Raw genomic sequence first — 576,716 nt, 5'->3', positions numbered from 1 at the left:
ATATTGATAACTTCTCTAATATTAAACCAAACCTGCTTTCCTGAAACAAATCACAGTTCATCATGATAACACATCATATATTTTTATATTACTTTATTTGACTTGCTAATGTTTATTTAAGGGTTTTGCTTACATGTCACGAGAGATACTGGCCTGTAATTTTTCTTCCTTACATTGTCCTTGTCATGTTTTAGTATCAGATTTATTCTAACCTCATAAAATACATAGGAAAGTAGTCCCTCTCTTTATATGCCAAGGAAGGTTTTGTTTTGTTTTACTTTGATTAATATTATGTATTTTTTATATGTTTAGAAGAACTCACAAGTAATGGCTGGCATTTTATTTTTTGTGAAGATTTTAAGTTATAGGTTCAATTTCTTCCATAGATATAGAACTGTTCAGAGACTATTTTTTATTATGTCACTTTTGGTAAATTATCTTTCTTAAGGAATTATTCCTGTCATTTATCCTGTCTTCCTTCTGTGTCAGTCTCAGTCCAGGCTTCTAGAATCTCCACCCCAACTCAACTGCCAATGGAGAGTAAGTTAATTATTGACATAAATTCTTTTGAAGCTGTTAGGTAAGCTTACTAACTATTATTGATTGATATATTTGAAAATATTCCATATCTTTCTCATAACTAATCAACCATAATCAACAATCAAGAAAATTTTGTTCGTATTCTGTCTTTTAAATACTTTTATTCTAAAAGATTTCTGTTTCTATAGATTTTGCTAGTGAAATCTCAGTAGCTGAAGTGAGAGAGCTTTTGAAAGGACTGCAGGCTCTTTTTTGCATGTTACTCCATCCACTGCAGTTTGTCACCAATTGGTCATCTAAACATCCCCTCAATAAGTCACCAATGTGACATAATGTGGACATGCCTTACAATAAAAATGAATTTTTTCATGTCTTCATAATGTCAAAATATCCTAATATAATGTGAAAAATCCAAGTGACCATCTGAATATTGTTAGCTTGCACTAAAATACATGATTTTTTTTTGCTATTTCATCCTTTTTTTTTAAGAATTCTGGAGACACTTCAGTACATGGGTACTACGGTATTAGCAAATATACCTGAAGTTGGAGAAATATGGAATTTGTTACAATATAGTTGATGCTTATATAAAATACTATTTTAATATTTTAAAACATTGGGAATTCATGAATCTATGAAATGACAGTACTAGACTAAACATTTGGGAATTTTGACTTTCACTTCTTTATTATATCTTAGCTTTTACCTATTACCAACACTTACAATTGTACCAAAATTTTACTTGTTTGAAACTAACCTTAGCATACTATATCATCTTCTTGTCTAATTAACTAAAGAGATTTATTTTTTACCAAGTATAAAGAAATAAGGTCTTCAATTTATACCGTTCTATAAAGTCAAAGAAAAATCAGGCAAATAAAAATTGCCTGATTTTGTTCATTGGTTGGTTGGTGTTTTCACTCTCTTGCTTTGTTTTGGGTACTCTTGGAAGGGTGTAGCAAGTTACTGAGGGATTAGTGAGGGATCAAATGGAGGGCATGCACGCTCAGACAAGGACAGTATTCTACAGGTAGAGCTGAATATTCTGAGGTGTGCGATAAGCATCATCAGTGTTTCACACACCAGATATACTGTATTTGCTCTGAAGCCCAACAGACGGCTTTCCCTTTTTTGCGTTTTGATGCTTTCCCCCCTCTCTCTGCCTGTGTAAGTTCTTGTTGATTCTCAGCTGACATGCCAAATACTCTTTCCTCTTACTGCCAAACGTCCCTTTGATGGTCTCTCTCTAGACCTTAGTCCCTCATTATCCAAAACTTTAAACTAATGCCTAAATGGTTTACACCATTTATTTTCTTATGCCAGTGTGAACCTGAGTTTGTGCCTAAAACCCAAGGAAATAAATCTGTAACCGTTTAATACAGAGGTGCAAATGTACGACCAGCTTTCTCTGTAAGTATCTACTTGGTGGTCTGATGGAAGAGAACTTTGCTTAAATATACTATAATATTGAGATTCCATCACTTAGGTATTCACCACTTTGGGTCCTCAGTGTTAAAATCCATGTATTTTTCACTGGGTAGGCTCCTACCTTACACTGCCCTAGAGTGAGGAATCAGTTGAAAACTAGTCTTAGCATTAGTGGGCAAAAAGAACTCCTGTGTTCCAAGGAGTTAGAAAAGATATCAGTATAATGGAAGGAGGAGCCCAGCATGAAGATTAAATGTTTGGGATGCAAGAAGATGTCTTCCTATAGATTCTTCACACATTTACCTGTGGTTGATTTTGTCAAAATATGTTTATTTTGCAAGTGGGATCAAGTGAAAAACAGATACTTTGATAAAAGTTACAGAATATATTTTTAATTCTTTCATATGGGTTATTTAAATGCAGAGAAGAGTTATTTCTCCTTTTCTGCTATATTTGGAAGGGTTTTCAGTTAAACAAATATCTCTTCTTTGTGTATAAAAGATTTTTTTTCTAAACACAGGAGATGTGTACAGACTGCTTAAACTATGGGAAAGAAAAAGATAAGACACATAGCTTATCTTCTGGCAAACTCTTTGCATTTTCCATTAAGCCCTTTTTACAGCAGTTTCAGAACCTTTGTGAATCTAGTATTAGTATCATGAAACTTTAGAGCTGATAAAGACAATCTAATTTACACTCCTCATTTCCCAGGTGATGAACAAAGATCTCCTAAATCCCATTTCAGAGGTGATTCCACAACATCAAAATGCCGTTGTCTCCTTACATATTTATTTTCATTTATAATTGTTTCAGGAATGGAACTGATATCTGTAAGAGAATAATTTTCAGATTAGTTAGCATATTGGAGTAATTTTTGAGTAAGTGCTTTAGACAAAGCACATTGTTTTAGTATATATTTTGTTCAAAGACTGAGTAGCTATTTTGCTTATTTTCATGTCATGTGAAGATGCTGAAATGACATTATCAGTGTTAAAGGCATATAAATTAATATGAAATCTAGTCAAAATTCTCCCTTGGCTAAGTGGACTTATCATAAATAACACACATATCATATCATTTGAAATTTCCATTTTAAAAAAGCATAAATCCAAGCCTTCAAGTGAGAAATATTAACAAATAGTCTATCTTTAATTAGAGTTCAAATAACTTGCACTGTAAAGCATGAAACTTAACTAAAAATCCTTATTTTCAATTTACTCAGTGTTTTTAATCTTACGCAGTGCTTTAAGTATTGAGTGTCCTGCAGCGCTGGTATCCTTCTATTCATTAAATGCATGACTTTGAACAAAGAACTGACTCCTTGAAATGTATGTTGTTGCATTTCACTAAGTGAATTTCTAAGTAGATCAAGAAAATGAACTTAAATTCTTCTGACTTAACGCAGAATAATTTAGTGCTACACAATAGAGAACTAAAAAACCAGCTTAGTCACTTGGAATTTTAGAAGTTATATTAAGTAAGAATTACTGGGAGGAAATATTATCATAAAGTACATAGACATAGATATTTAAAATTATTAGATTTATAGGGAATTCCCTGGCGGTCCAGTGGTTAGGACCTCACACTTCCACTGCAGGGGGCCCAGGTTTGATCTCTGGCCGGGAAACGGAAATCCTGGAAGCTGCATGGTGCAGCCAAAAAATAAAAATAAAATAAAATTATTAGATTTATAAAATTACTAGATCTATAAAATTTAACTAATTATAAGAATGTTTACTTCATTAGTTAGAGAGACCCTATCTTGAGCAATTTTCCCTCCGCCTTTCAACTTCAGAAAGTGGAATACTATAGGAAAAATAAAGTAAATGAAATAAAATAACTTTTTAAAAAATACCTGACCACTGTTCTTTCAGGTTAGCTGTATTTTGGTCATTACTTCCTATGCTCCTCTAAGATTGTGGGACTGCATTTTTAAGAATCACTATTTTGAATCGCTTGACTCTTATCTACTTTTTCTTCAAATCTATTCCAGTTGCCTCTTTTTCTAAAGCTTTGTCAACCTGAAAAATGAATCCTTGAAAGTTTTCCCCTCTTCTGAATAACATAATATTCTGATACATGGAATGTATTTTTTATTATCTGCTATTATTTTGAATCATATAAAATTGCCATTTGAATAGTCAAACCATTAAAATGTTGGCAGTTTCATATAATTCAAATTAATATATGCCAAGCAGTTCATGCATGCTTTCAAATGTGTGATTCATTTCATTCCTTCACATACTCATTGTACACTACATATTATTTTATTATATGTAATTACATATCAATTTCCCATCTAGCTTATAAACTCCAAGGAAAAGAACAGTCACATTTTTTGTTCTTAATTAAGAGCACAAAAATTTCCGTTGAATGAACAAGTGAAAGTAGCAGTAGAATAGAAGCAAATACTGTTATTGCATTAACAAATCCACTTTTAACATTTCTTAGCTTGCATTTTTTATATAAGAAGCTAGAGCTTCTTATATAACTTTTTCTTGGTTTAAAAAAAAAGAGAAGCAATATAAAATTTCTTCGATATGTGATATGTATCTTTTAATCCAGAAGCATAGATATTCATTCATTCATTCATGCATTCATTCAACAATATGTTGTCTGCACCTACTATGTTTTGGACATCGTACTATAGGCATGAGAGACAAAAATAATTTCAAATATTTATTGAGTTCTTGTATGCCAGGCACCATTCTAATGTTTTACATATTTTAAGCTCACATGGAACCTATGAAATACTATTTACAGTTATCAAATGGTGAAAATGAGACACAGGGAAGTACCTTGTTCAAGGGTATACAGCTCATAAATCATAGAGATGGGCATCAAACCGTGCAGTCCAGTTCCAAAGTCTGTCCCCTTAACCACTGTCTAGTACTGCTTCTCACGACAAAATCTGAACACAACACCCACTACACTCTGAGTTAAAAAATCATTTGTATTATTTTCCTCACTGTATCCTGAGCACCTAGACCAATGCCTGGTACATCTTATGTACAGGGTAGCTGTTGTTGAATAAATGAATAAATGTTCAAGAAGAATTCCTTTAGAGAACTGATATGCTGAGATAAAATCTGTTATAGACATATGAAAAGAAGTATTGTAGAAGGTCTTAGGATGCAGGACCTAACCTTGTCTGATAGAATTAGGACAGATTTTATGAGTAACACGTGAGCAGTATTGAAAAGATATTAGCCATAAGACTATCCTTGGTGTAGAAAACAGCATTTGCAAAAGTTTTGAGTCTTGAATTGAGTTAGGTTCTACTGCTGGGTGTTAGTAGAAGAGAGCAGAGAATGGAAAACTGGAAAGTTGCTCTGGGATGGAACTGAAGGGTGATGTATCTCAATCTTGGGAGATTGCATTTATCCTAAGGGCAATGGGAAGGCAACCGGCTTGTTTTCTTTCTTCGTGTCTCTCTTTCTGTTTGAAAACCTTTTAAAAGTGATTCAATCCAGGGACTTCTCTGGTGGCGCAGTGGTTAATAATCCACCTGCCAATGCAGGGGACAGGGGTTCGAGCCCTGATCCGGGAAGATCCCACATGCTGCGGAGCAACTAAGCCCGTGCGCCACAACGAGTGAGCCTGCACTCTAGAGCCTGTGAGCCACAACTACTGAGCCCGCGTGCCACAACTACTGAAGCCCGCGTGCCTAGAGCCCGTGCTCTGCAACAAGAGAAGCCACCGCAATGAGAACCCTGCGCACCTCAACAAAGAGTAGCCCCCGGTCTCCGCAAACGCAGCAACGAAGACCCAAAGCAGCCAAAAATAAATAAATAAATAAATTTAAAAGTGATTCAATCCATTAGCAGTGTTGCTGTTGTTATAATTGCTCTCAACTATATCTCAGCTACATTTAGTGAAATATCAGTCATTAAAATGGTAAGTTTCAGGGCTTCCCTGGTGGCGCAGTGGTTGAGAATCTGCCTGCCAATGCAGGGGACATGGGTTCGAGCCCTGGTCTGGGAAGATCCCACGTGCCGCGGAGCAACTAGGCCCGTGAGCCACAATTACTGAGCCTGCGCGTCTGGAGCCTGTGCTCCGCGACAAGAGAGGCCGCGATGGTGAGAGGCCCGCGCACCGCGATGAAGAGTGGCCCCCACTTGCCACGACTAGAGAAAGCCCTCGCACAGAAACAAAGACCCAACACAGCAATAAATAAATAAATAAATAAATAAAATTTTTAAAAAAGTAAGTTTCAGATTTTAAAACAAAGTAGCAATGTATTAAACCAACCCTCCACAAGGTCAAGGAGAATGACCAGTAATTTAACTGTCTGTTAGAACAAAAATAAACACTTTCAGAGGAAGATAACAGAAATCACAGTTTTTACATCTTTCTCCCACAATGTCTAACATGTAATAAAAAGTACTAGACTTCAAAGAAGTAGTGAAATGAGATTCATTGTCAAGAAATTTTTTTTAAGTATTCAACAGAAAAAACTCTAAGGTGGCTGAGGTATTGGAAAGAGCAGACAAGGCCTTTACATATATTCAATGGGCTTAACAGAAGATTGGAGACAGAAGAAAATGTCAGTGAAATTGAACATAGATCAACTGAAATTCGCCAATCTGAAGGTAGATGAAAAAATTGTAAAAAAAATAAAGAGTATCACTGAACTGTGATAACTGTTACATGGTCTGATACATGCAAATGGAGTTCTATAAATATAAGAGAGGGACAATAGGGCAGAAAATATTTGGAGAAATTTTTCACAAATTTGGGGACTAACAAGAGGCTCAGCTAACTCTGCACAAGGATAAGTACAAAGAAAATACACTGAGGGACAGTATAATCAAACTACAAATGAATATCAAAAGCAAAGAAAGTGTCTTAAGTAGCAAAAGGTGGGAGGGGGGGTCGAGATATATTACACTCAGAGGAATAGCTATATGAATTAAATGAACTGATTTCTCATTCGGAAAAAAAACCAAAGAAAATGAAACAGCATCTTTAATTGCTAAAAGAAACCAGAATTCTATGTGCTAAAAGAAATCAGAATTTGATGTTCAGCAAAAATATTCTTTTAACAATAAGAATAAAGAAGAAATTTTTCAGATAAGACAAAACTGAGTTAATTTGTTTCAGAGATCTGCACTACTGGAAATGCTGAAGACTTTAAACTATAAAATGTGACTGGGTAGACTGTTCTTGCTTCTTTATGTATTCTTCCTATTGCATGTCACAGTACCTTACACAAGGTAGGTGCTCAATAAATAATTTTTTTCAGAATCCATGTTTGTAATTAATTAACAAATAAAAAGCAGTTTTGGACCAGTTATCTGAACTATCAATAATATCATTCTCCAACTTTTGCAATTTTTGTTTTCCTAGTCCAGTTCTGTTTTTCCTGGCATTTGAAGGTTTTGATTTACCTATACTCTCCAAAACACTTTACTAAAATTAGGTCAATATTTAAAGAGAAAATGAGATTTGTGATACCCAAACAAATTCTGAACAACCAACAATTTTCCTTGAAAGATTCATGGTTTCATTTTATTCATTTATTACGCCTGAAGCGTCCAAGTAATTTCCTTGTGTTTAGAGACTTACACTTTATCATAGTATAACGTTTTTAAATATCTCTACCTTTGTTTTCTAGATAAAATATGATTTAAAAAGTATTAGTGTGCATTTTTCTGGGATATGCATTAAACTATGGTCTGCAAGAAATAATTATGGGAAATATTCTGCTGTGTGTGTGTGTGTGTGTGTGTGTGTGTTTGGCCTGCACAAAATTTATTATAGCCCTAAACCTTCTATTCTGTAGTTTAATTATCTTAATTTCCAAAACTAGAATACAAACTCTACATGAACAGAATAAAATTTGGAATCCTTTGCTACAGTGTTTTCTCCCTAGTAGCTGCTCAGCTATTGGTGAATGAAAGAAAGAATGAATGAATATTATAGGTGATAGAATCTCTAGTTAGGTGTACAATCTTCTAAATTCTAGTTATTCCAAAGCTGATATTAAAGGAGTTGGATAGTTTGCCACACAATTCAATTATTGATGTATTGTTGACCTCATAGCCAACGTCATAGATTTATCTATATTTCCTCTCTGTATTCTTACTCTATTCTCCCTTCTGCTCCTGAAACTCCATTTAGCAAGGTCTCAGTACTTTCCATCTTACTTAACACAATGGCTTTCTTTCTATCTTCATTATATTCCAACTCTTAGAACCAACACCCAACCTGTTAACTGAAACTTTTTTCTCAAGGTTTCTGTAACACCATACTTGCCTCATTTTCCTCTTGGTTCATCAGCTTCTAGATATGTAATCCTGTTATATACAGTTTTGGTTATTTATTGAAATGGTTGTATTTTTTCTATAATACATTGATAATATAATATCACTATATTTCCTAATACTAATATATCCTTGAATTCCTACGAATAACTCTATGTGGTTGTAGAGGGTTATTAGTTTGTTGTAATTTTTGTATTGAGGTATAGTTGACTTAAAATGCCGTGTTAGTTTCTGGTATACAGCAAAGTGATTCATATTCTTTTTCCATTATGGTTTATTACAGGATATTGAATATAGTTCCCTGTGCTATACAGTAGGACCTTGTTGTTTATCCATTCTACATATAATAGTTTACATCTGCTAACCCCAAACTCCCAATCCAACCCTCCCCCACTCCCCATCCACCTTGGCAACTACAAGTCTGTTCTCTGTGTCTATGAGTCTGCTTCTGTTTCTGTTGCGATTTTTAATCAATCCCAAAGGTTTTTTTTTTTTTTTATTCTACGTAGTCATAAGCAGGTTTGCCTAAAGTGAGTGAGGGAGAGAGAACTTTACCATGTTTTGAGCTCAGAAATGTGTTCACTTCGAAAATGACAGAAAAAACTTTCCATTTTTCTAACCTGTGGTAGTTTGTATAGAATCAGTCACATCTACAATTAAGCCATTAAGGAAAGAATTCTTTAATAAATTTAATAATGTATTTTTTATTTCTCCATGGTTATTATTCAATTTTTTTTTTTTTTTTTTACTTTTGGGGTTAATATTGGTAATTTTTCAGAAAATTACCTATTTCAGTAATATTTTCAAATTTATTAGTGGGTCTATGAAAGGTAGTCTCTTAAACTTCATATCTCTCATTTTATCTCCTGTTTTATGTCTAAAATTATTTTTTTTCTTTTATCACATTTGTCATAGAGTTTATGCTCTATTTTATCACACACCCTCCTCATGCCTACTTTCCACAAACATGCAAAAACAAAAATAAGTACAACAAATCAACTATTTTGGATTTATTTATGAATTGTTTCTCTCCTAATTTTTAAAAAAATTATCACTTTTCTACTTTGTTCCCATTTATTTCCTTTCTCATATTTCTGTAAACTATTTTCATCCCTTCTGTATTCTTTATTTGAATAATTTATTAACGTCTTGGGTTTTTTTTTAACATGATGCCCTCTTTAAAGCATGTTACTTTACCTCTGAGTATACATTTGGCTGTATCCCCCAAGGTCTCATTTTTCTTTTCTTTTTATCTAAGAAATTTATTAATGCAGATTTTATTTTCTATTTGAACAAATAATTGCTTTGGAAATTTTTTAATTAAAGTTTTTAAATTCTTACTCTTTGTAGGGCTCTCTCCTGAGAGAGATTATTTCCTATCAATGTCTGATACTTGCCAATCAGAACTCCCCACTCTTCCCTGACACCCTGCACCCAGCAGTTTCCCCTGCAGACTTCACAGGTCTCATATGCTTTCCTTATGTGTACGTGTAGTTTCCAGAATTTCCATGCTTCCTAGTTTTGCAGAAAATATAGTTTGTGAATTCCCTCTTTCCTCCCTCCATTCTCCTTGATGCTGTGTATGGTTTCTAGGAAAGCAATGGGAAGATAAGTAAGCCACTGCTACTTTTTTTTGGAGACTGAATTTGTAAAATATTAATAGTGACTTAATAAATCTGCTACAGCAGAAAGGACCTTTTCTCTCTGCTACAATTTCTGCTCATTGAATATATGTACTTTTTATAGCATTTCATTACTGCTAAAGTTAATGTTAAACTCTTTCATCGACTAATCTAACCTTAATTAATGTTCCGGCATCCTGTATCTATTCAAAGAATGTGTGATTAACATTTTAAAAGCTAAATTGAGTTTATACCTAGGGAATTATACCAACAGTGGTAACTGGATTACAAGGTATTTTGTAGGATAATGATAAAAATAAAATGAATCCAAGGAAAAACAGTAAGCTGCCTATTTGAATGTCTTCAATACTTAGAAAACTAAGTAAATCGTTAGAATAATCGGTTTTTTATCATGGACTCATTAATTATTTATATGACTTAGTGAACTATTTATGACCTCTTTATAGAGTTTGATTTAATTTGTATGTATGATATGATCAAATCAATTTGTGTCTTAGACTCTTAGCTTTTAAATATAAAATGAAAGGCCATCCAGATTTTTTAAATAGAGGAAGGATATTAATATTTATTAATGTAAGTTTTAAAATATCTTTCATTTAAAAAGTATTATCAAGATCCTAATTTTCATGCTTTTGGTAATAGGCTCTAAATAATGATCTATACACAAGATCCGCTCTTGCCCAAGCTACATGTAAGCCTTCTATATATAAGCTTATTATTCATCACAATATCATAGTCTCTCCTCCGGCTAACAAAATTGTCTCTAAAAATTCTAGTGGTAGATTTATATTAATAAGGACTAACCTGTCTCATAATATTAAACTGCATGCATATTTCAAACTATCATATATCATTACCTTTCAAAGTTGCTACCTTCTACTTGGTTAATTTCCAACACTACATTTTGGTTACAATTGAACACAACATCATGTGTGTTTTTTCACACTCTTATTTTACAACTTTAATTCAAATCTTCTATGATTACTTGATTAATAGTTTGCAGGTGCTCTGTGGACTCTGCTTCTAAGAGTAAACTGGATACCTCTGTCAAAAGTATTATAACAGCACTGTGGTTATTGTATTAATTATTTCTATGATTACCTACCTTAATACATTTTTATGTAGTTCATCCCAGCTGCACAAACCCATTTTCTTATTAATAACATAATTGTGATATCTACAAAGTTTGATCCTTCTCTTCTTTCAGGTCGTAACTCAAATGTTATCTTCTTGGCAACGTCTTCCCTAGCCATCCTATTTAAAAATATACCTCCAATTTCCCTACTCTCTATCCTGAATTATTTTGCTCCATAGCATTTATCATCCTCTGATAATTTATATTTTACTTATTTATTTGTTTGTTTATGGTCTGCCTCTCCTCTTTAGAATTTAAGCTTTATATATCAGGAATAATATGTGCCCTGTTCATGCTCCAGTCACTGCTGCCAGAATAGTTCCTGGAATGTAGTACGTTCTCAATAAATATTTGTTGAATAAACAAAAAAACAAAACCCAGAATAATATGGACATTATAGGAAAAGATACATAGAAAGTGTCAGGGGTGTTAAAGAAAGTAATGTTTGACATAATCTTGAGGTAGAAAATAAGAATGAAGTCTGTACTCTGGATTCATGTTTACAATAAAGATGTTAAATTAGTAGTGAAATGATGATCTGAGCATGGGCTGTGAAGGGGTGGGAGTATAGTAGAAGCTAGAAAACTGAGTCAGATATGCTCGTGCTACGTTGCGTCTTCATTTCCCTTCAGATGCTGAGTCTCATTCAGTCATCCTCATTGTGACTTGCCTCTCACTGTAAAGAATACTTTGCTTGAAAAATATAAGACAGCTCCGTCTCTATTGATTTTTTCCTGTCTTCTGGCATGGATGGTACTCTGGGAAATAAAAACCCCCCATATAGTTGGTTCCTCTACTATTTAAGGCGCTCCTTGGTGTCTAATGAAGCAAAGTGTTCTATAACTGAGTAAGTAAGGGCATCAGTACCAAAGCAGCTGGAATCATAGCTCATTTTGCCACTAGTGCCTGATGCAGGATGAAGAAAGCAGCAATATGCCAGGTGGAGATAAGTCACTTAGCTGGCTGATTACATCAAATTGCTCTCAATATAATCAGCTGGGACACATTTACCAAACTGGCATTTTAAATCATTATAAGGAAGTTGAATTAATTACCTGGTTATATGTTTTAATATTATGTGTTCAGTATATGCTCATAGCAAGCACTTAATAAAAATGTTAACCATTATATACAGAAGGAAAAAATAGAACAAATAAAATCATAGCTGATTTCTTGGTAATGTTAGACTTATCTTTACATTATGACTCTGGAATATTGTCCTAATCATAAACTCTGTTAGTTATCAATCAATGTTTTTGATTACCCGAAAATCTGTACTGAGGCATTGGCTGAGAAAATTAGGAAAAACAGACTGGAACCTATAACACTTAACACCCAAATCTCCTTGTGTCATTTTCCATTTAAAGTCAATCAAAATTGGATTACAACTCATTTTTAAATTTCCCTAGTTCTTCGTTGCTATATGTCTGCCAGCCCCTGAATCACAGTTCAGCTGTGCTGTGTCCTGCATACATTCCTCTTAAGAGGCTTTATTGGTTGGTTACAATTGGGTTTTACACAGTCCCTTGATCCCACAGAGCTCATCGTCCTGCCATTTTCACATTTCATTACATGGCATGGAGAAAACGAAACGTGGGAAAGACTGGGGCATAGTATACAGCATTTTCCTAACCTTTGAAACTGATGACAAATGGCAATAAAAATGCATTTTAAATCCTAGTATAGTGACGTTGAAATTAATGTAAATGGTGAGTTCTGTGGGTCCTCTGTCTTCCTCTTCCATTAAAAAAACTACTGAATACTACTGCCTTGATACCATAACAAAAAATTTTTATGCTTTTTTAAAGCTGTTTTTGGAACTAAATTATTTTTTTCTTAAGGACTTTAAAACTCTGACAACGTCAAAATTACGATAAAGAGTTTATGAAGGCTTTTATTTATCACTTCAAAATAATTGTCAGAGAGCCTCTAAAATTTTACTCCTGGCACAGGAAAAAAAAAAAAAAACCTACCAAACTTTTAACACTGGCTACGTTATGAAGCCATATTTTAAAAATTTGATTTATTAAAATCAGAAATATTATTTTTTAATTTAAAATATTTAGCAACATAAATGTGATCAAAAAATAATAACTCTCACTTCAAATAAGCCCTTAGTTTTTATTGAGGGCATTTATGACAGTCCATAAATTCATTTGCCATAAATAAGAAAATGCACTTATTCCACTGTATTTATTTCCCCAGTGTTTTTGTAGGGGACAGTTGACTTCTTTATCCTACTGCCCATTATCCTACCATGCATCACCCTACTGCCCATCTTATTTGGGAAGAATTCCCCTGATTCAAGTGATAAGAGAATTCTGTCTTCTACTACAGAAACTGAAGGATCCAGATATCACCTCTCCCTGACACCCTAAAGAGCCAGCTCATGATACTGAATCAGTGAAATTCTTCAGCTTTGACTTTGAATCTGCAAAGATGCAGGTACATTTGAAGACATAAGCATAGCAGTACTGTGAGGCTTGCAAAGGTGCCAAGAGTATGCCAAGGTATCCTTAGCATGAACTAGACTGTATTCACTGATTTCTAACTGAGACTGATTCTCCGGCTTTTGAACTGAAGTTTTTTAACTAATCATTATTCATCCAGGAAAATAATTTCTGCTTAAGTTCTCCAGAGATGGTGTTGTTGCTTACAATAAACACTCTGCTGAAGAAATTGGTATTTGTGAATAGACTGTAGACAGCAGATGCTTAGAGAAAGGAGAATTCTTGGGTTCGATGTTGCCTAAACAGTGCTGAAGGGGAATGCAAATCTCCTGTTCTTATCGACAGGTGAAAATCTGGCAATGAAGGTATGCAAGGCATGAAGGATTCAAGACTATAGGGTGGGGTAGTTACTTATAATGATACTGAAAAGCTTGAAGAGAGAAAAAGAGGATAAAACCTGTGCTGTCCTTATGGTAGCCACTAGCCCCATACGGCTAAATAAACCCTGGATACTTGAAAACTTAGTGCTTAAGAACAAAAGAATGTAAAATATCTCATTTTTAATTTGCATACTGCTTATATGTTGAAATAATAATATTTAAAGCATATTGGGTTAAATAAATTATAAAAATTAATTTCATGTGTTTATTTTTACCTTTTAAATTGTGGCTTACTAGAAAATTTTAAATTACATAAGACTCACATTTCTTTTTTTTTTTTTTAATTTTAAAAAATTTTTATTGGAGTGTAGTTGATTTACAATGTTATGTTAGTTTCAAGTGTATGGCAGAGTGAGTCAGTTATACATATACATATTCCACTCTTTTAGATTCTTTTCCCATATAGGCCATTCCAGAGTATTGAGTAGAAGTCCCCTGTGCTATACAGCAGGTCCTTATTAGTCATCTCTTTTACATATAGTAGTGTGTATATGTCAATCCCAATTTTCAATTTATCCCTCCCCCTCTTACCCCCTGGTAACCATAAGTTTATTTTCTACATCTGTAACTCTCTTTCTGTTTTGTAGATAAGTTCATTTGTACCCTTTTTTTAGATTCCGCATATAAGCGATATCATATGATATTTGTCTTTCTCTGTCTGACTTCACTCAGTATGACAATCTCTAGGTCCATCCATGTTGCTGCAAATGGCATTATTTCATTTTTTAATGGCTGAGTAATATTCCACTGTATATATGCACGACGTCTTCTTTATCTATTCCTCTGTTGATGGACATTTAGGTCACTTCCGTGTCCTGACTATTGTAAATAGTGCTGCAGTGAATGTTGGGGTGCAAAACATATTTGTGACTCACAATTTATGGCATTGGTTCCAAAAGAGTGAGGACATAATAGGTGTGGTTATATGGGTGAGATTCTTAGGGCTTAAAAATATACCCTCATTATCCAATCCCACTAACCAGATAAAGAAACCCCTTTCCATTTGCTTAAAACACTGTAACTCCCTTGCATGAGAGTGTTCTGCGGACAATTAGGTCAATTTTCTTCATATCCAGTGGTCCATCCTTCATGGTCTCCAGGCTTCCAACCGGAGCCATATACCAGCATGTTTCCTACAGACTCAGAGAGCTTCAGAACTTTGATATTTATGTGTGTAAATATGTGGGAATATTAGTTAAAATAGACGGTGCTCCACAAAAGAGGTAGCAATAATGGATATATATACACTACCAAGTGTAAAATAGATAGCTAGTGGGAAGCAGCCGCATAGCACAGGGAGATCAGCTCTGTGCTTTGTGACCACCTAGTGGGGTGGGATAGGGAGGGTGGGAGGGAGGGAGACACAAGAGGGAAGAGATATGGAGACATATGTATATGTATAGCTGATTCACTTTGTTATAAAGCAGAAACTAACACACCATTGTAAAGCAATTATACTCCAATAAAGATGTTAAAAAAATAAATAAAAAAGGAGCAATATAATTTGATAATTTGAAATTGGGCTGAAGGTATTACTATGAGCACACCTCCCAAAGAGTCCTGATTCATTCAGTGTGTTACTCAATCAGCTGACATGGGTCTAATTATTTGCTTCCCTAAAATGACTTGTGACTAGTTACCCACCTAACTTGCCCAGACCTTTCAGGGAGTTGTACACTGAGCCAAGTTAATTCCCAGTATCTCAGACTGCCATTGCAATCTGCTGGAAAGAATGAGAGTTTATTGCAGTTAGTAGGTTGGTGGAGTTCTGGCCAAAGTCTGTCTCTTGGTTGACCCAACTGAAGCCAAATTCATAGTGGTTTTATTTCACAATTCCTAACATTATTCTGTAAATTTCATTTCTGCGGAAGTTAACTGGAGTTTATTTCTGTTGCTGAAAACAGAGGGCACTCACTGGCTAATGTAGATTTATGGAACTTACCAATGTCTTCCATTGATTGGAAAGGGTACTGATGTTGATACGAATACACCTATTTTAAATTTCAGCTTTGAAACTAAATAACTGTGTGACTTTGAGCACCTACCTTCTTCACTTGTAAAATTAGAATATTTGGCCATCATTTGGCTTGCTTCCAACCCTAAAATTCTTGATTCTTTACACCATAACTGAATCTACATGTAGTAAGGTGTCTCCAAACTACATTTATTTTTAACCCAGTGGTTTGACAGCTCCCACCACAAATACTCATGTGTCAATAGAATTAGAATTATTAAGAAAGCCTGCTCTAAATCTGAGGTTTTTAATTTTCCTGCTCAGTGATATATTCACCAAAGTTCTAAAACATAAACCTACATTCACTAGTTTATCCCCCGAAAAAATGTTTCTCCCTATTTATTTTTAACCCTACAGTTACAGCCTTTGATTGTTAATTTACAACAGTTACAACTAAATCAATTTCTTTAGTCTACAGTAGAACATAATCTCCAGGCCAAAGAGGAAGACAAATACAAAAAGAATAATTTTACGAATATATCACAACAACTGTGGTAAGTGCCACAAAATTTAATAGGGTGAGGACTTCCCTGGTAGCACAGTGGTTAAGACTCCGCCTGCTAATGCAGGGGACACGGGTTCGAGCCCTGGTCCAGGAAGATCCCACATGCCGCGGAGCAACTAAGCCTGTGCGCCACAACTACTGAGCCTGCGCTCTAGAGCCCACGAGCCACAACTACTGAGCCCATGTGCCACAACTACTGAAGCCCGCACACCTAGAGCCTGTGCTCCACGACAAGAGAAGCCACCGCAAGGAGAAGCCCGGGCACTGCAAAAGAGTAGCCCTTGCTCACTGCAACTAGAGAAAGCCCACGAAGCGAAGACCCAACACAGCCAAAAATTAATTAATTAATTAATTAAAATAAATTAATAGGGTGTTCTGAGATCACATAATGAGGCACCTGGCAGATAACTGCCTCTGAAAGAAGCAATGTATTTTTCAGAGGTGTGCTAAAGGTGAAATCTGGATTGCTCTAAGGCTGGCAGCTGATGGGTACAGGCCTTCTCCAGCTGATGTGTTAAATGCAGATCAAATTGAAGCACAGGGTAATCTGTGGTGTACCAGTTTGCTGACATCAAAATGCTTTATTAATCCTCGTTTCCTCTTGGAGTTATAGAACCTGAAATCTCAAAGGGCTTAGATCCAGGTTTCCTCGCCTCACCAGCCCAAAATAGGTGTTCATATCACTTGAGAAGGATAGTAATGAAAAGGCAAATAAATGCCTTCTGCTTGCTTCAAACATCAAGATATCTGCAGAACTCTGCCTTACATGTATGCAGCCTCTCCCGGTTAGTTCTACTTTCTTTTAAACTAAGAGAATAAAATTTCTCACTTGCAGGAAATAAATCCAGAATTCTCCTTAAGAAGCAGAGTCCCATAAGAATCCACTATCGACAAAGCAGAAAGTAGCTGTTCTTTTAGGCCTAGTGTCCTCATTTTCTTTGCCACTTTAGTTTAATTTAGGTCCTGGGCATGTGTTTATTTTCACAGAGGTATTTATAGAGAGAAGAAGAAAAGAAAGAAAAGTTTAAATTTGAATTTCTCCAATGCCTTCAAGATACTGGGGCTTTCTCTAAGGGACATGAATGTATGTATTTCCTTCATAGTGACAGCTTCCTGAACATGATAGCCTGGTTAAGTGCCACTCTCTGGAGAGAGTAGGCTGGGTTATTATTGATACTTCATCTACATGGAAAAATCACTCACTCATCTAGGCCTCAACTTTCCAGTCTGTAAAATGTGAACAATAATAAGACTGAATAAAATACATTTCTGAAGTGTTTGGCACAGTGCCTGGCCAATATCTGCTCAATAAACATTAGTTATTAATATAGCCATCATTATTGTTTTTAACAAATAACCAATACCAGAATAGTGGTGGGAGTTGGGGGAGGGGGCACAGAAAGACAGGGAAAGGAGCACAGTCATGTTACATAGACAACCTCTGAAAATATTTTAATTTATATAAAACCTATGGTCACCTATATTACACATTTTAGCTACTTCTATTGACTATGATTCTTTGGATTGACTTTTATATATTGCCTTACACGGCAGCACATTACAATGTTTAAAAGTAAGGTCTCTGGAGTCACAATACCTGGATACAAATGCGGTCTCTACCATTTTCAAGCTCTGCAATGTCAGGCAAATTACCTGTCTGAGCCTCAGTTATTATATCCTTAAAATAGGGGTAAACATAGTGTCTACCTCCTAGGATTGTTGTGAGAATTGAATGAGATAATATATGTAAAGTTTTCAGAACACAGCCCGACACAAAGTAAACATTCAAGAAATATTAATGCAATATAATTATGTTATATCAAATATCATAATTGTTATATATCAAATATGATATATCAAATATCATAGATTTTTGATATTCTTCCCTAAGAATCAATAGTGTTTTCTCATTTCTTATCCTGGAAAGCCTATTGAAGGTTTTGCTCAGTGTGGTAAGAGTTGATCTATCAAATTTTCATTGAAAAGTTGAGGCTAAAACAAGCAGTGTTGCCAAATCTCAAATTTTTAAGATTGATTTAAGCAATTGCATGGTATCAATCATAGTTCGGTCATAAAAATAAAGAAACCACTCTGCTATTTTAAGCAGGGAGAAATTTAATACAGTGAACTAGTGACTTTAAAATATATAGGAAGGCCTGGAGAAGCAGCGACTGTGGAAAGCATTCATTATTACTCACTATTACTCAGTTTTATCACCAGCCATGAGGGGATTAGAAAGTTTCAGGATCACAGGAAACTTCCACTCATGATCTCAGGTCACCACTACACCAGATGAACAACTTCCAAGGGGATCCAAAGGAACTGCAAAGCATCACAGTTGTTCAAGCCCATGAGGTCTCCTTACTGGATGAAGAACAATGGTTTCTGCTTCTCTTGGCATTTTGAACTTTGTGGCCTCTGCTTGGTAGACTCTAAACCAGAAACCGGCTGGCAAGAGATTCTGGGAAATGCATTTCCTAGACTTCCAGTTGCTGTGATATGAGGACAGCAAGGAAAAGAAATAAGGGTGCAGGCGGTTGGTCCCTCCAAAATAATACACAGCACAGTCATTCCTTTGTCCATTCAGCATTCATATAGAACCTTCTACCTATATTCACATTTAAAAATAGCATTCTTAAATCTAACATGTTATAATTATTTCTTATTCAAATAAATATATGCTCACTCTCTCCCTATAAAGGTATGATCCCAAATTCCATCAGTTAATTTATCCAAATCAGGGTGATATCCTTCTAGTTTGGTCACGATATTTTGGGGTAAACAATAAATTATAAAGTTAACAACCACAAAAATACTTTATATAAAAATAGGAGAAATGGAAAAAATGACATAGGTTAATATACATAAATATATGCATAGAAAATTAAGCAAAAAAGTATGCCTTGGCACTGTAGTGATTTCTGCACCTGGATGTGAATCAATAGTTGATACTAACTACTTCCTTTTTCTGGTAAGTGTTCTAAGTCCTTTTTGTCCTCACCTGCTTCTGGTTCTTTACCTGGTGGAGTGCCAGGTAAAGAGGAGTTTCCCTTCTATTTCACAGGCCACCCCACTGTGTAGTAGTGACCTTATTTTTCCTTAACAGGACCATTCATCCCAAACTGTTCAGTAAGCCCCTTCGTTGCCTGTTGGTTCATTGACAATTGCAACTTCTGGTTTTATGGAAATTTTATTTTGTCCCATGGTAGAAGTACTCCTCCCTTATGCATCAGAGAACCCAAAGTTGTTAGGACAGGAATTGAGACAGTAGTAATGAGATGAACCACTCCCACTTATTCCCTTAGTGCCAAACCTACATGTTCTCGTTGTCCTTTTAGGTGATTCGGTAGCTGATAAGATCAGTAAATCCCAGAGGTATTAGTTTATTGCCACACATGGCACAGTAAATGAGTTTCTTGGTCATAAACAATGTTTGAGATTCTATGACAGTAAGGCATTCAGTGGGCCCAAGGGTTGATGCTTCTGGGAAAAGATTATGGAACTGAGAAGGGATAGCCATATACACAGTGTCTGTTCCACAGAGCTCAGATTGCTACCCTTAATAAGATGTAAAAATTCAATATATCAATTTGCCACCAGGTGACTGCCTGGTCCTAGTGAATGGTGCCATACTGGGGACTCTGCTTTCTTAAGTCTTGACAGACTGGATATTCAGCAATAGTGTTCACTGGCCAGATTAGCCTTGGAGAAAGTACGCCCATATGGCTTAACTTTTGTACAACTTCCATCGGAATGGCCTTGGACACTTTGTTCTTGAATTCATTGAGCAAGCACTGGAGTGGCTGTTGAAGGAGACCGATTAACATCTATAGGACAAGTCATCTTACCTACGTGATTATTAAGAGTCTCTGCAGTGTATGCCCTTTTGGTGAGGCGGTGTATATATGGGATACAATTATCTTCACACTCAGTAATTACCTAAAAGGTTCTCCTCTGTTGATCTCCCATTTACTCCTCCCCTCACGTCCCTGTTACTTATGCTCCAGTTCTGTTCCTTCCGTGTTCATCACTATTCAGTATATCTGTTGAGACCATCTATTAATTGGTATATACAGACTTATGATGGTTTGACCTATAATTTTTCAACTTCACGATGGTGCAAAAGCGATACACATTCAGTAAAAACTGTATTTCAGATTCTGAATTTTGATCTTTTGGGCTAGTAATATGCAGTATGATACTCTCTTGTGATTCTGGGCCGTGGCAGCTAGCCTCAGCTGCTGGTCAGCCATGCGAGGGTAAACAACTGACACTATTACAACCGTTCTGTATCTATACAACCATTTTGGTTTTCACATTCACTACAGTATTCAAGAAATTACATGAGATATTCAACACTTTATTATAAAATTGGTTTTGTGTTAGATGATTTTTGCCCAGCTGTAGGCTAGTATAAGTGTTCTTAGCACGTTTAAAGTAGGCTAGGCTAAGCTATGATGTTTGGTAGGTTAAGTGTGTTAAAAGCATTTTCAACTTACAGTGCTTTCAACTTACAATGGGTTTATCAGGCTGTAACCCCATTGTAAGTTGAGGAAGATCTGTATCCATATATCTTGTCATTTCCATCACCAGCGAAGTGAAACACTAAATGTACTGCTCAAGCTTATACCTGCTAGGAAGATCTCCCACTGTCTTCCAGGACCCTAATTGAGTGGAGTTGTTATGTTATATTTTGTAGTTCTGACTGGTTGCAAATCTGTTTTCTTCCTTTTTTTTTTTTTAAGATTTTTTTTTTTTTGATGTGGACCATTTTTAAAGTCTTTATTGAATTTGTTACAGTATTGCTTCTGTTTTATGTTTTGGTTTTTTGGCCCCGAGGAATGTGGGATCTTAGCTCCCCGACCAGGGATCGAACCTGCACCCCCTGCATTGGAGGGCAAAGTCTTAACCACTGGACTGCTAGGGATGTCCCACAAATCTGTTTTCTTATGTAAACCACCCTTGGAAGTTTCCTTTCTCATACAGTTGTTTATAGAAACTCCCCATGAGGTCGCAATGCATATTGAGAGAGAGGTGGCAATGCGTGCTGCCTGCAGAATTTAGAGGGGCCTTTTTCTCAATGGTGGGGGGTGGGGTGCAAGATGTAGCAATTTATCTTTTACTCTGGAGGGAATATGTCACCATGACATAGGCCACTGGCACTTTAGAAACTTCACCGAGATAGCAGGCCCCAGAATAATCCTGGAGATTACTTCCTAATTTCTGGCACATCGTGCGTCATGACAAGGCGTCTGAGATATTTCTTGACTCTTGCCAACCAGATCTAAAAAGGATGTCTTCAGTGTAGTAAACCCCAAACCCTATGGGTTGAAGAGATGGTTAAGATTCCTATAGAGAATTCCTGTGGTGAGGCATAAAATTAAAATAACTCTGCTAGGTACAATTAAAAAAAAAAAAAAAAAACTGCTACCAGTAATATTTTTTATGGGTATAACTTCAGAGACAGACTGCAGGTTTTGAATTTATGTGAATTACTATTTTAGGAAGATTCAAAATTGGGTGAAAAATTATTTTCATATCTAATAAGCAGATTTATAAAATAAAGCCAATGAATAAAAGTGATATCTAAGAATAGGATAGGAGTATTACGTAAAAAGAATAAATAATCATGTAAAATGGCAAGAGGTAACAAATAGAATCATAGGATAGAAGTTAGAAATAAAAATGAATTTTAGAGAGATAACAAATATGAGGCAAAAGTACGGATAAGGCAGAGAAAAAAAAGCAATGATTATAAAGAATGCTAGTATAATCTACTTATGAGTTATTCTATCATAATTATTTTTGTTTTTAAATTCGTAACTATGAAAGGGAAAATATCCCCAGTGGTAAAAGCATATATGACTGGTATAGAAGAAAAAAAACATTTTGCTACAGTGCTGATACCAGAAAAATCATAGATTTTATTTGAAATTTAAATGTGCCCACTGTTCATCTTTATGTAGACATTTAAAACTCAAATATGCTGATTCATTATTTTCATTTTCTTAGTTGCCATTGTTCTGAAAAAAATTTAAGTATTTCTCTTGAATAATTCAACGTCATTCTCTCCTAGTAAAGTTAGTCACCTTCATGCTACTGTTATAAATTAGAAAAATGTTGCTGGTTTTAAAAATAGCTTTCTTTGCTTCAGCTGAAACATAGTAAATACAAAAACATATATTTTCCCCCAAGTTTCTTCCAATTTAGTGTTATTTAATAATTCTTTTAGTATTTAACATTCACATTTTATTACCTTTATTTTATGGCGATGTACATATAACAGACTTTTAAAAATCAGAATATATGTCTAGATTCTTTAATTTCACTAAGTCTAAAAGTGTCAGCATTTCACATTCTTAATACTGCAATGCTGGAAGGGATTGAGAGAGAAGCATCATTAAAAGTTTGTATTAGGCATGCATGTAGTAGGATTGATACCATGTTGACTATAGTATGAAACGTAAGTGCTCATTTTCATCTGGTAACATATAATCTAATTTATAAACCACTCCAAATCCCTCCTCACTTTATATACCTGTGAATAAAAAACTTTTAAATCTCACTTCATTATTTTATAATTTGTTTTGTATTTTATAACTTATAATTCTAAGTATTTGTCAGCATAAGAGTTTAAATGACTAGCATTCTGTTCTTTGTTTTACTTTCAGATTTCAGCTCTGCCATTTTTTAAATTACAGTTTTATTGAGATATAATTCACATACCATAAAATTCAGCTATTTAAAGTGTACAGTTCAGTAGTTTTTGGTATATTCACCACTATCTAATTTTAGAACATTTGGTCACTCCCAAAAGCAACCCCATAGCAATCATGACTTGTTCCTCCTTAACCTCAGTCCCTAGAAATCACTATCTACTTTTTGTCTCTATGGATTTTCCTATTCAGTACATTTCATATAAATGGAATCATATATGTGGCCTTTTAATCTAGTTTCACTCACTAACAATGATATTTTCAAGATTCATCTATGCTGTAGCATGTATCAGTACTTTATTCTTTTAGGGAGGAATAGGACTGTAGGACTATACCACACTTTGTTTATCCATTTATCAGTTGATTGACATTTAGGTTGTTTCTACAGTTTGGCTACTATGAATAATGCTGCAATAAGTATTAATAAGCAAGTTTTTGTGTGGACTTGTGTTTTCAGTTGTTTTGGGTATGTATATACCTAGGTAGGAGTGGAAATCCTGCATCTTATTGTAACTCTATGTTTAACATTTTGAGAAAATGTGAAACTGTTTTCCAAAGTGGTTGTAGCATTTTACAGTCCCATCAGCAATGTACGAGGGCTCCTGTTCCTCCACACCCTAAGCATACTTGGTATTATTTGTCTGTTTTGTTTTAGCCCTCCTAGTGTGTGTGAAGTGGTACTTCATTGTAGTTTTAATTTGCATTTCCCTAATGAATGAATGGTGTTGTGCCTCTTCACATGTATCTTTTTTCTCTTTGGTTTATCTTCATTGGAGATAGGTCTATTAAAATCTTTTGCCCATTTAAAAATTAGATCATTTGTCTTTTTGTCGTTGAGTTGTAAGAGTCTTTTGTATATTCTGGATACAAGTCTCTTATCAGATATATGATTTGCAAATTTTCTTCCCTTTTGCAAATATTTTCTTTCACTCTTTGGGTGGTCTTTTTACTTTACTGATGCTGTCTTTTGAAGCCAGAAGTTTTGTTTTGATGGAGATGAACTTATCCATTTTTTTCTTTTGTTGCTTGTGCTATTGGTGTCATATTTAAGAAACCATTGCCTAATCCAAAATCACAAAGATTTACTCTTATGTTTTCTTCTAAGAATTTATATTTTTAGCTATTACATTTAGGTCTCTGATCCCTTTTGAGTTAATTTTCATATATGGTGTGAGGTAGGGGTTCAGTTTTATTCTTTTTTTTTAATAAATTTATTTACTTATATATATATATATATTTTTTTTTTTTGGCTGCGTTGGGTCTTCATTGCTGCGCATGGGCTTTCTCTAGTTATGGCGAGCAGGGACTACTCTTCATTGTGGTGTGCAAGCTTCTCATTGCAGTGGCTTCTCTTGTTGAGGGGCACAGGCTCTAGGTGCACAGGCTTCAGTAGTTGTGGCTCACGGGCTCTAGAGCACAGGCTCAGTAGCACCAGGGAAGTCCCAGTTTTATTCTTTTGCATATGGATATCCAGTTTTCACAGTGTTTTTTATCAAAAGACTATCCTAATTGTTAATGCCTACAACTAGCATTTCTATTTGCTTGTTATTCATCTATGAAATATATATATTTAACATAACAGTATAAATAAATATACTGAAAGTACACTTATCAATATAAATAAATTTCATTCTTCTTTGAAAAAAATTTTTTTAAAATGACCCAGACTAAAAACTTTATGAATGTTTTTACCTATCTTAGCATGTACCTACTTGGCTTGGTATGTTATTTTCTCTTATCTATGTTTGTTGGCAACTTAGCACCATTCCTGAATCATTCTCTTCTCTGTCTGTTTCCCTTACCAACAAGATTATGGCCTAGATTTACCAAGAAAGGCCCTCATGTGAGAAACAAAATGCATTGCTCCTGGTCAATGGTGGGATGTATTTGAGCTTCATTGGATGTTTTTGCAGTAGCCTCTGAGAATTTCTCTGCAAATTATCTGCCTTGGAGCTTCAGGCAACTATAAACATACATGTGGATCCCTACATTTCCTGAAACTGCCTGAGTCTCAGAAAGCTAACAGCGAATCTGAAAGTTATGGTAGCTTTTCGTTACCTTTACTCTTCCAGCATACACAGTGGTTTTCCAAGCTTCCAATTCTTTGTATTAAACCTCTTCCTTCTTGGACTATTTAGAGTAATTTTTGTGTTTCTTTTTGAAGTATATCTGATATATTTATGTTGGAGGATATGCCACACACATATTTTTAAGTACTATGGAATCAAAATTATACCCACACATTTAAGAGTTTTTTTTAAAAAAAAAACCTTAACTATTTATTTATTTTATTTACTTTGGCCGTGTTGGGTCTTCGTTGCTGCGCACGGGCTTTCCCTAGTTGCAGCGAGCGGGGGCTACTCTTTGTTGCAGAGCGCGGAGGCTACTCTTCATTGCTGTGCATGGGCTTCTCACTGCGGTGCCTTCTCTTGTTGAGGACCATGGGCTCTAGGTGCGCAGGCTTCAGTAGTTGTGGCATGCGGGCTCAGTAGTTGTGGCTCAACAGCTCTAGAGTGCAGGCTCAGTAGTTGTGGCGCACAGGCTTAGTTGCTCCATGGCATGTGGGATCTTCCCAGACCAGGGATCGAACCCGTGTCCCCTGCATTGGCAGGTGGATTCTTAACCACCGCACCACCAGGGAAGTCCCCTAAAACCTTAACGATTATAAAAGCTTTCTCATGCTGTCATCTTCCTTTCCTTGATACTGCTGAAGCTTCGTCTGGGATATCTACAAAAGAGGGAAAGTTTTCCGCTCATACTGCTTGCTGAAGTCACTGACTTAGTGCCTGTGGCATAATGGGCTCTGCTTTCTATCCCCTGAAAAACCATAGCCCACTGAATTTTCTTCCTATTTTCACCAGATGTCTCCTCATGGACAATATGTAGAACCTTCTCTGATTTCTTATGGGAGGACTGAGTCTTTGTGGGAGTGCATGGAGAGTGTCTTAGTTTCTATTTTTCACCTTGGAAAAAGAGTTCCCAGAGTGTTATTTTCTCTTCATTTTGTTTTCAGACAATTGTCCAATTCTTTCTTTTATAATACATTCTGGTAATACAACTACAACTGAGGTACGTAGATAATGGAGATTGATGGAGATGTTGATATCTATAAACACACGAGTAAAGGCTACATTTTCTGAGAACCAACTATGTTCTAGGTACTGTATGATGCATTTTACATAATAATATTTTCAGTGGATACTGTGTTCAAGGCACTATGCTAAGGAGTTTATAATCATTATTTTATTAATTCTATGAGGTAGGTACTATTATCATTTCCATTTTACTGATGAAAAAACAGATTTTAAAAAGGTTAAATAATATCCCCACAATCATAGAGTTATTATGTAGCAAAACTAGGTTTCAAACCCAGGTCTGTGTGGCCTTGAAGCCCATATATTTTAGATTAGTCAATTCTGTGACTTATATGTGTGCATATATTAAAGAAGTTTATACCTTCCTTCTTTATTATTCCAATCCATCCTCCATTACCATGGGGTGCTTGTTTTTTTCTTAAGCAACTAATACAGTCACCTCTTGTTCACGAATTTTCAGTGGTTCCCTACAACCAACACTCTTTAGTATGGCTCAAAAGCCATTTGGTGATTTGACCCCTTGAACCTACTGAGTCTTACTTCCCTTTCCTCCTCCAAACTGTATCTTATTCTAACATGTTTTCCCTCTGTGTGAAACACTTACATGACTGGCAAACTCCTAATCATTCTTCAAGTCTTGTCTCCAAACATCATCTTCTCTGTGCAGGTTCTACTGATTTGCTTTCTTCAGGGAGACTTGGACAGAACTTCACCTCTACTCTCATTGCTTCTTGCACATTTGTGTGAGCAAAGTATGCCTCTGTAATAGGTTTGTTGTGAAGATTAAATAAGATTATCCACGTAAAAGACTCAACAGAATGCCTAGCACGCAGCAAATGCTCATCAAAATGTTAGTTATTATATTTGTGTTTTTTATTACTAAGCATTAGCCAAAAATATAAAATTAGAACATTGCAGTTTTATTTAGTTTTTCTTATAGCTTTCCATTATTTATTGTTCTACCTTTTATACTGTAAATTCTTTTACATAGTGTTTGTGCTTCTGACCAGAGAAAATCCTGGGAATATTCTAGGCAGGGCTTGTTGGCTAATAGTTACCTACTGCTAAGGGTGTCTAGTTGGTTATCAAACCAAATTTGAAAAAGTTCTTAGACCCCTATTTGAAAATAATTTGTCACGATGATGTACCTGTTGGTTTGTATTTAAATAGTGTGATGGGCTGGGAAGATTTGAAGTGAACCAGCCGAGCATCTATGGTCATGGCAGAGAAGAAGCATAGTTTCAATTGCTCAGCTCTTTGAAAGGAGGTGGTGCTAGGCCTACTTTCAGGGACAGCTTGATGGAGCCACACAAGCTCCTTGCCTGCTCTGTTGGCTGCCACCATGACATGCTGATAAAGATACCATCACTTGACTGAAAGGAAGAAGAGGATACAACAGGGACTCACAGACTGATAGGATATACCTACCCCTTCGGATAGGGGAGCTCATGCAGTGTGCCCTCAGTGAGAGCCAACAAAAAAGTAGTCTCATGTTCTTAAACTGAAAGTAAGTAGGTATATGTGACTGTGTCGTGTCTTTGTCATCCTAAAGCATAAAAGAACTTGACACAGACATGGAGTCAGGTTTACAAGCTGAGTAACATCCTTAGGCATTACGAATGCACTATCTTTTTAATCTTTATAACCACAATTCTTAACAATATTTTTGTCCCACGTCAGACATTGGAGGAAAGATACAAGGAGAGATGAGGAAAAAAGGGGGGGAAGGGAGAAATAGAGAGAGAAGGGAAGAAGGAAAGAAGGGAGGAAGAAAGGAAGGAAAGGAGGGAAGGAGGAAAGAAAAAAAAGAAAGGAAAGTTAAGGAAAGGAAGCAAAAGGAAGGAATGGTTGGAGGTGACATTTCTCCCTTTTACTGACTACACCATACCCTGCTTCATTTTCCTGTTGCCTATACCTCTGGATTGTTTTCTGCTAAAAAGTGTTTTTTCTCCTTATCTTTTAACATTATGCTACCCTGCAACAGCCAGTTTCTATCGTAACCCTTCTTTTATACTCAGAGCTGTTATGGCAGACATAACTAGAGCTTTCCTGGATAGACAAGAAGAAAATATATCCTCGTAAAGTCAGGAATGCCTATGTGACTTGCTTAGGTCCATTAAATGTGAGCAGCAGTGAGTGCCTCTTTGTCTTCTTTTGGATAGAAGCATTTCCGAGTGGAGAGCAAATGTTCATGCTCTCCTTCCCTGCCAAGGCAAATGTGGAAGCATCATGTTGAAAGAGTGACTTTACTTGTAAACCAGCAGATCCTTGTGTCACCATGATACACACAGCTTTCTGGCTAAACCAAGTTCATGTATATAACACAAATAAACAGTAAACGTTATTTTAAGCAACTAAGATTTTGGCATTGTTTACTACTGCAACATAACCTTTTATATTTTGACTAATACAAATATACCTATTCATTATACACATGGATCTGAAACAGACATCAGTCCTCTCAGTCCAATAAAAGGTACCATTATATCAGTTTGACCACAGATAAAGGGAACTTCCTAGACATATATTTCTTTTTCATAAAGTTGATCAGTTGGGCTATACAAGTCATTAGGTACACTGAGTTTCAGCCTGACCTCACAGTATTATTGGTCTGTCTCTCAGTATCTTGGCAGAAATTCTTTATCAACTACTATACTTGCGAGTGAAAAAGATGGTTGCATGCCCCCATTAAAGCAATAATACAGAAAAATCTCTGGCTTACAATGGATGGCTACCACAAGTAGGATAGCCACTCTATTTTAACTTTTATCCTGATACAAGACAGATTCTTATGACTAAAAGAATTCTTTCCTAGTCCAGCACCCTTCTTACAAATACGTTTTTTGGTTCATTGTATTTCTAATTATACACAGTTCTAGCCTAGCTCCTAAGATCTGACATAGTCGAGCGTTCCTTTGGTTTCTGTTTTATAGTACTGAAAGTTAGCTGTAGTTACTCACAGATTTTAAGAAATGTAGGAGTCTGGGTCATTCTGGTTTCCTTTTTCTTGCTGCAGGAAAATCAGAGATGTGATAGGAACGGAACTGTTTCATTATTTCCCAGGGATGTGTCTATAGTTCTAAACTAAACACATCAGCCTGACAACAATAATTACTTTCCTGGAGAGGAAACCCTCAAAAACCTTAGCGTTCTTCATTTATTTATTCATTGAACAAATATTTACTTTATGATGATAGTAGTTCAGGTAGTTTTCCAAGTACTGGGGGCCCTGCCCTCATGGGGATACCAAATAATATACAAAAAGCCAAATGAACTGGAAAATGTCGGATAGTGATAAGGGCTACCAATAAAATTAAACAGTTATTGGACTAGGCAGTGCCTGGGGTGGGTCACTTTAGATTGGGTGGTCAGCAAAGATTCCTTACTTAATTAGTGTGATTTAACACTTATTACTGGGCTCTTCCAAGTGAGTACACACTTGGAAGCAAAAAAAAAAACAAAAATAGTAGAAGACAGAAAACTGCCCTCCAAGATATTAGTGAATTGGGGAAGAACTATGACCAAATTGACTCCAGAGAACCTGTTCAGCTCCTTCTGTTTTACTACTCACACCATCCACCCTTCCAACAGTCAGGCCTGATCCAAATCCGGTCACATCAGTTTCTATCAGAATAAGATTGGGGTTTTTGAATGTGGTGAATCACACTGCAATCTGACTCTGCCTTTGGCTCTGAGCGATGCCCCAGGCATGGAGACATGTAAAGCCAATTCATTTCAGATCTGAAAATACCATCAATATTATATTCACTAAACATCCTCATTTTTATCACAGTGCTTTTACTGACAGATATGAAAAGGCAAATTATTCTAATCAGAACCAAATTTTTAAGAGTCAGTGAAAAAAAGTTCAAGTGCCTTGGAGGACCAAAGATATTTTGTTCTGTGTTGACAGCAAATGAAACAGTCATTTAGAAAAACTAACAGTGTGTGGATTAAGTGGTCAACAAGACTTAATGCACAGTGGATTTGAATCTTTCATTGGCATCTAGGAGGGCAATTATTAAGTCTCAGAGCGCATGGAAAATTAAAAAGTCTCCCTCTGAACTTTTCACGCATGCTAATGCAGAGGATGACTCTCCAAAAGCTAGACAATCATTTAGCTGACACCTACAGACTGATGGAAAAAAGGACAAGGTAGCCACGATTTATTTAGTGCTTTTGGTGGCTACTCATCCCTGGTGCCCTTACATTTCCAGCTGGAATATTTCACCAGGGCATCAACCTCTGCCCTTATATACACTCTTCAGTTATGTTCAGGTCATTCTGCAGCATTTACTGGGACATAGACATGGAGGCTCCATGGCTGTAGTTATAGTTTATCAGTTCAGGAGAGTAGTGTGTATATTCCCATAAGACAAGTAAACACAAACTCATAAAAGGTTAAAAGTGCATATTTACAGAATCCCTTTCTACAGGCAAATTTAAGAGATGGAGGATTCTGTGCTGTAACCATATTCGAATTATACATGCACAACCTCTTTGATAAAATAAAAAGAATAGAAAAGAAAGGACAAAGAAAGAAAGTAAACAAAGGATTCTATCATCTTGCCTCTTGATATTTTTTAAAGCTTTTTATATGGTAAGATCGGCAAAGAAAAGATAATGTCAATACTGGGAGGAGATGAAAGGAAGAACCAAATGCTGGAACACAGGTTGAGAGCCTCTGTGGCATACCCCCTTAGGCTAGGACATAAATTAATCCATTCCCCAAGGGTTGCCTCACGAGAGCAGACTGTCTATTAAGGCAAGGCTGAGAGACTGTCTTATTTATTGTCTGGGTTTTTGTTGTTTCTTTTTGTAACTAAAGCATAATGGACTTTTTTTCTCCTATATTTTCATTTGCACCAAGGTTATAAAAGTGATCTGAATTGTATATTAGCCATTTTACATCCTCATGAAATCTCTCAATATGATGCTTTTGAAAGTGAATGATTATGTGAGGTATCTTTAGAATAACAAAGTTGTACTGGGAAATGTGAATTGCATTTTTGACATTTATCCATAAATTAATTGCTCAAGTATTCATGCATAACGGGAAATTGCTGAATTTTTTTCATATGTTAATTATTGACCAAGATCTTATTAATATTTAGATATACATCATTCCGGCATTATTTTCTTATGTGGAGTATATCTCCAGAAATAAAATATGAGCCTCTAGGGTAATTGAAAAGCCACTACATTTTACAATTATCAGATAAAGTCTAAGGTGATAAATATTGCTTTTAAAACACCTGGGAAACTATAATTTCTAAAAATAAATTGTAAACTAAGCATGATTTTATTTTGCAGGGCTTTGAAGCTATAAATCAATTTATGCTTGCCTCTCTATTCATTTAACCTATGGTTCCCTCGCTTTCCTATTTCCAAGGAACTCATTCAGGTATCCCAGGAAGTGATAATAACCCCTCTGTATCTCATAGTGGCTACTATGAAGATAAATGGAATAATATATGTGAGCATGCTTTGGGATACTTGAATGAGTATATATACTGATTTGAAAGAATACATAAATTAAAAAGTGGCTAATATTGATTTTTATTGAGGAACTATAGAATGAACATTTAATAAGATTTTTATACTCTAATTCAGATAAAATTTCATAAATATATTCAACATATTTCAATAAAAGAATCAGTGATTTAACACATCCTCTGATTCAGGTGATTCAGAATAAATGCTATTGATTTCCTCTTGACTTTGTTATTTCTGATCACTCTAGTAAGTCCTCATGTGCCAGCACTCACTAGCACATTTTCTGGTCTGTTGAGCCTAGATTCAGAAACACACCCATATCCTCCTACCCTGTGTTACAACTATAAACAGTTAAGTCAGAGGCTATCTAGAGTTAACAAATTATATTCTTCACATTAAATTTTAAAAGCCATTCTGTTATCTTCAATCTTAATTGTGCTATTTTTAATCCACCATTTTACTCATAAATAGAGAAGAGTAATGATGTAAGTTATCAGAAAAAACAGATAATCCATTGATCTTTCCAGCAGAATAAACAGTTGTGTGCAATGGGGACTGTTGTGAGGATTGTAAAAATGTGGCTGTAACTGGGTTGAATTTATTCTTTCTATGGCTTTAGTATATTATTGGAGGGGAGTCCCAGCTAGGCTCCCCACCCCCCCTCCCAGTGAAATTGTGGCTATTCATGGTTTCAAGGTCATCAACAGTCAGAAAATGAATGCAGATTAATATAGGGAATTGAATTTAATTCTCATTACTCTGGAGAAATAGCACTGGGAATGGATGCTATGCCTGCTTGTCTAATAGATCCTTCTTCTGTGTCCCCAAGGCACCTTGCCTACAGAAATATTTTCACTTGGACAAATAAATAAGCCAGACTGTGGCACATATCCTTTAAAAGACCAAAAGCATGGATTGTGCACTTTAACCCCCAGCAGCTAGAGTAGTGGCTGGGATGGAGTGAATGTAGTATAAAATATATGAAGAATGAATAAAAAAATATTCATTAACCATTTTAGATCTCAATTTGGAAAAATGTTACTCTTTTATTCTGACATCAGATAAAATTAGAAAAAGAGGCTTGGAAAGGAACTTGGGAGAAAGTGATGGAATTCAAATAGTCCTTTGAAACATAGATTGCTTTCTTGGGGAAGGGGAAATACCTTATTAGGCTATTCAGTTACACAGAGTTATTCAGAGTTGCACTCTGCCTCCTGTTTTTTATTCTTGAGGGAAACTGGTGCAATTATTTGGACCTTTTTAAGCAGAGCTCTACTTGTTCTTTCCTTTGCCCAAAATGTCTTTCTCTCTTTCTGTTTTGTTTTGAATATGTTTACAGCAAGATGCCCTGCGATGGCAAAGTATTTGCCTTTGTAAAGATTGTGTATTCTTCTTTGGGAAGTTACTTATGAAATAAAAAGAGCTGAGTCTGGGTCACATAAGATGATGAACTCTGACCTTTAACCAGGAATTAAATGATGGGCCATTTGTAGGGATCTATATATTGCAAACACTGGTCAGGCCCCAGGAAATGCTCCTCCACATCGCTTGCCCTATGTCTTCAAAACAAAGGCAACTGCTGTTAGTAGGTGTGGAGGTTTATGTGTTGTACTGCTGCTGAAGTTTGAGACAGACTATACTTCCAAGGATAGGGATGATTTGAGTGGTGAAGAGTGAGAAAAGATAGAAGGCAACTAACTTGTTGAATTCATTCTCTTAGGTATGCAATAGAATCTTGCCTAACAAAGTACCACTTCCCAGTCGTACTGAATGTCCATTTTCTTGCTTCCTGCTCCAATTCATAGTTTCAGAGGTACTTCCATATTGTGCAATAGTTGTGACAGTCACTAATGGAGGCTGAAAAACATTTTACAGTATAAAACAATTCATATTTCTCTTTTTTTTAATTTTTATTTTATTTATTTATTATTTTTGGCTGTGTTGGGTCTGCGTTTCTGTGCGAGGGCTTTCTCTAGTTGCGGCGAGTGGGGTCCACTCTTCATCGCGGTGCGCGGGCCTCTCACTGTCGCTGTCTCTCCTGTTGCCGAGCACAGGTTCCAGACGCGCAGGCTCAGTAGTTGTGGCTCACAGGTCCAGTTGCTCCGCGGCATGTGGGATCTTCCCAGACCAGGGCTCGAACCGGCGTCCACTGCATTGGCAGGCAGATTCTCAACCACTGTGCCACCAGGGAAGCCCCATATTTCTCTTAAATTTGAGTATAGGTCAGTCTATACCTACACTGTCAATATGGTAGCCACTGGCCAAAGTGGCCATTGAACACTTGAAACGAGGCTGTTCCAAAATGCTATAGGTGTAAACACTGGACTTCAAAGAGTTGACAAAATAATGTATTATATCTTAATAATCTTTTATATTGATTATTTGTTGAAATAACTTTGTTTTTGGGTATGTTAGTTAAAACATTATTAAAATTAATTTCATCTTTTATTTTTACTTTTTAAATTGTGACAAGTAGAAAATTTGTAATGACGTATGTGCTCACATTATATTTCTGTTGGACAGTGCTGGTCTAGACCTAATATGTGTGAAGTGTAATACCAAACCCTCACAGAGGCACCTAGTAGGACACTAAACTCTAGAAAGCAGAATAGTAGTATTTGCTACAACTACTAGTGTAAAAATGTTTAGTAAGATTTAATAGAAATTTCAAAAAGTGGTTAAAATTTTCTATTTTATTTAGTTAAAAGACTAAAAATAAAATACATTATTGAAATTAGTAATTTCAAGGGCAAGTTCATGAAATAGCCCTAAATGTGTTGCTAAAGAAGAAATATGTACATTCAACAATTATGGCCAAACACCCAGAATAATTATTCATGCTATGGGGAATTCCCTGGTGGTCCAGTGGTTAAGACTCTGCGCTATCACTGCCGAGGGCCTGGTTTCAATTCCTGGTTGGGGAACTAAAATCCAACAAGCTGCATAGTGTGGCCAAAAAAAAAAAAAATTTATCTGTGCTATGTATTCTACTTTGAACTGCAAAAAAAAAGCCTTCAGCTATATCAATATAGTGGAAAATTTTTAAAAGATATTTGGTGGAATAAATACCAAATCCCACCTTATCACCATTCTCAAACGCACTATGGAAATGTCTACTACATGCTTTTAAAACAAGATACACTAGAGGAGTTAAGGAAAACAACAAGGTTCTCAAATAAAACCTGAATGATGAAACCACACCCTAAACACAAGGAATGCTGAGTAAAGGGAAGCTTGAAGGTCTTGCTCTGTTTGGGGAAAGATTTGTGGAATTTCTGTATTTCACATGTTATCCAAATATTATACCAAACCATTATCTTGTTAAATAAAGTTAATTAGTCCATGCATTGCCCCAGAAAGCCCAAATTCTTAAGAATTTGTCTTAAGCACAGAAGTTTTCTGTATTCTTTGACCAATTCCATAATAGGTCTGAGAATCTCATGGGATGTGTATGAGTATGGAATTGTATCTTTGAAATACTATAAAATTTTTATACTGTTGTGATGGGAATTTGAGGTTTCAGTGTTTATTAATATTTTTAGAATCTGTCTAATTTTATATAGTTGATGCTCAAAATTGTGTGTAAATGCTGCACAAAATTAATTGCAGAAAATGTTCATCATGTATTAAAAATCTCCATTGGGCTTGGTATAAATAATTGGATAAAGTATCAAAAATATTAAAACAATCTTTAAATAGCCAACAATAAAATAGCGAACTATGGTCTTTGACAGAAAATGAAATCAATTTTGAATTTGTGCTATCTGCTGTTGTTTGATATGAACTTTTACTCGACATTGATAATGTTAACAAATACTTAGAAAGGTAAACAAAACTAATTTGGATACTTTAATTTTTGACAGTTTAAAATACACTATTTCAAAATTTAGAGAAAATGATTTTTCTAATTTAAAAAACTTTGTGTAAAATATGCAACAAAATTGAATTTCTAATAAAATGAAGAAATTAAGAAAACTAAAATATTTGCCTAACTGTCATAAAGGAGAAGATTCGTATACAAATAATACTGAAACTAATTTCTATAGATACTGTTTTCTGGCTATTATAAATTCAAGGTATGGTCTTGATAGAATAGAGCTGAGCAAACAGAGCAAGGCATATATCACTACCTTAAATTTTCTTTATAATATCCTAGCAATGAAACAAGTCAAAGAAACATGTATGGTTATGGATGTTGCAGTATGAAATGGGAAAAATCTTGATATAAGTAATATAAAATTATATTAATATAATTAAGTATTTTTGAAATAGTTTGTGAAATGTTAGTTTTTCAAGTCTTACCCCCATTACAAATGTTTGAACATGAAACTTTATAGACTAATTCCAAGTACTGCATTATAACTTTATAAACAATTCCAGACAAATTTTTCCAAATTGAAGTTTTTAAAGCAAATAAACATATTTAAGCACTGTAATGTTCAGCAAAGGTCTAATATGGCATTATTGTCAATAGAATACAAATTACGTGAAAACCTTGATTATAACAATGTAATGAGTAATTTTGCTGAGGGCTAAAAAATTAAATTATATGAAATAAATATATAATTTATAATTTGCTTTGCTTTATTACTCATCCAAATACTTTCCTCTTTCAACAGACTAACCAAGTCTGTGTCATAATATTTGAATTTGTTCATTTCGGGAATTTTGCTGACCTTCGGTAATAAACATTACCAAAGCCAAATAGATATTTTTCAATGTGTTTATTATGAAGTGATATTTGTCAAAGTAGAAGGGAAGAATATATTTCATTTAATAGCCTGTAGTCATAATTTATAAGTTTCAAATATTTAGTCTTATTGTATATGGACCTACATTTGTAATGTTTTCCAAGTTCAGACTTGCTCTGAAGGAAGTAGACATTTCTGTTTTTACTAATCTTGTGAAGAAGCCAATCAGAGTATCAAAGTATAATTTTCTAAAAGTTAAAAATATAACTCACAGAAACATAAAGTAAGCTCAAGTCAAAAATATTAGTGAGGGATTAAGCCAAATGTTAAGCTGGTTCAATGGAGTATAAGAAAGAACAAAGTATGTACTACAGAGAGAAAAAAAAAATGCTGAAATGACATTGCTAAATTAAATACAAAACTGTTTAATAGACTCCAGGACCATAAAATGTAACCTTTTGGGTTATCTTTTCTATCAGACGGAAATCATTTTTATCTCAAATGGACAAAAATCATTTACAGTTTAACAATCTTCTAAAGGTTAACATTTAACTACATAGAGTGTGGAACTTTGTCAGTAGTAAACAGTTAATCAGACAAAACTGAATCCTCTTAGAGAATTAGATAAGTCTTGAGCAGACCTGTTAAATGGTACTAAAGTATGTCATGGAAAGGACATGCAGTCATCCTTTTGCATCCCAAGTTTTGGATACTTTTTCTTAGTAAGGGAAACGAAACAAAAGCTGGGAAATTCAGTCTTGAGAGGGACTTCTTCTCTAACTGGAGCTTGGGAAGTGGCCCAGGGCACTGATGAATAGAGACAGACTCAAAAACATGCTATGTGGTAAGAGGAAGTTGGCCCTGGCCATTTAGAGGCAGGTCTGAAACCAGGCCAGGAGGTGCCCTGTGACTGCGACTCTTCAGGGATGGGCCTGGACTGGCACACTCCAAAAGCAACCTTATTTTGTTGTAATTGTAATTTATTCTGTATTTTCAAATCCTTTTTTTATCTTCAGCCTTCAGTAAAATCCAGCCAAGTGGTAGCTTCATATTTAGCTGTGTTGTGGGAACTTAAAGAGAGGGTCTCTTTGTTGTTTGGGTGAGGTATTCATATTAGGCATAGAGAAAATGGGGAAGGCCAGTGTTTTTCCTCATGCTGAAGCCAGAACAGTGGTAGTAGCAGTGGCGCAAGGGAATGTGACCAGAAAGAGAAATTACTCACCATTGAAATTGTTGGTTATACAAAAAGGAGGAGCTATGTTGATCAAATGTGGCCAATACCAGTGGCAAGAGAAGATCAAGCCATATGAAATACCTGGGCAGGTATGTGTCAGAAATACTTGGAAGGGGGTCTTGGAAAAAATTAGCTTTTTCCTTTGGACAAATGAAACAGGTTCCAGAGCATCTGTGCTTGTTGAATTGTAGTACAGTGATTACAGGTATCAACTCTAGAGTTATATTGTCTGGGTTCAAATCCTAATTCCACCTCTTAATAGCTATATCAAGTTGATATTATCTAGCTTCTTTATGTCTCAGTTTCCTCATCAGTGAAATAGGTATAAAGCATACCAACCACACAGGATTGTTATGAGAACTAAATTAATATCTTTCTATCTGAAAATAGTTAAAATGGTACCCATCATATTGTATGTATTTTGGTAATTTTTCTCCTGGAATAAGCTCTATTCTTGCCTTCCTTCATTCACTTTTGAACTGTAGAAGTAGTAGCCTGCAAACTGATATATTTCCCTTTTTAGTTGTGTACAGAATTTTGGAAAGCAAGAGGAAGAGAGATGCCATCTTTCCTTGCCTTTGGAGATGCCTTCAGCAGAAGTAGTAGCAATAGTGTCACACAGGCTCTTCAGTGGGAGTGTGGCTCCCAGGTTCCCACTCAGTTGCAGTAACAGCAGGGACATAGCCTCCATCAGAGTAGTGGCAAGGCTGGGCTTCAGAGCTGGAATGGTGTCAGCTCTGGATCAGTGGATAAAGCACTGTACTCTTTGGTTCACCCAGCTTTTCCAACAATTTTGTAACTAATTCTGTGCATTAAATCCCTTTACACTTGAAATATTTAGAGTGGTTTCTGTATTTCTGACTGATGGACACAGCTATTATTGTGTCCATTATTATATTATATAATATATATTATATTATTTCCATTATTAATATCAATTATAATATTAATATTATTATTAATATCCTCTGGAATATTATCTATGAACCAAAAAGTCTAACAATATAACCTTCTTACCCACCTTTTCCAATCTACTACTCTAGTCCTTTTTTCCACAGACTTCATCCTTGAACCAGAGCATATATAGTGAATGATCAATAGTTATATGAACTGGTGTATCATTTAAATACATCACTGTAGGTTTATATCTATCACTGATCAATGGCCTAGTGGGTAGAGAGATTTATTTCATTTGACACCAGTCTAAGAAAGATCATATTATTTTGGAGAATGAACTTTGAACAATAAGAAAAAATTAGTAAAATCAGTAACAGGGGAGTTCTTATGTCCCATATAAGGTATACTGTGTGATTAACCTTTAATACTTAATCTTTCTCCAGCTCTCTACTGATTACCATGACTTATAACAGTTTTAAGGAGGAAATATATACCACACAAGTAACCTTTTTCACAGCTGGACTGCCTTGGTAACGGAAACTTTGATCAATGGATTTAGCATCCAAAATCATAAACTCATAGAAGGATTTGTAAATATGAGGGCTTAAAACTTGGGACTAATTCAAAAAAATGGTCTGGAAAAGACAGAATTGATATAGAGGGAAAGCACCTGGCTCAGCAATGAACTTAAAATGTTCTGAGAGATCAATCTGGCTCATATTTTTCCTTGGTTCTAATTCTTCCCTTTCTTTAAGGGTTTAATTCTGTATTGAAATTGTCATACTCCTCTTTCCTCATTGTCTTCCTCTGTTAGTCTCTGGAGAAGACTGCTGTCGAATTTGTCATCTCTTTACTCTGGTTTTTGCTGGCAAACAAGAGACTCCTCATTACACAGTTACACAATATAGCTGGTCATGAACCATGTTAGCTGGAAAATGTCTTTACTTTGAATGACAGCTTCCTTGGCTAGGTTGATCTGTTTCTTAATAACCTAGAGTTTATAACTATACAACATTTGACTAAAAGTAAATAAGATTGATATCCAGGTACAACGTGTAAACCAGCATCATTGTTGCAGTTATACCACTTGAGACATCTGATAAGTCTATCCATGAGACTTTCTGGAAGCTGGAAAAATAACATACAAGGAACTGCTGGAATATAATTTGAAGAATCATTGACTAGAAGACAGTATGGCAAAATAAAAATAACACTGTCTTTGTTACCAGACCACTTGAGCTCAGTCCCTGACTCTTTCACTCTAAGGATGAATTCATATCTTATTTACCTGCCTCTCCCTCTCCCTCTCCTTCTCTTTCTCATACACACACGCCACACAAGCCACACCTACAGCTTATATCAGAAGTCAGGCAGGCCAAATTCAGCCTGTCACCTGTTTTTGTAAATAAAGTTTTATTGGAAAATAGCCACACCCATTTGTTTACATATTGTCTATGGCTGCTTTTTCACATCAAAGGCAGTTTAGTAGTTGTGAGAGATGATACAGTTGCAAAGCCTAAAATATTTACTATCTACCCCTTTACAGAAAATATTTGCTGATCTCTGGCTTAGATAATAGAAGCTCAAGAAATTTTAGTCCCATTTCTTTAGCTAGAAAAAATATGACAGAACATCTAGTGCCCAGATCTTGGTTTCTAATAAAAGGAACCAGGGCTCCTTGGAGAAATGTCTGATTCCAGGGCTGAGGCAGGCAATATACAGCATAAGCCTGGAGCATCTTGTAGTGCCAGAAAGTAAAGAAATGCAAAAAATAAAAAAAACTAAACAAACAAAAATGGGAGTATATCAACAGGACACAGGAGACAAATTCCAGAAGACAAGTTCTTCCAGGGCCCAAAGCTGGAACAATTAGAGTAAATAAGTAAACAAATAAATAGATTTTATTAGATTATAGCTCAAAGTCTAAAACCAATCTCCATGAATCCATACTGGTGTAAATAACTGATTGGAAAAATAAATAATGGGGGAGGGAGAACAGAAAAATCTCCAGTACAGAAGACTTCCAAATACTTTATGCAGATACTCTATTCTCGAGAAAGTGAAACATAACTGTCCACTCCTTAAACTGGACTGTGCGTGGTGACTTCCTTCAAAGAGTATAGTACAGAAAAGGGGAAAAAGAGTAACTCTACAGAGGAGAAACTTGACTAACACTCGTTCAGCCAGATGATCAAGGTCAACATCAACAATGATAAGTCAGGTTGATGATATGTACTCTTGATATGATATAATGAGAATGATACTTTGCCTCTCTGGTCTTTCTCCACAAAATACATATCCCGGGTCTAATAATGAGAAAAATATCAGACAAATCCCCATTGAGGGACATTTTACAAAATATCTGACCAATATGCCTCAAAACTGTCAAGGTCATCAAAAACAAGGAAAACCTGAGAAACTGTCACAGCCCAGAGTAGGCTAAGGAGACATAACTACTAAATGCATTGTGGTTTCCTGGATGGAATTCTGGAACAGAAAAAGGACATTAGGTTAAAAACTAAGGAAATCTTAAACTATAGACTTCAGTTAATGATAATGTTTTGATTTTATTGCCACATTAATTGTAACAAATATATCATACTAACATAAGCTATTAACAATAGCTTATATTGGAAACTAGGTTTGGGGTATATATGAGCTCTGTGTTCTATTTTGTAATTCTTCTGTAAATCTAAAACTATTATAAAACAAAATATTAAAATATTTGGTAGAACACTTGAGAAGTTATTATATTTGGATGACCATAAATTACATATTTAGATGCAGAAATTATTTCACCATATAGATCCAACAAAGCAGAATAAAATGAAGAAGGAGTTCTAAATATGTTTATTCTTTCATGGTAATATACCATACTAAAATGTTTTACTTGAAAATTTTTTCAGCTTTTGCCTATGTAACTAATGGGCTTCAATCCTAAAAATTCTAGAGAAATAAGAAACTATATTTCAAGTGGAAAAGACAAAAATCGCAGGAAATATCAGTCATGCTCTGAAATATTATAAAGTCATTGAGAGGTTCTATATAATAGCAGTACAAAAAAGAGAGAAGGACACAGTTAAAGGGTAAAATCTACTGGGGACACATTTAATTCAAGTATTGTATTTTGGAAACTACCCAAAAGCAGTAAGAGAGTTAGCATAACGTCTGGGAAATCAGAGTGAGCAATACAATAGAATGGCAGTTCATTTTTATATTTGGAGGAAAAAAATCTGTATAATAAGAAAGAAAACAAGGTTTTCCTACATATAAAGGAAAAAAATAGTCTACACCATAAACATATTTCCCAAATAAATAACTATCTCCCAGGTAGAAAATGTGTAGCTTATAATGTGCAACTTGAAATGCAAGAGCAATTCTGTGTCAAGAATACATCTAAAATTGACGCACAGTTCATTGCAGAGATTGCTGACGTTTTAATGCTTTAAAAAGTCAAGCAAAGAAATCCAAAGCTGTCATCTGAAGCATTTTAAATCTGTGACAAAATGCTTAGTAATAAAATGATGGTTCTAAGCCAAATTAAGCCACACTGGCAATCTTACTGAAAGAGAAACTGATATTTCACAAGGGCTGTGTCACATCATGTTGGAATAAGGTATCACTGATACCTTGGGTCTCTGATGCTAGAAGTGAAGTGATTTAATCCTCAGGAAATATCTTTTTCAATCCATTTGAAGATAAGGAAGCAATCTAATCATTTGGAAGACCTATGATAGTCCCTTCAAAAGACATATTATTAGGAATGTAGTTAACCACAGATCAGTGATTTCAAGGGCTTCCCCCAATATAATAGAAAAAAAAAATGTAGAACCATCCTGCCTTTGCCTAGAAAATAACTTTTTTAAATGGATAGTCCTCAAGCAACTCAAGCAATTTAACTTTATCTATTCATGATGCTAGATCAGAGAATATGTGTTAAATAGAAAAATATTTATTAGTTTTTTGGTACTCTATGCTAATACTTAAATATAGAAAATCTACACAATGTGCTATTACGAACTTAATTGTCAAAATAATTTTCAAAGTATGATTTTATTGATTAACTCCAAATTGAGTATGTAAATTCTACACATGCTTACTTTGGCCTGATGTCCATAGTTTGAACATTGTTTTAAAAAGCAACTAATATTTCTTTCAGTGAATAGTAAAACACTAAAGGTGAAACAGACAGACTGATTCCTGTGATTGTTTGATAGTTATGTTGTTTAACTTCTTGGCTAAAGGAATTAATTTTGCTTATTCCATTATAGCCTTAGCACAGATCATTATTAACATTCATTTATTTAACAAATATTTACTGATCACAAAATTTGCATCAGGCATTGTGGTAAAATTCAGGGAATACAACTGTAAACAACATCAGAAAAGTCTCTATCCTCATAGAGCTTATAGTCTAAAAAAGAAGACAGATATTAATTAAATAATCATATAAACAAATATGAAATTGCTCTTGTAATAATTACTAGGAAGGACAAGTGCATGGTGCTGTGTGATTTAGTCAGACTTGGAGAAAGCTTCTCTGAGAGTCACACTTGGGCTCAGATATAGTGAGTAAAAGTTCACTAGACCAAGAGAAGAAGGAAAATTTCCCAGGTAGAGGGTAGAATGTATGCTACTAACTTATGGTGGAAGATAGTTTGGACCATGAGTAAGCTTTGAAGATCATGGTAAGAATGTTTGCCTTTATTTTAAGAGAGTAGGGAAAGCATTCAAGAGTTTTAACCCAAAGTGACATAACTATTTTTGCATTTTAAAAATGTCATGCAGTCTATTATGTGGAAAAATGGTGAGATGACGCTGGCCTGGATGCAGGTAGATTAGTCAAAGGGTTATTATAGCACTCAGGAGTCAGTTTTTGAGAAGATGAGCCATGATGTTTTTACTGGAAATGCTAAAAAGTGGATAGATTTGAGAGCCATTTAGGAAATAATATACGCTGGATTTGGTAATGGGTTGAATATGGGGGTGAGACATAAAAGAGATTTCTGGCTAGTGTAGCCTAATGAGTATTGGAGCAACTCATTAAGACAGACTATAAAAGAAGATTATTAAAATGTAGGGAAATACAATGTGTAATTGATGATTCCATTTTGGGATGTTGACTTTAAGATACCACTGAGACATACCAGAAGGGATGACCCAAGTAGCATTTCCAGAGTGACAGAGTCAAGATCTCCAGAAATCTGCTCCCCATAAAAACAATGAGAACACTAGCAATAATTCTCAAAATCAATTTCTTTAAAAACTCTGGAAGTTAACTAAAGGCTTGCAACAATTACAGAAGTCTTTATGCAATAAAAATGGCTGAATCTCAGTAAGAAGAGTAAGTATTGTAGCATTTTAACTTGCCTTACTCCCATCACCCCCTTCCCAGCTCCATAGTAGAACTGAAAACCCACAGGCTCACAACTAAACAGCTGTAACAACCAGCAGTCTAGCAGCCACTGGAGGGACAGAGTGGTTTTGGATTTTCCTAAAGTCTCATCCCCAGAGACATGGTATTATCTGACCTTTCTAGCAGCTCCTAGCTAAAGTTTCATTCTTAGACCTTGCCTTTATTTGACCTAACTCAGAACTCTCTATGTGTGAGTCTTATCTCCAGGGTATTTGTAGAAAATAGTTAGTGGTAATTGTTTGATATTGCAGCTGCCTGAGGCAGTGATACTACTTGTAGCTAACAAGAGATTGACCAGAAATCTCAAAAAGGAAATGGGGAATGAGAAGTTTATTGGGGGATTTGAAAAGGACTGACATATTCCTGAAAATCTAGGAGGTGATGCTCACATGCAGAGCTGTGCATATACCCAGGAATGACCTGAGAATGCCCACCTTTGGCTGATGTTGATGCTCTACCTAGGTAGGAAGTAAAGACTAAGCCAGAGTTTCAACTGTGCTGGAGCACTGAAGGCGTACCCTAACACACAAACAAAGGGTCTCAGCAAGACTGAGAGACTTACTGGTTCAGGCCCTTAACGCAAATCTCTGTCTAATCATTAGCTGATCACTAAGTTAACTAAGAAGAGACTTCATTGGCTGGATACAAGAAAGAACACAGACTGAAGTAGTCCAAGAAAGTCACTCAACAAACAACTTTGCTGGTGGGGTTGTAAAGTGTTGCAGCCACTTTGGAAAACTGTTTGATAGTTCCTAAAATTGTTAAACATAGATTTACCATAAGATCCAGAAATTCTACTCCCAGGTATATGCCCAAGAGAAATGAAAACCTATGTCCACACAAAAATTCATACATGAATGTTCATGGCAGCATTACTTATAATAGCAAAAAAGTGGGAAAAAACAAATATCCATCAACTGAAGAATGAATTTAAAATATGGTGTATCAATCAATGTGATACACCATATTAACAAATTGAAGGATAAAAACCACATGATAATCTCAATAGATGCAGAAAAAGCTTTTGACAGAATTCAACACCCATTTATGATAAAAACTCTCCAGAAAGTAGGCATAGAGGGAACTTACCTCAACATAATAAAGGCCATATATGACAAACCCACAGCCAACATCATTCTCAATGGTGAAAAACTAAAACCATTTCCACTAAGATCAGAACAAGACAACATTGCCCACTCTCACCACTATTATTCAACATAGTTTTGGAAGTTTTAGCGACAGCAGTCAGAGAAGAAAAAGAAATAAAAGGAATCCAAATCAGAAAAGAAGAAGTAAAACTGTCACTGTTTGCAGATGACATGGTACTATACATAGAGAATCCTAAAGATGCTACCAGAAAACTACTAGAGCTAATCAATGAATTTGGTAGGGTAGCAGGATACAAAATTAATGCATGGAAATCTCTTGCATTCCTGTACACTAATGATGAAAAATCTGAAAGAGAAATTAAGGAAACACTCCCATTTACCATGGCAACAAAAAGAATAAAATACCTAGGAATAAACCTACCTAAGGAGACAAAAGACCTGTATGCAGAAAACTATAAGACACTGATGAAAGAAATTAAAGATGATATAAACAGATGGAGAGATGTACCATGTTCTTGGATTGGAAGAATCAACATTGTGAAAATGACTATACTACCCAAAGCAATCTACAGATTCAATGCAATCCCTATCAAACTACCAGTGGCATTTTTCACAGAACTAGAACAAAAAATTTCACAATTGGTATGGAAACACAAAAGACCCTGAATAGCCAAAGCAATCTTGAGAAAGAAAAATGGAGCTGGAGGAATCAGCCTCCCTGACTTCAGACTATACTACAAAGCTACAGTAATCAAGACAGTATGGTACTGGCACAAAAACAGAATTATAGATCAATGGAACAGGATAGAAAGCCCAAAGATAACCCCACACACATATGGTCACCTTATCTTTGATAAAGGAGGCAAGAACACAATGGAGAAAAGACTGCCTCTTCAATAAATGGTTCTGGGAAAACTGGACAGCTACATGTAAAAGAATGAAATTAGAACACTCCCTAACACCATACACAAAAATAAACTCAAAATGGATTAAAGACCTAAATGTAAGGCCAGACACCATCAAACTCTTAGAGGAAAACATAGGCAGAACACTCTATGACATAAATCACAGCAAGATCCTTTTTGACCCACCTCCTAGAGAAATGGAAATAAAAACAAAAATAAACAAATGGGACCTAATGAAACTTCAAAGCTTTTGCACAGCAAAGGAAACCATAAACAAGAAGAAAAGACAACCCTCAGAATGGGAGAAAATATTTGCAAATGAAGCAACTGACAAAGGATTAATCTCCAAAATATACAAGCAGCTCAGTATCAAAAAAACAAACAACCCAATCCAAAAATGGGCAGAAGACCTAAACAGACATTTCTCCAAAGAAGATATACAGATAGCCAACAAACACATGAAAGGATGCTCAACATCACTAATCATTAGAGAAATGCAAATCAAAACTACAATGAGGTATCACCTCACACTGGTCAAAATGGCCATCATCAAAAAATCTACAAACAATAAATGCTGGAGAGGGTGTGGAGAAAAGGGAACCCTCCTACACTGTTGGTGGGAATGTAAATTGGTACAGCTACTATGGAGAACACTATGGAGGTTCCTTAAAAAATTAAAAATAGAACTACCATGTGACACAGCAATCCCGCTACTGGGCATATATCCTGAGAAAACCATAATTCAGAAAGAGTAATGTACCACAATGTTCATTGCAGCACTGTTTACAATAGGCGGGACGTGGAAGCAACCTAAGTGTCCATCAACAGATGAATGGATAAAGAAGATGTGGCACATATATACAATGGAATATTACTCAGCCATAAAAAGAAGCGAAATTGAGTTATTTGTAGTGAGGTGGATGGACCTAGAGCCTGTCATACAGAGTGAAGTAAGTCAGAAAGAGAAAAATACTGTATGCTAACATGTATATATGGAATCTAAAAAAAAAAAATGGTTCTGATGAACCTAGGGGTGGGACAGGAATAAAAAAACAGACATAGAAAATGGACTTGAGGACACGAGGAGGGGGAAGGTTAAGCTGGGACAAAGTAAGAGAGTAACATTGACATGTATACACTACCAAATATAAAATAGATAGCTAGTGGGAAGCAGCTGCATAGCACAGGGAGATCAGCTCGGTGCTTTGCAACCACCTAGAGGGGTGGGATAAGGAGGGTGGGAGGGAGACGCAAGAGGGTAGGGATATGGGGATATGGGGATACGTATGCATATAGCTGATTCACTTTGTTATACAGCAGGAACTAACACAACACTGTAAAGCTATTATACGCCAGTAAAGATGTTAAAAAAAAATTTATGCAGGAGTGAATTGGTACGTCTTAGAGCAGTGGAGTTATGTTATAGGAACACAACTTTTGAGTGGGATTTGGAACCTAACCCTCATAAATTGCATTTAATGCCTAAGGGCCTGAGACTGATTCCTGTTCAGTGGGGCCTCAGTAGTTACTGACAGTCTGGAAAGATAGATGTAAGCAGTCAAGGTCATCTCCATACCTTTTCCAAGAATAGTATGCATGTCCAACTGCTCACGTGCAAGATTTAGATTAAAATCCAGTAAACGTTGCCTACTGTGTGCCAGTGACACTTTATCTTGTTAACCTCCTCCTAAGACACAATTTATTTATATTCATTAAGTTTACAGAGGCTGATTTATTAAAACAGAATGGAGTAAATCCTTCAGGCAAACAGAAACATTTTATAATTCTCATCCATCATTTGTTCTCTATTAGGAATTTTATAGTTGTTATAAAGTCAGGAAGAATAGCAAACACACTTACTGCATGCCAGACACTGTTTCAAACAGTTTACATAGATTATGTCATTTGACCTTCACAACAACCTATTCTATAGGTACCATTTATAATACAATTTTACAGGTGTGCAAACAGAGCAAGAGACATTGTCATTTAGCCAGGGTCACACAGGTTCTAATCATTGGATCTAGGATTCAGAATCAGCAGGCTGATTTCAAAGCAGGGACTCTTAACCTTGAAGCCATACTCTCACTGAGCACTGAGTGACTCACTCCTGAGGGTTTCAACTTTGTTTTGACTTAAGTTTAACACAGTACTCCTAAAATTTTAATGCATTTAAGAATTACTGTATAAGGGTATAGACCCCAAATCAAGTTTTTTTTTGTTTTATTTATTTATTTATTTATTTATTATTTATGGCTGTGTTGGGTCTTCGTTTCTGTGCGAGGGCTTTCTCTAGTTGCGGCAAGTGGGGGCCACTCTTCATCGCGGTGCGTGGACCTCTCATTATCGCGGCCTCTCTTGTTGCGGAGCACAGGCTCCAGACGCGCAGGCCCAGTAATTGTGGCTCACGGGCCTAGTTGCTCCGCGGCATGTGGGATCTTCCCAGACCAGGGCTCGAACCCGTGTCCCCTGCATTGGCAGGCAGATTCTCAACCACTACGCCACCAGGGAAGCCCCAAATCAAGTTTTATAGATGATAGAAGGGGTTTTTCAAGGGCAATCTTTTGCCTTACTAGCTGACTTTAGGATTAACCTTAGGAAGAAGCAATCTCACTGTAATTTGCAAAATCACAGCCAACCTGTGAAGTAAATGCAATGTAAGTAGAAGTCAGTCCTCCCTAACAGGGTGCTGGGATATGCCAATTACAGATAACTTATCTATTCATTAGGGCTCAGAAGTTTTTAGGTAACACTAGTCTACTTGCTGTATTGCAGGTGGTATAGAAAATTTAAGATATAAAATAAATACTTAGAAATATATTTTTATTAGCAGTGTTGCCTTTTCAGACAAGTTTTAATCACTCTTCATTTATTTGTTCATTCATTTGTCCCTTTCCTCTTTCCCTTCCTTCTTTCCATCTACTCATCATTCATTCACTACTATATTTTAGGTGTGTAGACAAAATAAAGCAAAATGAAACAAAACTCAAACATGGTCTTGTCCATGTTTAGCTTATGCCCTTTAAAAGAATAAGGAGCTTTCACATTTTTCAGTATTGGTTTAACTCTTAGAAACATGCCCAGTGTTGATCAATGGAACTGGATCTTTTGCCTAAAACCATAGAAAAATTTTAAATGCGTTGAATTATGTCTTCATGTTAATATATTAGAACTCTAATAGATAACATTCTGGTACAAGATAAGGATTATAAGAATCTCATTTGACTTTGGTAAATGCATTTGTTTGTAATCACAATACTTTCTTTTACTGCTAGATAATAGAAATAATGTGTTTAGCCCTAAAAATGTCTGCCTGTTATCAAGCTGGGAGAATCAACTGCAATTGTCTATATTCTATTTTTATATGTCTACTTTTAAAATTTTCTTAATAAAAATTCCTGGATTTTAACTTCTAAACTATTCCAATGATACAAATAGAATTAGGCAAATTTGATGCCCAAATGCTACTGTGTCCAAATGAAAACTTCTAAGTCATGAGTAACACCAGAATATTAATAAATGAAACCTGTAGGAAGTAGAGATTCCAGGCCAGTAAGATGAGGAAGTTCAACCTACATCTCATTCTGGAGGAAACACAGTTACGACCCCTCATTGCAATAAAGTAATGCCCATCTGAAAAGGTCTCATCTGATGGAGGTGTTGCCAAGTTATATTTAACTCGTTTAAATTTTATAACGAACTTGTATTTTGTATAACCAGGAAAATGAGTGTATGACTTATAGTTTCTATACAGTTAAAAGAAAAATAAAAATCACCAATAAGCCTGTGAAACAAATATACAGTATAAGCCTTTCTACCATAGAATGGACTCAGGTTTTTAAAAATTAAAAGACAATTTTCAGTGATTTTTTAAAATCAAAATAGGCCTTTTCTGTCAAAAAAACTTGTGGGGTAAGCAAGGTAATGATAACTATATATATATATTGACCAAAGCTTACAAATTTTGTTTGAGTGTTTGTTTCACTTAATGAAAAGTTGTTTTCCAGAGCTCTCTTTGAAAAGTGAAGACACAAAAGAAAAGTAAGTTTTGTTTATTCCTCTTTAAAAAGGATTTTTGCATTTAATAAAATGACAACTTACAGTCCACAAAATGTTTTATATTTCTTTCTGCCACTTTCAGTTCCCTCAGGATTTATGTAAACGCTTTCCAAATTTAGCAATGGAATGTCTCAAAAAATAAAAATTTGGAAAGGCGATATTAATATTGGTAAAAGGGGTGAACATAAAAGCAAACAAAGCAGTGGAAACTTTGAAGAGTGAGAAGAAGAATAAAATAATACTTAAGAAGACAAGAAGCAAAATACAGGCATTCTTTAATTTACACAAACATTAACTTTCTAAATTAACAAAGTAGTGAAAGAACACTGATAATAAAGTCTCAGATTTAAAGAGAATTTCTACCTGGAGTTGGTGATAACTAGGCAGTAGTATCCTTGACACATTATTATACTATAACCCAGATCTAAATCACATTGTGAAGATGAGGGCTCAGAGAATATGAAAGCCAAATTATTGAAGCAGCATATTTGAAGTCAGAGGTTCTCTACTTACATAGAAGAAACTACTAGTCATTGAGTAGGTGGATCCCAAAGGAAACTACTAAAAAAGAAAAATGACCTGTCGGATGATAATTAAAATGATCTGCAGGCTTAGCACGGACGGTGTACTGCAATCCTTAGCGTGCCGGGGAGACATATAGTAAAATACCTCTTTCCTCACAAATCTATTTTTCAATCAGATTACTTGGTCATATTTTCCGAGGAACTATATTTCCAACTCTATATTGAAAATGAATAGATGAATGGCATTTTCTTTATTTTTTAAATGCCTTGAAAGTCAACTTCACGGACCGTATCTCTTCAATAACCTAAGGAGTCAAGGGAGGAAAACATTCAGACATGGGATATAAATAATAAGTGAAGAAAATACAAGTATAGAGATGAAGGAAAATTGAAGAGCAGAAGTATAAATGCTGCAATTTTACCTACACTTTTTCTCCTGAATGATGTTGAATGCAACAATTAACCTGGCTCTAACCTCCACCCACACCTCCCATTGACTCAGTGGGAACTCTTCACAGAGCTGCAATTATGAGCTGCACATAACACAGAATTGTTAACTTGCTCATTTACCATCTCTCCTATTTCCTAAATTTATTATCTCATCTCCTACTATGAAGGTTCCACTGATATCAAATGCGGATACTTTATGTCTCAAGAGCTATAATATTTATATATATATCTCATGTGAAAATGAAAGATTAAAAATCTCATATCTATGGTTAAAATATGTCTTTCACACATATGAATCTCTGTTTTATATGACCACTAGTCTGAATAAAAATGCCAATCACTATGTACTAACACATTATGATGCTGAAAATCTAGGGTGGGAATTTTGTCCGCATCAAGACTTGGGGTAAGGAGAGGAAGATACCTCCCGCCTGATAATACGATTTCTACAGGCTCAGTAACATGTTCCATTTTTTTCTTCAGGCTTTGTCTCTAATTTTAAAACTGATGTTAATATTAATCAGAATTGACAAAAATGACCCAGTATAGGCACCACCATTTGAATCTTTATAGCCACTCTCTGTCCTCATTTAGTTCATTTTCCTCAAAACATTTCAACTGAATGAATGTATTATTATCATTATTTCAAAGCTTACCTTGGAATGAAGAACTTTTCTAAATAATTCCCTAAAACGTCTCCTAATGAATATCTTATTTTCTATGTAATAGCAGTATTTTCATTATATCCTCTCCATAACAAAATCTCTCATTTTTTTTTCCTGTTATTTCATTGTTCTTTTTATACTACCTGGAGATAAGATAAGCTACTACAGTTAGTAGGAGCTCACAAAAGAGCAAAGAGTTTGGGGGGATATATATACAGTGCCGTTTTAGGGAAGATGTGAGGTGTTAAGAAATCTTGAGTCCTCAGAATTTCAAACTTTGGCCACTTCTTACTTTTCCTTTGTATACTAGAGATACTTCTTTAGCCAGAGTCAAAAGCCTTCAAAAAAGTAATGTTTCATATCTTCCGTGATGAACAATGAAGAAAATGGCATTGAGTGCTATCCAACCAATCAACCAAGCTATAGTTTGGTGTGAAGGCCTGTCTGTGTGACCTCAGAATGGGTCTTTTCTCTTCATATGTGACTAGAACATCACCAGTTGATATGGATAATTTTGACTTTCTGCTACTCTATTTAGAATTTGTAATCATTTTTCTATAATAAATTTTAATATACTATTTCAAGAAGAACGTCCTCACCTTCCAGCTCAAAAACTTTAATGGCCTTCTGAATAAATTCTAAACTTTTCTGAGTGACTTCCAAAGCCCCCTGTGGTACCTGCCATTCCCCTTCCCTACCAGCTTCTTTCTAATCTTAATATTTTGCTACTTCCTTCACATCTTCCATGTTTCAATAATAACATGCATGCCATTGCTTCCTGAGGCATACATTTACACATTCTGTTCAGTTCAACTGAAATGTCTATTCAGTTCTACCTCCACCTAAAAAATCCTTCTGTTTTTAAAGATGCAGCATAAATGACATGTCTTTCATGATGCCTACCATGTTCCATGTAATCCTTTGTTCATATATTTTAATGTTGTGGCATTTACCAAGCCCTACCTTATTCTGGAGATAATTATGACAGCTATATGTTACTGTAGGGCAGGGGTCACATTTTATCTATCCTTTTCTTCTAAATCTCCACAGAATATAGTAGAGCAAATACCTTGTACAAATTAAGCAATCAATAAATATAGTGAACTAATTTTTCATTGTAAAATGCATTTAAAGTGAAGTTTATCTTCTAGGAAAAATTATTATTTTACTTATTCTTTTATTCACTAGTGTTTATTGAGCACTGGTTTTATGCCAAGCAATGAATATACAGTGGCAAACCAAACATTGTCTCTCTGCTCATGAAATTTACAATCTAGTGTTATAGTGAAGTATAAAAAGCATTGAACTGATTGTCACTTGGCTTTCAGTCTGAGCCCTGTTCCTCACTAGCTAGGAAAAGTTGGGCAGATGATTTAATCTCTCTGGATCTCATTTTCCACTATTGGTCAGATTTGATGTTCTTTAACATCCTTAATGGCTCAAAAATATCATTATATTTTATTTTGACTCTGGAGGAATACATTTGGGTGGATGCAACTTGTTCAATAGTATATATGTCAATATCAATGCTGTCTTTTTTTTAGAATTAAGTTGCTTTCTCTCTGTTCGGACCAAATACAGTAAGAGTATGTGTGGGTATTTACTAAGTAATATCAAATAGTCATGAAAAATAGTAATCAGCTTCAAACAAATATTTCAGTAGGCCTAATATAATTTACTAAATGTTAGTAATAAATATAGGACTGGTATGTATTGCTTTAGACAAATGATGACCATATTGAAAATTCTTGGCCAGGAAGTTCCCCAGAGTAATGAGAGATCCTTCCATTTATGTTCACTCAATCAGGCAGTAATGATGGAAAAGATAACTTTCCCAAATCAGTTCTGTGCTTAAGAAGGAACTAGGATACTAAAGAATGGCTAGTATTTAAACGTGCTCAAGTCTCCCCTTAAACATACCATTAATGTTCCATGTTTGGAGAAGTCATTTCTGAATCCCTAAACATTGATTTAGGTTATAGATTCTCACTGTACCATGTACTTCCCTTAATAGTATTTGTAACTATTTTAATTGAGAAGTAATTCCACAGATACCAATAGTTCCAGTAGAGTATCAGTGGTCGTGATTACTGCTTTATCTTCAGGGCTTTATCTTCAGTGCACAGGGCTTGGTGCATAGCAGCCACTTGACGTGAAACTATATAATGAATGAATGAATGTATTTTCTTTCTCTCTCTCTCTATCTCTCTCTAACACACACACACACACACACACACACACACACACACACACACACACACATACTTCTGAAGCAAATAGCTTTCATAACTACCGGTAATAAAATTTGCTCTTAAGCTTTAAAAAAATCACCACTAAGTTGATTTTTTTAAATATTTGAGGAGCGGTACAGGAAGGAGTAGTAGAGGGGAAAAAAGAGAAGAGCTCATGATGGTGATCACTGCCCCCTAAAAATTGCTGAATACACACAGCCACACATTCTCCTCCTAGGAGGCCCTCACCTGTCATCTCCAGGGATCAGGAAAAGCAAGCACCTTAGATGCTGCCACTGCCTATTAACTGTACTGAAAAACATTATCCCTTGCATTAAAACTATATATCCATCTTTTTTAATATCTCTGTATTACCGAATTGTGATAATGTATGTCAACAATTCATGTGCAGAGTTCAAAACTGACTTCAGTATGGAAATTCAAAAATGAATATTTGTGTGTCCATGCATGCACACACACACACACACACTCACACACACTTAAAGTAGACACCAAACAGAAATTTTTAAAAAACACTAGTAGTCTTTTGGGATAGAGACAATTTTCGTGACCTTTTGTAAATACAAATTTGACACAGAGTGTAGTTGCAATAAAGATAAGACCAGTAGAGAGCACTACATGCATTAACATTTAAATATTCTTTTGAATGCTAACTAGTAACAACATTGAATGAAAGAATAGTATTTCTCACTTTAAATTACTTAGAGTTTTCTCTAATTAGTGAATCAATGTGTTACTTTATTTGAAAAAACAAGGTACTTAAACATCTTCTTGTGTTTTCATTGTGTTCCTATCTCATTTGGTGGAAATAAAACCTTCAATAAAACAAATATCCAAAAGTGGATTGTTTTAGGCTCTTAATTTTTAACTTGCTTTAGACACTGTTAGCTTCTCAGTTGAAAATTGTGGTGATCATCATTGATTTATTGGATTGCTGGATGGTGCTTCATACCACATATTTTGAAGACAAAAACGGTCATCAGTCTATGGCAAATAGTTTTTTTCAATCACTTTGGCATTTTAGGTTCAATTAAATATGACAGTTCTATAGAAAAGAGGTATCAATTCTCATGGGATAGAATGCCTACAGTGAAGCAGGAATAAAATGGCTGCAGGTATGATAATCTGAGAGCATTATCATTGAAAAGGGCCACATTAGTCCTGGGTTATACGGAAGTACAGTTATAACCGAGTGGAATTTATGCTCATAAAGATGATATAAACAAGAAAGATTTTCCTTCTTAATGCTGTTTGAGATAGCAAAAACCTAGAAACAACCTGAAAGTTCATCTATAAGAGAAGATTTCAGTGGAATTTTTTGAAGTAGTTAAGAGAGATTTTACATATATAATGTATTGATATGAAAATATCACTAGATAAAATAATCAAGGTGTAAAATATGGTATATAAGGCTATTTGAGTTTTTAAAAAGATATGTGAACACACATGTATGTGTATAGACACATATATATGTGTATGTACATATGATTTCTGAAAGAAGACACGAAAATCCCTGTTAACGTTGGTTACTTGTGGTAAGATTTTGTAATACCTATCAAGAATTGTTTTCCATGTGCATGTTCTTACACTTAACATTTCAAAACAAAATTCCTCGTTAAAAAGAAAATATATTAACTACATAAAAGACTTAATAGTTTACTTGCTTGTCCCAGGTTTAAAATGGCAGAGATTTGCTTTCTTTCTTCATTTATTTGCAATTGCTTTGATTTGGGGTCTAGACAAAAATATTTGTTTGGCTTGATTTGCCACTACTGATCTATGCAAAATTCGAGGTGACAGGAACCTGATGATATTTAGAGTTAAAACATTTTTCATTTGCCTTATTTTTTTTTAAATTTTTATTCTAGTTAAATCCTCAAGAAGCCAAAATAAAGTCATAATTGTATTTATTATGCAGGTAAATGCTTTGAGCAAGAAGTAAAATTAAGAAATCACTGAAAGAGGAAGTTTCTCAGAGACACTGTATTTCAGGACGGTGTCTTGCATAGCTGCGGACTTGGGGAATGGCACAATAAGATTATAAGCAACAGAGAGATCCACCTACACGAGCAAGGGGATAAGAATTCATTGAGGACCGGAAAAGCAGGAAAGGCAGAGAAGCAGAGAATGAGGCACTTAGTTTAAGAAAAACATCATTTGACCCCACTGAGAAGTTTTAGGAAAAAGATATTACACTTTATGCTTCAGGTTGAGCCTAAGAAAGATCACATTTAAATGCAAACCGATTAAAATTGTAGTGATTTTTGCTTTAATTTAGAGAACTGGAGGCTGAAAATAAGAGTTTATAACTCTCTCCTGAATGTGGTGTCCATGCTAATGTTGCATTTTGCTCTCAAACTTGCTAATTACTGGCAGTACGGCCCTCAGCACACCTACAGTAAATTCTGTTACTGCCTCATTTACTGTATTGTGTCACAATCTGCGAAGAATTTGAAGATGGCCTTTTCATCTGTTTCTTCCTAATATTCCTAATTAATTCCATTGTACCAGAATTTGAGAGAAGTAAGTTGGGCAGGATTAAGAAAAAAAATGAAAGTCAGGAACTGAGGTGCTTTTCAAGAGAAAGCCATTTAAACCATATTTTAAATAAAGCTAAAGTTTGAAACAAACAAATAAGCCTTGAACATCCTTAGTGTCCTTTTTAAGGATCAAGGCAATAGAGTTCTCTCATCACCATGGTAAGATTCTCTAGTAACATAGGCACCCAATTATGATAATCTTGTCCCTCCTTTTCTTTAGTTCTCATGAAATCCCATATAAGATCTGGTCCACTTGGTTAGCAATCTTTTGATTCAAAATTGCAAAGAGTAGCTTTCTCCTCAAAGGTGTGACATTTTATTATCCGCGTACAGGAAAGAAAATATCTCCAAGTCTCCTCTAAAAGTGAATGTAGGGACTTCCCTGGTGGTGCAGTGGTTAAGAATCTGCCTGGCAATGCAGCGGACACGGGTTTGAGCCCTGGTCCGGGAAGATCCCACATGCCATGGAGCAACTAAGCCCGCGTGCCACAACTACTGAGTCTGTGTGCTACAACTACGGAAGCCCGCGCACCCAGAGCCCGTGCTCTGCAACAAGAGAAGCCACTGCAATGAGAAGCCCTCGCACCACAACAAAGAGTAGCCCCCGCTCGCTGCAACTAGAGAAAGCCCACACGCAGCAACGAAGACCCAACACAGCCAAAAATAAATAAAATTAAAAATTAAAAAATTTATTTAAAAAATAAATAAATAAAAAACAAAAATAAAAAAAAACACATTCCTTTAAAAATAAAATAAAATAAAAAATAAAAGTGAATGTAAACTGCCTCCAGGAAGCATTCAAAGAATCCAGACTTTTTTTTTTATTGTGTATGCCTTTAACATACACAAATTTATGCTATCACTTATTCTTGTTGATACATCATTGTGTAATTCATACTATGCCTTTCCATTGATGCTTCTCTCTCCTTTCCATATATTTTGTAATTCCTCAGAAATAACATGAATGTCTCCTATTTCTTCTAACTCCATCCCAGGCCCAGCATCCTTGTCAGTACTCCATCAAATACAGGGTAGATATGTTATTTTTAAAAATTTTTGTATCAAACACAATGTGACTTATTTTCTGATCATTCTAATGTTGCCTGCTTCCTGCTGCATGTTTCATCACAACTTTCTATTTTATTTTCCTTGTGGACTTCATGGTATGATGGCAAATGTTTAACAACTAGCTTTCCTGAGGAAAAAACAAAGCTTCCATATTTAGTATTTGCCAATATCCATGGTGTAAACACTCCCACCATGGCCAGTCTAAAGATACCAATGTGATGTCACTAAAAGTGACGTTGGGGCAAGATGCACATAACTGGGTCTCACATAACAGTGTGAACAGGCTTCAGCATGTCACTGTGGTTCTTACTAGTACCTAAGATTATCTGATTTATTGTTTATTTGTGTTTTATCTGTTTCCCTTCATAAAAACTAAGCTCCATAAGGAAAGTCACTCCCTCCATGTTTACCGCTGAACATAGAGCAGTGTCTGGCATATACAGTAGCAGGTGCGTCATAAAGATTTGTTGGATAAAAGCATAATTGTAGACTCAAAATTGAGTATATTAAAAAATTTTAAGATGCGATGGTAATAAAAATATTTTTAAAAAACCATTAAAGTTTGTGGGTTCTAAAAGTTCAGAAATATCTCCTGAGTAGATGAGAGAAAGAGATGAGTCCAGTATCACTTTTAAAAATCATTTTATCTTGCCTCTCTTGCATCTATTAGGTTTTCCCAATGGTGTAACTATGAGGTGGGGATGCATAAAGAAAAAAGGAAAATTGTAAGCTTTGAATTTAAATTTCATTATAAAAGATCAATCATAACTTCTGTGAAAATAGAAAAATGTTCATTTCAAAATGAAACAAAAACATCATTTTATATTCTATGAATTAAATAGGCATAAATGAAATATACAATTACCAGAAAGACTTTTTGCACTTATTACATGTGCTATTGCCTATGGCAGAATCAGAGCAAACATTAATTATTGTATTTATTATTTGCATGATAACTGGTAATGTAAAATAATGCAAATAAGACCCTACAAGTGAGGATTATTCAGATTTCAGAATTCTTTCAGAGTTTTAAAAAATTTCTTTTGAGGACTTCCCTGGTGGCGCGGTGGTTAAGAATCTGCCTGCCAATGTAGGGGACACGGGTTCGAGCCCTGGTCTGGGAAGATCCCACATGCCGCGGAGCAACTAAGCCCATGCGCCACAATGACTGAGCCCGTGCTCTAGAGCCCACAAGCCCGCGTGCTGCAACTACTGAAGCCTGTGCGCCTAGAGCCTCTGCTCCGCAACAAGAGAAGCCACCACGTTGAGAAGCCCGCGCACTGCAACAAAGAGTAACCCCTTCTCAGTGCAACCAGAGAAAACCCATGCACAGCAACGAAGACCCAACACAGCCAAAAATAAATAAATTAAAATAAATAAATTTAAAAAATTTTTTTGAAAGAAATGAAAAATAATTAAAATCGACATATTATATTTTTATTTCATCTTCAATTTTCTAACATCCAACACTGAATTAGTAACTCTTTATTTCATTCTGATGTTAGTAGTTTTTAATGTAGATGCTACAACACAATTTTTTTTTCTTAGCCTGGATAGTCTGTACGTTTCATTGTATGATGGGCACAAAGCTATCCATGAGAGGTTCATTACATTTCTGTTAATTACATTATCTTTCACAACCTGACTCTCAATGGCCCTGTTTAGGCTTGTTTTTCTTGTGCTCCAAATTGAACTGCCTATTTTGCCCAAATGCACCATGTCTGCTCTCCCATCCCTGGCTTTTCTCTCCCACTTCTCAGAATGCCCTTTTCCCTTATCTCTGTCTTTTGTAATCCTGACATTATTCTAGACTCAATTCAGTCCTCAAATTATTCATTCTCTGCACAGCACATAGTCACTAATTGATCTCTTTCTTGTTTGTTTCTTAGTTTGTTTATTGTCTTTCTCTCCCGTATAGAATATAAGCCAAGTGAGAACAGGGCCTTTTCTTGTTCACTGCAATATCCCAGTGCCTAGAACAGCGTCTGGGATATAGTAAGTACAGTATTTATTGACTGAACAGACAGATAAGTAGTTATTAAAACAAGTTTAAGATTCAGATATTTTACCGTGAACATACTTGCCACTCAGTTTAAAAAAGCTCGAAGGAGAGAATAATATAGTAAGATTCTCTATGATTATTCAAAAAAACACAAACCTTTATATTCCAAAGTATAGGTTGGCACTTCATCTTAATCTAGTGCTATTTTGACAAAGCTGTGAGAATTAAAGAAGATAACGTGATATCGTGACTCAGTCAAAAATAATTTCTAACACCCAAGGCTGAAAGAATTCCAGTTCGTAGGTGCTATTTTCCTCATACGAAACTGTGCTTATTATACTCCATTTATAATCTAACTAAACACATTTTCTTGGTATGCTAATGCTTTATTCAAACCTTCTCTTGATTTTGTCATTTAATTCACAAAGATTCAATTAAATGAAAGAGACCTTAACGTAACTTTGAATGAATTTTTTAACAAGAAGAGACTTTATATTCAGAATAGGTAGTCATTTTAATATTAACCTGTATTTATATAAAATGGAACCAGTGTCATAGTTCTTTCCTCCTTTGACCTAAATTTCCTCCATGCATTTCTCTCTTTGAGTATATCTCAAGGATAACAAAAAAGAGAAAGGATACACACACACACACACACACACACACACACACTCATATATGGAACTCTGAAATAAAAGGCTGAAATCACTAAATCTTGAATAATGCAAGATGAAGTGTGTTTCTCAGTGGAAAGCACGGAGGCTCTTGAATACAGGTGCTACTATTTTGTTTTTAAAGACATTTACCTTTTTAAAAAATTTTATTTTATTTATTTTTTGGCTGCATTGGGTCTTCGTTGCTGCGCGCAGGCTTTCTCTAGTTGCAGTGAGCAGGGGCTACTCTTCGTTGCGGTGCGTGGGCTTCTCATTGTGGTGGCTTCTCTTGTTGCAGAGCACGGGCTCTAGGTGTGCAGGCTTCAGTAGTTGTGGCACGTGGGCTCAGTAGTTGTGGCTCGCGGGCTCTAGAGTGCAGGCTCAGTAGTTGTAGTGCATGGGCTTAGTTGCTCCACAGCATGTGCTATTGCCTATGGCAGAATCAGAGCAAACATTAATCTTCCCGGACCAGGGCTCGAACCCGTGTCCCCTGCATTGGCAGGCAGATTCTTAACCACTGCGCCACCAGGGAAGCCCCAGGTGCTACTATTTTTAAGCAAGTTGCTTAACCTCTCTGAGTCTCAGTTTACTTATCTATAAAATGGGATAATAATATCTAATCCTCTGGGCTGAAAAGATAAAGAGAAACCAACCTAGCTCCAAGCCTGGCATATAAAGAGTTCAATAAGTATTTCTGAATTAATGAATTTCATTGAAAATAAAGGTGCCACAGAGGTAAATTACTATATATCATTTAATGAAAAATTGCACTGATTGTGTAACCAAATAGCTAAAAGTATAATCACAGGTGTTTTTAACAATTCCCTGAATAATACACAATCAGCAAAGCAATACACATGTGAATGGATCAAGTATATTGACCTTTATGAAACACTGTGGTTGGTACAGGAGTGGTCCAGGCAGTTACTCAAGAGACTTAAGCATGGTCATATCTACCAAAGCAATACAGTAGATTAAGGATATTTTCTTATGTTTCTGCATGTCTCAATTAGAAATTCACAAGTGTTATTAGAGACAGTAGTTATTCATCCTTCACAAAAAACAAAATCTAACAGATAATGAATTGTTTATTATTCATTTTTTACACCTGTGCAGACATAAGCTAAAGGCATTGAACTTGCCACTATTAGAAATAATAACTAACGAATATATGGTGATTTGTGCTTTCTCGTCCTGTCTTTTTCAATCCATACAAAAACCCTACAGAGTCAACACACGGGGAGAATGGTAGAGTAAATTTTCAATTAGGGAGCTCAAAGCATAAGTCCAGAAACATTCTATTAAATGTTTGGTGCTGAGGCTACATCCGGAAACAAAAAGACAAAAAGCCTACCTTCACGGACTTCACAATCTGGGATTTGTATTGAAATTATGGCTTTTAGATTTATGAATCAAGCCACTAAAGTACATATTCACAATACAGGATGTTGTTAAGAACTACATTAGTGGCCAAGGGATTTGTATGTTCTTTTGGTCCTCAGTGATTGACTGAGGTTTGATATTTTGTGCAAAGCCTTGGAACATACTCTGTTGTTATCGTCCACAGTTCAACTTCTGTCTATTGTTTGATTTAGGGGAGATGAATAATGATAGTCCACCAGAACTGTTGCTTCTTCCTGTCTCCCACAGCACTTCCCTTCTGCGGTGCTTAGAGCACTTACTGCTCTCATTCTTGCTCAGAGCTTGCTCATATTCTCACAGCCAGCTCATTATTTGTCTCCCAACTTGTACTGAGCACTGTCTAGAAAAATGGCCACGTCTCATTAATCTTTGCATGGCTAGCGCCTAGCAGAGTGTTGCCGTACAGTTCAGGTGGGATGTATGTTTGTCGTATGAATATATTTGTATATACTTCACTGTTTTCAAAGCACATACATGTGCATGATCTCATCAGACCCTCACAAAACTCAGTGAGATTGCAGGGAAGGATTAGTTCCCTCATTTTACAGAACCTCAGTGAGATTGAAGATTACATCTGTCCCCTTGTTTGACAGATGAAGAAACTGGGGATCAGTGAGAGATTTGATTCCTGAAACGCACATAACTAAGACTTGAATTTCCAGATCAGTGTTCTGTCTAAACACTTTCTGAAAAGCACATAACTAAGACTTGAATTTCAAGATCAGTGTTCTGTCTACACACTAAATGAAAATTTAGGCATGCTGAACTATGATTTTCCTTATGTCTTTAAGGTCTGTTAGGTGTTTGGCCAATCATTTATGACTTTCTCAAATCACTGGTGAAATCTTGTTTGTTAGTTTTTTTTCAAATGTAAACCATGAGATGGGAAAGGTTTTCAGAAACCATCCATATTGTAATCAGAAGGCAATGACGTAGATTATATGCAAATATTTTGCTGTAAAACTGTGTCTGTCTTCAGGAGTATATTGCTAGCCAAAACAATTCTGCTCTGTCATAGGGAAGGTGATGGAGGCAGCTTTGTCATTTCCAATCCTGAACCCATAGTCATCACCCTTCTGCTTACACAAGATTTCTATATGCCTCTTAATTTCTTGATCAAAAAAATGAGAGTCCCTTCAGTGGCAAGATAGTGAAAGCAGTCTGTTGGGGTGAAGGGGGTCACAGCTAATAGTTGAAGGTTCTAGTAACTGAATCTTGATCAACTGACTCTAAAGTCACCCTTTTAAAAACATCACCTCCCATTAGATTACAGGCTATTGGAAGGCAGGGACTGTATTGAATCCCCAAGTCAGGCCATGGCTTAGTTCAATTCCTGTCACATATGTTAATTAATCAGCAAGTGGCAACGCTGAGGATCAGCCTGGAAGAGTGCTAGGGACATGTTTCTCAAACTTAGTGATAGAAACTTCTCTTTGTGTTTTTAATTGTTTTCTCATTGTGATTTTTAATTTAAAACCATTATTAAGAAGTTTGCTTGTGAGATAAGTTATTTTCTAGGCAATATACCCAGGTCTTTAACGGGGGCCTAGTGATGGAACTCTGGCTTTAACTCAGTTATCTTGTGTACTGTTATGAGTCAACATTCCAAAATAAACTTTAACAGAAATTAACAGCAACTACAATTAAACTCCAACATTTCTGAACTAGAAGCATTTTCTTTCTAGGGGATGGGATTAAGGGGTTGACAAATTCTCTTAATCGGAAAAAAATCATCTCTCTGCCTCCCTCCCCTCCATCCCCTCCCTTTCATTCTTCTCCCTTCCCCCAGACGCACGTACACTCTGACCATTTTGTTTGAGTGGAAAGTTGAAAGAAAGCAACACACTAGCTACACGCATCCAGCGCTCCTTGGGGTGGAAGAGCAAAGTTCTAGGGCAGAGCCTTCCTTGCCAGAGCCGGCGATGCTTTCGCTCTCCGGTACCTGCTCAGCTTCACGCCGCATCTGAAGGTCCGCCCCTCGCGGAACAGTTGCGTCTCCATCTGGCTGCCAACCCACCCAAGCCTCCTCTCCTCCACAACCACCACCTTCCCTCCTTGCCCCCTCCTTTCCGTCTTCCCTCTTCACCCCGCCCCCAATCTCCTCCTCTTTTTCTCACTACAAGCGGTTGCTGATGCTGAAGCTGAGCGTCACTTCGGCTCCCACGGCAGACATGGCGACATTGACAGTGGTCCAGCCGCTCACTCTGGACAGAGGTAAGGGAGCAGCTCACCCGCCAGGCCATTGCGTCCCCTCTGCCTCCCCCTCTGCCCCCGCCAACTCCCACCGGGACCGCCAGACGCGCTCGGGCAGGGGGAGCAGGGCAGCGAGGACAAGCGAAGAAGGCTTTCGCGCTGAGAGCAGGATACTTTCTTCCCCTTTTCTCTGCCCGCCACGTCCCCGCTGCCCCCTTCACGCCTCACTCGCCCGGCACAAGGGTGCCTTCGCCGGGCTCCGGCGCCCCCGCCGCCACTCCCAGCCCCTCGCCGGATCGCCTCCGGGCCGCCGGCTTTGTTGGAGCGGAGGCGCGGGGATCGCTCGGCGCCCGCCCGGGTGTCGGGGTTGGTGAGGGGCAGGGAGGAAGCTTGCCGTGCCGGGCGAGGGCGCCTGCAGCCGGAGACCGGGGAAGCCTGGCGAGTGAGCCGCTTGCCAGCCTACGCTGCCGGGGGCCTGGGAGGAAGGAAGTTTGTCCCCGCGCCGGGGGGCGAGGGTCCGTCAGGCTGCGGGTGCCCGGGCAGCCGCCCGGGGGCGGACAAGGCGTACCCCGTGTGACCTGTGCCGGGGCGCACGGCGGCTGGGCTGCGGCGGCGGGGAGCTGCCCTCGGCCGAAAGGGCAACGCGGAGCGCGGGCAGCCTTGCCGGGGCCGGGGCGCAGCGTCGCGGCAGCCGTGCCCTGCTCTCCCGGGCTTCGCGCTCTGAAGGCGCCAGGGGTCGCGTCTGCCCTCGTCGCCGGCGGCTCTCCGGCAGTGGCAACTCACAGTTTCTCCTGCCCCAGCCAGCCTCGTCCTCTCCCAGCCCTGTGCCACCGCGGTGCCCCGACTGCGGAAGGCGCTGGGACGCAGCGCAGGCTGGGTTGAAATTCAACTTCTGACCTCCGACCCTGTGCGTCCTGCTCTCTGACTTGACTGGGGAAGCAATGTTTGCTTCCTTCCCAGGCCCTCCCCAAGCCTAAGGATGGAAACCTCCCCTGCGATCTCGGCCTCTCCGGTGCATCCGTGCGGGGTTATACCTGTCCTTTGCGTGTTCGAGTTTCCTTTCTGGCTTCCGACGTCCAGTTATGAATGCGCCGAGTCTCACGACTCTGCAGCGGAGGACACCTGCTCGTCCTGGTCCGCAGCGGCAGGATTTAGGACCGTGGGCGGCCATTTGGAAATGGTGTGCTCAGATGAAAATGATTTAGTCCGATGTGCCTCTAAAAATATTCTTTCTAGCGGATTAAACTGGACTGTGGGGCAAGGCAAAAGAGCATCCTGCTGCGAGTACAGTGAAAAAGCCAGGGCAAACTTAGTGAGGTTTTTTAATTTGGAGAGATTGTGGGTGACTTTAACGTAATCTGTTGGCGCCAGAGCGGATGTTATGTGGTGCCCATAGCAACCTTACTTGGGGTAGGAGTTGAAAGATAAAAAAATAATTGATTTTATGTTGGAAAATGTTGGTTTGCAAGCTAGTAAATTAATAACAGTAGTTTAAAAGGTAAGAAATCCATTGCATAATCCATGATTTCTCCCCAGGATCATCATCTGCACTAAGCAGGATAAATCCATTGCCTCTAAAAACCAAACAGATGGCAAGCTATTAGAAATTATGGATTTCCCAAGTATTTCTGTTTTAATGTAATGAGATCTTATATTGTCCCATTCCTAAATCATAGTCTTTAAACATCCCAAGTTAAACGACTACGTTAGGAGAGAAAACGAACAAGCAAACAAACTCCAAGAAAAGTACATACCTGAGGAATTTTATATACTACTACTACTAAAAACATTTCACTTTGGGGGGTCTTACTTTAAACGCCTGGATCAGTTGTGGAGAGGAAGTGCAATCAGACTAAGTTCTATTCTTTGTTCTTGTTCACAGCCAGACTGTACCTGTCCTTCCCAGTTGTGATTAGGTTCATGGAATAAGTAGCTCAAGAGGCAGGGTGGGTGAGACAGTGAATGTATCTGAATATATTCACCAGCAGCTCACTGCGCGGTCTGTAATTTACAGATGGTGGGTTACTGGCATCATTACTGTACATGAAGTCAGTACATATTAATAATTTCCCCTATACTTTATTAAAATATAATTAACTGATTAATTACATCATAAATTGATGAAATAAACTGATAAAAATTTTCCTACAAAAAATAAAAATCTCTTCAAAGAGACAGCCCAATAATACTTATCTGGCTCCTAGCTGTAACTCTGATACTCACTTTGGAGTAGTTGGTTAGCCTCTTTGGGCACCAGTTTTCCTCTATGGCACATAAGGAGTTTGGATTAAATGATTCTGACACTGTGCAGCTTTAACAGTCTAGAATTCAATGAATTAAAATTAGGACTCAGTTTCTGGTCACCTACTGGAAGATTTTGCAGATCACTTCCTCTCCCACCTCTTCCAGGTGTCCTTTGATGTGCTCTGAGGTCACCCGCTACTTTGGCCTCATCAAAGCATTTCTCAAACTCTGTTGCATTTTTCTCCTCATTGAACGGAACTCCTTGAGGGAAGAGACCATTTCTAAATTCATCTTTGTATTCTCAGTGCCTGCTATAGTACCTGATCACGGTAGAAGAACAAAAATTAATGTAAATTAGTGTAAGTGAACTAAGGATTTTAACAACTTAAGCGCCCTTAAACTATAAGGGTTTCATAGTGAACAGGGGTACGCTCATAGATTCACAACATTTTTTTTTAAATTTTTATTTATTTATTAATTTTTATTTTTGGCTGTGTTAGATCTTCGTTTCTGTGCGAGGGCTTTCTCTAGTTGTGGCAAGCGGGGGCCACTCTTCATCGTGGTGCGCGGGCCTCTCACTGTCGTGGCCTCTCTTGTTGCAAAGTACAGGCTCCAGACGCGCAGGCTCAGTAGTTGTGGCTCACGGGCCTAGTTGCTCCACGGCATGTGGGATCTTCCCAGACCAGGGCTCGAACCCGTGTCCCCTGCATTGGCAGGCAGATTCTCAACCACTGCGCCACCAGGGAAGCCCTGATTCACAACATTTTGACCCTGGAAAGAATGGCAGGGAGAACATAGGCCAGTGGTTCTTCAACTTTCTTTTCCCCCATGCACTTGACAGATTTCTATCAGCAACCATAGCTCACTTATCTGTGATTATTAACCAAGGGGGATTGTGGCAGGTGAGCACAGGAGAAAAGGAAAGAAGACACTGCATAAAGCCTCCTAAGGGCATCTCATCAAGCAAACCCAAATACGTAATCCATATGTATTCTGCTGGTTCTTTTCTAGCATCTTCATTTTTCAAATGAAAAACATGAAAGAAGCAATGATAAGAGATGTTTTCAAGGTTACTCTACTGGTTAGTGGGAGATTTTATGCTAAAATCTCATTTTTCTTGTTTGATGCCCTTTGGCATTATCAACAGATTCATCTGGAATCTTCAGGGCAGAGGTTTTAAGCAAACAAATCAAAGCTATGGCTTGAAATTAAGATTGATCCCTCCCAGAATTCAAAAGATATTATGTGAAAGTAAGAAGCTCAGAAGTCTGCGCTAGTCTCCTGGGTCTTGTCTGGGAAGCAAGCCTTTGCCAGAACCAGGCTGGGCCCTGAAAGGATAAACAGGGTGGCTTCAGGTTTTCACTGCTCTGCGTATATCCTAAACTCTTTTCCATCTGCCATTAAGACCTCAGGTTAACTCTGTGGGGGCTTATGGGTGGCTGTGGTCACAGCAGGTTCTTGTTCACGCTGGTCCCAGTCCTCAGGATTGCTTATTGAGTGCCTACAGCAAGTCAGACCCTTCTGTGGGATTGCTATACACTGGTGAGCTAAACAGACTACCACATAGTCTTCATGGTAATTAGAGCTTAAGGAGGGAAAGAAATTACACACACACACACATACACACACACACACACACTCATTCAAACCATTCATTCATTCAATATATATTCATTTATCACCTGCTATATACGAGATGCTACAGGAATGCCAGAGACAAAGTTTCTGCTTTTATGGTCCTTAAGAGTCTAGTGGGGAAAACATAATAAGTTAGGAATTCATTCATTCATTCAACAAATTATTGAGTGTCAGCCTTATGGCAAGCACTGTTTTAAGCAATATGGTGGTCCTAATGAACAAAGTAGATAAAGCCTAATGGAGTTTGCATACTAATGAGAGAACCACACACTGAACACATAGGTATACAACTATAAGTGCTAGTGAGAAAAAGTAAGACTGAATCAAAGAGAGTGATGGGCTACTGTTTGAAACTTGATAGTCAAGGAAGACCCTTTCCTCTGAGTTGGTGACATTGGAGAAGAGACCCGATGAAAGTGAGGAAGCAAACTTTGCAGATATCTGGAAGAATGTGCTCTGGAGAAGGACCTCACATGTGCATCCTGGGAGCATCAAGAAAGTCAGTGTGAAAATGTGAGCACAGGGAAGAGTGGCAAAAAATGGGATTTGTGAATTGGTGGCCAGGGGCCAGATGATATAAGTTATAATTAGGATTTTAGATTAGTTGAAAATATGAAGTGCTCTGAAAACAATAAACATGACAGGAGGATAGAGAATAATGGGGAAGGACCTATTTAGATGGTGTTGGTCAAAGAAGGCTCACTGAGAAAGTAAAATTTAATCTGAGCTCTGGTGTATTAATAAGATCCTTAGGAAAAGCATTATGGATAGAGGGAAGAATACACGAAAAAGCAGTTGCACATGTAAAGCTTGGCTACCATCCCATTAATACCTCCATAACCAAGCAAATGATTGAAAAGAAAAATTACCAAGAAATAACAACACTCTAAGTATGCATCTGGGGTAGATATTTGGTTATAAGTATACAAAGAAAATCTCAACTTTTTGCTTCTTACTGCTAGACTAAAACACTATATATTATAATTAGATTTTCAAAGATACCTTTTTTTAAAAATTAATTTATTTTGGCTGCGTTGGGTCTTCATTGCTGCGTGTGGGCTTTTCTCTAGTTGTGGCGAGCGGGGGCTACTCTTCTTTGCAGTGTGCGGGCTTCTCATTGCGGTGGCTTCTCTTATGGAGGAGCAAGGGCTCTAGGCACGTGGGCTTCAGTAGTTGTGGCTCGTGGGTTTCAGTAGTTGTGGCTCGTGGGCTCTGGAGTGTAGGCTCAGTAGTTGTGGCGCACGGGCTTAGTTGCTCCATGGCATGTGGGATCTTCCCGGACCGGGGCTCGAACCCTTGTCCCCTGCATTGGCAGGCGGATTCTCAACCACTGCGCCACCAGGGAAGCCCCGAAGATATCTTGAACATTGTAATTTACACGTCACTATGCATAGATCTACATGTTGAACCCACGTGGTCATAATATGAGATATATTCATTTTCAGTGTAATATTTTATATTAGACTGTGATGTAGAAAGTAGTAACTGTAATTTACCCTTGTGGCAAAGAGAAGATGCTGATAAGGAGATTAGTGTGGAATCATCTCTTCCAGAATTTAAAATATTCAGTGCAATTCTTCCCTACACCTTTGCCCAGATTTTAATCTCTACAACCAGGAATGACCTTCAGCTAAAATCAAGGGAACAAAGCAGGGTGCAATCCATGATACTTAATACTATTATAACGAAGAACATAGGAATACTTCACTATATTAAAAACTGCATGGATTTAGGCACTTTCCTTCAGTCCAGTAGCTCCAACTCTCCTTCACTTTCCATCTCAAGGTCAGAAAAGATAATACAATGGAATTCTCCAAAATGTTACTTCTGCTTATCTTTTTGCCCTGATTTTAAGCAGAATGGCTTTTTAAAAAATCATGACTTATAAGGAAGTCTTTACATGACTTATAAAGAAGACTCACAAAATCAATTCTTGGAGAAAAATGGATAATTAAAATAATTTCTACGAGTAATTGAAATTGTGTAATTTTAGGGGCTTCCCTGGTGGCACAGTGGTTGACAATCTGCCTGCCAATGCAGGGGACACGGGTTCAAGCCCTGGTCCGGGAAGATCCCACATGCCACGGAGCAACTAAGCCCGTGCGCCACAACTATTGAGCCTACACTCTAGAGCCCATGAGCCACATCTACTGAAACCCACGAGCCACAACTACTGAAGCCCACGTGCCTAGAGCCCTTGCTCCTCCATAAGAGAAGCCACCGCAATGAGAAGCCGGCACACTGCAAAGAAGAGTAGCCCCCGCTCACTGCAACTAGAGAAAGCCCACGCGCAGCAATGAAGACCCAACACAGCCAAAAATAAAAATAAATTTATTTAAAAAAAAAGGAAATTGTGTAATTTTAAATATTTGAGACTTTGCTTATAACATGATCAATAGTTTACAATCTGCATTTAGGCACCTATATAAAATAAAATGCTGGTGTCACAGCCACTGAACTTTTCTGTGAGTTAAATTCAACTTGGATACATTGCAAAAATGTAAATGTAGATCTTGATTTCTTGGATTCTAAAATAAGTTGTAATCTAAAATATTGATTAAACAAATTTTGATGTGTTTTCCCTTTAAAAAAATTAAAACTTTTGTCCTTTGAAAATTCTAATAGAAAACCAAGAGCTTTTATTTTGTGGATTTGAACCTTATGAAAAAAAACATGAGTGCAAAAGTTGAATGCAAATGGAAATCCCATGAGTGCCACACTTTTCATAGAATTTGTGATACATTAAAAATTTTCTCTCTTCCCTTTTCCCTTTTCAAGGCAAGCGGAGCTTATTACTTTATGTATTTCCCAATTCAAGCCTTGGGCAGCCTATAGCTTTTCTAATCAACAGTATTCACCAGTTTTTATGAAATCTGTATTTGCCTGAAAATTGCTTTTGTTCATAGTCCAAAGGGGCTTTCCTCTTCTCTCTCCCTTCATTATTTATTTATTTATTTTTTAGCATGAGAAGAGATTAAGGAAGAAGGAAAGTAAAAATTAAGCTAGTCTTTATGTTGTTTTAAAGTTGTATGCCCTGATGGTTGTGATGGGGAGGAAAGAGAGAGGGGCTGACTATATTTTATGGCTCTTGTTCTAAAGCCTTTTTACATAGCAGCCAGATATGTTTTAGTCTACAAACATTATTTGCTTTCTTCCTCATTTTTTCCGTAAGCGTCACTAAACATTTTAAAACATATTTTTATTTAATTTTTTTTGCAAATCAATATTTGAGTTTCTTTTTGCACTACAGTTACAAAATATTTTCCAGGAGTCAGAATCGTGTCATATTCACCTTTTCTTTTTGTTTGATAATGAAAAGTTACAAAAAGAAGGAACCAAATTTCTAAAAAGTCTTATTGAAAAAGGTATTTTCCGTGTAATGAGAGTTTTATACACAGTTTTAAAATTGAAATTGAAAAGTTAATGATCGAACTTCCAGGAAAAGACACAGAAATCTGGTGAATACCTTCTAGTTTGGTTTGTCAGCCATCCAAGCTCTGAGATGTATTTGGTGTGCTCTGGTCACTTATGAAAATAATGCTTTTGCTTTTGTGGTGCTTTTTCAGGATCACAGCTAGGGCTTAGCTATTTAATAGGGAAAAGAGAACATTTAGAGAGGAGTATCAAATGGGAAGATATGTATATTGGGTTTTAAGGGTGCTATTATAGGTGCAAAGCCAATACCTCTTGGAGAGAGTTCTTTATTTAGTTCTGACATCTGTCTATTGAGATATAGTCTTCATCAGGTCAGAGACTCTGCTGGATTTGTTTACACAGAGCTCAACACACTCTTTTTTTTTTTTTTTTTTTTTTTTATAGCTACTTTATTTATTTATTTTATTTATTTATTTATTTATTTTTGGCTGTGTTGGGTCTTCGGTTCGTGCGAGGGCTTTCTCCAGTTACGGCAAGTGGGGGCCACTCTTCATCGCGGTGCAGGGACCGCTCTTCATCGCGTTGCGCGGGCCTTTCACCATCGCGGCCCCTCCCGCCGCGGGGCACAGGCTCCAGACGCGCAGGCTCAGCAGCCGTGGCCCACGGGCCCAGCCGCTCCGCGGCATGTGGGATCTTCCCAGACCAGGGCTCGAACCCGCGTCCCCCGCATTAGCAGGCAGACTCTCAACCACTGCGCCACCAGGGAAGCCCTCAACACACTCTTAATATTGATTGATTGATCAGCTGAATAAATGAATGAATGAAATTGACTTAGTTGGACTAGCTATCATGGAGTCATTCCTAATGCTAAAAAAAAAAAGCCTTCCAACCTATAATAATGTAAAAGCGGTGGCTACCTTACTTTGTCACTTTGCTTTGTGTGTGTGTAGCAGACCTAAAAGTGGAATGCTCTCCAGGGCCAAGAAAGGATGTGAGGTGCTGTTGTTGATACTTGTAGCCCTACTTCCATTGCTTGTATCCACCTGCCATCTTAACTTGTTAATTGAACCAGGCAAGTTAATGCCAGAGTACAACTGAAAAGGGTAAAAAAAAAAAAAGACAAAAAAGGAGGAGGGCTTAGCAGAATCTGCCCCTCCAACAACACACACACATAAGCTATACTGCCTTACTTTTTTTTTTCCTTTTAACCACAAATGGATGAATAATAGAGCTATGTCCTGATAAACAAGTTAGAATCCATTTAATTTGAAATCACTCTGGGTTGGCAAATGTAAACACAACCTTAAAGTCATGTAGATTACATCAATGCTTTACTTCTGGTCTACGTGATAAAGAGGTTTTTTTTTCTCTGTGACTGACTTTTACTAAGTGATGTGCTAGCTGAATTTGAAGACTTGTCTATTAAAAGTAAAAGTAAATATACCCAAAGACTACTTGAAAAAAGTTGGGTTGAATTGAAACTTACATTGAAATTACACTCAGATAGTATCTGACTTGGACAGAAAACAAGGGCTTCTAGTTTGAACTGGTGGTAATTTCCTCTAGAAACACAGTAGCTATTCCAAGTCCAACTGATTATGCTATTTTTGTTTACTTGCCTACTGTGGTGATAGTTAATGATATTTCAGTATGAGCTCTGTTTTTTTTTTTTTTTTTCTATCAAAGAATCATCTTTCACCAAAAAAGGAAAAAGGATAGAATAATGGGAATCATAGAATGGCAATAAGATTTAAACCCCCGAGTTAGATGGGGAAAAAAATTCCGTCAAATCATAGCTGGGTCTATTTAATGGTATTGAATTTGGGAATATGGCTGAGAGAATGCTGAAAGTGATTTATGAGGAAAGTTGTCAAAGAGCACTAATTGCTGATGAACAAACATCCTGGCTTCCAAAAAGGTATTAAAGATGTTTGGGGAAACTACAGACCAATCTACTTGTTGTTGCCTCCTGGCAGAAAAATCTAAGGCATATTAATAGAAGAATGTGATATTGGCACTTAAAAAAGAAAGTGGTCAGAAACTAACACACCATTGTAAAGCAATTATACTTCAATAAAGATGTTTAAAAAAAAAAAGAAAGTGGTGATCCCACAGAGCCTACATGGGATCACCAAGAATAGTTTTTTTTCAAATTTCAGGTGTGTGCCATAGCAATACTATATACTCATGACAGCACAACTTTCATAGAAGCACTGTGGAAGGTGTGAGGTATGTGAAGTGGATGATTGCACTGTTGGATTTCTAGTGGTTGAAACACTATTCCAAGGCAATTTGGTTCTCTGTCCTATTCAACATTGTTACCAATATTTTGGATGAGTGCCATAGAAGATTTTTTATAAGTGACATAGAGCTAAGAAGAATAGCAACTAATTTGGCCAACCAAATCAGTATTCTAAAATTATAACTAGCTTGAAGTTTGGGATTAGCAGACACAAACTACTGTATATAGAATAAACAACAAGGACCTACTGTATAGCACAAGGAGCTATATTCAATATATTGTAATAAACTATAATAGAAAAGAATATGGAAAAGAATATGATATAACTGAATCACTTTGCTGTACACCAGAAACTAACACAACATTGTAAATTAACTATACTTCAATTAAAAAAAATGTATATATAACAAATCTATAAAGAAAGTTTAAAGATCATATCTATCATTCACTGGTACCAAATCAATTTCCCGTACTGAATAGAGAAAAACCCGTGAAACAATAGCAACAATTCGAAATCAAAAATATATATAATGTTTAAGTTTAATAGCCAGGTAAGCTCACAGATTTAGATATTTTTAAAAGTGTAACAAGAATGTAATGTTGTTTTTCAATAAAAGTTGTTTGCCAAAGTCTTTTAAAAAAATAAATAAATGAAATTATAACTAGCTTGGACAGGTTACAATAAAAGAGATAAAATTTAGTGAAAATGAATGTATTCTTCATTCATTCATTCACCAGGGAAAGGGAGCCAGCGCTGTCTATTCATTGCCCTCGGTTCTACTGCCCAGTGAATACTGCCCCACTGGACTCCACTCAACCACCTCTAAAACCTCAGGCAGGCCCTGTACCTCAGTCAAGCCATCATGATTCAGTCCTGGGTCGAGACAAGGATGGTTTAGTATGGCACTTAAAACATGCACCCCAGAGCCAGCCTGTCTGAGTTTGAATCCTAGCTTTTCTATTTACTAACTCTGTAACTTCCAGTGTTACTAGACTGTTTTGAATCTCAGTTTTCTTGTCTGTGAAATGGGAAATGATAAAAATAGCAGTGACTTCATAAGGTCAACGAACCTTAAACGAGTTAATACGTGCAAAATACTTAGAACAGGCCTGACACATGGGCACCACTCAACAGTGATAATTATTTCTTCCCTGAGTCCTCAAAGTCAAGGAAGACATCCTTTGATATCCGCCAGATATTGGTTCCAGGACCCCCTGCTGATAACAAAATCAGAGGAAGCTCAAGTCCCTTACATAAAAAGGTGTGGTACAGTTGGCCATTGGTTCTGCATCCGCAGATTCTGCAATTAGTTGAATCTGTGGATGCGGAACCCCCGGATATGGAGAGTCAACTGTACTCCCACCCTACTGCCAGGAGGCAATGACAGATAATGTTTGTTGCCTTCAAGCTATACTAAGAGGCAGAGACCGTGTTTATTTTGGTATGCTGTAGAAGCAGGAAGCATTTGGAGATGCCTGGGGGTCAAAGCAAAAATTACCTGTATAAATACCTAATTTGCCAGCTCACTCTTTCCCTAAATCCCTTCTTTCTTGATGCTTCTATAACATTTATTTTCATAATTGTACTAGAGCACTTACCACACAATATAGAATTTTTTCTTTTACACTGCCGTCACCGTAACAACTTAAGTTATTTATATTCATCTTTGTGTACCCATTGCCTATCACAGTGCCTGAAAGACAAGTGCTCAAATGTGTGCTGAATAAATTCGTGTTTTTTTCTTCAAATACTGCATAGCTTCAGGGGGTAAAACTAGGTGAGTTAGCAAAGGATACAAGATGACAGATTCTTTTTATTCGAGAAAAAATTCCCCACATTTATTCTGCTCAAAATTAGAATGGGTGCCTTCCGGGAATTTGTGAACATTCCATTACCAGATTACTGGAAAAGTATAGGCAAAACTTGAATGACAAATTGGAAAAGTTGTTACAGATGGACTTTATGATTGGGTAATTGTTAAGGACAGGGACTAGAGTTTATGTAGATGTTCAGGGTTTTTATTTTATTTTATTTATATGCAGATATAAAAAGTGTACTAAACAGTTGACTGGGGAAAATATAACCAAGAGTGACTTTTTTTTTTTTTTAAGATGGTTCCAACAGTATCTCTCATCCTACATTCTCTCTTTTTTTTTTTTTTTAATTTATTTATTTATTTATTTATTTTTGGCTGTGTTGGGTCTTCGTTTCTGTGTGAGGGCTTTCTCTAGTTGCGGCGAGTGGGGGCCACTCTACATCGCGGTGCGGGGGCCTCTCACTATCGCGGCCTCTCTTGTTGCGGAGCACAGGCTCCAGACGCACAAGCTCAGTAATTGTGGCTCACGGGCCTAATTGCTCCGCGGCATGTGGGATCTTCCCAGACCAGGGCTCGAACCCGTGTCCCCTGCATTGGCAGGCAGATTCTCAACCACTGCACCACCAGGGAAGCCCAAGAATGACTTTTTGACTCTTGTTTAGTGCTGTTTAATTGTGAAGCATCACATGATGCTGAGAGAGGCATAAACATGCCAGTCAGGGGTGTGAGCGCTGGATCCAGACGTCTGGGTTCAAATCCTATCTATGCCTGCCTCTTCCTTAGCTCTGTAACCTTGGCCTGTTAATATCTTCTCTCTGTCCTTTACTTTTCATCTATAAAATTGAAAATAATAATAGTTTCTATCTCTTAAGATTACTGTAAAAATTAACTAAGAAAACATATGCAAGTGCTTAGAACACTGCCAAGACCATAGTAAGTGCTCAACACTGACTGATTTTTCCCCACCCCTTCTCCTCAGGGCATGTGTTTTTCCCAGTGCAGTAAATGAAAAGTGCACAAGCTTTGGATTTAGACAGATATGGATTTGAATTGCAGTTCTGCCACTTACTATCTATGGAAGCTTAGAATACTGCTTACTCTCTCCACATTCTATTTCTTTCATTCTTAATATAGGAATAATGACACCCACTTTATGTGGTGATACATTCCTTTGGTTCTTCCTTAGCCTCGCAAGGAAAAGAGAATGAGAATCTACCATGTGCCAGGTACCGAGTCAAAGGCTAGGGGTAGAGCGTGCAGTCCAGGGAAGACAGACATGAAACAGATAATTTATGATAACATAGTTTGAGTATTATAGTAACAGCTCACACGTATTGAGCATTTAGTACATGCCAGGCACTGTGCTTAGAGTTTTTCATATTTCATTTCAATTAGTCCTGAAAACAAACCTCTGAGGCACATGCTATTAGTATTTTGAAGATGTGGGAATTGAGGCAGAAAGAAGCTAAATAAAGGGATTGGAACTCAGTCTGGTTTATATTGAGACCTTGAGTTTAATCACTATGCTACACTGTGGAGAGCAAGTGCATAGGTCTGTAACAGGGTCTGTAACAAGACTTGAGGGACTTGGACTTGTAAGGGATGGCAGACACGGAGGTGCTTGCAAAGGCTTCAAAGAGCAGACAGACAGGTAGGAGGCATCCCCAGGACAGTATGTTGTTCAGACAAAAAGGAAAGAATTTTATTCAATGCTTATAAAAGGGGTATATCCTAATGCTGGTAAAGACTAATTTAAGTGATGTATTTTAAAAGTCTAGCACAATTATTTGAAAATAGCAGGTGTTTAATAAATGGTTGTGCTTATTATTAATCATGTTTATTACTTTCTTGGTACAAAAGATCCAAATACCCAAATAAGGAATTATAAGAAAGTCTAGCAAGATTCTGTTCCTTCTTTCCATGCTGTGCCAGTGAACCAAGAGATTATGACTGTGACATTTAGATTATCTTTCAGTGATCTGTCATGCGCAGATAAAGCTTCTTCATATACTTGGAATTTTGACAGGCTCACAGAGGGAGTTGAAGAAGTGATAATAGGGCCCCAAGTCCCTTTCTGTACAGTCTTTGCTGTTAAGTGAGACAAGTGCAGCACAACCTGAGTTTCAGGCATGAAGAGAAAATTGTGACTTCTTTTTTTGCTTCAAGATTGGCTCTAAATGGCCTGAAGGGCATAAACACACTCTGCTTACCCATGATCTTTAAAATATATGCCTTGAGGTTTTAACATGTGTTTCAGTGGCCCAAGCCATGCTGTATTTGCCTAGCATTAAATGTGGGAGAGATGATCCATCTATCTAAGTAAACTGATCTCGGAGAGGCAGCAGTGAGTGGTGGCATGAAGCAAGATCCTAATTCCCTGCCCAGGAATTGAACCCGGGTAGCCTGGATGAAAACCAGGAATCCTAGCCACCAGACCCCCCCTGGCTCTTGCCCCTAGTGAAAAATACATTTCTCACGGAGGCAAAAACTGTAAAAACACATACGAAGTTTATTATTGGAGACATAGCACAACAACAAGTGGGAGAGCACACAGAGAAACGGTTTGTTTAGTTAAGATAGAAGCAAGGCAGAGACGCACACCCGGAGAGAAAGGTGTGGGTGTCCTCCCTAATGAGAAGGAGTGCAGTAAAGAGGTGGGTAAGTCATTTATCTAGGTCAGTTCTTTGTTTACCTTTGGCCAATTATCTGGTTTCTTTTTCCACACCTGCCCTCGGACTTTCCCCAACATGTGTGCACGACTTTTTTCCAAGATGGATCACAGCCCAGAGGCCTATGGGATGGCCTTAGCATCACAAATTATGTGGTGGTGCCCCCTCTTTTATGACCCCCAAGGAGCCTTTCTGTGCATGTGCAATGTTTCCCTTGCCCTAAGGATAGGAAATGTATGACCTCCTGCTCTTTTAACAGCATTTAGTCCCTCTCTGTCCCTGCCATAAAAGTGTCCAATGTCCAGTTATCTACCCTATTCCTGTTGCTGTTTCTTATATCGAAGTGCAGATCTCGAAATACAGAGAGGAGTCCGGTCATAAATATGTAGTCCAGAGCCCGTTTATCTCTTGCCTCAGGAAGTGTAAACAGGGGGCTGGTAATGAAAGTCCGGCCTGGAGCCCATCTTCTTCTCACCCCAGGAAGTGTGAACAGGCCAGTTGTAAATGTCTAGCCTGGAGCCCATCTATCTCCTGCCTCAAAACCTTACAGATAACTGAAAATTAATTAATGGTTAATTTTTAACCATTTTTAACCTGAAAAATATAGGATTCATTTCCTTTCCTTCTCTGGTATAGTATATGTTCTCTAGAAAATGGAGCTTTTGCAAAAGAATAGTGGAAGATAAAACAAGTAAGGCAGGACAACAATGCATATTACTAAAGGAATGATGAGATATTTATGTGGATGGCTCAAAGGTAAATTCTGCATCACTCCAGCTTCTCAGACCTGTTTTAGTTAGTTGAGTTTGACAGATACACACCTCTGGGTAAATAAGGTATTCTGGATCATGTAGACACTCATTTCTTCTGATGACACACATTTTCCAAGTATTGACAGTTTGGCTTCCAAATGATAACTTTGAATAGCAAAGTATTAAGATTGTGTATGCTATGGACTGAATGTTTTTGTCTCTCCCTTCCCCATTCATATGTTGAAGTCCTAACCCCCAATGTGATTTGGAGGTGGAGGCTTTAGGCAGTAATTAGGGTTAGATGAGGTCATGAGGGTGGGGGTCATGATGAGATTAGTGTCCTTATAAGAAGAGGCTAGAGCTCTCTCTTCACCATGTGAGTATACATCCAGAAGGCAGATGGCTGCAATCTGGGAAGGGACTTTCACCAGAAACTGAATCTGCTGGCACCTTGATCTTGAACTTTCCAGTCTCCAGAACTGTGAGAAAAAAAAGTCTGTTTTTGAAGCCACTTAGGTTATGGTACTTTGTTATAGCAATTTAAGCTAAGACAGTATAGCAATCATCACATGATCTTAGCCTCAGCAATCCTCTATCCTAAGTAGTTGAACAAATTAGCTATAGGCAAGATAAGTTGTACACAGATACACATTAAGGTATACCTAATTTCCTGCTTAGCTTCATTTTTTTCCCTGTGTAAGTTTTGAAATCTTTGTCTTACATGTACGAACAAGTTTTCAGAGCCTCTTCTCTTGGATTGTTCTCCATTATTTTCAAATACATTGAATTATTTAAATACATTTAATTATTTTTTTCTTAGCAGTTTCTCCTGGATATTTTTTGAGATGAAATTTTCTATTTGTAAATTATGCATTTTCCAAATGTAAAGGAGCTGTATCTAATCAATTGCCTTACATTCAAACAATACTTTACTGATCTAATATTGATGTAGGCCTTTGCTTATTTTGCTATAAGTCTTTCTTTTAATGTTTGTATTGTGGGGGGGTGTTGGCTAGGGTCAACAGTGTGTATCTTTAACTTATCACAGCCTCCCTTAAAATAATATACTTCCAACTGCTGCCTCTTGTCTTTTGTGCTACTGTTATATCTATGCTATAAATGCATAATTCATTGCTACTAATTGTGCTTTAAACCAGGGCTCACAAGTTATAACCCCCAAACCAAATCCAGCCTGAGAGCTAAGAATGTTTTTTTCATTATTTTAAATGGTTGGAAAACTCAAAAAGAGAAATATTTTGTGACAATGAAATATTTTAATACAATGAAAATTGTATTAAATTCAAATTTCCATGTTTATAAGTAAAGTTTCATTGGAACATAGCCATGCTCATTAATTTACATGTTGTCTATGGCTGCTTTCAGGCTACTTTCAGGCTACAGTGGCAGAAGTGAGTAATTTCAGAGACAGAGACCATTTGGTCTGTAAAGCTTCAGCTATTTACTCTCAGACTCTTTACAGAAAATGCCTGCCAACCTCTGCTTTTAGAGCATTAAAGAAATAGAAAAGAGAGAATGGCTTTTATATATGCATTCAGTTGAACCATTTGAGTTGCTTGACCCTCAGCTTGCAGTCTTCCTTGTACACCCGTGTCCCAGCTGATTCTTGCTTTTTGCTCTTACATTCCCTCAGGGGTAGACTACTGTCGCTCCTTTCTTGGTACTTACTAGCCTGGTGGTGGGGACAAAGGAGCTTCTCTGTTGTCTTGGCCCAGCCTTGGTCTCAGGAAGACCCTGTGCCTGAGTCTCAAGGATGGGGCTTTCTCAATGATCCTGCCTCTTCCTGGTCTACCAGACTAAACTCTGCCTTCATCCTTGGAGGGTCTTGGTGGGAGAGCTCCCTGCCCCTTCCTCAGTGGTAGGGGGCCTCTAATAGTATTGGTATTGGATCCTGGAATTAACACTGTTTCCTGCTTCCCTCTCCCTCCACCTTGGCATACAGGGTTTTTTCTTTTATCTGTCTCCCTGTTGTAACAAGTTTTTACCTTTACTCTTAACTCTGATCCATTCTTTCTCACGAGCTCCCAGTAAAAGCTTGTAAAAATTGCCTGTATTGCCACTCCCAGAGGTTTTATATTGTCATGCTAGCTCACATTTGGACTTTCATCAATCAGTTAAACACTTCAGCTGAATTCTTCTTACCCATTTGTATGGCACCCAGTGTCTCTTCTGCCCATGCTCTGCCACAGATGAGTGAGCCTGTGCTGGGTGTGAGCCTGGCTCACCTCCCCTCTCTGCTTGGATAGGTTTCTATACTCTTCAAGTTTCCTATACTATTACAGTTTTGCAAAGTTAACCTATCCTATGTGAGCTAAAATTCACAGTAACCTAATTGAGTAAGAAATTGTGTTCCCAGTTGGGAAGACAGACTTTGAAAGCATTTTTGCAGCCTGGTTAATTTTTGGTATTTATTTGCACATCTGAGCAACTGTTTGGTTAGGCAGACTGTCTTTATGTTGTTGCTCATATTTCAAATTAAAATCCAATTTGGAGACTAATTTGAGTGAATCTGTAATATGGCAGACTGAGCTAACACAGAACCTCTCCCATTACAAACATCAAGAGGTGCCACATAAAATCTAACAATTAAACTCTCTACAGCTTAGATTGCAAGTGAGACAGCATAATCTCCAGGTGCCAGGAATGAAAGGGGAAGTGAAGGCTGGAATGGCAGTGGTATCGCGCTGACATCTTGGTACAAGCGGACGGAGGGAGATGAAGGAGATGCCAAGTGGTCCCAGACTGAGAAATAAGCCCCATGGCTGGGGGCAAAGCAGGAACTGAGGGTGACGTGTTAGATCTTCATTATACCCATACCCTAAACTGCATTGCTTAGCTTGGAGTCTGAATATATACCACTGAGCTGGTTCAGGAAACTTTCTCACAAGAAACTTACATAAAAAGTCCTAGCCTAGGACAGACTAGAGGAAGTAAAATGAAAGCACTCTTAAGAAGCATCCAGCTACATCACTGGTTTCTCATAGAACAAACAATCCCTGCCAAAGGTGAGCTCACAAATAAACATTAGAAATGAATGAGAAGGAGATAGAACATTCGAGTGAGTGTTGTCAGTGCTGACAACAAACCAGGGGGTTAGTGAGCCCTGTGTTTTGGGCAGAAGGAACAGAAATTCAGAGAGAAGAAGGAAGATATGTCTGAAAAACTAAACTCGATATAGAAGAAATCAGAAAGCGACTATAAGCATATTTATAATGATTTTAAAATGCACTTTAAAAATAGAAACTATAAGGAAAGAACATGACACTGAAAAAATAAGTAAATTTGAAGAAGATTCCTGAAAAATATGAGAAAAGAATGCTAAGATTTTTTTTAATAAAATGACATTACATTATATTAAAGTTTTGAAAAACTTGAAAACTTCTATTTATAAGACTTCTTTTGTTTTGTATTCACATACAGGAAAATAATTAGCACCATTTTCACTTTATCTGATACTAAGGGCTTATATTAGAAATGACTGTGGAACCTGAAAGGAAGCTCTTCTTGGTTAAGTATCAAGACAGCCAGGAACTGGGGGTAAGGCTTATGTTTGGTTTTGATTTTCTGAGATATTAATCTGATCATGTCATTCTTTGCATTAAACTCTTTAGTGGCTTCCCATTTTCCAATATTTTAAATATATCTTAATATGTTCTTAATTTTATTAACTGACCATATGCCAAAAATTATTTATGTATAGCCTTTCCCCTTTACTACTTATGTCCCAAATACCTAGAACACAGCCTGGCACATTGCAGGTGTTTAATAAATATTTGTTGAATAAACAAAGTCAGGATCTTGGCAATGTTGTTCTCTTTGTGGGGAGAACTCTTCCCTTCCTCTTCCTCCCGTTTCTTGGCAAATTCCTACTTGTCTTTTTAGCATTTGGGTTTCAGATTCCTCAAAAAATCTTTTCTTGTTCCCTGAGCCTAGTTTAGTTCCCTCTGTTTTATGCTTCCATAGCACCTTATAATGCCCTTTTGTAAATTCACCCAATTATTCACTCAATTCTTGAGTGCCTACTATGTCCCATCTCCTGTTCTAGGTCCTATGTAGTGAACACAGACATAATTTCAACTCTTGTGAAGCTTATATTGTAGTGGGGTGGAGGTGGAGGAGGACAAGACAAACAAATAAGTACATAGTACTTTCTATAATTTTAAGTAATCTGCAGAAACATGAAGCAGGTTTGCGGGGGGGTGGTGAGAGAGCCAAGGAAAGTAGGGGTGGATCCAGGGAAGTCCTCATGTATTAGATACAGTAAGTCCCGTACATACAAACGAGTTCTGTTCCAAGAGTGTGTTCATAAGCCCAGTTTGTTCGTAAGTCCAACAAAGTTAACCAGGTACCCAACTAACACAATCGGCTATATAGTACTGTTCTGTAATAGGTTTATAATACCTATCACCACTGCTTTTACGCTTGTTTCCGGACATCCTGGGCTTGAAATAAAGATGCTGTACTACTGTACTCTATACAGTACTGTACAATAAAGTACACAAAAGCACAACCACTTGCGGAGGATGCACGCACGTGACAATGTAAGCCAGACACGTGAAGTAACTTACGTGATTGGACATGCGAATGCACGTTCGCATCTTTGAAAGTTTGCAACTTGAAGGTTTGTATGTAGGGGACTTACTGTATAAGTAAATAACGAGTTTTCCCTGAGGATAACTGGGGAAAAGTAGCACAGAGGAAACAGCAAGGGTAAAGGCCTTGAGGCAATAATGTTCTGAAAGTATTTTAGGAACAGCAATGAGCCCTGTGCCTGGGGCACAGTCAACAAGGGAAAGGGTAGAAAGAGATAAAGACAAAGAGGCTTTGGGGTTTTTTTTTTTTTTTTTCTGGACAAGTGATGTCATTTTAGCTGTTACAGTTATCTCTGGGATGGGCAGGGCCAAGGGGGAAGGCGCAGGGTGTGGGTTCTGGGTGGACAGTCCTAGGAAAGCCGAGTCCTAAAGGTGCAGCCCCTGGAGCAGCCGCGAGGTGGCGCCTGGCCGCTCCAGGAAGTGCAACTCTAGGCTGGGGGCTGGGAGTCTTGGTGATTCCCTGGGACGCCAGGCCTCGCCCTCCAGGGGGCTGGTGGGCCCCGGAACACCCTAGAGGGGTTTCGCTTCCGTCCGGGGTTCCGAAGATGGTGCCCATCTGTTTGAGGGGCAGTTCAGTTGTCCCAGCCTGGGGACTGCCACCGCAGCGCACCCACCGCGGCAGGCCTGCGCCCAGCTCCTTTCTGAGCTGCTGGGGCGGTCGGGACAGGGGGGCCCCAGGCAGCTGCTCACCACGCAGCTGTAGGTAACCCGCCGCCGGACATGGAGACTGCGGCCGCTGAGGGCCGCCTGGCCGCCCCCGGGAAGACGGCGGCCTGGACGCGTTGCGGGAGCCCAGCCGAGCACTGGAGGTAGGCCAGCGCGCCCTCGGACTGGAGGAGGCTGACGCTTGCTATTTTGAGGACTTTGGCTTTTAGTCTAAGATACTAAAGCCACAGATGGTGGGGTTTTTAGTTTGAACGGGCTAGATGAGTTGGGAAGTAAATGAAAGAATCCAGATCAGAGATGATGGTGGTAGGGATCCGGGTAGTAACAGGAAAGGTAGTGACGAGTGGTCAAATTATGGACACGCCTGGAAGACTTAGCCAGCAGGATTTGATGCAGGTTTGAGTATAAGGTGTAGGAGAAACAAAGCAGTTGATGAAGAATCAGGTGTTTGGTCTGAGAACCTGAAAAGAGGAAGTTTCACCTGAGATTGGAAAGACTCCAGAAGAGCGTAGGGGGAGGGGTTTACGTCCAGGAGAAATACCGATTTTGGACGTGTTGAGATATCTGTTAGACGCTAGAATGAAGAGTGTGAGTTGCCAGCTGTATAAAAAACTCTGGAGCTCAAGGGAAGAGTCCAGGATGGAGATATAAATACAGGAATTATCAACGTATAGATGGTATTTAAAGCCATCTGGAGGATGAAAAATGGGACGTTTGATGACTCAGCTCTGCGTAATTACAACACTTAAAGGTTGAGAAGATGAGGAAGCACCAGCCAGGGAGGAAAAGCAAAAGACAGTGGTGATCAGAGGCCAAGTAAATGAAGTCTTTTAAGAAGCTGGGAAGGCTTATCTGTGTGAAATGGTAACAGGTGAGGTAAGACCTTGTCTGGGAATTGACCATTGCGATTAGCAGTGTGAAGGTCATTGATGGTCCTGACACATTTTTGAAATAGTAGGTAAAAGCTTCATTGGTGTAGGCTCAGGAGAGGATGAGATATTTTAGGGACAGTAAGAACAACTTTTTGTAGAACTTTTGCTTTCAGAGAAATAGCATAGTAGCTGGAGGGAGATATAATTCTCAGCATGCCTGGAACTCCCGGTAAGAACTACACACTGTGGTAACAAGTGTGTCCATCTTGTTGACTGCTTTTTGCCTGGTACCAATGCTTGACCCAAAGCAGATGTGCAACTAAGTATTTCTTGAACAGTAAGTACCATTTCAGTTAAAATTATAACCTAAAATTTTTTAAGGTTTAGAAGTATCAATAGATGTTACTTTTTTTAAATTGGATAAGAATATGTGTTTTGACACTGGTTAAGAAATGAAGTGATCACAGATAATATGATCATTCCACATCTACTTACCAATTTCCCATCTGGCTCAATTATACTAAACACCACATACCACCTTTATTTCAGGAAAACCATGCAATAATGACAATTTAATTTGCTAAAAATATTCAGTGCAGGTAACTTTATCTACAGCAAAATTTTTCAAATCATGGAGAGAAGAAAGTAAATATATTTTTCTTTAGCAAAGTAGACTTTGGTTTAAGTTTGGAAAGCATCAGGAAGCCATTAAGTCGTTAAAGAGCTGTTCATAGTACCAGAGTTTTGTGTGAAAGGTTGATTCATTGCTAAATGATGGTACACATTTATTTAATGAAACACGTTTATTTGGTTTGAGGATGAGCGGCTGTAGTACAGTAGATCCTAGGCTTGACGTCTGGGGAACTACAGAGATGAAGTCATGAAAGAGCAGATTAAACATGTAGGTTGCAGATAGATAGAGGTGCTTAGCTTTGTTTGATGGGTAATCAAGAGTGTTTGAAAATTTTGAGCAGGGAACTGAAATCATCTGAGCTGTATATTTATTAGCTATGAAAATTGGCTGCAGGATTGAATCTATAGGGAAGAAGAATGTTTTACAAACATGACTCTGGGAGATTTTATTGGATGCTCCTTGAAAAACTTTCCATGGTAAAATGAATTAGGAGATATTGGGTTTCCCAAACATCAGGTTAAACAAACTTAATAAGATGTTTCTTTACTGTAGCCTTTCAGATACTTTGTGAATCTCTAAGTCGTATGGAATATGCAGATCATGGAACTCTTTGTTCGAGGAATCCTATTATTCTTTGGAACAGTTTGACCATTTTGGACCACTGTTGTATTATCGTTGTAATCTGGAAGAGTTATAGGAATGCAAAGGAAGGATGAGATAATGATGGGCATGCCTTATTGACTAATAGATGATGAAAATGGGGAGAGGAAAAAGTCAAAGGGGAGACTTGTGGGTTCACAAACTTGATGAGTTTAGCTTAGCACTTGATGAACTTTAAGATGTTGGAGGACAGCCAAGTATAAATCAGGGTTTTAACCTGGAAAGCATTCAAGGCTGGAAACAAGTTTCAGGAGTGCAGATACCATGTATATAGTGCAGGAGGCTAATCTTGAAATGATTAGAGCATGAATTAGGGATATTGAAGAAGTGATAGCTACAGACTTTCTTTTTCCAGAAAAAAAAATGTGGGATAAAGCAAAAGTCTTGTTTTAGAAAAGATGCGGCAACAAGTGCTTGAAAGTAAGTACTTGAAAGTAAGCATCATTTTCAGTATTCAGACTGAGACATAAAAAGAAAACCAGTGTAAAATCTGTTTTTATGCTCAGAGTGTTAATTCCCCATGTCAGTAAAGTGTGATGCCTCCTTCAGAAATCCTGACATCCTCAGCATAGTTGGGCAATCGGTGTATTGTGAGAAGCCAGGAATTCCTCACTGTTTCAGCTTTGTCATCCGCCCTGTGATGATTCATTGTGTCCACATAAGGAGTACAATCCTAGGTTTCCAACTCCTCTCCTTGACGTTCTCAGAGGTCTGCCTTCTGGGCCTCCTTGTGAACCACTGCTCTCAAAGAAGCAGTTGTTGCTTAGAACTGTGCTTGTCAGCACTTGCAGGTGTATCATGGAAAGTCTAGGAATTTATAGAACAGCTAAAAGGCTGAAAAAGTATCACCATCAGAAATAAAACCTTTTAAAAAAAATCAGAAAACTGAGATAAAATAAAATACAACACAATATGTCCTTTGTTGTGTTAATATCCTTTGCATAATTAAGTCTACCTGCATTTATGTTTAGAAGGAAATGCATGTAGCAAAACATGTAGTTGCATTTTCAAGGTCAGAATGGGGAGTTTGGAAGAAAAATATGGAGCAGACGGTAAGCTCATAGGAAAATTAAGTCAGCCAGCTCTCCCCAGATGGTCACCTTTTATACTGTTTTTTGTAGTTTGCGAGTTAGGCACCTGTGTTTTCTTCAACTCACTCCCTGCCTTGTGAATTCTTGCATTTGACATTTTAATTGGAAATAAAAACAATAAATTCTTATTTTTTTCCACCAAAACCCCCATATTTTTTATTCTTATTTTTTCTTGGAATGAAATAACACTTATTCATATTTTGGAATTCCTACAATGCTTATTGGAATTTTACAGTTTATCACCTGGTATGGTAATGGTTCAATTGACATAAAGGATTTCTTTTTGCACTTCTCAGGAGACTGGCTTGAATAACTCTTAAGAACTGTTCAATTAAAAAAAAATTTTATATATATATATATATATATATGTTTTCTATAGAATGTATTTTTAAAGGAAGTCTATGATTCATGATAAAAATAGCCATATTGATTTCATATCTAATTTAGTTTAAAATGTTCCTTGACTTTGACAGTCACATGTTAAGTACATCATCTACCCCCGTACATAAGAAGAACATAATGCCTTTAAATACACAATGATTTTCAGGTAAACAATGTGTTTTTCTCAGTCACTGCTTTGAGACGTCTATGGCATTTGAACTGGCATTCTATTATTGAAATGTCAGATAAAAATAGTAAAGCTACCTCTATCCGCACTTAATAAACCAACATAACAATTTCCTCTTTTCTTTTGCATCATTTATATGCATGAATAAGTGTTGACACTGAGATGCATGTAGAAGAAAAAGGATCCCTAATAGAGACATGTTAATCTTTTTCCTTACCTGTTAGAGATATCCTTGATAAATGTAACAAAAATAAATGTGTTTAAAGCATTATTAGAATGTGATGGCGTTCTTGCACTTGAGTTAAGGTATTCAGTGTACGTATAATTAAAGGTAAGATAAAACTACTCAGCAAATTATGGCAGGAGTGGCTTATGTTAAGGCCACTTGAAAAATAATGCCTTTCAACTTAAACTTGTTTGTGTATGAGTAGCTTGTTCTGCATTAAAAAATGTGAATTCATACCCAGATTTAAGTATTGGGATATTATCTTATTCAAAAGATAAAACAAAGCTAAACTTATTTTATTTAATCTTCTCTCAAATGGAGCAAAACCCAGCTATTTACTATAAATTCAAGACCTTGTTGAACAAGTCATTTCAAGTTTATTGCATTTGCCTGTTTGTTTTGAGTCAGATCCTAATGACTCACGAACTAGAAAAGGTACAAGTATAATTTTAAGGACATCTAGTGGTCTATGGGATTAAATCTTTTTCATCTGACAAGAAAATATTGTTATTTTTAATCTAATATGAAGTTGCAGCATCTGTTTTTATCCAAATAAATGTTTTATCTGTGAATTTTAAACTTAACTCCTCATACTTAGAGTCTACAACCGAACCTCCAAACCTCATCTCCTAGAACTTCCTTAAAATTACACTTAAAAAATGTTTCTGATACATTTTCATGCATACAGCAATTGAATTACGGTTACAGAGTCAATGAACAGTCTTTTGTGTAGTGTGTGTTGAATAGCATCGAGCAAGTCAACACTACTCCAAAATATTTCCTCCGTCTCTGGGCAGGTATTTTCTTTTGGCTCATTTATTTATTCAGTAAATATTTAATGAGTACCTGCCATGTTACAGGCCTTCAGCTGGGCATGGACATCAAAGGAGAACAAAAAACAATCCTGGTTCTTGTTCTCATGAAGCTTACAATCTACAGGAGAGAGGTAGTAGTCAAATAGTCATGAGATAAGTGTAAAATTACAATAATGATAAGTACTAGGAAACAAAGATGGACGGTACTGTGAAAGAACCATGGCACAGAGTGGGCATCTTAGAAAGAATGATTAGTGATAGTCTTGATAACATAAATTAAAATTTTTACATATTTTTTAAACAAAGAAAACATATCTAAAGCATAGGACTGGAATTTATATTTACCCTATAAACCTCCCCAAGAAGTGAATTTATTTTGTAATTAGGGGAAAAAGGCATTCAAGTTTGTTTTTTGTCATCTTTAAATTTATTCAATAGATCGTATAACTGTACTTATGACTAAATAACACTTCATTAGTTACTATTAGTTTGCTATGCAAATGCAATAAGTTACTAAACAATTATTTTTCCTCTTCCTCTATTCCCAAGATTTGTTTTATAAAAGAAACATCAATTGAAAGTCTGACAAAGCAGCCCCAGGGAATCGGATGTAATGAGGAGAAACTCATTATTTCACAATTTTTATTTGGAATTTTAAATCATCTTTTATACAGCTTGATAGTAGTCATGTTCTCAACAACTATTCACCATAGCAATTTCTGCAAACACCAAGCTTCACTTTATCCTCTAATCATCTTTTAAAGACACAGATAGCACTGCACTAACCTCACCATACAATTCTCAAAGTAACTAAGAAACTGAGTCATAGTATGATATAGTAGTGATAAGGTAACAGAGGAAACATTATTAAGTAGCTTGATAGCAGAATAATTTATCAAAGTGTCAGTTTAGATAAAAACATTCATCCATTCTCTAGTATAGGAGATATTTGAGGACATGAAAAGTTAAATTTGTAAGGTTTCTTTATAATGAGCTCTTTGAAAACACTGAACTCGATTGGGTGTCTCTCCAGCAATTTCCTGATAAAATTTTCCCTTCCAATTTCTTGAGCAATATGAAAAAGGGGATTGGGATGTCCTAGTAATAATTACCGGGAAAAAAAATTCCAATTTGACAATATACACAGGTGGAATCACTACCAGTGTAAAAGCTTGGCTATGTTTTATGTACTAAGCCAGGGAAATACTAAAACTCATAGAGCCTAAGGATCCATATCTTTTTGTGTCTAGTATTTTAAAATGCCAGACAATAATTATTTAACTAACTTTTATTGAGAAAACATTAGACAGATAAGGAGTTATGGAAGGGAAGGTAAAATATATAGACTTCAATTGAAAGTTAAATTTAAAGCTCTGTGAAAAGTGTTTTGTTCTTTCATCAAGTGCATCTAAAATCAGTTGAGGCTGTAGATGAAGTGTAAATAAAGCATAGTCTGGATGGAGAGGCTGGGTCGCTGGTGATGCAGTGTTGAGGTATCGTCTTGCTAATCTGTACGTGGTAGTTGTATTCCTACAACTATACTCCCAGTACTTAACTGGCTAATGAAGAAATGCTCATTGTATTCATTGTCTAAGAAATTTTAGAAACAGTTTGTCTGCATACAAAATGTAGTTTGGACAATGTACTTTGAAATACCTCCCAGAGAGTTTAAAATAAGGCTTTCCTGAAAATTTTCATGAGTGCTAAAATAAACTCTGATCCACTTTCCAAGTCATACCCATGGTTCATACTCCACCCACTTGTAGAAGGTTAAATTTGATTATTATAAAAAGATGGAGTCTAGTTCCTTAAATCCTAATTTTCTCAGAATTCACATTTTGTAAGAAATCTAAATCTTGTCAAATTGGTCTTGATATAGTATCACTGTTAACTAGTGAAGACAAATACTTGTATATAATGTTAATATAATATATAGGTATATATAAGTATATAATACATAATACTGGTATAATATAACAATAACATTTAATTCCGTACAATCAATTTTATTCAACAACCAGTTTTTAAATGCCTACAATTGTCATGATTCTGGATTGGATATAATGGAGCATACAAAAATTAATAGGACACAGGTGTTTTAGTATTTAATGTAAAAGAGGGCAGTATTTTGTTCAGCTTCTTTCAGACATGCAGAAACAGATTACATTTTGGCCAGGTCTAATTTCTCATAGATTCTCCAAACACAATCAAGTCAGGTGTTCATTTGCGTGGTTTCCAAGAAGGCTGGAAACAAGAAAAAATGAGGTGAGCTAATTTCACTGTCATTAGGACTAAGGTTATAGTTAGCTGTCATTATGTAAAGACATGGATGCAAGATTAAAAAGAAACGTGAGGTGAAAATATAGAAGAAAGGGAAAGACATCAAATATAGCAGAGATAAAAGAAAGCTCAAACAAAAAAGGAAGTTGAAACTTCTGATTTCCTGAGGTCTCAGATGATGGTAAGCAAATCAAGCTCCAATTTTAGCTGCTTGGGAAAATTGAATGAATTTTTTTAGAAAAGGAAGAAGAAGGAAAGAAAAAGAAGAAAACGTTGAATATAGTTCCTATAAAAACCGGGAACACGTTACTCATTCAGACCACATAACAGGGATTTGTTTAACAAAGCTGCATCTTAAGCTTTGTATACTTAAAGATTGTTTATTGGGTAAGTAATCACTTTCAAATGAAACAGGTACCTGCCACTTCAGAGAATCTCTTAGCAACTACAGCTTTTCATTTTGTAGCGTAAAGTGTTCTTCTGGTTGCAGTAGGTTTGGCAAACAATTTGAGATTCATGATTTAAAAATTCTAGTATTGTCAGACTTTTGTGATACACTTCAGTGTCATCCTAAATCCTAGGAAGAGAATTCATTCAGCTTTTGATAATAAACATAAATTGGGATTATTTTTAGCAGCATACTAAGTAAAGCTTTTAATTTGAGCACATTTAAATTGAGCTAGTCCTAAGGTTTACCAATTAGTCTGCATTTAAGGAACATGGCAAGTTGTGGGTGGATCTAAACAGAGATAAGTGTCAGATGAGAAGGACACAATGGTTGTCATGTCTCATTATAACTTGTAAATTGACAGAATTTCCTTTCATATCAGAGCAACGCAAGTGCAAAACATTATTGGCCATTTATTTTAATTTGTTGGTACACATGCTCTGTTGTGCAGCATTAGACTTTTAAACTGAGCATTCTTTGGTCCAATTTTTAGATACATCATGAAGCTAGTAATGTCAGTATTTCATGTACACTATTTAAAATGTAGACTTAATAATGACTTCTACAATACTGTACATGAAATACTAACTTACGGCTAGATTCAGTTGTCCATAGCCATTTTACTTAAACTCTGTTCGTCAAGTATGTCTTTAAAAAGACGACCTCTAGTCACCTTTTCAAAGGAAATTTGAGTAGCATAGTTTCATTCCTATAATTTAACATTTCCTCTTCAAATATTTCCACTAATAGAACAGGAAGTGAGGACCCACAGAAAGAAAGGGTTAAAAGAAAAGATGGTATAGATGTCATATATAGTTCATGTGCCAGGTACTCTATATGAAAATCTCATCGTAATTACATTCTCCTTCAGACCTCACAATAACTGTATATAATCAGTATTACCACATTTTATACTTCTGAGGTCTCTGACTTTTAGGTTTATATCCATATTCTCCAACTGCTTGGTGCAGTGCTAAAACATTTTATATAATCCCTAATTGACGCTGAATGGAGGGATCTTCTATGGATAGGAAGAGACTAACAGGAGAAAGTGCCACACTCTTATTATGTGCTTTTAAAATAAGTTTGTCTTCAGGGTGGTGATACTTTTCTTCTCCCTTGTTATTCTGGTTACTTGTTAAATTTGTTGACACCATCTGCTTATGGGTAAAGAGGCAGACACAATTATTGATGAAACAGGCTAAGGCATGTGACTGTATTCACTAATAAATCCTTTTCTGCTGGAGAGACGTTCTTTTGAGACCTCACCATACAGCTGTGCACCTCCTCGGGGTACTGGTTCTTCTTCTCCCCACCTGTGCTGTCCACGTCTTGCCATCCCCGCTGCCACCATTTAATTGAAGCTTTCACCATTTCTTGCCAAGGCCACTGTACTAGCCTTCTTCCTAACCGGTTTCCTGTGTATATCCTTGACCCACTGTAACTAACATTTCAAACAGTAGTCGTAATGATATTTATAAAATGTGAACCAAATCATATCATTCTTCTGCCAAAAACTCTTCAATGGCTTTCTTTAGTAATTACACCAAAATGTAACCTTCTTATAAAATCTGCATAAAATCTAACCCCTGTTTACTTCTCAAACTTTGTTTCCTATACAGTGGTGTGTTGTAATTGGTACTTTCTGCCTTGTGAGAGCTGAGTGTTGAATAGTCAAGAATTTTTCAAGCCAGTGGTATCATGTTGGTAGCTTGAAACTGGTCATGGTAGCAGTATTTACACTGCAGAAATCAGAAAACGCTACAAATAAGGGCTTTTTCTGTTTCGTCCATGTGTTTTGGAGAGCTGGTTGTTAATCACTTACCAGTACACCATGGTGGCTATTGCTCTCTGCCTTACACACTGTGCTCCACTGACACTGGTTTTGTTTGTTCTTCTAATATGTAGGCTTGCTCCCCTCAGTTTAGGGTCTTTGCCCTTGCTATTCTCTTCGGATATTCCTCCTTCGGATTTTCATATGGCTGGCTTGTTATCAATATTCAAGTCTCAGTCCAATGTCACCTCCTCAGAGAGGCTTTCCATGGCTATCTTATTCAAAGGACCACCATATGTGACTCCAGTTTCTCAATAACATCAACCTTATCCCTGCTAGAATAGTGCCTTTGAAGTAATTTCCTCTGGTATTAGTTAGTTTGTATTTGGTTGCAAGTCACAGGGAACCAAACAGGAAATCATATATTTGTCTCATAGACAAGAATCATGGGGTTGCACAGTTCAAGGCCAGTACACAGCTCAGTGATGACACGAAGGGCTAGGCCCCTTCCTTCTTCCTACTCTGCCTGCCTTAGCATGTGACAGCCATGTTCATGATCACAAAATGGCTGATTCACCTTTAGGCACATTTAAGGCTGGCAAGAGAATGGGGAAAGAGTAAGGGTTCGAAGACCAAAAAGCTGAAGCATACGCCAGCATTTTGTTCATCTAAAAAGCCTTCCTGGAAGCCATACCCAGTGACTTTACACTTACAGCAACTTGGCCAAATGACAGAAGAGTCTGGAAGGAGAAGTATGATCGCTTTCCAGCTTTTGTAGTAGAAGAAGGCAAGGGATATGAGGGTTTTAGATGACTTTGGGGTAGATAATTCATATTGTTTGCCATAGTACTCAATACATTTTTATGGAATTAGTGGACAGTATGCCTTAAATGACCCAGCTCTATCTTCATCCAAGTTCCAGATGCAGATGAGTCATGGGTTAAATTCTGCAGTCTAAATGTTAGCCAAGTTAATAAAAAGTCATCATTAAGGAAAGAGAAGATGATAATTGGACTCTTCCAGATGACTGGAAGTTCATCCCACTTAAGTTCCAATATTTTATTGTTTTTGGTTATAATGTTCAACTATTTTAAAGGAAGTCTTTCCAGAATATGTTATCTTACTATCATCAGGCAGTTGATGATGATTTGATCATTTTTAATGATTAAAATATGTTATCAATATGAGCACATTGATTATACTGTAATGTATTGAAGGGTTACCTTCCAGAACTTTGGGCAGTGTTATATCTGTTTGCCTCAGTTTGCGATGATGCTATATTTAAAAAATAAGTTTGCCATACCTTTATTGTTTTATTTCTAATCCCTTTTCCATGACAGGATAGAGAAATAAATAAGAGCATGGGCCCTGGAGTCAAACACATCTGGTCTTAAATCCTGGCCCTACTAGCTGTGTAACCTTGAGCCAGATAATTCATCTTTCTGAGCCTTAGTTGGATTTTTGTTTTGTTTTATTTTGTTTTTAACTATACAATAGGAACAGTAGTAATCCTTTTATATATTTTTGAGGATTTTATAAGATGAGCTAAGTAAGGCAAGTAAACAATGAATAAATGATGGCCTTTAACTCACTTTATTCTGGGTCACATATTAAACTATCAGTAACCTTAAAGTGCATTTGTGAACCACTTTCTGCATTAGCACCATCTGAGATGACTACTAAAAGAGCAAATTTCAAAGCTTCACCCTCAGCCTCTTTTTTTTATCTTAATTTTTAATAAATGGTCCAGGGTTATTTTGTTGTTGTTGTTGACTAAAATTTGAGAACCACTGTTTTCAGCCCTCAAGCAAGGATTTGTTGATCAGATTAGCTTAATCTCTGTTAACAATGTTGGAGAAGTGGTGCTGGGAATGATTTTAACAATATAGATTCCTGAGACACATCTCAAATGTAGTCCAGATTCTAGAGCCATATTGCCAGGATTCAACTCCTAACTCTACAATTTACTAGCTCTTTCCTCAGATAAGTAATTTTAACTCTATGGGTCTCAGTTTCCTTTTCTGTAAAATGGAGATAATAGTACCTACCTCATAGTGCTAAGAGAAGGAAAATGTTTAAAATTCGTGCATACTAAACACTGTACGTGACAGCAATTAGCAATTGCTGTACGTGACAGCAATAAGTATAACATTGTTACTAGATTTCCTGGGGTGTACCTTGAGAGGCCATATCAGTGATTCTCAGCATGGTCATGCATTATATCACTAGGGAACTCTGAAGATACTAATGCCCAGGCCATATCCCGGAACAATGAAATCAGAAATATATGTAGGTAGGATCTAGGTATCTGTTTTTTGTTTTGTTTTGTTTTGTTTTTCAGTTAACCCAGGTGATTCCAGTGGGTAGCCAAGGCTGAGAAACACTCTTCCCTATCATTTAAATGCTCTCCAGGGAATTCCCTGGCAGTCCAGTGGTTAGGGATAGATGGTGGTGGTATGAGCTTGAGAGTTGGCAGACCTGAGGACAAGTCCATTTCAGAAAAAATTTGTGAGATCTTCTTGCCTTCATTGTGTTTGTCAAGCAGCCTCCCCAGTCGTTATCTAATATTCTAATCTGAGCTATCCTGATAAACCCAGACTTCTGTATTAGTAACCAAATTTTGTAGAATAGTTTCATAAAACAAGTGTGAGGTTCTTAGTAAGAACCCTAAGGGAACTCATAAATAAACTATACACACTTTATTGCAATCATTTTAAGAACAAGTATTTTACTTACTCAAAGGCTTCCTTTGCTTCCTTCCAGACCTTGGCTTGCAGGTACTTTTACAGAGCTAAAGGGAATCAGAATTTCATTTTAAGCTCCAGTCTAACATCCAATTTATCACTCACCACATCTTTGCAGCACCAGCCAGGCCTGGGCTGGAGGGACCTGATCTCACTCACTCTTAGTTTTTAGACTTCTTTTGGCGTTTACCAACTGCCACATACCCCATGACCTCATACTGCTAGATTCCCTTGGGTAGGTGCCAGCAAGATGGTTCATACTCTAGTGCCACCGCTCTCCAGTTCTCTCCCTCTGATCAGATAGGCAGAGGGCAGGCAGATCACCATGTCCGCTGCCTGTGTCACCAGGAAAGGGATTCTAGTCTTCCTCTGCAGGCAACCCCCAATGACTACAATTGGTTCTATTTGGAACACTCCTCGCTTGGTTAATGGAAGAGAAGCAAAAGACCTAGTATTCTGTCCAAAGTTAATGACTTAACAATTCTTCATGAATTTTCTTTCATCTCACAATTAGCTCTTTTTTTTTTTTAAATCAATTTATTTATTTTTGGCTGTGTCGGGTCTTCATTGCTGCGTGTGCGCTTTCTCTAGTTGCAGCGAGCAGGGGCTACTCTTCGTTGCAGTGTGCGGGCTTCTCACTGCACTGGCTTCTCTTGTTGCGGAGCACGGGCTCTAGGAATGCGGGCTTCAGTAGTTGTGGCTCGCAGGCTCTAGAGTGTAGGCTCAGTAGTGGCGTACGGGGTTAGTTGCTCTGTGGCATGTGGGATCTTCCCGTACCAGGGCTCGAACCTGTGTTCCCTGCGTTGGCAGGCAGATTCTTAACCACTGCGCCACCAGGGAAATCCCACAATTACCTCTTAATAAGGACTGGAAAAGGCCTATGGTATTACATTACGTAACAAGGCCTGCCCAGCTTTGAATAAGTCTTAATGTGGTGGATAGTGTCTAATTTCTTTGATAGCTTTTTTTTGAACTTTATTTCTCAACTTTGGATGGTCATAGGAATCATCTGGAAGCTTAAGAACAAAGAAACAAACAAAACCTCATGACTGGATCTCACACTTAGAGATTTTGAATAATTGGTCTGGGGAAGCAGGCTGGTTTTAAAACTCCACAGGTGATCCAGGTGAGCGGCCTTTGCTAGGAGCACTGTTTCAGGATGGGGCTGGTACTTAACACTAATTACTTTCATTCATGGACTTTTATCAGTAATTCTGAGACTTCCAGAAGAATCCCATTCAGTATCCTGTTCTACAGGGTATCAAAGAATAATAGAAAATGCAAGAGTTTCTGGAACGCTGGGGCTGAAAGAAACCTGAACCATCATTTTGTTCACTATCTCTTGAAATGGGGTCTGTGAAACAACTTTAGAATCACTTGAATCATTTGTTTAAAAGGCAGTTTCCTGGGCCTTATCCTCATACCTCCTGAATCAACCTCCCTCAAGTGGGGGTGAGGGGTCAGGAACCTACATTTTTTTTTTTTTTTTTAATTAATAGACTTTTACTTTTTTTTTTTTTTAAGTATTTATTTATTTATTTATTTATGGCTGTGTTGGGTCTTCGTTTCTGTGCGAGGGCTTTCTCTAGTTGTGGCAAGCCGGGGCCACTCTTCATCGCGGTGCGTGGGCCTCTCACTATCGCAGCCTCTCTTGTTGCGGAGCACAGGCTCCAGACGCGCAGGCTCAGCAATTGTGGCTCACGGGCCCAGCTGCTCCGCGGCACGTGGGATCTTCCCAGACTAGGGCTCGAACCCGTGTCCCCTGAATTGGCAGGCAGACTCTCAACCACTGCGCCACCAGGGAAGCCCAGGAACCTACATTTTAGTACATTTCCCCAGGTAATTCTTAGGCACACTCATGTTTCAGAACCATTGATTTATAGCAGAGGTTCTTAACCCTGCATGCACGTTTGAATTAAACAGGGCTATAAAACTACCCATGCCAACTAGACCAGTGGTTCTCAACCATGGCTGCACTTCAGCATCACCTTGAGGGCTTTCAAAAGCCTAATGCCCAGGCCTCCCCCTATGCCAATCTCATTGGAATCTCTGGGGTGAGACCCAGGTATCCAAGGGTTTTAAAGCTCCCCAGGTGGTTCCAGTCTGCAGCCAAGGTTGAGAACCACTGTTCCATATATTCTGGTTTAATTCATTTGGAGTGAATCTCAGGCATTAATAACTTATTGTGGTAATCATTTTGCTGTATACATATATCAAATCATTATGTTGTACACTTAAACTAATACAGTGTTATATGTCGATTATATCTCAATAAAATGGGGGAATAAATAAATAATTTTTAAATGTATTCCAGGTAATTTTAAAGTGCAGTCCAGGGTGAGAACTCCTGAATAGTCACTTTCAGCTTTTCTGAACTTCTTCTAGTTCAGTCACGTGGTACCCTTTAGCCTATGGTTTCAGGCTTGTGTCCATCCCCCACCCCCCCACCAGACCCAAGCCAGTCTTGATCACGGCTGATAGTGATCTGGAGGTTTAGTCTCAGGAGAAGTTAGTTATATGTCCACCTAGACATAGACCTCTAACCCCTGCCTTTCTAGCTAGTCTCATTAATTAATCCATCATTCATTCAACAAATATAAACACCTAGTATTTGTCAAGTACTCCTCATTGAACTATGGATATAATAACAAATAAGATACTGTTCCTGACCTCAAGAAGCTAATATATTTGCAAGGGTGAAGGATGGAGACATATATGCAAAAAGAGCTATAGCAGAGAGTACTAATTATTACAATGGATTAGTGAACAAAGGACTGTAGGATCATGGATATGATAGCAACTAAATCTGCCTTGGAGAGTCAGGGAAGACATGCCTAAGGAGATGCTATTGAAACCAAGTCTTCTCTACATGACCTAACACACCCTCCGTGATATGATTTCTCTCTACTGCATCTCTTGCTACTCTTGGCCTGCTTTCAGCTTCAGCCATACTGAACTCTCAGTTCTGTGAATGCCCCACACTCTCTTGGTAAGACTTCAATCTGCATTTATTTGCCTGGAACTTTTTTTCTCCTTTTCCTCACCTGTACCTCCTACTCAGGGCTCTGCTGAGCTGTTACTTTCACAAAGAGCTCCTCCCTGACCTCCTGGATGACAATAAATGTCTTGGTTAGACATCCATGTACTAGCCTGTAGAGCTGCTTTTATAGCTCATGCCCCCTTTGTTGGATATCTGTGATCCGTCAGACCTATAAATGCCATGAAAGCAAGAGCAACCATCTGTCTCTATTACCACAGTGTCTCCCATGCCTGGCACTATTGGATGAATAAATTGCTTGCATTCCAGGAACAGGGGATGATATGTACAAAGTCACAGAGACATGGTGTTCTGTGGCATGTCCTAGAATAGTGAAAATTTTGGATGGTCAACGTATAGGATGGGCAGGAGGAGGTTTCTAGAGATGAGTCATAAGAGGTTGGTTGTTAAGGGCTTTGTATGTACCCCTGAGTGGTCCGAACTTCACCCTTTAGGCAGTAGGAAGCCAGAGAAGGTTTTATGCAGGGGAGTATAATAATGAGATTTATCACTCTGGGAGCAGAGTGGAGGGTGGGCTGTAAAAGAAAAGCCACTTAAAGAGCAGTTAGGAGATGTTCCAGTACCTCAGGAGAGAAGTAATGAAGCAAAGGGTTTCCATTCAAAAGGCGTTTTGAGATAGAACCTACAGCACTTGCTGACTAATTGCACGTGGGGGTGAATGTGAAAGATGATGCCATGGTCTAGCTTGGAAGACAGGCTGGATGGAGATGCTATTAATGGAAATATGGAATATAAGAAGAGAAGAGCTAATTTCAGGAAAAAAATATGATGAGCACAGTTTTAAACATGTTGAGAGTTCCAAGTGCCTGTTGGCATCTAGGTAGAGTCTTTCATGCAGTTAGAAATGCATACAATTCTTAGCTTGGTATCTTACTGATTGTGGATGTGGCTGGTGTGGTACAGTTGACTATGTTGACTTTCAGTGTATGTATCAAAGGACAGACTTCTGAAACTGGCAGTGTCTTACTGATTGCAGGATTTATGCCTCCTTGGGCTACGATTGGCAATCAGTTGGCAGTACGTCAAAGGAGAATCTCCATTAAAGTTACTTTTTGGTTATTTTCTTTGGTTAGATACATAAACCTATACCAACCCCACCCTAATTCAGAGGTGGTAGAGATTTTATTATAGGTAGCTATACTGTTATGTTTTTTTTCTCATTTAGCTGTGAATTCAGAAGTGTGTCTTGTTAAGCCTAGTGCCAAGTCTAATAGGAACACAAATTGAGGGATGGATGGATGGATGGATGAATTTATAATCTGATGGCAGGGATACGGGATACTTTCTGGAGTTAATCAGTTAGGAATTGAAAATCTCTATTCTATACATAAATGCCTAAGTGACTTTTCAGTGAGTTATTGACTATAGCAAGAGAGGTAGAAGAGATCACCATAAGTATTTTTAAAATAACCTTCATCATATCATTTTCTTTTGGCAATACAAAACCATCCTGGGAATTTTAGAGCTATGGCTATAAGAGACTATGTTTCTTGATATATTAACTTGTGTGTGTGTGTGTGTGTGTGAAGTTTTATTTGGGGCAAAATGAGGACTATAGCCCGGGAGACAGCATTTCAGATAGTTCTGAGAAACTGCTCCAAAGAGGTATGAGGGAAGGTCAATATATATGTGATTTTTGTGGAGGGGGAATACATGCAATCAAGCACTTTTTGGAGAAGGTTTCTGCTAGTCCCGTGAAAATTACTGCTAGTCACGAGGAGCAGACACCACCATGAAGGATTTTAGTGCTTCTCTAGATATGAGGAGATGCAAGAACTGGGCTCATAAGATGTTCTGAAAATATCTAACTATCTAAAGACCTGTTCTGCCAGTTTTTCCCGAAGCACAGAGGGCCTCATTATCGATCTCCGCCCTGAACTCCTTTCAGGGGGTGTTGAAAGTCAGCAGCTGCAGCAGCTCATAATTTGATACTTGTGGAGGTAGATGGCAAGTGCCAATTTGTAGGTGGCAGGGCCCCCTCATTGTCATAAATTCGACCATGGTTTGGGAGGTATTTCATGACCATTTTGTCCCACAGTGCTAGGAATGCTCATTCCCAGGTCTGGCGAAGATTTTGTTGATAGGCCACTCTATGTGCTATTATTGGACTAGACCTTATTAACAGTAGCCAAAAGTCTCTGGACCGTCTGTTTTACTAGTCTGTTGCAGTCCAGGAAAAAATCCCCTCTTGTTGCATCTCGTGATATCTGGAGTTACACTGTTACAATCATTGATCTCATATAGAACTATATATTTTTGTCAGAGCCTCATTGACACATTTGGTAATGCAAGAAACAACAATCTGGTAAAACAGGCAAAGTGCAAATAACATAGCTAGCAGTATTATTAAAGTCATAAGTAAGAATTAATTTTATTCTTCCATTAGGTGCGGCCCAGTATACCCCCAGGTCATCTGACTTAGTCTGTTCTCTACCAGTCCTTATCTTTCAGGGAAATTATATATTGGCACTGTCCATAAGGCCCAATTTCCTAGCATTATTAGGCTGGTTATCCTTAGTATAATTTAACTGTTCCCAAGATAAAGGGGGGACTTAAAACTTAAATGACCATAGCCTGGTGTCAACCACATAAATTACACCAGTCTCTGGGGCTGCAGTGGTGAATAAACCCAATTAAGTTCTTACCCTCAAGGAGTTTATTGACAAGTGGAGAAGATGCACATTAATCAAATCATCATACTAATAAATGTAAAAATGCAGGTGTGATAAATGTGGAATGCTAAAAGAAAAACTGAAAAAAGCATTTCAGAGGTAAAATTGACAGGATTCATTTGGTTATTGGAGTATCAGAATATACAAAAGACATGCTTCCTGCTCTTCTTTCCTGAAAGAATATTCAAACTAATTTGTGTGACAGAAATAACTTATGAGAAATGCCATTAAGGAAGATGTATTAAGTGACAAATTGTGTGGAACAGATTTAAATGACCTTTTATCAAAAGATGAGATCAGTAAGCTATGAATTGTAAATTCTCATTTTGCAATTAATTCCACTTACTTTTCATTGTCACTGTTTTCATTGTCACTGAAATGATGGTACTTTGGTGATGAGATTCAGTTTACTCCATGTCTCTCCATTTTGATTTTTTTTTTTTTTCATTCAGATGTTGCCAGAGCAATTGAATTACTGGAAAAACTGCAGGAATCTGGAGAAGTACCAGTGCACAAGCTACAATCCCTCAAAAAAGTGCTCCAGAGTGAGTTTTGTACTGCTATTCGAGAGGTATGAGACTAAGATTTTAATAACTATATTCTGCCATATGTCTTCTGGATAGAAAACACGTCTTTTCCACACAAACAGTTGAAACAGTTAAGATTGTAACTGCATCTTAGCTTTCTAACTGCTTGGACCGATGATAAAAATAATTTAGTCTGCTAAATTCCAAAATTAGATTCAGTTAGGATTTATGCATTCATATAAAACCAAATGTTGATCTTATGGTACCAATGAAGTGACTGCCTCAGCAGGGGACTCTGGCTTGTAGTCTAAACTATTTAGTAGTGACATGAAGTCGTCTGGAAATTCAGGTAGAAATAGTCATAATTAATGGGGACTGAGCTTTTCTTAAAAGAACACTCAGCTAAATCTTCCTCAGGTAAATCTGAAAGAGCAACCTCCTACTGACTAAAGTTATAGTTATCCAGACATTACTGTCTAGTGCAATAAGGGGAAATTGAACAGGCTGATATGCCCTTCAGCAAATCTTTATAATGCTTTCCTGGTTAACAGTTTCAAGAAGCCTGAGGTGAAACAAGTGTGTTTAAAATGACTATTTGAATTTTTTATTGACTGGTGGTGGAATTGACTAATCAATTAATGAATTTCACTGGTTACAAGATGTTCACTTAAGATATATACACTACATTGTTTTATTCAGTAAGCCTATCACCCCTTCCCTATCAGGTACTAAATAATAATTCATTAATTAGCACTTAAAGTCCATATATCCAACATATTTGTCCTGCTTGAAGTCCCCAGTAGTGAATTTCGTACTGTCATCCTCTCCAAAGCCAGCTGAACCCAGTGACTGCCTGGAGAGTTTGTTGTAGCAGAGGGCATACACCTCTCAAGGAATGCTTGTATCAACCTCCCTTCCTCTTTGCAGCTCTACTTGTGGGTAATGCATATTCTATGCCTCAACAGTGCTAGTTTATGAGCTCTCACTAAGTGAAAAAACCTCAAGTGCCTAAGGCAGAGACACACAAGACCTCTCTCACTACATATTTAAACCATAGCCTACCCAATGTGGTTAATATTTGGATTTTGCTGGGATTTGACTTAGACTGTGCTTGTGCTAAATCTTTATTAAGTGAAGTTGTTAACTACTTAATTTTTGTTTATAATGAGCACAGCTTAAGGAAATAACCATAATTCTATCTCTAAGCTTTAATCGATGAATTTGACTGAAGACTGAAAGAAACTTCCTCAAAGTGTATGAATTTTCGGCCATCAGCTGCTCAGTGGGAAAGGTATAAGATATGTAGAAACTCCACAGGCCTCCTGTAGTCACTCTGTAGACTAAGGCTAAGTCCCCTATGTACTCTCTTCATTCACAGAGTGCTACTCCCCTGAGATTTGGTGGCTGACTTTTCATCTTAGATATCCTATCACCTTTCTATTTCCACAGAACTAACTAAAGAATAGGAACCATCAGATATCTCTCTCTGCTCACTGGGAATTTGGCTTGTGATCAGTGCAAAGTCTCTACTTTTATGGAACTTACATTCCAGTGAGAAAATGATGATAAATAAATATATAATACAATATCAGAAAGTGACAAGACTATGGAGAGAAATAAAGCAGGATTAAGGGAGTACGGGTAGGGCTCTATTAAATTAGGGTGGTCAGAAAATAACCTAATTGAAGTAACGGAACAAGTCACACAGGTATCAGGGGGGTATAGTGTTCCAGGCAGAGGAAATCACAAGTGAAAAAACACAGAGGCAAGAATTATCTCAATCCATGGAAGGAACAGTGAAATAAGGAAGGTAGGCTTCCTAGAGGCAGCTGGAGAGCAGATCACACAAGGCCTCGCAGGCCATGGTAAGAACACCGGACTCTATCCTAAGCATGATAGGAAGCCCTTGGAGAGTTTTGACCTCACCTGATTAGCTTTTTACAAATATTCCTCTGACTACTGAGAGAATACAAGTGTCTGTGCAAGAGTAGAAATAAGAGAGACCAGTAATAAGGTGAGGAGTAGGTCAAGTAAGAGATGAGATGATGGCAGCCTGGACCAAGGTGACAGCAGCGCACGTAGTGGGGAGTTGTGAAATTCGATATGTATGTTTTTGAGAATAAAGACAATAAGCATTTACATATTGGATATATGGATGAGAGAGAGGCGTCTCAATGGATTCTTAGGTTTGGACTTGAACAATTGGATCAGTGGTGATATAATGAGGTGGGAATCTCTGGGGGTGGACCAGGTTTGGAGAAGACTATACAAGAGCTCTGTTCTGGGCATAGTAAATTGATGGTCCTTTTCAGACATCCATGTAAAGATGTCTGGCAGGTATCTAAGTCTGAAGCTTAGGGGAGAAGCTGATGCTGGAGATGTAAATGCGATATAGATATCTGTTCACATAAACACACAGGCCTTCTTCTTTAAAGACCTTGGTAAGGAAAAAGAGGATGGGATTAAAAAAAAATAAATGAAAAGAAATATGGAGACATTGTATAGGCATTATAAATATATCTTACGAACTCTGTGGTAAAGTGTGCTATGTTTATCATTAGTGGTCCATGCAAATCTATAACTGATCTATAAGCGGTCCAAAAATTTCAGAGGGGAAAAAGAGATGATATAATTTATCTACCTTACATTTTATAAATTTGGGCTAAGAAGATTAATTTTATGTTCACAGCACCGTCCTTAGTAATAATTTTGTTCTTAAAGGCAATACATGTTATATAGAAATTGATTTGGTCCCTTCATCTCGGCTAACATTTCATACCAGTTGCATAGTATTGTTTATATTTGTTACGTCTGGGATTTTTATTATTCTTATGGGGTTGTTTTACACTAACTGTGGGAAGTAGTGATAAAAGTGTGAAGCCTATATGTATACAAAAATTCTGAATCATTGAATAATATTGCAAATCCATCTAGTGAAAATTTCTTGAATAAAAATATAAAATATGAATACATTTTGCCAGACAGGTGAATCCACAAGCCAATAAAGTACAACTAGGAAGTACAATGATATAAGATGATGAATACCTGAAAATAACATCTAATTTCACTCCTGGTTTCTTGGGTACTGCCTGTTATGCTGGCATGAAACCTTTGAAGTTTTGGTTTCTTATTCAAATAATGCTCAGAATTTCTGTGGTTAAATTATTTGGCTTTTCAGAAATATTTGCCAGTTAACACTTTCCAGTGAGAAAGTTATAAATGTTGTCAGGACAGTTGGAGAAAAGAACAAGAACTACAGAGGCACCCTTCTTAGTTGCACTTACCAGAGCAAAAACAGGTACAGGTCACACCACTGCCAACAAGACTGTAAAGCCCAAATAATGCTTTAAAAGAAAGCAGGACAAGCTATTGCCAGTTTTGTTTTTGCCATACACATGTGTGACAGTAGTTATTGTTTCGTGTTGAGGCAATCCCATATTTTGCTTTACATTTGGATGAAACCACCAAATCAGCTTCTGGCATATGTGCAGCACTTATGTGGGAAGAATAGTTTCATGAAATTTTATTTGGTTTTTTAATGAATGTGGATGATTAAAAGAGATTAAGTGTTTTCTCTACTTAACTATTTTTCTGTACTCTGTAACAAAGACTGAAAAAGTTTTGTTGAGATCAGTACTGAAATGAGACCACCTATGTATACAACTAAGAAAGGCATTGATCTGTTAATAAATGAGTTGCACTTGAATGATAATCCACACCCAGCTTTATTCACAGAATACAGATAGTAGTTGGCAGTACTTACCTTGCTTGTGTTTTTTTGCTCAGTGATCTTAACAGGACCTGATTAATAATTCAATTGTACCTATTCGGTGCAAGTTATTTCGGAGTACATGGCAGAGAAATGGGGTGACAGGTGATGCTGCTTTTCCAAAGTGAGAGGTACCGGCTGACAAAAGAAAGTTCACACAAAGTTTTGAATGAGAGATGAAATTTAAAAATCTATGCTACTGATTCCCAGTAAAAATCATCTCTGCCGCTTTAAGTGGCTTCTTCAAGTTTCAGTTCATTACTGTATTAATTAGCTTGAATGACCCAAACTTATAAATTAAAATATAAGGAAAAATAAGGGTTGAAATAAAAGGATTATAAAATGTTGAGTTTTGGATAAGATAATTTCCCAAGAGAATTAAATTGCCGTTCAGATAGCTCAATTGCCAAAAGATGGACTTTTCCCCAACACTTTATATTCTTGTGCTTCAGAGTAAGAAATCAATAGTATATGAATGGTCATATTTTAAGAGAAAATCCAGTTTCTGCAACAGAATACCAAAAAATTACTTCTGAAACTAAAATGATAAAAAAAACACACGAACAAACAGAATCAGCCATCTATTTACTAACATTAGCTTCCAAGTTTTAAAGCCTTCAGGCTTCCTGCTTTCCAGAGTGATATGCTCACTGATCTGGTGTATGCTGTGCGGCTGAGAGCAGACCGTGGTGAGGACTTACTCCTACATTTATGCCTGTCGCTTGCATATTTGAACCAAATATACAGAACTGAATGACATAGTTACCCAAAACTGCCTTCCTTGGCCGATCACCAGATGGTATGTGCTAGTATTTTCTATATACAATAGAACTATAGAATAAGAAAATAAAACCAACTCTACACAGAAGCTATCATTCTGTGATAGTGGATTATTGAAAAATATTCCAATTCTCCTCTCCTTCTTAGGACACATTACAGTTGGACTTCTCCATCCTCCCTTCAGCTACATGTGGCTATGACAACTGCTTTTTTTTTTTTTTTTAATAAATTTATTTATTTATTTATTTTTGGCTGTGTTGGGTCTTTGTTTATGTGCAAGGGCTTTCTTTAGTTGCGGCGAGCGGGGGCCACTCTTCATCCCCGTGCGTGGGCCTCTCACTATCGCGGCCTCTCTTGTTGCGGAGCACAGGCTCCAGACGCGCAGGCTCAGTAATTGTGGCTCACGGGCCCAGTTGCTCCATGGCGTGTGCGATCTTCTCAGACCAGGGCTCGAACCTGTGTCCCCTGCATTGGCAGGCAGATTCTCAACCACTGCACCACCAGGGAAGCCCATGACGACTGCTTTGACTAAGGAAATGTGAGTGGAAGGGTGCTTGCCACTTCCTCATGGAAACCTTTGAGTCATTGCAGTATTTGCTATGTTCCCTTTCCTTTTCATATGACTAGTGATGTTTTATATGATAAATGATCAATCAGCCTGGATTACAGAGTGGGAAAATGAGAAATGCAGGCTTTAGCTAACTCTTAATGAACATGTAGGATCAGCAAGAAGTAAACCTTTGTTACTTGAAGCCCCCAAGATGTTGGGGTTATGGTACCACAGCAAAACTCAAGCTATCCTGACTGATACTAAAATAGTCATCAAACTCCAATATGTTTTCTATTAAATCATGCCTCTCCATTTTCATAGTTTAAAAAAAAAAAGTAAAAAATAAAATAGTCATCAAGCCAAATTTACCTTGGAAAAAGGTTATAAGCAGTATCAACCCTTTTACTGCTATAAAACAAAATTAATTTTTAAAAACTATGTTGTATTTTTAGTAAGCTGTGATAAATCTTTTTAAAACTATGTGAAATTATTATCTGATATAGTGTACCAATGCCCATTAGATGGCTCATACATTTTTAAATGTTGAGACACTTTGGTCATAGATTACGTTTGCTTCTAGCTTATCTCCCATTTGCTCCTACTCTTTTTTTTCTTCCTTAGGATGGAGCTCATTAACCCTCCAGCACTACCTCCCACCCTATCTAAGTCTCACACCAGTTCTTTATGAAGGGTTTTCTTTGTTTTATAGACTTGAAGGTATAATCAACATAGAAGAAATAGTTGGAATGTATCAGTCTGCTATTTAAGTGCCCTTAGTTTCCGATGAGATTTTTTTTTTTTGGAGGGATGTATAGATTGAGAATTATCACCACCATGCCTTCCACCAGTAATATGTGGAAAATGTCACTGCTAGACATTTTGTCAGATCAGACGGAGCAGCAAAGTCATTAGAGCTGTGTTGTAGTCAAGTTTACCAATGTTCGAATCCCAACTTAGCTACTTATTTTTGACCTCTCTAAAATTTTGTCAGTTTTTAATAGTGGGAGTAATACCATCAGCCTTGAGGTGATTCTGATAATTAGAGATCATACATGTAAAACCTCCTAGTACAGTCTGGTAGCCAATAATTACACAATCAGTGGATGCTATTATTATTAAAGAGTAGAGTCCCAAATTATTACTGGGTACAGTGTTTTGGTAAGTCAGGAAATAGTTAACAGATGGGAATAGAAATGGTAGTTTCTGTAGACTAGATCTAAGAAAACCCATAAGACTAATAGACATATTCATTGCCCCACTGTCATGCATTAAAATAAATTGAGCCATTGCATCCTAATTCCACAATCTCATGGGCCGTAACTTTATGACTCAAGTGCTCGTTCTTGATGCTGTTTTGTACAGCATCTTAATCTACTGTGTGCATGAAAATGCAGATGGCAAATGTAATGAGCTTTATGAGAAAGCTAATGATTGGTTGTATAATAGCATATAGATTTCTAATTACTTTAAGAAGACATATCCTTGGGTCAGTAGCGACAAGATGAGATGAAACAAGGATACACAGATGGAGAAAGAAGAGTTGGAGGAAGGGAGAGTGAGAGGAAAAAAGGAAGAGAAAGGAAGAGGAAGGAAAGAAGGAAGGAAGGGAGAAGGGAAGAAAGAAGGAAGGCTGGTTGATGCTAATCATGGCATAATGTACTGTAATATAATGGAAAGATAGGAAGAACATTACATGGAATCAGAAAGAGCATTGACAATGGATTCAGATAACCTGGATTCAAATTTTTGCTTGGCCATTTAATTATGTGATCTTGTGCAAGTTACTTAATCTCTATGATCTTGGTTTTGTTTAACTTTTTTTTTTTTAAACATAAAATAACTTCCTGGGACTGTTGGGAATACTAGATCAAATGAGATAAAAAGTATAAAATACCTTGACTAATATAGTGCCTAGCTAAAAGAGTAACTAGTTAAGAAATGGTACTTATTTTGGTGAAATAATTAGTGGTTTTAGTGACAACACAAAATTTTAATATGTTTTAATAGAAATATTAGTTACAAATATAGAAAATAATAGTTCTTTAGTTATTAATCAAACAAATGTAGAATTTTTTTATACACGATTGCTTTTTTAAAAAAATTTTATTTATTTTTGGCTGTGTTTGGTCTTTGTTGCTGTGTGTGGACTTTTCTCTAGTTGCAGCGAGTGGGGGCTACTCTTCGTTGTGGTGTGTGGGCTTCTCACTGCGGTGGCTTCTCTTGTTGTGGAGCACGGGCTCTAGGCGTGTAGACTTCAGTAGTTGTGGCTCACGGGCTCTAGAGCGCAGGCTCAGTAGTTGTGGTGCATGGGCTTAGTTGCCCCGCGGCATGTGGGATCTTCCCGGACCAGGGATTGAACATGCGTCCCCTGCATTGGCAGGCGGATTCTTAACCACTGTGCCACCTGGGAAGTCCCTAGAATTTTTTTTTAATAGACAACATTTTAAGAAAAATGTTGACAATCTGGAGTGGTTTTAGAATAAACCAATATCGTAAGGAATCTGGAAACCTTGTCATATGATGAGAAGTTAATGACAACAGAGGTTATTTGGTCATATTTCAGATTACTTTAGAACAAGAGTTTTTAACTTAAGGTCATGTATAGGCTTCATGTTGTAGGTGTGGTAAGAGCAAATATATATAAGATTTATTTTTATTTCCTTCTCTTTATGTGCAAAAATTTTTATGGCAAAATATGTTTTTTAATGTTTTACTTTAAATATGGATAGAGTGGCATGGACTCATTATGTAAAATTATCATCCTTGTCATATAGTAGCATTTAGAATAGCATTACATTTGTCAGAATTAACAAAAACGTATCTGAAATTATGTTCATGCATATCTTTCTGTTCATACTGAACTTAAGTTGGCAGATGACAAAGAAAAGAAAGCTTGGTGGCTCTTACATTTCCTTTGATTTTATTTGCATTGCTAAATGTGATGGGGCACAAAAACCAGACTGTTTCTAGTGTGGTAAGTTTCCTGCCAACAAGAGCCTGAAGTCAAGAAAGCTTATTTCTGAGCATCCTGAAAATACATCACAGAATATAGAATTTTTGTTTTCTACAGAAAAACCTCAATTTTTAAAAAGTGAAAATTTACTAAAACTTATATTTGTGCCAGTGTGTCTTGACACATTTCCAAGCAAAAGAAAGCATTAAATAATTGGGGAAAGCTTGATCAAATCATGCACTCTAGAAATGTTTGAACTGGTGGGTTGCTGAGAAAAACAACAAAAAATTAAAAGAGTGCCTCTGTTCACTTGCTATAACCTACTTCTGAACTTTGGCATTTTGCTAATATTTTGAAGCCAGTTATGGTAAAAATAATAGCTGTGCCATTTCCACTTGGCATGCAATTGGGTGAAAACTATGATTGTTTCAGTAAAGTTCTGATTTTTATCTATCTTGTGAATGATGATATCCTGTTGTTTGTGTGTGTGTGTGTGTGTGTGTGTGAGAGAGAGAGAGAGAGAGAGAGAGAGTTACCCCATGGATATTTTAAAGGCCAAGTTGTTCTAACAGTGAAAAGTTTCTTTGTTAAGCAAAACTCCTAATGGAAGAAAAATCTTGATACTGTGTGTACCTGAGGAGTACATATGGAGTTTCTGGGTCTAGCATCCAGCTTGATTAGTGTGTTGAAGAAGACGGACATTCTACTTTTCATAGAGACTTATTACTTTCAACATCAGGGTGCATTAATGTCAAAGACTCTGACAATAATCCCAAAAGATGCCTTGCCTGCTCTGTGGAAAGTGGTCCAGTAATTTGACAGATACAGCCTGGAACCTATATTTTCAAGTTTTTATTTAGGAATGGAGCAAAATGTGTTCTTTTTACTGACAGAAGTTTCTTGGCTTTCCAGAAGATGTGTTAATGCTCTTGGTTGAACTTGGGTCAGAAATTTCAATATGTTTATTTTTTAAGTGAAAGATTGCTATATCTTAGAAAAAATTGACAAGAGAGGTTCATTCGAGGCTAGATTTTATTGTAGAGATGTTAGGCCATAAGAAGGAGGCTAGTCCCTAGATTCCAGATTTGCTGATTGTGTACAGTTGTTGTTGGAAACAGCTGCCATTTTGGAGGGAGAGATTTTAGAGCTGAAAATTTGTGACATTTCCAGTGCTGAAAGAAGGATATCTGTGAGGGAAAGGGAGCTGAAACGGAGAAAGCCTTGTCAGTTTATCCACGGGAAGATCTACAACAACTGGAAAGCCTGCAAAACTCTTTTAAAGGTTACTTCTGCTTAGATGATTTAAATGTAAAAAGGATTTAAACGTCATTCCTTGCTGACAGAGGCTGCATAGTTGACACCAACCTTTCCAAAAATAACATCATTTGACTTGAGGATAAAGGATTTGGTAGAACCTGAATTCAACTTGAAGTGTATTAGAGAAAGCTCAGGTGTCAATAGAAGGCTACTCTGCTCTGATAAAGTGTTTAACTGACTTTGCTATTGAAAGTGATGTGAGCTGCCGCTTTGAGCACTTGCTGCTATGAAACCAGACTCTCATTGATTGGATACTAAAAATGACATAAATATTTCCATGTAAACGATAACTCCAAATATTAGCTTTTTCTAAACCAAATAAAACAGCCTTCTTATTGAAACATACTTTAAGCAGGCACAAAGTTTTCTTTTTTATATGATTTGTTTAATTTGGAATTATATTTTCCAGGGAACAGCCATTAATTTTTACGGAAAAAGAGTCACATTATCCTTTGTGAAATGACTCAATGTCAAAGGCAAAAAAAAAAAAAGACATAAACATTTACACATGTATTTTCTTGGGATAACACCATAACTTCATTAGATTCTCAAAAGGGTCTATGATATCTCCTCCCACCCCCATCCCTCAAAAACTGAAGAAAACTCTCTAATAAAGGATGATGGTATCAGTTGAGAAACTACATGACTAGTTCATCTCTAATTCTAAGGTCCTTCCAATTCTATGAATCTATACATAGTTACACAGCAAGTAATTAATGTTTTTCTTTTTAAATATTTATTTATTTATTTATTTATTTATGGCTGCGTTGGGTCTTCGTTGCTACGCATGGGCTTTCTCTAACTGCGGAGGGCGGGGGCTACTCGTTGTTGTGTGGTGGCTTCTCTTGTTGCAGAGCACGGGCTCTAGGTGCGCAGGCTTCAGTAGTTGTGGCGCACGGGCTTAGTTACTCCACGGCATGTGTGATCTTCCCAGACCAGGGATCAAACCTGTGTCCCCTGCATTGGCAGGCGGATTCTTAACCACTGCACCACCAGGGAAGTCCCTAATGTTTTTCTTTACGTAGATTACATGGAATTATGTAAAGCTGAGTATATATGCATGGTAGGAATATATGACTATGTGAGACTGTATGAATGGGGTGGGAAAGACAGACACTATAAATATTTCTAAACGGATAAAAATAATAAAAGAATAAGTGTACTCATTTTATTGAGCTTTTTGGAGAAACTAATCTATAATTTTATCACAGGAAATTGCAAAAACAAAATGACTGCATCACTCACTGGAAACAGAATTTGTAAACTATAGTTAGAGTTCTATTCCTGCAGCTTTTTCAGAGAGAAGACACATTTTTAGCAATGTAAGGCATGTTTATAACATCAACATATCACTTTCTGGTAGCACGAACAGGGTCTGTGTGGCAGGAACCATCTTAGAGTATAATTGCACTAATGGGTCATTGATCTTAACAATATCTAAACAGACCCTTACAAATAGTCTGTAATGACTCTGAAGGCTGTTAGCATCGCTGTTGGGTAAATACTCAGCTCTAGCCTTTCTATTTGCTACTACAAATGATAAACAGTACATATTTCCAGAAGCTTGTAATTACATGTACTTACACAGCAGTTCAAAATAATAGAGTCCTCAGAGAAGCTGTGATTTATATGAGTCAGATAAAGTGAACATTCTGTCTTCTGTTGAGATCATAGGACTGCAAATCAGAACTTCTATTTTTGGCACCACGGATGATAACTTTTTTCTCTCAGTGAACAAGTCATTTAGCCTTTTCTTGCTTCAGTATTGCCAACACATGTGTAGACAAGTCCATTTGTACAAGCCATCTAAAATGGATGTTAAGTTACAAATCGGCAATTTTAACCAGCTTGCTGTTATCCCTGAGTGTGATTTGTACATAGAAAAGGGAATGAAATTAGTATCACTTGTAATTCAAATATATGCAAGGCACTTAACTTCCTCCCTCCCTTCTTTGTTTCCCTTCTTCATTCTTTTCTTCCTTTTTTTCTTTCATAGAAGACTTAGGGTTAAAAACTGACCACCACATCTTGTATGCATCATTTCCTTGATTTTTATATAGTCTGAGTGCCTGTGTTTAATCCTCAAACACATTTATTTTAATTTTATGTGTTTAAAATGTTACAATAAGGTATCATGCTAACGAAATCTTTGGGGATTTTTTTTTTTCACTTAATATCAGTGCTAAGATTCAAACTGTGTGTGTGTGTGTTGCTGTGATTCACTTGTTTTGACTGTTGTGTGATATTCCATTGTGTAAATGTTTATTAATTCACTCTCCCATTGGAGAGCATTGAGCTGTTTCCAGCTTTTCACTATGATCATTGGTGCGGCTATTAACATACATGCATTTATTTATTTATTAGATGACTAAGACTTCTCTTGGATATATATGTAGATGTGGAATTTCTGGTTCATAAGGTGTAAAACTGTTCAACTTTAAGAGGTAATGCCAATTTTTAAGCTTGGTTGCTCTAATTTATACCCCAGAAAGCAATATAGAAGGTGCATACTCACATTAGCTCCAACTCTTGGCATATGAGACATTTAAACTTTTACCAGATGAATAACTAAAATGGATCTCATTGCAGTCATCATTTGTATTTAACTGATCACTAAATTGTTGACTATCCCTTCTTGTGATTATTGGATATATGTTTCTTTTTCTGTGAAACATCTGTTCATGTATTTTTCTACTAGTTTGTGCTTTTATATATGTATGTATACATATATATATTTAATATATTCTTGTTATCAATTCTTTACTGGTGGTGTATATAGTGAATGTATTCTGCTACTTTGTAACTTGTCTTTAAGATGTCTTAAAATTGTTAAATTTTAAATATTCACATTGATCATTTTTTAAATAATCAATGCTATTTTGGTATCTCACCTCAGAAATATTTCCCTACACCAGTGTCTAAAAGATATTCACCTATAATTTCTACTAAAAGTAAAAATTTTATTTTTAAAATTTATGTCCTTAAACTATCTAAAGTTGATTTTTGTATAGTGTGAGGTAGGGATCCATTTTTTTTTCTTTTTTTATCTATAAGGGTAAATATTTCCAGCTCTATTTATTAAATAATCCATAATTTCCTCCTTGATCTATTACATTAATATACACCAAAAACTATACACAGGGATCTGTTTCTGGGTTTTCTGATTAATTGATCAATTTATCTATCCCTTCATTATTTCCCTACTTTTCTCATTTGGGAGATCCAAGGCAATGAATATGGGGGTGGGTGGGAGCGGCAGGGAGCGAGCCATAGTTCTAATTCTTGCAGGTGGTGATCCTAGCTTTTGTTTCATTGGGAGGTTTGTCAGTGCTTGCTAATGTGTAAAAGTAAATTAATAAGAGCAAGCCATTCATGGATCAGTGGACAAGGATGCGTATGTGCCATAAATGAAAGATTATGGTAACTCCAATTCTGTTCTTTGCACCTGAGGTCCAAGGAGGGAAGGAAAAAAAAAGAGAACATAGCCTAATGTTCTCAGAGCATAGTTTCACGTTCACAATTTGTGGGTCTCTTTCTATTTCTTTCATCAAGGTTAATAAAGGGTTTAAAGTAAAGTCATCTATCTTACGAGAATGAAGGCAGAGAATGTTTCAGTCATCACAGTAAAATTAGCACCTAGTATAGTGTCTATTATAATGAGCATTTAATAAATATCTGTTGGGTGCATGAAGAAATTCATTAAGATGGCTCATTTTCATTAGTAGACAAGCATATATTTGATTTTTATAAGTCTTGAATTTCAAATAGGACTCTGAGTTCATACAAATCCCAGACAAAACATGATGACACCTCTAGTTCAGAATAAGATCTTACTCACATTAAAATGGCTTTCAACTTTGAAAGGCGACCTGTAATTAGAACCAAAATTTTATTTACATTTAAAAGTTGTTTCCAACCTTGAAAACTGACTTGTAATTAGATTCAAATTTCAAGGCTCTTTATGTATTTGCATAAATATATATGTTGGTATAAATGTGCAAATATGTAACAGGTGGGTTCTCATGTAGTAACCGTATTTGACATAAAATTAAATAATATGTATAGGGTATAAAAGGAATCTTAGGAAGCACTTAGTCCTGTGCTTCTTACCTTTGGGGAGTTATAAACTTCTTTGTGATTCTGGTGATTGTGAATCTGGTAAAATTATGGACCATTTTTCCAAGAATACGTACATGTGCAAATATTTTTTAAAAATTCAGGAGCTGGTAAATCCTCTGAAACTGATCCATTTGGCATCTTGATTTATTATAACCTCTTAATTTTATAGATGAGAAAATAAGATCCAGAAAGTTTACATGGTCTTTCAAGCTAGTTAGTGCCTGAATTAGTACAGAATCAAAGTCTCCTGAATCCGAGTCTAGTTCTGGTTCCACTTGTTAAGGACAGTGGCAAAAGTAGAACATTATGCAATGTAGAAACAATGAAACATTTGTTTCACTACTTATTGGTAATGAGCTAAAATGATTGGAAAATTGTATCATGATTCCATTTCCATAATTCCTATTCATATCAGTGTTCCATGTATACCAACAACGTTATTTAAAATTTTTGCTTCTGGTTCTTTCTTTGCCTCATTTAACACAAGACAATGTATTGTGTTTTTGTAATATATTGTATCATATATTTGTTATACAAATTTCCAGAAGGCAATGTAAAAATCTAGTTACTAATCAGTGTATACTTGGCATTATATCACCAAAACAGTTATGACATTTCTAGAAAATGTCAGTCCCTTCTGGAATAACTTAGGGCTTTTTTTTTTTTTTGGAAGTATAGTTAGATGATTTACAATATTATATTAGTTTCAGATGCACAACATAGTGATTTGATATTTTTATAGATTATACTCCAAACAAAGTTATAAAATGTTGGCTAGATTCCCAGTGCTGTAGTTTACAGCCTTGTAACTTACTTATTTTATGCCTATCAGTTTGTACCTCTTAATCCCCTTTACCTATATTGCACCTCACCCAATCCCTCTACCCTTTGACAACCACTAATTTGTTTCCTAGATCTGTGAGTCTGTTTCTGTTTTAATTTAGTATTTTTAAGACCAAGCTTTAGCACATGTGTTTCAGGATCCATCACAAATATGCTTATCTATTCAAATGTGCCCATAGTCCTTTTCCTAATAAGTTAGCTCTACAGACAGGAAAACCATTTCAACCAATAGCCACAGCTTTAGGGAGAAGGCCTGCTCTCCTAGATAAAGAGAAAAGAAAACTGTTACAGGTAATCTTGTCTTCCAAAACTACCTTGTATTCTCATGTCTACTTGTTGGCCATATTATAAGAGACCCCAAATATTTATTAAGCCTGATACTTGGAAACTTTTGAACTGCATTTTCTCCATGCTGCTGTTTCCTGTAGGTCAGCAGAAATACATCCCAGACTTGGCCTACTGGCTAAAGTGCAGCCAAAAATTACTTTGCTCTCCATTCCCACATTGCTAGCAGCTGGAGGTGCAATCATAGCGTCCAGTCCTACGAGTTAATAGGCAAGAGACAGCAGTCATTTTTATTTCTTTAATTTATTATTTATTTATTTATGTTTATTGACATATAGTTGATTTACAATGTGTTAGTTTCAGGTGTATAGCAAAACAATTCACATATATATCTATTTTTACACATAAAATAGTTATACACATATATATACCTATTTTTTCACATTCTTTTCCTTTATAGTTTATTACAAAATATTGAGTACAGTTCCTGGTGGTGTACAGTACGTCTTGTTGATTATCTATTTTACATATAGTAGTGTGTATATGTTAATCCCGAACTCCTAATTTATCCCTCCCCCCGCCCCTTTCCCCTTGGGTAGCCATAGTTTGTTTTCTACGTCTCTGGGTCTATTTTTGACAGCAGTCATTTTTAAAGGCATCTTTGCACATTTCTCAGGGGCTATGCAAAGACATACGCAAGTATAAAAATCAAATAAAGAACTAACCAAGCAACAACAAAAACAACACAATAAACCATTTACCTCAGAGTCACCGAGGGAGGGATTAGGGCCCAGCAGACACACATATTCTTCCTCTTCTCAGTCTTGCTTCTGGAAAGATGGGGTCAGTTGCCAAGGACAATAGTAACAGGGAAATCATGGAGGTCTGGGTAGCCCACAAAAGTGTCACCTTGATGACAGTGGACAGATGTGTACCTTCTGCGTTAAATGTAGTAATGTTCCTCTTTCTTTAAGGTCAGGAAAGGAAAGGGAAATTAATCTCTGTGCAACACCCAATAGAATACATTGTTTTTCTTTCACTGATTTCCTTGATATCATTTTCTTCACACACCTTGATCACTTTTTTTAGGTCCTGTCCACTTGGAAATATCAACAGACATGCAGTCATACAAAGATGACAGTGCTGTAACACATCTTTCTAAAAAATACTCAGGGCTAACTATTCTGAGAACTATAAACCCATATGTAGTCAATGTGGGAAAGGTTGCTGGCTGTGTAGAGAAATTAAAGAATACTACTTCCTGAAGTTCCTGATTGAAAGAATATTCTGTTAAATTTACTCTGTTACCACCTGCTTAACTGCCAGATATTTTTGACTCTTTATTTCAGAAAGTGAATTATAACTGGATTCTAATAAAATTCATTTGAAAATCATTCAGTTTCCTCACAGATGGGACAGCAATTACTTTTGTTGTCTAGGATAGAGATTAACCAACTGCCACTGCACATTGAGAGAATTGGGATTGCCAGACATTAGCTAAGTAAATTAGATGTTTCTAAACAAGCTATAAAATGTGTCCTTCCTCCAGATATGACAAAGACTTGTGTCATTTATATTTCAATTAAAAATATATCCAAATAATTAGGTTGGAAGAAATTAAAGGACTTAGAAAATTATGAAGGCCCCATAATAGTTCAACACAACTTCTCAATAATAAATACTTTAAATGTTTGAAGATAGTCCCACGGGAGGGTGATAATTTATTAATTACTCAGGTGAAGAGTTTATAATTATGAGTGTGATTCAAATCACACTGTTGATGTTTCATGCAAAATACCTTGTCAAGCATAGGCAATTATTCAAACAATAGTTAAGGGGAAGAAATTCATTGAGAATGTTCATTTGCTTTAATTGTGTCACATGATTACAGCTGAGGGAGGAATTATCAAGATCTCCATGACATAAGGACTAAAAGTAATAGAATTCCTGAATCATACTTGATGTTCAAACTTTCATCTTAGAAAGAATAAACTTGGGTAATAAAGAATCCATTTAAAATATGATTTAGTCATCATGGTATAAAAATAAAAACAAATGAAATTGACTGTTATTGTAATTACAGCTTTATAATATTTGCATTGCCAAATGCAAGGACAGACTGAAGTGTCCAAATATTTGAACATATGACTACACATATGAATTTGCCCAATTTGAATTTCTATATAATTAAAATTGGACTCTGTTAAGCTATAGCTTTAAAAAAACATCCCAGAACATTTTGTTTGTTTGTTTGTTTAAATTTTATTTATTTATTTTTTTTTTGGCTGTGTTGGGTCTTTGTTGCTGCACACGGTCTTTCTCTAGTTGAGGAGAGAGGGGGCTACTCTTCATTGCGGTGCATGGGCTTCTCATTGCGGTGGCTTCTCTTGTTGCGGAGCACGGGCTCTAGGCGCGCAGGCTTCAGTAATTGTGGCACATGGGCTCAGTAGTTGTGGCTCGCAGGCTCTAGAGCGCAGGCTCAGTAGTTGTGGCGCACGGCCTTAGTTGCTCCGCGGCATTGTGGGATCTTCCCAGACCAGGGCCCGAACCTGTGTCCCTTGCATTGGCAGGCGGATTCTTAACCACTGTGCCACCAGGGAAGTCCCCCAGAACATTTATTCTGTCTTTAGTTAGCTAGTTATAATGATCTAATAGTGAGAAAAATAAATATTGACTAATGTGATTATATTTCATAAAATATTTGCATTCTGTAGAAGACAAAATGTTTTCCTCTCATTGAATTTCCAGTGATATAAAGATTTACATTTGTTCATTTATTATAAGATTCCAGAAAGTTTTTGACCATCAAATACTTATATTTAACTTTGAGAGATGTTTTACAGTGGATGCTTAATTAAATATGAGTTTACAAGCAAAAGATTCATAAGTTAATCATCTATCTGGCTATTTTATTTATTTAATGCCAAATGTTCAGATGTTTACAAATATTGATTTCCTTTGAAGAAAGCAATATTTAAAATTGTTAGAAAAACATATGCTTATTGAACTATATTTCAGTGTGTGTTTGGTATCAATGTACATATTAGCAACTAAAAGTAAAAGGAGAGTTTTCCTCAATAAAATGGCTAATTTGAATACATAAAACTATTTAAATGGATTTAGAAGCAGTTGCATTGTAATTAAGCTTGTTGACTCACTTTACTAATAGAGAAATAACCTTTTAGAGATAGTGTTTCAGACAATGCAATTCAATATACATAATTTTATATTAATGTAGCAAGTTATTTAGGAAATAAATAAGTAAATTATATGTTGTGTTAGCTCTGAGGGACATTTTCTGTTCCCACTCTTCTCCATCACCTCTCCTTTCACTTGGCCTCTAAAAACCGAGTATCCACTGATATATTCTCTTTACCTTCTCTCCTCCCATTGCCTTTGCCTTTGCCTTTTAGTGTCCGGAAGAGAGAAAGAAGCTGAATGAGATGGATGCATTCCCCCCCCCCTTGCCCCACCCCACACATTCTGTTTTCACCCTAAGATTCTTTAATTCTGTGTGTGATATTGGTTCTTCCTCTTCTTCTTTTTTTTTTTTTAATGTAGCATTTACTAGGTTTATGACCTTGGGGCTTAGATCATTTTTATATGAATGTATTTTCCGTTTATAGCAGAATATTCCATTGACCTTTCCCAAGGTATACAAAGAATTCCTTAGAATCGTTGTTTGCTGCTAAAAATGATCCAAACATATCACATTTACAGTTTTCAAGTACAACAGTAAATTAGGCTCAAAATGAGTGAATCTGAATGTACCTATGATAGTACAGCAAAAATATTTTACCTTATGCCATGAAATGCTAATTTTCAATTTCCAGCTAGTACCTGCGGAGCTCTTGGTGAAGTTCCTGAGTCATCCATACATAGTCTGGCCATAGTCTTGGCTCATTTGAAACTTGGAGAGTTATCTCCTGCTCTCTGTGTCTAGTAACAAAAGACTTTGTCTTCCTTTGTGGCCTCCCAGTAAGCCATAGATGATGGTGCCAAACACCGTAGGTGTTTGTGATGATAGTTATAATTTAGTGCACCTTTGGAACATTTCTTCAGTCCTCTATGCTTGCTGTGCTCCCCACTTCTGCTTATTTTGTAGCAGCTGTTTGTCCTTCACCCTCTGCCCAGGACTTGCCCGGTTTTTGTATGTAGCATCAGTTATTATGGGGACGAGCAGGATTCAACTTTTTTATTGAAAAGGAGAGTATACTTACATTAGTTAGTCTTCTGAACTTCTCAAAGGTACCATGTAAGATTGTGCCCTGAACCTTTTAGGAACATCATTTATTTTTGTGATTGTCCTGAATTTGAATATTTATTATTACAATTTCCTGGCAGATGGCTGTGTCTTGAGGAAGGGCCAGCTTTTTCTAATAGGCACAGAAGGACCAATTGTGCAAAGTATAGGACTGAATTTCTCATAACATATTCTTTGTCATTTTGTGCATTTGTCACAGAGGGGCAATACTATGTACATTGACATTCTAAGAGAAACCCCAAATCTATTAGGATTTAGCAGAAGTTCTTGGAGCCTTGCAACCAGCAAGCTTCCTCTCGCTCATGTAAACATCCTCACGTCTTTTAACTTTCCTCATGCAGCATGGTTTCCCTTCCTTTCAATCATCTGGTTACCTTCCTCTCCATGAAGAACTCCAAAGTTTATGAGAAATGCTTACTGGAGGTGTTTGATTCTGTAATTTTATATTTTGTATGATTGGTTTATATGCAACACAGTTATGTAATTCATGTCCACTTACTCTCAGTACACCATGGGCCAGGTTCAAGAGTATTCCAATGTGACCTTCTCTTAGACTGAAAAGAAGAAAATATGTATATAAAAAAATTACGTAAGGGGTAATTATGCTCTTAGTAGCTACACAGTCATTTAAATTTGTAACAACACATGTACTATTATATGGCCACCTATCAATACTTCTTAGAATCTTCCAAAAAATGTTACTCAGTGAAATGATTCCCAACAGTTCTAAAGTTACGGATATGGCTATTCTAAGGACACCTGAGAGGTGAATTTTAAAAAAATCAGAAGGTGCCAACAGACACGGTTTTCAGCCTAAACTTCTGGGACTCTTTACCAAGCTTATTGCATGGTGCTCTGATGGAGTGCGGTGCCCTCTGCCTGAAGATGACTCCACACACAGCCAACTAAACAATCTGACCACACAATTTGAATTGAGTAGAAGGGACAGACATATCCAGGTGTCCACAGAACTCCCCCAACTGAGGAATCCTCTAATTCAGATTGAATGCTCTCTTTATTTATGTGTGACCAGAAAGCACATGCATCTTAAATAACAAAGTGAGTTCACATGACACCTTCACTTGGGCTTTGTAGACTTCTGCTCATTTGTCTCATGAACTAAAGGGCTTCTTTTTGTTGTTGTGAAAGATTAAAGTACCTTGGTTTAAATTGCTGAATGCCAGCGTCCTTTCTCCACCTAAGCCAAAACTTAGGCCACCTTAACTTCACCTTGTACTTCACCTTGCAGCTTCTTGCTGGCTGTTGTGTCATTGTTTAGATTGGGTATCACACCCTTATCAGTCTTCCTAAATTGTCAAGTGCAGAGCAGTTGAGATGCAGTGGGTTGGTTTTTGACACTGGAGACTGTTGTCTGCTCTAGGATTTCCTCTAGGGTGAGCCTGTCCTGCTACTTGATAGCGATTATGGGTGATAGGAGCCCCTTGTGAAACCAGCCCAGAGGCAGGTACTGCCCTCCAGTGATCTTATCCAATAAGTTGTATATGCCCACTTAGTTAATTAAAGCTGAGCGATATGTCACCTGAGCAATGTGGCAGGTAGCATTTTCTGATGTATCTTGTTAGAGGACAGTTAAATGAGATACTATCTGCTTCTTGGTTTCTGAATTAATTAGTTCCTGGGAACTTTGACACAAATAATACCAAAAGACAAATAATACACAACTGTGAAGAAAGATATAACTCTTTTCAGTTTCTTTCCTCTCTTATCAGCAGGGCTGGTGTCTCTTTATCCTTGAGTAGACAAACACTGACGTGTTTGAAGAACTTTGTGAATGATTACCTTGCTCCTAGGCAGATGGCCTCCCATAATTACTATTACACTCTCGTGGGAGGCAACTTCAGCATTATCGGAGGGAAGAAAAGCTACCAAGGTGCAGTCAAGTTGCTAACCATCCATTATTTCACTACAGGAGGCTTAAAATAGCCGTTTCCAGCTTTCCCTTGCTCTGCTATCAGTGTAGTAACGCTTCAGAGATAAGTATTTTCGTGTGGACTGTAAGTCTGAAGTATACATCTGGTTTGAGCCATTTTGAATTACATCTTTTGTTATTTCCATCTGAGTGCTCCCTAACTGAAACAATAGAATTTAAATTTAAAAACATTGAAACTAAGAACATTATTTGTATGAGTAGCTATACTGGATTAAAAAACAGAAATAATAGTAAGAAAAATATAATAAAAAGTCAGAAAAATGCTTTAATAGTTTTGAAAAGGAACTCTAAGTCAGTTACTTAGCAATCTAACTGAACCATATTCAAATGTAATCAAGTACCTACTACTCTTTTTTTTTTTTTGAAATAGATCTTTATTGGAGTATAATTGCTTCACAATACTGTGTTAGTTTCTGTTGTACAACAAAGTGAATCAGCCATATGCATACACATGTTCCCATATCCCCTCCCTCTAGAGCTTCCCTCCCATCCTCCCTATCCCACCCTTCTAGGTCATCGCAAAGCACGGAGCTGATCTCCCTGTGCTATGCTGCTGCTTCCCACTAGCTATTTTACATTCAGTAGTGTATATATGTCGATGCTACTCTCACTTCGCCCCAGGTTCCCCCTCCCACCCCGTGTCCTCAAGTGCATTTTCTATGTCTACATCTTTATTCCTGCCCTGCAACTAGGTTCATCAGTACCTTTTTTTTTTTTAGATTCCATATATATGTGTTAGCGTATGGTATTTGTTTTTCTCCTTCTGACTTACTTCACTCTGTATGACAGACTCTAGGTCCATCCACCTCACTACAAATAACTCAATTTCGTTTCCTTTTATGGCTGAGTAGTATTCCATTGTATATATGTGCCACATCTTCTTTATCCATTCATCTGTCGATAGACACTTAGGTTGCTTCCATGTCCTGGCTATTGTAAATAGTGCTGCAGTGAACATTGTGGTACGTGACTCTTTTTGAATTATGGTTTTCTCTGGGTATATGCCCAGTAGTGGGATTACTGGCTCATATGGTAGTTCTATTTTAGTTTTTTAAGGGACCTCCATACTGTTTTCCATAGTGGTTGTATCAATTTACATTCCCACCAACAGTGCAGGAGGATTCCCTTTTCACCACACCCTTTCCAGCATTTATTGTTTCTAGATTTTTTTGATGATGGCCATTCTGACTGGTGTGAGGTGATTCCTCATTGTAGTTTTAATTTGCATTTCTCTAATAATTAGTGATGTTAAGCATCCTTTCATGTGCCTCTTGGCCATCTGTATGTCTTCTTTGGTGAAATGTCTATTTAGGTCTTCTGCCCATTTTTTAACTGGTTTGTTTGTTTTTTTAATATTGAGCTCCATGAGCTGTTTGTATGTTTTGGAGATTAATCCTTTGTCTGTGGTTTCATTTACAAATATTTCTCCCATCCTGAGGGTTGTCTTTTCGTCTTGTTTATGGTTTCCTTTGCTGCGCAAAAGCTTTGAACTTTAATTATGTCCCATTTGTTTATTTTTGTTTTTATTTCTGTAACTCTAGGAGGTGGGTCAAAAAAGATCTTGTTGTGGTTTATGTCAAAGAGTGTTTTTCCTGTTATCCTCTAAGAGTTTTATGGTGCCTGGCCTTACATTTAAGTCTTTAATCCATTTGGAGTTTATTTTTGTTTATGGTGTTAGGGAGTGTTCGAATTTCATTCTTTTACGTGTAGCTGTCCAGTTTTTCCAGCACCACTTATTGAAGAGGCTGTCTTTTCTCCACTGTATGTTCTTGCCTCCTTTGTCGTAAATTAGGTGCCCATATGTGCGTGGGTTTATCTCTGGGCATTCTATCCTGTAACATTGATCTCTATTTCTGTTTTTGTGCCAGTACCATACTTCTTGATTACTATTGCTTTGTGGTATAGTTTGAAGTCAGGGAGCCTGATTCCTCCAACTCCTTTTTTTCTTTCTCAAGATTGCTTTGGCTATTCGGGGTCTTTTGTGTTTCCATACGAATTGTAAAATTTTTTGTTCTAATTCTGTGAAGAATGCCATTGGTAGTTTTATAGGGATTGCATTGAATCTGTAGATTGCTTTGGGGAGTATAGTCATTTTTACAGTATTGATTCTTTCAATCCAAGAACATGGTATATTTCTCCGTCTGTTTATGTAATCTTTGATTTCTTTCATTAGTGTTTTATAGTTTTCTGAATACAAGTCTTTAGCCTCCTTAGGCAGGTTTATTCCTAGGTATTTTATTCTTTTTGTTGCAGTGGTAGATGGGAGTGTTTCCTTAATTTCTCTTTCTGATTTTCGTTGTTGGTGTATAGGAATGCCAGAGATTTCTGTGCATTAATTTTGTATCCTGCAACTTTATCAAATTCACTGATTAGTTCTAGTAGTTTTCTGGTTGCATCTTTAGGATTTTCTATGTATAGTATCATGTCATCTGCAAAGCGTGACAGTTTTACTTCTTCTTTTCCAATTTGTATTCCTTTTATTTCTTTTGCTTCTCTGATTGCCGTGGCTAGGACTTCCAAAACTATGTTGAATAAGAGTGGCGAGAGTGGACATCCTTGTTTTGTTCCTGGTCTTAGTGGAAATGCTTTCAGTTTTTCACCATTGAGTATGATGCTTGCTGTGGGTTTGTCATGTATGGCCTTTATTATATTGAGGTAGTTTCCCTCTATGACCATTTTCTGGAGAGTTTTTATCATAAATTGGTGTTGAATTTTCTCAAAAGCTTTTTCTGCATCTATTGACATGATTGTATTGTTTTTATTCCTTAATTTGTTAATGTGGTGTATCACATTGATTGATTTGCACATATTGAAGAATCCTTGCATCCCTGTGATAAATCCCACTTGATCATGGTGTATGATGCCTTTAATGTGCTGTTGGATTCTGTTTGCTAATATTTTATTCAGGATGTTTGCATCTGTGTTCATCAGTGCTATTGGTCTATAATTTTCTTTTTCTTTGTGATATCTTTTTCTGGTTTTGGTATCAGGGTGATGGTGGCTTCGTAAAATGAATTTGGGAGAGTTTCTCCCTCTGCAATTTTTTGGAAGAGTTTGAGAAGGATGGGTGTTAGCTCTTCTCTAAATGTTTGATAGAATTTGCCTGTGAAGCCTTCTGGTCCTGGACTTTTGTTTGTTGGAAGATTTTTAATTATGGTTTCAATTTCATTGCTTGTGATAGGTCTGTTTATATTTTCTAATTCTTCCTGGTTCAGTCTTGGAAAATTGTACCTTTCCAAGGATTTGTCCATTTCTTCATGGTTGTCCATTTTATTGGCATAGAGTTGTTTTGAGTAGTCTCTTATAATCCTTTGTATTTCTGAGTGTCAGTTGTGATTTCTCCTTTTTCATTTCTAATTTTATTGATTTGCATCCACTCCCTTTTTTTCTTGATGAGTCTGGCTAAGGGTTTATCAATTTCATTTATCTTCTCAAAGAACCAGCTTTTAGTTTTATTGATCTTTGCTATTGTTTTCTTCATTTCTATTTCATTTATTTCTGCTCTAATCTTTATGATTTCTTTCCTTCTACTGACTTTGGGTTTTCTTTGTTCTTCTTTCTCTAGCTGTTTTAAGTGTAGGGTTAGATTGTTTATTTGAGATTTTTCTTGTTTCTTGAGGTGAGATTGAATTGCTATAAACTTCCCTCTTAGAACTGCTTTTGCTGTGTCCCACAGGTTTTGGATCATCATGTTTTCACTGTCATTTGTTTCTATGTATTTTTAAAATTTCTTCTTTGATTTCTTCAGTGACCTCTTGGTTATTTAGTAGCGCACTGTTTAGCCTCCATGTATTTGTGACTTTTACAGTTTCTTTTCCTGTAATTGATTTCCAGTCTCATAGTGTTGTGGTCAGAAAAGATGCTTGCTATGATTTCAATTTTCTTAAATTTTCTGAGGCTTGATTTATGACCCAAGATGTGATCTATCCTGGAGAATGTTCCATGTGCACTTGAGAAGAAAGTGTATTCTGCCACTTTTGGGTGGAATGTTCTATAAATATCAATTAAATTTATCTGGTCTCTTGTGTCATTTAAAGGTGTGTTTCCTTATTTATTTTCTGTTTGGATGATCTGTCCATTGGTGTTAAGTGGGGTGTTAAAGTCCCCTGCTATTATTGTGTTACTGTTGCTTTCTCCTTTCATGGTTGTTAGCATTTGCCTTTGTATTGAGGTACTCCTATGTTGGATGCATATATATTTATAATTGTTATATCTTCTTCTTGGATTAATCCCTTGATCATTATGTAGTGTCCCTTCTTATCTCTTGTAACAGTCTCTATTTTTTAAAGTCTATTTTATCTGATACAAGTATTGCTACTCCAGCTTTCTTTTCATTTCCATTTGCATGGAATATCTTTTTCCATCCCTTCACTTTCAGTCTCTATGTGTCCCTAGTTCTGAAGTGGGTCTCTTGTAAACAGCATACAGATGGGTCTTGTTTTTTTATCCATTCAGCCAGTCTGTGTCTTTTGGTTGGGGCATTTAATCCACTTACATTCAAGGTTATTATTGATATGTATGTTCCTATTACCATTTTCTTAATTGTTTTGGGTTTGTTTTTGTGGGTCTTTTTCTTCTCTTGGGTTTCCCACCTAGAGAAGTTGCTTTAGCATTTGTTGTAAAGCTGGTTTGGTGGTGCTGAATTCTCTTAGCTATTACTTGTCTGAAAAGCTTTTGATTTCTCCATAGAATCTGAATGAGATTCTTGCTGGCTAGAGTAATCTTGGTTGTAGGTTTTTCCTCTTTCATCACTTTAAGTATATCCTGCCACTCCCTTCTGGCCTGCAGAGTTTCTGCTGAAAAATCAGCTGATAGCCTTATTCCTTTGTATGTTTTATTTTGTTTTTTGTTTTTTGTTTTTTGTTTTGTTTTTTGTTTTTCCCTTGCTGCTTTTAATATTTTTCTTTGAATTTAATTTTTGTTAGTTTGATTAATATGTGTCTTGGTGTGTTTTTCCTAGGGTTTATCCTGTATGGGACTCTCTGTGCTTCCTGGACTTGATTGACTATTTCCCTTCCCATGTTGGGGAAGTTTTCCACTATAATCTCTTCAAATATTTTCTCAGACCCTTTCTTTTTCTCTTCTTCTGGGACCCCTATAATTCGAATGTTGGTGCATTTAGTGTTGTCCCCGAGGTCTCTGAGATTGTCTTCAATTCTTTTCATTCTTTTTTATTTATTCTGCTCCTCTGCAGGTATTTCCACCACTTTGTCTTCCAGCTCACTTATTCGTTCTTCTGCCTCAGTTATTCTGTTGTTGATTCCTTCTAGTGTATTTTTCATTTCAGTTATTGTGTTGTTCATCTCTGTTTGTTTGTTCTTTAGTTCTTCTAGATCTTTGTTAAACATTTCTTATATTTTCTCAGTCTGTGCCTCCATTCTATTTCTGAGATTCTGGATCATCTTTACTATCTTACTCTGAATTCTTTTTCAGGTAGATTGCCTATTTCCTGTTCATTTATTTGGTCTTGCAGGTTTTTACCTTGCTCCTTCATCTGTGACATATTTTTTTGCTGTCTCATTTTTAAGTTTTTTTTATGAGTGGGATTGTGTTCCTGTCTTACTGGTTGTTTGGCCTGAGGCTTCTGACACTGGAGTTTCTAGACTGTTGGGTAGAGCTGGGTCTTGGTGCTGAGATGAGGACCTCCATGAGACCTCTCTCCAATGAATATTCCCTGGGGTCTGAGGTTCTCTGTTAATCCAGTGGTTTGGACTTGGAGCTCCCACCACAGGAGCTTCACCCGACCCCTGGCTCGTGAACCAAGATCCCCCAAGCAGTGTGAAAAAAAAAAAAAACAATAACAAGGTAAAAAAAAAAATTAGACTAGGAAACTAGCAGATATGTTAGAAAGAATATAAAAATAAAAATATAGATGAACCAGCAACTGGGAGGTACATCAATACTACAATAGTAAAACAGAGGAGGAGGGAAAAGAAAAAAAAGAAAAGAAAGAAAGAGAAAAGAAAAAAATGGGGGGGGAAGGCCTTGGCTATGGAGGGCAGGGCCTAAGCAAGGGCGAGGTTTGGGTGGTGGGTGGGGCCTATGCTTAGGACCCACAGGGCTGGAAAAGGCCCTGGGGGCTGTGGGGGGTGGGGCTTAGGCTCCAGGAACAGAAGGGGCCCAGTCGTGCCCCCCCATCCCTGGTCTCAGAGGGCAGAGGACCTCACCTGGGAGCCCAGCTGGCTCCCCATGCCCCAGTGGGCGGGGCAAATGCCAGCTGCTCCTCTCCTGCTCCTCCCTGAGGGCACCTCCCATCTGCCTCTCCTGTTCTCCCCTCGCCCTCCTTCTTTTGCCCCCAGGACCAATGCAGCGGGGGGGGAGGTGGGGGAGGAGGGGGCCTTGGAGGGCAGGGGATCAGCCTGGGAGCCCAGCAGGCTCCCTGTGCCCGAGTGGGCAGGGCAAATGCCCTCTGCTCCTCTCCAGCTCCTCCCGGAGGGCCCCTCCCGCCTGCCTCTCCTGATCTCCCCGGCCTTAGGGGCGCCAATCCTGTCTGGCCTCCACTTCTCCTCCCCCCTCAGTCCCCCCACCTCCTACCGGTTCACTTGGGGGTTCCTCTCGTCTCCTTGGGCATCAGGGTCCCCCACCAGCGGCCAGCAGGTGCCCTAGTTGTGGGGAGATGCTAAGTCAGCATCTTCCCACACTGCTAGCTTGACTCCGCCCCCCCACTACTCTTGATAGGGTAGTCTGATTATTTCCTTTTTTAAAGCTTTATATCTATTTAATAACCTGAAATTTAATTTATGTGAAATAATTAAAAGTGAGAGAATCCTTTCATCTTTATTACATTTAGTCTTTGAAGAATATGTCTACATAATAGAAACAAATATGGGCTTTTATTATATATAATTTCAAGAAAGGAAGATTTATTTTTCTTGTCAGCTGTTACAAATCCCCTCAACCACACACACACACACACACACACACACACACACACTTTTATTTAACACTGGTGAATTAGATTAAGGCCGTCTGCTTTCTTACCTTCTTCCCTGGTCCATGATTATCATAATATTGAATTGAGGAAACCATCTAAGAAATGGTCCACAGTGGTTTATGCTCCACTTGGGGAGGCACAGGCAACAGTCCTAACAGCTCAAGGTAAATCATGGCAACAATTCTATGACAACCACTTTACAGAAGAAACATTTTCCACTCTCTGGAAGGCTGCACTTCCTCTTATTTTGAGGAGGGTAACTTCTTGTCATCTGCCTTTTCAGGGTGGAGATCACATAGCAGTAACTTTTCAGTTCATCTCCTTATCTAAGAGCCAGAGGACAGCGGCCTGTTTCTCTTTTCATAGTTTCATAAAACACTGTGCAGTGGACTCTGAATCTTGCTGAGAATTTCAGTGTCACCTTACTGTGTAAGAGTAGATATTTTGGGTACGCTACATGCTGACCACGTATGTGATCACACTACATCATGATCTAATATGACAGCTGCCAAAGAAAACTTCCGGTTTCTTCAAAGATGTTGTTAATATCACACGGCAGTCATTGATCCTATCCCTCTTTTCCACTGCTCAGTCGTTGGACTGGGTTTTTTTTTTCCCCCCCCCAAGGCAAAAAAAAATGTATATACGTATGTATACAAAAAAAATTATATACACATATATATATAAGTATAGAATTTTTTTTATATTGGAGTATAGCCGGTTAACAATGTTGTGATAGTTTCAGGTGCACAGCAAAGTGACTCAGCCATACATATCATGTATCCATTCTCCCTGGACTGGGGTTTCGATTTCTTACTTTGTCTTAAAGTAAGATAATAAGAACTGTATAGATATTATATAATAAGTAGGCACCCCTAGTCTCATTAGATAGCAGGATAGGCCACTCAGTTTAAAAAAACAAGCCCGGTAAAATTTCAGATAAATGGGCTTTTCATTTCATTGGTCATGTCAATGTAGAATTTCTTTAATTTTATAATACAAAGTGATAATTTGCTTAACAGATGAGAAAAGTGACTATGTGACCTTATTCTTTCAATAAAAACTTTAAAAAATATGCATTTACATAGGCAGTAAGAAAATAAAGAGGACACTATAGACTTGCAGGCATGGAATCAGAAGTTGTTTTCCTTTAATGCTGAGTTATGCTGACAGTTATCTCTGATAAAAATGAATGGGCCGTGTGACAGGAATAATCAGTGGCTGAGAAAGAGATTCTTTGCATCAGTCTGAATTGATAGCATTTACCTGATTGAGGGTAGGTAGTAATGAAGCAGTTCAACCTAATTAAAACTTTCTGAGCATTTTTCCCCCTTTCAAAAGTTAGATTTTTATAGGATTTAATTTGCAGGATATGGAAATACAAAGGCAGATTTTTGTCATGCCTAAGGACAGGTTAATAATGCATTCAGATTCAAATCATCTTCCACATTGATAAAACTGACCTACTTTTTCTTTCAGAGAGAAAATGTCTTATGAAATATTTTCACATAAAAAATGTTGCATTTTGGTGTCTTTCTTCTTACATTCTACAATTAAACCTGGCATATCACTCCCAAAAGTTAAATGAAGTTCAGTTCATTTTCAGGTCTGGGGTTTTTAATGAGTTAGCATCTCTGCTGCCTGAGACAAGTGGCATTCCCTGCTTTGCATGCCAGAGAATTTTTCTGACAGTAGTGATAATGATGCAGATGTTTTTCTTTGTGGGAATCTTCCAACAATATCCCTAATGAAAACACATGCCTACTTCCTGGCAAATAAAAAAAAATCATTTTTCAAAACAAAAAAATTCAAATGCCTTCATCCTAAAATGGCAAATGTAAACAGTCCATTATTTTCTTCACATCATTTTTGCTGTGTTCTGTTGTAGCAATAAAGTGATTTTCTTAAACTTTTCTTTCTGGTCTTGATATGGAACCAACTTTTACAAAATCTCATATAGATTCCAAGTAGAGTGGGGATATTTAGAGCCATAAGGTTATAATTAGATCACAGGGGTCAAGCTTTGGGAATTGACTATTGAAATTGATTTGCCATGCCATCTTGAACCTCATGTCTAGGTAAGCTCATTTGGTTTCAACAAAGAAATAAATACAGTTGCTCTCAGTACTATGCCCTTAAACTTATGAGTGTAACTTTGTCTGTAGATATGGAAATAATGAAAGATCTGTGTAAATAATCTTAAATCATTTTTTTAAAAAATTGAGGTAAAATTGACATGTAATTTGACAAATCTTTTTTATTTTTAAAAATGTGAAATTTTGCAAAAATGCAGATGAGGTTTTTCTAAAATAAAATCTAGATATATTTTGGGGTTTAAGTGAATGTTTGCTGCTGCCCTATCCTCAAAGGAATATTTTAATGTGTTTTCCCCCAAAAAAGAGCCTTTCATCAGTTAGCTTTTGAAAAAGAATTTCCAGTTCAATGCACAAGAGATGTCCTTACCCTATTCTTTTTTAAAAATTATATTAAGAAGACTGAACATGAGGTATATCCTCTTAACAGATTTTTAAGTGTGCAATACAGTATTGTTGACCCTAGGCACAATGTTGTACAGCAGAACTCTAGAATTTATTCATCTTGCTTAATTGAAATTTTATACCCATTGTTTAGTAATTCCCCGTTTTCCCATCCCCCCCCCCGCCACTTGGCAACCACCTTTCCACTCATTGATTCTATTAATTTGATTTAGATACCTCCTGTAAGTGAAATCATAGAGTATTTGTCTTTCTGTGACTGGCTTATTTCACTTAGCATAAACAAAAGACAAAAGTGTTGGTTAAGGAGGTGGAGAAATTGGAATCCTTACACACTGTTGGTGGGTTGGTGGGAATGCAAAATGGTGCACCTGCTATGGAAAACAGTATGGAGGGTCCTCAAAAAATTAGAAATAGAACTACCATATGATCCAGCAGCCCCTCTTCTGGGTATTTATCCAAAAGAATTGAAATCAGGATCTTGAAGCGATATTAGCACTTACCCTATTCTTCGGCATTATGCGTGCCTGCAGTCATGACAGCTTTATTCCTGAGCCTCACCACAAGCCTGACCCGCACCACCAGATGGGGTTCAGGATGGATGAGGACCAGAGATGTCTGTTGTACCCATTGCTTGGTCATTAAAAAAAAATAGTGTTCTAAATTTACTTTTCTGTGTTAGGAGGACTATGTCAAAATGCCACATCAGATGGGCCACATCAAAATATTCTCATTTTCAACACTTATTTACCACCAAGGGAGTTATTATGAGCCTCCTTTCTCCCTTCTTGGGTGACTGAGCAATCATAGTCATTAGGACATATAAGTAAACAACTCCTCAGAATAGAATGGGAAGGGACCTGAGCAATCTGGTTAATTCAGGCCAAATGAATCTGCCATGAGTAGCAGCTTGGTTAAGTTTGTGTGCACCTATGGGTAGGTGCTGTCCAGTGTTCCTAAGGGCCAGAAGACTGTGATGTACCTTTCGGAGAGAATGCTCTTGCTAGATTAACTTTGTTTAGGCATGAGTTATAGTGCTGTTGGCCTTGAGTTCAATGTTAATTATCAACAATATATATTGAATAAGGTGTCTTTAAACAAAAAGTCACATAAAACAAGCTAATAAATTCATCAATTGATGGAAATGTAACCAGAGGCTCATAGGATCCCAATTCTGAATTTTCCATAGGAGCAGTGGTTCAGTATTTGCTAATTCAATGTTTGCAGAGACTTTATAGACCATAACTATTGCAACTAACAAGAGTCAGTGGTGGTGTTCATTTTCAATATAGTCAATTCAAGAAGAGAGATCAGGCCTAGGAATGCAGTTGTATAATATAAAGGATCATAATTCATAGTTTTCCAGGATACCTAAACATGTGAAACATGATGAAACTATTTTTATAGGTTTCACAGAGATTACCAAAATGTGCCTCACTGTAGGGTTAGTGTACGCTGAAGGATTTGGTCATAACTGAGACAGTTAAAACTTCTGCCATCTGATAACTTATTTGAGAAAGGACCAAATCTTCTGCTTCTCTATTTTGAAGACTACTTGAAGGCCGCACAGCTACTATCTAAAAAAGTCTTTAAGTGGTGAGTTAGCACATGTTTTAAAAACACTTTCTAAATAGTAGGAGGAACTATGGAACCTTTGGAAAATTTAAGTGATGATGCAATCATTTGGTATTAAAACCCAGACCAGAAGTCAGGATTCTTTTTTACTCATTTTCAGCATGTACCTACAACCTCTTCCACTCTGAAGCTTCATTTATTAAACAATCTTTCTTGGTACTGACTTAATTTCAGAAATAATCTGTTAGTAATTTTCACTATTTAATTGTTATAGAAAAATTTATCTATAGCAAGCATTGCTTCCTGTAGTAAGTATAAAAGATCTTTATTTCTGTGTACCACATAAATTGGCAGAAAACCAGATAGGGAATTACTAGAATTATAATTTGTTAATATCTTCTCTTCTTATTAAACTGTCCATAACTCAGTTTTAACTTCATTTAACTTTCAAGTAATCAAAATAGAAAGAAAAAAAGCAAAGCAAAACAAAAATAATTAGTAGATTATGAAATAAGTCACACAATCTGATTCTATTTTTTTTTTTTTGCATTAGGAGTGAAATTCTGTGGTTTAAAAATCATATGTCTATCTCCAATAGGATTTTTTCTAATTCACATTTTCTTATGAAAATCAGGAGGACCCACTACTTAATATGTCTGTGCCACTAGGATTCTGATGAGTAATGCTTATAGATACAATTCATTTTTGTGTTTTGATGATCTGGCTCTGATCTAATTGGTAAAATACTGAGTTAAATTATATAGTGTATGCTTTCATGCTTAGGAGTTAAAATCAGGACAAGTCTAATATGAATTTGGCAGTGAATATCCCAAAGTTGATCAGGAAATAATTATAAATAGTCTGTTTCTCTTTTCTATCGATCCCATCCCTTTCTTTCATTTTTTATCAGACTTCTAGTTACCAGTAAATGGGCCTGTATTTTCTTGAGTCTATCTGAACAGAAGCACGAAGAGGTAGGAATAACCAAGTATGAAGTATATAAGCTATAGTAAAAAGGCTAATTGATAAACTCTGTCTTTTGGACAGATGATAAGATCTATACATGGAGCGCCTTTCATTTTTCAATCATTTTTTCATAAATACATTTGGCACATTTATAAGATTAAATATGTTGGCACCGTTAAAATAATGTAGAAGACTATTTAATACATGGCGAAAATATTCCCAGTATTTTAAGTGAAAAATCAGATTATAAAAGGTATGTAATGGCTGACTTGATATTGATTTCTTAAAATCAGTAAATAAGGCAGACTAGAAATAAATCCCCCAAAATGTTAACAGTGGTTATATCCTGGTATGGAATTATAAATGATTCTAACTTCTTGCTTGTACAGTTGTACAAATTTTCTATAGTATATATCGATTACTTTTACTGTCAAATCACTTTTTAAAAATTTATTTCTTTGTATTCCCTCTCTCCTGAATATATTTTATTTGAAAAGACCTATATATGAGTTATTTAAATTCAAGGTTAAATATAAGACTAAGGCTCAGCTTATAAATTACATAAATAGATGTTGGAACCCCTCAAGACCCTCACATCTTCTCACTCTGAATTTCTCCCAAAGGATAACATATACACAAAGGACTTCATTTGCCAACTAAATAAATAGATAACTCACAAATTATATCTTACAGCCCATATACTTCCTCTAATATTCGGTCCTACACATCTAGCTGTCTACTGAACATCCCTTGGAGATCACACAATGACTCAAACTCATTATCCTGCATCCCTGCCCATGCCACCAAACTAGACCCCTTTCATCTTTTCTCACCCAGAGGCTTCCAACACCAAATTCTGTTCAGTTTTCTCCTTAATCATATTCACCATTCTACTCTGAATTATATCCAGCATCTCTTGCTTGCCAAACTATAATAGTTTCCTTTTCAACCATGATCCATTTATGATGTCCTAAATATTGCACAGAACATAATTTAACTAAAAATTTATTCATCATTTATCTGAAACTCCAATCTAACTGTGCGTCCTGTATTTTTACTGTTACTTCTGGCAACTTTATTACTAGCTGTAATAATTTTATTTCAATCAACTGAATAATCAGGTTGATTTTTACTGAGTTAAAATTTTTCTTTACTATTCATTTGATTAACTGATATGACTCATATGACACTGACAATATACTCCTAATTATCCAAAATTATTAGTTCATTTTCCTGATAAATACCTATTTTAAGAAGTAGAAATTGATTTTACAACTCTTGCAAACTTTTAAGTACGCTGGTAAATTTCAACCCTGCTGAGCCAATATCCTAGAACTTTGGAATCCTTCATGAGATTTCACGTTGTCTTAATCCAATCAGAAAAAAGAGACAGATTTTAAGCCCCAAACCTTGTTTGAATTTTACCCAAAGTAAGCAAATAGAGATGATCCAGCCCCTTTGAATGGTGCTATACTAATTGGAAATGACATCTTTCCAAAATTTTGCTCAGGCGTTTCCTGTCACAGGGGACTCTTGCTGTGTAACAACGACAGGACAGGAACAGCTGCCTTAAGGGAATTCTTTTTTAGACAACCATAAGGAAAGAGGTTTCTCCCTGGTGGCTTGTCCACCTGCTATGTGGACCTTGTGGAAATCATCCGTTATTTGTGGTCTTATTTTTTCCTTGCAGTTATTAAATAATTTGTACAAAGTATTTGTACTACCTTATGAAAGTTATGTGTGTTAAGAACCCACTAGGAAATATAAACCTATTATAAAAATAAGTAGAGAAATTAATGGTTAATGGAATAGTTTTTAAAATTATAGTCATTCTTCAGTTTTATAGTTTCACAACTAATGCTTCTGGTTTTATATAAGAGAATAATTATAATTAGTTGTAAAACTATAAAACTGTACAGAGTATTTTCTGTTCCCTTTGGAAAATGTAAGTATATGGCAGAATCATTTTAATTCACTTACAACAAATGATATAACTAACTTTTGGAAATTCTTAAATTGATGGAGATTCTGAAGACTGTGATATGTAACATATCAATAGTCCTGATGCCTCCCTACTGAGTTCCTACAGAACTAAAATAGAAGAAAAAAAAAAAAAAAAAGAAAGGCTGTGCCATCCATTTACTGTCAGGCATGAAGGGGCATTTAATCCTCTTTGGGAAGTGATGCCAGGTTATCCTCCTTGAGGGTCCTCTCATCCCTGCCACATCATTTGGGAAGCACAGTGCTGGAGAACTTTCTTAATGTGCCCTTCTCATTAGAATTAACCTATAACAGCATTTTAGAAAAAGTTCCTGTCCCTTTATAACTTGGCTAGGAAGATGAGTAGATATTGAAAGCCATCAATTTGTCCAAAATGTTCCTTATCTTCATCTATATCTAAGCATTGGTGATCACTTGCAATTTGAGACTATATTTTCCTTCAGTCTAGTAATACCTTTTTCATAAATTCACTTTAACACACGAGTTAGGTCACAAATTATGGACCATTTCAATTCAGCTTTTCTACTGCTGTAGTCTACTTAATGTCCTTTAAAGCAGATCACAAATGGCATGTATCACATTGCAGCAGACAGTCTGAGTTATGGAGTCTCACGTGTGGACTGGGAGAGGTAGACTTGAGATTTCAGTGCTTTTAAGATGGTATCATAGCCAGTGGTCCAGGAGCACTCAAATCCTCTCCTGCATTCTGTCCTTCTTCTCAAGGAGTTACCAACCAAGGAAGCAACGTGAAAGGCCCATAACCAAATAGGAAACAAACGACCACTTTGTTATTAGCATGGAAGGTACCCAAATCCTCTCTAGTACGGCTCTTTCTGGTAAAATGTAGATTGGAGAATGAAGTTTGGGCCCTTACATCTAAATGAGTCCCCCTTTTTCTCCAGTCTGAATCTGAGATGTCAGGTTTGGCTTAAAAAGGTATTATAGAATAGAAAACGAGAGCTGCAGCTACATCTCCTCCAAGCAGGCAACTCCTACCTGAATTCTTGTGACATGGGTGCAGAAAGAGTAGAAGATGGGTCTCGTGGCTCCTAACCCTTTTAGAGACACTGTCAGTAACCCTGGTAAAACCATGGCTTAACACGGTTCCTGGCTGCTGACCAATCATGTGAGCAGATAGGTCTTCCTTCTCTGGGGATATTGAGGCAATAAGTAAGCAGGTGTACAGAGGCTCAAACTTGAAAGAGAGGGGTCAGAAATGTTTAGTTACCCCAAATGTCACATATTTTTCAATCTTCAAATTCAGTGATTTTTGTTTTTGATTGTAGGTAATGCCACCATTTCTGGCAAGAATGTCAGTCGACATATTGATTTTACCAGTAATACTGTCAAACGTCTGTTTTAATGACTGAACTCTTTTTATTTTTTTATTTTTATTTTTTTATAAATTTATTTATTTTTGGCTGTGTTGGGTCTTTGTTGCTGTGCATGGGCTTTCTCTAGTTGCAGTGAGCAGGGGCTACTCTTTGTTGTGGTGCGTGGGCTTCTCATTGCAGTGGCTTCTCTTGTTGTGGAGCAGGGGCTCTAGGTGCGTGGGCTTCAGTAGTTGTGGCATGTGGGCTCAGTAGTTGTGGCTCGCGGGCTCTAGGTGTGTGGGCTTCAGTAGTTGTGGCACAGGGGCTTAGTTGCTCCACAGCATGTGGGATCTTCCCAGACCAGGGCTCGAACCCGTGTCCCCTGCATTGGCAGGCGGATTCTTAACCACTGCACTACCAGGGAAGTCTCTGAACTCTCTTTTTAAACCATTTCAACCTAATAGAGATGTATTATCCTTTGCTTCTCTATACCTGTCAATGTTTTTCTTGGCCAATGGGTGGCGTGTTTTCATCAGAGTTAATGGTCAAAGAGAGATGTAGGAAAAGACATTACTGGAGATATTTTATTCTTGGATTTTCACAGGATTGATTTGACTCTTGATGGTCTTACTGTAGTAGACATGAATTGTAACCAGTGTGTACCATTTTCTTTTCTTTTCAAAAAATGGTTGGTTCTAGACATTAAATTTTATACCCTAAATTTTGTGGTTTATAGGAATTCTAACACTGTGATTTTAAATGGAACATTTCCACAGTTAGAAAAGCGTATGGGAACAATATGGATACATGGATTGCTATAGATTTAAATGTATAACATTTAATTATAGCTGCCATTTTTCCAAAATGGAAGAAAAAATTCAAGGCAAAAATTAGATATTTTTTGAATATCTCTTCCTTAATAGATGAGCCAGTTTTCAATTGGTCTGGAACTATTTCTACAAAGCTTCCTAAAATAAGTAGACCATGTGTTTGGTGACGAAATCTCTATTTCTATTTTATTCTAGTCACATCGAGTACAGTATGCACATTCACATCAGGGCACTCGATTTCTGCATGCATGGACTCCACTAAATGCAATTAAATTTAGAGCCACAAATTTATTTTAGATACCTCCCTTGACCTAAAATTTGCTTTCAGAAAAACTGCCGAGTTTTTATTATAAATACAATGTGGCGTAATATTGTGAATGTTGTCCAACTACCCAGGTGGCCTCTAATTATATAAGGACATGAGGGGGCTCAGTCTTCACTTTTAGTGTTATGAAAATATTTAAGTATTTTAAAATCAGAGTCCACATCAAATAACTTTATTCAACTCTTATCTCAGTTTCCAAATCTGAAAAATCAAGAAATCCATTAAAAAAATTATAGATAGCTATAGATATAAATATCAGTCTTAATACTTAACATTGCTTTTTTTCTTATTAAAAAAGTACGTTCTTGCTTGCTTTTTAATAAAAACCTACATATAAGAAGCTTTAATGAATATTATAATGTGGTAGGATTTGGACCATGTAATTTTCTCATTTAGACTTTCTCATTCATTTTCTCTAATCTGATCATATGTCTTTCTACTATTTTCCCTCTTGAGGTAACTTGGTTTAATGCCATTTTCATTTTTCACAATGTTGCTGAAAAATTTATTTTTTCCAATCACTGATATAGAGAAGTTTATTTAATCTAGATTATAATTCTATTGACATTTTAGTAGCTAGCCCATCTATAATAAGACACTTTGAAAGAGATATTACCATCCATTAAAGTATATGTTGCTTTCCACACTGATAAACTTTGAGGAATGGGGGCTAATGTTATCTTTTTATTATATTAAATACTTTCTTAAATATCTGTAGGTTTTTGTGTTTTAAAGTCTTTATTTTAGGTTTCCAAAATAACAATTAAGTTTCTGAATATTTTCATCTCTTAAGAAATATTTTCTGTTTTTTAAAAGTCAGGTTTATTGAAGCATAATTGCCATCGAGTAATATTTCCCCTTTTCAGTGTACAGTTTCAGAGTTTTAGTAATCCCATACAATCATGTTAACCATAACCTTTATCAAGATATTAGAACAGTTCCAACACCCCGCAGATTTTGTCATACCTGGTAGTCAATTCATCCCACCCCCAGCTTCTGACAACCTTTGATCTGTTTTCTGTCCTTATTATTTTGCCTTTTCCTGAGTATCATATAAATGAAATCTATAGAGTCTGGCTTCTTTCACTTAGCAACATAGATTTGAAATTCATCCACATTGTTGCATGTATGAGTAGTTTGTTCCTTTTTATTGCCTAGCAGTATTCCATTGTATGGACGTGCTTCCATTTGATATTCATCCACAGTTGAAGCCTATTGAGTTTTTTCTAGTTTGTGGTGATTATGAATAAAGTGTGCTTGTACCTAATTTTTGTATGAATATACATTTTTTATTTATCTTGGATAAATAGCTAAATGTAGATAAGTGAATCTTACAAGCTTAGGTTTAAATCTGTGGAAAACTATTAATTTGTTTTCTCAAGTGGATGTGCCATTTTCTATTCCCACAAGAGTTCCAGTTGTTCAACGTTTTTGCACATACTAGGTATTGTTGGGATTTTTTAAAATCTAGACATTCTAATAAGTGTGTACATGTGTCTAATTATAATTTTAATTTGAATTTCCCAGCAACTAATGATGTTGATTATCTTTTCATATTTGCCACCCATACACCTTTCTTGATGACATGCCTGTTCAGATACTTTACCCAATTTTTAATTGGGTTGTTGTCTTGTTATTGACTTTTGAAAACTCTTTCTATATTCTGGATAGGAGGCCATCATCAGCTATGTGTTTTGCAAACATTTCCTCTTAGTCAGCTTGTCTTTTCATATTCCTAACAGTGTTTTTCCAAGAGTTAGTTTCTGCATCTTTTTTTTACTGTGACTTTAGTCTATCCTCTCTTGGTTTCTAAACCCTCATATTAACAAATTTGCTTTGATTTCTAATGAAAAAATTATAACTTTTGGAATTGGAAGAGGCTAGAAGAAAACAGGCTCTAAATATAGCATAGTTCTGTAAAACATTTACTTGAGTAATATAGCAATGAGGAATTCTCTTGGCTGAAAGTAGCAGAAAATCCAACTTCAGTGGCTGAAACAAATAGACTGTTTTTCTTCATTACAGTTAGTTGAGAGTAGGCAGCTGCTCACAGGGATTCAGGAGCTCCATGGGATCAGAGCTGATGTCTATGTGTTTCCTTGGCCTTTCTCTTGCAGTTACAGGTTGCTACTACAGCTGATAATATCCACAATCAGGAAGAGAAATAGAGGTGGGGAAACGGACAGTGTTTATACCAAAACAGCAACACTTTCACAGAAGCCTCTCATCTACTTCCAGTTGAATTCTCGCTGGACAGAACTGGGTCATGTGGCCAGGCAGTGCTGGGAGGAGGGAGTGGAAAATGGGGGTGGGGTAAGGTGAGCCTAAGTAGTGTTTGCCTCACGCAGCAACTTTAATTAACATCAAAATACAAGAGTCAACACAGCTATCTGCAAGAGCGGAAGACAGAACAATCAGAATCTAGTTTTGAACTCAATTTTTTCCACACTTCTCACCAAGCAGCTAAATTCTAAAGGCATCGTTCCAACCAAATCTTAGACACGCATATAATAGTAATAATAGAAATATAGCAGCTATCATAATAAAAGTATAAGAATAACAGGTTATGGTTCATGAAGCCACATACTTTGTCTTCTTTGGCTGACTCTTGAAGATAGCATTTTACATAGTAGAAAACTAAGATGCACAGATAGCAGGTCCCTTAAAGTCACATAGAAAAGGAGCAAAGGGCAGGAAACTGATGATATAGATTTGTCATCCCTTTCCTACACCTCTGTACCAATCGGGGTTTTCAAGATCAAGAAGAATGATTCAGTGTAAAGTTTATATTGCGATATTGTCTACATAGTCTATGATAAATGAGAGCTCAGAAGCAAGAATCCTCTTGCACTTGAATTTTAGCTGTTTGTTTTAACTCTAACTGGGAATTCTGTTGTAAATTTGGTCCAGAAGAGAAGCTTTTATGACATTTGTACTTGATATTCTCCCAGTGACAAACTTTCCATCCAGAAAAGGTCGGCTATCTGCTTTTTAATATAAAGAAAAGTAAAATTTAAACTATTCACTTAAAATATTTTAAAACACTCCTTCTATAATGAACATTAATACTAATTCAAAGTTTTAGAAACAGCCAATATTTTTTTTTCATATTTTGGCCCAGGTGCCTAACCTACTGACTAGAATAGCTTGTAAGTAAATATTAGTTGAATGAATGAATAAATGAATCTTTTTGAACCAACTCACCACAATTCCACTGCCTTTATTGAATTGATCTGTATTTGTAAATTGTCAGTAGCTTAGAATAGGTTCTAAAAATACAAAATGCTATTGAATTTGTGGGATTTATTCAAGGTTAGGAAATTATTGACTAAGATGTAAACTAAAACTCTATACAAGAGTTTTTATAAATTATTTGACTTTCACTAGGAATTAAACCCATATTATCCAATAGAATGTGCTTAGAAATGCTGTAGTTAAAGGTTGCCAGACATTTGGGGACCCAAAAGATTCAGAGGACCATAAGCCCCATGCACTGTCCCTTGAAGAAGCTCATACAACCATTTTCTGTTTTCCCCTTCAGAAACTTTCTCAGGGTATCTGGGAAATACTTTAGCTTTCCATAACACCTTTCTTCAAAACTTTATACTCTTACAATTGTCCTTGAAAAGTAAGATAGGCAGGGATAGGTTTTGCCCCTTAGGAAGTAAAAAGCTAAGAAACGTTCCTAAGATGACATAGCTAATGGAAATAGAATTAATATCTCCAAGTTTTGACTTGACTCTATAACTAGACCATGACCTTTTTAGATCACTTTTGAAAACCAACTATCAGAATCTATTGTATTTTATAGGAAAAAAGACTGACAATAATACTGGATTTATTTCACTTAATCTTAGTATGTTATAACCGGAAAAGAGGATTAAAATGCTCTTTCACTTTCATTTGCAGTGGCGCATTTGTTGGTTTCAGAACCGTATTGTTGATTGGCAGCCACCACTTGTATAGTGGTAGACACCGTATAAAACCCAGAAACTTTAATGCAAAATATAAGTACTTGTGACATCTGCACATCTGTTTCAACGCATGCTGCCAAAATAGTAGTGGTCCGATGTTGTCTCAATATAAGAAAACCTGCTGTGGTTAAAAGAGGAAACATTTGGGAGGCAACCAGATATCAATTTCTGTGCCAAATTGGCCACTAACTAGCTGTGCATTTGTGGTTTTGTTACCATCTCCATGGCTGTTTTCTTGTGTGTAGAATGCCTGAATCACAAGTTGTGAGAATTAAATGAACTCATAAATATAAAATGCTTAGCACTACTCTTGGCCTACAGTAAGTCCTTGTTAAATGTGCACCAGAATCATGATATTTGACTCCAAAAATTATTTACTGAACATTTACGAGACCCTTCACTCAGTGCTATACAAGTGTTGTTTTACAGCTCACTAATTATTACACATCAAAAGAAAATATATAGCTTGATTCATTAGTTCAGGGTTTCACAATCTCAGCATCACTGACATTTTGGCAGATAATTCATTATTGTGGGGAGCTGCCTTGAGCATTGTAGGATGTTTAGCAGCATCCTGGCTACTGGGCATGTCGACTACTAGATGCCAGCAGCACCATCCCTCTCCCCATTTGTGACAACCCAGAATGTCTCCAGACATTGCCCAGTGTCTCCTGGAGGCGGAGGCAAAATTCCCCTAGTTGAGAACTACAGTCTTTGATCAGTTCTTTCTAAAAGTGTTCATAGACTCCTAGTCCTAGAGGATTCTTCCTCAAAGATCCCAGGGTCAAATACATTGGGAAACATTAAATAAATAGTAATGATAATAACTAATTTTTTATGCACTTACTACATCCTACAAACTGTTCTTATCTTATTGAATCTTCACAACAGACCTAGAAGTTAATTGATGCTTTAAGCACATTTTTCAAATGCAAAAATTGAGCCCCAGAGAAACCAAGTAACTGACAAAAATCATACAATTAATAAGTGGCCCAGGGTTTGTTTCCAGGCCATCTCCAGAGCCTGTGCAATTATCTATATATAGTACTACTTCTTGCATAGCACATTTTTAAATTCACAGTTCAAATTGGGGTGTTAAGGATAATTATTCTTAATTTGTATTTGCTTTATCTCAGGCTCTTACAAAATTAGTTTTTCTTTTGTGCTTCAGTTTTCCTCCTTATTTTTATTTTTTATTGAAGTATAATTGACATATATTAGTTTCAGATGTACAACATAGCGATTTAATATTTGTATACCTTGTGAAATAATCACTACAGTAAGTCTAGTTTAAACCCATAACCATGAATAGTTACAATTTTTTTTTCCTTGTGATGAGAACTTTTATGATTTACTCTCTTAGTAACTTTCAAATATGCAATACAGTATTATTAACTGTAGTCACCATGCTGTCCACCGTATTCCCATGACTTATTTTGTAACTGAAGTTTGTACCTTTTTGCCCACTCCCAACTCCCCTCTCTGGCAACCACCAATCCGTTTTCTGTATCTATGAGCTTGGTTTTATTTGTTTGTTTGTTTTGGTTTTTTTAGATTCCACATATAAGTGAGATCATGTGGTATTTATCTTTCTCTGTCTGACTTATTTCACTTAGCATAATGCCTTCAAGATCCATCTACATTGTTATGAGCAACAAGATTTTACTCTTTTTTTTTGGCTGACTAGTATACCATTGCATGTATATACCATATCTTCTTTATCTGTTTATCCACTGATGTTCACTTAGGTTGTTTCCATACCTTGGCTCCCCTAAATAATGCTGCAGTGAACATGGGTGTGCATATATCTTTTCAAATTAGTGTTTTCATTTTCTTTGGATAAATACCCAGAAGTGAAATTACTGGATCATATGGTAGTTCTATTTTTAATTTTTTGAGGAACCTCCATAATGCTTTCCATAGTGGTGCACTAATTTACAATGGCACCAACAGTACATGAGGGTTTCCTTTTCTCCACATTCTCTCCAACACTTATTTCTTGTCTTTTTGGTAATAGCCATTCTGACAGGTATGAGGTGATATCTCATTGTGGTTTTGATTTGCATCCCCTGATGATTAGTGATGTTGAGCATATTTTCATGTGCCTCTTGGCCATCTGTATGTCTTCTCTGGAAAAATATTCAGATCCTCTGCCCATTTTTATATTGTATTGTTTCATTTTTGTTTTTGCTGTTGGGTGAGTTTTTCATATATTTTGGATATTAACCTCTTATCAGATATGTGATTTGCAAATATTTTCTCCCATTCAGTAGGTCGCTTTTTCATTTTGTTGATGATTTCCCTTGCTGTGTAGAAGCTTTTTAATTTGATGTAGACCCATTTGTTTATTTTTGCTTTTGTTGTCTTTGCTTTTAGAGTCAGATCCAAAAAATAATCTTTAAGATTGGTATCAAGGATCTACCACCTATGTTTTCTTCTAGGAGTTTTACGGTTTCAGGTCTAACATTCAAGTGTTTAATCCATTTTGAATTAATTTTTGTGTATGGTCCAAGATAATAGTTTAATTCTTTTGCATGTGGCTGTCTAGTTTTCTCAACACCATTTATTGGAGAGACTGTCCTTTCCCTATTGTGTATTCTTGCTTCCTTTGTCATAAGTTAATTGACCATACATGTATGGGTTTATTTTTGGGCTCTCCATTCTGTCCCATTGATCTATGTGTCTGTTTTTATACCAATATCATACGGTTTTGATTACTACAGCTTTGTAATATAGTTGGAAAACAAGGAGTGTGATGCCTCCAGCTTTGTTCTCCTTTTTCAAGATTGCTTTGTCTATTCAAGGTCTTTTGTGGTTCCATATAAATTTTAGGATTGTGTTCTATTTCTGTGAAATATGCCATTGGAATTTTGTTAAGAATTGCATTGAATCTGTAGATTGTTCTAGGTGACATGGTCATTTTAACAATATTAATTCTTCCAGTCCATGAGTACGTAATATCTTTTCATTTATTTGTGTCTTCTTCATTTCTTTCATCGATGTCTTATTAGTTTTCAGTGTACAGGCCTTTTACCTCCTTGGTTAAAAAAACGTAGTTTTTGGTTTAATCAATTGATGACAACCATTCCTCCTCCCCCAATTATTTGCTACATGATTGTCGTCATAAACATCCTTGAATGCAAACAAACATGTCACTCCCCCAGAAAAGATGACCGCAATGACTCCAGACAAACTCAGTTGGCCAGGAGCCAAGGAGGGAGAAATTTACTCTGCTTGAGGAAGGCAGAGAATGTTTAACAGAGAAGACAATATTTGAATTAAGCCTCTAATGATTGTGTTAAACTTAGATAAATAAGAGTCTTCCTGATGGAAGGGCATTCCACACAGAACATACAGCATGTGCAAAAGCCTGGGCAACTAAGAGGGTGTGATATGTTTGGGTAATGGTCAGGGAGGAGAAAAGGAATTAGGAAAACAAGACTAAAGAGGACGCTGTGCTCTGCATTATTTTCACTAGCTTGACTTTTGTAAGCATTTGACTTTGCAACCTTTACTGTAAGGGCAGCAGACAGCCAAGAGCACAGCAGCAGTATGGTCAGGTAGGTACTTGATGTTGATAACTAAAGTCTATAGTGTTTTGGTGGTAGAGAGACCCAATTAAGACATTAATGCCGTGCTTCGAGCAACAGATAATAAATAAGTTAGGATGGAGCAAATGGGTCAAATTTGAGAGAGTTTATTAACAAGAGAAACAGGCAAGCAGGCTGGAGAAAATCCTCCTCTTAAATGGGCTGTAAGAGCAAGTAAGTGGCATTTATTTGTGGAAGGGCCATTTCTGTGAAACAGAACGATGCACTTTCAAGGAAATAACATGGAAACACGCTTAGCAGTTATTTTGATAACCTAAAGAATTTGCATTAACAGGTCCCAGTTCCACAAAATGCTCTTCTGGAAACTTGTTCTCTTCCTGTTCAGATTTCCCACAGAAACTGAATACCCCAGTTATTTAGTGGAAACATAAGGATAAAAGGTGGATCCTGAGTAGTGCTCCTACCTCTCTCCTCCAGACCACTTTGTCTTTCTCCTCCTAAATATGCTACCTGGGAAAGATGAATCAGCATTAGTGGAGATTCAACCAAATATATTTGAGAAATGAGCCAATAAAAAATGTTGGGAAATCAGTCCCAGACATTCAATGAATGGTTGTTGAATGGATGAATTAATCAAATTTTGAATTCACCTTAATAATTTTTGACTTAAGCATATAAAATAAGATTTATAGAAAGGAAAAAATCTTCAATTAAAATTTTCCTATTTCATCTTTTACTGATGTAGCTAATGGGTCACTCCTGAAAAATACTCCAGCATAATACTAAATGGACTTTTACCCCTGTGCCTTATGCAGTAGATATTTACAAATTTATTATTTAAATCTTCAAAATGAGCATATAATCAAGCATATTTAATCGTCTTATTTTTTCAAAATATCTTCTTCAAACTATCATTTAAAAGTCATCCTCTATACTTCAGTTTATTTAAAATTGAGCAATTTATTTTACGACTGATTTCCTAACCCCCATCCCTGGTAGTTTAAAGGAAAAACAGTTTTTCTATTATGTTTCAATAATTTGTATAGTTGTGTCTAGAATCATAATTAGTAATAATATCTGCTGTCTAAGGAGTACCTGCTGTGGATGGTGTTTTGAAAGTATTTTTTCAAATAAAAATAACCATACTGGCCGGGACAGCCCCCATCTTCTTTAGGTGCACCAGGCAAGCCGGCAGTGCTGGGGAGGGGAGATATTGCGGTCGCTGTTAGTGACCCTGTGGCGCGTCTCTGTGGGACCGGGAACGTAAAGATAGCCAGAATGGCAGAAAATGGTGATAATGAAAAAATGGCTGCTCTGGAGGCCAAAATCTGTCATCAAATCGAGTATTATTTTGGTGACTTCAATTTGCCACGTGACAAATTTTTAAAGGAACAGATCAAACTGGATGAAGGCTGGGTACCTTTGGAGATAATGATAAAATTTAATAGGTTAAACCGTCTAACAACAGACTTTAATGTAATAGTAGAAGCATTGAACAAATCAAAGGCAGAACTCATGGAAATAAGTGAAGATAAAACTAAAATTAGAAGATCTCCAAGCAAACCCCTCCCTGAAGTGACTGATGAGTATAAAAATGATGTAAAAAACACCTGTTTATATTAAAGGCTTCCCAATTGATGCAACCCTTGATGACATAAAAGAATGGTTGGAAGATAAAGGTCAGGTACTAAATATTCAGATGAGAAGAACATTGCACAAAGTATGTAAGGGATCAATATTTGCTGTATTTGATACCATTGACTCTGCTAAGAAGTCTGTTGAGACCCCTGGCCAGAAGTACAAAGACACAGACCTGCTAATACTTTTCAAGGAAGATTACTTTGCAAAAAAAAATGAAGAAAGAAAGCAAAATAAAATAGAAGCTGAATTACGAGCTAAACACGAGCAAGAAGAAAAAAGTTAGCAGAAAATGCTGAAATGAAATCTCTAGAAGAAAAGATTGGCTGCTTGCTGAAATTCTCGGGGGACTTAGATGATCAGACGTGTAGAGAAGATTTGCATGTCCTTTTCTCAAATCATGGTGAAATAAAATGGATAGACTTTGTCAGAGGAGCCAAAGAGGGAATAATTCTGTTTAAAGAAAAAGCTAAGGAAGCACTGGATAAAGCAAAAGATGCAAATAATGGTAACCTACAATTAAGGAACAAAGAGGTCACCTGGGAAGTTCTAGAAGGAGATGTGGAAAAAGAAGCATTGAAAAAAATAATAGAAGATCAACAAGAATCCCTAAGCAAATAGAAGTCAAAAGGTCACAGATTTAAAGGAAAAGGAAAGGGAAATAAAGCTGCCCAGATTGGGTCTGCTAAAGGAAAAGTACAGTTTCAGGGCAAGAAAACTAAATTTGATAGTGATGATGAACATGATGAAAATGGTGCATCTAGACCAGTAAAAACAGCAAGAGAAGAAACAGACAAAGAAGAACCTTCATCAAAACAGCAGAAAACAGAAAATGGTGCCAAAGACCGGTAATTTAGTAAACATTTTTTGTTCATTTTAATTAGATTTTAAGCTGCTTTTGTCTTTGGAGGCTTTTAAAAAGAAAACCGAATTAGGTCCACTTCAATGTCCACCTGTAAGAAAGGAAAATTTTTTTGTCATTTAACTTGTCTTTTTCTGTTGTTGTTGTTGTTATCCAAATGAGTATGTTTTTATGTATAATTCTGTTTGTGTTCTTTCAGATTATTCAAATATCAAGAGAAACATTCTTCCACTAAATTGCCTTTGTAATATGAGACTGTATTAGTACAAAGTAATACAATGTATACTGCATAAAAAAAAAAATACTAAATAAATATTCTTTACCCATTATTCAGATGGGCAAAAAGAGCGTCAAAGTGGTAAAGTAGTTCAGCCAAGACCTCATAGTTCCCCAATTGTATTGTAAGGCTCAAACGTAGGTCTGTTAGTCAGCAAAACCTGTATGCTTTCTATGACATCATTCTGGGTCCAGATTTTACCCCCCATTCTTTCTATTTCATCTAAATGTTAACATGAACCCATAGTTGATATGTTGTTCTGTGTTACTAATTCCAAGAATCTCTTACTTTACTTGTCTTTGCTCCTGAATCTCTATAGTTATGAATTATGAATCTGTATCAGTAACACATTCCAACTTGCATACCTTCCAACATGCAAGGAAAAGATATTGTAATCCCAGCTCTGTGGAATATTTAAGTAATTTTTTTTTTTTAAACTTTGGGTTTATTTACTTATTTATTTATTTATTTATTTATGGCTGTGTTGAGTCTTCGTTTCTGTGTGAGGGCTTTCTCTAGTTGCGGCAAGTGGGGGCCACTCTTCATCACGGCGCGCGGGCCTCTCTTGTTGCGGAACACAGGCTCCAGATGCGCAGGCTCAGTAATTGTGGCTCACGGGCCTCGTTGCTCCGTGGCATGTGGGATCTTCCCAGACCAGGGCTCGAACCCATGTCCCCTGCATTGGCAGGCAGATTCTCAACCACTGCGCCACCAGGGAAGCCCAGCTCTGTGGAATATTAACTTAGAAAACTATGTTTAAAATGTTACCTAGATTCAGGAAATAACTATATACATTATTTTTATTACATATTTGAGAGACAGAACTATAAATAATGGTAAAAAATTTTACCAACAGCGGTTTTTATAAAACCAAATATAAAAGTTTTGTCACTTGATAAACATGGATAACCAAATTAAAAAGTGAATAAAAGTGATTGCCCTCTCTTCTCTGCCCTAACCACCGCCTGCCCCCCCCCCCAAAAAAAAATAGGAGGGATTTTTGGTCCAAATCATCAGGATAATTGATTCAAACCTATTTTATTTTGTGATAGGGAACTTCTGTCTTACAATGAAAATTTATTGTCCTACCTGCAATGAAAGAATTGATATTCTTAATGTTCTTACACATTCTTTTTTTATGTGAACATTTTAGGTGTATCAATATATGCATGAAACGATAACTGTTAATGGCTGTCCCGAATTCCGTGCCAGGGCCACAGCAAAGGTAAGACTTGAGTAACATTAAAAATATACTTAACCCCAGTGATCTAGTAATTGATTGTGCGCGTGTGTGTTTCAGGTATTCTCGTGTGTACACTGTAAGAGAATTTAGACATCAGTGGCAGCCCAGAGTCTAGAACCAGTACTACTTCCCAGGTAAAAATCCTAATGGAAAATTGAACGTTTCTGCTGCTTCTGTAGCTTAAGAAAGGAGAATGATTTCATTAAACTCACTGAATGTTCATTTGGCACAAGCAAATCTGCTGGTTCATTGTATGAAATACTTCTTGGTTTTCTGACACATTCCTCTGATCCAAAAGAACCTGTTCCCTATTCAACGCATGAAGATTTGTACAAGTCTAAAAGTTTTACTCAAGCTAGACATGACAAGAACTCACCTGATACCCACTGATGCAGGATTCTTCCATGTACTCAGCAGAGTAGCTGAATGAATATGATGTTGACCTAAAGGGAAGGTCTGTTACCTGTTTTGGTAGTGACCACATTTGCCCTTGAAAAACTCAAATCCAGAGATTGCGGAGACCTTCCGAATGAAAATGTTACAGCAGTAGGATCATGAAATTATCTGGAAAACAGACCATAGGAAATAATAGTTTTAAACTAAAATCACTAATGCAATTCTTACTTTACAAGTACAGAAATGTTATAATAAATACACATTTGCTTTTTAAAAGCTTTTCTCTTTCTAATATGTGTAAGAAATAAGAACTGCTGAAAATAATCAGAATTTTCCATTTAATTCTTTTGTGTTACATCACCTCTTGTTTGGTTTCTCTCCTGATTTTTCAGTTTTCATTCCGTAGCTGAACACTATAGATTTGTGATTTTTTTGTTTTTTGATTTTTTTAACCCAGGCAAAAAGAGGGTACTATTATCATTACATCATGCTTTGCTTGTACTGAAGTGGAACACACACGGAAAAATGATCCCTACATGGTTTAATTAAGGGGAAAGTGAATTATGTAGCGTTTCACCATTCTCATTTCTTATTCATGTAGAACAGCAGGGTAGCAGCATAATGTTGCAATAGCACAGTATCTTCTGGTTGTTTCTGGGCTGTCTGCATTGCATCCATGTCAGCCATTAAAATCTATGCATGACAGCAAGGTTTGCATGAGCAAATGCATGTAGCTAAAAACAAGCCATGATTTCCACATCATTCACTGTCTTTCACTAAATGCAGACAGTAGCATAATGCTAAATTGATGTGATAATGCTGTGTGTGGAAAAGAATGTACAGTCGTTGGGAATCAATATTTTCACAGTGTTGAGTAAATCACTTTATAGTAGGTATCTAACCAACTGTGGTTAAGGCAGTTTACCAGAGGTGGAAAATAAGAAGCAGGCAGAAGAATCTTTTCTTGATAGAAACTATTTAAATCTTCTCCATGGAGGGGAGGGGGGTGAAAACTAATGGTAAGTTGTTTCCTTCAACTTATTTTTAAAATTAATATATATGAATTTTAAAATAAAGTTATATCCATATTAAATGATATTTTGTACATCTAGGTATAAAACCATGGACTGCTCATTTTGCCTACGTTACTACAGTAGTTGAAATATTAATGTAAAATATAGGGGAGAAAAACCTGTGCCAGATAAGAAGACCTCTCATAATAACATGGAATATTGATATGAAGTAATTATAATCTGTTTGAATCTATTATTTTCTTTTAGCTTTTTTTTCTTTTAGGCATTTTCAATTAAAAAGAAAAAGAAACTAAATTTTCTAAGCCAGTGGTTTGGCAATAGCAAAATTCTAGATGTATTCACCAGTATATATACATATAAGTGCTCCTCAGTGTATTGAATACATGTATGTGCAAACACCAAGTTAGACTGTGTGTCATACAAAGAAGTGTAAGCCACAATCTCGGCCCTTCAGGTGCCCAAGGTCAACATATATACAGTATATACAATAATTATAGTTTATGTACCATATGTAGGTATTATATGTACCAAAGCTATTTGGAGTCCAAGAATAGGAAGATTTGCATCTAACCAAGGTTAGTGGGAAAGATTTTTATGAGGAAGGGAAATTTTTATCATAATGGGTAAGGTCTAGAAAGGTGGAAATATCAATAGTTGGGCTGAGCTTTACCAAAGAAAGGAATTATAAAGGACATCTAAATGAAGAAAGCCCCCTCCCTTTCGTGTTCTTTCTTTCACAGGAGAATGCTATAAAATAGGAGGAGTTGCCTGATCTACACACTGCAAGTCATATGATTAGCCTTATTTCCCTCGTTTTTATCACCAAATGACCATCTTTTCTTTCAGGCAACAGTTGCAGCTTTTGCAGCTAGTGAAGGCCACTCCCACCCTCGGGTAGTCGAGCTGCCAAAAACAGATGAAGGCCTTGGTTTTAATGTGATGGGAGGAAAGGAGCAAAATTCCCCCATTTATATCTCTCGCATCATTCCTGGAGGGGTGGCCGAAAGACACGGAGGCCTCAAGCGAGGAGACCAGCTACTATCAGTGAATGGAGTGGTATGTTCATAACATAATCAGAGGTTTTTCTCTCTAAGCACATTCTTGTTTTTCCCCTGCTGTTCCTAAAGTCAATGTTGAAATCCTAGAACAAATCTTAATTTTGTGTCCAAACAGCTTCCTCAGCATTGATGGATATTAAGCCTACAAAAGCAGTAATTTTATAGTTTTGATGTATCATTTTGTCTTATTCAGGGATGATAAGTAGGACCGAGTGGGAAAATCATCCCAAGATATTATCCCAACTAGTAGAATTTCCCCCATATAATACTATAATTGAATTAATATTTAAAAGAACATAATTTCAAGTCACTTTTATTCAAAGTTATTATAAGCAAATATACACATTTAAAAAATAAAGCTAAAACTTCTCACTCTATATATTTTTCATTTTCATTTTCATTAAAGAGGAAGAATAATTTTAATATGTGTAATAATAGCACACATGGAAAAGGCTAATGCACAGATAATTCTGTAAGCCAGGTATACAGCTATAGTATAACAAAAATATATCAGCCTCTTTCCTGGAAAAGTTTGATTATATTATCTATTCATCATATTTATTTTAGTTTTCACATAAAGTTAAAACTAAGAACATACATTTTTTTCATAACCTCATATTCTTTGGATGCCATCACCTCCACATGTAATAACGAGTTGTTAATGAAATGGCTTCATGTGAAATGAATAATTTTTCCCCATAACTTCTACTTAAATCAAAAATAATTAACCTAAAAGCATAAATTTCAGAAGTATAGATAGGAACATATCAAAGTTTACTTTTCTCTTCACCTAGGATCTGTCTTCTAAGAACTTAAGATTTTAAAGAATAAATTAGATTTGGGTTATTTGTGGCCACATTGATTTCTGCTAAGGACATAATATCCAAAATAAATGAATTTGGAATGTGATATTTTGTTGGTAACTATGGAGTAAATTCTTCTATTTATATTTTGCATTTTTTTTTAGCCTGATTAGTAGTTTTATAGGACCCAAAATCATTCATTCAACTCCACTGATCTCTGATGTACATCAAAATCATCAGTCCATGAATATTTTATTTCCCTTAAGCACTCCAATTCTAAAATTACCATTTCATTTACTTTTTTCTATGCAACAATGCTTTGAGATGAGCTTTTTATTGACCTTTAGATAACTATGACTTTTTCAAAGCATGTTTCAACTGACAATTTCATAGTCAAGCTTTCTAGGAGAGGGCTCTAGAGCTAGGTCATGCAATTATGTCACAGAGTAATCTGTGCCTCAGTGTATGAAATTACAGTTTCTCTGAATATATTGGGTAGATCAAAAGAGAGTATAGATTTTAAAACATGAGAAGTACAAAAAAAGAACCCAAACTATATTAATAGTAAGTGTATATATATAAAGCAACAGTAAATATATATTAAATCAATTTAATATGAGTTGACTTTAAGCTATCTGTCAAAAGGGCTAAAGAGCCTTTGTTTAACCCATACATTTGCAGGGAACCCAGCTGCTGCCATTTCATAACCACTCATCCATTCCTTGCAATGACCATGTGACTTTATCTGGGCGTCTGCGGGAGGAATTGGAGCAATGGAATCAGACGCAACAGGCTCTACCACTCAATATCCATATTTTTATGGATTAATATCCCCTAAACCTGCATTTCCTAATCTGAGTAAGGGAGTAGTGACTAATTTGAAGGGCTCTGATGAAAATTAAAATGAGGCAAAATGTCTGTTGAGAGCTATCCTGTGATAATTTGGTTATACACACCTTTGATAGGTAAGTGTGGTTACTGCAGAATGTTGAAAAGGGTTAGCAGTCCCCCTATGATATTGCTATTGCCAGTTATAAGTTTTAAAGCAAATTCTGCTACACATATAGGCATATTTTAGCAAACATTTACTAGCAAATAGGCATTAATAGACTCATACCACCTCTTCCGTAAGTTTGATGACATCCTAGTTCTCTGCCCATTCAGATGTTCCAGTCATTACCTTGAAGAAAAGGTTTACTTGAGGCAGATGAAACAACGTTCCAGAGCCAGGATTTTGTTATCTTTATATTCAGCATCAAACAACCAGAAATTCTACTAGACTGACAGTTGGAAATAAGAAGCTTTAGTGTTCAACTTAGGCCACTGATCCTTTGGTACAGGCTGTGGGCCTCCTTAAGAGTTTTGTAACCTGGTCATTGCAAAGGTGGGGGACGTCTCCAAAATCTTTAGTATTCCACTTATATTTAAAACCTTTAATTTTGTCGATTAAGTTCCATTTATAATGCTAGTTAATAAGTCACTAATTGTTCCAGTGAGAATCCATTTCTGACATATGTTGCTAATAAAACAAAGCATCAAGATGGGTATAACAAATGCTTTTGTAGTGACCAACCTCTAGAATGTTGCCTTGGTAACACCCTATATGTTTGCTGACCACCTAGACTGCTTTAAACTTCTAAGTTGGAGTTTAAAACATTGTACATCTATATAATCAAACTATACATTATAAACTACCTATTTTAAAGTACTTAAAAGTAAGTTATATACATTTTAGCAGTACTAATATTTATCAGATATTCATCAAAAGGTAGTTTTCCTTCTGTAAATGAGAAATTTCATGACCCAGTGGGTTTCCAATAGTCACACAAAGTAGTTAATCCAAGGCAACAACCCTGGGCTCCTAACACTGTATCCACAAGTCTTTTCAGGATAAATAATTCCAGGCAGATAGCAGTATTTAATGAAAAAAAAAAATTCTGTAATGGAAGGGCCAAAAAGAGAAAATGTTAGCAAATGATCAAATTTACACTTTAAAATAAAGTACCATTTGGGGAAATTAATATGGAAGATTTTCAGAACATGCTATTCTAAACTGAGAACAAATTTTGGAAGGAAGTGATTTGAAGGGCTGAAGCAAACCTTACTACTTCAGTACAAGTACTCTGGGGAAAATTTCCTAGTGTCCTACTTGAAAAGTAAAGAAATTGTTGCATGGACCTTTAAACATCTGAAAAGACAGATGAAAAGATGTCTTAATTATGCATGTTTGTTTTTATGCCCTACCTGCTTTTAGAAAGGATATATCATGATATCTGATAAAAAGTAAAATATGTTAATACAGAATTATTAACATGGCATGTTAGGTAATGAAGTGGGATAGAAAGGAAGAAAATCAATAAATAGAAATAAAGAAAAGATACAGCAGTAGAGCAAGTACTTTTTTTTCTCTTAGCCTCTTAGAAATCAATACAGAAGGAAACTCATACCAGCTCAGCTATCATTGGCAGGGATTTTTTTCTATCCCTGAGTTCCAGGAGAAATTTCCCATGGGATTTTTACAAATGAGATATTGAATCACCTAATACAATTTTATAGAAAATGCAGAGGCTTTTTGCGCATGGCTACTTCTTAGGTCAATCCTCAGTAAAAACTTAGAGCTGAATGCTCAATTAAAATTCAAGGGTAACAGGAGGTCACAATGTTACAGTTAGAATTTATAGCTTTCTAATGATCTCCTTTTCACGCTTTTATACCGAAGTGTTTCATCAGCAATTTTGAGAAGGACCTAAAGGGCTGTATATAAAGGTTACAGCCAACATGCAGCCAGCAGGGACAGTAAATACATTTAGTGATAGAGTCTGGATACAAAAAATATCAATAGAATGGTACAATAGGCCTAATTTAATAAGAATCTACATGAAGTCCTGCTCATTTGCCCAGAAAACTAGCTACCTATGTGCAGAATCAGGAAGGAATGGCTAAATAACAAAACCTGAAAAAAAAAAAAAAAAAGCCTGGGGGATTTCAATTGATTTCAAGAGAAAAATGAAGCAAGTTGAGGGGAAAAAAAGAAAAACACAAAAATATGTTAATATAATCATAGGGGCCATTAATACAAATATCATGTACAGACAGAGGAGGAGACTGGTCCAGCTCTGAATAAGCTGTTCAGCTCACACCCCACTGTGCTTTGATCCTGGTTCCATCCTTGGAAAGAACAATAAGCTCATCCGGAGTCAAGCAGTCTTGTATGGGAAGAAGGACTTGCCTTGTTTAGGGTAGAGAAGAGACTCAGGGGAACGATGGCTGCCTTCACTTGTCCTCCATTGTGTGAGGCAGCAGATGGCAGAACCAAGACCAGTGGATAAAAGCCACAGGGAAGGCAGATTACAGCTTATTATAAGAAAGGACCTTTAAACGCATAGGGAAAGACTGAATCATAAGTCAGTATGTGCCCATCATTTGAAGTTTTAATCAGAGATTAGAAGACTAACCAGCAAGAGTATTTCAAAATATGTGTACAGTGTAGAGGGCTGGAACAGTTGGTCCCAAGGTCCCTTCTAACTGTGTGACTGTGTTTTCAGATGGGATTTTGCTGAGACTCCTAAATACCCCTACACACACACACACACACACACACACACACACACACACACACACACACACACACACACACACACACCCCTCCTTATACAGGTAAGTAGGCTCTACCTACTCTCTGTGTACCCTACTAATGAGACATTTTTTTCTTGAACAGAGCATTAGACATATACTACAATATAATGCTTTTTATTTATCTAGCACTTTACAGTTTATGAACAGTATTTACCTAAAATTCTCCCATTTGTTCCTCAAAAGTCTCATGAAATGGGTAGGGTCAGAGTTTGTTCTCTCTCTCTCTCTCTCACACACACACACACACACACACACACACACACACACACATGCAGAAATGGATACACACACATGTGCACACACAGGCCCACACCAAATACACACACAAGAAGTGAATTTCAGCCTTCATTGTGATCATAACCGATGCTTACCAAATGTAATAACTGGCTACTTAAAAAGTAAATCCCAATGAAATCTGAATAAGCTCCATGGATTGAGCCTATGTCAATGCCCTGGTTTTAATATTATACAGTTGTTTTAAAAGATGCTAATATTTAGGGAAGCTGGGTAAAGGGTGCACAGGACCTCCCTGCACATTTCTTTTCAACTTCCTGTGACTCAATAATTATTTCCTAATAATTTTTTAAAAGGGAGAAAGTCCCCAAGAATCAACCTGAAATATGATATCCTGGTGCTGATGGGAGAGAGGACAGATGGAGACAGGAAGGCACAGGGCAGAAAGATAAAATAAAAGCATAAGAACTTTAAAAATATGTCATAGTCAAAAGAGACCTTCATTAGCTCCTGAAATCCAGGCATTGTTTTTAGAGCATCATTGGTAGGGAAATTGCAGTTAAATTTGCCCAGCTCTGTAGTTAATCCTAAATAAAGCTGTTGATACAGTGTATGAACAGTGCTAATTGATTTTTAAGCATAACAGATGAATGAGTAAAACTTGAGGGATGGAACAGAATAAATTGTTTTCCTGGAATCTGGCTTTTCTCCCATTTTATAAATACCTATGCCAAGTTAAGGGTGAGTCCTCACAGCCCAAATTATTTATGCAGAAAGGCTGTCAGGTGTGGAAAGAGGATGAAACATAAATTAGAACTGTCTAGATCTGAGCTCTCTGAACCTACAGCATCCCAGATGGGAAATCTGTATTAAATCTTACTTATCTATTATCTGAACAAAGAGAAAATATACATAAGAAGATATTTTTAATTACTATGAAATACACTATAAGATTTCTATGAAAATTTAAGCTCTACATTAAAAACACCTGCCCCATTGGCAGCAGTAATTTCTGTTCATTGCCTTCAGTCTTAGAACAGCACCTATCTACATAGTCAAAGCTCCATATATATTTGTTTAACTCCAGGCACCATTGTAAGCACCTTACATATTGAATTTATTATTTCCTCGTAATGATCTTTTGTGGTAGGTGCTTTTATTGTCACTCTTATTTTACAAATGAGGAAACTGAGGAAGAGCAAGATCAAATGACTTGTCCAAGGTCGTACAGCTACTGAATGACAGAGATGGAGAGTCTAACCTGGGCAGTCTGGCCTTATTCATCCTAATTTAAGGGTAAATAAATATCTTAGCCCTTAAAAGATGAGTATTTTCCGGTATGGTGTAGAAAAGATCAGGTTTTTTGTGTTTTTTTTTAACTTTTATGGGTTTGCATAAGCATTTTTGGTTGGGAGAGGGTCTGTTGTTTTTCTGTTTCTCATAAAGAGCTTTGACCTTTAAAAAGTTAAGAACCATTCCTGAAAAACAGTAGCATTTTGGAAAAGGAGGCATTTACTTGAATTCGAATGGCTCAGAATCCTGAGGGGGTGCAGAGAGTTTGGTATGAAAGCGTTTGATGGTTCCATCCCTGCCTAGCCCGTCACTCCACCTTGTGTCAGGCGCAGAAAGCACAGGGCCAGAGTGTGGCCTGAACAGCCGGCGACAGCCCTGATCCACACTCACCCTTGGGGGTCCACGCGGCTGATAGAGGGAAGCCGTGCAGGCATAAAGAGGGGGAAGGCAAAGCAGAGCCTCAGCCTTTGGGTCCCTGTAGAGGCCTGGCGTGAGCGTCCCTAAGTTCTAGGCTAGGCGGCCTCAAATAAAGCTATTCTCAAATTCTCTTTGCCAAGGAATTGTTACCAGATTCTTTACCTTGCTGGGCAGCTGAGTGCGAGACTGTTTGGGTTATAATTAAATAGGAGTGCAAGCTGGAATTTCAGTTAAGTGCTGAAAATTTTTGTTCTCTGAATAATTTCATGTGACACTCCACTCACAGTTGTGAAGGCTCCAAGACAAGTACGATTATGTTGCCTTAACCCAGTCACTTTAGGAGTGGCACAAACAAGGCAGCATAATCCGGTATATTTTGCAACATTGAACAGGTAGTGTTCTCGTCCCCTTCATTCTGAATTGGCTCATGATAGATCTTTTCACTTAAAAAGCAGAATAGAAGAATATTGTGCTATCCCAACTGAGCAGGTAACAATAGCTCACAGGCCAGAACTGCTACATTCCCGCCCTGCGATTTCAGCCTACAGGAATGGGCACCAGGTACATTAGCTCTCAGACGTTAATAGACCAGCTTGAGCTTTGAGCATACCCTGAGGTTGTGCTGATGAAATTGACCGAAAAGGTATCAATGCCAGAATACACTCACATTTAGCAAGTATTAAAGTACAAGTCTCTATATGCTGGAAAGCATTCCCACCCATGGGGTCAGACTGACCTAAATCTCTATTTAGATTGCTAGTAATGGGTATTTGACTATTCAGTTCTCTTCTGGTACAGTCTTTTTCGTAGTTATTTTTACCATTTGTTGTTGGTGTTTTTCTCATTTTGTGCTATTTTAGCAATATTTTTCATTCATTCAACAATTATTTGTAAAGCACTTATTATGTGACAGCTGCTAAGCAGAGACCTGGGTATAAATGTGAACAAAAGAGAAAGGGTTATAACCTTCGTGGAACTTTCTGTCTGGTAAAGAGTAGAAAAATAGTGATGATGATGATAATAAACATACAGGCATACCTTGTTCATTGTGCTTTGCAGATAATTGAGTTTTTTACAAATTGAAGGTTTGTGGCAACCTTGCATTGTAAGATGATGGTTAGCATTTTTTAGCAATATTTTTAAATTAAGGTATACACATTTTTTTTTAGACATAATTCTGTTGTACATTTCATAGATTACAGAGTAGTGTAAACATAATTTTATATGCACTAAGAAACCAAAAAGTACGTGTGACTTTTTTTTTTTTAATTTTATTTATTTATTTATTTATTTTTGGCTGTGTTGGGTCTTCGTTTCTGTGCGAGGGCTTTCTCTAGTTGCGGCAAGCGGGGGCCACTCTTCATTGCGGTGTACTGGCCTCTCACTGTCGCGGCCTCTCTTGTAGCGGAGCACAGGCTCCAGACGCGCAGGCTCAGTAGTTGTGGCTCACGGGCTTAGTTGCTCCGTGGCATGCAGGATCTTCCCGGACCAGGGCTCGAACCCGTGTCCCCTGCATTGGCAGGCAGACTCTCAACCACTGCGCCGCCAGGGAAGCCCCCGTGTGACTCACTTTATTGTGATAGCTGCTTCATTGTGGTGGTCTGGAACCAAACCCTCAGTATCTCCAAGGTACGCCTGTATACATATCCATGTAGATGTAACTGGTGGTATAGCCATCACTTATCCCAGCATAAAGGAAATTCCCCCAGAGATTCAGTTCAGTCACACTGGTCAGAGTAATGAGATTTTTACTCCATGTGTGTATTAGTTTCTGTGGCTGCTGTAACAAATTACCGCGAACCTGACACCTTAAACAATAGAAGTTTATCCTCCCACATTTCTGGAGGCCAGAGGTCAGAAATCAGTTTGAATGACCCCAAACCAGGGTATTAGCAGGGCTGGACTCCCTCCAGAGGCTCTAGGGGAGAATTTGCTTCTTGCTTCTTTTTTTTTTTTTTTTTTTTCTTTCTTTTTCACTTTTGCTACCTTTATTCAACATTGTATCAATATGCTTCTTGCTTCTTGCAGCTTCTGTGTTGAATCTCCCTCTACTTCTTTCTTACAAGGACACTTCTGATTGCATTTAGGGCATTTAGATAAGTCAAGGTAATCTCATCTCAAGATTCTTAAGTTGCTCATATCAGCAAGGACCCTTTTTCCATACAAGGCAACATTTACAGGTTCCAGTGAATAAGACCTGATGTCTTTGAAAACCATTATTCTAAATTCAGAGGGCTTACAAGTTTCCAGGGCTATGGAAAGGGATCACTTGTCCACAGACCATGAGCACACTGGTTTTCCACTCTCGGAACAGTATATGCTGAATATTTTCCACCTACTCCTGGTTCTGACAATGCAACTTTCTATTTCCCCTCCCACTTTGAATACTTTTCTCCTTTTACTTCTGCCTGTATAATCAGTGAAGCTTTTCATCCTTCTCTTCCTCCTGCCCCCCGCCCCCCGGCCCCAATCTCTATCTAGTCTTTGGATAATGGGGGAAAAAAAATGCAACCCTCTCTTTCTGCCTTACTGTAAAAGTCTTTCAGCTATTTCTGAGTTTCTTTATTTGCTCTGTAGATGTAAGCTGAAGGAAGCAAAGGGGGAGGAGAAGTACACAAAAAACTCAAATTTATATCAATACTTCAGAATATAGCACTGCCTCATAATGAAGTACTATAACAAGTGTTAAAGGGGAAAAAGGAGAAGAAAACAAGGTGCCATATAAAAGAATAAGAGGAGCTCCTTTTAATAGTGTTAGGGATAGCCTCTTTGAGGGGTGACATTTAAGCTGAGACTAAGGGCAAGGATGAGTCAGTCATCATCAGAAGAAAGAGCTTGTGTGAAGGTATCCAGGCAAGAAAGTCCATGACTTGTAGTGTAGGACTGTTACCTACCAGGGTTCTTGGCCTTCCTTAATCAATAGAAATTGATAAGAAACCAGACAAGAAATTCAGGCAAGGCTTTACTGGGGAGCAAAAATAAGTAACAGACTCCCTTGCTCGCTCCCCAAGGAGGGGCGAGCTCATTCCTATATGGGGTGAGAGTAGGGGTGTGTCCAGGGGTCTGGCCGGAGGGATGGCTTAGGTGCTTTGCCCACCCCTTTGGTGGTGCTGAGTACAGGGGGCATGCGCAGTACCCTGCCTTTTGCTCCCAACATCTTGTTTTTGCTCCTGGCTCTTCACAAGTAGCAGTGGGATTTGGTCCTTTTTTATCTTGTTGTCCATAATTTGCCCCAACTGTGTATGCACGCAGTTATTTTTGGTCCCTTATAGTTTCTTTGTATTTTGTTGCTGGAGGAGACGTTTGTCCAGGTGCAAGCCCTGCAGCAAAGGGTCCCAGTCTCAGGTCCCAGCCTGTCTCAGGATTGGCTGAAAAAAGAGCAGAGAGACTGGGTCATGGAGAGTTGGACAAGATGAGCTGAAGAGTGGTGGGAGCCAGATAGGGCAGATTCCTATAGGTGCTACCAAAAAGGTTATATTTTATTTTAAGTGCAATAGGAATCTCGATGTTGTCCATCAATTCTGAAATCTGGTGTTATGCTAAGAATTTCTGATACCTACTATGGCTAGTCACTAAAAACTGAAGTGTCTTACACTTTTTCTGTTTTAGTGTAGTATTATTATATTTTCTTTCTAAACCCTTCAACCACTTGAATAAGATCTGGCATCTGATAACTTTAGAAGTAGTTTTCTGTCTTTTTATCGCTACTTTTAATGGAAATTAGAAAACTTTTACTTTATTGTCAATTGATATTTTCAACATTTCAAATAAGTCATTACATTTCAAGTTCTTATAGTTTCTGAGGAGTTTAAGGATAGTCTAACCATAATATGACCATTTACAATTTGGGGGCTCTATTTCATCATCTGTAAAACAGAGATAATAATATCTTTCTCACATGGCTGATCTGAAGATTAAAATAAGAGAAAGTGTGTGAAAGTATCTGCCACTATGGCAGATATCTTTTAAAAACCCAATAGCTGGGACTTCCCTGGTGGCGCAGTAGTTAAGAATCCGCCTGCCAGTGCAGGGAACACGGTTCGAGCCCTGATCCGGGAAAATCCCACATGCCGCGGAGCAACTAAGCCCGTGTGCCACAACTATTGAGCCTGTGCTCTAGAGCCCACAGGCCACAACTACTGAGCCCATCTGCCACAACTACTGAAGCCCACGTGCCTAGAGCCCGTGCTCCGCAGCAAGAGAAGCCACTGCAATGAGAAGGCTGTGCACCGCAACCAAGAGTAGCCCCTGCTCGCCACAATTAGAGAAAGCCCGTGCACAGCAACAAAAACCCAACACAGCCAAAAATTAAAAATAAATAAAATAATTAACCCCAATAGCTGCTAACTATTAATTATTATTAACTGTTAATATAAATTTCTTTAAAGCAGGTAATAGTCTCCTTCCTATCTTACAATTTTCTTGCATGTAGATATAAACTTTCAGCTCAGACTAAGTCATTTCCTCTGCTCTGTTTATTTTCAAGAGACAATAAACGTCTCTCATTAAATATTCTAATTTAAGAGGCAGTTAGCTCCCACTCATGTGCTGTTGATTATTGGCAAGTCATTGGATTTTTGGGTGTCCTTACATCTGTAAAACTGATGTAGCGACAGCGTCCTATCTACCTTTCCTAATGAAGGTAAAAGAGAGAATTGATAAATATAGCACTGGCAAAAATATGACTTTATCTTTCCACAAAAATACAGCATTATTGCTGTATATTATTATTAAACAGCCTTTTCATCAAACCCCCAGATGGATGTCTTCATAGTTCTTGTGGCAGCAAAGTCTTAATTTACAAAAGCAGAAAATGTAAACAGAGTAAGGATCCTTCTATTAGACTGAGAAATAAGCTCTATTGGCTGAGAAATAAGCGGTTCACCTTGAAGGAATACAGTGCTTGCCTTCAAGTTCTGTGCTAGGTCACGTTCTGGCATCATTTATGCTTTATGAAACTCATCAAACCCAATTACCAGTTATTGTTTTAACCATTATTGGAGAAACCAATTTCTGTTGCCTAAAAGCTATGCTTTATGATTCGATTTAAGCCCAACCTGCTTGAGAAGGACCATTCTTCTAACTTACTAAATGTTGGCCTGGAGACTACTGGTACCAGCCTAAAGCAAAGTCGGAATGTTGTTAATATAACCACAGCTCCATAGGTGTACCCAATGAAATGCAAACCAAGTTAAGTCTCAGAGTTTGTACAGTTTTATAGAATGGATTTTGATCTTGTTCCTGATTATACACTCAAAGAAAGAAGACACTGATACAGATGGGAATCAAATAACACTTCATGAGCTACATGTGATTACTGGGAGGTTCATGTAACATGCCCAAACTTTAACTCAAATGTTAGTTGCTGAGCCTCAGCTATGGGAAATTCAGTGAGAGAGTCTTAGAAGTTGTGGTGCCAGAACCACAGTTTCTAAATTCAGCCATGGGGTGTGGACAGTTTTAATGAAGTTGCAAAGTGTCTCATATTGAACCATAAGCCTTCCCTCCTTGGTTTGCTCTGTCTTCTCTCATAGATACAGAATCATTCGTTGGTAACTTTTTTGCTGCTGACTTTACTCTGAAATGTAGATTACATTGTAGCCCTTCGGTGGCACCTAAACACTTCTCAGAAGTCATGTTTTTATTCATAGGTGTGCCTGTTATCACCAACAACTATGCAAATATGGCGTAGCTTAAGACTTAGAAATGTAACTTTGAATATGAAGCAAGGCACTGAGACTTTACATCCTGGAGTTAAAGTCTGAATATGTTGCAATTATGTTTTTGACTGAGCCTGAATTTAAATCTCTGCAAGGCTGGTGTGCACAAGATTTGATCTCCTAAAATCAGCCTGAGCCTAGCTTATCACCCAGCACCTGCGTCTCAACTCAGCTTTTTCGTTCTGAACTCATCACCACATATGCAGTAGTCAGTATATACTCAGAAATATAGTAAAATGTGACATTAGAAAACCTGAGGATTCTAGACAGTCACTGAGCTTCTACTTCTGAAAGCCACGGGAGCATGATGCTGTAATAGATTTGGTTTTGTAAAAGTAGATTTGGCTCCCCTTAGAGTAGGAGTGATAAATTTGACTACAGTGGGGACCAAGAGGAGATTATATAAATGAATGGAGATGACAAAGTGGGAACTGGGGCAATCTAGAGAGGAAATGTCCCAACACAGTTCCAGCCAGTTATTGCCATTGGATAATGTGGACAGTGTTGGCGGACAGTTCAGAATTTTTAAAAACAAAAAACACCTTCTGGCTTTGTAGAGGAGATGATATATAAGTAGAATTTTAAAAGGATAAATAGTAGTTATCTATAGAAATGTCGGTTGATGGAGGGTTACTCCAGGCAGAGGAGACAACATAATGCACAAACGTAAGAAACAGCATGATGTCTGTAGCGAAAGAGTAAGGCAGGGCTTCCCTGGTGGCGCAGTGGTTAAGAATCCGCCTGCTAATGCAAGGGACACGGGTTCGAGCCCTGGTCTGGGAAGATCCCACATGCCGCGGAGCACCTAAACCCGTGTGCTTCAACCACTGGGCCTGTGCTCTAGAGCCCATGAGCCACAACTGCTGAGCCCACGTGCCACAACTGCTGAAGCCCGCACACCTAGAGCCCATGCTCCACAACAACAGAAGCCACCGCAGTGAGAAGCCCAAGCACTGCAACGAAGAGTAGCCCCCGCTCGCCATGACTAGAGAAAGCCTGCGCACAGCAACGAAGACCCAATGCAGCCAAAAATAAATAAATAAATAAATTAATTTAAAAAAATAAAAGGGTATTAAGAGAATATTGTGAAAAACATATGGCAATACAAGTGAAATGGATGAATTCTGTGAAAGATACGTACTGAAAAAAAAAAAAAAACAGGCAAAGTGTGGGATTGGGTTTTGAGGGATGGGCAGGGGCCATGTCGTAGTGTGCCCCATAAACCATGATAAGTAGTCTGGACTTATCATTTGAAGGTGGTAGGAAATGGCCAACATAACATGGGTTTTTTTTGCATGTAGATAAGTTGGTCTGGCAACTGCCAGCATGTGGGAGTGGGAGTATGTGAAGCAGTGGAGAAAAAACTGGACGTGGGGAGATCAACTAGGAAACTCCTAGGAGTTTTGGAGAGACATGATGAAGGTCTTGAAAGAAAAGAATTAGGATGAAGAGAAAGGAAGAGATTTCAAAACTATTTTGGAGGTAATGGTACTATAAGCAAGACCTGGTGGTTGACTAGATGTGAGAGGTAAAGGAGAGGGAATTACCAAGGAAGTCCTAAGTTTCTGGCATGGTTCCTGCCTCTTGTTGATACAGGAGAAAAGATGTTTCAGGCTGAGCTCTCAGGAGGACTCGGTGACCTCAGGTCAGAGGCGGGAGCCCACGGGCATCATGGACGAATGTAAAGAAAACTGCATTTCGGGGCCTTAGAGTACAGTTCCACTTGGTGATGGTCCAAAACGTGTTCCAGTGACTTGGCAATTAAAAAAAAAAAAAAAAAAAGGTGTTTCAGGCAAGAAAGTGAGGTGCCCATTACTCAGCAAATTGTGGTGTCTGCAGGCCATCCATGTGAAAGTATACAAAATAGAACGATTTCATCTGGTTGTGGAGAGGGCATAGGTTTTAGGCCGCAGGTAATTTTAAATGAATTAACTGAGTTCTAGCAAACTGGCAGCATTTTAAAGTAGAAAACTTTATTTTTTTAAAAAATTCTGCTTCGTAAACTTTTCACTAAATTAATTTGTCTTAGTCAGAGTTTCTCAACCTTAGAACAGTTGATATTTTAAACTGGATAAGTCTTTGTTGGAGAGGCTGTTCTGTCTATTGTAGGATGTTTGGCCGCATTCCTGGCCAGTCACACTCCCGCCTCCAGTGGTGACCAACAAAAGTGTCTCCAGACATTGCCAGCTCTCCCCTGAAGGGTGAAATCATGCCTGGTTGAGAACCATTTTCTTAAACTAAACTGGTCCAATTTCAAGGAGACTGATACAAACCAAATATTAGGTGCACCATTAAAATCTAAATTGCATACATTATACACTGTATGGTGTATGTGAATAGAATGGACTTCCTACCAAATCATAGCATGCACGGAATTTCACAAATGAGGCCAATTCTTGAAAAGAGACTTTATCTAAGGCTTGTCTCTGAATTGAGGATCTGTGAGGAGGAGCCCTGCAGTTGACCCTAATTACCTTCTATAACAAAGGCAAGGAGATTGACCGCTCACCATTATTGAACCTGTCTTTACAGGCAAACAGTATTTTAAGAATACCACTTTAAAGGCTTCAATCAGACTGCCAAAAAAGAATTATTAACCACGTGCCATGTGCTTGGCACTGGGAAAGAGACAGTTTAAACAAATCATAGCTCATACCCTAAAGGAGCTCACTTCTATCTAATTCTCCTAGAAACATCAAGTTAAGTTTTTCATAAATAGAGAGGACCACATTACTTATAATTGGCCTGAGCTGTAGGTTTGGGTGATTTGAGAAATTCTGTGTCAATATGTCATAAACAGAAATATGCTAAGGCCTCACCACTTTTCTCTTCTGCCTAAGTCTAGAAGGCACAGTATCTATTTGACTACTCAATAAAGTCTAAAAATGAAGTCTTCAGGGTACCAGAGCCCTCTGAGTTTTACAATAGATCTGAAATAAGGCTGGCCACAAGGCTAGGAGTGGGACAGCTGCTAATCCTGAAATTCTTTTTATTTTTATGCCCATGATCTGTTTAATTTTTTTTAAAGTGTTTATTAAATGATCATTATTATGTTGCTCTTCATTCTTATACAATGTTAGAAGCAATTTTAAATATTACTGACCAGGATGTAGTAATTTCTCGCTAATTACCACAGGGACCCATTGCACACATCATTTCACATGGGTCCTGTTTTGTTGGATGCAGTTGGCAGGAGGGATAATGCAAAGCTGTCTGATGCTAGTTATCAGATCACACATCATTTTATGGTGTCAACATCTGTAGGTATTAAAATATTTTTTCCTCCAGTTGCATTGAATATAATTTTGCACATATTTTGAGTGTTCCACAAAGTACCCCAATCACTTAAACCTGCTTGGCCTCTAATAAATTTATTTAATTTTTAAGGAAATCATCGAGAGTTTAATTATGTGTAATTTTTTAGTAAGCATGTTTGATTATTCTGTGAAGAAAACAAGTCAAATATAGTCATTAAAATTCCCCCTGACGCACTTTCAATTATTTTTAGGAACATGGGTAACCTAAGTTGAACTTTCAGCTTTACCACTCTTGGTTGTGTTACTCTTCCTAGATCAAACCATGATCACCTGCTTAGCTATTCCACCAAACCCTAAGTTTGAGAGCTACTAAATAGGGCAGTATATTGACAAAATATACGTAAATGCCCTGTATCTGAAGCACATATGTGGCCAAACGAGGTTGTACAACATTGCCTGGACATAGTCTTAACATACATTCATTCATTCAAAAAGTATTTATTATCAACTGTAATAAAGATTAAGGAGGATAGGGGGTGTCAGGGTAGAGAGAGGAGGGTGCGGTGCTGGGCAGAGTGGCCTCAGTGAGAAGGTGATATTTGAGAAGAGGAATCAAGGAGATGAGGCGGGGGGAGCCGTATGAGTATCTAGGGAGGAACATTCCAGGCAGAGGAAAGAATCAATGCAAAGTCCCTAAGATGGGAGAGCACTGGCATGTTGGAGAAGAAACGAAGGTAGAGATGAATTGGGCAGTAGTAGCTCACAGTTTTAATTTTTAAAGTTTTTGCTAATTAAAAAAATGCAACTTTTCAAAAATGTATCTTCTACTCAATGTATATGCCACTATATTAATGGTAGTTTGAAAATCCCCAAACACTAGGTGTAGAAATAAAGCAGACAGCCCTTTAAGTGTAGTAACAAAATTGACTTTTCTGTAGTAACAGAAAAGACTTCCTTTGAGTGCTTACAGGCCAGGCATTTCCTAAGCACTCTAAATGCACTGGGCAAATTAAGTCTCACAAACTAATTCAGTGTAATTTATGGAGTTTACGAAGCAATCTGTTAACTTCCCTGAACCTTAGTTTCCTCATTGCTAAGAGATGATAATAATAGTGGCTACCTTGTTTTTATGTTTTTGTGTTTAAGTGGCATAACATAGTTCCTGACACATAGTAGATACTATATAAATTATTTAAATTAATTAATTAATTAATTATAAATTATTTACTATATAAATTAATTGTGTTGATTGTTACTAGTTCATAATTAAGGGGGCAGCCATTGGTTTAAATAAGAAATCATTATGTTTTCTCTGAGAAGTGACAACATAGTTAAGTTACAAGTTTGTTGATGAACATTAATCAATCCATAAAACTTAGATATTTATTCATTCATTCATTTGGCAAAATATTATTGGGCCTGGTATTGTCTTAGTCACCAGTGAAATAAAAAATAAAAACCCCTGGTTTCACACTTACAGGTATGGGGAGGAAATAGGCAGGGAAGAAGACTATCTTTGCAACATAGGTTATTTTGTAAATAAGGATAAGTATGGGGTTCCATGGGAGATCATAACAGGGGCATCTAACCCAGGCATGGGAGGGCCAGAGATGGTTCCTTCTGTGAAGAAAACTCATAGGCAAGTAGGTGCTGGGTAGGTGGATGGAGGCAGCAAGGAGCACAAAAGGGCCGCCTCAGAGTAAACCATGCTAGAGTCCAGACACGAGAGAAAATGGCCAGGCCAGTTCTTCCATTTGGACCCTTAAGAGTTGGCAAATGAGGCTAAAAATGTAAGCAGGGCCCAGATTGTAATGAGGCACACCGGACTGCAAAGCTAGGGCTGCATCTGAGCAATATGGGGATTTAGACGGATTTTAAGCAAGAGAGTGACACGATCAAATATGCATTTCAGAAAGATTGCTGTGATTGCAGTGTGAAGAGTGGTCTAGAAGGGGCTGGAATTTGAGGCAGGGTAACCAGGGGTAGATATAACTTAATGTTTTACTGAGAGAAGAAACAGATCTCATTATGAACCTGTTATGTAGGGAACAGCTATGTTTCTTTGTTACAATGCATTGTTATTTGGGGAAATGGGAGGAGAGGATCAATAATAATCGTACTAAGGGAGAAATATAAAACCAACTCATTTCATTTTCAAAAGAATTTCTAGGTCGACTGATTCGTAACTCTCTCTGGGATCTCACATCTGTCAGCCTCGAAATTACTGCAGTTTTTCATCTTAGGAGCCATTAGTGAAAAACAAAAATTCGAACATGCAGTGTTTCATAATTCTTCTTCACCATTTCTTAGTCAAACATCATCCTCGATTTATATCATTCACACTTAAACATGAATGATCTAGCAGGTCATGTAACTGAAGCTAGCATGGACAAATAAACAACCAAGAGTTAATGGAGGAAAGGAAAACTCAGGTTTCAGCAAATTACCGATGCCAGGAGAAAAAGCGTTTGGTCATGATTGAGTGGAATTTTGGTGGCCTTCCCTTATAATTGGGGTTTTGAAGCTCCCATAAACCACACTTCTACGTCCATAATTTCTGAGGTAATATAGCTAAAACCCCTTCATTTCACCTAAATGGCCCAGGCAATTGCAGTTATAATTTAGTTTTTGCTCAAATTACTTCAAAGCTGTGCCTCAAAGCACTTTGAAAACAAAATTATCCTTTTTCCCACGTTCTTCAGTTTATTCTAGAATGACTCACCTTCCTCATGTTGATTCTGGGCTACAGTAGTTATACAAGAAATATGTGAATGCATCCTTATAAAATTTCCAAAGAATTCAATGTTAAAAAACTGGTCAGATTTTTTTTAAAAGCCCCTTTAATCATTTTCCTCTCCATCACTCCATTCCAGTTCCTTCCTCTCCACCCCTGAGGAAACTCTATGATGGTGGGTATTTATCCAAGTGTTTTCCTTTGCATGCAAGTACACACACACACATATATTCAATTATTTGTTTATTTATTTTTAGATATAAAGTGTATGAGACAATATAGAGCCGTGATTAGGTGGCCAGGCTTGGAGACAGATTTGTTACCCGTTAATGGTGCGCCCATGGAAACTTACTGTTCTTCAGTTTCCTCATATATAAAATTGGGATGATAATGTTACATACCTCACCAGGTATGTAGGAAGAGTCACTATTTTGATAAATTTAAAGCACTTAGAACAGTACCTGATAGTAAACACTCAATGAATGTTAGTCATTATTTTAAGTTTTTAAAATACACTAATATTTTCATATATACTTATTTTTCTATGACTTGCTTTCTCAGAACTATGTCTTGGATATCTTGTCTTCTCAGTACATACTTATGTTTTTTAATCTGCTGTATAGTATTCCATGGTATGTGGGTACCAGAGTTAATTCAACCATTCCCCTGTTTATGGACATTTAGCTTGTTACCCAATTGGTTTTTTTTGTTTTGTTTCATTTTGTTATTGTGAACACTGCTTCAACGAAAATCTTTATGTATATGAATGACTATTTTTCTAGGGTGAATACTGATAGGTGGCAAACGAGGTTAGGAGCACATGGGCACACTTTATTTTAATAGATGCTGCCAAATTGACCTCCAGCTTCTATTGCCAATTGTATGAGAATAAAAATTTCCACCAAATCCTCGGCAATAGTTATCAATTTTTAAAAATAAGTGAATAATTTTTATTCCATTCTGGATTTAATCTGCATCTCTCTAACTAATATTAAAGTTGAACACCTTTTACCTGAGAACTTTATGAGAGGGAACTAGTCATACAAAATCCTGGCAGGAATGAACCAGGCATGTATAATACAAAAAAGAACTCCAGTGTAATTTGGGGTTTGAATGAGGGGGAGAGTCTTAGAAGGTGGAGTTGGGGAGGCCAGCTGGGAGTGGAGAGTAAAGGTCCTTACAGGCCATTGTAAGGTGTTTACACTGAATTTTGAGCAAGAAAATAACATACTAGAGAATAAGTGCTATTTGGAATGGACTTTGAATGATGAGTGGAGGTTTCCTAAGACAGGAGAAGGAGGAAGAACCATCTAGTCTGAGGAAGTAAAACTGAGAGATTACGGAAACATGAAAATATGTGGTAAAATCAAAAGCATGGTGCTTATATGTTGAAGCTGAATATAAGGAAATAGAGTTGGACCTCCCTGTGTGATGGAAGTGCTTTGCATGCCACAGGATATTTTTATTTTCATTTTTAGAAAATGGGGAAATATTCATGGGGTAAGGGGACCCTCATTTATTGGGTGCATTCTGTGGGCCAGGTGTAGCACTTGGCACTTTACGTGGGTAGTTCATTAAATTTTAAATGACATCTTTAAAGGAAATGTTATTCACATTGTTTTGCATGTTGGGAACTGAGGCTCAGGAAATGAAATAACTTTCCCTACAGTATACAGCTGGTAATCTTTGGGCCTATCCTTCAAAGCCAGCACTCACCAGATTGGGTGGGTACTATGCACTGTGCTGGGTCCTGGGAAGAAACAATCAAGGTAGCTCAGTCCCTGCCTTCAAGGACAGGGTCTACCAGAAATGTGTTCTTTCTGCCCTTCACTAGATTGTCAGCAAGAGCACAGGAAGACCAAGTGACTCAGGCTAGAATCCAGAGAAGAATTTAGACAAGAGAGAAACTAGAGGATATTTTAAAATGGTAAGAAATAAGAGGGAGGAGAGGATGAGATGAGATGGTGAATGGGGAATAAATATCAACCAGCATCCGTGGTTAATTGGATGTGGGTTGAGGGAAGAGTTAACAACATCCCCTGGATGCCTTGTTTGGGTGGCTGCGTGGCTAGTGATAGCAGGAGCCAGAGGGGAGCGGTGAAAAGAATCTTTGGGGATTAGAGCCAGTTAGAACATTTAAAATAAGTACAGTTTTATTTTGTTGAATTACCTGAAAAACCTTAGTATAAGTCACTGGTGACAAATCCAAAGAATTTTCTGTGGTGTGCTTTTAATTGGAAAAGACATTTATATGTAGAGCCAGTGAGATATTGGACAGTAAAACCTGAAATATCCCTTAAATTTTCACTCCTTCTCCTACAAGAAGGCATCTGTAATTTTGAGTCTCTGTAATTAAATTAAGCATTATAGCTATTATTACTGTTTATTATTCATGGTACAAAGCAACATAAAAGTCCCTGCTGCTTTACACTGTGCAGGAAACACATTTGACAGCTCTGTACTCAGACAACTTCTGCCTAGATTTGTTGTGTTTCTCCTTTATGCTTTATATAATTAGTAGGGCTTCTAGGATTCTAAGACAGGTTAAATAATAAAGGGTACCCTTTGAAGGGTTTGGTTGAATAATTTCAGAGACCTGTTATTGTCTCCATTGATACCCCTTAGAAAACAATGGTCTCTGTGAGATCACTAGAGTAAGATACTGAAGGAAAAAAGAAAACTATTCTGGTTGACAGAATCCTGATGTCATTGCAGCATAATACAAGCTGACATCTAGGGAGAGGAGATGGGATGATGTATGCCACGCTTAGTGAAAGGAGATTTCCCAAAAACTTCCTATAGGCTAAGCCTTTTTCTAGGTTGCAAAGTCTTTCAAAGAACCTTCCAGTGTTGGTCCTGTCTGCATCACATCATAACCCACCTGCCATAAAAATCAGTGGAGACTATTTGAAGGATGGGCTTTGGTATTTGTCCTCGGGGATCCAACCAGTGTCCAGGTATGCAGGCCTGGTCCATCAATTTAAAAGCCTCACCTGAATCTGGATACTCCTTCTAAACTAGCTTTGCCATTTAAGCCAGGCTCCATCATCCTTGGGATTCTACAGTACCAAAAGGAGATAATGCTCCATGGTACTAGGTCTGTCTTTAGGGTGTTGGCAGGGTTTCAGAGTGAGCAAAAATGACTCCCCTGCCCTCGAACCTATTCTTCCAAACCTTTCTCTTAACTCAGATCCCTCCTTCCCTTCCGTTTCCTCTCCTCATGCTGCCCTTTGGTGTTCAACAGACCCATCCCTCTTTGATAAAATTGCTCCCCCCTATGTCCACTGAAAATTCAAATTCTACAAGGGCTACTGCAAAAACAAACATTTACTGAAGATATATCATGTACCAAGCACTACTATGCATTCTTCAATCTTTACATTTTCCTGCGTCTTAATCAGTGACCAACTGTCTAGGTTTGCCCAGGCCTGAGGTATTTTCTGGGACTTTCAGTACTAAAACCAGGACAGTGTCCATCTGAGACCTGAGACACAAAGAGGTGAGGTCATTTTCTAAAGGTCACACTCTTCGACAGTGATTTGTTATGACTCAAACCGGGATCCTCCTAATCCAAATCCCTGGCCTTTCTGCCCTGTCACACCGGCTGAACTAAGGGTTGGTTTGACGATTTGATTAGGAATCACACTAGATTTTAGTGACTGAGATGTATCTGCATGTTTAAATGGAGCTGTAATAGCAGCAGGTATGAGCATGAGGGAGGTAATTCTTGGTGGGTAGGTTATCACCACCTCCACAACCCCCCTCTCGTGCCAAACCAGACCTGGAAGCAAATATTGGGAGTCGGCAGTTTTGATATTCCTGCTTCTGAACATTTGCAAGAGGCTCTGCTCCTGGGGGGGTTTAGTGTCACAGAGTGTCATGGCTTGGGAGAGTGTGGGTGGGCAGAGCATGTATTTTGGAAGCACAAATCGGTGTGAATCATGATTGGAAGTGTTCCCTGTAACTTGACTTCCCGGGTGAAACCTACCACTCAAAAATTAACAGACCGATTTAAAGATCTCATTTTCTAGGAATATTTTTCCGCACAGCTTTGTTCTGGTTCCAGATGTCTAGTGTCCACATTTGTACTCTTGAAGATGGCTGTATGTATGTGTATGTGTATATGTGTGTGCATGTATGTACATGTGTATATATGTTTATTGAGTGTATATGTATACATATACATGTATGTGTGTGCATGTGTGTGTTGTATTTATCCCAACAACCATCAGGAATTTTTTTTCCTCCTGTTGTTGCCAGAACATTGAGGGTTAAGCAGAGTTACTATAAAGCATTACAACTGACGTGTAGTATCTGTATTTGTTTCCAGTTTTAGTCTCCGGATCTGAAAGGTGGGCTCAGATCAACCAAATGTTAGATCTGTGATTTCTGGCGCTGATTTTTTTCTTCAAGCTTTTGCTCGCTTTAAGTTTTCTGCCCCTGGGCCGACTGCTAGTGCTCTGCATTCTCTACTTCCATGGTTCAAAAAATTTTATATGTATAACTACTCTCACAGGATAAAAATGTGTGTAATTATATACACTTTTTTTCCCCATTAACCTCTTTGCTCTCTTGTAATGTTTGGTTATTTGATGATTTTCCCCTCTCAAGTTTGCTCACATTATGCATGCTCCTATCAAGAGAATCTCCTGCACACTGTTCCTTTCCCTAACAAAGTGTGACACTGTGGAGGGACTGAGAGAGCAGTTTTTCATGAATAAATGATGATCATTTGTAATTAGCATATCAACCATGTATATGGAAATGATGCTTCTAAATTACTTGACTGTGATTAGAAGCAGTTGATTTACCTAAGTAGTTTTAAACCTTCTTCCAACAAACTCCATACATAATTAATTTAGTAAATAAATTTTCTTTGGCTTCCTAGATAATATAAAAGAAACTCCTACCTATTCCAAAGGCAAATGATATTTTGTTGTTGCTGTTATTGTCCTTAAGCACCTGAAGCCCTACAGTAACATGATCACCCAGGAAACAGTTCAACAAACAGCTAACATTTTTTGGACCCTTTTAAAGTGTCAGGTGCTCTTCCAAGTGCCTTGTGTATATTATCAATAAATGTAATGCCCATAATGATTCTATAAAGTAGATACTCTATGATACCCTTTTTACAGATGAGAAAATTGAGGCATGGGGATGCTAAGCAGCTTGTCTGAGCTCACAAAGCTGCTAAGTTAAGAAGCTCAAATTCAGACTTGGGCACTACTGGCTCCTTAGCAGCCGCATAGCACAGGGAGATCAGCTCGGTGCTTTGTGACCACCTAGAGGGGTGGGATAGGGAGGGTGGGAGGGAGACACAAGAGGGAGGAGATATGGGGATATATGTATATGTATAGCTGATTCACTTTGTTATAAAGCAGAAACTAACACACCATTGTAAAGCAATTATACTCCAGTAAAGATGTTAAAAAAATACATATATATAAATGTGTGTGTGTGTGTGTATGGCTTATTCATTGACTATTGAGCACACAATAGATGCTGGGTACAGAGATAAATGAGACTCATCTTGCCCTCGGACAGTCTAGTGACAGCAGAATGGTTGAAAACTGATAAATTACAGTGCACTGAAATAGATATTAGCATTTAGGCAGGAACAAAGTACTATGGGAGAGAATTAGCATATTTTTTCCAGAGGATAAATGTAATACTTTTTATACTTGCCACTTTTCTTCAGGAAAAGAGAATACATTTAGAACAGGATATTAACATATTTGAGAAAAGGAAAGGATCAAAGAGTCATAAAGGATTTTTTCTGAATACATCCTATAACATGTGGAGATAGTTCATTCTTTTTTTTTTTTTTTAACATCTTTATTGGAGTATAATTGCTTTACAGTGGCGTGTGAGTTTCTGCTTTATAACAAAGTGAATCAGCTATACATATACATATGTCCCCATATCTCCTCCCTCTTGCGTCTCCCTCCCACCCTCCCTATCCCATCCCTCTAGGTGGACACAAAGCACCGAGCTGATCTCCCTGTGCTATGCGGCTTCTTCCCACTAGCTATCTGTTTTACATTTGGTAGTGTATATATGTCCATGCCACTCTATCACATCATCCCAGCTTACCCTTCCCCCTCCCCCTCCCCATGTCCTCAACTCCATTCTCTATGTCTGCGTCTTTATTCCTGCCTGTCCTGCCCCTAGGTTCTTCATAACCGTTTTTTTTTTTTTTTTTAGATTCCATATATACGTGTTAGCATACGGTATTTGTTTTTCTCTTTCTGACTTACTTCACTCTGTATGACAGACTCTAGGTCCATCCACCTCACTACAAATAACTCAGTTTTGTTTGATAGTCCATTCTGAATTAAACACCCAGTCAATATGGTTTTTTTTAATGACCAAAAATGCTGACTACAGAGCTACACCAAGGCAAAATTGTAAGATTTCCCTCACTTATCCAGCCCTCTTTCCTGGAGTAACATAGTAAAGACACTGTTAAGATGGCATTTACTATTTGAGGTGGTTATAGTCTAGGGCGCTATGTCTAAACACTAATCTGCACATCAGTGACTGGCTGGCTGAATCAGAGTTTTATAATGTCACATGTTCCTAGCTCATATTGCTGTGGACCTTGATATGGCAACTCTGGGATACAGCCTAGGTCTCTATATTTTAAAAGTGTTTAATTTGATTTCTGTGTACATCCAGGTTCAAGAACAACTGGTCTGAAAATACCCATGAATAGGAGAACCACTGATATGATATTTACTTTCTCTCTATTATCTTATTTAAGGCTATGGATTAGTAGGTAAGAGCCTAGTCTCTGGAAACAAATCTCAGTTAAGTTCCATCTGTTCCACTGACTAGCTGGGGACTTGGGACAAATTTCTTAAGCTCTCCATTACCTCTCCATTACAAAGCAGCTAACAGTGCCTTGCACTCAGTGAGTGCTCAATGAATGTTGGAGTATACACACACCCCACACACACCCCCCACACACACCCCCACATTTATTATGTATAGACACACACACTCTTAAAATAATATCAAAACACCTTCATGGACTAAAAGCAAAACTATCGTAAGAACAAAATGATCAGTCACAGTTACCTTTGTGGGAAAGGAGTAGGTCTGTCTTTAGCTATGTTGGGCCTTTTCAAAGTTGAGAATAATAACCCACTAATACTGAGCATATAGTCTTATTCTGCTTCTTCACTGGCCAACTCATACACTTTAGAGCTAGGAGTTGACACATCTTATCCTTGTCATTAGTTTCTATCCTTTCACATCATGTAAAAACCGACCCACCATTATCTGAATTAGTTAATCTAAAAAAGCAGAATGAGGTTGTTGAAAGAGCAGTCATCAAGAATAATGAGTTCTAATCCAGCACTGCAACTAACAAATTTATAAAATGGACCAAGTCACAGCCACTCTTGGTCTTTATTTCCTTATGTATTAAGGTGCAAGGAGATAAACGACGTTGCTTCTAAGGGCCTTTGCAGGTATGATGTTCTGAGTTTGTGAGCTACTTAATTGTACTAACATATCATAACTCAGTATCCTTGATATCATTTTATTTCCTGATAACATTATTTGGTCCTTAATCCAAAAGAATGACTGATGCATTTAGGAGCCTATGCATGAACCTGGCTATAGATATTCCTACAGTAACTGAGAGGTACAGCCAACTCTCGGTTATCCAACAAAGTGTGTTTTTTTTTTTTTTTTAGAAATTCACCTTATTTTTATTTATTTATTTATTTATTTATGGCTGTGTTGGGTCTTCGTTTCTGTGCGAGGGCTTTCTCTAGTTGCGGCAAACGGGGGCCACTCTTCATCGCGGTGCGCGGGCCTCTCACTATCGCGGCCTCTCTTGTTGCGGAGCACAGGCTCCAGACGCGCAGGCTCAGTAATTGTGGCTCACGGGCCTAGTTGCTCCGCGGCATGTGGGATCTTCCCAGACCAGGGCTCGAACCCGTGTCCCCTGCATTGGCAGGCAGACTCTCAACCACTGTGCCACCAGGGAAGCCCCCAACAACAAAGTGTTTAAGCAACTTATCAGCAAGCTGGGTCAGGATTATGTCCATGTAGTCCACACAGAGAAAGAACCACATGAACATGAAGACCTGGGCATGGGCCATTGGGCAACTGATTGTGCACAGATATTGAGATCCCTTTCCAGGGCAGGCATCTCTTCCATCTGAGGTCTAGCCAAGGTCAAAATTTAACAACTGGTTTTTCTATAACAGGGGAGAGAGCACATATTGTGAGCAAATTCATGTATGCAGTGTAATCCAAAGTTCTCTCTTATTAGAGGGAATTCTTAATCAACCAAGATATCGAGTGTACCAAGAAATAGCGGCCATTTTGATAACTCACATTGTGTGGGGGGGGAAAAAAAAACTACTGAAAAATCAGAATGCAACAATGTTTAAAAGTTGGTTCATTTATCAGCCACTGACTTGCCAAATTTGCATCAAAGTAACTAACTTTAAAATTTCCCGGGGCTTACTACTCCTGCATGAGATTACTAATGAAACAAGTATGCATCTGGTTATTTACTGAGATCATTTTTCCCAGCTTCCTGAATGAAAATATATTCCTTTATATATTAACATTTTAGAAGATCCAGTTCTTATGGTTTTTCTTCAGTTTAGTATTTTATTAGTTTGTATTTATGCATTTGGAAATGGTAACATTAATAAAACCACTTGAACTCTGCTTTTCATTTTGATTTCTATGTGTGTTTTTTAAAAATTTAGCAGGGGAAAGAAATATTTTCAGGATGGTAATGTCCATTCTTCCTGTGCATTTTAATTTACTTTGGTAAAGGCTCATGGCCAGACTAGGCACTACTATGGAGTAGGTAATATTTCTCTTTAGGGGCTTTTCTTTTTTCAGACCACTTCTCTTTGGTCTAAATTTCCTGGATACCTAGTATACCCCCATGCCTTCCTCACCACCCCTCACCTCCTTAATGACATCCAACTTTTACCAGATGTCTGTTGGAAAGCCTTGTTAAATTAATCCATGCTAATGACTTCCTCAAATTGCAATAGGTACAATAAACTCTTAAAGCAAGAGGATGAAATCTAAAACTACAGAATTTCTTTTAGAAAGTATAGAAAGCTCTTATGGGAAGTATAAAATTCAGGGTTTTTTAATAGAGGAGGGAATTTCACTTTGTAATTGGAAGTTTTCCTTGGTCTCCTCAAATCACATAAGGGCCACGTTTTCATCCTATGTGAAAAGCTGGTGTTACAGGTTTTCAGTGACTGCTCAGACTGAGCTAATTGTTATAAAGGACAATTCCTGAATCAGGAGGATGTGTGTGTGTGTGTGTGTGTGTGTGTATACACATACATATATCTGTAATAGAAAGCTTAACTGTTTACAAATAAACTATTATATTTCAAAACATGTTTTAAATATTTAGCTTGAAATGAAGCATAGTTTCATTAAGAGTGAGAGAGACTAAGTCAAAAGTAGGAATAAATGATAAACTTTCAGGGCTAAGGGAATACCTGCTGACAGGTGTTTGTTCCTCAGCGTGTATACCTTCCTTAACTGATCAGATAGCTTTTTTTATGCATGGAACAGGAACTCCATGGAAAGGTTGTCTGCTTTTTTGTTCTTACTTTAAAAGGGAAAGAAAGGAGAGAAAACTGCCTTATTCTTATTAAAAAGTTATACTGAAGGACTAAAAGCACTCCAGAGATCAATTATAGCTTAAGAAGACAAACATGTGCCCCCCAAAGTATTTATAAAGTAGGCAAAGCCAGTGGAAAAAGAGAGCCACCCAGAATAATCCTCAAGATTTTTCTGAAAACAATTTCAAAAACAAAGTTATTGAGTGTTTCAAATGGTAGTCTTATAAACATGCTTATATTTCTTCACATCTCTGAGTTACCTCTTAGTTTCTACTATACTGCTTAATCATATAATTTGTATTATTTTTAACACAGCATTTTTAGTAGTAGAAATGAAGAAGTGTGACGCTCTGCCCAGATCCCATGTGGGTTCTGTGCCCTGGTGGGAAAGACAGAGTGAAAAGGTAGAGTCAGACCAGGAGACCTGTTAACTCTGCCGAGCCCGAAAGAATATGAGTCACCGTCTAAACCAAAGATAGAACATTGAGGCAAAATTCTGGATTCAAAGACCGTGGAGTCTGCTTTTTATCAGTTGCTAACTTACTGGGGAGAGCAGCGCTGGGGGTGAGAGAGGTAACCCTGCCAGTTCTGCAGGTCTGAGTACGGCACATCAGCCGTGTTTCTCAGCCATTCTCTATGGCGAGAGCCTGATGGTCCCATATATTAGTTCCACAGCCCTCCTGTGGCAACTCTAAATAGTAGGCAGAGTGCCTAAACTGGGATAATGGGCCTCCAAAGGTCCGGCCTAGAATTTCCAAGCCTATTAAATGAAAGCAAATAGAACAAAAGCCAAAAAGAAGTCTGGAGACTAATCATCTGGCCTAGAAAACGGGTGAACCATTGTTATTAAAACATATAAACATGTAAGTTTTAATATTAGAAAAGAAACTAGAGAGAAGGGTATGAACAAGCAAATCACCCAGTTTTCCTTTTAAAGGAGAATTCCATACATTAATTGTTAATACATTAACAATTCACCTTGGGGCAAATTACAAAGAAATTACAAGCACACTGAAAACAGAGTTTATGTTGTACATAATTGTCAAAGTTTTCCCCTGTCCATGTTCTTCCAGAGAACTTAGTAGAACATGACTGGTAAAATAAATGCTTAATAAACATCTGTTGAGTGTCCAAGTCAATGACTGAGTGAATAATTAAAGGAATAAATTAATCAGTGAATAAGCCTATTTTCCTAGGCTTCAGCCACAGATAAAAATTCACTCCGCTCAACAGCTATTTATAACCCCTTGCTCTCTATTTAACCCAGACTTGGCAGAGGAGTGGTTATATAAGTTGCCTCCAGGGCTCTCCACAGTCATTTCTTAAACACCTAGCATCTGCCTGGTTTTCAGACAAATGACTGAAGGCCACCAATGGCTATCTCATTGCTAAGTTCAAAGCCTTTTTTTTCTGCAGTCCACATCCACCTCGCTGAAGCAAATGACAGAATGGAACACAATTCTTAAGTCTCCAAATCTGTATAATAGTCGTAATTAGGAATCTCAAGATATAATTTGTGTGCTTGAAATGCAAATTATTTTTTGTAACTCAAGATAATATTCATTTTAGCCCCCCTTCTCCTTGGCTTGTGAAAATGTAATCTCAACCAATTTTGGGTGGCCTTCTCTGCCACTTCAGTGCCACTCTTCAGTATTCTGGCAGTGTTTAAGCTTATCTCGGTCCCTATCTGTCACATCACACACGTTTCTCCCCCGAGCTTTACCCAGGAAGCAAGTAAAAAAGGCCTTTGCGCTTGGATCCTATAAAATAGGAGTTATGTCATCTACCCTGGGGGTCAGCTGAAAGGGAAGGACTGCCTCCTTTTCTCAGGGTTCTATTATGTCTGATTACAACTTTTCTTCTCTTTTACTACTCCCTAATCCCAACCTGGAGAAACCTTAAAAGGGTTGGGAGGAGCCTCTTTGAGTTTACTTATAGTAAACATAGTTTCCCCAACTACTGTCTGTGCCATGACATTCAAAGAGTATTTCTGAAACTCAAAAGCCAAGAATTGATTTATTTTTTGCTTTCTGTCACATCACATCTATCTTATAGGTATGTGTGCATATCTGATTATATCCTTAGTAAATTTTCCTGAAAGTAAAAATCTTCATTTATAAAGGGTTTATCCAATGCATAACAATAGTGCCCTCCAGAAAAACTGTACCAGTTTGTGTTATATTATTAACAGTATATGAGTACCTTTTCCCTACATCCTTGTCAATACACCATATTTAAAAATACATCTTTACCATTTTTTAATTAAAAATGAAATATTTTTTCATCTATATTTCTTTAATTATTAGGGATCTTGGACATTTTTTCATAGGTTTATTGGGCATTTTAAAAATTATTATTTGTCCATGAATTCTCTTGCCTATTTTGCTTAGATCTTTACTGACTTGTAAGAGCTCTTCATTTGAAGAATATTAACAAATTGACTGTCGTGTATTGAAAATATTTTTTATAGTTTGTTATTTGACCTTTCATGGTGTGTGAAACATAGAAACTGACCATTTTTAAATCTGATTGTTGTGGGGGGTTTTCTTGGTATTTTTACTTAAGAATTCCTTTTGCATTGCAAGATGATGAACACTGACCTGTGCTTTATTTTAGTTGTTTCAGCATCATTATTTAACAGTCCTTTTCCCCTTTGGTCCAAATTTCACATTTATCATACAATCAAGATTTATATATGATGGATCTACTCCTAGACTCTGTTTCGTTCTACTGTTCCTTACTACACGAATAAGACACTGCTTTAAGCATTGTAGATTCTTAATAAATGTTAATATCAGATAGGCAAAGTCCCCATTCGTTACTCTTTTTAAATTTTTTCCGAAGTGTCCAGACTAGTGCATTTACTCTTCCAGGTGAAATTTAGAAATTCCATTCTAAATGTTAGTGTTATCGTTCAGTTCTTCACTGTTTCTCACCCTCCTAACTTGAACCTCCATTCAATCCATCCTGTACCCTAGTGCAGCCTAACCTGCCCACGGTTCAGCTACAAATGTAATAAATAATAACAATGGCAATACATCTCATTTGCCATATCTTCTTGAAATTTCAGACTAGGATTGTACTATGATATTAATTTCACATTTGGCTCTCAAGAAAAGAACATGGAAACTCTCCCCTTTAAGAAATGTCACTGTCTTTTCAGAGTGTGGAAGGAGAACACCATGAGAAAGCTGTGGAACTACTCAAGGCTGCTAAGGACAGCGTCAAGTTGGTGGTCCGATACACCCCGAAAGTTTTGGAAGAAATGGAGGCTCGCTTTGAAAAGCTACGGACAGCCCGGCGTCGGCAGCAGCAACAACTGCTAATTCAACAACAGCAACAGCAGCGGCAGCAACAAACACAGCAAAACCACATGTCATAGGTAAGAGGTGCCTTCTTCTATACAAGGAAAGTCCCTTACATGTTTTTTTTTTGTTTTTTTAAATATAGTTTCTTAGACAGCTGGAACATAATTACTAGATTTAATAATCCAAACAAAATCAAACAAATAAAAAAAAATGACCTCAGAAAATATAAACAAGACAGTTGCTTACTTTATGTGTCATTCAGCCATATTCCCTGCCAATGTAAGATATTTTTGAAAAATGATATTCTTTAGGAGGGCCAGGTATACACTATATGATGCCTTTATACAAATTACAAAAATGCAGCCTCTGTGCAAACCCAGATCCTCAGGCACATGGCTATATGACAAGAGTGTGGGCTAGAGCCCAGCCCCCCTCACCTCCTTGGCCAGTTGCCTTTGCACAGTGTACAGACTAAACCGTATAGTACTGATGCGGGGAAGATCCCCTTTAGAATACTGAAACAGTTTACTAGAAAACTGCTCCACTGAAAAGAATGAAGTAGGGACCTGCCAGCGTTTATGCTCTGAGAGATTCTGAAATTCTCTCTGGGTGCTCACTTAAAATGTGTCTAAGGTACACCTGCCTTTTTCTGAATTCCACTTTGTGACAAAGAATGCTAAATCAGGTTTTGCTACATGTTTTTAAGAAAATTCAAAAAAAAAAAAAAAGGAGAAAATTCAAGAAAAAATGTTAAGAGTGAGAATCACCATCTCTGAAGTGCCTGTTATGTGCTAGGCTCTTCTCACATGTTATTCCTAATCCTCAAAAAACCCTTCACAGTAAGTATCACTAAAACACCATTTTTTAGATGAATGATATGAAGCTGCAATAGCTTCAATGGATTCCCCACAACCACACTTACAAGTAGCATAGAATTATTTTCCCTTCTTATTTTGCCAAGTATTTCATCTGCCAACATCAGAAATTCTGGAGTTATATAAATTTTCCTTGCTATCCTTTGGAAGAGACAGTTCATATTGTTATATACCTCTACACTATGATGTCTGCAAATGTGTATTTGAAATGAGGTTCAAACGTTCTTGGAAAGATGACAATGGGTAATGGTGGTTTTAACTCATTCAATATCAGATTACTATTTGCACACACTGGATTTGAGAAGAGATTTTCAACTTTTTTGTGCCACTCATGAAAAGAAGCTGCATGGGGAAGTAAAAAGAGTATGGGATTTATTCTCAGAGAGTTCTGGGGATTCAACTATCTTTCTTTTATAGCCTGCTAGTTTTGTTATATATATATCACAGTTTGGTGTCTTTATCTAAAATTACATTCCATTCTAAAAACTACATTTATTTAACAATAAATATTTATTTGTTACCGTGATGGGCAAGGCACTGTTCAATGGGCTGTAGAAACAGCATGAGCAGAGCAAAATCCTTGCTGTCATGGTGTTTACATTCTGGTTGGAGGAGATAGTTAATTAACAAGTAGATAAAAAATATAGAGTTAAATAGTGTACTTTGATAGAGACTGGCTAGGTGATGACCTTCTGTGAGGTGATCAGGGAAGACCCCTCAAAGGAGGTAACATTTAAGCTGAGGTTGAATGACAATGCGAAGCCAGGAAATGAGCATAAGAAGAGGAGGAAATAGCCAGTACAGTAGCTCTGAGGCAGATGTGAGCCTATTTGACGTTTGAGGAATAGAAAGAAAGCTGAGGTAGTTAGGCAATAAAGAGTGAAAAGGACAGTTAGATAGATGGGGGCCAGGTTATAGAGAGCTTTTTAAACTGCTTAGGGAAGTTAGATGTTATTGCAGTGGAAACCACTGAAGGTTTTTAAGCAAAAGAGTGACATGATTTATGTGTTAAAAAAATCACTCTGGCTGCTATGGGGAGAATAGGTTATTGCAGGGTAAGAGTAAAAACAGAGACCAATTAGGAGACTATTATATAGGAGTCCAGGCAAGAGATATGGTGGTTTGGACTGGGATGACGGAATGATTTGGATGCATACAGACAAGTCATTTTGTCCGTATCCTTCTTCTCTCTAATCCGTTTCAAACATAAAGGTACTTCACATTTGTACTTTCAGAATCCTTGCAAAGGTCTTTTTGCTAATAATAACAATCCAGTATTCTTCAGTCAAACATTGACACTCTTTTCCTGAACTCATTCTTTCTTCCATTCTCAATAATACAGACTTGTACCAATTCTCCTAAATTGTTTTACCACACTGGCCCATAGTAAAATTGTTTTAAAGTGTTTTAAAAGAAGTGTGTTGCCATTCTGACTTCTGAGGTCTTACTAAAAGCTTCCAGTATTTACGCTCATTCAGTCATCTTTGGAAGGATACAACTTGGCCATAAATACTGCTGGGCCATATAGTCAATTCCATTTCTCTGTTCCATCAGTCTTCATTAAATCACTTGAGAATTTCCTACTGTCTCATTATCGAAGAGTAACATTTTTAATAAAAGGCATTTAAAACCATGTTTATTTCTTGCACAGGATATGGTAAAGCTCTGTTTAAGTGAACATGAAATTTATATCTATGCCTGCCAAGACAGCACTTGTAGTACACAGGATCATGGACCCTTGAGATGAAACTGTAGTGACCATTTCAAGTACAAGCAAGGTACAACTCAGTCATGTCATCCATGGATTTTATGGTGGATTCAGTCAAAGAGACCTACATTAGCTCTTGTTCAACTTTTAATTAATTAGATTTTTTAAGGATTAAATGGGATTTGTTACACTTGCTAACTCATACTGTGGTTGCTTTTGAGAAGAGATCTGAAACTATTTACTTTGAACAGATCTCTGATTTTTTTTTTTTTTAAGTTTGACAAGTCAAGCAAAGACCATGTAAAGCAAAAATACTTGTCAGATATTGTCTTACTATTTATCACATGAAATGTAACTTCTGTTCTATAAATTAGAAATAATATTTTGTCTGAGATGGTAGAAGTTATTAAGTAACTAGCAATGGTCAGTGGTGCATACAGATGGAAAATAGGTTGAATGCAAGTAGTGTGTGGAAAACGTGTCTTATGCCTACTTTTAATTTTAAACTTCTCCTGAAGTGAATCTCAGTTGTCTTTTTCCCTAACTTCCATCTTTGTTAATCAGGAAGAATATACTACATTTCTTAAATGTAGTAAATATGATCACTACATAATTACATTACAGAAACCTAAGCAGATAATTTGAATATAGGTTTTTTTTTTTAATACTGTACCCACTTTTTTTGAGAAAGTGTCACATTTATTCAGCTTTAAGCATTTTTTGTCTTTTTCTTTTTTTACTGAAGTGTAGTTGGCTTTGATTATTAAGTTTTAGGCATACAGCATACTGATTTGACATTTATATACATTATAAATTGATCATCACAATAAGTTTAGTTACTACCTGTCACCATACAATGTTATTACAGTATTATTGACTATATCCCCTATGCTATACATTGTCCCATGATTTATTTATTTTATAACTGGAAGCTTGTACCTCTTAATCCCCTTCACCTATTTTGTCCCCCACCCCATAAGCATCTCATTTATTTTATTTTGTTTTATTTATTTTTATTTTTGGCTGCATTGGGTCTTCGTTGCTGCCTGTGGGCTTTCTCTAGTTGCGGCGAGCAGGGGCTACTCTTCATTGCAGTGCGCGGGCTTCTCATTGCGGTGGCTTCTCTTGTTGCAGAGCATGGGCTCTAGGCACGCGGGCTTCAGTAGTTGTGGCACGCGAGCTCAGTAGTTGTGGCTCGCGGGCTCTAGAGCGCAGGCTCAGTAGTTGTGGTGCACGGGCTTAGTTGCTCCGCGGCATGTGGGATCCTCCCGGACCAGGCCTCGAACCCGTGTCCCCTGCATTGGCAGGCGGATTCTCAACCACTGCGCCACCAGGGAAGCCCAGCATCTCATTTTTAAAAGTGTGACTTATATAAATCCATATTTCACTCAGATTCCCAAAGAATAAAAGTAAGAAGGAGGAGGAATACTTTTTGAGATGTCACTATTCTGAGGAAGTCAAGACCAAAAGCTTGTTTAATTTCTCTGACCTTCTATTGGCGGATCCGGGGTGAAGAATTCATTTACACTCAAATACAGGCTGCATCTTAGCGGATTTACAAAGCAGCCGGCCTTTGCCAGTAGCCTCACTGACTTTCTTTTTCCTCTTGCTCTTCAGGCCCCCCCTTCCCTTATTTTATCCGCTATTTATTGTTCTATACCTTCCATTTCCACTGCCACAGCCACGGGCCTCATGGTCTGATCCAGGCAACCACTGCCAGAACCGCCAGCCCACTTACTGAGAGGTCCCAAAGGACGACTCTCATAACACTGAATTCAAGGAACCCAGAGTTATCAAGCAGAAAACTGCACCAGAAATAATAATCATAATGCTGGATAAAATTTATTAAGAAATTAGGGTATGCCAAGAACTCTTCTAAATGCTTCATGTATATAGAATTACTTAATCTTTACAATAACCCTATGAGTATTAGGTACTATTTTAATCTCTTTTTAAAGAAGGAAACTGAGTCATGTAGGATTTTTTAAAGTCTACTTATTTCACAGCTAAGAAATTATGGGGACATGATTCAAACCCAGGGATATGGGCTTCAAAGCCTCTTTCTTTTAACAGCTGCGCTGCTCTACCTCTTTCTTCAATGGCACCTGCCCTTTCACATCCCATCCCGCCTCACAGACACATTCACATGAGCTTTCCAGGAATTCAGTCTCACACTGCTTAGAGTTGGTGCTAACCCTCACCACTTACCTCTAAAACAGTGCCCTGTGCTTCAAAGTACTTCGTCATTACAGCTCTGTTAGTTTCCTGTTACTGCCCTAAAAATTACAAAACACATTTAATGGCTTAAAAGAATACAAATTAATTTTCTTGTAATAATGTAGGACAGAAGCCCAAGACAGTCTCACTGGCCTTTCAGAGGCTCTAGGGGAAGATTCATTTCCTTGCCTTTTCCACCTTCTAGGGGATGCCTGCATTCCTTGCCTCCTGGTTCCATTCCGCATCCTCCAAACCACCGGTGACGGTCGAGTCCTCACATTGCATCACTCTGACCTCTGCTTCTGTCATCCCATCCCCTTCCCTGAGTCTTTCTTCTCTCACCGTCTTCCACTTCTAATTACATTGGACCCACCTGGACAATTCAGGATACTCTCCCTATTTTAACATCAGCTGTTTAGCAAGCTTACTTCCATCTACAACTTTAATTTCCCTTACCATGGAATCTAACATATTCACAGGTTCTGGGGATTAGAACGTGGACATATTTCAGGGGCCATTATTCTGCCTACCACAGTGGCTCACTGAAAAATTAGCAAAGCAATTTGATCAACAAAATTTAAACGAATGTGGAAATGAGGCTTTTATTTTTTAAAAAAAATGAATCATTAATCTGTTCAACTGTAAATCACAGGAATGAGGGAAATAATGAGAACATTTGGTGCAGGTGGTTCTTCCCAGTGGGCATCTCAGTGATGCACAGTTTGGATGCCCAGTGCTCTCTCAGCTGCTGGCATATCCCTCAGGCCTCCTCCCCCTCTGGGTAGATGCAGAGACCCAAGACTCTTACTAAAATTCATCTGCTCTAAGTCCCATTCCCTTAGGACATGTAACTCTATGATAAGTTAATGGATTAAAAACTCAATCACTTGGTAGCTCTGTCACCTGGTAGCTAAGGGACTTGAAGGAAGTTATTCAATGTGAGACTCATGAAAATGGTCTGTTATGGAGATTAAATAAGAAAAAATATGTAACACTCTTAACAAAATATGTGGCAATTGGTGAGCACTCAATAGTAATACAGTGGCGGTAGTACAGTAGTTAGAATGTTAATGGCAGATGATATTTTTATGCAATATCTTGTTAGGTGACTCCTGAAGAAGTACAGTGGCCTCATGCTTGACTTTCATTTCCATGCTGTTAGGCCCAAGGTGCTTTTAGGCATTTCTCTAGAAGGCTTGGTGGCTGGAGAGTGCTGATGCAGAGTAGGCAGATCGCAAACCTACCCCCCACAGACACTTTCACATCAACCAGAACAATTCGTTAAAAAATTTTTTGGGGCGGAAGACCTAAATAGACATTTCTCCAAAGAAGATATACAGATTGCCAACAAACACATGAAAGAATGCTCAACATCATTAATCATTAGAGAAATGCAAATCAAAACTACAATGAGATATCATCTCACACCGGTCAGAATGGCCATCATCAAAAAATCTACAAACAATAAATGCTGGAGAGGGTGTGGAGAAAAGGGAACCCTCTGGCACTGTTGGTGGGAATGTAAATTGATACAGCCACTATGGAGAACAGTATGGAGGTTCCTTAAAAAACTAAAAATAGAACTACCATACGACCCAGCAATCCCACTACTGGGCATATACCCTGAGAAAACCATAATTCAAAAAGAGTCACGTACCAAAATGTTCATTGCAGCTCTATTACAATAGCCAGGACATGGAAGCAACCTAAGTGTCCATCATCGGATGAATGGATAAAGAAGATGTGGCACATATATACAATGGAATATTACTCAACCATAAAAAGAAACGAAATTGAGTTATTTGTAGTGAGGTGGATGGAGTTAGAGTCTGTCATACAGAGTGAAGTAAGTCAGAAAGAGAAAAATACAGTATGCTAACACATATATACGGAATCTAAGGAAAAAAAAAAAAAAAGGTCATGAAGAACCTAGTGGTAAGACGGGAATAAAGACACAGACCTACTAGAGAATGGACTTGAGGATATGGAGAGAGGGAAGAGTAAGCTGTGACAAAGTGAGAGAGTGGCATGGACATATATACACTATCAAACGTAAAATAGCTAGTGGGAAGCAGCCACATAGCACAGGGAGATCAGCTCGGTGCTTTGTGACCACCTAGAGGGGTGGGAGAGAGAGGGTGGGAGGGAGGGAGATGCAAGAGGGAAGAGATATGGGAACATATGTATATGTATAACTGATTCACTTTGTTAAAAAGCAGAAACTAACACACCATTGTAAAGCAATTATACTCCAATAAAGATGTTAAAAAAATTTTTTTTTGTATATGGTGCTCTGCATTCATTGAAATAAAAATATCTGCAGCTTTAAAAACAAAGATTGAAAACCACTGTTCTTTCTGAAAGAAATGACTCCATAATGGTAGAAAAGTGACAGGTCTGGGGGAATGTTTGGGGAGGCTGCTCTCCCAAATGTGACCACATGGGGCATCTGCCTACTCTGTTCTACTCTGTGTCAGGCTGGCTGACCTCGTGGGAGAAGAGACAGGCCTACCATCTGCTTTACAGAAGGGATATTGGTGCTTGCAGCCTATCAGAGAGAGGCTTTGCTTGCATGTATCTCAGCAGGAGCAACACTAATCACCCTAAGAGTCATAATATAGGTTATCTCTTCTTTGCCTCCGTGAAGGAAAATAGAGTCATCTGGAATTGGAAGGAAGAAATGTTTTACATTTGAAATGTTTCCAAACTGATTTTTTAAAATTTAATCTTAGGGAATAACTGTGTCTCTTCCATCCTCATTTGATAATTACTTCCTTTGCAGACATCAGTTTTTTCACATGTGGAAGGCTGTGCATGAATGATAGCACCCAAAATAATCCTTGCTGTTCTCACATAGCACATGCTTCTTTGATATTTTTAGCATATTGTAGTTGAATACTAACCACTGATTTCTCTTCACTCTTTCCCCCCCCTTTCAGGTCCTTGAAGCTACTTGATCAAACACCCAATAGTCACAAGTTTGAAACCGTGCTTCAGAATCCCAGCACATAGTAAAGGAAAAGACAACACTGATAATTATACCTGTCAAGAAACTGTGAACACGTGGTGTATAAATTCTTTACCAAGGCAACTCGACACCTTCTTTCTCTGGGGCTGAACCCCCGCTGCTCACGTGCTTTTTACACACACAGACCTTCCATTCACTGCAGTGGGAATTCTCAGTGTGTAAAGGGAGAGGTTTTCCAGTCTGCAGACTGAAACAGAATAAGAAGAATAAAGTCCATGACTTTCAGATAAATCACCAGGGCCAGGGTTAAGTGAATCTTGGGTCTATAGCTTTTCCAGAGATTAACAAATCCCTCATTAGGCTATAGTTCAAACTGCATCAGTTCAAGGTTGTCGCCACTTAAAAGAAACCTACACATTGCCCCTCACCCGGACCTGTTCCACGTTTGTATTGCTGAGTTGTCTGAATTAGAATTCCAGTTAATTGCAAATTCAACCTCTGTTCCCCTCTTGAAAATGGCAAGTTATTATACTATATTTATACTCAATTCAGGTTCTAGAAGCATTTGGCTTTTTATTTTCTGTTTCCATGAATTTTATTATGCATTAATAGAGTGGTCAATTTCAGCTCAACTTTTAGTTAGTTAAAAGCAAGGATAGAGAACTCTAGTACTGTTTTTTTTTGTTTTAATTTAAGTCTTGCTTGTATCTATTCTTATTAAGTCTAACAGAATATAATGTCTTTTATTCCACAAAATATATATTATCAGAGTGTATTTGTTACAAACTTAGGTCTTTTCTTACCAAGTGTTATGAATCTGGTAAGAGAATAGTAGCAAAGGACCCAGCTTCATGAACTGATCCTTGTATGATATTTATATATAACCCTGCTCTCAATATTTTTTGTTACTTTTATATTTTTGATTGATAATCTGGAGAAATCTAAACTCTTTTTACCTACACTGATGTGCTGTCATAGAAGTCTGTTTGATATTTTAAAGCTTAGGGCTTTACAAAACTAAATTATGGATGTGCATATATATATATACAGATATATGTCATACCAAATCTAGATTTTTCCCAAGTATAAACTAGATATGTTTGGCAATATAAGATCACAAGTATTATTCCTCTTAAAATTAGGCATATGGAAACCAGAGATATTAATATTGTGAATGAAAAGATATTGCTGCTTCTAGGGTAAAAATATACCTACTTCATTACACATATTCATGTAGGTAAATAGACAGTGAGATATCATCTTTCAGAAAGTATCATTTACTGTAAAACGATCTGTTAGAATCATCTATACTGATCATAACTTTTAACTTATGGTGAATCTAGGCACATAAGTCTGATCTTACTTTATGGAATTAGCAGGAAGCAATAATTATTTGGGCACTTAAATACCTTAGCCACACAAATGTACCTGAAGAAAGAATAAATGTCCAGTTGAAACATTCTAGGGAGATCATTAAAACTTGAGGCAAATATTTGAATAGTCCCTTTTCTCAAATGAAGAAACTGATTCCCCAAGACACAATAAATTTCACATTTCAGAGAGTCCCTCAAATTAGAAATTTATGAAGCTCAGTTTAGGAACTGTGTTCTTGAAAATAAAACCAGTTGGAACTACCCCACGTGTTTCATGTTGCCCTGTCGGGTGGTATTGTTGTCAATACCAAGTTCTGCCTACTCTTCATAGTCCATCACTCAACAGAGGACAAACAGTAAGGAAACCAGGAGGTGCACCTATTTCAGCAACGTCCTGCCGTGGTAACAGATTCCCATTCCTGAACACGTGTATCATTTTTTACTAGAGAGAACTGGGGTGGGGGTGGGGCAAGGGTGAGGACCCTGAATGTTATGTAAAATAGGGTTACAAAAGAGGTAAGCATGACTAAGGGAATGAATGAAGAATACGGGAGTAGTATTCAGTTTGAGAGAGGTAGTTCCCATTTTTATAAGAAAAATTTAATAGAACATATATTTTAGTTATCATTTAACAGAAAAATATTCAAGCTATTCAGGCTATGCCACAGACTCTCATAAAGGGAAATCATTGCATCCTTGTGATGAGGAAATGGTCATTTCAGCACATCTCAGTACACTGTATAAATTTGGAGCTTAAGGTATGTTTTCGTTTAGCCGTAAGTGGTTGGTTAGTATTAAATTATCATATGTTTTCATGTCAATATAAATATTGTCATGGTGTTACAGAAGCAACTGTCAAATGGGCAGACAGCTGACATTTGTGTTTTCTGGAAACCTTTGTATTTTATGCTTCATTTGCATAATGTTTTGTGCTAATAAATGTATGCCAAGTCGTTTGTCCAAGTGAAGGGGCAATCCATCACACCTAAGGCATCTAAGGACAGATTACATGTCACACTAGTCCTGTTTACAAATGACCAGTCAGATGGCCAGTTTTCTTCAGTAAAATCTAGTTGTTGAAATGTTAAGCCTTCCCCTAAAGTTTTCGTCAAAAGTAGCCATCCCTAAGACTTAGAGAGGCTGCTTGTGGTTGTCTAAAGGTTCACTGAAGCCAGAGGGAAAAGGAAGAAAATGACCACAACTTGTATTAATGCCTTTTATTATTACTGATCATATTAGAGCCACTGACAAGTCCAAAATCATATTAAAATGAAGACATATCATGTTGCTCCTACATGAAGCTTTACTATAAACAAATGAGATATTAAAAGTTGGGGAAAAATCTGTTGTGACTATTCATCAGTGATCCTGGTGAATTTTAATTCTTTCCCTTGACCTAACTGGTGGCCAGAGTTTTCTAAACTCTTTCCTGCTGTGATTTTGAAGGAAAAATACACAGAGCATAGTTCAGTAAAAGAATCCTTAAACCTTTTCATTGAGGCATTTACATTTTGATTCTGTTGCCATTTGAAATAGAACATCCACAGGGAGATAATAAGCTTAAATTACAATTGACTTTGGAAAGAATAACAGATTTTGTGCTTCCTCAATCATATAATCAATAGGGAATTCTCTAGTTATGTGAACTACCACTATCTTTTAAGACAATGCTAAGATCTAAATACAAAATCTATCATTCAGGAGCTTTTTAAGAATTCAAGGCTGTCTCTGAAGAACTTGGCTGGAGATGGATTATACCAATTTACAAATGCAGTTTTCAACCATGACAAATCAAACTGATCTGATCTCAGTTCATTTTACTCAGCTGTGCCCATAGGACTCTGAGACGTTGGAATACTTTGTCTACATTATTTTTAACATCTATAGATATTTGTGGATGTGTGAATAATGCTTGAATTTCTCATCTTTTGGCTAGTTTGTGCTTATCACACAGACACAGCCTGTTAGTAAGACCAGCTTTAACAGCATCATGAAGTAGAAATCAATGCTCTAAGGATTCAGGGAGGCCAACGTAAGGCAAAATCTCCTGAAACATGGGGTAGTCCTACCCATCTCATCCCTCTCTAGATCAAATCCCTGAGAAAGGGCTATAACCGCCTTGTGGACTGCTGTATCCCTAGCATCAGGGATAATGCCAGCACAGTAGAGGCGCTCAATTAACATTTGTTGAATGAATGGACAACTAAATGAATGAAATTAGACAAATAAATGAATTTTGCCTTCTGATAATTTGAAAAATTTCACCAATTTATATTATCCTGATTGGCAGTATAATTTCTGAATTACATAATTAGAACCAGAATTGACTCTTTATAAATACTTTTTAGATATATGAATTTGGAATCAATTACTTCAAAGGCTTCAAGGGTTTGAGAACACTTAGATAGGAATGTTTGGGGATTCAGAGTTTTTACAATGAATAAAACTCAACTTTTCTAGTTATTTATGAAAGCTCCCTGAGTTATATGACAAGGATGATCCAAACATGGAACTCCATTTATAAATTTTGTAAAATATTTTCATTTTTAAAAAAGAAAAAAATTCATATCACCAAGCATATTATTAATATGTCCTTCAGTATATATTAACCACTTTTTTCTCTAAGGTTTGCATTGTAATTGGAGACACCATCTCTAAATCTTTTCCTGCTTTCAAAAGATCACTTCTCCTTTCTTATTTGATTCTTAGAACGTACCTGAGCTAAAGATTAATCACATAGCAGCTAAGTCTTTTCCATGTGTTTATTCATCTAACAAATATTTATTGTATACCTAGTATATGCTAGGTTTTGGAAATACAATGGCAAACAAGACAGATGCAGCACCCCCATGGAGTTTGCTGTGAGGAGCTCCTCAACACTTGCTCTAGCAATAACTAGGGTTACTGTCTAATGCATCCTCCTTCACAGCTAATAGAAGAAATGAAATCCCTTACCCCATGGAAAACATGAAAGACTCTCTGCACATATTTATGTGAACTTGCTTTTCTAAACACGCCACTCAAAAATGCTGCTCAGTGTGCCCAAACACCATAGTTATACCCCAGTGAGGTAGGTAATAATTTATTCATAACTAACACTTATTTAGCTCTTACTAAGTTCTACTGTGCTCAGTACATTCATACACTGTATCATTGAATCCCTTCAACAACTCTTATTTAGTAGGTTCCATTTTATAGACAAGAAAACTGAAGCACAGATATGTGACCTGTCCAAGGTCACACAGTTAGCAGATGGAACTGGGATTTGAACCCACACAGTATAACACAAAAGCTCATGTGTCTAAGCATTATCTGCGGCTTGGGGGACATCATTACATTAAAATAAATGTCAGTAAAATAAATGGGTCACTGTATATAAAAGTTCTTTGAAACTGTAAAGTAGTATATAAAAAGATATTAGTAAAGTATTATGATCAACAAACCACATCAGTGGCAGAAACAGAGTGAGAACTCAATCTTAAGTTGCAGCTTACCCTCATTAAGAACATTTCAAGCCAGGGAAATGGATAAAAGTACAGATCCAGAAAATTTCTGACATGTGATAAATATCGCAATGACTTTTCAGAATTACTTGTTGTTAGCCACTGTGTCTATTTGGTGCTACAAAAACAAAACAAAACAAAACTGAAAGAACAAAATCCCTTGCTATAAGGGCTTGTAATAAATACACAATGTGGAGCTGAATCAAGGATATTCCACATGTATGGGGAAAGATTGGGCCATAGTACTATTTTCTCACCATTACATGTGATCTTGTCTTTCTAATTGTTTTCATTATTTTTCTGAAAGAGCTGCAAAATTGTGCAGTGGTTCAACCTGACCAAAGTGGTAATATGCTGCTGGGAAGTAAAAGTATTAGATACCAGACTGGAATTATTGTCTTCATTCTCAAATTTAAGTTCTTTTAAAGCATGAATGTAGAGGGACTTTTAGATGCTGAAGGCACCTGAATATTTGGATGTTAGGTTCCTTGTGTTTCTCCATTCCAGATCATACAGTGAGGTCATGCTATTGAGGGGTTAGGTTCTAAAACCAATATGAAAGGCAAAAATTGAGAAAGAGGAATCATACTCATTATTTAAATTTATTCTCTCTCTGGCCCCTCCCAGTTAAATGGGCATATGATGCAACTTAAATGCTGGTTCATATTTGTGGAAGCAAGGAGTCTTCTTAAGAAAACTTTATTACCTCATCATTCTTTCCTACTACCAGCTAATTAGCTCCTTCAAATAATATTTTGGAAAGTTTAGCTTTACACGTAATACAACAGTAAACTCATAAGCCTTTTGTCCAAAACCATACTTAACTTCTCCTTCCCTTTTGATACTTTTATTTTTACTAATGATATTACCGTTCTCTGTACAAATTTACTGATCTTTCTCATTTGCCATTCACATCAATTCTTAGATTCTACTTTGACAAAGTCTCTTGCAACTATCTTATCCATTTTCAATATTCCTACCTATGAATAGAAATTTAGTACTTTTTACTAGGACTTTTGTGAGCTTTTAACTGTTTTCCCAATTACCGTGTCTACCCATATAAATTTCCCTATATATTGATGCTTGATAATTCCCCCTGCAGCTATTCCTTTGCTCAAAATCCTCCAAGGGGTCCCCATCAAAAAAAATTATGATTTCTAGTGAAGACTTTGAACCAAAACACTAACATGATGTTGGAGAAGAACACTATAGTGCCACCCCTCCATCTACAAGGGCAAAACATAGAACATGAAATGTGATGGTACCGAAATCTGGTACATGGGACGGTGAAATAGAAGTCACGGGGTTCCATGACACTGAAAAATATCACAAGTTTTTCTCCTAGATGAAATGAAATGCAGTGAGAGACTAGCAGTGTTCTGTGGTGAAGATACAGGACTGTATCAGATTATGATGCACCAATTCCAAAATATTTGTTTGGGGTGGTGTGTGTGTGTGAATGTGCGGGGTTATGCTAACATCCTAGCATTAGACACAAGTATGGTTTGCGATGTGGATTTCCCTACTAGATAGCACTGCTTTTTTAGCCGTGCTCTATCTTGCCATCCAAGTTGACAACTACCTATTCCTGGAAACTCCTAAACTTTTCTTCCCCTGAGCTTCTGATTATTTCTGAAATGCCTCTCTCCTTCTTCTGAAAAAAAAATCCTCAACTTTTAAGGCCCATTTCAGATGGTCCTTCTTCCAAGAAGCTTTTTCTAATTTTTCCAGGCCTGATATTATCCATCATCAAATCCCACTGTGGTATCTGTACCCCTCCTTAGCTCTTTTCTTAGCTTGTCTTGTAGTATACCCGTTTGTGTCTTTATCATCTTGATTTCCCCTGCAATTAGTAATTACATGGCGTGGGTGCTTAATATTTCATAAAAGGAATTACCTTTCACTTGTCAACCTCACAGAATGGCTTCCGGATTATTTTGGGGGTCTCAGTTCTCAGTAGCTCACCAGCAAAGTTCATCTGAATTGAGAACTCAACACCAGATACTTTTAAAGAGAATAAACCCTTAATTATTGAGTATTTTGATTAAAAAAAAAAAAAAGTAACGATAAAAGTGGTAATCCTTATCACTTATTTCCTAGGTTTTTCTGATCTGATTTTTATTCTCAGGATGAATGTGGAGGTCGATGTAAACGTTTTAGATGACCATCACCACCACCACCCCCTCTACACACACACACAATGATTTACTGCTGGTTTATCCCCACATATTTGGTTACTTATTCCGGGGGAGAAATGATGAAGGATAAAATTGGGTTTCAAGTCAACAGCCAAACAAACACAATGGGCACCATAATACTACTTTCAACTGGACTGCAGTCCTGTATTAATGGTCCTCCCTATGGCTACTCTCCAACAGAACACAGAACTACCTACTCTTCATTAGTCCTCCCCCTCCACCCCCAAACCACTGCATTCGGAATGGGGGATTGGGAGAGTAATTACTATTGTCTCAACTGCTTAACTTACCCAGAAAAATAAAAGTTAATTGAAATCAAAACATTTCACTAGCCTTAGCCACACATTGTGTTATTTTGTGTTGCCAACACAATGTTTTATGAGTATGACATTTATGTAATGAACATGTTCAATGTTTAATTTAAACATGATATTAATTTAATCCCTCCCCCCAACCTAAGGAAAACAAACCACAATATCCTAAAGGAAAATTCCCATACATAGACAAAGATGCACTTTTTTTCCATTCTTTAAGTTAGAATGATTACAAACAGAACTTCAAGAAATATCCCACATGAATACAACATAGTTTCAAAGAGTTTAATTGCTACCTGTCTAATAAATCTTGCTTCCTATGGGCTTCTGTTCATTAAACGCATTGTTGTATCTAAAAGGGCTATAAGAGTGAGAGGCTGACTGGCTGCCATAGAAGGAGACCCATAAATGGTGTATACCTGAATTTTTTGTAACACAACTTTCTAGTATCTGGTCCTCAGCTTTGCAGATCCAGGCTCATTTGTTTTTTCTAGGAAACCCAGGGACAGTCTCAGCTAACACCTGTTTTCTCAGAATAATTACAGCACCCCCTTTAACTCTCAGAAGTGCCCCAATTTAGACAAAACAAGATGTTGTCAACCTACCTAGAAATGATAAAGCCCTAGGATGATGGTTCTTATCGACCTTCTTCAATTCACAGGATGACTGGGAGGATTCCATTTTGTTGCAAGTAACAAAAACAAGATTGAATAGAGCTTGAGTGAAAAAGAGAATTCACTACCGCCAAAGCAGGCCAGATCTGCGATCTCAGTGTTGATAGAATTCTCACCTCCTCTCTCTTTCTCAGCTCTACTTGTCTCTCCTCTTTTTGTCTGTGGCCCTTTTTCTCCCTGCTAGTCAGTTTCTCTCCCTTGTCTGTTTCTCCCTTAGTCCTTGCAGTACCAGGCATATATCCTTATAGCTCTGAATCTAAAAAGAAAACTAGAGTCTATATCATACAGGCAGTCTCTGAATGGCCCTGCTTGGCTCTGGTGCTCACCACCTGAGGCAAATCACTATGGGAAAAGGTGGTATGATTGGCTAGCCCCGGTCACAACCTCATGCCTACTGAGTATCATTTGTTAGCTGCAGGGAATCCAAAAAAGAGTAACACACTAATAGTTCTACTCAAGGCAAGCCAGGAAAAGAGACACAGATATCAAAAAGGGGGTTCAATTACAGGTGAGATAATACAGAGAAACTAGAAAAATCTTCTTAGAAGAGATACCAGTTGAAATGGGTGGTAAAATCTGAGTGGGATTTGATAGGTATGGAAGGAGTCTGGAATAGCTTTGAGATAGACATTGACTAGAGGAGGAGCATTACCCCAAATCTTGGCTTAAAACAAGAATCATATATTAGTTCTTAATTCTGAAGCTCATCAATTTAGGCTGGGCTCAGACAGGAAGTCCTTGTGGGTTTGGCCGGCTGGGCTTCCCCAAGTATCCATAATCAGTTGCCCTGAATCAGCTCAGCAGCTCAGCTTCTTGGTTGGCTGACTCCCGACTGAGGTGCCTCAGCAATCCTCCGCATGGTGTCCTATCCTCCAGCAGGATAGTTTGGGCTTGTTCCTATGGCAAAGGGAAAGAATTCAAGAGAGAGCAAAAGTCCACAAAGCCTTTTGAGAGTTAAACTCAGACCAACACAATGTCACCTCCACCACATTCTTTTGACCAAAGCAAGTCACAAGGCCAGCCCAGATTCAAGGACTGGGGGCAAAGTCTCTATGTTTTGAAAGGAGAAGTTCATTGCAAAGGGCATGCATATACAGAGGGACAGAAAACAGCCATTTTTGCGATCAGTCCACAAGAGTACTTTTACTGAAATAAGATGATTGGTAAAGAATCCTCAGTAGGCAAAGTTATAGTTAACAGTTAACATTTATTAAGTGCTTACCATGTTCCAAGCACTGTTCTAAGAGCTTCACATATACTAACACATTTTAATTCCTGCAACATCTTTTATTTCAGAGAAATAGACTACCTGCATATGGAAGTCTAGATGTGGCTTACTATTAGAAAAGGAAACAACTGAGTCCAAAGTCAGGATTTCCCTGAACTCTGGGTTGCTGTCCTTCCTCAGAAGTCAGACTAGTCTGCATAGTTGCTGCTTAGGTTCCCAGCTGCCCATGTAGAAAGCGACAGCTAATAGGATGATGTGTTAGTCGGGGTTCTCCAGAGAAACAGAACCAAAAGGATAGACAGATAGATGTATAGAAGAGGAGATTTATTATGGGAATTGGCTCCTGTGACTATGGAGGCTGAGAAGTCCCATGATCCGCCACCTGACAACTGGAACCAGGAGCGCCTATATCAGAGGGCAGGAGAAGATGGATGTCCCAACTCAAGCAAAGAGTAAATTCACCCTTCCTCTGCCTTTTTGTTCCATTCCGGCCCTTAATGGATTGGATGACTACCCACCTGCACGGGTGAGAGTGACGTTTTCTCAGTCTACTGATTCAAATGCTAATCCCTTCCAGAAACACCCTCATAGACACACACAAAAACATTTTACCAGGTCGCTGGGCATCTCTTAGCCGAGTGAAGTTGACACATAAGATTAACCATCACAGGTGGTTTCAACCTTTTCCTCTCAAACAGAATGTAATCCACTGAGGCAGATATGACAGGATGTTGAGAGAATTTGTTTTTCTATTGTTCAGAATGATGGCTAAGGCCTGAAGCTGAAATCAGAATTTATCATACATTCCCCTAATCTAAAGAAAGCCTTGGACTTTCTAAGAGGTAGTTGAATTAGCCCCACTAACTTCAACCCCTCTCGTACCACCAAACACCGCAGCAACAGAGAGAGAGAGAGAGAGAGAGAGAGAGAAAGAGAGAGAGGGAGAATGCAGTTTTTGGAGAGAAAGCTTTCAACCTCCACCTCCACTCCCAACCAGTCTAAGCCATGTGAGAGAGGGGAGCTTCAAGACAATCTCCCATAAAGAGTAGAGGTGACTTTAAGAAAAAAAGTCACTAGGGGCTTCCCTGGTGGCACAGTGGTTAAGAATCTGCCTGCCAACACAGGGGACACGGGTTTGAGCCCTGGTCCAGGAAGATCCCACATGCCACAGAGCAACTAAGCCTGTGCGCCGCAACTACTGAGCCTGCGCTCTAGAGCCTGCGAGCCACAACTACTGAGCCCACGTGCCACAATTACTGAAGCCTGCACGCCTAGAGCCTGTGCTCTGCAACAAGAGAATCCATCACAATGAGAAGCACTCGCACCGCAACAAAGAGTAGCTCCCACTCACTGCAACTAGAGAAAGCCCGCCCACAGCAATGAAGACCCAACACAGCCAAAAAATAATTAATTAAATAAATAAAAAAGAAAAAAGTCACTAGAAGCTCACTCCCCAGATGAATGGCTACTGAGCTGCAGAAACCTATTGTTCCCCGATGTTGCCATTGCTTCTACAGCTGAGTGCCGTGAGACGGTTCTTAGGAGAGCTTTGAGATGTGGGGTGTGGGGACATACATGAACAAAGAGATGGAATTTAGGGGAACCCCCTTCAGGGTTTGTGCCAGCAGGGCTTGAAGGGAATGTGGTGCCTGGGAAGAAGATGGGGACAAATCTCCACTTCATTCCAATTCCCTGTGGCCTTCAGGATTCACAGATAAGGGCCTCAGCAGTGGCACTGTATCCATGTGATGGGGTGTAGAACTTAGAGGAAGGGCTTGGATGGGCTTGGATGTTACATCAATGTCAAGTTACTACACAAGCTGCTAAATGCTTATTCTCACTTACTTTGCCTCTTACCAGTAGCAAACCTCATGGACCAAAAAGAGTCTGTCAACCACACTTTGAACAGCACAGCTTATGTACACTCTGGAGAAGAACTGTGTATCAAACATAAAGATTGCAGTTTTAAATAGAATTGGGTTTAATTTCAATAAAATAAGCTACCAGAAAGTTGTGGAATCTGTCCATGATATTGCAAGGGGGAAATTCAACTAAACGTTGCTGGAAAAAAAAAGGTTAGAAACAAACAAAAAATCCTATCACAATTCTGTTACATGCTAATTTTAAACTTATTTTACCCTTTTGTGAGTCCTTCCCTTTGAATCAAAGTCCAATTCTAGCAAATGACTTGCTTCAAAGTTTAACCGATCAGGTAACAGTGTGACCGAATAAAGGGCTCACTGTCAGAAGATCACAGAAGCCAGCACTATGGCACCGGTTTTTGAGAGAGCGACCGGCAAGGAGAAGGGAGGCGGGGCTCAAATCCGTCTTCCGGATCTGGGATGAGGTCAAGCTTTTTATGCGTTGGGGAGGAGGGCTGGTATGCGGAAGCACGGGCGGGGCAGGTTTCCACTGCAGGGCTTTGGAACTTGGCCATTTATGGCAAGATGCGGTAAAGAGGCTTCAGCGCCACACCTTCCAGAACTATGGGCCCTTCACTTCTGAAAGTGTTCTTGCCTTCAGGTTCCGGTCATGTCCTGGCTCTTTGGCTCCTGAAATTTTGGTTCCGCGTAGTGTTTGAGGTCAAAATTTTTTTCCTCCGAGCGTGCTCCAGCTGCATGACTTGCAGTTTTGTTCTGTTGTCTCTGAAAAACAACTCAGTATCTTGTTAGAAACAGGACCGGGCCGGTTTGGGGCTGGTTCTGCTGTTACAATAGCCGATTACGATGTGATTTCTTTCGCGTTATGATTTCTACTCATCGTGTGTGAAACTCATAGGATTTAGGCTAAGTAATTCAAAATGGAATGACAATGGCCAGTGTGAACTGCCATTATTAGTTTCAAAACGTCCAATATAGGACTGCGAGTGTCTTAGAGCGTTGCTTTAGATAAGAAATTTGTTTGGTAACGTCCATGAAAAGACTTCACTGAAACAGGAGATCTCATAGAGGCAAGACCCCGTGGGGCATAATTGTTACACCCTACTAGCAGCCTCCTTAAGAGACCATGGGCGACTTGACCAGACTTTAAGCTGTTGCGAGCTGTTCCAGAGGGATGCTGCCGGAGGCTCTTCTGTCAGAACAGAAGGCAACTTCGGGATGAGCGCGAGTCCAGCTGCTGGACTGGAGACCACCTCTCATGCTGAGACGCTGCTTCCTGGATCCCTCTTCAGAGTGGTTCGTTACCTCCTTTTCTCTTTCTTCTTTGCATGACTAACCTTGTGCAAGGTTGTGTGATTGTGTGCCGTAAACTGAGTGGATTTGTAAATTGAATATTCACTGCACTTTGTATATTTCCAATCTCATGATTCTTACCTAGCCTTACCACTGGGTCCTGTGACACAGCCCTGGTTGATATTATTTATAATAAAAAATACAGTCAGCCCTCCATATCTTCCAGGTCTGCATCCAAGGATTTGGCCAACTTAAGATAGAAAATATTGGGAAAAAATATTCCAGAAAGTTCCAGAAAGCAACACTTAAGTTTGCCACATGCCTGCAACTATTTACATAGCATTTACATTTTATTTTCAACTATTTCCATAGCATCTACATTGTAGTAGGTATTAAAAGTAATCTATTGATGATCTGAAGTATACAGAAGGATGTGCTGCATAGTTTATGTGCAAATACTATACTGTTTTATATAAGAGACTCCAGCATCCTTGGGTTTTGGTATCCCTGAGGGTCCTGGAACCAATCCCCGTTGAATACAGAGGGGAGACTGTATTTGATCTTTGACCCCCTTTGTGGCACAAAGCTCCTAAAACCTTTGGTATTTCCTGTGATGAGTACAATAAAGGTGTCTTACGTTACGTTAATGAAATGACTTTTGGAAAGCCTCTGGGTCTTTTTTTTTTAACCATTTTTTAAAAATTGAAGTACAGTTTTTTACAATGTCAGGTGTACAGCAAAATTGTATATATAGTAGTATGTATCTGTTAATCCCAAATTCCCAATTTTCCCTCCCTCTCCTTTCAGCTTTGGTAACCGTAAGTTTGTTTTCTATGCCTGTGAGTCTATTTCTGTTTTGTAAGTAAGTTCATTTGTATCATTTTTTTTAGATTCCACACATAAGTGATATCATATGATATTTGTCTTTGACTTACTTCACTTAGTGTCATAATCCCTAGGTTCATCCATGTTGCTGCAAATGGCATTATTTGGTTCTTTTTTATGGCTGAATAATATTCTGTTGTATATATATATCACATCTGCTTTATCCATTCCTCTGTTGATGGAAATTTAGGTTGCTTCCATGTCTCAGCTATTGTAAATAGTGTTGCTGTGAACATTGGGGTGCATGTATCTTTTTGAATTAAAGTTTTCATCTTTTCTGGATATATGCCCAGGAGTGGGATTGCTGGATCATATGGCAACTCTAGTTTTTTAAGGAACCTCCATACTGTTCTCCATAGTGGCTGCACCAATTTACATTCCCACCAACAGTGTAGGAGGGTTCCCTTTTCTCCACATCCTCTCCAGCATTTGTTATTTGTAGACTTTTTGATGATGGCCATTCTGACTGGTATGAGGTGGTACCTCATTGTAGTTTTGATTTGCATTTCTCTAATAATTAGTGATGGAAGCCCCCAGGTCTTTATTCTTAGAGGAAATTAAATCACAATTGAGTGTGTGTGTGGGAGAGAGAGAGAGACCTTGCTTTATAAGAATTGAGAAGGGACCCATGATTGGTAACAGATACAGTGAAGGTGTGTATAGGGGTAAATTCTGCTTTTGAGGGACCTGAAGCTTATACTGAAGAGAGGTGGAAAATGAAGCTTTTAAAGAAAAATTGCAAATAAAAATTAGGTGAAACTGCATATTTATTTAGAGTGAGAAAGAAATCACAAGAAATTATAAATTTTCACAACTTGACAAATTCCACTAAATCCAGATGTTACATAATTTCTAACTTTCCCTTTCTCATTCTTTTGTTCTTTTTCTTCTGTTTTTTTTTCTTTTTGCTGTCTATGAATTCTCTCTTTTTTGTAAAATTATTTATTTATTTTTCACTGCATTGGGTCTTCGTTGCTGCACGTGGGCTTTCTCTAGTTGCAGGGTGAGCGGAGGCTACTCTTGGTTGCAGTGCTCAGGCTTCTCATTGCAGTGGTTTCTCTTGTTGCGGAGCACGGGCTCTAGGCATGCGGGCTTCAGTAGTTGTGGCACACAGGTTAAGTAGTTGTGGTACACAGGCTTAGTTGCTCCGCGGCATGTGGGATCTTCCCGGCATGTGGGATCTTCCTGGACCAGGGCTCAAACCCGTGTCCCCTGCATTGGCAGGTGGATTCTTAACCACTGTGCCACCAGGGAAGTCCCTATGAATTGTCTCTTGATACAACATTGACTTAATAATATTTTCCATGGAAAAAATAGAAAGATCATTCAGCAGTCTCCTCTAAACTGGTTGATTAAACTTTGTTGTTGTTTTTTTTGTTGTTTTTTGTTTTTGGTAGAGTTTCTTACAACTTCATGACTTGATATTTGGAACATAAAATTAATTTTTTAGCACTATGGTTAAATTTGGAAAACCTTCTGTCATATATAAGTCATAAAGTCTCAGGACAGTTTTTGCTCATGATTTATCTTAATATTAATTCTATTTGAATTGACAGTACTCTTGTAAAAAATTAATAATGAGAAACCTCCATTAAATAGAGTCTGGAGACCAGAGCAGGGAGCTCTCATGCCCTATGAGGATAGCAGAGCCCACCTAGAAGAAGAAAGACTCCTCTCCTTCCCTGGCAGGGACTCGGCCAGTGAAAAGCCATGGCCTCTGTTTTCCACAGCCCTCCCAACTTCGCTTTCCCCTCTATAAAGGTGTTCTCCTTCTCTTGTTACTCAGGGACTTCAAGTGGCTCACCATGGTTGCAGACCCTGAGTTGCAATTCTCTGCTGATCCCGAATAAACTCATTGTTGCTGGAGACATATCTGGCAGTCTATTTATTTTAGGTCAATACTCTCTAAACACTTTGTTACTGATGTCCTCACTGTAGTGGTAGTACATTGCGAGTTTTTAAAGTTTTCTTTTTCTGTCAGTATTTCTTACCAAATTGGCAAGCAGTTTATCTTTTCTCACTCTGTTCATATGGAATACTTCCTTTTGACTGGATTATCAAGCCAAGAGCCTACTTATTACTTTTATTCAAGCTTATCTTTACCTCTTAATAAAATACTTTTTTGGATATGACCTGGTTTGTTGTAATTCACTCCTCAATATCAGATTAATTCGTATTGATTTTATCACTCATTTTTTCTTTTCTTTTTTTTTTGGTCATAGTTTTTATTTTATTTATTTATTTATTCATTTTTTAATTTTTGTTTTGGCCATGTTGCTGCATGCAGGCTTTCTCTAGTTGTGGTGAGCGGGGGCTACTCTTCATTGCAGTGTGCTGACTTCTCATTGTGGTGGCTTCTTTTATTGCGGAGCACGGGCTCTAGGTGCACGGCCTTCAGTAGTTGCAGCACGCGGGCTCAATAGTTGTGGCACACAGGCCCTAGAGTGCGTGGGCTTCAGTAGTTGTGGTGCATGGGCTCAGTAGTTGTGGCTCGCAGACTCTAGAGCACAGGATCAATAGTTGTGGTGCACGGGCTTAGTTGCCCCATGGCACATGGGATCTTCCCGGACCACGGATCGAACCTGTGTCCCCTGCATTGGCAGGCAGATTCTTAACCACTGCACCAGCAGGGAAGTCCCAATTACTCATTTTTGTGACCTTTTCTTTTCATGTTTCAATCATGTGAATTTATATGTCCTCTCAGTTCATTATTAAATACATTTTAAAATGGTACAATAATATCCATATATATCCACATCAAGAGTTTATAATTTCTCACTTGTTTTATTGAAACATTCCAAACTGGCTTTATAAATTACAATTAAAATGGAGTATCCGCAACTCATCGTGCCCTTGTCCCAAACCTAAAATGCCCAAGGCCACTGTAGGGGAAATATAAAGAAGTGCCAGTCAGTGAAAAATGGTTTTGACGGATTACATTAAAATGCTTTATTTTTTGCTAATCGTATAGAAATACACGATTATGTGAAAACATTTGCTCGGGCCTCTTGCAGGGCTGGCTGCTCCAAGTGAGGAGCCCAAAGCTTTAACCCTCATTACTTTCACAGTCATCCTGCTTCTGCTTACGGATTTTCAGAGTTACTTGCAGATGGGTAGGGTACCTACCTCCTGTTGGGTGTGCATATGTTTTAGGGGATTTGGGGACTTAACTTACAGGAGAGAAAACCTAGAGAAGAGAAGCTGATGCATTTGTCTTTCTAGGGGTACTGGGTTAGACTGAACAGTTGCCACACCACTTTGGGCCTGGATATCAAAAATCACTGCCAAGAAAAGTCTATCTTCTTCATGTGTGTGTATGTGTTATAAAGAAGACAAACCAGAGGAAAGCCTAGGTCTTACCTACCATTCCAGCAATTCAGAAGCATCTTGTGAAATGCCAGTCTCCCTCCCAATTCTAGGAATGACTCTTAATCTTGCTTTTCTCCTTTTTTGTTCCCTAATAACTGATGTCCCAGACTATAGCTCTGTACACTAGAAATGAAGCAAATAAAAATTTCTCTGTATAAATGTTAGGATATTATAATGAAAGGGATATTTGAAGCCTCAGTGAAATTAAGAAAACAATGATTTAACCTAATGCAGGACCCACCTACTGATAAAATGAAAGACAATGGACTTCTGAATGCCAATTTGAAATATTATTATTATTTTTTTAATGTGGTTCAGAAATGCACACATGGTTTTTCAGGGCTTGAAAGTGCAATTTTCTATCTGACCACCAGGTAGCAGACAAATGCCTTGCAATAAAGGCTCTTCAATCGCTTGAACATGAAAATGTCAAAAACTTACAACAAAAGGAGCGTAAATAAAGCCGAAGACATAAAATGATTGACAAACAGTAGTGCTTTTGTTTTCAAAAATAAAGGATGCCAGAAGGCATACGCTAAAACAAAACGTCTCAGCCATTTTCCATCTCAATATATTTAAAGACTTTATCAACTGTCATATATACTTTGTGGGTTTGGATTGAAGAGGCAGGGTCTCCTCTCTCTGAAAGTGAGCAAGTACTGATAAAAGGAAAGATGTCCACATGTACCACCCCTGCTTCCTGGAATTACCTGAAGTGTCTAAAGAAGGTGAACATTGCGGGTTGTCACCATAGTTAATCTACTGACAGAGACATCCCTACAAGTTCTCTCTAGTCATAGCAAGGCTAGCTGCAGAAAGAAGAAAAGTGAATTCTCAATTTAACCTCATGTGTAAGTGCCAATAAAGAGTTTAGTTTAGTCATTGGCACATTTTAAATTAAACTCCACTCCATCAACTATAAATCAATAAAATAGCAGTATAAAATTCTTGTTTCTAGGCAAGTTTAAACAAATTATTCTTTAATACACAAGATCACCATGATATGTATTTTTCATTTAATTTAAAATACAGGCCTACCTCATTTTACTGAACTCCGCTTTATTGTGCTTTGCAGATACTGCTTTCTTTACAAATTGAAAGTCTGAGACAACCCTGAGATGAGCAAGCCTATTGGCACCATGTTTCCAACAACATTTGCTCACTTCGTGTCTCTGTGTCACATTTTGGTCATTCTCACAATTTCAAACTTTTCAATTACTATTATATTTGTTATGGTGATCTGTGATCAGTGACCTTTAATGTTACTATTGCAAAAAAGATTATGACTCATTGAAGGCTCAGATGATGGTTAGTATTTTTAGCAATCAAATGTCTTTTGATTAAGGTATGTACATTGTTTTTTTAGACATTATGCTACTGCACACTCAGTAGACTACAGTATAGTATAAACATACCTTTTACATGCACTGGAAAACCAAAAAACTTTGTGACTCACTTTATCGCAATGGTGTGGAGCTGAACCTGCAATACATCCGAGGTATGACTACAATCCCTTAATGTTGTAAAACCTTCCCTGGGTTTTATTTAACCAGGTCTTCTCCAAAGGATAATTAGTCTTATGTAGAATCAAGTTGGAAAACTTGTCTTTGAAATCTGGGGGTTCTAATCTTCCCCCTCCCCGGTCTTTAACTCTTACACTCTCTGTAACCCCAGCCCCCCATCTTCCCTGAGTGCCGAGTAGTCACGTGATTGCTCCTGCCTCTGTCAAAACACCTGTTGTCATGTCCTCAATTGCCATAAAAGACATGGTGACTGGCTTTCAAAGTTACCCTTCTGAGCACTGACTGCGTTTTTATAGGACTTGAACACTTAAGCTGAAGGGAGAAGGGAGAAGGTACAGAACTTGAGACTCAGAAGTCAGAATGCTGGATTTAAATCCCAGTTCTGTGCCTTACTAGCAAATTGCTTAATCTCTGTGTAATTTCTTTTCCTTTTATGTAAGATGGGGGAAAAAGTTACAGGACCTAGCCCACGGGCCTGCTGTGAGCCTTAAGTGAGATCACGGGACAGTGTGTCTGGCATGATGCAAACTCTTAATGAGTGCTAGTTGTACGTCTTTGTTACAAGGGAGGTTTCCCATAAGCCTCTTCTTGGGTGACTGGAATCATTACCCTTGACATGTTTTCCCTTAAATAGGCCAGAGGATTCTGACCATGGCTATGGTTATGCAATCTGACCATGCCTAGGTTGAAGTTTGAAAGAACAACTGTTCATGACAACAATTGTCATGCTGTGTAGCCCTATGCAAGCCATCCAATCCTTTCCACAAATGAACTTCTTAATTTGTAAAGACATGTTATTGATTAGACAGACAAATACTCTATTGACTGTAGTCTCAAAGCTCTTTTTCAGCTAAGAAGTTCAAAGGTAAGTTCTCAGATGACTAATAGACATCTCAAATCTAGTACATCCAAATTGAACTTCTGACCACCTCACCCCCCATTCAGTACCCTCTCATCTTAATTTGTGGCAGCTCCAACCTGCCACTTTTCTTAAGGCATATGCATTGGAGTGACCCCCAACTCCACTTTTTCTCTCACATCCTACATCCAGTTTGTTAGAAAATTCTGTTGCCTCGACCTTCAAAATGTATCCAGAAGCTGACCGCTTTTCACTAATTCCATTCCCATCATCCTGGTCTCAGCCACCATCTCTCACTTGAATTACTGTAATAACTTCCTAACTGGTCTCCCTGATTCCACATCCCCACCCCCAATCTATTCTCAACACAGCAGCCAGATCCTTTAAAAATACAAGTCAGATTGTGTCACTCCTCTGCTTAGAACTCTGTAACGACTCTTCACCTGGAATAAAGGCCAAGGTACTTAAAATGTCTTTCAAGGCTTCCTGTGACCCAGCTCTCACTTCTCTGCCTCAAGTCCTACCATTAGCTCATTCCCCTCCAATCACATTGGCCTCTGTGCTGTTCCTCAAAAATATCAGGCATGGCCACCTTCAGGCCTTTGAGCTAGCTGTTCTCTCTGCCCAGAATACTCTCCCCTGTTTGACTAATTCCTGCAGATCCTTCAAAGCTGTGTTCAGGTCTTATTTTCACAATGTGGTCTACTCTTACCACTCAATTTAATATTGCAACCTGCCTGTCTACACCCCTCCACATCCCCAGCCCATAATACCCTGTTCTACTTAACCTTTTGTTCCTTAGTACTCATCACCTCCAACAACATACATGTGTGTCTATGTTCGCTCCCCCTTCCCTCCATCTTTTATGCTGCTTATTTTATTTTGTCTATTTCCCTCCACTTGAATGTGAGCTCCACAGTGGCAGGTATTTTGGTTTGTTTTATTGATGGATGTGTCCCAACTACCACAAATACTCAATATTTGCTGAACGACTGAATTGGAGTGGGGGAGAGAAGTAGTATATAGAGAGGAATTAAGATAACTTGAAGATTTATTGGTCACTGTTCTAAGCACTTTCACATATAAATTCACTTGTTTTCCTCTTTTATGTGAGATTGGCAAAATTCAAACCTCTGTTAACACAGATTTCTATCATCATTTCTTGCCAAAGAGTTGCTTTTCAGACGCCAGGAGTATAATTGGGTCAGAACAGTAAGAGTAACAAGAATGGGGGGAAAATCTAAAAGAAAAGAACATGACAAATTCTTTGAATGGAGTTTCAAAATGTATTTTACAATGCTTCAGGGTCTAGCAGTCAGGTTCATCAAATATAAGCTCACGCTTATAAAGTCACTTTCATTTCCTTAGGAAAACTGTTTCGGATCCAGTCTATTAAAAAAAAATGTCTCAGCAGAAGTTAAAATGGATAATTTAAAAGATAACTAAATTCAACAAACATATACTGAGTGATCATTATGCACTAAGCAATGTGTGAGTGGCAAGTAGGATACAAAAAATGAGGTATTTTCCTTTCTCAGTAAGAGGTTATAATTGAGTAGGAGGCACAGACATACAACACCAATAATTATAATTCACTGCAGAAAGTGATAAGTGCTATCATAAAGGTATAGGGCACAATAGAAAGATGGGAATAGGAATGATTAATTTCAATACTTAGAGACAGTCACTTTTAAATTTCAGTTTAAATACGTGTGTGTGTTTATCTCTTGCAAGACGCTTCAACTAAATTGACCTCAACCAACTGCAAATAATTGCTGTGGGTTTCATTTTATGTTATCAGACTCTGTGCTCTTCATTTGTCACTACCTCAATTTGTTTAAGTAATGCTTTGCAAAGTACAAATCCCTGAATCCTGGCGCTTTAAAGATTATTTTTTTAATCTAGTAACTTCCCGTAATCTAAAGTGCTAACTGGACTCAATTTAATTCATCATTTTATCTGAAGTTGAAATGAATCAGAAAATATGAAGTATGAATTCCATAAGACGTAATTCAAGCATCTATCGATAAAAAATACTATAGTGTTAGCTTCATGAACACTACTATCTGAATGTATTTCAAGTAGATGATAAAAATTATAAGTATAGAAACAGATCAAAAATGATGAGGAAATTCCTATGCTAATATTTGCTTTTTTAGCAAATGATAACATCAGAATCAGAAACCTAGGAATTATCTTTGAAATCTCCCTATCTTTCCTCATGCAAAAGCCAATCCAGCATCAGACCCTATAGATTTTTACCTCTCCAGTATCTTTTTTTAAAATTTTGTTTATTTATGTTATTTTTGGCTGCGTTGGGTCTTCGTTTCTGCACGCGGACTTCCTCTAGTTACAGTGAGCGGGGTTTACTCTTCGTTGCAGTGCGCGGGCTTCTCATTGAGGTGGCTTCTCTTGTTGCAGAGCATGGGCTGTAGGTGCGCAGGCTTCAGTAACTGTGGCACGTGGGCTCAGTAGTTGTGGCTAGTGGGCTCTAGGGTGCAGGTTCAGTAGCTGTGGCGCACGGGCTTGCTCTGCAGCATGCGGGATCTTCCTGGACCAGGGATCAAACCCGTGTCCCCTGCATTGGCAGGAGGATTCTTAACCACTGTGCCACCAGGGAAGTCCCTACCTCCCCAGTATCTTTTAAATGCATCCACTTCTCCTCATCTCCACTTTTATTCTAGTCCGATCTACCAACCACCGTATCTCACATGGACAGTCGCTATGGATTCGTAACTAGATATTTTACATTGGCTTTTGCCCCCTAAAAGTCATTCTCTACTCTACAGTAAGAGTGATTCCTGTTGGTGTGTGTGGTTATTTTGGGACCCCAAGTGTCAAGAATTTGGTGACTCATATTTCTCAGCTCATGGCACACTGTCATCAGTCCATGCAATGTTCTTCTCTTATTTCTTATTTTATTTTTTTCTCCCTGTACTTCCCATCACCATTCTTTTCTCTCATTCTGCTTATTCATGTAGGTATATATACTTGTTAATAAATATGATACTATTTCAGCGTAATGGGCTTAGAAACTGTGTAAATGTCACAATGCAAGAGATTATACTCTCTATCTTATTTTTTCTTTATTCAACACTATGCTCTTAAAATTTATCCATGATGCTATTTGTACATCTAATTAAGTACTTCTGCCTGCTGCCTAGTACTTTATTGAATGCATTCACTACACTTTTACTCATCATGCCCTGAACCCGAATTCTTTTGTTCAGCGTGGATTTATTGAGCAGCAACTAAGGGTCAGGCAATTTTCTAGGCCATTGGAGATAATAAGAGGAAATATAATGGACAAAAAAATGTCCTCAGGAGCTTATATTGTAATGGTAGAGACAGATAATAAACAAGATAAATAAGTAAAATATAGATTATGTTGGATGGTAATAATTACAGGAGAAAAATAAAGCAGGAAATGAGGGGTAAGACATGTGCAAGGATGGGGGATGTCAAGGAACACCTCTGTGTTCAGAGAAGGTGACATCTGGTTTAAGACCTAAAGGAAGTGAGGACGTGAGCCACATGGGTATTTGGAGGAAGAGTATTCCAGGTACAGAAAGAGTAAGCTCAAGTCCCGAGGTAGGAGTGAACGAATGTGTGCAATAAACAGCAAGGAGGGGAAAGAACAGTACAGGTGAGAGTAGAGAAGTGACATGGAAATACCTCTTTAAGGACTTTGTAGATCACTTTAAGGAATTTAGCTTTTGTGCTGAATTACATGAGAAATTATTGAAGTATTTGAGCAGAGGAATAATGTGATCAGATGTATGTTTCATCAGGAATTTTCTGATTAACTATGTTGAGAATAGACTGAAAAGGGCAAGGCAGGAGCAGAGACTAGGTAAGTGAGTCTCACAATAATCTTGTGTGAGAAAGTGGTAATTTAAACCAACATGGTAGCAATAGAGGTGATAAGAAGTTCTTTGGTTTCCGGTATATTTAGAAGGTGGAGCCAACAGGATTTTTTGATAAATCATTATAGTGCATGAAATAAAGAGAGGCAAAGATTACACAAAGTTTTTTTTGTTGTCATTTGGTTTTTGGGTTTTTTTTGCCTGAGTAGCTGAAATAATGTATTGTCATTTACTGCATGAGGAAGATAAAAAAATCAGTTCTGTTCATGTGCAGTTTGAGATGCCTATTAAACATTTAAGTAGAGTGGTTCATCAGACAGTTGGATTTATGAGTTTATAGTTCAGAGAGAAAAAGCTAGACTAGAGATATAAGTTTGGGAGCCTTCACCATTTGATAATATGTAAAGCCACGAGATTGAATGATTTCACTAAGGGAATAATTATAGCAATATATGACACTGATGCCTGAGTCACAACAACATTTTTAGATCAGGGAGATGAAGAAAAACTAGCAAAAAAAGGGAAGGGTGTCCAGGGAGGCAGTTCTTCATCTAGTCTAAAAGAGATTTTCTAAAGGCGTGCCTTTTTCAGTCTATGGAAATATACCTCAGGTCCAAACAAGGACCTAGGTTTGGGGATTTGATGAGTTGACAAGACCAAGAGAAACTGCAGATAAATACCACTTAGCTCAAAAGGCTTTCACTTTTTTTTATTTTGTAAAGAAGCTAAGAAACATCTGCAAGCAAGCAAAATGGAATAGGGGTAGAGGGCATAAGCTATCTGTCCAGTGACTGACAGTCTTTCTCTCTAGCTTAGCCACTGCTCACTCCCAGCAGGTGTGTCTCATGGTGTCACTTGCAAGACTTACCTAATGGTCTGCACGTGGCGGTTTGCAGGTAGCTCTGCACACTCTCGAGGACTCGGGGATTCAATGTGCCTCATAGTCTGGCCAGGAGACCTATAAGCTAATTGGGGAAACTGAGCACTCTGGAAGGGCCTCATATTCGATTGGTTTGCAGTTGTATCAGCCTCATTTTGATTGGTTAGACCCAAAGTTACATAAGCCATTACATCATTGATTATATAATGTTTTTGCAAGTTCTATCACTCCTTATGAATATATTCCAGAACTTTCTTTTTTTTTACTTTTCAAAATATGTTTGCATCTTTGAGGCACAGCAGGTGTTTATCTTCTTTAACCAAAGTGCTCTATGCTTACCCAAAATGGAGTATACATGTTTACAACTTTAACAACTGGTGAGAAAAACATGTTTACAAGCAAAAGAACACTTTTGGTGGGAAAGTTTGTTTACCACTTTAAGCACAGCAAAACAGGTTTTTATTCATTCTTTTAAAATGTAGGATGAGGCATACTTAACAAAAAATTATTTCAAACATGACCCATGATGAACCATATTATCATTCTTCTGCTTTAACTGCATCAAGGGCTTCCTGTTGTTCTTAAGTCAAAGACCAGTATATCTAAAGTGGTTACCAGGATCCTACAAGGTCTGGCTTCAACATACCTCTCTAGTTTCATCTCAAAATGATCCTTTTCATCCACACTGGCCTTTTGATGGAACCCAGTTTGGTACAGGGGCTTTGTATGCAGTTCCTCTGCTTGGAAATCTCTTCCCTAATCCCACACCCCAGCTACCCTCTAATCACTCAGTTAACTCCCTTAAATCTCACATCATTTATTTCTTCCTCAGGGAAGCCTTCCTGACTTTCTAAACTATATCAGGGTCCCTACCACTTGCTTTTAAAGCACCATATGTTTTTCCTTTGTAACCATTGTATCCTTTTTTTTTTAATTTTAATTTTTATTTTATTTATTTATGGCTGTGTTGGGTCTTCGTTTCTGTGCGAGGGCTTTCTCTAATTGCGGCAAGTGGGGGCCACTCTTCATCGCGTTGCGCGGGCCTCTCACTATCGCGGCCTCTCATGTTACGGAGCACAGGCTCCAGATGCGCAGGCTCAGTAATTGTGGCTCACGGGCCCAGCCGCTCCGCGGCATGTGGGATCTTCCCAGACCAGGGCTCGAACCCGTGTCCCTTGCATTGGCAGGCAGATTCTCAACCACTGCGCCACCAGGGAAGCCCCTGTATCCTTTGTAATTTAACTTTTATCTGAATAATTATTTAATATCTTCCTAATTAGAAAGTACATTCCATTTCATTCCAGCAATTAGCACAATGCAAGGTTACATAGTAGGTTTTTATTAGTATTTGTTGAGTGAATCAATAAATGGAAAATACTTGTCATTGTATTTTAGTGGAACAGCACAGCTTTCATTTACTCCCCTTTTTGCTGTTGTTTTCTTTTCTTCCTTTCTTATTGAGGTGTAATTGACATATAACATTGTGTTAGTTTCAGGGGAGCAACATAATGATTCAGTATTTGTGTATATTGCAAAATCATCAGCACAGTAAGTCTAACATCAGTCCCCATATGTGGTTACAATTTTTTTTTTCTAGTGATGAGAACTTTTAAGATCTAATCTCTTAGCACGGCTTTCCTTTTTTTTTTTTTTTATAAATGTATTTATTTATTTTTGGCTGCATTGGGTCTTCGTTGCTGTGCGCAGGCTTTCTCTAGTTTCAGCGAGCGGGGGCTACTCTTTGTTACAGTGCGCGGGCTTATTGTGGTGGCTTGTCTTGTTGCGGAGCACAGGCTCTAGGTGCACGGGCTTCAGTAGTTGTGGCATGCGGGCTCAATAGTTGTGGCTAGTGGGTTCTAGAGCGCAGGCTCAGTAGTCGTGGTGCACAAGCTTAGTTGCTCTGCGGCATGTGGGATCTTCCCGGACCAGGGCTCGAACCCATGTCCCCTGCATTGGCAGGCGGATTCTTAACCGTTGCACCACCAGGGAAGCCCAGCACAGCTTTCTTAAAGTGCTTATTTTTTCACTTAAAAAATCCAACTTGGAAGCAGCATGTTATATTGAGAAATTCTGCATGTAATATAGGCATCTTAAATTTACCATGAAACTGAATTTTTTGCCTTAGTGATGCAGAAGCTAGAATAATGGATATTATAATCCATGCTCAGTGATGTTTCAGTCAGCAAATATGACCTGTTGTTAGTCTGAGTATCTAAAATCTATGCATTACTTTTTGGAAGAGCACAGCTTACTAAGAAATAAATGTGAGTGGAATTTGAGTCATCCATAGTTCTTATAATGAGTTTTGGGATTTTTATAGAACATGACCACAACGCCTATGGGTATGAGTCATGAAATGCCTGAATTGAACATGCTCACATTCAAAGAGAGAATTTTGACAACTCTGTTGACACTTCAATGCTTTCATTAGATGTTTTTAAATTGTAATATGTATTCTGGGTTGACCAGCATCTAAATTCCTTGATTATTGTTAAGTAGGTTTGCAGAAGAATTTTGGATTGCCATTCATCTCATGCCACCCAGAGATCTATTACATATCCGTGTGGACAGCCGCAGTGTTGTTTTTCCCATTTAAGAGGAAGACACTTTTTCCTCAGTGCCTGCTGACCGCCAACCCCACAACACATTTTTTTAAAACTCTAAAGCCCAAACATAAGACACCACTTTCTTCTTTATTTTCTTGTCTTCTTCTTGGATCATTTGGCTAGGGAGACAAAAAGGGGTACAGCTTGTTTGCTAAGAGATTTGGAGTTTGAGTTTAGGCTTAACTGAGTAGGAGGAAGGGGTCTTGTTGAGTGTGGAGTAGAAAAGGGCAGAAACTTTGAAGTAGGAGAGCAAGGAGCCGCAAGGTGCTGAAGATCTTGCCCAACTAGAGCAATGTGCCTTCTAGAAGACAGCTTTAACACCTCGAGTAAGCTGCAAGCTTGAGAGTTGAGCAGAATCAGTTAACAAAATTATAAAGAGTTTTGATTAAGTTAAACTCTGGAAAAGTTTTACTCATTTTTGCCCTTATTCATGCGCTTTCATATAATACTGTTTTATTTTCATCATAGCACTATCACTACCTAAAATGTTTTTATTTACTTACTTATTATTTATTTATCATTTATTTGTTTATTAGTCTGTTGTTTATAGTCTCTTTAGCCCTACTCTGTAAGCTCTGACAGTAGAGACCTTGACGTTTTTGTTCTGGACTGTATTCCCATTACCTAGAAAAGCATATGGCACTGAGAAGACCCTCAAGAAAACTTTACTAAATGAATTAAAGAATGCTTAAAGTCCCAAAAAATATTTCTGTCTTCTCTGTAAAGTCTTTCCTGATGAAGTAAGTCATTCCCTCTATACTCTGGAGTATATTTCATTCATCCATCCATTCATTCATTCATGTTTGTTCATTCCTTCATTCACTCATGTATTCATTCCTGCAACAATCATTCATTGAGTGAGTGGGGTATACTAAGAACTCTGAGAAGTAAGAATGCTCTACGGTTGAATAAAACTGCCTGTAGTTACAGTCTAGAGAGGAGACAGGAAGTCCAGGGCTATAATAGAGATGTGCACAGGCTTTTATGAGCGTGCATAGGAAAGAGCTATTAATCCAGCCTCGTAGGGGCAGGAAAGGCTTCCTAGAGAAGAGATCCTTTAAGCTGAGATCTGAAGAACAAGTAGAAGGGAGTCATATTTCACAAAGAAGAAACAGCATTTCCAAGGCTGAGAGGCTAAAATGGAACATGGTAGATATTGAGAACTACATTGTTCATCAGACAAATCCCAGCAAAGAGACGATACCCTGCACATAGTAAGTACTCAGTAAACATTTCCCCCAGTGGTTGCATGGTTTCTTCATTGAAAAACAGAATAATTATGGAAACTAAAAAATCATCCATAATGAGTTACTCTGTGCTTTCCTTGCCTTGATTTAAGATCAATACATTTCTGTCTCCTGCTCTATCAATACATGGCTGAAATAGCATTAATTCCTACACATATTCTATTTTAAATGTCTTAAAGGACAGACTTTATGTCTTCTTTGTGGAGCCATTACTGCACCACACTTCACAGTTTAGTGGCACAGAAACTCCTGTCGTGGGTGGCAGAAAGGACACAAGTACCAACCATTTCCCCATCCTATACCCTAACTACTGTGTGTCTAAAAGGAAATCATCCACCTCTACCTTAGGAGAAGGAAAACTGGTGCTTAATATCTATCAAAAAGCGTTCACTACTCTGGCAAAAACAAAAAACTCAATTATTCTTCAGTCTTCTGGGTCTTCAGTATATTCCATGCTAGTTAATACAGAATAACTTTGGAGGATTTCTTGGCAATTGTAATTCATGACTGGCTTCTCTCTGTTCTTTATGATTTCTAGCCAACTCCCATTTGTTTTGTAGTTTCAGTAGGAACTTGTCACAAAAGAGATTCACTGCCCACCTAAGGTTCAAAGGAGTAGTACAAAAGCTGCAGAGATGTTTCACATCTTAATCTGTAAGAAAAATGCAAATGCTAGTACCCAGGGTACATATGAATCCTGTTAGAGTCAGAAAATGTGCGTTATTATTGAGGCAATGAAAAGACATCCAAAATAGATAGTTCAACAATTACTTCACTCTAAAACAAAACCACAAAACTCATATGGAATATAACAGCATCCTAAGGAGAGGGATTGCTGGGACAGGGTCAGCTGTAAACCTGCATGACATTTAGCATCCTACTTGAATGGCCATCTCAGCCCCACAGCCTTTAATCATTTCTAGTTCATCCCTTTTCTCCTTTTTCCTTATCATTCCTCCCTTTCCCTACAATGCACATACAAAATTAGGAATTTTAACACAATTTCATTTAGTTGACACCATTTAAAAATATGACAATTTTACATAAAAATTGAGATTCTTAGTTTCTCTTGAAAAAAGAAAATGGGCCTGCGTTCTTTCTTGGTGATAATTAGGTAGAGCTGACAATGTAAACTCCCTGGAGTCTCTGTTTGCCCCAGTCCTCGCTAATCCCTTTATTCACACACAGACTCTTTCACATGTTTACATTATCTGTCTAGTTTCTGTAGGAGTTAGAGTTTTCTTTCTCTGATTTTCTGTTTTAGTGCCTGTATCTCTCATGTATCACTTAATGTCTGCTCTTGTAGTTCTGGATAAACAAGTCCATCCTCTTACTCAGCTGTTAGCTCTATAAGAGTTCTCTGATTCAATTTTGGGCCTGTAACAATGTTCTCTGATTCAAAGGGCCTATAACGATGTTCAGTGAATAGTTGATGAAAAAATGCAGTAGATGAGAAGGTGTCACAGAGTAAAGAAAGGACTGTTTAGGGCATTTGGCTCTTCTGTTAATGAACAATGTGATCTTCAGCAAGAGATACCTCCATCTGGGGTCTCAGTTTCTGTGTTCTTAAAAATAGGAAAGTTAGTTTTGATGACCGTTGCTTTCTCTTCACTCTAGAATTTTATGATTCTAGAGTTCTTTGAACTGGACTGTCCTCAATTTCTATAAATTTGCCAGCTGGGTCACGAAATCCCCACGCTCTTCCCCATTGAATATGAGTGGAACATGATTCTGATTATAGTTTTGCAAAGGCAGACAAAAGAGCATGTCAAGGAAAATAACACTTGGCACATTGTGAATGAGGTTTTAAACCAAATATTTTTAGACTGCGTTTATTCTTCGATGTGCCGTCATCTAAATCCTCCTTGCAGGACTCTCATTTCAGAAGTGATTTAGAGTTAATGATATGGTAGGAATCAAGCAACTCTGTCTTCCCAGTTATGCCACACAAAAGGGGAAAATACAGACACCAGAGAACTCATGATGAAGAATTTGCCGAGTCATGTGTTCCTTTATGTTCTACAGAGCAGAGAGAATTCTGTTGCCACTTGAAAAATAAATAATAATAATTGTAGTAAGTTCTTCTTTATTCCCAGCAGGGCTGTCAGAATCTGAATAGTACTTTTTTGCAATCTTCCAACTGGGGATACAGGCTCCCTGATGTCTTTGCAAGGCTCAGAATCACGTTGAGGTTTATTCTCTTTCCCCTGACTAGGGCTCAGACTGGATGTCTCAAGTAGAGGATGTGACTTACTCCTTCAAATGTATCACTACAGAAATATTAATTAACCATCGTGGAAATTTTTAATATAAATAAAAATTTATATTTTTATAAGTTTAGAAATGTTGGAATTAAAATCACCTAAAATATTGCCTTGTAGTTACTGTTAATAATTCCAGGGCTTCCCTGGTGGCGCACTGGTTGAGAATCTGCCTGCCAATGCAGGGGACACGGGTTCGAGCCCTGGTCTGGGAAGATCCCACATGCCGTGGAGCAGCTGGGCCCGTGAGCCACAACTGCTGAGCCTGCGCGTCTGGAGCCTGTGCCCCGCAACGGGAGGGGCCGCGATAGTGGGAGGCCCGCGCACCGCGATGAAGAGTGGTCCCTGCACCACGATGAAGAGTAGCCCCCGCTTGCCGCAACTAGAGAAAGCCCTCGCGCGAAACGAAGACCCAACACAGCTAAAAAAATAATAATAATAAATAAATAAATAAATAATGTAGCTATAAAAAAAACAACTTTAAAAAAAAATAATAATTCCAAATATGAGCACACACACATAATTTTGAAAAGGATATTTGTCATTTTATCCTCTAATATATTTCCCCTTCCTACCAGTACTCTGCTATCTGTGGAGAATCATGTTTACCTCCCTTGTGCGTACTGTTGGTGAGATGGCAAATTTGATGGTAGAGGGAAATATCATTTCCCAACTATAATGTTTCTATATGGAGCAGTGTTTCTCAGCTTCAGCACCACTGACATTTTGAGCCTGAAAAATCTTTATTGTAGGAGCTTTCCTGTGCTTTGTAGGATGGTTAGCAGCATTCCTGGCCTTTGCCCACTAGATGCCAGTAACACCTCTCCAATTTTGACAACCAAAAATTTCTCCAGTTATTGCCACTGGGGCAAAATTGCCCTCAGTTGAGAACTAGCGGTATAGTGTGACTGTCCTACAATAAAATTCCAGGCCTCTTATGAGGGAGGAGTGACTTTGCTGTTTGGAGACTTTGAGGGAAGGGACTAAGCATGCATGGCCTGGCACCTTCTGGATTCCCTTTGGAATCTGTTTGCCTCCAGAGAATATATTATGGTCTGCTCTTAGGCTTCTGGTAATATAACTGGAGCTTGAAGTTGTGGTGGTTTACTTAATCAAGTGTTCATTTTTTAAAAATCTAGCTAATAGTCAAATTTGTACCACCACGGCACGCTTTAAGGGTTACATAATTGACTTTAAACTGGCATGATTTAGGTGAGTGGCTTTAGAACTTAGGATTTTGTGAGTGCAAGCTCTGTGGTTATTTTGACCTTGATAGGTCATCACAACTTAAGGTGGCTTTATCCTCAGGCAAATTGACTGTATCTCAGCAAAAATGGGCCATAATGGCCTTGGCAGGTGTTGGCTGCTTGGGCTCTAGAATGCAAGCTGCTGTAGCTTGACTGTAAATAGTATTCTGTCATGGCACTGCAAAAGAGACAGAAAAATGCATTTGTTCTTTTTTGCACACCGATAGGGAGAGAAACATTTGCTGCATATGCTCTGTTTTTTCAGCCAGGGCTTCAGATTGGGACTTTGAACAGCAGAGGCCGTTGAGTTCCAAGTGAGCTACACTAATGAATTTCAGACTTTAAATTATTAGTGCCAGGCCTGAACAGACAGTGCTAGATCAGCTGCCTAAAATTCCATCCTTCGTTTTGTTGTCTTAAACTGCATTCCTGGCAGACGAAGAGCTAACATCTTCGATTAATGTTCCTTGTCTGCATGTTCCTGCATGTACACCCTCCACTACCATCACTACATGGTCTCAAAATGGCTGGGGCTTTGTTCATTACAGACGTTCTAACCTTAGTTTTAAATCTCAGAGGCCCAAACTCTGATTTTATTTGTATTAGGTTGGTCAATTTTGGTAATTATGCAAAAGAGTAAAATTAGGTAGTTCCTTACCATAAAGAGAATATTCCTTCTTCTTGGTTGGAGGCAGAAAACAACCCAAAGAAACTTTGCAAAACTAAAGGTTATGATAGTAATTAAAGAGGCCTATACCTGGAGCAACATATTTCTTGGAATCACAGTTCCCAAGAAATCAAGAAATGCTTTGGAAAAATAGGTTTCAGCCATACACTCAGAAAGGAGCAAGAGAAGATTACAAATAAATAAAGGAAAGCAAATAAGTAAACTTGAGGAAGAGAAAGCATTCTTTAATTTTAAGACCGTAGATGATATTCTAGACAGATATGATCTTCAAGGCTACAATAAACAGATATAAAAAAAGAAAAAGAAAATGCTTCCAGGTCTCATTTCTTTTCAAGAGAACATATAAAAGAAAGGAATTATTTCCATTATTCACAAAGAGTAACTAGGATCCAATAACATCTAATAGAGGAAGAGAAGTAAGATCTTAAACAGCAGGTTAAAATGCTGCACAAAGAGCGGGATTCAGGAAATTCCTGACCTTGAATGGCACAGTTAGTTCAAGTAAAGCTGCACAAAGTGAGTACACCTGGAGTCCCCCGCCTTGAATAGCTGTCTCAAACAGTTTTAATATAGAGGATTTGGACCTATTGAGAAAATAAAACTCAGGACATTGACATAGAAACTCAAGACTTACTTGGTAAACTTTCAAGGTGAGAGTTATTGTCAACAGGCCTGCATATATTGCCTCTGCCTTGAAGGGATATGATCCAGGGAGTTTTAACATCACGAATCCTAGGGAAGGCCCAGACGAGGTGAGACACTAAAGGAAGCTGGGCAGAACAAGAACAGAGTCCATGCCTGATCTGAATATTTGCCTGATAGAAGAACATCTCCTGGGTGAGATTATCTGACTTGGGGGAAATAAAGGTGGACATAATTTGTTTGAATTATGGAAGCTTTTAGCAGCCCCTTAAACTTGATATTTCTGTCTAAGGCAGACACCAAGGAGACAAAATCTAGAGAAATATGTAAGAAAGATAAGTCTGAGCCAGAAAACAAAGATAGGAAAGGAAAGAACAAGACATTCAAATCTGGCCAACAGTGCTGGTTCCACCTGTCTAAACTAGGAAAGGGAGCACCTTAAGAATCAGGTTAACTGTAAAAGCTGGACTTAACTCTTCTAAGCAGAGTAGGAGAATATTAAAGGGAAATAAAATATAGCAGCTCTGTAAAAAAAATATGCACAAGGAAGATCTGGAACCCTCAAAAGCTTCAGGAAGACAGTGTCTTGGGGAGCACATAGCAGAGGTATTGGCCTTTATTGGACCCTGGGATACAAGCTTCAAAATTTCAAAAGCAGCATCAGTTCGGGAATCTGCTGAAGAAGATTCTGCAACTGAACCAATGTGGAGATCAGGTGAAAACCTTCTGAAGCATGCTGGTTTCACACGCCTAAAAAATAATACAATGAAAAGCAGTGGGAACAATCACTATGCTTGGGCCCAGGAGAAAGTGGAGGCTTTGTCATTTAGTGTAGAATCACAACATAAGAAGCGCAGATTCTAGTGGGAGATGAAAATAAAGAAGCTTTGAATATGCTGAGTAGAAACAAATTAGACCTGGTCACTGAGGATCCCACATTGCAAATTTTTAAACTTTGCACAGAAAAAGCAGTATTACTATGTGTCTAGGTAAGCATTTGCGAGGCTGATTAGGAAGGAAGAGTACTCCAGAGAGAGGGAATGGTGTCTTGTTCAAGACTAAGAGACATGAGATAAATGTCACAGTTGGAGGATTGCAGCTAGGTCAAGTGATGGAATGAGGTAATGGCCAGAAATGAAGTCAGAGACTAGACCTCATGTTAAAAATATATATATATCCTGATCCACAGTAGGTACTGAGTATATGTTAGAAGGGAATGTGAAACCAAACAACAAACAAGTTTTTTTACACAGTTTTAATAATGGAAATACTTCCTTCATTAGGAAGTGTCTTGGGAAAAGCAGCAGCAAGTAATATTCATGGTTAGATTGATAAAATTGAGCTGGGGAGGGAAGAGGTGCTACTGGAAGTGGCAAGTAAATACAATATGCTATATCCATTGTCTACTGCTGCAGAGCAATGTGCCCCCAAATGTAGTAGCTTAAAACCACAAAAGTTTATTATTTTCATGATTCTGCGGGTTGGTTGGATGGCTCTTCTGCTGGTCTCACTTGAGCTTCCTCATGGGGCTGCGTTCAGTTGGTGTGCTGCTTGGCTGGGGCAGCTGGAATGGCAGGGTCTTTCTCTCTATGTACTCTTTTATCTCAAGAAGTCTTGGTTGAGCTTCTTTACAGAGTCTTAGAGTTCCAAGTGTGGGAAGGGGACAGCTGTAAGACTTCATGGGTTCTAGGTTCAAGAACCTGTACAGTATCACTTGCACAACATTTTATTTGCCAAAGCAAGCCACAAGATCAGCTCACGGTTGATATGCAGCAAAATATTGTGGCCATATTTTTTCAGTCCACCCAATCAACTAAAAAACCTTTGACATTTTGTGGTCAAAATCAGTTGAGAACTGACCTCAAGTATCTGAATTAAAATCCACCGACCAGCCTATGATGTCATCCTCATTCCAGATTAATCCTAGTCTTAGGTCTTGGGGTTCTATAAATGCTACTCACTGAGGGGCCATATATCATATGGGTTATTATTCCCCTCCTGCACAATGTTTTGTTTTCCATAGAATTCATTTTTGTTTTCTTTTGTTCTTGTATGAGTTTTTTGCACATTTATATTAAGTTCATCTCCTCACTCATTCCCACGTTATTACTTCTCGATATATTTAAAATCAGAAGGTATTCTCCAGTTTTCTCTTCCTGAAGGTATTTATTCTGGTGAATTCTGTCTTGCTCCAGTCTGATTGGCCAGATGAACAGCTGTCCCCTTGAGATTTCCCATTTACCCATTCTTGTGTTTGCTTTCCCGTTTCATGGATTTTGTTTCGCTTGTTCTTTGTAAACTCCTTTCTACTAGTGAAATGCATCCTTTAGAAACTTTCTGAAAGAAGGTAAATTTTTTGAAGCCATGCATGTCTATGAAAAATGCCCTTTTTCTACCTTCACACTTAATTGAAAAAAGTCTAGATTGAAGATACTTTTGTACAGAATTGTGAAGGTATTGTTCTTCTGCCTTCTATCTTTCAGCATTGCTCCTAAGATGTTTATTGCCTTTCAGATCTTGATCGTATGTATAAATCTGTGTTCTCTTGGAAGGTTTCAGAATCTTCTCTTTGTCCTTGATCTTCTGAAACTGCATACTGATGTTATTTGATTTGGCCGAGTATTCACTCATTGTACACCAATGGACTTAATTCAACCTGACGAACCCTGTTCTTTATTTCTGGGGAATATTTCGAATTTTTTTCATTATTCCTTTCCACCGCTTTCTTTATTCTTTCTTAGAATTCTTATTATTTGGATGTTAAAACACTTGGCCTGGTCCAATAAAATGTCTAATCTTTTCTATGCTATTTGCTCTGTGTTTTCTACTTTTTAGGAGGAATCTTTAATTTTATTGTTCAATCCTTCTCTTGAATATTTCATATTTTATATTTCCATGACCTCTTTTGCTCTCCAAATATTCCTTTTGTAGGGTTATTTCTTATTTCATGATACAATAATTTCTAAGCATCACAAGGTGGAGCCTTTTGTCTGTTCTACTTACTACTGAATCCCTAGTGCCTGGCACATAGTAGGCCCTTAAATATTTGTTTAATGATTGTCCATGGAGATATTTTTATAGATTCTTGGAGGGTTTTTTTTTCTCTCTGCACAGTGTCTGTTTCCTCCAAAATTTTACTTTCTATTTATTATGTTTTCTTTCATTGTACATCTGCTTATTCTTGGTTGTCTACTCATGTTTAAAAGCTCGGCTCTGAAAAGCTGATCAGAAGCTCTATATACACAAGAAGAACTTGTTGACGGTGGATTTCCTTATTGGATTAGTCAAATCGAATTTAAAATATTCAGTCCCAGTTTTTAGCACACATTTACTTAGATTTAACCACAGAATGTTCTAAATCATGTGGGATATATTTAAATTTCTAGTTTTAACATGTTCTATCATTTTTCTCATCTTCCTGAATTTCTCTTAATCCTTACGGTAATAGTCTACACAGAGTAGGGTCACATCAAATCCTTTAACTCTTAATTTTACCATCCAAATATATTCATATAAATATCCAAAGATCTATATACAAGGATATACATTGCAGTGTTGTTTGTAAACAACCCAAATGCTCATCAGTTTGGAAAGTGTAAAGTAAATAGTGGTATAGTCATATAATGGAATACTGTACTGATTTTAAAGAGCATGAGGGAGACCTACAGTGCTGATACGGAAAGATGCCTGAATTTTGTTTTAAGCAAGGTATAAAACATAAAAATAAATAGGTGGTATTCCACTTGCATAAAAAATGAATAGGCACGGAATTTATTATCCCATTCCAGAAGTAAAGCCTGGGTTGTTGTAGGGGCTGAGGGAACCTCCTTTGGTAACTTATTCTAGGGATTAATAAAAATATATAAAAATAAAACTATCTCTATTGTTTTATTTATATAAGACAAATTTTAAGTTATTTCTTTATATATTACTCACTGTATTTCAGGTACCCTTTTATGTACATGTATACTTCAGGTACTTTACATGTATTAACTTTAATTCTCACAACTAAATATAGACACCATTATTATCCCCATTTTTAGATGAGGATGCTGAGGCACAGAGAAATTAGATAATTTGCATAAATTTATTATCTAAGATTTGAATCTACAAAATTCATGTCCAGGACCTATTCTTTGACCACTATATTATCCTATTTATTTAACCATTGAAAGTTGAGTTTTTTGCTACTTTCAGCCCAAAGCATTTCTAGCTGATAGATGGTTGGAAGGACCAACCTTTAAAATCACAGTTGATTATTACAAAGAAAATGAGTTTTTAAACCTTTTAATCAAACTGCTGTTTACTCTAATATGCACCATTACTCACATCTTCCTCTTTATTGGATGATAATTCCTATTGGTATTTCATTTTTATATCTGCATCCTTATAAAGACATAAATTCCAGACTTGCATTTCTCTCATCTGGTACTGAAAGCAGCCAAGGAATATTTGTAAACTTGAAATCTAAGAGGTAGATTTTCACCACAAGAAAAAAGAAAATGATAACTGTGTGAGGTGATAGATTGACAGATATGTTAATTATCTTGATTCTGGTGATCATTTCACAATGTATACATATATTAAAACATCAAGCAGTATACCTTAAATGTAAACAATTTTTATTGTCAATTTTACCTCAATAAACCTGAAAAAACCCTACATTTGTACTTACATACTTTTCCTGGATGTCTTCTTTTCTAGTAGCTAGAGATACAGTCAGCAAGCTGGCAGATTTATTATAGCATGAGCTCAGGCTAAACTCAGGAAATATATTCTTACCCATATCCTCCCCTTGCCCTCTAAATTATGCCAAATAGTTCCTTCTTAAAGCTTATAAAGTGCATTGTAATTAAATCATATTTATGTATTATGACTGGCATGCCAAAGTTATTTCATTCCTACAACGTTAGAGAAAATATAGAAGATTAGAATAATATATCCTTAAACTAGCCCAGTTCCCATTCTCATATTTTTAAAAATTATTTTATTGGGGGGATGGTTGATTGTATTTTTATTTATTTTCCCTAGGAGCCCCTGGGAACTTTCCTATCTATGGCTCACTTTACCCTTCTGATAGACCCTAACTGGCCCTTTCCGTAGCATTGTCTCCTACTGAGAGAAAACTATTCCAAAGGGTAGTGGACACTATCATTGTTGCTCTGCCCAGTCCCCTCACATCCCTTTGATTTCATCTCTGTGTTCATCTCCAGGTTCTGTGTGCCTTGTTTCCACACAAAGTGCTGACCCTGTCTAGAGCCACTTTCCCTGCAAGTGCAGAGAGCAGGAAGTTCTTAGGAGGTCACCAGCAGGGCCCTTAGGCCATGACTGACTTGATACTCAAATATGAAAGCCCAGATCCTTTGCCTACAGAGAGGACAGATTCTAAGACAGAATTTATATTCCAGAGATCCCAGTGAAATCAGGCTGTTGCTGGAGCTTTATCTGAAATCATATCCTTTCTTGGCTTCTTCCCCTTCCCTGTTCTGATTCTCTCACTCTCTTACCAGATTTTTCTGGGAACACTTCTTTAATAAACTACTTGCACACAGATCCCCATTTTGAGATCAACTTCTGAAGATGCCAACTTCTTAACCTAAGACATAAAAGAATAGATCTTCTTCAGGTTTTTATAGTGTAAGAGTCTCCGAAAACTCAGCCCTCACCCACGTGTCTATGTTCTTGTATGGGCTAGATCTGTTTACTTTAGTAGGTTTTTTCTCCCTATCAACCTAATTCATACTACTGTGGTATATGTGTGTGTTTGTTTCTTTTTCTTGAAATTTATCTCTAAGATTCAGGGTTCTTCTGGCTACTGAATGTGTCCTGTACCCCACAGCCTCCTGAAAACTATGTTTCTTGCTATCAGTTCTTTCTCAAGAGTTCAGGTTGATTCCCAAATATGTATTTTGAGATCTTAAATAATTTTATACATACATACACATATAAGTACATATACATTAAAATATCTATTTGGTAGGACAAAGTCTTAAACTTTTACTCTTTCAGCCTTACTGCTCCTAGGTTATTATTTCTAATTATGGGGCTTGCTGCATCAGAATGACCTGAGTCGGGATGATTTTTGCTGTTACTCTCATGGAAATTATTTTTACATCATGATTCATTATACACATAGATACCTACACATTCCTACACATGTTGTACACACACATGTATAACTGAAATAGCATTTTAAAGAAATGATACTTACTCTTACGACATATAATATGATCTGATATTTTGCATTGTACTTCATATTTTTATTCCACTTAAAATAAATTAACTTTAAAACGTATCCCTTTTTTTCAAACTTGTGCTTCTATGTATTTTGCCCATATAATCTTAATACATTATAATTTTCATGACTCAAGGTCTTTTATTAATCTCACTGTTATAATTTCCTGCAACAAAGGTAGATATAAAATTTAAATTTAAAAAATGAAACTTCCTCTGACTATAAAATCCTAAGTGTTAAAAAATTTCTTTGGGATTAAGTTGTGATTTTATAATTAGTAGTAGTACATAATTGATCAAAATAACTAATGTTTAGTTTTGATAATTCTTAAACATAAAAAGCAAAATTATATTGGAAATATCCCTTAATGAAATATATTTTTTGAGGCAGTCCTCCTTGTCAATTCATGTATCAAAGAATGACTGTTACTAATCGCTAAAGTAAAACAGAGTTCAGATCCATTTTTTCATAAAAATAAGCACTAAGAAATCTTATTCACATAAGTAAGTATGAACGGAAGAAGATAGCTGACTAATAACTATGTCATTTAGTTCATTGAATTGTTTCTGAGTTATATGTCAAAATCACATAGGGCTCTACAATAAAACACTATTTTTCATGACCTATTAGTAAATACCTTGAGTAGGTCCTCCATTAAATAAATAAAAGGGGATGATTAGAAACTACTTGTCATCAAAAGGCTCTGTTAGTCAGTCATTACAGCCATTCACCTTCCTAATACATACACCAATATTTAAATTTGTTCCATTGTTTGGCATCCTGGTGATTTTTACACCTGGGGTCAATGTACCCTAGTAAGGTTCAGGATGGGTGAGAGGATTATCTTTGACTCATAAAATGGAAGAAAGATTGTTTGAGAGGGGAGATGGAGAAGAACACGTAAGAAACTTGCTGAGATGTGTTCTCACGCACACCAATTTTAAGCAAGTTTGCATATGGGAACTGAGCACCTGAAACTCTATTCCTTTGAAATATCTTGGAAAGTCTTTGTATGCTTTGAGATATATAAGTAACTCAGTCAGAAGACTTCTGCCCTAGGGTTTATATATTTAGGAATGAAATTGTTTTGTCACAGCTATGTACATGATTAAAATTATTAGTTAAAGGACAAGTGATTATCAAATATTTTTTCTAATTTACACTCCCACCAGCAGCATTTAAGAGCTCCCATAAGTCCACATCCTTACCAACACCTGGGATTGTCGGCTTTTTCAACATTTGCCAATCTGCTATGCATAAAATGAGAGCCAATTATAGTTTCATTTTGTATTTCCTTGATTACAAATTAAGTCGAGCAACTTTCTATATGTTTATCAGCCATTCAAGTTTCCAGTTTCCTTTTTTATGATTTTCTGGGTTATATATTTTGCCCAGTTTTTAACTTTTTCATTATTTATTAAATATTTTAATATACATGTATACACCTATATATTATATATGTATATTAGATACAATCCTTTGTTGGTTGATATGTTGTAAAACCTTCTTATTTGTCGCTTATATTTTCACTTTTTTATTATGTTTTTTGATGAACAATACTTAAAATTTTAATGTAGAAGAATTTATCATTTTTTTCTTTTTGTGTTTTGTGCTGTGTCTTAAGTTAGAAATCCACCTGAACATCATAAAGATATTCTTCTATATGTTCTTGTAAAAGTTTTGCTTTTCACATTTACATTCTGCCTAAAAGTCTCCCTCCCTCCCTTCCTCCCTCCCTCCTTCCCTTCCTCTCTCTCTTTCTTTTTTTCTTAGGATAATAAAATGTCCAGGCACAATTTGTTGAAGAGCCATAATTTCACCACTGAATTTCAAATAACCACCACTGTAATTCATAAAGTGTCCACATAAGGGTGGGTCTGTTTATTTGGGGGCTCTCTATCCTCTTCCTCTGCCCCACTGCTCTATTTGTCCCTGAATCAGTATCAAACTGCCTAATTACTATAACTTTTATAGTAAATATTAATATTAGGTGGAGCAAGTACCCCACCTTTGGCTTCTTCAATTGTATCCTGGTCATTCAACATAAATGTTAGAGTTATCTCATCATATTCCCCAATGAAATTATACTGGATTTAAAGATTAAATTTGATGAAAATGGACATGAGTAAAATATCACATTCCCCTATTTATGGATATAGTATATCTTTCTTTTTATTCAGATATTTCTGAATATTTTTCAATAAAGTTTTTAAAATTTCTCCCAAGAAATAAGAAATTTTCAGATATTGATCTTACAGTGAGCCATCTGCCTGAACTCTTATTAACTCTAGTAATTTGTATAATATTTAAGTTTTATACACAGCCATCATATCTATGCAAATAAAGGACAGGTGGATGACTTCCAAAGTTTTTCCATGTTAGAGCTGAAACCAGAAGTCCAACTCTTTTTCTTAGAGTCCTGTCACTCCCCTGCCACCCATTTTATAAGGTATTATGGAGCACAAGCTTTGGTAATAAATAACCCCATCTTCACTCCCCCAATCAAATCAAGATCAACTGACACTGTTACTTGCCACAAAACTAAACATACAACAGCAACCGCATGTATTATATTTGGACCACTGGCTTCCATACAACGCTTTACTAATTTTCTCAGACTTGTCAGACTGCGCTTTCCCAGCCTCCTTCACCAATTTGTCTTCCTTTCCCTGATTCATTTAAATATTGGCAGTCTTAAGGATCCTTCTTAATCATCTTCTCTTCATTCTACACTCCTTCCAATATGTTCATCGCTTCAAAGAATATTTAGCTAATTTAAAATCTGAAAATTTTACTTCCATCCCAGTCGTTGTTTTAAACTTCAAACATATATATCCAATTGCCTCTCATCATTTACATTTGAATTTTTAAGAAACATCTCAGTAAATATTTTTGGTTGATAGAGTGATGAAAGGGTCTTGTGCGCTTCCTTTTCCTACAATGTCATTAATCAGTGAGCTCAGTAACTAGTGCTTGAAGATCATTGTCAGAGTCAGATTGAAGCTTAAAGGCAAAAAATGTCTGTTTCTTTCCTCCACATGTGATTGTAAACCTCTTGAAATTAGGTACCACAATTTGTTTATTTTGGAAGGGCTCATAAAATATTTTTTTAACACTTGAATAGTGTTAACCTGTTAGAAAAAAGTGACCAGAATAGCTAATTCTTCCTTTGAACTTATTTTACATGTGTTTATTGATGATGTGCACAGCTCAAGTAGCACTGACATAGCATTTATGTTGACCTTAAAATTAAGAATTGATGAGATGGGATGGAGATGATGAAGAGGAGGAGGTCAGAACTGGGAAAGGTGGAAGGAAAAAAAAGGATAAAATGCAGATTCTTTAGCTGAGATATAATTAGGTTTACTCTGCCTTCTTTTGAATGTGAATAATCTAACTATAGGAAAAAAGAAAGTGATTCTGTCATACATCTTGGGCTTGAATGCTAGTCTAACATTTGAGTAAAGTTCTTAATCTAACCTCACATGGTTTCATAATCTGTAAAATAATGCATGTAGAGGAATGATTGCAGTGACTGTCCTTAAGTAAATTCTCAGTAAATACCTGATATTAAAACAAGGCAGTGAATTAAAGTCCTTTAGGAGGTAGGACATAAATAGATGTCAGGAGTTGAGCTCCAATTGGCCACTCATTACTTAAACTGATTGAACACCAATTTAGAATTATTCAATCAGACTTTTGCTTTCAGGTGAATGACTTTTTTTCTTCACTTTACTTACATTTACCAGTTTATTATAAAGCAAACAACTCAAGAACAGACAAAGGAAAGAGATGCATAGGTTAAGGTATGGGACGAGGGGACGCACAGCTTGCAAGCCCTCTTCAGGCACCCTACCTCGCCTCCCAGTACCTCCGCGTATTCACTGACCTCTCTCTAAATCACATTTTTTTCTCAGGTGAAGGGTTTTTAACATTTTCCAACCGACTTCTTAAAGGAACAGAACACTTCTTTAGTGCTTACCTGGGTTACAAAATCAGAAGATTAAAGAAATAACAGTTTTCTTTGACGGCACCAAAGGTTTTTCACCAGATTGATGCATCCTGAGCTTTAGATTTTGTGCACACTCCACTGAATTAACCTGAACAGTTTGAAAAGAAAGAGCATCTTCTAAAAACAAACAAGAAAACTACCTTTAAAATTCTGTCTACTCTGCATAGCAATTGTGAAATCAGTTTAATATTCCAAATGATGTACTATTCAACAAAATCTGTCCAAAATGTAAACTTTCATATTACTCTGGTTTCTCCAAGAACATTTTTTCCCTAGTAAACACTGCAAAATGTACAATGAAGGCCCTGAGTAACTAATACCTGAAATTGGCTTTATATATTATTTGTTGCCTGATTTTCATCGTGGTAGGGTTTCTTCTCACCCTACAAAAACCTAAGCTCCTCACGGGCGGCCCTGTATTGCCTGATTCTTTTACGCCTCCACATAAGTTCTCTGCACACTGATGACTCAATAAAGACCTGACAACTGGTTATATTTTAAGTCCATATATTCCAAACAAAGGCATAAAGAGGGTGAATTCTGATTGAACTAGCGGAGCCTTCTAAAGAAGGAACATTTGGGAAATATATGTTAAGAGGCACTGCAAGTTACCTCCTTCTAAAAGGGCAAAAGAAAAACCCTGAAGCCAGTTGCATATCAGAAATGGCATCCATTAATCTCTTTGCCAAGCAGCGTAAAGCAAAGAGGCCTTTGAAAGCAGTTGCCCTTAAGAATGGAGTCATGGTTTAATGTGTTTGGTTTGGAGCACCTTGCTTTTAGAAGCCAGCACCTGCAGCAGACTGACAGAGTCACTGCTTCTGGTAGCAGATTGGGTAATGATGCTGATGACATTTATGGTCCAACATTTCGAGAATTAATTTACAATGGAAATAGTTCTTAGTGCAATGAATACATCACTGCAGTGAAAGATTGACTCCCAGTTTATCAGCTATAAACTATGCAGCTCAGCTTAAGTCCTTTAGAAGGCAAGCATTACAGACATTACTCACAGCTATTTGGGGTTCATAATTCACTGAGAGAATATTTGAAATATGAAGGTATATGCCACTATAATAAAAATCAAGAGCAAAAACCTAGAAAGGGATTTGGAGGGGGAGAAGAACAATAAAGAAATGTGTTCCAGGTGCCTCTGTGTCTCTTCCCTCCTCTGGTCAGATTTCCTATGGAAGCCATGCAATTTCATCCCTGATAATCCCCTATATTTTACATCAGGAAGTTCCCATGAAAACATTTTCTTCTTTCAGCTTCTCTTCTTTATCACCAACTTAGAGCCAGCGCATCATTTTTATTAGAAAATTTTCTGTAACTCTGTTAGGAAAAGTAACAAAGTATGCATCTTCATTATATTTTGTGGATTTTATTAAAGAATTACAAGTCCCTCATTTCCAGTCTTCAGAAAAGACTAGTATTTTCCTAGGACTTCTGGAATATTCTCCAGATGACTCTGACCACCTGTTTTTTTCAGGGAGAGATGGCTCTGTCTACTGAAAGTAAAAAATACGAGGGATATACTGGTAATAAACATACATCTAAATGTTGATTAAATTATTGGCTATAGGAATGAGACTTGTCTTATAATTGTAAAAACTAATACAAATTATGCAAAGGGATAAACATAAGCTATTATACTGCAGTAAGCTACAACTAATAATTGCATTTAAAGGCTAATTATTGAGAAGCAGAGATACTGGAGTTGTAATTATTAGCACCTATTCTTGGCCCTGAAATAGACTTGGGATGAGCTTTTAGATTGAAATCATTATTTTTCTGTGTTTTTAAATTAGCATGGTCTTTCTCAAAGAAGATGTCTTGAGTATAAATAATATGTGGGGGCTTCCCTGGTGGCGCAGTGGTTGGGGATCTGCCTGCCAATGCAGGGGACACGGGTTCGAGCCCTGGTCTGGGAAGATCCCACATGCCGCGGAGCAACTGGGCCCGTGAGCCACAATTACTGGGCCTGCGTGTCTGGAGCCTGTGCTCCGCAACAAGAGAGGCCGCGACAGTGAGAGGCCCGCGCACCGCGATGAAGAGTGGCCCCCGCTTGCCGCAACTAGAGAAAGTCCTCACACAGAAACGAAGACCCAACACAGGCAAAAATAAAATAAATAAATAAATTTAAAAAAAAAAGAAAAGAATTCTCATCATAAGAAAAAAAAAATAATTTGTGGGGAGGGACAATTTTATAGGGAGTGGTCTGAATGATCACAGGGGCAGTAGGGAAAGAAATATACTCCAATTAGCCTTTGCAAAGCCTTTTGTCAGAGTTCTGTATGAGCTTAATGGGTTTTTAGTAAGTCTGGTAGTATCCCTCATATACACCTTCCTTCTCTCCCAACCCATCCCAACCCTTTCTTCTTTTGGTCATATCTAATGAGTAGATGTATCCGTGTGCAAACAGCACATGAAACATTAGGGCTGCTTTCAAAAGTCAACTAACTCTCTAAAGAGGAAATTACAGGTTGGATAATGTTGATATAAGAAGAGTTTGTATAAGTTGTGCACTGTTTTGTTTTCTTTATTAAAGTGTCCATTTAGAAAACTTGGAAAAAACTAAAAAGGAAAAAATAATGAAGCAATTAAATGTATAGTTCCCTCATCCAAACACACTGTCATTCTTTGTGCATTAATACATAGGACTATGTAGTACAAGTACTGCGTGGAGGAGTTTGCAAAATTCTATAAAATGTCATTACTTTTGACTGAACATTTACTGGGAGCTAATACATAAAATAATTGAAAAAATACCACCCATAAAAATAGAAGTCTTTTATATAGCTTACCAGCAAGTGATATGGCTCAGTGAGTAAAGCTAGGATGGGCATACCGGAGATACTCAACCCTTTGTCAATGTTCCCAAGTGCCACAGTAAATATAACACATGAAACTTAATAGCCATGATTTTAGGAATTAACCTCCGGAGAGGATTATACTAATAATTAGAATCCTATGTAATTTAGTTTCAGTGAGCTTTAAGTCTTGCCGCTCTACTTTTGTTATATATTGATTTTAAAAGGAATGATTTTGCCTACCATACTCGAGTAAGGATTAAAAATGATATTCTCACATATGGTGAAATAGCCATATTAACCTAGATAGATTGAAGAGCATATGGTTGTAATATGACTGTAGATCACTTACACCAATCACTGGTATATGATTTCAGTATAGAACTCAGATATTTTTCTCTAAGGATTATTAAGAACTAGTTTTTGTAGCACTTTTGTATTATATGCTCACATACATTTGTTCATATTTCAGAATTTAATTTATATTGTGAAAACATTTTAAAGTTATATCTTTAGTTATTCATTCAAAGAATGAAGGCCAAAGTTTAGAAAGGAGATGGAATGGAGAAGATATAGTCTCTGGAGTTGAAGATAAGATTTTATTAGAACTTGTACATTAACCAAAATAAAAGGAACGATGATTTTAAGTAATTTATTTAAATAACTTTAATATTACAGCATTATATAACTTCCTATTTAAACAGTAATATCTGTTTGAACATTCTAGAGTTTGTCAAACTGAGCTGGAAACAATTCATCTTGGAATTTTGATTAAGTATTTATTGCTAGGCAGAAAAAAAAGGAAAAAACATTAGTATGCTTATCTTTTCTCTAGTTTCACCTAAATATAACTTCTGGCTATGGTATTTAATCTATCACTACTGCTGTAATGTCTTAAGTTAAACCAAACAACCTCTTGGGTCAACAACTTGTCAGATCCCTAGGTTAACAATAATTTATTGTATTATGAAATAATTCTCAAAATCCCCTCCCTGGCATTTTGTATGAATTTTGCTGACCATTAATAGGCAAAATAATTTTCTCCAGGTATGGTGTGTGTTCTATGTACTAAGAATTGATTTCAGAGCTTGATACACATATATATAACTAACCCTAAAAATAGCTTGTGGCAATGGGTATTAAGAACTCTGTTATGACTGAGGAAAATAAAGCACAGAGAGGGAAAGTAGTTTGATCAACTTATAAGCTGGGAACTTGTGACTTGACCAAGGTCACTCTTACTTCACAGGTCATTCCCTTAACTACCATACACATAGCTTTCTACATTCTTTATGTTGGATCAGAAAACCACAAAAGTCTCCATGTGATAGTACTAAAGAACTCTTGAGCTGTTGAATCACATCTTGAATTCAGTTGGTTATACTAACATGACTTTCGTGGTCATTAAGTATACTAGAGACTTTATACCAGTACAGAACATTTAACCTTTCTGCCGGGCCAGAAGTCTAATTTGAGCAGTTTTACTTTGATGCTCTATTTTTGATTGGTTAAGCCATTCATCCTGTTTGACATTGTTGTGTGGTGTTGCTATGCTTACTTTAACCAGCTGTCACATTCCAGCCCAGAGGTGGGTGAAATGATTTGTGTTTATATGTAATTCTGAAAGGCTTTTAGATGCTTTGAGTTGGCAGTATGTCAATATAAAAGACATTTATCCATCCAGCATAGCAAGCCTGAGAGACTTTCAAAATTCTTCATGTAACTTTATAAAAATTTCTTTCTGCCATTCAAATGTTGGCAGACTGTTCTTATGCAATCATTTCTAGCTCTATTATTAAGCCTGTGACTGTAAAGAGATGTCTTTGTAGCAGATACTCATTTCTTCATGTTGAATTGGTTCTAAATTTGTATGAGACTATTCATATCATATATCCTGTCTTTCTGAAAGAGATTATAACACTTAAAGCAGGATAGTTGTTCTGAGCTACAATTAGATATGGGAAGAAGTTTGAATTCCTCCAGTAGAGTTTCTGCACAAGTATACAGATTGATATAAGAATATAGAAATTTAATGAGCATTTATTTTATACCCTTTATATGCCTGAAGCAAGTCCAGGTGCTAGGGGTACATAGAACAGTTCTGCATTGAGGGAACTAATAATGCAGCAGCAAAAAAACAAAAAAAAACAAGCCCACATACTTTTAGTATTCTTTAGCCACAAACTCATAATCCTTCCAAAAAGTATTGACAGTTTAAATCAGTGGAGTTGTGGGTTTAGTTATTCAGGAAATCATCTCAATTTTTTGTCACTTTCCTGTGTAGAAAGCTTATCTTCCAAAATAGTATTATCCCTATTCACAAAATGTAAAGCCACCCAAGTGATTCAAAAAGTAATTTTAAAAATCAGTAATTTCTTCAAGAAAGAAAAAAAGGCCAACCCCATATCAATCAATCTCTTTATCATCATTCACACAAAACACCCAGTTAACCAGTTGCTTTACTCAAACTTTCACTTACAACAGGTCAGGTTAGCATTTGGATATAGAATAAATATGATTAAAAGGCATTATCTTCAATGATAAATCAATATCCTTATTTTCAAGTTATATTTACTTGGAGACAGTTTTTCAAAGAACAAAGGTATGTTTCTATTACCATCATTACTTAGTTACAGCAGTATGATTTTATCAAAATTGGGATTTTAAAAATACATTATTATATGTAATATAGTTACTTAGGAGGATAATTTGCTTTTCGTGAACTGAATATGATATTACAGTGCTTCGTTTTTATATCTCATTTTACATGTGCGCAGAAGGAAAGTGTTAACATTTAATTGTCTGCGAAATATTTTCAAGGAGTTAGCTTTGATGTGAAAAAATAATAGTTACTTAGGGAACTGTAATGCTATAAGCTTGAGACACCCAACCCAATGAAAATTCTTTGAATAAAAAAGAGAGCAACCACAACAAATAGTATTTAAAATGCGTCTCTGATCATATGAAGCTTTCACTTTCTTCATTATTTAGTAGTTCTCATTTATTTCAATGTTCACCTGTCTAGTATACCACCATTACTATTTTAGTGATTCATCAGCATTGGCAACCTAAGCATTCCCTAAAAAAAAAGCAAGGAATAGCAATTGGTACATGCTCAAGCTGAGTTAACTCAATGCTGTTTATCTGGATGTAAAGTAAGAAAGGCAGTCAATCAGTTAAAAGTTTTAAATGTTTGATGGTGTTGTATCATGTAACCTTACCATCTGGATGACTGGATTTTAGTCTTTATATCCAGATGTCTGGCATCATGCAGACACAACCTCAGTGGTTCAATCAGTCAACAACTTTCATTGAGAGCCCCCTTTGCCTAGACAACTCAGCAAGAGCTAAAGGAAATGTCACCTCATGCATAGGCTATTACAGTATCCTCTTAATTAGTTCTCTTAACTTTACTCTCTCTCCATTCCAAACAACCAGGATACCAAAACATCATTTTCAAGATCTAAGTTAAATACTTGCTCAAGAGCCTTGCCTTGCCTCAGGTTTTCACTGAACTCTAGTTGCTTCATAGGTCTGTAACAGAAGAGTTTACAGAAACTCTGCTTTTAAGTTAATCATGTTATTTACCTCTCTGTGTGTAAGCCCTTCTTCAGCTGTAGCCTGGAGTGGGTAATACTCAACTCTGTGAGCTGTTTTTATGCTTAGCTATACATTATGCATATCAGACTTCAAAAACTGTTCCAGGATCATAGTAGTCGCTCCATGAATGGAGGTAATTATTTTTATCTACTCATGATCAACATCAATAAGGCATGTAAAACTCAGTTTCTGGTATAAAAGGAAGTGATGAATTAATGTCCCTTCTTAAACTTCATTTAGAGTCAACATTTACTTTACCCTAAAATCTCATTGTTTATAAGATGTCCAATTTGCAACTTTTTTGAGGAGAAAAGGCATCCTATTCCATTAATGTAGGCAAAGACTATAAAACTCAGACTGATTTCATAAATTACAGAGTGGAAAATTATGCTTATTGAGGAAATACGCTATTGTTTCTACTGCTATTACTACTATTATTTTAACAATTCCTTTTTGCATTATGATCCAGACAAACTAAATTAATTGTTTTGAGGGAAAAGGAGGAATCAAAAATGATTCTAAAATTTCTGGCATGCATACTTATGCATGTGGTGCCACAAAATGAAATACGATATGTAGGAGTAAAAGACAAGTTAAATTTTGTCCATGTTGAGATTGCCATCAAGGGGGAAAGAGTCCATTGATCACTGAGTATATGAATGGCCTTCTGAAGAAAAATCCACAGATTAATATTTGGAGAATGTTTTACTGTGATTCGTTTAGTTACAAATCCACTCAGGGTAGCTCATATATGACTTCCATGAAAAGTAATAAGGGAATCACTTGAGCCAATGGTCACTAAACCAAGAGGACTTCTTTGGAATCAAGATAATTCCAAAGATCCCCACATCAAGCATTCATGAGTCTTCATCCTAAATCTCAATAATTGTACTTTCTTTTATTATCATTGTATGAGTATTTGTTATGGACTAGGCACTAAGCTAAGCATTTTGTATGCCTTTATGTCATGCAACTCTCACAAAAAGTCGTGTGAGTTATTCTGTTATTATCCACATTTATAAGTGAAAAAACAGCTTCTTAGAATCTAAGTAATTTACCCAAGTACCCTCAGCTAATTAGTGGTAAATTAGTGGTCAACTTCAACTCTTATCCAGGGACCTATATGTACTACAAATAGTGGGTGCTGTGTTCTCTTCTGCCTCTGAATCCACTCTATTCCACTACCAATTGGCTTTTTGGTTTACTTAACTCATGTTCTCCCATAATTTCAGCCTGTGTATGGCCTATCATAAACTCTCCAGTCCCATCAACATCATGACCTTTCAATTTAGTTACCACTATTAAATGGTGATTTAATTTCTCTATTTTTTAGTCTGACTCCTGATAATAAGAATCTGTTTATCTCAATGCAATATTGAAATCAAGCTATGCATTTCATAAATGTTGTTCAGTCTGTTGATTGGTTGCCCTCACATCAGATACCCATCCCTAACTGATTAAGTGTTACTAAAAAGGCCAGCCAAGCCAATCAAAGGATGCATGTGGGGCAGCTTCCCTTAGGAAAGGTAAGACTGAAGCAATAGTAGAAACATCTCTACATAGGAGATAGGTGGGAGTTGAAGCTATGGAAGTGGGAAAGGCCCACAGTAGACCAAAAAGAAAAGAGGACACACAACAGAACCCTAAAAAATAAATATATGAAGATTGGCCAGAATAAGAGAGGTCAGTATAAGAAATGAACAGAAAACAGAAAATTAAGAGAAAAGTAGAAAATAGTGTCAAGGAATTCTGTGAATAAGAAAGTTTGAAAATTAAGGGTGCACTCCACAACAAAAGCTTCAGCAATATCAATTCTCATATAGTTCAGGGTTGAGCAAGAACAGGTCCTTGCTCTCAAGGTGGAGGAAACAAATGTTAGTAATCACACTAATTAATGCACAATTGCAATTCCGAGACATGCTACAGAGAAGAGGTATATGGTATTTTGAAATCGTAGAATACGAGGACTTGATACTGTGAAAGAGTTCAGGAAAATCTTGCCTTAGAATTGATGCCTGAATTGAGGTCTGAAAGGAGTGGGAATGGAGTAGGAGAAGTGGAGGAGGGAAGAGCGTTGCAGACGGAGAGAATGTGTAAAGCTCCTTTGCTAAGAGGGAATGTAGTGACTGATAGAAGTCTCTCATGTGGCTGGAGTGGAGAGAACAAGGACTTGACCAGAAAGAGGTACTGCTAGAGAGGTAGATAGGAGGTAGACACGCAGAAGCTTGACGGTCACATTAAGGAGCTTGTTCTGTCGATACCCTACGTGCAATAAGCTGGGAGGGAAAATGGGGTGATTGACACGACGAGATGAATATTCTGAAATGATTGCTCTGGCTGCAATAAATAGGAAAGATCAAAGAATGACATTATGCAAGATTTTTCTGTTTCAGTTAACAAAGTTCCCACTATTACTGGTTTAAGAAAAAAGATCTTTGTTGGCTCCAAACTTGTAAAGCATGGCCAAGAGCAGATATTCAGGCATTTTGGAATCCAGATACTTAATGGTATTTTCAGGGATATATCACTCTGTGTCACAGATCTGATTTCTACTGTGTTGGCTTTATTTTTAGGCAGGATCTCCTCTCCTGGGGATGACATGGCAGCTGGCAGCCTAGAGTAAAAAAATCTCTTACATTAGAACCCCAGCAGAAAGAGAACTTTTTCCCTACAGTTCCAGCAAATATCCCAGGACCGACACTTATTGAACAACTTGGTCACACTCCCATCCATGAAACAATCATGTGGCCAAGGAAGAGGACACACTCATGGTCAGGCTCATTTCTGGAGGTACTCTCAATCCCACCTGAACCACATGGCCTGAGAAGAGGAAAGGGACAGTCCCCAAAGACAAACGTGGATGCTGTCTCTAGAAATGGGAGGCCCAGAGAAGTTATGGGGGAACAGGTTAAGAAGGTCTTATAATATTCCTGGATAGAGAGAACCATTGTTTGGATTGAGAGGTATTTAAGGAGAATAAATTTGTAGGATTTTGTAATGAATTAGACAAGAGGTAAGAGAGATTGAAATATCAGGAGTATGTCCCAGGTTTCATGTTTATATAACTGGTGATATCATTCACTGAGAGAGTCAACACTGAAAGGGTGCCAGGTTAAGAGGTAGGGAGAGAGGCAGAACAGCATGAACCTAACTTGGAATGTGTTTACTTGGAGGTACCACTGAGACATTCAAGAGATGATAGGAATCTAAAGATCAGTTGGATATACAGGTCTGAAGATCAGGGAAGACATCAGGGCTGGAGGACAAGTTTGCCCAGGGCTGGAACACTCTGTTTTGAAGGTTGTAATGACCATGGATAGTGATAGAGGCAGAGCCAGATTACCGTCAGTGGAATCAGTGAAAGGTAAAAAAATAGAGACTGCCAGTATATACTAGTCATTATGGTAGATTAACTATGGCCACAGATTCATTACTATTTCTTCCACTGAAAAGTGGAGTTTAGTTTGCTTCTCAGTGATTCTGGATTGACTTTAGTAACTTGCTTGACCAGAAGAGTGCAACAGACACAATGTTCTGGGACTTTTCATGCTATATCATAAGGAGCCTTGTGATTTCCACCTGAGCCTACTGGAATATGTGCTGTGAAAAGGCCCAAATAGCCAGCCCAAACAGAGTGTTCTTGGGAAAATTATTAAACTCCTTAAGCCTCTACTTCTTTATTTGCATAATAATGCAAACTCAGTTTTTAGTTGCTGGTTTATCATTAGTGTTCACTCAATCTGTAATGAAGTGAATTAAGTAGCATAAAAGGAGATAAGAGTTGGCTTGTTTTTCCCTTTACTAAGGATTATTTCTATAAGATTTTAAGACTATAACAATTTTAGTGGTAACTATTTATTATATAATGTTATCTTAAACTATCATTGACTCCATTTTACAATGTGGCAAGTAAAATTAAAAAGAGAGCAATACATTAATAATTTTAGACCCAGTTTAGACTTTGCATTAAATTCTAGATCCTTTGCTCAGCAAACGTACCATGTTAAACAATTAAATCATTAGTCAACTAAAATCAAATCAGAATTGTTAAAGAAATAAATTTGATGTTCTGTGCTTTTTGTGACAATGTGGGAACTTTCAGTGGTGACATTTTCAGGGGTACTTTGCCATTTGAGCAGGGATTTTCTAAAGTTACAAATAGCTGTACTCTAATATCATTCCCAGAAATACCACCTCTGAAAGTCAGAGAATTAAATTACTTCTTTAATCTAGTAACTGTTGTAACCTCAAAGAGAGAATTTCAGGAAATACCACTGTCAGATTAAGTATTTGCAGGAATGCCATCTTAAAGAAGAATTTAGGGCTATAACATAGCCAGTAATTTTATCTGACTTGTATTTTTCAAATGAGAAAAAAAATAGGGGCAATCAAGACACCTTGATTTATGTAGCAACTTGCTTCCACATAGTACTTCCCAACTTCCATAACCTCACTGGATGAAGTTTTCCTCTGTAACCCAGTGAACTTGCATTTCTCAGGCATGAGGAGAAAGGAGTCTCTTTTGACTCTTTTTTTTCCTGAGAACCTCCTCCCCATCAGGTTGCAAATGGGAAAGGGGATGTTTTCCTATAAATGTGACTGTTTGTGGCATGTTTTCCACCAGCTGAGGTGGGTCTGATATAAGCTTAGTGGTAGCCCGGTTGTTCACTCCAGGGGATTTTGGAGATGGCAAAATCCTGTCCTTACTTGAATATTTTGTCAGTGTCACTCTTTTCCCCCTCTTCTCCCCTACTTTCTTGGAGAAGGGAATGGGTCTGGCTTACTGCAACCAACTCCCAAAGGCCCTTGTCAAAAAAAGTGTATATGACTGCATGTGATGCGTCTTGCTGAGCTGCTTACTGAGTAGACACCAGCCTTCACTGTTAGTCCATTGGAAATGAGGTTAATCAAGCAAGCTGTCATGGAGAGTATTGTATTAACTCATACATTTATCACCATCTGTATTCAATCCAGAGCATTGAAAAACTCTTAACTAAATACTTTGAGGCATTATAATATTAACTGAGAATATCAAATACATTTGCAAGTATAGAAGTTAAGTGAGGTTTGGAAATAAAATTAATTTTTATTCACTTGAATTAAAAATTACATTATATTCTCTGCTTACTTTTATTAAATGGAACAGAATATGGTAATGTGTTTTAAAATGGAACTTTAAAAAACAATCTTTGGATAGTTCTTTTTATTCTAATTCCACTAAGAACGACAACAAATTTCCCACTTCTTCGTAGAAGTAGAAGAAGGAGACAGTGTCTAACAAGAGTGAATCACTCAACCTGAAGTTGAAATTATACGTGAATCTTTAGAATGCCCTCTTGAATTCTTTTCACTTCAAATCCTCACACTGTCAAATCATGGATAAAGAAAGACTTACCTGTGTAGTAAAGTCAGCGTCCCATATCAGGGCAGGATGCTGACAGAGTGACAGTGGCTACAATATTTTTGGAACCCACCCCCTCTTCTTTCCTTTCCTTTATGGAATAATATCTATTCTTTTAAGCCTGGTGACTGGACAAGCAAAAGAAAAGAAGGGGAAACCTTCCTAAGAACAGTACAATTGCCAAACTCCAGCAAAGAGTGCATATGCTTTGGCTGGTGAATATATGTAACTACAAACCCTTAGAAATTTTGAACTAATTTACAAATTAGAAGAGAAGACAATTATCTTTATTTGCTCTCTATGAACAGCCAATTTAGATGCTTCAAGGATATTTCCCTTTTTATCTCTCTCAATGGTAACCTTGTGAGAATTATTCCAATGATTGGCTACCTAATTTTCCACTTATTCTGTTTTCATCTCAATTCATTCTAAAGGAGATTTAAGTGATGAACAATAAAAGATACATGTCCATCATGCACACACAACACAGAAGCATAACATATGATTAATAAAATCAAAAAGGCTGTGAAAAGGAGGAGGGCAGTTGCAGTCTGCTTCACTTTACTATGGTTTGTGTAGTTTCTGATGCCAGCACTTTAATAATACAAAAAAACGCTCAATACCTTTAAATATTTTATTGACAATATTAATATACTAATGTATCAAGATGTTTTCAGGCAAGTAGATAAATATGACCTAACTCATGATTTCTGATGTAGTGTAGATATTAAAATGATGTAATGTTGTACATTCTTTTTGTTTAAAAATATTTTATTGTCCTGAATAACTTCTGTCTTTCCCTCACATACACACACAACTTGACATTATATGGTGCAACATTAAGATAAAAGAAAAATTTTAGTTAGCAGTCTCCCTTGAAATATGCTTAAAATAGAAATGTGGTATTTTCATCTGTGACACCAACAGGACCTAAACTGAGTCCATGAGATGATAAATATTCAGATTTATCTATAAAACCAACTGTTTCAGCCTTTTCAGCCCCACCTTAAAAATATTATATCAATGACTGCCAACTCCATTAGGGGGTTCTTTCAACAAAATCATAAACCAAAATGTTTCTTCATTTAAACAATTTTATTTGTGGTGGAATTTCCAAAATCTCTTATATCTTGAAATCATCCACAAAATACTATTTTGTGCTTACATTAAAAAGATGCATTTCTTATAAGAAAAGATCAAAATATATACCATTAGGCAGTATTGTTATATTTTTATTTAACACAATATAATCAAAGGATTAAAGAGACAAGCAAAAAAGTTAAATATATATAAACTCCCTATAACTGATTTACAGCTATTCTAAAGTTTTAAAGAAAAAAATAAAGCTCTAAACATCAGATGTAATATTTTGATAAGCAATATTTATAAAAAATATAAGTTAAGCATTGCAACAAGCTACCTTTGATGAACTGCCTCCTATAAGAAATAGTATCTCTGGAACTATATATCTAAAGCAAGACAAAGGAAAAGAAGAAAAGAAAGTATTAATTGCAATAGTGACTTTTAGTTAAATACACTTTCTTATAAAGTGGCAAGATAATATTTACAAATTTACAACTGAAAGGAAATGTTTATTTACAGGTTGTCTTGCTTTGGGACTTTTTGGGCCTCTTTCCTCCTGTATAATAGGCCCTCCTGGCAGAACTGATCTAGACTAGATTTTTAGTTCATAGCACATGATAGATGAGCCTGGAATTAGAGGCCCCTTGAGTTGCAGGCTGAGAATCGGTGCTGGCAACTGGGGAGAGAGAGGCTGGGTCCTGGAGAGGCAATCCAGGTTGCTCTGAGTTGGTGATCCGATCCACTATGCTGGATAAGCAGTCCAAGCTGGATAAGGAGCTTTTATCCGTGGCATATACTAAGGATACAAAGAGAAAACCATTAAAAAAAAAATCCTTGCTTATGTTGCCCCTTAAGCAGCAGGTCAGCTCCTTTGAGACCCAGAGGTCAGGTGGTCACAGAAAGCCTGATGTAGAAATTTGCAACAAATATCTAGCAATTCATGGGGATGAAGGTGGGGAGTGGAGAAGCACCCCGGTAATATTTCAAGCAAAAGCTCCTACGTCTGTGTGTGTGCATGGATGTATCTGTTAGGGGGATTTTGAGCAGAAGATGTGTGTTTATTTTGCTCTGTCCCAAAACGCCATAAATACCATTCTATCCTCTTCCCAATACCGCATGGAAGAACAGACTCTGCTTTGATAGGCTGAATTGTGAAGTTGAACTGGTTTTTAAACTCCTCTGAAGTCATCAGTTCTTACCATTTGGTACATCAGGACAGTAGACGCTGTCAAAACTGCTGCTTTTTCTGGACCAGACAGGGCTGTTACATTCGGGCTATAATAAAAGACACAAAAGAAGGCATTTGTTTTCAGGTCTTGGCAAAAGATGCTCTGACCTAGGGTGAGGCAGTGCTTGCCCACCAGCTCCATAAGCTGACCACTCTCAAATACCTTCATTGCCTTGATTTAGCAAGGGCTAGCCTCACCAAATTGCAAGGGCACTGAGGTCAATCTCTGTGCTTGGAGAAGAGGAGAGAGGCAGCAAAAGGAAGAGGGCGGGTGGAATTCAGCAGCCATGTGCATTGGGTTAACCATGCAAAATGGATTGGAGTAGAAGGAAGCCACACTAATTCAGAGAGAGAGCACTTTCCCAGGGCAAAACCACATTAAAACCTGGCAGCGTTGGCGCAAACGCCCTCTGTAAAGAATGCATCAACATCTTCCAGCCAGGCCTCAGCAGAGCAGGGACTCGGGTCACGCGGGCGTTTCTTTCTTAAGTTACAAACTGCGGGACAGTGGAAGCCTCACACAGTTGGCTTTAGACGTTAGTGTATGGCAGGGGCCACTGGTGGTAATATATTGGAAATAAACTGAGTTGTAGAGAAAACATCTGATTGATCGTTCACAGCCACCTATCTCACGTGACAACCTCCTCCTACGATGTACACTTAGAACTTGGTAGGAAGTCAAACTGAACTCCTGGTCCGCAGCTACCTGTTTCCTGGCATCTGTCTAAATGCGGCACCTCTCTTCTCTTTCAGCAACTGCCTGCCCATCCCCACCCCCAACTATCCACCAGTAACTACTGGCTGTTTGGTCGCTACACCTGGTCTAAATGAGATGTAAAGGTTTTTGCAAAAGATTGGAAGGGCCTAGTGGGTGCAGAGCTCTCTCTTACCATGCCGTCAGAGCAGCTGGAGGTGGGGCTGGTGGGCTCGGAGCAGCTCTGCCCCGGCAGGCTGTAGTAGTTTTCCACCTGTTCCCTCAGCAGCTCCTGCAGGCTCTCAATGTAGCGGATGGCATTCCTGAGGATCTCCACCTTGGGCAGCCTCTGGTTGGGGTTGGTCGTGGTGCACCGCTTGAGCGTCTCAAAAGCCTGGTTGACCTTCTTTAGGCGTCTCCGCTCACGCATGGTGGCCGCCTTCCTCCGATCCATGGTGGTGGACTTCCTCTTGCATGCTTTGCAGGCCCACATGAGGCAGTGGCCGGCCTGGTGGTGGCCCGTAGGTGCTCGCACGTGCTCGTCCTCGTCTGAGCCCTGCAGGTCTGCTTTGTGCCCCCCGAAAGCAGCCACTCGCGGCTCAAACTCGTCCCCGAACCCGCCCTCGGGGGACGGGATGCAGGAGCCATCGTAGAAGTACTCAGAAGGCGAGAACTGGCAGCCATCCATCATGTCCATCTTCTGCGGAGAGGCAGGAGGTGCACCTGGGCAGCAGCGAGATAGGGGAGAAACCGGAGCCTGGCGCCGCTGCGGGCAGGCGAGTCCCGGGCGGAGCTCCCTGGTCGGTTTCTCCGGTAATTAACAAGGGCAGACGCCTGGCGGCCTGGGTCGGCCGCGCTGGGGTTGAGGCTCTTTATATATTCCTGGGGAAGGGAGGCCGGCCCCAGTGGCCCCGCACTATTAGCATATCCCACCGCAACCCCCGCCGGGGCTGTCTGGGCAAACCTCCGCCTTTCCTCTAGAGACAATTTGCTGTTTACTGCCCCTTTTGACGCTAATGGTTTTACTGCATTTCTGTTGGGGCGGGGGTGATGCCTCCCCAACCCGCTTACTTGCACACTCTAGCATACCTAAACCAAGGGACACTTAAAGGGTGTCGCAGACAAAAGGAACGAAGGAAATCCAACTTTTTGTACGATTGCTCTCACATTAAAAAAAGATAATTAGTAAATAGAACGCCCTACTTCAGCTGACACCAAAAGCGGACCTGCCTTCCCAGTCCGGGACACGAGGGAATCACTTTATTTTCAGGTGTTTCTCTTTTTCATGAACTTTAGTTGTGTCAGGCATTTTTTCAGCCAGTAGGCCAAATAACGGTTGCTAAAAACTTGAAGTGGCACTTTCAATAATGGAGTGGATCTAGATTTTTTTTTTTTAATCTGTTTTGTTTCTCATCATATTGCCATTTTGTAGGCTCTGTGTTATTGGGGGTAAGCGGGGAGAGGGAGGTTCCTTTTCGCCAAGACAGAGCCCGCTCTGAGTTCTCTATGCTCATCTAAAAGGCGTGGGCTCAGGAGGGCCAGGTGGCCAGGAACACACCTCCCTTCCTCTTTCCCGCTTATGCGCATGTTTGCTGAGCGCCTCCTGTTTTGCGCCAGACCTTTGATGGGCCCTGAGCCGGCGGAAGATAGACACTGACTGCGTCTCCTAAGATTTGTATTCTAAGAAACCCAGTTTTAGACGGCGAACTTCTTTCCAGGGGTGCGTCTCCCTTCTCCCTCTCTTTCTGCTCCGCCCTGTCGTTTCTACAGACTAAACAGCCAAGCAGGGCTTTGGGGTCGCTAATTTTCTGCTTTCAGGCAAACTAACACCGTTACAGATGCGTCCCAGCTGCCGGCACAGCAATCCTTCTTGGCTCGTGTAAAATTTCCAACTCCTCCAATCCGAGAAACTTCACACACTTTGGCGACAAAAGCCTTCCAGAAAAGCAATCACAGCAGGGTCTTTGAAACTTTGGTGGCTAGAAGGCGAGAGGGGAGGGCTTCCATTTAAGTGACAATGAACCTATTAATCAGCTTTTGTCAATCCTCCTCCACCCTTACTTAACCCACTACCAAATCACTTGCCGGTGGCGGGGGTGGGGGGAGCTTGCTGTTTATATACGGGAAAAGCTCTTACTTCAGGTCTAAACAAGTAGTGTTCTGAGGTTTGGGATCAGGCCTTGTAGCCTCATTCAAAGAGGAGAGAGAGTTCTCACCTTGATCTTGCGTCATACAGTCCAGTAACTGTTGTGACTCCGAACGTACTGGGGGCCGGGGGAGCTTTCTTTTCTATGACTTTTTCCTAAAATTATTTTCCGAAAGCAACCCTGGCAGGCAGATCCCTGTCTGCAGGAGCCAGGGGAGTATTAACTTTTTCAGGTGAAATCTGTACTCCAAAGTGAAGGCCCCAGAAACCAGAGGTGGGAGAGTGTCAGTCACTAAGGTTTGCTACAGACATCCCAGCCGCAGTCCTCTCTTCCAAGTTCTGTCATCTCTAAGACAAAGACACTACCACCGCCACCATCACCATCCACCCTCGAAAATCAGGCCCTTTCATACCAACGGGCTGCTTAGTAGGCCTGTGGGAAATTCATCTGTACCTTATTTAGGACTATTAACAAGTGGATGCCTTTGAAGTGAATAGGTACCCAGGGCTACACCAGATAAAAGAATTAAGTTCCTAAAGAACTCATCCAGGCGGGGTGGAAACATTCCAAACCATGCACACTGCTACCTCTGAAACACAGTAGTGGATAGATACTCTCATCGGGGAATTCTCAGCCAAGTCCCACAGGTTCTGGTCAGCAGCAATGGTACCATTTTCTCTGCCTAGAGAGTCCAGAAGTTCACACACTGCTCGAAGCTAAAACTGAGTTGTGTGCAGATTTATGATTTGGGCACAAATAAACTTTAAGTGGAAGATAGAATTTATCTTGCCTTTCAGCTGATTTCTTTCCACCAGGCACCTAATGTGCTTTGTACCCAAACTGCTCAGCGTGGGATGTGTGGAGCAAACAATTATAAAGAATTTTCTATTTGCCATGCACTGTTCCCAACCCTTTCCATGTATTCACTCATTTATGACTTCCAACAATTTTGTGGCAACTGTAACTGGACCCATTATTAAAAGAAGGTAACCCAGCTCAAGGAGTAAGTCATTGGCCCCCGGTCACACAGAATTAGAAACTAGGCATCCCCTTGGAGAGCTTGTGCTCCTAGAGGTGAATTTCGTTTGTTTTTTTCTTCAATCAGTTCGTTCTCACTGCGCGTCCTTAACGCTCCAGAGCAGAAACTCGCAAACGCCGGTTCCCGACAGCTTTCCCTCGGCTCCCGGGCTGGGAAGACGCTGTCACTCAGGCGGCTCTGTCAGGAACGGTGGTTCTCAGAGGTTAGGGCTGTCTTTGGTAAGGTGATCTCAAACAAATTTACCAGAGTGCCGCGGGTGAGTGGAACTAAAGAAGCCGAGAAAACACAAGCGCCCGGCGGCTTAATGGGACTTGCTAGGGGGGAAACAGGGTCCAGGGTTGAGGACCCTTGGGACCCAAGTGCTGAAAATAGGATCTCAGAGCACCAAAGTTAAAAAAACGAGACAAAACTTTTAGACCTCTGTCAGGGGCGAGAGGAGAAAGAGATCAAAAAATGGGAGGCAGGATACAAAGAAGGCAGGAAGCCAGCGCCTCAAAGATGGCTGGGCTCCCCTAATTCGGGAGAGATTCCCCTGCGCTTTTCCCAGGAAAGACCGTGGGAGGGGAAAATGCGAAACTGAGTGAATGAGACAGACAAAAAAAAATTGTTTTTTGAGTGGGAAAATTGCACAGAGAAGTATGAAAAAAGTTAAAATTTACTTTTTTTTAAAAAGGTCGTTTGCAGTGCTCATCTGGGTGGCCTCTTCTTCTCAAAATCAGACTAGACTGGCTTTTGCTTCTCATAGAAAAGAATGAAAATACTGTTTTCCACTATTTCTCCAGAGAAGTGGATGTCTTCCGTGCAGAGAAAACTCACGATTGTCTAATATGTAAACGGGTTGTTAGAAATGATATTCCAACACTGTCTGCTAGGAAAGTATCACAGTAGTCAGATAATGGGAGGAAAACTCAGCCCAGCTGGGTGTTATAAATGAATGCCCACCAAGGTTCTGGTGAAGTATCAATAGATATAATGTTTTTAAATTTTTGTGTCATTTTACATTCTGAATAAAAATAAACACATGCTTAATTTTCTTACAATTTAGACTTGTAAGCAGGTTTTAATTGCAAAGACCTTTAAGTAATCATCAAGTTGTTTTTTTTTTTTAAAGAGAACCTATTTTAGTTTAACCATTATGGCAACGATCCTAGTGTTGATGGACAGACCACACCAGCAAAATGATGCTTAGAGCTTCCTTTTTTAGTAAAATTTGCCCACCCTAGGAATTCTGCACAATTGAAAATTCTCCATGCTTCTCTTAGCAGGAGAAATCAAATATACATAGGAAGACAAGTTCATTTCAATTCGTTTCTGCCCCTACTTGAGACCCTTATCAACTCCTGGACCAAGGGAGTTGTTCTTGAAATTTTTGCTTATTATATCTGACGTAACAACGTGCTAAACAATTTCAAACCGCTGTTAGCTCTGGGAACCAGGCACACCTAAGTAAACACATTAGTACCTGCCAAAGCTGCTGGAAGAATTTGTGGAGAAGACAGCTGAGGAAGACATTGGCCTCTGCTTGAATTCGAAGACTCCCAGGAGAGATCAAAGGCCTAAGTAAGGACTTTTAGCAGCCTTGAGAGTAGAGAAAGTAGCCAGTCCTTGCAGCATTATCTTTGTTCAAGCACATGGCATAGGCATTCCGTCTCACAGGCTGACTCTGAACTAGGCTTGCAAAAAATTGCTTTTTCAGAATGAAACCTCTAGGAAGGAGGGTCATCTTTTGTAACACTTCTTCTGACTTTAAGGGAGTGACTGGAGGAGTCCTTTGGAGGAATGTCTTGATGGCTTAGCTCTTTGAGGAAATGCCATGTTATTGCTAATTTACTAATGCAGTAGAGTAGGAAATGAGATATTCAAAGTTTAAACTAAAATTGTTTAAAAATAGTTTTTCCAGATAAGGTGTTGTAGGAGGAAGGTTTTGAGATGAATAAAAGGGATAAAATATTACTAAGAGAAAAGCACAGATGGGTAAATTCTAACTTTGAGTTAAGAAATGTCTTAATAGGGATAGAGGTCACTTTCACAGCCCAGTCTCTGCCAGTCTCAAGAGGACTTGGGAACACTGAATTTTAGCACCACACCTTCACCTCCACCCTAAAAACATATGAAAGAGTCTGAAAAAAAAAAATGAGTCCGTTAGACATAAGTGTATTTCCACTACGTTCAGGCTTGAAACTCAATGATCCAGGTGTGATGATTAAAGTTAGTTTCAGAAAGCTGACATTTGACATTCTACAAATTATTTCTATAGTAACATAAAAGAGAAAGTCACTCGTTATTTTATACTTGATAACTTCATGCCTGCCTCTGGAAAGAGGCTCAGTTTTAATCTCAAATTGCTTATCTTTACCAAGTTATTAACATCTTGATTTTCTGCTTCCACAGCCCTGTTTGTTTTGGCTTTGGCCTTAGTCAAGCTTATCATCATTAATATCAAATAAAAACATTTAAATTGCAAACACACCAAGGATTTCATTGGAAAGCCTAACATGTCAGCTATAGCAGTGGAGGTCACATGAAGTCTTTGGGAAATATTTGCTCTATTTAATGAAGAGACTTCTATAGGCAAACTTATTCCAAACAGTTTCTCAAGTTACCCAGCTAAGAGAGATAGAGGATTTGATTTGCAAAGACTGAATAAAATCTATCAGCAATTAAAATCCATGAATTGATAAAAGCTTTCTGCTGATGAGCAGACTATAACACAAATCTTATTACAAATATATGCGCAGTTATAAAGTAAATGAGTTCACCTGGTCACTTATGACATCTGATTTCAGTTGTGGCATGAATCTGATTTTCCAAAATATAGGGGTGTGCGTGCACATATGCATTTTAGGAAATCATTATCGATTCTCAGGAAAAAAATCATAGATACATAATAAGCATGATTAATGGGTATACACACCATCAAGCCATCATCAGTCACATGTGTTCTGATTAGGTAATTTGCAATGCTTGACCATGTATCTTTTAATTAAATGACTCCTCTAATTTGGAGTTTGCTAGCTAATCACTCTTGAGAAAGAGCTTTTGGAAAACAACTGTCAAATACAGCCAAGTTATTATACAGCCCTTAAAGGCTCCTTCTCATTTCTCCAGGGCTTCTCTTTCAGGATGCATAAGCAATTCAGAGAGCAAGCTTGAAGCCACTGATGTTGACTGGCTCCAAATGCTGGCTCTATACTTAAAAATGCAAGAACTCCTCTCTGTTCCAAAGTATCCTTGTCTCATAAGAGATAAAAAAAGAACCCCTTTACAGGTTTTGTAGGGTTATATGAGTAAACAGGTAAAGTGTTAGTAATGGCTCATTCATTTTACTGCTGGTCTTATTGTTATTAATACTTTCTCAGCCAGAGCCTGCAAAAAAGCTAGAAAACTAAATCTGAAGGAACTGTGGCTTTTGGTGGAAGAAAAGCCTCTTGATGGTCAATTTAGATTTACTAATGAAAAATAAAAACAGCTGACATTTAGTGTTTATTTTTGTGTCCTGTTTTGGTTAAGAACTTTCTCTCAGTGAATCTTCAGAACCCCAGGAGTTAAGCACTATTATAGTCATCCCCATTATTTTATAAATGAGGAAACAGGAAAAAGAGAGGAGCAGTGATAGTTCCACGTTTACACCGTAGCGGCGAAGGTTCAGTCCAGTTATGGCGCACAGAGGTTCAGCAGTTTGCATCCACTAACACTCCCACCTACATCTCACACTTTTGAGAGGGATTATATGTCAAGATCAGTTTCCTCTCTGAAGCTTTCTGCATTTTAGGAGAAAGTGGAATTATCCATACACTCAGAAAATTGAGTAACTATTATCCCCAGGAAGAAGCTTTTTGAAATGCTAAAGGGGCAAGATACTGCTCCATGCCTGCGGGGGGCGCGGTCTGTGGCGGCATCTGGAACTCTGACGGTGGGCAACAAGGTCCAGACTGGAGCGTTGGGAATGAAGTTTGGGCTGGGAAGTGCTGAATTAGATCTGATTTTCACATTTCTGAACTGAGGACTAGCTGTAGAGAAAAAGAGGGAAGGAAGCAGTTAAGGGCGGGCGGGGGGAGTGAAAGTACCATTTACGGAATGTAAGAGAGAAGTAGCAATTCCAAAGAAATAGCTTGCCTCTTTCCTCTGCTTCACTTCCCACTGTGATTCTTGGTGGTCGTTTCTTCCTGAGGTTACAGGATAAACAAACCTGGCACACGTTGTAAAATCCTCACGGTGAGGAGCTCCTGGGGCTTCAAGCCTCTCTGGGGCTTTGCTATTTGGTCCAGCTAAGAGGTTTCATGTGTGTTGTTGTTGTCTTTTGCCCTCAGCCATTTAACCCTTACCTCTCTTGAAGCAACCTTCCTTCAAAGACGCCCACCCCACCTCATGAGACAGATCGTCCCCTTCTTTTATCTTTCTATTTGGAAAACAAACCCAAACCACAAGAGGTCTTGAGGCTATTCCAGTCTTCTAGCCACCAGTCTAGTTCAAGAAAGCCAGGGAGGGACCAGACACCTGGCTCAGAAGCCAGCACAGCCCCTGGTGCACCGTATGAATGCTTCCTCACGAAGGGCCGCTGGGCCTGTAAAGTCAAAGAGGGAAAGTAATTCGGGCTAAATTAGCTGAAGAATTTTTAGGCAAATAAGCAGAATTTTTGTGTGGTAATTTCTTGTAGCAATGAGATTTTCCTCAATTGAACATTCAGTTGTTAACTTTGAGAAAGTAAATCTCACCCAGGTCTCCAGGTAAAGGACAGTTAAAACAGAAAGAAAAGGGATGCTGATAAAAGGGAAAAGGGCAGATTTCTTCCGGATGGTCTTCATTTCTAACCACAAGTGTGAGGTCTACATGAGATAGAAAAGTGAACAGTTTAATTCAGACACAGGAAAACAACCCATTTTCCTCCCTTTAAATCAGTCCATGAGTAAACGCCCAAATAAATGGGCTTGGGTGGTTTCTAAATTAAAATGTGGTTCACCTTGATTTATGCCCTCAAACATGTTTTTTTCAGTTGAATCAAATTAGGAACAACTTTGTTCATATAGAAACTTATATTTTAATATTACAATACCAGGATCCTCGCACATTTTATATACAATACGTCACTACACATTTAAAATATATTTCTTAGGTTTACATTAAAAAATGAAAGTACTAAGATTATTTACAAAAATATATTCAATACCACTAACATTTAGATGCAACGTTCCCACTTTGCTTTAAACAGGAATGAACTTCTTTTGAACATGGCACAAAAGGATCACCATAATAAAAGTAAATATATTACAAAACCAACCAAACAAAAACAAAGCAAAACTGCTAGATCTAAGCCACTCGCGGTTCCCAAAATACAAGTCCAAAGCCGAAAGGCTTTTTCATCTGAGCGTGCACAACAGTTTCCGAGAAGTTTCTTTGTGGATATGGCTCCTTCCCTTTCATAAGCTCCTGGGTCTGGGTTCCTAAATATTACTGTAACGTGACCTAAAGGATTAGGCGAAGGAGGGAGGATGGGATCTTCCTGCTACGTGGAGGACATCCCAAGCCCCGGCGCCGAGTTACTTCTCCACCACCTCCTCCACGCAGGGGAGTTTGTGCTCCTCCGAGGAGATGCTGTCCACGATGGAAGAGAGGCATCGAAGGCTACTCGAGGCCGATGAATCAATGCTTGCCCCTCCTGAGCGCAGAAAACACACACACAAACATAACCCCCAAGGAAGGAAGGAGCCGGCAGCCTCGCGCCCCGCGCGAAGCCGCTTGAGACCGCGCGGGAGGACTGGTCCCCGCGCACGGAGCGCCGGTCTCTTAGGGACCGTCCAGGCTCCTGCTGGGCTCCGACCGCTTTCTGCCCCCAGCGAGCACCCCAGTCCCCTCCCGGGATGTTCTCCAGCGCAGTCCAGTGCCCTTTTACTTTACCTTCCTTGGCAGTTATCACGAGCCCCCTGGAATGATCCGAAACACTTGGCCACTGGGAGCTGCAGGTGCGCAGGAAATCCGCACCCTCAAGCTGGAGGAAAACCGAGGCAGCAGATTAGTAAAGAAACATCGGTTCCGGGGGTGGGGTGGGGTGGGGTAGGGGACCCTTTGTGAGGGGGTCTCTCCCCTGTTTCCTCGGGCCGGGTATGAAGTTCCTGCCCATGGCAGGCACCCCGTGTTCACGGGTCACCGGGGGTTCATTTGAGAGGGAGCGGGAGGGGCGGGTGAGGAAGGAGGACGCGAACGGAGACAGAGCAGCTGGAGGTTAAGGCCGCAGGGAAGGCGACTAACGAGCCTGTGCATTCCCCGGCCTCGCCAGCATCTGGGCTTACACTCTCTTGCTTGGCTCTGTAGCTGAAGGGGTCCACCCCGAGCTCCTGCATTTTGTCCTGCTGATCTAGCCGGTGCAGCAGGTCCTGCAACCGCTCTATGTAGTTGATGGCGCTCCGCAGAATCTCCACCTTGGGCAGTCTCTGGTTGGGGTTGGCCACAGTCCGCCGCTTCAGTGCCTCGAAGGCCTCGTTGATCTTCTTTAGCCGCCTCCTCTCGCGCAGGGTGGCGGCCTTCCGCCGGTCGGTGGGGGCAGATTTTCTCTTGCAGGTCTTGCAAGCCCAGATCAGGCATTGGCCGGGGCAGTGGGGAGGCTGCAGGCCTGGGGGCGCCAGGACATGTTCCTCTCCGCTGCTGTCGCTCCCAGCTTCCGGGGGCATTTGGTCCTGGCAGGGGGACAGGGTACCATCACTCCCTGGATACAAAGGAGAGCCCTCTGCCACTTCTAACGGCTGCAGGGTAACATTTTCCCCATCCAAGTAGAAGAAATAGGAGCCAGTTTCAAAAAGGTCCATCATCATGTTCTCCTCCTTGGCCTCTGACTCGGTCTGAACTGGGTGATGGGCTCAAAAACCCAGAGGAGCCACCCAGATGGCATTTAATTAGTGCGGTGACTTAAGTCGCCCCAGCTTTATATATAGAAGCTCCTGAAACTCAATCCAACTTTTAGCTGTCATGGAGCACCAGTCTCTCAATGTGATTACAGCCAGTGCTCTCTAGAACATCTAGTTTGAAAGAAAACTGAGAAGTGTCACCCCCAGAATGATGTGACAACCTATATGCAGAACAGGTTAAAACAAAATACATAGAGAGAATCCAATAATGTAAACAAAGCATCAACACTTCAATTTGGGGCAGTTTAGATGCTAACCTGCTTACAGGACAACTTCAGAACAACTGGGGATTAACACTGCCCCATTCCCCTCCCCCAGGCTCATCTGAATTCTAAGTATAGACCCATGATGAAAGATTTCAAAGGCAATAGCCATTGCTCCAAAATAGCTTGGTTAATGTTTGCAGACTGGTTCAGCTCTTTTCTCCCTCCTGCCTGTCAAAAAGGTGCTATTCCTGTGATTAAAACCATTACAGTCCTTCAAAGGTTATACATGACTTTCAGGCTTCAGCCTCAATAGCAGCAGGTAAATCTCTTTCCTCTCTTTTACTAAGGTTGAATGACAATTTGGGAGCTGGAAGGGGTGGCTGGAGGGTGCTCAGATTCCTTCCTTGGCTATCTTTTTTTGGAGGGTGGCAACCAAGATCTGAATTCCGTACCCCTGGAGCAGTAGTACCTATAAGGTAAGGGGTGGGACTGAGGATGGGGATGTACTAAATGTAATAATGTCTCTTGAAAAATAGTTTTAGTGGAAATAAGACTCACACTATAGCTATTTGATATTCCAGGATTCAACGTACTACTCCAAGATGCCTCTGTAAAGGCTCCTGTTCTACAATGTGTGGTCATAGCTTTTTCATTAGCATTCTCGGTATCCACTGACTCCAAATAAGTTCTTTCATAGGAGTCAGATGAGAAAGGTAGCAACCAAGATACAAACCAAGGAACAGAATGTTTAATTGCAGTTTGCCCATGGTCCAGTACACACAAGTATGGTGGTTGAGGAGGCAGTACAAGATAAGGGTGAAGTGCAGGGCCCCTAAATTCCAAAGACGCCCCTTCAAGTCTTAGCTAAGTTAATTTCTATTTATGTGTGCATGGGTAATACTAGGTCTTGATTTCTTTAAGATAACAATGGTTGCCTTATGGAATTTTGGTGAGAATTCAATCAAATGATACCATGCGTGTGAAGCATATAACCTTATATTAGCTGCTTGATGAACATTAGTTATTTAAAGCATAAGGCTATGTCAAGGCTAAGACCATTTCTTATGAAGGAAATAAAGCACAGCTGTAGCAGAGATTTATTTTTTCTCCTATTTAAATTGTTTTATTTATTTATTTATTTATTTATTTATTTATTTATTTATTTATTTATTTATTTTATATCCCTTCCCTTTCCCTTTCCTTTCCTTTCCCTCCCAGAGCTCTGGAAGGACTCCTTCCAACCTTAAGTTGCCCTTGGGGTGACAGTCAACTCTGGTTTTAGCCTTTATAGTCAGTGCCTGAAAAACTAGATGGAAACATAAGATCTTCTTATTCTACCCCAAGCAGTGATAATTATAGGCTGTGTTCAATATGATTTCATTTTTTAAATGAATAGACTGAAGACAATGTCCTTGGACTCAATGGTCAGACAACGTAGAAACTAGTTACATTTTTTAGTTAAATCACTTATTCCAGAAGATAATTCTTCATAGTCTCTTCCTATTGAGCCACAGACTTGGGATGTTTGACATTTTGTGCTGTTTTTACATTTTTGTTATGTGCAGCTGAATAATTCCTTATAAAGTGTGAGAACTATTTTTCTGTTTTTGGAAAAGTAGGAGGCACAGGGAATAATAAGAAGCCAATACTTTTGTGACATTTTCTCCTATTTCTGCCATTCCCCTGGTTGCTAATATCAGCAGTTGAGACTCCAGATTGGAGGCTCCAAGAATTCAGGGAATAGCCTAACATCTATTAAGGAAAATTACCCTGTGCTCTTAACCTCACTCTGTGCTGTATCTTATAATGTGAAGACAATTTGAAAAGTCATTTTAACCAGTAAAGTTATATAGCATTATTGCTAAGATTATTAAGATAACGATATCTGAAATTCATTTATTCAACATTTTTGGGGTACCTACTGAGTGCCAGATAGCGTCCTGGGTGACAAGAATAAAGTGGTGAAAAATGCTCTCTTCTTATGGAGTTGGAATCTAGAAGGGTGAGTGAAATAGACTAAGTGATTAAAAAATGGGAGCAATAACACTGGAATTGGGTGTGGAAGACCTAGATCACAATCGTTTTGGGCCTATGAGAACTCAGTCAACCCTAATATCTCAAATTCTCAGTTTTTTTCACCCATAACATGTATAATGACAAAGACATCATACTCTCAAAGGTCATGATAAGTTTTTCAAAATGTGAAATCGCTTCAAAAATGTTGCATACCTATAAAAGTATTTTTATTACTGCAATTAGGTATAGAGAAAAAATGAGATAAGAAAAAGATCACTTCTAGGGAATTTTGTTGCTTGGGTGACAGAAGTAACGAAGCATCGACATATATACACTACCAAATGTAAAATAGATAGCTAGTGGGAAGCAGCTGCATAGCACAGGGAGATCAGCTCGGTGCTTTGTGACCACCTAGAGCGGTGGCATAGGGAGAGTGGGAGGGAGGCTCAAGAGGGAGGGGATATGGGGACATATGTATGCATATGGCTGATTCACTTTGTTGTACAACAGAAAGTAACACAGCATTGTGAAGGAATTATACTCCAATAAAGATGTATTAAAAAAAAAAAGAAGTAATGTTTAAGGTGACACCATTCTTAGACTCACTGATTTTAAGAGGTATCGGGTAGATATGAGAAAGTCTGCACATCATGAACCTGCTAAAGAATATGAAAGTGTGCACTTTCTCCTTCATTTTTCCCTTATTTAAGTGTTGCCACTGGAGAAACAGTGAGTTCAAAATGTAGAAAGAGAAGATTCTAGAAAGAAGAAGAAAAAGCTTTGGGGTGCTGATCAAGAGCAACTTCCCAGAAAGGGGTGGCATTTCTTTGTGTGAATTCAACTATCACTATTGAATTGTCATTTCTTATTAAACTACAAAGCCCCTTTCACAACATTCTCTAGAACTCAGGCCAATAAAATTAGTGTTGTTATTCACCTTTGTTCAAACAGATTTTTCCCTCTTTTGTTGTTGTTTTGGGGATTGGGAGTAGGGATGGGAAGAGAGAAAAAAAGGAAATGCCAGCTTGGGAAATAACCATTTTTTATTAGATTAGGTAATGGGAAAATACACAATGATTCCAGACAACTAAATACGGAACTCTTGGAACTCAAACAAAATGTGAGATGCCTGTAATTGCAATTACATTATTTCTCAGTACAACTTGGGAGACACGGATCTTGACAAGTGGTCAAAACAGGTTTATCCTCCAAGGTTTAAACAGTTCAAATATATTTTTTTAATTATGGAAAAAGTAAATAATAATAAGAGAATAATAATATTGTGTCAATAAATCACTTCAGGGGCCTAGAGTTCATTCATAACAAAATGTGAAAGTAAGTTAGTGATAGAATTGAGAGTTTTCAAATAGTTTACCACCGCATTATTCTTACTTCATGCTTAGTTATTTGTAAATGCATTTTCTTCCCATCATCTCCACAAAAGCTTGAGTATGTCCAGTTCTTCTTCTCCGTGAAAAGGAGTGGGAGGAAAAGGATTATGGCCAGCTCAGCCAATGGTGGATTTTAGCTATGAGCCTTTGGGAAGGTGCTGTTATGTGGTAGGAAAACAGTCTCGGAGTAAGCCAGAATCTAAGTTCTAGCCATTCTTAATTATACATTCCAAGCCTCAGTTTTATAAGAGATCAAATGGCATATGTAATATATACATCACAGGTTTGTTGTTAGCATAAAATGGAAAAAAAATATATGTTGAGTCCTTGTTATGGAATATGCACTCAACAAATTTTAATTTCCTTCCTTCCCCTACTCAATTCATAAGGCCTGTGATTGAAATAGCCAAAGGGAATTAACTGAAATACCTAGATTTGTTAAGACAGATGTTTAGGATAAATTTAGGGATTTATTTGTGTTAATGGGGTAATGGAAGTGAATATATTAGAACTAGTGACTCTGATAATTGTGTTTCATGTATTTATGCCCTCAACAAATTTCCAATTACTGGGGGACAGACACTAATTAAAAAAATGACACAAATGACTACCTGAGCTAGGAACTTTGGAGGAAAAGAATGTGGTTCTTTATGAGTGTATAACAATGAAGAGTCTGTCATGAATGGAAGCTTGAGAAAGGATGGTCTGGGGACTTAAGTTCCTGAGATGTTGGGTTGGTATTTCTAGGGAGCAGAGTTGAAGATTTTTAACAAACCTGTGGATTGGAGTAGTGGTGACAGTAGGAGGAAGGTCAGGGAAGAAGTAGACACAGGGTTAGTCAGAAACTGATGAAGAGATTTTTGTGGGTTATACCTAAGGAATTTGGCTATATTATTGCATAGCTGGGTTCAAAGAAAGCAGTTTCAGTTACAGCTGACAAAGTAGACCTGAGGGCCAGATAGAAAGTAATTATACTTTTTCAGCAGTGGAAAGAAAGAGGAGAAAAGGGAGTAGAAGAAAGGGGGTGGAGGTAGGCAAGGAGAGAAAGAAAATGAACAGCACTAAGTCCAGCCTGCCGGGAGAAGAAGGGTCAACTAACAAGGCCAGTGAGTGGCCCTAAAGAATAGAAGGTGAAGGAAGGGCCTGCTGACTGAAAGGGAAAATTCAGAAGAGGCAGATTAATGCTTTAAACTTGTGGCTGCTAAATGAGTAACCTGAACCCGTGCACCTGTAATTTACCTAATCTGCAGACAGCGTGCGCCCAGAGATTCCCGAACACGAACTCTGTGGTAAAAATAGTTTGCACTTAGACTGACAGAACATTCGAGTTACTTCAGAGGGCATGGGGGAGGGGCACAGACCAAGCAGAGGAGAAGGGAATGTTTTAAAGGCGAATGCTCTGCAACTTCCAGACTGTGGCAGTGAGAAGTTGGGCAGAGAAATGGGGCTGGACCTGGATTACGGGGACTACTGTGCAGCTGCCTTTTTCAAAATAGCTCCGAAGAAATGTGTCCAAGACGAGCAGAGGACGAACCAGAGAGGCTGCTCTTCAGATTTCTCAAATATATTTTTCCCTCTTTGCTCTCACCCCCCTTTCCCTTCCACTTGGGAATAGAACAGGACTTCCACAGAAACCTGTGTTCAGTTCATGTACTAGACACAAAATGCTACTGAAAGAGGCTGCTGCTCGTTTATTTTCTTTCTTTCTTTTTTTTTTTTAATAAATTTTTATTTATTTATTTATTTATGGCTGTGTTGGGTCTTCGCTTCTGTGCGAGGGCTTTCTGTAGTTGCGGCGAGCGGGGGCCATTCTTCATTGCGGTGCGCGGGCCTCTCACTATCGCGGCCTCTCTTGTTGCGGAGCACAAACTCCAGACGCGCAGGCTCAGTAGTTGTGGCTCACGGGCCTAGTTGCTCCGCGGCATGTGGGATCTTCCCAGACCAGGGCTCGAACCCGTGTCCCGTGCATTGGCAGGCAGATTCTCAACCACTGCGCCACCAGGGAAGCCCTGCTCGTTTATTTTCTAAGCACAGTGTCCAGGGAAAGAGACCATAAATGCTTGTCTACCTGAGAAACTCTTATTTGGTGCTTAAAAAATGAAGTTCTTTTTATTATTCTGCACTCTCCCTATTTTCATTCAGATTTAGGAGTTTGAGAGCAACATTTGTGATCCATTAGAGCGTTTTCAGGTTACGTATTCCTTCCCTGTGGGTCACCAACTGGCAAAGGTTTGCTTAGGACAAGTACCCAGGAGGTCCCACTTTCAGTACAAAGACTGGGAAATCCTGGACAACTCAGAACAAGTTGATCACCCTACTTCCAGGAAAAACAGGATAGATGCTGACAAGTATCTATTCATAAATAAGAACAATGAACAGAGTGCAGTATATATAAAGTAGACTCTCTTCTTTAAACATAATTATAGTGATTACAAATACGGGGTTTGATGTTAGATCTGAATCCTAGGCTCAGCTCTGCCACTTGCTAATATTTGACCTTGGGCAAGTTATTTAACTTCTCTAAGTCTCAACTAGTCCATAAAATGGAAATAATATTACCTTATAAGGTTGTTTTAATGATTAAAACAATGTTAATAAACAATATACAGTGTCTAGCGCATAGTAAACAATACAAATTGGTATTATATTATTTAACTTTTGATTGAAGAAAAATCATCCATCTACGTGTCACCTCAATAAATCATACTTTGCTTTTTTTGTCTTCCATATGACCAAAAATTTTATATAATGTAATAGTACATAATGTAAATTTTGTATTACATAATTTTAAGAATATAGATATAATACAATACCATGTATATATGGTCTTTTTCACTTAAAATATTACGTAAACATTTTCCATGATGCTATGTAAAACTAATGTTTAAAATTTCTAAGATATATGGAATGATTTTTCAATGTTATTTACATCTTTTAAAAACTAAATGAATTGTGATATTCAGATGACCCAAATTATAGTAGGGTCTGATGTTACTAGCTTGTTAAGCTAAACAGATGTCTCTAGTATAGAATGGTTAGCCAAGTATTTTGTTACTGCCCTCCAACTGGCTGGTTATGACATATTGTCCAAAATAGTTGGTGCTTTAATGCCTATGTCACAGCCTACTGTGATAAATAGTCACCACTGTACAAACACATTTATTCCATAAAGTTTTTCTACCGGTTTGGAAAAAAAAGTTGTTTAATCAGACGTACACACACATTTCATACTTTTTCAGAAGCTCAGACATTTCGCCTTGAGGTAATGCATGTTAGCTTTTAGGATAGTAAGTGATAGAAACATGGCAAAAGTTATAAAATGTTTAAATTGTATATAATCTGGTGCTTTTTAAGTACAGGGATTATATTTTCAATGTGCCACTAGTAACATACAAATTAATCATGTTAAGTTTTATCTTCCCTGATTTCAAGATCTGGCCTAGATGCTGTGATTGGAAAAGCCGTGCTGTATAATTTCACAATGTAAGTATAATCTTTTTATTAAATCATTTAAATTAATTTTTTATTTTCTTCTGTTTAAATATAAACTATCATGAGATTTAAGCTGTAATATTCCAGAATTTGTACTTTTAGAGTACAGAATAAAAAGTAGTTATATATATTTTATTTTGTAAAGTTGTAGCCATTACTCAATTCTTTTTTTTTTTTATAGATTTTTTTTTAAAGTATTTATTTATTTATTTATGGCTGTGTTGGGTCTTCGTTTCTGTGCGAGGGCTTTCTCTAGTTGCGGCAAGCGGAGGCCACTCTTCATTGCGGTGCGCGGGCTTCTCACTATCGCGGCCTCTCTTGTTGCGGAGCACAGGCTCCAGACGCGCAGGCTCAGTAATTGTGGCTCACGGGCCCAGCTGCTCCACGGCACGTGGGATCTTCCCAGACCAGGGCTCGAACCCGTGTCCCCTGCATTGGCAGGCAGATTCTCAACCACTGCGCCACCAGGGAAGCCCCCATTACTCAATTCTGAAAAAGAAAAGTTGAAGTCCCTGTGTCAAAGTGCTTTAAATAAATGATTTCATTACATCTTCACAATGTTTTATCACGTATAATTTATCTCCATTTTAAAGAGGGAGTAAAGCAATGAGAAATGAATCTACTTGCCTGAAAATCACATGCTTATAAACTAAACTCTGGCCCTTACAGCAGTAATTTATACAATCACAATGAAGTTCTTACTCTGAGCCTCCTTGCAGTGCCCAATAGAAGAGTAGTCTTCAGTGGATAAAAAAAAGTCTAGGGGCGAACTGCCTTAGAGGACCTTTGAATGTTTATTTGGCAACCTGTAGGATAACTTCCGTTTTTCTAGTGACCAAAAGAGGCACTGTTGCTAGCTGTCGGCTGAGATTTGGACCTGTGTTGTACTTTGGGAAATAATGATGCAATGCTATTTTCCACGTACAGTGCCAGGTACAGGCAGCCTGTCCCAGAGGTCATGAAGCTGATGCTCAAATTCAAATGCTTGAAACTCATGGTCTATTTGATTATTTTAAAATATACAGTAAGAAGGAAAGAGAAAGACGGAGTAGGTTAGCACACTTAAGATAGGGTAAAAGTGGGCTGGAGAGACCATACTATACAAGTCTTGAGTTACACAATGCATATATATCCTGTCTTTCTCCCTTCCCGTTCAGGCTGCCCCGCTTAGAGTATCTACAAGAACTAGAATTGAGGGTGATCAAAGGATTTCAGCAGATGGAAGGTGTCTGAACAAATACACGGGTGCTCTATACACCTAGTCAAAACTACAGCTCACCTATAATCTACTGGGCAGCCAGCAGATTCTGTGGCCCAAACTGGATTTCACCAATAAGTGGTCAGTTTAAGACTTCTTAAATATTGGGTCTCTCAGGCATATTTAGTTATTTGATGCTTAATTGGCCCTCCATCCCTTTCTATGTTGACAAGCATAGGCTACACTTACTTTGTCTGTCTCTAACCTGTTTTCCAAGCCATTTGCTTTTATATTTAGTTTCATCTATTCTCCCTATTTTTTCCTCTTATACTCTATGGTAGGATTGAATATCCTTAAATAAGAGCGAATGTATATTATATCTCCTTTCAGAAGTTCTTTACATGTTTTCAAATAGAATTGCTATCGCTTGATATTTTCTAGTTTCTTGCCTAATTTCTTTGAATTCTTTAACATAAATCTGTCTTATAAAAGTTTCATAATCTCTAATTTCTATTTGCCACTTCCCATCCCTTGTTCTTTGCTTCTTTTCGAAAGTTGCAAAAAAAGATAGCTTGGGCTTGAAAGAGTCTTTTTTTTTTTTTTTCTCAAAATGGTGGGTACGTTTTGTTCCAAGAGCTACCACATCAGCTGAGTGCAGAATTTCTTTCTAAATTTGTTTTCAAGAAAACAGACGATCATATGCTTTTGGAGATCAACAAAGTAAGGTGCTTACGTAGCCCTTAATAAAGCATTCTTTTTACTAAACACAGAGTAATGTGGATTGTGACAAGCATGACTCCTATGATGGATATTTGGTAAAGTATGATTTTCTTTTCATACAAACCAGGGCTCTATTAACATGGTTTCCTCAAGTCTACTTCTCACTTCCAAATCCTCTAGGAATTGACACCAACTGTCCATTTTGACACTTGTTCATTAATTTCCTTTCAATGGGACTATTCTCTTCTCTCAGCTGTTGTAGCAATTTAAGGTTTTACAGACTCTTCTGGTATGGCTCTTTGTTGAACATTCTTTCTGTGTTCAGACTATATAACACCAGAGCCTGAAAGTATGTCACAGAGTCATTAGTGTAGTTCACCACTTGTTCCATTATCCACTCTCACAGAGGGAGACTTTAGCTGACCCCTTAAAAACTGAAAAGGGCAAAATCAATTAGTTCTCTCCAGCAAGATTTAATGGTCTTGATAGCAGTAAATCTGTGCTTCCTTTCCTAACCTGCATCATTCTACACACCTGACCTGACTGCATCCAATAGATCTCTAGTTATAAACTTCTTACAGAAAAAAACTTTTTTTTCCTGTTTGGGAGGTGTGTGTACACACGCTGTGTGAGGGAGGTCATTTCACTGCCATGACTGTAAGCGCTAACAGATCCTAGGAAACAGAGAATGATTGTTGTATCTCTTGTGAAATACGAACAACCTTGCTAATTTTTATTCATGATTGGGAAACCCCAGCATTTTGAGGATTAAAGGGCATAAAAATGAATAATACAAGAATGGCTGTAGAAGAGTATAGTATTTGTTTTGTAATAAACTGAAGTGTGACCATGTGACTTTTCCATGGTGCAAGTTCTTTTCTTGTGTGTCAAGTTTTGTTTTGGGTTAGTGAGAAACATCACATCACGAAGAAAGAATGCAAGAAGCAAGGGCTGCTTTACACTTTACCAATCTGTTGTGCTGTTCCTGGAAATTTTTGCATTTGAAGTTTGACAGAAGGTAGCAAATTTTGTGTGTGTGGTTGCTATGCTTAAAAATAAGTATATAATAAGTGATATTTGATTGTTTTATATTATTTTACCATTTTATAGATGAACATGGTTTAATCTTTTAGATTTTCTTTCATCTTATGATATAATAGCACTAAGAACATATGCTGCTTTTTTAACTAAGTAATTTCAAGATATTAATTCTTTAATGTTCCCTATATAATTCTAAGACAGCTAGACTTCTTATGTTTCAAACTTTATTTTTACTTCTTTGAGTGTTTGCTATTTTATATAGCTTTCTAAAACTCTCATAGCAGAACTTTTTCTTTAATCTTATCCATTTTAATTCATCAAACAGCTTATTTTTTCCTGACTTTGAAGAAAATCCCAGTCTTCTCTATGGAATAAGTTATCTTTTGAAGATTAAAGTGATGATTAAAATCAGCTTTTGGACATATGATAATACTATAATACTATTTTTGGCAGTGGTGTGTTACTTTAAAAGTTTTATAAATACATTATCTTAGCAATAACTTCAGCCACAGGAAAAAATGAAGCACGATCTTATAAGATTAGTGTGAGATTTCCTGAGGGTGCAGTAATTTAGCTCTACCTTCAGAAGTGGGCAGCAAGACTTTTCTGGGACTCTGGGGCTTTTAATAGTCTATCTAGTATAAAGGCAAATAATGGAGACAGAGGAGGAGGGAAGGGGGAGAGGCAGGGAGGAAAAGAGGGAGAGAGGAGAGAGGGAAAGGAAAAGCTAGAAGGGGAAATGAAGGGTTGTGAAGTCATTCTTAGTTGAGAATTGACCACTAGACTTCTATCAAAATCTACTCTTTTTAAAAAATCACAGCGTTTTGAAAATCAAAGGCCTTAGAATTAAGCACATGTTTTATTGGTGGGTTACTTGTTCCTAAGCACAAGTATCCTTCCTTGGTAATAGAATTTGCTGAAAAAGCACAGAATCACTGGAAGCTTGATGTTGTCTCGTATGTTCCTATTTCAAAGTTTATGACTGTAAGAAAATACTCACAAGAGACTATTTGTGGAGTGTGGATCATCAAACGATTTCTATTTTTCACAACTGCCTCTTTTCACATGTCTCATATTGATTACAATATTTGCTTCTATGGTTATTCATAACCAAGCACTTATCACATTGCCCTTTAATGCTTATTTATTCATATCATCCACTCTGTAGAGCAGGAGCTATGTAATCATCATTGCTTAGAAGATCACCTGGTGGAAAACAGGTAGTATGTAATCTCTGCTGAGTGATAATTGTCAAAACTCACATCATGTTCTCTGAGATGAAGTGGCGTTTTCCCTTATTGGATATTATTTCTATTTCTATTTGGGATTTGTTTAAATTTTTTGGTGCTTTGCCCAAAACATTGTGTGTCTTGATCAGTGCAAGATATAATGCTCATTTTATTTTAGTAGAAGTTCCTGGAAACTTCATGGGACAAGAGGTGCTCTACTCAAAAAAACATTATATAGCAAGATTTATTTTTGGAGCTGAAATTGCTAAGCCTTAGATACTAAGTCTAAATAATTAATTGCTAAGTCTGGTTGCCACAACAAAATTAGAGTACATCAATTTGAGTTAAGGCACTCATGCTATGTTTATAAGAAGAGAGTATGATAGTTTATTGGCTACTTGTTTTAAAAGTATTGGTGGGTTACTTGTTCCTAGTCATCCAGCTCCTGAATACCTGGTCATCCTTGTTTTTTTCTGGTCTCCATGTCAATGAGAGTCTCTATTTTACCCAGCTGGCCCTGAGAGTGAAAGCCTTAGGACAGTGGTTATCTTACCCTTGGCCATTCTTCTGGACACTCTCCAGAAGCTGGTCTGTGTTGCCACCTTTTCACTTCTTGAACCCTGCAGGTCCAGGGTTTCCTGGGTACCTGAAGGTAATCAGAATAGTATGTATGGAACCCAGCACTGGAACTAGTAATCCTTAACTCCCCTCTTTGTATCCTTCAACTTTCTTCTTCATAAAGTCTTGGCTTTATAGTAATAAGATATTTTAATTTACCGTAAAGTAACTTAATTTTGTACATTTTTTAGTCCAGTAAATATTCATTTAAAAAAATGGTATCTTAAACGTTGCATACCGTGTAACCCATTTCTAAGAGGACTTTGAAATGATTACAGTAGTCTGTATAAGGTGCTGTTGAAATTACCAGGCCTCAGTAAACTTCTTAGAAAAGAACACGAACTAGTGGAACACCTAGTAGAGCAGGCCTCTCCTTTCATGTGACTTAATTTGGCAGATTTTTTTGATGGATTAATTTATTAAATTTTTTAAATAAATTACATATAATTCAGGCCCAAACTCTGAAAGCAAAATGGTCATACTTCTAGCCAATGCCATAAACTCCCCAATTATCTTATTAGGTATCTTCATGAAATTTTGATGCATTTCTTTTGTTGACCATGATGAGAAGAAAAAGGTTTGGAAAGCACTACTCCAAACTGTTGATAGTAGTTATATTTAGGTATTAGAATTTTGGTTGATATAAATTTAAAAGAGAGTTTTCTGTAATTAAAAGAAATCTATAATAAGCATTCTCTAGTTTTGTAATGAGAAAATAAAATGAATATTATTTAAGAAAATCAAATAAAAATAGGAACTTAGTCACAAGTAGAACTAGTACATCTGGCAAATAAGACAGAATCTTAATTTTTAGGACAGGAAACAAGGCCTGTACCATATTTGCAGCAAAATTCTCTTGATGCTGCAGCAAAATTCTCTTGAAGGAATATACCTAAAATTTCCCAAGATAAGGACTAAATCTTCCCAGAGTTTGGGGTGAATTGCTTTTGATATACAGAGATGAGGATTGTGGGAGCTGGGAACCATGTAACTTTCTCCAAATGATAAGCTTCAATTATCTGGGCAATTCAATTATGGGAATAAGGTCCTTCCCAATTATAACAGATTATGGTATATGCTACTTTAATTCAATTTATTGGACTGGGAAGTAAGGTTACTCAAAGTAGCCCAATAGTCTAAACTTCAGTTTGGTTTTTTTTTCTCATGAATGCTGTATTTTTTATTGAGATACAATTCACACGACATAAAATTCAGCCTTTTAAAATGTACAGTTCAGTGGTTTATAGTATTTTCACAGAGTTGTACAATCATCACCACTATTTCCATCACCCCCAGAAGAAACCCTGTATCCATTAGCAGTCACTTCCCATCTCCCACTCTGTCCCTGGCAGCTACTAATGAGCTTCTATGGATACGCCTATTTTGGATATTTCATATAAATGGAATAATTACAATATGTCTGGCTTCTTCTGTAACCATGGGTGAAATCCATTTCACCTGCCTTCACTCATCAAGGTTTTAAGACTTTCAGGTCCTCTAAGCAGCACATAGCCTGAACAATAAGGTGTCTGACCGAGTTGTTTTCCAGGAACTTGGAGTCAGCTGCATCTATTTCAAGCTGAACCAAGGGTCAGCTGTATCTAGTTTGAGCTGAGCTCCTTAGGACTGGGAAGGACCACTAAGCCTTGAACTGGGCATGCGCAGGCATCCGCCCTCGTGAACTTTAGAATGTGAAGAGGCCTGTAGCGTAGTTACGCCTGCGCAGAACGATTATCGCACCTTTTTCTAATCACCTTTCCCCGTTCCCCCTCGCCTCAGACAGCCCTGCTTCTTTTTTCTTTATCCCATAAACACCCAAGCCCCTTGCCTTCTTGGAGCAGATTTGAGACCTGCTCTCCCGTCTCCTCGCTTTGCTGCAAACCTCGGCATCTCACCGTTTTAGCTTGCTGCACGTTGGGCAAAACAAACCCGGTTAGTACCACCTTCACTTAGCATAAAGTTTTCAGGGTTGATATATGTTGTATCATGAATAAGTACTTCATTCCTTTTTGTGGCTGAATACTATTCCATTGTATGGTTAAACCATATTTATCCATTTTTTGGCTATTATGAATAATGTTGCTATAAAAATTTACGTACAAGTGTTTGTGTGGAGCCATTTTAGTTTGTATTTTTGAACTGGCACCAAAATAAAGCCCACACAATGTGATTAGTTGATAAATCTTTTAAGTCGCTATGGTTCCTCCTCTACAACTTTATATCTTTTGCAAATTTGTTGAAGAAATTGAATCATTAGTCCTGTACAGTTTTCCAAAATCTGGATTTTGCTGATTGCATTCTTTTGGCATAATTTAACATTCTTCTAACATCTATAGTTTCGTTCATTGGTAGCTGGCTGTAGAGGCTTGATTGGATTCAGGCTTGTTGGGGGAGGGAGGGCTGGCAAGATTACATTATAGTCTGTTATTCTACAAACATTATGACTGGTTGTATCTCTTTTTTTGATATTAGCAGCCATTGTTGATCTTTGCCGGGATCCATTATGGAATGAGAAGTAGTGATAGCCTAATTCTGTCATTTCTTCTTTATTTATAGCTAGAATATGGTATAAAGAAAAAAATCTGTCCTCAGATATTTTTACTGCATCATTCAGTTTGTATATAAAAGGAAGGATAAAATGCTTGAATCTTTCCCTTTATTTGCTAGTTTTCAGAATAAATTGGTTCATTATCATCCTCTAATAATGACTATTCATGGGTTTTAAAAATGAACTCATGGACTAAACATATTCAGTATATTCTAATCAGTTGGAGTTATTATTCTTTTTCAAATTAATAGTTGAATTTTTAAAAATAAGTTTCTGTATTTTGGCAGGACCACATGAGTAGATTTTGACATTCATTATATTAGATGATTAACGATGATATTTCTTTTTATATAAAGTCCCATTATTTAGGTTTTTTGAAAATGTATTTATTTTTTGTTGAAGTATAGTTGATTTACAATGTTGTGTTAGTTTCTGGTGTACAGCAAAATGATTCAGTTATACATGTATAATATACATTCTTTTTCAGATTCTTTTCCATTATGGTTTATTACAGGACCATATGTATGTACTATACAGTAGGACCTTGTTCTTTATGTACTTTATATATAGTACTTTTTATCTACTAATTCCAAACTGCTAATTTATACCTCCTCTCCGTGCTTTCCCCTTTGGTAACCATAAGTTTGTTTTCTATGCCTGTGAGTCTTGTTTCTGTTTTGTAAATAAGTTCGTTTGTATCATTTTTTTGGATTCCATATATAATTGATATCATATGATATTTGTCTTTGTCTGACTTACTTCACTTAGTATGATAATCTCTAGGTCCATCCGTGTTGCTGCAAATGTCATTATTTCATTCTTTTTTATGGCCGAGTAATATTCCATTGTGTGTATGTGTATGTGTGTGTATATATATATATATAGATATAGATATATATATATATATATATATATATATATATATATATATATATATATATATATCTCCACACACATCTTCTTTATCCATTCCTCTGTCAGTGGACATTTAGGTTGCATCCATGTCTTGGCTATTGTAAATAGTGCTGCATTGAACATTTGGGTGCATGTATCTTTTCTAATTAGAGTTTTGTCCAGATACATGCTCAGGAGTGGGATTGCTGGATCATATGGTAACTCTTTTTTTAGCTCTCCCAATGCTACTTGCTGAAGAGACTGTCTTTTCTCCATTGTATTCTTGACTCCTTAGTTGAGGATTCATTACCATTGGTGAGTGGGTTTTTTCCTGAGCTCTCTATTTTGTTCCATTGATCCATATATCTGTTTTTGTGCCAATACCACAATGTTTTGATTACTGGAGCTTTGTAATAATCGTCTGAAGTTTAGGAGGGTTATGCTTCCAGTTTTGTTCTTTTTCCTCAGGATTGCTTTGGCAATTCTTGGTCTTTTGTGGTTCCATATACATTTTAATTATTTGTTGTAGTTCTGTGAAAAATGTCATGGTTAATCTGATAGGTATCACATTAAATCTGTAGATTGTTTTGGGTACTATGGCCATTTTAACAATATTAATTCTTCTAGTCCAAGAGTTTGGGATATCTTTCCATTTCTTTGAATCATCTTCAATTTCCTTTATCAATATTTTACCATTCTCAGCATATAAGTCTTTCATCTCCTTGGTCAGGTTTATTCCTAAGTATTTTATTTTTTGATGCAATTTTAAAAGAGATTTTTTTTACTTTCCCTTTCTGATATTTCATTGTTAGTGTAAAGAAATGCAACAGATTTCTGTATGATAATTTTATATCCTGCTACCTTGCTGAATTTGTTTATCAGTTCTAGTAGTTTTTGTGTGGAGTCTTTAGGGTTTTCTATATAAAGTATCATATCATCTGCATATAATGACGATTTTACCTCTTCCCTTCCAGTTTGGATACCTTTTATTTCTTTAAACTTCAGGTTTTGTTTCTGGGACATACATCTTTGAATTCTTATAAATTTTGGAGAAAATGTTAATGTTTCACACTGGGGTGGTATGATCCACTGGGCATTAGAAGTTGGGTGAATGTTCATCCTGAAAAGGTGAAATTATTTATGATCTTTAAAGGAAATGAAGACCAAAGGAAATAAGACCATGGAACATACTGAGATTTTTCGCTCCAAAATTCATTTTGGTTTAGAGTGAGGGGCTTAAATTTAACATGATTTCATTTTTTTTTCCCAGCAGCCAATTTCCCTACATCATTTACTGAATAATGATGTGTCTTTTCTTCCTTGGTGGATGATATTTCCTTACTGACATATTAAAATCTTATAACATGGCCTGTGTTTGAAAACTTGTCTCTTTCATTAGGTATTGCTTCTTCTCATGTCAGTCATACACTTTATTTTGATAATAAAATATTTTAATAGATGAGAGGGAAGTTCTCGCCTCATCACTCTTATTACTCAAAAAAGTTTATCTTATTTCTCAGTTATTTATTCTTCCAGATGAACTTAAGATGTTAAATATGAAATAATCTAATACTATTTAAGATTTTTAAATTGGCATATTAAACTTATGAAGTAATTTGAGAAGAACCATGTTTTTTATAATAGGCTTCCCTTACCAAAAAATATAATCATATCTTAGATTTCCCTGTTTTATAGTTTTCTTCAGAAGTGACCTCTAAGTTTAGCTTTTTGGTATTTTATATTTTGGACACTATCAATGAACTGATTTTTCCCATTATATCTTCTCACTCATTAACTGGTTGCTTATAATTTTTGAATATTTGTGGTCACTTGTATTAGAGAACTTGTTATTACTTATAAAGTATTTCAGTCTACTTATTTGTATCTTCTAGGTATGCAATATTTTTGTGTTGAATCATGACAGTTTTGACTTCTGTTATTTTTGTTTTCCTTATTGCTTTGGTTAGATTAGCAGTATACATTTTTGGTACCTGATTTTGATAAAAACCTTTGTCTCTAAAATCTCTCTAGTACCTTAGTTATTTAAAGCACATATGTATTTTTCATGCAGTTACCATTTATTTACTACTGTTAAGCCACAGTGAAGGAGTGATATAGAGATAGGTACACATGTGTATGTGTATCTCTGTCTGTTTGTTTATCTGTATCTATCTTCAGGAAATGAGGGGTTATTGAACCCTGCCTGAGTCTCTCTACTTTGTGTCTGTCCCTGAGGAAGGGAGATGCCTCTGAACCTAGCTGGACAGTAGGACCCTGCTCCCTGATGACCCACTTCCCTGCCTCCGGCTTTTCTTGGATCTGAGTAGTGCCAGTTCCTGGATTCTCCTTAGCCTTGCTCCACCTGCCTGTTATGATATGCTACCTCCTACTGGTCCACCCTCGTGTGTCCTGCTAGCCTGCTTTGCCACCTGTTGCTCGTTACTGTCCTCTCTGGCCCTGGTGTCCGCCTCCATGCCTGTACACATTGGCAGCTGAATACAGACCTGCCTCTGCGTGGCCAGAAACTGTCTCACCTCGTGGAATATTTTGTTCCAAGTTTCTTCTGGAACTGCCTCTCCCTGCTTTTGTAGTCTAATTAGTTTTGATGAGGTCTTTAAAAAAATATATTAAATCCATACCTGTCTCCTTAAGGAGTAAATATAATGTAATTTAAAAAGAAAAATATGTTTTCTTAAAGAGGACTTTGGTTATAATATTCCAGTGGCTATTGAAATATATTGGATTTCTATAAATGGTCCCCAAATTTTATGTTTTGAAGGCCTATGTGCTTTTTTTTTTTACAAAGTTTTTTTTTTGTTTTTTTTAAAAATATATTTGTCTTAACCATATTTGTTTATTTATTTTTTTATTTTTATTTTATGGCTGTGTTGGGTCTTCATTTCGGTGCAAGGGCTTTCTCTAGTTGCGGAGAGCGGGGGGGCCACTCTTCATCGCAGTGCTCGGCCCTCTCACTATCGTGGACTCTCTTGTTGCGGAGCACAGGCTCCAGACGCGCAGGCTCCGTAATTGTGGCTCACGGGCCTAGTTGCTCCGCGGCATGTGGGGTCTTCCCAGACCAGGGCTCGAACCCGTGTCCCCTGCATTGGCAGGCAGATTCTCAACCACTGCGCCACCAGGGAAGCCTGGCCTATGTGCTTTTAAGAGGAAGGGGTGTGTGTGTGTGTGTGCATGTGTTTGTGTGTGCACAATATAAGGATATAAACCATTAGCTTTGCTGTTTACATACTGCTGTGAACTGGGAAATCATGTTTGTTGAAGTGTCTATAATGTAAGACAAAAAATACTGTCGATGAACTGTTTTTTAATGTGTTGCCCAAATGTACAGAATTCCTTTTTGTCACCTTCAGTTGTTCAGAGGTTTTTCGCGTACTGTTAAGATCTCAGTTTCATTCTGGATAACTGATGATCCTGAACAAATGACAGATTACTGTCTGCCCATTTTCCCTGCTCCCCCACTTTCATTGATCTTTGATCCAGTAGTGTTTGTTTGCTCCTTGATTGAAAAGATATTTTAGCAAGTGTGGATTGGTAGGAAAATACACTGTTGCATAGACAACATTAGTTTACCTCTTCTAAGGGAAACTTGCCAATTGCACATGTTAGTTCAAGTTTATCTCATATAGAAGATATTATGCTAAATGCAACGAGATTAAAATCATGAGAAAAACTTAGTCTTTGTTCACAAGCAGCTGACAGTCTAGTAAGCGGGGAATGCCAGCGGAGGGTAAGAACTATTGAGGAGAATGTAGGAGCTAAAGTGTGGTACTGGGAATGTGTACAGTGTGTTTTAGTAGGCAGCAAGTATTCTGGTTTGGCTGGAAAACTGGAGTAAGACTGTGGGAAAGGCATTTTATGAGTTTAACTCGATAGGCAATGAAGGGCTACCGAACGGATCAGTAAAATGATCAGAGCTGTGAGCTAAGGAGATAAATCTGGCAATGAGTTCCAGAGAATTGGAAAAACAAACAATACGTTTTGGTTTGGATCAAATATATATTGGAGGAGGCAGCAAATTACAGAAAGACTATCAAACTAGATACCTGAATTCAAAGGCTAGCACTACCACTGGCTGACTGTGTGACATGAATAATTTGCATAAAAGGGCCTATTTTAGATGCTATCAGGAAACTTCTGTTCTTGAAGATGGGAGTAATTAGAGTTCACACGTACTACGTCCAAGTAGGTGAGATCAAAGATGCTATGTATCTGATGGTCTCTGGGTAATACAATGGCATATGGTGGCTGATGCTGGAGACTCTGAAATCAGATTTCTGGTTTCAGCTCTAGCTCTTTCACCTACTTGATGTGTAACCTTCGGCAGGTTATTTAACCCGTTTTTTGTTTTTTTTGTTTTTGTTTTCTCATCTGTAAAAGGCAAATCACAGCACCTACTTCCAAGAATTGTTAGGAGATTAATTAATATTTGTAAAATCCTTAGAAGAGTACCTGGGACATAGTAATGATTCAATAAAGAAAGCTATTAGTAATCACAATAAATAAAATTATGTCTATTTCATGTAAATTTTTCATATCACAGTTGTAAGTGTATTTTTTTTTAACATCTTTATTGGAGTATAATTGCTTGACAATGGTGTGTTAGTTTCTGCTTTATAACAAAGTGAATCAGCTATACATATACCTATATCCCCATATCCCCTCCCTCTTGCATCTCCCTCCCACCTTCCCTATCCCACTCCTATAGGTGGTCACAAAGCACTGAGCTGATCCCCCTGTGCTTTGAGGCTGCTTCCCACTAGCTATCTATTTTACATTTGGTAGTGTATATATGTCCATACCACTCTCTCACTTTGTCCCAGCTTACCCTTCCCCCTCGCCATATCCTGAAGTCCATTCTCTACGTCTGCGTCTTTATTCCTGTCTTGCCCCTAGGTTCTTCATAACCATTTTCTTTTTTTAAGATTCCATATATATATGTGTTAGCATACGGTATTTGTTTTTCTCTTTCTGACTTACTTCACTCTGTATGACAGACTCTAGGTCCATCCACCCACTACAAATAACTCAATTTTGTTTCTTTTTATGGCTGAGTAATATTCCATTGTATATATGTGCCACATCTTCTTTATCCATTCATCTGTCGATGGACACTTAGGTTGCTTCCATGTCCTGGCTATTGTAAATAGAGCTGCAATGAACATTTTGGTACATGACTCTTTTTGAATTATGGTTTTCTCAGGGTATATGCCAGTAGTGGGATTGCTGGGTCGTATGGTAGTTCTATTTTTAGTTTTTTAAGGAACCTCCATACTGTTCCCCATAGTGGCTATATCAATTTATATTCCCACCAACAGTGCAAGAGGGTTCCCTTTTCTCCACACCCTCTCCAGCATTTATTGTACGTAGATTTTTTGATGATGGCCATTCTGACTGGTGTGAGGTGATACCTCATGGTAGTTTTGATTTGCATTTATCTAATGATTAGTGATGTTGAGCATTCTTTCATGTGTTTGTTGGCAATCTGTATATCGTCTTTTGAGAAATGTCTATTTAGGTCTGCCCATTTTTGGATTGGGTTGTTTTTTTGATATTGAGCTGCATGAGCTGCTTGTAAATTTTGGAGATTAATCCTTTGTCCAGACACTATAAAATTCTTAGAGGAAAACATAGGCAGAACACTCTATGACATAAATCACAGCAAGATCCTTTTTGACCCACTTCCTAGAGAAATGGAAATAATAACAAAAATAAACAAATGGGACCTAATGAAACTTAAAAGCTTTTGCACAGCAAAGGAAACCATAAACAAGACAAAAAGACAACCCTCAGAATGGGAGAAAATATTTGCAAATGAAGCAACTGTAAGTGTATTATTTAAAACATAAATAAATAAAAACTCTGATGTAACAGCCCAGGGAGTAGATGTTGATCCTGTTAGCATGCACCAGCTTTATGAATGTGGTGCCCTCAAATTGATGAAGCTCTGTTTTCTAGTACGAGAGTACAGCAAGTGAATTCATCATATCTTCCATGGCAGTTCACCTGGTTATAAATACTAAGTGAATAAGAACTTAGTGAATTCTGTGGAAAGCACTTGCAGCATGTCAAGTTTTATTTTTAATGTTTAAGACACCGATTTTAGAGCTTTGGGAATGGAGTAAATAAATAACAAAGTAAGTAAATATTTCTCTCCGTATTGCCCTCATTCAAGCAGGAGAGCAGGATACTTTGATAGATTCGTGAAATAGTCCATAAACATTTAAGTCATTGTTATAAATTATTAAAGTTTAAATTGTACTTTTAAAATTATGAAATACTTCAAACACAAAACTTTAGAGAATAATATAGTTTTTACTCATTACTTAATTTTAACAAATCTGTGTTGCCACATATGCTTTAAACTTTAAAACAAAATTTACAAATGCGTTTGAAACTCTTGTGGATCCTCTTGATTTCCTGGCAATCCGTCTTCTCCCTGCATTCCTCCCACGTCAGAGGAAGCCATGATTCTGATGCCAGTACTTACATTACCATTTATGATTTTATGTATGTACTATAATGAATGAATCCATAAAAATATGTACTACTTGTATTTTAAAAACATATGAATAGCATTCTGTAAATACTTAACTACTTTTCATTGTTATTCTATTTTTAATCAACTTTATTGAATTATAATTTACATGGAAAAAATGCATTCACTGTATGTACACAACTTAAAGCATTTTGACAAATGAATATACCTGTATAAATAACACTCCATTCAAGATACAGAACACTTTCATCACCCCCCTAAAGTTGCCTTTTGTCCATTGCAGTTGATTCCCCACATATATACCACACTCCAGGTAATCACTGATTTGATCTCCATCACTCTAGATTAGTTTGACCTGCTCCAGAACTACAGCTGAATGGATTCTTACAGTATGTATTCCCTTGTATCTGTCTTCTTTCACTCAGTATAATGTTTTTGAAGATTTTCCCTGTTCTCTTGTGTATCAGTAGTTCATTTCTATTTTATTGTCAAAAAATACCACAACTTATTTGTTCATTCCTGCTGATGGGTATTTGGACTCTTTCCATTTTTGGCCATTATGAATAAAACTACTAAGAGCACCATTAATACAAGTCCTTTTCTGGAAATATATTTTAATTTCTCTTGGATAAATGACTAGGAGTGGTAATGCTGGGTAATATGGCAATAGGGTATTATCTTTATAAGAAACTACCAAACTGTTTTCCAAAGTGATTGTACCATATACCATGCAGTTCCAGCTGCTCAAATTCCATGCTGGGATGACTTGATATTACCAGTCATTTTAACTTTAATCATTCTATTAGTATGGTTACTTCATTCTGATTTTTATTTGCATTTCCTTGATGACTAATGATGTTGAGTACCTTTTCATGTATTGGCCATTTATATGTGTGTGTGCGTGTGTGTATTATTCTGTAAATATATATGTATTCTGGATACCATTCCCAGGACTTGCATCTTGTCACATTTATTGTGAATATTTTCTCCCATTCTCTTCAGCCTGTGGCTTGACTTTTCATTTTCTTAATAGTGTCTTTTAAAGAGAATGTTGTAATTTTGGTGAAGTACAATGTCAGTTTTTTCTTTTATATTTCTTTGTATTCTAAGAAATCTTTGCCTGTCCCAAAGTCATGAGGATTTTCATACTTTTTTTCTATAAGCTTTATAGTTTTAGCTTTTATACTTAGATCTGTGTTGCATTTCAAGTTAATTTTTGTATTTGTTATATGTGCTAGAGATGAAGGTTCATGTTTTTCCAAATGGGCATCCAGTTGTTCCAACACTGTTTATTGGAAAGACTATCTTTTCCCCATTGAATTACATTGTCACCTTTGTTGACAACTAATTGACCAACTGTGTGAGAATTTATTTTTTTACTTTCTATTTTTTATTTTAATGGAAATGCTATAGATGTGTAGTGTAAGTCATTCAACTGTGTTCTATTTGAATATTGTTTTGGCTATTCTAGATCCTTTGCATCATTTCTATATAAATTGTAAAAACAAGTTTATTGATTTCTAGAAAAAAAGCCTTATGGGATTAAGATTGATATTCCATTTAATCCGTACATCAGTATGAGGAGAACTGACTTCTCAGCAACATTGAGTTCATGGATATGCATTTTTAAAAATTTATTTGTCTTCTTTAATTCTTCTCATCAATATTGTTTTTAGTGTATGAGTCTTGCATATACTTTGTTAAATTTATTCTAAGCATTTCATGTTTATGGATGCTGTTGTTAATGGTATTTTTAATTGCAGTTTCCAGTTCATTGATTAATATGTAGAGATAAAATTGATTTTTGTATCTTGATCTTATATCCTGTAACCTTTTTAAAGCTATTTATTATACCTAGTGGCTTTTTCTCTTTTGTAGCTTTTTCAGGAGTTTCCTCATACAAAATTATACTCTCTACTCATATAGACAATTTTTTCTCTTCATTTACAAACCTTATTCCTTTTCTTCCTTTCTTTTCTTTCTTTTTTTTTTTTTTTTGCCTTATTGTAATGGCTAGAAACACCAGTACAGTGTTGAATATAAGTTGTGAAAGTGGGCGTTTTTGCTTTTTTCTTGCTCTTAGGATGAAGGCCTTTAATATTTCACCATGACATTAGCTCTAGTTTTTTTGTATTTGCCCTTAATCAGGTTTAGGAGGTAATTTGAGCACTTTGAATATGTCATTCCATTGTCAGTTGGCTTGCATTGTTTCTGAATAGAAGCCAGCATATTTTCTTATATTTGAACACCTCACTAGCTCTCTATTTTCTTTGTTGCCTTTAAAATTTTTATCTTTATCATTGGCTTTCAGTAACTTGTGATACTGAAATGCAGCTTCCATCTTTACTAAATGTGGTCTCTTATGATATGCAGCTTCCATCTTTACTAAATGTGGTCTCTGGCACATCTGTTAAGCTTTCATTATATTTATCTGTAATATGGGACACTGCAGATCTTAGAGGATTTTGTAAGGATTAATCAGGATGATGGGTGTAAAAGTATTCTGAAAAGTTTATAATTTACTAAAATGACTTCTCAATCTAATACTTTCAGTAAAAATTAAAATAATTTAAGCTTGTGATTCTAAAGACAATCTCATTAACAAGGGAGAATAATGCTTTTCATCACCTTCTATTAAGTTACAGTTTTATTTTCAAATGACTGTATTGTAGACAGTGATTTAGTATGTCCATTTGAAACACCTGAAATGGAAATTTTCTTGATTTGTTTTCTAAATCACAATTTGTTATTTGTTTATCTATTCACTTTAGTCCAACATTCCTTGAGAACGCTCTTAATCATTCATGAAAAACAAAGCATCAGTGGTTTTATTTAGCAGAAATCAGTATATCTGCCATAATTTTCTCTTTAACGTTTGCATATGAAACAGACATACAAACATGGAATTAATATCACAAATACAATACAGTCTTATAATGGGGTGCATTATCTTACTGATAAATATTACATACTGTCCAACCTGGGAAAAAAATTATCTTAACTTTGTAGAGTTCTTTGTACTTTTTGAAACACCTTCATATGTGTGATCTAATCTATTCCTCAGAACATCTTCATGAACTGATGGGTATATGAGTTTCAATTCCAAATGGAAGCTCTATGCATATTCATGATGTCATTTACCATGAAATATTACTTGTCCTAAGAAGGCAAGCTGTTTTGTCAAGATTATGCTTTATGAACTTTTTTATCCCACATTTTCACTTTTTAATATCATTCAGTTGAGAATTTCAGATCATTTTGTGTTACTGGCATCATCAAAAACTTTACTGTAAGTTTTCTAAAAGTTGAACTACAAAAGTGGACCTATCACAATAATGTCATGGACGTGTAGAGTAGTTTGCTGAACTTAAATTTCATTTTTAAAATCTAGTGTTTGGTACCAGATGTGAAGAGTGAATCACCATCTCCTTTATGAAGAGGGAAAGGTTTAATTAGCTTTTTCAAAAGTCTTATTACACATTTCAACCTATAAAGTGAAAGAAGAAAATTCTGTGTTTTAAAGCAGGATGAAAGTAGAGGTGATACCCACAGCTGCTCTCGTTTCTGGCAAACCATTCTGAGAGGCTCCAGTTTCATTTGGTTCAGATAAAACACATGTTGCTCATTTATTGTACATATGCTTCAAAGTATTTTGACAAATCTGATCTAAAAATGTTACAGATGTTCTTCATTATTTTAATTTGCACTTAGTAGCCACCTATAAAAATTTGGCTGTGAACTAGCATTTTCACAATATAATTAAGAGAAAATTTAGTCAACATTAATATGTGTTTCAATTCAGTTTCAGTTACAGTTTTGTGATACAGCTAGTGAGCTATACACATTTAACAGGTGCTCTGTTATGTTTTTGATAACAAAGACAAATCTTTTTTAACATGTTTCAAATAATTTCAGGTGGAAATAGAATTATTCTGATCCTGTCTTTTAGAGATTTGCTATTCAGTGTATGGCCCGAGCTCAGGCAGCAATATTATTACTTGAGTACTTTCTAGAAATGAAGAATCTTAGGTGCTATCCTGGACCTACTGAAGCAGAATCTGCATTTTACCACAATCCGCAGATGATTTGTATACACATTAAAGATTGATAAGCACTCTTTTAGAGGAGGCCTTATAGTAAAACTTTTTTTATATGCACACACATGCATATACACATGGGTCAACTCTATTCTGTACTCTCTGTTTTATATAGATATTATAGAAAATGGACTGGCTTGTGGATTGAAGGATTTACTTTCTTACCATTTAATACATTTAAAAGTAGACTCACCAGTACTTTCCACAGGCTGTTATCTGTCTGTCTTCCATGAATACAAAAACCCACATTAATAAGTACTGGCTTACCACTCATTTTCAATGACTGACACGTGAAGCAAACTGAAGAACTTGTCACTCAAACTTGAATCTTTTAGAGTTTTCATCATTTCTTATTGTTTTCTGTAACTTTCTATAGAGTAAACTTTTTGGTTGGAACACTAATGGATTGTATTTATTTACACACCCTTGCCATAAAAAACAGAAAGCAGGATTGCCTGTAAGACTAAAGGAGTTAATTTCTTGCATAATAAATTTGATTTTAAAATTACTGTCTTTGGATACCTTGGGAAATTATTATATCTTAATTATTTATACACATTATATTACTATATTGTACTTATACTTCATTATGTTAAGATAACTTAATTATATCTTAATATGTGATACAAAATCAAATTTATGTTTATAAGGACCTCTGAAATCATGCTGCAGAGTGACTCAGTTCCTTAAAATTCAATTTTATTGGCCATCACTTTTTCTATATGTATATTCCAGCAGAAATAAGTATAAGATATGATTCTTACCATAAAAGAAATAAGATAATTAATACCATTTTATGACCCTTAATTGAAATCTATGACAAAATAATTTCATATAGTTCAAAACTTACTTTGTACATTGTTACTGTCTAACAAAAAGGAGGGTGAATTATTTTCTTTTAAAAAAAATCTCTAATTTGCTACAGTCTGGTTAATTTCTTTGTGTTCAGTTCCACCTAATACACTCCTCAGTGATCAGCCTTGGGAAATGAAATAAAGACCGTTTTATGTAATCTATTCGGAAGTCTCTGGTTGGCACCACAGCAGCACATCGTTGGTTTATGACCTTGTAACACATTACATTTTTATTACTGTTTTCATACATTTCTGCTGAAGAAACCCTTCAAAATTGTTATTAGGTTGCATACATATCTAATGGACAAATACTGATACATTTAACTATGTATTCAAATATACAATATAGTGGTACAGCTTGTTCCTGAAAATGTACAAATGCAGACAGGCTAGAAAAGTACTCGACAACTTCACATGAGCAATTGCACTGTTTAATTTGTCCTTTTGTTTTTCAAACTAAAGATTACAATGCAATTGAAATAGCCCTAAGTGCACCCGAAGAGCTACTGTGTGTTGTATAAAGGCTAAGTAATGCCAGCAGTGTCAGGGGGTTACTGTTCAGCTGTTCGAGATCATGAGATGATATCTCAGCACTCATAAAACAGGGGATTCAAAACACAGGGGCATACATGGAAGTACAGATCATTATGACAGTCCTGGAAGTTATCCACGAGAAAAGTCAACACCCTGGAGGCCAAAATAACACTACTGAATCAACATTTACAACTTTTGTTCAAGATCAAATCCAATATGTAGGGAAAATTCACATTGAAACATTAACGTAAATATAATAATAATTTTATATTTGGCTCATTCCCAAAATACAGAAGGCTTCAAAAATCTCTGGGATATCTCTTCTTAAACATTTTATATGTATAATATTTATTCTGTACAAAACAGATAACTATCCTGAATTAGCTATTTCCTAGAACTATTCATAAAATGTCAATCCATTTAGTAAGGCACAGTGAGGGAAGCGTAGAGATTTATTTAAGGTTGCACATTTCAATTCAGAAGAGTAAGGGGGTATTTTGGCCCCTGGGATTTGAAAATATCTTCCAGTTGTAATCTTCGGTCTGAACATTTACATGGTGGTTTCTTCCCATTCAAGCTCAACATCACCTATAACATAAAGTAACATGTCACATGAGAGAATTGAAGTTAACAGTTCAAAAGATTTAAATGCTTCATGACAAAAATATAGTGTACCTGGAAAGGCTATTATCCTAACTTGGATTAGAGAGAAATTAAAAAATTGATATGTGTGCTAGCCAAGCTTCTAAAACATTTTCAACATATGGTTATTATTAAATTAATGCTCCTGCTATAGGTGGTAAACTAGTAGTAAATTGATATACATTGCCTCTGTTTACCTTCCATGGCGTCCAAAGAGTCCATCTTTTGAAGTGCTGAATAGTTAACAAAGCAGATGGGCTGATTACTTCCTTTACTTGATAAGAGATCCAGAACGCACTGATGTAAAAAGATATACTGTGCCTAGACACCAAAGAAAGGAAAGGATGGTTAAATAAATGGACGGGGTAGGGATTTTCTTATAAGGGGGGGCTATACTTTTACAGTGAAAAGTAATATTGAATTCAACAAATGTTAAATAGCGAAGTTAGAGGCATAGAATTTACCATGAATATAAATGATTTTTTATCATTTCAAACATAAGGTTTGCTAAATTCCTGTGGCTTTTTGTAGTTTCCAGTTTTTTAAAATACTTGTCATTAAACACTAAGTGTTCATATGTTCTTTCTTTCTGTAATTTTAAAAAGTAGCAAATTATATTATTTAAATTTGTTTATAAGTTTCCTTTTTCCTGTTAGGCATAATTGAGTAATTTTTCTTATAAATACTTTTCTTGTTAGAATGGCTGTTGGAATGCAGATACTAAATTTACTTTCAAAAGCTGTGACTGAGCATATCTACACACCATCAGCATATTTAAAATGTTTAACAATTCTGTAAATCACCCAACATTTGGCCTACTTAATGTAAAGGATCTGGTCTCTATTTGTAAATACAAGGCAGGACTCCTAACATTTCATCTAAAGTTCGGATTAAATTCAATACCATCTGGGTTCTTTAAGTTTATTCAATATAATTCAATAACCTGTTAGCATTTCTGGGTTTGGACTTTCCCAAAGGTAGTTAAGGTTACAGTCATAGAAAAGCACCCTCATTTTTACATAGGGAAGGTACCTGAAGTTAAAGGAATATAACCAAATGTTTAAGATCCACACACATACACACACACACACAAACAGACATACTGACAACTGATTTAAATAGAATGTCCTCTAAAGTGACCATCTTAAGAAGTTATATTCATATCTATTGCTACTATACCTCAAAACCTTTTTGGAACTTCTCCACTGAAACTGTCTCTAGAGATTGTTGGTCATTATTAGGAATACCTATTTCTTCGTGGATTACAAAATGTTTCCACACACATCTCATCACTGTCAGTTCTATGAGGACAGAACTCTGTCATATTCACTGCTATATTCCCATTGCGTGTAATAGTGCCTGGAATGTGGTAGTTGCGTAATGAATGTTTGTTGACTTAGCCTCATTTAATTCTCACAGTTAGCCGATCTTTACCATTTAAGGACAGACTTGATTTGGAGAACATTCAGAAGTCATTAGGGATCAAGTTTGTAAGGTGGATGATCAAGTTACATAATTCAGTTTTGGTAAGAAATGAAGGATTGTTATAAGGTAATAAAAATTCTATTGAAATTGCTGTTAAATTTCTTCTCAAGGTAATTCCAAATGAGTATTTTAAAATATACACTGCACAGTGAATAACATTATTGGCAGAGATATATTGACATGGTATAATTTCTTTGAAAACAACAGTCATTTAAATTTATGAGTTCTGGTATTTAAAAAAAAAACACACTTGAATTTGAAGTCACATTTGATATGTGAAACTTCTGACTGTCCCAATCTCATCTTTCTCCTCTGGAAAGAATGATGGGTGTAAACTCGGCCAGCAGGGCAGGCTGCGCTCCACAAGGCAGTACTACATTTTCCAAGGTCCCTCTGCCGTGGTGTGTTATTGCCAAGAGGCAGTGAAGAGTTCAGTTCCAGTTTCTACCCTAGATAGTCCTGTTATCTTAAGAATTAAACTTTTCTGATGTTCAGTTTCCTCATCTGGGGGATCAGAAAAGCTATGTTGTGAGATTTAAGACCAGCCATATATATATGTTGCTGGCAAAAAACTAGGCACCAAAAATATATTATTCTTTTTTCTTCTACCTCAGGAGTTTACATCAGTCAGTTTTCAAGAGAACCAGAGCAGGAAAGGGATTCATCCAGATTAACCCTTTTTTGAGGCAGGAATAGTATCTCAGGATATTATCTCACTGCAGAGTATTCTCTCAGAAAGCTCTTTCACATCTCTTGGGGCTGCTGTGAGCTGTGTTTTGGTAGACAGTGAAAGAACTTTAGGTTTTCTCCAGGGTCTGGGCCCTCTGGTGTCTTTTAGTGGTGATATATTGCTGAGGTTCCCGCCTCCCCACCCCTGGCCATGGCTACTGTAGTATGTGCTGAGACAGCATTCTTCACAGAAATTGGAATCATTCCCAAGTGCAAGAGAAGAAACTAAGAAACCACTCTTGTGCAAGGCAATGCTGGTTTATAAGGACTGGAGCCAAGGTGTGGTCATTTTCCTTTTTTTTCATCACAGAGAAAAGACGGTAAAGAGCATAGCTTCTGGGAACAAAGTCCGGTGAAAGAGACCTTTGGAGTAGCACATTTTAAGCGAGGATCTGAGAATTGTGATTTATATCGTTTACAAAATGGAGGCTAATTATTTAGTAAACATGGATGTACCTTAATTTTATAACCTCTTATGGAAGGGCTACCTATACTTTTCTTGAATATCGATGAAGATGTACTTATTTCAAACATGCCAACTAATAGTCATGACTTCTACCTATTGATTCAGTAAGTGTTTATCAGGATTTTAACAACTGCCACCTTTTTATCTTAAAAAGCAATCGGCACAACTATATTGTCAGACCTTTACTGCACGCTGGGCATTTACTGCATGCTGGGTGCTTTAGATACTTTCTCTTATTTAATACTTATAATAAACTTGTGAAAAGTGTAACACAGCTATTTTACAAAAGAGAAATAGCTCAGAGAGGTTAATTAAGAGAGGTTATAGTCACAAAGCCAGCAATTAGCAGGACTGGAATCTGAACTCAATTCTCTGACACCAAAATTCAGGCTCTTTTCATTCCCCTACCCAACCTGCAGCATTTTCCTCTGGCTGGTTATTCCAGCATAATGTGTATGACGTTTATAGCATATACTGAATACTGAATTGTGTGAAATTATTCACAGGCATGCTTGAACACACTCTTTACAAAGTTTGGTTCCACAAAATTGTAGAGCATGACAAAATTCGACTTCTATTATTTGAAGACCAAATCTAGTCTCTACAAGGAAATATCCCAATCATTTGCACCCTCTAACCTATCCTAGAGAGCCAACCAATCTCGATCAATGCCAAGAACATTGATCACCAGTGCACATGTGTACACCCAGGGACATGGGAGGAAAATGCTAGCTATTTATTCTTATTCTCAACTAAAAATAAGAAAGAATTTTGGTTTTAATAATCATTCATGGTCGTATTGATATTGAAGCCCTTAAAAGATCTTTGGATAACAACCAGCTACATAATTGGTGGGGTCCACTACAAAATGAAAATACGAGTTTCCTTCCTCAAAAATTATTAAAGATTTTCAAAACAGTGTCAGCAAACATTAAATCAAGTGCAAGGCCCTTTTGAGCGTGGGGACCCGTGAGACTGCATAGGCTGCATACCCATGAAGCCAAGCCTGGCCACAAGACATAGTCCATTTCTGAAGTTTCCTAAGGGAAGAGTGATACTTCACTCATGTGCTCCCTTTCAGCATATAAGGGAATGCATATGGATTACAGTACCTAGTTTGACCTAGCCATCACATAATTGCAGTGGCTTAAAAAGATTCCTACAAAGAGACTGTGGATTAAAGATAGTATCTGTCAGGCAAGCACCAATGAATGACAATAAAATGGCAGCGCTGACATTTTTCATGCTCCTAGAATAACCGTCTTATAGCCATGCTGTGAGGTGAAAGCAACAACAGTGTAATCAGATCTGACAAAAAGATCACTTTTTAAAAAAATTACAAATAATTTAAAATATGTATTTAAAACCACTGTTGAAACAGAATTATTTTCTGCTAAGTGTTTATTTTATCTTTTGAAAATACCTTATGATAATATGAAGCCACCACTATTAGCAAGGTTGTCAAAATTGCTTATTTGACCTTTATCTCGTGTTTTTCAATTTCTTGTGTACGCTTTATAATTTACATAATTGCACAATCTACATTCTAAGAATAAATATATATGTATTGGAGTTGAATGCTCAAACATTTCTCCTGAAAGGGCTGTGGGTTCCTAAAGGTTTGGATGTCTCTGGTCTAGAGCAGCATCTTCCTAAGAACGTTAATGTTCCATGACATCATGGCATTTTAGGTTTGGGGGTCAAAAAGTGTTCAAGGATTTCATAGTCATGTAAGTCTGGGAAATGTCCACAAGGGCTCTGTATTTATAATTGTCAATGCACATTAGCATACAGGCTGTAATTCTAAGAAATTCTTTCTCAAACTTACTTTAGCAAAGAGCCTGTTTTCTCACACCTTTAATGACTGTAAAGCCACTTGTGTTTTCTAGTAGGTACCCTAGAAAATACCGTTATAGAAGATCTGTATATTTACTGTGAGAAAAATCTCTGTGTAGCATAAAAATATCAATCCAAAGATATGACAGGAACATCCTATGTATTATAGTTAGACAGACTTGGGTTTGAATTTTAGCTCTGACCTTTGAATATCACTAAATTCTTGAACATCTGCTTCCCTATTTGTAAAGCAGAGACCATAATACCTAGTCTGTTGGTTAGTTTCATTGGCCCTGCCTTACGAATAAAGAATTAAATAAGATAATACATGTAAAGGATCTAGTATAATACTTGGAACCTACTAGACACTCAACAGGGTTTTTAGTTTCGTTACCATTATACCGTATGATTTTTTTAATGACAAAAATCTATATTTTAAAAATATTTTTATGTCCAAACCAGAACAACAAAACAAACAGCTCCCAGTTAGCTAGTTGATGACATGCTATAACAAACATTATTAGTACTACTAATAAAAAGGGATAAATATGGACAAGTGAAATACATAGAAACCTGTAACAGTTAATAAACGTTTCCCACATACAACTTCTAGCATGTTTACAAAAGAAATTAATTTGATTCATTTTCTAAGTTTCCCAAAAGCTAAAGACAAATCCATTTTATGAATTATTTTCTATTTGCCTATCAGTATAAACAAGGTAGGATGAGTAGTCAGTAACAGTGCTGAAGGATAACTGGGGCATGTGGGTTTCAGTTCTCCTATAATCCCCATCAGCTGCCGTCCCCAAGACCCTGCCCCCACCCAGAGGTTTATAATGTAGGAAAAGAGAATGTCTGCTTTGCTAATATAGTTCAAGTCCATGTCTAACCAGATCACTGCCACTAAGATCCTCCCAGGCAGAAATTCTAGAGCTGATAACTGCTTGAAGTTTTAGATATCTTACCAGGTTTTGTACCATGCACATTCTTTCACTTCTCAGTTCAGCCACTAATCCATATATATCCACAAAATCATGATCATTTATATGTTGTGTTAAGTGGTCCAGAGCAATAAAAACTCCAGTTCTTCCAACTCCAGCACTGCAGGAAGAGTGAAATTACATGCAAATTATTCAGCCAAAAGGCTGTTCATGTTGATGGTGATGAAGAAGATAAACTATGATAGCAATAAATTATAAATAGTTTCTTTTCTTATTTGGAGGTAGATTTTCTTTGGAGTTTCTTTGGATTTATATTGTTCCCAAGACTGTTTAGACAGAGCAAGATGATTATCATTAATACTCTGTCAAATATTTGAGGTTTTTTTTAACCAGTGGAACTTTCCCTCTTCTTTCATAATATTTTAAGGGTTGTAGTTGGAGAAGTATGGGGAAGATTTTTAAAAATCATTGAAAATTCTTAACCCCAGAAACTTTTTATTGAATATATTTTTGGTTACCAATAGGAATGCTAAACATGAAAAATGTCAACTATAGTATTTAGCCCATATAGTACTTCCTCTGCATCACATTGATAGACTCTCGTGTGTTCTTTTCACTTTCCCTAGAATTTTCTTTTCCTTCCTATAGATAATAAAATTGGAAAGCTATTTCCTTTTAAGAAATTAGTTTAATACTGAAGGACAGGTATGTGCTCCATATAAACGGTTAATTGATAAACCTGACAGGATTTTTTCAGAAATTCCAATTAGAAAGACAAGACTCCTAGGTACTTAAATGGTTAATATAGGAAGTAAATCTGAAAAAAAAAAAAAAAAAATTTGAAAGGTCACCTAGTCTTAAATGTCAGTTTGAACATCACAAAACTGCCATCTTTGTAGGTAAAAAATATTCTAATGTCGACAATACCTATGATTCAACTTAAGAAATAGCATTACAACATAAATCTGATCACTGTAACACATACACATATATGCCCGAACAGAGTAATCAGTCATTACATCATTCAATATATTTTGAGTGTCAGACACTGTCCTAGGCATCTGGGGTACAGCAGTGAACAATACAAAGTCCCTGAACTTATGGAGCTTATATTCTAGAGGACGGAGAATGGTAGTCCGCCCAAAAAAGAAACATGCATAGGATATACCCAGCCGCAATAAGTGCTATGGAGAAAGATAAATTAGGTTAAGGAGATAAAAGGTGATAGGGTAGGATAGGGTCTTAGAGAAAGGTTCTCTGACAATGTGATATTTGAAAAGAAACTTGAGTAGGGTTAGGGAGTGCACCACGTGTGTACCTGGGAGAGGAGCATCGCGGCCTGAGGGCGAGGGAAGAGAACAGATCTGAGTGGGAGGGTGTTCTGTGTGTTCAAAGAAAAGCAAGGAGACCAGGGTGGGGAGAGTGTGTGAAGAGGTGATGGGGGGCAGGGATCAGAGTATTTGCTGTTGGGTTGGATGTGGAACGTGAGAGGAAGCAGGGAGTTGAGGATGAGTCTAGGGTTTCTGGACAAAGCAGAGTGGACTGCTGTTTACCAAGATGGGGATGAGAAGGAGTGAGTTTGGAGACTGATCTACGTGTTCTGTTTTGGACACATCAAATTTTCAGAATGTTGTGGTTAAACTGGAAGTTCAATGTGTAAGTCTAAAGTTGAGGTGAGAAGTTGGGGTTGGAGATAATCATTTAGTAGACAGTTTTAAAATGATATTTAAAAATGATTATTAATATAAGCATACTTCTCCTCTGGTCTCTTTTATCTATTTAAATCACAAAGGAGGAGACTACTCTTTTTGAGGCTGCAAGAGAGAAGGTACTTTTCTTTTTTAATGGAGTTTTAAATCCACTACTTTAATCCAGTGGCAGTGTATGTGTAAAATATGGAGAAGCTGAAGGAAGCTTACTATCCATTCTAATCATCAATGATGGCAGTTTAAAATCAATCACTGACTTTATAAGCAAACTGTTATTCTATTTATACTATATACTGGTCTGTTAAAAATGTTATGTGTATGGAGGGGATATGGAATTGGGAGGGTAAGAATGAGGCTTTTACTTTTAATTCTGTATGTTTTTAAATGTATAAAAGATATCTCATAATGAGCAAGCATTTGTGTATTACTCTTACAATTTAAAAAATCTAAAATATTCCTGGAAAATGTAGACTCATTTAAATTACATGTTGAGTTCTTTCCTCTAAAAAAAAAAAGTTTAAAAATTGGATGGATTACTATTTTCTTACATATTTAACCACATTAATTATAGTATATTCCCATTAGAATAATTATCCATCAATTAATTTTTGGAATTATTATAATTAATAATTATTAATGGGTTAAAAGATATTGTTACTTAAATTTTTTTATTGTAGCAAAAGATACATAACATAAAATTTACCATTTTAACCATATTTAAGTGCACAATTCAGTGGCATTAAGCACATTCACAGTCTTGTGCAACCATCACCACTATCTGTTTCCAGAATATTTTCATCATCCCAAACAGAAGCTATGTACCTGTTAAACAGTAACTCTCCATTTCTCTCTCTCCCAAGTCCCTAGTAACCACAATTCCAGTTTCTTGTCTCTATGAATTTACCTCTTGTAGGTATCTCATGTAAGTGGAATCATAAAACAGTATATTATCACCCACTTTTTCTCTAATTTACAAACTACAACTGTTGAGGAAACTCATGTTGAGATTGATTTAGATATATCATGTTAGGAATCATAAATCATATCAATATGTCCAGAACTCTGAATTCTAAACAACTGTGAGCTTTATTTCTTTTTGCGGGGGAGTATTGGTATTTCAGTGGTATAAAATACCAGTGAAAATAAAGAGGGGAAGAATCTTAATTTATAGTCATATTCTATTTATCATGTTCAAAAAGCTAGGTCAAAGAAAGACATTTGAATAGTTTGTAAAAATTTTGAATCATGCTTGGGTTGGTCACTTAATTTGATCTTTATTTTAAAGTTCATTTTCTTTATTCTTTGTAAGTCAAATCTAGAAATTTGCTTTTACAAAGAAGTTTAAATTAGTATATTAGACTAATATCAGTTGAAATAATGAAGGATCAGATGTTTATTCATAAAAATCAAAAAATCCTACATACCCACACTCATCCATTTGATGTGTAGCCACATCAAAAATGGGCTACAATTTTTTTTTTTTTTTGATTTGAAGGCCTTCGAGAGGTATAATCCAGTCAAGATTTCAGGAAAATTCCTGTACCAGGATATATATTTTCCCTTGCTTTTAGACATAGTCATTACTCATTTTATCTCTGCCATCTAACCTTTTATAAAACTACATCTTGATTTGTTATAACCAGTAAAATATCTGAAAACTAAAAGCTGGATTGAATCTACATTAACATTCTGCCAGAAAATCAATGGTGTCGTGATCATAAAAAGGTCACGCTGAGTTTCAGTACCATTTCTAGTGTTTCTAGTGTTCAGAGGTTCTAAAAATCTCTCTTTCTTACCTGCAGTGAACAACCATAGGTGTGGTGTCATGTGCTCTGCTTGCTCGAACCAACTTCACAAAGTGAACTAGAGGGGCACTGTTTTCAGGAACCCCATGCTCAGGCCAAGCAGTAAAGTTACACTGTCTAATGGTCATGCAATCCCCATGCTAGACAAAATGACATTAAAGAAACATGATAAGACAGCTGACTTCCCAGGTTTTCAAGGTGATCTTTTAAAATGACAATTTACCAAACAGAAGAAACTGTGTTTTCATGATTTCCTATAAGAGAAGCCTTCTACTATTGCTACAATAAAGAAAATTGCCTTTCTGTATAAATGCAAACAATGAGAAGGCTTGCAAGCAGATGATAATGTAGGGTATTTAAATTCAAATATACTGTAACATTTTGTAATGCCAGAGTAGTAGATTTTGAACAATTTTGACCTAACAACTTAAACACACTCACAGATTATTCAAAACACAGGTATAGAGTATCTGATAATGTCAGAAAGTATAAAGATCCTTATATCATTTTCTGTGTTTATAGGCCTTTACGTTATATAAGTGGGGTCCTATGCTATCGCTTCTGTATTGATTCTGGATTAAATAGAAAATCCAATTATTAGGATGTAGACAGAGACAAGTGATTTGGGAAATTCCTGTTTTAAATCAGATATTACAGTTTCTTTATAAAATAAGATAAACTTAGTGATCTAGTTGTTTCCTCCTTTTTCTTCCCCTGTCTACCTAAGAATTTGATATTAACTGGTTAATATGAACTTTAAGTATATAATTTGGAATTAAACACAGTGACATAGATATTGAAGGCAGGTGCCAATTCAAAACTTCTATTTTGAAAATAATAGAAAAGCACTATTGAATATACAGGTATCAAGCAGTATGTCTAAAAATTAATTTTACTTTAGACATTTAGAACATTCACATTTTATATCATGTTTGACTTCCCCTCCTTTTTTTTACCCTTTCAATTTTCAGATCTCTGATGGTCCAATCTATTTGAACATCCTCCATTAGCTTTGTAATCACTATATCTCCGAAGACAGTAACTGGTTTGTTGTCCTCTGGCCAATACTGATGGCATCTGATCTGTATTCAGAGAAAAATCACCAGTCATAAGAACCATTGTTTTATATAGATATGTTTGTGTGGTGTGTGTGTTTGTATAAAATATCACAGTTATTGCTGCTAAGATAAAACTGCTTTATAGATGTCCGAGTCATTGATGACTCAAAGTATTAGATAAAATTGTCACACATATATTAACACAATTGTAAAAGTTTTGTGAAAAGATTTTCAAATAACTTACCCGCCCTTTTTCAAAACACTGTGTTAGCATTACTAACGTTTTTGCTCTGGTTTCCCACACCATTCTCCAAAAATCCCCAACTGTTCCTGGTAATGGACCTTGAGTAGCAATAAATTCATTTGGACATAAGTAGCCCTAGAATGATATAATTACAACACTGAATCAATATTTACATATATATAGTATTTTTTAGTTTTTGAGCAACATAAGAAAAACATACTAGTTGTAAGATGACCTATTTTAAAATATTGTACATTTTTGAATGCTAAATAATTATAGATACTCAAAATTTCCAACATTAATTTTAACCTCACAATGTAATATACTATACAACTAACTGTTCTTAAAATGTATTTCTAACTCTGAATAAAGCAGTAAAGACTAAAAAATAATGATACCACTTTACGGCAGACAATATGCTAAGCATCTTATAGTTAATATTCCAATTTGTTTCTTATAAAAACCTTGTGAATTAGAACTATTATTATCCTCATTTTAGAGAGGAAGATACTGAAGCTAAGGAATGTGAAGTGATGTGTGGTAGGTTTCACAGTTGGTAAGGTAGTCTGAGTCCAGAGCCAGCTCTCTCACCCATTCCACTGTTATTGTCATATATTTAAAGATTGTGCAGATATTTTCATACTCTTTCTCCACGAAATTACTTATCTATGTAAACTATGGCATTAGTAGTTATTCTCCAGAGCTCCAAACCAAGAGTAATGTGAATAATAAGAAGGTTCATTTAACTAATGTAGGACCTGAGATTTGTCTCAACCCTATTATGACAGCTCTTGTAGATTTTATCAAGTTATTCTAAAACTCAGTCCATTCACCTGGAATGTAAGTATGCCACTTGAGTAGTATCTGTGGATTTTTCTTAAAGAAAGGTACTGTATAAATAAAATATAGTAATGAAATTACATGTATTCCAAACATCAAAATATTTTGAGGAATGAGGATTAAAGGTGAATTTTATTTTTAAATTGGAATTGTCTCAGTGGCCAGAGAATATAGTGTTACACAGAATAAATATACATTTTAAAGTTCAAGGGGCCCTAAAATCTAATCCAACCAGTTTATTTTACTTTAAAGAATAATGAGCCACTTGAGGTGATTTTCCCAAAATCACCCAGTGACAGTTTCTGGGATAAAACCTTGAGTCTCTTAAATAAACTATATGCTAAAGCATTTCTATGTTTCCAGTCTCAGTTGAAATATATAATTATTTTACATTGTAAAGGTTTTTTTTTTTTTTTTTTAGGTTAAAAAAGTAATATATAGTCAATGTAGAATGTTTGGAAAATTCAGAAGAATACATAATAGAATGTGGAATTAATCTGTAATCTCACTATCCAGAATGAAGCACCATTCATATTTTAGTCACTCTCTACAGACTTTTTAAATATGTACATTCCTCCATTCAAATAATATTTATGAATGTCTACTGTGTGTCAGGCACTGTTCCAGGGGCTGAGGATTCATCACTGAATAAAATTCCTGCTCTCATTTGTCTTATATTCTAGTTAGGGGAAATAGACATTAAGCCTATTAATAAGTCTATTAAATAAACAATTTACATAGAGTTTTTAAAAGTGCTAAGTGTTGTGAGAGAGAGTTTTCAGAAAATAGGGTGTTCAGAAAAGACTCATGGGTGAAATCTGAGGAAAGAACTGAAGCAGAAAGGGAGTAATCCCTTCAAGATCTGAAGGAAAAGTGTTCCAGGTAGAAAATCAAGTATAACAGCATTAAAGGAGAGATGTGTCTGGAATGTTCTAAGAATAGCAAGTGGCTGAAATGAGGGGGACAGTAATAGAAGGTGACGTCAGAAAGAACAAGGGAGGGGGGACAGTGGTGCTTTAGGTCCTAGAGTAGGTAATTATAAGATCTTGGATTTTACTCTGAATGATATGGAAAGCCTTTGAAAGATTTTGAACATACGGAATATATGGTTTAAGAGTTTCATCCTGGTTTCTGTAAGACAAGCTGATATGGTTTAAAGGAGAAAGGAGGGAGAGTAGTTAGAAGGTTATTGCAACAATCCAACCAAGGGTTAGTTTGGGTGATAGCAATGGGGATTGTGGTAAGTGATAAAATCTGGATAAATTCTGAAGACAGAGCCAAGAGAATTTGCTTATGGATTGGATACTGGAGTCAATAATGATTCCAAATGAAGATGGGGAAAACTTCAGGAAGAGCAGACTTAAAAAAAATTTTTTTTTTTACTTAAGTATAGTTGATTTGCAATGTTGTGTTAGTTTCTGGTGTAGAGCAAAGTGATTCAGTTATACATATATAATATATATTCTTTTTCATATTCTTTTCCATTATGGTTTATTGCAGGATATTGAATGTCATTCCCTGTGCTATACAGTAAGACCTTGTTGTTTATCTATTTTATAGATAGTACTTTGTATCTGCTAATCCTGAACTCCTAATTTATCTGTCCCCTACCCCCTTTCCCCTTGGGTAACCATAAATTTGCTTTCTATGTCTGAGTCTGTTTCTGTTTTGTATATAAGATCATTTGTATCATATTTTAGATTCCACATATAAGTGATATCATATGGTATTTGTCTTTCTCTTTCTGACTTACTTCACTTAGTATGACAATCTCTAGGTCCATCTGTGTTGCTGCAAATAGCATTATTTCATTCTTTTTTAATGGTTGAGTAATATTCCTATGTATATATACACCATATCTTTATCCGTTCACCTGTCGATGGACATGTAGGTTGCTTCCATGGCTTGGTTATTGTAAATAGTGCTGCTGTGAACACTGGGGTGCAAGTACTTTTTTGAATTAGAGTTTTCTCCAGATATATGCTCAGGAGTGGGATTGCTGGGTCATATGGTAACTCTATTTTTAGTTTTTTAAGGAAGCTCCATACTGTTTTCCATAGTGGCTGCACCAATTTACATTCCCACCAACAATGTAGGTGGGTTCCCTTTTCTCCACACCCAGGATAAACAGGTTAAAAGGAAAATCAAGAATTCATAATGGAAATATTAAACTTGAAATCTCTTTTGGATATTCAAGTGGGAATGTCATGAAGGCAATTGGGTATATGAGTTTGGCATTCAGAAAGAAGTCCAAACTAGAGACATAATTTCAAAGTAGTTAGCCAATAGATCTTACTTAAAATCACAAGAATGGTTGAGATCTTCAAGGAAATGAGTTTGGAAAGAAACAGTAAATTCAAGGATTGGGCTCTAGATAATTTCAGTGTTTGGTGGCCAAGGAGATAAGAGAGAACCAACGAGACTGAGATGAAAGTGTCAAAGCTGTAGATGGAAAATCGAGAGAATGGTGTCCTGGAAGCGTTTTAAGGGTGAGGACAATTAACTGTAATTGATCAATTTATAAAATGTTTCTCCTAGTTATTTGCATTTCCCTTTTTCAGGGATTCAATGTCCTTTGGTACCATAATCTTCTACCAGAGTAGACGAAATCTGATGTTTCTGATACGATTACAGCTCATTTGCATCATAGCCTTTAATCTTCAATCTCCAGCTGTGGTAAAAGCTATCCTCAAATTGAAGTAATTTCAGGCATCTCAGGTTGACAGGAGAGGTAATTTGGGGTGGCGGGTTGGGGTCTTGTCCCATTACATAATGTTCTTATTGTTAGCTTTCTTGAAAACATTCCTAAAGTCACGTGTACAATTAGTGGTTGTTTACAAGGATGCAGTATCTATTTTCCTCCCTACCTCTCTCCCACAGTCCATCCTTAATCAACATTTTCCAGGCTCTCTTTGAGTCCTAGCTTCAGGAGCACAGTTCCCAAGAAGAGCCAAGGGCAGAGAGATAAACATATAGTAATCTAATTACAGACCCAGGCCTGGAGTTTCCTAGTCTTAAAGTACATCCTTCAGACCACCTACTGGTCTTCCCTTTTCCCTTCTCCAGACTTCACTTTTTCTTTTCCATCTAAACACTAGTTATTTTGCTTTCTCTCTACCTTGCTCTATAGTTCTTCTCCCTTTTCCTCTAGCTTCCAAAGAAATAGGAATTCAGAGTCCATTTGTAGATGGCCTTTGTCTTTTGCTCCTGGAACAAGTGTTCATGAACTTTCAGATGGAGGTGCCATGGAACAAAAGTGGGGAGTTGGGGGAAACTGAGGTGTCAAACATTCATTCTGAGAAATCTTCACTATTTCTGAGGTGAAGACTGCCTGAATTTGGGGATGGAGAAGTGAGAGGCCACTATGGTATTATGACTTTGTCTATTTCCATCTGTTCCTGACATCCCAGACAAAGGAGATATCCCCAGAAGTAAAAGCAATACAGCATACTGCCCACTCCAATACTGAAACCTGCCTTAATATAAAGTGCTTTCCATCTGGGCCTGCTTACCATGTAGCTCAGTAATGATTACACATATCATTACATATGGGTCATAGTGACTTTGCTGTAAAATTTATTATATTACAACATCACTTGACCACAGCAGAATATATATATATGTATATATATAAATGTACTCAGATTTAGTTTATTGCTCATCCTGTATTGTGATCTTCTTACGGTTGTCTCCTGACAACTTATAATATTTAGAGGGAACACTGGGGGCTCATGAATATTCCTTTGTTTATGTGTGGTTCAGTTATACCTCCTAAAACTGGTTGCCTTCCTAATCGTTTTCATATCCTATACTGTCATCCCATAACTGGTTGAACATTATAGGATATAAGCTATTCATTTGTATCTACTTATTGGTGAATAAAAATGATACAAATTAATAGATCACTGATACAACAATTTGTTCTTGCTCTGTTCTATGGTATCACAAAATATATGATCATTGATTAAATATCTAAATATATATATGCCTCATTCTACAAATCAAAGTAAAACTTCTACATGCTATAGAGTTTAGGATACAATTAAAATTGGTAAGCACAAGATTTCACCAAAATCTTTAGAAAAGAATTACATTTTCAGGGAAATCAATGATTTGATAAATGAATAAAATATGTCATCACAATAGTAAATTTGGGTTTTCTTCAAAATAGATTTAAAGTTCTAGCACAAAAACAGGATGAAATTCAAAGGATGCCTTATTAACCTCTGCAAACCCCCTGTCACTTCTCCTATTAAGAAATCTTAAATGTTCCCATTGTTCACTTCTTTCACAATAAGATTCAATATATAATTGTAATTTTGGAGTAATTATCAACCAATATAAAATTTAGGATGAATTCTTCTTTTCCCCCTTAACAAAGGCTTGGGGAGAATGGGACATAGGACAGGTTATGTTTGATGTTGGGGAAAGGACAGAGCATCACATAAGCAGAGCCCCAGTGGGACCAAATGAAATGGCAGGCCTGAGTGAGAAGACTATGAATAAGGAAAAAATAAAAATCTAATGGGAGTGTGGGCAGTAGAGGAAACCTTCAAGTATCTGTAGAATCATGATAAGAAGCATAGTTAACTTTGCTACATATTAGAATTGAAGTCAGTGGTGAAAATAGAAGGGAACTTATCTTGTTTTTATAAAACAACTGTGTATTTGAGTAGTTCGTGATAGAATCATCTGCCTTAAGGAGGAAATAGGTGAATCAATGCCAAGAGAGGCTAATATCTAATTATAAGTAATTTTTCAGAAAGATTTCCTGGGTGAATGGTTGGATTAAGTAACCACAAAAGCAGTTCCTACTCTGGGATTTCGTGATTGTGTCAACCCAAGTGGAGGTCTTGGGTGCATCTAAGGTTTCTGTGTACCTATGATAGTGGTGAGCATTGGGAGAACAAAAGAGCCATGGAGAAGGAGAGGGAGAGATCCTTAAAACACTTCGGTTTATTCAACTTTCAATCCAATGCAGCAAGCATTTATTATCTATGATGTGCAACATAGTATACTAGGCATGTCACAGTTCACCCCATGTTGGTTCACTTAAGATATGCTTGTTGAGTAGCTACAATGGAGTGCACGTTCTGTAAGTAGCTGAGGATGAAAAGAACAAGGCATCATAGTCCCCTAGAAGGACTGAAAATCTAGAAGGGAAGAAGAGCATAATAGGTTTTTATATTATATGGACATGACTGTACATAGGACTAATTTTTCTTTGAAAGAGAGGTTGGCCGACCTCATTGTGTACAGAGAATATTCTGACAAACGTAGGAAATAGTGGAAAGACCAGGGGATATGTAGCTAGAAGTTGTACATCTGCCACTTATTAGTGAAATGATCGTTGGGTAAATTGCAATCTCTGGAGCCTCCATTTCCCCATCTATAAAATGGGGGTACATAATGTTGTTGTAAGGAACTGGTACATTAAAGTCATAGAGGTTGTAATGAATTTCTTGTTTTAAATAGTTTGAAGAGTAATACTGCAGTATTTATGTTTTAAAAATATATATATAAAAATAGCAACTTACAGAAACATAGCTGGCATTAATATAATCCGATCCTGGAATACTAGCATCAGCTATCAGTTTCACTCTGTTATTGTTATCTAGAAGAAAATATAAGAAATTAATGCTAATTCACTTTTTAAATTGCTGCTACTTTCTTACTATAGCAGTAATAGAAAGAAGTTCATGATATAACATCAAAAATTATAGACGGCTGTAAAATTTTAAATAGAAATTCCTTCTTATTCCATATTTCCACTACCCAGAGACAATGACTATTAATATGTTCTTGTATTTATTTCCAGGATTTTCTATATATATTCATATAAAATTGACCACAAATGGGGCAATATACACACTATTCTGCAAAAATTTCTTATTTACCTATATCTTTCCGTATTAGCATAAACAACAATATCTAGCTCATTACTTTAAAAAGCCATATAGTATTTCAGTGTTTGAATATAACATACTTATTTAGCTCTTTAAGGTGATTTAAACTCATCTCATTTTGTTATTATAAAATGCTGAATAAATATAACTGAACGTTTTGCACATATGTAGGAGTCTATTTGTAGAATACATTACCAGCAGTAAAATTCCCAAATCATATTGTGCATCTCAAATTTTGAAAGATACTGACAAGTTGTTCTCAAGTTATATCATATCACTCTGAACAAAAGTGCTTGAACAGTTTGAACAACTGTTTCCTCTTACTTTCACTGCCATAGTATTAAACATTTTAATTTATGACCTTTTGATAGATACAAATTGATGTCTCCTAATATTTATATTGATTTTCTTAAATATGAGTGAAATTGAGCTTCTTTGCTTATGTCTTGGCCATTTAAAATACATTTTCTATTAATTACATTTTCATATGATACTATTTTTCTATTTTTAAAAATATACTAAGAATGTTACATGTATTGAATTTTTCTTTTGGTTTGTCATTTGTCTTTGCCTCTATCAATCAATTTATCTGCTAGCTACCTTGCCATACATAAAATTTATATATTTTGTAATCAAATTTCTCATTATTTTTCATTATGGCTTCACTATGGCTTCTTGTGTGATATATACAAAGGTCTTTGTCACACCAATATTCTTATTTTCACAGATTTATTCATAGTTCCTTCTGGAATGTTAATAGGGTTTTCTGCTTTTGTTTTAAATATTTTGAGTTTTGATCCATTGGGCTTTTTTTTTTTTTTTGAAACAGAATGAGGTAAAATCTATCTTTATTGTTTGTTTGTTAACATTTGGAACAACAAATAGTCCATCCTTACCCCCTTGTTCAAAACACCACTTTTATCACACAATAAATAGTTTTCTCTATGTGTTTAGGTCTATTTCTGGACCATTTATACTCTTCCCTTAATTTATCTGCCTATTCCTTCTTTAATACCAAACTCTTAATTATTATTCTTTAGACTGTTCTAAGGTATGGCAAAATTAGATAACCTTTACCCAGTACTTTTCTTCAAAGAAAAGTATCAAACATTATTTTTTCCTGAGAATTTTTACCAAGTTGGTATTATAATTGAAATGTCCAGTGCTAATTTTAACTAGACAAGGGAATGATATAAAGTATCTATTACTACTTAATTATTTTGAAGGTTTTTTGTTTGTTTGTTTTGTTTTGTTTTTAATCTTAATGGGAAGGCACTCAGTAGTGGAGTAAAAATAGGTAAATGTGGGTTTGTGTTTGAATTACAGATGATCTATCTACCATTTATGGCACTGGGTGAATTGCTTAACTTTTCCATTCCTTTGTTACCTCAGCTATAATATATAGTTATAATATTTATTTTGTAGAATCCTCTGAGGAAAACTTATACAAAAGCTTATAGAACTTATAAAGCCGTATAGAACACAAAACACGTTCTTATGTTCTTAAAATTAAGCACGTTGTATGTTAAATGACTTTGCTGTACCATTAGTAATCATAATGACCTGACCAATGTGTTTGAATCTAAAGAAAGGGGATTGTTCAAGCAAATTTATGTGAATGATTTATATCCCAAAGATTTTGAATTTGGTATGATCTGCCTATTTTAATGACATTGTGGCCAGTCATGTAACTAAGCAAGGGAAGCCATCAGGTTTCTATTCACTCAATATGCCTGCTTATAACTGAGTCAACAGCAAGCTAAACTTTTCTTCATGGTGTTGGAACACTTCTGAAGGTCATAGTGTCCTGTCAGAGAGAGACTTGGAAATCTCTTCTGCATGCATTTGCTGCTAATTCTAGTATCTTAAAGCCCTGTAAGCTAATATCTTCTAAAATGCACTGTGATATTTGAAATCCTACTTACTACATTACTCAGGGGAAACAATGAATCTCACTTAGCTGGCTCAAGCTAAAATTCAGACTCTATTAAATGAATTCATTCTCTATGGGAGAAAAAAAACATTTCAGCTTTATGGCTTCTCTGCAAGCACAATGGGAGAATGTATTTAGTTTAAACATTTCATTTTCTTGTTCCATGTATATGTGGGTGGGGGTCTGTTTGTCCATATAGGCAGAAGTGAGTTTACAGCTTGTCTTCCAACTGAAGTTAGGGAAGTAGGTTTATCATCTCCAGACCATAGACTCTAAGGGCCTGTTACTAAATTTTATTCACCCAGAAAGTCAGAGGCTTTTAAAAATAAGCAATCTATTGCTTACTAACAATCATAAGAACTAATATTTATTTGAGAGCTTCCTGTGTTCTGGTACTGGGCAAAGTGATTTACATGGTTATTTCATCTACTCCTGAAAGTTATGAGGTCGACACCACTAAATAATATGTCCAGTCACTAAAGTAGTTAGTAGGTAAACAGAACTGCAGCCCAGGAAGTTTGATTAGAGCCCACATGTTCTTAGTCATTTTACTATATAGCAGGCAGTATGTATTAGTTGAACTAATAAATTATTCTAATAATATTCTTGAAAAATATAACATTCTTCCTAACAAAATTATTTCTTATAGGACCTCCGACTCTTTAAGAGGACACTTAAGAAAAAGCTTTCCCCTAAAAATCCATTAAAGGATATTGGATGTGGATGTAGTATATTATTAGAAAAATTACCATAAGTTTTCTGTACTGAAATCAAGAACAAAGCAGAATACAATTGGACATTATCCATTTGACTCTAGAAAAGGTGAAAAAAATGCATGCAAAGCTTTTAATATTCCAAAACGTCCTTGATTTACAAAATAATTCCATCACTAGTTATTTTTTGTCTTAGCTTTAGATATCCGGATAATCTTACCCCTCAGTTCTCCTTGTTGTTTTAAGGATGTCTGTTTAGTTATATTGACCACTCATATTCACTTCTTATGCTGTAAGAGCTAGCAAGCTAGCATTATGTGACTTTTCCTATGGCCATTATGTGAACCCAGAAAATAATGCACTGAGATCTTAATAAAGAAGACTGAAATGACACATTTTAAAAAATGTCTAACATATCAAATTTTTATATATTTTTTAAGTCAGATACTCTTTAGTCTTTGGAAATAAGTTAGATATATTTGATTTACTTATATATAGTGATACACATTACTTCAGCCAAATATACAATTGTAAATAAATACTAAATATTCCACAGTAACTGTCCTTCAATCAGACCATAGTATTTGTTTTCACAGAATATCACTAAGTAAGCATGAAGCAGAGAGTCTGAAGGAAATTTAGGTATAGATGAATATAAAAACATGAGAATTTCCATATCTCTTAAACTTATGAGGCATCCAACTCAAGTTAACTCTCTGAAAGGGAAAACAAAAGGACTTATTAAGAAAGGTCATGCCACAGGAATCGAGAGATGTAATACTGACATTCCTTATTTCCTACAATAATGTCTTATTTGTCAACTTACTCTTAAAGTCATTTACCTTTGATTTGTTTTGTTCCGGGAAGGATTTTAGGTGATTAAAGCTATTTGTATTTTCATCCTTTTCTAATTCTTGGGAATTAACAGATTCCGTTAGATTACTACCTGCTATATCATGTTTCCCTAAATTTGTTTACTTCATGCCTCTAGTTCTAGAATAACAGAATATGGTCCATTTCTTCCTATCCATATCCTTATGATTTTACATTCTGTGATTACACCCTTCTTTAAGGCTGTGTCTTTCTAGACAGAAGAGTTCAATTTATATATATATGGAATTTTCCCCAATATAGTTTTGAAAAGGCATAGAACATAGAAAAATATATATACCCTAACTCTAAAATTAGGAATATTTTAAAACTCTAGATTTTGAAACAATACTGACAATATTTCAGAGCTTAACAAATACCACTTTTTAATTTCATACATAAAAATGTATTGAATCAGAATATAGTTAGTTAGGAACATCTGTTGAAAAAAATATGATATCAAATATATAGCTATTATTAGCAGAGGAATGTTATGGTTTTTTTTCACATCACTGCTAAGTCTTAAAGCAATAATATGGGGTTTTTTTTTTTCACATCAGTAGACACATTCTTTTTAATGACGTATAAGGAATAATAACAATGTACCATGTAAGATGGTTTCTTTTCTTATTAACTGAAAAATGAAGCCATGTTCACTGTGATAAGGCACAAGCCCGCCTCCTTTGTAAAACCAATCCTGGTAAGCATACCTTTACTCTGATCTTCAATGAATATTTTGCAATGCATTTTTTATATTCCTTAACAAAGCACTGCCATGCTTTTAAGAAAACTAATGCACAAAGTTATGTGTGAGCTTTCTCTTTTCATTTGAGAACTAGGTCTGTAGGAAGATATTAGAGAGGTTCGTTACTTGGGTTAAATTACAAAGCTAAGAAACTACTAGGTCTACAGTTTCTTACACCTGCATGAGTAAACCTTGTGTGAATAAGCTGAAAACCATGTACATTAACTTTAATAAATATTAACAAAGCAAAAGAGATACAATTCAACAGCTGCTAATAAAATGCATTATTATAATTCAATTAATATGTAATATATATTTAAGAAAAAATGCTAAAATGCATTTTGCTCTCATTTGAAAACGTTTCATTATCTAAAACCAGAAATAGTATGTACACATACATGGTTTTATGTTTGGAAAGCGGTTTTTTGCTCTGTTCCAAGGCAGATCAGCATCAGTGGAAGAAAGATCCTGAAGAAATTTTGGTAATTCCTGTGGATGGAAGTCATTGCAAAGTTTAGGTTTATTTCAGAGGTAAACAAGAAGTTCCACTTAGTAAAAGACTATTCTTTATTTTAAATCCTTTCACTTTTAAAATGAAAACACTCCTCGTAACTGCAGAAGCAAGGTCAAATTAACAGTAATGAACTGACATGAACTTCCACTGAAAATTCCTGAATAGAATTGATTAGTTGAGCTACTGCTTTCTCTGGCATAATTTCTTTGCCCTTTGGGGAGCTCTGAGGTGCAGCAACCATGTTAGTAACTCCTTTTCATACTTGACTAATGGTTTCATCAAATACACACTGTGTATTATTTAATATTTTAATGTCTACTTAGTAGGGTAAGGGAGTCGGTGATTTATTTTTTGTTTTTTCTCCTTGGGCAGTGTGATTTCACGCCTATTAATTGGTACAACATTGGTCAGTTTGTGAGAAAATGCCAAAGGTCAATTCCTGTTCTTAGTGGGCATTGTTAAATCGATAGCAGAATGCAAAGGTGTGATAAAGAATTATCAGAGGAAGGGTCAAGATCTGTTATTGACATTTTGGTGAAAAATCACGATATTATCCATTCATCATAAAAAAAGCTGGTGCAAGAAAATGTGTTCATTATTTGGTTGAGCTGATGATTTACATTTATGAAATTTATAGTTTTCCATATTAGAAATGCCTCAATTTACCAAATTCCTTAAAAAGTGTTAAAACCGTGGGGTTTTGCAATGTTTTCCCACTTTATTGTAAATGATTTCTTTTAATTAGATAATTTTCCCTTCTCCCTTATTTTTCCTCAAAGAGAATTCTGGACAGTATTTTACACGTGTGTGTATGTGTTAGAGAAGAGGGACGGTGTTAAGCACCTGAATTCTGGTGTTTTGGCACTAAAGGCTTAGAAAAAAAAATGTTTTAACCAAGTGAGGAATCCTAGAACAGCTTCCTTGTGTCAGGTTTTGGGAGTATATGTCAGCATATTTATAAGAGACAAAGAAACAGAGGGGAAAAAGAAGATGAATTGGAATCACCTGAAAAGTGGTACCTATTTTTCTGTAGTTACAGAAGTTTCCATGTATAGATTTAAATGATTATGGCCTTGATAATTAATACCCAATTACTAGGTTGATTGTTTGGATAGTAATGTTACACTCAGTGGTCTTATTCTTATCAGAGCACACAGGGCCTCAACCAACCTCTCCTATTTAGCTCTTTCTCCTACTGTTCCCACTTTTTAGTGGGATCACAGATGAGTGGAACTGTTTTGCATCCTTATGTTTTTGCATTCATTCTCTCTCTCTAGAATACCTTTCCCCCTTTATCTACTTATTGGACTTCTGCACCATCCTAAAGTTCATCTGGCAGGTCACCTTTTTGTAAAGTCTTTTCTGACAGCTATCCAAACAGAGTTGATCCCCACTTCTTTCTGCATACCTCTATCATGATATGGTGTCATTTGGGTTTTTTTTACTACATGTCTGCAGTTCTTATTCATCATTTGAACTCCTTTATGAAATCATCACTATGATGGCAAATAGTTGTGTCAGCCACTATTCTTAGTATTACACTCAATCAGTTTAGTATTCACAATTCAACAAGATAGATACAGCATTTTACAAATGAGGACATTGAACAACAGGGAGTTTAAGTGATTTACCCAAGGTCACTTAGCTGTTTAAGTGTTGAATTCATATATATCAATACCTGTCACATAGTGGAGCTTATTAATATTTAAGGTATAAGCGAATATGACCTGAGTTACAAGTTTTATCAAACATATGCATCAAATATGCATTTGTTTATTAAAACAGTTTAAAAAATTAATACAGCACTAGAACTAAAAGCAATTAAAAAAACCGTATTCCTTACATGTGAATATACATTTACCTAATATATACACACAACCTATATATTTATGTAAAATCACCCAAGTACTTAAAACCATGATCTTCAAAAAATTTAAACTACAAACTTTCTCATTATAATATATGAGAAAATGTTATTGCTAATAAAACTTTTCATCTACTCAGTCATGTATAATGTTAACTATATTCGCTCCTATTCTAGTGAAACTACCCTTTTGTTCCTGAAAAATTGACAGTTCTTGCTGCATAAATGCTAAGAAGAGTTTTATGGTGCCACTGATTTTGTTAAATCCAGACCAATATTACTTAAGAAGCATAACCAAAAGCTGTAGGAAATACCATTAATCTTCTCACATTTTTGTGATTATTCCCTGAGAGACTGAAATATTACAATCGTGAATTATTCAAGCCAATTGTTTTTGTTCACACACTAAAAAGTTCATGAAAAAATAGAAATAAAGTTTTTGGTAACATTTAGAAATCTGTTTAATTTTTATAATACAAAATAATAATCTAAGTTAGGAAAGAGCCTCACAAGTTTTAAAATAGCTTGTAGACTAACACATGCCTTATGTTTTAATTTAATTTCAACTTTATAGATATATAAGATGCTAAAAGCAATAAAATTAATCTTAACTTTCAAATAGTGTTAAAGTGACAAGTTCTTAACTTCAGATATTCTCCATAACGTGATACAGCATTTATTTCATGATCACTTAAGTAATACCTGTGTTTTATAGGCTTCTTTTTATCTGTTTTTTATTTTTGGAAAGTTCTAAAAATAACATTTTTAAAATAATTTCTGGAAACATCAAGTTCTGTTCTCAGGTTCATCTGTACTACTAACATAAACTAAGCAGGCAAATATGAAATGGAATTATTTAGTTTCTAAATCTAAAATAGTTATTTAAATATAAAGCCACATTTACGGTACCACCCAAACCTCGTACACACACAAAACCTGATGCATACAGCATTCTAGAGTTGCATGTACATCTGGGTGAGAGAGCAAAGAAGAAACAGGGCCAGGCTGCCCTTGCTGGGGAGGTCTCTGATGAGGAGCACCTTTTCCTGACACAGTAGGTGAATAATTCTGTTCAGGTTGCACCGGAGGCTGCCCCGTGTAACGTTACTATCCAAACAATCAACCTGGTAATTGGGTATTGATTATCAAGGCCAGAGTCCTTCATGGCCTTGCAAGCTTAAACTGGACATGAAATGTGACACATGAAACGACTGGAGGTCTGGCAATGTTGTGACAACTGCTAGTAACATACCGAAAATTCTTCTTGAAACTTTAGGTTGTTGTTTGTGCAAAGCTCTTCAACATGTTGCAGAAAGGATTTCTTGCTTATCGGCCTCCAAGCAAAGAAAGGTATAAAATGGAGTCATGTTAGGTTGAGTTCTTTTCCTTTAGCCTGGGCACTCTCTTTACAGTTGACAAGTTAGAGGACAAGGGACATTTCAAAAGCACACAGCCCTTTAAAGTCACTCTGTCATACTTACAAAATTAGCTTCCCCCTTTAAGTTCACTTTCTTTGTATTTCATGGTATAAAAATCCTTCAAATTTTAAGTGACTTTAAATGAATGATTTAACATTTTAATGAAGAAAGTTTTTCAAGCAAATGTAAGGGCATAAAGTCATCATTGAATCCTAAAGCACATAAAACCTCTTTGTCATACAGAAAACATTTTATACGTTACAAGGTTTTAGAAGATATAAAATATTGCAGTGACCTCATTCTCGTAACGACATGGTTTTTAAACCCTAAGGAGTTTAAATATCCCTGTATTACTTCCCAAGCTAAAATACAGACATGCAGGCTTCACCCCAGAGAGAGAGAAAGCATTTCTCCAGTTACCATGCAATTAGTCATGCTTTTATGATTTATATCCAGCTTGGAGGTTTTTCTAACAAACATACAGAAAAGGAACCACACATTAAGATTCACTGAATCAGGGAATCCAGAGTTGATACTCAAAAAGAAGAAAAGATATTTAACAAACTTACTTGATGGATTTTCTATAACTAAGTAACCTGCAACAGAGATTGTGTTAAATACATTATGAGTTGAGGGTACAGCTCTTTCTGAAAGAGTTCTAGATTAAAATCAGAAAAACAGGGTAAATCAGCAATGTATAACATGCTATGCCTTTAACTGATATTTGATCATTATTTTAAATTCTGTATCATTTTGAAATTATATTATTTGGACCGAAATATGGCCAGATAATAATTTGGCTTCTTTCTCAAGCTAAGAAGGTACTCTTTTATATTGTTAGGCATTTGGGGCATTACATCAAAAACAGGTCACTTTTTAATATATTGCATAGTATTTATTGGTCTAAAAAAGTTAATGTGAATTAAATTTTTTTCTTTGTTCATAAAGAGTGCTAAATCAGGGAGTGTGAATCTTTGAAAAATGACATCAAATTGCCTAAGTCTTGTTTCATGAGTGAGTTTTCATGAATATATAACCCTAAAAAATGACAATCATTTCAATTACTTTGGATATACATATCTTTTGTGGCAGTTCATTGGTCAAGTTATTTATACTCTGAAAAAAATTGAAATAATTTTTAACAGCTAAATAGACTATGCAACACACAAATTCAGAGATGGGTACATCTTTAATAACATTTGTCATGCACAACAAATTAGCACTGCAAAAAACACAAAAGGCACAAAGTATGATGAAATAAAATGAAGAACATGTACCTTTATCAAAGTTTTTAATTTTAAATATTATTAGGGATGATTTCACTGTATTTCTTAAGTGACAGATATTTACAAGAGGATATGGTTTTTGAAGTAAAGGACAAACGAAAAACATTAGATTGAAAAATGTGGCTTAAATACTTTGAAAATGGTCAGAGGTGTGTGTTCAATGAAGAAAACCTGAGTCAAAAGGGTGTATTTTATTACAACACAGGAATTGGTGAAAAATATGGAGGTGCTGGAGCAAGTATTATCAAGAAGAGTGGTAGAATTCTTGGTTAATGCTATAGGTGTCCCCAAGCAGAAGGAAGAATCTCTCAGCAACTCAGGGTATAACCTAGTAGAGCAACATAGCATAGCATAGAATCACAGGTTAGAGCAAAGTCTTGGTGGATGAGCTTGTGGGCTTCTCACAATACCCTAGAGTGATTCTAAGGAGGCACCAGAGAAATTCTGACTCTAACTAGGTGGATATGGAGATGCCTGAATGGGATATTGAATCAGAAGAATCCTTCATTTGGGGACAGGAAAACAGAGTGTATGAATTGGAGGGCCTGGAAAGACTTCTGACACATGCAGTGGGGACGGAGGCAACAAGGAATCCCCATTGAAAATAATTACACCTCAGCAAAGACCAGCAAGAGAAAAAGACTACCATGAGCCAGACCCACACTACCCAAGCCCCTGAAGATGCCTGATGACCCAATGTTCCTACGCCATGATATTCCTCAGAAACAGGAAAGGAACGAAGGTCAGGTTGGGCAAGTATTAATGAGTTGAGCTTAAGATAGAAATGAATGAGATACTTGAATTAGCATGATCATTTCCCCTGCTACCACGCAGAAATGGAAATGCTTGAGTTGTGTGGAGATCACTTTTATAATAGCAGGGAACATTATTGAGTTTGTGATTGGTGAAATTCAAACACTACATCTGCTTTAATGACAGCCATCCTATAGTGGGGAGATTCTCTTTTCCCAGAGGATCCAGGATTATTTGAGGTAGTACTGGCAAAAATATTTTTACTGTGCTATCTAGAACCTGAAATAGAGCTAGTTTGTAGAGCAAGAGATAGCTAAAGCACCAGATTATTATTCATATCCTTGTTCTATTTTCATTAATGATCTATTCTCTCATTTAGAAATTATGATTAATACCTTTTAGTCAATTTCATTTCAGTGAAGAACTCCACAGAAGGTTGCTTTTATTTTACTATTATTATTTTATTTTGCATTTGAAAGATCTCTCTAGAGATACTGATTTTAAACCGTAACTGGCTAGCTATTGGATTTGGGTGGATATTTGTGAATTATTTTCTTAAAAAATAACAATGCCCTTTTAAAAATGGCTTCAAATACCTGATCCAACAATTACCAGCTATACTGTCTTGAGCAAGTTACTTAATCTTTCTTAGTTCCTAATTTAGAAAATAGGGCAAATATATGTAAATCAAGCTCATATATGTAAAATGCTAGGAAACGTCCACCCCTGGCTTTGGAAGCAGTACGTAACTGTTAGTTACTATCATTAGTATTAAAATTGCTATTTCTAGTTTTATTGTAAAACTCAAGCTCCTCCTACTGATCTGTTCTACAGTTGATACTGATATAATGATGTTTTTTGTTTCCAAAAGAATAAATTTTACTCAAAACTGGGAAGACTAGATTGCACTAAATTAAGCAGCAAGATTTCCTATGGTATTCTTCCTAATCAGAGTCCCAGAAAAAACAGTGATCACAAATATTTCAAAGCCATGTTTGGTTTTCTACTTCTCGGTTCAAATTCTAAATAAATTCCTAATAATATAAAGGCTGTAATAATTGTTTTCATATTATCATGTGAAAGCATTTCTAATCATGCCTGCATTTTTTACATTATTCCTTATAACTACCCTTCACATTACCCTGTTTGTACTCCAGATATTTTCTTACTATCAGTTTCTTCTACCGTTCCAGGTGTTTCCCCACAACCAGATTTTCCTGATTGCTTAATGGCTGATTCAAATGTTAACTCCCCCATGGACCTTACCCTGTTCTGTTACAGAGAAAATAATTTCTTCCTCCTATGAAACTAAATTTCTATGGACAAATCATCTTCCACCTTCTGTTACGGCTATATAAAAGTACATGTATTAAGGGCACATGTATTGAGATTCATGTATGCTTGAAGGCAGGGACAGGATTAACACTTGGCTTACTACAAGTCCCTCATAAACTTAGTAGACAGTGAATAAGTCATTGTTAAATATACAATTGTGGATGAATTCAGACTAAGATACATAGTAAGCTAAATACAACTGCTCTGATTATTATGAGAGAATACCTGAATTAAATGAATTTTCCACAAAAATATTAAGCGATTGAGAATTCTCAGGAGATCCTACTCAAAGGATTAAATAAGTATGATCAATAGATGCATCAATAAACAGTATACAAGTCTAAACAAAGCCATATCAGATCCTCTCACATTAGAAGTTAACAGGTGCTAGATACTTAGGAAATTACATAAACAATAGAATCACTCTTGTCTAGACAAGTAATTAAAAAAACAGGTTTTAAAAAATAAGATCTGTTTGGCTTTATGTATTTATTTTTCAGTATCACTCTCTTTATCTAAACCCAATCACTTTACATAAGCTGTTCTTCACACTTGTATTTACATAATGTGAGAAACAAGGCTTCTAACAGTCTGTTTTTATGTAATTTTCTAGTCTATGCTTATGTCACAATTATGTGTGAACTGAAATCAAAATACCTATCTGGATAGCTTAAATTGAGAAGACATTTTGGCATAAATTATCTGTTTCAAATAAAAGTTAGTTTTTTTCTTGTTTTTGTCTGTAGTCTCCATGTCATTGTCTTGATTCTTGGCCTCATATTGTATATTTTTCTCTTAACTAGTGGCTGCATTCTAAATATTATTTTTCTTTGAAGTTTTAAAGTTTTGTTTGTAAACAGGAAAAAATAGTAATGTGGACAATTTATTCAGGGAATTAGAAAAGAAGGTGGCATATAATATGAAGAAAATGCACTGACTTGTTACTGATGAAGAAATTAAATTCCTTTAAGAAAAATTATTTGGTTAGATAAGCATAAAAAAAACCTCATAGAAATTAATGTGTATGAAAATCAACAGTGTTATTTCAGGAGTGCTATTTTCAAATAAAGTGATCTATGGAGACACTCAAAGAGACTCAAATAAAAAACTTTCTATTAACATTTTAAAAAACTTAAAAAATCGTTACATGGAGACCATGTTAGACTGGTATAGTCCTCTTATTTTATTCACTTACAATACAACAGTGAAGCATACTGTCAAATCATATTCAGTTCATTAGTGTATAAATCAATTTGGGAATTGTTCAGATTTCAATAAGATAACTGACCACTTTCCAATATAAAGGGCTAAACACTTTTTATTACATGAATCTTAGCTTAAATTCTGTGCCCTTTTGTTGAAAAGGGTATTATTTCATGTCTGGGCTCATTTTTTTTTCAAAGTCTATCAAAAACTTAAATTCCACTCAGATTACTCTTGATAGATCCAGAGAGGAACCATTTATTTATGTTGGCAGTGGTGATTGAAGACCATATTGTCACAGAGACTCAGCTTTACCTCAAGGTCAATTAGTTGAAATCTATAGGGAATTAAAATATAGTGCAAATAGAGAGCCATAGATGATAGCCTATAGATGAGCAGCTTAAATCAGCATTACCAGTGGAATAAGACAAATTGAGAAGCAGTGTTTTCTACTTAACCGGGTAAGTTAGGTTAAAAAGAAAAGAACCTCAAATTTTATTGCTTTAATGTAAAAATATGTATTTGTCACACTAACATGTACTTCATATTCAACTAAAAATCTCTGAAGAATCTATCTTTCTGGTAAAACATGTTAATTGATCTTTCCAAGTTTTGTAAAATATTGTTTATATATTTCAATTCATTATTCCAACATTTACATTTATTTCTACAATGATATTCTGTTACTTATCCAAAGCATTTACTGTAATGCTTTCAAAGGGATCTTAATTTTTGTTTTTTCCTATTGTTTTTATTTGGTATAGGCTTTCAAATAGTATCCTTTCAGACCCTCCTTTCTTTTATCAAATCACCAATGACTTTTCTCTGGTCCTCAATACAAATTAAAAATATTATCCCAACCAGTGGCTAGTACTATACAGCTGACTCTAAAACTTCACTTTATAAGGTAAATATGCCACCTGAATAAGTGAGTAATGCAATATTTTTCTTATTATCTAGAAAAATAATCAATTAGTAAATGCTATCTAAGTAGTTCCTCAGCATGTCTCTTTATATCTGTAAGGACAAATAGGTTTTAAGGGAGCTTAGCTCTTTGAAGGGCAGCTCATTAGAGGCAGTGCCCCTTCCTTTTTCATCACAGTATTTCCAGTGCCTGGCACTTGTAGGTGCCCAATTGATAGTTCTTTTATTCAAACAAGGTGAAATGGTCTTTTAAATACTTATAGAAAAGCAACATTCCTGCTGACGTCAAAGAGGTGAGATAAGATTCCCAGGGTGTCAAGAGTTGAATTTTCCTTATTACTAAGCCTCTCCACATTAGCACATGTGAAACCAAATTCTTGACAGATTCTTATTTTGTAAACCATGTATTCTAAATTAAAACTGTGGTCATAACCCTAGCTACCTCCGGGGCAATAGGGCAGAAGCAGTAGAGAGGATGAAGACACTGCCAGCAGCTGTGTGAAGAGATGGGCAAAGGTTCTTAGTGAGGGGACCTAATGAAGAGGAGACAGATGACATAACACCATTTAAAAAGAAGTCTTGACAGCCTGAGCTGTTAGCTTGCCAGGCAGGTAAGCACAGAAATTCCTCTGTCAGGGGTTAGAAGGCGACCTCAAAAAACTAGATTTGAAAGAAGACTTGCATCTATTTTAACAAACGTGATTTATGTAGAGGTGTTTAAAGGTTCTGATTAACCTGAACTATTAAGTTTAGTTCTATCAAAGTAGAAGCTCTGACTGAGCAGGACTCTGTTTACTGATTCCAGGGGAAGAAAATGTGGTGATAGAAGAGATACAGTGAGGGTTCGATAAAAATGGAAGCATTTCTCTCTGAGGTTAGCTATGATTCCAAAATGCTAAATGTGATTAGAGTAGAAAAGGGCCTGGCTTCCTCTGTTTTAATCACGCTGAGTACTATTCATGGTCAATGGGAATGTCAGGAGTCTTGGCCCCATCCCATCCAGCCTTGCGGCTCATGGGGACTAACTCTGCTGTAGTAGATCTGGGATTTTGAAATCAAATGCATTTTCTTTCACTCTCTGCCTCTGTTCATATCCTTTACATGAAGAAATTGAGTTTCTCTGGGGCACTCAATCAATTGTTGGGTCCCTGCTAATGCTGATATTTTGCTATGCTACCTTCAAAATGTATACAGCAATTTTTATCCTAGGATACAAAAGGCATTTCTGGGCATTAGGGGGACGCTTGAAAGCATGCACAGTTGGCTATCCATTGGTCAGGATAGAAGTCAAATTTCTATGAAATGTGCTGCTCGGTATATGCCCCAGAGTCAGAGAACAGGGAATGTCATTGTCTTAGTCCTTACAGATTAGCAGGGCAGTAGTTGAAATGAGCTTGTGTGAAGTGTGAACCCAGACTCCACCCATCAGACAGAGAACTCAACTCTTGTGTCGTCGTAATAGGACAAGAAGCATGTGAAGAAATCTAGGTAAAAACTTACTTTACTATCAAAGTTAACACAACATGATAACACAGCAAATTCTTAGGATATGCACATTGCAAGTCAATGTGCATTTTGATAAGGTTAACTTTACCATATCAATAGCATGCAATATCATAGAGGACACTTAGTAAGTAGAAAGTTTAGAGTATTTTGTTTTACAGTTTTTTTGGCTTTGGAAAAAAATAGCACATTAACCAACAGCACTTCATATCTTGTATTTTAAAATATAGAGCACACCACCTGAAAAGATTAAAATAATCACAGCAGAGCTCTGCATCACCACAGTAACTTACTGGATGACAAAAATCTCCTTTCGTCTAAAGAAAAATGAGGAGTATCTGGAAGTAAAGATTCATTATTTATTTAGTATAAAAACACCCTGCAGTGTTTTTGATTTGCTGCTATAAGAGCATGAGCAGTATATATCTTAAATTTCATTCTACTGTAGGACATTTCTTGTCCCAGATTCACATTTTGTCCAGACATTTCTTATTTGGATTCACGTATTTTTGCCATTGCTTGCAAAATAGGTAAGACAGAAGTAAAATTAATGACCAGAATCTGTCAAAGAACTGATGGCAATTAACATGCTAACAATTTTACAAAGAATTTCATATATCAGTCAAATTTTATGTATTCTTACTGAAGTCACAAGAATTGTACTACTATTTTCCAGTTTCTGCAAGATTGAACCTACACTAAAATGCCATCATTCCTTTGCCCCATATCACTAGAGAATAAGTAATTCAAAAGAAGCAGTTCTTCCCTTAGAATCATTCTCTGTATAGAAAATGCTACTTGAAGAAGGATGTCATGGGCCCTTGTCTTTTTAAGTGGGTTTATATTGACTTAATCTAGTATGCTTCAGAGTTAAATGCGCACGCACACACACACACACACACACACACACACACAGTTATAGGTGTATGTTGATACTTCAGAATCAAACTGACCTGGGATCATCCTGGCTGTCCTGTTTACTAGGTGCATGACCTTGGACAGTTACCTAAATTCTCTAGACATCTTTTATTTTTCATCTGTAAAGTGGGGATAAGAGTACCTACCACAAATGATTGGACGAGCTGGGTGAGATCATTACATACAAAATTTAACAAATAGTAATTGCTCATAAACAGTAGCAATTACTATGTTAGCAAACCCTGTATGTGAAAGTAGATTGGGGTCATTCTTAATTTTACAGATATTATAAATAACAATAATAATACCAAATGTATTCTGATTTACAGTTTAAAAAACACATTCATAGGATTCTTTTGAATGGTAAGCTTCCTGAAGGCATATATATTTAATAAAAATTTGACATGCAAACTTCTAAAGTTATTGAAGAAAGAAAGATACTCTTAAAATAGCCATCCAATTGTTTGCTTCATTTTGTTGAGAATTTTAATTCCATTCATGATTACTGGATTGGGCCTTGAGTCGTAACATAATGCACCATTACATTCACTCAACTAAAATAGGCACGATAACTAGTATGGAATGATGCCCAAAATTTGGGGGAAAAAATTGAGGACTGGAAGAAAAGGAGTATCTGTCAAGTAAGAATATTAGTGACATTGATCAATATTATTCTATTTTTTTTCTGATTTAGTCACTGAAAGAAACAAAACTTCTAACTTAATTAAGTGTAGAAAGGAGACAGTGAAAAATAAAAAATTTTTAGCCAGTAGTATCTTTATCTTCTGAAAATTTTGTTGGGTTATTTAAGTGTTATAACTCTCTTGGGAAGGCAATCTGTGTTACAGTTAAATTAGTTAAAAGCAAACCACAGGGCCGGTTAGGCTCAGCAATGTTTTTGCCTTTTAAATTATATCTTTATTCTTTTAAACTTTCCCAAGAGTTTAATCCTAGATTTAATATAGGATTTATTTTGTAGAAGTATAGATAATCTATACAATTAACATACTGGATTTTTTCAACTTCATTGGATCTTTTTAAATTGAAGTATGGTTGAATTACAATGTTGTGTTAGTTTCAGGTGTACAGCACAGTGATTCCATTTTATATGTGTGTGTGTATATGTATATATATTTTTTCAGATTCCTTTCCCTTAGAGATTATTACAAAATATTGAGTATATTTCCCTGTGCTATACTGTAGGTCCTTGTTGGTTATCTATTTTATATATAGTAGTGTGTATATGTTAATCCCAAACTCCTCATTTATCCCTCACCCCTTCCTTTCCCCTTTGGTAACCCTAAGTTTGTTTCTATGTCTGTGAGTCTATGTCTGTTTTGTAAATAAGTTCATTTGAATCTTTTTTTTTAGATTCCACATGTAAGTGATATCATATGATATTTGTCTTTGACTTACTTCACTTAGTGTGAAAATCTCTAGCTCCATCCATGTTGCTGCAGATGGCATTATGTGGTTCTTTTTTTATGGCTGAGTAATATTCCATTGTGTGTGTGTGTGTGTGTGTGTATGTATATGTATGTTTGTGTGTATATATATATATATATATATATATATATATATATATATATATATATATATATATATATATACACCACATCTTCTGTATCCATTCATCTACTGATGGAAATTTAGGTTGCTTCCATGTCTCAACTATTGTAAATAGTGCTGCTATGAACACTGGGGTGCATTTTATCTTTTCAAATTAGAGTTTTCTCTGGATATATGCCCAGGAGTGGGATTGCTGGACCATATGGTTACTCTAGCCTTAGTTTTTTAAGGAACCTCCATACTGTTCTCCATAGTGGCTGCACCAATTTACATTCCCACCAACAGTGTAGGAGGGTTCCCTTTTCTCCACACCCTCTCCAGCATTTATTGCTTGTAGATTTTTTGATGATGGCCATTCTGACTAGTGTGAGGTGATACCTCACTGCACTTTTGATTTGCATTTTTCTAATAATTAGTGATGTTGAGCATCTTTTCATGTGCCTCTTGGCCATCTGTATGTCTTCTTTGGAGAAATGTCTATTTAGACCGTCCGCGCATTTTTTGATTGTTTGGTTTTTTGATATTGAGCTGCGTGAGCTGTTTGTATATTTTGGAGATTAATCCCTTGTGGGTCACTTTGTTTGCAAATATTTTCTCCCATTCTGTGGGTTGTCTTTATGTTTTGTTTATGGTTTCCTTTGCTGTGCAAAAGCTTTTAAGTTTAATTAGGTCCCATTTGTTTATTTTTGTTTCTATTTTCATTACTCTAGAAGGTGGATCAAAAGAGATATTGCTGTGATTTATGTCAGAGAGTGTTCTGCCTATGTTTTGCAACTCTGCTCTAAGAGTTTTATAGTATCCGGCCTTACATTTAGGCTTTCAGTCCATTTTGAGGTTTTGTGTGTGTGTGTGTGTGTGTGTGTGTGTGTGTGTGTGTGTGTGTGTGTGTGTATGCTGTTAGAAAGTGTTCTAATTTCATTCTGTTACATGTAGCTGTCCAGTTTTCCTGGCACCACTTATTGAAGAGACTGTCTTTTCTTCACTGTATATTCTTGCCTCCTTTGTCATAGATTAGTTGACCATACGTGAGTGGGCTTATCTTTGGACTTTCTATCCTGTTCCACTGATCTATATTTCTGTTTTTGTGCCAGTACCATACTGTTTTTTTTTTTTTATGTCTGAAACATTTATATTAACATATTTCCATACAAATACAAATATAAGATTTTTAGAAATTTCACGTAATGTCTGAAACATTTATATTAACATATTTCCATACAAATACAAATATAAGATTTTTAGAAATTTCATGTAATGTCTGAAACATTTATATTAACATATTTCCATACAAATAACCCAATGAAAGTTGAGTATTACTTGTTTTGTTTGTTTTTTTATACTGCAGGTTCTTATTAGGCATCAGTTTTATACACATCAGTGTATACATGTCAATCCCAATCGCCCAATTCAGCACACCACCATCCCCACCTCACCGCAGTTTTCCCCCCTTGGTGTCCATATGTCCATTCTCTACATCTGTGTCTCAACTTCTGCCCTGCAAACTGGCTCATCTGTACCATTTTTCTAGGTTCCGCATACATGCATTAATATACGATATTTGTTTTTCTCTTTCTGACTTACTTCACTCTGTATGACAGTCTCTAGATCCATCCACGTCTCAACAAATGACTCAATTTCGTTCCTTTTTATGGCTGAGTAATATTCCATTGTATATATGTACCACATCTTCTTTATCCATTCGTCTGTTGATGGGCATTTAGGTTGCTTCCATGACCTGGCTATTGTAAATAGTGCTGCAATGAACATTCGGGTGCATGTGTCTTTTTGAATTACGGTTTTCTCTGGGTATATGCCCAGTAGTGGGATTGCTGGGTCATATGGTAATTCTATTTTTAGTTTTTTAAGGAACCTCCATATTGTTCTCCATAGTGGCTGTATCAATTTACATTCCCACCAACAGTGCAAGAGGGTTCCCTTTTCTCCACACCCTCTCCAGCATTTGTTGTTTGTAGATTTTCTGATGATGCCCATTCTAACAGGAGTGAGGTGATACCTCATTGTAGTTTTGATTTGCATTTCTGTAATAATTAGTGATGTTCAGCATCTTTTCATGTGCTTCGTGGCCGTCTGCATGTCTTCTTTGGAGAAATGTCTATTTAGGTCTTCTGCCCATTTTTGGATTGGGGTGTTTGTTTCTTTGATATTGAGCTGAATGAGCTGTTTATATATTTTGGAGATTAATCGTTTGTCCGTTGATTCATTTGCAAATATTTTCTCCCATTCTGAGGGTTGTCTTTTCATCTTGTTTATGGTTTCCTTTGCTGTGCAAAAGCTTTGAAGTCTCATTAGGTCCCACTTGTTTATTTTTGTTTTTATTTCCATTACTCTAGGAGGTGGATCAAAAAAGATCTTGCTGTGATTTATGTCAAAGAGTGTTCTTCCTATGTTTTCCTCTAAGAGTTTTATAGTGTCCAGTCTTATGTTTAGGTCTCTAATCCATTTTGAGTTTATTTTTGTGTATGGTGTTAGGGAGTATTCTAATTTCATTCTTTTACATGTAGCTGTCCAGTTTTCCCAGCACCACTTATTGAAGAGACTGTCTTTTCTCCATTGTATATCTTTGCCTCCTTTGTCATAGATTAGTTGACCATAGGTGCGTGGGTTAATCTCTGGGCTTTCTATCTTGTTCCATTGATCTATGTTTCTGTTTTTGTGCCAGTACCATATTGTCTTGATTACTGTAGCTTTGTAGTATAGTCTGAAGTCAGGGAGTCTGATTCCTCCAGCTCCGTTTTTTTGCCTCAAGACTGCTTTGGCTATTCGGGGTCTTTTGTGTCTCCATACAAATTTTAAGATGATTTGTTCTAGCTCCGTAAAAAATGCCATTGGTAATTTGATAGGGATTGCATTGAATCTGTAGATTGCTTTGGGTAGTATACTCATTTTCACAATGTTGATTCTTCCAATCCAGGAACATGGTATATCTCTCCATCTGTTGGTATCATCTTTAATTTCTTTCATCAGTGTCTTATAGTCTTCTGCATACAGGCCTTTTGTCTCCCTAGGTAGGTTTATTCCTAGGTATTTTATTCTTTTTGTTGCAATGGTAAATGGGAGTGTTTCCATAATTTCTCTTTCAGATTTTTCATCATTAGTGTATAGGAATGCAAGAGATTTCTGTGCATTAATTTTGTATCCTGCAACTTTACCATATTCATTAATTAGCTCTAGCAGTTTTCTGGTGGCAGTTTTAGGATTCTCTATGTATAGTATCATGTCATCCGCAAACAGTGACAGTTTTACTTCTTCTTTTCCAATTTGTATTCCTTTTATTTCTTTTTCTTCTCTGATTGCCGTGGCTAGGACTTCCAGAACTATGTTGAATAATAGTGGTGAGAGTGGATATCCTTGTCTCGTTCCTGATCTTAGAGGAAATGCTTTCAGTTTTTCACCATTGAGAATGATGTTTGCTGTGGGTTTGTCATATATGGCCTTTATTATGTTGAGGTAGGTTCCCTCTATGCCCACTTTCTGGAGAGTTTTTATCAGAAATGGGTGTTGAATTTTGTCAAAAGCTTTTTCTGCATCTATTGAGATGATCATATGGTTTTTATTCTTCAGTTTGTTAATATGGTGTATCACATTGATTGATTTGCGTATATTGAAGAATCCTTGCATCCCTGGGATAAATCCCACTTGATCGTGGTGTATGATCCTTTTAATGTGTTGTTGGATTCTGTTTGCTAGTATTTTGTTGAGGATTTTTGCATCTATATTCATCAGTGATATTGGTCTGTAATTTTCTTTTTTTGTAGTGTCTTTGTCTGGTTTTCGTATCAGGGTGATGGTGGCCTCATAGAATGAGTTTGGGAGTGTTCCTTCCTCTGCAATTTTTTGGAAGAGTTTGAGAAGGATGGGTGTTAGCTCTTCTCTAAATGTTTGATAGAATTCACCTGTGAAGCCATCTGGTCCTGGACTTTTGTTTGTTGGAAGATTTTTAATCACAGTTTCAATTTCATTACTTGTGATTGGTCTGTTCATATTTTCTGTTTCTTCCTGATTCAGTCTTGGAAGGTTATACCTTTCTAAGAATTTGTCCATTTCTTCCAGGTTGTCCATTTTATTGGCATAAAGTTGCTTGTAGTAGTCTCTTAGGATGCTTTGTATTTCTGCAGTGTCTGTTGTAACTTCTCCTTTTTCATTTCTGATTTTATTGATTTGAGTCCTCTCCCTCTTTTTCTTGATGAGTCTGGCTAATGGCTTATCAATTTTGTTTATCTTCTCAAAGAACCAACTTTTAGTTTTATTGATCTTTGCTATTGTTTTCTTTGTTTCTATTTCATTTATTTCTGCTCTGATCTTTATGATTTCTTTCCTTTTGCTAACTTTGGGTTTTGTTTGTTCTTCTTTCTCTAGTTTCTTTAGGTGTAAGGTTAGATTGTTTACTTGAGATTTTTCTTGTTTCTTTAGGTAGGCTTGTATAGCTATAAAATTCCCTCTTAGAACTGCTTTTGCTGCATCCCATAGGTTTTGGGTCGTCGTGTTTTCATTGTCATTTGTCTCTAGGTATTTTTTTATTTCCTCTTTGATTTCTTCAGTGATCTCTTGGTTATTTAGTAACGTATTGTTTAGCCTCCATGTGTTTGTCCTTTTTACGTTTTTTTCCCTGTAATTCATTTCTAATCTCATAGCGTTGTGGTCAGAAAAGATGCTTGATATGATTTCAATTTTCTTAAATTTACTGAGGCTTGATTTGTGACCCAAGATGTGATCTATCCTGGAGAATGTTCTGTGCGCACTTGAGAAGAACGTGTAATCTGCTGTTTTTGGATGGAATGTCCTATATATATCCATTAAATCTATCTGGTCTATTGTGTCATTTAAAGCTTCTGTTTCCTTATTTATTTTCATTTTGGATGATCTGTCCATTGGTGTAAGTGAGGTGTTAAAGTCCCCCACTATTATTGTGTTACTGTCGATTTCCTCTTTTAGAGCTGTTAGCAGTTGCCTTATGTATTGAGGTGCTCCTATGTTGGGTGCATATATATTTATAATTGTTATATCTTCTTCTTGGATTGATCCCTGGATCATTATGTAGTGTCCTTCCTTGTCTCTTGTAACATTCTTTATTTTAAAGTCTATTTTATCTGATATGAGTATTGTTATTCCAGCTTTCTTTTGATTTCCATTTGCATGGAATATGTTTTCCATCCCCTCACTCTCAGTCTGTATGTGTCCCTAGGTCTAAAGTGGGTCTCTTGTAGACAGCATATATATGGGTCTTGTTTTTGTATCCATTCAGCCAGTCTATGTCTTTTGGTTGGGGCATTTAATCCATTCACGTTTAAGGTAATTATCGATATGTATGTTCCTATGACCATTTTCTTAATTGTTTTGGGTTTGTTTTTGTAGGTCCTTTTCTTCTCTTGTGTTTCCCACTTAGAGAAGTTCCTTTAGCATTTGTTGTAGAGCTGGTTTGGTGGTGCTGAATTCTCTTAGCTTTTGCTTGTCTGTAAAGCTTTTGATTTCTCCATCAAATCTAAATGAGATCCTTGCCGGGTAGAGTAATCTTGGTTGTAGGTTCTTCCCTTTCATCACTTTAAGTATATCATGCCACTCCCTTCTGGCTTGCAGAGTTTCTGCTGAGAAATCAGCTGTTAACCTTATGGGAGTTCCCTTGTATGTTATTTGTCGTTTTTCCCTTGCTGCTTTCAATAATTTTTCTTTGTCTTTAATTTTTGCCACTTTGATTACTATGTGTCTCAGCGTGTTTCTCCTTGGGTTTATTCTGTATGGGACTCTCTGCGCTTCCTGGACTTGGGTGGCTATTTCCTTTCCCATGTTAGGGAAGTTTTCGACTATAATCTCTTCAGATATTTTCTCTGGTCCTTTCTCTCTCTCTTCTCCTTCTGGGACCCCTATAATGCGAATGTTGTTGTGTTTAATGTTGTCCCAGAGGTCTCTTAGGCTGTCTTCATTTCTTTTCATTCTTTTTTCTTTAGTCTGTTCCACAGCAGTGAATTCCACCAGTCTGTCTTCCAGGTCACTTATCCGTTCTTCTGCCTCAGTTATTCTGCTATTGATTCCTTCTAGTGTAGTTTTCATTTCAGTTATTGTATTGGTCATCTCTGTTTGTTTGTTCTTTAATTCTTCTAGGTCTTTGTTAATCGTTTCTTGCATCTTCTCGATCTTTGCCTCCATTCTTATTCCGAGGTCCTGGATCATCTTCACTATCATTATTCTGAATTCTTTTTCTGGAAGGTTGCCTATCTCCACTTCATTTAGTTGTTTTTCTGGGGTTTTTTCTTGTTCCTTCATGTGATATATAGCCCTCTGCCTTTTCATCTTCTCTATCTTTCTGTAACTGTGGTTTTTGGTCCACAGGCTGCAGGATTATAGTTTTTCTTGCTTCTGTTGTCTGCCCTCTGGTGGTTGAGGCTATCTAAGAGCTACCATACTGTTTTGATGACTGTACCTTTGTAGTATAGTATGAAGTCAGGGAGTCTGATTCCTCCACCTCCATTTTTCTTTCTCGAGATTGCTTTGGCTATTCGGGGCCTTTTGTGTTTCCATACAAATTGTAAACTTGTCTGCTCTAGTTTGTGAAAAATGCCATTCATGATTTGATAGGGATTGCATTGAATCTGTAGATTGCCTTGGGTAGTATAGTCATTTTGATAATATTGATTCTTCCAATCCAAGAATATGGTATATCTTTCCATGTATTTGTGTCATCTTCAGTTTCTTTCATCAGTGTCTTATATTTTTCGGAGTACAGGTCTTTTGTCTCCTTAGGTAGGTTTATTCCTAGGTTTTTTATTCTTTTTGATGCAATGGGATTGTTTCCTTAATTTCTATTTCTGATCTTCCATTGTTAGTGTATAGAAATGCAACAGATTTCTGTGTATTAATTTTGTATCCTGCAACCTTGCTGATGATCTCTAGTAGTTTTCTGGTAGTATCTTTAGGATTTTCTATGTGTAGTATCATGTCATCTGCAAACAGTGACAGTTTCACTTCCTCTTTTCCAATTTGGATTCCATTTATGTCTTTTTCTTCTCTGATTGCTGTGGCTAGGACTTCCAAAACTATGTTAAATAATAGTGGTGAGAGTGGGCATCCTTGTCTTCTTCCTGATCTTAGAGGAAATGCTCTCAGCTTTTCACTGTTGAGTATGATGTTAGCTGTGGGTTTTCCATATATGGCCTTTATTATATTGTGGTATGTTCCCGCTATGCCCACTTTCTGGAGAGTTTTTATCATAAATGGGTGTTGAATTTTGTCAAAATCTTTTTCTGCATCTATTGAGATGGTTATATAATTTTTATTCTTCAGTTTGTTAATGTGTATCACATTGATAAGCAGATATTCAAAAATCCTTGCATCCCTGGGATAGATCCCACTTGATCATGGTATATGATCCTTCTAATGTATTGTTGGATTCAGTTTGCTAGTATTTTGTTGAGGATTTTTGCATCTATGTTTGTCAGTGATATTGGTCTATAATTTTTCTGTGTGGTATCTTTGTCTGGTTTTGGCATCAGGGTGATGGTGGTCTCATAGAATGAGTTCAGAAGTATTCCTTCCTCTGCAATTTTGGAAGAGTTTCAGAAGGATAGGTGTTAATGCTTCTCTAAAAGTGTAGAGTTCGTCTGTGAAGCCATCTGATCCTGGACTTTTGTTTGTTGGGAGTTTTAAAATCACAGATTCAATTTCAGTTCTTGTAATTTGGTCTGTTTGTATTTTCTATTTCTTCCTGGTTCAGTCTTGGAAGGTTGTACCTTTCTAAGAGTTTGTCCATTTCTTCTAGGTTGTCCATTTTATTGGCATATAGTTGCTTGTAGTAGTTTCCTGTGGTCCTTCATATTTTTGTGGTGTCTGTTGTAACTTTTCCCTTTTCGTTTCTAATTTTATTAATTTGGGCCCTCTTCCTTGTTTTCCTGATGAGTCTGGTGAAAACTTAATCAATTTTGTTTATCTTTTCAAAGAACCAGCTTTTAGTTTCATTGCTCTTTTCTGTTGTTTCCTTTGTCTCTATTTCTGCTCTGATCTTTATGATTTCTTTCCTTCTACTAATTTTGGGTTTTGTTTGTTCTTCTTTCCTCTGTTTGCTTTAGGTATAAGGCTAGGTGGTTTATTTGAGATTTTTCTTGTTTTGCAAGGTAAGCTTGTATCGCTATAAACTTCCCTCTTAGAACCGCTTTTGTTGCGTCCCATAGGTTTTGGATCATCGTGTTTTTGTTTTCATTTGTCTCTAGGTATTTTCTGATTTCCTCAGTGATCCAGGCTCAGCAATTTTAAAGAGATAGGTCTGCGTTACCAGTGTGTGTATGCTCATCTTGCTAATATTTCCTCCTAGAAATGTTTCTCACTTCATTGTGTTAATGGCTGTGTTTTGAAGGAGCCATCACAAAACGTTGTTTTGTTCATTTGTTTATCAAATAGCAAAACCCAAGGGTTATTTTCTAATCTGGTAAATGTGGAATAGATGAGCACAAATATCAAGAATTCTTCCCAAGAAATACAGCTTGCATTCACTAAACTTATATAGAAAATGTGCATAATGAAATGATGTCATTATCATTCCAAATAAGAACTTAAAACATTTTCTTGGCATATCCCTGAATGTTCTCATGGATTTATAGAGTATTAAATCTTTGAATTTTGTTCTCTTTCAAAAAGAAAAAGAATGAGAGAATTCTTCTTCAGGTCCTTTGTGAAATAAGGTATAATATAATCAAATGATGAGAGTTTATACATATAAAAATTATAGGAAGAATCTTAAAATGTATATAAATATATAGGCAGATATAAAGTAAATAATTTCTTAACCACAAAACCCTAAATCCTGAAGAGGATTTAGTACCAAGTATTGTAATAACCATTTTTGGTCAACTAGGTAACTCCCTAAAGTTAATATTTTAACTACTGATTAGATATTTTATCATTTCTGTTATGGACATGTGAAGACCTATAACACTGAAGAAAACTGCAAGTCCAATTAGCATGAAGAAAGCAGGCAGGTTGGAAGGAAAAGAATATGCCTATGCCTCAAGTACAAACAGCATATGTTAATTGGGTAGATTTAAAGGAAATTATCTAAGTTCCTTCTTGTAAATAACAAAGACATATGGCATAAGTTACTCAACAATTTGGAAGTTAACTAACTCCAGCTTTTTGGTTCTTCTGTCTCAGAATCTACCATTAGTCTCTGTGGCTCTACCCTCATCAGACATGTATGGCTTTGAATAGATTTAGATTTTCCAGCACCTGAAATACAGGTGAAGAGCTTTAGAGCTTCAGTGAAGAATGACCACGTGCATATGTGCACATGGCTAATTATGAATCTGTTAGTTACTGTTTTTCTAGTCTTACTGTCTAATGTATTAGTGACTTTATTAACATGAAAAACTTTCAGTAAATAATAAAGCTGGAGATAGATCTCTATAATGAAAAGAATTAATACCAAACCACTTGATAGTTATTTTAATTTCTGTAATAAATCAAGCAAAGCATATTAGTATGTGCCATTGGAATTACCAGTGAGAAAGTAAGTTTTTACAGTCACGATTACTAGAATCATAACAAGTAAATGAGAAAGCAAAAAGCATGAAAACTAAAATTTCTAAGTGTGCTATGACTAGTGATAATACATACCAGTTTTGTATGTGCAAAAACAGATAAAAATTGTTTGAAATATACTTTAAAGGCAATTGTACATCCATGTACAAATAAAGTGACATATATATAAATAAACATGGAACAGGAAAATAAATGAGTCAAGGTTAAATAAGGCTGTCCCTGAATTATAAGTACCCGACAATAAACAATCTATACAGTCTTTGCCCACCTTTTCCATTAGCTGTCATGACAGTCATTGTTTAAAAAAGATATATCTTATCCCTTTTTGATAATGGCTGTGTTCAGCAGTGGAGTAGGGGGCAAGCTGTGAAAACACATAGAGCTTAGGGGATCTGACCTCACATAGCCTCTATAGAATGGTAACCTCCTCGAAAAAGAATACTTTCTCCAATAGTGACTGGCTTTTTTTCACTGTATTATAACTCCTAAAGATCTACTTACTAGAGAGAGACTTTTGGGGGATTAATAAAGAATCTTTTAAAAAATGCTGTAAAATTGTTTGGGCACTTAGAAATTCACGTTTTAGTATGAACAGATTCAACTAAATTGTTCAAAAAACTAAAATTAATTGCACTCAGAGATTTGAAGTTCTATCCCTTGTATACTTTCACGTGTAGAAGAAAGAGATGGAGATCCCAGGCCTGAACTCAGACAGGAGTGTGGAAATGGAGTTGGGCCCACAGGGGTAAAGGAGAAGAAACTTCCTTTTACTATGCAGTATGACCCTTATAGAACTGAGACACAGAGCCTAATACTAGTAATGCTCTATTGTTGCTATGATATGATTTAACTTTGACAGGTTACCCTGAAAATCGGTTGCTCTTTCATGTGGAAAACTATGTCCTGGTTAATATATAACCATCTTACACATAGTCTTTGGAGTACTATCCATTTTAGATAGGAACAACCTGTATTGGAACATAAACAAATGTAGATAAATATAAAGAAGTTTTCATATCCAACAAACCAAATTTCTTTGTAATTTACTGATAACACTGAATAACTTTCATTTTGTCGCATTTGGAAGGACGCTGCTTGTCAGATAACACTTCCCTCTATAGCACATATATATACGTATACGTATATCTACGTATAGCACGTAGATATTTTTAGACATACTGGAAATATTTTTGCAAAGTCAGTCTATTAGGTAAAGACCAACTTTGGTAAATGACAACTATAAATGATTAATTCCTTTTTAAGTTTAAGACCTTTGATGCCATATTTTCAGAGTTGGTAACAATTTCTAAAAGTTCAACACAGCTGTGCAGGTTCTTTGTAACAATTGTCATGTGCTTGTAAGCATCACAAAATATTGGATCTCTTAAGAATTGAAACTTGTTAAGACAATCTGATGATAGTTTTTATTAAGAATTTGGAAAAAGAAAAAAAGAAAAAAACAAACTCGATCATCACTGAACAAGCAAAAAAATAAAAAATATAAAAATTTGGTGAATTATCTTAATAGAAGTTTTTCAAATGTGCCAACATTTTGAATAATTTATCTTTACAATTAAGCGTTCTACTATTTCCAATATATATTGATGACATATTTAGTATACATGTTTTTACTTTTCCTTTTAAAGGTAATTTTAACTTTGTATTTAATTCTTAAATACTAAGCAATTTTAAAAATGAAGTGTTAGTACACAATTTAGACTTCTAATGTCATTTTATACTAAAATAAGGAGGCATAAGACAGGCTTTTATAGAAATGATATAAACAATATCAAGTAGTTACAAATTTAATTTAAATTTGTGATAAAAAATGTGGACACCTCCAGGAAATCCAATGTAAAAAAAAAACTGTCATCTGAAGTGAATTACTAAATATAATTTTAAAGACTTAATGTATACAAATATTTGTCTCAGGGAAAAAAAAAGCTTGGTTGAACATTATAGTCCAAGGTTCCTATTGAACTCGAAAGTATTAGGAAGATTGATTCTCCGAACACCAGTGAGAAGTGTGTAGAAGATGGAGGTCACCCTTTGAAAGAAGATCTCTGCGACCTGTGTAAATAGGAGCCCCACAGACACTTCCAACAAGCATAGGTCAGAATAGGGTCATGGCTCCGGGCCCTCTGGACCACTGTTCGCCCAGAGGAGTGCTCACCGCGTTAATCTCTCGTCCTTCAGTTCCAGGTCTGCCACTGTGATCAGCTGATCTAGGCTGAATTTAGTGTCAATAATTTCTGCATCCCGAGGAGAATATGTCCCACCTTCTTTCTGCTTCTGTCGAATTCTAATAAAGTCCAAGAAGGGAATATCATAGAAAGCATATGAAATTATATTTAGTTTTCTTAAGACATTGGTCAATTTCTTTGTTGGGATCACTTCCCTGAGTATGTTGCAAATTTGCAGCTACTCAACTCTTTTTCCTGTTTTAATTCCACAGAATGTATTCTACTATAATTTTTTAACATGCTGCTTTTAATGAGAATTAGTTCATCAAGGCCCGAGCCATTGGTACATTTAAAATACAGAGCAAACGAGACTGAGGCTGTGAGCTTGTTTCTCCTCCCTCAAGCTGTCTCATATATTTGTCATAAAAAGGAAATATGCCAATGTGGACATAGCTCACTGCTGTCAGCACCAGTGCTGAAAGACAATGCTCCATTGTTTTTACATAACGTGAAAATACATAAAAAATGTGTTTTGAATTGTCTCATTGGCTTTTATAAAAATACTGTCAAATATGTAATAGCGAAGTATAATATAACTATACAGATTATGTAATCTAAGAATATAATATATAACCAGAAAACTCAGGTTCAAAAATAAAAGTCACATGCATCTGCGAATCAAATCAAAGTCTCTTCATTTTGAGCCCTTTACATGTTTATTTTTATATGACATAGTACGGTATATTATAAAGTAATATTTAGCTATTCTATGTATCTTTTGCACTTCAAACATTTAATATTTGTTATGATTTATGTGTTGAGAATGATATAGGAAGTATAAAATATGGTCCTTATCCTCAAGGACATAATTTAGTTGAGAAGTAGGATCTAAATGTAGAAAAAGCATAAAAAAAGAGAAAAAAAGTCAAATTACAACTCCTAAAACAGTAATTGATTAGTTATAAAATGTTATATAAGTGATTACAACTATTAGCATTTAGAGGAAATAAAAAGTAGGATTTGACTTGAGTGTTCCAGAATGAGGAGGAGGAGGAAGCACGTTTCCAGCTGACTGAACAAAAGCAGACTTGTATGAAAACTGACGGAACGTTCAGGTGAGAACAGACTCTGTTGGCTGAAGAGCCGTATGTAGGAAAGTTGTAGGGAATGAGGGGCCCATTTCCTGCCCACAAAAGGAGTTCATCCTATAAAGAAATGATTTTAGAGCAGGAAAACAATAGCAATATGGTGGATGCACATCCCTCAGGGACAAGGACCATATATTACACAACATAACTTTAAAAGTGCCTAAAATAACGACCTTCTCTCACCATCTTCTGGCTGAATCTGAGAACACTATCTGGTATAAGAAAAATATCTTTCAAGAGCCCTTCAAATTATCCATCAAAAAGATAATTTAAAAGATTCAAGATGAAACAGAGGATGCTTGGCAAATGGAATACAGGACACCATTCTTTGGATAAAATAGAGCCTATTGAGCTACTTAGGAAATTAGTATAATGATTATTTTTACAAATGTAAGGTCCCTTTAACTCGGCAATCTACCTTATGAAACTAGATTTTAGGATCACAGCTAAGATTTCCCCTGAGGTCCTGTAAACAACGGGAATTAAGAGACTGATACTGAGAATTTGAAAGGACACTTGGAAAACACAGTACAGACATTTTGATAAAGTAAACATGAGAAAGGGGCCCATCGTATAAAGAAGTTGGACATTTTTAAAGTGTCCTTACTGGAAAAGTGATCTCTTGTGTATAAAATCTGAAATTTAGACCTGATTAAAATATTTTCAATTAAACCTATCAGAGTTATAAAATATTCAAAAAGATGTAGAAAGCCTGGCAGCTTCTGCTTTTGTGTTACCACTTTATTGTCTCTCAGCTCTACATCCACACTTCTTTGCCCTGCTTTGTGATACTGAAGTTAGACTATGTAACATTTCTCCTTTGCCAGCTGACTGGACGTTAAGCTTTGTCAATAGAGGACACTGCAGTCATCCTGCAAGGCAATAGGGACAGGAAGATACTTCCCTTGAGTGTTCTAATGCTGCATTCTTATTCATTGTGGAAGCCCAGCAGCCCACCCGGATGAGCACTAGCTGCCTCTTAAGTTCATGCTCTCTCCATCAGTGAATGATTCCAGGTAGCTCCAGCCCACCCACACAATCAGGCAAGAGTGGGCTGCTTCTACTGTCCGATTCCAGCCTGCCAACTCTCCAATAACGATGGGTAGCTTCTACAGATCAGCTCCAGCCCTTCCTTTGTCATATTTCTTTGCACAAAGATAGGTGATAGGGCTGCGTGTGCCTGTGGTAGCCATTCCATGTCAAACTTGGGAGTGACATTTCTTCTAGTTCTTTGTTCCTTTATTGTCCACTCTTCCTTAGCCTAGAGAGAGTAGCTTTGTTGCACTTGCTAGTTCTGGATCCCTTAGTGTTTTCTCTTACCCCCTTTAGCTGTTAACTATTTTTACTAGTTAACATATTATTAAATGTTTCCCATTAAAGTAACCATTGTGGCTTCTGTCTCCTGATTGGGCCATGACTGAATGATGTCCATAAAGCATCTTAGGAATAAGTACAAATAAGTCTTACCTTGCAAATGCAAAAATAGCTGTTCCAAGAAGAATGATTGAAAGGATACACAAAGTGACTGAAAGTATAATCTCTACAGATCTTTCTGAAAGCCCTTCACCTGAAGAGGAAGACGTATAAAATCATTAATTATATGTAATACTACATTGGGTCTCAAAATACAGAAAAAAATTTTTTGGCATATTTCTCAATAATGCTAATGAAATGTACAAATGTGTTTCTCTTCTTCTCCTAGATCTTCTAACTTTAGAGCTCAATCCTTGGTGCTCTTCTTTTTTTCTATCTAAACTCACACCTTTGGTGAACCTGTGCAGCCTCATGGTTTTAATTTTCATCTATATGATGATGACTACTTAACTGTAATCTAAGGAACTCCCGACTTGTATATCCAATTGCCTACTATATATCTTTATTTAGAAGTGTAATTAAATTTTAAAAATCAAAATTTCCAAAGCTGAACTCCTATTCTTCCCTCCTTTCAACTGCATCTTTCTACATCTTAGTTGATGGCAACTTCATTGTTCTAGTTGCTCAAGCCAAAAATCTTGGAGTCATACTTGACTTTCTCTTTCATAGAACACATCCAAAATCTCTGAGGAAATCCTGTTGGCTCTATCTTTTTCACTAAAAGAAACTAGGGAAACTTGGAGAGAGAGTAATTCCAAAGTGTGATTAGGGAACAAAAGGAATTGGGGATATCTAATGGGGCAAGAAAGCTAAGAAATCATCAAAGGCTAATGGTATGGAAAGAACAAAAGATCTTGAAGAGATGGCCAAAGATGGAACAATTTAAACTTTATAATGAATAAAAACTGAAATTGATTGAAATAGATTCAATATAAAAATCCATGAGTTCTAATATTATTCAATGAAAGAGAAATGAAAATTAAAACCAAAAATGTACTAATTTGTAACCTCTGGTTTTAGCTAAACAACTTTTTTCTTCCCTCTAAAAATCTATAATTAAAGAGAGAAAATTAAGCATTTTTTCCTGTGGCTTTCTCATCTGAACTGTTTTTTATGAATTAAAAAATAGCCCTAGTTAAGGAGATAAAGCTCCTTATTAGAGGAGAATTCTGTTTAATAAATGTGGAAGAAATAGTAAAATTAGAAATTAATTTTGCATTCCTAATGAAATAATTGACTCAGGTAACAATCGTAACTATATCTTTAAATGACTAGGAGAAAGGTTGAAAGGCATTTGGATATTTAGGGAATGTCAAACTATCATCTCACAGATTATTTGCTGGTTATAACAAGGGAAAAAACAACTTTCCAGTGAAAGGTCCTGCTGTCATTACCACTAAACTTACTGATCAATTTTAACATCACTGAAAATGTGACAACCAGATATTATACACCTCCTGATGTGAGGTATTTTCATCTACGCAGCAACACCTGTAAAGTAGCCCTGCCAAAAATGTTCATTGTGAATATTCAAACCTTTAGATCTTATCTCTAATTTATAAGGAAGTAGGAAAAGGAGTCAATGACACCAATAAAAAGCAATCAGACAAATTCAAAATATGGAACTTCTTGCAGGACAACTCATCTGGTTGCCTAAATGAGTCCATGGTATAGGGGGGGAAAGAAGTCTCTTCTAGATTAAAATAGATTAAGAGACAAAATCATCAAAAATAATGTGTGAACCTCTTATTTGATCCTGTTTTAAACAAACTATAAAGAAAAAAATCAGAGGATGATTTGAAACTATATATATATATATATATATATATATAGTTTTATATAATATCAAGGATTTATCATTAATTTTGTTGAACTGCAACAATATAACAAAAACATACTTATTAGAGAAATATGCTAAACTATTTTGGAGTGGAATATATAATGCTTTCTGTGATTTACTTTAAAATACTTCAGAAACAAAATGAAAAATGCGTAATTAAAACAGATGTGGCAAACCATTAAAAATTATTAAATTTAATTAATAGGTATTTGGGGGTTCATTATACTATTCAAAACTTTTGTGTACGCTCTATTCACTTCTCACTACCTCTGCTGCAAACATCCTGATCGAGGCCACCGTCCTGTTTTGCATGAATTGTTGTCTGGACACCTAACAAGTCTTCCTGTATCCAGCCTGTCCTCTTTCCATCTATTTCTCAACATAGTAGCAAGAGTAATGATTTTAAAACATTACCTGTCTAATTTCTCCAAAGAAGATATACAGATTGCCAACAAACACATGAAAGAATGCTCAACATCATTAATCATTAGAGAAATGCAAATCAAAACTACAATGAGATATCATCTCACACCGGTCAGAATGGCCGTCATCAAAAAACCTACAAACAATAAATGCTGGAGAGGGTGTGGAGAAAAGGGAACCCTCTTGCACTGTTGGTGGGAATGTAAATTGATACAGCCACTATGGAGAACAGTATGGAGGTTCCTTAACAAACTAAAAATAGAACTACCATATGACCCAGCAATCCCACTACTGGGCATATACCCTGAGAAAACCATAATTCAAAAAGAGTCACGTACCAAAATGTTCACTGCAGCTCTATTTACAATAGCCAGGACATGGAAGCAACCTAAGTGTCCATCAACAGATGAATGGATAAAGAAGATGTGGCACATATATACAATGGAATATTACTCAACCATAAAAAGAAACGAAATTGAGTTATTTGTAGTGAGGTAGATGGACCTAGAGTCTGTCACACAGAGTGAAGTAAGTCAGAAAGAGGAAAACAAATACTGTATGCTAACACATATATATGGAATCTAAGGAAAAAAAAAAAGGTCATGAAGAACCTAGGGGCAAGATGGGAATAAAGACACAGACCTACTAGAGAATGGACTTGAGGATATGGGGAGGGGGAGGGGGAAGGGTAAGCTGGGACAAAGTGAGAGAGTGGCATGGACATATATACACTACCAAACGTAAAATAGATAGCTAGTGGGAAGCAGCCGCATAGCACAGGGAGGTCGGTGCTTTGTGATCACCTAGAGGGGTGGGATAGGGAGGGTGGGAGGGAGGGAGACGCAAGAGGGTGGAGATATGGGAACATAGGTATATGTATAACTGATTCAGTTTGTTATAAAGCAGAAACTAACACACCATTGTAAAGCAATTATACTCCAATAAAAATGTTAAAAAAAAATTACCTGTCTACTTAAAATCCTCCTTATCTCTCACAGACAAAATCCAAAGTCCTTCCAATGGCCTATGGCCATAGGTTAACGGCCTCTGGTTCCCTGTTATCTGTTTGACTTCCCTTCCAATCTCCACCTTGCTTACTACTCTGGAGCCAGACTGGCCTCCCTATTGTTCTTGGGACACACCAGGTCACTCTTGATATAGGGCTTTGGGCCAGCTTCTTCCTGTGCATAGAAAGGTATTTCTCTTATAGATATGCCTGGGTAGCCATTTCATTACCTTGAGGAATTTGCTCAAATATCACCTAGTCAGTGAAGCCTACACTGACCACCTCTTACGGACTGAATGTATGTGTCCCTCCAAAATTCATATGTTGAAGCCCTAACACAAATACAGTGTGACAGTATTTGAGTAAGGAAGTAATTAATGCTATATGAGGTCACAAGGGTTGGGCCCTAATCTGATAGAATTAGTGTCCTTTTAAGAAGAGACACCAGAAAGCTAGTTCTCTCCCTCCGTGTGCACATGCTGAGGAAAGGCTATATGAGGACATAGCGAGAAGGAGGCGTTCTGCAAGCCAGGAAGAAAGCCCTTACCACATACTGAAGTGGCTGGAACCTTATCTTGGATTTCGTGCCTCCAGAACTGTGAGAAAATAAACTTCTGTTGTTTAAGCCACTCAGTCTATAGTATTTGTTATGCCAGCCCAAACAGACTAAGACATTATGGTATTTAAGATTGAAAGCTGCAACTCCTTCACTTCCTGCCTTCCCCCTTCTACCTCCTCTACACTCTGTTCTACTTTTTCTTTTCTCCATAGCCCTTTGTAACATATCTTATAATTCATTTATTATCTTATTGTTTATTACCTGTCCAGAATGTAAGATCCCTGAGGACAGGAGTCTTTGTTTTATTCAAAACTGTATTCCAAGTCCTGAGAACAGTATCAGGCACATAGCAAATGCTCAATAAGTATTTTCTAAATTTACTGATATATAAAAATATCGATTTTGAAGTATAATAGAAATTAAAATTTTTCAGGTTGAAGATTAGGCATTAAACCAAATAAGAATATATAAGTTATTAATTATTTTGATACAACTAGTAATTATAATTATAACCAATTTTAAGTTATATAATATATAATTTTACTGTAAAAAGTATTAAAGTCAAGTGACAAAATAGGTTAACTATCTGTAAAATATGCAGGGGTTAATGTTTCATCTTTTCTTCCCTGGATTGGTGCTTATGAAATGTTAACAATATGAAAGAGTTTCTGTGGCTCTTCTGCATGGTAGATTTGAATGAATACTGAATCTTAAACAGTTATCAGAGTTTCATGGTCATCTAGAATCTCCAGCTAAATTTAGAAGACTCTAAAGGAGCATGTAGCTCATAAAGTATTTTATATACACCTTTTTCATACATTAAAATATAAATGGTTTGTTTTATGAATTTTCACATGCTGACTGCTAACTGGATATGCTTGGGAAAGGAAACATGAAGATGAATAGAATCATCTTTATCAGGTAGTATTGAGTCACTGGACCTTGGAACCTAGTGGGGAAAAAATGATTTCATAGACCACAAAAAATTTTCAGATTAGATTACCATTTCAAAGCACTAGCCAAGTGAAGTGAGGAAATGACATATGATGTATTAATAAACAATAGGTAATCCTTTGGGCACATGTATTACAAATGTACTACTAGGAAAGGACAAAATGTACTATGACTGTCCAGTACAAATTTTGATTCACTGCTATACATGTACCCACAGAGCATTACCAGTACAGAATGAAGTCATTTCTCTAAATCCTTTCACAGAAAACAAAACTTTCACTTGAAAATATAAACATGATTCTTTTTGTAACGTGTACAAGTCACTTCCTGATTAGACTTAAAATCCATTGAAAGGTCAAATTAAATTGTTTTATTTGCATAACAGAATGTACTATTGTAATTAAGCAAATCATAATTATAAAGCACTACCTAATTTTTCATAGTATTATCTTTTGATTATCATTATTTAAACTCCTCTATGGATCTGACTTTTTTTTTGGATCTGACTTTTTAATGCAGTTTTATATCTCTAAGAAGAAGCTTGAACTAAATGAGTTATAAAGCTCCTAGGACAATGCCTGGCTCTTGATATAGGTACTTACTACATGAAAGATCGTCTTCTTTATATTATTATTAATCTGAAAAGAAAACAACTTCTTATAACAGAACTTAAGTATAAAAAGTTCTTCTTCTCTTTTAGCCCAGTATTAGCCATCCAGAATATTCAAATACTGCACAAAGAACTTACTAAAGGTCTCTCAATTTCATAATTCAAGAAATATAAATTAAAATACCCTAAATAAATGTTATTTTAATACATCATATTGGCAAAATATTAGAAGTAGATAATAAACAGTGGCCAGGTTGCAAAGTCATACTTATTCATTGTTAAAACAAACAAAAAGGAAGTATTGCATCTTTATGTGTAAAAACAGTATACTTATGTATGAATGTTAGCCTCAGAAAGCTAAGACGAGCAGGTGCAAAGAGAACAGCTAGAAATAATTTAAAATGTTGAGAAGAGGAAATGGTGCAGCAAAGATAGGAAGTCTGTGGGAACAGAAAAATCAGAAATAGTAATGAAATCAAAAGCTACTTGGGCACTTAGTGATTTCCAGGCAACGTAGTACAGTGGTTATAAGCACAGCACTGCCTGAAGTCAGGTTGCCTGGGTCTAAAAGCTAGTGCTGCCACTTCCTAGCTCTGTAACCTTGGGCAAGATGCTTAAAGACCCAGCTTCAGATTTCTTACCAGTAAATTGGGGATACCTATAAACAGGAAATCGTGTTAGAGGGTTGTAGTGAAAAATACATGAGGTTATATAGAGAAAAACTCATAAAGGGCTTGTCACATAAATAATGTTTCATATCTTTATTAATAATGTTTCAGAGTCATTAATCTGTCCATTCATCTGATTTAATCTCCCAGTTAGCTTATGAAGTAGGTATTATTATTCTCATTTTGGAAATAAGATTGCAGAAGTTAATTTGTTAAGTAACTAACCCAAGGTCACATAAATTCCGTATATGCCAGAACTGCCTGAAATATGCTTGTCTGACTACAGAGTTTACGAGGTTCACCATCACATTGCCACTGCCTCATTAACATCATAAAACCTTCCCCTGTTCCTCTGGTGTCCTGGGGGCAAGTGATCCTTTTGCTGCAAAAAATATATAGTGACTCCCTATCTCTGTTCCCAAGTGAGCATACTGGAACTTTTCATTGTTAGCACAGTAATTAAACGAGAAGTATTATGACAAAAGAAAACAATCACAGAGCGCCTTTGCCATGAGGTTTAAGGTTTCAAATTGTTCAGCTTTAATGAAGCCCTGTGAGGTGCAGAAAGCAGTGTCTGGTTTTCAAATCACAGGAATCCTCTATAATTAAACCTTGCAATCAAAACATTGCTTGCAAGCAGTTTCCATAAACTGATGTGCCTAAGGAGGATTCTTAAAAAAGAATTTAAGAAGGATTCTTGTGAATTTTCTTAATAAAAATCCTAATGCTCAATCCTGAGTGAAAACAAAATCAAGTAAGTTGTAAGTATTTCTCTAGGATCAAAATGATGGCACATGTCATTTCCCATTATTCCTACAGGCCATAAAGACTTCCCAACGTGCAGACCTCTTCCATGTTATCAATCCTGATTCAGCAAAGCCCTGTCTGGCCCCTTCTCACTTGTACTGCTCTTAGCCTTTTTCCCTAAACTTAAGGCTTTTAGTTCATCAGTGATTCTTTGCCCCTAATTTTAACATCCAAATAATATCTCTGACGGGCACAACCACTATCAAAATGGTCTGTCTTGTAAGTGCATGTCCTATACTAACCTAGAAACACAGCCTTGCAAAGGCACTTAAATCCTGAAGATTGTATTGATAGGCGACTCAACTTGAAGCTCATTGCCTGTGGTGTGCAAAATACCAGTACATCCAGTGGTGGTTTGATGACCTAGATGGGACCTAGACTTCTTTCGCTGAAGTGTGAGATGCACACCTAAGTTGGGCAGGCCTGTTAGAAATGCTGGGAGCCGCTAGCCTGATGCAAATGCTATCCTATATCCCAATACATGACATGTCTGAGAGAAAAAAAGGACTCAACCATCCTTTCTACGGTGACACCAGGGATATTATACCAATGCATTTTACTATTTGCTTGCCCCCATTCTCATAGCCGTGAAACCATTCTTGCCATTGACCACCGCCCACTGTAGAAACAGTCAACTTTATTTCCTTTTTGGGTCCTTCTACTATATCCTCCTCGGCAATGTTCTTTTCCCAAAAACTCTATGACTCCATGGCCTTTTATTAATGTCAATTATAGACCAGCACCTTTTCTGGAGGGTGTTCTTTGGTTCCTGACTCAAGAGTGAATCTGATATACACAGAACCACAGTATCCAATAGCCAGGTAAAAAATTAATATGAGGCCAGAAATTGATGGTGTTACATCCATTAACCAGCAAAATGACTGGGCTACTTTGCTGGACATCGAGGAATTCTGCTCCAGTGATACACAACGTATTCCAGATCTGAACATTTCATTTCACCACAACTCAGGGTTGCACTCCTTTTAATTTCCTCCACTCCTGCCTGGCACTGTTTTACTAGCTACAAATAACTATCTAGATAGCAGAATTTTATGTGGTCAATCGGAGTAAGCGTTAGAGAGCAAACTCCTATTATAAAGCTGCTATCTATCAGAAGAGAGCCCATGGAAGGCCACCCTAAGAAGGAGCCTGAAAGGCTATCCTGGTGTCACTGGTCTCCAAATAGCATATGCACCCTGAAAAATTGATCGTAGATACGTGGGACTCTTCCTTGTCACTACCCCTTACCAACCCAGTGGCATTTCACAGACTGTGCCCAGCCTGTGTTTCCCTCCTATTCTGACCTTGACAGGATCTGGTGCTCTGCCGTTCATTATACATCTTACATCCCCTTATACTCCTGCTGTTACCAGGGCACACAAACATTAGCACCTGGATGACTTGGGTGGTGGTGATGATTCCAAAAGGGGAATCAGAGAACTGATGGTGTATTTCTTCTATCTTCTAGAATTACCTATTGTATTCCACTGCCTTGGCTGAGAGACAAAGGAAGAAAGAGAAGACCGTCGCTGAGGGACATCTTGAGACTACCTGTGGCCAAAGTGATGGATGAGGCCCATCCTTGGCCAAAGGGAAGCCATTTAGCAGAATCTGGGAATCACGTCCCTGTACACCATGGTTCCTGATGCTTGGTTTCCCTCTTCTTTCATTCCTATTAACCTAGATGTCTCAACTTTACCTTTCAGATAATTGGCTGAATATGTTGTCCTCGTATCGATAATCTATATAAAACCAGCAAGCTATGAGATGAACAGCACACAGCAAACAACACAGCAAAGTGATCTCTTTTTAGCACCGCGCCCTCAAAATGTCATCTCTCTAAGACATATGAGCTAATCCACTTGTACTATGTTTCTTATCTTCCATCGGTAAACATACCGGGTCACCATTTAGCTGTGATAATACGTAGTTTCTGAATGCTATAACCTAAAGGAAGTTAAGTTGATGCCATCAAAACATTTACTGTGGTGGTGTCAGGGTGTGATAAACTCACCTATCAAATGCAGAAACGCTTGACACAATTTCAAAACCACAAGTCTAGTCAACTGATTTAAAAATGATTGATTACATAAAATTAATCAAACCAGTGATTTTATGGAATTTAAGCAGACAGCACAGCTAACGAAATTTATAGGTTATTCCCTTATAAACATTAATGTAGCAAACCGTGTGCCCCTTCGTTTCTTCAAGATCCAAAGTTTCCTTAACTAAGTGGAGGCTGCAGAAACTGGCTTTTTATACAATTAATGTTCCACAACCAGATGAGACTTTCTAACTGAAAAGGTTGGAACATTTTCTATCTTCTTCCAGCCATAACTATCACTGAAATCTATTGCATTCATGACATACTGTGGATCAGAACAACATACAAAGTTCCACACTCTCAGAGCCTGATACAGAGGAAATAGAAAGCTGTGATTTACTCAGAGAAGTCCTAGGGAAACAATTTCTCCTAAGGAAATATATTTTTAAAATCTTCCATTATAACTCATCCAAAAAGAAGCTATTAAGCATTGAACACTTTATAACTCTAAAATATTAATATCTTTACCTATATTATTTTACATAAATCTTTCAAGGCAGATAATATCACCATTTTCCAAACAAGGAAACTGAGGTTTATAGAAACTAAATTATTTTCTCAAGTGGTAGAGCCAAGATTTGAATCCAGGTCTAAATCCTGCATTTGTATTGTAACGGTTGTAAAATTTGTGCCGGCAGAGCCACGTAATTACTTAATCTGGGCCGTGGTTCCCTCGTCTGTAAAGTGGAACTAACACTGGCACCTAACAGGGTTTCTGAACCTCAGCACAATTGACTGTGGGTTAGATAACGCTTTGCTGGAGGGGCTGTCCTATGCCCTGAAGGACAGGTAGCAGCATCTCTGGGCTCTCCGCTCGCTAGATGCCACTAGCTCAGCCCGCACAATTGTGACAACCCAACCGAAAATGGCTCCAGACATTGCCTAATGTCCCCTGGAGAGTAAAATCACTGGTTGAGAACCACCGACCTAAATTAAAGGATAGCTGTGAAGAGCCCATCAGTGAATACATACAAAGAGCCTCAGAGTATGTCTGGCCCAGAATATTTAATGTTAGATAGGTTGGTGGTGAAGGAGAAGGAGGAGGGGAGGAGGGGGACGAGAAGAAGTAGTAGCCGTAGTAGGGAGAGCAGGAGGGGGAGAGGAAGGAGGAGAAAAGGAAGAAGAAGAAATATACTTGCATCTGACTAAATTGTATTGACGTTTTATTCAGGCCTGACTGGGTGGATATAACTGAAAAACTCAGAGTTGATCAGAAAGAAAATAAAATTTAAAAAGACAGGTAAGCTTCTATCTTTTAGGATTATTTCAGGAAAATTTCCATAATCCTTTTTCTTTTTTTATGAAGTAAAAATGTTTTACATATAAGGTTACATATTAAACAGCCAAATAAATATTTGCTTAGTGTAATGTTCCTACACATCAGCCTAGACCAAATACCATATTGAAGTCTATATCCAGATTTGAATAGATGGAACATCCATCACTTAAAAGAGTATTATAAATACTATTTTTTCCTTAGGATAATTAACCTTGAAATGATTTTATCCTTGAGAACATTCGTCATGGATTAATACATTTACTAATGAATGTTACAGCTGTGATTAGCATGTTGAGATTATAAATGAAATTAAACTACAAAATATGTCTTACCTAAAGTCTTAACAGGATCAGAGTAATCAGAGTCAGTAAATTGTCCCATGACATTTGTGGCTCTAAATTTAAATCTATGAAATAAAAAACAACAACAATTTACATACCATATGACTTTTTTTTTCTATGAATAATTTAACAAATGGCTGTGAAAAAGACATTTTTGTTAAAGAGAAAATTAACTTACAAAGTGTAAACTTGGAAATCAATCACCATCAGGACAAATAAATAATATCTTTACGTGAAATTATCTTGTACATGGACCTCTTGAACTTCATGAGAGAGTGACCAAAAATTTGACCAGACTTATGAATAGTCAGCATGTTAATCAAATGAAGTAGATCACCTCCTTCATAGATTTATTTGGATGAAACCACTGAATGTCTGCACAAGCACACTTTATAAATATAAAGCATAATAACTGTTATACCTCAGCCACCTTTGAAAATGCCAATAAGCCAGATTTAGAATAGTCATATAAAACTTATCCTGTTCAAATATAAACAAATGAAGAACAATGCTTCTTAATTCCGAGTGTGCACAGCTGTATTTTCACTTTCTGTGCTTTCATGACATATGAAATACAAAATGGATGCAGAAGAAAATCAATCTTAAAAATCACTGGATGATTCTGTCACCACAGAGACAACCGAAATTTACCTTATTTTAAAACTATGGGACTTCCCTGGTGGCACAGTGGTTAAGAATCCGCCTGCCAATGTAGGGGACATGGGTTCAAGCCCCAGTCCAGGAAGATCCCACAGGCCTTGGACCAACTAAGCCCGTGCACCACAACTACTGAGCCTGTGCTTTAGAGATCACGAGCCACAACTACTGAGGCTGCATGCCACAACTACTGAAGTCCGTGCTCCTAGAGTCCATGCTCCGCAACAAGAGAAGCCACCATGGTGAGAAGCCCGTGCACCGCAACGAAGAGTAGCCCCCGCTCGCCACAACTAGAGAAAGCCCGCGGGCAGCAACGAAGACCCAACGCAACCAAAAATAAATACATTTATTTAAAAAAAGAAATCTGTGCTCTTTAAAAAAACAAAACTATGAACCTACAAGAATTTTAAAATATAAAACCAATCTACATTAATAAATTGCACTTCATAATTTAATCCCTACTCTTCTCAAATTCTTATGATTTTATGGATTATATGAAATGTTTTGGAAAAAATTATGTAAAATCAACAATTCTTGGATAAATATTAAACTTTGTGGTATATCATTTCTGTAACTGTTATTGTATGATGATTAATTTCAGGCCATAACTTAGTAACCCAAGTAACTGTACTTAATAACGGATAATAGAGCATTCTTTTTTCAAATGCCTAACTTCTCTAACTTTTCTAACGTTAACTTGTCCTAGGATGTTTATGAAGAATTTAACAGTGCTTTAGCAGGCAAAAATGAAACTAGCTGTATTTTTCAAATTTAGTAGTAAAAATTATATTTTGAAAATTAAATAATTTAAATAATTAAAAAGTTATAGTCATGACACAAAAATAACAGTCAATTTAGTAGGAGAAAAATAACCAATTTAGCAAAGCATTTAATAAAGCTAAAATATCATCATTGGTTTTTATATTAGATTATTATCATCTACACAATACCAAATATTAAAGTGAATTGTAAAGATTTCAATTCCTCATTCAGTTGTTTGATAGTATGAAAAGCTGAAAATGATTGCTATCACTGAGGTAAACTGAAGCCATAATTAACTGAAAGACTAGAATCGTGTTTCTGAAAACCTGACATTAGCGTGCATGGCAGAGAAGTGAGTGAAAAACACAAAATAGTACACATTAGTCACATTGCCCTTTACAGAAAGAATTAAATTCTACCTGTGTTCTCCAATTTGCACATTTTTCATATTGCCCTTAGTCACTTAACACATCAAACCATAATTACTTTTAAGCTTGCCTACTTTCCCTGCTACTGTATGTTTACGGGATGTAAGGACAATGCCTTGTTGATCTTTATCATGCATTAGGTCACAATACATTACGGACGCCCAGCACTTACTGGAAAGATGGCTGCAGGGGCAGATGGATGATGAAAGTTGTCAGCTAGCTTGCTAACATGATGCACAGGAAGCATAAATTACACTTACAGGTATTGCTTTTTTGGTTTCAGAGGTCCATTGCAGATTTTGTCTTCATTGCCAGGAATCATACATGCATTATCAGCACCTATGATGTAAATTTCTTCATTGCCACTAAACTTTGTCTTTTCCTCTGTACATGGGGGATTAGGAAAGCCTTCGTTTGTAAAATATGGCCTTGGTTTATTAAAATATGCATCATACCACTTTGTTACATTTCCATCATGCTGAGCTATTTTCAGAAAAAAGAATAATGATTACAAGTAATATCCAAATGTATTTTCACATTTATAAAGGGTGTTTCTATAATTGCATGAGGAAAATCTGGATGCAACATCTGTCACTCTATGAACCACCAGGGATGACTCAGCTGATCTACCTGGATAATTAGGGAACCCTATCCATTCCCATCACACATGAATCCATAGGCATTGTGGAGAATGACTTCTCGGAGAAAAAACATTCCTCAGTCAAGGGTAACTAACTCTCTCTTTCACACCTCCAAAGAAGCTGTCAAGACTCCATCCTGCCAAAATCAAAACAATCCTACCAGCATATGGAATAAATAAATCACATAGTTTAACCATGCCTTTTTAAATTTTGGTAAAATATTTTAGGCATATATTAATGATCAGTAAAATTAATGATAATAAATTAATAATAATATTGACAATCTATTAAACTCAAAAGATGTGTAATAATCAGGAGTCAACCTTATATTACTAATTTTGAGTTGAAATGTCTTTAGCATTCAGCAGTTCACACACTGCTATTTGACAAGATAAGCTGGCATGTGATGATACCTCCTGCTTCTGCTACAAGCACCTGTACATTTTTGATTGGTCCATGGTCATCATTATAGTAACATATTGGCATTCTGATTGTAATTGTTGTTGAAGTCACAAGAAGTTTTCCCGTGGCATCATAAATAGGGGTTGGTTTGGTTTTTGGTCGTGCTGGAGCTATAAACAAAGAAGAAATATCACTACCAATTCATTTTTTGTTTCTGCAGAGAAAATCATTTTGAATTCTCCTTTCATGCAGTAATTTACAGATAAAGTGAGGACAAATATAAATAACAAGTGAAACAGATTTTTGTTTGGATACAGCAGATATTTAGCAATTATTACCTCCTAATGGTATAATTATATATTTGAGACTTGCCTAAGGTAATGGGACCCAGGTGTGATTTTTAGACATCTGGCTCCTCTTTATATATTAAAGAAATTCAAACTATATAATTTTCACAAATGCATTAACTCATACTAGTATTTTCATGTTTTATTTTTCTTTTACTTCCTTTAGCTGGTTTACCAGTTTCTATTCTAGTCATACCAGGAGCCCTGCCCTCTAACCCTGCAGTTATCCATACCAAACATCTGGATGGTATCCTCACATATTTTTCTCTATGTTCACATAATCATATAAAAATACATAAAGTCATACATAATGGATTTTTCTCACTGATATGTTTTAATGGTGCTATATTAAGTATTATAATTACCCCACATATTGTTTTTCTCACTTAAATAAGACTTGTGTAAATCTTTTCAAGTCACCAAGTTCTGGCTAACTCATTCTTCTTAATGACTATGTTGTATATCATGGTGCAACTGCATCATATTTATTCAGTCATTCATCTAGTGATGGGAATTCACTTTTCCTTCAGGTTTTGAACATTTGCTTCACTACTCAGCCTTATACATTTAGCCTTATTTACTGATCCTTTTATTTCTATGGAATATATTCCCAAGGGCAGAATTTCTGGAACAAAAGAAACATGTACTTTTAACTTTAACAGATACTGCCAGAATAATTTTCTAAAAGTGCCATGATAATTCACATTTTACCGTCAATGCATGCAAGTATCTCCAAAATCAATATTTGTAGAAGCTCCTCTTGTTTCATTTCATCTTATAGCTACATACACTAGCTGAGCATCAGTAAGATGCTTAATCAAACTTCAATTCTCATATTTATAAAATCTTTTTAAAAAGCCTCTCGACAATGCCATAAAATTGGCAATATCATTTCCATTTTATGCATGAGGAAGATGCCCTTATGCTACATAGCGGTAAGAGGGAACTATCAAGACTGGAACCAAATCTTTTTGACTCGATCCCTTAGCTCACTCCTCTGAGACATAAACGTTACGATGACATTAGATGTACAGAAGTTTATTGGGGAAAATATCTATGAGAATAAAGGGGCAGGGGCAAGAGCAGGTGGCAAGGTCACAGATCACAGGCCTGACACGTGTGAATGGGGAGAAGGAAGGAAGAGAGGATTCAGCAGGAAGGGCCTCAGGTTTCAGGGAGTTCTGAGAAACTTTGAGAGAGGCCACTGGGGAGTCCCCAAGACAAGGTTTCCAGTTAGAGGAATCCGGCATGGGACAATACTATCCAACTCGGTATTATCTGTCAAATGCAAATTTAATGACACAACTATTAATCCAGTGTCACTCCATGTCATTAATAAGATCATGCATATTACTGGAGAAAAATTCATTTCTCTAGGACCGAACCACTGCCCCTAGTACTTATATATCTTCTCTAGATAACTGGTCGTGAGTCTATCCACCCTATGTAAGGCATGGAAAGTCAGAACTAGTCATCTCTACCTGAGGATGACCAAAGTATCTGAAATGGGAAGTTTTACTAAATAAATATAATGCATCTATTGTTACCTGTATACTGAATATATGAATATGTCTGCCACTAAATAACAAAGAGAAATTAGGATGGTATGAGGTAAGCTCTTCTTTATGAAGTCATTTTCTAAAGTAGCTGATATTTTTCAGACTTTAGGAGTTTGTACATTCCAAGTACATATTTATCAACTAAAAGCAAATAACACAAATAGTATTATATAAACTACCCATTGATAAAAAAGTAAAATTTATCAGCTTCATCTTATAGTGATTATTTCTTATTCTTAACAATGCTTGTTTCCAGGTACTGTCCCATGGGTTTTTCAAAGATTACCTCTTTTAATCCTCACAGCAACTTATGAGGTAGGAACTAGTATTATCTCCATTATACAGGCTTATAAGTGTTAAGAAACTTGTCCAAAGTCAAACAGGTATCAAATGGCCAATCCAGAATTGAACCTCAGCAACTTGACTCTAGACTCAGCCTAAAAGCTGGCACTTTTTAATCACTGTGCTGTGCTATGCTTACCAAAGACTGAGAAAAGCTACTTTTTGTTTCAGAGAGAGGAGCATCAGGTGGAATTCTACTAAAGGTCAATACACTTTTCTTTTTTTTAATCTCTCTGCAGGTTTTACACAGGATGTTAGAGAAGTGGCAAAACTGTGTGCATATTTTCAGTCTTGAGAAGGCACCTTGAATGACTGAATGCCCCTGAAGTCCTCTTAATAATCTTTTATGGCTTTCGTGGAATTTGGTGGGGGAGGCAGTCTCCAAATTTTTGTATATTTTCTATGGAAAAAAATCCCTGCCAATAATGAATTGATAGATCTACTTTTATAGTCAGAATCATAAAGTTATTATATGGTAGTTCAGTAAGCACTATTTGATTAACTGAAAAGAATCTGACTTTCAAAATAAATAAAGATCAGTCAAGGAATCTAATTAGAACTAGTCAAAGTCTAGTCATGGGTAATTTAAAGGAGCTTTCTTTTCAATAAAATTTTAAAAACATAAAATACAATTATAAACTTTGTCTCAGAGAAGTTTAAATTTAGCAGAAAAGAAATACAAGATAAATAGCAGTGGGCATTCTCTGTAATTAACATGGTAATTTGAATTATGATTTAGACATTTTAATTATAGCCTGATAAGCATACATTACTTATTACTTAATATATGCTTACTATATAAGCATCGTTTAAAAGCTTAACTACATCCTTAACTCTAATATAGAATACAAATTATAATTACTCTTTGATTAAGACAATAGTATTTCATGGGGAGGCAGCTCATGTACCTTTAATATCCATGGTTATTCTCATTTGAACTTTTGGCCCTGCACCAGCACTATTGATCGCATAAACCTAAAACAAAGAAACACCTTGTTATTATTTTCAAATTATTGCATGTGTATGTATAACTGATTATGGTTATATGTCATTTTAAAATGATTGCACTTTTGAAAACAATTCATATAGTCTGTTAATTATATTTTCTTGAACTCAAATTAATATATGGAGGAAGAACGTTAGCAATAAAATAGTTCTTACAACTGATATTATGGTACTAAGCCCTGAGAACAAAGGCTGAGTGACCTAAACAGCCCTATCATACAGACCAAGAATGATGTGGCTTCAATTTGAACCTTTAGGAGGAAAGAGCAGAAAAGTCACTATGTCTACACTCTCTCTTCATCTACTCTAACATCTGTTCCTTCTCTCTGTAGCTAGGTTAACTCCGGCTTTCTTTAAATCCATATTCAAGACGCTTTTTTTTTTCCTTCTCTGAGATGAAACCCTATTCCTCAGCCTCCCAGTTTTCCTGTATTAAATCATCCCCCTGAAAGTTGGCCTTTATGCCCTGCTTCACCCCTGCCCCAAAGTATCTGACGCTATACCCTGCATAATGCAGCATATACACATAAAGCATTTCTGTTTGTATCTACAGCGGGTGATTTACACAAATGTGACTCCTTTCAATTAACTTTGTGCTTAGGAAGCTGCAGACACAGGCTCTTCTTTTATTCACTTTATCTTGCTGTGTAAAAGACTGTGTTCTTGGCCAATTTCATTGTATTCAATAAACACAATTCAGAATATATCTTTATTGGAATTAATAAATTTGTTTCATACATTAGTGACCCACCCTCCACCCCCTGGATAGTTTCAGTAGTATTTTGATTGAATTAAAATACTAATATACGTGATGTGGTAGGTATACTAAATAAACCAAGCCCATAAAATGTAGCTTTAAAATATCTAAAGGAAATATTTATTGGTGCATGTAATTTTAAAAAGGAAGTATTCAAAATACAAAGTGATGTTATGAAGTGCTTAATTATTTTTATTTCTTTACAATCTAACCTTTAAGTGAGATAATAAAGTTGGGCAGTGCTTCTCAACTTGCAGTGAGCAAAGAAGTCACTTGCAAACCCTGTTAAATGGAGATCTGTAGGTTTTGATTCAGTAGGTTGGGACAGGTGCGAAAGTTACACATATCTAATAAACTCTCAGGTGTTGAGGACACTATGTTGTACTTTGCAAACAATCAGATTTGTTTTTCTTTAAATTATGAATTGGTTGTACTTTATTTCCTGTTTTTTCTTTTATTTGCAAGAGCCAAAACTGTTATAACACTTGCTACCTACCATAACTATTAATATCCTACACAGAAATTACTATTCTTATTACTTATTTTTCAGATAAGGAAACTGAGGCACAGATTTGAGGAAATTGCCCAGAAGGAAACTAGCAGAGCCAGAATTTGAACCTAGGTCAGTTCATTCCCTTAACCACCACCTTCTCTCTAATAGATCTTCTACTACGGGGGTTCATTTAATGGTACGTGCAACAAGAATCCTAGCAAGTCAGATTATATAATGAGATATAAAGTTTGCGAGGGAAACAACACTGATTATTAATGACAGTTTTCTGATATAAAGAGTTGACAGGAAGATTAGTTATGGAGCTACTTGAATGTATAGGGTGAATTCTATGTCGCTTAAAACATGATTTTCTGGGCTTCCCTGGTGGTGCAGTGGTTGAGAATCTGCCTGCCAATGCAGGGGACATGGGTTCGAGCCCTCGTCCGGGAACATCCCACATGCCGCGAAGCAACTAAGCCCGTGCACCACAACTACCGAGCCTGCGCGTCTGGAGCCTGTGCTCCGCAACAAGAGAGGCCGCGATAGTGAGAGGCCCGCGCACCGCGATGAAGAGTGGCCCCCGCTTGCCACAACTAGAGAAAGCCCTCGCACAGAAACGAAGACCCAACACAGCCGTAGATAAAAAAATAAATTTAAAAAAAGATGATTTTCTGAACTATATGACTGTTTGAAAATTCCAAGACATGCAAAAATAGTGAAAGGATGAAACAAATTGTGTATGTGTCTGTGTGTATGTATATGAACTCACATACATATTTACTTTACCAAATGGATAATTTAGAATTAAGATGTAAAATGATATTAGCTTTTAGTAATAGTTGTGTGAAATACATGTGAATTTCAATCACATAGTTATTTCTGACTTTTGCCTTTGAAATTTGTTTTTCCATTTTCCACCTATAATCACACAGAAACAGTTTTTCTTTAGGCAGAATCATCTCCTTATATATATCTGCTCTTTAACTTTTATTTATCGATTTTATTTATTTATTTATTTATTTATTTTGGATGCGTTGGGTCTTCATCGCTGCTCGCAGGCTTTCTCTAGTTTCGGTGAGCAGGGGTCACTGCTCTTTAACTTTTAACGTGGATTTTCTTCCTGCTTTATTTCTGGATTTCCACTACAATTGTGCAAGCTTTTTTGTTGTTTACATATTTTCACAGGACTTGCTGTATTAAAATAGGAAATCAGCAATTTTGTTTCTCCAAATTTATTTTCAGTTGGCATGTCTTAAGCGATCCCACGAAAAGATAGGAAAAATGTGTTATGTACATAAGCTGCAGTATTTTTGAATGCTGAGTTTGTAAATCAACTTTGTAAGATAGGTGAATAATTAAAAGCTATGTATTCTTACACTGATGTTGTATGTACGTCCGCCTTTTAGTCCTTCTAACATTGCAATGACAGATGTGTCCGTTTTCTGGATAATACTGAGGTTGCGAATCTGGACAGCAGTGGGATCATCTTCTCGGTAAACCAAAGCTTGATACACTTGGATATTTCCATTAGGTTGAGAAGGGGGAAGAAATGTTAACTGAAATTTTGTAACTTCATCTGGTATCTTCTGAAATGTCATGTTGTTCGGTGGGTCCTTAGGGACTGAAATGAAATATTTAGCAATTACAATTTAAAAAATATTTGTGTTCATTTTGATGTCCATATAAAACTGATTTGCTTCAAGTTTCTGTTTATAAAGAGTATTACACAGATCATTTAAGCCATTTAATTTTGAAAACAAGCAAAATGGCTGATACATTATAGAATCATTGACATCTATAAATCACAGAAACCATAACAGTGATCCAATTTATTTGCTTATTTATTTAGCCTTTTATAATATATGTATTTTTATACAGAATGCATTTCTATGATGCTCTGAACTTAAAAATAATGTAGACTCACAGGAAGTTGCAAAAATCGTGCATACTGTCCCCTGTAACCTTCCCCCAGCTTTCCTCAGTGGTGATATCTTATATAACTGTTGTTTAATATCAAACCTGGAAACAGACACTGGTACAATAATGTTGACTATAGACGTTATTCAGTTTTCACCATTTTTCATGCTTTCCTGTATCTGCATGTAGTTCTATGCAATTTAATGCCATGTGTAGATTCCTGTAACCATCACCAGAAACGAGATACAAAACTATTCCATCACCATAAAGAAACGTCCTCTTGCTCTCCCCTTAGACTTGCACTCCATGCCTCCTCACAACACTAATCAATCTCCATCTCCATAGTTTTGTCATTTGCAAAAGACAATAGCACGGTGACCTTGAGGTCCATCAGGGTTGTTGTATATATCAGTAGTTCATTCTATTTTTATTGCTGAGTAGTGTTCCATTTTATGGATGTACGAGTTTAATTTATAAAAACATTTGGGTATTTCCAGTTATTTTGTTGTTGTCATTACTAATAAGTCTTCTATTAACATTCATATACAGATAGTTGCATGGACATTAAGTTTTCAATTCTCTATGATAATTGTCCAAGAGTGTAATTGGTGGATCATGTAGTAAGTGCATTTAAAAAAAAAAATTTTTTTTAACATCTTTATTGGAGTATAATTGCTTTACAATGATGTGTTAGTTTCTGCTTTATAACAAAGTGAATCAGCTATACATATACATATATCCCCATATATCCTCCCTCTTATGTCTCCCTCCCACCCTCCCTATCCCTCCCCTCTAGGTGGTCACAAAGCACTGAGCTGATCTTGATCTCCCTGTGCTATGCGGCTGCTTCCCACTAGCTATTTTACATTTGGTAGTATATAAAAGATCACCAAATTATTTTTCCATTGTAGCTATACCCTTTTACATTCCCACTAGCAATGTATGAGAGATCTAGTATTTCTGCATCTTTTCCAACATTTGGTATTATCACTATTTTATTAAAAATTATTATTTCATCTGTTCTAGTAGATGTATAGTGATATATCACTGTGGTTTCAATTTGCATTTCCCCAATAGCTAATGGTGTTGAAAACCTATGTTATCATGAGTTTATTTGCTAGTCATATTTCCTCTCTGGTAAAATGTCTGTTCACGTTGTCAATTTTCTAATTGGATTCTTTTTAAGTGTTGAATTTTAAGATTTCTTTATGTTCTAGATATTCCAGTTTATTTTTGATAAATAAAAGTTATCCTAACATATAACTAGCTAAATATCAATAAATTATTATTTTAAAATGATACACATGAGGATAAAATTATTTATGAATAATTTTATGAAGGACTAGTTTTTGTTGTACTACATAATCAGTATTCTTTAAATAAATGACTCATTGAATGAACATATTTTGATCACATTGAAATGGATATTCCATTCTAAATTCTAAAATTCTAAGTAAAGAATTTCCATGAAAAGGCTGTTAATATTTGGCTGTCAATGATTCAGATATTCAGATATTGTTGCAAACATCCCTAGAGATAGTGCCCTATGGCAAGCAAAAAATAAGTAAATAAATAACAGTGAGAGAAAAAAGAGAGAAAAGCAAATAAACATGTCATTGTGCCAAATATCACAGGATGAAAAAATGCATAGCTGAAATAAAGGTTAAATTGGTTCAACACACATTTTCACAACATTTGCTATTATACATTTTTATGATACATAAGAAACATATTTTTTTTCTTTTTATAAGAATTGTTTCTCTAAAATTAGGATCAGCTTTAAAGTTGAATACATGAAAGAATTATCTGAATGCTAGAAAGAATCTTCTATCCTCCAAATATCTTTCGTTTGACATCTAAAATTCTACTCTGAGAGGTTTAGTAGAAATTTATTAAACTATGATATCCTTGGAAGAGTTAGCACATTAGGATTTGCAATCAATGCTTTGTGGTGTGAATGTGAATAAGTTTAGCAGCAGCTTTCCTCACAGATAGGTAGGATGGGGGAGAAGTGCAAAAAGTATAATAAGAAAATAAGTACCTGGAATATACATGGCCACAAAATGGAAACAAGCAGAATTTTAGGGTGCTGAGGATAGGATGTACTTTTCAATTTAGAACCGTAAGTTTATAGACAACAGAGTATGTAGCATAATGAAAAGACTAACTAAAAAATATTTTACCTCCTATACTTACCTTACAGATAGCAACAAATAAACTATAGCAACACATCCCTTCATGTGCTCTTTCCAAAGATATATCTGGTGGCAAAGAACATCAGGAGTCTGAAGGAGGATGGGGCAAGCGAATTCTGGGAAGTTGACTTTCCACATTAAACTCTTATTGGTTACAATCTTATTATTCATTCAGACCCTGTTCATAGGAACTGGAGGAAATCTGTATAGATTCTGACATTTATCAAATAGATTATGTAATAAAACATGTCACTTAACTAAGTGAAGAAAACAGATATGGTAAAACATAACCTGGGTTCTAATTTTGAATTCTAGATTATTTAATAATAGAGTATTATTACTTTAATGTGCATTTAAACCATGGGAGAGAAATAATTAAAATGGAATTTAAGGTGAAGCTTTATTGGCTATAGACAGTTGGACAAAATCATCTCTTAGGCAAGGTAACTCAACTTCTGAAATAGTGTTTAAATAAATGCAAAAAAGTACAATTGGTTACCTTATTATGAACTAATTTATTTTTGTATTTACAAGTATTGACTATTCTACATAATTCCACTTTGCCTCAAAAATGTAAATACAAAGCTTTACTTTTGTCAGTCACAGTGAGTCACTGAATTTTAAACTTATATGCTTAAAAAATTTCTTTTAACACATATGCTTTGTAGGGTAAGGTGTGAGAAACTGTAAGAAAGACACCTAACTCAGTCAATTTTTAGCATGAAAAATAAACCTTACCTGATTCTAAAGTAGTAACAATCACTTCAGCACTTGACTTTCCTTCCATATGTGCAGCACTAATATTGCCAGTGAATGCAGTGATCACCACGGAATACCTTGTGAATATTTTCAAATCTTTAATTTCTATGGTTTTATTTTCTCCATTTGACTTGATTAAGGAAATATTAAATTCATCACTATCTACCTACAGGAAAAAACAGCTAACAATTAAAGGAAGCAGCACTTGAGATACAAATCACTAAAACATAATAATAGAAAGCTATGAGTGGTATATTTTTCTAGCCAAGCTTCAAAAATTCTTTTATTTACAGTCAGACGGACCTGGGAAATCCAAAGTGCTACTTTAACAGTTTACTAATTACAATTATTTCAACAATTGAAAGTAAAAGAAAAAAATCAATCACAATTAATCAGAACAAGCAGAAATCATCTCCACAGTCAATGAAATTTATACTCCAATTTTTTTTTAACATCTTTATTGGAGTATAATTGCTTTACAACGGTGTGTTAGTTTCTGCTTTATAAGAAAGTGAATCAGCTATACATATACATATATCCCCATATCTCCTCCCTCTTGCGTCTCCCTCCCACCCTCCCTATCCCACCCCTCTAGGTGGTCACAAAGCACTGAGCTGATCTCCCTGTGCTATGCGGCTGCTTCCGACTAGCTAGCTGTTTTACATTTGGTAGTGTATATATGTCCATGCCACTCTCTCACTTTGTCCCAGCTTACCCTTTCCCCTCCCCGTGTCCTCAAGTCCATGCTCTACTTCTGCGTCTTTATTCCTGTCCTGCCCCTATGTTCTTCAGAACCTTTTTTTTTTTTTTAGATTCCATATATATGTGTTCACATACGGTATTTGTTTTTCTCTTTTTGACTTCACTCTGTATGACAGACTCTAGGTCCATCCACCTCACTGCAAATAACTCAATTTTGTTTCCTTTTATGGTTGAGTAATATTCCATTGTATATATGTGTCACATCTTCTTTATGCATTCATCTGTCGATGGACACTTAGGTTGCTCCCATGTCCTGGCTATTGTAAATAGTGCTGCAGTGAACATTGTGGTACACAACTCTTTTTGAATTATGGTTTTCTCAGGGTATATGCCCAGTAGTGGGATTGCTGGGTCATATGGTAGTTCTATTTTTAGTCTTTTAAGGAACCTCCATACTGTTCTCCATAGTGGCTGTATCAATTTACATTCCCACCAACGGTGCAAGAGGGTTCCCTTTTCTCCACACCCTCTCCAGCATTTATTGTACGTAGATTTTTTGATGATGGCCATTCTGACTGGTGTGATACCTCATAGTAGTTTTGATTTGCATTTCTCTAATGATTAGTGATGTTGAGCATTCTTTCATGTATTTGTTGGCAATCTGTATATCTTCTTTGGAGAAATGTCTATTTAGGTCTTCTGCCCATTTTTGGATTGGGTTGTTTGTTTTTTTGATATTGAGCTGCATGAGCTACTTGTAAATTTTGGAAATTAATCCTTTGTCAGTTGCTTCATTTGCAAATATTTTCTCCCATTCTGAGGGTTGTCTTTTGGTCTTGTTTATGGTTTCCTTTGCTGTGCAAAAGCCTTTAAGTTTCATTAGGTCCCATTTGTTTATTTTTATACTCCAATGTTTTATAGAAGAAAGAATATAGGTTGGTACCCAGACATCAAGGGTTCAAATCCCAACCTGGTCACTTAATAACTCCTGTAGCATTTGATAAGTCATTTATGCTCTCTGTCTTACTTTCTGTATATGTAAGATTGGGGTGATAATATCTGCTTAAAGTATTTTGATGATTTAGAAAAAACAGATCTGAAGTAGCCGGCACAGAAATTTGCAATTTTTTTTTTTTTTAACCATGACCAACAAAAATGAAACACATTTTGCAACATAATTCAGGATGTGTGTGTGTGTATTCTTTATAACTGAAAATTGCTTTTCAGAAATACAACTTCTGAAATGCACTTTGACATTTTCTGCTCCTTTTAATTTTATTCCAATTCATTTTAAAAATGCTGGTCCTAATTGAAGTTTGAAAAACTGATCTAGCACCGTGCAAGGCACTAAGGAATCAATTAACATAGATGTCATAATTTTTAAATGTGTACAAATGAGTATGCTTAGGTATATTAAATATAGTTGTATAATTTATTAAAACATAGTCTGTCTTTGATGGAGAGTCTGGCCTATTCACTGTGGGGATTAAGCATAGCTAAAGTTTCTAGCACTAAACAGAAGGGCTTTTCCTGAGATGAACAACAGCAAGTTTGAAATCCTATTATGCCTGCTTCTCTCAAGTACTTGAAAGACTTAAAAACAAGTTGGATACAGTGTCCTCACTATCAAGTTCATTTTCAACTTGACCCTCTCTCATAACTTTGAAAGATGTTCTTTTGTTTAATATGTTCTTCAAATGCTCTTTTCTAAGAGCCTTTTTAACTAAAAACGATGTTGCTATGAGAAACACAGCAAAAGGCTGAAAAATATCGGATCTGCAAAAAGTCAAACAGATCGAACCAGAGCAGTGGAGGGAGGTGTTCCACTTCTAAAGTGGCAGAAAAACAAATCAATCAGTGTAGGAATCCCATTGATCGGGTGCATGCACCCACTGGTAGAAAGTGTGTATGTATTTAATTAGTTGTCAACATCTAAATATCACTTACAAATCGGGCTTTTAAAATTTCCCCTATGACTAGGCTTATATTCATGCTGGGTAACAATTATCTAGAGATGAGTGACAGGTGACTCCTCTAATGGGGCAGGGGTCTCCAATTCCTCACTGAAGCTTCATTGTGACTATTCCTTGATGTTCCTTGCCTGACTACTATAGCTATTTCAACTCTGATTTTGTAGAGTTGAGCTGAATTCCTCAGGATTCCATAGCAACTTGGTAGCTGAGACAGGATTTACTCCCAGGTCTTTGAAGAGTCCAGACCTCTCTACACAAAGTCATGGGGCATGGTCTTATAAAGTAAAACTAAATTATTCCAATGCCTTCCATTAAAAAATGGATAACAAATAGCAAGTAGTAAAACATGAAATAACATGCATGTGATCTACTATATCTTAAAAAATATACAGTAAAATTCAAAAAGAATGCTGGGCCCTCAAATACAGCATGTGGAAAAATTCATTTTCTTTCTTCACTAAACCTACTATCATTAACTAATATTCGTCCACTTACCCAGGACTGAAACCTCAGACCTTTTTGACCCATCATTTCCCTTCAATCAGCTCCAAATTTGTTTGCTCATATTTGATCATCGATTATTATGATGAAATGTCTGCCATTTTTTTTGAAGTATGGTTGTTTTATATACATTGTCAGTAATTAGATTCTGGTTCTATTTTCCTCTCCTTTGCCTGCCCCACCTGCACTCTTCCCCACCTGGTACACCCCCATTTAATTCTTACATCCCAGAACAAATTTAACCTTCTTTGTGCAGTTTCCTCTATATATTATGTCCCCCATAACAGAAACTTTAATTATTTTGTTAGTTTATATTCCAAAAAAGACTGCATACCTCATACTCTACAATTAGCTCTTTATATTCTGGTGTCATTCTCTAGAGTGTGAGCTACTTGGAAGCAGAACTTTGTTTTCCATCTCTGTCTTGGTGAAAGAAGCTACTAAGTATTTGCTAAGTTAAAAAATAAAGGGACTGACACACAAAGGGCCACAAAATGCATTAATTTCCAGTAGAATCATCCAGGATGATATCTAAGCCCATATATCTTTATTCAAGATTGTCAATTTTTGCTTAATTTGAGTCTTTTAAGGGAAGAGTTTTATGCCCTTGCGGTTAGTATTTGGCAGAGGCCAGGCTGCAGCATAAGTCCTAAATTCAGTGACATACGTTCTTCTTTGGCCTGCGAGCCAATGACTTTTGAAGGTAGATAGTTATATATTCATGAAATGAGCTGCAGATAAACTCTATAAGGATAATGACCACGTCAGACTTGTTCACTTCTACATACCCAGCATGTACCACAATGCTGGCATTTGAATGTATTTAAAAGTGTGTTGGGAGTTTGGGATTGACATGTACACACTGCTATATTTAAAATAGATAACCAACAAGGACCTACTGCATAGCACAGGGAACTCTGTTCAATATTATGTAATAACGTAAATGGGATAAGAATTTGAAAAAGAATAGATGCATGTATATATGTATAACTGAATCACTTTGCTGTACATCTGAAACTAACACAACATTGTTAATCAACTATGCTCCAATATAAAAATTAAAAAAATAAAGTGTGTTGAAAGAATGAAGGGAAGAAGGAACAAATGACAACTTAGTTCCAAGAATCCTAGGGAAACTGTGAAGTGTTAGAATCTGTTTGAATTTTTGCTATCTTTGATCCAAAGGTGTTTTGGTGAGCATATATTTCAGTTTGGCAATTTTTATTTGCTTTTTGATGGTTTTTCCTATTTTCCATCACACCACTGTCTACTGGTTTTAGCCACGTCTTAATATTTGAGAAGTTATTTATCATCTCTGTGCCTCAGTTCCCCTTTATGCAAAATGCAGATGATAATATTTACATCAAAATGTTATTAGATAAGATATGATAATACAATGCATATGAAGAGCTAATATGTAACTGAAATAAGCAATTACAATATTAGTTATCTTTCCAGCCTTCTCTCTTGCCCTTGCTCATTTTTAATCTCAGTAAGAATGCTAAGAGAATGAGGTTATAAATCACTTTTTTTAATGTTTTATTTTTCCCTCCTTTAAACACAAACAAATTCCAAGAGAGAGGTATTTTCCTTAATAAAGTGTCTTTTACTTGATAGAGCACAGCATTAACATTTTATAATTTACTTTTAATGCTATTCCCAGAGCATTTGTCATTCATGTTGATTATTTTTGGCTAATTATTAACTAAAAATCTTCACAGATATGCTCTAAAAAAGGAACATAAACTGAAGACTGAATGTGAGAACAAATGTACCAATAAACCCTGAAATTTTCTTTTAATCATGACACGTCTTTTGAGAAAGAAGTATTTCCTTTAAGAAATAATATAAAGACATAAAAAAATCATAAAAGTTAAACAAGAGATGGATAGAAACAGCAAGAAGGAGAGGAGAATTCACCATGAATTACCTAATTTAATGTGTTAGACGCAACCGTCAGAGACTGCCCATCAGGTCCAGTAAAGCTCAAGCAGGCTGGCAAGGAGATATTTCCAATTCTAACCCTAGATAACAACTCTGCATTATTCACATTGTGCAGCACCCTGTCTTAGGTGAAAGGCTTGACTCTCATGCTTGGGTCTCCTTCTGTCTGGAAGGCTACTCCAATTTGGTGTCTTCAGGGACATCTCATTTAAATGTTTGTATTCCCCAGGATACTATCCTCAGGTTAGTTCTTACAGAAGAGTCTTTACATGTTGTGTAGTTAATCTCATCTACTCATATTATTTCATCTATCATCTAAACACCAACAGTTCCCAAATCTGGAAATACAAACTTCCTCTCCTGAGCTACAGATCCACAAATAATACTGCTAATGGGCTATCTTCATCTGGAGGATTCCCAGGCATCTAGTACTGAATTCATGCCTTTCCTCTACAAATCTGTTCCTCCTCACAATTTTCCAAATCATATATCTTAAAGTCATCCTTGATTATTCTTTTCACTCACCATCCACAGATTTTTTTCACCAAATCCTGTAGTTTTAAATTACTTTTCATTCTGTTTTCCTCACTCCATTTCCTCTGTCCTTCTTTTCTTGTCCAGTTTTACTCTTATAGTTTCCTGTCTCCTTACTTAATTTTGCACCCCCAGGACTTCTCTAAAACTATTCTCTACAATGCACCCATACTGATCCTGTAAAACAGAAATCTGTATCCCGACACTGCTTTAATTCCACAATTGGCACCCCACTGCCCTTACCATGAAACCCACACTCCATAACATGTTATAAGTCTGCCTCCTGATCTGGCCTCATCTCTCAGCCTTTTCTCCTTTAAAGTTTTGACCAAGGATTCCAGAACTACTTGCTTTTTCCTGCAGGAAGCTACCTTTTCTATTATTCTAACTTCTATTACCATTTCCTTTTCATGTTCCGCTTCAATTATTTTCAAAATTAAGCTCTGATGCTATCTTATTTGGGAGATATTTCTCCTAATGCCTTGTCCGTTCTCCTTTTATGTTTTGAGTTCGTTTTCACTGTATTTTAAACCAATATATTATTATCAACTTAACCTCGTTTATATACATCATCTATACCCTGACGATAAATACAATAATAACCATGGTGACAATACTTTATTTACATTTATTGAACACTTACTATGCGTCAGGCAATGTTTTAAGTTCTTTAGGCATATTTTCTAATTTAGTCCTCACAAAATCTCTGTACACTGGGTAGTATTATCAATCTTTATTTTACAGATGTGGACACTGAAACGCAAACAAGTTAAGTAAGCTGCCTAACAGAGCTGAGATTAAAATTCAAAGTCTGGTTCCAAAACCTATATTCTTAACCATGCTCTATACTGTCTTTTGTAGAAGGTAAGACATGCCTTACCGATTTGACATCTATCAAATAGAATGTTGGTCCAGTAATGACAGCAGGTTCACTCCAGCTGATGTTGATGCTAAAAGGTGATGTTGCTACTACATACACATTTTCAGGAGGACCATCTGGAGCTATGAAAATAGAAAATAATCAGTTACCTTGCTACATTTAAGCTAGTATTTGCCACAATACGATAATAGAAAAGACCGTAAAAAAGGATAATCATGATGAATTAATTATACATAAATTTATAGTTCACAGCGTGCTAAAAGGCATTGGCAAATCAAACGATGTAATTACTTTCAAAATAATTACTATGCATAAAGAACTTCCATATGAGAAATTAATGGTCATAAATACATGATTTTTAAACTTGAAATAACAGTTTGAAAAGAAAGCATTACTATTGCTAAAATAAATCTTTTTGAACAAATCAATATTTTATTTTAAAATAGGTTAACAATGTTGTTTTAGGAAAACTTGCAGAAACTAAACATTTGACTACAGAAAAGTGGAACTGGTTCAAGTGAATTATATTTAAAACGTATTGTCTTACAAATGTATCAATAAATTGGGTTGGTTTATTGTTTTCACTGAGGGGGTAGCATAGGAAATAGGTTATACAACTGATCTTATTATTACAAATGTAAACATTTCCTGAGTTCATTATGATTCCAAACAAATTCTTTAATTTGTCTTACTTTTATTATTGTTGTCTTTCCTCAAGAGTGCAAAACAAGAAATAATATTTTAAGGAACTGACTGATGAAAACCTGTGTTGAAATTTCAATTTGTGAAACTACTAGGAATTAGAAGAGTTTTCAGTATGTTAAGAAGGATTTAGTCACAGTTACTTTGACATAGACATTGACCTAGAAACACTGTTTACACATCCCTGTCCTAGCACGGCCCCTCATCATTTCCAGGGATATTAAATATTGGGAGATGAATATTTCCCAGCATTTCTGATTTTTAAATCCACATGAACAAACATTACTGAACAATATCATTCCTTAGATCCTGAGAAGGGGTAAACAAGAAGAGAAAATATTCATTTCCTCAAATTTATAACAGCAACAAGTTGTATGATCTTGGTCAGACAATAAAATTTCTGGACCTCAGTTTCCTCTTCATATGCATATTTCACAGTGTTTTAGAAAGAACTGCGAACACAAAATGTGTGAAAGTAGCCCATTAGTTTAGTGTTTGGCCCTTTTTGTAAATTAATACAAAATATTATAACAAAGGGCAAAGTAAAGATAAGAACTAATTAGAAATACAAATAATCTACTATGAGAGGGCAAAGACAAAGTGGTGAGTACAGTTGGGCGGGGAGTCAAGGTAAAGTTGCAGAGAGGAGCTGGGGATTGAATAGACTTTGAAACATGAGAAGGATTTCAATAATCAAAAGGGCAAGTTTGGGGGCACTTCTTTGCTAAGAAGGTCATAAGCAAAGCCACAAAGATATAAACAATGGGATCCACAGGCAGAATATTATTTCTGCAGAACGGCTTTCTTATGCTTATTAATCTTATGCTTATGCTTATTATTTTATAATTGAAAAATATAACTCTAGGAAGGGTTCCACACACTTCACCAGACTGTCCAAGGAATGCATGGTACAAAAAAAAAATCAGAATCCCTAAATTTAAGGAATAGAGATATCACAGAAAGACCAGCATTAATGGAGGGATAGGGTAGGGAACAAGCCTCAAGCAGTCATTTGGGAACTAAGTTAGGGAGCACTCGATTATCTTTAAACAATGGGATGCCACTGAAAGTTCTGAAAAGGGAAGTATTTTTCTAATGATTTAGGAAGAAATCTGATGCAGCTATGAAAAAGATATGTGCTCTGAAGCAATGAGTCCAGATAGGCTATTTCCAAAAAGCCAGGTGAGATCTGATGAGACCCAAAAGTAGAAGAGTGACAGTAGGTAGAGATAGGAGGAGATGAATCCCAGAGCCCTTAGAAAATCTAATAAAAAGTACTTAAGGGCAGATGAGATGTGAAATAGAGAATGTAGTAAAAGCTAACTCATGTATTAATACTGGGAGAATATTGCTAGAATTCACAACAACAGCACGTTCAGGAACAGACACTAGTTTTGGTAGGGATAAGACTATGGTAGGAGATGATAAATTTGGTCTGTACTCATTAAGTCTGAGATACTCACAAGGATTCAGATGCCTGCCTGGCAATTGGAAAGATGAGCCTAGAACCAGGGAGACAGGACCAAGATGGAGGAGGGTTTTAAAAAAATTTTCAGATAATTCCTTACAAATTGGGATAGTATAATATGGCAAGTATATCTGGTTCAAGTGAGTCACAGGCTCTGAAGAAAGACAAAAGTTTTATTTCAACACCAGGTAGCTGTTTAAGATGCTAATAGTAGTAACAATCTTTGAACTATGAATGAGTTATTGGTACTTAGAACATTTCCAAGAGAGATGATATTATATGTTCTGGAATTTGGGAGCCCAGCTCAGCCCATAAAAGTATTTTTTAATAGTAGCATTGAAATAATTTAAAGAAGTACTCAAATGTTACTATAGAGGACTCTAGGAAATATGTATAAGAAAGTTTCTGTGGGAAAATGCTTTTGGGGTGACAAACATATCCTTCCTACTTGTACCTTTTCTGAACTTTGTGCAATACTCTGAACATTGACTCAGAGATCCAGTCTATATGGCATCCAGGGGAGAGAGTGAGGGGGGGGGATGCTCCTGGATTCAGAGGTGTGATAAGCTGAGAGGTGTTAATAATAATGACAGAATTAGGCACATGATTTCTCTGGTGACTAATGTAGAGAGATCATGGAATCTCAGCACTTAAACATACCCTGCATGTCCTGAGATCTTCAGTCTTATTCTAACTTTAGGATCCTAGATTTAGGAAAACTGCCTCAAATTGTAGCATAATTCATTTAGATAACTGTACACATAACAAATGAGAGCTATAGGAGGTCTCCTGCCACCAGCATAATTGTTTTTGGATGCCCTCACAGAATAATGCACTCCATATTCAAAAGTGGCAACTCTCTTTCCTTCCCAAGCTGGATATTCCTTAGAAATAAGGAGTGCATAGGCTTCAGGATTAGGTACACCATTACTGATCATCATTATATACTTTCCTCATGGAGAAATCGCTCTGAAAAATGTAAGATGTTTTGTGGGTTTCAATGGCCTGTCTCCTGCCTTTGACTCTGTAAAAGGGGATGGGCTAGAAGCTAAGTAAAGCTTTATTAAGGTGGCTATTGATTAATATTTTAATTATTTATCCTTTATTAATATTTTTGCAAAACCTGCCTTCTAGCTCTGTATGGACCATTGTGGAGAGGAAGAATTTTCTGACAGGCTGCACGTTTCAAGTGGTATGAGACAGGAAAATATTTTAGCCTACCTTTTCCTTTATTTCTACCAAAATGTTCTGTTGGCTTTTAGGTGAAATTTATGCATTTATCCAACCAATATTTATTGAGCATCTTCTATGTGCCAGGGACTGGGAAGACACCAAGCTTATAGAAGTGATCAAGGTAGCTGTGGACCTATCCATATAGAGCTTCTAGTATGTACCCACTCTTCTTCACTCAGCAACTGTTTATTGAACACCTACTCAAGGCAGGCATTTTTGAGGTGCTGGGAATACAGAAGAAAACCAAAGATACAAAGATCATGGAACCACTATTTCAGTGGAGGGAGACAAATAATATATAAGTATATTATAAAAATTTATATAAATTAATATATAACATACAAATAAATGATATACTATGTTAGGAAGTGATATGTACCATGACAAAAAAATGAAGCAGGGTAATTGGGATGGGAATGTGGATAAGAGTTACTATTTTAAAAAATATGGTGGTCAGGCTATGCCTCTCTAAACAGGTGACATTTAAACAAAGATTTGAAGGAGGTGTGGGAGCATGGGAATGTTTGAAGAAGGAGTGTCACAGGGGGGAGAATGGCCAGTGCAAAGGCCCTGAGACAGGACTGTGCCTGGTGTGTTCTAGGAATAACAGGGACTCCAGTGAGGCTGGAGCCAAGTAAGTCAGAATGTGAGTCAGACAGGAAATGAGGCCAGATTGTGTAGGGCCTTTAATGCCATGGCTAAGGTCTTTTAAGAACTGCTGTCATAGACAAAAAAGACAAATGCCATCGTTTAATAAACTAATATAATGAATTAGAAGGAGCCTCTATAGATTTTGGTGCTTGGTATCTAACTCATACCAAGAAGATGGGCCAAAATTCATTATATCAAAAGAGGACAGATTATCTCCAGAATGTTATTCTTATACCTCTGTAACATATACAAACTCGATGGCTGTCGGGATTACACTTTTAAACCTAACTCATTCTAGCAGGCAGGCAAGGTGGTGCATTACTGTTGCCCAGATAACATGGACAGCTTACTGAGAATTTTCTGTGATAAGAAAGCCGATGAGATTTTTCTGTGACTAGGTTGATGGTAGCTTGTTTTTACAAATATTTTCTGGAAATATTCTTCTATGTCTGTGTCTTCTCTGCTCTGTAGTCTGGATCTTTGGGGGTCTCAAATGAGGACAGATCCAAAACCATTTCCCAAGGAAAACCTCAGCTAGTCTTGCAAACATGTCTGTAGACCAGCTCAGAAAGCAGTATGATGCCTTGCTTCAAATTCTCGTCTTTCAGAGTAAAATGTCAACCCTGCAATCATTCCTTTAATACCAGCAATCAAAGCCCTCATCAGGGAGTGTCTGCTACCCCAAGCAGAGCTGACAGAAAAATGACGTTCAAAGATCATTCATGGTACATACTAACCACTTGAACTACTAAATATTTTAAGTTCTATGCACTAATCAATCATTATAAAAAGGCAAAGTATTTAGCCCCTCGCTGAGCTGTGCTTTAACTCTTGAACTTTCCTTAAGTGTTTTTTTTCTTTCTTTTTTAAGAAACAATCACTCTTAATAACATTTGCATTTTCCAGTATACTTGATAAAATTGCCTGTTTTGTTATGCAAGTGTTCCCATGTTAAATCCTTTATGAAATATTTCTCTTAGAACATATTATATTAATCTATATTCTTGAAGAATTATAATATGATGGAATAAGAAGTCCTAAATTTGAAATAAAAAAAGTAAACACATACCTAACTAAACTGATATGAATATATTATATGCACATAATATATAACTGAATATATATTTCATCTGTGTAGAGCAATGAAAGATAAACATTTGATTAACTCATGGATATTTTAAGAGAAATATTTAGAACACCAAATGCTCAAAGTATACTATAAAATAGTATCTAATTATTTTAATACTGTCCAAATATTATAGTGTACTTTTAAGCAAATAACATTTTCAAGTTTCTTTTATGCAATTTTCTCTTGGAATTTATCAAAATTCCAAAAATGCATAATAAAATAATTCAGTATTATTTTTTTCTTTTATTCCAGTGTGTAGTAAACTATTATTAGAGTTACATAAGGGGGGATACAAAATTACAATTATGAATGTCAACAATCAAAATAAAGGAAGCTTAAAGCAGTAAAGGTATGGGGAATTGAAAATATGCCAGTTTAAAAGCTTAGTAATATATAAGCATCTTTGGGAGACTTTGTTTGTCTCTCCATAAACTGTCACATTCTGATTTAGGATTGTTTGTGAAATGAATCTAGTCAGTAGTAGGCCAAGATATCACTATACCCTTTCTCTTATAAATCACAGCAATTTACTCAGTAGGAATGATCTATCCTTATTCTCTCATTCCCCATAATCCAATCACTTCCTCTCATAAGCACTTTTCCCCTGGTTTTCGCAATAATGCATTTTCTGTAACTAACAACCATCATTTCCTGATTATCATGCTTCTATCCTTGCAGAGGAATGTGGGTCTTATGTGGGTCAGGGTCATCTTTCCCATCCATCTGTGTCCCCATGCTAAGTGTGTTAGCTGAAAGGTGAGTCTGGATAGACCATCATTATGCCTAGTACATATAAAAGTTTGAATGCCCCCAAGTCTATGACACTTTGATTAAGAACCATCAAATTTTGGTGTGTCTAATACTATACTTTCAGAATAAGCACATTCAAAGAGTTATTAGAAACTCTGCCTTCTGCAGATCCCTGTAAATTTTATTTAATGATGAAAAATGTTGTAGAAAATACTCTGGTTTTTAGTGCATGCTGTAGTGACCTTCCTAAAGAATACACATAAATAAATAAATGACTTGACAGCAACTCACAAGACAAAAAACCTTGAGCTCTGTACACATGTATGATTTAGATTGTCTGCACATCTATTTGAATTTAAGTTCATTTCAAGTTTATTTAAAGGTCCTTCCCCCTTCAGGGTATTTTAGTTTCAGGATTTGGTACACTGGACCATCAGATTCCTATCTACTGTCATCACTAAATGAAGGACTCCCATTCTTTCTCAGCTTATACAAGTATTAACAGCCTCTAGGACTGTGAGTTGCCTTAGATTCACCATACCTGAAGGAATTTGCTTTAAGTTTTAGATGTCTCTCAGGACTAAACAAAATCTAATTGGCTGGGTGGTTTGGGTGGATTCCTTACATCTTAAACAATTCAGGGCATCAAGGGCCCTGAAGAAGTTCAGCAATTAGATTGACCATATTGATGGAGGCCAAGAGCATCTCAGGACACATCCCACTGGTTACAATACTGCACTAACTGGCTATCCTTCACTGGTGTTGAATGTTTCCCTAGAGCCCAGTGATTTCACTGCCCAGCATGAGATACTACTGTTGGTGTATGAAATATTTCCTACCCTTTTACAAGATTTTAATTTTGTTTTACAGTTAGATTTCCCAACAGCAAGATAGTAGCACAAAGGGCAAATATTACAAGCATAAGAATCTGACCTATTAGACTGTTTGATGAGTACTGAGAATGATTCATGGATGCCCACAGTATTAGACTTCATTGTATGACCATTTTCTTTGATGCTGAATGAGTAATTTTCTGAGTCATTTCAGGTTAGCTTAGGTGGAAAAAAATACAAAATACCAAAAAACTCTCACTTCCAATATTAGCCATGCCAGGTAAGAATGAAAATATTCTCATATTAGTTCCACTGCTTTTAGGATCAGATAATACAACTTTCTCTAGAATAGCATTATGTTCATAAAACAACTTTCTACAACAGTGGTTCTCAAAAATGTGGTCTTCAAACCAGCAGCATCAATATTACCTGGGAAGTTGTTAGAAAAGCAAATTCTGAGATCACACCCCTGACTTACTGAATCAGAAGACCTGGGTAGGGCCTAGCACTCCGTGTTTTAACAAGCCCTCCTGATGATTCTAATGCTCGTGGTACAAGTTTAAGAGCCACTGCTCTGTAACATCAACGTACTATTGGAAAAAGCAGTGGCACTGCTCTTCAGATCAGGTACCAATGATTAGAACTATTGGTAACAAGGTTAGAAAGGGGGATTACTGTTTCTGTGAAGACTGGGAATGTAGTTAGTGGTGGAGGGCTTGGGAGCTGGTGATAAACATGGAAACTTGTATCCAGCTAACAGACACTCCACACACTGGTCTCCATGTGCCTTTCATGTATTTTAATTCTGAATAAACGATGAAGAGGTTTCTCCCTACCATCACTTCCTCTCATTCCCAAAGTTTCTAGAGTAATAACAGGTCATCATGTTCCATAAGAACATAAGAACATCATCATTTCTATGGTACCTTGAAGCTATGTGTAGGAGCAACCTGGAATAATTCAGATAAGGCCATCACCATAACAAAGTGTTAGGGCTGGGATAAACGTTGCTACTTCATTCTCCCATGCATTGTATGCAGGTATAATCAGGGTAAAATAACTATCAAGGGTATAATTAAAGAGAAGAGAAACTAAAAGTGTAGTTAGAGGTTATGTGTGTTAGGGCAAGTCCCATTTAATTTGTTTGGGAATGGAGATGGTTGGATCATGTACCAGAAGCTTGTACAATATCTCCAGGTCTTTCTTAGTCTCAGTTTTCAAAGCTAATAATGCCACATACTGATTATCCTTTAAATTTTCTTTAACTGTTTGGTTTTCACTGCTTTGCTGAAAAAGACATTCCACTTGTTCATGCAAATGGGGATTTCTAATTATTTTAATTTATATTCCGGAAAACTTGCTTAACAACCTGGCAAAAGTTTTTTGTTTTTGGTTTTTTTTGAAATTAAATATAGAGTTCACCTAATCAAACTTACAAGCTTTTGCACAGCAAAGGAAACTGTAAACAAAACAAAAAGATAACCTACAGAATGGGAGAAAATATTTGCAAATGATGCGACTGACAAGGGCTTAATTTCCAAAACATACAAACAGCTTATACAACTCAACAACAAAAAAACAACCCAATTGAAAAATGGGCAGAAGATCTATATAGACATTTCTCCAAAGAAGAAATACAAATGGCCAACAGGCACATGAAAAGATGCTCAACATCACTAATTATTAGAGAAATGCAAATCGAAACTACAGTGAGGTACCACCTCACACCAGTCAGAATGGCCATCCTTAAAAGCTCTACAAATAACAAATGCTGGAGAGGATGTGGAGAAAAGGGAAACTTCCTACACTGTTAGTGGGAATGTAAGTTGTTACAGCAACTGTGGAAAACAGTATGGAGTTTCCTCAGGAAACAAAAAACAGAATTACCATATGATCCAGCACTCCCACTCCTGGCATATATCCAGACAAAACTCTAATTCAAAAAGATACCTGCACCCTTATGTTCACAGCAGCACTGTTCACAACAGCCAAGACATGGGAACAACCTAAATGTCCACTGACAGATGAATAGATAAAGAAGATGTGGTACATATATACAATGGAATACTACTCAGACATAAAAAAGAATGAAATAATGCCATTTGCAGCAACACGGATGCAAGTAGAGATTATCATACTAAGTTAACTAAATCATAAATAAAGACAAATACCATATGATATCACTTATATATGGAATCTAAAATATGACACAAATGAACCTATCTATGAAACAGAAGCAGACTCATGGACATAGAGAATAGACTTGTAACCACAAGCCAAGGGGGAGGGGGTTGGGGGAGGGACTGAGTGGGAGGTTGGGGTTATAAGCTATTATATATGGAATGGATAAACAACAAGGCCCTACTGTATAGCACAGAGAACTATATTCAATATCCTATGATAAATCATAATGGAAAAGAATATAAAAAAAGAATGTATATACAACTGAATCACTTTGCTGTACAGCAGAAATTAACACAATGTTGTAAACCAACTATACTTCAATAAAAAATTTTTTAAAAAATAGAGTTGAATGCTTTTAAATAGTTTAATTTTACATGCATTCTGTTATTTCCTTTAAATTAGGGTTTCACCTATCTTCTCTTTGTATACTATTTAGCACCCTTCCATCTCTTAGTACTTTCATACCACCATGAGGCTTTGCCCAAGTCTTTGTCAAGATCTAAGAGCACAGGCTCTAACCTAGAAATGATTGAGGTTCATGAATGAATCAATGTGTGTAAAGTTCTTAGAATAGTACCAGCACATAATAAACACCTGATAAGCTTAGCTATTTCTGTCATTATTCTTAACTATCCAGCCAAGGAGTCTCAGCTTAGGTACTGGGCCCAACCAAAAAGTGCCCTCAACTACCAGACATAGCAATCCTATGGTTTTTTCAGAAATGGGAGTTTTCCATAGTCAAATCAGAGTTCTCCCTTCTTCCTTAATAAATGCAGAAGAAAACAGAGCTGAAAATTTGTTGGCCTAGGGCCTAATACTGAGGCAGGCCTGAACTGAGGTTAATGACCAGAAATCACAAAGAATTAAACGTACTTCACACTTCTTTCTGAACCAAGAGAAAGAAGATTCTCAGAAAAGTCACAATCAATTCAATTCAACATGAGATTTGAAGTTTGAGATGAGAAAGTGGGAGAATTCATTGAATTTTTAAAAGATAAAATACAGCTAGCTATTATTGGGAGAAAGATTTTTTCTTCTTTTATCCTTTTAATAACCAGGCTTTCTAGAGGCATACTTATGTCTTTTCATGCACCTTGAATAGTTCATCTCACAAAAATCCAAATAAACTGAAAGAAACCCTGATAAGGGCAATAAAAGCATATAAGAAAAAAAAACCCCAGGCTTTCTATAATATTGATGATTTAAAAAATAATATAGTGATCATTCTTATCCTTTGATTTTTAGTGATTTTGCTGAAAAACACATTCTACGTGCTTATGTACTAGGATTTCAAAATATTTTTATTTATATTATGGAAAGCTGTTTAATAACCTGCCAAAAGCTCTTTTAAGTTAAGTATACAGTTGAATGCTTTAATAAACAATTTTACATGCTTACTATTATCTTTAAATTATGATTTCATGCAAATAACCTCTCTTTGTAATCATACTTAGCAACCCAAATTTATACATTGGTCTCCTTTGTTTTCTTCATGGACTATCAATCACAGTTTATTATCTCAGTTAATCATTTCGATACTGTTAAAGCTTCAATCCACTCTGAAATAGGCATTTATTATTTTCTTTCATTGTTTGAAATCCTCCTCAATTTATTATGAGCATATTTCTTTTCTATATGCAGTAATTCATACTTATGTTAATTAATGAAAAAGAAAAAGAATCAACAATATAAAATAGACTGGGCCTTTCTCACCTTCCGAGATGGCCCACACTCTGTCTGTGGAGTGTGTTTCTCTCTAAATAAATCCACTTCTTACCTATCACTTTGTCTCTCACTGAATTCTTTCTGCGATGCGACATCAAGAACCTGAGCTCCATTAAGTCCTGAGACCAGCTAGACCAACTCCTGCTCATTGTCAACACCGTTGGGGACATCTTCTGTGCCGTTTCTTTGCGACAACTTTTTGGGCACTAACACCTGGTTGGGAGGCTACCTTGGAAGTGATAGCATCTAAAATCAAACTAAGGCCCCCACCCAGGTGGAAGATGGTAACTTCAGGCAGAGTGTGATTCCTGGAGCAACACACTGTTACCTCACCACCAACCAATCAGAAGAAAATCTGCACACAGTGGAAGATAAAGGACTCTGACCCCCCCTCCCCAAATGATTAACTGCGATTAACTTCCCCTTCTCCCTTTAAAAACTTTCATGGTCAAGCAGAATCTTGGGAGTGGTTCTTGGATATGAGTCTGCCTTCTCCCCAGGTTGCTGTTCTCCTGAATAAAGCAATCTTTCCTTTCCAACCAACCAACCAATAAATAAATACATAAATACATAAATACATAAAATAAAATAAACTGGTTTTGTGAAATAAAAGAAGCTGAACATGTCAAACATGAATGGAAACTGACCAGGAGAATTTTAATTTTGACAATCACCATGCAAATATTTGAAAGACAAGCTATAGTCAGAAAGAAAATCTGAAGAAAATTTGTATGAACATTTTTGCAATATGGAGAATTTTGACATTGAAATACTTTCCAATTAAAGTCAAATGTCTTCCTTGAGTCCAAATGCCATATTCATTCAGTCTTAGACATTGAATAGGCATGAAGAGTAGAAACATACATAAGACATGATCACCTGTCATCTCTGCCTGTAAGGAGCTCAACAAGAGAGAGAGATAAACAATTATGATGTAATACGTTCAGTATTTAGAAACAATTTTTGGAAGGTGGGAGTGGAAAGAGGAATTTATAGAAGGCTTTGCAAAGGAGGTATTTGGTCTCCTTTGCAAAGAAGAGGCAGTTGGTCTCCAAAAGAGGACAGAAAGGACAGTAAGAAAGAACAGTAAGAAAGAACACACATACTTTGCTCCTTCTCTGGAGCACAAAGGAGAAAGAGCAAAGTACGTGTGGGGAATATAAACAAAAATCATAAGTAACCATATAGAGCATACTAAAAATGTAATTTTTACACAACAGGAAAATAGAAAACTATCAGATTTTAAGCAGAGGAATAATAGATAGGTGTATTCAAAAACTAGGTTCAGGTGGAGGGTAGAGAAAATGGGAACAGAAAGACCATTTAGATATCTTTTGTAATAATCTAGGAGACGTCTGAATTTAGGAAGCCTTAACAGAGAAACATAAACAAATTCAAGAAATATTTAGAAGGGAAAGTCAGTAGGAGCTAGGTATGGACTTGGGGGTGGGAAAGGCTAAAAAGAATTAAGAATGATTCCTAGATTGCTGGCTTGAGCAATCAGACGAACAATGGTACAATACACTGAAACAGGGAACACACAGGTAGGAGGAGGCTTGCAGTGGGGCAGGAACAGTGGTAATACGGGGTTTGAGATGTCTGTGGAAACCTAAGTGGTCATACCAGTAACTTCAATCTACAGGTCTAGAAGAGAGAGAGATGTCGTCTTGAATTACACATTTGGGAGTCTTAGGCAACTAACTTAGAAGACTTTCAACAGCATATAATTAATTTTGCAGAAGTACAACCATCATGTCTAGAATAAATTATATTCACTTCCTTTACTGGCACCAGGATAGAGCCTATTCTAAAAACCCACTGCCACCAAATGGGCTTCCTCATGTCATGAATTATATTTTCCTATTTATTTATGGCTAACATCTCTTCTTATCATTATATAATTGCTTCTTTATAGAAAGGAGAATATCTACCTCTGTTATGATAGCATTCACCACATTATAAGTGCATTATACCATTTAGAATATATGAAGAAAAATAATTGAATATATAGTAACTCATCAACAATGTCTCATTTTTAAAAATGTTATGGAGTGCTTTGCCCTCTATTTGGTTTTTCTTCTTTTTAAATCATAAAGTTGCATTCCTTGGAAGCTTCTTTGATGAGGCATGTTTTGCTGAATTTTTTTTAACCTAACAGATGTTTGGGTAGTTAAAATTCCTCATGAGTATGGTATCCCGTGGTTTTCACAACCTAAGTGTTACCCCAGGAATTTTCCTTTCTTGCTGTCTTCCAGTCCTGGTGGTCTATAGGAGATGCACATTATGAGAGCCCCATTTCACTCCATACTAAATTTCACACCCACACTCTTTTAAAGTTGTACATTCCCTCAGCATTATAAGTACCTATTGTGCACCACAGAGATATTTAACAGCTTCCATTCTGCATTCCTCCCCCCCACACAACTCAAATTGCTTTTGAGTATAAGGATAATCAGAAAAATAAGAGATGAGTAAAATAAGCTATAAGACTTTAATGTTTCAAGTTAAATATTTCTGCCATTTGTAATTTCTGTGCTTATGTTTGTATCTCTGCACACTTAGCATGAAGTAGAGAGTAATGGCTATTATACAGATGATTTAAGCAGAAAAACAATTTGGTTTCAATTATCTAGATCAGAGTATGTGGGAGAAAGAAATGTTAGCTTGAGTTGGCCGAATGTTGTTTCTTTTATTCACTCCAGTGTACAGTGGCAGATCTAGATTCAGAAAGTAACCCAATGTAATTCTCAGCTTGCATTCCAACTTTGCTCCCCGCATCTTCAATTTGAGTGCTCTTCTTTATGAGCTCAGAGGGAGCTAATACAACATATTTTCTTATTCTACAAGTCATTTTAGAACATCTTATAATATTTATTATTCCAACTGGGTGGTCTTCTTATTTGAGCTATTCAAATGTTGAATAATCTGACCTCAGACTAGCTATCAATTGCTAGCTCCTTATCAAAGAAACTCCAGGTTTTGATAAGAAGTTCTGGGAATAAGTGCTTGGGCACAACTTGATGCTATTAGAGTAACATGCACAAATCTGAAATAGTGATTTTATACTAAGTTATATTGTTGTTTAGTGTTTTCCATAATTCAGAGGAATCATTCATTTTCATTGTTTTATTTTCTTATATTATAAAACAACATAACACTTTTTTGGAATCAATGACATAAAAAATCTTATTAAATTTCTTCATCCAGATTACTTTTTATGTTTGCAAAATGTCTGTAATGCTTTTCATCTTTGGTATGTAGAATCAACATCTAAGCATTACTTGCTTTTAATCTTAAAAACATTACTACTCTTCAAGATTTTTGTGCTTGACTGTTCTTATTTCTCATATTCTTATACAATATGTTAGTAGTTCACTATATATATTGTCTTGCAATAATATATGTAGTGTCTTTCTGTCTTTCATATCAAATGCCACCTCAGAGTATCTCTCCTTGGCTTAATAAATAAAACTTTTTAACCATACATTTATGAAATTCAAATATATTTATCATTAGAAAAATGTCCCCTTCATTTCTGAGACTAAATGAAGAGTGACCAACTCATTCTCATAACTTTCAAAATTAATTTATTATTACCATCCCCATATGAATACTCAGCTGAAAAGCTAATAAGTTTGAGAATGCCAAGAAAAATAATAAGTCTGTTGTCACAAATTCTGAAATATATAAATCTTTTCACTTTTCTCTCTTAATCACAGTGGTAGAAAGGCAACTTTCCATGTATCCCCTTTTCTATCTTATTGATAAAGAACAGAGTAGAAAATTAGTCCTTAAGGATAAAGAACAATAAAAGGGACTAGAAGTAGCATAGAAAATCTACTTAACTACTGATAAATTTTTTTCACACCCAAGTACTCTCTGATGGAGAAATCAAATTGTGGCAGTGAGATACCAGACCGAGAGAGAAGAAAAGTACCAGATAAAAGTCAAACTGGTACTCCATACGAAGGCACTCTTTCAATTAGTCATCAAGTAAAGATCTGGGAGGTGGGGTGAAAAAGAAGCCAAGATTATCCTCTCCATTCCATCAAGAACTAACAAATCAACCAACTAACCACCGATGGCAAAGGAACACATCCTAATAAAACTAGAAAAATAATGCTACTTATTTTTTAAAAAGCTCACACAGATTGTGAAATATTTGAAATATTCTACCATTATTCTTTTAAACCAGAATAAGCAAAGTGGAGTAGTAGGGAATTGAAAATGACCAAACCCTAGTGAGTGGGTCATAGACCTTAAAGTGGGGTCGGAAGTGGAGGGACTCGGTGGGGGAAGCAATGACATTCAAGTGGAAAAACTCCCAAATTTTCAGAATAAGAATGGAGGATTCTTTAAAAATCCAACTTCCCAGTTTCATTTACCAGCTTTTGAATTGGTCAGGTTATATGTTGTTTTATGCTAATTGAACATCTTCCACCATCCTGTCTAGAGTACTTGAGGAAATGATACATTTGGAAATTCTAATTCCTGGCTCACTGTAGCAGGCAGAAGCAGCTACTGTCCGAGTGAGAGGCTCATGAGGAGTAGGATGGGAACCCTTAGTGGCAGCAGATGCACAGGCATATGGTCTACTTTAATCAAAGGTAACAAATTAGCTGCCCACAGACCAGATGTGGGCTACTGACATGTTTGGTTTGAAAAACTAAATGTTCTTAAATTTTAAAAACTTGTTACAGCAAGAAATTAAGTATTTTCACATTAAAAAATCTAACTTTCCTATTTCTTTGAAAACATCCTAAGTCCTAATAGCATGACTTCTCTATAAGACAGTAATCAGAAAGAGGTGAGTAGTGGTTGCCCCTGTAGACAGCGTGTTCTGTTAATCTGCCAAGGTTTCCACCACTCTCAATCGCCTTACATCAGCCTGCTTCATTCATTATGGTACCTGACTGATGTCTTCAGGTAACTTCGAGTTGTCCCTGGGACTTTAACACGTATTCATTCATTCAGTGTCCCATTTTTCTATCACTTGTAATTTTGGTTATTCTTACTAGCTGAAGCAACTAAAATTCTGAACTTTACCTATGTTCTAATCTCTAAGCATCTGTTTCTTTCTGTTTTCTAGTCAATTAGATTATCATAGTTATTTCTTCTCAAAGTTAACAGGCTCAAAATAACCATAATTACTGACTAAATGCAACCTGGATTTGATTTTTCCATATTTTCCTTTCCTTTGTTATGGCACTATCATCCTCTCTATCCCCTGCACTGGAAAACAGTTCATTCTGCCTCCCCCATTTTAGCTTATTTAATCAAGTTTAACTCGTTCAGGAAATATTTATGGAGTGCCTACTGTTGCCAGGCACCATTCTAGGCAATAAGGAAACAACAATGGTCAAGACACCTTCTAAAAATAAGCAAATACATATAAATAAAAAATGATCAGGTAATTATAAATTTTCATTAAGATAAGATGATATTCTAGAAAAAAAATGCATGGCTCTTTTAGATTGGGTGGTCAGGGAAATTCATGCTTAGCAGGAATCATTCAAGTAGAAGTATACATTATAAAAAGCTGCTCATGCAAAGATAGACGTGGAAAAACATTTCAATCCAAACGAACAGGGCCAAGTTCTAGTACTTTAGTGTGTTCAAACAACACAAAAAATATCCAGTATGAGTGGAGGATAATGGTAAGTGGGAAAATGATTATGGATGAGGTTAGAGTGTTAGGTAAGAGCCAAGTCACATAGGGCTTTGTTAATCATGTTAAGAAATTTAAATTTTATTCCAAGAGCAATGGAAATTCACTGAAAGGCTTTAAACAAGGAAGTGACATCATCTGATTTACATTTAAAAAGATCAGCATGAAAGCTAAGGAGGTCAGGTTAACACAGTGGTAGCAGTAATGAAGGATAGGACTAATATGCTGGTAATGCAAATGGAGGGATGTGTTTAGATAGCATGGTTGAAATAAATCATTGGCAGAGTAGAAGAGGAAAAGAACACTGCCTAAATTTTCATTTTCTGCATTTGGACGATGAGAAGGCTTAGTGTTTAGACCACGTTAATTGTGAGAGGATATTAGACACACCTGCCCAATGATGTCAGTTCATCAGGTAAATATACTGATTGGGTTCCAGGGAGCAATCAGAACTGGAAATAGATACTTGAGAATAATCACTATATAAGTAGACTTTAAAGCCGTAGGACAGGATAAGGTCACTTAAGGTAAGATCTCATAGGGGTTGTGTGTTGATAAAGAAAAGGGCCAATGAAAAAGAAAAAAAAAAAAAAAAAAAAAGAAAAGGGCCAAGTATGTTATCTCTGAACACTCCAACACTTAGATTTAAAAAATGAGAGAGACAGAGAGGGAATAAGCAAAAGAGACTGAGAAAGAGCTATCAGGGAGGTAAGAGAAAAACCAGAAGAGCAGATCTCACAGAAATCAAGAGCCCAAGAGCCACAAAGAAGAGAGGTTGGACAACTGTGTTGAAGGCTGAGTTGTCTGGATTCTGTCTCAAATGTTGAAATGCATTAACAAACATTCATTGAACATTTACTATACAAACATTATGCCAGGTAGTCCGGGGAATAGTAACAAGATACACATCTGGCAACCTAAAAAATAAAGCCTCTAGATCAAAGTTTATTTCACTATTTATAAAGGTCCACAACAGCATCTATTTATCACTGAAACTCTATGTGTGTGTGTGTAAGCCTAAAGTCACTGAAAACGTGGTAAAGCCTGGCATAAAAGCAGCAGAGCTTCCAGATACGAGGGGGAAATGTAGGCATAGACAAAGGGTACTTGATGGCTATCAGTATAGCCTAATGACAGACCACTTAGAGGATCATAATGCTTTTTGTTGCAATATAAGACTCTAGGACCTTGGTACAACTCTGGGAGTTTGAGAAAAGCCTTAATAATGACTGAAATTGAATTTCCCATAGGGATTCAATTAAGAAAAAATAAATGCTATTATGGTTAATGATGTTGTTTAAGCAATTATGGTAACCAGTTAATTTTGAAATATAAAACTAAAGTTACAAGAGCAATCTTTACCTATATTTTGAATGATTTCTATGGAAAAACATTTAGAGAGCTTTTTCTTGAATGCAAAAGTATATATACACATACAGAACAATACTTACGACCAGGCAGGGTTTGTGTAGATATCCAATTTGAAGCATCGCCATAGCCGGCATTGGTGCTGGCAGCCACTTGGAATCTATACCATCTAAATTTCTTTAAATCATATACTGTCTCTTCAGTTAGGTCAGCTTCGTAGAGGTATTGAATTTTTTGATATTCAACACATTCTTCAGATTCCCATTCTTTGCATTTTTGAGCCCGAAGTTGAGTGGTAATCTTATAATTTTGGAAGTAGCCAAAGATAGTGTCAGGTCTCATCCACGTCAATGTTGCACTAGTTGACTGAACATTAGAAAAAGCAATATTTGTGGGAGTGCTGGGAACTAAAAGTTGAAGGGAAAAAAAAATGGAAAACAATTGGAATTACCAAACATTGTGTGAACAGGAGGGAGAAATGGGATTTACAAATATTTCTTTACTATGCACGTAGTGGTGATCTCTTATTACAACTGCCCTTAGATTAATATCCCCACATTTAATAAGCAGAAACTTAAGGTGATGCTTCACAGAGCAATGGTTCAAAGGGTTAGGGGACAAAACAACTGTGATGTTTTTATTCCTAATTTTGCTCCCCAATTCACTCACAAGTTACTTATAAAAACTTACTTTGGTTCCTTATATAAGCACTGGTACAAAGAAAAATTGCATGCTCATATAATCCTATGTACTTTCCAAGGAATGGTCTGAGTTTTTAATATTCAGTTCCCGAGAAAGACGTTCTTATATTTAAATGACTAGATAGACACAAACGCATCTTATATATAGTAGATGTTGATTATAAAATAATTTAAATAAACAAGATTATTAAATGAACTAATAATGTATACAATTAGTTAATTTTTATTTTATCTTGCACATATTTAAAATTAGTATAACCCTTTCTAGAACATCATCAAGCACACTGACATTAATATACAGAATAAGGTATCTGTATATCACCTACAATCACATGGTCCTACTTGGAGTCATTTATTAGATTTCATATTAACCACTGGTTTCCTATATTCATACCGTGTGTCAGGCTCTGAGGCTGGTGTTAGGAAATCAAGATACATAGGCTTATGTCTTGTTTTCAAGAAACAGTCACTTATTAGACAAGTATAATAATATAAGTGTGTTATGCTTAGAAATATAAAAGAACAATGAATTAAGTGACATGGGCACTTTTTTCATGCCTGTCCTTGTATATGTGCAAGGACCTCTTCTCAGAAGGCTGAGATAGGGAGACTGATAACAATGACTTGTATGAAAATTACACAATTCATAAAAACTATATGTTAATATGTGCAGTAAAGATAAGAAAATTAATAAATGAGTTAGAAAATTCATTCGTAAAAAAGTCATTCATTCCTAAACATATCATATTAATTCAGATTTCAATAAATACCTAATGAGCATCTAATTTATGCCAAGTACTACTGTAGGTACTGGGAATACAATGAACAAAATAGACAAAAGTCCCTACCCTGGTGTAATTTACATTCCAGAGGTTTATATACAACACAAGTATAAATAAGTATTATATACAGTATTTTGGATGATGATTAGTGTTATGGAAAAACATAAAAAAAGGGAAAAAGGAGAAAGAGTTCCAAGGATAATGAAATTTTAAACTGAGTAGTCAGAAAGAAAGCCTGACTGATTAGGAGACATGAAGTTCCTGATGAAGGTGGGGAAACTAACCACGTGACTATTTGGAGGAAGAACATTCCCAGCAGAGGGAAATGCATGATTACAGGCCCTATGATGGAATCATGCCTGGTATATTTGAAGAATAAAAAAGAGGCCAGCGTGGCTAGTAGGAGGTGAGGTCTGAGAAGAAACACTGAAGGCTTGATTATATACGACATTGTAGAACTTTAAGACTTTCACTTGAGCAGAGGAGTTACAGGCTCTGAAGTATGTTTTCACTCTAGCTACTGTGTTGAGACTAGACAAGGGAGAGAAGGATGAAAACAGGGAGAGTAATTAGTAGGCTATTGCAACGTCAACACAAGAGATCAGGATGGCGTGGAGCAGGACTGCAGCAGCAGAAATGAAAGCAAGTATTCAGATTCTGAATATAATTTGCAGGAGAGCCAACAGGATTTGCTGCTGTGTGACATGTCAGGTATAAGAGAAAGAAAGGAGTAGAAGAAAGGTTTAAGGTCTTTGGGTTGAGCAAACAGAAAGATGAAGTCACTTAACCAAGAAGGGGATGACTGTGAAAGAAGTAAGCTTTGGAAAGTAAGATTAAGAATTTATTTTGAGCATGTTAACTTCGAAATGCCTATCAGATACCCAGAAGGAGATGTCAAATAATAGATGGATGCATGAGTCTGGAGTTCTGTAGGGAGATCTGGACTTGAGTTAAAAATCTGGATTTCCTCTTAATTTTTTACTGAACTATCTACAGACCTATTGCTTGTAAATTTGCCTAAACCTGGAAAAGAAGAGAAAGTCTAATGCAATGGAAAACAAGTAGTAAATTACTTAAAGCCATGTGATCAGATTCAATTACTCTGCTTTCAAATACTAATATTTATCATCAAATCTTACTGTATATAATTGAACAGTAACCTTTAAAAAGGTAGCTCTACAAACAGAACACTTTTAATATGACTTACAACACACTATCTTTAGTTATGCATAAGAGCAATGAGAGAAAAAGTTATTTTAAGGAACAATTACCTTTATAGAGGAAGAAGTTTTAGAATTGACTAAAAAGTAGAATTTCCATAATTTATTGAAATCCCTCAGCCACTAAGTTTGAATTCAGACCTCTTGGAGATAAGACACATTTTCAAAATATTCTAACACAAAACAGAGAAATATGACTGACTTGGGGGTTCAGGAAAAGTGTTAAGAGAAAAGGTTGCATGTGAGAGGAGATTTCACTAATTGTAAAGGTAGAGATTCAAGAAGAGGGGGGTAATGTGATCTAAGTCAGGTTTATAGCTTATAATTGACACTGGCAATAACAAAGAGAAATAGTCTGAGGACATACTATAGCACAGGATTATAGATAGCTTCTCAGGCAATGGAAAGCTATCAAGGTGACAGAATAAGATGTTCAGTAGTACATTTTATCAAGTCCAGTCTGATAACTGCAAACAGGAAAAGGGACAAATTCATAGAACATTTGATTTGTTCAGCAAGGAAGAAATAAAGTGATAGCAATAGGAAAGAGGTGAATTTTTAGATCTATTTTGGTGGTAGAATCCATAGAACAGGCAAATGAATCAGAAGATCACAGAATCAGAATTTGAAGGAAACTTAGAGATGATCTTGGTCAACCTGTCTTGTTATGTCTGACCCTTATGGAGCCAGATGTCCCCCAAGAATTTTGGTACCTACACCTTCTTCCAGTTTTTCAACCAAACACTGATAGGTGCTGATGCAAAAAAAAAAAATTTGCAGCTGTAATTAAGAATCCAAATCAGTTTACTTTAAAATACGGAGAGATAATCCAGTGGGCCTGATTTTATAACGAGTCCTTTAAAAGCAGAGAGTTTTCTTTGGGTAGTTACAAAAGAGGAAGTTAAGTATTCTAAGCAAGAGATTAGATTCAATGTACAAACATTTCTCCACTGCTGGCTTTGAAGAAGGAAGGGGCCACCAGGACATCTCTAGGAGCTGAGGACAGCCCTTGGCTAAAAGCCAACCAGGAATTGGGGATCTCAGTCCTACAACTGTAAGAAACTGAATTCTGCTGCAACCATGTGAGCTTGGACGAGGACCTGTACTCCACATGAGAACACAGCCCATGGATAACTTGATTTGACCTTGTGAGATTCTGAGTAGAGAATCCAGGCACAGCATACCCAGATGCTGACCTACAGAGCTGTGCTCTAATAAATGGGTGTTGTTTTAAGTCACTAAGTTTGTGATAACTCATGACACAGCAATAGAAAACTAATACAACTTCACTCTACCAAATGACCAATCTCTACTTATCTAGCCTGTTCTTAAATATACAGAGCAAAATCTTGAGGGGCTTTATTTTAAAATTGATTTCCAGATAGCTCTATTAGTTTGTATAGCCTTCATTATTTTTAACAGATATCTACCTTCCTATAAATCCTAATTCTACACTGAACACCCACCTCGAATAGTCCTAGTCCAATTTTCCTCTCCACTTTACTCCAACATTTATACCAAAGAACTAGAAAGGTTTTTATTCTGCATTCATATCAATAAAAAAGATTGAGTAATTACTCCAAAATATATGTTTATTTATATATTATATACATATATGAATGCCAACCTACATATTAGATTATGTCTCTGAAGGTCTAGATTAATTCTTGGAACAAAATAGGCATTTAATAAATATTTTTGAAAGTAGGAACAAATGAATAAGAGGGTATAACAGGAGACTTGATTTAGACAGATGGTCAGGAAAGGTTTTCCTGATGAATTATAATTTAATCAGAGATCTGACAGATAAGATGTAACTTCCCAGGGGAAAAGCATCAGGGTGTTAAGACTCTGAGGAAGAGAACATGGCACATTGGAAACACGTAAAGGCTGCTACATCCACAAGGGAATGAAGAGGAAGATAGAAAGTTGGCGATGTAGGCCAGAATCAGATAATGTTGAGCCTTGCAGTCTGGATTCAAGATTTTTAGTTTTATCCTAATGCAGTGGGAATACTTGATAAGTTTTATATTGGCTTTTTATTTGCATTAAAACCATAGACAAGGGCTTCCCTGGTGGCGCAGTGGTTAAGAATCCACCTGCCAACGCAGGGGACACAGGTTCGATCCCCGGTCCGGGAAGATCCCACATGCCGCAGAGCAACTAAGCCCGTGCGCACAACTACCGAGCCTGCGCTCTAGAGCCCGCGAGTCACAACTACTGAGCCCACGTGCCACAATTACTGAAGCCCGTGCTCCTAGAGCCCGTGCTCCGCGACAAGAGAAGCCACCACAGTGAGAAGCCCGCGCACCGCAACAAAGAGTAGCCCCCACTGGCCGCAACTAGAGAAAGCCTGCGTACGCAGCAATGAAGACACAACGCAGCCAAAAATAAATAAATAAAACCATAGACTCTGCTCTTCCCCATGAGAGCAAGGGACTGTGGTCCAGACATTTCCCTTTCTTTCCAGTCCATCACTAACTACCCCTTTCATGTTTCAATTTCCTTTACCTAGGGTTTACTAAGCAACTAAAAGTGGAAAGAAAAAAGGATGCATTAGCTATTCAATGAACTGGAGAAGGCAGAGGAGGCTACCCTTTCCCCATATTTCATCAGGAGGGATGACTAGATGCCCATGGCTCTCTGACCAACTTTTTTTGTGCCCTCCAGTGTTTAGATTTCAGGAAAGAAAACTAATGGCAAAGTTTGTTGCACAGTAAAAAATTTTCAGCAGATTAACATCGGTCCACAGACTACACTATTCTCCAAATAAGTGTTACAGAGAAGAAAAGGTTGAAATAGGACAGTACTTTAACTTGACAAAGAAACAAGATCCATACAAGAGTTATTTTTAACCTGGCTAAAGGAAGGGTAACAATAATTGCAATTGCTTTCCATGTGACAAGCACAGGGATAGACCTTGCACGAGACACCCAGAGTCTGGCACATATGGGCACTCAGTAAGTGTTGACTAGGTGAATAAATCATGGTTCATGAAATAGTCCTTTGGTTTTCATGCAATACAAAATTTTGTCCACATTTTTCACTCAAATGTATTTATAAAGATGAACCAGAAATAAATCTAATCTGAGGCCAATATGTATAACTTGTAGACAATATTTTTTAACAAGGCTACTTCAGACGCATACACAAATGACCAGCAGTAGGTAGGCCTCATTTATATCCAGCATCTTCTCTTTTGATGAACCGTGTGTTGAACTAGACTATTTCAAGGCAACTGCCCTATTGAATTACAGATACAAAAAGGATTACACTCATTTTAGCATGGAGAATCAGATTTCCATTCTTTAAGAATGACTAAAAACCTCAAACTTTTTCTATCCACAGATGGTACTCATTTGAACACATCATTCCATGCTTCCTGGAATAATCATGCAGCTTGTTTAGATTTTCTAAACATGACTGAACTGTGATGAAGCGATCAACATTCTCTGCCAAGGTATTCCGTAAATTACATTTTTATTCATAAATTATTCTTACCGGCGAAATACTTTCATCATGGTTGTATTGAAAGTCTGTAGATCTATACAAGTAAAAATTTGTTACACTTTAAAGGCATGTCAGTTTTTAGTGATTATTTAGCATATTCCACTTAGAAGATGAAAATGTGTATAAAATGTAATTATTCTCTAAACTTCTGAATATCAATTATAAGAAGTTGCCAACCTCTTATGATAGGATGGTAGTTTGTACTGACTTCTCACTGACCTGGTTAAGTATACTAACGTGGAAGACCAAGTTTCCTTAAATCTTTAGTCATGATTATATACATTTATCTTCAGGCACAGATATACTCTTTTAAGCAAAACAGGTGTCTGAAAAATTTATGAATACTTATAAAACTTACAAAAGTATCAACACAATCTTTCCTAGTTTATTAAGAATATTTTTCTCTCTACTAATTTTAAACAAACTACGGAACACAAGGTACAAATATATGATCTGAACATACACAAACAAAAGTACAGTTTACTAACACTAACATAATATGGATCAATATAAACATAGAAATGCCTGAAAAGTCGGGTGCAAAGAAGATTTTGCAAACCAGATATACATTTTGCACTAATCTGAATTTAATCAATATCATTTACTAGACATTCAGATTGAGTGGTATTGGCAAGTTATAAGTCTTAGGGTATTAAGCCCTTCTTCATACATATATAAAAGTAATTTAGCTAATAGAAACTATCACAAATAGGTGATGCCAGGAGGAAGGCTCAATGGAAGGAGAAGATCTGGGAGCTACAACTTGAACAACTGATGATTAGTACAGGTGAGGAAGAAATAATGTTTTAAGGAGATTCATATAGGGAGAGATATATAAATGGCAACAAGATGTTTGTCATGGGCTGGAAAGTATAACAGACTGGAGAAAAGAAAGTCTAGGGAAGTCATAAGAAAAAAGTTGTGGGCGGTGTGATATCAAGTGTGGTGTTACTGAAGGGCACTGAACGTTTGAGAGATGAATTTAGATGACTACTGCAGAACACAGAGAACAACCGACAGATTCACTGGTAAAGTATAAACTTAAAGAAAATCCTGAGCCTCCATATGGCTAGTCATTAGGAAATGGTAAACGTGATAGAAACTGGTTAGATACTGTACATAGGCAGTACAATGTAGACTACAGTGATAAAGAATAATTAGGAATAGAGCTAAAAGGCCAAAGAATATTGGCAAAAATGTGATGATTTATTGGGCAGAGAAAAATATAGGAGTAAAGAAATGGAATCAACACAGCAATTAGGTTAATAGATCAAATGTACATTGTACACATCCTAGAAGTAGGCTATGATTTGGCTCTGACATTACAGAAGATAATACAAAGGAAAAAATTAAGACTGTAAATCTCTGTGACCATAAATAAAGACAAATTAAATGAGCAAGGAACATGAAATAAACTCTGGTATTGAGATCAAAGGTAGATTTCTCCCCCAGAAAAGCACATAAACAATACCATGTAATTTAATAAACAGCGTCCTCAAAAACATCCTTACATAGTAAATACTAAGTATGTTTAACTTGGCTCTTTCTTATAATGTCTCTCAATATGGGTGGGTGGAATAATTATCAAACACATTTTTGTAAAACTATTTCTTTATAAGTTCTAAATATTCAGTTCCGGTATACTTCTCTCTGTCAGTCTGGCTTAATTCAGAGATAGATTTTGGAGTAGCTGAAGCAAAATTTACCAAAATAGGCTACATAAACATGATTTTAGGTGATACTACAAAGCTGAGAATCTGGAATGACACACTTCTTAGTATGCCAAATTAAGTCATTTAAAAATATTCCATTTGCATGAAAAAGACCTGAGAAAGTATCTATAAACAGGACTAAGGTTTTCTAAAATAATTTTTAAGTGTCTGTCACAGTGCATGTATAGATGGACAATTGGGGACTCAAAATTCTATGGACCACAGCTATAATAATACTAGTTATTAAACCAAAAATTATTGAAACTAACTTATTTATAAAAATATCTCAGTAAAACTTTTGCGGAAAATGTCACTTTTTCTTGGAGAACTCAACAAGGAAAATGATGATACATATTCTATTTGGAGACAAAGTGAGTTGATTTGTTTTATAGAGTCATTAGTTTGACAGCTCTATTTAGCAAGTCATCTCCTGAGAATACCTATCAAAAATGACAACTTTGTTTTGAAATAGTTCATCACAAGCGGTTCTTAGGGGAATAATTATATAGCAGAATTAATCATCTATTAAGACCACTCCTATAACACCTGGAGATTAAATTGAACCATTGACATTGATGAAGCAATGAGAAAGATATACGGGTTAGTGATAATGTGCTTGAGGATGGATATGAGTAAATAAAATGCTAGTTTCATATCTTGTTAGCATGAATAAATAGAGCTGTTTTGGGAGAAGCTTAGGTTAGAGTAAGAGGCAGGGAAAAACAATTTGGGATAAATATGTATACATAAGCTTTGAAACCATAAGAGTGAATGAACATATAAGGGGGTGGTATTTATAGTATCAGAAAAGCAGACGATAAAAAAAAAAAAACAAAAAACTGAGTCTCTGTCAAGTCAATAGTTAATCCAGGGTAAATTATCAATAGAATAGGAAAAAGAGATCATAAAAAACTCACATAAACCAATAATGTTCAGCACACATCGGTACTTAAGAAATATTTGTTTAACTAATGAATAAATGAACAAACTAATGGATGGATACATGGATGCATGGATGAATGCATGGATTTCAAGAAGAAAATATCACCAATGCCATCACCAATGTTGACTGATGAACAAGTGTCACCAATGCTGATTATAATCAAATGCTGCTTAAAACCATTCTTTTCTAAAAACTGGCTGTACAGAAAACCTTGATAGAGTAAAGTATACAAAAGGAGTCCTGGATGTAAGTTTGGGGAAAGCTCTACAGGACAGAACAATTTGGATTTTTCAAGGATTCCATGAGAGAAAGAGAGAGAGAGAGAGAGAGAAAGAGAAAGAGAAAGAGAAAGAGAAAGAGACAGAATACAAGGAAAGAAGGAAAGATGTAAGCAGAAACAATCAATAGAGGAGAAAGGATCAAAGGATAGAGACTGGAGGCACTGTGAAATAATGTAGCCAGTAGAAAAATTCCAGATTGCCAAAATATTTTTAAGAACAAAAATACTGTTTAATTTAAAGTCATGTATATTATTGCAGTGTAAACCCTTCCTCTATGCACTCACAAAATGTTTGGTAAGGCTATTATACATAAAAGTGCACAGTGTGATTAGAATTGTCAAAATCGTGCAAAAAAATTTTGCTGCAGTAGTCAAAAATTTATGTAAAAATATTCCATTATCCAAACCTAATAAGTCTGAGGGATCTGTTCTGATGATGCCAGAATAGCTTGTGTCACACTAATCCTTCTGCAGATAACAGCTATAAACTCTGTGGGGGAGGGAGGGACAGCTTCTGGCTTGTGGTGTCAGGGAAAGGGATGCAGGATTGCCAGAGCAGTTCAAAAAGGAAGAAGCCACAAAGGGGTTAGACCCAAATTACAGTTCTAAATTCCCTGAAAATCCTTGGCCAATCTCATAATTGTGGAAGTATGAAGGACATGCCAAGAAGCAAAGTGGAAGGCAACAGATGAAAAACTTACTAGAAATTTTAGTTGCTTCCCAATGCAGAGGAGATAAAATTCAGAATTTGAATCCCACCAAAGTAAGGAATTGGTAAACAGCAGGCCTCATTTTAAAATCCCAAAAGGGCCATACACTTACTATGCTCTATGTCCCAGGATTAAGGAATTCTCTCTACAAATAAAGTTGAAACCAAAATCACACATTCACAAAACTATAATTCAGTAATTTAATGGCCTATTCGAATAAAAAGCCAACACCCTTCAAAAGAAGATACCAAAATCCAGAGTTTCTGCACAATGTCACAAACAATATCCAATATAAGTTTAAAAATTTCTAGGCAGGCAGGAAAATTACTATTGACGGGAAAATGTGACTTGTAGTCAGGAGGAAAAAGTGTTCAATAGAAAGAGATCACAGGATAACACAGGTGTACGAATTAGTAGGAAACTAATTTAAAGAAGCCATTAGAAATATTTTATTTGACTTAATAGAAAACAAAGCAAATGGGGAATTTCAGCAGAGAAATGGAAGTAAGGAAACAGAACTAAAGGGAAATTCTAGAACTTAGAAGTATAATACCTGACATGATATTGGATTTGTTTAACACCAGATTAAAGATGGCAGAATACAGTCAATGAACATTATGTCACATCAATAGAACTCCAATCTACAGAACAAAGGAAGAAATGTGAAAAAATTTAATAAAGCCTCAGTCACTTAAGAGGTATGGAATTAGAGTCCCAGAAGAAAAGAAGATGGCAGAAAAATAATTTAAAAAATAATGGCCCAAAATATCTCAAATTTTAGAAAAATATTCATTTACCAATACAAAAAAACTAAATGAACCCACAGCAAAATAAATGCAACAAAAACCACACTAGCCATATTATTGTAAAACTGCTTAAAAGTAAAGATAAAGAAAAAAAAAAACTTGAAAAGTGTCCCCCAAATAACATTTCATACACAAGAGCTAATGATAAAAATGGTGGTTGACATCTCATCAGAAATAATGAGTACTAGAAGACAAAGGAATTACATCTTTAAAGAGAAAAATATTGGGTGGGAGAACTATCAACCCAGAATTTTATATCCACAGAAAAAGACCCTCAAAAGTGAAAACAAAATAAATCTATTTCCAAATAAATAAAATCTGAGAGAATTTGATGCTAGCATACCTGCACTAGGAGAAATTCTAAAGCGAGTTCTTTAGTTGAAAGGGAAATATTAGCTGTAACTCATAACTACTGGAATAGAAGAACACCAATAATGGTAATTATATGGGAAATACATGGTCTTTTCTTAATTTATGTAAATGTCTACTGGCTCTGTAAGTAAAAATAGTACCATAAATTGTGGGGTTTACAATGTAAACATATGTAAATCATTTAAAATATATAGATGTCAAATGTATGACAAAATATATGGAACTGTACTTTTGCAAAGTTCATATATTTTATGTGAAGTTGTAGAATATCAATTTAAATACAATAAGCTAAGGAATTACATTGTAATCCCTTGAGCAACCACTAAAAATAATGACAAGGAAGTATAGATAAAAATCCTATAAAGAAATTAAAACAGAAAGCTAAAACCATCCAATTAACCCAAAGGAAGGCAATAAAGAAAGAACAGAGGAACTAAAAAAGAGCTAGAAAACAAATAGCAAATAGAACTAAACTCAACTAACTTAATAATGACTTTAAACATAAATAGATTAAATGCTCCATTTAGAAGACAGAGATTGTCAAGTAAGATAAAAATAAAAGACCCAATTATATGCTGCCCACAAGAGACATAATTTGTCCACCAGACACACAGAGTAAATATGATACAAATAATTCAGAAGTAAAGATAGAAAAAAACCATACAAAGCAAACAGTAAACTAAAGAGCATGTGCCTATATTAATACCAGATTAAAGAATCTTTAAGACAAGGAGTGATCTAAAGATAAAAGAGACAGTTTATAATGATTAAGGATCAGTTAGGAAGTTATAACAATTATAACTATGTATGTGTTTAATAAAAAACTTTGAAGTACATGAACCAAATACTGACAGACTTGAAGAAATAGACAAATCCACAGTATATTTGGATATTTTAATATTTCCTTATCAATAATATATCGAATAATTTTTGCTGAAAAGTGGTAAGAAGACAGATTTGCAAAACATTATCACACTGAACTAATACATAGAACATTATGGACAACAACTGAAGAATAGACATTATTTCAAGTGTGCATGGAAGAATATTCAACAAGATAAATTATATGCTGAGCCATAGAAACTGTCCCAACTAATTTTTAAAAATTAAGTGTTACAGACATATTCTCTAAGAATAATGGCAATAAATGAAAAATTGATGACATGTGCATATCTAGAAAAGTCCCAAATATTAGAAATTAAATATATTTGTAAATAACCATGGCTCAAAGAAGAAATTTCAAAGGAAATTAGAGAATATTTTTATCAAAAGTAAAAAGTCAAAATTTGTGATATATAATTATTAGGAGATTTATAGCTGTAAATGATTATATTTGAAAAGAAGAAAGGCTTAAAATCATTATGTAAAGTAAAATAAACTAGCTACAAAAAGATAAATACTGCAAGATCTCACTTATGTGTGGACTCTAAAAAAGTCAAACTCATGGAAACAGAATAGAACAGTGATTGCCAGGGGCCGGGGGAGTGGAGGGGAGATAATGGGATGTTTGTCAAAGGGTACAACTTTCAGTTATATGAATAAGTTATATGAAAAAGCTAATGCACAGCATGGTGACTATAGTTAATAATGATGTATCAGTATTACATACTTGAAATTTGTTAAGAGAGTAGATCTTAAGTGTTCTCACCACACACACACAAAAGGTAAATATGTGAGGTGATGGATAGGTTAATTAGCTTGATTGGAGGAGTCATTTCACAATGTATACATATATCAAAGCACTGCACTGTATACCTTAAATATATGCAATGTTTATTCGTGAATCATACCTCAATAAAGCTGGGGAAAAAAGACAGAAAGAAAAAATATTATGATCTATATCTTCACCATAAAAATACAGAAAAAAAGAGCATATTAAAAGCAGAATATTTAGAAGGCAGAAAATAATAAAGATCAGGACTCAGTGAAATAGAAAACAGATAAATAAAAGAGAATATTAACAAATTCAAAAATTAGTTCTTCAGAAAAATTAATAAAATTTGTAAACACTTGTCAAGCCATATATAAAAGTATAGTGCATCTGATAAAGTGTGGTCTATCCCAGGAAGGTAAATTTCACTTAATATTAAAAAAGCTAATCATATAATATACCACAATAACAGAATAAAAGAAAAAAGCATACGATCATGGGCATTTACAGACATCGTACAGCACACATCGTACAAAATTGTGAAGGATGGATGCTTCCCCTTTTGATTGGGAACAATGCAAGGATGTCTGCTTTTACTACTTCTATTTAATGTAGTACCAGAGAGTCTAGCCAGTGCAATACGGTAAGGGAAAAAAGTCAAAGGGTTTAGAAAGAAAGAGATAAAAATTACCCTAATTGTAGATGAAATGACATTTTTAAATGTAGAAAATTCTAAAGCAATATATAACAAAAACCTTCTGGGACTAATAAGCAAATTTAGCAGTTGTAGGATACAATACCAATAAACAAAATCAACTGTATTTCTAGATTCTACATCAAACAACTGGTGACTAAAATTAAAATTTCAAATAACATATAATGTTAAATAGGAATAATTTTAACAAAAGACATGTAAAATTCATTTGCTGAAAACTACAAAGCACTGCCAAAAGAAATTAGAGTCTAAAAATGGAGACATATACCATGTTCATGGATCAGATAACTCAATATTAAGATGGCATTTCTCCCTAAATGCATGAATAGATTAAATGCAATTTCAATGAAAATGCCACAAGGTTTTTTGGTAAAAATCAACAAGATGATTCTAATAAAATTTATATGGAAATACAAAGAACTAAAATAGCTAAAACAACCTTGAAAAGAACACATTTGTAGAACCTACATTACCTGATTTCAAGACTTGTTATAAAACTGTAGTAATCAACACAGTGTGGTATTCATAAAGGTAGACAAATCAATGGAAGAGAATATATTCCAGAAAGAGATTCAAGTGCATAGGGTCAATTGATTTTTGACAAAGCTACCAAGGTAATTCAGTAGGGAAAAGGAAAGTCTTTTAAAAAGTTTTGGAAAAATTGAATGAATATATTAAAAAGGAACTTTATATCATATCTCATACTATATACATACACAAAATTTGAGATGAATTATGGATATAAATATAAAAGCTAAAACTGTAAAATTTCTAGAATAAAAGACAGGATAATATCTTCATGATCTTGAAGTAGACAATATTTCTTAGGACACAAAATGTACTAATGTGAAATTTAAAATTGCTAATTTGGATTTCATCAAAATTAAAATAATCTGCTCATCCAAAGGTACCATTAAGGAAATAGAAAATCAAGCCATTGACTAAGAGATAATATTTGTTATACACACATGTTATAAAGGACTTGTATTCAAAATATATAAAGAGTTCCTATAACTCAACACCAAAAAGAAAAGCAACTCAATATAAAATGGGCTAAAGACTTGAACGGAAACCTGTCAAAAATAATAGAACAATCCTCACGTTGCATGTTCTAATATGCTTGAATTTCTGTTTTTACGGTTTAATTAAATAACATCTGTCTGCCCAAAATAGGGGTTAAACTTTGTTACCTTTATATATAAACTATGAGTTCTTGTATAAAGTACTTCACTGCTAGCTCTCCTGTCCACAAAATTTCTACCGACAAGGACCTACTGTATAGCACAGGAAACTCTACTCAATATTCTGTACAACCTAATCGGGAAAAGAATTTTAAAAAGAATAGATACATGTATATGTATAACTGAATCACTTTGTCGTACACCTGAAACTAACACAAACAACATTGTTAATCAATTGTACTCCAATATCAAATAAAAAGTTTAAAACAAATAAAAAATGATTTGGTTTCTCACACACACACCCCCCCACACACACCCACACACACACAGATGTACATCATAATCAGAGACCAATAATGTCATTTCTTTTGAAACCTATCATTGATTGGTCACTGTGCATCTGTTATTTAGTTCATGCACAGGCAGCAAAGTGTGTAGTTATATGGCCTCCTTATCTCCCATGTGCATATGTCACGTGCCCATATGCATGTTCAAAGCTAATCCAAACTTTGCCAAGTCATAGAAAAGATGCTCTCTCTATATCATAAGCTAAACAGTGAGGAAAAGAAAGTAACCACTCTTGATATGTTTTTAATAAAGTGAAAGCTTTCATTCTCAGTTATTTCTAATGTTTTAAATTACAGTGTACTAAATATTGTTTTTGTTGCTTTTTCATTTCCTATATATTTATAACTGACAGTAAGAGAGTTTTTAATGTAGTGACAAAAAACTTTGAAGGTTATGGAACAATCATTTTCCCTATTGATTATTAAGGTTGCTTTGCACACATTTTACAGACAGCTTTACAGTCATTTTTATGGTCCCACACTATCAGGTAAAGCAAAGACTGTCTTTATATGAATTATCAATAACCATGTTAAAGGATTTAACATCATTAGTCATCACTGAAATGAAAATTAAACTTACAATAAGATAGAAGTTCTTTTATACCAGCTAGACTGTCTAAAATTAAAAAAGACTGATAATACCAAATTCTGCTGATACCGAGAAGTAATTAGAACTCTCATACAATGCTGTTGGGTGAGTATTTAAAATAGAACAACCACTTGAAAATCATCAGTTTCTTGAATAGTTAAACATGCATCCGGACTATGACCCAGCAAGTCCACAAAAAAGTTTTATACAAAAATATCTATAACAGTTTTATTCATAACACTTAGTTTGGAACAATCCATATGTCCATCAAAAGAAAACAGACATACAAACAATGGGATATTAAAATGGTGGAAAATGACTCAATAATAAAAAGAACAAATTACTGAAACCCTCAACAACATGAGCTTCACAATTATGTTGAAAGAAATAGACCAGATATAAAAGAGTACATATAGCTCAAGAACAACTGAAACTAATCTATGTTGATTGAAATCAGGATAGTGGTTGCCTTGGGGAGTGGGTGTCCAAGGGAACTTTCTGTGGAAGATGGAAATATTCTATATGTTGCTGAGTGGTGGTTACATGGCTGTATACATGTGTGGAAACTCATTTAATTGTATAATTAAGTTCGGTGCATCTCACTGTATATAAAATAATTTCCCATAATTAGAAAATGTTAAAAAAATGAAAAGAAAAAGGCTTTCCCATTAAATCGTAACAATATTCAAAATGTTATACATTTATATAGAAAATTAAAATACTAGATACTAATACTTTCTAGCTAATATTTTATAAATCTAGACATTATGGAAAAAATCATGAGCTTTATTATATTTCTCATGTATCCATACTAGAAAAGAAGCCTTATAGATTAGTCCAAGTACGTCAACAACTACTTTCAATTCTCTTTTGGTAACTGTTCAATCTTCAGGCAAATTTTCTAATAGTACTTGTAAGAAGAGCATTCTATCCAGCTTCTAGGAAGTATGTCTCACACAGTTAATAATTTCTCTGTAATAACATCCTAAATACAAAGTTAGTTTTAAATTTCAGGCTAAACTTTAAAAATGTTAGACTGTCATACATAGCAAATATTAATGTAGTTACATTTTAAAAATTACTAACAATGTTGGCTTTTTAAAAATCCTATCTAAAGTAGGCTAATTTAATTAGTAATAAATGTCAGAAAATTGGGCTACTGTTTTTTAACATATCCTTTAATTGGTATAGATTTCATTATTGTGATCCATATGGAATTACATTTATTATCTTTCTAACACTGCAAATTGCCTTTAAAGTAGTAATTCTTCATAATAAGGTATCCAGGCACCGAACTAATGGGTGAATCAAGGATGCAGTGAATAGGAGGTGGTGAATATTCAAATTACAATAACATTAATATACTAAGAAATGTTACTTTATTTGAATTCTAAAAGTGGCTGCTATTTATGCATGTCTTATATTTATAAAATAGATTCCTCCAAAAGTTTTCTTATATACCATGAAACTTGTAATATTTTGAGATGAATGATAATTTGCACAACCTACTATTTGTTTAAAGCCTTTTCTTTGTATTCATATTACATTTTTTAATTGTCTAAATTAACGTAATATTGTTAATGAAATTTTGCTATCATTAAAACTCATTTATTCTACATTTCAGAGTTTTTCCACCATTAGTAAATGTTTTTCCCTGAAGCTTATAATCTCATAGAAACAAGGAGCACATTTCTGAAGCTTTCAAGTCATATGGCTACCAGAAAGAAAGAAAGAAGAGGGGCTTTTGCATGCACACACACATGCATAATTTACTTACAAAGGGAAGTAAAAGAGAATAAGAAAAAAATGAGGTGAAATGGAGGAGGAGGTTGATATGTAAAGGCTGTTATGAAAAGTATCAACTACAGCTGCATAGGACAGGAATGGAAAATAGGGTAATAAGATATGCCCCAGTTCCTAAATAAGTTAATAAAAATGTTGCTTGAAGAACAGCTGGCTTTAGCTGGAGCTGGGATGAAGAAAAGAGTGGTTGCCTGGAGTCCACTTAATGAAAGGTATTAGAGCATCAGTGGGGTCAAGGAGAATTATGCAGAGTAACTCAGGTTCATTATTTTACAAAAGGAATTGCATTTAAAAGGACTTTTAAATTTATAATTTGATACCTAAGACAGAAATTCATAATAGCAAACATTACACTTTTGGAACTGATCCAGGATAAAAAACGTGATATGTGACTAGAAAGTATAAAATTTCCCAGAATGGCTTCAGTATTTTACAGATCTTACTATATGAACTCATAGTATTTTTAGTATTATAGGTTAAGCACATATTTGATAATAGAAATTTAGTTTTCCTAAATTTTAAAACCATATTTGGACAAAAGTATGTATATACTCAGAACATATACATCCCTGTACAAATTAATGAAATTCATATGATGAACCTGAATTTCCCCACTCCATAATGACTATTTAGATATTGTGAAATAATGAGAAAAACATTTTAATTCCAATAAACACAAATGATCGGTTGAATTTCTAATGTAAGGAAAGTATCATAATACGGTAGAAAGAGTTCTGGATTAGTAAGAGTTCTGCTAATAATTAGTTAAAGCACACTCTCAGCAGACACTAAACCTCTGTGCTTCATTTTCCATGCTTGCAAAATGAAATGGCTGAATGGGGTTATCTTTGAAATCCAATAAAGATCTAAAATTATATAATTCTAAATTTTAAAAGCACAAGAATATAATTTTGTTTCATCATAGTCTTACCAGTAGTCTCTGGCAGAGTACTTCATATGTATTAAATAACTTAATCTTGAATATATGGATTTAAAAGGGTACCACACATGATATTAAGCATATCCCCACAAATGAACTTCAGGCTTTGAAGATGGAGTAGATATATATTCCCAGTTCCCTCCACTGAGTACAACTAAAACCTTGGACATTAAATATGAAACAAACGTAAGAAGACTCTGAAAGGTGGTGAGAAGGCAAAGCAACTAGGGAACTCACGACCCAGGGAACAATACAGTGGTGAGCTCCCTGGCTTTTCTTTTTGCCTTGTATATCCCCAAGGCCAGCAATCTCCAAATGCCAACCAGCTCAGACTAAAAAAGCCTCAGAAAAAGCCTCCTCCCTCTAACAGAAAAAAAAACAGTGCAGCCTAGCAAGACAGAAAACTTTTAGACAATAACAACTCTACCCAAAAACTACAGAAAAAAGCTGTGGTCGCACTCCCTCCCATGACGACAAAGGTCAAATGAAGAACCTAGTCTTCTGCCTTTACTAGGCGGTAGTGAGGTACCTCAACCATCCTTAATAGAGTGAGGTAAAATAGGGAGCCAGAACTTTCACCCTTTCCAGAGGTAGTAAGTCCCCTCCACCGTGTCAGTGGAGAATATGTAGGAAGAATATGAGGCACTCCTATCCTTCTTAGTGGAAGCCTGGTGGGCAGCCCTCTTTCTCACGCTCACCCAGCATCCTCCCCTTGGGTGTCAGCAGAGGCCAAGTGGGGAATTTGGATTTCTACATACATCTGGCGGTAATGGAGAGGTGCCCTCCTTTTCTCTACCAGAGTGCTATCAAAGGAAACCATCACACATTTAATATGCTTAATAGTTATAGGACTAGTCAAATCATCTATTTCATATTAGCTGAGCTGTGGTCATTGTGATTTTAAAGAGTAAGTTTGTATATTAACGCATATATGTGGAATCTAGAAAAATGGTACAGATGAACCTATTTGCAGGGCAGGCATAGAGACGCAGATGAAGAGAACGGACATGTGGACACAGGGGGGCAAGGGGAGGGTGGGACAAATCAGGAGATTAGGGCTGACATATATACACTACCATGTGTAAAATAGATAGCTAGTGGGAACCTGCTGTATAGCACAGGGAGCTCAGCTTGATGCTCTGTGATGACCTAGATGGGTGGGATGGGAGCGGGGTGGGAGGGAGATCCAAGAGGGAGGGAATATATGTATACATATAGCTGATTCACTTCATTGTACAGCAGAAACTAATACAACATTGTAAAGCAACTGTACTCCAATAAAAAAAAGAGTAAGTTCATTTCATCTAAGGTAAAATTGTTAATATTATTCCCTTATTATCCTTTTGATGTCTGCAGTGATTTCATTTCTAAATATTGGTAATTTGTGACTTCTTTTTTTTCTTTGTTGGGCTCGCTAGACGTTTGTCAATTTCATCTTTTTGAAGAACCAGTTTTGTTTAATTGATTTTTCCTACTGTTATTCTGTTTTCAATTTCACTGATTTCTGTTCTTATTTTTATTATTCACTTCCTTCACTATATCTTCCTTTTCTTTTTCTAGACTCTAGTGGAGGGGAGAACCTTAGATTATAGATCTGAGACTTTTACAATGTGTGTATTTAATGCTATAAATTTCCCTCTCTTCACTGCTTTAACTGTGTTTCACACATTTCGATATATCGTATTTTCATCTCATATCAATTCAACACACTTTAGTTTACCATATTTCTTTATTTCTCTTGAGACTTCCTTTTTGACAAATGTATTATTTACAAGTACCACTTCTTGCAACTGATTCGATATACATTTCAGCTCCAACTTTGCATCCTGAGAACACTTAAACATAATTTTAAAACTCCCCAAAAAGAGATCTCCATGCCTCAATAGTTTCACTGGAGAACTCAACCAAATGTTTAAAGAAGAATTAACACCAATTCTACACAATCTCTTCCAGAAATTAGAAGAGATTCGTATTATAAAGCTAGTATTCTCTGATACTGAAACTACACAAAGACAGTGAGACTCATCAATAAGAAAAGAAAGAGGGCTCAAATCAACAAAATTAGAAATGAAAAAGGACAAGTTACAACGGACATAGAAATAAAAGGATCATGAGAGACTACTACAAGCAACTATATGCCAATAAAATGGACAACCTAGAAGAAATGGACAAATTCTTAGAAAGGTACAATTTCTTGTACCAAGACTGAATCAGGAAGAAATAGAAAATATGAACAGACCAATCACAAGTACTGAAATTGAAACTGTGATTTAAAAAACTCCCAACAAAAGTCCAGGACCAGATGGCTTCACTGGTGAATTCTATCAAACATTTAGACTTCTCTAAAGTTAACACTTTAGAGACTTCTCTTAGTTAACACCTATCCTTCTGAAACTATTCCAAAAAATTGCAGAGGAAGGAACACTCCCAAACTCATTCTATAAGGCCACCATCACCCTGATACCAAAACTAGACAAAGACAGTGAAAAAAAACCTCCGCAAAACTACAGACCAATATCCCTCACGAATATAGATGCAATAATCTTTAACAAACTACTAGCAAATAGAAATCAGTAATAAGTAAAAAGAAGTACACCATGATCAAGTGGGGTTGATTCCAGAGACCAAAGGTTTGTTCAGTATTAGAAAATCAATCCATTTAATCCACCATATTAACAAGCCAAAAAAGAGAATTACATGAACTTATCAATCAGTACAAAAAAATTTATATAACATTCTTAACATGACAATATTACAGAAAATGGAGAGCAAATTAGTGGTTATCAGAGGGTTAAGATGAGCAGAAGTACAAGGAGAGTGGGCAGGAGTTGGGTGTGGCCATAAAAAGGCAACATGAGAAATTATTCTCATTGAAATATTCTCTATATTGATTGCATTGATATAAATATGGTGGTTGTGATACTGCACTGTAGTCTTACAAGATGTTCCCATTGGAGGGAACTAGATAAAGGGAGCACAGGATTTCCCTATATTATTTCTTATATATACACATGACTCTATAACTATCTCAAAATAAAAAGTTTTATTAAAAAGATTTACCACAGAAGACATGCCTTTCTTAGATATTTTACCACATAATTGTCTAAACATAATTTTGTGGCTGAAAGTTTCTACTTCAGGCACCCAAAGTATGCATACTGAGTGTTCACTGTGTCTCTATCACTCTCCTAGGCCTGTATATTGATTGACTGATTCATTCATTCTTTAATAATATATTTATTGAGTGTCACTGTATGCCAGATGCGTTCCTGGACACTGAAAATAAGGGTGAACTGCACAAAGGAAAATCCCTATTCTCATGGAGCATGCATTGTAATGAGGACAGATCCACAGATAATGATAATATAACAGAGAAAAGTAAAGCAAGAAAGAGGCATAGAAAATTCTAGCTGGGAGGGGTTTTAATCATAAATAAGTTAGATCCTCTTTGAAGAGGTGGTATTTGAGGCTAAATTTCAAAAGATGAAGGAAGAGACACATACATTACTAGGGAAGAGAATGCTGGGTTGAAAAAGGACCTTACGGACCATTAAAATGACCGTGGATTTTATTCTTTATGATTTGGGAGATTCAGTAAATTTGTAATGAACAAATCCTTCTCCATCTGAAGAGATTACTGCAGGGTTTTAGGAAAATGGCCAAAAAAAATCACTGTTTTCAGAGTCAATTTATGTTGCTTCCTACTCTAAATTTAGCAGAGTTCCCAATTTTCCATAAAATTGTATTCAAATTTCTGCTACAACTATACAAAGCAGAGTAAGGTCCACGTGAGTTATTCGATCTCACCTCCTATACTCTTTTCAATACAACACCCTCTAGTCAGGCTTTCTTCTCAGCCTTGACCCCTTGTATTACATTCCTTTGTGCTACTATGTGTTTTCCCTTGCTGTGTCTTGGAATTTCTATTTACTCCCCTCTATCTATCTCACCATTTTCATGAATAGAGATGGGGTCACAGAGTGGCTTACCATAAGTGCTTTAGCATACCCATAATCTTCAGGTCTACCTAACCTCTGCCATCTAAGATTGCTCAAATAAAAAGAAGAATGTTCTTTGATATGTACAACTGACATTTTCTCATAGCATATTGAGGAACAACAAAAAAGAATATTTAGTAAACTTAGCTATTTTATTGATCTATATCAGGTAAATCTAAGTAAACATTAGTATACCTGACTATGAAATTCAAGTTCCAATACCATATCATCATCTTCTAATTAGGTTACTGAGTCTAAACTTCTATAAAGCAATTCCAAAGCTATCAATAAGCAACATCCAGTTCCTATTCCACCTCTTCAATACGGCCTTCCATAAAATGTATTTCTCCCGAATTCCTATTTGATTCAATCTTCAATCCACACAACTGACATATTTATGTAGGTTTGTGTTTAATTGCTTTATATTTATTAGATACGTCTTTACAATAATGGTGGAGTTATTTGGACCTGCAGAGCCGAGATCACCAATGCCATTTGGGATTCAAACTTGAGTCTTGAACCCCAAACACAAAGCCTGGGCTCAGTAAGCATTACATGAGTATATACTGGTCAAATGTCCACCATACCACAAGTATAAAGGATACTTTTCACCTGATGTTCACTCTTAAGGAAAGTATTATATTTAATAATTAAGTCTGTAGGGAATATATTTTATAAAGCATTTGAACTTCAATTAAAGTAGCAATGCTAATAGCTATTTCTCTCTGATCCATGACAGGCAACTATAATGGCTTTTGTGCTTTCTACAATTACTGACTGGTAAGTAGAATGTGCCAATTCACTTGCTTAAGAACAAACAGGATCACACAATTTTCCTGCATGTTTGACTTCTCATCTCGACTGAGGAGAGCAATGTCACTGGCATGCAGACAAAGGAAAAAGTAAACTTCTTTTGAATTAGCACATTAATTTGCAACCTTGAGAAAACTTTTACCATCCACATCCACTCTATTAAATGGTACTTAAGAATGGTCTAAATTCTTATAAATGGTATATCTTATTTTTTTAAAAAAGCTGGTAAATGGAAGTTAGATTTTGTCCTAATCACAGTTCGCCCAGTAATCTCTACACTGCTCACAGAGGTCCACAAAATAGGGATCCAAATAAAGTACATAACAAATACATTTCTTAAATAATTCTTAGGGGAATGGCAGTCATGGCTTTGTAGAAGAGGCTTGAGAGTTTACATATATGCTATTAAACAGTACACAGTTATTTGAAAGAAGCAAGAGTAGAAGGGGAAAAAAAACAGGGATATTAAACACACTCCCATTCAGTGCTGATCCATTAATATATTTGCAAGCTCAGTGGACTTCCAGTGGGTCCATCTAGGTGCCTAATACCTCCTATTGAACAAAAAGCTAATAAAGAAATCACTGCTGAAAAGAACACCCCTAAAAACCACAACTGCGTATTTTACTTTCCCTCAATTAAGTTTTGGGTGTCCAAGGGATATAGCTTATTTTCCTCTTTTGATTCTAAATTACTGAACTTGGAAGAGCTTTGAATAAATCCAAACTGTAAAATTATCTTCCAGAAAAAAAGAACAAATTTTCAAACTCAATTTTAAATCACCATATTTACTAAGATTTGAAAATAATATGGAGAAGTGCATGAATTTTGAACTAATTTGAGATTTTAAAAGTTAAGTCTTGTTTGAACTTGCTATAATATTTTTATTGGTACATATAATATACTTGGACAGAAAATGCTATTAAAATTACCAGGTTTGGGGGCCTTCATCTGTATTTGCCCTATTCTGACGTGTTTGACTGTGACAATGGAACCAGTTTAGACACTGAACACTAATCTCCTCATAAATTCAATCATAAATTCAATCATCCATGATGCATGTTTAACTGTGCCCAATATGACCAAGTTTACACTGAGAAAAATACCCAATAATCCCTGGAAGGAATGTTAAGGTCAGGCACTAGGCAGTAAGGGAGTGAGCCAAATTTGATTTTACTTCATGTCAAAAGTAAGTACAGAGTCAGTGACTCAGAGCTGACTTTACACTGTGACTAATCTTAGACCACCATAAATTAGAAGTTTGCAACAGCTATAAAACTGCTTCCATTCTGAACAATGAATCTCCAGTTCTTACTAATGTCTTACCAACAAACAATTCATGTGAACCCAGATAAAAGCAAATTATTTACCTAATAAAAATTGTAATCATAAATACAATTACATGCTAGATCTGAAAATTAATTTTAAAGATAAACAAATTATTTAAATATTTTTAAAGCAGCAGTTAATACTCATGTTTCATATGAATGACTCTCCTTAATTGAAAAAACTTTTACATTTGCCTGGGAGAAAATATCTATAATTTTGCCTGATGGAAGTGTGGAAATAATACATTGCAGTGGAGTAACACCCTTATGAAAAATTATGAATTTCATGAGAAAACAATTCATTTCTTTCTTTTACAAAAATTTGAGTGCCTAGAATGCCCAAGGCTCTTTGCTACGAACTGTGAGTAAAACAAAGACAAATAAGACATAGCCCCACAAGCAAAGAGTATACAGTGGAATAGAATGGTTCTCAAATTTCAGCACTGTCTCACCTCACATACCTTGTTTAAAGGAAGATTTGTGAGTTTTATTTTCCGAACTCTGATTCCACAGGTCTAGAGTAGGGCCTCGGGGATGTACCTTTTGATGCAGGGAGAGTCAGCAGTCCAAACTTTGAGCAACATTTGTCTTCAGTAGTAAGGGAGCACATAATACATGGTACAATATGCCTAACACCTTCCTAATTCATTGGTTTAGAATTCCTTCAGTCTCCATTCATGCAATCTTTTAATCCTGACTTAAAATCTAATTCAAATCCTTAGTTAAAGGATTTTTTTTTTTTTTTTAACAAAGACCTGTCCTTAAGTTCAGGGGCCTCTACATCAAGTGTATATACTTTGATTATGCGTCTCTGTTCTACTAATTGAACTTCTGCTTCATTCCTGTGACGAAGCAGTCACCTTGAGTACCAGTGGAATCAGTAATAATGAGTCCTCTGCCTTGTTCTCTGAGTTCTGAACCTCTCATTTATCTCAGAATTACTGTCCTGTCTTTCATTGCCAGTTCTCTAGGACTCAGCTCCCGTCCAATGATCAAGATCATTTCACCTGGTACTAGACCACCCTGATGCAGACCACCTGCCTGCATTTGAACATATTTCCTTCTCTCAGACTCTGTATAGCAATGGTCTGCTGCCCACCCACTGGGGAAACACCTGCTACCCCTTTCTGGACCTCTCTGACACTGTTTGCCTGTCCTCACTGCTACGTATCACCTGCCATCAAAACTCCTGGGTAATCTAGTCCAGTAATTCAGAAAATTTACAGAGAATCATCAGAGAGATGCTTAAAACTACAGATCCTTGGGCTTCATCTCTTGAGGCTATGATTCAGCCAAGTCTAGGGTGAAGTCTAGGAATCTGTAGTTTTAATGCTTAGCATGTCATTGAAGACTTAAACACACACACTCACACACATACACACACACACACTTAAGCTGGGCTTTTAAGAACAAATACAATTTTGTGTGACGTAGAAAGGGAGCAGGACAATCTGATGGTGAAAAGTATTGAGTACGTTTAAAGAAGAGAATCTAATCAATTATTAGCCCATAGCAAGTGCTTAATAAATGTCTTTTGAAATGAATACATGAAATCTAATGTGCTGAATAAATAAAGTTTGGCTACAGGTATCAGTTATATGAAGAGATGCAGTGGAGGAACAAAAGAATGAAAAGCTAGACAGAAGTCATGTCTAACTGGTGATGAATTCTGGGGTATATTTTGTACACGATGAGAATAAGTAAAACATTTGGAGTATTCTGGGCCATCTCTTATACATAGCACCTTTCATTATCACCTCTATGCTTCAGATACCTAAATCTCCATGTCTACTTCTTACTCCTCAGGTAATAAAATTCAACAGCCAACACATAAATGCTCTAAATTGTATGTTAGAGCCAATTCAATCAAAATAAGCGGGTGGAAAGATGGTGCTGACAGGCAGGCTGAATGAGTATGGGTGATAAGGCCCCTTTGGGTATTATTACAGGAAGCAACAAGTCTGATATAAAATGGGGGCAGTCAAGTTGAAGAAGGGGCAAATTGCAGAGCCATGGCAGAGACTGAATTGATAAGTTCTGATTATATGTAGGAGAGATGGGAGGAAGAATCACATAAGAATATGAGGCTTGATCCCCAACTGATAAAGAACAGGTATAGAAAAGTGAGGAAGAGAAGGAGAATTCATGTTACATAAATTCCATTTTGAATATGTTTAGGGTTGATATACCAACCAGGTCCTCAGCTGAAATTTTTTAACAATTTGTGTGGCTGTTGGTGTGTTTGTGTGCAAGAGACAGAGAAAGAAGATAAAATGCAGGAGAAAGTAGATTAAATTGATGGAGTTATGTTCTAGAGGAAACACGAGTTTGAAACAAAAATGAGCAGTTAGATTCCTGAAAAGAGGAAGACAATGACATTCCCAAGGGAGGCTATCTTGAGAGCATAAATAAAGATATCGGCAAATTTTGAAGGAAGGCAAATCAATTATCTTTGATGCTATTAGTAAAATGAATAATAACATCAAAGATGGATGATAGTGGGGGTAGACCATGTTCAGAGTAAGAGCAGAATTTTCCTATGGAAAATTGATTAAGTGTAAACAGGAATGTATAGTAGATTGTGGAGCAATTGGGAGAGTTAGAGAATAGCTGAACAAGATAGAACCATTTACATTTTCTCCAGCACTATTCATCAGCCAGCATCTAGTGAAAACAAACAGTGGGGTCCTTTCAGAGTTGGGAATCTCCTGGAAGATGAGTTACAGTGACATGCCTTGCGATGTAAGGAGCAAGAGATAGTTGCTGTTGAAACGCGTCCATTCCAGATGAATAGGTAAGACACTGAAGTCTCAAGAAATGTTGCCTTGAAAGGATGAGAAGAAAAAAGATGCTGAAATCAGAAGGTACACCATGTCTTGAAGTTCTGTGGTTTATAGCCTCAAAGATAGAAAAGTAGAGTAAAATTGGGTGATTCTGATTTCAAAAGGAGGAAAGGGTTAAAAGATATTTCAAAGATAAGGATCGAGAGGTGCCAGAGGTAAACAATTATGTCAGTACCTACAGTCCCCACTAAGGAGGAGCTCCAGTGAAGTGGTGTTATTGGGAAGGAATCAGGTTTTCATTTATATGAAGAGGTACAATAATAGAGAAGGTAGAAGATGAAAGAGATTCTGACATAGGGTGGATCACTGTTAGGGAGAGTAAGAGTTTTCCTCTTTAAAGACTAGAGCTTAGTGACCTAGATATTTTTATTCCAATAATACAAAAGGTGAAGGCTGGTATAAAGAGAAGGAAGTAGATGAAAGTGAGTCTGACACTGCAACTTTGGAATTCAGGGAAGCATCGTGAATGCCATAAATCAATTTAAAAAAAGATATATACGTGTGTGTGTGTATATATATGTTACATATTCATTCCCTATTTTAAATTACAATAAAGCATAATTCAGTAAGTTTGGTGTTTGTATAATAAGAAATAGATACTTGTAAAAACACAATGAAGCAGATTTTCTCTTTTTTCCTCCTTTCAGCCTCCCATTGCTATGGAGGTGGTTCAATGTACCACACAGCTGGTCCTCAGGTAACATGTGGGATAAAAAAGTATGTGTTATATTTTTTAATATTTCTTTTAAAGTTTTAGACAAATGTGTTATCAAGATTACAAAGGTTATTGACAAACGTAGGACACAGTCCAGGAACAGTTTTGTGTTTCAGGTTAGTTCTCTCTTTCAGGTAAATCACCTGCTTCGCATCAGTTACCTGTTTCACGTTAGTTACCTGTTTCGGGTAGCGTGCTCATGTTGCATGCGCTTTCATCACCTTCACCAGCTGAGGTGGATGCTCTTATTTTAAAGACATACGAGGTATTGGCGAGAAGTTTCATGAAAGTATACATGTGATCTTGGGGAGAGATTTTTGTAGCATTCCTTTCAACTGTTATCATATAATGTGTAATTATTCCATTTGCCTTTTTGGGTGGATCCCACTTCACTAAAGCTGACTGCCAGCTAGTTGCCATACACTGTACGTTCTGTACAACATCTGGAACTTAAGAGATAAGCAAATGCCCAAAGTTAAAATTTATACATATGTAGTAGATAAATGATTTCATTATGCGATTGCTAGACATAGTCATGTTTAGGAGTAGAGACAGAATAAAAATTTAACATACCAACCTTTCAATGTGTGCTCAAAAAATTCTTAACATGGGCTGAATCAAATGGCAGTTGGCCCATTTTCTATGTTACCATATTAATCCTTACAATACTGAATCCATCACTGAATATTCTCCTAGGCCCAAGCAGCAATCACATCCTCAAACCCTCAGTAGCAACTATGTAGGCAGCCTCAGGCTCAGGCAGTGGTTGAAGCCTGCCCTCTTTATCTCTCAGTGGGAAGGAGCAGTCTTAGCCATACTTTATGATGGAACTTTTTAATGCAAAACGTAGATGTAGGTGCCTCACTGAAGTGGGTACTTCTCAGGGAAATGTCTGATTATATTATGTCCCCTAATGTTAGCATAGTTTTTTTTGTCACACTAAAAAGAGGAAGCTATAAAGAAAATTTGCATATAGTCAATTTGTGGATTACAAACAGCAAGCAGTGAAAAAAAAACAACTTGTCATTGTGCAAAACATAGTTATTTAAAGAATATTTAAGTAATCTTTGACTTGCCTACAGTTCTCTCCTGTGGCGTAAATTTCTATCTTTACAAACGCTTCTTCCTCTGTAAGATAAAGGCATCAAAACTAAAGGAGAATAACTTAGGGGTGGGTGTGGCATTTAAAATGAAAGAAAAGACAATTCCTCAGCTGATCCAGGGCTCTGGCAGTTAAATATGGTTAACTATTTGCTTTCTTATTTTCAAAAACATATACTAATACCAATAAATGAAAAAGAGACAGCTGATAATTTACTTAAGTTTAGATTATAAACCTGGATTTTGTGAACATCTATTTCACTGGCTCTCCAAACTTAAAAACAATTAATTAGCTAGCTGATAACACTTCAAGTTGAGAATTTTATTTAACCAATCAGGGCATAGGATTTTGTGGAATTATTTTATTTTACTGGTAAAAAAAAAAAAATGTATTGGTTTACATAATACTGTCTACAAGATTAGCCTTGATTTTTATCAATCTAATATGTGTGTAAATAGTTAAAATGTTTTTTTCTTTATGGGTTTAGCCTTTTTCTATAGTATCATTCAGTTATGATATGCAATTCCTACAGTCACGTCCAGTTTGCACTAGAGGTCAGAGGCTGACGTTCCAGTTCAGTTTCTTCACTAATTTTCTCAGCCCTTTTCATCTAATCTGCCTGAATCATGGCTTCTTCATCTGAAGTATGGGAACAGGGGCAACTGTAATGTTTTTTCTAGTATTTGTGTGTCCAGCTCTAATAAGCGCTTCATATGGATCTTTTCAAATATTTTTCCCAACGACCTTCTGGGTGGCTACTGCTAATGTGTGTTTCTTTTCAGTTAAAGATACAGAGGCTCAGAGGAGGCACGTGCCTTTGCCGGGGTTATACAACTAGCAAGTCGCAGAGCTTGGATTCCAATCCGGACACTGACTGCAGAGCATGAACTCTTATCCACTATAAATATTATTTACTTAGCCTGTCTTACAGGCATGCCATGAAAATAGTATCAGGTATTCATAAATTAATGTAAAATGGTTAATTTATCAGTGAGCGGTCTCCAATTTCAATTTAGAGATTCACTAAAACAAGAAGAAATGCACCCAGAGGTATAGGGAAGAAATGACTAGAACAGGATCTTGCGCTTATTCAATAATCATTGACAAAAAAAAAAAAAAGAGTGAAGAAGAGTTGCCTTTAAAAATATGGTCCAGTTGAGAGAAGGAAAAGTATTAAATCATTAAATCAGTTATAAATTAAAACTATTCAGTACACAGTGGAGTTATGACATGTAGGTGATGCACAGGTAAGTTGTTTAATTAGAGCAATGGTATTTCAGTCTTCATAGTCCCCTCCACATGTCACAAATGGACTATGGGAAAGTAAAAGCTCACATACTGACTAGTGCTCTTCAAATGTCACAACACATCTTCTTTAAAAAATTACAGATTTTTTTTCACGAAAATATAAATCAACCTGTTAAAAGTGATTAGTGGTTCATTTCCCCTTTTTTTCCCAGCTGTCTCAGATGGTACTAAGAAGTAGGTAATTTTTACATATATCTAGAAGCCTACTTTGTGTTCCTAAACTAGTCTTTTATTTCAGCTTCCTCAGTTCAAAGTGAAACACCATGTGTAAATATATATCTATTTGATTGCAGACAAGACAACCCAGCCTATCCTTAAAGCTCTGAAATTCAACTTCCCTTTGAATGAACAATTAAATATTGATAGTTAGTCACATAAACTGAGAAAGGAAAGGGAAAAGTGTTAAAATACAAAATCAAACATTTTAGGATCCAAAAACCATGTCTAACCTGATTCTTGGGTTGTGAATTTTACTACGTTACTAAATTGATTGCCATTTCCAACTTTAGTAAAGGCAGATATGCTGATAGAATAGGTGCTGACGGGTTCCAGTCCAACAAGTTTGGCTTCAGTTTGAAAACCTGAAATATTCTGAAAAGCAGAAATAAAATTCGTTGTCACAATGCATCATCAAAAAACTTATTTATAACTGGAAGAAATATTTAATACATCAAAATTATGTCTGCTGTGTTTAACCTATGATTTAGTAAGCACAGGTTTTTTTATTTTTTATTTTTTATTTTTTTAATTAATTAATTAATTTTACTTATTTATTTTTGGCTGTGTTGGGTCTTTGTTTCTGTGCGAGGGCTTTCTCTAGTTGCAGCGAGCGGGGGCCACTCCTCATCGCGGTGCGCAGGCCTCTCACTATCGCGGCCTCTCTTGTTGCGGAGCACAGGCTCCAGACGCGCAGGCTCAGTACCTGTAGCTCACGGGCCCAGTTGCTCCGTGGCATGTGGGATCTTCCCAGACCAGGGCTCGAACCCGTGTCCCCTGCATTAGCAAGCAGACTCTCAACCACTGCGCCACCAGGGAAGCCCAGCACAGGTATTTTTTTATTAAAAATTTAAAAATTAAACATTTTTTGTGTGTGCCCCAGGGTGTGCTCAGCTGATAAAGCAAGGATGAACTGGACACCCTCTCAGCCCTGAAGAATCTCATAATTGCCATTTGTTTTTAAAGCTGAAGTGTTTTCTTTTCATTTTGTCTCCCTGATGTTTACTTGGAATTACATACTGATTACTTCCTTAAAATTTGCTAAAATTAAAGTCCTCAATTGAAATCCAACTTAAGAGCAGTCAGTGGTACTTGATTTTTCTTGAATTCATCTAAATTCATTTTTTAATTCTCAGTAGCATTCTGTGTAAATTAATTTATTCATCAGCTATTGTATGCTAGGCACTGTGAATACAGCAGTGAATGAAACAGAACCTCTGCTCCTATGAAGCTTAAACTATGAGTTTTCCCAGATAACTCCTAAATTTCTAATTTTATGCAATCTCTTAGGAAAATGAAAAAAAAGAAGAAAACAGTTATCACAGTTGTTCAAAAGAGGATATTCTTTCTCATAGAAAATTTTACCATCAAATATAAAGCCTTCATTCAAAGAGAATTGTCCTAATAGAAAGAGTACTTAAGATTAATAGTTCCCTATGGAAAAAGAAGACAATCTCCTATGTAGTATAATTTTAAGAATATTGCATTATATCTAATCCAAAATATAAACTACTTTCACTTATATATTAAACATTTCAGTGGCAGAAATTTAGCAAGAATACTAATGCTCAGGGCACTCACAGTTAGAATCATATTTTAAATTAATCTCTTGCAAGTCATTGACATACTTTATGAACTCACTGTATTACACTGTTTCCTTTCATTCTTTCACAATTACTATTTACCAAGCACACTGTTAGATAACCAGGAGATTATAAAGATATATAAGACATGGTCCCTGTCATCAAGGAATTGTTATATTAATTAGAGAAATCTACCAACAACTGCATGCTAAGAAGAAATTAAACACAAGCAGGTAAATTTTGACTTGGGTTAGGAAGAGTGAGTAAGTACCCAGAGAAATGACTGAACTCAGGAGATTATAATAAATAGTGTCAGTAGTTTATTGGATAGTGGACAGACTGACAAAGTAAGTTGTAAGATGGAGACATGAGTAAGGAATATTTCTAAACGTAACAGAACGTTTTTACTGAATAAAAAATTTCTTTCAGTATGTGTGAGTGACCTGAGTTACCAGCAGACCTGGGTCTTATTTATCTCCAAATGGATTAAACTGGATTGACTGAGATGGCAGGAACATTTGGAGTGGTCCTGGAATTATTATGCCTCCACAAACTCACATATAATCTGAAAGAATAAAAAAGAAAAGAAAAGAAACTAATAGTTGGGACATAGAGGTAGCTGAAAACATAGAAAGGAAAACAGGACAACACACTCAAAGAGAAAGCCACACAGAGGGAGGAAAGCAGATAAAGAAAACTAGATGTTGAGAAAGGAAGAAAGATGGCATGAAGATACATTTAAAGGAATGTGAAAGAAAATAAGGTTATGAAAATTCACGGAAGACAAAATAGATGTAAAAGGGAATAACTAAAAGTAGTAGATTTTAAAGGAAAACTACTCCTTCCACCCCAAAAAGGATATATTTAATACTTTATGGTATAAAAATTATATTTTTGCTACTAGTGAAATTTCAATGGTAGCATTTCTATTGAGAAAACAGATGTCTAAAACTCTTAGAATATAACTTACCCTCAAAGGTAGAGGAGTACTGTCATTTTAGGCTTAGTGCTATTACAATGCTGAATGGAATTTGTTCTTTTTTTAAAACCATATACAAAAACAACAATAGCTACCGTGTTTATCATATGCTGGGGATTGTTCTAAATGCTTTATATAGATTTTCCCTTACAATCTTCACTTTTTAGTGGATGTATCTTTATAGCTCCCATTTTGCACTTGAGGAAACTGAGTCATAAGAAGTTAAGCAACTGCCCTAAGGCAGAACAATAAGTCTCAAAGTCAGGCTTCTAACCAGATAATTTGATGCCAGAGTCCTTAATTCATGACTCTGCTAACGGTGTTGATAGTAGAGATCTCTGTTCTGAGGAAAAGATCACACATACACATCCACACTTCAATATACATACATGTTTATCCTAGGAATGATCACATTCCTAGGATAATAAAGATTATTATCTTTAAAATATAGAAATATAGAAAATGATTCCTTTTCCCCATTTGATACCTATTTACCAGTGGTCCATACAGACAAAGCACATTAAAAAAAATGGAAAATGTTAAGATTAGACTAGAAATAGATACTAGAGGGCTAGAGACTCAGCACCATTAATGGAATTTCACACTGCTGGGAAACAGATTCCACATTTATGAAGAAATACAATTTGAATTCTACTCAGCCTATCAGATTTTAGAGTAATATCTTGATTTCCAAAAAGAAAATCATTATTCCTTATGACATAAACTTACGTACTGCTTCTGATTTTTACTATTCCCTTTTCAAGCTACACATGCTATAAAAATGATTTACCATCAGTAATAAATTATAATGCATATAATATTGGGGACAATGTTTATGCAAAGTTTTTGCACTCTCCTTGCTGCAACTAAAGAGCATTCTAGTACTTCATTTGCCTTTGGAAAAAAAATAAGAACACTTTCTCAAATAAATGCTAGTTAATTACAACATATTTTGGCAATTAAATGCTAGAAATCATATAGGTATATTTGAGACCCTTTGTTACATCAGTTCTTTGGGTATTTTTCATTGATTCTGAAGCCTAAAAATGGAGGAGTGAAAGGGCATTTAGCATTGAAACTAATTAGCATTGAAAGAAAAAGAATAATGATATATTTTAAAAGACCAATTAGTGTGGGATTACATGTTATCTGGAAAGGTTAACAGAAGTCCAGTATAAACACTTTTCTGAACAAGTTAAAAACATTCACTTGGTACTTCTTTTAACAACAAATACAATAGTCCCCCCCTTATTCACAGTTTCATTTTCCACGGTTTCAGTTACCCACAGTCAACCATGGTCCCAAGATATTAGATGGAAAATTCCAGAAATAAACAATTCCTAAATTTTAAATTGTGAGCTGGTCTGAGCTGCATTATGAAATCTCGAGTTGTCCTGCTCCATCTTGCCCAGGGTATCAATCCACCCTTTGTCCAGCATTTCCCATCCATTAGTCAGTAGCCTTTTTGGTTATCAGATCGACTGTCAGATAGCGCAGTGCTTTTGTTCAAGTCACCCTTATTTTACTTAGTAATGGCCCCAAAGTACAAGAGTAGTGATGCTGGCAATTCAGAGATGCCAAAGAGAAGCCATAAAGCGCTTCCTTTAAGTGAAAAGATGAAAAAAGTTCTCAATAAGGAAAGAAAAAATAATCGTATGCTGAGGCTGCTAAGATCTTCGGTAAAAATGAAGCTTCTGTGACATTCTATGAAATTGGGAAGAAGGGAAAAAAAATGTACAAGTTTTGCTGTTGTACCTCAAACTGTAAAAGTTATTGCCATAGTATGTGATAAGTGCTTAGTTAAGACAGAAAAGGCATTAAATTTGTACAAGAAGATGTTTTGAGAGAGAGAAAGAGGGACCACATTCATATAACTCTTATTACGGTTTGTTATAATTTTTCTATTTTGTTATTAGTTACGGTTGTTAATCTCTTACTGTGCCTTATTTATAAATTAAACTTTAGAAATTAAACTTTATGTATAAGAAAAAACACAGTACATATCGGTTCAGTACTATTCACGGTTTCAGGCATCCACTGGGGGTCTTGGAATGTATCCCCTGTGGGTAAGGGGGATGAATGTAGAAATATATTACCCTTAAGACAATAACAGGTTTTAAATAGTCTGAAAAAATTTACTGTATACTTTCCAGCATTAACAAAATGGTGCAATTACTTCCTAACTTATAGCTATCTAGAAGTTACAAATTCTAAATAAAACGCTATATGAAGTACTCCACTTCCATAGTTGACAAACGTTTGCTGTGTTTTCTGCAAGCATCTTTAAGTTGTAGGAAACCAAAAAGATTTTTTAAAAAGATGGTCCTTGTGTTACTTAAAGCAGTCCATTTTCCCCCTGCATGTCAATACTTTAATTGACTTTCTAAATTTTTGAAATAAATATATAGTGTTATCATCAACCTACCTTATAAAATATAGTATCAGTTTCATGTTCATGAATTTTTAAACTATATACTTTAACAATACCGCCTGGAACAGGACTCGGGCTCCATTTCAGCCATACAAGGTCTGAAGTGTAGTTGACTAAAGTCAAATTTTGAGGAGGTGCTAAAGGCACTGCAGGAAAACACATTATAAAACTTATATTCATAACATTTTTTAGCAGAAAAATATCATCGTGACTCTAGCTTCTTGAAGACACTAGTTAAGAAAGATTTATAAACTGATCATATTTTAATTTCAGAAATAAGGAGCATAAGTAATCATGCTTTTGTACTTGGAACTCAGTAGTTCCAAAGTAGCTTCAAACAGAACACTCTGTTCTGAAGCTCAAATTTTAAAAAAATGTTCAGCAAAGCAGATGAATAGTTGTCAGGCTGTTACAAACAGACAATCAAATATCCTTTCATTTTCCATGCTGTTCCTTAAAAAGAGAGAGCAAGTGCTGCAACAGTGAAATCATTGGAAGAAATATGGATTCTGGCTTACCTGACTCATCTGTGTAAAAGAAAAGAACACTGGAAGGACCCAGTCCTTTTATAGTTCTTGCAGCAGCAAAAAAACTATATAATGTAAATGGTGAAAGCTCGTCCAGTATTACATAGTTATCAGAAGTAACAAAAGAATAATTCTCACTTGGTCCTTGTAAAATTAAATCATAACTTATTATTGCACCATTTGGTTTTACTGGGGGATCCCATGATAAGAGAACTGAGGTAGAGGAAAGGTTTTTAAAAGTGTTGATTATTGGTGAAGTTTCTGGGACTATAAAAGAAAAAAAGAATATTAAATGAAACAAAAGTGATTAGCATCAAGAAGAAGAGGCTTTAATAATAATGGGACTTCATTTTTATCAACAGGTAGTTATTTTAAGAAACTTAGAGCTTACTGTGTTTATTGAAAGGCTAATTACTTAAGAACAAACAGAATCTATGTAGTGATAAGAATAATGTTTTCTATCAGAAAGCAATATAAATAAGAGAACACCAACAATCTGCTTAATAGGCAATAAAAGGGTCCAGCCTACCATCTTCTTCAGTTTTGATGTGTAGTTGGGCAGTATAGGTATCAGAGAATCCCTTTTCTGTTGATGGAGTGATTTTTAATATATAATCAGTATATTTTTCCAGATTATCAAAATACATGCTTCTCTCATATGTAACTAGAGGTGGTCTCACGTGGCGAGGAGTTTGCTGTGAGCTCAGAGAAACATAGTAGAAGACTAGACCGTTTGGTTGAGACGGAGGGCCCCAGCTTACATTTATTGCAGTTGACGAAATGGACTTGTAAGTCAGGTTTCCAACAACTCCTTCAGGTACTATGACAGGTAATGTGCAAAATATAAAAATCATCAGTCACCCTAAATAAAATATAAGTAAATTCACAAACCGGAGGATAATTGTTGAAATGGCATCTACTACATCACCTGCTCTTACATTATTTAAATCCACATGTGGTAACATCATCTACTACAAAATATCTTCTAAATAATTATATTAAAATTATATTAAAATCATTCAAAATAAACCCTGTCATCTTTAATATGTGTGAGAACTGTTTTATACAATATTTTCTTGGCTTTTCCTTCCTACAAGATGGAGATTATGAGTCTGTGTATGAGATTATGAGTATGCACACATGTATGTGTGCATGTATACTCAGATATTTAAATATTTTGATAATGTATATTATCTAAACAATATTTTTAGTTTCTTTCTTCTAAAGATTATCCTTATTGTACATATGAAGTCACCCACGACCTCTCACTGGGAACAGTGCACAGTAAGTGTTTATTATTCATGGTGCTATAATAATAACTGATAAAACGTTATAGGTTGGTGAAAATCTTGGGAGAGATGTGCATTTAAAGAATGCCTGAAATGATACTGACCACAAATTGCACTAAACATTTTTGCTAAAGACTCCCCAAACTTGTATTTCCACATATCATATCTACTCTGCTGATCAATGAGTAAACAATTTAAAAGATTGTTCCAACAACAGGGAGAACATTCATTCCTCATACTTAAAGTATCTGTCAAATTTATAATCTTCAAATAATAAACATGGAATTCTACTCTCAGCAGAAATTTAGGTCAGTATCATTTCTCAGTAAGAGGACTAATCTTTTAAAAATAAATGGACCATAGAAACAACCACAAGAAGAAACAGACAATGATCCACGTATCATCGTATTCTTGAAACTGAAACCTAAAAAACAGCAAGAGCTTCAGTCATTATAGTTTCTGAATACTCAACACAAACAGGATTCTGCAGAAGCCACAAATGAGAAACTTCCAGAGTTAAAAAAAAGATATTTTGGACATATTAGTCACAAACACAGTAAGAACAAAGATGCTGCATAAAATCCTTTGTGGGTTCAAAGACTGAAAAGGAAACAAGTTGCTAGAGAGAAAAAAATGTCATTTCTAGAGCGAATGGATATTAAGTATTGGAAAATCCATCCACATACGCAACGGTTTTTTTCATGCCCATAACCGATGGCTGTGACATCTTTCGAAGCAATGAAAGTGACAGAATTTTTATAAATGGATGGTAGCAGTTTCCAGGAATAGAAAAGGCTGTTACTATTGTAATAGGTTTATAGCTATATTAAATGCATTTTCAAACTTTTATGACTGGTTAAATGTGCCTAAATAAAACACAGATTTTATTACCAATACATACAAATAGAAAAAGATTCTGAAATAATTATAAAGTTTTAATTTAATCCTATTAAACATTAATGAATGCTTTTCATTTACATACTGTCTTGATCTGTGTATACTTGAACTATGTCACTGCTTTTATTCCCATTTCCAACTGAAGTACTTGCTGTTACCCAAAATGTATAGTAGCTGAATACTGCCAGTTTATCTATTATTGCAGATACGGTCATATTGTCAAAGTCATTGGTTACTTCATGGAGTGTAAAATTCTGAAAAATAAACATATCGTTTTAATTGTTCAGAATATATTTTTAGTATACATGAGCATTTCAAAGTAATTATTATTCATGGATTGGTTGCCTCAGTATTTTAATATGTTAATTTTTGAGGAAAATAAACAAAGAACTTTTTTATTGCAATAATTAAACTGGAAATATGTTTGTACTAAAAGAGGAATCGATGGTAGCAGTTTTATTAAATCAACATACAGAGTAGCAAAAACTCCAAGCTTGGCCGCAGTGAGGAAGGTCTAGTGGTGAACTGGAAATGCTACAATGTGCTGACCAGTGTCAGTTTCCCTTATGAAACATTCAAGTATTTTTCAAAACATTGACTATATATTTTTAAACAAGTTTGGGAGTATTATAAAAATTTTAAGTTTTTTCTTCCTGTTAACAATGGAGGAATTATAAAAGTGTTCACCTCTTTATATGAACTCAAATGGTTATTATTCATCTTTCATAGACCCTCTTTTTTTCTACAATCATGTAGAGAAATGGGAAGACAGTTGGATACACTCTCATATGTGCTGAGTAAGAGAAATTTTAAAATTCTCTTGCCTGACTCTAGTTATATTTGTCCCAAGGCATTTTTTGATAATTAAGGAATTACAATCATCCCTTCCTTGACCAAATTTTAAACACAAAACACAAAGTCAAAATCAATTCTAAAATAAAGGAAAACAGACTTTTAAAAAAGTCATGTAGGTAATTAAATATGAATTAAGTATGAATAATTTTATAATATTGCCTACTTATACTGAGAAATCTGAATCTTTCCAATCTGCACAAAGCCCTTAGAGTCCAAAGACCTGCATTCAATTCTCGCAATAGCTCTGGATAAATCATCTGATCACAAAGCTTCTCCAACTGTAAAATGGGAATAATCATTTCCACTTCACAGAGGGCTTTGCAGGATTAGATAATATAAAGCATATAAAACAATACCATCTCCGGCACACAATAAAAAACCGATAATTAGTAAAAAGTTCATTAAAATTAGTAACATAGGATAATCAATTTGACTAAAATTTATAGTTATCGTGGTTCTGCAATGTATCAACAAACTAAATTCAGCAAATTTTTGTGGTTCTTTCCCAGTATAGGGAGTGGGGGAGAGTGTCAGAAAAGATCTATTTTACTTTTGTGGTGACTTATTTAGGAACAGACAAGTTAAAACATATTTAATCTCACACAAAATATGATCTGTGAACTTTAATATCTTCCAACACATCTACTTTACACATGGCATAACTGGCTTACATAAATTCTCTCTTAAAATATTAATAGAGCTTTTTGATTTTTCTTTGCTATAAAATTTATTCCAACTACCTATGACCTACCTTGATGACAATATTAAGTAACAAATTATTTTTAATCACCCAGAAGTTATTCATGCTGAGTGTGAGTAAACATGCACAGACATGTAACAAATTTAGAATTACACCAATTATCCAGATGATTATTCCATTCATCTATTTATTTTTGGAAAAAATGTCTTGTGGCTCAAATTATCTAATTAAGGTTTATTCTTTGTGTATAGGAATACAGTCAGAAGGTATTTAGTAAAAACTTCTCAAATTTGATTAATCAACCAGTACTCATTTAACACTTTTTAATAAAAGACACTATGTCAGGCAAACTGAGGAGACATAAGTGGGTAAATGTTAAAATGTAGAAGAGTTAATACACTATACAAAACACAATATACCACAATTGGAGGAGGGACAAGGTGTATTGCCAAGTAGTAGCAAAGAGATTAAATTGCACAAAGTCAGAAGAAGGAAAGATCACAACAAACTCAAGTGCTCCAAAATTATAACTAAGTACTGAAAATAATGTTGATCTGTTATAAGAATTTTATGTTCTATGATTAAACCATTTATTGAGCATTATCATACTGTACCAGAGGACGTCAGGGGATGGAAAGACAAGCGTCACACACAACTCTTTTCTTCATGTTATTTGCTATGGGATGAGGGAGCTAAGATAAGTAGCAGATACCAGGAATAGAAAGCAGAATATGATGTGCCATGCATGAGATATGCTACAAAGTTCTATGGGAAGAAGAAAGAGAAGGAAGAAAACAGCTATACATCTATTCTGCTATATAATTTTCATTTTGAGGATTTCTTCTATTCTACCAATCCAAAATAGAAAATTAGGTAGTGAAGATTTTTATGCTATATTTAACATTAACTTCAGAAATAAATTAAAGCACGGATGAACTTCAAGGAATATAAGAAATGTTTTAACATCATTAGCCTGTGTGCCCTCTTGCAGCTGTCACACTTAAAAGCACTCTTAAGATAATTTAATAAAAGATTACATTTTCTAAGATAGATGAATTGCAAATGGTATCATTATACTCAGGTTTGAATAAGAAGGTTCATAAAATCGTGTTGAAATCATAGTTAAACATTTACACTCGATTACCTAGATGTGGACAAAGAGAACCAAAATTGAATCAGAGACAAGCCATAAAGTAAACTGTACAGAGGCAAAACCTTTGCTAAGATTCAGAACTACTGAATTTTGAATACTGAATATTGGTTAAATGCATGAAAAATATCTGCAATTTGAATGGCCTCTATGACATAATGACTCCTTATTAAATTTACAAACACATTGTGGTAAAAAAAAAATAAATTGCACACTGATCCCCATTCTTCCCCAAATACAGCAGAACAAAAAGGAACAGCAAAAATTGCTTGATGTACAGAGTTAAACAAACAAACAGATCCTCTTTTCTTATGCAGTCCCACTCTGAGAGGGCCTTGAGCAGAATATAAAAATAGAACCAACCTCTGGACTGTCTTTTACTCACTGCTGAGGAAGGCCTAAGACAGCTTGCAAAGTTCTGCTCTGACCTTATTCATTAGCCTAAACTGTACTAAAGCAAGTCATACTTTAGTCCCAGAGATTTCTGCTCACAAGAACTAACTCTAGTGGCTACACATGGGTTGTTAATCACAAATGGAATTAGGCAACTTAGAATTAATAAGACTTATCTTTGTCCTCCTTCTGCTTAAAAGGATGCAAACACTTAATAATGGTCAGAGTCATAAGCAACATGCAGTCAACAGTTCCTATCAGTAAGGTACATATTCTGTAAATTGCAGTATTTCTTCTAAATTAGTGTTTTCCAAGTTATATTCCAACTCTCCCCATTCCTGATTCAATCACAACCAGTCCAGGTTTAATCTTTTCATCTACTAGAGTTCTGTGAAATAGTTAGTTTGGAGAAATAAAGGAATTTGGCTGAAAAATTAAAACTATTTCTCTAAATGAAATGCACTTTAGCTATTTTTATAACTGTTATTGTTCATATCTCAGAAAGTGTCCATTGGCAAAGTGTGCGACTCTATAACCTTGCATACCTCAAGTTAAATAAGCACATTTTAATAGTTTCATTACATCTGATACGAAGTAATGATGATGATGATGATAAGCCCTCCTGCTAAAAACTGAAAACATTTTTAGAATCAAAGAAAAACACACAAACGCATCCAAACATGAAAACTATTTATATTATATACAAACGAAAAGAAATTTTTTTTAGCTGAGAAATAATTGAGGGTAAATGAAACCATTAACTCTCTAGTGAACACTTCTTGGAGAAGAGGCATTCAGGGCCATATTTATATACAGAATTTTTAAAAGGTGGCAGCTACATTGTTGGTAACACATTGGAAGCTGATAGAGAAACGTGTGTGTTTGAGTATATGTGTGCATGCAGAGACAGTTTAAAATGTATTTATTTCTCCACCACATTTTTCTATGTCAATGGCAGTTCTATAAAATGTCTACACAAAATTCTAAATGTTAAGATAAGCAACTTTTTCTACCATGCCAAGTCTTTATCAACAGAGCTGAAGGATGTAAGTAAAGAAGCAGGAGAAAACTCAGGTCTTACCTGCACAAAAGTACCTGAAGTATTTCTGTAATAAACAGAATAATATTGTATAATCCCATTAGGTTTTGAAGGAGGCGTCCAAAAAAGAAGTACTGATGAAGAACTGAGGTTTGCATAATGAACATCTTTGGGAGGATCACTTGGTGCTAGAAAACAAATGATCAAACAAAAAACTGTACTTGTGTCCCTAAAAAATGTGTGGAATGTTCTAAATGTTACCTGCCTTTGATTAGTTATGATAATTGCTTAAAAACTAAGAATAATATCTAATTAGAAATCAGAAATGAAATCCATAAGGCTCATTGGGCCATCCCCATAACACTCTACCATAGCAATACCTAAGCAGAGACAGACGGATTTCTTACTCATAAAACACTATCCCAGTTCTAAAACATGCCTACTGCCCTAGATTTGAAAACAACATTATGACAAGTTTCCGATATAGAATGCATAATATGAAATTCTAATTTAACTTGCAATTTTGAAATTGAATAATAGAGGACAAAGGCAGAGAGCTGACTTCATGCGTTTTACTTTGTTTCATTTAAAAACGCACTAAATGCTTACTAAGTGTTGAGTTCTGTGCTGAGTGCATTTACAAATATAAATTCATTTAATCCTCATAAGGACCCTGTGAGGTAGGTAACATATCGTTTCCATAATACAGATGGGAAATTGAGGCACAGAGAGATTAACTAATTTTCCCAACATCACATAGCTAGAGAGTGACTGAAAAGCAATTTTGCATGTAACTGTGACAGATACTAGGTTTAATAAGACATATTTATATTTAACACATTTTTTTTCTGAGTAGGATATTCTCTTACTTGGCCTACATCCATAAGAACTCACCTCCTTCAGGTGTTCGAAAGTTAATGATATTGCTTCTCGTTTTCCCACCACCAAATCGGGTGCTAGCTGTTACATAAGCACTATATTCAACATTATAGTCCAAATCTGAAAACTCTAATGATGTTTCAGTTACATTAATGTTCTTTAATGATGATCTATCCCTAAGAGGAAAAAAAAGGATTATCTGCACCACTGACCTTTAAATTAAACGTTACAGATACATTTTGAGTACATTAAAAATAAGCAACATTTATGCACAGATATTAATCCGGATTAATGGGATAAAGATGCTACTTATCCAGAAATGCTGAAAAGAACGAATTTCAGAATAATTCAGTGAGTAAATTCTTTTGTTTTCAAGTATATTCAGTAATTCAATCAAGTGTTAATAGGATGTTCATATTAAGAGTTTGCTTGGACTGATTTTAATGGCTCTCTAGGAATTCTGTGTGTTCAAATTACAGCATTCTTTTTCGTACCAATGTTTTAGTTGTTCAAATATGTGTTCTTTGAAGTGTTGGCAAAATCTAATTTATACCATATATTTATCAAACACATTTTACATATATTGTACAAAAGTACAGACCAATTTACTTCAGACCAATTCAAATCAATTTCAAATGATAAATACCTGAATAGTAATATCTAAAATAATGAGTATGGGTTATCCTTTATTTATGTAATTAGAAACAAGATTTAAAATAATGTATGTATAACATAACAGGAAAGCAAAAAGTAGAGCTCACATCTCTCACTCAATTAAAATCTGAAATGTATCTAAAATATCACTTCAGAAAAGAAAGTAAATATTGACTTAAACTCTCCAAGTAAGTACCAAAATGCCAGGAGAGGGGGAAAATGTCTAAAGAGCAAACTGTCGCTAAGTGATACAGCACTACAATTAATTTCAGTCATGTTGATTCAGTTTCCATAGAATTGGGTATAGATTAGAATCTAAAGAATGAATATGTATATAATGGTACTGAAAACTATGCATTTTAAAAAGAAATTTTGATTTTTAAGAGCAATAAAATTAATTATTAAAGAATTTAGATAAGAAAATACGATTAATATCACAGAAAAGATACATATCTCATGTAATCTCATTTTTTTCTTCTTTAGAAGCACAAGGCACCCAAGAGGTAAATGGATATTCCCTCTGAACATAAAATGCATTTGCTTTACCACTGAAATATTTGAATCCTTGAATCATTAAGGGGAATAACAGATTTTAAGTGAATTAAGGATATCCACAAAGAGATACATTTCAGCCATGGTTTTACCATTACAAGAGCATCAATTCACTCCAAATATAAGTATGGCTATCTGAAAAATAGCTGGAAAGCTTACCATAGTGAGAAATATGGATTCAGAGTATGAGATTAGAGACAGGCAGGATTAGCCAGGCTATTCAGTAATTTGAAAGAGTTTCATCAGACATCCTTTTTCAGAAGCCATAGGGAGAACTGAGTTCTCTCTTTGACCTCGCTGAGACTATAGGCGAGAACCTTTTAAAACTCTTAATGCTGTGGCAATTAGGCTATTAGTCTGAAAAAGATGCCTTGTCATAGAAACTTTACCCAACTGCATACTCCTGTCATTGTTCACAGGTCATTAGAACACTACAGTATAGCTAGTCCAATTCAGATCTCTAAAGCTATGAAATTAGCTAAAGCAACCTAATTGCATTATATCTGTCTCAAAACTTTCTTTTCAAGCATATTTTTAATAATATCTGCTGCCTTGCATGACTACTTTCTTACCCTGATCTTCACAGCAAAATAGTGCAGATAAGGATCTGCCTACAATAAGAAAAACCCCAATTATGTTCCATAGATAACACAGAATCAAGGCAATTACCTGGAAAATGCAGGTCAAACATAAATTTTGTCTTAAATATCTGGATATTTCAGTAAAAAGAAGATAGTCTTTATAAATTATCTGAATAACAAATTCAATAGTCCACCTCAGCATACATAGGTATAGTTTCCACATCTACTCCAGTTTATCTCCAGGGACAAAACAGTGCTAACAAAAATTTTTCATATACTGATATGTCTTGTCTGTTTGGCGTTTGTAGTTTAGAGTTGTGGCTGATATTTTAATAACTATGGTAGAAAAATATCTGAGCACAGATAAACTTCAATTGAAGCTTCAACTTCTGGTACAAGTTCAGAATGTATCTTGGGTACATAAGAGATGGTCTGCCATAAAACTGAGAACCCAGAAGTAGGAAAAGGAAAGAGAAGTGACGCTGTTCCCAAGGATCCGACTCCACCCTCCTTGCTCTTATGCTGCTGCCAGATTGGCGGAAACACACAGAAACCTCTGGGCTGAGACCTGAGCTCTCTGCTCTCTGAAGAGCCATTTCATGAGCAATCCTACAGTTTCTCCCATGCATGAGAAACCCAGCTGTGACGCTGTAATCAGTTGTTACTCCCGGTTTTAGCTGGTTTAGTGTAACAATGTCTGTTTTGTTCTTATTAGTTTAAAAATATTATAATAGGATTATGATGTGTTCCACTACAGCGTTTTATTTCCATTTATAAAAGTATATGTTCTATATCTTGATTTTTCTCATGTTAATAACAATAATCTATACCATTATTTTCTTTTTAGTTGCCTAATTTGGATACAGCATATTTCTTCAGCCTTCCCTCTATAAATTAACATTTAGGTTGTTTCTCTCCTTTTTTCTCTTATTACTATCAGTGATGCAGTAATCATTCTTACTCAACTATCTTTCCATAACAATACTTTTATTTCTGCATGTTTAATTCCCAATAGTGTGACTGAGTCAAACGGTTTTATAAAATTTTTATTTTAATGATAATTAATAAATCATTATTATCTGGAGTCACAGCAAGTGTGCAAACTTTCACCACTTGTCTGGATATTAATTTTCTTAATTTCTGCAAATTTAATTAACCAGAAACATTTATTTAATTTGCACATCTCTGACCATGAGTAAAACAGATTCTCTTCTTATTGGTCATTTGCAGTCCAATTTTTGGAATAACTTATTCATACATTTTCTTTGATATACTTTATTTTAGTCTTTTAAATGGAATACAGTATATGTCGGGGAGTTAAGGAGGCATTGTTCTTTTAGATAGTGCTCCAAATTGAAAAAGATAGATACCTTCCCCACTCCTTCTGTATTTAGTAATGATATGTATACAATCAATATTCAACAAAATTCAGCAAAATGCTTTGAGCACCTATTTTATGTCAGGAACTATTAAGTGAGTAAGAGACAGGCCTTACCCTCAAAATAGAGAGACAAAGGAGTAAATAATTATAAAACAATTCATTAATAACAGTGTGATCCCCTTAAGGACAGTAATTTTTCCCCAGTGGCTAAAAGCAAAGAAAAAGAGAAAGGATGAGTGAGGAAATTAATTGTGACCAAAGAGTAGAAAAGGAGAATAAAGCACAGCCCTCAGAGATGCAGGAAACTGTTCACTAGAAAGCAAGTTTGTGAGGTTTGAGAGTAGAATAGGGAGTTGAGGAGGGAAGAGGAAGAGAGAAGGCCCACCTGACAGAGCAGGTCTAACTCTTACACATCCAAAGTCATAAACTGTGTGGAAATGGAAGGACCATAAATGTCACACAATACTTAACCTATAAAGTAGATAACTTAGAAAATCAGCCAAACCTCCCACGCAGTGCAGATTTTCAAACTGAGGAAAAAATAAAACTCGGGGAGTCTTCAATGCTATCATTTTACTGATTTAACTTATAAACTCATTAGAACATTTTTAAAGCCTTTTTGAATTTGAGAAATCAAAAGAATTTGAATGACTTTGAAATTATTCTGAATAAATATAAGATGGAGTTTTTCTATTTGTCTACACTCATTGGTAACATCAAGAAAACATATTGGGATGAAATTAATGGAGTCTTTAAGATGAAGTTATTTCCTAGTTAATTTATACTTCTTTTCAAAAGACAGACCACATTTTGACATCTAGGGCATAAAGGAAATTCTAGAGCTTAAGAGCAGTTTCTTTGCTCTGCTTTACCAATTCCTTTGCTCATTTCTTATCACATCAAGACTATGCTAAGCAACAACTGCCTAAGAGGAACCATGAATATCAAAACCATATGGAAAGACTTAAACAAAATTCCCCATTTCCCTAACTGTGAACTTGAATGGTTTCCTAGACAAGGTATGAGACTCTTTGAAAGGTCATGGTCTCAATTCTAATATTCATCATTTGATATTTTGTTCTATGTGGGCAATCTAGCCTGATGATACACCCATTCCTGTACATTCCTATGAATTTATTTTAAAAAGTTTAATCTGCTATTATCTAAATATTCTACACTAATCCTTTCACTCACTAAATACCACTCCCCAAAATAAAGAATTTCAACATGCATTTACTTGACTCTATCAAATCATTTTCTCTCTCACATGACCCAGCAACTTCACTAATTTTCCCACTCCAATGACACTGGTCTTCTATGTTGCAATTACGCTAGAATATTTACTCTTCATAGATGGATTGAATCAGTAGGTTAATAATTACGTATCAAAGAACCCCAAACTAGCATAAATAGCTGCATATTCTATGATCCTAAAGCTTTACTAGAATCTCAGAGAAAGTCTGAGTCGAAGTAGGGTATTCATTTATTGTTACTCTTATTCCTGTTGTCATCATTTGGTTGGTTGGTTGATTTCATTTGATTTGGTTTGACTTTGCTTTGCTTGTTTGCATTTAGCAGAAAAGACACATTTATAAGATTAGAGGAGAAAGCCACTGTGGAGAATGAGGTTGAAGCTCACTTATACACTTATAAACCATCCTCTTGAAGCCAACATAGGAATTAGGGTCCAGAGACAGGAGGAGGGACTGTACTTAAGCTGGAGGAGAAAGATTTCATCCCCTGAGGACAGACACAATCCCTTAGGCCAAAATAAAGCATTTGAATTTTATTCCAAGGGTAATGGAAAGTCCTTTGAATGTTTTCTCCTGGGTGTAATCTTTGGGTGAGTGATGAAAATAAAATTTAAAAATCCCATTCAATACTGAGATTCATTCTTCTCTCTCTCTAGATAGACACAGAGAGAGAGAGAGAGAGTGAGAGAGAGCCTTATTCAAGCCTCAAGTCTCCATGTATCTGGCCTGCCCACCCCTCCAGTTTCATCCCTTTCCACTTTCCTCCTGTGCCATTATACTCAAGACACAGGGCCATCTTGCTGTTGCCCACACCAAGCTTCTTGCTGTTAACCACACTTAATGAAATTATTTGAGTTCCTATATCCAGTTAGTAGACCCCTGGACTTTTCAGCTAAATATGTCATTATTTTGCTTAAGCCAATTTAGGTTGGGTGCAATCATTCGAAACTAAAAGAATCTTGACTAACACCTATTTCCATTATTTAATAGTTTCTCATATGCCTTGATCCTGAGTATTTCCACCATCATCATCACTCCTTGCTGAACAAGCTTCCTTTGTCCATTTACCATTGAAACTGTGAGGACCAGTAATTCAACTGGTTTACACATAAAACAGTATGATCATGCTCTCATAAGGGATAAAGTCCATGAACTAATGCAGACCAATATCAAGCCAGTGATTTTCTTTTGGTAGAAATATGCCATATGAGTTGACGCACTAAGCTTAATTTATTATAACTCCATTAGTCTTTAATCACAAATGCTGTTATCAAACTAAGACTTCCCCAATCCTATAAGCATACTGTTGAGTTTTTAGAACAAAGGGCAATTATAACACTTATTCCTAGTGATTTGGGGAAAGCATGATTTGAGAGTAATACAGATCTGGTTATGATCCTAGCTCTGTCATCTTCTAGTTCTGTAACCTTAATCAACTCCTTAACCTCATCAAGACTTAATTTCCACAACTATAAAATGGTGATAATATTCTTCACTTTAAGGTTTTGTCATGAAAAACAAGTAAGAAACCAAACACAGCATTTGTCCCAAAATGTTAACTACTCCACTATCCCTCTTGAGTCCTTTTCTTTAGCTCTCCAAGATGTTTTGTTCTCCAATCACAATCTTTCCTAGCTTTGTACATTTCACAAATGGGATGAGAAGACCCCTGAAATTGAAGGTATAAAAACTCAAGATCCACAAAGGCAAAGTAAATGACTAAAATGATTGAATTTAAAACAGAGTGTGGTGGGAACTGAGGTAAACTGCAAAGCAAATGCTCCACCTGAAGACCACCTCTATTTAATTCCTGCTGATTTATTTTCATGGGGAATATGGCAAAAGAATTCTGATTTTTGTAAGAAACAAAGGAAGTTGAAGTTTCACTAGATATCTACTCACTATACTGACAGAATTCTATTCAGAATTTATTAACAGTTTGCTGGTCCAGCAAAGCATGGATGGCCTACCAATAGCCTGCTTGTCGCCTCGGTACCCAAGCTTCATCCAAGTCATTCATGAAAATGATTAGCAAAAAAAGAGCTGAGAGAGAGTTCTTAATATCCCACTAGAAACCTCAGGTTAAATGATCGAAAGCACCCTTACACTCAACCACTCCATCCACCTGTGTTTGTATCTCCCACCATCCTAATCCTGCCCCACTATTTCATGTCTACAATGTTACTTATCAACTTCTTGACACAGTTCATTCATGCTGCCTCCAAGCCTTCATATACTGTTCCCACTGAGGTGTTCTCCTGACTTATCAATCTGCCTTTACCAACTTCATTCCAAATGGGAGGTAAACTCAGGAAATTTGAAATAGCCCCCTTCCCATTCTGATTATTGATCTATATCATATGTTCAAACCATTAGGTAGTTTTAATAGAGTGAAAATCTTTTAGAAAAGTGGAAGAAATAGGATTAAGCATATCTTTTTAGCACAATGAAAGCCATTTCCAAAGGTAAGCTTTTATGCTACAGGGGAAATCATTAATAAAATGCTGCAGTAAAACTGTTTTGACTTCCTAATATATTGCTCAGCAAGTATTTTTAAATTATCTCACATGGGAATATTTTATCTCTAATTAGTCTACAATCATTTTAAGGTTTTATATATTTTTTATCTCCCCACAGAGTTTAATAAACATTTCTCAGACTGACTGATTCAAAGTTACTTCTCATGACAACTACTAAGAAGACCAAGAAACGTTTAAAAGCCAAGGTTTGTATATAAGCTAGAATTTTCAGCATCACTTTCATTCCACAGTCTTTTAGCTACATCTTTTGGGCCATTTATTTAAAAGTTTTATAAACAAGGAAGAAAACTACTGTTAAATTTTACTGACATTATAAATTGCTAAACAAATCCAAGTTGAATTCAACTATAAAATAAATAAATAAGTTGTATAATCAGTTTACTAGAATACCACACCTCAATCCAAAGTGTATGAAAAGAATAAGCTTAGAGGGCTCTAGTAGAAATTCATTTATTTAATGGTGTTGCCCTAGGAATGAAAGGATGGCTTCTCATTTGAAACCATATAAACATAATTTACCAGTATTACTGAGGAAAAAGTGCTACTTAGATGACAAAAGTTATTTCACAAAGCAAACTTTAAAAGAAAACATTATTTTAAAATGCAATGTGTCAGGACTTCCCTGGTGGCACAGTGGTTAAGAATCCGCCTGCCAATGCAGGGGACACGGGTTTGAGCCCTGGTCCGGGAAGATCCCACATGCCACGGAGCAACTAAGCCCGTGTGCCACAACTACTGAGCCTGCGCTCTGGAGCCTGCGAGCCACAGCTACTGAGCCCACACGCCACAACTACTGAAGCCTGCGCGCCTAGAGCCCATGCTCCGCAACAAGAGAAGCCACTGCAATGAGAAGCCCGCACACTGCAATAAAGAGTAGCCCCACTCACAGCAACTAGAGAAAGCTTGCAAGCAGCAACAAAGACCCAACACAGCCATAAATAAATAAATAAATAAATTTATATAAAACGCAATGGGGGGCTTCCCTGGTGGCGCAGTGGTTGAGAATCTGCCTGCCAATGCAGGGGACACAGGTTCGAGCCCTGGTCTGGGAAGATCCCACATGCCACGGAGCGACTGGGCCCGTGAGCCACAATTACTGAGCCTGCACGTCTGGAGCCTGCGCTCCGCAACAAGAGAGGCCGCGATAGTGAGAGGCCCGCACACCGCGATGAAGAGTGGCCCCCACTTGCCGCAACTAGAGAAAGCCCTCGCACAGAAACGAAGACCCAACACAAGCCATAAATAAATAAATAAATAAAATTTAAATAAATAAATAAATAAATAAATAAAAATTAAAAAAAAAACGCAATGGGTTAAAGAAGATTTCTGAACACGCCATCTACAAATCAAATGTGATTCACACAGCAGTGGTTATAAAGTGATTGCACAGTAACCCTCATGAGCTATTTTGTAAAGAAATACTCATGACAAAGGGAGGAGTCACCAGTATAACAAATATAACAGGTAACCTGTAATTTGAAGACATACTGAAAACAGCAAATATCCAAAGATGTTGTTTTTAAAAGAAGTTGGTAGTTATCGAAAGAACTAAAATAATGGAAATTGAGAACTGTGAGAGAAATATGGACCCCTGAAACAGGAACTCTGCTAATAAAGATAGCCACCACTTATACAGTATTTTAAGAGAACAACACAGATAATTTAGTGGCAGTGCCATGACTCAAACCTATGTCTCTCTGACTCAGAATGCATGTCCATTATATGGTGATACATGCCTCCTATTCTCTCCAGTAAAACTGATACGGCAAGAGTTCAAAAAAAGCATTAGTGATTAGTGACAGTGATACGAAAGAACCTAGAATTATGACTATCCCTTTAACTACAGTGGTTCCAACAGGTATCTTAGGGAAGAAGACGCTAGAAATTTAAAAATATCTCTGTATATACTCCATTACCATTTATATATTTCAGTCTATTATAGATAATATTCTTGAACATGTTAAGGTGTTTTTCCTTTTTTGTTTTTTCTTTATAAGACCTAATTCTATTCAATTGAAGGTATTCATTGTCTGTAAAAGCATCACTACTCCTATGCCAGAAATGAAAAGCTAGTAAGTCTATATTAAGTTTTTAACTCTTAAAATATATTCTTCATTCATTCATCCATTCAACAAATATCTAGCTTCAATTATGAGCCAGGTAGTTTTCTGTTCCAGATACAGCAATTAACAAACCAGATCTTGAAGCAGATAGTATCTCAATCTCTGTCTCTCGCTCTCTCTCTCTTCTCTCGCCCTCTCCCTCCCTATGTGTGTGTGTGTGTGTGTGTGTGTGTGTGTGTGTGTGTGTGTAAGATAAAGCCAAGTTCTACTGAGGAAAAAGTGTTTTTTACATTGTCTTTCCACATCAAGAGTCAATCCTGCATGATTTTAGACCGTAAAGTTTTATAATGTCATGGTATAGAAAGGAAGAAGTATATGCAAAAAGAAAGCTTTCAACAGTCAAGAAAAAGTTTTGCTCCACTAAGAAAAGGTGAGAGAAAGAACAGGACAAAGCCTTCAGACAGGAGTGTCCTAGGATCTTAAGTTGACGGTAGTGTGGTGAAAACAAATAGGTTTGTGAAGGAAATACCAGCGTAGAGCTCCTTCTTCTCAGGATGGAAAGGAAAATGGCAAACCTCTTAGAAAATCTCTGTCTTCCATATGGCATTACTTATGTATAGTAAGTAATTATGTCCAGTAATTACTTATGTCCCCGTAAGATCTAAGGGCTCTTCTAGCAGACCATCCAGAGCTAGGGAACAGTGTGGAAGTCACCTTCCCAGTCCTGCACACTACAGATTGGTTCAGAGAAAATGACCAAGAGCATCTAGCTACCTGAGGGTTGAGACAGACATGCTGAGAGAGCCAGGGCACTAGAATAAGCCTGAGGCTGGATCAAGGCTAAAACAGAAAATAAAAACCTTGAAACTAGAAGCTATGATGGGAGATGGGTCCCAGGATGATTCCCAAAAGCCAGGTGAGAAGAGCTACCATATCCCAGACTTGTGATCCCCTCATCCTACTTTCAGTGAGCTCTCCCTGTATCTATAATCCATCTTAGAAAGAGAGACAGAAAAGGGATATCAGAGGAGAGAAAGCCCACTATTGGGGAGTTGAACCCACACAGCATGATCGCTTTGTGATAACTGCGTACAGAGTCATGACACTGTTCTCACAAGTGTAGGGCTGGAACCCCAGCCAGAAAAGTCTTGATTCTCATTTTCATTAATTTTTTTCACTTTCAATTTTATTTCTAACTTAGCAAAATGGTGTCAAAAATCTCAGAGTTATCACCCTTTGATTCAAAAATCTAGAAGTCAAGATTGGTTCAAAATGGTGGAGTAGAAGGATGTGTGTTCACTCCCCCTTGCTCTCACTCCCTCTTTTGAGAACACCGGAATCACAACTAACTGCTAAACACTCATCAATAGGAAGACGCTGGAACTCACCAAAAAAGATACCCCACATGCAAAGACAAAGGAGAAGCCGCAATGAGACGGTAGGAGGGGTGCTATCACAATAAAATCAAATCCCATAACTGCTGGGTGGGTGACTCACAAACTGGAGAACACTTATACCACAGGAGTCCACCCAGAGGGGTGAAGGTTCTGAGCCACACGTCAGGCTTCCCAACCTGGGGACCTGGCAACGGGAGGAGGAATTCCTAGAGAATCAGACTTTGAAGGCTAGTGGGATTTGATTGCAGGACTTCGGCAGGACTGGGGAAAACAGAGACTCCACTCTTGGAGGGCACACACAAAGTAGTGTGTGCATTGGGAACCAGGAGAAGGAGCAGTGACCCCATAGGAGACTGAACCAGACCTACCTGCTAGTGTTGGAGGGTCTCCTGCAGAGGCAGGTGGCAGCTGTGGCTCACCAAGGGACAAGGACACTGGCAGCAGAAGTTCTGGGAAGTACTCCTTGGCGTGAGCCCTCCCAGAGTCCGCCATTAGCCCCACCAAAGAGCCCAGGTAGGCTCCAGTGTTGGGTCACCTCAGGTCAAACAACCAACAGGGAGGGAACCCAGCCCCACCCATCAGCAGACAAGCGGATTAAAGTTTTACTGAGCTCTGCCCACCAGAGCAACAGTCAGCTCTACCCACCACCAGTCCCTCCCATCAGGAAACTTCCACAAGCCTCTTAGATAGCCTCATCCACCAGAGGGCAGACAGCAGAAGCAAGAAGAACTACAATCCTGCAGCCTGTGGAACAAAAATCACATTCACAGAAAGATAGACAAGATGAAAAGGCAGAGGGCTATATACCAGATGAAGGAACAAGATAAAACCCCAGAAAAACAACTAAATGAAGTGGAGATAGGCAACCTTCCAGAAAAAGAACTCAGAATAATGATAGTGAAGATGATCCAGGACCTCGGAAAAAGAATGGCGGCAAACATTGAGAAGATGCAAGAACTGTTTAACAAAGACCTAGAAGAATTAAAGAACAAACAGAGATGAACAATACAATAACTGAAATGAAAAATACACTAGAAGGAACCAATAGCAGAATAACTAAGGTAGAAGAACGGATAAGTGACCTGGAAGACAGAATGGTGGAATTCACTGCTGTGGAACAGAATAAAGAAAAAGAATGAAAAGAAATGAAGACCTCTGGGACAACATTAAACGCAACAACATTCACGTTATAGGGGTCCCAGAAGGAGAAGAAAAAGAGAAAGGACCTGAAAAAATATTTGAAGAGATTGTAGTCGAAAACTTCCCTAACATGGGAAAGGAAATAGCCACCCAAGTCCAGGAAGCTCAGAGAGTCCCATACAGGATAAACCAAAGGAGAAACATGCCGAGACACATAGTAATCAAACTGGCAAAAATTAAAGACAAAGAAAAATTATTGAAAGCAGCAAGGGAAAAACGACAAATAACATACAAGGGAACTCCCATAAGGTTAACAGCTGATTTCTCAGCAGAAACTCTACAGGTCAGAAGGGAGTGGCATGATATACTCAAAGTGATGAAAGGGAAGAAACTACAACCAAGATTACTCTACCCTGGCAAGGATCTCATTCAGATTTGATGGAGAAATCAAAAGCCTTACAGACAAGCAAAAGCTAAGAGAATTCAGCACCACCAACCCAGCTCTACAACAAATGCTAAAGGAACTTCTCTAAGTGGGAAACACAAGAGAAGAAAAGGACCTACAAAAACAAACCCCCCCCAAAATTAAGAAAATGGTATTAGGAACATACATATCAATAATTACCTTAAACGTGAATGCATTAAATGCTCCAACCAAAAGACACAGGCTCGCTGAATGGATACAAAAACAAGACCCATGTATATGCTGTCTACAAGAGACCCACTTCAGACCTAGGGACACATACAGACTGAAAGTGAGGCGATGGAAAAAGATAATCCATGCAAATGGAAATCAAAAGAGAGCTGGAGTAGCAATACTCATATCAGATAAAACAGACTGTAAAATAAAGAATGTTACAAGAGACAAGGAAGGACACTACGTAATGATCAAAGGATCAATCCAAGAAGAAGATATAACAATTATAAATATATATGCACCCAACATAGGAGCACCTCGATACATAAGGCAACTGCTAACAGCTCTAAAAGAGGAAATCAACAGTAACACAATAATAGTGGGGGACTTTAACACCTCACTTACACCAATGGACAGATCATCCAAACAGAAAATTAATAAGGAAACACAAGCTTTAAATGACACAACAGACCAGATAGATTTAATTGATATTTATAGGACATTCCATCCAAAAACAGCAGAATACACTTTCTTCTCAAGTGTGCACGGAACACTCTCCAGGATAGATCACATCTTGAGTCACAAATCAAGCCTCAGTAAATTTAAGAAACCTGAAATTATATCAAGCATCTTTTCTGACCACAGCGCTATGAGATTAGAAATGAATTACAGGGAAAAAAATGTAAAAAACACAAACACATAGAGGCTAAACAATACGTTACTAAATAACCAAGAGATCACAGAAGACATCAAAGAGGAAATCAAAAAATACCTAGAGACAAATGACAATGAAAACACGATGATCCAAAACCTATGGGATGCAGCAAAAGCAGTTCTAAGAGGGAAGTTTATAGCTATACAAGCCTACCTCAAGAAACAAGAAACATCTCAAATAAACAATCTAAAGGAAGTAGAGAAAGAAGAACAAACAAAATCCAAAGTTAGCAGAAAGAAAGAAATCATAAAGATCAGAGCAGAAAGAAATGGAATAGAAACAAAGAAAACAATAGCAAAGATCAATAAAACTAAAAGCTGGTTCTTTGAGAAGTTAAACAAAATTGATAAACCATTAGCCAGACTCATCAAGAAAAAGAGGAAGAGGACTCAAATCAATAAAATTAGAAATGAAAAAGGAGAAGTTACAACAGACACCACAGAAATACAAAGCATCCTAAGAGACTACTACAAGCAACTCTATGCCAATAAAATGGACAACCTGGAAGAAATGGACAAATTCTTAGAAAGGTATAACCTTCCAAGACTGAACCAGGAAGAAACAGAAAATATGAACAGACCCATCACAAGTAATGAAATTGAAACTGTGATTAAAAATCTTCCAACAAACAAAAGTCCAGGACCAGATGGCTTCACAGGTGAATTCTATCAAACATTTAGAGAAGAGCTAACACCCATCCTTCTCAAACTCTTCCAAAAAACTGCAGAGGAAGGAACACTCCCAAACTCATTCTATGAGGCCACCATCACCCTGATACCAAAACCAGACAAAGATACTACAAAAAAAGAAAATTACAGACCAGTATCCCTGATGAATATAGATGCAAAAATCCTCAACAAAATACTAGCAAACAGAATCCAACAACACATTAAAAGGATCATACACCATGATCAAGTGGGATTTATCTCAGAGATGCAAGGACTCTTCAATATACGCAAATCAATCAATGTGATATACCATATTAACAAACTGAAGACAAAAAAACATATGATCATCTCAATAGATGCAGAAAATGCTTTTGACAAAATTCAACATCCATTTATGATAAAAACTCTCCAGAAAGTGGGCATAGAGGGAACCTACTTCAACATAATAAAGGCCATATACGACAAACCCACAGCAAACATCATTCTCAATGGTGAGAAACTGAAAGCATTTCCTCTAAGATCAGGAATGAGACAAGGATGTCCACTCTCACCACTGTTATTCAACACAGTTTTGGAAGTCCTGGCCCCGGCAATCAGAGAAGAAAAAGAAATAAAAGGAATACAAATTGGAAAAGAAGAAGTAAAACTGTCACTGTTTGCAGATGACATGATACTATACAAAGAGAATCCTAAAGATGCCACCAGAAAACTACTAGAGCTAATCAATGAATTTGGTAAAGCTGCAGGATACAAAATTAATGCACAGAAATCTCTTGCATTCCTATACACTAATGATGAAAAATCTGAAAGAGAAATTAAGGAAACACTCCCATTTACCATTGCAACAAAAAGAATAAAATACCTAGGAATAAATCTACCTAGGGAGATAAAAGACCTGTATGCAGAAAACTATAAGACACTGATTAAAGTAATTAAAGATGATGCCAACAGATGGAGAGATATACCATGTTCTTGGATTGGAAGAATCAACATTGTGAAAATGACTATACTACCCAAAGCAATCTACAGATTCAATGCAATCCCTATCAAATTACCAATGGAATTTTTTACAGAACTAGAACAAAAAATCTTAAAATTTGTATGGAGACACAAAAGACCCCGAATAGCCAAAGCAGTCTTGAGGGAAAAAAACAGAGCTGGAGGAATCAGACTCCCTGACTTCAGACTATACCAGAAAGCTACAGTAATCAAGACAATATGGTACTGGCACAAAAACAGAAATATAGATCAATGGAACAGGACAGAAAGCCCAGAGATAAACCCACGACCTATGGTCAACTAATCTATGATAAAGGAGGCAAGGATATACAATGGAGAAAAGACAGTCTCTTCAATAAGTGGTGCTGGGAAAACTGGACAGCTACGTGTAAAAGAATGAAATTAGAACACTCCCTAACACCATACACAAAAATAAACTGAAAATGGATTAGAGACCTAAATGTAAGACTGGGCGCTATAAAACCCTTAGGGGAAAACACAGGAAGAACACTTTGACATAAATCACAGCAAGATCTTTTTTGATCCACCTCCTAAAGTAATGGAAATAAAAATAAACTAATGGGACCTAATGAAACTTAAAAGCTTTTGCACAGCAAAGGAAACCATAAACAAGACCAAAAGACAACCCTCAGAATGGGAGAAAATATTTGCAAATGAATCATCGGACAAAGGATTAATCTCCAAAATATATAAACAGCTCATGCAGCTCAATATTAAAAAAGCAAACAACCCAATCCAAAAATGGGCAGAAGACCTAAATAGACATTTCTCTAAAGAAGACATACAGATGGCCAAGAAGCACATGAAAAGCTGCTCAACATCACTAATTATCAGAGAAATGCAAATCAAAACTACAATGAGGTATCACCTCACAGTGGTTAGAATGGGCATCATCAGAAAAGCTACAAACAACAAATGCTGGAGAGGGTGTGGAGAAAAGGGAACCCTCTTGCACTGTTGGTGGGAATGTAAATTGATACAGCCATTATGGAGAACAGTATGGAGGTTCCTCAAAAAACTAAAAATAGAATTAGCATATGACCCAGCAATCCCACTACTGAACATATACCCTGAGAAAACCATAATTCAAAAAGAGTCGTGTACCAAAATGTTCACTGCAGCACTATTTACAACAGCCAGGTCATGGAAGCAACCTAAATGCCCATCGACAGATGAATGGATAAAGAAGATGTGGTACATATATACAATGGAATATTACTCAGCCATAAAAAGGAACAAAATTGGGTCATTTGTAGGGATGGGGATGCATCTATAGACTGCAATACAGAGTGAAGTAAGTCAAAGAGAAAAACAAATATCGTATATTAACGCATATATGTGGAACCTAGAAAATGATACAGATGATCCGGTTTGCAGAGCAGAAGTTGAGACACAGATGTAGAGAACAAACGTATGGACACCAAGTGGGGAAAGCGGCGGGGGGGTGGGGGTGGGGGTGGTGATGTGATGAATTGGGAGATTGGGATTGACATGTATACACTGATGTGTATAAAATGGATGACTAATAAGAAAATAAATAAATAAACATTAAAAAGAAAGAAAAAGAAAAATCTAGAAGTCATCATTGATTCCAATGATTTCTTTCTCTTTTTTTTTTCATTCTCACAGCCAATCCATTCACCAAATCCTATCAACTCTTCTTCCTAAATGTTATAAAAAGCTGCCCACTTCTTTCCTTCATCCCAGCACATCCATGGCCCAGACTCCTAATCTCCTACCTAGTAACCCTGTTAACACTTTTGTCTCCTGCAATTCATTCTCCATAAAGTATCCAAGGTGCTTGAAATTCTCTAGTAAGTCCCATTACAACTGAAATGAAAATGAAATCCTTACGGTGGCTTAGCTCCTGACCTTTGTTGGCCTCCTACCCTCCAGGATAACTCTCCTCTGTCTCTCTCTCCGGCAACACTGACCTCCTCCATGGTCTTCAAAACGACAAGTGTGTCCTATGTAGTTGATGTTCCCTCCTCTTGCAGATCTTCTCTTGACAAGAAGCTCCTTCTTGGCATTCAGACCACAACTCAATGCCACTTCTTCAAAGAGGACTTCCAAAGCACTCTATGAAAAGTAGCCCTCTTTCCCCCGATTTCCCCTCATTTTTAAATTTCTGGGTATATAATCCACTTATCTCTTTAGAATATGAGCTCCTTGAGGGCAGGGGCCTTGTTCACAGGTACATAGATACTCTATCAATATTACTGAATGAAGGAATGAAAAACTGAATCGATAAATGAATGAGTAGGGTAATAGAGGGGAATGGTTACCTTCTTCTCACTGCTTCTCTTCCCACTAACATCCCTCATGTCACTCCCAATTTTGCCAAAGAGTAAGCAAAATGACTAGGAATCAGGCAACGAAGAATACAGGACATGTCCTAAGGAGCAGCATGCAAAGGGTATAAACAGGTATTGGGGGGGGGGGAATCTTAATTTAGGAAAGAGAAGAATAGACTTTTTAAAAACACCATAGCCTCTTACTCAATGATGGACCTTCCAAGTGAGGAATACAAAAGTAAGAAATGCCTGTGTTCTATAAAGCATTATGTAAATTGTATTTTCTGAGTTGAAATATTTAAAATACACTAGGAAATATGTTAGTGAGTGGTGAATCCTTTTACAAGGATTTATATTAGATCAAAGTGAGCATTTTTATCTATTGAGCTTTCATGAAGCAATACAGCCACGTTGTTAATTGATGAGAAGCACTATAGGATTACATCCTTTTCATGATTGACTCATAAATAGGCAATTAGGGTAAAGGTGATAAGTAAAAAATAAATATACTGCTTACATTTCAATGGAAAATTGACCTTAAATAATAGATTTCTGGAGAAATATCTTTTTAGTTAAATTTTAGTTAAATTATTCTGCTCAAGCAAACTTAAAGAGACAGTGGCATAGAGAATATTGGAGTAAAACTGAATGCCTTTGTATTCACTTGTATTCACATAAGCTGACCAGTCCATGACTCTGAAGAGCAGAATTTTAGTGTAATTGCACATAATACACATTTTTTTGTTTTGGTTACAAAAATCATTATCTATGCTTGGACCTCTACATAATATAGGAAAAAGTTGTTTCTTAATAAAGGCATATTAACTAGCCTATTAATAATCAGATTCCTAATGTACCTTCACAATCTGAAATTTAAAAACTGCATTCCTATTATGTTACAGATTAATACTTGTTCTCAGAACTATTTCCAAAAAAGAAAAAAATTCTTACCAGACATAAACTGTGTAATAGAGGATAATTCCATTTGGCTCCAGGGGTGGTTGCCATGACAACTGTACCGTGACACCAGACAACTGTTTTACAGAGAAGTCTTGTGGGGGAGAATCAGGAGCTGAAAAGTTAGAATATATGATAATGCATTTTATTAAACATATATAAGAAAAAGTTAAAATAGAAATGCACAAAATTTTTATTATGAACTTTCTGGTAAATGAATCAGGTACAGTGACTTTCTCCATGGGCTTGAGAGACTGTTTACTTTCAAAATGAGATGATAAAAGAAGATTTTGCATGGTGGTGTTAGAACATCTGTTTCTGTGATTCAATGGAAAAAAATATTTCATGAGAAAAAAAGAACAAGGGCTATGTCATTGTGATTTACCTACTGTTCAAGTACATCTTGGTAAATTATCATCCTCTAACAAAAATAAAACTATTGGTTGGGGTGAATAAATATACAATAAAAGAGCTCCACAAACAATAAAAAGAGATGGGAAAAAAACACACATCCAAGAAGTGGGAAAGTGATAAGTATAACATTGTGAGAGCAATTAAAATGACGGACCTCACAAATGAAAACTACACTCCTCAATTTCAGTAGTGTCATTAAACTGCAAAATAATATCAAAATCTGTTCACTGAGTCTTCAAAATTGAATGGGTTACAAAGGAAATGCCAATGTAGCACATAAACAAGAATATAGACATTTTAGGGTCTACTTCTAATTGTGCTATAATAGTGTAAGGATTTAAATATTTTAGCCATTCTGAATTGAATAAACACTAAAAAAATTACTGTAAACTAATTAGCAAGTTTATATTTCCACTTAGATAAAACATTTAGAATGGCACTTCTCAGCTCCTGTATAAGAGCATAGTAATGTCTTAGAATATTAACACAATTTTTTTGCATGTAAAAGGGTATAAATTACTACAATTTTGATCATTGTTTTAGTTATGCATGGAAAGTGAACTCATAGCTAATAGAAATTCTGAGAATTTATTCAGATCTTTGAACAATGTTATAGATTAGTATTTGTGCAAATCAGTTTTTCCAATAATTTGGAGAAAATGCTGCCTATTATATTTTCTTTCTGATTTTCTGAGTAATCTCCACTATAGTGTACACATACATGTGTGTGTTTTCATTATTTTGGTAACAACAGTTTTTTTTAATAAATTTATTGAGCAGAGAAAAGCTTTATGAGATGAGTTCTATAGAATAACAGTGACAGCTAATTTATATTTTCAGTTGGTATTCTCACTGGCACTATAATAAAAATGCTAACAAATATTGATTATCGCAAGAATCCATAAGAAAATCCATCTCATTTGGAGATGTCTGTTTCCCAAGATATGAATTACCTCTAACCAAGAACTCTCTTTCATCTGTCAAAACAAAAACCTAGAATATTTTTTTTCTGAATATCATTGCCAAACTTAACTTTTGTTTATTATTGGAAAAAAAGGATTTTAGTCAAAACTAGTACTGATATAGAATATTATATGTTGTAACTAAGCATTTTTCTTCTATAATATGCTTTAAGATGTTTATGTGGAATATCAGTTCTTGGTGTTTTATATTTAATCTTCAATACATTCTTGGGTATTTTTTTATGTAAAACATTTTATTGCTAAATAAATATAATTAACATGTCTTTTAAAATAAAATACTGAATATCTACTACAGCAGACTAAGTTTCAACCATTTTAGCATTTGTTAAAATAACCTTTGTATTCAGAATTGCAGTTTTAAAAAATGAAATGGGAAAAATTAGATTAAATAAATGCAATATCTTTTGCAATCTATCCAAGTCATCAAGACAGAGCACATGAGGATAGATAAGGGTCTTCGTAAGGCTCTTACTCACTCTGTTTGGCATGATCTTTCCTATCCCTCACCCTCCCTCTACTCGTCTGTCTTCAGGTCACAGTTTAAACATAACTTAATCAGCTACATTTTCCTGGATGCTTCAGAGTAGCTAAAGTTCCTTGTTTTTGGTCCTGGTGAACACGTAAACCAGTAATTAGAATAATAAAAATTACTTGTCTACACATTTGTCAAATTTAGATCTCTTCTGCTGAACTTCAAGCTCCATGAAGGCAAGGAGCTCCTACTACCCAATAAAGCAAAGCTTCTCAGGCCTTTATCCATTCTAGATTTGCTATAATTTTTCTAAAAGAGGTCCTGTTCTTCACCCTATTCCTTAGCAATTATATCAATAACTGGGCCAAGGACTTAGATGGAAGTTTACCACGACTCTGCATTTTTAACAGCCCAGGTAATTTGAATGCATAATATAATTTGAAACTATTGACTTGAGTGGTAATAAACTCTGCCTGTTCAAAATATATGTTCACTACTGGTCTAGGGTCCTTCATATAAAACCTCAGATTCTTACTATAGGGACTATTTCATTAGATTGGAAATAAAGAGGGTACTATGTCTATTAGGGCATTGCTAAAATGATTTAATACACCTTTCTTAGACATTACCTAAGAGAGAAGGAGAGCTAACCTTCTTCCCTAGCCTTTAGCCATTGTCTCTTTGGGAGAACTTTTTTATTTGGTTAATTTTCACTTTGAGAGCAAGAAGAATCTATGAAAAAAATGAAAATTTGGACAGGTGAGTTTTGCTGAAGAAACAAGCATGGAAAGTAGAGGCAATCACTAAGGAAGACTAACCCATGAGAAGACTTAGAAACTGGGGCAACCCGTTCTAAGTTTCTAGAACTGGGGGTAGAAACTAAGATCTACCAGTTTCTGACCCTGGTAGATCACCTTACCAGGATGCTTTGGTGAAGTATTTTGGTGGAGAGGAAAACACAGAGCGACCTGAAATGGGGGGAGAGGGCTTCTGAAGACTTTATTACTTGGAGTAAAGTAAGAAGAATGCAGAGAAAAGCCTTTCTTCTTCTAGAAGAACGTAACATACATTTTGTCCTGGTGAATGACTAGAATCTGAACCACAGAGTGCAGTGTATTGTGAAGTTGGGGAAACCTGAGAGGGTGAAAAAAGATATTCTACAAACACATGTTACATCCAGACCTACCCCTCTTCGCAATGGGACTTTCTTTTACAGAAGAAAAAAAACATTCTCAAAATACCCAATGTAAAAAACATAAAATGTAAATCCAAATCCCAAATATATCTCTCAAAAGTAATTTTCTTAGCATGATATATGCCTATAACTTGGTGAAGGAGTATTGTAAAGTGGGCTCAGTAGTAAAGTTGATTTTATTCAGGTTAGGAAAATGTAGGCTTAAATATTCAATATGAAGGCTATTAACATTCAGGAATAGCATCTTGGCAAATTACGTAGAGAAACCTGGAAAATAGCCTGAAGTCATTAGCAAGCTAATCCTAATAACAATAAAAAATGTTGCAGGTTGATATAACAGAATCTACTACAAAACTTATGTAAATGTCTATTCTTATGAATGTTAAAGTTGAAAAACACAGTCATAACATAAACTGATTGATGTTCAAACTATTCGCACCAAAATTTTAGCCTTAAAAATTCCCATGGAAAAAAATATTACTGATTTTTTTTTTACAGAGCATGGATGAAAAAATTCCCATGGAAAAAAATATTACTGATTTCTTTTTTACAGAGCATGGATGACTTCAGAATTTTAAAAAATGCATTTTATATCTGATTTTACTGAACATAAATCTGACTTTGCAAGCTTCTTTTAAATCATGACAATGAAATCTCTGTATAAAGCTGGTGCAGCACACAAGTGCTACCCAAGGCTGGAGAATTCTTATATTATATCTTCATTCTGTATACATGTTTTTTGAAATGTGATGGATTCAAAATATATCACTATTCACTGCTATATTTACCATCTTCTTCAGTCAGCACACTTATGGGTGCACTCCGAACTCCTTCACCTTTGAGTGTACTAGCTGACACCTCAATTATATATTGCGTATACTTCTTCAGTCCTAAATAGAAATAAAATAGATAAGACTTACAAAATGTCCCTTAATTATATGCAAGAAGCAAACTATGAAATGTCTCTTAACACTCTTTCAAAAGTAAAAACTAAATGAAAATGTAGTTCTTGGAATAGTAACTACTATTTTGAAGACAAAATATTAAAAAATGTGGGAAAGAACTGACTTAGAGTAGTCTTTCATATGACCTGCCATAAACTTCTAGTTTTTTTACCAGAACGCCAGAATTGTCACACCCTGTATAAAGCTAATCACACTTAACATTTCTAATATAACAACAAACTAATATTTTGTGGCCACTCTGTCAATATAAATGTAAATATCCAATATTATATATATTTTTACCTTTAATGTTCTGGGTCAAAGAGGTTGTATTTATAATTCTTTCCTCACTTCCATTACTTTTCTTGAGATAAATTGTATATTTTTGTATAATTCCATTGGGACTGTTTGGGGGAAGAAATGATAGCTCAATCTCTCCAGCGGAAATGTTTTTGTAAGTAATATTTTCTGGTGCACTATCAGGCACTGAAAAAAACAAAAATATACATGCATAAAACAATTCCACCCTAATAGTGCATTTTGCCGAAGTTTTCGCTCCAGTGGATAAGGATAGGTATACATGAACATTCATTAGAGTGCAATTATAATAAACATCCTAAATGCAGTAAAATATGGGTAAATTATAGCACTTACAACTGTATAAGATGAATTTCATTTCAAAGAAAATTCATACTACAACTCTACAGACTAATGTTTATAGGATGCTATTTTTATTAAAATACCTGAGACTATATTAAACTGTCTTACATTGCAGTACATGCAGATAAAGTGGTCCCTTGGTGTCTGCAGTGAATTGGACCCTCACCCCCACCCCCTTCATGGATACCAAAATTCAAGGATGCTCAAGTCTTATATAAAATGGCATAGTATTTGTGTATAGCCCATGGACATTTTCCTGTATACTTTAAATCATCTCTAGTTTACTTATAATACCTAATACAATATAAATGCTATGTAAATAATTGTGAATACAATGGAAATGCTATGTAAATAGTTGCCTGCCAGCATGCAGTAAATTCAAGTTTTGCTTTTTGGAACTTGCTGCAATTTTTTTTCAAATATTTTCAACCCACAGTTGGTTGAATCTGTGGATACAGGGTCCACAGATACAAAGGGCTAACTGTACAAGAAGGAGGACTGAAAAACACTTAAAAATTGATTCTGCCTTTCATTAATAATGATAATAATACATAAATGATTAATAGATTAGTTTTGATATACAACAAGATCTATGACAAGACAAGGATCCTCTCCTAGATATAAGGTTGCATATAATAACCTGGTAACAAAACAGTCTACTAAGCATACAGGATATCAATAAATAAAACACTAGTTTTCTGTATCTACTAATGTTCTTATTATATTGAATGTAATGGTCACAAAATGGTTTTCTACATATATTCAAATACTAATACTACATGTGGGATTCCAATTCTGCCAAAATACTGGAATAGATAAACACTAAATTGAATGACTATTATAATTAAAAGAAGTAAAACTCTGCATAAAATTAACATTTTTCTTGTCACGTAAGGAATTGCAGAGCTGACAAGGGAGTTAGAAATTTCTGGTGGTCCAAAAACAAATGCAAAAAAAACAAACAAAATAAAATCAATCAAACAAACAAAAAACAAAGTAAAAACAAGAATCCTGAGATGGAAGCTGGTACTAAAGCCTGCTCTGCCTTGGAGGGTACTGGTCAATCCTGGTGACTTTGAGTTTCTGTATTAACAGCTGTGTAGAGTGCCAGAAAAAGAGTATAAAACCTTGGGCCAGAAGAAGGATAAAGGATACCCCTGCATCAAGAATTGGAACCCCAAAAGAATGCAATTTCAACTAGGGCCATGATATTGGCCATCTCTGGGGGCACCTTGAATTCTTCTGCAGAGTACCACAGAACTCAATGTGAGTGGTAACTCCTAGGCTTGTGCAATGTGGTGTATTCACTCTCAAGGACTAGGGGGTGAGAAGTAAGCCCACCGTGCAAAAGAGGCCAGAAAAGTAACTTGTTTCCTCTTGCCACTCCTCTGGATGAAGAGGTGGAATAGAAAGAAAAATTACACGTTTTTGGAACTGTAAGCCTATCCCTATGAGCATATGTGGCCTAAATACATGCTACCCATATAGCCTGAAAAGACCTCTACTTCAGAATATAAATTAAAATGAATTTGAGTTGCCATTACTCAAAAGCAACTAGCAGAAGCAAACACACATTTTCTTGGAAGAAACTCAACTTCAACTCAGTCTACATAAATTTCCCACAGATGAAGTTTCAAGGAATATGAACTCACTGATAAAAGTCACAAAACACACAGGCAAATCAGGCACCAATAGTTAAAGCCAGCAAAGAAAAAGGAAAACACACACACACACACAGCAATCAGACTTCAAAAGACTTTAGACACTGAAGTTATCAAAGAATAAAAATACAAATGTTTAATATATCTCAAGAAATCAAACATTTGAAAGTATGAGCAAAGAATTCTTTAGATAATAATAAATAATGTAAATAACTAAGCAGACTTGAAAGAGAACCATATAGGACTTGTAGAATAGAAAAATAATAACTAAAATTAAAATTCTCTTGATGCACAAAAAAGCAGATTAGATATAGTGAAAATTTTAGCAAAAAAAATTTACAGTATTGAATAAATTATCAAAAAGTAACTCAGAGAAAGAAAATGTAGAGAATATAAAATGGCAGTTAAGAGACATAAAGGATATACTAAGGGGGTCTAAGAAAGTAGAGAAAATGAAGAAGAAGAAATATTTGAAGGGATAATGGCTGGGACTGATCAAAATTGTTGAAAGATATCAAGCTTCAGAACAAGGAATCCCAATAAATCTCAAGCAAAATTTTCTTTAAAAAATCATATTTAGGGGCTTCCCTGTTGGGGCAGTGGTTAAGAATCCACTTGCCAATGCAGGGGACACGGGTTCGAGTCCTGGTCCAGGAAGATCCCATGTGCCGCGAAGCAACTAAGCCCATGCACCACAACTACTGAGCCTGCGCTCTAGAGCTCGTGAGCCACAACTACTGGGCCCGCGTGCTACAACTACTGAAGCCCACGTGCCTAGAGCCTGTGCTCCACAGCAAGAGAAGCCACCGCAATGAGAAGCCCGCGAACCGCAACGAAGAGTAGCCCCCGCTCACTGCAACTAGAGAAAGCCTGTGTGCAGCAACGAGGACCCAATGCAGCCAAAAATAAATAAATAAAATAAATAAATTTTAAAAACTCATATTTAGACACATCATTGTGAAAGTACAGAATACCAAAGAAGAGAAGATCTTAACAACACCAGGAAGAAAACAGATCATCTACATAGGAATGACAATTAGACAGAAAAGTGACCTCAGTTGAAAAACTAATGGAATTCTAAACCCAGAAAAATTAACAATAGCAAAATAAAAGCATATTCAGACAATCAAAAACAGAGAGAAAGCCATCAATGCAACCTCAACAGATGAAACTGTAAACAATGCACTTTAAGCAGAAAAATATTTGCTGGAGATGAAAGATCACAGTTGGAAAGATACTGGTTTAAAATTGCCTTCATAGAACAGTAACAATAATGACTAACTTGACAGTTAAACAACATAAACTAAATATGTGCATATTTTTGCCATTATAGAGCCCTGATATAAGTCCTTTCCTTTCAAAAGAAAGAATAGAACCTTTTTTACTGGTAGTGTAAATACAATGGATATAAAAAATGCTACTAATAAATATAGTAGAGAAAATTCAAAAGCCTTAAAAATGTAGAAACAGTACCCCCTCACCCTCACTGTTACCTGTCTATGAAGTGCATTGCATCTAAAGCAGACTTAAGAGGAAAAACTGAGATAAGAATGTTAATATTTCTAAAACTTTGGGAAGAACTGTAATTCAATACATAACTTGATATAATAATATATAGCAATATAATCCTACTATCCCTTCCCAAAGACTCAAAATCTTCTCTACTATCTTTCCAAGCCAAACCATTAAATTGAGAAAAATCCTCAACAACTACTCTGAATGCTTTCTTAGCCTTCTGGCTCTAAGTGAAATCTTGGAACTGCTTGAGAACACTACAACTCAGCACTCTTGGGTAACAGATAGCTATTTGTTTTTCTCTCATCATTCCTATAACCATAGGGCCTGGAAGTCAAGTATTCATGCTTTTCTTTGCCATATCCAGATCTATTCTTCTTCTTCCTGAAAAACTCGAGGTGTTACCCCTCCTTTAAGACAATCACCTAGTGGTACTCTTCCACTTCTCCACACATCTTAAAAAGTTTATCACCTGTATGACTGACTTCCTCTCTACCACTCTCAGAGATGTCAACATTGATGGAAATGATCTGTGCTATTCCGTGGACTCTGTATTCTTCGAGCTCCATAATTTCAATAATCTTTTCCTCCACCTCACTTTAACCATTAGCTTTCATGGCAACACCTGAGGGCTTGTCATTACCAATAACTGTCAGTATTCCTCTCTTTGGCAAACACCTATCCTTCCAGCTGACTGACCCTTGTATGTCCAATCCAACAAGTCTTTGACCCTAATCAAATCTTCACTGTCCATCACCTCCCTTATGTCCTCATCTCCCTACTTACTCAGGTCAGAGTCTACAGCCTATCACTAAAATCACTCCCTAGCAATCTCCAGAAACTCCTTTTTCTATCTTACTTTTCTTGCAAGATTCCAACTTAGGTTAAACTGAACTCAGGGCTAGTTCTACATCTGCAATATAACAGCTAAAAATGTCTGAATAAAATACCACTCCATGCTCACTAGTCTTACTTTAATTTATAACCTCAAATCTCAAATCAATCTTTTCCACTGCTTGGCAGCCTATCTATTTTTTAGTTAATTCAGTCTCCTCTGTTATGTATGTTTTCACCATATTCTCTCTCCACAAACATCCACTATCTCCTCCCCCTCCTTATTCGAAGCTGATAAACTTGCTTCTAATTTCATTGAGAAAATAAAAACCTTCAGAAGAGGACTACATACGTTCCTACCACCCCTCTTCCTTTAACTGTCTTCTCTCCTTACTCCTTTCTAAAACCTAGCCCACTTCAGCACTAGATTCCACTCCATCTACCTAGTCAGACTTTAGACTTGACATTCTTTCCTCTGTTGTATTTTTAGTTTTTCTCTCTTCACTGAATTATTTCTATCATTGTATACATGTAAACACACATCAGCTATTGCTCCATTCTATCCTCCACTTTATATCAACATTCCTCAAAATTTGCCTTTCCTCATTTTCTCCACTTTCTTGTCTATCATGCTCTCTTAAGTCCCACTTCAATTAGGCATTTCCCCCCATTTTTAACCATGAAACCTACTGTCATGGAGTCATCGGTGAACTCCATCTTGCCAAACCACGAATCAACTGCATGCCCTCATCTTAGTTCACTGTCAGCAGCATTTGACATAGGAAATAAATTGCTTCTCCTTTAAAATATCTATTCATTTGACTTCCAAGACATGACCTTCTCCTGATTTTCCTCCTACCTGACTGGCTCCTCCTTGACTTCCCAAAGTCTCCATGTCCTGTTGCTCGAGGACATAGTTGTATGCTTCTTTTCATCTTTATCTACACTCACCCTGATGTAGTGTACCTCATCCCTTGACTTTGAATACCAGAGATGTGATGATGCCTTTAAATTGTATATTCAACCCTGGATCCTTTCCCTGAGTTTTAAACTTATATGGCCAATTGCTTTCATGATAGGCACTTGACTATTTCAAACATGTTCAAAACATGGACTTCTGAATTTTTCAACCTGACCTCTTCCGCAGACTTCCTCATCTCAGTAAATGGCACCTCATTCACCAAGATACTCAGACCAAAAACCTAATAATAAATCTTGAGTTTCCTCTTTATTCCCACATCCAATATATTCAGCAGCAATCTTCTAAAATTGCAAATCATATCATGTTCTTGTCTCATAATTCTCTAATAGCTTCACATGAAAATTAAACACTAAACATCTTAGTATGGCACCTAAGAACTGGCATTATCCACCTCTGCCTGCCTCTCTCCCTCCTCATCTGCTAATCCTATCCCCATAGCTCATACTGCTCAAATGACAGAAATGTTCTTCTTTTCCTCAAACACATAAAGTGCCTTCCCACTTCAGGAACTTGGTAATTGCTATTCCTCTTTCTGGAACACTTTTCTTCCTTATCCTCATCTAATTAAATCTCATACATTATTAATATCTCTAGGTAAATATAACCTCAGAGAGGCCTTTTCTCAGTCTTCTATCTCAAATAGCCTGCTCACTATTCTATAGCTCTCTCTTTTCTTTCCCCGATATTTTTTCTTCAAGGAATTTGCCAGTACAAAAAATCATAAATATTATCTGTTTACTGGTTTATGTTCTGTGACCCTTCTAGAATGTTAAGTTCCAGGAAGATAGAAATTTTGCCTTATTTACTGCTGTAACTACAGCGCCTAGTTCAGTGGTAGCACGTGATATGGAATCCATAAAAATCTGTTCAGTGAATGAATAAATATGCTCAAAATGATACAGAATATATTTAAAACAAGAAAGAAATTTACAGCTAAGGAAAATAAGTAAGACTGAATTGAAGAGCTCTTTAATTGCAAGAAAAAAGGAATTAGTGATGCTGTGCTTGAATTTTATAACTCAGTATAACTTCCGATTTTGAAAAATTCTCATTGGAATTTGCTAAATCGTCCCTCTGGAGTTAACTGCCTTCCACCAGTAGTCAGGATACAAATATGCATCCCTGACCCCAGGCTGATATCCTTTGCATTTTTATTCTTTTATCCTTAGGGGATAACCAATGCTGGATCTTCAGGGAAAAATAAAGCAAGACAGACTTAATGACAGTGATTTTGGAGAGTAATGATTCACTTAAAGTTTTCTGAAATAGCATGGTGTTTCCAATTGTAGAAGTACCACGTAAAATAGACAACTCATGAATAAAAATTATTATAACAGTTGGAATAAGCTGGATCTATTAAAAAAATTTTAAAAAATAATTTAGGTCATGAAGATCCTAAAATAGAAAGTGGTAAGTTACCTTGAGTATGCCAAAAGATTGTTGTTTGGCATACATAGTTATATAGAGAAAGTAATAAATGCCATTCATTAACATGAATAAATGTATACAGTCCTACACAGAGCTTTGACCAACATCTAAGTTACTATCCATTAGTGGTTGTTGCCCCAAATCAGACTTATTCAAGGCATTCGGTTAAAGGCTTTACTGTAAAGAAGGTTATGTCTTAAAAAAGAAAAGAAAATATACATATATAGATCATCAAAGGGTAATTTGTATGGGAACTTAATGTTCTTCATGTGGTTATTGTGCCCTAAGTATGAGAAAATATAAGCTAATCTCAAGTTTGTTTATCAACTGCACATTCTATACTTAAAACTTACATAAACACACATTCAATCCACACACACACACACACACACACACACACACACACACACGAGAGCAACCTTACATTGATCTTTCCTGCTTGAACACAAGAGTATTTTACTTCCAAGCATTAGTAAAATAATCAAGATAAAACATCTGAACAAATAACGTACTCCTATTTGGAATTAGCAGCATTAACACATTACTGAGTTAGCATAGCTCTCAATTTCTCATGAAACAATATTGAAAAGTGGGATCTTGTTTTTTATAGTAAGAGTAGAGGGTGTATTTATTATATTTAATAAGAATATTGAGCCCTGGGAACAAACAGATAGTTGCTCCTGAGCACATCCTGCTTCAAATGACACCTTGAGACTGCTTAAAATTATAGCTTCCTCTTTCACAAAAAGAACTCAACTCAGTGGTTCAACTGTAGCAAACATGATCTAGGAAAAGTCATTAATGTAGATTCCATTGCCTATGAAACACCCAGTAATTTATATTAACTTTAGGAGGGTGGAAATTCATTTCCTTTTACAGAGCTAATATAGCCCAGTAAGGGTTGGTATACTGTAAATTATTTGCTGAATATTTGTTGAAAGGATGAACTTCTCAGACCTCAGTTTTTCATTAGGAATGAAGATAATAATACCTTATTGCTTTATTCTGGAATTAAATAGGCAATTTTTGTGAAAGCCAATAGAAGAGCCCACAATGGTATGTTGCAGGTACTTAAAATATGCTTCATTCCTTGACATGGTGTAAAATGAAACCAGGTAGAGTAGATATTTTTCTCAAAAGTACTTATTTTAAGTACAATATTTATAAAAGTAATAAAGCATGTCAATATATATAAGATCAATTAAATGGCACTATAATGGATAACTTATGATAATAAAAAATGCTCTTTTCATTACACTCTTATTCCTGCCATTACAACTATTGTCATCCTCTATGGTCAATTTTATTAATTTCTGTGACCAGTCTCAAGAGGATACTTTTGCTCAAAGGTAAACTACTTTACTAGATTCCTAGTTCCTCAAGGTCAGGGACAAGGCCTCACCTATAGCATCTGTCTGAATCATAAGAAATTGTTGATATTTGGCCAATTATGACATATAGGAATAGCAACTCCATATGGTTCAGCCAGTATCTAGGCAATAAATATTTACTTTTTACAATGCAGGGATAAAACAGTAACTTTACGTAGTTGGCCTAAAAGTGATGCTGCAATATATGACTATAAACATAATATAAACAGTGCACTAAGATCATCAGGCAAATGTCTTGCTTTGTGCTATTTGCTCTTGCATCACTGAAACACAATTAATTCTTTGCTTGCATTATTTCCTTTATATGGGATACATCCCCTGGCCACCCAACAACCTCTATAATGTCCATTCCATCGACTCCTTAAGACTCAGGTCAAACGCTACCTTCTCTGTAAGGCTTCTCCAGGCATGTCCTTTCTGTGCTCAGACTCTGCACCTCTGTCTATACACATACCTCAAGAATGTATATAGACTGTAACAGCTTCATCAAAGAATATATTCCCAAAATAATCAAATTATTTTTATTTAAAATATATTTAAAGAAACCTTATTTTTCTCTATTTTAAAAAAGAGTTTATGTTATCCAACTTTGAGATGGCTTATGTACTGGGTTAACATAACTGATACTACAATTTCTAAATAAAAACAAGTTTAATTACCAAAAAAAAGAATGTAGGGACTTCCCTCGTGGGGCAGTGGTTAAGAATCTGCCTGACAATGCAAGGGACACGGGTTCGGGTCCTGGTCCAGGAAGATCCCACATGCCGCGGAGCAACTAGGCCCATGCGCCACAATTACTGTCTGCGCTCTAGAGTCCATGAACCACAACTACTGAGCCCATGCGCTACAACTACTAAAGGCCACGCGCCTAGAGCCTGTGCTCCACAACAAGAGAAGCCACTGCAATGAGAAGCCCACGCACCACAACAAAGAGTAGCCCCTGCTCGCCACAACTACAGAAAGCCCGCGCGCAGCAACAAAGACCCAACGCAGCCAAAAATTAAATAAATAAATAAATTTATTTTTAAAAAAAGAATGTATGTAGTTATATGTATGTGTCTATACACACACGTACATATATATGTATAGAATTTATATACATAGTCTCTATACATCTATATACATCTATCTATAGATATACACCTACATTCAGCTTTACATATATGTACATCTATACATATATATGTATAAATATAGATACATCTACATCTATAGATAGAGGTATATGGATGTATAGAGAATGTATATAGATTATACATAGTATAGGAGTCTACTCTTATGAACGTGTCTCTGCTATTACCTAATTTGAAAGCAACCAAATTTATAGGTACACTGAAAAGACCTTTGATTTCTCAAGGTATTTCATTTGAAAAAAAATCACTGATTTTTATTCTGGAGTTCCCTTATATGTAAATCAGACTTAAAAAATTTGCGCAGCAAGTCTTTTCCCGCACTTTACCGGAAAGAGTATATAAATTCCTGGATTATACAAAACAGAATGACAGACTTTAGGTTATGTAAAATATAAACAATATGGCAATCATCAGCCATGTTTACTTCCTTACTATGTATTAAACAAACAAAAACTTACCAGTCTCAGAAGTCCTTACAGAGAGTAAAGAAGATAACTGATTGCCATGACCAAATCTGGTATATGACCTTACAGAAATGTTATAGAGGGTGTAAGGTTTTAAGTCTCTTAAAATTATGTTTGTTGTTGAGGTGTTCTTCATGAATAAGGCATCTATATTTTTATAGAGCACTTCATAAGCAACAATAATCCCACTGGGTTTCTCAGGTGGTGACCACTTCAAACTTATTTCACTAGCAGTAACATCAATAACTTCAACATCTTGAGGTGATGATTCTGGTTCTGTAGGGAAAAAAACCAAAACTTTAAATACATGTTATTTTTTCATGCTTATTACTTCAGACACTAAAGGCAGCATGAGGTAGATGGCAATAAGCATGCAACACCATTTGTTTCTTTTTATTAAAACTGCACCCGATACTCTTACCATCTTCTGGAGTTCTCACAAAGATGTCATTTGCTTCGGACAAAGAACTTTCTCCAACACTGGTTGAGGCAGCCACTCTCATTTTATATTTTGTATATTTCTTTAACCCTATAAGGACAACAGGCAATTTGTTTAAAGTCCTTAAAATAATATTCTTGTATTAGTGCCATTTAACACAGGACTAGTGAAAATAACTTATTCGGGAGACTGGTTCTCTAAATCAGCCTCCTTATAATCCCAATCTCCCAAACTTCCTTGAGATGAGAGCCTTTCCATCTTGATGACGTTTTAGTTTTTTCCTAAAATATTAAGGCAATCATCTGAGGCTGAAGAAATCATTTTTGGCACACTGCAAGGAGTACAGTTGATTTGGCACAAACACCGTGTCAGCTCAATTACTTCAGCTGATTGTCACATACAATCAGTCAAGCCATCAATACTGAGTTATTTTGATGTACCAGGCATAAAATCCCCTAGGTTAAGAGTATATTCTTAGGATACCTGTTATCTGATGACTTTATTTGCAGACAAATATAGTTAAAGGAAAACACATCTAATCAAGTAATTTCTGCAAGTATTTTTCAAGATATCCATGGGAGCATAGCACAACAAAATCTGGAATGATGCAACACGTGCCCTGCTGTGTTTAACGGCATAGAGAGATGTGTATTTTCCATCAGAAAAAGAATGTCGAAACAAAACTTTGTTCTACCTGTTATGAGAAAGCTGTTATCTATAGTAGTCATCTGGAATGCTCTGTTTGTATCCAGTTCCATTGCATAAATTGTATAATGAGTTATTTTTCCATTAGGATATTCTGGAGGATCCCAATATAACAAAATAGATGAAGAACTAATATTTTTATAGTTTATAACTTGAATGGAGCTTGGCACTTGAGAAGAAGAGTGAACAATTAATATGAATGAAAAGAAAAGTATTACAGTGTACAAGAGAAATATTTGCAGGTAATTATTTCAAAGGAAATACATTCTTACCTTGCTCACGTGTCCTAACATTGAGAACCGTTGGTGGTCCTTCTCCCATGATGGTGAAAGCAGATACACTAATCATGTGCTCAGTGAAAGGTACAAGTCTCCTGATAACGTAAGACAGCTGTTCAGCAGCAATGTCAGCGATATACTGGTTCCTTGAAGTTCCTATTTGAAATCAGTTTTTAAAAAATGTTTGGCTTTGTGATCAAGATCATTCTTGCTCACACAGTGAAATTTGAAACCCAATTTCACATTATTCATTAATCTCTCCATGTAATCCTTTATATGAAAGGTAGATATATAATTAATAATAAATATGCCAAATATACCCCAACAATATACATAAATAGTTTGTGATCATAATATAGTTTTGCTAGTTGTTATACACTATCCCAGAACAAGAGATTAGTGTTTTGAGAAAATATAACTTTCTAAAAAAGACAGGCTAGGAGTTTTTTCTGAGAAGACCATTAGGCAATAATATCAAATTTAAATATTATAAGTCAATGCTGTGTTATAATTTGAAAATCATAGAAATAAGGTTTTATTTGGACTCAAAATTCACCACACATTTGCTAAATCCATTAGTGATTTAAAGCAAGCATGCTTATAAAACTGCCACATAAATATGTCTGGACAAGGATTTCAGAAAATGTTAGTTTTTTTAGTTTTTTAGAACTTGCGCTTACAATGTTAATTAGCATTTAGGCCAAACAAAGTATTTAAGGAAACATCTACATCAGAAATCATGGGCCTCTTAATTTTTAGTGTCTTCTAAAATTTAAGTCTTCTTTGCTCAGGAAAAACAGATCAATGAATGAAATAAACATATATAAAATGCAATGTGATACTTCTGCCTAATTCCATCATCAACAAAATAATATAACACTTTTAATTTGGAAACAAATCAGAGAAAAAACAGTAAGAAAAAATTTTTTTCTCACTTAGCATTTTAGAAAAACCAGAGAGATCAATTTAGATTTGTGTCTTCTAACCAAGTATTTTTAATTCGCTATATATGACATTCTCTTTTTAGAGACAATAAGATCCATTGACCCTGAAGAGCAAGTGTATACACTAATGACATCACCACATCATTGGGGTCACCTACACCTGTTTATCACCCCATGCACTAGAGTTGTAACTTTCTGACCTATTTACCTTCAGTGACATTTGAAAACCTATTAGTCAAAAACTGCAGAGAGTGTGAGGCCTGTAAATGATTTGAAGATATGTTAATCCCTTCCCATCACACCTGCTTTGGCAACTGTAATAACTGATTGTCTATGCAGCTTGGCTAGAGACTCTAGGGTGCTACTTTCTCTCCGAGGAAGGTCAGATGGGTTAGGAGGGGCCAGCTCCTGCCTGTGTGGCATTTCCATTTGCTGTATGAGGTTATCCGACAGTTAAAGAAGAAAAAATCTGACTCCAGCACATGGACCATTAATAATTGGGTTGAACTCCCAGCTAAGGTTCATATCTGTGCTAGCTAGTACTGGTGGTTTAAATACATTTCACAGAACAACAACAACAAAAATGTACCTACCAACTGTTGAAGCTCTGCTCCTCACAGGAAAGTTATTATGTGGACGACTGTTATACATAGCTGAAGCAATCGAGTACAGGTCAGAAGACATCTCTGCTGAACCCTCAAATAATCCTGCCATTGACTCTACTATGTTCACAGTTTCTGGAGCCATGGGGTCTTTTATATACTGCAATTGAAAATAGATATTTACAAAGACTGCTCGTGACAGTTAAGTTTAATAATGGCTTCACTCAAGGACTAGTTTCAAAACCTAGTAATTCTGGAATCATGTTTTTTTTTAAATAATATTATTTCCATGACTGCTGTCTCTTTCACATTCCAAGATTTCATTCTGAAGCTACTAAAATCCTGCATCATTGTACCCATTGTGATCAATTCCGTATCTTAAGAGACCAATACTGTATTGTGGGAAAAAGGAGAGAATTCATTTCTGACTTAAGTTAGCTTCTTTATGGTAAAATTAGACATCCTCATGCAAAGGTTTCATGACTAAAATATTTTAACTGCTCACCTCCCAAAAATAAGTGTTCTAGGCTTACTGCTTTATTAATATGTGTTTTGCTTTGCCATCTATATGTCCTCATTTGTATACGAGGTGTGAGCAGCCTGCATGCCTGGGTAGATACACGTCACTAATAATCGTTTAATCTGTCATCGAGAGAAGTTACAGACATGAACAAAATTACATGGCAATAATTTTCAGAGTTCAAGGCAGACCTATCCAAGGCTCTGGATTTAAGGAATATTTTGGGTAACTGTGATTGTTCCTAGATGCCATAGTGTATCTCACAAGTGTCGAGTTCACCAAAGTGGCAAATAATGAAGTGAAAACAAAATATCAGGAGCAGATTACAGATATACACGGTAGAGTTTTATGTTGGGACAACAAGAGGACTCTCTCCTTTCTTTCCCACATAGCATAACGGATTAAAAGAGAATGAGAAAATTTGAATATGGTCTAGGTTTCAGATGGTACCAAGACAATAACAGTAATTGTGTCAATTGTGGTAATGGAATTATTGAATAAATTAAAATGTCCATGTTTTGTAGGAATCCATACTTAGGCACGTAAGACCAAAAAGATATGAAGTCTGGAATTTATTTCAAAATAGCCGGCATCAACAGCAACAACAACGAGAGACAGCTGGGGCAAGAATGGCAGCATGATGCTAATTACTGAATCCAGGTGATGGGTTAATGGGGACACATTTTATAATACTCTTTTTTTCTCCATTTATACCAGTTCAAAATTTTCCAAAATGAAATAGTTTGGGGAAAAAAAGAAACTGTTGCAAGAACTACTCTCTTTTTGTCAATTCCTTTTCAAGTTCAGTTTCAAAACTCACTCCAAACCCTTTTTTTAAAAAAAGAAAATTATTCTATTCCTTCTCAATTCCCTGCTCTCGTACCCTCAGAATTTGTAATTAATTCATAGTATAGGTTTTATTTATTTATAAAATTTTGGTACACCTGTGTTTTAATTATCTTACATGTTTTGGGATTGTGTTTACTCCGAGAGCCAAAAACGGGCTTTTAATTCCTTATTAACATAAAGCACTTAGTATTGTTAAAAAAGTAGTAGAACTCAGGAAAAATATCGGGATGGCAAGAAATTTTAAGGCAGTTTACTTATTTAACTAGCTACAAAGACAGCTCATTTAAATATTAACTTTTCTGAAAAATAAAAAAATGGAGAAAAGATGCAAGGATATCTCTAGTTCTCCAAATGATATTTATAAAATAAAATTATCTAAATCTTGTTACATCTTTAGCCAGAAAAGTATTGTGATAAAAAGTAGGGAGACACCAATAAGATTTACTCTAAGAATATTGTGATAAAGCACTCTGGATAAGGAACCCTATATGGAACAAACTAAAGCTCTTCCATCTTTCAAGGCACACTTCAGCTCTCTCTTCACTGGGAAATCAGAGAAGGCATGAATCACAAACACATAATTCAGAGATGCTCTGGTAGTCCAGTCAATAGTTTAATGCCTGAACCACACAGCTGTTTCCACTATCAATCAGCCACCCTTTGAGAATCCAGTGTACAAAGCACTATAAAGGGTACGACGGGGTAATACAAAGAATTTCCCCTGAACTATGATTTTGCATTAAATCTCTCATATTTTATACCAATGTCAGATAAGCTTTTGAGAGTTAAACCATCGTACCCTATCAATTAACTAAGTTAAGCATCTCTGTTGACAAACTGCTGTTTCAGCCTAAGAGCTGACCTGAGTTAATTCTATCTGAATTTTCCCAAATTCATTGGAAAGACCCTCCCTAACTACAAATGATTTGAACATTGGTTTTGTAAAAACCCAGAATGTTACTAATTATCACCAAGTGTGCCATATTGTGAATATTTCCCACACTTTGCCTCTCTAAAAAGGTATTAAGTATTAGGTTTTTCAAAGGATGAAAAAGAAATAATTTTAAGAGCAAAAATGATGGGAAAGAACCAGAACTTAAGAGAGTAATGAGAAGGGGCTGAGAAGTAGGAGTGGAAATGAGGGATACAGAAGGGAATAAAGGCCCATCACAACTCCCAAAAGCTTGGACTCATTGAGTTAGCCCAGCATCCTCAACCTCAGCAGTAATAACATTCTGTGTTGGATAATTTTTTGTTATAGGGAGCTGTCCCGGGCATTGTAGGAAGTTTAGCAGCATCCCTGGTCCCTACCCACTAGAAGCATCTTCCCAGCAGTGACAGTGAAAGCTGTCTTCAGAGATTGCCAAATGTCTCCTGGAGAGCAAAAGTGCCCCTGGTTGAGGACAACTGACTTAGGGGATGTCACAATTCATCAACATGAAAAGCTTCTCATATGCTACTTAGGAATCTTCAGAATTTATGTGACAGAATTAGAAGTCTTCAGAGTTAAGTTCCTAATCCACCTGAATAAACCAACCTGAGTCTACATGTAACAGTCTTCATCATAACTAATGTGATTTAAAAAAAAAAACATGAAAAAAACTCTAGTACATCTATCAACTTCCACTCACTAGAAGTCTGCTCAATTGAATTAATGAAAATTTTGACTTATTCTTAAGAAATGCTTCTCTATTTTATTATAAACTATAACATGATTTGTACTATTATCAACCAGTGGTAAAAAGAAGTTTACAATTAGCATATGTTTGGAAACCTTCTAATGGATACTATATCATTCTGCACATTATTTGGGTGATAAATCCTTAAGACTTGATTCTATTTATGTTCCTAATAATCAATGAAGTAAACTTGTCTCAAGCATTCCTTAACTACCTTCAAGTCGTGTCCTCAGCCTCAATCTGAAGCAACTGTCCAAGCATTTAGCTGGCTTTCTTCTCATACTCATCACTGACAAACACTGATATACTTGAGAAATAGGTTGGATGAAAGGATGTATCTATACAAATCTCAGAAATTTGTAACACTACATAGCAAAGCAGTGTCTTTGGGGATAAAATGTCCCAGGGTTCGAGTAGAATAACAAGTACAGGATGAGATTTTAGTGTGAAATTCAGCTAGAGAGCAATCCATGGAGAGATGACTTCAGGGATTTTCTAACTTTTGTCTCGGCAGAATGAGTCTCCCAAAGAAATTAATTTTATTCTTTGCATTGACAGAAGTAGAAAGTTTACACAAAAGGAGAAAATAATTCTGCTCAATTTGGCTCTAGTCAAACTACATATGGAATATTGTGTTCAGCTGAGAAAGAGGCTCATTGACAAATTGGAAAATATACACAGAAGAGTTATCAATAATATGAAGGATCTGGAAACCATGACTGATGAGAAACTGAGGATGTTAAGCCTTAGGGAAGCCATGACCATTATCTTCAAATGATAAAAAGTTAAATCACTGTGTACTGTTATTACTACTGCAGAGACTAACATTTAAAGCTACTCTGTGTCAAGTACAGTGCTAAATACTTTTTCCCATGTGATATCACTTCATTATAACCTAAAGGGAAAGATATTATTATCTCCATTTTACAGTCATCTGTTCAAGTTCACAAAGCTAGTCATAGCAGAGGTGGGATTGGAACACATTTTCCTGGTTGCAAATCCCAAACTCAAAGTCATTATAAGCTACTGTGTGGGTCTATAGAGGAGAGATGGGACAAACTGCTAAACATTAGTGGACGAATATTTCAGTCCAAAACAGTTAAAGAACAGGGTAGTTTCTTATTTATCTATGTATATTCTGGACCTATCACAGTGCCTAGAACTTTATAGTTACCTAATAAATGCATGTCTGAGACCATAAGGAAGCATGGTTTAAAGCTTATAGAACAGGAGCTGCTTTTGTAGTAGTTGATACCCTATTGTCAGAGTTGATCAAATATTTTACCAGAGACTGGATTCCCAATCATTTATTAGGTATGTTATAGATGACATTCATATATAAGCTTGGAAGTTGAAATAACAGTCCTCAAACCCTGAGATTAAATTTTCTAATGTATTTCTTCAAATATGTTTTTAAATATCGAGAGTAAAATCTTATATGTGTTTCAGCATGCTTAAATAACCTCTGTTTATTAAGAAACAAACAACTCATGAGAGGTCACTGGAAAAAATTTCAATAAGGATGATGAGATCAGGTCAAGCCTAGCATAGGATGATTATATTTTAATACTTTTTTTAAAGTGTCATCATCATGATATATGCACATGGCTAAAAATGCAAGAGGTGATGAAGGATTTACAATGGAAATACTTCCCTGTCTGTACTTTTCCAGTGGCAAGTCTTACACTCCAGAAGCAACACTTTTTTTTTGAGATGTTGAAATCAATCGTTTATTTTAATTGAGATATAACTGACATATAACATCATATTACTTTCAAGTGTACAACATAATGATTCAATATTTGTATATTTGTTGGAAGCAACACCTTTAATCATTTCTGTTTTCAGTTCTTATGGCGTTACTTCTAAAATCACTAGATAGCATGCTTATACTGCTCTGTTAAGGCTCACTTACTTTAGACAGTATCAACTGACTTTCTGCTATGACAGGAAAGCTAGATTACTTAAATAGATGCATATTCCCATTCCCAGTCCATTCTCATTTTTTATTTAGTTACTTTTTTAGTTTAAGTAATATACTTAAATCTGGAAGGATTATTCTCATAGACACGTGAAACACAAAACAGTGGAGAGACTACAGTGGATAGCCTCTCTCGTGATCCCTCCACTATCCCTACCTCCTGTTGTTCATGCTTTTGTATAATCCCTTCCTCTTGGGTGGGAACTGTGGTTTGCATCTAACCCATGGAATAAGGTGAAGGTCATGCGATGTCACTCTCACAGTTATATTATACAGACTCTCCTCGCTGGCTTGATGAGGTAAATGGCCACGTTGGGAAAGTTTTGTAGCAAGAAAATGTGGGGGATCCCCATGAGCTAGAGCTAAGGGTAGTCTCTAGTCAAAGGGCCAGCAAGAATCCAAGGCCCTCAGTACGACAATCAAAAGGAAATGAAATCTGCCAAAATTCTACATGAGCCTAGAAGTAGATTCTTCCCCAGTCAAGGCTCCAGATGAGAACACAGGACAGTAAGCCACTTAATTGCAGCTGTATGAGACCCTAAGTAGGGAACCCATCTAAGCTGTCTGGATTCCTGACCTACAGAAATTGTAAGATGATAAATGTGAGTTGTTTTAAGCTTGTGGCAAATTGTTATACAACAATGGAAAACTAACATAGTAAGCTAACAAAAATAGTCCAGGCAAGAGACTATTCAATCCTGAGCTGGGGTGGGGACACAGGAATGGAAATATAGAGGTATGAAGGTCACACTGTGGAGGCAGAAATAACTGGCCTTAACATTGAGTGGCTATTAAATGCTAAGTATAACCAAAGTCAGAGATAATTCCAAGGTTTCAAGCCCTCATGAAGAGAGGATAATGGTACCATTAACCAAAAAGAGAGACATCAGGCATATAAAAATGCCATGAAAGCCTTCCAAATGCTTAGACAATGACCTTCAGATCGGAGATCTGTGGTGTGCCCAGTCCAAGGGGTTAGGAATTCTAAGCCTGTTATTTAGTATCTGGGTTTCAAGTCAGCCTCTCTCCAGGCCTTGTTCTTGACCACTAAAACTATTAATTGCCTTTACAGACTTTCTTCTTGTGTCCTGTGGGAAACTTTATATGCCCCCATCACTGTCCCAGAACCTCTGTCTAGTACCTCTTCTTCATTCCAACTTCACCTCCTCCTTCCAATCAAGAACCAAGTCCTGTTATCCCAAAAAGGATGCTTGTTTTGTTTTGTTCTGTTTTATGAGTTTAAATGTGATGAGCCCTGGCAGAACTTCACCACAAATGATTTGAATTAGGGATGCAGAGTGTCAGAGAGAAAAATCATCACGGAAAACAAGGCAAAAGAGTCATGAAAATAGGAAGCAGTGATTGAAACTGTGCGGTTATCAAAAAAAAAAGTGTAATGACATGGCTGAAAACAGAACTCTCTGCAATACCCTTATAATGAGGAAGTTAGAAAATTGAAAAGAGCTTTTTTATTTTATTCATTTTTCATTGCACAAGGTCAAAATTTTTGCATAGTCACAGTATATGAAAGTGGAGCAAGTATTAGGGAGAAAATGGTTGTATCAAAAGCTGGAGAGTAGGAGGCAAACGAATGGATTTTGGAGGAGACAGGGAAGATGAGGACAGCTAAAACTATATTACCACCTTATCTGACACTTAGGAGGCCACTGGTGACTTCTAACAAGATTTCAAGGATTTAAACAATTCTTGAGACAGGGTGTGGAGGCTATACTCTGAGAAGTTGAAGAGTGAATAGAAGAGTCCTTATCCTACATCAAGGTCAAGGAAGAGGATAATAAATGAATACACTAAGCCAGAGGTTTTATCTGTTATCTCCTTTATTCCTCATCATATAAGGTGGGTATATAAGCTCTGCTTTAAAAATAAGGGCAGCAAGTCTCCAAAAGTTGAATTGACCAAGGTCATAGATCTAGAAAAGGGCAGAGGCCGGTCTAGGACCCTGGTTCATTTGGATTTAGAGCCTCTGCCATGTGTCTCCCCACATCAACCTCTTGAAAGGTGAACGCAAACACCAATCACATGGGGAAGCAGAAATATCAATAAAGCGCCTGATCTAATGAAGAAAGATACAATCACAGAAATAAAGAGAAGTATAATGTCTCCTTTTATTGAGACCTAAGAAAACTAATATTGAGTCCCAATGAGGGTGAAAGGTCCAGTGCCATGATTAACAATTACAACAGGTCACAATTATTTAGCACCAAACTTACCATATGCCAGGTATAGTTCTAAGCTCTTTACACACATTAATCCACTAAACCTTCATTAACAATCCTGTGTTATAGGAACTCTTATAGTCCCTATCTTAGAGAAGAGGAAACTGAAGTTCAGAGAGGTCAAGCCTACTTTCTCAAGGTTAAACCATCACTACGGGCAAAACCAAGGTTTAAACCCAAGCATATTTTCTCCTAGGCCCAAGCACCTAACCTCTCTGCTGTACAGCCCAGTAAGTGACCAAATTAGGATATAAGCCCAGATTTGTACAGTACCAAAGCTCATGTTCTCTCTACTATGTCACAGAGACTGCAGATCATATAGATATAGGCAGAATCACAAAGAAGTCATTCCAGAATCTCTTAGTTTCAAGAGAAAAAGAGGTGTGGCTTGCCATTCAGTAGATGTCATTACAAGTGAGAGACCTGTCACCCAGTCCTAAAATAGTGAAGTATCTAATTTAAGGCCTTCTCAGCAGGAGCAGAGGATTAAGCTTTTGCCCTCTGCCTGAGTTGTCAACTAAAGTATCAGAGAAATCATAACTCAACATTTTTGCACAGAGGAATGGAGTCAACATTGGATTAAAATTTAACCCTGGGCCAGAGATGTCAAACCACTTGGAGTAATAAGTCCTGGGTGGCCAGAATGCATTAAGCACATAGTGAGGTCAACTTTCAGGTAGGTGTCAGAAATGGAGGAGAGCTGGGACTAGAAATAGAATAGATAATATATGTGGAGATAGGAAAAAACAGTGATTCTGGACCAAAGGAGTGGAACCTAATTACTGAATAACCATCAGGTAGTACCTCCAAGGTACAGAGATTGCTACACTCACTGGTCCCAAGTATATTTAATTTTTGTGAGCCCCAGGAGCCACCAATATCTGGATACAACTAGTCTGCAGCCTTAGAGGGAACTCCCAGGTGAACAGCTGGCTGGATGAGGTGAATGAAGACAGTGAAGGAAAATCACTGCTTCCAAACAGAAACAAAGGGGGAAAAAAGACTCCTGGTGTGAACAGAAACAAACATCGTCCTCTTATTTTATATCTATGAAATGATTTCATCTCTTTTATTTATTTGATTTCTTAAATCAAATGTATATTGTTTGTTTGTTTTTATATGAGGCAGCTTTGAGAAATTTGGCTTCCTAAGTAGGTCAAATCATTTGTCAACAACAGCTACTAAAATTACTGTGCCTTCCTTTGGCAACTATTCCAAATTACAAGCACAACCTTAGAAGGAGTACTTAAATCATAACAGGAGTTTCCAAACAATTCATTAACTTAATTACCATAATAATATTCACTTATGGAAGTACCTTTAGTCCCGCTTAATTGCTCAATTAACATTTTTCATTGCTGAAAAAGAATAATAGCATTTAATAATATATGTCCTAAAATGAAATATGATGAGCTAGATTATCGACATAGCCTAAATTTACTTCATTTTGTACTTTGAAGCTCATCAAATATTTTACGTTTGCATGTTGGCAAATCTTCCAAGTTATCAGGGTCAAAACCAAGTAGAAAGGGCTCACCAAGATTAAGAAATTAAAGTGCAATACCTCATCTTTTCCTGTGAGCAGAGTATTTTCCAATGTTACTCCTGTCTCAGAAACTAATACTTTCACTCGATATTGGTTAATGATTCCATTTGGTTGTTGTGGTTTCTTCCAAGTAATGCTTATTTCTGTGGCTTCTACTTCTGCAACTTGCAAATCAAATACTGTACCTGGAACTAAAAAAAGAGAATAAGAAAAGGGAAATTTAAAAATACATTCTCAAATTTTTTAAAATTCCCTTAATTCTTAGTTCACGATTGAAGATATATAAGCAATTCTATTAGAAAACAGACTAAAACAATTTGCTAATTTATTAATAATTAAATTTGCATCTGATCGTTTAAAATATACAGATATTTAAAGTTAAATTTCTACACGTTGTTCTCAAAATGTACACAAGAAACAGAATAACATGGAATAATTTTCCCAAATCAAAATGTCACAACATTTGTTCGAAACAAATTAATTAATAAAAATAACTTCCCAGGGAAAGTTGTTGATGACTGATGAATGCCCAGTAGAAATCCTGAAGACTTTACAAAAATTACAACATACCAAAAGATAATATCCAGAATACCGTGAATGAAATTACATGTAGTTGGTAAAAATCAATTAGGCAAATTTTAATTCATTACATTAAATTGTTTGAAGAGTTGATTGATATTTTCCTGCTGATTTTACAAATTAATTATGTGAATCTCAAATTTCAGATGCCCTCACTCTTTGCAATAGTAAAGAAAAAGAGAAAAACTGACAATTGGTTTAAGATAAAGCAAGAAGTACTTAAATTCTAGTTAGAAAGTCATCAAGTGGTAATCATTTTGTAATGTATAAAAGTATAAAATCACTAAATAAATAAATGAATAAATGAATGAATGTATCTATGTATGTCACCAAAAGCAAACTCTAGGAAACCTCCCAGGGCCACAGGAGTAATGAACCAAGAGTAAACCTGCTCTGGCCACTTGTCCACTTTCTGTCTATAGTTCACTGTATGACTATAAATAACCAATTCACCCCTCCACCTTTAGTTTCCCTATCTATAAAATGGGTGTGATTAAAACTTTCCTATCACTATACAAAGTTAGGAACAAATTCAAAAGACTTTATAATATGTTGGTTCAAGAAAGAGAAAATGAGATGTAAAAATATTGTCCTTTATGATTAGGACGTGGTCACACATTAAATTCATTTCCCTAATTTCCCTGTTTCCCTAAGCTGAGATATTTCACAGTAGTACAGGTTTATCAAATTCCAGTTAGAAGAAAGACATATTAGGGGTATAATACAAATGAAGAATGACTCTGTTCTCCTTTAAGATAATAAAAAGGAATTGAAAATTAATGTCACAACTCCTATAAATATTATTATAATTAATGAACCTAATTATGCTTAAGTTAACCATGTAGTAAGCTCCTGTAACCATGTAGTATTTTATCCAGTAGATTAAGAGTTGGGTTTTTTTTTTTTTTTGTCTCTATGAAGTAATCAGTAAAAAAAAAAAATCTCCCTGGATATTATAACAATGTAAATATTTCTTAATGTTTGTTGACTAGTTAATGGCTAGATGGATGAATTCTGGACTAAGAGCATATCTGATTACTGCAGTCAAATTTCCAGTGTCCAGTATGGGTAAAACCTGTGCTCAAAACTGAAATAAACATAACATGGGTATACCTATAATTTGCCAATTATTTGCATCTCCTTTTCTAAAAACATTTTGGTATATCTCTATATAGAAGGATAACTCTTTAGATTGATTTCCCCAAAGGTGTTCTAATCTGAAGGAAAAATAGTTTGACCTTTGAAAGACTGAGGAAGAGTTCTAGGCTAGAACCCTACAATCACTGATTGATTCATTCATCATTCAACAGACTGAGGACTCATCATACAGTCACTGTTCTAGGCGCTTGAGGATAGAGGAAGGAATAAAACAGATAAAATCCTTTGCATAGGTCACCTCTTACATGTTTTATTTCATTAACATACACTGTTGCTAAAGCTTATGTTTCTATCATCATATATGTCAATATACATTTTTCAAGAGTAGAGGACCTTTCTAATTAACCATGTAGTATGAGAACAACACAGCTATTTAAATAGCAAAACTCCAATTCCACCTTTCTTTGACATTTTATTTTGGGGGCGCTATGTAGACAAACTCTCAGTATTGCATAACATAAATCAAAGAAGAGACCTGGCACTTTTCCATCTAATTTGAACTCATGTAGAATCTTAACTGAAAAAGCCAGTTTAATAACTACATTGATCAGAATAGTCAGATAACTAAACCCTGCCTACTATAAAGTAAGTGAAATGGTCAGTCCCATGTGATATAACATAATAATGTAGTAGGATACCAAACATTACCCAGTACAGCAGTATATTTAAAATGTACTGTCTCTTATTCTGTTAGCCAAACCTAAAAATAGTAGCAGACACTGTTTCTCTATCTTTTGATTTATACTTTTCAATATAACTTAGTAAGTATTGCCCCCATGACACTAATGCCTAAAGTTACAATCCAACTTTAAGTGGTTCTATGTTACCCTAAAAATGTACCCCAAACTTGTGAAGAATGATTCTAAGGCTGTCTCTTTTTTTTATGAAAGAAGAAAAAGCTTAGGGGATAAAGGAAATGGAGTAGACAGCATTGTATCTTGTCTTTAGAAAGATACTTGATATGTTACACCACAAATTCTTACGGGGAAACCAGAGAAGTGTGGATTAGATCAAACTTCTTTAATATTGATACCAAATTAACTAAAGAAAATCAAACACACAAAGCAATTATTCATGGTTCAGCATCAATTCTGAAGGTGTTGTCCATGGGGATGACCTAAGAATCATTCTCAAGTCAATACATCTATAAATTTTACTAAGAAATGGGAAACAGAGTACACATATGATTGGTAAAAATATATTCCAAATGATTTGGAGTTTGCAAATGAAAAATTCTTAGAAAAAAATAAAATGGAGACAAATGGCACTGGGGTAGAGAAAATACATTAAAATAAGTCTGCCATTATCTAGCAAATTAGACTTCCATTAGAAGTGACTTTTGCAAAAATCTACTGAAAAATAAAAGTCATGGAGAATCGTGAAAAACACAAAGTTCAGAGTTTCTCAGTGATCTCCCTACAAAGATGTTGCTACTATTTGCAGAAAGTAGCAAATTGAAACTACTAAGGACAAATGTCTTCACTTCCATAGTTTATTTATGGGGGAATAAATATGGATTTCAATACTTTGTTTGCTTTTAAGAAATGATGTTAACCTCCTTAAAAGATACTTGACACTAGTGGCAGGGAAGTTTTAGGGGATATTGAAGCAACAGAATTTACTTAAGTTTCTTTAATCCCGATACAAATAATAAGAAAATTCTGTTGCTTATGTTATATTCAGCAGATTACCTCATTTTGGAATAGGCAACTATGATGTTTTATAACATTAGAGATTATTAAATTATCATTTTTTCCCAAAACCATCTCTTCTTCATGCCTACGTAGAAATCTGCTCAGTAAAATATTAACGGATATGTAGAAACATTATGAAATACATAGGATAACTGCTTTAACAACATCATGTTGATTTTCTTTGATAATCAAAGTAGACCATGGACCATATGATTCTCAGTATTAGAGAAATCAGCCCCATTAAAATGTGATAGCACATATTTTCTATAAGAAAGCAATTCAATATTTTTCTATGAATATCTGGAGATTTGTTAGAACCTCAGTTGTTTTAAAGTATATTAATTTAAAAGCTGGTCCTAATTAATTTTTTAAATAGACTATAGACTACTTTTAAATATGGAGAAAAAAATAAATTGAGTAACTTTAATTAGAATACAAAGAACCCTGTTGTATTAATGAATAAAAAGAATAATCTAAAACTAAGGTATAAATTTTAATTGAAAGTATATAGTTCTAATGAGTTATTAGATTGTTCTCATATAGTCTAAAGATTCCTTTATGGCAAAGTTTTAATTAGTGGGACCAGGATTAATTAGTGTTGTCAGAGTCTACATTCACTGCATTTGCCCCAGCATTCCACTGAAACTCCCTGAGAACTCCATGGAGAAGCAGGCATGCAGAGGTAAGAACTGTGCCACACCTGCCCTTAGAGAAACCCACCTGTTGCCAGTGGGTTCTCCTGAAAGCCACCTGGATGTGGTCTACATGGTGAGTAGTTCAGGAGGCAGTAGGATAAAACTCAGGATACACTGCTCATTACACAGGGCAAGTAGAGCCATCTATTCAAAATAACTTGGTGTGAAAAATAACCCATGTGAAATATGTTGAACAATGTCCTTAAAATTCTACTTATTATTTTGTCAATAAAAAGTACAGATATAAAGAAAGGGAAATAAATGCTTAAACGATATCCCAAATAAACAAAATGGCACTGTATGTGGCAATGTATTATCTATTTCCCTATTTTGGTCAGATGCTGTAGGCCAAGAATGATGACAATAAAACAATAATCTTAAATTGTGGATTCAGTTTAGGAGCACCAAAATCGGCTTGGCTTGAAAGAAGACTGAATTTATTTAATTGCATAACATGAGAATAGAAATTGGTCAGTTGGGTTGGTTGAGAAAAGACCAAATTCAAGGGCTCTAAGTCTGACGAAGGCCAGATTGCTCTGTGGTATTTGACAACCATCCATAAATCTGTCTAGATTTCTTGAAAATGCTTAAGAGCAGGTTTAGGTGGAGGTGGGAGAAATTTCAGGTCTAATGGAGAAGACATACAATGCTAAGACTCTTCTGATAGAAATACAATGGAAAAAGTTTTGATATGAAAAAATGAGAACATTTTGTTAATGAGCGTACCTCTCTTTTTTAACCTGTGTATTGAAACTGTATACACATTAGAATTTTCATTTGAAATCGATGTAACATAATTTTTACGTTCTTTCAATAGCAAAATATTATCAAGGGTTGTTCTTTGAAATGGGGGAGAAGTACAAAATTCCCTAATAGTTGCTGCCCTCTCATGGTGAAACACTTGAATGATTTATCTGATGAAGGTATGCCCAGCCTCATGTGTATGCACGTGCGTGTGTGCACACTGTGTACTTAATTCACAAGTTACTGTATGTTAGCTATCACACAAACAAAATCTGAAAACTTTTCAAGTGTTAGTGTGACTGTAAAAAAATTATTGTATTCTCCTAAATAATTACAATATCTAAATAGAAATGAAGGCATTGAGCAAGTTTGGTGTGGGCCCAGAAAACAGGTTGTGAAATGGCACGGTAACATTTTTTTAAACACTACAGTTTGCCTTAGACTGTGACGTTTAATATATACAAATAAAAAATTTCTTCAGGAGAAACTTTTTAAAATAATTTCAGTATATTCTGGTAAATTTATATTATGCACCTTCCAGAAATCCTCACTTCCTTAGAATATTCTTTTGATTATAAACATACTTTGTTATAGGTATTGTGGGATACATGGATTTCTCTGAACGTTATTCTGTGGGAAGATAGAGTCAACATTAAATAATGTGGTTTAAACCATGTTAAATGTGTTCATTTGTTTAAGTATTCTTGAGATTTTGCCAGTACTATTCATTGTGAATTATGCAGGCTGATACTGCATGTAATGTTTCCTATGATGTTTACTTGATCTTTGGTCCCTCTTATTATGAAGCATGCTATGGGTTTAGTGTTCTAAGGAACACATGTTCAGAATGTACTAGGTAGTAATCTGATAAGGAAATAACATGAATTAGGTAAATATCAACGAAATAGCTTCTAATACAATGTTTAACCGATGCAAGAAAATTCTCATTAACACACTAGAGGAGGCGTTCTTACCTCCTGGAGGAGTGAACACTGAAATATTTGACCTGGGTCCAATCCCTGCACTGGTTTCAGCCGCAACACACACGTCATACTTTGTAAATGGTGTTAGATTAGCGAATGCAAACTTAAGGTCTTTTGTGCTATTATCCAAAATCTGACCTGCAAAAAGCAAAAGATAATTGTGGATTATTTACTCCTCAAGCATGTAATCATTCTTACATTTAAGTATAGAGCAATTAAAGTGTTAACATATGCACTAACATTCACTATTACAATTTTAAAAGTGAATATAGGGCTTCCCTGGTGGTGCAGTGGTTGAGAATCTGCCTGCCAATGCTGGGGACATGGGTTCGAGCCCTGGTCTGGGAAGATCCCACATGCCGCGGAGCAACTAGGCCCGTGAGCCACAACTACTGAGCCTGCGCGTCTGGAGCCTGTGCTCCGCAACAAGAGAGGCCGCGACAGTAAAAGGCCCGCGCACCGCGATGAAGAGTGGCCCCCGCTTGCCGCAACTAGAGAAAGCCCTCGCACAGAAACGAAGACCCAACACAGCCAAAAATAAATTAAAAAAAAAAAAAAAAGTGAATATATCTTAAACATTTAGCTTAGTATCACACTGGTGTCAATTTATTTAAAATGGAAAAAAAATGAAAATCTTGCAGTACTTAAAATTACTTTTATATAAAGCCCTATTGAACCATAGTGTTATTTTTTGACATAGTTAAAATGAACACATCAGGGTTTTTTTTTTTTTAATTATTATTTATTTATTATTTTTTTTTTTTGGCTGTGTTGGGTCTTCGTTTCTGTGTGAGGGCTTCCTCTAGTTGCGGCAAGTGGGGACCACTCTTCATCGCGGTGCGCGGGCCTCTCACTATCGCGGCCTCTCTTGTTGCGGAGCACAGGCTCCAGACGCGCAGGCTCAGTAGTTGTGGCTCACGGGCCCAGTTGCTCCACGGCATGTGGGATCTTCCCAGACCAGGGCTCAAACCTGTGTCCCCTGCATTAGCAGGCAGATTCTCAACCACTGCACCACCAGGGAAGCCCACACATTAGATTTTACCAATATAAAAACAGTGACAGTGTTTGATACTCAAATTCATTCAATTAAAATGCTAAATATTCTCACTATCTTCTATAAAAAGATATATTTAGAAAATTTCTGTAGCTTAGCTTCTGAGCAAAATTTCTTAACTGGGCCATCATCAAAATTCCTTAAATCCTCAACTTTATCTCCGAATAGTCTTTTCCCCTTCTTGCTCTAACTGAAACCTAGCTCTCCCCTGAGACCACTGCTTCTGTTCCCTACAGCCACCCTGAGTGGTGGTGACTGATTTTTCCCCGCAGCCCTCAAGCGACTAGGCGGGCAGGTGTGGCATGTGTTCTCCTTGCTCCTCTTCGCTCTTAGACAATTCTAGCTCCTCCTTAGAAAAGCCCACAGCTTCAGCTCTCATGCAATCGGTGACATCCACTGACTCTCATTGTTGTAGTGATCTGTGGACCCCAGGGTCACTCACTCTCATTCTGGATGGTTTAGCTCCTGCTTCAATGGCATTTTCTTCAATGCTACCATCTTAATTTGTGGTGATTTCAATATCCTTAGAGATCATCCTTAAACTACTTCAAGCTCTCCTTAAATAATCTAGTCCTCCACCTGATCTCAGCCACTCCCTCACAGTCATAACAGACATCGCTATTACCAATAACTGCAAATCCTAAATTATCTCAATTTCATGCAGCTGTCTCTGACCACACTTCCTGTCTCCTGATCACTACTCTAGAAGCCAGAACCAACAATTCTTCGGGACCTCCAATCCATTGATCTTACCACCTACTTTATTTTGTTTGGTTCCTCACCACTTGATGTCTACTCTTTATCCAGCCTCAGTGTCACTGTCAGTAATAAACACTGCCTTACATAAGCCCTCTCTTGTTGAAGGGAACTGGAGAAAAACACAAATCCACTCTGACTGGTATCACTTTATTCATTACCGCACTTCAAATGAGCCCTAAATGGTACTCAGCACCTTACTTAACTTCAGTAGTACAGTCACTCTCTACTCTTCTAGATGAATATTTACACTTTTTCTTCCCAGTTGATTAACTGGAAAAATTAATCATTCAGAAGACATGTGCCACATACTCCCACCAACGCAAGTACCTATTTACAGCATCTGCACCCACAGACTCTGCCTTATAACCTGTTACAATGGATAAACCATCTGGATTCTTATCTCAAACCAATCCCTACATTTGAGCAAAAGATCTCATTTTCTGCCTACACAAAGATATCTTTCCAATAATTCCTGCCGTTCTTATATCATCAACATATCCTTTTTTTAATTTATTCCCATCAGCAAACAAACATGCTTTGTTTGTTCCCTCTGAAAAGAAAACCTGTCGATGCTGCTTACCCCTCACCCCCACTACCCACTTCCATTCACTGCTTCACTTTGCAGCAGAACTCAAGAGTCGTCCATTACCCACTGCTCCAATTCTCTTCTCCCATTCTCTCTTCAGTCTACTCCAAGCAGGCATTTACCCCACATACTCCATCATAACTGCTCTCGATAAGATCGCTAATGACTTCCAGGTTGCTAAATTCGATAGTTACTAAATACATTCTCTTGACTTACCAGCCTCACAGATACAAGAGTACTTTGTCAAAATTTTGTAAAATAGTACCGATAGAAAAGGTATGTTTGGGTATCCATGTGTGTCTATGTATTGAGGAGGGAGGGGGAAAAACAGACTACCATATCTTTAGGCCTGCAAATATTTCAGAATTTTAGGAGCATAAGGTACTCAGGGATGAGAAATAAAGTTTACTCATGTGTTTCATGATAGATTCCTAGAAGTTCCCAAATGAATAATTTGGATATTTGTCGATTTTTCCACTCTTCCAAATAAATGATAATATGTGAGTTTATGTTATTTCATTACTATCTGAAATAAACTTATTTCATAGAACCATAGAATGCAGATTATGAAAGAATTGTAGAGTTTACTTAATTAACTTATACTAATATAGTATTTGAACCTCTTAAAATATTCGACAAGTCGATGTCCAGCTCCTCCTTGTTCATAAAGATGGTGAACTCGCTACATTATGAAGTTGCCCATATTACTTTTAGAGAGCCCAATTATTAGAAATAGTCTCTTTCTTCTAAGCAGAAATCTGATTTAATATAACCGAAGCCCATTGTTCTTCATATATTTGCAATCAGAGTAAGTCAAGGTCCTCCTGTTCAAATATGTGAAGACATGTATCTCCTCTAATACTTCTCTTCTTGAGGGGTTATCCTTTGTTCTTTCAGCTCCTTGTCATGAAATATGGAACATGGACAATGTTTTACCCTCCTTATACTTATTTATGATTTTAAACAAAAAGTTCAAAGAGCCTCACTTCCTTATTACTTTTTTACTGTTTGCTTCAACTACAGGGTCTTTTAAAAACAGTTAAATACTTTTTAAAAGTTTGATCACAGTAACATATTTTATATAATTCTTACTCCAAAAGGTAAACACAAAACTAAGACTTACCTGATGGTCCATATAATTCAACTCTGTAACTAAATTTTCCTGTAACTGTAGTTGGTGGGTCCCATGAAACTGAAAAGGACTTCCCTGTAATGTTACCTGTTACAAAGTTTTGTGGTGGTCCTTCAGGCACTAAAATGATTACAGAAAAAAATGAATAAATAATAGATATATATTTAAAATTTAAAAGCACCTTATTAAATACACAAAATAAAACACAGAATCAGAGAAAAAATAAAAGGTCACACAGTAAAGTGTTTGTTTTTTCAACCTACAAAAAGAAAAGATAGGCTATAATTGAAGAATTTGAATAAGTGGTGGACCATTAGATAAACTCCTTATTTGCAACAATTACTATTTTTACTTAATGCTGTATATGATTGCACAGGGTGTTTTATTCCTATATAGCTCATTGTACACTTACATTGTCTTGAAGCATTTATACGTATTGCATTCAACAAGCACTGGGCATCTGGCTTGATAAAAGCTCTCCCTCTGGTGTACACAGGTGGAAGGGGCAAAGAAATAACTCAACCTTCAGAATCTGTTGGCAGTGATTTTACTTTTTATATCAATATCTGTATTTGGCTCTGAGAGGAAATTTATAACCTATATTCTAATGTAACATTGGTAACATATAAAAATAATAATGCTATTTAAAAATAGTCTTTTTCACAGATGTTTCTATATTTAAAAAAAAAAACTTTCTTTTAATTGAAATGAAACATTCCAAATATTTTTTAAAACAAAGTTCTTGTCTACCAAATTTCACTTTGTGTGACCTTCATGAAATTCTTTCTTTCTTTTTTTGTATGAAAAGAAGTAAGGACTATGGAAGAGGAAATGGTCTGATTCAAAGATGTTTAATTCAAGAAAAATCTTCAAATTTACATGTACTTAAATGACACCTATGTAATCAGAAAAAAATACTATGCTTAAGTGAAATTACCCTACAAGTAATAATTTCCAGTAGCCTTAAAAATCATCAATCTAACTGAATTTCTGATACTATATATTTAGTATGGCATTATGTAGTATGTTTAGATGTGTCTGTCTATATATATATATGTGTATATATGGATGCTAACATATTATAATTAAATATATAAATACCATACCTAGAAATATGTACTCTTAGAATTTAGTAGTAATAATAATATCTAATCATACTCATTTAGTACTAACACCATCTCCATAAGGAAGATACTATTACTGTCTCCATTTTTCACAAAAGGAAACTGAAATACAAAGAGGATACAGGTAGGTATTTTTTAACTACTGTTTTTATCTGATGCTGAATGTTAATCGCATGATATTTCTGCTACTGCAGGTGTTATCTCCACATCTGGCAATAGCAATATCAGTGAGAGAAGTCATCTACACATGACTATAGAAGATGAAGGACAGGATGATTACGAAAAATTGCTGGGGTCACAGAATGATAAAAGCTGATCTTAAGATCAAGGCTATTAGCTCAGGAGTCTCTTCTCTCAAATCTCCTTTCTCATTTTAGATGCTTATGTAAAAGAGTATTGGAATTGAAGATGCTCCAGAAGGGATACCTATTATCTGTTATTAGGGCAAAAAAAGTTACTGAAAGGGAAGGAAGGTTTTAACAAAAATATCTACATGAAAAAAATGAAAGGTTAGTCTATGAATAATTTAACTTCTTTTCCTACCAAAAAAAAAAAAAGAAAGAAAGAAACCATACCTGATTCTGGTGTTCTGACAATCGTACTATCAATATAACCTGCTTCAGTTGTAACAGCAGAAACTTCAAAAAGATACGTCGTATAAGGTTGCAAATGTGTCACTACAAAACTGATAGGTTCTTTCCACACAGAGCTAATCTTCCTCCCGGGCAACATGCTCGATGGGTAGGTGGTACGTGATGGAGGTGTCACCCTCCCGAGGGTTGGAGAAGGGCTGGTTGTACTCCATAAAAAGGATTCATTATTCTCCTAGTGAAAAAAATAAACATCAGTGGGAAAATAATGTGGTATCACTTGATGGCAATGATAAGGGTAATTCATTTTTTCTTTATACTACAAATATTATTCTTAATTTGTGTGTGTATGTGTATGATTGGGTAAGAGTTTAACAGATTCACTTACCCATTATAGCTACAGACAAATCTGCTAGATTTTAATTATACCCACTTACTGTCTAAAGTTATTCCATCAATACCATTGTCCACAGTTTTAGAACAGAATGTATTTACTGCATTCTTTACACCTTAATCTTTCTTATAAGTAGGATTTCATGTGGCTTTGAATAAAGGTATAACTATAGCAAAATCATTTTAAGAATTTTAAAAATTCATATTAAAAGTGCAAGAGCCAAAGAGATGAAATGTTTTCCCTATTGTGAAATTTCAAACATAATGTCGCTTTCTTACCGTTATGATCATTTTTTCTGCAACAGTATTCAAAAGACAAAACTCATAGAACATGTATTTGTGTGTATATGGGCACATGTGTATATGTGTTTATGTGTATTAGATATCTAAATTAAAAAAAAATTTTGTGACTTCTACAACTTAAAGCATTTAAAAGAAAAGTAATTTTGGTTGTTTTCTCATCAATAATATCACAAAGATAACCAATATTAACTTTAAAAAAGCATTATTAGAGACTTGGGGCAAGATGCCGGAAGAGTAAGACGCGGAGATCACCTTCCTTCCCACAGATACAGTAGAAATACATCTACACGTGGAACTGCTCCTACAGAACACCCACTGAACGCTGGCAGAAGACGTCAGACCTCCCAAAAGCTTTATTTTATTTTATTTTATCCTCTTTCTTTCTATTTTTTTCTCCCTTTTATTCTGAGCCGTGTGGATGAAAGGCTCTTGGTGCTCCAGCCAGGCATCAGGGCTGTGCCTCTGAGGTGGGAGAGCCAACTTCAGGACACTGGTCCACAAGAGACCTCCCAGCTCCACGTAATATCAAACGGCGAAAATCTCTCAGAGGTCTCCATCTCAACATCAAGACCCAGCTTCACTCAACGACCAGCAAGCTACAGTGCTGGACACCCTATGCCAAACAACTAGCAAGACACGAACACAGCCCCATCCATTAGCAGAGAGGCTGCCTAAAATCATAATAAGGCCACAGACACCCCAAAACACACCACCAGATGTGGACGTGCCCACCAGAAAGACCAGATCCAACCTCATCCACCAGAACACACGCACTAGTCCCCTCCACCAGGAAGCCTACACAACCCACTGAACCAACCTTAGACACTGGGGACAGATACCAAAAACAATGGGAACTACGAACCTGCAGCCTGTGAAAAGGAGACCCCAAACACAGTAAGATAAGCAAAATGAGAAGACAAAAAAACACACAGCAGGTGAAGGAGTAGGGTCAAAACACACCAGACCTAACAAATGAAGAGGAAATAGGCAGTCTACCTGAAAAAGAATTCAGAATAATGATAGTAAAGATGATCCAAAATCTTGGAAATAGAATAGACAAAATGCAAGAAACATTTAACAAGGATGTAGAAGAACTAAAGAGAAACCAAGCAACGATGAAAAACACAATAAATGAAATTAAAAATACTCTAGATGGGATCAATAGCAGAATAACTGAGGCAGAAGAAAGGATAAGTGACCTGGAAGATAAAATGGTGGAAATAACTACTGCAGAGCAGGATAAAGAAAAAAGAATGAAAAGAACTGAGGACAGTCTCAGAGACCTCTGGGACAACATTAAACGCACCAACATTCGAATTATAGGGGTCCCAGAAGAAGAAGAGAAAAAGAAAGGGACTGAGAAAATATTTGAAGAGATTATAGTTGAAAACTTCCCTAATATGGGAAAGGAAATAGTTAATCAAGTCCTGGAAGCACAGAGAGTCCCATACAGGATAAATCCAAGGAGAAACACGCCAAGACACATATTAATCAAACTATCAAAAATTAAATATAAAGAAAACATATTAAAAGCAGCAAGGGAAAAACAACAAATAACACACAAGGGAATCCCCATAAGGTTAACAGCTGATCTTTCAGCAGAAACTCTGCAAGCCAGAAGGGAGTGGCAGGATATACTTAAAGTCATGAAGGAGAAAAACCTACAACCAAGGTTACTCTACCCAGCAAGGATCTAATTCAGATTTGATGGAGAAATTAAAACCTTTACAGACATGCAAAAGCTGAGAGAGTTCAGCACCACCAAACCAGCTTTACAACAAATGCTAAAGGAACTTCTCTAGGCAAGAAACACAAGAGAAGGAAAACACCTACAATAACAAACACAAAATATTTAAGAAAATGGGAATAGGAACATACATATCAATAATTACCTTAAATGTAAATGGATTAAATGCTCCCACCAAAAGACACAGACTGGCTGAATGGATACAAAAACAAGACCCATATATATGCTGTCTACAAGAGACCCACTTCAGACCTAGAGACACATACAGACTGAAAGTGAGGGGATGGAAAAAGATATTCCATGCAAATGGAAATCAAAAGAAAGCTGGAGTAGCAATTTTCATATCAGACAAAATAGACTTTAAAATAAAGACTATTATAAGAGACAAAGAAGGATACTATATAATGATCAAGGGATCGATCCAAGAGGAAGGTATAACAATTGTAAATATTTATGCACCCAACATAGGAGCACCTCAATACATAAGGCAAATACTAACAGCCATAAAAGGGGAAGTCGACAGTAACACACTCATAGTAGGGGACTTTAACACCCCACTTTCACCAATGGACAGATCATCCAAAATGAAAATAAATAAGGAAACACAAGCTTTAAATGATACATTAAACAAGATGGATTTAATTGATATTTATAGGACATTCCACCCAAAAACAACAGAATACACATTTTTCTCAAGTGCTCATGGAACATTCTCCAGGATAGATCATATCTTGGGTCACAAATCAAGCCTTGGTAAATTTAAGAAAATTGAAATCGTATCAAGTATCTTTTCCGACCACAACGCTATGAGACTAGATATCAATTACAGGAAAAGACCTGTAAAAAATACAAACACATGGAGGCTACACAATACACTACTTAATAACGAAGTGATCACTGAAGAAATCAAAGGGGAAATCAAAAAATACTTAGAAACAAATGACAATGGAGACACGACGACCCAAAACCTATGGGATGCAGCAAAAGCTGTTCTAAGAGGGAAGTTTATAGCAATACAAGCCTACCTCAAGAAACAGGAAACATCTCGAATAAACAACCTAACATTGTACCTAAAGCAACTAGAGAAAAGAAGAGCAAAAAACCCCAAAGCTAGCAGAAGGAAAGAAATCATAAAGATCAGATCAGAAATAAATGAAAAAGAAATGAAGGAAACAATAGCAAAAATCAATGAAACTAAAAGCTGGTTCTTCGAGAAGATAAACAAAATTGATAAACCATTAGCCAGACTCATCAAGAGAAAAAGGGAGAAGACTCAAATCAATAGAATTAGAAATGAAAAAGGAGAAGTAACCACTGACACTGCAGAAATACAAACGATCATGAGAGATTACTACAAGCAACTCTATGCCAATAAAATGGACAACTTGGAAGAAATGGACAGATTCTTAGAAATGCACAACCTACCGAGACTGAACCAGGAAGAAATAGAAAATATGAACAGACCAATCACAAGCACTGAAATTGAAACTGTGATTAAAAATCTTCCAACAAACAAAAGCCCAGGACCAGATGGCTTCACTGGCGAATTCTATCAAGCACTTAGAGAAGAGCTAACACCTATCCTTCTCAAACTCTTCCAAAATATTGCAGAGGGAGGAACACTCCCCAACTCATTCTACAAGGCCACCATCACCCTGACACCAAAACCAGACAAAGATGTCACAAAGAAAGAAAACTACAGGCCAATATCACTGATGAACATAGATGCAAAAATCCTCAACAAAATACTAGCAAACAGAATCCAACAGCACATTAAAAGGATTATACACCATGATCAAGTGGGGTTTATTCCAGGAATGCAAGGATTCTTCAATATACACAAATCAATCAACGTGATACATCATATTAACAAATTGAAGGAGAAAAACCATATGATCATCTCAATAGATGCAGAGAAAGCTTTCGACAAAATTTAACACCCATTTATGATAAAAGCCCTGCAGAAAGTAGGCATAGAGGGAACTTTTCTCAACATAATAAAGGCCATATATGACAAACCCACAGCCAACATTGTCCTCAATGGTGAAAAACTGAAACCATTTCCACTAAGATCAGGAACAAGACAAGGTTGCCCACTCTCACCACTATTATTCAACATAGTTTTGGAAGTGTTAGCCACAGCAATCAGAGAAGACAAAGAAATAAAAGGAATCCAAATCGGAAAAGAAGAAGTAAAGCTGTCACTGTTTGCAGATGACATGATACTATACATAGAGAATCCTAAAACTGCCACCAGAAAACTACTAGAGCTAATCAATGAATTTGGTAAAGTAGCAGGATACAAAATTAATGCACAGAAATCTCTTGCATTCCTATATACTAATGATGAAAACTCTGAAAGTGAAATTAAGAAAACACTCCCGTTTACCACTGCAACAAAAAGAATAAAATATCTAGGAATAAACCTACCTAAGGAGACAAAAGACCTGTATGCAGAAAATTATAGGACACTGATGAAAGAAATTAAAGATGATACAAATAGATGGAGAGATATACCATGTTCTTGGATTGGAAGAATCAACATTGTGAAAATGACTATACTACCCAAAGCAATCTACAGATTCAATGCAATCCCTATCAAACTACCACTGGCATTTTTCACAGAACTAGAACAAAAAATTTCACAATTTGTATGGAGACACAAAAGACCCCAAATAGCCAAAGCAATCTTGAGAACGAAAAATGGAGCTGGAGGACTCAGGCTCCCTGACTTCAGACTATATTACAAAGCTACAGTAATCAAGACAGTTTGGTACTGGCACAAAAACAGAAATATAGATCAATGGAACAGGATAGAAAGCCCAGAGATAAACCCACGCACATATGGTCACCTTATCTTTGATAAAGGAGGCAAGCATATACAGTGGAGAAAAGACAGCCTCTTCAATAAGTGGTGCTGGGAAAATTGGACAGGAACATGTAAAAGTATGAAATTAGAACACTCCCTGACACCATACACAAAAATAAACTCAAAATGGATTAAAGACCTAAGTGTAAAGCCAGACACTATCAAACTCTTAGAGGAAAACATAGGCCGAACACTCTATGACATAAATCGCAGCAAGATCCTTTTTGACCCAGCTCCTAGAGAAATGGAAATAAAAACACAAATAAACAAATGGGACCTAATGAAACTTAAAAGCTTTTGCACAGCAAAGGAAACCATAAGCAAGACCAAAAGACAACCCTCAGAATGGGAGAAAATATTTGCAAATGAAGCAACTGACAAAGGATTAATCTCCAAGATTTACAAGCAGCTCATGCAGCTCAATAACAAAAAAACAAACAACCCAATCCAAAAATGGGCAGAAGACCTAAATAGACATTTCTCCAAAGAAGATATACAGATGGCCAACAGACACATGAAAGAATGCTCAACATCCTTAATCATTAGAGAAATGCAAATCAAAACTACAGTGAGGTATCATCTCACACCGGTCAGAAAGACCATCATCAAAAAATCTAGAAACAATAAATGCTGGAGAGGGTGTGGAGGAAAGGGAACCCTCTTGCACTGTTGGTGGGAATGTAGATTGATACAGCCACTATGGAGAACAGTATGGAGGTTCCTTAAAAAACTAAAAATAGAACTACCATACGACCCAGCAATCCCACTACTGGGCATATACCCTGAGAAAACCATAATTCAAAAAGAGTCATGTAGCAAAATGTTCATTGCAGCTCTATTTACAATAGCCAGGACATGGAAGCAACCTAAGTGTCCATCATCGGATGAATGGATAAAGAAGATGTGGCACATATATACAATGGAATATTACTCAGCCATAAAAAGAAATGAAATGGAGGTATTTGTAATGAGGTGGATGGAGTTAGAGTCTGTCATGCAGAGTGAAGTAAGTCAGAAAGAGAAAAACAAATACAGTATGCTAACACATATATATGGAATCTAAGGAAAAAAAAAAAAAAGGTCATGAAGAACCTAGTGGCAAGATGGGAATAAAGACACAGACCTACTAAAGAATGGACTTGGGGATATGGGGAGGGGGAGGAGTGAGATGTGACAGGGTGAGAGAGTGTCATGGACATATATACACTACCAAATGTAAAATAGATAGCTAGTGGGAAGCAGCCACATAGCACGGAGATCAGCTCGGTGCTTTGTGACCACCTAGAGGGGTGGGATAGGGAGGGTGGGAGGGAGGGAGCTGCAAGAGGGAAGAGATATGGGAACATATGTATATGTATAACTGATTCACTTTGTTATAAAGCAGAAACTAACACACCATTGTAAAGCAATTATACTTCAATAAAGATGTTATAAAAAATAAAAATAAAAATAAAAAAGAAATCTAAAAAAAAAAAAAAAAGCTTTATTACAGTACTTCCAGGGATTTCCCATCTATGACTAGAGTAGTAACAAACTCTTCACTAAAGATATACACAACAAAAACAATCTACTTCCACAAACTTAACCTTGACTATTCCCCTCCCCTCCTCTCCTGTCACACGGAAGTATTATCTTTTTTCCAGTGATATCCTACGATTTCCTACTTCAGGGCTTATAAAGTGTCCTCTACCTCCACATAATCTCCACCTATCGTTACTCCAAGGCCTATCACAAATGCCATGCCTATCATGTAGTCTTTCCAGAGCTCCCTAAGTGATCTGACATCTCATTGCTGAATTCTCAAACCTTTCTCTTACTCTGCCTTGACTACAGCCAATTGTATATCATATGATACTATAAGTAATCAAATAGCTAAGAATCATTTTGGTAAAATGGAAATTTTACCAAAACTTCAAGATGTAATTTACCTAAAATTTTTGAGACATAGAAGATGTTTCATGATACTTACAATACATTCTGGCAATCTCCCGGTCAAAATGTCCTCTACTCTGATTGAAACATCTTCCACTACTATCCCACTTCTGGCATGTTTGACGCTAATCTTGAAGCTGGTAATTTTGCCATTTGGTTGCCGAGGTAAATACCAAATCAGGCTTACTGCTGAATAGTTAAAGGCTTCGACTGTGAGATTCACCACTTTTCCTGGAGCTGGGGAAGTGAGAGGGATTGAAGGAGAGGAAAAACATTGTTATAAAACTTAGAATGGCATTTATATAACTTTGGGATGTTACATTTCCCATGTTATATGAAATTAAATGTATAATACATTGTATAAAATCTACTTGGGTAATACTTTTTGAAATATATACTTGGGTATACTTTTTGAATTGACTTTTGCCTAAAATAAAGAACTGGAAATTGGGCCCATAGAGTTGTGTTTAAGAGGCACATAAGATTTAGTTCAGGATTATTTGGCCAATACATCCATCAATAAACTATTTCAAATAAGTCTGAAAAAATATTCAGTCAATAGTTGTTTGTGGTTATAGAAATTTGAATAATGAATATCTTACTTTCTGAAATACTTTGGAATTACATAAATTCCTTAGATAATGAAGAAGTGGCAAATTCAAACAATTATACAACCATGTGCACCAAAAAGCACATTTCTAGAATGTATGTAAATATTTAGTGTCTAATATAAAATGGATACCACCCAATTGATTGTGGTTATTATATTTTGACTTTCATATACCCTCAAAATCAACTTTCATCAGAATTCATGATACTTTGTTATTAATTATTAATAATCTGCATAATAATAAGCTATATACTATCTTAGTTGGAATGAGATAAACATGAGGCCAGAGTGAAGAAAAATGATACTTATTAATTCAAGGTTAATTATGCAAAATTGACCAAGTAGAGTAAATAATCAAGGTCCTTTAGAATACAGAACAACCATGACAAGTCACTATTGAAAGAAATAAAAACAAAACAAGATGTTTGGGGTAAAACAATATAAATGATAGTAGAAGTGCCTAGTATTGAGAAATCAAATAACCAGAGTTTAGGTATACATTGTAGAGAAGAATACCAAAATGTGATTTGTAAATGAAAGCCATATAAAGTATATAAGAAAGTTAGGTCCTGGGCAGGAGAGCTGTATGTGAATGGGTAAGAGAGCTGTATGTGAATTATATGAGTTAAACAGAAATTAAGAAACTTAACAACAGCTGCATTTTAATTGAAAAAAGTAAAATACAACAATTTGGGAAGATGATTAATCATTAATAATGGATGTCATAATGGATAGAAATTTTTTTCTTCAAGAGAAACTGATCAATGGAATTAAAGCTTAAGAAGGACAATGACAATATGAAAACTCTCTGATACTAAAGATTTAGCACCAAAATTTCTTTTGAGTGGATAAAATATAATAAAGCAAAAAGTTTGTTAAATACGTGATGCTATGGAATTACAAGAATCAAAGCTTTTATCATTAATCTTAATCATTGTTTTAAATTCCTTATTTATCTAAAGTATGCAAATTTTATAAGAATGCCTGAAATATATATATCAATAACAGACTGCATACAAGCTGGCACATTTCCAAATCGGCCTTAACAACAATCATGAGGAACTGCCCAAGTGTAGAGAAATTTGAATTTACAAGGTAACCAAACCTTTATTATATACCAAAACATGATTTCAAAATATCTTTTAAAGTACACAAAATATCTTAGATAAAAATTAATTAAATCTGTTAAACAACATTTAGTGAAAAAGAGGTTATTTTTATTAACTTAAAATTACACTATTTTTGCCTCAGTAAAATCTGTATGTTTTCCTTTTGTGACTTCGTGGTGTCTGAAGACTAATTCTGGCTCTTTTCTGTAGCTGACAGGTCTTCCCCTACTTTAAATATTCTAGTTTCTACTTCTGGATTTTTAGGTACCGAAATCCCATCATCTTTTGATTTTTGTAGTGAATTTATCCATCTTGGTCCAAGTAAAGATCTGACACTAAAGCACCAAAAAATTCTGTTTATAAATCACTTCACCTTTCAGATAAGTCTTCCACACACTTTGAGGGCATAGCTAAACAAGTGACTTGCGTAAATATATAAGTATGTGAAACTAATTAAAACTTTTTGAAGTGTATACTATACAAAACATACATTTTCTTGAGCCAGAAAAAAAAAAAACCCTTTCTAAATCAAATATAGACACTTCTAAAAGAATCTTCTACATTTCTAAGAATCCATCAAGTTAAAAATGAAGGTACAAGAGATATTTCTAATATTTTAAAGCTAAAATTCTACATTTGTCTGAAACAATGCTGTGTGAGAAGTAAGAAAGTTGAGATTTTTGTGCTTGTGGATGTGATATCAGCTCAGTATGGTATAATGGGTTAACTTTATACTTTAGGAGTATTTTTATTCATGGAGAAAGAAATTATTTCTGATTTAATAATAATAAATGCAATTTATTTATTCCACAGAAATTTTCCTTAAATTTAGTTCTGTGTAGCATAAATAATAAAAAGGAGTCCTTGGGGGAAAACTTGGACATAACTGATCTAACTAAATTTAGGTTTATATTTTTACCACTTAACATTTTTTTTAAAAAAAAGATAAGGCAAGACTGATTATGTGATTATGTAATTTCCCCAAGAAAACACAGCAAGTCAGAAACAGAGTGAAACTTCTGTTCCGGTATTATTTTCACGCCATCCTAGAGTGTTAGTCTGTCCCAATCATAATTTGCCAAGAGAGCAAATAACTCCAGAAATTATGTCAGTTAGTAGAGTATAAAATATATAAAGTTCAAAATACTGTCAAGTTGAAATCATAATCTGCATGTACCAGGCTTTATCAGAAGCTGTATCAAGATGAGAGTTTTAAAAAAAGAACAAACTATTTGGTAAGTCATTAAAAAATTATTCCAGTTATTTTCCCTGAAGCTAAAAACATAAGTAATAAATTTTTCTTTTATATCCTAGTGAACATTTAATTTAAAATAATAATTTTCTCAATTTTTAGTTGTGCTAATAATCTGAATGTCAGTAGGGTCAATATCAATAGGAAAAAGACCTCATGAATCATTAATTTCTAATTTTAAATAAACTCTAGAATTTTCTCTTAATTCTTTCTATGGCATAGAGCATGTATTCACATGCTTCTCTTGATGGCGTCTCAAATAAAAACTGGGCCATAAAGCTTGGCACATGTTTCTTTTAACACTATAATTGCATAATCCCCTCTAGATATACAGGGCCCATTTCAATGTATCCCTTTGGCAGTGAACCACTGGATATTTTTATCTTTATCTGTATCTTTATACAGAACATTTATAGTTGCACAAAATTACAGAAATTGTTTTTATAGCACTTCTCACCAATCTAGTATATTACTTAGTAATTCATTTATTTATCTTAGCCCACTAGAATATAAGCTCCACAGAAAAGATTTGCTATTGATTGGAGATGCCATTCTTTGTGCCATTTTTCTATTTATTGGTTCTGACTGTTTGCTATTATAAACAGCTGAATTACTAAATAAATAAAATTACCTCCATTCCAAAACAACTTATTTTTATCACAAAGCTTATGTTCTACTAGGCTAATACATACAATAAAAAGTAGGCAAGTAAATGTGTTACATGTCAGGCTTGTCCAATGGAGAAAAATAAATCTGTTGGAAATAAAGATGGACAGAAGGAAATAGGGGCTATTTTAGAAGGTGTAGTCAGGAAAAGTAAAGTGAGATCTGGATCAACTGGGGAGAGAGTTCTACAGATATTTAGTGAAAGAGTATTCCAGGCAGAGGGAATAGCAAGAGAAAAGACCCTAAGATGGAAGATCAGTATGGCTGGAGTAGACAGAGGGAGAGGAGAAAGGTAAGAGATGAAGTCAGAGGGGAAAGGGCATACAGAGCACTGTAGCTCATGGGAAGGACTTAGGTTCTTGCTCTGAATAAGACAGGAGCCATCTTAGGAGGAGAGAAGTAACATAGTCTAGCTTCTGTTTCAAAAGATTATGTGGCTCTTGTCGGTAGAGTAAACTATAGGCAGGTAAGCTGGAAACAGGAAAACCAGTGAGGAGACTTTCGATTGTTCAGGGGAGAAATGATAATGGATTACATAGGATGATTAACAATAGAGGTGAGATTCAGGATATATTTTGATATAATGTTGGCAGGGTTTGTTGATAGATTAGAGTGTACTATGAGAGAGACGAATCAGGATGATATCACATTTTTCCTCTCAGCCATTGGGAGAATGGAGGTAGCTTAAGTTGGTTTGGTAATGATTGCATGTTATGGAATAATATGATAACCATTATAATCTGTATTTCCAAAAGTCTAATGTCATAATAATACTTATGATTTGATGTTAAGAGGAAAAGGCAGGCTATAAACTTACATAAATGGCACAAGCCTACTTTTACTAATATATAGTCACAAAGACATATATTCATAGGAAAAAAAAGATCAGCCAGAAATGGACCAAAAGGGTAACAGCATTTTTTATATAACAGGGCCATGGATAACTTTTATTTAGGGTTTTTTTAATTTCTGCTTTTTTCAAAGTTTTCTAAGATAACACTTAGTGTTTTTATAATCAGAAAGAACAATATACATTTTAATGAGTGAATTTACTATCCAAGAAGACTCTAAAAGTAATTGAATGGCCATGCTGTTGAAAATTTTATGCATTTTAGTGCCGGATTTTGTTTATATCCCTATTTATTTTCAATGACAAAAACTCATAATGAAGTTAATTCAGAATAAATGATTTAGGAAAATTACCACTTTCTGCAGTTTGGAAGAGAAATGGGTCACTAAACACTCCAATGCCAGCACTGTTTTCAGCAGCAACCTAGAATAGACCAAAAGAATTACATTCAAGCTTTATACTCTCTAATTAAACAGAATCTGAAATAATAAAACTTTGATTTGTCCAGAAGATAAATGATAAAGATCTGACTGTCAGTAGGTTCAATATCAATAAGAAAAATAAATCATATAAATACACATAAAAATGAAAAGAGATTATAAAATTTGTTCAAGTTTTAAAAGCCCAGATAGGCAATGAGGCCAAGACTCAGATGATCATTCTTCAGTCACTTGCTGCAAAGGCTTGACCTGGTGGGATAAAGCTCCTTCACTTTTAAAATGAATGAATATTTTAATACTAACTATTTACAAAATAATTACCTTGATTTCATATGTTGTTCCAGGATTAAGATTAGTAAGAAGAACTTCCAGACTGTCTGGCTTTGCTCTAACTTGTGTATACGCTGCTTGCATCCATGGACAAACTTCCTTATATTTTACAATGTAAGATATAATCCTTCCATTCGGATTAGGTGGTGTATTCCAAGACAGAAGAATCCCAGCAGATCCGACTCTTTCCCCTGCTAGGAAGACTGGAGGCCCTGGTTCTATTTTTTTTTGAAAAAATTCATGTTGTTATAAGATCAAACAACTATTGTATTTTCACAATCATATGTAAGAAAAATATCTACAAATTGTAGACTTCTGAAGTTCCCAAAGACTAACGGTCTCCTAAGTGTAAGTTTATCCTTCCTAGAGCTTTGCTACCACAAGAAAAAAAAAAGATTAAATGCTTTGGGGAATACCAAAAATAGTCTTTTATAAGAATGTAAAAAACGGAATGCTACTAAGTACTACAAGCCAAATATACTTTTAATGCCAAATCATTTTTTAAAAAAATTTACTTGATGCAAGGCTTATACACAAAGACTAAGAAAACAGGAACCAGTCTTACAAACTGAATAACTCTTTCAGAGCAACTATAGTGAGTTTATTTTCATGGCTTTGTATTATTTAAATGTTACCATTAACAGTGTTTCTGATCCATTTCACAAACAAGTATAGAAAGATTATCTTTGCTCTTTGAAAGTAATGGAAGATAACCAGTAGAACGCAGGTTCTAAACAGATCACTTCCTTAAGCTTCCATTTTGCTTTAATTACTAAACTGTCCTCATGCATACAGTGCACATATCGCCAATGTAAATATTTCCATCCAACAGATTTATAATGGTTCCAAATACTTTGTAAAAAAAAAAAAAAAAGGAAAACATATACTTACTTGTCACATTCGTTGTCACTGTTCTACTAACAGGTAAGCTGTATGTTGTAGCAGAAATGGAAGAGATGGTTACATCATACCGCGTACCAGGAACAGCATTAGAAACATCACCCTGGAACACCAAAAGCAAGTGATTGTGTTAAAATTCTGAAAAGCAAGAAAGTTAAAACCATAAATCTATCACAATCAATAAAATAAAGTAACACTTCACTACATAACTCTGCACTATTTAAGATATCACAATGTTTCTTATCACTGTAAAATATAAATTTGTTATATCACATAACTATTTACCAAATAACAGATAACAAAAACTTAACAAAACATACTGCATTATCAAAGACTAAATCAGTATTTCTATCTATCCTAGTTCATTGTCACAAGAAACAACTATTTAAGAGTCTTAAGAAAATTACAGTCCATTGCTTAGCCCTGGTATTTAAGGGTGTGTACAAAATACCTGTGTCTCTGAAGTTCCAATAAAAAGTAAAAGAAAAATCATAAGAAAATCCATCATTATTACATTTTTCAGGCAGTGGAATCACATTGATGGCTCTAGAGAGAAATGTTGCCTGCATTAATGATTTAAAGACAGATCCTCCTGGCAAGTGCACAGTTAATAAGCGTGGATTACTCAATAGCTCTGCCCTTTCATTGTTAAACTATTCATGAACCCTTGGATCGGTGGCTGTAGGTTCAGGGTAGACTTAAAAAAAGAGACACAGACGTTACTAAGGTAACAGTCCACCAATGCTGAAACTTAAACTCATCAATTCGGCATCCGTGTTTTTGTCTTCATCTTATGCTTTTAAAAAGTCTCAAAGGAGTAAGTTTTCATGGTGGATGAGTTTCATAAAGAACTTTCCTATTTGGACCAAATATACATACAAGTTAGTTTGGCAAGTACGATAATGAAAACTATACCTGATATTCTCCACCTCCAAGATCTTTGATAGTAACAAAGCCACTGTCAGGAACAAGATCCACGTGAAACCCGTCCACATGGCCAGAAGGTAGGCTCCAGTGCAGAGAAAAGGAATGTGCAGAAATATTGAAGGCTTTAAGTTTCTCAGGTTTTTCCGGTTCTGATATTGAAAAACAGAGGTTTAAAATAGTTATTCTCCTAAACCTTCAAAGAAAAAAGGAAAATCAATAGTCTAAGGGCCAGGTTTCAAAATAACCAAATTGTCAGAAAGTATCAGATCCTTTAGATTATCTCTAGCTCTATGTAGGTGTTAGGCATGTATATCTTTAAAAATACCTAGTTTCTAAGCTTAATTATCAAAAGTGATACATCAATTCATGTATCTATTTCTGGGATATTCCTTACCTACTGAAACCTTTTGGTTGACCAGACTGTTTTTTTTAAAGCTTATGCTCTAATTGAAAAACTGAATCATTTTAAAGATAAGTACAAACTACTATCCAATTACCTGGATATTTATCAAACAGAAATAAATATCCAAAAAATATCAAAATCTGCCAAAATTTCATATTGGAAATGGAAAAAAGATAGTTTTTAAAGTAGTAAGTGTCCTAGCCATTTCAACCATATTTTTTCTACCTTTGCTTCCACTGTTTCCAAAGTTTTGTTTATGCTGCCTGTACCTGCTTGAAGGGCGTTTTCTATGTAAAGTTCTTTGGATTGATTGCCAATGAGTCAGATTCGCACTCTTCTTTAGTGCAGATTCCAAACAATATACAGGGAGGGAGAGAGATTATGAAGCCAAGCATGCAAAAAACATCCTGATACAGATCCAATCTAACACTATTTCCAAAATAAAGTAGTCTGGAATTAGTCACTGAACTCCATTTATCATTTTAAACACTCCCACCCCCCGACACCAGAGATGATTTGGAAATTGATATATTAAAAAAAAATAAAGTGTACATTTCCTAACAAAACTGATAGGGCACATTGCATAAAATAGATATCTTAACAGGTCAGTTTCCTAGTATTTTTTGGGGGGGATATACTTTTAGAATGGTTTTCCTTATCTCCTTTGAAAAATTCCTTTAATGCTTATAATACAACTGTCTCCCTAGTGGCCAAAGCTAATATTGATCAATTAATTTTCACATGACATCCTCAAAGAGACATTCTCTTGGCATCATCTCCAAGTTGTCCATGCAGTGAGCACTACACTTTTATAATACCTCTTTAGAAATGCTGCAAACCTAAGGCGAAAGATCAGAGAAATACCCCGTTTGTGATGGGTAGAATTTCTTTGTTGTACATAGCTGCTGGCATTTTTCCTGGATAATTCTGCACACAGACCTATGTCTTCTGTATTTTCAGGCTTGAGAAAAAAGAGCTTGATTCTCCTCGCCAGCCCACTTTAAAATGCACAAAAGTCTAACATGACAGAAGTCCGACCACTACTCACACTTACTGGTTTATGTAAGGGCTGATACTATTTCTTCAAGAGTCCTAAAAGGTAACTAACATTTATGACGTCTTAGGCAAGGAACTAGAAAAAGAGCTGGGATGAGACTTTGGAAGAAAAATGAAGACAGAAGTGAAGGGCTGTTTACTGAGATGGTGGTGAGATAGGATGTAGTTTCCTAGACTGTGGCTTAAGATGACACACTGAAGAACCCTTGGCCAAGGATGAAGTGTGTCTCACCAAGAGGAGGAAGAATATATTTGTCTGGAAATTTGCCAATCTGATAAAAAGGGAAGGCCTGGAAACTTCAGGACAGTTTGGTAAAGACCTTTCAAAGCAGAGTGAATAGAAGCCCTGGAAATGGACAGAATTTAAAGTGACTGAGAAAACCAGCCTGGGTTGTGGGATCATTTAAGGAAAAAAAAAGCCATGAAGAACCTAGTGGCAAGAAGGGAATAAAGACACAGACCTACTAGAGAATGGACTTGAGGATATGGGGAGGGGGTGGGGTGAGATGTGACAGGGTGAGAGAGTGTCATGGACATATATACACTACCAAATGTAAAATAGATAGCTAGTGGGAAGCAGCCACATAGCACGGAGATCAGCTCGGTGTTTTGTGACCACCTAGAGGGGTGGGATGGGGAGGGTGGGAGGGAGGGAGATGCAAGAGGGAAGAGATATGGGAACATATTGTATATGTATAACTGATTAACTTTGTTATAAAGCAGAAGCTAACACACCATTGTAAGGCAATTATACTTCAATAAAGATGTTTAAAAAAAAAAAAAAAGAAAGAAGAACAGTCTGATGATAATGTAGGCCACAATAAACATTTTAGATTTTTTTCCCCTAAATGCAATGGAAAACATTGAAAAATTTTAAGCAGAAAAACAATCTGACTTTTTTTTTAATTTTAAAAGATTACTCTAGAATATGGGCTATGAATTGGACAGAAGCAAAAGTGGCAGCACGAGGCCAATTAGTAGGATATTGCGGTAGTCTGAGCAGAGAGGAGGGAGGCTTGCCCTCAGGAAAAGGTAGTAGAGATGAAGTAATGCTTAAGACCTTGTGAAAGAGTGTAGCTTCCTGAATATGAACTGGAAGATTCAATTAACTGAAACAGATTCCATAATAAGTACATGATTTGCACTCCATGGAATTTAATCTCTCAAAAGGTAGGAAAATATGAAGCAAAAATATCACTCTCAATCTAATTGTTACTAACCAACAAAAATCAGATCATGAGGTGGATTTTGAGTTCCAAAAGAAAAAATATCACATAATGTTCAATTTAATTAGGGCTAGCAAGAGGAATTCTAGGCCTAGTCAGTTTTTTTAGACCAGAATTTTCCAAAAATTAATCCTTAGTACCCTAAATCCCTAGAATTGAATAGATGTCCTGTGATCAAACCATTTTGTTAAATAATTCCTTTTCTAAGTTAAACATCTTCTTTTATTGCAGGGTAACTCAGAGCCCTAAATAGGCTCAAGTATGAGTCTTGTGATTCATACTTAAGCAACACTGATAAAAATACAATGTAAGCCACATTAAACAAGTAAAAAGAAACATGTAAAATTAATTTAATATATTTTATCTAACACAACATATCAAAAACATCATTTCACACATAATCAATATGAAATTATTAATGAGATAATAATATCACTTTTTTTTCATACTAAGTCTTTGAAATGCCATGTGTCTTTGGCACTTAGAGCACATCTGAATTTGGACTAGTCCTGTTTCAAGGCTCAACAGTCACGTGTTGCTAATCACTGTCTACTGGACAGTGCAGCTCTAAAGCATCTCTCAACTTTTCTTCTTGGCATTTCAGTGAATGTACTTCAACTGCATTTCGAGAAACTGAGAAAAAAAATGGAAGCATGATCCTATGATGTCTATACAGGAAAAGAGCTCAAAAGAGTTAAAAGGACCTCACATACAAAGTTCTGATACAAACTATGGTGGATTAACCTTTGAGACAGAGAGTAAGAAGAGATTCAAAATGGAAAAGCAAGCTTCTTAGGGAGTTCCTCAGTAGATTCTGATTCTTAAAAGAGTGTGTACAAAATGAGACCAAAATGTTACATCCTTCAGAATACCCACAAAAGAGTCAAACAAACCTATCAGAACAGTATCAAGGAAACAAAGCCTACAATGGACAGATATTTTAAAATAAAATGTGAAGACTTAGAAGTCCCATCACCATTATTATTAACTTTTATTTATAATTCATATGTACCAACACTGTATATGATATGCTTTCAATATCATGTTTAAGACTTTTCATGATTTATCACAAGTTGGGCATAATATATGTTCTGACCGAGGAGATACCAGACATGTAGAATATTAAGAAGTAACTCATATCAAGTTTATGATACACTATGCACTGCACTAAGCTTTTTCACTCATTGTTTTATGTAACAGCTGTAACAAATCATAAGGAGACACTATGATTATTGTCATTTAAAAATGAGAAAACTGGGGCTTCCCTGGTGGCGCAGTGGTTGAGAATCTGCCTGCCGGTGCAGGGGACACGGGTTCGAGCCCTGGTCTGGGAGGATCCCACGTGCCATGGAGCGACTGGGCCCGTGGGCCACAATTGCTGAGCCTGCGCGTCTGGAGCCTGTGCTCCCCAACAAGAGAGGCCGCGATGGTGGGAGGCCCGCGCACCGCGATGAAGAGTGGACCCCACTTGCCACAACTGGAGGAAGCCCTCGCACAGAAACGAAGACCCAACACAACCATAAATTAATTAATAAAAAAAAAAAAAAAAAAATGAGAAAACTGAGGAACAAAGAATTTAAGTAACTTCACCAAGGTCTCAAAGCAAATAGGTAAATAGTAGAGCCAGGATTTGGATCCAGGAGCAATAGCTTCAGAGCTCAAGGTTTAATCACCTTGATAACTTTGCGTCCCTCTAACCTTCACAAAGTGGCTTATGAATAATAGCACATCGAAAAATACTAAATGTATTAACATTTTAGAAAGGATTCAAGCATTAATAGGATGATCTATAATTTTTCTTTAAAGTCTAAGATTATTAGTTGAAGTGACCTCCAATTTAATTTTAGGGGACTCCATCCAAATATGTCCTATGTCAAGGCAACATTTATTTATCAAGTTCTTGTAGCTTCCTCACACTTTGGAAATGGGCTAGGTATAGTAAAATAAACATCTTCTAGTAAGTCAGCATCATATTAGGTGCCACAAGTGTCTAAAAAATCAATTTTTAGTAAGGCATTGGTCACAGGTCCTATAACTGGATAACTAGGTTCAAATCCTAGCTTTGCCACATAAATTAAGAATTTAGGCAAAACTCTTAACCTCTCTATTTCTCTCTGGCCTCATCAACCTGAAGATAATAATCCTCCTATCCCACACACTGTTGTGGGAATAAAATAAGTTAACACATGTAAAGTGCTTAGAAGAGTGGTTTGAACATAGCAAAATCTTAATAAATGCAAGCTATAACTAAAGCTATTGTTCATTCTGCTGTCTTTCCCTATAAATCCTGGCCATCTCTTAGTAAAACCATGCATTACTGCTATTTCATTTCTTAGCTTTAGCTCCCTCCTCATATCCACTCAGTGCTCTGCCCAGCATCGCTCCATGATCACCACTCTCTCCTTTATAAAAAGTAGGGCAGTAAAACCTCTTTCTGCTCCAGAGGTCCATCAGAAAACCTAGATTACCACCCTTTCCCATTTCCTCTTATCAGCTCACCTCCCAAATCACAGCTCTCCATTACCTACCTCTAATCTCTCAAAACCATCAGCTAAACCACACGATCCAACCAGAACATCAAGTTACTGCTATTTCATAAAGTGCTCTCTTCTTTAACTAAAATGACCATTGATATTCGATATCTTCCATGAACCTTTCCTGATATTGGCATTACCTTGCTCACTTCTTCCTCTGATCAAAATCTAAGTGAGCGAATCCTGTCACTCACACTAACCCCACTGTCTCCTTGACTTGTGCATAAGCAAAACATCTTATTTATCACATCTTTTTTCAACCTTTGTTCAGTGGACTATTTGATTTTTCTATCCAACCATACAGATCGGTGCTTACCATACATCTGTTGTGATTTTTGCCAACTTATGGCAATTTCTGGACTTCTGGGGATTTCTAGAAAAAAATTTGATTGTCACAATTAAGAGGATCCTACTGGTATCTAGTAGGTAGAGGTCAGGGATGCTGCTGAACATCCTAAAATGTACAGATCCCCACAAGATGGAATCACCCAGCCCAAAATGGCAATAGTACTGAGGTTAAGAAACCTTGCCATAGACTAAAACTTCTACAGTGAGTCCAGTTTTAATGTGTTTGATTGTATACTTTACCTACTGCAAAATCCTGAAGAAAAAGACATTCATCATTTAACGCACATGCTTTTTAAGAAATAAAGATGTGTCTTATACATTGATATATAATATAAAAATAAAGTGTAATAGAGTGTTTAAGAGCCATAAGGAATCTCAGAGATCATCGACTCTAAGTTTACTAAGTAACTTGCCCAATAGTACTCAGCTAGCAAGCGTCAAATCCAGGAGTAAAGTTGGTGTATGACTTCTAAACTCTGCTTGCTTTGCATGATCACATATATATATACCACGTTTAGGAGAACAATAGTATGTAAGACACATAGAATAATGGCCTCCCAAGATTTCCACATTCTAAACCTTGGAACCTGTGAAAATGTTACATTACAATGGCAAAAGGGACTTTGCAGATGGAATTAAGATTATGAACCTTAAAACAGGAAGAGCAACCTAGATTATCCAGGTGGATCCAATCTAATCACAAGGCCCTTAAAAGAGAAGAGAAAGAGGAGTCTGAAGTAATGGGGAAAAAAGGAAAAAGAGAGTTGAATCATGAGTGCAAGACAACCCTCCTTTGTTGTCTTTGAAGACAGAGGAAGAAGATCACAAGCCAAGGAATGAGACGTTCTCTAGAAGGGGATCAGATCTCAGCTGACAGCCAGCAAGGAAATTGTGACCTCAGTCCTACAGCCACAAGGAACAGAATTCTGCAATGACCTGAATGATCAAAGAGCCTACAGAAAGGAACACAGCCCTCCCAATATCTTGATTTTAGCCTGATGGGAACCATGTCATATCAGACTTATGACCTACAGAACTCTGACACAATCAATTTGTGTTATTTTAAGCCACAAAGCTTGTGGCAATTTGTTACACCACCAATAAGAAACTAATACAGTATGACACCCACATAACAAATGTCTATAGACTGAGTTATCATCATATGTCTGCTTTGGGTTATCTGTCAGATCCATAGCCTTAAAGATCATTTAAGAGGAATCTCATTAATTATTACTGCAATCTTGTTCTCTTTTGAAAAAATTTAAATATTAATAGGTTTCACAACTTCATTCGGATATAAAAGTGATGCTTTAAGTTATTCAGAATAGGATTTTGTTCTCTTCTCATATAAAAACAATAAAATCTTGCAATGTTGAATTGCTTACAGTTCCACAAATACACCATGTCATTTACACCTCCACAATTTTGCACAGACTGTTCCCTCTCTCTGTGAGTCCTCCTTTCCACACACCCCACATGCCCTCTAATCTGATTAGGAGACTCCTTATCCTTTTGCAGCCCCAGAGAGCCTTTTCCATCCATTCTATGAAGGTAATCATTCCCTTTTCTGTGCAACCACAATAATACTTAGATACTTCCATTGCTTCACCTATTAATTTGACTTACACTATATGTATTTCCATGCTTGTATCCTTTATTACTCTCCACACACCCTAAGAGCTTTTTCATGTGTATAGCACATAGTAGAATATCAAAGACAAAGAACAAGGTTTTAGGAGAATGGATGATCCCCAAATCAACCACCTAATTTCATTAGCTGGACCTCTCATCTGATGTGAAACTATGTATAGTATTAGCTACATTTATTGAGCACTGACTATGTGTCAGATACTATGTTATCCAATTTACATCTTACATATATTATCTCAAAAATCCTCAGAATATCCCAGTAAAATGAGTATTTTTACCCTCTGAAATATTCTATAGACTGTAAAATTTCAAATTTCAAAAAATGCATTGAAATTTTATCTTGAACAGTATAATATGCAATATAAATGTAAATTTTTTAAATATCAAAAAGAATTTGTATACCTGCAACAACTCTGATAAATGTGCCAGATCCTTCAACACTGCCGCTCACTCTATGTACTGTGATGTTATATGTTCTACCAGGAGTCAGATCTGTAACTGTGTGCTCAGTCATCATTTCCCAAATAAGATATTCTTTTGCAAATGTTCTGTTTGATATATAAATCTTATAATGAGTGAAGTTAGTCTCTGTTGGATTCCACATTAAATTTGCAGAAGAAGTATTCACAGCTTTCAACGTTAAGCCACATATCCTGGATGGTTCTATTGAAAAAGTAAATATATGTAAATAAAAACTGCACACATATATGTAAAAATAAAGCAAACATAAATAGTATAATTTAAACATCTACATAATAATCCTTGAATTTATTCATGTACAATATAATGTCTTACATGTTCAGCTCTGCAAATAGAGAAATAGGCTATTATATATACAAGAGTTTTATTTTAAGTGACACATTAACATCCTCCCTAGTTCCCAAATATCTTTCCTTAATCAATCATTAATCACTTCCAATAGTCATTCCTTTAGAATTGTGCCTCCTGAGTGCTTGTAACCAGAAGTATCCTTATATGATACGTTATAGGTTCATTAGCTACCACCTAGCAGATAGCTAGATGTTGGTTGAAGATGAAACAGAATAAGTTAGAGAGGGTGTGAGGGCCAGAAGTAAGGACATTTTCAAATGTGGTTCTTTCAGCTACATCAAAGTATTCAGCATGCCTATATCCCTGCATTTTTAATCCATTCATCAGGTGAAGTAATATTGTTTCTTGCATTATCATTTGGTCTCCACCAAGAGGGGATCCTGTAAACATCATAAACTTTCACAAGACTTGTTGGTGACAAATACTATTACTCCACCCCACTCCAAAACATTATGAAACTGATTTACAATGAATTTACAACCATCAGGGAAGAAAAACTAGAAGTTCTCTGCTTATCAAACCCCCACCCCAACAGAAAATGAATTGCATTTATATCATTATGACATGGTATATATAATGTGTGTATATGTATACATATATTCCATATGTGATATACATGATATGTATGTACATACATATATATACATGTTTGCTTCAGATTAGAAAAAAAAACTCTATGTAGTTCCCAATACATTTAGACAAAGACTTTTTTAAGTTCACATATATCTTGAGAGTTCTCTTAATCATATTATGATCATCATCATTCCTTAATTATCAAGCTTTATGTTTAAAAATAGCTTTAATTATGCTGGGCCAAAATACTTTCAGTTCTTATAAAACTATAAAGCAAAAATTTTATTTATGATATTTCCTTACTTGTAGCCACTTTTTTCATTACAGATATGCTGTAATCTTTGCCTCTAACTGTCTTCACGTGGAACAGGTATTCCATACCCGGAGTCAAATTATTTACTTTGGCTTTGTTGCTATGAACGATTACTTTAAATAGTTTTTCCTTTCTAGATGTCATACAATAGGATATCTAGAGAAAGAGAGAGAGTAATGCATGTTTTTCATGATTTAAAAATGATTTATTTGTCATGAACTCGATACCAGTCACATCACATAAATTAATACTGCAAGGCAGAATTTGTGATCTGTCCTATCTTCACCAAGAAGTAATTTGGAGCTAGTTGAGGCTGAATAACTTAGTGAAGTTCACATAGTAATAAGTACAGTGGACTAACATAGTTCACATACTAAAAGACCAATGGTCTCCAAGTATTTCCAAATTTCATATATTTATGTATATATACACATGATTTATTTGTACATATGCATAATATAATAGATATGAATGGGACTTTACCTGTTGGTCACCTGAAAACAAAAACTGTTTTGTAAAATTTCAGGCATGCCCACTCCCCCAACTCCATATAAGCAGAAGACTAGAGGAAGTGAAAGCAGATATCACTGAAGTTCCCAGACTCTGACCTTGTGGAGAACACCAAGGCTTTCTCCTGGCTGCCTAAGCGATTGGAAAGAGGGTGCTTCTGCCCATAAACTGCACTCCAGCTAAATGAGGAAGGCCCCACGTGCATCACTATCATAAACGGAGGGGCCTGCTGGGGAGAATGACACATTCCAGGTGGAAGCAGACTTTTGGCTCATGTATCTGGTTGATCAGAGAAAAAGGAAATTGGGGAGAGCTGAGGAGCATTCTGCATACCCACCTTTGCCCTGACAAAGATGCCACAGTCTCCCATGGGTCAAGTATGACCAGAGAGAGTGATCAGGCTTGAACCATCTTACCAGTGCCCCACCCAAGAAGGCTGGCCCTCGTGCAAACACACCCAAGCAGCAAAAAGTAGTGGGATACAATGCCAGTGGAAAGAGCCGAGAGTAATTGGAAAAGACTGAGCTAGAGCTGGTCTGTCATTTCAAGGGTAGTGGGATAACCCCAAGCCCCTCCAGAGAACTCACATATATGCTTCAGGAGAGAGCCAGTATTTGGAGGGCTGCTAAACAGATGTCATTGGAAGCCAACCAGTGTTAGTCAAGGGCGTAGTAAAAAACAAACAAACAAACAAGACCAGCAAGAGAGAAAACAGCAAAAATAAACACCTGGAACAGAGGAGGCACTTTAATTTTTGTTGAATGAATGAATGGTGTCACATTCCATCTTTCATTATAACCATCTTTCATTATAGCCAATTATTCATCAAAGCTTTGAGACTTGGCATTGCCTTTAGAAATTTTCAGTGAACTGATCTGATAGTTCCAATACCTTGGGGATTTTTTAAGTCAGTAAAAGCTACTTATAACAATCTTTACTCTTCTTTACTCCATATTTCATGTTGTAAAAGAAAAGATACATCTAAATGAAAGTAATCGCATTAATTTTATAATTTAAATTACACTATGCTTTAAAAAACACTTGTTATGTGGTAAGAGTCAGAGAAACAAATTTCCTAGGCAAACATGTTTATCACTGTCTTGTGGGAAGAGTGTTTTGTTACTGAAGGAAGATAATCATGAGGTCTAGAAGCATATCATTGCTTATTGATTTATAAGGTGTCACTGGCAATTACCTTGCTTGTCTGGCATATGGGAATATAGGAATAGTGAATAGAATGCTGAGAACTTCTGGTATGAAATGGTAGGGAAAAGTACCATGTAGCAGAGGAAGAATATAATCTTAATGAAGTGCTAAATTCAGACATACAAAGAATCATAGTAAGGCATTAATGAAGGGTTAAAAGAAAAAGAAATTGACTGCAGTGATCTCATGATAAAATGATGTAAATTTTTAAAAATAAATTTGTAAAATAGAGATTTGTTTCCCCAACTATGTGGACTTCATACATCTAATAGAAATCAATTGAAGAAAACATAATTTGTGCTTTATTTCTACTTCTAAAGCATAGTTTGAAGACCTGGGATGATTAATTTTAAATGATTAGGAAAATGATCCCAATTGTGCAAGTACACTTTGCTAAGCAACCAGGATACTGTTGCTTAATTCATTAAAATTTAACAAATAATTTCATTGGTTGAGAAACACTAGAATAATCATTAGTGATACAATATAGTTAATAAACAATCTGAATCCAAAAGATTAATGTGATTTCTTAAAATAAGTTTTACTTAAGAAATACATAAATTACAGTCTCTGAAAAAAAATGTGTTCACATAAAAATAGTAAAAACGTAATTCTAGGGGAATATATTTTATCTGACAACAAATAAATTTATGGCCTCAGTTGACCCCAAGGAAAGATCATCTTTTTAGGCATTTGCCTTGAAATATAAGAATTAGGACAAACAGATAAGGGTAAAAAATGTGGATCTTTTACAATTAACATTATAAGTGCCTAGAATTTTCTCTAGAGAATACCTACACTAAATACAGGAATGAATTAAATCATTCTAGAAAGGCTGGAATTTTTCATGAATCATTTATTATTCAAGATGCCCCTATCATTGAATGACATTTACGAATGACAGATAGAACGCTCTCTCCTGACTGTGAACTTGCTCGTGTAGAATATCCTCTCCTCTTTTCCATGAGTCTGAACACTACCCATTCCTAAAAGTTCACCTCAAGTTCTACCCTTTGCTGGTAACTATATTCAGTATTGATATCCTCCCTCCATAATCACCCCAATCATATATGGGAACACTGTTATGCAAAGTTTTATTTATTTACCAAATACTGGGCTGGCCAAAAAGTTCGTTCCATAATATCTTATGGAAAAACCAGAAAGAACTTTTTGGCCAACCCAATATTTATTGAGCATCTATTACAGGGAAAGCATTATTATCGGTACTAGGTATTTTATGGTAAACAAGACAGGTAAGGCTTCTGATTATAGGGAACTTACATTCTAGTGGTGACGCCAAACAGCAAGCTACTCAATATTAACAAATGAATGAGATAACTCAGCTACATCACAGAGTGAATAGAAAGAGTGATTTTATTTAGATTAGGTAATCAAGGAAGGAGATGAGAATATAAAACAGAATGTTGCTCACCATTTAATTCTACAAGGATTAAGTCATTAGCCACTGCAGTTGCTGACTAACAGTACACCCTGAAAGGAATTTGGGATGTAAAACAGAATGAGGCACTCTGTGCTTTGGAAAAACAGGCCCCTCAGAAAGTTAGATGTATATCTCAGGAAGAATTTTAATGAACCCAGATTCTTACATTTTCCCATACACAGAAAAGCACTAAAATCATTATCTGTGTCTTATGACTAACATTAACCTCTTACTGAGATGTATGCTTGACTACACGTATTTCCTAGCCCCAAATCATATACATACTGGCTTCTCCCCTACCTCCGCAGAGCAGTTCACTCGACCTACTTGAGAGGCTATTTCCTAGGCTATAGTCCTCATTAAATTCCCTGAGTAAAACTGAAAGTCACAACTCTTACAATGTGCATTTTTCTTTTAGTTGACTAGATGATTCTTGAGCTGAGAACCCAATGATAGGAAAAAGTCGATCAAAACTAGTGGCAAGATATCCATGCAAAATGAATGTCAAGCACAAAAACCCTGCAATGGGGAAGTGCTTGCCATGCTAAAGGAACAGAAAAACAGCCCAATATGGTAGCAACATGGTAACCAAGCAGGCAGCATAATTAGATGAAGATCCAATCAGGTGAGCTCTTGGAGACCATGGCAAGGAGTTTAGACTTCATTTGAGGGCAATGGAAATCTAATGGAGGTTGTTAAACCAATGAGAGATACTATGTTTTTAACAGTGCTCTCTCGCTCTCTCTCTGTTTCTCTCTCCCTCTTTCTGGCTGTTGTGTGTGCAAAGTAGATTATATGGAAATCAAGAATGGAAACAGAGAAACCAGTTAGGATATGAGAGGCTATTGTCTGTCACCTAGGCTGCTGGTCTCCATAAGAAACGAGAGTAACTAGGACAAGGGTGGTGTAGGGGAGATGAAGAGAATTGGACACATTAATGATCCATTTCAGAGGTAGAAGTGACAGAACCAGGTGATGGATTGAGGAATGAAGGAATGGGAAGAATCAAAGATAACTGAGCAAGTGATTTCAGGACAGGGTCCTTTCCTGAGATGGGAGAGATTGGGAGGAGCTAGGGTGGAGTCACAAGGGACAGGGAGAGCCTTGAGCCATGGTAAGGAATCTTTCAAGCACAAGAATGACATTTTATTTACTTTTAAGAAAGAGCACTCTGATGGCTGTGTGGCAAGGGAGAGGGTAAGGAGGGATTCACATCAAAATTAACCTTCCTTCAACCTAAATGTCCATCAACAGATGAATAGATAAAGAAGATATGATACAGGTACACAATGGAACATTACTCAGCCATAAAAAAGAAAGAAATAATGCCATTTGCAGCAACATGGATGGACCTGTTATATTAAGTGAAGTCAGAGAAAGACAAATATCATATGATATTGCTTATACGTGGAATCTAAAAAAAATGATACAAATGAACTCATATACAAAACAGAAATAGGCCCACAGACATAGAAAGCAAATTTATGGTTACCAAAGGGGACAGGGTGGGGAGGAATAAATTAGGAGTTTGGGATTAACATATGCACACTACTATTTATAAAATAGATAACCAACAGGGACCTATCATATAGCACAGGGAACTATACTCAATATTTTTTAATAACTTGTAAGGGAGAAGAATCTGAAAACAAATACATATATGTATGTATAACTGAATCACTTTGCTAAACACCTGAAACTACTGCAACACTGTAAGTCAACCATACTTCAATTAAAAAATTAATTAATTTTTTAAAAATTTTAAAACACTAAGCTTCCTTGATTGTGAAATATGAACTGAGAAAACTAAAAAAAAGAAAACTACTAATTCATTCAGTCATCAAAATATTTACTGACTTCTGCTGTATGTCAGATACTGGTCTCAATAATGTAAAAAATGGTGACCAGAGCAGATAATAAAAGCCCTGTCCTCACAGAATTTGCATGCCAGAACACTTGTCAAACACATGATCTAACTGAATCCCCTAAACAATTCTACAGAATAATAATAATCTTCATTGACAGATGAGGAAACAGGACCAAAGAAGATCAAAATTTGCCCAAGGTCTCACAACAGAGGTGAAGTTAGGGTTCAAAGCAAGGAATTCCAGGGCTTTAATCCTTCCATTGCACCATACTGCCTACCACACCTTATAAAATCACAGGAAACTGAACACAGGCATGTATATCAAAGTTGCATCAAATTAGTGTTTTCATTTTCTTTGGATAAATATCCAGGAGAGAAATAGTAGATCATATGGCAGTTCTATTTTTAATTTTTTGAGGAATTTCCATACTTTTCCATAGTGGCTGCACCAATTTACATCCCCACCAACAGTACACAAGGGTTCCCTTTTCTCCACATCCTCATCAACACCTGTTATTTGTTCTCTTTTTGATAGCCATTCTGACAAGTATGAGGTGGTATCTAACCGTGGATTTGATTTGCATTTCCCTGATGATTAGTGATGCTAAGCATCTTTTCATGGGCCTTTTGGCCATCTGTATGTCCTCCTTGGAAAAATGCCTAAACAGGTCCTCTGTCCATGTTCTAAATGGATTGTTTGTTTTTTTGATATTGAGTTGTGTGAGTTATTAACATATTTCGGATATTAACCCCTTAGCAGATATATCATTTCAAATATCTTCTTCCATTCCATAGGTTGCCTTTCCATTTTGCTGATGGTTTCCTTTGCTGTGTAAAAACTTTTTAGTTTGATGTGGTCCCATTTGTTTATTTTTTGCTTTTGTTTTCCTTTCATGAGGAGTCAGATCCAAAAAATATTGCTAAGACCAGTGTCAAAGGGCACACTATGATTTTTTTCTGGAATTTTTATGGTTTCAGGTCTTACATTTAAGTTTTTAATCCATTGTGAGTTTTTCTTTGAATATAGTGTAAAAAAGTGGGCCAGTTTCACTCTTTAGCATGTAGCTGTCCAATTTTCCCAACACCATTTATTGAACAGACTGTCTGTTCCCCATTGTGTATTCTTGGCTCCTTTGCTGTAAATTAATTGACCATATAAATGAGGGTTGGGTCCTTTATTTCTTTCCACTGATCTGTGTTACTTTTTGTGCCAGTACCATACAGTTTTGACTACTATAGCTTTGTAGTATAGTTTGAAATCAGAGCGCATACAACTTCCAACTTTTCCTTTCTTTCTTAATACTGCTTTGGCTATTTATGGTCTTTTGTGGTTTCATTTATGTGAAAAATGCCACTGGTATTTTGATAGGCATTGCACTGAATCTATAGATTGCTTTGGGTAGTATGAACATTTTAACAATATAAATTCTTATCCATGAAAATGATATACCCTTCCATTTATTGGTGTCATTTTCATTTTCTTTCATCAGTGTCTTATAGTTTTCAGCACACAAGTCTTTTGCCTCCTTGGTTAAATTTATTCCTCAGTATGTATTTCAATCTTTTTGATACAATTGTAAATAAAATTTTCTTAATTTCTCTTTCTGAGAGATTATTAGTGTATAAAAATATCACAGATTTATGTATATTAATTTTGTATCCTGCAACTTTACTGAATTCATTGATTAATTCTAATAGTTTTTTGGTGGAATCATTAGGGTTTTCTATATATAATATCATGTCATCAGCAAATAGTGACAGTTTTACTTTTTTTCCAATCTGGATGCCTTTAATTTTGTTCATGTGTCCGACTTCTGTGGCTAGGACTTTCAATATTATGTTGAATAAAAGTGGTAGGAGTGGGCATCCTTGACTTGTTCCTGATCTTAGAGGAAATGCTTTCAGCTTTTCACTGTTGAGTATAATGTTAGCTGTGGGATTGTCAAATATGACCTTCATTATGTGAAGTTAAGTTCTCTCTATACACACTTTGTTGAGAGTTTTTATCATAAATGGATGTTGAATTTTGTCAAACGCTTTTTCTGCATCTACTGAGATGATCATACGATTTTTATCCTTCATTTTGTTATTGTGATGTATCACACTGATTGATTTGTGGATGTTGAACCATCTTGCAACACTGGGATATATCCCACTTGATTATGGTGTATGATCCTTTTAATGTATTGTTCAATTCAGTTTGCTAATATTCTGTTGAGGATTTTTGCATCTCTGTTCATCAGTGACAATGGCCTGTAATTTTCTTTTCTTGTAGTGTCTTTATCTGATTTTGGTATCTGGGTAATGCTGGCCTCCTAGAATGAGTTTGGAAGTATTCCTTCATCTCCAGTTTTTCAGGAATAGTTTGAAAAAAGTAGGTGCTAACTTTTCAAGTGTTTGGTAGAATTCATCGTGAAGCAGTCTGGTTCAGGACTTTTGTTTGTTAGGAGTTTTCTTATTACTGACTCAATTTCATTACTCATAATCAGTCTGTTCATATTTTCTATTTCTTCCTGATTTGGTCTTGGAAGATTGTGTGTTTCTAGGAATTTATCCATTTCTTCTAGGTTATTCAATTTGTTGATATATAGTTGTTCATAGTAATCTCTTACGATCCTCTATTTCTGTGTGGTTGATTGTAACTCTCCTCTTTCTTTCACTTCTGATTTTATTTATTTGGCCCTCTCTCTTTTTTTTCTTGATGAATGTAACTAAAGGTTTATCAAGTTCCTTTATCTTTTCAATGAACCAGTTTTTAGTATCACTGATCTTTTCTATTGGTTTTTTAGTCTCTATTTCACTTATTTCTGCTCTGATCTTTATTATTTCCTTCCTTCTACTAACTTTGGGTTTTGTTCTTCTTTTTCTAGCTCCTTTAGATATAAAGTTAGATTGTTTGAGATTTTTCTTGTTTCCTGATGTAGGCCTGTATTGCTATAAACATTCCTCTTAAAACTGCTTTTACTGAGTCCCGTAGATTTTGCATTGCTGTATTTCCATTATCATTTGTCTCCAGGTATTTTTAACTCTCCTCTTTGATTTTTTCATTGACCCACTGGTTGTTTAGTAGTATGTTACTTAACCTCCAGGTGTTTGTGTTTTTTCCAGTTTTCATCTTGTAACTGGCTTCTAGTTCTGTACTGTTGTGGTCAGAAAAGATGCTTGATGTGATCTGGATCTTCTTAAATTTGTTGACACTTGCCTTGTGGCCTAACATGTGATCTATCCTGGCGAATGTTCCTGTGTGAAAAGAATGTGTATTCTGTTCTTCTGGAGTAAAATGTTCTATATAGATTTATCTATTAAGTCCATCTGGTCTAATGTGTACTTAAAGGTCAATGTTCCCTTACTGACTTTCCATCTAGATGATCTATTCATTGTTGTAAGTGGGGTGTTAAAGTCTACTATTATTGTATTACTATCAATACGTCCCTTTATGTCTGTTAATATTTATGTATTTAGGTGCTCCTATATTGGCTGCATAGGTATTTACAAATGTTATATCGTCTTCTTGGATTGATCCCTTGATCATTATGTAATGTCCTTATTTGCTCCATTACAGTCTTTGTTTTAAAGTCTATTATGTCTGATATAAGCATTGCTACCCCAGATTTCTTTTCATTTTATATGCATGGAACATCTTTTTCCATCTCCTTAATTCCAGTCTGTGTGTGTCTTTAGATCGGAAGTAAGTCTCTTGTGGGCAGTATATACTTGGATCTTGGTTTTCTTTTTTAACCATTCAGCCACCCTTTGTCTTTTGATTGGAGCATTTAGTACATTTACATTTAAAGTAATTATTGATAGGGATATACTTACCGCCATTTTTTAAATTGTTTTATGGTTGTTTTTGTAAATTATTTTTGGTTTCTTTCTTCTTGTCTTGTTCTCTTCCCTTGTGATTTGATGAATTTCTTTAGTGTTATGTTTGTATTGCTTTCTTTTAATTTTCTGTGTATCTGTTATAGATTTTCAGTTTGTGGTTAGCACAATGTTCATACATAACAACTTATGCATATAACAGTCTATTTTAACTGGCTGAATGGATACAAAAACAAGACCCGTATATATGACATCTGCCAGAGACCCACTTCAGACCTCGGGATGCATAAAGACTGAAAGTGAGTGATGGAAAAAGAGATTCCATGCAAATGGAAATCAAAAGAAAGCTGGAGTAGCAATTCTCGTATCAGACAAAATAAACTTTAAAATAAAGACTATTACAAGAGACAAAGAAAGACACTACAAAATGATCAAGGGATCAATCCAAGAAGAAGATATAACAATTGTAAATATTTATGCACCCAACATAGGAGCACCTCAATACATAAGGCAAATGCTAACAGCCATAAAAGGGGAAAACGACAGGAACACACAATAGTAGGGGACTTTTTAACACCCCACTTTTACCAATGGACAGATATCCAAAATTAAAATAAATAAGGAAACACAAGCTTTAAATGACACATTAAACAAGATGGACTTAATTCATATTTATAGGACATTCCAACCAAAAACAACAGAATAAACTTTCTTCTCAAGTGCTCATGGAACACTCTCCAGGACAGATCATACCTTGGGTCATAAATCAAGCCTTGGTAAATTTAAGGAAACTGAAATTGTATCAAGTATCTTTTCTGACCACAACGCTATGACACTAGATATCAATTACAGGAAAAAAATCTGTAAAAAATACAAACACATGGAGGCTAAACAATACACCACTAAATAACCAAGAGACCATTGAAGAAATCAAAGAGGAAATCAAAAAATACCTAGAAACAAATGACAATGAAAACACAACAAACCAAAACCTATGGGATGCAGCAAATGCAGTTCTAAGAGGGAAGTTTATAGAAATACAATCCTACCTCAAGAAACAAGAAACATCTCAAATAAACAACCTAACCTTACACCTAAAGCAATTAGAGAAAGAACAAAAAACCCAAAGTTAGCAGAAGGAAAGAAATCATAAAGATCAGATCAGAAATAAATGAAAAAGAAATGAAGGAAACAATAGCAAAGATCAAAAAAACTAAAAGCTGGTTCTTTGAGAAGATAAAATTGATAAACCATTAGCCAGACTCATCAATAAAAAAAGGGAGAACACTCAAATCAATAGAATTAGAGATGAAAAAGGAGAAGTAACAACTGACACTGAAGAAATACAAAGGATCATGAGAGATTACTACAGGCAACTATATGCCAATAAAATGGACAACCTGGAAGAAATGGACAAATTCTTCGAAAAGCACAATCTTCTGAGACTGAACCAGGAAGAAATAGAAAATATAAAGAGACCAATCACAAGCACTGAAATTGAAACTGTGATTAAAAATCTTCCAACAAACAAAAGCCCAGGACCAGATGGCTTCACAGGCAAATTCTATCAAACATTAAGAGAAGAGCTAACACCTATTCTTCTCAAACACTTCCAAAATATAGCAGAGGGAAGAACACTCCCAAACTATTTCTATGAGGCCACCATCACCCTGATACCAAAACCAGACAAAGCTGTCATAAAAACAGAAAACTACAGGTCAATATCACTGATGAACATAGATGCAAAAATCCCCAGCAAAATACTAGCAAACAGACTCCAACAGCACATTAAAAGGATCATACACCATGATCAAGTGGGGTTTATCCCAGGAATGCAAGAATTCTTCAATATATGCAAATCAATCAACGTGATACACCATATTAACAAATTGAAGAATAAAAACCATATGACCATCTCAACAGATGCAGAAAAAGCTTTCGACAAAATTCAACACCCATTTATGATAAAAACCCTCCAGAAAGTAGGCACAGAGGGAACTTACCTCAACAGAATAAAGGCCATACATGACAAACCCACAGCCAACATCGTTCTCAATGGTGAAAAACTGAAACCATTTCCACTAAGATCAGGAACAAGACAAGGTTGCTCCCTCTCACCACTATTAATCAACACAGTTTTGGAAGTTTTAGCCACAGCAATCAGAGATGAAAAAGAAATAAAGGGAATCCAAATCGGAAAAGAAGAAGTAAAGCTGTCACTGTTTGCAGATGACATGATACTATACATAGAGAATCCTAAAGATGCTACCAGAAAACTACTAGAGCTAATCAATGAATTTGGTAAAGTACCAGGACACAAAATTTAATGCACAGAAATCTCTTGCATTCCTATACAATAATGATGAAAAATCTGAAAAAGAAATTAAGGAAACACTCCCACTTACCATGGCAACAAAAAGAATAAAATACCTAGGAATAAACCTACCTAAGGAGACAAAAGACCTGTATGCACAAAACTATAAGACACTGATGAAAGAAATTAAAGATGATACAAACAGATGGAGAGATATACCATGTTCTTGGATTGGAAGAATCAACATTGTGAAAATGACTATACTACCCAAAGCAATCTACAGATACAATGCAACCCCTATCAAACTACCAATGGCATTTTTCACAGAACTAGAACAAAAAATTTCACAATTTGTATGGAAACACAAATGACCCCGAATAGCCAAAGCAATCTTGAGAAAGAAAAACGGAGCTGGAGGAATCAGGCTCCCTGACTTCAGACTATACTACAAAGCTACAGTAATCAAGACAGTATGCTACTGGCACTAAAACAGAAATACAGATCAATGGAACAGGATAGAAAGCCCAGAGATAAACCCACGCACATATGGTCACCTTATCTTTGGTAAAGGAGGCAAGCATATACAATGGAGAAAAGACAGCCTCTACAATAAGTGGTTTTGGGAAAACTGGACAGCTACATGTAAAAGAATGAAATTAGAACTCTCCCTAACACCATACACAAAAATAAACTCAAAATGGATTAAAGACCTAAATGTAAGGCCAGACACTATCAAACTCTTAGAGGAAAACATAGGCAGAACACTCTATGACATACATCACAGCAAGATCCTTTTTGACCCACCTCCTAGAGAAATGGAAATAAAAACAAAAATAAACAAACGGGACCTAATGAAACTTAAAATCTTTTGCACAGCAGAGGAAACCATAAACCTTTCTCCCTCAGAATGGGAGAAAATATTTGCAAATGAAGCAACTGACAAAGGATTTATCTCCAAAATTTACAAGCAGCTCATGCCACTCAATGTCAAGAAAACAAACAACCTAATCCAAAAATGGGCAGAAGACCTAAATAGACATTTCTCAAAAGAAGATATACAGATTGCCAACAAACACATGAAAGGATGCTCAACATCACTAATCATCTGAGAAATGCAAATGAAATCTACAATGAGGTATCACCTCACACCAGTCAGAATGGCAATCATCAAAAAATCTACAAACAATGAATGCTGGAGAAGGTGTGGAGAAAAGGGAACCCTCTTGCACTGTTGGTGGGAATGTAAATTGATACAGCCACTATGGAGAACGGTATGGAGGTTCCTGAAAAAACTAAAAACAGAACTACCATACAACCCAGCAATCCCACTACTGGGCATATACCCTGAGAAAACCATAATTCAAAAAGAGTCTCGTACCACAGTGTTCATTGCAGCTCTATTTACAACAGCCAGGACATGGAAGCAACCTAAATGTCCATGACAGATGAATGGATAAAGAAGATGTGGCACATATATACAATGGAATATTACTCAGCCATAAAAAGAAACGAAATTGAGCTATTTGTAGTGAGGTGGATGGACCTAGAGTCTGCCCTACAGAGTGAAGTCAGTCAGAAAAACAAATACCATATGCTAACACATATATATGGAATCTAAAAAAAAAAAAATGGTTCTGAAGAACCTACGGGCAGGACAGGAATAAAGATGCAGATGTAGACAATGGACTTGAGGACATGGGGAGGGGGAAGGGTAAGCTGGGACAAAGTGAGAGAGTGGCATGGACATATATACACTACCAAATGTAAAACAGATAGCTAGTGGGAAGCAGCTGCATAGCACAGGGAGATCAGCTTGGTGCTTTGTGTCCACCTAGAGGGGTGGAATAGGGAGGAGATATGGGGATATATGTATATGTATAGCTGATTCACTCTGTTATAAAGCAGCAACTAACACAACGTTGTAAAGCAATTATACTCCAATAAAGATGTTAAAAAAAAAAAGTCTATTTTAAGTTGATGGTCACTTAAGTTTAGAGCATCCTAAAAGCGCATTTTATTACCTCCCCCAACAAGCACTTTACGCTTTTGACATAATTTTTTACATCTTTTTATTTTATGTATTGCTTAACTAAGTATTTTAGATATATTTTATTTCTTTTGTCATTAAACCTTCATAGTAGCTTTTACAGATAGTTGGTACACTACCTTTACTACACGTTTGCCTTTACCAGTGGAATTTTTTTTCATAATTTTCTTGTTTCTAGTTATGGCCTTTTCTTTTATGTTTAAAGAACTCCATTTAACAATTCTTGTAAGGCTGCTTTAGTGGTGATGAATTTCTTTAGCTTTTGCTTGTCTGGGATAGTTTTTATCTCTCCTTAAATTCTGATTAATAACCTTGCTGAGTAAAGCATTCATGGTTGTAAGTTTTTTCCTTTCAGCACTTTGAATATATCATGCCAGTCCCTTTTGGTCTGTAAAGTTTCTGCTAAAAAAAATCAGCTCAAAAGAGGGCTCCCTTGTACGTAACTACTTGTTTTCCTCTTGCTGCTTTTAAATTTCTCTCTTTAACTTTTGACATTTTAATTATAATGTGTCTTGGTGTGGATCTCTTTGGGTTCATCTTGTTTCAGAGTCCATGCTTCCTGGACTTGGATGTCTGTTTCCTTTACCGTGTTAAAATTTTTTTCAGCCATTATTTCTTCAAATAGGTCTACTAGAACTTTCTCTCTTTCTCCTACTGGGACCCCTTAAAATGCAAATATTGGTATACTTGGTGTTATCCTAGAGGTTCCTTAAACTATCCTCATTATTAAAAATTCTATGTTCTGATTGGGTGATTTCCACTACCCTGTCTTCCAGGTGCTGATCCATTCTTCCGTATGTGCTCCTCTAATGTGCTGTTGGTTCCCTCTAACATCTTTATTGGAGTATAATTGCTTTACAATGGTGTGTTAGTTTCTGCTTTATAACAAAGTGAATCAGCTGTACATATACATATATCCCCATATCTCCTTTCTCTTGCGTCTCTCTCCCACCCTCCCTACCCCACCCCTCTAGGTGGTCACAAAGCACTGAGCTGATCTCCCTGTGCTATGCGGTTGCTTCCCACTAGCTATCTATTTTACATTTGGTAGTGTATATATAAGTCCATGCCACTCTCTCACTTTGTCCCAGTTTACCCTTCCCCCTTCCCGTGTCCTCAAGTCCATTCTCTAGTAGGTCTGCGTCTTTACTCCCGTCTTGCCCCTAGGTTCTTCATGACAATTTTTTTTTTTTTTTTAGATTCCATATATATGTGTTAGCATATGGTATTTGTTTTTCTCTTTCTGACTGACTTCACTCTGTAGGGCAGACTCTAGGTCCATCCACCTCACTACAAATAACTCAATTTCATTTCTTTTTATGGCTGAGTAATATTCCATTGTATATATGTGCCACATCTTCTTTATCCATTCATCTGTTGATGGACACTTCGGTTGCTTCCATGTCCTGGCTATTGTAAACAGAGCTGCAATGAACATTGTGGTACGTGATTCTTTTTGAATTATGGTTTTCTCAGGGTATATGCCCAGTAGTGGGATTGCTGGGTCATATGGTAGTTCTATTTTTAGTTTTTTCAGGAACCTCCATACTGTTCTCCATAGTGGCTGTATCAATTTATATTCCCACCAACAGCGCAAGAGGGTTCCCTTTTCTCCACACCTTCTCCAGCATTCATTGTTTGTAGATTTTTTGATGATGGCCATTCTGACTGGTGTGAGGTGATACCTCATTGTAGTTTTGATTTGCATTTCTCTAATGATTAGTGATGTTGAGCATACCCCTCTAGGGGTATTTCAAATTTCAGTTATTGCATTCTTCAGTTCTGCCTGGTTCTTTTTTATATTTTCTACTTTTTTGTTCAAGCTATCACTGTATTCATCCATTCTTCTCCTTAGTTCAGTAAGCATCTTTATGACTATTACATTCAACTCTACTTGGTAAATCGTTCATCTCCATTTCATTTTATTCTTTTTCTGAGGTTGTGTCTTGTTCTTTTGTTTGGAAGGTTTTTCATTGTCTCCTAATTTTCCCTAACTCTCCGTGTTTGTTTCTATGTATAAGTTATATCAGCTAATCTCCCAGTCTTGAAAGAGTGGCTTTATTTAGAAGGTGTCCTGTGATGCCCAGTGGTGCAGTCCTCCTTGGTCACCAGAGCCAGGTGCCCCAGGAGTATGTCCCATGTGTGCTGTGTGTGCCCTCCTTTGGTGGTTGGGCTGTGCTTGCTGCAGGCCCACTGATGGGTGGGACTGGCCCCAGTGTGACCAGCTGTGAGGCCCAGCTGTGACTGTTGCAGGTATACTGGTATGCAGAACTGGCCCCCCCCAGAGTGGGAGCTGCTTTGGAGGGGCACTGGGCCAGCCAAGGCCACCTGCTGGGTGGGGTGGGCTAGGAGCTACTTTGGAAAATCTAGCCAGGGTGGGTGGCTGGGCAGGACTGGCCTTCGGGGAATACTGGGCAGGCACATGGTGTTGATTAGGCTGATTGAGAGTGATAGAAATGGTGCCTGCCAGCACCTGCCAGGTAGGTGGAAGGAGAGTTAAAAAAAAAAAAAAATTGCACCCGCCAGCACTTCTATTCCCAGAGGAAGCTCCACCAGATCCCTGCCCCTCCAGCACACACCCTAATACTAGTCAATGAATCTTCTTGTCTTATGACTTAGCTGCTTTTCAAGCTGCTTCCTCTGCACTGGGACAAGAGTCAGCGAGTTTGTGTGTGAGCCCTTCTAGAGCAGAGTCTTGATATCCCATGGCCCTCTGGCTCTCCCATACATAAGCCCCACTGGTTTTCAAAGCCAGATGTTATGGGGCTCTTCTACTCAGTGCAGGTCCCTCAGGCTGGGGAGCCCAACATGGGGCTCAGACCTCTCACTCCTCAGGGCGGACCTCTGTGGTTGTGATAGCCCTCCCACTTGTGGGTCACCACACTGGGGGTGTGGGTTCTCACTAGACTGCACCTCTGCCCCTCTTACCCGTCTCACTGTGGCCTATTCTTTATATCCTTGGTTGTAGAAAATGTGTTCTGCTAGTCTTTAGGTCATTCTAGAGACAGTTATTCCATATGTAGTTGTAGTTTTTGTGTGTTTATGGGAGGAGGTGAGCTCAGGATCTTCCTACTCCACCATCTGGATCCAGACTCTCTATAATCTCCCTATTTTAAAACCTGCTAATTAGCAAACTTAATTCCATCTGCTTCCCCTTTGCCATGTAATATAACATATTTCAGGTTCTGTGAATTAGGCTGTGGATCTTCGGAAGGCCATTATTCTGCCCACTACATCCCTCTTTGTCTTTAGTACCAGATACCTTACATAAGTGTGGATTCTTTTTATATCTATCATATAATGACTATTATCTTGTTTCTCTTATGAACTGTAATTGTTAAGAAGTTCATACTCAAATATAAAACCCAGATGTACTAATTAGTTCATTTCAAATGTCTGGTAATTTTACTGCCCTGGTTCCTTTTAGGCTGTATTGATTCTATAAACTATTAAATTTCATATTGTTTTTCATTTACAGGAAACACCTTTTGTTGTATCTGCTCAAATTCTAATGACTCTATAATCCCCATCACCCCCAGACCCATGGCCACCACTTTTACACAACATGGGGGCTACAATCACAGTTGACTGCAACTGGACTTGGTGTCTACAACACGGAATAATCACAGACCCTTCCTCGGGAATTCAGGGAGCATCTGTCTTTCTCTGAGGCTCATAATGCACCATTTGTGCTTAGAAGTTGTACATGGCATTTTTCCACTCACCACATGGATTGCTTAACAGAGAAAGTTGGTCATCAGGAAAAATAAATAAAAATAAACTACGGCTGATGAGCAGAAAGAAGTAGACGGTAAGAAAATAATCCATGGGGCCTCAGTAGCCTTAAACATATGGATTCCAGTTCTCCCCAACACCTTGTTATATTCTTTGCCTTGGTGTCCATGACGCACTCTTTCATTAATACAATAAATTTTTAGTTCTTAAACTATTTCAGGTTGTTTTCTGTTATTTACAACTAAAATGACCATCTCCTACCACTATGAAAGTATAGAAAACTCGTTTGCCCACGTAGAATACAAAGCAATAGTGCTATCCCCAGAAGTTAACTCTCTCTGTAAGCCACACAATGCAGGACGTAGGGTGTGTATAATATGTCCTCACATGACGCCAGGTCACATTATTAACAACAAAAGCAACAAAAACGTACGCATTTACTTCACAGACACAGTTGAAAAGCGGCCTCTCTGTACATCTTTATCTCCTACCCTCTGGGCTGCAAGTCTCCACTCTCAACTAAATCTGTAGAATGGAGTTGAAAGGGAGCCTGTGGCACATTACCTGTCTTTAACTTCTGGAATCTTCGTTGTCGCCAGTGCTGTCACAGAAGCACTATCTTCCAGCACCAGCATTCCTTTATTCAGGATTTTGTACTACATAAGCACGTGTCTATCTCCACTGAAAACCCGAACTCATTTAAAGTCAAGTACCAGCTTTTACTCAAATTTGAAAACCTCCCATGACAACTTTGTCTTTTAAAGCAACAAACAGAAAATTTACTTTGTAGGAAAACCTTACAGTAAAGGAGTGGTACCAAAATTTCTTAAACTATTAAGAAATGTAAAATGAAGGACAAAAAGGAGTGAAATAAAGCCCTCAATAAACATCAAGGTTGCATGATAGCAACTTTACCTGAAACCTTTCAAAGCCTCCTTGTGGGAGTTTCCAAGACAAATATATTGTGTGTTCTTCCTGCCCCAAAATCAGCAAATCTGATGGTGGGTCTGGATCTAGGGCAAGGAAATAAGACACGGGAATGAAAGCTTTGGAAAAAAAACCAAAACATTTCTATCATCATGTTACCTGTACTGGACTGATAAACTTGACTCTTACACTATGGAAGACAGACATGATACGTAGGCTTTTCTAGTCAGTTTTAGCACTATGTGATCTTGTGCAGGCTATTTACCTTAAGTCTCAGTCTCCTCATATCCACAATGCAATGGGGAAACAAATTTTCTAGAAAGCCTTTTTCCACAATAAAATTATATAAAGTATGGATTTTCATATTTATTTTTGTCATAGCAGAATTCAGTATGAAGTTATTACAAGTGAGATTTTTAACTTTGAATTTTATGCACTGCATACATTAAGAGATATATCCAGCCCCCTTCCTTAAGTTTCCAAACTCCTTTTCCCTTTAAATATTTTATCTAAGAAGGTTCTAGAAACTTATTTTTTCAATTCAGTAGCATGTCTCTATTTCTAATTTATATTTCAAACTGAAATGTAGCATTTCTTTCCTTAACTGGAAGAAATGCCATATTAAAATTTTATTGGAATAATCTCACATCTAATATTCAAATTCTGTATGAGATTTTTTGTGTCCTTACTTACTTATTGATTTAAGTCTATTAGAATTCAATCCAGTGGTAGATTTAAACCTGTGTCACTGATTCACAATCCTTTTTATTCTATTTTTCTTTGATGTATATTCCCTTTCAACTGGAATTAACTTACTATTTCCCCAGAGTCCCATAATATTTTAGCTTTATTTTTTACATTTATTAATATTCCATCTACTTCCAAATGGATTTGAGGTGGCTTGCAAAGAAAGAGAGGTACAAAAAAGACGAAAAATTATTAATATACAGCAGAAGACAAAAGTCAAATTGTAAAGTGGGAAGGGTGGGGGGAAAAAGTTGCCAGGTTTGTTTGGGAAAACACAGCCAAAGCAACAACCTCTTAAAATACAGAATGTAGGGACTTCTCTGGTGGCGCAGTGGTTAAGAATCCGCCTGCCAATGCAGGGGACAGAGGGTCGAGCCCTGGCCCAGGAAGATCCCACATGCCACGGAGCAACTAAGCCCGTGTGCCACAACTACTGAAGCCTGCACACCTAGAGCCTGTGCTCCACAACAAGAGAAGCCACCACAATGAGAAGCCCACGCACCGCAACGAAGAGTAGTCCCCGCTCACCACAACTAGAGAAAGCCCGAGCACAGCAACGAAGACCCAATGGAACCAAAAATAAATAAATAAATATAAAATAAAATAAAAAAATTTTTTAAAATACAGATTGTACTATTAAACCTAGGGTAGAAATGAGGAGCTTGAGGTCCAAATAGAATAATGATTTGTACAAAGCCATAGAGCTAAGAATGGGTAGTGTCAGTCCTTCCTATAGCATAGTGGCCTTTCCACCAAAGCAGAGTGGTTACAAGGACAGAATTTGATGTCAGGGAAATATGGGTTGAAATCTGTCATCCTGTACAAGCTACTGAAATTCTCTAAGCCTCAGTTTCCTCATTCGTAAAACAACATGCATCTCATCATGATTAGTAGAATGAATATCATGATTGAGAATTCAGGGACATAAAGCATAGAAAATGCTAGGCAAAGTGCCTGACAAAGAACAAGCGCTCAACGTGATGATGATGACAATGGCGATGATGCTGCTGACAATGATAATAACACAACCAAATCTAAGCAGCAATCCAAGACTCTTTCACTGATATAAGACATGAATTACCATTTTTTAAAAAAAGCCTTTTCTCATCTATTGCTGATGGTTCTTAGGATGGTCTTTATGAGAGGCAGCAGAGTGTCATATCAGTTTGAGAGTGAGATACCTGGGTTAAATCTTACCTTCAGCAATGAGTTATGAACACCTATGAGCCTTAACTTACATTTTAGATAACTCCGGGAGATTCAACACAGTAACTTAAGCACATAGTACCACTGCTGGTATATAATAATGCTCAAATTTTTTTAGTTTATTTTCCGGGAATTGATTTGACTGTTGCTGCATTTTACAGTGCTTTCCCATCCTCCACACTGCAAATCCTGAGAGGAAGCCTCCTCTCACACTGATAGGGCATGGGTACTTGAGCACACGTTCACGTGACTGTGACCCACAAGTGACAGGGCTCTTTGGAACATCTGTATATGTTCAGGGCAGGCATACGTGTAAGTGATGCTAATAAGGTCAGAAGAGGCAAACTGAACCCAAGAAATGCAACTGAAAAGACAGTGCCGGACTTCCATGGTGGTGCAGTGGTTAAGAATCCGCCTGCCAATGCAGGGAACACGGGTTCGAGCCCTGGTCCGGGGAGATCCCACATGCCGTGGAGCAACTAAGCCCGTGCGCCACAACTACTGAGCCTGCACTCTAGAGCCCTCAGGCCACAACTACTGAAGCCCACGTGCCTAGAGCCCGTGCTCCGCAACAAGAGAAGCCACCGCAATGAGAAGCCCGCACACCGCAACAAAGAGTAGCCCCCGCTCTCAGTAACTAGAGAAAGCCCACGCACAGCAGCAAAGACCCAATGCACCCAAAAATTAAATAAATGAATAAATAAATTTATTTAAGAAAAAGACAGTGCCATCTATTTTTCTAGTTCCAAAGTTTTGTTTTTCATAAAATGTTAACAGATATAGTCAAAATATTAGAAAAATATTGAGTATTTCAAGATGACAATACCTTAGGGTTTTAGAGTATTTTGCTCTTTTCACAAAGAGCTTTGCATTTGATTTTAGCAACAAGATTTTATACCTAGGCAGGAATAATTATTCTCATCGTTTAAGTGAGAACCTCATAGTTTTGCCCAAGGTCACATAGTCTTGCCCAAGGTCACAATAAATGATAGAGAAAGGAACATAATGCAGGCATTCTCCATGTAAATGAAGTGCTCCTTCTCTGCAAGCCATAATGTCATAAACCACTTCTATATTGATTGTTAACTAAACATTGGCTTTAAACACAACTACTTCCCTTATTTTCCCTTAACCCATGAAAAGTTAAATATAAAATGAACTTACAAGTGCTAACCATGAGGACAGTAGGATGGCTTCTCTTTAGTCCCTTGGTAGCTATAATGCTAATTAAAAAGTCAGTCCCTGGAGAAAGGCTGTTAAATGAGAATGTCCTACACATTAAAGAAAAATCACATATTAAGATATTGAGCTCAGAAACATTTGGAAAACTCCATCTTCTCACACTACTTGCAGAAAGAATTTTATATATAAGTTTTGGTTTTTTATTATCTATTATGGAAACAATTTGCTATGCTTACACACAAACAGTTATTGAGAAAGCATAGCTTCTTACGTGGAGAAATTTAAGTCAAGAAGTGTGTATGTCATACATACAAGCATGATGAAATCATGAATTAATTCATTACTATCTATTAGCATAAATAAATTGGTACTGTATATCAGATTTAGTTATTCTTATCACACTATAGTCCAAAAAGTTCTCTTGCAAAGTTTTCTAATTTCTATTTATACTAAACAACTAACATAGCTTTCTAACAACACATGTAAAATGTTCATCTTGTGTTCCATGTAACTTGATATGATTTCTTTTCAATATTTTCATACCTTTTTGTGGAAGGCAGGATTTCTTCTTTCATTAAGCTTTCACTGGATATTGAAATAATGTATCCATCCAGAAGACTTCTAGCTGAAGGCCAGCTAACGGTTACTGCATTTGAATTCCTACTGTGATTCAGAAATTCAACCGCACTTGGGGCTATATCATTTAAAACATACACGTAAAATAACATTTTCTACCGTACAAAGCACCTATTTTAAAACCACCCTGAAATACTCTCAGGATTTGTTTGACTCTTTGCAAACTCTGAGGGAAACCAAGACATTCCTTTTACTCTTCCTGGTAGATATGCAAAGTTAAAAGAGTGGGGGGAAAAAAACAAAAACAAAAACAAGAATCATTGTAAACTTTGAAACAGAGCCGATATGTACCCCAGCAGTGTTGTACTCAATATTTCCCCTGCCTCTATAATGTAGGAAGAAGTGATATCTTGGTCTTGTGTAATCACCAACCTCAGAAATATTTAATGATTTTTAGGACTCATTCTAATTAAATACCAAATAGTGACAAGGTTAATCAGCAGGAAAGTTAACTGCAATCTAAATATGAAATGCTTCCCTTATTTTCTGAAAAAAAATGTTAAAATAGTATAAAATATATATTTTGTTTCCCCTTTAAAATTCTCCCATGCATAAGAAAGGAACAAAATTGCCACAATATTCTCTCTCAATTCCATTCTGTGGTATTACAGTACAAGAATACCAGACATGACCAGTTTCTAAATACATAAATCAATGTTCCCATACCATCCATGTCAAGAATATCTAAAATAGTTACATTAGTAGAATAGTTGACAATTTTACTTCACCTACATTTGAAAACGTACACATTTTGCATACACCCTTCCCAATCATCCTTTATTTCATATGACTACCGTAGAATAAATCACCATCTGCCATTGGGAGTAAGTTGCTAACGCTGGGGAAATGGCACTTCATTGTCTGTTTAACTGAACAATGGAAAAACTAAATCACAAATGGAGACTCTGGCCAGAACCCAGACAGTTAGCAACTCTATTGTCTGGAAACAGACACACAAAAGAGATTGTGCTAATTCATACAAGGGGAAATAGAAAAAGAGACAAGAGGAAGTACTGCCTGCCCATTAAGAAAATTTGAGAAGAATGAACTATTAAATCTTCCCTATAAGAACCAAATGAATATTTGAACATTGAAACTTATATAATATGTCAATGGTACCTCAATCAATAAATAAATGACTTTTTAAAAAAAGAAAGTAATACATAAAACCAAAGCATTTTTATGGAATCCTTCTGATTACATTAACAATAAAATATTTTAGAAAATTGGAAATTTTAAAAAAATATTTGAACACTGAATAATACCTAAAGTGCTTACATAGGCTGTACCTGTCTGTATTTCTTTTATGTAGGGAGAACTGTCTTTAAAACCTTCTTTTTCAGTGCGAACTGAAAAGGTGTACACTGTGCCAGGATCCAGGTTAGAGAATGTTGCTGCTTCTTGAAATACCTTCTGGACCTATCGATCCAAAAGAATAACTTACCAAGTGTTCATTTAAGAAATGCTCCAAAATCAAACACAAGCAAAAAAAGGTTGGGGGTTATTTAGTTTCACTACTACCTAATATAAGAATGCAGCAATACTGGCTTCAGAATAAAAGTTATTCCTCTGAGAACCCCTTATAACGTACCATGAAAGCAGCAGCACAATTTATGCATGTGATTTCATAATGCTGAAAATTCCCATCAGCTCGATTCCAGAGAATTTCAATGGAAGAGTCTGTAACTTTGCCCTCATGGATATTTGACGGTGCTTTGAGACCTACCCAAAATACACGAAACACTTAAATTCCTCCTGCATGTTTTCTAACCGGGGATTTTTTTTTTTTTTTTTTTTTTTTTTTTACCCCTTTAAAGGGAATAAAAAGCACAGTGTAAAACAGGACAATAGTTCATTAATGAATTATATATCCTAATTAAAAATAGCTGTTTACACAAATGACAGCTTATAAAATATGATAATCAATTGCAATACTCAGAATCATTGTAAATACCATTACATGCAGCTAACTTTGATGTTGCAATAAAAACTACATAAGAGCAAATTCACAGGAGCAAATGTACAATATTCAAAGGAGGAAAAACGAATTAAAGCTTTCTGAAAATACTAGCATAAGCTGAAAAGACAACAGAGAGAGAAATATGAAGTCTACACAAAGAAGTAAAAGAATCCCTTTGTATCAAATATTGGCTGAAGTTAAAAACAAATTTTATCTGATGAGTTTTACTGTTTAGTTTTCCCAGTTTAAAGATCTCATCTAGCATAAAAGAAAACAATTATTTTAGAAGACCTGAAAAATGTCAGCTTTAGACAATCATCTCATATATTGGTATTTCTACTGATTGATATAATGATATTGATATAGATGATCAAGTATTACTCATTTTTAAAGACAAGAACTGTCAAATAGAATGCTGCCCACAATGATTCATAGTATAAGAAAGAGAGGCAGAGAACACAGATATAAAAAGTTACAAAAACTACAAGCAAAAGTAAAATAAACATAATACTGAGCTGATTATGAACAAGTTAAAATGCTATTGGAATAACGTGTTTTGTGACATCAATTTGAGATTATTTTGTGGAAAAAAATTGAGTTTAAACAGTAATGGAAGGATTACAATTTGGGGGAAGAACACTCGTAGTGGTATAATAACCTACGTGAAGATTTATAATCAGGAAGAGCAAATCATTAAGAACCTGGACATTTATTTATATTTATACTCAGAAACATGTTTTTAGGACACCACGTGATTTTTATACGGCATTTATTATTCTTTGTCATTTATTTCTACATCAAGTAGATGGATACCTTAGATAAATTTCAAGTATCCCAAAATTTCGAAATTAATATCTGTAGAATTTTTGAGTGACTTAAAGATAAATCAAAATCATGAATCTCAAAATGTAAGTATTGGTATGAACAAATATTAAACATATTAATTTAAAATATTCAAAGAGGTAAAGAAAATACAAGCTAGTTCTTTCCAGACAAATGGCAGCATGGAATGAGCAAACACACACTTAGATTATATGCTTTGAGAGACACTATCAGGGCCCCTAGACTCAAAAAATATGATCTAGATTTCATAATCTGCCTAAATATTACTCACATTCCTCACTCGAATAAAGTCATTGAAAATTCCGATTAATATGCAAGTATTTTTTTTCTGTTAATAGATAAGAAAAAATTCATGACTTACTAATTTTAAACAAGGTTAGCTCTATCTGCATACTTGGGCAATTAAAGATCAGGCTCAGTAATGAGGTTTTTGCAACTGTTTTAAAGGATATTTGAAAACAATTGCGTTAAAGTGAATGTAGACTACTAATTTGAAATGACACACAAAATCAAAATCAAGAAGCAACTTAGGTGCTCGCTTCGGCAGCACACAAACTAAAATTGGAACAATACAGAGAAGATTAGCATGGCCCCTGTGCAAGGATGACACGCAAATTTGTGAAGCATTCCATATTTTTAAGAAAATGGTAATAGGAACATACATATCAATAATTACCTTAAATGTAAATGGATTATATGCTCCAACCAAAAGACAGAGACTGGCTGAATGGATACAAAAACAAGACCCATGTATATGCTGTCTACAAGAGACCCACTTTAGACCTAGGGACACATACAGACTGAAAGTGAGGGGATGGAAAAAGATATTCCATGCAAATGGAAATCAAAAGAAAGCTGGAGTAGCTATACTCATATCAGATAAAATAGACTTTAAAATAAAGAATGTGACAAGAGAAAAGGAAGGACACTACATAATGATCAAGGGATCAATCCAAGAAGAAGATATAACAATTATAAACATACATGCACCCAACATAGGAGCACCTCAATACATAAGGCAACTGCTAACAGCCATAAAAGAGGAAATTGACAGTAACACAATAATAGTGGGGGACTTTAACACCTCACTTACACCAATGGACAGATCATCCAAAATGAAAATAAATAGGGAAACAGAAGGTTTAAATGACACAATACACCAGCTAGATTTAATTGATATTTATAGGACATTCCATCCAAAAACAGCAGATTACACTTTCTTCTCAAGTGCGCACGGAACATTCTCCAGGATAGATCACATCTTGGGTCACAAATCAAGCCTCAGTAAATTTAAGAAAATTGAAATCATATCAAGCATCTTTTCTGACCACAATGCTATGAGATTAGAAATGAATTACAAGGAAAAAAAACGTAAAAAAGACAAACACATGGAGGCTAAACAATACGTTACTAAATAACCAAGAGATCACTGAAGAAATCAAAGAGGAAATCAAAAAATACCTAGAGACAAATGACAATGAAAACACGACGACCCAAAATCTATGGGATGCAGCAAAAGCAGTTCTAAGAGGGAAGTTTATAGCTATACAAGCCTACCTCAAGAAACAAGAAACATCTCAAGTAAATAATCTAACCTTACACCTAAAGAAACTAGAGAAAGAAGAACAAACAAAACCCAAAGTTAGCAGAAGGAAAGAAATCATAAAGATCAGAGCAGAAATAAATGAAATAGACACAAAGAAAACAATAGCAAAGATCAATAAAACTAAAAGTTGGTTCTTTGAGAAGATAAACAAAATTGATAAGCCATTAGCCAGACTCATCAAGAAAAAGAGGGAGAGGACTCAAATCAATAAAATCAGAAATGAAAAAGGAGAAGTTACAACAGACACTGCAGAAATACAAAGCATCCTAAGAGACTACTACAAGCAACTTTATGCCAATAAAAAGGACAACCTGGAAGAAATGGACAAATTCTTAGAAAGGTATAACCTTCCAAGACTGAACCAGGAAGAAACAGAAAATATGAACAGACCAATCACAAGCAATGAAATTGAAACTGTGATTAAAAATCTTCCAACAAACAAAAGTCCAGGACCAGATGGCTTCACAGGTGAATTCTATCAAACATTTAGAGAACAGCTAACACCTATCCTTCTCAAACTCTTCCAAAAAATTGCAGAGGAAGGAACACTCCCAAACTCATTCTGTGAGGCCACCATCACCCTGATACCAAAACCAGACAAAGACACTACAAAAAAAGAAAATTACAGACCAATATCACTGATGAATATAGATGCAAAAATCCTCAACAAAATACTAGCAAACAGAATCCAACAACACATTAAAAGGATCATACACCACGATCAAGTGGGATTTATCCCAGGGATGCAAGGATTCTTCAATATATGCAAATCAATCAATGTGATACACCATCTTAACAAATTGAAGAATAAAAACCATATGATCATCTCAATAGATGCAGAAAAAGCTTTTGACAAAATTCAACACCCATTTATGATAAAAACTCTCCAGAAAGTGGGCATAGAGGGAACCTACCTCAACATAATAAAGGCCATTTACGACAAACCCACAGCAAACATCATTCTCAATGGTGAAAAACTGAAAGCATTTCCTCTAAGATCAGGAACGAGACAAGGATGTTCACTCTCACCACTATTATTCAACATAGTTCTGGAAGTCCTAGCCACGGCAATCAGAGAAGAAAAAGAAATAAAAGGAATACAAATTGGAAAAGAAGAAGTAAAACTGTCACTGTTTGCGGATGACATGATATTATACATAGAGAATCCTAAAATTGCCACCAGAAAACTGCTAGAGCTAATTAATGAATATGGTAAAGTTGCAGGATACAAAATTAATGCACAGAAATCTCTTGCATTCCTATACACTAATGACGAAAAATCTGAAAGAGAAATTATGGAAACACTCCCATTTACCACTGCAACAAAAAGAATAAAATACCTAGGGATAAACCTACCTAGGGAGACAAAAGACCTGTATGCAGAAAACTATAAGACACTGATGAAAGAAATTAAAGATGATACCAACAGATGGAAAGATATACCATGTTCTTGGATTGGAAAAATCAACATTGTGAAAATGACTATACTACCCAAAGCAATCTACAGATTTAATGCAATCCCTATCAAATTACCAATGGCATTTTTTACGGAACTAGAACAAATCATCTTAAAATTTGTATGGAGACACAAAAGACCCCGAATAGCCAAAGCAGTCTTGAGGGAAAAAAACGGAGCTGGAGGAATCAGACTCCCTGACTTCAGACTATACTACAAAGCTACAGTAATCAAGACAATATGGTAGTGGCACAAAAACAGAAACATAGGTCAATGGAACAAGATAGAAAGCCCAGAGATAAACCCACGCACATATGGTCACCTTATCTTTGGTAAAGGAGGCAAGAATATACAATGGAGAAAAGACAGTCTCTTCAATAAGTGGTGCTGGGAAAACTGGACAGCTACATGTAAAAGAATGAAATTAGAATATTCCCTAACACTATACACAAAAATAAACTCAAAATGGATTAAAGACCTAAATGTAAAGCCAGACACTATAAAACTCTTAGAGGAAAACATAGGAAGAACACTCTTTGACATAAATCACAGCAAGATCTTTCTGGATCCACCTCCTAGAGTAACGGAAATAAAAACAAAAATAAACAAATGGGACCTAATGAAACTTAAAAGCTTTTGCACAGCAAAGGAAACCATAAACAAGACAAAAAGACAACCCTCAGAATGGGAGAAAATATTTGCAAACGAATCAACGGACAAAGGATTAATCTCCAAAATATATAAACAGCTCATTCAGCTCAATATTAAAGAAACAAACACCCCAATCCAAAAATGGGCAGAAGACCTAAATAGACATTTCTCCACAGAAGACATACAGACGGCCACGAAGCACATGAAAAGGTGCTCAACATCACTAATTATTAGAGAAATGCAAATCAAAACTACAATGAGGTATCACCTCACACCAGTTAGAATGGGCATCATCAGAAAATCTACAAACAACAAATGCTGGAGAGGGTGTGGAGAAAAGGGAACCCTCTTGCACTGTTGGTGGGAATGTAAATTGATACAGCCACTATGGAGAACAATATGGAGGTTCCTTAAAAAACTAAAAATAGAATTACCATATGACCCAGCAATCCCACTACTGGGCATATACCCAGAGAAAACCGTAATTCAAAAAGACACATGCACCCCAATGTTCATTGCAGTACTATTTACAATAGCCAGGTCATGGAAGCAACCTAAATGCCCATCAACAGACGAATGGATAAAGAAGATGTGGTACATATATACAATGGAATATTACTCAGCCATAAAAAATCACTAAATTGAGTCATTTGCTGAGACGTGGATGGATCTAGAGACTGTCATACAGAGTGAAGTAAGTCAGAAAGAGAAAAACAAATATCGTATATTAACGCATGTATGTGGAACCTAGAAAAATGGTACAGATGAGCCGGTTTGCAGGGCAGAAGTTGAGACACAGATGTAGAGAACGGACATATGGACACCAAGGGGGGAAAACTGCGGTGGGGTGGGGATGGTGGTGTGCTGAATTGGGCGATTGGGATTGACATGTATACACTGATGTGTATAAAACTGATGCCTAATAAGAACCTGCAGTATAAAAAAACAAACAAACAAAACAACTAGAAAGAAAGAAAGAAAGAAAGAAAGAAAGAAAGAAAGAAAGAAAGAAAGAAAGAAAGAAAATCTTAGCTCTAAAAAAAAAAAAAAAAAAAATGAGGTACATTTTGCATCCACTGAAATAAGTTTCTTCATGCCCCTTCCCAGTCAATCACTCCATCCACAGGCAACCTCTCTTCTGATTTCAATTATCATGAGTTAGTTTTGCCTGTTTTACAGCCTCATATGAATGGAACCATACTCTTCTCTATTTTTTTCACACAGCATGAAATGTTTGAGATTCATCCATGTTGATCCAGATAACACTAAGTTACTGCTTTTTATTGGAGAGTGGTATTCAATTGCATAAATATATCAGAGTTGTTTATCCATTCCCCTCCATTTTTGCACTTCTTTGTTAGTGTTTCAGTTTGGAAAGTACAGTTGATCATTTGAGCAGGTAAAAAGTTACAGGGATTGTTAAGATAACTAGTATTTCAGAATATATTCCAAGATAGATGATATGTATGGGTCAAATCTGGCGCACCACCTGTTTTTATAAATAAAGTTTTATTGGAACACACACACACAAAAAAAAAACATTCAGAGAAGAGCTAACACCTATCCTTCTCAAATTCTTCCAAAATATTGCAGAGGGAGGAACACTCCCAAACTCATTCTACGAGGCCACCATCACCCTGATACCAAAACCAGACAAAGATGTCACAAAGAAAGAAAACTACAGGTCACTATCACTGATGAACACAGATGCAAAAATCCTCAACAAAATACTAGCAAACAGAATCCAACAGCACATTAAAAGGATGATACACCATGATCAAGTGGGGTTTATCCCAGGAATGCAAGAATTCTTCAATATATGCAAATCAATCAATGTGATACACCATATTAACAAATTGAAGAATAAAAACCATATGACCATCTCAACAGATGCAGAAAAAGCTTTCGACAAAATTCAACACCCATTTATGATAAAAACCCTCCAGAAAGTAGGCACAGAGGAAACTTACCTCAACAGAATAAAGGCCATATATGACAAACCCACAGCCAACATCGTCCTCAATGGTGAAAAACTGAAACCATATCCACTAAGATCAGGAACAAGACAAGGTTGCACACTCTCACCACTATTATTCAACACAGTTTCGGAAGTTTTAGCCACAGCAATCAGAGACAAAAAAGAAATAAAAGGAATCCAAATCAGAAAAGAAGAAGTAAAACTGTCACTGTTTGCAGATGACATGATACTATACATAGAGAATCCTAAAGATGCTACCAGAAAACTACTAGAGCTAATCAATGAATTTGGTAAAGTACCAGGACACAAAACTTAATGCACAGAAATCTCTTGCATTCCTATACACTAATCATGAGAAATCTGAAAGAGAAATTAAGGAAACACTCCCATTTACCATGGCAACAAAAAGAATAAAATACCTAGGAATAAACCTACCTAAGGAAACAAAAGACCTGTATGCAGAAAACTATAAGACACTGATGAAAGAAATTAAAGATGATACAAACAGATGGAGAGATATACCATGTTCTTGGATTGGAAGAATCAACATTGTGAAAATGACTATACTACTCAAGCAATCTACAGATTCAATGCAATCCCTATCAAACTACCAATGGCATTTTTCACAGAACTAGAAGAAAAAATTTCACAATTTGTATAGAAACACAAAAGACCCCGAATAGCCAAAGCAATCTTAAGAAAAACGGAGCTGGAGGAATCAGGCTCCCTGAATTCAGACTGTACTACAAAGCTACAGTAATCAAGACAGTATGGTACTGGCACAAAAACAGAAATATAGATCAATGGAACAGGATAGAAAGCCCATAGATAACCCCACGCACATATGGTCACCTTATCTTTGATAAAGGAGGCAAGAATATACAATGGAGAAAATACAGCCTCTTCAATAAGTGGTGCTGGGAAAACTGGACAGCTACATGTAAAAGAATGAAATCAGAACTCTCCCTAACACCATACACAAAAATAAACTCAAAATGGATTAAAGACCTAAATGTAAAGCCAGACACTATAAAACTCTTAGAGGAAAACATAGGCAGAACACTCTATGACATACATCACAGCAAGATCCTTTTTGACCCACCTCCTAGAGAAATGGAAATAAAAACAAAAATAAACAAATGGGACCTAATGAAACTTAAAAGCTTTTGCACAGCAAAGGAAACAAGATGAAAAGACAACCCTCAGAATGGGAGAAAATATTTGCAAATGAAGCAACTGACAAAGGATTTATCTCCAAAATTTACAAGCAGCTCATGCAGCTCAATATCAAAAACACAAACAACCCAATCCAAAAATGGGCAGAAGACCTAAATAGACATTTCTCCAAAGAAGATATACAGATTGCCAACAAACACATGAAAGAATGCTCAACATCATTAATCATTAGAGAAATGCAAATCAAAACTACAATGAGATATCATCTCACACCAGTCAGAATGGCCATCATCAAAAAGTCTACAAACAATAAATTCTGGAGAGGGTGTGGAGAAAAGAGAACCCTCTTGCACTGTTGGTGGGAATGTAAATTGATATAGCCACTATGGAGAACAGTATGGAGGTTCCTGAAAAAACTAAAAATAGAACTACCATATGACCCAGCAATCCCACTACTGGGCATATACCCTGAGAAAACCGTAATTCAAAAAGAGTCACGTACCACAATGTTCATTGCTGCTCTATTTACAATAGCCAGGACATGGAAGCAACATAAGTGTCCATCGACAGATGAATGGATAAAGAAGATGTGGCACATATATACAATGGAATATTACTCAGGCATAAAAAGAAACGAAATTGAGTTATTTGTAGTGAGGTGGATGGACCTAGAGTCTGCCCTACAGAGTGAAGTCAGTCAGAAAGAGAAAAACAAATACCATATGCTAACAGGGATATATGGAATCTAAAAAAAAAAAAAAATGTCATGAAGAACCTAGGGGCAGGATAGGAATAAAGACACAGACCTACTAGAGAACGGACTTGAGGACATGGGAAGGGGGAAGACTAAGCTGGGACAAAGTGAGAGAGTGGCATGGACATATATACACTACCAAATGTAAAACCAATAGCTAGTGGGAAGCAGCCGCATTGCACAGGGAGATCAGCTCAGTGCTTTGTGACCACCAAGAGGGGTGGGATAGGGAGAGTGGGAGGGAGGGAGACGCAAGAGGGAAGAGATATGGGGATATATGTATATGTATAGCTGATTCACTTTGTTATAAAGCAGAAACTAACACACCATTGTAAAGCAATCGTACTCCAATAAATATGTTAAAAAATAAATAAATAAATAAAAATATAAAAAATTTTTTAAAAAAGAAGCAACTTAGAGAAGTCCTAAAATACTTACATGTTTTTACTGCAGGCACATAATACATATTACTTAATTTAGTCCCACTGATGGTAGAAACAAAGAAATTATATTCTGTGCCTGGGGTTAAATTGTCAACAGTTATTTTATTGTCCTGTTTCAAAAACTTTGTTACATTTGGCCCTCTGTCGCTTGCAATATGTATGCCATCAAATACTCCAATATCAGGCATCTGAACAAATAAGATTACAGAGGTGCTATGACTTTCATAAGGGATAACAATTTGAACTGGTTTCGGCTCTGAAAGATAAAAAGAGATATTTATAATTAGTATTTTCTTAAAACTTTCATATTTCTCTATATTATGTCTAGCATGTTGTAGAATTTGTGAAAAAATTAAATGCCTAAATATGAAACTTATGTTTACTAGGTCACCACTGGACAGAGGAATAAGGTGTACATTCTGAAAGACTATGTACATATGTATTGAAAGGACCTAATTAACTTTCATTTTTTGATTCACATTAACAGTCTGAAAAAAACATAAAAATCTGAGATTTTCCCATTTTTTCCTTTTTATCTATTTATTAAGAAAATACTTTTGAAAACCTATATACTAGGAGGAGTGCTCAAATAAATAAGGCCAGATTCCTGCTTTCAAAGAGTTCCCAATCTCAGAAAAGACATGTACAGATCGCTAACTAGAGTCCCAAATGGTTAGAGTGACATGAACAAAAGGCTGTTGAGAATAGAGGAAGAAATCCACAATTCTAGCAGAGGTAATTGGGGAAGGCTTTCCAGAGTCGATGATGATGTTTTATCTGAGTCTCATAGGATAGTACAAGTCTACCGGAAAGAGTGTGCGTGGTGGGGAGAGGTAGTCAGGAGGGAATCCTGGACCAAGAGAAAAGCATCAGCAAGGCCTGGAAACCAAAATGGGCATCATCGTGTATTCAGGGAATACCAAGTTCTTCTAACTCTTTACTAGCAGGGCAAGATACTAGTCACTAGTCCTTGGCAACTAGCTTCCAACTTCTAGTCTTTGGTTAGTTACTTAGTCACTCTGTGCCTTGGCTTTTTCATCCCTAAAATGGGAAGGACATCTACTTTGCAGGGTTCCTGTGACAATTAAGTGAGAGATTGCATTTATGCATAAAGTGCTCAGAGCAGTTCCAGGCACAGGGCAGGCACTCAGGGTGGTTCAAGCACAGGGTGTGTGTGAGGAACAGGGACCGGGAATGAACGGGCCACCTCTGAGGCTGGCCGCTGTCTGTGAGAGGCTTTGCATGCCATGATCTCGAGGTCAGACTTTACCCTGTCTGCACAGCAATTGTGAGCAGACGTTTCATTTCATTTTTAGGAACATGGTTCTGGCAACAGTTTGGTGGAAGGATTCATTTACATTTTATACTCTCCCTGACCTCTATTCAAGAGCTTTATTGTACCACAATCCTCTATTCTGCTATTTAGAGCAGATTTGAAATTTTAGATAACTTCTATTCACATTATTTTTCCTCAGGTCAATTTTAATTTCAATTCTATTTTTAGATTATTGAGACACCATCTAGTAAGATTCTTAAGTCTGTCTTTCTTCCAAATAGATATCTTCTATCTTCTTCTAAAATATACATTCTGAAGAAGTATTTTTTCCTTCCAAAAAATGAGACGGCCTTTCATTTCTTTTTTTCTTTTTTTTTTGGTGACATCTGGTTTGATGCGATGGAACGTGTTCTAAGTCACTGTTAGAACAGTGACAATATGATCTGACAATGTGATTCTGTCACTTTACCCAGAGCCAGTACTGTCTAAAAAGATTTAAGCACACATCTATAATTAGAAATATAGAACACAAAATCTGTGCAATATCTCCCCCAATTCATTCAGCTGTAATATGTAACTTTCCTTTTATGTTCTTGGTGGTTATGAGGAAACGTTCAATATACTAACCATAACACATTCTATATGGTATATTACTAGGTTTCAAGGCACTTTTACCATGTTTTTCTTTTTCCAGTTATGTTTACTTGTCTTTTTCTGTCACCACTAACATTTTTGGTGGGTTTCCTCTTTAAATTCCTTACAGCTTTCTTCGGCTACAAAGCTCTCACAGTAAGCATGGTTTTGCAAGACTAGCATGACATTCCACAAGTATCCAATCCATCTGAATCTGTGGGCAATGATCTATGAAAGCTTCTAAATGTACTTTGAGCAACAATTAAAGATCTGTGGATTGGAAATGAGTAACCGGTGCCCTCATGGAAAAAATTCACTTGCATGCTCTTGGGTGCTGAAAACATTTTCTAGGGAGAGACAAGGCTTTAAATAGGCATAGTTTACTCTAGGTTCTAAAAGTATACAGAGTCAGCAACATCCCCTCCAGTGGGTAAATATAAGGTTTTACACCAACTCCACTTGTCCAAGGAGATGTAGTCAACGGTGTTAACACATGACATGTTAAAGCAGAGGGACACCAAGGCTGGACAGCTGTAGAATAGGATAAAGTTATTCCCTCTCTTCAAAACTATACCCTGAATTTCTGAAAACTCAACTGGAAGAAGATTTTGCCATTTCTGGTGGATTCCAGTGGGTCTCCACCTCTGTGACCATGACCTCCATCCTTACCTATTTTCCTGCAAAAGCTTTTTCAGAAGAAGTGGCAGCCCTGAGGGCTGTATGAGTTTTTTTCAATATGAGATAAACTGAACTAGGCCAAATTCAAAGGTTTTTATGATAGGTAAGGTAGAATGAGGCCTCAGAGATGCCCAGTCTATCTTAAAATTTATTCTTCTAGAACGAGAGGAAAAAAAGAAAACTCAAACACCAGCTCTCCTACAGATCTCCTTCCCTCAAGAAAACTTGGATGTAGCTAACTCCTTAGACAAAGAGAGACCACATAAATAGCTAAAACAGCTTTACTTCCCACTATGGATGGCCATAGCTCCGCAATGCCATCACTCCACTCCCGTAAAGAAATAAAAATTATAACAACCTCAAAGACTCTCAGAGTGCTTGCTTGGTGTCTGAGCCCTTAAATTATATTAACTTCATAAAGCAGATAAGATTATTATAATTCCCATTTTAGGGAGAAGAAAACTGAGGACCAAAAAGGTTGAATGACTTTCCAAAAGACATAAACTGATCCTCGTGGAGCTGGAATTGTAACCCAGGTAATCTGGTTCCAAGGTCTGTTGTCATAAGCACCGACTTCTCCCAAAGTGCATACTTTATAGTTCAGGCGCACAGTAATAACTGGAGATCAAGTTTTGTTTAGTTGTTTTCAGGATAACTGAGAAAGAGACAAAGAGAAAAGGTTCAAAGGGGAAAGGAAAATAAAGGAATGTGTAAATTTTATTTTTTTCTATATGTCTGTAACATGTAGAAGCTCATTAAAAGGTAAATGTCCTTCTATGCTTGACAGCCTCAAAGTGTATGGAAGAAAGAGAAATAGGACATAGTAAATAATAGTTATCAACAACTATTTGTTGAATGAATACAAGGAAAGAGTTAATTTCCACCTTTGCACCTTGGGATAGGTTAATATTTGCTTAATCATCTTGACACAAGTAAAAATGATGAATGATAAATAATCAAGTGATGCCAAAAGTGATTATAAAGTTTAAGAACTGAATAGAAAGACAAATAGGATTATAAGAAATAGTGGAATACTTGAAGGAACTAGAGAAAATCCACCAGAAGGAAAGAAAATATAGACACCACAAGCACCTAATGGGTATTTCCAAACATATGATGGACTTTCACGTGAATCAGGGAGTAGATTTGCTTTGTGATACTCTGGAGAACAGACATGGCTCCAAACTAGAGGAAAATTACAGGGATGCATTATAAAATGATCAGAGGAATTACATATCTTATGAGGCTTTGGCCAGAAAATCTCTGTTCTAACTTCAAACCCTAAAATTCTATTATTCTTCCTAGGATTTATATATATTAATCCATGTTTCAGCATCCATTTGGATGGTGACTTTATAAATAAGTACTTGAATTAACCAGAGTTGAGAACTATGCATACACCTGAAGATAGAGAGCCTAATAAGATTTCAAAAGAGCTCACTATATAGAAAGGATGGCAAAATTTGGTTTTAGATGGTAGATGGGCTGAAATATGCTAAGTTCCCTACAGTCAAAGAAGAATAGAACTTTAGAGATGAAAACCAATTTAAATATATACTCAGTGGGGACTCCCCTGGTGGCACAGTGGTTAAGAATCTGCCTGCCAATGCAGGCGACACGGGTTCAATCCCTGGTCCGGGAAGATCCCACATGCCACAGAGCAACTAAGCCTGTGTGCCTCAACTACTGAGCCTGCGCTCCAGAGCCTGCGAGCCACAACTACCGAGACCGCGTGCTGCAACTACTGAAGCCCACGTGCCACAACTACTGAGCCCAAGTGCTGAAACTACTGAAGCCCGCGCGCCTAGAGTCCATGCTCCACAACAAAAGAAGCTACCACAATGAGAAGCCCGCACACCGCAACGAAGAGTAGCCCCCGCTTGCTGCAACTAGAGAAAGCCCACACGCAGCAACGAAGACCCAACACAGCCAAAAATTTAAAAAATAAAATAAAATAAAATTTAAAAAAATTAAAAGAAAAGTGTGTGTGTGTATATATACACACACACACACACACACATACACACATACACACACTCAGTGATTTAAATCTTGTGGAGCAAAGACCTAGGCCCTGAGACAATATGGGGAAAATCTAACCTCATACTGGTAATAACTGGTAATGACTGGTGGCTCTAAGACTACTGTTCATTTTCCACTTATGCATTTTAATTTTAGTACTTTTGTTCTGACTATAAATTTGCATTGGGTCATTTAATAGACATGAAATAGTTTTTTTTTTTTAGCAATATCTCTTTCTTAGTTGTCTCCTTTTTCACAACTGTTTCCTATGATATTTATCTTTAGGTAGGTTTTCTCAAAAATTTAAGCTTGAAAGTTATGGAACTAAATTTAGGTTTAGTCTTTGGAAGTTAAAACAGGAAGATCTGATGCTGGTTGACTGCGGACCCTGCTAAGACACAATTTTTTGAACCAATTCACTTTTTCCATCAGGCTGCCCGTTTTGTTAGCCAAAAGGCCTGTGAGGTCCAGTGAGCTTTCCTTCCTCACAGTCACCACTATCCACCCAAATTAGTCAAGTCAAAACTCCAGTTTCTCCCTTACTTATCACAAGCACTCCAGTGTGAAAGCTCAGACTTCTTACTTCCATAATATAAAGTCTGTCTCCTATTTTCCATCTGCACTTCCCCATCGTGTCCACCATAATCTTTTGCCTATATTCTACAACACCCTCTTACCCGGTTTCCCTACTTCCACTCTCACCCCTATACAAATCATTCTTTGCACATATCAGGAGAGACATTTTTGTAACATGGGTCACCTTGTCACTCTCCTGCATAAACCCCTCAATGGCTTCCCATTGCCCTCAGAACAAACTCAAAAGCATGGCCTCTGGAACCAAGATGGTGGAGTAGAAGGACATGCTCTCACTCCCTCTTGCGAGAACACCAGAATCACAACTAACTGCTGAACAATCATCGACAGGAAGACACTGGAACTCACCAAAACAGATACCCCACATCCAAAGACAAAGGAGAAGCCACAATGAGACGGTAGGAGGGGTGCAATCACAGTAAAATCAAACCCCATAACTGGTGGGTGGGTGACTCACAGACTGGCGAACACTTATGCCACAGAAGTCCACCCACTGGAGTGAATGTTCTGAGCCCCACGTCAGGCTTCCCAACCTGGGGGTCTGGCAACGGGAGGAGGAATTCACGGAGAATCAGACTCTGAAGCTTAGTGGGAATTGACTGCAGGACTTCGACAGGACTGGGGGAAACAGAGACCCCACTCTTGGAGGGCGCACACAAAATAGTGTGCGCATCGGAACCCAGGGGAAGGAGCAGTGACACCAGGAGAGACTGAACCAGACCTACCTGCTAGTGTTGGAGGGTCTCCTGCAGAGGCGAGGGGTGGCTCTGTTTCACCGTGGGGACAAGGACATTGGCAGCAGAAGTTCTGGGAAGTACTCCTTGGAGTGAGCCCTCCCAGAGTCTGTCATTAGCCCCACCAAAGAGCCCAGGTAGGCTCCAGTGTTGGGTTGCCTCAGGCCAAACAACCAACAGGGAGGGAACCCAGCCCCACCCATCAACAGTCAAGTGGATTAAAGTTTTACTGAGCTCTGCCCACCAGAGCAGCAGTCAGCTCTACCCACCACCAGAGCCTCCAATCAAGCCTCTTAGATAGCCTCAACCACCAGAGGGCAGACAGCAGAAGCAAGAAAAACTATAATCCTGCAGCCTGTGCAACAAAAACCACATTCACAGAAAGATACACAAGTTGGAAAAGCAGAGGGCTATATACCAGATGAAGGAACAAGACAAAACCCCAGAAAAACAACTAAATGAAGTGGAGATAGGCAACCTTCCAGAAAAAGAATTCAGAATAATGATAGTGAAGATGATCCAGGACCTCGGAATAAGAATGGAGGCAAAGATCGAGAAGATGCAAGAAATGTTTAACAAAGACCTAGAAGAATTAAAGAACAAACAAACAGAGATAAACAATACAATAACTGAAATGAAAACTACACTAGAAGGAATCAATAGCAGAATAACTAAGGCAGAAGAACGGATAAGTGACCTGGAAGACAGAATGGTGGAATTCACTGCTGTGGAACAGACTAAAGAGAAAAGAATGAAAAGAAATGAAGACAGCCTAAGAGACCTCTGGGACAACATTAAATGCAACAACATTCGCATTATAGGGGTCCCAGAAGGAGAAGAGAGAGAGAAAGGACCAGAGAAAATATTTGAAGAGATTATAATCAAAAACTTCCCTAACATGGGAAAGGAAATAGCCACCCAAGTCCAGGAAGCGCAGCGAGTCCCATACAGGATAAACCCAAGGAGAAACACGCCAAGACACATAGTAATCAAATTGGCAAAAATTAAAGACAAAGGAAAATTATTGAAAGCAGCAAGGGAAAAACGACAAATAACATAGAAGGGAACTCCCATAAGGTTAACAGCTGATTTCTCAGCAGAAACTCTACAAGCCAGAAAGGAGTGGCATGATATACTTAAAGTGATGAAAGGGAAGAAACTACGACCAAGATTACTCTACCCGGCAAGGATCTCAGTCAGATCCAACAGAGAAACCAAAAGCATTACAGACAAGCAAAAGCTAAGAGAATTCAGCACCACCAAACCAGCTCTACAACAAATGCTAAAGGAACTTCTCTAAGTGGGAAACACAAGAGAAGAAAAGGACCTACAAAAACAAACCCCCCCAAAATTAAGAAAATGGTCATAGGAACATACATATCGATAATTACCTTAAACGTGAATGGATTAAATGCTCCAACCAAAAGACACAGGCTTGCTGAATGGATACAAAGACAAGACCCATCTATATGCTGTCTACAAGAGACCCACTTCAGACCTAGGGACACATACAGACTGAAAGTGAGGGGATGGAAAAAGATATTCCATGAAAATGGAAAATGAAAAGAAAGCTGGAGTAGCTATACTCATATCAGACAAAATAGACTTTAAAATAAAGAATGTTACAAGAGACAAGGAAGGACACTACATAATGATCAAGGGATCAATCCAAGAAGAAGATATAACAATTATAAATATATATGCACCCAACACAGGAGCACCTCAATACATAAGGCAACTGCTAACAGCTCTAAAAGAGGAAATCGACAGTAACACAATACTGTTGGGGACTTTAACACCTCACTTATACCAATGGACAGATCATCCAGACAGAAAATTAACAAAGAAACACAAGCTTTAAATGACACAACAGATCAGATAGATTTAATTCATATTTATAGGACATTCCATCCGAAAACAGCAGATTACACTTTCTTCTCAAATGCACATGGAACATTCTCCAGGATAGATCACATCTTGCATCACAAATCAAGCCTCGGTAAATTTAAGAAAATTGAAATCATATCAAGCATCTTTTCTGACCACAACGCGATGAGATTAGAAATGAATTACAGGGAAAAAAACGTAAAAAACAAAAACACATGGAGGCTAAATAATACGTTACTAAATAACCAAGAGATCACTGAAGAAATCAAAGAGGAAATCAAAAAATACCTAGAGACAAATGACAATGAAAATACAACGATCCAAAACCTATGGGATGCAGCAAAAGCAGTTCTAGGAGGGAAGTTTATAGCTATAAAAGCCTACCTCAAGAAACAAGAAAAATCTCAAGTAAACAATCTAACCTTACACCTAAAGGAACTAGAGAAAGAAGAACAAACAAAACCCAAAGTTAGCAGAAGGAAAGAAATCATTAAGATCAGAGGAGAAAGAAATGGAATAGAAACAAAGAAAACAGCAGCAAAGATCCATAAAACTAAAAGCTGGTTCTTTGAGAAGATAAACAAAATTGATAAACCCTTAGCCAGACTCATCAAGAAAAAGAGGGAGAGGACTCAAATCAGTAAAATTAGAAATAAAAAAGGAGAAGTTACAACAGACACTGCAGAAATACAAAGCATCCTAAGAGACTACTACAAGTAACTCTATGGCAATTAAATGGACAACCTGGAAGAAATGGACAAATTCTTAGAAAGGTATAACCTTCCAAGACTGAACCAGGAAGAAACAGAAAATATGAACAGACCAATCACAAGTAAAGAAATTGAAACTGTGATTAAAAATCTTCCAACAGGGCTTCCCTGGTGGCGCAGTGGTTGAGAATCTGCCTGCCAATGCAGGGGACACGGGTTCGAGCCCTGGTCTGGGAAGATCCCACATGCTGCGGAGCAACTGGGCCTGTGAGCCACAACTACTGAGTCTGCGCGTCTGGAGCTTGTGCTCCGCAACAAAAGAGGCCACGACAGTGAGAGGCCCGCGCACCGCGATGAAGAGTGGCCCCCGCTCGCTGCAACTGGAGAAAGCCCTCGCACAAAGACCCAACACAGCCAAAAAGATGAAAATTAATTAATTAAAAAAAAAATCTTCCAACAAACAAAAGTCCAGGACCAGAGGGCTTCACAGGTGAATTCTATCAAATATTTAGAGAAGAGCTAACACCCATTCTTCTCAAACTCTTCCAAAAAATTGCAGAGGAAGGAACACTCCCAAACTCATTCTATGAGGCCACCATCACCCTGATACCAAAACCAGACAAAGATACTACAAAAAAGAAAATTACAGACCAATATCACTGATGAATATAGATGCAAAAATCCTCAACAAAATACTGGCAAATAGAATCCAACAACACATTAAAAGGATCATACACCACAATCAAGTGAGATTTATCCCAGGGATGCAAGGATTCTTCAATATACGCAAATCAATCAATGTGATACACCATATTAACAAATTGAAGAATAGAAACCATATGATCATCTCAATAGATGCAGAAAAAGCTTTTGACAAAATTCAACACCCATTTCTGATAAAAACTCTCCAGAAAGTGGGCATAGAGGGAACCTACCTCAACATAATAAAGGCCATATATGACAAACCCACAGCAAACATCATTCTCAATGGTGAAAAACTGGAAGCATTTCCTCTAAGATCAGGAACGAGACAAGGATGTCCACTATTATTCAACATAGTTTTGGAAGTCCTACCCACGGAAATCAGAGAAGAAAAAGAAATAAAAGGAATACAAATTGGAAAAGAAGAAGTAAAACTGTCACTGTTTGCAGATGACATGATACTATACATAGAGAATCCTAAAAATGCCACCAGAAAACTACTAGAGCTAATCAATGAATTTGGTAAAGTTGCAGGATACAAAATTAATGCACAGAAATCTCTTGCATTCCTATACACCAATGATGAAAAATCTGAAAGAGAAATTATGGAAACACTCCCATATACCACTGCAACAAAAAGAATAAAATATCTAGGAATAAATCTACCTAGGGAGACAAAAGACCTATATGCAGAAAACTCTAAGACACTGATGAAAGAAATTAAAGATGATACCAACAGATGGAGAGATATACCATGTTCTTGGATTGGAAAAATCAATATTTTGAAAATGACTATACTACCCAAAGCAATCTACAAATTCAACGCAATCCCTATCAAATTACCAATGGCATTTTTTACGGAACTAGAACAAATCATCTTAAAATTTGTATGGAGACACAAAAGACCCCGAATAGCCAAAGCAGTCTTGAGGGAAAAAAACGGAGCTGGAGGAATCAGACTCCCTGACTTCAGACTATATTTCAAAGCTACAGTAATCAGGACAATATGTTACTGGCACAAAAACAGAAACATAGATCAATGGAACAAGATAGAAAGCCCTGAGATAAACCCACGCACCTATGGTCAACTAATCTATGACAAAGGAGGCAAAGATATACAATGGAGAAAAGACAGTCTCTTCAATAAGTGGTGCTGGGAAAACTGGACAGCTACATGTAAAAGAATGAAATTAGAACACTCCCTAACACCATACACAAAAATAAACTCAAAATGGATTCGAGACCTAAATGTAAGACCGGACCCTATAAAACTCTTAGAGGAAAACATAGGAAGAACACTCTTTGACATCAATCACAGCAAGATCTTTTTTTGATCTACCTCCTAGAGTAATGGAAATAAAAACAAAAATAAACAAATGGGACCTAATGAAACTTTAAAGCTTTTGCACAGCAAAGGAAACCATAAACAAGATGAAAAGACAACCCTCAGAATGGGAGAAAATGTTTGCAAACGAATCAACGGACAAAGGATTAATCTCCAAAATATATAAACAGGTCATTCAGCTCAATATTAATGAAATAAACAACCCAATCCAACAATGGACAGAAGACCTAAATAGACATTTCTCCAAAGAAGACATACAGATGGCCAAGAAGCACATGAAAAGATGCTCAGGGCTTCCCTGGTGGCGCAGTGGTTGAGAATCTGCCTGCTAATGCAGGGGACACGGGTTCAAGCCCTGGCCTGGAAAGATCCCACATGCCGCAGAGCAACTGGGCCCGTGAGCCACAACTACTGAGCCTGTGCGTCTGGAGCCTGTGCTCCGCAACAAGAGAGGCCGCGATAGTGAGAGGCCTGCACACCGCGATGAGGAGTGGCCCCCACTCGCCGCAACTAGAGAAAGCCCTCGCACAGAAACGAAGACCCAACACAGCCATAAATAAATTTAAAAAAAAAAAAAAAGATGCTCAACATTACTAATTATTAGAGAAATGCAAATCAAAACTACTACAATGAGGTATCACCTCACACCAGTTAGAATGGGCATCATCAGAAAGTCTACAAACAACAAATGCTGGAGAGGGTGTGGAGAAAAGGGAACCCTCTTGCACTTTTGGTGGGAATGTAAATTGATACAGCCACTATGGAGAACAGTATGGAGGTTCCTTAAAAAACTAAAAATAAGACAACCATCAGAATGGGAGAAAATATTTGCAAATGAAGCAACTGACAAAGGATTAATCTCCAAGATTTACAAGCAGCTCATGCAGCTCAATAACAAAAAAACAAACAACCCAATCCTAAAATGGGCAGAAGACCTAAATAGACATTTCTCCAAAGAAGATATACAGATGGCCAACAGACACATGAAAGAATGCTCAACATCCTTAATCATTAGAGAAATGCAAATCAAAACTACAGTGAGATATCATCTCACACCGGTCAGAATGGCCATCATCAAAAAATCTAGAAACAATAAATGCTGGAGAGGGTGTGGAGGAAAGGGAACTCTCTTGCACTCTTGGTGGGAATGTAAATTGATACAGCCACTATGGAGAACAGTATGGAGGTTCCTTAAAAAACTACAAATAGAACTACCATACGACCCAGCAATCCCACTACTGGGCATATACCCTGAGAAAACCATAGTTCAAAAAGAGTCATGTACCAAAATGTTCATTGCAGCTCTATTTACAGTAGCCAGGACATGGAAGCAACCTAAATGTCCATCAACAGATGAATGGATAAAGAAGATGTGGCACATATATACAATGGAATATTACTCAGCCATAAAAAGAAATGAAATGGAGGTATTTATAATGAGGTGGATGGAGTTAGAGTCTGTCATACAGAGTGAAGTAAGTCAGAAGGAGAAAAACAAATACAGTATGCTAACACATATATATGGAATCTAAGGAAAAAAAAAAAAAAGGCCATGAAGAACCTAGTGGCAAGATGGGAATAAAGACACAGACCTACTAGAGAATGGACTTGAGGATATGGGGAAGGGTAGGGGTGAGATGTGACAGGGTGAGAGAGTGTCATGGACATATACACACTACCAAATGTAAAATAGATAGCTAGTGGGAAGCAGCTGCATAGCACAGGGAGATCAGCTCGGTGCTTTGTGACCACCTAGAGGGGTGGGATGGGGAGGGTGGGAGGGAGGGAGATGCAAGAGGGAAGAGATATGGGAACATATGTATATGTATAACTGATTCACTTTGTTATAAAGCAGAAACTAACACACCATTGTAAAGCAATTATACTTCAATAAAGATGTTTAAAAAAAAAACAAAAAAAAAACTAAAAATAGATTTACCATATGATCCAGCAATCCCAGTACTGGGCATATACCCAGAGAAAACCATAATTCAAAAAGACACATGCACCCCAATGTTCATTGCAGCACTATTTACAATAGCCAGGTCATGGAAGCAACCTAAATGCCCATCGACAGACGAATGGATAAAGAAGTTGTGGTACATATATACAATGGAATATTACTCAGCCATAAAAAATCACGAAATTGAGTCATTTGCTGAGACGTGGTTGGATCTAGAGACTGTCATACAGAGTGAAGTAAGTCAGAAAGAGAAAAACAAATATCGTATATTAACGCATGTATGTGGAACCTAGAAAAATGGTACAGATGAGCCGGTTTGCAGGGCAGAAGTTGAGACACAGATGTAGAGAACAGACATATGGACACCAAGGCGGGAAAACTGCAGTGGGGTGGGGATGGTGGTGTGCTGAATTGGGTGATTGGGATTGACATATATACACTGATGTGTATAAAATTGATGACTAGTAAGAACCTGCAGTATAAAAACAAACAAACAAAACAATTAATACTAAACTCTCATTGGGTTATTTGTATGGAAATATGTTAATATAAATGTTTCAGACATTACATGAAATTTCTAAAAATCTTATATATTCTGGTATAATGTTATGTCATAATTCTACTTATTACTTTAAAATGTATATCTCAGAAATAACTAAATTTCCTTGTCAATTACATTATTATGAACTTTCATCAAATCTTTAACCGTGGTCATTTTTAAGCCTTTTGTCATTTACAGACAGTTCTGGGTGTACTCTGATGCTTTTGCAAATATGTTCCTATAAAAGGGTTTCATCTTCAAGGAATTCATGGAAAAGACTCTGACAAGTACAGGTTTCTGGTAACTGACTGTACTGCTGAACTGAATGAATAAGCATTTTCAGAACTCTAATGAAAAACTGATGAACTCATAAAAGTGCTAACAAAAGATCAAGATAAAAAAAAATTAATTACATGGGACTGAGTGAACTGATGAGTATGATTATAATTTTTGTGACTTTCTGTTTGAATAAAAAAAAAAAATCCCACAAGGACTCAGAGGCAAAGAATATACAAATCAATTTTCACTGCAAAGTAAAGGAGCTGTTACAGTGGAGGATTACTGGACTGAATGTCAATATTATGACATAGCATGAGTGTGTTTCGTGTTTGGTAATTGCAATAATTGTTGCTTTTGTTGTGGTCATCCATTTACAATGCTTGGTGTCAGTCTATTTATCTCTTGTAAAAATAAAATACAGTGTGTTTGTGTGAAAAAAATAAATAAATAAATTTTTAAAAATGCTAATTATCATTGCCAAAATCAAATGCATTAGTAAATAGAATGTTAAGTCTCCTGGATTCAAAGAGCTGCCCTAATTTTCTATTTGCTAAAGTGTTGATAATACTTCATGGGGTTGCCATGAGGATAAAATGAGCTCTTACATGTAGCATTTAGAAAGGAACTTGGAACACAGTAAACATTTAATGTTATTAATTTTTAATATGAGTTTATAAGTAGCATTAATATTATATGTAATAAAGAGCACAGACTATTTATGAGTACTGAAGAGGAGATAATATAGTCAGATTTGGATAACAGAAGTGTAATTATGGACCAATGACAATGTCACTCTGCTTGACTGACTACTCTTCTGTCTCTGTTCAACATTCTCACACAAATTTAATTTTCTTGCTGCAAAAGTGTTTGAAGAAACAAATTTTCAAATAAAATTGTTTTAAATTGGTTGCTATCCATGAGCTCCATTAAGTTAGTGCTGTCAGTGCTGTTATACTCAATAACTGAAGGGCAAATATCTTCATCCTTCCAGCCTCCTCTCTCTGCAGGGGTTTGGGTCTTTTCGCACAACCCCAATTTTCAAAGATGCACACAGTGGCATTCAAGATTAAACAACTTTAAATTATTGTTATTTAATGTTAAGAATATACAAATAAATATTTATGACTGATACATAAGGTACGAAGAACATCTACTTACTACCTAATTTAAGTAAACAAAAAATTATCATTACTTTGAATTCATTTGTGTAAACTTCCTTCATTCCATTGCTTCCCTTTTCTATCAGAAAGGACTGCCTCCCTGAGTTGTGTGTTTATTACTTCATCACTTTTCCTCATATGTTTAAAAATTAAATTTGTATGCCTGAGTTTGTCCAATTTCACATGCTCTTCATGTGTATAAATGAACACATACTGTATATATACTATAACTTGCTCTGTTCCGCCAAATAATGTCAAGATTTATCCAAAAAAAAAAAAAAGCATGGCCTCCAAGCTCTATGTGCTCTGACCCCTGACTACCTCTCCAATATCATTTCCTTCTACCCTTCTCCCTCTTCCTTACACAACACTTATCCTGGCCTTTTTGTTCTCAGACACACCAAGCTTTTTCCTGTTTTACAGCCTTCATGCCAGCTGTTCATGCCTAAAGTACCCTTCCTCCACCTTGTTCTGCTCTGGTGCCTTCTCACGGTTTAAGCCTCCATTCAAATGTAACTCCTTCTGTTACAGCCCATCTCCAGTAGAACCCTCCATCCCTCTTCAATTACTCTTGTAAAACAAGGAATGTCACTTAGCCATACTGTTACACCAGGATTAAGTCATTAGCCACTGCAGTCGCTGACCTACAATACACCCTGAAAGGAATTCAGGATAAAGAATAGGATGAAGCACTCTGTGCTTTGGGAAAACAGGCAAAACAGGCCCTTAAGCAGTTAGATATATTTCCGGAAAAATTTTTATGAGCCCATATTCTTACATCTTCCCATACTTAGAAAAGCACTAAAATGATTAACTGAGATATATCTGTTCCTCATGACTAGCAGTAACCTTCTGCCAAGATGTATGCTTGATTGCACGTACCTCTTAGCCAAAAATCACATACGCTATACTGGCCTCTCCCCCCTACCTCTTTGGAGCAGTTCCTCAAGGCTCTCTGAGAGGCTGTCTCCCAGGCTACAGTCCTCAGTAAGATCCCCAAATGACACTGAAACTCACTGTTCTTATGCTTTATGTTTTTATTTCAGTTGACACTCTCTGACATCACTTTTCTCTTTTCCTTCTTAATAGTTACCATAATTTATAAATATCTATAAACATTATTCCATGTATTTACTTTTCATTTTTTCCTTTTCTTTCTTCCTCATTAAATTTTCAATAATTACTTATTGAGTATATTAATTTTATTTGAGAAAGAAAATGGAAAATTTTTGTTAGTCCTAAACCTTTTATACACTGTTAATATTTCCCTCCAATGTGCTACAGCATGCCTTTGTGGATGCAATAAAAATTATAAACATGTCCAGCTATATGTCAGGCACTGTTCTAAGTCCTTACATTTATTAAATCAGTTATTGTCAGGACAACCTATGAAACACACACTATTATTTTCTCCCGCTTTACAAATGTGGAAACTGAGTCATAAACAGGTTGAATACATTGCCCAGGGTTACTCAAATAGCTGAACCCAGATTCAAACCTAGGTAGTGTGGCTTTAGGATCTTAATCATAAACAATGCTGCCTTTATACAAGCACAGGACATTTTCAGGCTACAAGAGATGCGAATTGCTCCAGATCCTGAAGCACACTAACAATCTATTTATTGTAAAAAGATAAAACCTGCTACCAGAGGGCTCTTTCAGAAACTATTTTACAATACCCCCAAATCAGCAAATATCTGTTAAGAATGAAAAGTTCTTGATTCTCACTTAGAGTTTGTTGAATAGTGACCAGCTCGCTGAAGTTCCCATTCATTACTGTTGCCATTCCAATGACATATGTCATTCCAGGGATTAAGTGATCAACCTTGACTCTATTAGCATCCTTTACAAAAAGCTTCCTGACTTCTCTTCTATCTGATATGGATTCGATTTGAATGTAGACCTCGTGGCCATCTTGTGGGGATCCCCACTGAAGAATTATACTGTCTTCTCCCACATCTTCAAGTTTAGCATAAACTTTCTGAGGTGGATTAATACCTTCGAGAAACAGATAAATGGATACATATATTTTAGTTTATTGTCAGCGTTACTCATGCTATTGAGTAAAAATATCTCAGTTCAATATTAATTCATGTTTAAAATGTAACGAATCCTCATGTCACCATGTCTTGAAAAGGACTAAATTTTAGAGAAAAATATGTCTTTGTGATTACTATGCAAGTATTGGAGAATTTTCTTGATACTCTTTTGTAATAACCAAATACTTTGGCTTATCTCCTTACACAATTTATTTGAATATCAGGCCTGGGGATTTTCACTACTATACAATTCTCTGGAAATTGTAATGCCTTCCTTTTAGTCTCATTGTCTTGTGTTACATGCCTCCCCTAAACTTTTGATAGTTCTCAGGTACAATGATCAATCATTAGTTCATGTCTATAAGGATAATTATGCAATTTTAAACTGTTAACAGTTTACTTCAAATAATCTTTAAAGAATTCTCTATGCTTTTCAAAATTACTTTGTTTTCAGAAACTATAAGGTGATTTTTAATCTGTTTTGAAGTTCACCTCCTTAGCAACACAATTAAACACTACATTTTAATTTCTTAGGAAAAAATATTCTGGGTCAGACCCATAGTCTATTCATTCCATACCTTCAATTCACAAAATTGGAGCCAGCCTGACTTTAGGTGTTGAAATTGATTATGTATGTAAAATTATCAGAAAATGCCAGAATAGTCCAATTAGAAAAACTGTTCACAAGATTCCATGGTGAAACAGCCTCAGATATTTTTTTCTTACATACCTACAAAACTTATAAGCCTGTTATAGTTCTATTATTACTCAAAGAGTCTTCTATCCATGCCTGTGCATTTTTATGGGAGAAAAGTCCATTATTTTTTCCACATTCTCAAAGGCTCCATTAACCCAGAAGAGTTAGATTTTATTGAATAAAATATACTCTCTATATCAAGGCCCTTCATGTTGTATGCCTAGCTTACATTTTCTAAACTCTCACTACATTTCCCCTGTCCTCTAGCCATGCCAATCTACTCCCCATTTCCTAATGCTCAGTTGTCAGTCTCATCAAAAAGCCTTCTCTGACTTTCCCAGGTATGGCTAGATAGATGCCTCTTCTTTGGTCTTCACTGTCTGTGCACATGCTGTTTGCCCTACTCACAACATCCTTCTGCCTCCCCACTCCCACCTGGTTCACTCTTACTCTTCCTTCGTGACTCAGTGCATCACTCCTCCAGGAAGATTTTCATGGCCATCCCTGTACCCCGAGTCTGGGTTAACTGACCCCTCTCTATGCTCCCACAGTACCGAGAGCATAAGCCATATAATAGCAATTATAATACAGCATCAGCCTTTTTTAAAAATTTGCCTCATTCCATTAATATGTAAGCTCTCTGAAGGTCGATACTAGTCTTATTCATCTTTGCATTTCTAGTACCCATTGCAATTCCTGACACTAAAACATAATCTACTGAGTGAATAATGAATGAAAACAATGCATATTGCTTCAACCTCAGGAAAGTAAAAGAGCACTGGATTACTAAATCCTAGACATGCACAGCTGTGTCAGTTTAGAGTCAACATACATAGCAAATGACATAATTAAATGTGCAGACTCACATGTACCTTTCTCCTGTCCCTCTATTAAACAAATAGGTACATACCATGGAAGTTTTTTTTTGAAAGCTTTATTGTGACTTAATTCAGGTACCCAAAACACCATTTCAAAGTATATAATTAAATGATTTTTAATATATTGACAAGGTTTTGAAAGCATCACTATTATCTAATTCTAGAACATTTTCATCACCCCCAGAATAAACCCTATACCCACGAGCTGTCACCCACCACTCCCTTCTTTCTCTCTTTCCCATTCTTGGCAACCACTAATCTAATTACTGTCGCTATGGATGTGCCTATGGATTTCATATAAATTGAATCATACTACATGTGGTCTTATGTAACTAATTTCCTTAATATCATTTCAAGGTTCATCTATGTTGTAGCATGTATCACTACTTCAGTCTTTTTAATTGCTGAATAATGCTCCACTGTAGAGATATACCATGTTGTGTTTATCTATTCATCAACTGATAGACATTAGGGTTGTTTCCATGTTTTGCCTATATGCTATGAACATCCATATAAAGTTTCCTTTGTGAACAACTGTTTCCAATTCTCTTGGATATATAACTAGGAGAGGAATATCTGAGTCATATAATAACACTATGTTTAAATTTTTGAGAAACTGCCAAACTGCTTTACAAAATCACTGTACCATTGCACATTCCCACCATTAGTACAGGAAGATGTCAATTTCTCTACATCTACCATGGAAGATTTTAATGTGACTTCAAAATTAATGAATCTGTGAGAAATCCTCCTAGTCTGCCTGTCAGTTAAAAATGAAAGCACCTCCCTAAAGTGTAAGGGAGTCAATCAAGCATTTACCAATTGACACATGCTCTGAGCTCAGAAAAGAGAAAGCATCTGCTCTCTAGTACCCAACTGGAAAAATACTTTTGATTAGGATTTGCAACAGTGAATGCATGTATCTTAAGCATTTGCATTCAGTAAGCATGAAATAATATATTTTATTACTTACTTTACAATTTATTATTGTTATTCAAAGAATCCCAAGTATTCCCGGCAAATATGAGAAGGTTAATTAATCTACGTCTGTGCACGTGCAAGTTTTCCATTCCTCCTCCCTCAGTTCTAGTGCATTTAAATTTTAGCTGGTGAAATTTCAAAGAACTTTTCATATAGACATGTAAAATACACATGCACAGACAATACATGTGTTAACACACACACAGGGATATACTGCCAAAATGTGCTTAGTTACGTACTTTCATAAATAGTGTTTTCGCTTTTCAAAAAAGATTGACTTATACCTAATGGGGTAAATAGAATGCTTAATTAAAAGACAGAGTACTTTAATGATTATATTCTAGACGATGATTCAAAAACTGCCATGTGGAGGTGAGTGGAGATTAGAAATGCATTTGCCAAGTCCTGGGATGACACTGCCCCCTAGAGGTCAACTCATAACACTGCGTGAGGAAAGAAAGAAGGACCAGGTAAAACATTAAATGTTCAGATCTACTTGTTGGATCTAGTGCTGTTAAAGAGAACTGGGTGAACTAATCTTCATCTCTTAAGATAATTTATTTTCCAGCAAAGGCTATGATACGAAATATGTCTTCTAGGAACTCTGGGAGGAACAACGCAGATGTTTAAGGGGTTCATGTAAATCTAAATGAATTTAGTCTTTAGAATCCATGCTTAGCATTGATTCAACATCCAAACAAATGTTCAACCCCAATTATTTGTACCTATGAAAGGATCGACACAATTAAATTTTGGCAAAGTAGTATTTCTAAATATGCAGTTTGTATTTTTGATCAAAAGGCAAAACGTGCCCACACTTACCTGTAATGGCTGAAATAGGTTTCTCAAAGCAGCTTAAAGTTCCTCTTTCTGCTACACTGAACAGATAGATCAGATAATGATGGAAAGATCTTAGATTCCCAATTGTTGTTGATGTGTTGAATTTTTCAACAAACACCTTTTCTGATTTATTGTTTACAACATCCAAAATAGCCACAAAATAATGGTGAAAAGATACAGGATCTGGAGCATCCCAGTGTAAAAATATTTCCGTTGGGGTCACATGAGTAACTGTGACATTTTGGGCTGATAATGGACCTAGTAGATGAAAAGAAACCAGAAAAATACATTATACTAGTGAGATGGTTTGGAGAGTAATCTCTCACTTCTCAGTACTTCCATGATACTCTAATTTGGAAAAAAAAGGAACACTGGATTTGAGCCCTGCACCAATTTATATCTCCAACTTCCTGAGTAAATTATTTTCTTGAGCCTCGTTTTTGTTTTTTTGGTTTTTTTTACTATAAAATGGGAATTATAGGAGTAATTATGAAGATTAAATGAGATAAGGAGGGTAAACCACTTGGCAAATTGTTTGACACACACTACCATTCAATCAATTTTATTACAAGCACCACCACAATGGTACTTCTGGCATTCAGTGATCATACATTATATATGTCTTTTACTTGTCTTGTCAGACCAGAGGGCAGGGACTTCATATTATTTATTCTTCATTCCCAACATCACCAGAACTCAGGCATTCATCCTCTTACTGCAATGTTTCCCAACTCCAAACTGTTTCATCCAGTGCCAGTGATTTTCCTAGTTAATCCCTCCAGATTAATTTTCTTAAAACAGCACCTTGCACGTATCAGTCTCAAACCTATATCTGTTCCCTACCCTCCCAACTCACAGATATGCACACACATTCTTTTTGATTCTTTCTTTAGAAAGCAATAGCTGGAGAGTTAAAACAAGACCATCTGGGTTCCTGGACTCCTGTGTGGCTTAAGAAAGCATGTTAACCTAGTCAGTTTACTTAACCTTTCTGAAGCTCAGTTTTTTCATTTCTAAATAGCTACTCCAAAGGTTGAGATAAAGACTGTGAAATAATGCATTAAAACTGTTTTTAAAAGGCAAAAGGGGAAAGAATGCATTAAAAGTGTTTGTAAAAGGTAAAACAAGTCTTAGAAACTATAGTCTTCATGGATTTCCTTTGTTTCTAAGGTCAAGTCCAACCATCTATGACAGAGACCCCTGGCATGCCCAAATCTGACACCACCTACCAGTCAAACTGATTTCACCCTCATGCCTGAGGATCTCCAATCAATCCACACTGTTCTTTTCCTACAAATTCCTATCTCCACACTTTTGCTCAAAACATGCTTTTCTTCCTTCAAGTGTGAATCTAAGCCTCTCCTTTCCACGAGTCTTCCCATCACCCACCTTCTGAATTCTAGAAAGCATTTATCAAATGTACCACTGAATGGGAATTTAGGTAATTATATTTTTCTATACAGTTTTATTTGCATTCAATTTTATTCCTTACTAATTCTCTCCATTGTAAGTCCCTTAAAGTCTGGGATGCATGTCTGTTTATCTCCTGCTATTGGCACATACCGAAAATTCAGCTTTCCCCAAATTTATTGATTATCTACTATGAACTGGACACCAGTCTAGTTGGTACTATAAAACAAATAAGATACAGTTCCTGTCCTTCTGGGTGTTTAATTTAATAGGAAAGCCAAACACATAAACAGATTCATTGTAACCTAAAATGGTTAAAGAGAGAGATTTCCCAGAATGTTATGAGAAAATAGCAGACCCCCAGGAATTATGTGCTAATAATGATATTAAATATTTGAAAAATTATACTTTCAGATGTCTTGTAACTTACATGTTTCAACAATGAATACTGGACTTAAAGTAGCCTTTGCCTCCCATTCACTTATTGCAGAGAATAAAAATCTGTAAACACGGCCAGGAGACAGTTGGGTAATTGCTTTTTCTGTAGTATTTGGGGGCACGCTTTCAAAATGTTGTTCTTCTGTATAATCTAAATAATATTTAATGATAATTTTATACCCCAGTTTCAGCCACTTATTCAAATTATTCCAACCATTCAAATTATTCCAACTGAATACAACCTCAGTTGTTCCAACATCCTTTACATAAAATAAAAGGTTTTCCTGTGGAGAAGGTGCTGAAAAAATATAAAGGAGAATTATTTTTATTAGAGATTATAATTCTGTCTTTAAAGTAATAAAAGAGTAAGATGTGTGAATATAAGAATACTAATAAAATAATTACATTCATATTCACAAATATATGGCAAGGGAACATAACAGAAAAATCTTGTAAAGAAATAGTTTGATCCAGTTGCATTTTGCTGTAAAATGTAGCAATCTGTTTCATTCTTGGGTAGCAGTGGAGAAGAAAAAATTTCATTTTTCTTAAGACCAAAAGATGATCCATCTGTCCATGTGAGATGACCTTCTTTCTGTAATAAGATGTACAAATTAAGCCAATTTAAAGGAAAAGTGTCATGTCTTCAAATATGTGTATAAGATTTTTATTAGACACATCTATATTATAACATTTTCTAAGACTGTTAAATCATCAACCAGTTTCACATTTTTATGTGGATTTCCTTCATGATAAAGATTCTGAGCTGCAGACAGAGTTCATCTGCATTCACTCATTAGCCATGTCTTCAGAATTGCTAAATTTCACATTAAACCTCTATTTTCTCATCTATAAAATGGGTATAATGATAGAACCTACATCTAAGTTGTTGTGAGGATCACAGGCAGTGCAGCATGTGAAGGGCTCAACACAATGCCAGGCACAGACCCATTATTCCTTAGATGTTAGTTATTTTGTTTCAAGTCAACAAGTAAGTCTTAAGCATCAGAAGAGGTTGTTGTTACCTTTCTACTAAGGATGCCACTGGTGAATATCATCAACCTCAACTCTCACAGGTAATGAATCTATCTTTAGATAGTCACGTGGCTACTCTCCTTGAGTTGGAAAAATAGAAGCTTCAAAGATATATCTGGATTCTAATCAGTATTTCTGCCACTTACTATCTACTCCCAGATAACTGCTAACCTCTTAGAAATGAAATGTTTTCACCTATGCAATGGAACTAATCATGACTACTCTGCATGGTTTAGAGAAGACCTCTCTCAACAGGTTTAGAAAATACGTATGTAAAACGCCAGGCACATAAAAGCACCTCAAAAACAAATATAATTCTTATAATGAGCTCGGTGAAACAGAGACTATGTCCGTATTGTGATTATGACACTATCCCCAACATCAAGCATGGTGCCAAGCTAGTTGCTTGGGTGAGGACTAAAGAGACCCGCTCCCTCCTAAAGAGATTTTAAAACAGTACATTTCAATTTCACCAAATAGAATGGAGGAGCATCGTTTCCTCAAAGAGTCTGCTTTATTGCATATACTGTACTGCCATTGTGAAAACAGACAGAGGCTCAGAGGCTCAGAGGCAGTATGGTCAAGTGATTACGGCATGAGGGTTGGTCAAACAGATACAGGTTCAAGGCCTGGCATGGCTATTTATTAGCTATGTGACCCAGGATCTTTCTGAGTTTTTTCCTTATCTATAAAATGAGAATAATGATACTGCCTATCTCATTAGGTTGTTGTGAGAACTCAGTGAGATTTACCTATGTAACCCTCCCAAAGTAGAATAAAGAAACTATTAATCTTTCATTCATTAAGTTCCTACTGAGTGGCAAGACCCCAATTGGAAGCTGGGAATGCAATGATGAGTAAGACAGTCTTTATCCTCGACATCCAATAACAAATTCACACTTACTCAGCATGGGTTTACTTAAAGGGGTGATTACTTTCTTAATCTACCACAAGGATTAAGACCCAGCAGCTAACTCTGATGTCAACCTCAATAGACCAGCTTCATGCAGAGGTCGTAGAGTACAGTGGTTAAGATCAGACTCTGATGCCTGTCCACATGTGCCCCAATTTCCTCTTACGTCATACAAGTAAATCACATAGAATTGCGCTTAGCACTTAGGAGACACTATAGGACTCAGTTATTACTACAAAGGAAGTTTTTTTTTTTTTAATAGTTACTTTGATGTTTCATTTGCTTCCCAAATTATTTTTAAGAATCTTGAAGCAGAGTATGTATCTTAGACACCTTAGAAAAATTCACAGCAACCACGAGGATGCCTTGAGAGCCTCACTTTAGCTGTCATGACCATGTGACCTAACTTTATAACAGAAACCAGGAACCATAACAATTGGTAGAGAACATTCTAATTTAAACAGTTTATAACCACCATAACTAACAGCAGGAAACAACTATATATACACTCACTGGCCTACTTGGAAAGACACTGGCACTCTGGGAGGGGGACTTCTGAGATGAACTGTGGTTTGAGGAAGCTTTATTAGAATTTCATTCACTTCCTATTAAAAGATAAAGGAAGCTCATTAAGAGGATGATGAAAATGCAATCAAAGGTTGCCAATAGTTTCTCCCAAGCTTATGCAAAGTTCCAAAGAAAAATTGGTATCAAACTGAGAGAACTTGCCTTGGGTCACTAGAGATCAGCATATCTCATGGAGAATAGATTTATTTTTGAATGGCAGGAAATAAAAGTAAATGGATCATCAAGAAGAAAACACAGACTAGACAGATAATTGTGTTAGGTCTCAAGTTTTCCTACGAAACGTTCACCAAAATGAGATTTCCTTAGCTATTCCATAGTATTAGGAATTTTGTGAGAAAAATGTCACACATTCCTTATTTCACTGGTATTGACTAAAATCTTCAGATCTTTCTGAATCTCTCTTAGTGAAACTGAACTTCATAAACCTGGATGTCTACAGTGAAAGAAATAAAATGAAGACCTCCATGTTTTGGGGTCCATATTATGGTACTGTTCACAGAGGTGAGAAATAGAGGAAGCGGAGCAGGTTTGATGGGAAGGAGGTAACAAGTCAGTTTTAGCCATGTTGAAGTGTCCGTGGAAAATTCCAAAGGGATAAGTAGAGGAAAATTAGACAGGTGTCTGGTAGTCATAAGAGGAAAGTGGACTAGATAAACATTTGAGACTATCTGGTTTAGGTAGTAAATTAAGTGAAGAAATAGATAAGATGAATCAAATGAATTTAAGAGGGGTCTGGGAAAGACCAAAACGAAAGAGAAATTAGGTAAAGAAATAAATGCCTACAAAAGAGATTGAAGGAGGTGGGGAAGGAATGAACAGACACGGTACAGAGGATTCTTAGGGCAGTGAAAATATTCTGTACCACACCAAAATGATGGATACATATTATTTTATATTTGTCCAAACCCACAGAATGAACACCATCAAGAGTGCAGCATCATGTAAACCTTAGACTTTGGGCTATAATGACGTACCAGTGTAGGTCCAGGGGTTCTAACAAGTTACTACTCTGGTGGGGGAGGTCACTAATGGGGGGCTGTGCATGCCTGGGGGCATGAGGTATGTGGGAAACCTCTGTCCCTTCCCCTCAATTTTTCTGTGAACCGATGACTACTCTAAAACAGAGAGAGATTGGAAAAATAAAAAGAGAAATAGTGTCTGGCTTATAAGAAGTACTCAAAAATGGGACTTCCCTAGCGGTCCAGGGGGTATGGGTTTGATCCCTGGTCGGGGAGCTAAGACTCCACATGCCTCGTGGCCAAAAAACCAAAACATAAAACAGAAGCTATGTTGTAACAGATTCAATAAAGACTTTAAAAAATGGTCCACATCAAAAAAAATCTTTAAAAAAAAAGAAGTACTCAATAAATACTTACTGAATGAATGAAAGTAAGAAGGAATCAATGAATCAATGAATATAGATAAAACAGTTTTATCACAATATACATATTTCTTTATATCTACTGACCTTCAAATCATTAAGACCAGTCCATATTATTATTTGATTCTTTGACCTGAGATGTGAAAACATAAATTTTTTTTCCTCTTCATTTTTTATATCCACAAGGTGTGCAGAAATTAAAGATAACTTACAATGTTGCTGGGCTATATTCCATGGCTTACTCTCTTTGCTAATTCTATAACAGTTATTTTTTAATGCTACCCATCCTTGTGAACATGAACCTACCAAAAGAAAAATGCTTTGTTAAAGATGGATTCAGCAATATAGCATTTCATAATTACATTTTTTAACATCTACATAAGTTAACTGTGAAAACCTCATAGTATTAACTGTGCACTTTCCCTATGTTTCTCCCAAACCAATAAAAGTGCTAAAGCTGTCATTATTCAAGTAGTAAATGAATTACCACCAACTAAAACAGTGTTAAGTAGCTGTAAGAATTAATTATGCAGAATTATCATCCAATTATAACTTAACACAAAACCACAGATGTTTTTCTTTCTAAGTTACTTTAAGTTACCTTTCCTTTCCCTTACTCTTGCACTGCTAGAGAACTTTTAAAGTATATTTCAGGCTTCTTTTTAATTTAGAGAACTAGACATCATGCTTGCTTAGAATTCTGCTGTTACTTGACTTCAAATGGGTTCACGTTCCAGAAAAAACTGAATGGCCAGCCACTTAGCCTTTTCCTCCAAGATTACACATCACAGAAAGATAGGAAAATATTAGCCTGTTCAGAGTAGAAACTGTACTTCAGCTCATGCTTATGCTTCATCAGTGCCCAACCCAACATATTAGGAAGATGTAAGAAGATGTTGTCTTTTTTTTCATAGGGGAAAAAGAAGAATGGGGAGAGTGAATGCTTAAATACCTTATTGTCTTTTTATTACCAAAATATTATAAAAAATATTGCAGTTCATTGGTTATTCCTATAGAGGGTATTAAAATGGGACTCTTAGCCCATCACAGAAAGTGCACTGCCCCCACTAGCCGTCTATGACTCTGTCTTCTTCTCATATCTTTTCCTACTATATGAGGGAAGGAATAGGAAATAGGAAAACACCAAAATATTGAACACATTCACCTCCCCCTTGCAGTATTCCAAATTTGGGTCAGGTCTGATCAGGGATGAGTAATGGAGAAACTTTAAATAGGATGAAGGATTTATATATATATTTTTTTTCCTTCAGTAAAGAGAGATTTATTTGACTCAGTTTCTTAAAACAACTTTCTTTTTGGAGATAACAGTCCATTGACATACCATAAACCAACGACTCTGGACTAGAATATCTCTAAATTCCATAGCATATAATTTGATGCTATGTTTCTAAAAAATAACTTGAGACCAAACGAGTTAGCTCTCTAAGTCTGCTGAGCTATACTTTTCACCTTTTATTATATATGAGGGTCCATTGCATTCTGGATATGCTGATGAAAGATTTACATTTTTATACTAGATTTTAATGATCTTTTAATATCTGAAAATGAGAATGTTTATTGATACACTGAAGTCACCAAAAAAAGCCATGGAATCTATATGAGCCATTGCCAGAGTTAAAGAAAAGAGAACCCACTTGGTTCAGTTTAAAAGAAGTGGTGGAAGAAAAAGTTGGTTCTTACCTTTACCCTGCTAAATCCAGCTTGTTCAGTAAATCAGTCAAATATCAGAATAATATAGTTAGAAAAAGAGGACTATGCTAATTCATTTACAAGCAGTGTACAGCGGTTAATACTTGGCTGAATCGCTTTTTAAAAGCTGCCAAGTTATCTACAAAATATATAATAAATATATAAGTTAATAATAAATATCTACATACCTGTTTCAATTTGAACATCCAGTCTCTGAAATATATTTATAAAATCCAAATGCAATTGTTTAAATTCAAATGTAAAAACATATAAGGTGGCAGGTTTCAAATCATCCCACTCATAAAACATGACATTATTTTGCATAATTTGTGAAGAATTATTAAGCGATATTGACACTAAAGTGTCATTGGAAGACAGAACACTCCAGTTAAAAGAAACACTCGTACTTGTTGCTATTGTTTTAATATTTCTAGTTGATATTCCACCTAAAAGATCAGGGAGAATAATTAGTATGGTTTCAAATAAAACTGAATGAAACACAAATGATATTGAATTACAAAAGATTCACCATGATGGGAAAATATTACCTAACTATAAAACCTTTTCTAGACTATACGGGAGTTTCTTGCACTCTGCTTAGAATGAATGAATTAGATTACAATCCACATTATAGGATTTTTAAGAATAATCTGGATTATATGTAATATCTCCACTATACCTATCTATTCATATTAGCACACATTAAATGTCAAAACTGAAAATCACATTCTTACTTTAGTTTACAATTTCCTTTAAATTTTGAAATTTAAATTATAATCAAAAAACAAAATACGATCGGGATGTGATTTTTAATTACCACTGTATATCTATCAATCACTGTAAAATTCAAATGATCTGGTAATAAAAAATTTTCCCTTTTATAATTAGGTAAGATACCTGAACAACACATACATATTACTTACGGGTTTGAAATGACTTTTCACTTAAAATTTGTCCATATTTTATGGACTGTATAATGATGTGACAGTCTTCACTTTCTTCTAGTGTTATTATTGATTTTGGAAGCTTTTGTGGGTCTGCGAGAATCCTTTTCACATTCTGTAAATAATGAGATTCATCTGCTTAAGAAATGTTTATTAACTCTTTGTAAGATGCATTATAATTAGAGGTTTGACTTCTCTACATCTTCATAAAAAGCAGTTTTTCCAATATGAAATGCAAACATACGTAAACTATTTTTTACATAAAATATTACCTTTTAAGTTGCTCTCTGTGTAGTACATAAATTCTAAAAAGGAAAATACATAACCATTCCGATGATGAAACAGTCAAATATTATTTTGATCAACTAGTTATTGAAGATATTTCATATAATGCTAGCATTTTATATATTAGTAAAATTAAAGTAAGATATTGCAATGACTATTAAATTCCTGTTTATGATGTGGCATTCAGTTACAACAAATTTACACTGTGCTCACTTTTATCAGAGCCAAAAAATAAAAGATGCCTTACTTTTTGAGCAAAATTATTAACAAGTTGGTATTTTAAAAAATAAAATTCAGGACTTCCTCCCTTAGGAAATTCATCCCATTCAATAAAAATTGTTGTTGTTTGTTTATTCTTTGGTATATAATGGAAACTTTTTGAGATCTGAAATGGGAAAGAAAAGTAACGGTAAATAAAAATGTCTTTTTTGTTATTTTTTATAAGCAAATTTACAAAAAATGAAACCTAAAATATACCAAATTATAATTGAAAAATATTTCAGTAACATTGATTTCTACACATAAATTAAATAACATCCATTGGATACTCTATTTATAAGCATAGTTCAGGAAATAACTTAAGAAAGGCAAGTAAACATAAAAAAGAATGAAATAATGCCATTTGCAGCAACAGGATGTACCTAGATATTATCATACTAAGTGAAGTAAGTCAAAGAAAAGACAAATATCATATGATATCACTTATATGTGGAATCCAAAAAAATGATACAAATGAACTTATTTACAAAACAGAAATAGAGTCACAGATGTAGAAAACAAATTTATGGTTACTAGGGAGGAAAGGTGGGGAAGGGATAAATTAGGAGATTGGGATTGACCTGTACACACTCCCACATATAAAATAGATAACTAATAAGGACCTACTGTATAGCACAGGGAACTCTACTCAATGCTCTGTAATGACCTATATGGGAAAAGAATCTAAAGAAGAGTGGATACATGTATATGTACAACCAATTCACTTTGCTGTACAGCAGAAACTAACACAACACTGTAAATCAACTATACTCCAATATAAATTTTAAAAAAAAGAAAGGCAAGTAAAATAAGAGCAGGGAAATTTTAGATGCATATCTCTCAAACTAGGAATCACCAGGATCCTGGGGTCAGGGAGAAGGAAGAAACAAAGTCACAGCACACCCTCTTAGCATGTCAAACTGTGTACCTTGATGATAATGGATTCTTGACAAAGCACTTAGAATGAAAATAAGTTTGAGTGCAAAATGTTTGACTCTGAATTATTTTAAAACCTTGGTTCGTTTGTAGGTAAAGAAAATGTTAGCAACTGAGGCAAAATAGCCAGACCACATTATCAGAGACCCTTTATGTTCCCTAGATGACAAAAAAAATAATTCAGCTCCCAAGAGAATGATACAGTCATCAAAATTCCTACCAAAAACAACTTTAAAATGCCTCACTATACTTTGTCTTTTACCAAATTCTGATCTCTCTCCCTCTGCACTGATCATCCCCCAAAACAATTTGCAAGCAGTGAAAACAGCTGCCACCAATATGCATATATTTGTGCAGCGCCTAGCAAAGAAAACTTTTCTTAGGAACTAAATCTCATGTTTAGTGTTACTTGTCTTCAACACACCCTTTATATTCCAAAATGGAGAGACCCAATGCAATAGCATCTTGCCCACTAATTATCCCAGAAAGAGTACATTCAAAAATGTCTTACCTTAAAAACATATTGTATCCAGAGCAGTAGAATAACTGATTTCTCCATCTGGAAAATAAAGTATATTCAGCTCAGTTAAGCATGTATATTTTTAGTTTCAGAACTAAACTATTGGAAATTCTTTAGGTTGTGTGTGCATATATCACTTTAATGTGATGTCTTTTCAATTTAGACTGCTCATCCAACCGAATGTGAAGGCATTAATAAGTAGGTGCTTCATAATATTGTCCACCCAATAAAACTGGAAAACATCAGTACTTTTCAACTAATAACAAACAGCAAAACAATTTGTTTCTATAAGCTGCTATAATTAAATATAAAGGAGATGTTAGCAATAAAATGAATTAGGCAATTACACAAAATTACATTGCACTGTGTGAAACTATTTAAGCTTAATGGATAAAAATCTAGAACACCTACACACTGCTACTTTGTTGGAAGTAATTCCTCACATTTTAAAATTATACCATCATTATAAAAAATATTTCAAATACAGTGGATGAAATTGAAACTTAAATGGAAAAAACATTCGACATTCGTTTCAACTGAATTTATTTTTAAAATGAATTGATCCAAAAAGCTTGTATAACTTTTCCCAGGAACCTTGAGTCCCTGGGGACTTAGGAACTGTCACGTTCAACTTAAGGTATAAAGAAAAAAATAAACACCTCTGTATTTTTTTTAAATACATATTTCTGAACCTGAAAAATATCATTTTAATAGTAAACAGGTCCCCAGGATCAATTTTAAAGCTCTCTAAAGCCCACTCTAAAGCAGGTTTCTTCCTACAAAATCCTCTGTAGCAGGTGTTCACCTCGGATAAAATGCAACCCAGTTAAAAAGAAATACCTAACCATTCAATCCACAGACTCCTCCACAAAACTGCAAAGCTTTAACCCTGTTCTTTATTCTCAGCAACCTGTTATAAGCGTTCCATTCGCGGGGTTGGGGTATTAATTTTTTCCCCCAAATCTAAGCTGTCAGGTAGAATTTTGAAGGTTTGGGTGCTGCATAATAAGAACGCCGAAGTGGATAGATCGCTCCCTGCTGCCTGTTGAAGTCCAAATCCCCATTCAAATACAGGTCTCGGTCAGGGTTTGCTCCCAAAGTGTAAAAAGAGAGCAACTGGCCACGGCCGCGCGGTTTTAGAAAGAGTCCCAAACTTTTGACCAATGGAGAAAAGAACAGAGTTTAAAGAGAAGGGCGGCGGTTTTAAGAATGGTTAGACTGGTGGGGAAAGGAAAAAGACCAGGGACCTGGAAGCCGAAGCGCGACGGGTGCTCAGTGGAGGAAGCCTGTGGGTGCCGGGTGCCGCGCGCACAGCCCCCGCTGACACTGCCAGACCCTGACCCCAGCCGCGCCAGCCAGCACTTTGCAAGTTTCGTGCGCCGCGTGTTGCGCCGGGGTGACGGGGTCGGGGCGGGGGGGGGGGGGCAGGGGAAGGAGCTCGCCATCGCCCCCACCTCGCGGCTGCTCCGCGCTTCTCCTCCCGGCGCCTCTCAGCAAGCCTCCGCTCCGCTGCAGCTCTTCCCGCAACTGTTCTGGTGGATTTCGTTCCCGCCAGCAACGCCCTCTTCTCTCCGCGGGGTTAATTAAGTGAAGGTCTCCATGGAAACGGTAAGCTGCAGGAAGGGAGAGGAGTGGGAGGCAAGTGCCCAAACATTTATATGTGGAGGAGACTTACAGTACATGCAAGAAGGGAGGAAAGGGTAGGGCGATGAAGGAGGACTCAAATTGGCCTCTTAGGAGAAACAGAAGTCGACCGCCGTGGCTGCGAAGAATCGTGGCTGGGCCCAGTTTTGTGTTAAGTTCATCCAATGTGGCTGTGTATGAAGCCGCTTTCTTTCATTGGTAACAGTTGTGTGGTCTGCTTACTTGTTTGTTTTTTGTAGTGTTTGACAGAATTGACTGAACCTTTCCTCCATCCTGAGATCTTCTGTTAGCTTCCCTGACATCACCCTCACATGGTTCTTCTGTCTTCTTAAGTCCACATCATCCTTGACATTTGCAACTTAAAAATTGACTTGACCCATGGTGCCTTTTTTACCACTAGGGTCTTTGGACTCTATGTTTGTTACAGGCCAGGGTTCTTGGACTCCTTAATCAATAGAATTTGATGAGAGGCCAGATAAGAAATTCAGGCAAGGCTTTATTGTTTCAGCAGGAAGGAGCGAAATTAAGTAACAGGTGTCCTTGCTCGCTCCCTTGGGGGGTGGGGTGCGTGAGCTGGTTCCTCATATAGGGTGAGGGTCTAGGGGTCAGGATGCAGGGATGACTTAGGTGGTCTGCCCACCCCCCTTGGTGCTGTGTACAGGGTGCATGCCCAGTACCCTGCTTTTGCTCCTGACTCCTCAGAAGGGGCAGTTGGGTTTTTGGTCTTTGTGAATGTTGTTGCTCTTAATTTTCCCCAGCTGCGCATGCGGGAAGTTATTTTTAGTCCCTTATAGTTTCTTTGCATTTTGTTACGGAAGGAGAGCTTTGTCCAGGTGCAAGCACTGCAGCAAAGGGTCCCAGATCCCAGGTTTCAGGCCCCAGCCTGTCTCATGATCAATAGAAATTGGTAAGAGGCCGGACGAAGAATTCAGGTAAGGCTTTATTGGGCTTTATTGGGAGTCCTGCTACAGCTGGAGTGAGTGAGTACAAGAAACAGGTGCCCTTGCCCATTCCTGCAGGGGGAGGGGGGGTGAGCTGGTTCCTTAAGTGGGGGTGAGGGAGGATTGGTGGGTCTGGCACAGGGGTAGTTTAGGTGGTCTGCCCACCCCCTTGGTGGTTCTGTGTGCAGGGATCATGCACAGTACCCTGCTTTTGCTCTTGGCACCTCAGAAATGGCAGTTGATTTGTGGCCTTTTTGTATCTTATTGTTAATATTAGCCCCATCTGTGCGTTCAAGCAATTATTTTTAGTCCCTTACAGTTTCTATGTATTTTGTTGCTTGAGAAGACATTGGTCTAGGTGCATGTGCAAGCACTCCCAGGGCCCATCCTATCTCACCCTTCATGAGTCGGGGTTATTTCATTCACTTTTATGTTTTTCAGTCATATTCAGATTCCCAGTCATTCCATCTTGGATCTCATTTCTTTCCAGGGCTTCAGAGAAGTATTTACAGGTCTGCGTTGGCCATTTCCACATGGATGTCCCCCACAGGCAACTCAAAAACATCTTTGCAAAACTAAATTCATGATCTTGCCTCTCCCAGACTTTCCTGAGCAGAGGGTCAGCCAACCAAACAAAAAAATCACCAACTCTACATCCTCAGATCCTTTCCCTCACTACTCAAAGCCAGTTTGTCCTCAAAAATCCCTTTGGTTCTCCTTCTAAAAAATTTCTTAGGGTGATTACTTCCTCTCTATTCCCACAGTCATGGGCTTAACTGAAAACCGAATTATCTTTCTCTCTAGAAAGTGTGTGCCTTGTTTAAGAGTTGGAAACTCAGTTCAGATCCTATGACTCCGTTTACTAGCTGATCATCTCTGAAAAGTTGCCTGTGGCCAAAAGTAAGCTTAAACAGTGCTTAGTAAAGTGTAAACACTTAATAGAGTGACAACTAATATTGGTTCGCTGGATTAATGCAAATAAACTCATACTTGGACGGTCCCTTTATCTGATATCCCCAGTCTCTCCTATACACTGTTAGCTAGTGTGATCTTTCTGAAATACACACATGAGCATACTTAAAAACTTACTCTGGGACTTCCCTGGTGGCCCAGTGGGTAAGACTCCATGCTCCCAGTGCAGGGGGCCCGGGTTTGATCCCTGGTACTAGATCCTGCATGCATGCCGCAACTAAGAGGCTGCATACTGCAACTAAGAGTCCGCATGCCGCAACTAAGACCCAGAGCAGCCTAAATAAGTAAATAAATAAGAATGGTTTGAAAAACAAAACAAAAAAAAGCTTACTTTTTAGGTGCTTACTTAAAAGTCTCTTCTGACACTTGGTTGCTTACAATGTACCTCTGGCCAAATTCACTTTTCCAACTTCGCCTCTCTCCTCTTCCTTGGCACCCTAATTTATACCCTCAGTGAAGTAACAGGCCATAAACCTTTGCACTTCTGTTTTCCTATAGAACTTTGTTTACATTGTAGCACAAAAATTTACTTTTTATGTATTTATATATATTCTCAGCCAGATTAGGAACTTCATGATGACACAGACTATGTCTTAATTCAAGCAGTTATACATGTGAACTATATTTATGTTGTTTTAATTCCTGAGGGCCCTACATATCTTTAGTCTTTAAAAGTGGGAAGTGTCAAGGCAATATATCACAAACGATTTCATTGCCAATGAATTAGCTTTTAGTCTTTGAGAAATATGATCAAATTAAAAATCCATCAAGGATGTTAACTAAACTTATTGTGGTAATCACCTCACAATATATACATATATCAAATCATTTTGCTGTACACCTTAAACTTATACAGTGTTATAAAACTTGGGGGGATAGAAAAATCAGGAAACTGGTCTAAAAAATAAATAAAATTAAAATCCATCAAGTGAATTAAATAAATAAAGTATATATTTCAACATGGCTTTTTTGTCATACATTTGCTGTGCAAACAATTGCATTTTAAATAAGCAGCCATCAAAAACACTATCACCTTCTGTAGTTTACATCAGTCTCTCCACTAGGTCAATAAACTTGGTAGCAAGTTAATCAAGGAGCTTTCCTAAAAAGCTCTCCTTCCTGAAGGGTTATCCCATCAAATAGTATGGCCTTGTTCCTGCCTTACGCTTTTCTTGACCTAGGAACTTAGTTATAGAGAAATGAAGTGAAAGATTCAAGAAAATCATGGATCTTTTCTTTTGAGAAAACGGAAAGTGTAGATTTAGTACAATTTCAAGGCATTTATTCTCAAGGAAAATAATTTATTTTTCAGATGGAGAAACACAAACAAAAGTCATTTAAGCAATAATGGAGATGACTAACATCTTACAACATGAATTCCCTATTAGGAAATGTGTTGTTTGGGGTCTTACTTATGTATCTGTTATGAAAGGTAACCATTGTCTTCACCAGAAGTTGGGTGGACATATCTGCATTAACCACATCCCTGGTGGAAACATGGCAAATATACAAGTAAACACAATACCCGCCCCTTCCTCACATTTAAATTCCAGTCATTTATTCAGTCAGAAATATTGAGTGCATATTATGGGCAAGCACAGCGCTAAGCACTGAGGACTAGCAACAGGTGCAGTAAGCCCTCCCCTTCATGGAGCTTCAGTTCTAGTGGAGGAGCTGCTACGTGTTGTATACTCTGACTCTGTGCATAAACTTACTCCTCTTGGTTTCTGCTGTTACTATCTCAATCCGGGCCCTCTTTCCCTGTCATCTAATCTTTTGGGTTCCTGAATCTAATTCCAACATGTGAGGTGTGTGTGTGTGTGTGTGTTTAGGGGGGGACACCTCCATAACACCAAGCAAAGCTTGGGACACCAGCTGGGTGTCCTACAGTTCAGTTCAATCTGACACTGTCTCCTCAGAGATAGCATCAGATTCCACAGGTTAAGGGTTCAGTCCTACAAGACTGACCCCTGCCCCCAGATGCCAGTCGCAAGCCCAGGTTGTTAACTGTGCTTCTGACCAACGAGCTACAGACTGGAGGTTGCCACAAACCCTTCCTTGGGTTCGATTTATTTGCTAGAACGACTCACAGAACTCAGGAAACCCGTTTACTAGATTACCGGTTTATTATAAGAGGATATAATTTAGGAACAGCTGGATTGAAGAGATGAATAAGGTATGGTATGTGGGAATGGGTGTGGAGTTTCCATACACTCTTGGAGCAAGCCATTCTCCCCAAATCTCCAAGTGTTCACCAACCCAGAAGCTCTTCAAACCCTGTCTTTTTTGGGTTTTATGGAGGCTTCATTACATGGGCATGACTGATTAAATCATTGGCCACTGGTGATTGATTCAACCTCCAGCCCCCACCCCCCTCCAGAGGCTGGGGGCCAGCTTGAAAGATCAAACCATCTAATCACATGATTGGTTCTCCTGGCAACCAGTTCCCATCTTTAGGCCCCAAAATTACCTTATTAACATAACAAGAGACACTTTTATGGCTCTCACCACTTAGGAAATTCCAAAGGTTTTAGGAGCTCTGTGCCAGAAATGAGGACTAAGACCAAATATATATTTCCTAATATAAATCACAATATCACATCTAGGTATTTGACATCCTTTCATCTCTTTTTATTAGATTGATCTAAAACAGGCCTCTCTATCTCTAGTTTTTCCCCTACTTCAATCCATTTTCAACTGTCTTCAGATTAATCTTCCTAGTCAGTTCTGATAATGTTAATTTCCTACTCACAGTGTCTTTGATGGCTCCTCAGGCTTCCTAATTCCTTACTCTGCCCATTGAAGTCTTCCAGAAACATTTTCAGTTCACTTCATACATTTTTGTTTTTGTCCTTAAAAGTTCCCTTCTGTTTTACCTTTTTCATGAAACTTTTCCTGGGTACTCCTAACAAGAGTCATACCCTCCTCCTCTGTGCTTCTGTGGCACTTAATGCCTCTGATGGATGGTTCACTGAATTATATTTTTTATATAGATATCTGTGGACATCTTAGTACCTCTACCAGACTATAATCTGCCCGAAGGTAAAATTTATGTCCCATTGATCTTCATATTACCTGTGGAGCCAATCATGATACCTTATATAGTAGGCACTCTACAAATATTTTTTGAATAAATACTTGTTGACGGAATATTATAAAACTCTACTCTCTCCCTTTTCTAGGTGGCACTTGGGACTTACCACAATGTGAAGGTTAAAAATGTTTTTGGAAATAGTGAATAGAAACTTTAACATGAATCATGCCACTCTGGAAAAACCCATGCGTGATTTATAATATTACTGTAAACTTCTGGCTTTGCCCTGAACTTTTAAGAGTCTTTTTCAGAGTCCTTTGCAATATTCATGAGAATCTTTCTTAATGTTGTTAAAAACAAGACAACAGGCCCCAAATGGAGTCACTTATTCTAAGCCCCACATCACCAAACTGAGACTTAATTACAGTTGCAGCTCTCCCAGATTGACTGGAATCTTACACCAGTCAATCAGGAATCTCCTGATTAGCACTAGTTAGGTAATCTGCCTGATAGACTCCTGCCATTCCCTAAAGGAAAGTGACCTTGTCATAACCAACTGCTTTTTTTCATCTAGTATAACTTCCTTGTTCCTGACCCCTTCTGCCTGTAAAAGTCGAATTTCATTTCATACAGCTCCTTGGAGCTCCTTTCTGTCTGCTAGATTGGATGTTGCCCCTTTCATGCATCCTTGAATAAGCCAACAAGATCTGTAAAATTTGCTCAGTTGTATTTTGTTTTTTAAACTATGTGTTAACCTTTAGAGTGGCCAAGATCTGTCACATTCCAGAGTGTAGAAAAGTGTACTGTTTTAAGATTTAAATGGAACCATACTTAAAAATTAAAGACCAACATAAAAACATTCTCCCTTAAATCTTCTGAACTGGAAAACTAGTGGCACTATTTTTTGTCTTTCCTTGTCTCATATTTCCTGTTCTTACAGATCTTTTCAAATTTCCTCTTTCAAAGAAGATATTTTACTCAAACTTTTCTCACAAAAGTAACACTTTTACAAGCTGATATGTAATCAAAGTGAGCCATATTTCTGTCACTATTTAATGGGAAGCTATTGTTGCTATAGAATTCCTAAGCTTTATTTTGCTGGCATGAGTTAAAAGAGAAAGAAAATAAAAGATGGATTAGCAGCATTTTTTCATCTGTATTTGATTTCTTAAATGTGGTGCCAAAAAGATTGGCTTTTTGGTTCTATAAGTAGGATTGGCCTTTTCTACAATGTAAAACTTCCTTAAAATGGGTGGTAGTCTCTTTTAGCATATTCATTTATACAATATGAAAAGTCGTTATTTTGATCTTTTATGAAAATAATTATCCAAAATAATCCAAATTAATTTACTTTGAGTGAAAATGTTATGTTTAATAAAGTGTTATTGGCTGTGCTTCAGAATCCAAGATTAGAAATTCGGTTTATCTATATCCATTGGTGTGGACTAAAATGCAAATGTCATGTTGAGAATCAGGACTAAACAAAAAGGATCTTCATCTCCAGAATAGGGGTGGTTGTGAAGTAATTCAGAGGTCTGGTCCATTAAGTTTATGGCTTTCCTGCTAGATTTGTTAACAAGTATGCCAGGATGGGTGGGAATTTTTTTCTAAATGAGATTATCAGCACATTTAACATGTAATGAATTCAGTTCAGTAAACTTTTACTGAGAAACTTGGATGCAGAAAGTATCTTAGGTGGAGGGAAAGAAAAGGAGAGGCAGAGTGAAATCCTGACTTACTGCGAGGGCTTTCTATCCAGAGGGGAAGGTCCATTATCCTTACACCTTGAAAAATTAAAGAAGAAGATTAAAGACCAACATAAAAACATCCTTCCTTAAATCTCCTAAGCTGGATAAATTAGTGGTACTGTTTTTGTCTCCCTTCATTGGAGAGTAGAGGATGACGGAGCTCTGTGAGCTCATAGGGATGGCCAGTGATACTGGCTGCTCCAAGCATAATACTCTAACCCTTACTGTAGGCAGAATTCTAG

At 36.4% G+C, this 576,716-nt stretch overlaps 4 protein-coding genes, 1 long non-coding RNA gene and 1 pseudogene across 8 annotated transcripts in view; 3 read left to right on the top strand and 3 right to left on the bottom strand.

Annotated features, from left to right (window-relative positions):
- LIN7A (lin-7 homolog A, crumbs cell polarity complex component) overlaps positions 1–197,547 on the top strand; it is a 217,981-nt gene extending 20,434 nt beyond the window's left edge. The window contains exons 2-7 of one of the 3 annotated variants that reach the window (XM_082350769.1): positions 63,739–63,829; positions 102,116–102,234; positions 150,916–150,987; positions 153,282–153,491; positions 184,374–184,592; positions 192,258–197,547. In XM_082350769.1, coding sequence (XP_082206895.1) covers positions 63,748–63,829; positions 102,116–102,234; positions 150,916–150,987; positions 153,282–153,491; positions 184,374–184,592 — 702 coding nt within the window. In that variant the 5' untranslated portion in view covers positions 63,739–63,747 and the 3' untranslated portion in view covers positions 192,258–197,547. Of the gene's footprint in view, positions 1–63,738; positions 63,830–102,115; positions 102,235–150,915; positions 150,988–151,062; positions 151,140–153,281; positions 153,492–184,373; positions 184,593–192,257 lie in introns of those variants that run through there. The other 2 variants (XM_082350770.1, XM_082350771.1) reach the window with 2 other exon arrangements.
- On the top strand, positions 134,857–150,738 carry LOC309609372 (lupus La protein homolog pseudogene; annotated as a pseudogene). The gene has a single exon. The product of its transcript is annotated as a lupus La protein homolog pseudogene (transcript).
- A 33,610-nt stretch (positions 197,548–231,157) lies between the features above and the next one.
- Positions 231,158–257,796, bottom strand: MYF5 (myogenic factor 5). The gene is made up of 3 exons (XM_082350766.1): positions 250,079–257,796; positions 249,160–249,235; positions 231,158–248,756 (listed from the first exon to the last, which is right to left on the bottom strand). The coding sequence occupies exons 1-3, from the start codon at positions 250,577–250,579 to the stop codon at positions 248,566–248,568; spliced, it is 768 nt and encodes a 255-aa protein (XP_082206892.1). The 5' UTR covers positions 250,580–257,796; the 3' UTR covers positions 231,158–248,565.
- Positions 257,797–258,082: 286 nt separating this feature from the next.
- On the bottom strand, positions 258,083–260,004 carry MYF6 (myogenic factor 6). Its single transcript, XM_082350768.1, has 3 exons — positions 259,356–260,004; positions 258,964–259,054; positions 258,083–258,724 (listed from the first exon to the last, which is right to left on the bottom strand). The coding sequence occupies exons 1-3, from the start codon at positions 259,872–259,874 to the stop codon at positions 258,606–258,608; spliced, it is 729 nt and encodes a 242-aa protein (XP_082206894.1). The 5' UTR covers positions 259,875–260,004; the 3' UTR covers positions 258,083–258,605.
- A 312-nt stretch (positions 260,005–260,316) lies between these two features.
- On the top strand, positions 260,317–345,556 carry LOC309609377. The gene is made up of 3 exons (XR_014233390.1): positions 260,317–260,492; positions 267,013–267,063; positions 345,112–345,556. It is a non-coding gene; the product is annotated as an uncharacterized lncRNA (long non-coding RNA).
- On the bottom strand, positions 279,917–569,544 carry PTPRQ (protein tyrosine phosphatase receptor type Q). Its single transcript, XM_082350721.1, has 62 exons — positions 569,383–569,544; positions 568,127–568,174; positions 566,669–566,806; positions 566,116–566,251; positions 565,381–565,638; positions 563,570–563,784; positions 559,971–560,160; positions 559,558–559,863; positions 557,700–557,975; positions 554,011–554,280; positions 537,754–538,014; positions 528,483–528,613; positions 528,181–528,310; positions 526,799–526,949; positions 526,238–526,344; positions 523,109–523,206; positions 505,242–505,407; positions 503,937–504,197; positions 496,306–496,466; positions 495,382–495,493; positions 494,482–494,708; positions 494,074–494,143; positions 489,271–489,470; positions 481,975–482,224; positions 480,267–480,395; positions 476,736–476,882; positions 470,910–471,082; positions 462,071–462,239; positions 460,528–460,689; positions 460,245–460,424; positions 459,533–459,640; positions 459,106–459,387; positions 449,347–449,529; positions 448,888–448,989; positions 445,030–445,150; positions 427,199–427,359; positions 426,347–426,492; positions 422,253–422,421; positions 420,511–420,801; positions 419,973–420,248; positions 419,449–419,600; positions 414,695–414,836; positions 412,015–412,284; positions 383,960–384,283; positions 366,166–366,287; positions 359,611–359,797; positions 356,137–356,381; positions 353,414–353,480; positions 350,269–350,427; positions 349,475–349,697; positions 347,359–347,432; positions 336,870–336,969; positions 334,245–334,373; positions 312,872–312,953; positions 309,640–309,730; positions 304,612–304,688; positions 298,235–298,369; positions 297,889–298,014; positions 296,924–297,072; positions 293,443–293,578; positions 288,159–288,282; positions 279,917–287,907 (listed from the first exon to the last, which is right to left on the bottom strand). The coding sequence occupies exons 2-62, from the start codon at positions 568,172–568,174 to the stop codon at positions 287,870–287,872; spliced, it is 10,113 nt and encodes a 3,370-aa protein (XP_082206847.1). The 5' UTR covers positions 569,383–569,544; the 3' UTR covers positions 279,917–287,869.
- Between the last annotated feature and the right edge of the window lie 7,172 nt (positions 569,545–576,716).

The sequence above is a fragment of the Balaenoptera borealis genome (genome assembly GCF_965194805.1).
Source record: "Balaenoptera borealis genome assembly, chromosome: 13".
NCBI classification, from domain to species: domain Eukaryota; kingdom Metazoa; phylum Chordata; class Mammalia; order Artiodactyla; family Balaenopteridae; genus Balaenoptera; species Balaenoptera borealis.
Note: the sequence above shows the minus strand (reverse complement) of the source record. Positions and strands in the feature narration are given on the sequence as shown.

Coding starts and splice junctions, on each gene's coding strand:
- MYF5 (XM_082350766.1), bottom strand. CDS start 250,579: ATGGACATGATGGATGGCTGCCAGTTCTCGCCTTCTGAGTACTTCTAC. Junction 249,236..250,078: donor CCAGCTGCTCTGACGGCATG/GTAAGAGAGAGC, acceptor CTTTTATTATAG/CCCGAATGTAACAGCCCTGT. Junction 248,757..249,159: donor CTGTCCTGATGTACCAAATG/GTAAGAACTGAT, acceptor TTGTATCCTTAG/TATATGCCACGGATAAAAGC.
- MYF6 (XM_082350768.1), bottom strand. CDS start 259,874: ATGATGATGGACCTTTTTGAAACTGGCTCCTATTTCTTCTACTTGGAT. Junction 259,055..259,355: donor ACAGAGCCAAGCAAGAGAGT/GTAAGCCCAGAT, acceptor GTTTTCCTCCAG/CTTGAGGGTGCGGATTTCCT. Junction 258,725..258,963: donor CGTGATAACTGCCAAGGAAG/GTAAAGTAAAAG, acceptor TTCTGCGCTCAG/GAGGGGCAAGCATTGATTCA.
- PTPRQ (XM_082350721.1), bottom strand. CDS start 568,174: ATGGAGAAATCAGTTATTCTACTGCTCTGGATACAATATGTTTTTAAG. Junction 565,639..566,115: donor TGAAAAGTCATTTCAAACCC/GTAAGTAATATG, acceptor CTGATCTTTTAG/GTGGAATATCAACTAGAAAT. Junction 366,288..383,959: donor TACACAAACCCTGCCTGGTC/GTAAGTATTGTT, acceptor CTATTTTCATAG/CTCCAGATGGTCCTCCTGAA.